General features: G+C 38.2%; 7 protein-coding genes across 9 annotated transcripts; 6 read left to right on the forward strand and 1 right to left on the reverse strand.

Annotated features, from left to right (window-relative positions):
- The first annotated feature begins 12,555 nt into the window (after positions 1–12,555).
- On the forward strand, positions 12,556–334,047 carry LOC131693197 (MOXD1 homolog 2-like). Its single transcript, XM_058980829.1, has 10 exons — positions 12,556–13,647; positions 143,336–143,758; positions 196,444–196,599; positions 214,875–215,153; positions 247,319–247,498; positions 256,765–257,343; positions 257,418–257,580; positions 257,704–257,839; positions 283,131–283,299; positions 333,585–334,047. The coding sequence occupies exons 2-10, from the start codon at positions 143,450–143,452 to the stop codon at positions 333,930–333,932; spliced, it is 2,319 nt and encodes a 772-aa protein (XP_058836812.1). The 5' UTR covers positions 12,556–13,647; positions 143,336–143,449; the 3' UTR covers positions 333,933–334,047.
- Positions 31,498–48,419, forward strand: LOC131686924 (uncharacterized). Its single transcript, XM_058970955.1, has 3 exons — positions 31,498–35,929; positions 43,326–45,503; positions 46,661–48,419. The coding sequence occupies exons 1-3, from the start codon at positions 31,901–31,903 to the stop codon at positions 48,041–48,043; spliced, it is 7,590 nt and encodes a 2,529-aa protein (XP_058826938.1). The 5' UTR covers positions 31,498–31,900; the 3' UTR covers positions 48,044–48,419.
- On the forward strand, positions 43,251–45,995 carry LOC131693196 (uncharacterized). Its single transcript, XM_058980828.1, has one exon. The coding sequence runs from the start codon at positions 43,347–43,349 to the stop codon at positions 45,681–45,683; it is 2,337 nt and encodes a 778-aa protein (XP_058836811.1). The 5' UTR covers positions 43,251–43,346; the 3' UTR covers positions 45,684–45,995.
- LOC131693198 (uncharacterized) lies at positions 57,037–59,217 on the forward strand. Its single transcript, XM_058980831.1, has one exon. It carries the CDS (start codon positions 57,109–57,111, stop codon positions 59,146–59,148), a length of 2,040 nt encoding a protein of 679 aa, XP_058836814.1. The 5' UTR covers positions 57,037–57,108; the 3' UTR covers positions 59,149–59,217.
- Positions 334,048–520,740: 186,693 nt separating the features above from the next.
- Positions 520,741–533,926, forward strand: LOC131692467 (collagen alpha-1(I) chain-like). The gene is made up of 18 exons (XM_058979525.1): positions 520,741–521,106; positions 521,406–521,780; positions 528,407–529,047; positions 529,103–529,220; positions 529,283–529,461; positions 529,520–529,700; positions 529,765–529,863; positions 529,925–530,040; positions 530,103–530,274; positions 530,338–530,558; positions 530,621–530,687; positions 530,744–530,896; positions 530,962–531,176; positions 531,232–531,771; positions 531,831–532,065; positions 532,127–532,449; positions 532,506–532,686; positions 532,745–533,926. The coding sequence occupies exons 2-18, from the start codon at positions 521,504–521,506 to the stop codon at positions 533,731–533,733; spliced, it is 4,707 nt and encodes a 1,568-aa protein (XP_058835508.1). The 5' UTR covers positions 520,741–521,106; positions 521,406–521,503; the 3' UTR covers positions 533,734–533,926.
- A 7,189-nt stretch (positions 533,927–541,115) lies between these two features.
- Positions 541,116–543,673, forward strand: LOC131691825 (large ribosomal subunit protein eL31). 2 transcript variants are annotated; one of them, XM_058978491.1, is made up of 3 exons: positions 541,116–541,223; positions 541,486–541,718; positions 543,376–543,673. In XM_058978491.1, the coding sequence occupies exons 2-3, from the start codon at positions 541,495–541,497 to the stop codon at positions 543,524–543,526; spliced, it is 375 nt and encodes a 124-aa protein (XP_058834474.1). In that variant the 5' UTR covers positions 541,116–541,223; positions 541,486–541,494; the 3' UTR covers positions 543,527–543,673. The 2 variants fall into 2 exon arrangements, with proteins under 2 accessions (XP_058834474.1, XP_058834473.1); XM_058978490.1 differs by having other exon boundaries at positions 541,120–541,223; positions 541,467–541,718.
- Positions 543,674–543,899: 226 nt separating this feature from the next.
- On the reverse strand, positions 543,900–545,689 carry LOC131691658 (uroporphyrinogen decarboxylase). Of its 2 annotated transcripts, none has more exons than XM_058978221.1 (2): positions 545,481–545,689; positions 543,900–545,154 (listed from the first exon to the last, which is right to left on the reverse strand). In XM_058978221.1, exons 1-2 carry the CDS (start codon positions 545,493–545,495, stop codon positions 544,099–544,101), a joined length of 1,071 nt encoding a protein of 356 aa, XP_058834204.1. In that variant the 5' UTR covers positions 545,496–545,689; the 3' UTR covers positions 543,900–544,098. The 2 variants fall into 2 exon arrangements, with proteins under 2 accessions (XP_058834204.1, XP_058834203.1); XM_058978220.1 differs by lacking the exon at positions 545,481–545,689 and adding an exon at positions 545,226–545,459.
- Between the last annotated feature and the right edge of the window lie 31,027 nt (positions 545,690–576,716).

The raw sequence follows: 576,716 nt of genomic DNA on the forward strand, positions 1-576,716 counted from the left end.
CCGAATGAAGTAACCCGATTCATTTTTACCAAGTCTAAAAGTGGATGAGTTCCTGAATCCAAAACGGCCAAAAGTATCGAAATCGGTTGGATATTACCTTAGTTGCGGGCATTTTAGTTTTGTGGGTACCCGGGTACCCACGTCGGCCTGTTACGTAGTAAAAAAATTCAGGAGCCTCTCCTCACTCCCACCCTTACTATATCAACAATATTATTAACCCAAAAGCTTGACATAGTGAAGTTCTAAGATGTCACAAAGTTTCAATTTCCAGCTATGGATAAAACATAGGAATTTAATTAATTGAAACTTAAAAATGTACCCGGGTACCGCGTCGGACACACAACGGTTAAAACCAATAAACAATACTATTGGGTGGCATCAGAATGTCATACAATACCAGAGCGAGCGAGGATTTTTTCCGTGGCAAAGGGAGCATTTCTAGCATCAACTGGTGCCTCCTGAGGACCATTCGGTCCACTCGTTTGGTTGTCGTTTTCGTCCATTCTAGCGTCACTTCTCGTGTTTTGTATATTGTTGGTTGCTTTGACTTTGGAGAATTTTAGTATTCGCTGATGGTTGCTGGTGTTACTGGTTCGCCCACAGTTCGTGCTGAAGTCTTTTTATCTTTCAGCAAAAATCTCAACTCCCGAATAGGGGGTCAAATTTAGACGCATCTGAAGTCCACAACGGCCGTACAGATTCGCAGAAGATGAAACTCTTAATGATGACTCAAATTGGATCAAAACAATCTTTAATCGCTTGAGAACCTAGAAACAAACAAATGTTTTAATGAAACTGAGTTAGGGTCTCGAGAAACTAGTTTCAAACAAACGGTTTGACTGCAGTTAGGTCCGAAACTGAGGTAGCTTCAGCATCAAACAAAATAAAAACAAAAGAGACCTTTTTTGACGGGACCGAAGGAAAAATATCCGCATGCGACGCTAGTCATACGCGATCCGATTGAATACATGCTTACAAGTTTGCAAAAATTTAATCCTTCATCTTCTGGTTATTTTCCCTCGGGCCATTTCCGTTACGAGGCCAAACACAGTTGCCAGAAAGGAGACTCCACTATTTGAACTAGATATCGACCCATCAACTCATGAACCGTGGACCAACGGCTATATCTCCCTGCCGAAGGAAGACGTGACCACAGATTTTTTTCACCTTAGAAAAATCTCAACTATGGGGTGAGTGACCGTTACGCTTACCTCTCAACCATCGGCGCCGTCAAATCGCAAACATTTGGTATATTCGAATGCAACCCAAGGTCGAGTCTTATGCCATATTCAACCAATCCCCAATAGTAGAACACGATATTGGGAAACGAAGCGGTGCTTTATGCAACCATATCCAGTAATACCAGAATGATCTGAACCCACAAAAGGTAAATGGTATTTAAAATGCTGAATTCTTGAAATTTAGAAACTGAGTTTGCCGTACGACTGCTCATGTCGAGTAAATGAAACTGGTATTCCGCGCATAAGCGGAACCAGAAGAATCACTTAGAGAAGTAAGTGTATCGAATCTACAGCCTCTTCCAAAATGTTGAAAAATATCCACAGACTTAATCGCCAAACACGCATCGTTGAAGTACGAAAGTCATATCTAACACCCCTTTGTTCTAGATCTTGCAAATATTGGGTACTTTTTTCATAGATCATATGCAGATTCAGGCTACTAAATGATTACTGGCATGTATAGTCTTTCCCATATTTCAACAGGGCAGGTTGATGAAAGTACTCATGTTTACTGGTTTGGTTGCAAGTGTCTCCTGTTAATTGGGTCGAGAGTTTCCTATCGCTGCAATCGTGTAGCGGTTTTACGCCGCACTTGCATTCCTAGTGTACTGTTGTCTAGCTTTAGAAAGAACCTGTACCAGAATCGGAAAATGTTTTCTTCATTTTCCAAAATCAGGTGAAACTGACGAAAGAACGAAGCTTCTTTTCATATTACTAGCACTTTGTGAAACTGAAAATGAGACAACTGTCTAGGACAAAGCATGCATGTAGCAGAGCGTTTTCATTATTCCCTTCGCACACTCGTTTTCGCTTTGAGATTCATAATGATATTGGTAACTTCGATATTGAACTTACTGCTGGGGAAACGAAAATACATTACCCGGGTACCCACAAAACTGAAATGCCAATAACTAAGGTAATTTCCAACCGATTTTGACAGTTTTGGGTGTTTTGGATTCGGAAACTCATCCACTTTTAGACTTAGTGAAAATGTATCAGGTTATCTCATTCGGTTCTCGGGAATCTGGATTTCCGGAAACTTGTTCCAGTGCTGGAATACTATTTGTGAATTTCAATGGAATACTGGCAATATGGGTATCAAAATTTTTGGAATTGCATCAGTAGGCTGTATCTCGAGGTTTTGAAACCATTTGGTGATTTGACCCCGGAACGGACATTCCAGAGCAGGTTCCTGTGGGACCGTGAGTAGCCATTCCATCCCAATTATATTTTTCAAATTGCCATAGGGTCCCGTAACAATAAATTCCACAGTTCCAAGGCAATTTGAAGAGTTTTGATACTCATATTGCTAGAATATTATTAAAAATTACAAATCATACCCTAGTACTGGAAAATCCGGATAACCAATAACCAGATCAGTTCATCCCATTCAATTTTACAGAATCAAAAAGTGGTCGTGTTCCTGAATCCAAAACATCTAAAAGTTTCCAAATCGGTTAAAGGCAGCCATAGTTATGAGCATTTCAATTTGTGGGTATCCGGGTGCCATTGTTGGCCTGTTAAAGGTGTTTTTTGTTGGACACATAACGATTAAATGCACGTCTGAGTTGAATGTTTCGTTTTACACTCGTCAGTAACTGACACCAACTTGCTACCAGTTATATGATATATACAAACTAACTCCAAAGCTGGCGCCAGTTAGGCACTAAAACCAAACAGTTCACACAAATGTGTGAACGCCTAAAGAGGAATTCCACGAAGATCCGTCCGAAAATCATTAAAATCGTGACCGACCATCTTAGATTCCGATGAAACTTTGCACGTTTCACCGTCATGGAAGACTAAATATTTTCCACAGGTAATAAGATTATTTTGACTCAAGAGCAACTTTTCAAAAGGGCATAAACGTTTCTACATGTATGAATTTCAAAAAAAAATTTGTTCGACTACTATATTTTATACAGCAAAACTATCTAAGAACGAGTTACAGGAAATGAATACTTCTGTCTGAAAAAAATATACACTGAAAAAAATGTTGTGTCATTTTTCAAAAAAACAAAAATTTATGATAAAAATTTAAATTGCGAAAAAACTCATTTTTTTAATTTTTTTATATTTTTTTACCAAAAATCTAAAGAGAAAAGAAACATTTTGAATGTGATTGCATGATGGAGAAAAAATCGATAGTAAGAATTATAAAAATGTGTCAAAATATGCAAATAGTAAGAATTATAAAAATATGTCAAAAGTGTTGTTAGGAAAACTTTTTTATTGAAAGCTTCTCCATGATCCAAATACACTAAAAAAGTTGCTTTTACGTCTTTAAAACGAGAAACATTAAATTTTTCACATTTTATGATGGGGTAATGCGAATAAGTTTTAAAAAGAGCATAATTACACGAATTAATTGTTTTGAAGGAGCAAAATTTCAAATATCTCGAAAACTATCGAATTTTGGAAGATTGGAGATTTGTTAAATGCATTTTGATTTTAAATGGTGCTTAGAATTATATTCTGTAATAAAATTACAATTTTGTACGTCAATTAGTATGAAATTTAAAAACATGTCCGAAGTTATTGTTAGAAAAACTTTTTTACCGATTTTTTCTCCATCATGCAATCATATTCAAAATGTTTCTTTTCTCTTTAGGTTTTTGGTAACAAAATATAAAAAATTTAAAAAAATGGGTTTTTTCGCCATTTAAATTTTTATCATAAATTTTTGGTTTTTTGAAAAATAACACAACATTTTTTCAGTGTATATTTTTGACAGACAGATGTATTCATTCCCTGTAACTTGTTCTCAGAGAGTTTTGCAGTATAAAATACAGTAATCGAACAAAAAAAAAATTAAATTCATGCACGTAGAAACGTTTACGCCCTTTTGAAAAATTGCTCTTGTATCAAAATATTCCAATTGCCAGAGAATATCATGGAGATTCATACAGTGAACACACTTGCAAAGTTTCGTTCGAATCGACGATGGTCATATTTTGCGGTCGGCCGGTTTCTCATGGAATCCCTCTAAAGCAACTGACTGGTACCAAGTGATGTCTCGGTCAGCCTAGCACAGAAACTCTGGGTCGCTAACTAGTATAGGGAAATGAACTGTTTTTTTTTGCATGAGCGTCCCGCGCCTGCGAAAGCAAAAAAATTCAACAGACCAATTTGCGCATAAGGGCACAAGAACTAACTAAGAAAAGTTAGATTTCAATGTTTCCTGTTCCTGGCGCCGATTTTGGTGTTAGTTTCGATGTATCATCTAACTGGTAGCAAGTTGGTGTCGGTTACTGACGAGTGGACGAGTTGGACAAATTCAACTATTCGCTATTTGGTTTCTCCATTCTTATTGCTTTGGGAAAAATGTTGCATAAATGCACGTCACCGAACACCGACCAGAAAGGATTCTCAGTGTCAGTAAGATCGACATCGAGTACTAGTACTACGCCACCCTATCCCAAAATGTTACAATTATAAGAGTTGCTATTAAATGGTACAAAATACTGCGATGGCGATGCGCTATAACGTTGAGAAATTTTATCAAAAAGATTATATGCAGTAAAGACCCGTTTTTATCAGCCCCTTTGCGAATTTTAAACTGATAAAACAGGGACATTGATAAAATCGGAACATATATTTTTCTGTCTTTTTAATACACCGAATCTCTCAAAATATTCTTCTTTGTTCCCTAGATATAGCCTTGCAACCTTTTCTGATTATTTACTTTAAGTTCCCCTTAAGGGGTCTGACAGCGGAAAATTAAAAAAAAATAATATTTTTATTTTTGCATTTTTCGGATCTGATAAAATCGGGTCTCCACTGTATTTCCAGATTACATAAAAGTTATTTCTAATGAACGTTATTTGCCAATATCCGGAACAATTTCTTCTATGAGATGTTTTCTTCTTTTGAACATAAGCAGTTGTCGAGAATTATGATGTTGGTTATTTTCTTCTTATACATACAAAAGGTGAATCATTCAGAGCTATTTTAATACACTGGTGGGCTATCATTCATCTTATACACGGGTCCTATCATCGGGTCTAAAAATTTGTTTCCACGAGCTTTGTTGATGCAGTACTTCCATTACCGATATCTGGCACTCTGAAGAACGACAGTGCTACTCGGCACTTCAACCTTCTCGATATGATAGTAGCCGTATATCAGAACTCTGAGCATGAATCTATCAAAGTTTTGGCAAATGAAAAGCTTTTAAACTGATCTTCAACGCAATCAATTACAAAGGACAATAGGAGCTATCCAGGCGATGATCGCGTAGTAGTCTTGAGAGTAGTTTTCCTGGTTTTCGTCGATAAGGGAACTAGGGTAGCTTAATATCCGAAATACACAAGGCAAGGTGTTACATCATCTTCTTTAGAACCAACCTGCCGTACTTGGAAAACTAGCTTGCCTCGCAAACCAATGAGAGAAGTCCTGATCGCAAAATACTCCTCTTCTACAACCCGAAAAAATAGCTCCTTCAGATTCCTCCTCTTGCTGGTTTATCAGTTCCTCTAAACGTTCGTTTCGTTGCTCAATCGACTTCTTCAAGTCAGGCTTCTCATTTTTCTCATTGATAATCAGCTTAAGCTTGCGCCGCACAATATAAAACTTCCTTATCGGAACAACCTAAGTGGAACAACGATTTGTCTATCATTCACTTCTGAACAATATCCTTGTATGCACTTCGCTATCGCTTTACTGCAGCTTCTGCATCTTAAACTCCTTCAGTTCATCCATTTTCGCACAGCAATTTTGTTCTTCCAACTGGTTTACAGTATTGCTGATGTTACTTAAAAATGGAAATCTTCAATTTAGACCATCCGCCAATCACAAGAAATCATACTCACAACCCATGCTCACACATCCCTAAAGAAAAGTTTTTTTTTCACCATTTATTAACCAATAACTCACTAACCCACATACAGCTGGTGAACCTTGCAGAAAACTCCGTACACGATTCAATGCGGTGATGGTAAGCAGCAATCACCGCCATAGTGAGATCTTTGAATTGTTCTATATTTAGATTTGGACTGTATCGGCTCACTGTAGTAAATTTTCTCCATCAGACGCGCATTTTTTGTTCACTACTGGAGGTCACTAACCCCTTTCTGTGGATATTTTTGGAACGAGATTGACTTGTAGATGACGAAAATCGATGCGTGACGCCAGTTTAAAATCCAAAATGGCCACTTCCAACTGACCACCACCCTAACCCCAACAATATTTTTTATCAAACGAATGACATCACCGCAGAACCAAAAAACCTAATAAATAAAGTAATAAAGCATGAAAGTTTCTGAATTTCATTCTGGCAAATGATGCTGGTAGACAAATTCAAGATAGCGAAAAGAAAACAAATGCTCAACAAACATATGATTACGGCGTAAAAGCCAACGGTCAAAATTCACTTTGAGTGAAAATTCCGAACAAACGGTTATTCGCTAATCACCGATGTTGGTAGAAAACAAAAGAGGAAAGTTTTCTCTTCCATTAATTACTGTGAACTGTCTTCGGCCAGTGACGGTTTATCCGGAATTTGCCTTCAAAGATAATTTTGACTGTTGGCTTTTACGCCGTAATCATATGTTTGTCGCGAATATTATTTTCGCTCGTATTTCTTTTATTAACTATCCAAATGCCTTTGGCTGTGTAAAAGAACAAATAATACGCAAGAACATACCAAATTAACGAAGTTATTTGATTTTTTCTCCTATTTTGCGCAATTTTAATATGTTGCCAGCATTAAATCACATTGTACACAGGTTCCAGCATCTAATTTGCAATCCATATTGTAAACGCTACATAAACGTTTCTAAGAAAAATTTGTTCCAGCTTTTAGGATGCATTGATAATCTGAGCGTAACAGCCTGGAATTGTCTGTTCCGTATGATAGAATAGGTTTTCAATTAATTGATATGTTAACAAATTATTTAATGAAGCTTGTCAATCGGGAAAAGGAGAAACGACCTAATTTCTCTTCTGGAAAGTTTGAACTTACATAGCTTAATGTCAAACGAGGCCATTCAACATTTCAGTTCACAGAAGAGTGTGATCCAAATGTTGTTAAGGGACCATTCATAAATTACGTAACACTTTTATGGGAGGAGGGGGTACGACAAGTTGTGACATGTTGTGACATAAGGGGGAGGGGGAGTAAGTTAGATCGTTACGTAACATGTTTTCACCGAAGAAAAAAAATTTCAAGGAATTTGTTACGTAATAGAGGGGGGTGGAGAAAATTGTGACAATTTGTTACATGGGGGGAGGGGGGAGTAATTTTGGGCAATTTTTCCGTTACGTAATTTATGAATGATCCTTAATCAGCAAGATGTTTCTGTCGTTTCCACAGTTTCGTTGCATCCCAACATATCGCAAATGGTAAACGTGGTATTTATTTGCACCCCCTAAATGTAGTTATTACTTTAAGTTAACATAGTCAAAAGAATATGCTTATTGATTTACATTCGCTTGATTTACTTCGAAGTAATGGAATTCTTCATTTGAGTTTCTCACGCATGCTTCCATTTTATTTTAACTTGTTATTTTGCGATGAAATAGCGCTGCTACGGCTATGTAGATCAACGCTACTACTACTAATGTTTCTGTACATATTCTCCAAGGATATTATTTTTATAGGGGGAAGCTGTGGAACGTAAATCCTAAACAACTGCAAAGAATGATTTTTGACGAGCAAGTTAGACTTATTCAGGGGAGGTTCTTACAGATTTGATCATAAATACATTAAAGTTTGAGGATTTTTCGTGGAATAATGCTGTGATATAGAAACATCCAGTTGTAATTGTAAAATGTGTGTTATTTCTGAATACGTTTATATTTTAATCATGCTGAAATTCAAATTCGTCTCCGAACTTCAAGTCTGCACCCTCTTGAGCTGTACTAAAATGAGCGATGATTACCATTTCTCAAACTTTATAAAATTCTCTATGACAATAAACAATAAGTTAGTGCCGGATTCTTATAAGACGAAATCGAAACGCAACCTTTGACTTTGTGCCCTTCACGTACAAAATGTGGTTTCACCAAAAAATTTTGTCTTTGGGAGAAATATTGGTGTAACCCACTGTGTTCTTCTATGGGATGAATAGAGCATAAGTCTTACTCAGATTTTTTTATCATGCCAACTTAAGTTTGATTTTTATCCATATTTCCATACCTATCCTGTCAATTTCGTTGAAACTGCGTGTTCTATGGTAAAAAAGCACACCTAACATCTGCTTGAGGCCAATTTGGCCAGAGGCAGAGGATAGTCAAGGAGAAGACGAGTTGAAGGCCCCGTTTGTTCGTCTTCGGAAAAGGATTGGTGTGCAGTGGCGGATCCACGGGGAGGGTCCTGGGGGTCCGGACCCCCCCCCCCCAGAGATTTTTTAACTTCTTGAGAAAATTTAAAATATTTTCTATTTTAAACCATATTGGACCAGCAAAACTGATTTTAATTGAATGAGAGTATTACATATTACGTATTGTACAATAAACATTTTAAAATCGAAATTTTGGACCCCCTCCGAAATTTTTTTTCTGGATTCGCTCCTGATTAGTGGCGAGAACTTTTCATGTAGCTTTCAAATGGTTTACAATATCGCTTGATGTCAAAGGAGAAGCTACAGGCAATGTTATTGGCCCTTTGAAAAACCTATTGTTGTTGATGGATAAACGCGAACAACTTACGAAAAGGTCGTAATAAACTAAAATAATTGTGTTGTTGAAACATAATTTAAAATAAATGAGCATAAAAATGCGCGTTTAGAATCATATTCAAAAAGAAAATCGTATTTTTGATTGCAAATAGTATCAATTATGAAAATATTTTACAAGTTGTTGTTAGGAAAACCTTTTTATTGAAAACTTCTCCATGATCCAAATACACTGAAAAGCTTTATTTTACGTCTTTAAAACGATAAATATTAGATTTAGATTAGATACAATTCCGAGATCAATTATTTTTGTACACTAGGGCACTGAGGGAGCCGAAAAAATCCTCAATGGGACGGCACTGGGGCAAGTTGGTCGGGTTCCTTACTTTCGACACGTACGGCATCTTTTTCTGCTCAAGATACTCCAGCGTCTTCTTGGCGTAATGGGAAGTCACCTTGTCCGGCCAGAAGACGTACTTCCCATCCGCACGATGCACCTTGAATAACGGCAGACGAATTTTCTCAAGACACTCCTCCTGGTACACTTGTTGATTGATGGCCAGACCGCTCGGCTTAAACAACGGCTTTGAAATCCCTCTGTCCGATATATTCGTCATCCATCGGCACTAAGATTTCACGATCGCTATCTGCTCGTCCGTGTACTCGGGGGACCGAGTTCCGACAAATGATGTTCTCCATCTTGAAGGTTAGGTTATTCAAGGTATGGGAGCATTGATATTTTCGGCCGGCGTCACGCAAACTCGTTCCGTCCTTGTTGTGGAACACCCTTTTCAACGCTTTCTTCTTCTTCTTCTTCTTCTTCTTCTTCTTCTTCATCATCATTATCTTCGCATGACGGCCGCTACCGGTCCTCCGCTCCACGCTCAGGAATACCAGGATCCAATAAACTGTACTCACGGGCACGTTTTCGTCTCGAAAGTGGTCTACCGTAAACTTTTTTCTACGATGACCAAGCGTTTCGTAAAACCGTACAACACGCTCGCGAAGTGCTTACTGTTTTGACGCCATCTTCGATTGAACTGACAGAACTCGAGCGAAACACCCATTTCTAGGGAGTCCAGAGAGCAATTCTCTTGGAGAGAAAAAAATTTACGCTCTTTACTTTAATTACAGAAAGGTATTGAAATCATTCTCATTTTTATTGAACACCCGCTAGATACTAAATACAAAAAGAAAACAACTAAGGTCCCGATGGTACATAAGTTCTGATTTTTTACTAATGGCGACCGAAGTGAATTGAAACATTCGTAATTATGGAATCTGGCAAATTGCTCATTATCTCTAGGGTGCTAAATTTGGGTGCGCTAACGAATATAATTTTTCCATGATTAAAACCGTTGATCTCGGGAAATGTTTCTAGGTTAACACGATGTATTTACTCGATCATTCAGAATTTGGGAACATTTTGAACCCTAGAACGTTGCACTTGCATTTTCCACTCTAGAACGTTGCACTGGGGTATAAATGTACCCCACGCGTTTGATCGCAATTTTCGCAGGTAAAAATGCTAACAAAAGAAATGTATAATACATCGCTTTCGTCGTTTTTTAATTGTGAAAACAGCTGTGTAAGTGAAAATAAGGAATTTATTTAATCTATGATATATAAATTGGTTTGAACAAAATAAAAAGTGAAAAAAGAAAATTTTCACAAAAATTACTATAACGTTGCGAATTTTCAACCGATTTGAAAAAAAAAATCTAATGATTCTTAAAGTTGAAAGAATGGTCTTGAAACGGTATGAAATGGAATTTCGATATTTTTGAAAAAGTGCAAATATTTTGAAGCGTGAAAGTTTAAAAATCGTGTTTTGGAAAATACCACAAAATGGGGTGGAAATTGAAACGAAAAAATATTTCTGACCAATAATACATTGGTAACACGCAACGTTACTGTTACAGGAGTTACTGTGCGCAAATTATACTTGCGAGCCATTGCTTTGAAAAACTATAAAAAATAAACAATAAAACAATAAGAATCAGCAAAAATGAGAACGATTTTTTGTTCCGCTTCAAAATTAAATTAAATTAATTAAACAAATGATTAAAAACGATTATATGACACAAATTGTTACTTACGTAGCAAAACAACTGGTATTTAAACTGGTATTGTCACGAATCACATTTCCACTGACAGCACGAAACCTGACAAAACACTAACGGCAACCGTACACTGGGGTACAAATGTACCCCACGCTAACTTTGACACCTGCTTCCACAAAGGCTATAAGCAAACTGGATATACCATCTTTTCCTACTCTTACTAGGAACTCTAAATTGAATTATGGTTAGGGTCCCGGTCTGTAAATGCCGAATTCTCGTCTTCACACGATTGCAAAGAAGCCGTGGGGTACATTTTTACCCCAGTGCAACGTTCTAGGGTTGAAAAATGGTACCATGTTGGGTCGAACGAACATATTAGGGTAGGAAAAGATGGACATATTTCCAGAGTTTGAAATTTTCCCACTCGTGGGCAGAAATAGGCGATATTCCACCTAGTTCGACCAGCAAAAGAAAAGCAAGTATGTGATACCACGCTATTTACTGCCTAACTTTTCGCGGAAAGGAGCATCCGACCTTATCTTTTCGCGGTATAATTATGAGATGATGCTTTCGCGACTGAAGCCAATTTGTAGAACACCAATGCTGCCGCACTAAAAAACATAAATGAGTATCAGTATTTATTTTTAGAATCAAAATACTGTAGAATTGTTGACAAATATTTACTATAATATAATGTTTCATTTGTTTTTCCGTTTTATTACATGATTCGGAAACGTGAAATTGTTGCGCTTCCATACTGCAATTATCAGCAACTTTTCGAAATTTAAAAAACAACGAAAAGATAAGTCCCTGCCCACTAAGGATAAAAAGGATGTGCGATAAACTGCTTGTCGATGAAATGAGTGCATATTCCAACCTCTGCATATTTCTTATACGAATACAAATAAGCGGACTATCATTACATTGTGTCTTACACGCTCTCTTGTCCTATGACGATCTTTACTAACATTACCTGTCCATCGTTCTCATCCCAATTTTAAAATGACGATTTTCTGCCTATTTCGGAATCATCTTAAATTTTTTTAGTTTAAATTTTGAACAATATAATTTCCTATGCTAATATAATACGAGCTACAATCAAGGCTTATATGCAGTTTGCGAGCAATGCGAAATAGACGAGTAGCCACTCAAGCTCGATGACATTTTCATTGAATCGCCTTTTCCTATAGGAGCGTTACATGCGTTACCACCATACTACACTAAATGTTGCATTAGACAGTGCAACAAAACAATACGCATCATGCAACAAACCACCGTCGAACCGAACGTGCTCATGAACTCGTCTGAAAATGGAAGGGACGAAGCATGCTCAATGGGACGTCCTGGTGTGCTATAAAATCACCAACCCAAATTTGAAGCATAGAAAGCAAAACAAAACTAGAACATGCTCTCGCCGGATCACATATGGTATTCTAGAGCATAATCAATCATCCTTTTCTCGTTCGCTCTCTCTTTTGTTACTTTCTCTGCCACTCTCGAATTTTCCTCGATGAGAATCCTCCTAGAAGGGATGCGTTACATCAGAATCCCTTCGGAAGCTAGTCAAAACATTGGGCCGAATGAGAGCTGCTGCAGAAGAGCTGTACAGGAAGTCTCTTTGCCGTGTGCGCCCCGTGTCTCGGGGAGAAACTTCCGAAATTGGCAGCCGAAAAGTTCAGCACCCGAAAGGGATGCACGGAAGCTAAACTGGAGCATCCGCACAATGCTGGCTCGGAGAGAGGATTTAGTAGTGTCGTGACTTTCAATCGTTGCACTGTGAGAGACGTCGATCCGTTTTTTGGAATGGTCAGGACGAATATTGTGGGGTGATTTTCGCGTGTGTATATTTTTCCCAGCATCGATAACGAGTTACAAGATTGTTAAAAGTTGAAAGTGTTTAAATTTTATGATGAACTTTCTTCTCTTAAATGCGTTCAGTTGTTAGTCGTATAGCGCATAGTGGTTGTTTTAATGCAGCTCGCTGCAAAGTGCTTTCACAGTGACAAAATTGGGCAATTCAGCTCACGGCTGGTATCCCTTGGGAGAGAGAAGGAGAGCCAGCTAGTGTAAGTGCGGTCGAGAGAAAGAGAGGGAGAGAGAAATTCCGGAAACAAAAGGATCGCCTTCGTATCTTTAACGTGTACGGGCGCTAGTTAGAATGTGAGGGACAATTCGTAGGAAAAAAAAGAAAATCAATAAAATTCATTCAAGGTTATTCACATCGGTTAAAAGAGTATGTGTCGAGACAAATTGACTTTCGGCAGGGAGGAATAACAATAACAACCCACAACGAAGGCTTGAATAGTGATTTTCACCGCGACGAAAAACTACGCACAATCATAGATAAAAGCATTTGGTGACAAAATGCAACAACCACAAATAGGACAAGGCGTTTTGCCTCCCAGCTGCTTGAGTCATGTCCTAGCCTAATCAGCAAAAAGTACCTTTTTGCCGACAAGTCAAAGGAACGTGAGAACGTGACAACAATTTTCTCGCATGCACTTTTCCTCACTGGTATGTGGTATTAGAGGCATCCGTTGCCAAGTGTTTTCGTGCGAACCTTGCCAAACCGGAAAGCAGGTCAAATTCAAATTTTCTTGGCACCGATTTCTGCACTGCCAGCAGTGCAGACTGATAGCAGTCGACCTGCAGCTGGGAAATCCAACGGCCGAAAGCTGCGACTAGCCAAACAGCAGAGGCGAAAACAGGCAGCTATGGAATATCGACGTAAGTTGACCTATTTGTAGCTGTATATTTCTGACAAGCGATTACATTTCTATCAATTGTAATTGTTTTTTTTTTCGCAACATCAGCGAGCAAGAATCGCTGCTAGGGCAATGCTGGTAAAGAACAAAGATATCAAATTTACCGACAGGACGGTTTGAGTGTTTCACTAAGTTTCAATCACGAGCAGTCCGCAGGGACAAATGTCAATTTGCGCTATGAAAAATGTGATATTCAGAGGTGGAGTGCTGTCGCGTGGCTAGTAAAACACCTGGTCATCCTGGGCTCGGTGCAAAATCCCGTCTATGATTGGAGAAACGAATAAGCCATACGGCTTAATAACGATTTTTTAGGATATCAACCCCATATCAGCGATTACCTAGGGGGATGCGGTTATGATTGCCGCCGGAGTTCGGTGCAAAATTTGCTGATTGCACAAACAAGGCGAGCCAATTCTAAGCTAGATCCCCGGTGACCAAACTAGCTCTAATATACTGCCGATTTCAGTTTATTCTATCAAAATAAATACGATTTTATTGTTCACGGAAGCGCGTGTTTCGGAATTTATTTGTTTATCAATTTGGACTATGACACTGCGCTATTCACCTATCTCAGCCTATAGCCCGGTGGTGGTGGTTTGGCCTAGCATGCCGTCAAAAGAGTGGGGTAGACGCTAAAAATGGCTTTGGGAGTGGTTATGGTGCAACCCGATTTGCTGGTGGGTGTCATGATCAAGGACTTTTGCGTGTTTGTACTGGGAACGTTTTACGCTGACCAAAAATTGCCACCATTAGATTTAGAAATGGATGGATGAATTGATGAATTGTATTGTTTACTGAGAGATCGTTGGCAAATTGTTATTTCTGTTATACTATAATAGGCGCGTGTAGCAATATAAGGGAAACTAGCAAACAATTATGTGAGTAATGCAACTTGGAAATTGCTTGATTTTATGACGGAACACCATTTGAAGTATGTTTAAGTCGATTCATATTTTCTGTCGAACGTAAATGCAAATATTTAGGTCAGATGGCTGACCTATGGTATGTCTGAAGAGTGGCGATAGCTTCAAGGAGTGATAAGTCTGCATCTTGGAAGAACTAGCACGAAGGGACAGCTCAAGAAGAAGATAGGAGAGCTATACGTATTCATTAAGAATAAGAACAACATGCACACTAGGACGGCATTCGCAACGGACTTGATACCCATCACTAGATGCTTGATCTAGTGATGGGTGCCCAATAGGGTGGGACAAAAAATAGATTCCAGCTCCGAGCAACTTTTTAGGTACCATTTGGGTCCTAGAACAACTGTGCAAATTCTTAGCTCGATCGGTGAAACTATATTTTTGCGCCCACTGTTTAAAGTTTGCATGGGATTTTGTATGGGAAAGTTAACTTTTACAAAATAATTCCTCCAGGAGTCGCCCATTACTTCCTAAAAATAAATCGTTATGTGGCTTGTATAGGAAATTTAACAAAGAAAAAAAGTCTCGAAAACCACGAAACGATCTGATTCTTGTGGAAAAAGTTATTAAGCAAAAACCAATTGATGCTCTGACGATTGAAAAAATCTTAATTTTTTCTAGCACCACTGCTGTTAGTCGGCCAATTATACGCAATTTTGTTTAAATCCTCTCTTAACGTGTCTAAATCGTTTATCTATACTATTTGGCCACTTCGCAAGGTTTTGAGTTATAAATTGAGTTTTCTTTTGTACATAATAAAAGAAAGTTAAAAATTTTGTATACAATAAAACCGTCAGAAGCAGTGATGCTATGAAAAGTGAAATTTTCATCAATCTTCAGGGCATCAATCGGTTTTTGCTTAATAACTTTTTCCACAAGCATCAGATCGTTTTGCAGTCTTCTAGACTTTGTTTCCTTGACAAATTTCTTAAAAAAATCAGACATCTGTTTATTTTTAGGAGATAACGGGCGACTCTTGGAAGAATTAATTTGCAAAAGACGATTTTCCCATACAAAATCCCATGTAAACTTTAAACCGTGGGCGCAAAAATATAGTTTCACCGATCGAGTTAAAAATTTGCAGAGTTGTTCTGGGAGCTAAATGGGACCCAAAAAGTTACTCGGAGCCAAATTTTATTTTTTTCATATAACCATGTCCCACTCTAGTGCCCAATCGTATTGACCAAATTCCTGCATTACCATACCTACTTTGTAGGCTGGTTGATTAGCTAAGTAAGATTATTACTGCTGCTGCAGCTGATTGGATCTCGTAGTGCTGATTGTACAAGATGCTGAATTGTTCTTCAATCTTTAAATGACATGAGATCACGGAAGGGGAACGTTCGTCGATTCGTGCTGGAAGGATTCACCACTCATATACCCAAACGGTGGCGCACGACATATGGCGAGATGCCGAATCGCTGGTTTATACCGTGCGTATGAACCGTGCGGGCAAGATTCGAATCGTTTCATAAGATTCTCGACACGAAACACAAGATATGGTTTCCAGCAAATTGTCCTTATTAAAACGAATAAATAATAGAAAACAATTAAATTAGAAAAAACTACAAGGGGCAGCCCTATGGGGTTGCACGAGCTGTAGACGTAGGACTATACTACTTAATGTAAAATATTTATTTTCTTAGTACCTTTATAGTAATAATAAATCAAACATGTATATCTTACGTATGGTTTAATCATAACCAATCAACATCGAATATTACATATAGAGGCTGAGTGAAAATGAATCACGTGAAGGGTAAATGAATCAATGAATTGATCGAACGTAAATAATAAACTTTCGTTGTGCAATTTAGTAACAAATTAGATCTACCTACCTACACATTCGCCTCAAACATTAAATCCAAGCGTACAAAGCAAAATGAATCAACGCTGATGATGATGGGTAGAGCGAAAGAGACAACTAATACCACGACACTATGTTAACCGTGTTTGCAAATGGAGCTCGCATGTACAAACTATTTTGTGTACGAATAATTATACATAAAAGTGTGCTGGAAACGAGCACAACACAAAAGATGGAATAGTGCACGGCTTACATATACTAGGCTAGCTCGTTAGAGTGTAAACATTTGACAAGAGCGCGTCATAGAAATCGTCGGCGAAAACAATTACATGAAATTCATATATTGTTTACTGCTAACGAATGATCGGCACCTGGTAAATCAAAAGGAAGCTATGCGATGGTCCAAAATCTTTGCTATGATCAGAAAATTACGGTGGGATATGTTTTCTATGGCATGCATCCAAATTCCCGATTTACGCTAATAATCACATAGATGCACTGATTATCCACTGTGTCTAGTGTAATTATGGCGTAATTTACGTCAAAAATCCATTGAACACTATTTTTTGCACCGAAAGAGCTCAAATATTGTCAATTAACAACTTTCGAGAAATCCATTTGTTTATCTCAACGATTTCTCTGACGTCACCGAAAACTGTCAATTCGCGGAATAGCAAGCCTCTTTTCTGTGAGCCGTGGCATAGTGTTTGAACGTCAAGCACAGTCGCATTCACTGGGTAGCGTACCTCCACAGGCAGTGTAACGGACTTCTAACTCAGCTGCACTGGCTGTGCAAACACACAACGCAGTGACCTGCTTCGTCTGCCGCTCAACAGGCAACTGGGTTTATCTATTGGAATCTATTCTTAGAAGTATTTCGGGACGATATGAGCAAAAAATTTGAAAATTTATCGTGAGATGGCTGAATTATATTCGTTTAAAATTGGACCACTTTTCGTTACATACCATTTTTGTAGAATTTGCAACGTGCACCCCTATATCGAAAACAAAGACGTAGTCCTACGTCAAAAAAACTTTCAATTTACTTGATTTACCTTTGTGATTGTTAACGGTCAAATCATTGCCGTTACCAGTAACATTAGAAGCAAATATTCCATAAATTATTGTATTGTATTCTATTGTCTTCGATTAAAAAAGTTACATCGCACAGACTTAGACTAAACACTAACTTAAACCTATTTTTAATTTAAACGATTCTTTACTAATATTAAAATCAAACAAATGATAGACACTGGCCGTACTGCGTGCGATGTGTTGAGCGTCAATTCTCCGGAAAGATCTTCCCGGAACGTCGAGGTCAAGTTTTGCTAAAAGCGCAGGAGAGTCCACGTTGTCTGTCAGAAGGTAGAAAATGAAAAGTCGTTGCAGAAAGATCCGTCTGTTTCGCAGCGTAGGGAGATTGATGATGGTACAGCGATCTTCATATGGAGGAAGCTGGAAACGATTTTGCCAGGGTAACCGACGAAGTGCAAACCTGATAAAGTTCTTCTGTACCCGTTCGATACGATTAACATGTATGGTGTGATACGGAGCCCAAATAGTAACGCCATATTCTAAAACAGCGGTTCTCAACCTTGTTTGCTCCGCGGACCCCTTCGATATCACCTTCGGTCATCGCAGACCCCTTCGAAATTATCCTGGGCGGTCGCGGACCCCCACGACTTAACACGATTTATACGCTATATATTATTTTCAGTCTAATACGATGAATAAACTTGAAGTTTTAATATCCGTCCGGAAAAGAATTTCTTCTTCGCGTACCCCCAGCAACGACTTCACGGCTCCCTAGGGGTCCGCGGACCCCAGGTTGAGAATCGCTGTTCTAGAATACTACGTACTAGTGTAATGTATAGTGTTTATAGACAACACACATCATTGAAATTACGAGTGTTGCATTGAATTAGGACTCATCAGCGTAGGCTTTAGCTATAACGGAAGAGTAATGTGCGGTAAAGCGTAGCTTACAGTCGAGAATGACACCAAGGTCCTTGACGGATACGACTCGTTCTACGGGAGCGGAACACATTGAGTATTCGAACTTAATTGGAGTATATACTCGTGTAAAAGTGTGCTGCATTTTTGAATATTCACACTCATTCCGTTTCTATCGCTCCAGTCAAAGATCCTATCGACGTCCATTTGCAATGCACAACAGTCTACCATAGTTGTTATGACACGGTAAATTTTCAGATCATCAGCATACATGACGTTAAAAGACGATAATTCACTGCAGAGGTCGTTCACAAAGAGCACAAATAGAAGAGGTCCGAGATGATTCCCTTGAGGAACGCCCGATGAAATGTGGAAAGGATCCGAGAATGTGGTTCCAAGTCGCACCGAGGCGCTACGGTTCGCAAGGTACGAGAAGATCTAATTAGTCAGCCAGTCCGGCAGTCCAGTCCGCCTTAGCTTTTCCACAGCAAGCTGATGAGAAACACGGTCAAAAGCTTTCGAGAAGTCGATGTACACGGCATCAATCTGTTGTCGTTTTTCCAACTTATCAATCAGCGACGACACGAAGCTCATCAGATTTGTAGTTGTCGAGCGCTTTTTTACAAAACCATGCTAGTCCAAAGTGATGATGTGTTTTAACGCAGGGTAGATAACATCTAACAACATACTCTCGAAGATTTTAGGGAGGTAGCTTAAGATTTAAATTCCTCTATAATTGGTGACATCATGTACGTTGCCTGTTTTGTGGATTGGAGTTATCAAAGCTTCCTTCCACTTCGTGAGGAAAACATTTTCAGCAAGAGAGCGATTGAGATGCTGGTAGCGCTAAAGATGATATTCGGTGAATGATGTTGCAGGCAAATTCAGAGTGAACATTGGCAAACTACTCAAGTACGATTCAGACAAAGGTGGTGAGATTACTTAGCACGTTTTGAAAGAATGACGAGAATAGATTTGCTGACTCCGCTGGTGACGTTGATGTCCTGTCTCGATAGTTGACGCATTCCGGGATTCCACCGGATCACGTTTTGTTCCGCAGGTAAGACCAAAACTGCTTCATGCTGCATTCAATTCGGGAAATATATGAACGAAAATATGTTGCATTCACGGGTTCGAATTGGCGTTCTAATTCCCGCACGGACGTTTTGTTGGTTTTGTTGGCCTTTCTGAGACGATTTCGAAGATTTCGTAACTCAGCATTCCACCAAGGTCGTTTGTTATCCGAGCGGCGCGTGCGTTTCCTCCTAGGTACAAGTTGTTGAAATATTGATTCCAGTTCGTTTTATTGAAATTATCCATAATCTACAATTCAGAATTTTTTGAATATTTCAGAATATTAGTGAATGTGGCAACATTCGCTTTAAGCACTTTAAAAATAACGAAGAAAGTATTTTCGTTTATTATACAAAATTTGTTGATTAAAGAGATTGCCGTGTTTCAAACATCCTCAGTTGACATGAGCCACGGAACGGAATCGTTCGTCGTTTCGTGGATTCGCGTTTGTTGGTTCAAACGGTGATTGCACAGCAGATGGCGAGATGCCGTATTGCTGGTGTACACTACAGATTCTAGTCTAGTCTACACATACACAGCCAATACATGTAGGGATCCTGGAAAATTGCAGACGTTCGTCCACAATTTTTCTTGTCATTATTAATGTTTGTGGCACATATTGAATATGACACAAGCATTAAAGCGGCCAGGCCAACTGTGCAGCGTACAAAATAAAGATGATTCAAAATTATACGGCAATCAAATTATTCATTCAATGAATAATTTAATCAATGGATTATTTTGAACCTAGAATAAGAAAGAAGCGTGGACAACCGTACACAACCGTTTCAATTTGATGGGGGTTTGATAAATCGTTGGGAGTGATTTTGCTAAGAGGGTTAATGTCACTGCTTTGGTTCCTGGGATGGGACAGAGGTATTTAGCCCTGTCATGGCTAATGAGCCAGGTTATAGCGCCTTTACTCGCTCTCTGAAATAATGATAGAGAAAATTGACTAAACTAAAGACAAAAACGCCTAAACAACTAAAAGCACGCAAAATATTTTCACTCATTTAATCATCTAATGAAAAGTGTTAGGAATTATATGCGAAAAATGACAATTGCACCAAGCGCAAAACAAACGTTTTACGCGCAAACTGTAGTATAACCCGTGTTTGAGTGAAACAATAAGATAATAATTGGAAATCTTTCACCCGATAATCGCCATAGTCTATTTTTTTAGTAAAGAGAGCTCTTGTGCTCAGACTGAAAAATGTTTGCTCTTCGTTGCACAGTCTCAAACTCCAAAATTTTGCAATTCCTTATTTCCCGATTTCAAGCATCATACAGTGGTCGCAATAATTGAATCCAAGAGAATGTAGCAACACGACCCACGCCAATTTGTTTGATATTGTGCCATTTCTGGCCAAATTAAGTAGTAAGCACATTTGCATCACTTCACTTCACATCGGACCCAACATACTGAAAGTGGTGCAATCAACATACGTTTCAGGAATTAAAATCTCCGACAAAATTATGTTTAGGATACAGATATATTAAATTGAAAACATTAGCATACATTTTGTGGATTTCGTTAACGTCGATTCTCGTCAATCCGAGCAAGAGTTCATGCACGGATGCCGAGAGTTCATTATTATAGGGTAAACCTGATATACATGTCAACTGTCTAACGGAGCTTAATCTCACTCACACATAATGTTTTAATATAATAATTTATAATTCAAACCTTTTTTACGTTACCTCAATATAGCTGTATAGTGTATACATACATAGATGATTTTGAAATTACGTTAGAAGGAACAATATCGTTTTAAATGTAAGTTGGCTAAAAGCTTTATGTGACTGCTTCAAACCTGCAAAATTATCGTCGAACGGAATAAGAAGTTTGCGACCATTGGACGAACTCACCAGAGAGTGATTCGGCGTTAAAACTAGGGATGATTCGTAATCAATTGGCACGTATGTCAACAATCTACTGTTCACGATATTCTCGACTTCGTATAACCACACTTTCTCCTGTGGCAGACTTGTTTTCAGCATCTTCACAAGAATTGCTTTAACGGACTGTACCAACCTTTCCCAGAAGCTACCCATGTGTTGTGAGGCTGGAGGATAAATGACCAATGATGTTGTTGGTTATGTAAATACTTTCATGATTTCGTTTTGATCTACAGCGGCCAATGCTTTTATCAGATCTTTCTCCGATCCAATGAAGCTCGTCCCTCGATCGCTCATTATCTGGACCGGAACTGCACCGCGAGCAAAACATTTCCGAAGAGCCATATTGCAGGAATCCATGTTGAGAAAATTAGAACGCCCCACTTTTCCTCGGTTCGGCGACCGATTGCAATTTGATGAGATCCAAAATAATCTACTTGATGTAGGAAAAGGGGCAAACGAAGACTGCTAAGTGTGCTGCAGGAAGATCACCCATTTCCGGTGGCATCGGCTGCACTTTGCGTATTTTACAATGCTGACAGAACGGATTTTCTTGTATTCCATTCGAGCTCTAGGAATGTAGAATTCCTTTCCTGCCTTATTCAGGAATGCTTCATGGTACTGATGATGATACCTTTCGTGAATGTCTAGAAGAAATTAGGTATTTGGTAAAACTGTCAGCGTAATCACAAACATCAATGCAACCGTGTATACGGATGACTCCCTCGTTATCGATCGATGGATTAAACTTGTAAAGAGGGCTCCTTTTATGGAAGAGCTGGCTTACCTATTGTAGGTCTTGTAGCATTTAAAAAACCCAGCTCGTCCGCGTAAATATCTTCTATGCTCGATTGTAATGGAAATAGCTCGCAACAGCTCTTCCTGTGTTTAGCGGTCCAGCTAATCGAGCCCTTCTGCCTTTCTTTTCTGCTGAGAAGCGGTAACCAAAGCAGTCATACGAAGCAGTCGTTGCCAATTAGAAAACGTTTTCTCGCTGTAAAATGTCACGAACTTTATGGTGAAGTACATTTGAGCGCAGTTCTAATTTTGTCATCCTTTGCGCGGTTCTTCGACCGACCAGTCCACTTTTGAGCCTGTAAGAATGATGATGCTCTTCTCGAGCGGTTATTAGCGTCAAATGTCGGCCTACGATGCCATTTTGTTCTTTCATCTGCTGCATTTTCTTTAGTCGGCACATACCGCCATTCGGAAGTCGACTCCAAGATCTCGCTCGCACGAAAACACACGAAAGGCGAGTAAGCGTTATGATTTGAGCGCAGCCGCGTGTTTTTCTTGAATGTTTTTAGCGAAACGGGCTCCAACTACAGCCCCTTGAAGCTCCGACTGAAGAATTGATACGAATTTGAGTGGGGCTACTGTTGTGTTTGCGCTTGTTAAAACTCACCAGGTGCGATCACCTTACATATATCGTAAGTAGGACACCGCAGAACCCAGCTCGCTAGCGTCCACAAAGCTGTGAAGTTCGATGGGCATCTCGTTTCCAGTTGATTTAAAAAAGCATCACCGAGGAATTCGTACCGAATTGGCTTGTGGTAAATAACTAAGCCACGTCTTACATTTTTGTAGTTGTCAAACTTCAATTGGCTCATATCATGTCACTCCCGACCGCTATACTACCTGCAGTGAAAGTTTCAGGGGCATGAAAAAGTTGGCAAATAATCCAAGAGAATCCTAGATACTCATAAGTACGCGGAGTACCTCCCGTTTTTTTGCGTTGAAAAGAAATTTACCATGTCGTTCCTTGGAGAGCTTAAACCGCAAATCATGGGACTCGGTGTTCCATCGCATCCACAGCACTTTCTCCAGGGTGAACTCTGGACTGATATATAAACTTTTTCCCGAACTATCACTGCTCCTGCGCGCCTTCACGTTCGGTGAATTTGAGATCCAACCTCTCATTTTGAACCCACCATGCCTATGGATGGACGTCCTTCGCAAGCTGTATGGCTTTTTCTTCTGTTTTGAAACTCGCAAGCATGTCGTCTAGGTACTTAGTGATAGTTACGAATAGCTCCTACCGCTGCTGGTAGATGTTCCTCGAAACGCTCGGCTTTCTTGTTCACAATAAACTGTGTGCTGCTGGGCGAACGGGAGGCACCATACGTCATGACCTTCATCTGGTTTGACCGCTTCATTAACGTGGAAGAGGAAGCGTTGGCTTTGCTGGTCATCCTCGTTTACCTAGACCTGGTGAAACATTTCTTCAATGTCTTCGTAAATTGCTACGGAGTTTTCCCGGAAGTTGTACCGCATAGACGGTAAAGGTGCCTCCCATTGATGCTTCGGCGTCCCAGACGATTCAGACCTTTGCTGGTTTGCTTGGGTTAAACACGAGCAAAATAAGTATGTACCAAATGAGATTTCCAGACATACGAATCTACTCGGATGTAGGATGTACGTAATCGACCAGCTTCTTTTTCAAAATTTCATCTAGAGTGGGTTCACATTTCATCAGCTTAACGAAGCAATGATGTTGTTTAAAGGTCACGGCCTTGTTGAAGGACAAGCGTACATCGTCATACCTCCAAAGAAGATTGGTATAGTCACGACCATTTCGCATCCTAGTATTCGAGCGCATGTTTTTTTCTGCGCCCATTCCTCAGCAGCGGACAGTAATTTCTTTGAAGACCCAAAATATCCAGACTGTCAAAAGCAAAGTGTTTTTCATGGCGTCGTGGGAGTGCTAGAAAATGTGAAAACTATACAGTTTTTGATTATCCGCCGAGCACGTCCCATAGATCGTCTAACCGAGACGCGTCTTCATTATTTACATTCACGACTTTCAAGGCGCGACCTAGCCGGATATTGTTCATGCCGATAAGAGACGGAGACGTACGCTGTCATAATACTCCACGGGTAGACCTCCTATAAGTTTATTTTTCGGAAGTTTTAAATCCTTCACGGATAAAGCATAAACTTATTGTGTTTATTCTGCATCCCAGATGTTTGTAGCGAGACACGTTCGGCAGAATCCTCGAAACGGCAATGATCAGATGTCCAACGAATACACTAGGGGTGTTTCCCTCCTTGAAGATTCAGTTCCGTTGCCAAATCTTCTTCGAGCAACTTTACCTGAGAGTCACAATCAATAAATGAGTGGGTGTTAAAGTTGTACTGGGTGATATTGGTGTTGGTTACACAATTTCCGACTTGGCTTTATTGGGCTGAATTTAAAATACTGCCAAGCGGCCGGAGTGATTCCGAGATTCCGAGTCGGCATTCCGAGATTTGACAAACAAGTCCTTCGGATCTGAAGTTTCGGTTTACTTATTCAAATGACAGAAGTTTAAACAGATTTCAGCGCATCAAAGACGCATCAAGATTGGCTATAGGTCAGGTTTATCCAGGTCAAATTTGTCACCCACCGGTCCCCAAAAGGATATATGAACCGTCATACTTAGTTTATGAAACCGCTTGAACATCAATTCCACCTACACAGACAAAATATTTTGTAATTTTAAGTTTATTTTCATGCACATATTTGGAGCATGAATATAAATGTAAAATTAAGTTCCACCACAAATACACGTACAACTTCTCGTGCTTTCTTCAACGAATTTTATTATAATTTTACACGTGGATTGAAAATTACAGTTTCTTTAAACGGAAAGCCAATGCACTTCAATGTATTTTTACTCGAATGCTGCTGTAAAATGAATGACATGTAATATTACACGAATGAAAGTGTAAAATTGTATGCTGTTTAATGATCCAATTGATTTTAACGTAATTTTCAATCAAATTTTTGATTGACATTCGAATTGATTTACATGTCGTTTAAATTTCATTATTTTTTGGTGTGTAGTCTTAAAAACCAGCGGTTAGTTGCTACTCTTTGCAATTTATTTTTAACGTAACCTGTAGCAATATTAATGGAAACCTTGTCTTTATTAAAACTGTAGAATGTATTAACAGAGTTCGATGATAGCATCGTGCCTTACAGGTTTCCACAGTAGAGGACAAAAAATTGAATACAAAATGAAGTATAAGGGAATGTGGACTTGATTGATTCTGTCTTGATTTATTTATTCCAGCATAATTTGATATGCGCTGTTTAACATGAATGTGTTTTGGGTACCGAGTTCTATTGTTTTAAAATCAGGCGCGCTTGCTGTTAATGGAACCTTATTTTAGAACATTACCGAGTAAAAAGGTTTTAAAGTGTATCGAAAGCTTTAAAGTGTTAAATAGTTCTTTCTAACAAAAATACCGATATAACGGTTTTTGATGCTTAAACCGGTACTCCCAACCCTAGAATTAGAACGTCATAACAGAAAGCTATAAAATGTATACCTCATGTTTATATATTTACTGTCCCTTTAATTTTTTGTGGAATAATAGGTCTCCAAAAACAGTAGATTCATTTTTTTAGAGCCAAGCAAATTACGTTGGGAAACAAAATTAAAATTTTTCAGAGTACGTACATATTTGGACCAGCGGCTTCTTAAACCCCTCCCCCATAGTATACGTCAAATGTCAAAAAATGCTATTTGGTTCGAATCGTTTGAATGGAGATATTTTCGTTTCTCGAAAAATACGGGAAATTGGAGTTTTGGGGCACTTTTTCTCAAAATACCCTATTTTAATAACCTTTCAGCGCCATGCCGCAAATCATATATATTGCTCAGTTTTTCTAAAGTGAAAAAAATCTCAGAAATCGAACGGAATCTTGAGACTTTTGTACGAATACTAGAAGTTGGGGTGCTAGGTCATTTTGTCATTCATATTAAATTTAGCCATTTTCTTCTTCCATATCCTGAAACAAAAATTCGCAAGATAAACCTAGCCGAGATGAAATTGAATATCTTTCAATAGCGGTGCTAACCTTCCTACAGACGCGCTAGTACACTGAGTGCGCGCTACTCAGAAAATCAAGCGAAAGAATCTTTGAACACCAGCGCCTACTCTTTCAGTGAGTCATTCACGCAACTTCAGGAGGACCAGATAAAAAGCTTTCAACAAAGTATAACTTTTGAAGGGATCCTTGCGAACGAATGGTTTTACCTTCGTTTTACAGGCGGAACCCAGTCCTATCAGATTATATTATAATTTAATTAAAATTTTTGCTTATAATAAAGTTATGCGGGTTTAAAAACAGGGTACAATAAAATTAAAATCAGCCAATACTCTTCACAAAGCATTCACAGCTATTTGGTCTCTTCGAGAAAGTTGGGTATTTTATGATAAAAAGTACCTTCAACCATTTACGCGAGCAGTCAGAAACAAACAAAAAAAAAGTAAAAATAAGAATTTTAAGAGTAGTCTCATAACTCGATTGCTGTGACTGACAGAGACAACATGTCTTCAAAGTGTATACAAATATTCTTCACAACTTTGCCAAACACGGCCAAGCACTGCCTGTTTTGGTCCAAAAGTTAAATTTTCTTCAGCCTACCATGAATATTTTTACATTTCTTATAAAAGAAATGTATAGAATTCGCTCAAACTTTCAAGATTTTTTTCGAGGCCCGGAGGGCCGAGTCTTATATACCAATCGACTCAGCTCGACGATTTGGGACAATGTCTGTGTGTGTGTGTGTGTGTCTGTGTGTGTGTGTGTGTGTATGTAACGGACAAATTCTCATTCGTGTTTCTCAGCAATGGCTGAACCGATCTTATTCAAACCAATTTTAAATGAAAGAACTAAAAAACAGTATGAACGCTATTAATTTGTTTTTGATTCTGATGTTTAGTTTCCAAGATATGAATGTTTGAATGCGTAAAAATGGCGTTTTTTGCAGTTTTTTTGAATTATCTGCCGAAATCGACAATATAGATTAACAATTTATATATTTTTAGACAGCTTTAACGAATACCTTTGGAACAAGCTATAGATTGTTGAAATCGGACTATTATCAAAAGAGATATTGAACATTAAATGCGGACGAAAGATTTTTATCATTTCCCATAGCCAGAAATATGACCAAAAACATGCAATCTATTATTAACGCCAAAACGGCTTACTTTAGGTCAATAGTATCTTCGGAGAATTTAATGGAGGTAATATGCCCTTTCTTTTGGTATTGTGCTTTTGTTGATTAATCCCCCTATGAGTGAGATATTTTCACAAATTTTCTTGGAAGTGATTATATCGAAATGATGCCTTCAGCAAATTTGTAGCTTTTACTTTTGCAAATAACTTTACTGAAGACTTTAAATATCTATTTTGAATACTTTAAAAGTTATGGCTTGTTGTTTGTTGATTACTCTTTGTCGCCTATTTATTGTTCAATATAGTAATAATCCATTGAAATAAGCTAAACATTATTTCGATAAATCGAATTTTGTATTTCATTTTACTATCTACAACCGCTAGAAATAATCACCGAACACTTCCAAGTTGTCTGGAAGGAACTTGATAACTTATCAGTACAAAAATGTTCATTTGTGCGAACCTTCTGACTGCAATTTTTCTAACTTATAACCATCGGATCGATCTGAAACATATCGGAAAATGAAAAGCGAAATAAATAACTCCAAGCAACGGCGTAGCCACGAGAAGGTTTTGGGGTTTACCACCATACAACACCCCCCCCCCACCACACCCAACAAAAAAATTGGATTGAAGTTGAAAATTTATTGATGCTGACTGATTTAATTCAATATTACAATAACAATTATCTGATCCGTAGATTGATAACCTGTTGTTGTAGACATCATGAGGACGTTTGATAAATTGTCGGAATGGGGTCCTGATATGTAACTGATCTATTGGTTTTGATTTCACAGTTGTCAAATTGCATCAATACCAAATTCCTGCCTGAAAACATTCCAATAGAAAATTCCAGAGTTCTGTAATCAATCACAATCCTCAGATTTATTTTCAAATTGAGCTCGTTTTTGTAGAGATGTACTGTAATAAGGGCCTTTATTTAATAGGAAGCGAAGTTAAAATTGATTTAATGAAACATAGAACTGCTCACCAAAAAAATGCATAACTTTCAACATTTGCTAAAAATGTTTTTGCCTTTCTCATTCACTCTAAAATTCGTCAATCTAATCCCGACCTGGAGGGCCGAGTGTCATATACCAATCGACTGAGTTCGTCGAGATCGGAAAATGTCTGTGTGTGTATGTACGTGTGTGTATGTGTGTATGTGGAAAAAAATGTGACCTCTGTTTCTCAGAGATGGCACAAAGTTAGTCTCAAATGAAAGGTACAACCTTCCCATCGGCTGTTATTGAATTTTTTATTGATTGGACTTCCGGTTCCGGGGTTACGAGTTGAAGAGTGCAATCACGCAGCAAATTCCCATATAAACTGAAATGAAAAATTTCAAAATCAAATTTGTATTTTTGATGCCAAATGACTTTAAAATGCATGAAACATTGAGATGTTTGACAAAAATTGACTTTTTTAGACTTTGTTATGCAATCACTCTAAAAATCTTCAATTATACCGGCCCGAGGGGGGTATGCAGTGAGGGGTTGCTACTTTAAAATTAAAACTAGTTTAAAATTTCTTAACAAGTTGAAAATTTTCGGCAAGACCTGGACCTCCCGGATCTTTCTCCATGATCCGCCGCTGGTTTCAAGCGATGTTTCAGTATCACATAGTATCTCAAGATCGTGGCTGTCGATCCATTGTATGTATGTGCAAATCGTACTGAACATGTAATATTCATTCCCACCATTGTATTGAACATAACCAGCCATGGAATCGTAGTCTGGACAAATGAGACAAGCACAATTGCACCACTAGATGGATTAAAACAGGTTTTTATTTTGGGAATGCGTCGAGTTGAGACGAAAACGTAATATGATTAATAACGAGGATAACACTTTCCGAATGTAGAGACAAATTTATGAAAAATGACGATTTCCATTCGACTCTAGCAGTTCCCGATCGATTTTGATGAGCATTTAATTTTTGTTATATGACCAATTATATGTATAGGTCAAATGTTTAAAAACAGTAATTTAAGGTCAAGATAGCATCATTTTGAAACCGCCAATTTCGGAGGTTTAGTATCTTCAATGAGTTTTATAAACGTTAAACAGCGCATCATTTGATAAAATAATTTTGACGGTATATCGTCCAAGAAGTATTTATGGTGAATTTTCTCAGGTTAATATTCATGACTACAATAAAGTCTCAACAAATTCGCTAAAGACACGAACCTTGTTACTATTTTCTGGAAAATAATTCTGCATAATTTTAAAACTTTAAAATTTATGGTTTCTGAAATATGCCGTTTGGACAGTAAGATCGATTTTCCCCAAACCCGCACCAAACCGAATTTCTGGCTACGCCGCTGACTTCAAGTAAGTAGAAACAAAGTCGTTCTACACTCGAAAGAAACTTCTTCGAATGCTGAATATCTATTATAATACATTGACACCCCAATTTTATCAGCCAAATATGAATTGCCAAATATGATTTTTATTGCATCGAACTACAACAAGTTTTAGGTAGCTGTCAAGGGGTTATTTTATAGACTTCTTCCAAAATTTGGCGAACCTATTCCAATTCGTATACCAATTAATTGGTATACTTAAGGGTTTATATGTTGCAGATAGAGAAAAAACTGAAGTTTTCAGCTTTTTTCCTACACAATATTACGAAAGCTTATTAAACAATTTTTCCTAATATGTTTGTGAAAATTATAAACTATTTGAAATATTTTAATAGTTTAATTTTTTATTTAACCGTGATTTTTTAATAAATAGTGACCATCGCTTAACAACGTAGTCTATTTTTCATGGCTTGCGGTGAGCACGATCTCTCGAATTGCTGAACTGAAAATTATGGAAAAGAAAATAATTTTTAGTGTTCTTTACAGATTTAACTCGCCGCGCAGATAGCTCTGAATTAGACCCGCTGGTGCCCTAAGACGATTTCGCTAGATTTTCGGAGCACTGTGCACCCAGTGCATTAACGCAAGTGACGGAAGGTTATCGAAAAGTTTCGTGGAAATGAAAATTTCAGTAATGATGATGATTTTCCCAAACGGTTCGTTTTCGAGAGGTTTTTATTTGTTCTTTGGCATTAGGATTAGCGATAATAATTCAAATCAAGGATACTACTGGGAAGTCACCTTTAGAAAAAGTCGATGTCGAAGTAAAATTTGGAACTATGCACGCATGCACTTCAGAGATAGCGTGATATCAGGAGCTGCGATTTCATTTCAACGCTTTGTTGTGAAAAGGGCGATACTCACAAATGTAAACATAAGGCTTTTTCATACATGCGAATGATTAATAAATAACCTTTTTAGGAAAACTCAGTTTTCCCACCACAATTTAGATATTTTATTAACAGAGCATTAACAATAATTCGATGTTATGTCTATTTTATGGGCCATTTTTTCGCTTTCCTATTGATTTGGTTTGAGATTTCTAGCACTGATGTTGTCCTATGCTGATTTGAGCGATTTTCTGAGTCCTGCCACTATCCCATGTAGTATGTGTTATCAAAAACATCGCGAAGCATCAAGTTCTAAATGTTCTCAAACGATATAATATCCGAAGAGAGTGATAAGAGTTATAAGAAATGTCTCATCACACTGTTAGGTGGATTAAAAGCGTTTTTATTAATATTATTGCCAAGAGGTGGCGCTTTTTACACACACGAATATTAAAGAATATCACTAAAATGTTTTGACTCCAATGAATTGAGTATCTCAAAACGCTATTTTGAAGTACTGTGCCTTGCCGGGAGCTCTGGTAATATCGGAGATCTCACTCTCTTCCAGAATGTAACCATACATTCAAAATTAAATTACTCGCGCGCTGTACGAGCAGTCAAGTACCCATGCGAATATTCAAAAGACTACACGGTTACATATGCGAAGTTTTATACACAGTAGGACACGCGATAACTAAACGCCCGCGTGTTCAAACAAGTTAACATAGAAACGCTCAAACCCTTCGTGATCTCCCGCGCACCCCTATGCTCACAATCTCGAGAACATGAAAATATGCCAGTGATCAAATGACCGTTTTAGCCTTTATAAGATTATAAACGCATTCTCTATCACTCAATCGCGAACGTACAAACGCCTGCTGCCACGCGATCATGATGTATTCACGCTTCCATATCTGACCCATACACTCAATATTACAAATTGCCCGTAGCAGTTGGTCTTAATCAGTGTTTAGTGGGTGATATTTCCTATCTCGTCGCCAATATAGTGACAGAACCTGAAAAAGAGCGCTACCGAGAATTTAGTTCTACAGCTTCAGCCAGACACTCTTAAAAAAGTAAACTATTAGCAAGGCTTCTACCAATCTGTCTGAAAAAGCTACTGTATGACACTATCACCGATTAAGATAACTTTATCAACCGCATAGCAGAATGGTATCACCTCTATATCCGGTCTTCTTTCAACAATTTGCCACGTTACGATTAAAAAATTTTCACACGCACAGTCCTTATCGTGAGCACTGATTAATCTATCATTTTTGGTAGGCTCTCTATAATTTCGATAAACCTTAAAGCCTAATCACTTTCGAATATTTTAAACCGATGTGGGCCACAAGTTCTGTTTAGTATCGTCTAGTCCATCGGACAAACTGGACTCCTCGGAACAGCGATGGAGTTGTTTTTCAAACTGACACTCGGTCTGATTGTGATTACCGGATTCACTGGATACACAAAAGCACAAGATACTGATTTCGAGATTCGCTGCGGTCGGGTTTCGTACGCTTTTTTCGCCGACCCGAATGATTGCGGTAGGTTCGTGTTCTGCGAGGAAGGAATACCGGTAGAGTTCGAGTGCGAGCCGGACGAGATCTGGTCCCAACCAGACGCTAGCTGTGTGCTGGGAAATCGGGAAACCTGCGAACTTTGGGACGCACAGGATGCTTGTCTTGGGCTGGACGATGGTCCCATAGTTTATCCGAGAAATTGTGAAAAGTTTATCAATTGTACCGACGAGCAGGCGGTGGTTGTGGATTGTCCGTTGGGTTTTGTTTTCGTGGAAAATGGAATCGATTGTGTGATCGGCAGTGCGATGCTGTGCACACCCTTGGATCATCGTTGCCCAGATAATGGAGTAGAAAATAATGTCGTGCATCCTGATTTTTGCGATGCTTTCATTAGTTGCAATGGAAATGAGACAATGTTGGAATTTTGTCCGGCAGGTGAAATTTTCCGTTCGGATATTCGATCTTGTGCTCCAGGTGACCCGGTGAGATGTACTTTAACACAGTTGGACACTATTTGTATGGACAGACCGGATGGTATCGTTCCACATCCTGAAAGTTGCACCTCATTTGTGGAGTGCTACGAGAACAATACAACGGTGGTGCCATGCAGACGAGGCGAAGTATTCAATCCACGAAGTTCGGAGTGTGTAGTTGGTAATGATGAGACTTGTGAGGTGTTGGACGGTGTATGCATTAACCAACAAAGTGGGAGGATATTTGAAATTCCGCACCACTGTGACCTGTATATTGAGTGTTCCGACAATAATGCTACGCTGGCTTCATGCCCAGGGGGTAAGATTCTTCGTCCAGATATGCAGTTTTGTGTTCCAGGTGATAAAGAAACCTGCGAGTTCACTCCTCTTGAAGACATGTGCAATGATTTACCTTTCGGAACGATTTTCCCACATCCAGACGATTGTGGGAAGTACGTGAGATGTGCAGTCAGCTCAGTCACGGAAATCCCTTGTCCAGAGAACCACATCGTTAGACCGGGCAGTATCGATTGCGCTCCAGGAGACCCAGCAACCTGTCAGCTTTTTGAGGATCTATGCATCGATAGAAATAATGAAAGACTTCCTCATCCAAATGATTGTGGCTCCTACATCTACTGTCAAGGCAGTCAATCGGTCATCTTGACGTGCCCTCCAGGAGAAATATTTGAAGAGACTGGACAAAAGTGTATACCGGGAAACACCGAAACATGTGAGCCGTTGACCTGTATTGGCCAGGAGAATGGTTCTTCATCTCATCCCAATGTGTGCAACGTGTTCATTCGATGCGAAAGTGGACAGGTTTCTCTACAACTGTGCCTTTTGGAACATATCTTCCATCCAACTTTACTAGTTTGCACACCGGGTGACATATCCAGTTGCATTTTCGATCCTATCGAAGAAATGTGCGTGGGACGATTCGATGGAACACGTTATCCTTACCCGGCATTAGATGAATGCACCCGGTACGTCGTCTGTGACAGTAATCAATCCAACGTACAATCGTGTCCCGCAGAAACTGTCCTGCTGCCACAGTACATGGAATGTGTGCCAGGAGATGTTGAAACATGTGAACATTTTGAAAATCTCTGCGATCCGGACCATGAAGAAATCTTTCCTCATCCTAGCAGATGTGATATCAGAATTATATGCATCGCTGGAAAGCCTGTTCTAGAATTTTGTCCAGATGGGCAGATAGTTGACCGGGAATCCTTGCAATGTGTTCCCGGTGATATCAATGACTGTAAACCACCGGAAACTTTTTGCGTTGGCCGACCTGATGGTGATTATGAGAACCCAGATGACTGCACTCAATTTATTCGTTGCATCTCTGGAGTGGCGTCGAAACTGAACTGTCCCGATGGCGAAATTTACCGTCCGGAAGTGGAGTTTTGTGTTCCTGGTGATGCTAATACCTGCGAATATTTTCCGCTAGAAACAATGTGTCAAGGTCGCCCTAATGGTCAACGATATCCTCATCCGGGTGACTGTGATAAATTTGTCATTTGTCAAAATCAAGAACCAACGGTGCAATCGTGTGAACGAGGTACAGTTATTCAGCCTGGAACAACGGAGTGTGTTGCTGGAAATACAGAAAGTTGTGAAGTGTTGAGTTTGTGTACAGAGGAAGCTGATGGGACCATTATTCCTCATCCGAATCATTGTGATATATTCATCCGATGCATAGAAAGCGTGGATGTCGTGGAAGAATGTCCAACAGGGGAAATTTTGGATCAATCCCAAAACGAATGCGCTCCTGGAGATTCGGAAACGTGTATACTTACTCCTGAGCAAAATGTTTGCGCCGAGCTGCCTGATGGAACCATACTTCCAAACGAGGACGATTGTACTGGATTTTGGACATGTGTGGAAGGTTCTCCGGATCCGAATTCTTGTGAAAGGGGAGAAGTTTTTCACGAACCTGATTTAAGCTGTGTTGCGGGCAACGTAGAAGCTTGTGTTGCGCTTAATGATGTTTGTTTCGAAGAAACCGACGGGACAAATCTTGCTCATCCCAGCTTCTGCGATCTGTTTATACAATGTAGCGATCAGATTCCATTGCTGCAAAGTTGTCCACAAAACACAATATTTGACTCGGCGCAATCGCAGTGTTTACCCGGTGATCCAATCACTTGTGAACTAGCTCCCACACCGAATATTTGCGCCGAGCTACCCGACGGAACAAACCTTCCAAACGACAATGACTGCAGCCAATACTGGACATGTGAGGGAGGCTTGGCTCTTCCAGCCACCTGCAATAGAGGTCATATTTTCCATTCCACTGAACTGATCTGTATAGTGGGAGACACAGAAACTTGTGAAGTGTTGACTGAAATCTGTTTAGAGCAAACCGACGGAACAAACCGCGCTCATCCTAACTTCTGCGATCTGTTCATTCAATGTAACAATCAGGTACCACTGCTCCAAACCTGTCCACAAAACACAATATTCGATGCCGCCCAATCGCAATGCTTACCCGGAGATCAGAGCACTTGTGAACTAGCTCCCACACCGAATATTTGTGCCGATCTTCCCGACGGAACAAATCTTCCAAACGACAATGACTGCTCCCAATACTGGACATGTGAAGAGGGCTCGGCCATTCCAGTTCCTTGCGATAGAGGTAACATATTTCATCCCACCGATTTGGTCTGCATACTTGGAAATTCGGAAACCTGCGAATTGTTGGATCAAATCTGTTTAGAGCAAACCGACGGAACAACGCTGGCTCATCCCAACTTTTGCCATCTGTTTATTCAGTGCAACGAACAGGTATCATCGCTACAGACCTGCCCGATAGACACCATATATGATAACGAGCGACAACAGTGTCTTCCCGGGGACCCGAGCACTTGCGAACTTACTCCCGAATCGTTAGTTTGCGCTGGCCAACCCGATGGAACTCTTCTACCGAACGAGGATTATTGTGCCGGATACTATCGCTGCGAGGAAGAACAACCTATATCCGTGCTATGCCAACCAGGAAACATCTTTGACCCGACAATCAGCAGTTGCGTTCCTGGCAATGATGTTACCTGTGAAGACTACAGCGCCCTCTGCGCGGATCAGTCGGATGGAATTTTACCGTTTCCAGTCATAACTCGATGTAACCTATTTCTAGCCTGCTCAACAGGGGTCGCCTCCACCGGTTCGTGCCCCGCGGGTGAGATTCTGGTCGCGGAATCGCAACTTTGTGCTCCGGGAAATTTGGAATCTTGCACTTTGACAGATGATAGCTTTGAATTTTGCAATGGTTTAGAAAATGGGCGGTATGTACATCCCCTGCTCTGCTATCTGTTTCTGGAATGCGCAGAGGGTGTGACACAAGTGAACGCGTGTCCAGCGGAGGAAATTTTCAGTCCTGATGAGCTGCAGTGTGTGAGTGGGGATAGAATGAGTTGTTCCGTAGCATCGCTTACTTTTGTTTCGAATTAAATCAGTTAGCCTTAACCCTAATTACGGCTTTCAATGGTTGGGCTCGGCTTTGCTGCATAATCTGATGACATCCGTCAAATAGCGTGGATTCGTTGAAAAAAATCCTCAGCTAAGCGCTCCGATTAGCAATCTTATCGGTTGATACGCTAATCTCTTAGTAGCTGATATCAAAGTTAGCGTTGGGTGGGGTTACGCCAATCCATGAGTTATCGGCTACAATGGTTAATTTTTTTTCATTATTTGCTGTGGGCCACCCAAGCGACGAAGAAACATGTGTGCCGATAATCGCAGTGATTGAGTGCTTATCGACTACTAATCGATGTTTTACTGCGTTTACCATCAATCTTCTCATTTAACCGTCCGAGGTTTGCAACAATGTCTACATTTAGACGACCGCTTCGTGCTCGTAAACGACCTCGCTAGATTTTCTGACAGTGATGCACTCAGTGCAACTAAGCGACGGCCGGAAAATTCAACAGGATGGCCCAATTTCTATACAACCCTATGCCCGTCCAATGCATTGGAATGTTGTAAAAGCACATGGTAATATTAAACGACCACATTAGTGTAGAAATACATTAATGCATGCGAAATTAACTACATGCATGCATATGCGACAAACAAACACGATGCACAATAAGAGCCAATATATTCTGAACACGATGCACAATAAGAAACAAACGCTCGAACCTTTCGCGACAATGTGAATAATCAATTACTCATATATACGCTTATGGGCTAGCAATCTTAAAAACGCCCCGGTGATTAAGTCACCGTCCAAACACTTACGAGTAAACGCGCCCTCAAGTGCAATTATACAATTGGGGAGTTTCCAAAAAAAGTTTTCTTAATTTTCGAACTCGTGATGTTGTGATAAATCTTAAAGTAAGCTCAGATGACAAATTGCACATCATTTCCATATTAACTTTTGAAAGGACTAATAATATTTGTAAACAAACTTTACTTTTGCTAATTTCTCTTATTTTTTGCAATTTTGAACCCCCGCCCATTTCGCTTGAAATTTGTGACAATGACACTAGGAGAAAATGTGAGGTAAAAATAGCACTCAGCACTCCAAAAATTACAGTTTGTTCCTCATTCTAAGGTAATAAGCTCAGTAGGTGAATGGAGAAATTTTCGTTTCTCGAAAAATACGGATAATTGGAGTTTTGGGACCTTATTTTTAATAACTTGCTCTATGCTGCAAAGTATGCATATTTTGCAGTTTTTTAATGTGAAAAAATCTCAGGGATGGAATTTAATGATAAATGGTTTCTAAATAAAACGTTCCCGAATTTTCCCGATAACGAATTTATTTCTGTTTTGTTCCTGCATTTTCCGCGCTCAACAAGGTACACTTAATAAAAATTGATTGTTGAATACTAGAGATATATGCTCGATAAATTTGATAGGAAATTCAAAATACCCTAGAACTCCGACTTTTCGTATTTGGACAGGGGTCAAAAAGATTCTGTTCGATTCCTTAGATTTTTTCAATTTAGAAAAAGACAAAGAGCTAAACAAATTTCAAAATAGGGGATTTTTGGGACAAAATGTCCGAAAAATACAATATTCGGTATTTTTCGATAAGTGAACTTTACCCCATTCACATATTAAGGTTAGCAATAGATATAAAGTGTAATTTTTTGAGCGCTTCTTCAAAAGTTATACCATTTAGTAGATTTTTCCTCTTATTTTCTCATAATACTAATGTCAAAAACTTCAAGCGAAGTGGGCTAAATTTGTCCAAATCGTGTGGAATTGGTAGACTAGAACTCGACAATATTTCAGTTATTTCAGTTCGAATTTCAATATGTTGATGCTACCCCCTCCTTTCCACCTCACTACGCCCTATTTCTCAACTACCTACGACCGTGAGATTGAGCTCAGACTTTTGAATAATTCATCCAAACATACCAGTGTGGTAAATATAAAATATATGATATTATTTCGGTATGCTGTATGAAATACCATTGGTACACCAGCAGTGTTGACAAAAAAAAAAGATTTTTGGCATTTAATTCGAACAATCAAACTTTGAACAGCTATAAGTTGTTTTAGAGACACTCTAAGGCCATACATCCTTTGGCAAAGATGTTTAGCATATCCTAGACTATACTCCTATCTACTTGTTGGCATACTTCAGAAGGAATTGTAGTTTATAGAATTGAAAATGCAAAAAAGTAGGTTTTCCCATACTAATTTCCATGCAAATTTCAAACGCAATGCACTACGCCGGGTCCAAACCAATCGGCCCCAAAATTTGCACAGTTATTTGGGACCCCAAATGGAACCAAAAAAGTGCTATGCTGAAAAAAAACGATCATTTTGCCCCACCCTAACCTGTAGTGCTTCAGTCGACCAATATCATCGCTAGCTCATGAATCCACCGGAACGAACAACGACAATTAAATATTGTTACTAATTAAGGAATTCCACGAAGATCCGTCGGAAAATATTTAAAATCGTGACCGACTATCTTAGATTCCTATAAAACTTTACGCGTTTCACCAGCATGGAAGACTAAACATTTTTTACAATCAGTAAGATTATTTTGACTCAAGAGCATATTTTTTATAAGGGCGTAGACATTTCTACGTGCCATATATTAAAACTTTTTTATTCGATAACTTTACTACAGCAAACCTTTCTGAGTTACAAGGAATGAACATTTTTGAACGACAAAAATATACACTGTAAAAAATGTTGTGTTACTTTTCACAAAACAAAAAAAATATGACCGAACTAGTTAGCTTAATCATCATACCCTTTGGTTGAATAGTATTTTGATTGTTTTCGTATAGCATTCAAATGGTTAATATATCGCCTTGATGTCAAAGAGAAAGTCGCAGGAAATGTTGTGGACCTTTTGAAAAACTTATTGTTGTTGATGTAGAAATGCGAATAAATTCTGAAAAGGTCGCAATAAAACAAAAGAATTGTGTTGTTAAAACAAAATTTAAAATATCCCGAGAACTACTAAACTTCAGAAAAAATTTGTTATGAGCATTTTGATTTAAAATAGTGTTTAGAAATTATATTTTTGACTGCAAATAGCATGAATTATAAAAATATGCCCAAAGTTTTTGTTAGGAAATCTTTTTTATTGATAGCTTCTCGATGATCTAAATAACTGCAAAAGTTTCTTTTACGTCTTTAAAACGATAAACATTAGATTTTTGACATTTTATGATGGGATAACACGAATCATTTTAACATAGGGCATAATCAGTCGAATTAACTGCTTTTATTGGAAAAAATTCTAAATATTTCGAAAGCTATCGCATTTTGGAAGATTTTTGTTAAGTTCATTTTGGTTTAAAATGATACTTAGAATTATATTATGTAATAAAATTACAGCTTTGTATGTCAATTAGTATGAAATTTAAAAACATGTATAAAGCTATTGTTAGCAAAACTTTTTTACCGATAAGCTCTCCATCATACAATCATATTCAAAATGTTTCTTTTATCTTAAGGTTTTTGTTGACAAAATAGAAAAATGGGGTTTTTACAATTAAAATTTTAAACACAATTTTTTCGCCTTGTGAAAAATGACAACATTTTCTTCAGTGTGCATTTTTTTCGCACAGAAATATTCATCCCCAGTAACTCGTTCTCAGAAAGTTTTGCTGTATAAAATACAGTAATCTAACAAAAAAAATTGAAATTGATGCACGTAGAAATGTCTATGCCCTTTTGAAAAATTGGACTTGTATTAAAGTATTGCAATTGTCAAGGAAAATCATGTAGATTCATAAACCGAACAAAACTTCAAAGTTTCGTTCGAATCGACGATGGTCATAATTTGTGGCCGACCGGTTTCTCATGGAATCCCTCTATTGCGGATATTACACCTAAATAGATTCACAGCTAAATAATTATGTCACACAAAAATAGGCTCACACTGCCGGGGGTGAATTCACCCCCAGGGGTAAATTGGATGATTGTTGGGGGTGAATTATGCGGGACAAATTTTAACTTGTTATCCAAATATTCCCGTCGGGTATTTGTCTTTATATGTTTTGTCAGTATGTCAAGAATTTAGATGCTTACTGAGAGTGCCCTGGAACAGGTTTCTTATTGTAAAATTGTGGCATTCATCCAATTGAAAATCTTTTTTACAGGGTTATAGGGTTACCTCCTGGTAAGGGGGTATAGGGTTATAGGGTTACCACCCGGAAATTTTACTAACCTGGAATATGTTGTTATAGAATCACTTTGAACCTATCTTACCTATCTGCTGAGCTTAAATAAACTCTTTCATTCTTTTTGTAACTCGTCGAAGTATCAATCACCAATATTGACTCACATTGACCATTTGTTGTTTTGTTTTGGGAAAGCATGATGCACGCCACTACTTTGAGCTTTTCTTACCGCATGCGGAATGAAATTTGGACAATATTCAAAAGACAATTTTTTTGTAGAAAACCATTTATTAAATGTTCTCTCTGTATGAAAACATTTGTCAGCTTATTAACTTAATGTAGAAAAAAAATTGAGCCCATTCGAGAAGCTTAATGATAGTTTACAGGAACTTTTTGCAAAGGAGTCAAAAAAATTGATGTTGGCATATTCTTAATTTCTTTCTTAATTTTGATTATCACGTTTGTTTGTTTTAGGTCGAAAATTATTGGCATATACTCTCTGCTTCAAATTATTCCAGAAATCCTCATTTGGGTGAAATTTTGGTACATTTGGATGTTTATCAGCCTTTGGTACAAAAAGTATGTCGTAATCCTCCAATGCGCCAAAACTTTTTTTGGCGTAATAGCTAGGTGCCAGATTGGGCGTTCGCTGCCATTTCGTTCACATGGTATCTCCTAGCGGATCGAAATTAACACTGGATGTTTAAAATAAGTGTGCCTAGAGTATGACGTTTAGTGTGATGCCTTGCAACCGGTTGCATTTTTGTTTTAATGCTGGAAGCGTTGTCCAAATTTCATTCCGCATACATTATTAGCTGTAAATTTATCGTGTTTGTAAACCGTATTGTCCATTTAGATAGGTGTTAAATTTCAATTCCCTGGCTATCGAAAAAAAATCAAAAGCACCGGGCACTCACGCTGTGGAGGAGCAGCCGGACAACCATTGCTCTCTGCCACAGCTAAGTACCGTGAAGCAGGCAGGAAAACGGTAGCATCTGTGAAGCACACTGCGATGTCTTCCGAAATTTTTGCTGGGCACAAAATATTCAGTTATTCGTCCTCACAGTCGCTAGGAAGGTTCCAACAAGGTAGCAATTTTTTCTATCTGGCCAACAGTTAAGGTCCGCTTCTGGAGCAGTCAACATTAAAACCGGAGAAACTTATTTTAACATATTGAGTTAAAATTATTCATCGTACCACTATACTCGGAGAAATAGACGCAAAACCCGGAGGCCATGAGATCCTCTCCAAAAACTGGAGTCTCCGGGTCAAACCCGGAGGTGTAGCATCCCTACAGGGTAATGATGGTAAACAATTTTCAGAAAGCGGTACATCATGGGGATAAATATTCGGAAAGGGGTACATGGAACGAAAAAGGTTGAAAACCATTGCTCTACAGGATTGTGCATAGGATATTCGGTTTGTATATTTACTGTCTTCGTGCAGTTTGACGCGAGGATATTTATTTTGGCGTTTCAAAATTTTTAAATTTGCTCGAAAGTCTATCTACAGATGAAACAGGCAATAGTGTATTTTTGTTTGCACAGTACTATGTTTAATATCAAATATACTAATGTCTTTCTCAATCTCAAAGCGAAAACGAGTGTGTGGAGGAAATAATGAAACTGAATTTACACAATGCTTTGTCGTAGGCCGTTGTCTCATTTTTGTTTTCGCGATATTCTGGCGGTTTGGAAAATAGCGTCCCTCTCTCGTTATTTTCGCTTGATTGTGGTAAATGAAAGACATTTTTCGATGTTTTTTGGTTGGACCAAAACTACAAGGGACGCCCTATAGGATTGCGCAGACTGTTGACGTAGGATTATACTACCGAATGTAAAATATTTTGATTATATTTCATTTATTAGTATGCTTGGATGTGTAATAATAAACTAATTTTTTTTTGTGCATCTAAATTGATCATTTTAATCAACAAACACTTCCGTCGGTACATTTTTAACAAATTCGCAATTCGCTGGCCGAGGCAAAACTAAAAGCTCTTTCGCTTGTGGTGTACGCGATGCTGAAAACACATGGCACACTGTGTGCTTCTCATAGAAACGTAGCATTGTGGGTGTCCAAATTTGTCGTCCCAAGGCTGGGATGCGGGGCCTTCTGTGTGGAAATGCATGATATTTTGACTATGTTATATAATAATGCTATAATATCAAAATCTATAGTTTTATCCATTGGAATCAGTGCTTACAAAAGTTCCTGAGCGATATATGCAAACATTACGAAAATTTATCGTGAAATGGCCGAATTGCAAGCGATCAAAACCTTCCAACTTTTCGTTATATACCAGTTTTGCTGAATTTTCAAAGTACATTCCCATATCGAAAACAAAGACGAAGTCCTACGTCAAAAACTTCGAAATAGAAAGTTTATCTGGATTATTTTATTTTTGGCAGAGAATGAAAGGGGAAAATCATTCTGGGAGAACAGAAATTCTTTGAATAAAGTTTGTGGAAAATGACACCGTGTTTACCTATCAGTATACAATCAGCCATCATGTATGCTGATATGCAAAAGCTTTTATTGTTGCAGAATAGGTTTCAACCAGAAAGCGCCTAAATGTACCTTCGTTGTTTTCAGACCTACACGCTCAAATCGTTCATAATATACTACGGTTAGTTCTACTGATTTACTGCGGAAGAACTTGGCAAACTTTTGATAGTAAGCTGTTAGACACCAGACATGGATTGTAAACTTCTTGATATATTGTTGTTATTGTCATAGCCAAACAATCCATTCTGTTAAAATATTTTCATTTCATTCTGATGGCGATAATGTGTTGAGTCGAATCAAATAAGCCAACTTTATATAAACGATAATATTTCTTATGGATCCGATAACCAATTACAAAATTTAAAGTTATTCAAGAAAAAACCCACGAACACAACAAAAATGGTTTTGGAGAAATGATACACCATTTTTTCCACAATATGTACCAATCTGTAAACGAATGCTACTGCAAGCTTGACACAAGAACCGTTCGAGATAACTTTATCAAGTGCAAGGCGGAACTTTTAGAAGATAAGATTTTAAACAATTGGCTATCGAGTAAAAATAATGGATTTAAATTGAAAGTTTATCGCAAGTTGACTAATCGATTGACGTTTGGCTAGACTCTGTATCTGATTTTTCATTAAACCCAAACATCAAATTGCTATCGATTATTTTGGGCTAAAGAGGTTGGACAAGTTCCAATTAGTATCAAATGGCCTATCCAACAGACTGGACTCCCCTTAACAGCAATGGAGTGGTTGTTCAAAGTGACACTAGGGCTGATTGTAATTGCTGGCTTAGCTGAAGGCACGCAGGCTCAAAGTACTGATTTTGAGATTCGCTGCGGTCGGTTTTCGTTTGCGTTCTTCGCCAACCCGAGCGATTGCGGTAGGTTCGTGTTCTGCGATGAAGGAGTGCCGGTTGAGCACGAGTGCGAGCCGGACGAGATCTGGTCCCAGCGAGACGCTAGCTGTGTGCTGGGAGATAGGGAAACCTGCGAACTTTGGGATGCACGGGATGCTTGCCTTGGGTTGGACGATGGACACATTGGTTTTCCGAGAAATTGCGAAAGGTACATAAACTGTTTCGAAGAGCAGGCCGAGATTGTGGATTGTGCGCTGGGATGGATTTATGTGGAAAATGGAACCGATTGTGTGATCGGCAGTGCGACGCTGTGCAAATCGTTGGAATATCTTTGTACAGATAACGAAACACAAAATCTTTTCATTCATCCCGATTTTTGCGATGCCTTTATTAGTTGTGACGCAAATGAGATTATGTTGGACTTTTGTCCCGCAAATGAAATTTTTCGTTCGGATATCCAATTTTGCGCTCCAGGTGATCCGGAAAGATGTACTCCTACTAGATTGGACGATCTTTGTGTAGACAGGCCCAGCGGTATTGTTGCGCATCCTCAAGGATGCACCAAATTTGTGGAATGCTACGAGAACAGTCCAACCGAAGTGCAGTGCCAGCGAGGTGAAGTATTTAACCCACGGAATGCGGAGTGTGTTGTCGGTAATGATGAGACTTGCGAGGTGTTGGGTGAAGTGTGCAATAACCAACCAAATGAATGGGTAATCGAAGCGCTAAATCATTGTGACCTTTATATTAGGTGCTCCGACAATAGCTCTTCGCTGCGTTCATGCTCACCGGGTACCATTCTTCGCCCAGATATGCAATTTTGTGTTCCAGGCCACAACGAAACTTGTGAGTTTACTCCTCTTGAAGAAATGTGCAATGAGTTACCTTTTGGAGCGGTTTTTCCTCATCCGCATGACTGTGGGAAGTATGTGAGCTGTGCAATCAATTCAGTTTTGGAAATTCCTTGTCCAGTGAATCACATCGTTAGACCGGGCACTATCGAATGTGTTCCCGGGGACCCTGCTACCTGTCAACTTTTAGAAGGTTTATGCATCGACAGAAACGACGAGAGAATCCCTCATCCAACTGAATGCGGCTCCTACATCCACTGTCACGATGATCAGTCAGCCATTCTGATGTGTCCTTCAGGAGAAATATTTGAAGAGATTGGACAAAAGTGTATGCCGGGAAATACCGTAACATGTGAGCCGTTGATTTGCATTGATCAGGAGACTGTTGTTTCACCTCACCCTAATCTATGCAACTTGTTCATTCAATGCGAAAGCGAAAAAGTTTTCCTACAACAGTGTATTCAAGGATCCATATTTCATCCAACTTTACTAGTTTGCACGCCGGGTAATATTACCAGTTGCGTTTTAGATCCAGTCGAAGAAATGTGCGTGGAACGATTCGATGGAACACGTTATCCTTATCCGTATATACATGAATGCACCCGGTACGTCGTCTGCATCAATGGTCAATCCAATGTACGATCCTGCCCTGACGAACATGTCCTGCTACCACAATATTTGGAATGCGTACCAGGCGACGTTGATACTTGTGAACATTTTGAAGATCTCTGCTCCCCAGACCATGAAGAAATCTTTCCTCATCCCAGCAGATGTGATATCAGAATCGTGTGCATCGCTGGAAAGCCTGTTCTAGAATTTTGTCCCGATGGGCAAATCGTTGATCGGGAATCGTTGCAATGCGCTCCTGGTGACATCAACGACTGTTCAACACACGAGTTCCAATGCGATGGCCAGCCTGATGGTGATTATGAGAACCCAGATGACTGCACCCAATTTATCCGTTGCATCTCTGGAGAGGCATCGAAACTGAACTGTCCAGATAGCGAAATTTACCGCCCGGAAGTGGCGTTTTGTGTTCCCGGTGATGCTACTAACTGTGAATATTTTCCGCTGGAAACAATGTGTTTAAGTTGTCTAAATGATCGACAATATCCTCATCCGGTTGACTGCGATAAATTTGTCATTTGTCAAAATCAAGAACCAACGGTGCAAGAGTGTGAACGAGGTACAGTTATTCAGCCTGGAACAACGGACTGTATCGCTGGAAATACTGAAAATTGTGAAGTGTTAGCTTTGTGTAGGGGAACGCGGGGCAAGTCCGACACCTTAAGCGCAATAATTTTTCTAAAATTCCACAAAGTTCCTAAAATTGTATATTCTGTGCATAATCCTTGTTTAGGTGGTTCTTAACAAAATATAATTTTTTCAGCGTTTCAAAAAATTGAATTCATTAAAAATTATTGGTTGCCAAAAAATGGAGAAAAATGTCATTTTAAAAACGCTGCGGGTAAGACCGACACCCCAAAGGGGCAAGAGCGACCCCCTTTTGATCTTTCTTTCTGTCTAATTGTTTCCAATGTATTGTGTATGTGTGATAACGTGCAATTATGTGTATATGAGTATGTGTGATGCAAACGCATACTTTCTGTAGTTTCATCGCGTAGCAAGAGGAAGAGCATTCGAATGCGTGGTGTTATGAATAAATCATGTTTAACGCATGGTTTATAATATGGTACAGGTTTTCTCAAGTAATTCTTTCGAGCTTTATTGCCACTTGTATAGCCATTCTAACGAGGAAAAGCTATTCTGCAAGCAGATTATATACGCTGTTACTAGGACTCATTCACTTAGAAGTGACGCACGCTTCGTAGTAAGCTATCCGGTTCGTGTTGTGATTTTTCGGAACATTGTCGATCAACAATCCGATGGTCAATGAAATTTTTTCATCAATATCATTTCAAAATCTCATATTAGATTATACTTTTCGTTTCTTTTTGTAATATTATTATGAATCACGTTCAATTAATTTTTAATTTTTTTGGTCGGCTTGAGACAATACTGATAAATAAATGCAAAAAACATAGTTTCCGTGTATTTCAATTATTAACATGACGTAATTATAGTATTATTGAACACAACAAATATACCCAGTCGTTTGTATCGAATCAAAAACGAACCCAATTATCTAAACACCGTGTCGGTCTTACCCCACCCAAAACTGTCGGTCTTACCCCAACAGCGCCCATTTTTGTTAAATGCTCAATTAACAGTATTGAAATACTCAAACTTATCTTCAATACATACAAATAACGATATGGAGAGTAGAATAGAATGTGTGACAAAAAAACTGTTCATTTTCAAAGCTTTTGTGTTATTAAAACCTTAAAATGTATCAACTAAAAATAACATCCAAAAGCGCATCAACTTTGCTTTCGCTTGTTTTGTTTATTTTGTTGACGTTTATGAACCCATATGGCATCGATATGTATCGAAATTCCAAAAATAATGGTACTAATAATATCCTGTCATTATTGTATGATTTAAAATTTGATATCTGGGAAAAGTCGTGGGGTGTCGGGCTTACCCAGGGTGTCGGGCTTCCCCCCAGTTCCCCTACAGAGGAAGCTGATGGATCAGTTCTACCTCATCCGAATCACTGTGCTATATTCATCCGATGTGTAGATAACGTGGATATCGTGGAGGAATGTCCAACAGGGGAGATTCTGGATCAATCCCAAAACGAATGCGCTCTTGGAGATTCGGAAACTTGTATTCTTACTCCTGAGCATAATGTTTGTGCCGAGCTGCCTGATGGGACCATACTTCCAAACGTGGACGATTGTAGTGGATTTTGGACCTGCATAAAAGGTTCGCCAGACCAGAATTTTTGTGGAAGAGGAGAAGTTTTCTATGAAACTGGCTGTGTTGTGGGTAACGTTGAATCTTGTGTTGCGCTAAATGATGTTTGTTTCAAAGAAACCGATGGGGCACACCTCGCCCATCCAAACTTCTGCAATCTCTTTATCCAGTGTAATGATCAGGTGTCATTGCTTCAAACCTGTCCCTTAAACACAATATTCGATTCGACACAATCGCAGTGTTTACCAGGTGATCCCAGCACTTGCAAGCTAGAGTCCACACCGGATGTATGCGCCGAGCTTCCGGATGGATCAAAATTTCCAAATGAAAATGACTGCACCCAATACTGGATATGTGAGGGAGGCTTGGCACGTCCAGTTGCTTGCGATAGAGGTAATATTTTCCATTATAATGAACTAGCTTGTATACTGGGAAACGCAGAAACAGGCGACGTGTTGGATCAAATCTGTTTGGAGCAATCCAGTGGAATAACGCTCGCTCATCCTAACTTTTGTGATCTGTTTATTCAGTGCAACGAAAAGATACCATTGCTGCAAACCTGCCCGTTCGAAACCATATATGATAAAGAACAACAACGGTGTCTTCCCGGTGATCCGAAAACTTGCGAACTTACTGCGGAGCCGTCAGTTTGCGCTGGACAACCTGATGGAATTCTTCTGCCCAACAAGGAATATTGTTCTGAATACTATCGCTGCGAGGGAGAGGAACCAATATCCGTGCTTTGTCAATCTGGAAACATCTTCGACACGACGAGCAACAGTTGTGTTCCCGGAAATGATGCTACCTGTGAAGCCTCCAATGTTGGACAAATTCTGAAACAAATGTCTCATTTATTTTCTTTTTTTATTTTTCTTTACATATTGATAGATATTTTTCCAAATTTTCGATGAGATTGAATGTTCAATTTTTACTAGCACTGAAAATTCAAAAGGTAGGATTTCGCTGAAACAACAACTACTACTACTACCACTAATGGTACAGTTCTCTAGTAAGCCATGTTCATCAATGATCTAAAGCACCAACAGTATAAGTCAAATCGCGGCGATCAGGAACAAACTATTATTTTAGCCACTTTTCTTAGAATGGTCCAATAAATTTATCTTAAGAGGACCTGCTCTGTTGTAGTTTAGCGAACGCATATCTTTCAAACCATAGTCCAATGAACCTGAAGCCAATTTATGTTTTAATCAACTCTCTGAAGTCTAACTAGTTTGTATCTGCTATCAGAAAGAAGTTTATTACAAACATCTAATGCCTAGTCAGTACCGTACAACTAATTATTTTTTAGTAATAAATAGTAGTATAAGACTAACTTAATTTTTAACATTTTAGGTACCAAACTATGTTATACTCATTAGCGCGTATCATTCATACAATTTCTATATTTAATGCTTTGTGATGCAATTAATGTCACTCAAGCGTGTTTCACAAATAAACAATTGTAAATATAAATCTCGCTTTTTTATTTCTCTTATAAAACATGATCTTCACGAAGCGCGCAGTTTGATGCGCCACTTCTTTCAGAGACTACCACTAACCCAAGCAACCAAAAGTTCGTATAAGGGAGCTGCATAAGCTTCTCGTTTTAAGTAATTTTGCGATACGTTTTATGTTCTTATAGCGGCTTAAGCAGCTTTCAAGTTCCATTCAAGTTTAAGCAGCTTGAAAGTTCGCTAAGAACTTTATGGGAACTTTAAAGTGTGCTTTTTAAGTATTATCCGAACTTCGGGTTGCTTGGGAAGTTTGAAACATCCCGGATTAGACTTCAGAAAATCGCAAAGAAATAGACACTGAAAATATCATAGCATCAGTTTTTCCATGTATCCTACGTCAATATGTCCTTATTGCGGCATGAGTTTTACAAGAGTTTTATACATAGATATCATATATGTTGTCTAGTGTTTTCATATTTCATAAAAATGTCTTCATTTGTCTTCACTAACTAATACTCGGAATTGGTTGTTTCTTTTGAGTAAAAAGTGTCCTAGAAACCAGCCAGAATTCTGAGCGGTTTCACGGATTGATGAAAGTCTTCAAAATATCTTCAAGATGTAATATTCTTCCACTTATTTTAAATGTCCTCAGAATGAAGACAGGCCCTCTCATCTGGCATTTCCGATTCCATCGAATGTCCACGAGATTTGATACCGTCCACATATATTTAGATTCAAACGTAATAAACATAACGGCGTGCTTCAGATGGTTTTGTATCATGTATTCGACTGGATCAATCCGCTGAGCATTATTAAACACTGAGTGTCAAATATGATGAAACTGAGAAATCCTATGCTTGCATTTCTTTCCTTTCAATCGTAAATCTTTTAAGAGGTGTTGTTTTATAAAATAATTAATCAAATTCTTCGACTGTTGATCGTCAGCCGGCGCACACTTTCTCTAGCCAGAGTCTTAGTTTCCACAAATTCCTCGTTTACTGGTAACTGCTCTTTTCATGTTCACTCTCCGCTTTATTATCACCCAATACTTTTGTCGGACCAGAAGATAATTGAATGGATTCAGCTCTTTTACAAGGAACTGGACTCCAATGTCGTTGTACCATTGTTGTTGCTATAATGGCAACTAGATAGATCTGACTCAAACTTTAGCGAATCATCATAAGCCATAGGGGAAGGTAGCCTTAGACGGACACTGTGAATAAGATGGACACCTTGCATTTCTCACAACCTGGAAAAATTCAGTTAAACCTCGAGCACTCGGGCTGTTGTACTTTGTGATTTTTCGTTATCATTTAGTTGAAACGACATTTATCAATGCCATACCACTATGTTTTCCTCAGAAATTATGTTTTGGACAAGATATGCACTTTTATGCACTGATATACAGCAAGCGCAACAATAAAATCTGAAATTGTTTAATAAAACCAGACCAATTGAACGCGCGATGGGGGAAGTTCGAACAAACAATATTCTGTTCAATATATCTCGTGATCTCGATTATGTGGAGGGTTACTTCCTTCGGCAAACTTGTTCAGAAGATCAAGAGCTAGTTAATGGAAAATAAAATTGTTTAAAATAAAATTCTGCCGCGAGGTGACGCCAGTGGGCATGTTATTTTCTCAGCTTACTGTGTCTCAAGATCTAGATTTTTTAGAAAGTCAGTATCATCGACGAAGTTTCTAAGCAAATCAAAACTTATGAGGTGGTAATACAGCTGCTTCAGAAAACTACCATTAGGCGGCGCTAATGCACATGTCAGTTGTTCAACCTAATGTATCTCAATTTCCTGATTTTCAGCATTCGGAAAAGTTGCTCACGAGATCAAAACCTTCGAGGTGGTATATCGAAAAATATGGAATTCTTCCACCAGGAGGCGCTAGTGAACTTGAGCATGTAATTCTTTCGACCTACTGTAACTCAGTTTCCTGACTCTTCGGAAGGTCATTGTTCTCTTTTTTCTTCGAACTAAAACCGAAAATGGTGAATATCACCAAGGGAAAGAATAAATCGATGATATTCCGAAAATAAGTTCACTAAATTTTCAGATGACGTTCCTCTTACTTAACTAAACTAATTTTTTCATTTATGTACGGAAAGAAATTAAGATTTGGAAGTCGTAAAACTCCTGTGTACCATTGTGTACCATCTGTAACACCAATCAACCACTAACGATGATAATCGGTAAAAGGGGCTGCTTATAACACGCACAGAAATAATGACACAACCATCCTAAATACATAAAAATGCTAACCAAACACAATTGTTCTTCAATTTGTTCAACGTACTGATTTGATTCGAAAATCGTACAGTTCACTTATGATATGAATTTTACTATCATACTGTGGAAAAGACACTGCACTTCTAAATAGTCGCAATCTTAACATTCAGAAATCATGAATATACATGCTCACTAGCGCTACCTAGTGGCAGAATCCTAAACTATTCAGTGTACCGCTTCGTAGGTTTTTATCTCTTGTACAACTATGTCGAAGACACCGTCCTGGAAACAAATCAGGAATTCGAGATACAGTAGGCCAAAAATGGCATGGTTACTAGCGCCACTTAGTGGCAGAATATTGAACTGTTTCGTATACCATCTCGTAGGTTTTGATCACCAGAACAACATTGCCGAAGACACATATCTGCATTAAAATCAGACACTTTAGATACAGTAGATCAAAAAAAAATAATGCTCGCTAGCGCCGCCTGGCGGTAGAATTCCGTCATGTTCATTCACCCGTCCGAAAGGACATTATCTACTGCCCAAGTTTGCAGAAGAAAGTAGTGATCCAAATGATGCGGATCACGAAATATTCTAAAGACTATCTGTGTTGTACAATTGTGTTTCGCCAGATGTTTGGTTCAACAATCGATGTCTACCGCTGTGACCGCAACGCCCTCAACATCTACAAGACATCAGGTGGTGGTGTGCTTATCGCCGTTCGCTATGGTATAAAAGCCAGAGTGATCAACGATGACTGAGCTCTGAACAAGTGTGGATATCAGTGAAGCATGCCGATCGCAATCTATTCCTCTGTGTCGTGTATTTTCCTCCTGTCAGAATTCGTGATTTTGAATGATATTGTTATACTGGGCGACAACAACTTATCTGGTTTGACGTAGTTGGTTATCAACAATGCCAGTTGTATTTTAGATAACTAAAGCGGCAAATCAATAATGTCATCACGAAAGTGGACGTACATTAGACCTCTGTTCTGTAAGTGCCTGGACTACGCTCCGTACTGCATGTGCATCGTCTCCCACTACATCTTCTATTCGCTGGTAACCAAAGAGTTAACTTTAAAGGCGTCACAAGCTCTTTCGTCTACGATTTTTAAAACGCTGACTACGACAGCATCGTTAGCACGCTTGTGGATATAAATCTGGGATGGGATGAAAATCTTAACAATGACGACGCGAACGAAGTAGGAATCAGTAGCGATGGGCTCAAATTTCACGTTCCTCATGTTGATTAGAGATTTGTGCCTTGCCATGATTTGTCTTTTCATCATTTCCCTGATGGGAAGGATTAGGGAAGTGCTAAGGTTAGGGATAAGGATAATAACGACTCAGAGAAGATTACGGTAATATAAACCATGTCAATACCCCCAGGGGTATTGAGATAACAGAACGATAACGTCCCCGAAGACATATTGTCATTCATATTCGGCTTAGACCGATTTATGTTTAAAAACTTTAGTCATGACTTGTTGGAAGCCATAATTCAGTTTTTACCTCTTTTGCCTTAGAAATTCCAGAGAACGGCCATCGAGATTCCAAAAGTACTGCTGAATTTTCTCTGTAAGCGACTTGGTTCTCAGAACCAAGCCTATGGAAGCTTTTCCTTCCTGCACAAGACAAGATAGATTTACAGTTGTTCTACGTTAATGCTGAAGATTAGCTTGTGCTATTCGAACCATGGTCCATAAGAGCACTGTACATTTCACAACCGCACTTATTGCACCGCCACTAAAAGATCGGAGTTCTGGTTCCGGAGTTACGAGTTGAAGAGTGCGGTTACATTTAACATTCTCTGAAGCCTTTTTTAAACAAAAACTCTGCAGTCACTCCAAAAGTGACTATCCACTGAATGTCCGGATGGTCGTGTGTCATATACCATTCGATGCAGCCGAGAACGAAAAAATACTGTGTGTGTATATATTAGGGTGGGACAAAAAATGGATTGCAGCTCCGAGCAACTTTTTGGGTATTATTTGGGTCCTAGAATCTCTGTGCAAATTCTTAGCTTGATCCCTGAAACTATATTTTTGCGCCCACTATTTAAAGTTTACATGGGATTTTATATGAGAAAATTAACTTTTACAAAATAATTCCTCCAGGAGTCGCCCATTGCTTCCCAAAAATAAACCGTTATGTGGCTTTTGTAGGAAATTTAACAAAGAAACAAAGTCTCGAAAACCACGAAACGATCTGACGCTTGAGAAAAAAGTTATAAAGCTGAAACCAATTGATGCTCTGACGATTGATAAAATATTAATTTTTTCTATCACCACTGTTGTTGGTTGTCCAATTACATGCAATTTTGTTTTGCACATAATAAGAGAAAATTAAAGATTTTGTATATAATTCCACCGTCAGCAGCAGTGATGCTATGAAAAGTAAAATTTTCATTAATCTTCAGGGCATCAATCGGTTTTTGCTTAATAACATTTTCCACAAGCATCAGATCGTTTTGCAGTCTTCTAGACTTTGTTTCCTTGACAAATTCCCTATAAAAATCAGACATCTATTTATTTTTAGTAGGTAACGGGCGACTCTTAGAAGAATTAATTTGCAAAAGATGCTTTCCCCATACGAAATCCCATGTAAACTTTAAACCGTGGGCGCAAAAATATAGTTTCACCGATCGAACTAAAAATTTGCTAAGTTGTTCTGGGAGCTAAATGGTACCCAAAAAGTTACTCGGAGCGAAACTTTATTTTTTTCATATAACCATGTCCCACTCTAGTACATATATGTATATTAGGGTGGTATTTATTTTGGCGATGGTTGTCCGTATATGGTGAAAAAATGATCAAGGTGTCAAAAACTATTTTAGCAAAAATGGACCATTTTAACATGTGCCCCAAAGCGATTGAAGTTTTGTATGGGAAATATATCTACTTGTTCCATACGTTTTATATGAAAATTCATAACGATTGAAAAAAAATGAAATTTGGTCCAGCTCGGGCAATTCTACAGATGCAACTTGATTTTTGCAGATAAGTTTGCGATAATATATTGTTTTGGAAAGGGATCTATGCCACACCACAAACGTATTTTGCCCTTCTTTAGGAGAACTGACCTAAGGTTTAATAGCAAATTCAACTCATCCATTGAGACATTGCTCGCAAATTGTACGCAAACCGTGATTTCAAACAGAAAGATGCTTAAAACATTGGTGAAAAAGATGCACAAAATCATCATTTCGAAATTAGGATGGGAAAGACGGACACCTGGCGTGGGTAAGATGGACATGCGACCTTGGTAAGGAAGAGCATATGACAAGGACAGAATGAGACGCTGCTCGATCAATATATTTTGTTTTCTGTCGGTACAAAAGAGATTATAACTACTAGAGGTCGCATGTCGCTGTTTACACTGAAAATTTATCATCACGCTCTTACATATCCCATGCCCATTAGTTTGACACATATTGCCCAGCACGCTCATTCATAAAAACTCAAATTTGAGTGGCCAGCCACTCAAATTCATAAAAAGTGCACGTAGTGAAAAAATGAGTTTGCTTCGTTTACTCAGTTTTGAGTTTGGGATGAAAATGTCAACTTTGAGTAGATTTTACTCAAAAAGCAAATGCAAAAAATAATCAATTCGTATTTTTAATATAGCAACAAAAAATCTCTCCGGCTCTTCAAATATCATTTACCTGAACCTCCAGGCGCTAACGATGCCTGGAAATATGTTTCTCCTCATATTTCATGTAAATCAGCGCCTCGTTGTAATGGCAGAAACTACAAAAAACAAGAAAGGGTAATTGATTTGAATAGAAGCAAAACTCAGATAAACATACCTTTTAATTTTGTGAATGATCCGAATCAACTCTACAACTGCTATGTCGGCGACTTGGTCTTTTATCCATGTTTTAATTAACGTCGACGTTCATTAATTTTTTCTTGTCTATAAGTGGTTATTTCACTCGAAATTTCGAAAAATGAATTAATTTTACTCAAATAAAAACTCATTTTTTGACATATTGCTCCCATTTTTGAAATTGAGTGTTGTGTACTCAAATTTTGAGTAGTTTTGAATGAGCGTGAGGGTACACACATGTCAAAGTAATGGGATACAAGGTGCTCGAGCGAGACCCCATGTTTCAGTCCGTGAATACATGGAGACAGTAAGCGCAAGCACAAGCGAAGATCCAGGAGAATCTGTAGAATTCGATTACCGAGATTTGCTGGAAATTGATTTTTGCATAGGTTTTATCGTCGATCAAGATACACCCATAGCCTTAACCCAGTATCTGGACTTATAGCTCCGGTTCTGGATACACTGTTGCTAGAGGCTTCTCGATAGCATGAGGGATTTTATGAGAATCCGGTCGACCGCAAAATATGACCATTGTCGACTCAAACAATACTTTGCAGTTGTGTTCGGCTTATGAATCTACATGATTTTCTCTGCCAATTCCAACATTTTGATACAACCTCATTTTTTTAAAAGGGTGTAGACCTTTATATGTGCATTTCTTTCAAAGTTTTTTTGTTGGATTACCATGCTTTGAAAAAAAAAAAACAAAGCGATCTGAGATCGATTTACAGGAACTAAATACTTCTGTATGAAACAATGTGCGCTGAAAAAAATGTTGTGTCATTTTTCACAAAAGAAACATTTATGTTAAAAATTTAAATTGCGAAAAAACATTTTTTTTTTATTTTTTAGATTTTGTCAACAAAAATTATATTTTTACTGCAAAAAATATAAATTATAAAAATATGTAAAAAGTTGTTAGTTGTAGTTGTCTTTTATTGAAAGCTTCTCCATGATCCAAATACACCGAAAAAGTTTCTTTTACCTCATTAAAACGTTAAACATTAGATTGTTGACATTATATGGTGGGCAAACTCGAATAACTTTTAAAAAGGTCACAATTACATGAATTAATTTTTTTATTGTAGCAAAATTCAACAACTATCGCATTTTGGAAGATTGTTGTTAAATGCATTTTGTTTTGAAACGATGTTTAAAATCATATTCTGTAATAAAATTAAAGTTTTGTATGTTAATTAGTATGAAATTTAAAAACGTGTGTAAAATTTTCGTTAGAAAAAGTTTTTTACCGATGAGTTCTCCATCATGCAATCACATTGAAAATGTTTCTATTCTCTTCAGGATGTTTTTGGCAAAATATAAAAAAAAAAGTTTTTGGAAAGTTAAATTTTTATTTAAATAAATTTTTTTTTGTGAAAGATGACACAACATTTTTGCAGTGTATATTTTTTCGCACAGAAGTATTCATTTCCTGTAACTCGTTTCCAGTTACTATTGTTGTATAAAATACGATAATCGAACTTTTTTTTAAATTACTACATGTAGAAACTTTTACGCTCTTTTAAAAAATTGTTCTTGAGTCAAAAGTAATCTTATTGACTGTGGAAAATGTTTAGTCTTTCATGCCGGTGAAACGTGTAAAGTTTCATCGGAATCTAAGATAGACGGTCACGATTTTAAAGATTTTCGGACGGGATTTCGTGGAATTCCTCTGGCAGAGAAAATAGATGATGCGGCTTATACGTTGTTTTTCTTTAAATTATGATACATGCAGAATTACTATACTAAGAAGCGACTGCGAAATGTGTTAAAACTGATGGGCAAATTTAAGTGATGTACGGATTTTTAAGCCAATCTATCAGTAAATGCTACTGTAAGTATGGTACAATCATCGTTTAAGATAACTTTATCAAGTGCAAGACATTACGGCATCACTTTTAGATGACCAAAATCTGCTGCGATTAACCCTTTCAGGAGTTGTTTAAAAATAGTCAAAGGCAAGAAATATAAAAAACATGTTTTGATTACAAACTGGACTGCAGTGCTAATAGCTACTCATTTTTTTACCTTACAATGTCCATTACACTGTATCTCGCAGCACTGCTCCAACGGAAACCAATAACTACAATTAGAAATTTACGGATAATACTAAGAACTGTTTATATTCAAATAAAATATATTAGTTTCAGTTATCAATCTTACTAGTAACTGTGTTGAAAACTTGCTTGAGCACAGTTTTCTAAATAGATGTAAATTTATTTAGTTGTCTATTCACAACATGAGGTCTGAAGGGGTTAAAAGAAATATAATCCAAATTTTCCCTTCTTATCGAAATCAGACTAATCTATCTTTATTCAGCTGGACTCTCTAAATCCTCTTGATAAACCTAACCGTCTTATTACTTTCGAATATTTAAGCCGATATGGGCAGCAAGTTCCGTGTAGTACCGTCTGGCCTATCAGACAGATTTGACTACCCGGAATAGCAGAATGGAGTGGTTGTTCAAAGTGACACTAGGGCTGATTGTGATTGCTGGCTTAGCAGGAGACACGCAGGCTCAAAGTACGGATTTCGAGATTCGCTGCGGTCGGTTTTCGTTTGCGTTCTTCGGCGACCCGAGCGATTGCGGTCGGTTCGTGTTCTGCGATGAAGGAATGCCGGTTGAGCACGAGTGCGAGCCGGACGAGATCTGGTCCCAGCGAGACGCTAGTTGTGTGCTGGGAGATCGGGAAACCTGCGAACTTTGGGATGCACGGGATGCTTGCGTTGGGCTGGGCGATGGACCCATTGGTTTTCCGAGAAATTGCGAAAGGTACATAAACTGTATTGAAGAGCAGGCCGAGGTTGTGGATTGTGCGCCGGGATGGATTTATGTGGAAAATGGAACCGATTGTGTGATCGGCAGTTCGACGCTGTGCAAATCGTTGGAACATCTTTGTACAGATAATGCAACACAAAATCTTTCCGTTCATCCTGATTTTTGCGATGCCTTTATTAGTTGTGACGCAAATGAGATTATGTTGGACTTTTGTCCCGCAAATGAAATTTTCCGTTCGGATATCCAATTTTGCGCTCCAGGTGATCCGGAAAGATGTACTCTAACTAGATTGGATGCTCTTTGTGTAGACAGACCCAGTGGAATTGTTGCACATCCTCAAGGTTGCACTAAATTTGTGGAGTGTTACGAGGACAGCCCAACCGAAGTGCAGTGCCTGCGAGGTGAAGTATTCAACCCACGAAATTCGGAGTGTGTAGTCGGTAATGATGAGACTTGCGAGGTGTTGGGTGAAGTGTGCATCAACCAACCAAATGAATGGGTAATTGAAACACCAAACCACTGCGACCTGTATATTAGATGCTCCGACAATAGCTCTTCGCTGCGTTCATGCTCACCGGGTACAATTCTTCGCCCAGATATGCAATTTTGTGTTCCAGGCCACAACGAAACTTGTGAGTTTACTCCTCTTGAAGAAATGTGCAATAATTCGCCGTTTGGATCGGTCTTTCCTCATCCGGACAACTGTGCGAAGTATGTGAGATGTGCAGTCAATGTGGTCTCAGAAATTCCTTGTCCACTATACCACATCGTTAGACCGGGTACTATCGAATGTGTTCCCGGGGACCCTGCTACCTGTCAGCTTTTAGAAGATTTGTGCATCGACAGAAACGACGAGAAAATTCCTCATCCGATTGATTGCGACTCCTACATCCAATGTCACGAGCATCAATCTGCCATTTTGGTGTGTCCCCCAGGAGAAATATTCGACGTGACTGAGCAAAATTGTATACCAGGGAATACCGTAACATGTGAGGCGTTGTATTGCCTTAACCAGGAGGATGGAGTTTCACCTCATCCCAATGAATGCAACGTGTTTGTTCAATGCGATAGCGAAAACATTTCTCTACACGAGTGTCTTGCTGGATATATCTTCCATCCAGCTTTGCTAGTTTGCACACCAGGAAACATGTCGAGTTGCGTTTTAGATCCAGTCGAAGAAATGTGCGTGGGAAGATTCGATGGATCACGCTATCCTTATCCGGATTTAGATGAATGCACCCGGTACGTCGTCTGTACCAACGGTCAATCCAACGTACGATCCTGTCCGGCGAACAATGTACTGCTACCGCGGTACTTAGAGTGCGTACCAGGCGACGTCGATACTTGCGAACATTTTGAAAATCTTTGCTCTGCGGATCTCGAAGCAGTCTTTCATCATCCCAGCAGATGTGATATAAAAATCGTGTGCTACACTGGAAGGCCTGCTCTAGAATTTTGTTCCGATGGACAAATTGTTGACCGGGAATCATTCCAGTGCGTTCCCGGTGATGTCGACGTATGTTTACCACTGGATAATCTTTGTGATGGCCGACCGGATGGTGATTACAAGAACCCAGTTGACTGCACTCAATTTGTTCGCTGCAAGTCTGGAGTTGCGACGGAAGTGAACTGTCCTGATGGCGAGATTTTTGTCGTTGAAGAGAAGATTTGTTATCCTGGTGATGTTAGCAGCTGCGTATTACTTCCGTGAGAAACCATTTCAATGGTCAACGATAAGCTCATCCTATCGATTGTATAAATAAATAAATAAATAAACAAAGCTCAGATATTCAGTGGCAACATCTCAAATTCATTTTATTTATTTTGCGGATAACATTTACACAGGCTACTGAATAAGATTTATTTGAGGTTTCACTGAAGTTCTTTATCATGGCCTTGATGGTAAATATCCCAATTTCCTTCATCTTTCGTGTAATTCTATTCACCAATTGCCACTCAGTAGGGGAAGGTGGGGATTTGTGAACATAGTTTGGTTTTCGGAGCATAACTACCAATTTAAAATAATAAATTTAAATTTAAAATAATTATTATCTTGTTTGAAATATGGCAAATTGTGTAAAATGCAAATGCTTTTTTAGAAAGTAAAATGTAGAAGAAATGGAATATTATAGTAGTTTATTTTGATTAAGCCCATAGCAGATAAATTTTAAGATATTTCTAAACCTAAGATGACATGGAAAGTGATCTGATTCGCAATGAATAGGTGACAACATGATTCGCGCCAAGCCACCTGAATTTGAAGTTGCGGAACGGGGCGATTAAAATTGTGGTAGAATCCTGTTAATGCAACATTTGCCATTGAGAGAGTGACGTTATGACAGTAAAAACATTCTAGAGTAATCAGCACATTTTAATCATTGATAGGGTAGCAGGTATTGACGGTGTTCACAATTCCCCATGGTTTACAACTTCCTACATAAACCTACATAAACCGAGTGAAGCGAGCCTAAATAATTTCTGCCGAGTCTAAGGCTTCTTTTGTACTTTTTTCTAAGGGTTCAGTAAAAGTGTCTTTTGTAACTAAAACTCGGGAATATTTAGTTAAACATCTATAAAAAATTGTGGCATTTTTGATTTTTTAAATCCAAAAGTGTTTTAAATCGGATAAAAATAGTCATGAACTTTTAAATTTGCGGGTACCCCGAGCAAATTCCTATGGGCTCAGATGCCATAATTATGATCCCTGCCAAGTTTCACAAACATGATATTTTTATAGGCGATCTACCGGACCATGCTGATGGCGTTTTTATGGGTTGATCCTATTTAAAACACTCACCATTCAATGGGGGTGAAATTGGACCATGCCCACGTGAGTATTATGGGCTTGAGACCCGGTTAACCTGACGGCCTTTTTGTTGGACACACACCGGTTAATCTGTAGGCTGTTGTCGCGTAATGTAGCAGCGACATGAGAAGCCTCCGACCAGACAGGGGATTGCTACAGATCCGACATGCCACCCGGAAACGCAGCATCAGGTACGGATCAACGTACAACGAAAAATCTGCTATTGGAAATTTAGAGCATAGAATCGTAAGCCGCTTCCAGGGGATCTGATACTTCTGTGAAGTCGCGCGAATGCGCACTACTATCGCTCTCTCGCTCATTTTCATGCAATGTGCCTTTCCATTCTTTTCGCTTACTAATACTAGCATAACCAAAACAAATATATAATCTTCCTTGAGTTGTTTTATTTTGAGTATAAACCTGCCAGAGTCAAATGTATATAAACAAATACTAGTTTCCACAAATGAATAAAAGGGATTTGAACAGTTGGTAGTTATAAATTCTTTAATTAATTTTGAAATTTGCGATTTGAGTTCGTTTCATCAGAATGCGACACTAGTTTAGCGACAGGATTGTCAGGACTCAGCAATAAGAATATATTGGGTCAAATAGCACAGTCCCGGTATGTAGCCGGGATTTGTGCGTTGCCGTGTTTTCTCACAATTTTCCTAAATACAATGTGAAAAGCACCCTCAATATCTAGGAATACACTCAAGCTAGATTGTTTGAGAGAGAAGGCCTTTTCAATGTTGTAAACAACGTCATGAAGCAGAGTAAATGTGGATTTGATGATGATCGATTATCCGTTCCAAAGCTTTTAGAAGAAGAGAACTTAAAATAGTAGGCTCAAAACTCTTGGCTTCATCATAGCTTGAGCGCCCTCTTTGGAAATAAATCCAACAGTTATTTCTCGGTATGCTTTCGGGATATACCCGGTAGCAAGACTGGTAATCATAAACTTTCTCAAGACATGTTTCAGAGTATCAAATCCCTTTTGCAGTAGCTCGGAAAAGATTCCATCTTTTCTAAGCAATTTATATGCAGCATCAGAGCAGCCCGCTTTGTAGATCTAAGACATCATCAATGCACTACCAGCTAACCTGAAACCCCTGGAGTAATAACGCTGACAACAGTTCCAAGCGCTTCTCATATCTTTTTGCATTATTCCAAGCTCAGCCCCCCACCAAGGGGTTCCCCTAGTCTATTTAACAGTACGAAGCAGCCAAATTTCTTCGTACGAAGCTACTTTTAACGAGTTTGTCATATCCACGACGTCATCCAAGTTGTCTAGTTGACTAATTGATGGAAAATATCCTTGAAATTCATTCGCCAAATTTTCCAAAAAGAGTTTGTAGGGTGACATAAAGATGATCAAAAAATATATATTTTTGATCGGATTGAGACGGGGCAGTTTTATTTGGAAACTACCAATTTCCCAGCTCATGTGACACTCGTTCAGAGCAAAGCGTTATGTCTCACATTCAAAATATGTAGATTTCTACTACTTATGTACGCCTTCAGTACAGAGCCTCTTAAATTGATGTCTGAGCTGCCCCAAATGATGTGATGAATATTTGCATTACTGCCGATAATGAGCAGCAACCTATTTCTGCTACAATATGAAACAACGCTTTTGAAATCATCAGAAAGTTATGACTCGTTATAAGGCAGATATGCCGAACAAGATATATGCTTCCTGCTTATGTAATCAGCTGTCAGATTAACTGTGGCAGCACTGATATCAAGAGTTATGAGCTCCGAAATGAGACACGTGTCTGTAGCGTTATTTGGAAGCATGCGTGCACGAGGAATTTCACGTGGATTTGGCGTGTAAGGTAAAACCGCAGAAAAAGCGCAAGACGCGTGCGGTACACTCTAGCTTCAAACCACGGGCCAAAAAATAGCCAAGCCAACCATTTGCTGAAATCTCGACAAACATATGCTTACGGAGTAAAAGCAAACTGTCAAGATTCTCTTTGAAAGGAAATTCCGGACAAACACCTTTGTCTGTTTCTTGGATTGTGTTATCAACGCTTGACAGAGGTTCAGTGGACCGGAAGTTGCGTCAGGACGTCATGAAGGCTTTCAAGGCAAATCTTGGATGTGGCCAATTAATTGAAAGCTATTCGCAGTACAGTTCAAAATATACTAGGGAAGGTTACTTAAGGTATCTAGCTATTGAGCAACCCGTCCGGACCCTTTAGTCAAAACATTACGACCAAAAAGTAGGCCTGATAGCTGTATAACCAGAAACTGACAAAATGCAACGCATGCATACTTATGGACAATCAATTGTATTCAAACAGGAATCGCCAAGATGTGTCCCAGAAATATAAGGTTGTTTTTGCTGTCTAATTAGCCGGTAAGCTGATGATCTGACAGGGAATCCGTAGATATGGTTAGATGACTCTGATTTTCATCACAACAATTTGGATTGACGGTTGTAGAACAACACATTTCTGAATAAAGGTACCCGGAAAAAAATGTTCCCAAAAACGTGAATAAAGTGGCATAAATTCTGGAACAAACTTAGTCTCAAATGAAAGGTACAAGCTTCCCATCGGCTGCTATTGATTTTTTTTTTATTGATTGGACATCCGGTTCCGGAGCTACGGGTTGAAGAGTGCGACCACACAGCAAATTCCTATATAAACTGAAATGAAAAATTCTCAAAGGGGGGAGTAAAGAAAAATTTCAAAATCGAATTTGCATTTTTGATGCCAAATGACTTTAAAATGCATAAAACGTTGAGATTTGATGAAATCTCGAAAAAAAAATTTTTGACGAAGATTGACTTTTATGGACTTTGGCACATTTTTTCCTTTCTCATATAGAAAGGTTATGCAATCACTCTAAAAATTGTCAACCTAATCCCGGCCTATTTTAATTTTGACCTATAAAAGCTTAAGTAGAAGTATGCAATAAGGGGTTGCTACTTTTAAATTAAAACTAGTTTCATATTTCTTAACAAGTTGAAAATTTTCGGCAGGGTCCGGACCCCCCGGATCTTCCTCCTTGATCCGCCGCTGGTTTCAAACGATGTTTGAGTGTCAACACATACTATCTCAAGATCTTGGCTGTCGATCCATTGTATATTTGTGCAAATCGTACTGAAAATGTAATATACATTTCCATCATTGTATTGAACATAAATGAGAAAGGCACAATTGCACCACTAGGCGGATTAAAACAGGTTTTTATGATACGAAAACGGAACCATGAACAAAAATCATGTGTTTTATAATTATGTTCCATTTTCAGTCAGTAACGCCTAAATGGTCGGCCGGTTTCTCATGGAATCCCTCATTTATGATTCCTAGCGACGTGCTCTTGAAATCGTTCACAAAATCATGAAATATTATTCATAGAAACGTGAACTTATTCATGAATAATAATGTGATAGTCGCACCTGAGCATGTGTGGCCGTGAAATAGTTCACAAAATCAAAAAAATATTGTTCATGTGTTCGTAAGCTAGTTTATAATTTCTAGTACAATTTTCACGACTGATAATTTGTGATCGTGAAATAGTTTACAAAATCATAAAATATTATTCTTGGATTTGTGAACTGGTTCATGACTCGCAGTATCTGTTTCACGATCTATCTTGAATGATTGTGGTATTTAGAAGACACCCGTTAGCATTTTCTATTTCATGGTCGTGAAATTTCCACGTGAACGTTTTCACAAAATTTGTGTTTTGTCTTGAAATGTCATTTATTTATGTACAGCCTATAGCGATTAGTAATAGGTACGAGCAGCAAATATAAGAGAACTATTAGAACCTCGAACATCATTATTCATTCGATAAACTGCGCTGAGCATCAATAATATATTAAAGAGCCACGAATCTTGTTCGTGGTGTAGTTCACAAAACAAGATACCGCGAATCATTTACGGTTTTATGAACCAAATCATATTGTCTCGTTAATCCGAGTAAAAATCCGATAATAATTAAACTTGAACAGTAGTCACATTACTGCACGTGTCAAACTCGAACATGAGCCCAAGAATAACACATCACGTGCATATAAATTACGAAAAACGTGACTAAGATCCTGAAATCATGAATATAATATGACTACACTACTCGTGATTAAAATATTAAAAATAGTGACTTTGTTCGTTAAATCATGAACACAAATCACTCTACGTGTGAACAAACTATCACGATAACGTGAACAGAAATCACGGATAGCGTGAATGAAATCTTGAAATGAAGAACATAAGTCACACTACTCTGCCAGAAAAATTCATCACGAAACTCGTGAATAAAATACCACGAAAACGTGAATATGAATTACGAATATTGTGACTAAAACCCTGAATTAATGAACAAATATCGTGCTACTCTGCCAGAAAACGTATGAATAAAATATCACAGTTACGTGATGAGAAATTACGAAAACCGCGACTAAGCTCCTGAAATCATGACCATCGTTTTAGTTGATATACTACAAACCAATGAATCCCCAAAGTATGAATAAGAATCATATCAAAAACTAAGCATGCCCAGGGAACAACCACAGTAACCCAAGCAAAAATTGCAATGTAACGCCATGTACATTTTTGCGCGAACTATTTTTTTGAAAACATACATAGTTTCATGAATACGAAGATTATTATTGGTCACGATTTTCTTAAATTGCAGAGTTCACGAAATCGTGATTTTTTGTTCATGAATTTATGAACAGATTTGTTCCGTGTCGTTTGGTACTGCCGGGGCCCATATAAGGCTGTCTTGTTTATAACTGATTCGCTACATTCTCCAACGTTTTATTTTAAACCAAACAGTTTCTGAGATTGTTTCGAATGAAAGGCTACCAATTCTAAATTGGAAAGGCTTTATTTAGTTTAAATCAAAAAATCTTGCTTAATTTACATTCCGGACCACTGCAATGGTATGAATAAGTTTTACCTTCGGAACAACAACTTGATCGTTGTTACCTGTTTTGATCCCTGATTGTGCTTGAATAATCAACACATTTAAGTGTGTACTGATAATTGTGGACGCCGATACGGTGCTATCGTATTTCCATATCCGTACACTAAACTTGCACCCGCAGAGCCGTGAGTTCGTGCTTTTGTTGCGAAACATATCTCACCTACCTCACCCACAACACAGACAGCACCCTTCTGTTAGCAAAACACGAATCCAAACCTAAGCTTCTCATAATTTATGTTAAATCGCTCTTGAATATTCCACCCCGAGAGTTGAATGGGATGAATGAATAATACTTATGTTTGTGTTACAAGGTTTATAATGCAATATTCTCCAGCGTGTTGTACTGCACCTAATGTATGCAACCGTGCAGGATGGTGGTCCGTCCGCTTATTCCGTTCAACAACGCACCCGGGATTTATTCACCGATCCGCAGTCGAGATCTCTCACGTTAAGAGGCACCCTCTTAACGGGATACCACTTGTACTGGGGAATCCCTCCGCCATCGGTGAATTCTTGCCGCACCGAACGAACGAACCATTCATTCGCTAAGTGAGGGTGAGTTTAAGAGTGTAACACAACCGAGAAAAAAACAACTAAATCCGTAGCGATTCCCCCTGATGGCGCCCACAATCTCGCGGCAACAGACCATCAGTATTAAGGAATTTTATTTAATTACAAGCCTCGACACGTGGCCAAATAAATGAAGGCATTTTACTTCCTCGTTTCTCCCTTACCCACTATCAATTCGGAAATTGTACAGCTGTGCCTTCCCCCTTAAATAGAGTAGGTACAATTTCGAATCGGTAATGGGATGGACAGAGGATACTGCTAACAAGGGATGCAGGGGATGCAGACGATGGCAACAGCTGATAGGAAGACAATTGGTGCTCTGATGAGTAAGCCGAAATTTCGGACACTTCCTAATGCTTCGGAAGTCTGGTTTTAGCCCTAGGTAAATAACGTATGACTTAATTTAATGAATATGGATTAGGAGAAAAGAACTAGATGCTGCATGGGCTGCATTAGTGGCAGAAAAATTGATTACTTTGCCTGTCATGTGCTATTTGATTACTCATTTTGAACATGATATTGGATGATACAGCTTTCTAAAAAATGCTGCCACTTATAATTCCATATCAACTTTACAAATCTTATTAGCCCTTTTAAGAATTAATATTTAATTAATGTAGACTTGATAACTGGTCGAAATTTGCTGTACCCTTGTGGTATAAAATCACACTTTTAAATTTTCGAATTCAATCGATTTTTAAAAAACATTAACTTTACTGAAAATATTATGATCCATTTCTGACTACTAGCATTAGGAGCTAATCCCAGGCTTTCGTCTCATTCCTCCTAATACCCCCTTCTTGCTATCATCCCAACTGAAGGTATCACTCAACATGATATATTTCCCAAAAAATGTCACAATACAAGTTCCAGCGAAACCAATCTGTCTCGGTGCGGTGCGGCGCAAAAATCTCCGTCTGCAAGAGTTATGTACGCCCGAAAACACCAACCAAGGACAGAACGCAGATAAACACGTACAAACACATTTCACTGTAAACAAGCAGCACAACACGACAGAATCACATGGGCGGGCGCGGTCAGAGGCCACCATGCTGGCCAGTAACAGCCAGCTCCCGGGGCGGGTTTCCGAATACGGGGCACCGTGCACGGAATAAATGGACCAAAAAAGTGTGACATAAATGCGGCACATTTTGTGTATCAACAACCAGTAGGTACAACCTCGTACCCTGACAGGCAGGCAAAGTCCAAACAACCAAAGATGAGCAAGTGAAAGCGGACAGGAAGAAACATGACCACACCACGCCGGCCGGGTTTGGCCAAGTCAAAGGTCTTGTCCCAGTCGTGGATGATAGCTCATCCAGGTTTTTTTGTCTTCCGCTCTGAAGGCAATTGTGTGTGTCCTTCTTTTGGGATGTTCACTCCTCCTCGGAATGACACAAATAATAATTAATGTGTCACATGTTTCGGACAACCGTTTAATTAATTATTTCTGTTTTATACTGCTTGCGTTATTCAGTATTCACTGTCCGGTTCGTTCGGTGAACGGCGGAAGTGATCTACTTTTAGAAGTTTGCAGAGAGAAAAAAACACCTCGGAAAGGGTAGAAGCGAATTCGGCACAAGCTGTTCATCAGAAACAAACAGTTTGCGTCCGTAAACCTATCTGTGGTTTATTTTTACTGATTTAGTTTTAATTGTGGGTTGATTAGAGTCGCCGTATTATCTTTTAAATTATTACCGCAAAGTTAGTGATGTCTAGTCCCGTTAGAATCCAGAAGCCTTAAACCTGGTGTTCCATGGCATTGATTTAAAGTAAAAGATATATAATTTTGTCAAAATGATACCTATTGTAGTTTCAGAAAATTGGAAAATTACTTTGACGACGTTCGCATGAACCCGCGAACATTCTTTGCGATAAGGCAAACATATGTCTTACACTGAACTCATCATCCTTTGCGGGCTTCTTTTTTATCTTCCGCTTTATAATCACACTTCGATTGAGCGGAATTCCGGACAATTGGATGATTTGATATTGGTCCACCAACGAAATTCACCTCAATCTAACGGCGCCTCTTACTTACAATGCAACGTAAGTAGCGGTTTGCCCACTACTCGGGTTCTTGTTTGCCCGTCGGACCCTTCTTGCCAGGGCGGCCTAAGCACCTTAACAGATTTTCGGATTTTCGTGACAATAAAAAAAGGTAAACAAACAAAATAAATTAATGAATTAACCGACTGTTATTCTCCTCTGCTATACTGTTCACTGCTGGATCTCGTCGATCTGCTGCTACTGTTGGCGGGAAGACGGGTGGTTTCTTCCGGGCTTACGGGACTACAACGGCCGAGTTCTCCCGGAATGTTGTTGGCTGCTCCGGCAGCGGTCCTTTGCGTTTATCTAGGGAGGTGAGCTTGGCTCCTTGGTTGGAACCTCCCTACCGACGATGGCGAACTATCGCCAGATCGACTTGCTTGCCGCAAGCGATACCGGAAGTCACCGCAGTGCACTTCCCAGGGGGAACCTTTGTCCAGCCTGCTTCGTTCTCCTTAGCTATTAGCTATAGAGGAGAGCAAGGATCGTTCGACTTATCCTCTATAGCTAGAACGGTCGGTGTTTGGTTCCTTGGGTTTTAGCCGGGGACGCGAGAATGCTCCTTTACGGTTAACTGTCCCACTTCTACTCATATTTGAAGAGTACGAATACTATAGATATTTAAAAAACTAATAACACAACGTGACGTAATTCAGGTAAGAAATTGGGGAAGTGGCAAATGATGCGAAAAATCATGAAACCATGTAGGGAAATGTTGAAAAAATGTGTGTTTTTCAGCAGTTGCAGCTGGTTTTGCATCTGGTAATGACTTCTTCAGTATCCTCGTCGTCACCAGAGTGTGGAATAGAAGTTGTGCATTTCGGCTCACGTGGTTGCTTGGCTGCGGGGTGACTATGTTTGCGCTTCATAGCAGTTTTTTGGATTCTTTTTTCTTCTCTTTTTTGCACGATAACAGCCGAAATGACAGTCGTTACCGTGTATCTAATTCTCACAACATGCGCGACCTTTGCAATAAAATAGCAAAGATAAGATCCTATACCTATTGTACCCCCATACCTATTTGACCCCATTCTACTCTACGAATATCGAAATATATACGAATTTTTTAATTAATTTACATGTTTCGGAAAAATTGGCGCAAGGCGCCTGTCATGCCATCGATTCATCTTTGGATCCTGGGTAAAATTAGAGGATTCTAATGAAATCGGTGCTTCAACCGACTCCGGAGTCTTTCAGTGTTCTTCATTCGTTGTGATTTGGTCTCAGCATTCATGAATTGCCGTCTGCCTAGCGCATATGACTTGTATCGAAAGTCTAATGTAGATATTAGTCATCGGATTAAGAAATCTGAGCCTTCGAATTCACTTACCTATCAGCGGTATTTGAACTGTACTTATATTAGGTGTGTACGACAGTTTATATTAAACCTTTTTCATATAAAACAATGTTCTTTCCGTGTATATTTACGGCTTTCTTAGTCAATTTAGCTTGGGTGAACGATTTTAAAACTTTTTACGTGTGCCTGAGCTACGGGCCGGCACTCTTCGACGGATTGAACTGGCCGTCACACGCGTGCATTTCACTTTGCTGGCAATAGTAGCGGAAAACAGTCCCGAAAAGGATTGTCTAATTCGGACATCTTATAACAACCGTGGTTCGTCACTAACCTCGATGGCCGCCTTCCGCACTCGATCAAAACAACCACCAAAAAACGCAACGCCACATCTGTCATCGATATGGTACAGCATAGTTAACAGTCACTGTTGTAGCGAGAGGAGAGCGGTGACCTACCTAAACCCTATTTTACTTATATACAAATGTTTAACAAAAATTACTACACGTATCTGAACAAACAAAATTCACGAACAAAAATATGAACAAAAATTTACGTAAAAAGTGAACGATTATATGGAACAGTGGTGAGCATTATGTTACATGAACAATACACTCTACGGAGAGAGTATGCACAGATAGGTATATTTCCACCGTGCTAAATCGTTACCCTGACTACAAATTCCTTGCCAGATCATCAGTTTCCGGACGAATTTATCGACAAAATTTTAAAGGGCTCTGTACAGGACACGACCACGGTGACATTGAAAATGTAGCTTAAATTCAATCTATCAAAAGTCTCTAGTCACGTTCCTTTAAACTAATCTATTAATTCTATTTACAATCATTTGGCTGATCCATCTAGCAAAAATATGCTGGTCTGTCCAGAAAAGATATACAAAACGAGTAGCTTCATATTGAGGACTGTGATGAGGAAGCCTACGCTCGCCAAAGGATATATTCAGCTCTTCCACGAAATATGAAATTTCACTTTCTAAATAATTTTTCGTTAATGCAGTAATGCACTTATGTTAACATTCCTATATTAATGAGGACACTCTCTCAAGACATTTCCAGAAATCAATTTTTTGTTATTGTTTTAATTGATAGATATAAGCCTCGAAAATATTTTTCCAAAGTTTCAAAAGCCTGTTGTCGGAGTTGTGCTATGCCGCTTGAAAAAGCCCGTTACGCCACCTCAAATGGCGATTTCTCAAAACTGTGTTTTTGAAATTGACGTGGGCGTTACGAAAAAACTATAGAACCAAATTTCTTCATATAGCATCTATTTTGAAGGGCATGAAATTTCTTTCAATGTGAACGGCAGAGATATAGAAAAATTTAGCTCTTTTGACCCAAAAATAAACAATTTGTTTTGATTAAAAAACAACGTTTTTTAAAGACAATGATTTTTGTGGGAAATGTTTAAAATTAATATTTTTTTCGATTCATCGACGATATACAACCCTCTCAAGTAAAAAAAACCAAATTGTTGTGTACTATCTTCATTTTCCTAAAATAAAACGTCAAAAATGTACTTTTTTTCGGCCAAAAGAGGGAGTCCCCCCTTAATAAAACCCCTCTTACTACGAAACCTATCTATAAGAATAGCATCTGACACAAAAAAAAAATAGACGCGCACTAATAGCTGTTGTATCAGATTCCGCATGTTATTCAAACGATTCCAAAACGAAATCAATCTATTCCACACATGGTATAGCAAATGTCTACTCCAACTTAACGTAAAGAAATATAACTCAATAACCTTCAGCAGAAAAATTTCAAATATTCCCATAGACATACACTTGGGCAACTTGTAGACAAATGCAAAATTGTTTGAAATTTAGGCGTAATACTATGCTGGCCTATATTAAATGTTTCAGCTGAAGACCCTTACACAATAAAATTGAAATATTGCAGCGTAGTACGGAATCAATGCCCTGTCCTGTATGTAACGCATCTAATCAGTCCAAAACCAGTTTCTTTTGTACTTATACTGGACCTCTTCCATCGCATAAAGCACGTTGCATGCTAATTAATACACAAACACTCAAAGAGCGCTGCGAATTTGCCATGCTTTATTTTGTCAACGACATTATTTCTCAACATGAACAATCCGCATCATTACTTTCGGAAATAAAATGTACCTAACCGTCAACTAAGAACTCGGAATTTAACCCAAGACCAAAATTTTAGGACAAACTATGCTAAAATTAGCCCCGTCAATAGAATGATGCGTCATTACAAAGAAAATTGTGAAAAATTGACCTTTCCATGTGTAGAAAACAAATTAAATTTGAGCTTAACTGTAGCAATAATGTATAGTATATAAGTAAATACTGCAATACACCCAAAACGAATCTTTGGGAGTGTAAATGCATCTGTTTTTTTGCTCTCCAATTGTGAGCGAAAAGCTCCCAAACGATACGTTACTGTTCAACCAACCACATACCTGTGCAATACAATATCGTTTCCCATATCGCTACACAGTGCAGAGAGAACTTGAATAACACACACCAACATCTCCATGCTGTCCCACTTGTGATCGCTGCTGCAAGTTTAGAAGTTTGTCGGCTCAAATTTACTAATCCGATGGCCGGATTTTTTACAAGAAGTTTCAGGTCATGAGCTATTTATAGCCGCGGAGAAAAGCATAAAACAACACAAAATGCAGGGCAGCAGTAATGATTATGAGATTGCGTATGATGGGCGGGTAGGGGAATGTAAGGAACGGAGAAGAAAGATACGAAAACAAGTAATAACAAAGTCTCTTTGTGTTACCGTTTTTCAGTTGATATTTTTCGGTTTTGATTAATTTTCACCGAAAAATATCAACTGAACATTCGGTAAGGTTCATGAACGGTGACTAAAACCTGGAAACACAAAGTCTCTTTGTGTGTGAGTGTGGGTCTTCGTTTTTTCGTGAGTGTTACGCTCATCTCGAACTGTGCGCGAGCAGCTCAATATTCAAACAGAATTGCTTTTGGAAAGGAGATTGTGAGCCCAAAAACAGAAAATCTGAGCGCGCCGTTTTGGGAGTACCATGCTACGTAGTCTACATATGCTTGACAAAAAAAATTAAATAAATAAAATAGATTGTTAGGTAAAATTAGCACCGACACCACAGAATCCATGAAAATTTCGGCGCGTAGTAGAAACGTCAACGTTACCGATTTATTAAAATATAAGCAAAGCTCCTCATAGTTGGCTCTTCGGAGTACAAGTTACTTATTTGGCCAATCGTATTATTACGGCAAATGATAAATTGCCCAAATTCTCGGCAGCCGGCTTCCCAGAGCGATTATTATATGATAACACTATTAGCATACTTACTAACAAATCTCCCCTTCCCGTGATGCATGGGGAGATGCAGAAGATTCCTCGGTCTCTAGCAGCGACATGTATCGGACTAACATTCCTTCCTTTCCCAGAAGATCTGCATTCGGGAATTGACTTATTTGACGTCTGGGACAACAACACTATTGTAATGTGTAGAGACAACATACATATAACGCGATGTTTACAATTCGCCATCTGATTTAACCTCAATTGGCAAAAAGTCCACCCAATTTAACCTCAATCTCGCACTAACACAACTGCCCATAGATTAGTCAATGGCCGGCATCGGTATTGATCAGCATACAGGGATCAATGCAGATTGCACAATGAGGTTCATCATGTTATTCCCAAGTATGTTGTTCCAGTGAACATTTTACAATCTCAATTGATTCTGGTTCATTATGTAGTAGCAACCACTGGTGATCTCTTATGCTTATGTCTATGCCTATGCTTGCAGGAGTCGTATTCTATCTTCAAAAATACTAATCCTGATATTAAGATAGAATTTTCCATGTTCGCCAGTAACCATCCAAAACACTGCATTTGGAACACATACCGAATGCATATTTTAGTACAGAATAGAATTTGGATTTTTGTACAGAATAGAATTTTCTAGCCCAGTATTTTAGCGCGTAATTGAAAATATTTAAGTAAAAAACGTTTTTAATCCACCTAACAGTGTGATGAGACATTTCTTATAACTCTTATCACACTTTTCGGATATTATATCGTTTGAGAACATTTAAAACTTGATGCTTCGTGATGTTTTTGATAACATATACTACATGGGATAGTGGCAGGACTCAGAGAATCGCTCAAATCAGCATAGGACAACCTCAGTGCTAGAAATCTCAAACCAAATCAATGGGAGAGCGAAAAAATGGCCCATAAAATAGACATTCCAACGAATTATTGTTAATGCTCTGTTAATAAAATATCTAAATTGTGGTGGGAAAACTGAATTTTCCTAAAGGGGTTATATATTGTACTGAGCCAAAAAAATCGAAATTTTTTTTTTTGAATCGATTTGAAGTTTATACTTTACTCAAATTTCCAACGCGACTGAGAACTAAGAAATCAACGCTTTTTCTTGAAAAGGGCGATACTAGCAGTGATACCATTCAAAGAAAATCAACAGTGAATATTTCCAGACTTGGTTTTATTTCATATTTAAGAACTACAGGTATACCTCGATTTAACATACATTTTCCGATTCAATCACGTACGTTAAATCGAATTTTATGTAAAATCGAAACACAAAAGAAATATTTGTTTTCGACTAGAATTATTTTTTTATTCATCACACAAAATATTTACGATGATATTACTGATTGTATCCACCTAACAGTGACATAGAAACCACATATTCTCAATTAAACAATTAGATTGCACTTCTGAACATAAACGACATATTTAACTTAACCTTGCCAAGTATTCGCCAATTCTAACAGATATTCATTTCATAAAGTTCGTCGCAAAATTTTCTCAGAATTCAGGATAACTTATAAGAATAGTCAACAAAGTTGGATTAACCATTGTGTGCATGAAGAGCACAATGCCTAATTTTAGTAAGTAAAAAATTTGTGTTTCTTTTTTTTCTCATCTTTATCTTGGTAGACCAACCTGTCCGTCAGATAATCGCAGAACTCCAAATGAGAACACTACTTGAGTTCACGAGCAAACGACTAGTCACGAAGTTTTGTAAGCACAGAAGTTCTACTTGCAGAAAAAAACAACCAAATCGAGCCATTATAGCGCTATACTGCCCATGATCGCATATCAGTCCCATAAAGATAGGAAATCCCATAGAAAACGGGACAACTATGCGATCATGGGTAGTATGTATAGTTCTCCTCAAGGAAAAAGTTGGATTAAATCATTTTGTACACGACAGATACAATACCTTAGTTTAAAAGTCGAACTCATCAGAATGAATAAGATATTTTAATAACAATAAAAAAATGTTTAAAAAAAAAGTTTAATCCTTATGTACGACGAGGAGGTGGAATTCACTGGAATGTTGATGTCACTATTATCGATCTCCAAAATAGCCGCGTAGCATGTGATGTCTAAAGCCAAGAATTGATCCACTGGTTTCCTGCTCCCACGTTGTAACAGGCGACAAAGACGGAAATCTTCTTTTCATTTTTTTTGGATCTATCTCCTTTTTTACACATTAGCTTATTATTTATTGGATCTATCTCCTAGATTTTTATATAAACGTGAACATTTATTATGGTACTCCTGGGGGCCAAGTATCCAGAGACTTCGATCATCTTAAATCGTACGCAAATGCCAGTACAGTTTATTCGAATCCCAATCTCTACTAACGACCATTCTCTACCCTTGCAGTTGTTGAGAGTAATATATACAGATATATAGAATACGCAGTAATATATGAAGAATATAATCACAATCAGTGTCGGACTAACATTGCTTTTGTGTGCTTCCTCTGTTTAGATTAAGTAATGACTGGCACCGGTATTGATAAATAAACATCGTGACCTTACCAGGAGTTGTACATTGAAGGAAGACTTGTATCTTCCATCATTACCGTATATTGCATTTTTTTGCAAGAGGAATCGATCCATAATGAAGTTGTCGACCCTACGTTCTTTCAAGCTCTAGTTGGGTGCGTTAACATCGAGGAACTGTCATGACTTCATTACAAATTTCCAACAGTTTCGTAATAACTGCTACAGCCCCAATGCCTATTAGTGGGACTCACCGTCCGCCAGTATCTCATCACCGCCCTATACCTTCCATCAACCATATCTTTCCAGTTATCTATTTTTAGCTTACACATAAAAACCCATAAAACTATTATCAGGAAATAACTTGAACCACAAATTCGTGAACTTTGCTGTGCGTTTTCACAATAAGAATGCTTTTGTATCTCAGAATCTTAAACTTAATCTAACGAAAAAATGAAAATAAATTATGTTTCTTTAAGCATTGGAAGTGGATCATAGAATAAAATTGATATTGATTCTTAACATTTCGTTTTAGTAACATTGACATTAAAATTTTTTTTACATGTATGTTAAATCGAGGTAAAAATTACGTTAAATCGAAATATGTTAAATCGAGGGTATGTTAAATCGTGAGTATGTTAAATCGAGGTATACCTGTATTGTGTTTTTACATCCTAGATTACATGATTCAGTGATCGAAACCCAAAACTTCATAAAGTATTTGAAATTATTAAATTAAAATTTGTTTTTGTTATTTAAATTGACCAAATGATAGTATCGCCCCTTTGGCGATTGTTTACTTTTTCGGTCCCACCTATCAGCATTGAAGTATCGCCCTTACGGTTTTTTACAATAACTACCGTTCTACACCACCGATTTCGTCCGTATTTTTTTCAATAGCGATCATTGTTACTATTTACAGCTGGTATCAGCTTGATAATCCTAAAAAAAATACGAAAATAACAGTTTCGCCTCTAAACTGCTAGCAAAAAAGTATCGCCCTGTTTGTTTGCATGGAGCGTGGAGGGCGAAACTTTAAATAAACAAACAAAAATACAGTTTCGCCCGTTGTATCTTTTGTAAACTACAGCAAAAGATAGAAAGAAAGCAATATCGTAGAATCAAAATTTTTAGGTTAATTTGTTGCGTTTCAAAGCCCTCATTCGCATGTATGAAAAAAGCGTTTTCACAAAAAAAGCGTTGAAATGAAATCGCAGCTTCTGATATCACGCTATCTCTTAAGTGCATGCGTGCATAGTTCCAAATTTTACTTTGACATCGACTTTTTCTAAAGGTGACTTCCCAGTAGTATCCTTGATTTGAATTATTATCGCTAATCCTAATGTCACCGAACAAATAAAAACCTCTCGAAAACGAACCGTTTGGGAAAATCATCATCATTACTGGAATTTTCATTTTCATGAAACTTTTCGATAACCTTCCGTCACTTGCGTTAATGCACTGGGTGCACAGTGCTCTGAAAATCTAGCGAAATCGTCTTAGGGCACCCGCGGGTCTAATTCAGAGCTGTTCTGCGCGGCGAGTTTAATCTGTAAAGAATACTAAAAATTAATTTCTATTCCATAATTTTCAGTTCAGCAATTCGAGAGATCGTGCTCACCGCAAGCCATGAAAAATAGACTACGTTCTGAAGCGATGGTCACTATTTATTAAAAAATCGCGGTTAAATAAAAAATAAAACTATTAAAAAAATTCAAATAGTTTATAATTTTCACAAACTTATTAGGAAAAATTGCTTTCGTAATATTGTGTAGGAAAAAAGCTGAAAATTTCAGTATTTTCTCTATCTGCAACATATAAACCCTTAAGAATACCAATTAATTGGTATACGAATTCGAATAGGTTCGCCAAATTTTGGAAGAAGTCTATAAAATAACCCTTTGAAAACTACCTAAAAATTGTTGTAGTTCTATGCAATAAAACCAAACCATAACCAAAAATGAAATGTATCTATTAATGTGAAACACAGTGAATAATACATATAATAAAGACCCATTTTTATCAATCTCATGGTGTATTTTAGGCTGACAAAATGGGGACATTGACTAAATCGGGCAATTTTTTTTCATTATAATAAACTGAAGCTGTTAAAATATTCTTCTCGTCCCTTGATGTAGTCTGGTAACTACTTCTGATTATGATGAACTTTTTATTTTCGCATATTTCGCATATCTTCATGATAAGGAAAACATGCTCAAGAAAGGATTTACTCGAATTCAGTCTTGTTCGTCTGCTAGAGCCCATCAAACATATATTCATATTTGGCTGATAAAATCGGGGTTTCAATGTATTATAATAGATATTCAGCATTCGAAGGAGTTTCTTGTGAACGAGTGTAGAACGACTTTGGTTCTACTTACTTGAAGTCAGCGGCGTAGCCAGAAATTCGGTTTGGTGGGGGTTTGGTGAAAATCGATCATACTGTCCAAACGGCATAATTCCGAAACCGTAATTTTTGAAGTTTTAAAATTATGCAGAATTATTTTTTCAGAAAATAGTGACAGAGTTCGTGTCTTTAGCGAAATTTTTGAGACTTTATTGTAGTCATGAATATTAACCTGAGAAAATTCACCATAAATACTTCTTGGACGATATACCGTCAAAATTATTTTATCAAATGATGCGCTGTTTAACGTTTGTAAAACTCATCGAAGATACTAAACCTCCGAAATTGGTGGTTTCAAAATGATGCTATCTTGACCTTAAATTACTGTTTTTAAACATTTGACCTATACATATAATTGGTCATATAACAAAAATTAAATGCTCATCAAAATCGATCGGGAACTGCTAGAGTCGAATGGAAATCGTCATTTTTCATAAATTTGTCTCTACATTCGGAAAGTGTTATCCTCGTTATTAATCATATTACGTTTTCGTTTCAACTCGACGCATTCCCAAAATAAAAACCTGTTTTAATCCACCTAGTGGTGCAATTGTGCTTGTCTCATTTGTCCAGACTACGATTCCATGGCTGGTTATGTTCAATACAATGGTGGAGATGAATATTACATGTTCAGTACGATTTGCACATACATTCAATGGATCGACAGCCACGATCTTGAGATACTATGTGATACTGAAACATCACTTGAAACCAGCGACGGATCATGGAGAAAGATCCGGGAGGTCCAGGTCCTGTCGAAAATTTTCAACTTGTTAAGAAATTTTAAACTAGTTTTAATTTTAAAGTAGCAACCCCTCACTGCATACTCCCTCAGGGGCGGTATGATTGACGATTTTTAGAGTGATTGCATAACCTTTCTATATGAGAAAGGCAAAAATGTACCAAAGTCCAAAAAAGTCAATTTTTGTCAAACGAATCTCAATGTTTCATGCATTTTAAAGTCATTTGGCATCAAAAATACAAATTTGATTTTGAAAATTTTTCATTTCAGTTTATATGGGAATTTGCTGCGTGATTGCACTCTTCAACTCGTAACTCCGTAACCGGAAGTCCAATCAATAAAAAAAATCAATTGCAGCCGATGGGAAGGTTGTACCTTTCATTTGAGACTAACTTTGTGCAAATCGGTCCAGCTATCTCTGAGAAACAGAAGTCACATTTTTTTCCACATACACACATACATACACACACAGACATTTTCCGATCTCGACGAAATCAGTCGATTGGCATATGACACTCGGCCCTCCGGGTCGGGATTAGATTGACGAATTTTAGAGTGAATGAGAAAGGCAAAAACATTTTTGGCAAATGTTGAAAGTTATGCATTTTTTTGGTGAGCAGTTCTATGTTTCATAGACATTAAATCAATTTTAACTTCGCTTCCTATTAAATAAAGACCCTTATTACAATACATTTCTACAAAAACGAGATCAATTTGAAAATAAATCTGAGGATTATGATTGATTACAGAACTCTGGAATTTTCTATTGGAATGTTTTCAGGCAGGAATTTGATATTGATGCAATTAGACAACTGTGAAATCAAAACCAATAGATCAGTTACATATCAGGACCCCATTCCGACAATTTATCAAAAGTCCAAATGATGTTAACAACAACAGGTTATCAATCCACGGATCAGATAATTGTTATTGTGATATTGAATTAAATCAGTCTGCATCAATAAATTTTCAACTTCAATCCAATATTTTTTTTGGGTGCTGTGGGAGGGGGTGTTGTACGGTGTTAAACCCCAAAACCTTCTCTTGGCTACGCCGTTGCTTGGAGTTATTTTTTTCGCTTTTCATTTTCCGATATGTTTCAGATCGATCCGATGGTTATAAGTCAGAAAAATTGCAGTGAGAAGGTTCGCACAAAGGAACATTTTTGTACTGATAAGGTATCAAGTTCCTTCCATACAACTTGGAAGTGTTCGGTGATTATTTCTAGCGGTTGTAGATAGTAAAATGAAATACAAAAGTCGTTTTATCGAAATAATGTTTAGCTTATTTCAATGGATTATTACTATACTGAACAATAAATGGGCGACAACAAGTAATCAACAAACAACAAGCCATAACTTTTAAAGTATTCAAAATAGATATTTAAAGTCTTCAGTAAAGTTATTCGCAAAAGTAAGAGCTACAAATTTGCTGAAGACATCATTTCAATATAATCACTTCCAAGAAAATTTGTGAAAATATCTCACTCATAGGGGGATTAATCAGCAAAAGCACAATTCCAGAAGAAAGGCCATATTACCTCCATTAAATTCTCCGAAGATACTATTGACCTAAAATAAGCCGTTTTGGCGTTAATAATAGATTATATGTTTTTGGTCATATTTCTGGCAATGGGAAATGATAAAAATCTTTCGTCCGCATTTAATGTTAAATGTCTCTTTTGATAATAGTTCGATTTCTACAATCTATAGCTTGTTCGAAAGGTATTCGTTAAAGCTGTCTAAAAACATATAAATTGTTAATCTATATTGTCAATTTCGGCAGATAATTTCAAAAAACTGCAAAAAACGCCATTTTTACGCATTCAAACATTCATATCTTGGAAACTAAACATCCGAATCAAAAACAAATTAATAGCGTTCATACTGTTTTTTAGTTCTTTCATTTAAAATTGGTTTGGATAAGATCGGTTCAGCCATTGCTGAGAAACACGAATGAGAATTTGTCCGTTACATACACACACACAGACACACACACACACACAGACATTGTCCCAAATCGTCGAGCTGAGTCGATTGGTATATAAGACTCGGCCCTCCGGGCCTCGGAAAAAATCTTGAAAGTTTGAGCGAATTCTATACATTTCTTTTATAAGAAATGTAAAAAGGTCACATGTTCTTTCAAGCCCCTTAACCAGAGAGCCACAGAGGCAGAATGCGATTTGTAAATGATACAGGTATAAATTTTAAAGTATTCCTTTGCATTGAAGTAACTAGTAGATTTATTCCAGTACCAGGAGAAACTGGAAGTACTCCGGAGCAAACTTTTTTTTTTTCTTTTTCTGGCAGCAAACTGGAGTAAAAGGAATATGTTTTGCGCTTGTTTTCTCCGGAGTAGCTTCCATGTACTGGAACAAACCTAGTGTCTAGGCTATGTCGATAGCACAAAATCCGTGCATTCAGTTGACTACAATGCAATCTCTTCCAAGTCATTAGACGGACAAATTGTTTCGTTGGGAATTATTGTTCCGCAGATATGAATAAATAAAAAAAGTATAACTTACAATTACAACCCACTGCAAGTGGCTGCCAGTTAAGATATTGCCTGCAGATTTTTTTACAGAAGGTAAGTTTTTTGGAATAAATTAAAAAAATCTTTTCCTCAAGATTCCCGATTGCTGGGAATGAGAAAATTCAGTTTTCAGGGATTCGGGAATCTCGGTAAAGTGAAAAATCTCCGGATTCCAGTGAAATAAATTCCCTGGATGGATCCTCTAGTAAAGGAATAATGTGGCCATCTATCTTCAAACGATATAGGGCTGAATACAACCTATTTTATTAAAAACTGGACCGAAGAATATGCGAAAATCTAAATCAGCAATGGATCATGAAAGCATCTTTGTTTCACTTGCTTGTGCGAAAAGATTTTCAAACCCCAGCATCAACTCAAATCAAGAATTTTTCAAGTTCTATAAGGGCTATCATAAAACAAAATATTTCAGGTTGGTGGTAGATCTCGACGTTACATTGTATCCTAACCCATTTAGCATCAAAACTTCGAACTCAATTTCTGAATATTCTAAGACCTTTTGGTGTTTTTGTCACGATTGAAAATATTTTTCACTTTGGTCGTTTTAACCCAACCCACAATCGTGTCCGATTGAGCTAACATTTTGCAAAGATACTTTTTTCGAGGTGCGCATGCTGTTGAGGTGCGTCCAGTTATTAAATTCGATGGTCACTTGTTTCCCATACATGCCATTGGCGCCCCAATATACAATCTTCTAAATAGATGCTCCCTTCGTCGCCTTCACACACCTAGCGTCTACTGGATTCATAAATATACGTGAAATGAACGACAGTCAAACGTAAATTAAGTATGGAGTAGGTGTGCCATTTCCATGTACACAAATTATTTTTTGAAGGTCGTACTGAAAAGAAAAGCCAAAGTAAACACCAAAAAGACGTAAAACTGAGACTCCGCAAAGGACGCCAGAAAACTAAGCTACGGCTCTGCTTATATTTGCCAATTCCTCGTAAATAAAGGTCACTTTCAGCGACGGCGTCGGTGATTGAGTGGTAAGCGTGACCTCCACTCTCTCCAGCTGGTCTGGGTTCAATCTCAGCCGAGGTCGTTGGGATTTTTCTGAGGTGAAAAAATCTGTGGTTGTGAAGTTAAGCCGTTTGTCCCCGGTTCATGTGTTGATGGATCGATATCTAGTCCAGATAGTGGTGTCACCTCTCTGGCGTTGGTAAAGAAGAAGTAGAATCCAACTTCTATACTTACTACCACATATCCTCCTCCCGTGATACTTGTGGAGTGCGCAGTAGTATATACGGGCTCTAGCAATACCAAGTATCGGACTAACATTCCGTTTTCTTTCCTTCCGCAATCTACGTTCGGGCCTAGCCGGCGCGGGTGTTGATCAATAAAACAGATTAGGATTATCAGGAGTTGCACATTGAAAGATGTTTCGCTACTCCCAGGCATAATTATCTACTGATTCCCTGTGCAACTTCAGCTAGTCCAGATCGATTACGTAGTAGCAACCAGGGGTGGTCGCACAAGCTCAAATTCAAGCTCAATAAAGGTGAGGGGACTTTCAGCATTTTTATTGATGCACATTTTGTCGTAACGATTATAGTTTTACCCCTGTTGTATTCAAAATAAAAATTGTTTCAAACTTTGTGTAACCTTGGCTATCTTAAAATATCCAAAAACGGCGATACTTTGAACATTCCAAACACAAACACACCATAATTTCAAAAATGCGAAAAAAAAAGTTAAAAATACTAGAAAAGCATGCCGGATACACCATATGTCCAATACCAGTAGTTTAGGCACAAAACGTTTTGTCTTCTTAAATACGGCATTGGAACCATGTTGCACTGTGCATTAGGTATTAAAACCTTTCGAATGATTTCTACCCGATGGGTGGCAGTTCTCGCAGGTTACTCAAACCCCATTATCCCGTGCAATGATTTTCGATTCATTTCTTACCAGACTACACATAGGGTAAATTTTCGAGTTCAATGAAATCGATGAGGAAGTGTTAAATGATATTCGGGAGCTGAAAACGTCAAAAAATTATTAACCATGTGATCGTGATGATATGTGAAAAATGTGATTGGCTGGTTGGCCTCATATGATTTACCAATAAACTCGACTGCGATAATTATCGAGACATAACGCCCCTCAATATCACTTCTACACTACTCTTCCGTGTCCTGTTTAGCAAACAACGCCCATTAACGGACACTTATCAGTGATTACCACAGAGGATTACGAGCAGACGAACGACAGGCCTCATAATTCTATTCATAGATAAATTAAAATTCATAATCACATGCTTCTTGGTTTCATAGAGAACGAAATAGTTGGCGTCGATCATCTGGCAAAGATGACTAAAAATAAATTCTGCTAAAGAATATTCTGCGACCAATACTAAGATGAAGAGAAGAAATTGGAAAATGGCACTGGAATATGAACCATGAGCTGTACTGATTATAAAAGCATGCTGACGTCGGGAGACCAAAAAACGACAGATTTTGCGCTATACTATATTTCTCCTTAGTCGAGATTAATCTTGGCAGAAACTATTTTTTCTCCATTAAGGAGAAAATAGTTTAAAACTATATTTGTTCGTGAAGAGCACAAAATCTAGAACTATATTAGTTATGGAATTTGCGTTTCGAATTCTCCGAGGTCGATGACATCTTGCAGATTCACTACTGATCACTCAAATGAGTTTCTGGCCGCTACATATCCAAAATCTGCCTTCGTCTCATCAGAATCCGACACTAACTTAAAGACAGAACTACGCTAGTGCCGGATTGACGCTAGCTCCAAAAACAGAGACACAATTTGTGTCTCTGTTTTTGAAGCTAGCCGGGGTACGGCAAATTGTGACATGTTGTGACATATGGGAGAGGGGGAGTTAGCTAGAACGTCACGTAACAAGTTTCTGCAGAAAAATTTTTTTTTTTGATGATTTGTTATGTAATAGGGGAAGGGGGATAAAGAAATTTGTGACAATTTGTTATATGGGGTAAGTCAATTTTGGGCAATTATGAATGGCCCCCCAGCCAATATTATAAATGAGATTTTTTTTAAATCGGAAAGGTTTTTTTGGTGAAATTTAAGTCAGACAGACTTCACATATCGTCCTGAGGAAATAGGTATCATGAAATGAAATTAAATAAATCAAAAAATAAAATATCAATGAGTCACAGATAATAAAAATCCGTTAACAAAAATGTGTTTTTTAAAGAAAATCGATTTAGCTTTTTTCATAGCATTATTGGTGATTATGTTTTAAGTAATTAGTTTCAGGATTCAGAAAATAAATTAAAAAAACTCGACAAAATTTCAAACTGATAATGAAGGCTTGACAAAACTAAAAGTATTTGAGTTGTTAGCACCACCCCCACCTAATGAAAAAGGCTGCTCACGCCAATGCCCCCATTAGTAGGTATGCTGCGTTTACTTGTGCGTAAAAGGAGAGTGTCGATTATATTAGCTTTGGTGGAGATATTTGATGCAGCAAAGGTTATTTAACCACAAAAAATATAAATTTTTATTCGAATATAAAAAGAACTTAAATTGATCTGTCAAATGTTGCAGCAATACTGCACAGTTACCATACAGATTATTTACTTTATACATAGCCAAGTGACAAGTGTGACTAGCAAGTCCGACGTGTTAAAATAAACTACTAAATCAATATTGTTACCGAATGCAGTAGTTTCCGAGTCAATTGATGTTTAATTAATGCAAATTTATAACAATAAACAACACAGATAGAAGCCGACCATTGTAAAAATTGATAATACTGTAATTATATTTACTCATCCCCAGATGGTAAAGGAAAACATTCCAATGCTAAAAGTCGAAAAAGAAAAACTGCACTTTTTCGCCAAAATTATATCAGTTCATGAACACCGCAATAAGTTTCTTATTTTCGAGAAATCCTCATAAATGTGTCTGATGCCTAACTATCGCAGTATTTCTAGTTCTCAGTGCTCCAAACCCCCAAGAAGCTATATCAATGATAAGCCTTTGATACACACCTGCCATATAAATTGTTGCAAAGCCGACTATGCGTAAGAGAAATAATCTTTCATTTCCTATCACAATCTATCTACTAGAAACCTCTTAGCTCCTACAGTTTCCTAACCGAGGTCCCGCATATTGACCGTCCGGTTCTAGTCGAAGTCAAGTTGTATAACTTTCCAAACATAAATTATAATTTTATTTTACCTTCAATGTTTAAACTCTGGCACGAACAACCACCCCGGGAGGAGTCCCGTTGAGTTGAGGAAGCTAGTTCCCTGAAGAGAATGCTGTCCTGCATAAAATAATCGACGAAAGCAGCTGGGTTTTGTCTGGCATATATGCGGCGATTGAACCGATGGTATGACCATGTATCATCTGACGCTAACAAACCCGACGGCATAAACCTGCTAAACGACGACGGAGATGACGACGACGACGACGATAGTCCTTTTCACTGAAGAACCGAACGACAGCAACGATGACGACTTTCACTTGCCACCGAACCGTAATTTACACATATTGAATTTTATCCATTTTAATACTGGGCTTTTGTGAGAGGCGGGCTGGCCGTTGGTTGGAGGTAATAAAAGACACTTCCATCCGTGCACCTTTCTAGACATTTCTCCAATGTGATATTGTCTAACAACTCATTAAAAAGGATTTCCTCCGATAAATAACAACAACCGACTGTCTAGTGAGGGCTGAACTACTTCGGGCTGAGCAACTCTGTTATGTAGAAGGTTTGGGGTGGGGGTGGGGTGGGAAACAAAAACAATCGTTAGAATGAAACTGCCTAGAGTTGTGGGGGTGGTAAGGGGCCATGCATAAATGACGTAGCGTTTTGGGGGGTAGGGAGGGTATACCAAATTTGTGACGAAGTGTGACGAGGGGGAGGGTAGGGTCAGAAGTTGTGCGACGTAGCATTAAGTTTAAAACCCATTGTTTAGAGAAAACAATTTAATGATCCTCCATTCCCAAGAGAAATAAATTTAAATTCAAACAAGTTACTTTTGATGCGGTTTTTCATGAAGTAAATTTTACGATTCGCGGAATTACAATTTCACAAAAATAAGAAAAGATTTTGTATGCGGATTTAACTTGCTACATTAGTTAGTTAATGTTGCTAATTAGTAGACTTAGTTTGGAAGCTGAATTGAATTTTCACTTCGGATTCAACCAAACAAAATTTAGTAATTTAGATGAATCATTGGCAGTTGCAGGATTGTGAACTGATAGAACTTCTCTTCATGCTACCCTTGACATATAAAATTCAAAACAAAACTATCAACACTATATTTGTCGTGAAATGAGCTTATTTTGTACGCAATTTGCCGTTATAATGAAAATGTTGATAAAATTCGTCAAACATTTTGAAAGGATATGTATTTAAAATAATTGAAAAACATATGTAATTTTTTTTTTCATCCCATGGCCGCTTTGCATGGGACGAGGGGGAGGGGGTAGGTAGATGCTACGTTATTTACGAGGGGGAGGTTAGAATTTTGTGACGAAATGCTACGAGGGGGGAGGGAGGGGTCAAAAATCGCTGAAAAAAAGCTACGTCATTTGTGTACGGCCCCTAAGATAGACGGTCAGGCAGGAAAACACAAACGTTTACGGAAGGGAAGTCCATGCTTTTGTACTACCAGTGTACATGAATGCATTTCCATCGGAGACGCTTTACTTCGCCTTCATCGACGGTCGTCGGCATCGACGTCATCATCTGGAGAGTTGCAATTGTTGACTGTTAGTCCAACCGACACGGGAAGAATACCTATTCAAGTGGGTTATCCGTCTTATATGGAAACCGTTGCTAACCACCGACTGTGGACTAGCTATTGGTTAGTTTTATGGATGCTATGGGGAATGGAAGAATGTTCAACGGTTCCTAGTGATGCATCGAGATGTGAAGAGGTTTTTGTGTGGGGTTTAACGGAAAAGCCGCTTTCCTGCTTAAGCTAACAGTATCGTCGGATAGTGTTATATCACGCGATATTGAAGCAATGCTTCTAATTACAGACCGGTAATTGTTTTAGTGGAAGTCTTCCTAAAGTCAAAACACGTGAGAACAACAAAGTTTCATTAGTGATTAATAAGTTGAATAAGTTGATAAACGTGTGAGCGAATTTTCAGCTTCATTCAAGCTTTAGTATGTAAATTATAGATTTGAAAAAATGTTATTTGCAATATTTGATATATAATGGCCGACTGATATATGTTTGGACACAGGAAAAGTCATATCGAATTAGTGCCTAGAAACGCGAAATCCTTCAGATATATTTACAACCTTCAGCTTGAAGGGATAAATTATATTTCCCTTCAGATCGATTTCAAGGCACGTTATTTATGCGAAATCGAAGGGTGGAAATAAAGAACCTTTTTTTCGTTATTTGGCCCATGTTTCACTGCTCAACCTTTAAGATAGTAAAAAGGCAACGCAAAAATAGGATTCTGCACGACCAATGGAATGGTTTCTTGGCTAAGAAAAGGATTTACGCACTCCACTCAGGGGAGCCACTTGTTTTGTTTTCAATCGTCTTAGACCGGGCATAAAAATTACCCATGTGTCCATGTTAGTACGAAGAAATAATCGATTTGCCGGTCTAACTTTTGCGAGTCAGTATTAGAAAAATAACAAAACTTTGGTCCACTAGGCACAAAGGAAAAACCTGGTTGATTTTATTCACGAACCTTGGAAAACGAAGAAACATGTTTATCGGTAACATGCAGGAAAATTTGTTTGGTAGAAAAAAGGTTCACCAATTGATTGAATGCAGCCTTCCTCGATTTTCTTGAATTTCAGTGCCCCATACGGTATAATGAAATCCTCGATGTTGAGAGAGTCGAAAGTTCAACAGAAGCTATAAAAAGGAAAATTGATGAATTTTTTCTCGTTCCTTGGATAGAGTGAAAAAATTGGAACCACGAAATATATTCTTAGTTTTGTGAATTATTACACGAGCAAATGACAAAGATGTTTTGATTTTGTAAACTAATTCACAACCACGAAGACCGGTTCAAGACTGTGATGTAATGAATCATAAATCAGTCTACGTCATATTGTTGAACCGCAAACAATGTTCCTAAATCTATGGGTAAAACCACGAGTCAACATTTTATTTATGAATAATGTGGTTAATGTTATGAACTAATTCCGTGACAAAAAAAATTGAATTGGTAGTGACATAGTGGAAATCGTGATTGAAGGTACACAAAAAAAAACTGTTCACGGGCCCATGTTTTTCCAGTTGAGTTGGAAACCTTGTAATATTTTAAAACCATACTACTGCCAGTCTCCTTACACGGAAAAAATCCGTTCATAAATACACGAACAAATAATCGCGATTATAGTACAGTGAAGACCCGTTTTTATCAGTCCCTTGGTGAATTTTAGGTTGATAAAACAGGGACATTGACAAAATCGGGACATATTTTATTCCTTCTTTTTTAAGAATCCGAAGCTATTTAAAAATCTTCTTTAGGCTCTGGATATAGCCTCATAACCCTTACTGATTGCACGGTGCTACAGTCATTTTGTACTTTTCAAGAGACCTAGTATAGGTTGTAGATCTCATCAAATGCAACACAAAACAATGTATGAAACATGTTGTATACCCTCAAAATCTTTCGACATTAAATTTTAATTTGCGTCATTATTTTTCAACCGATTTTAATTTTTTTGTGTGTTTTGGAAAGAAGAAGAAATATTTCCTTTTGAAAGGTATGCTGTGTTATGTTCTTTTGTTAAAAGTTTTATGCGGTTTTGGGACAACAATATGAAAGCTACCATTATTTTGCTATTTTTTCATTAAAAATAAAAAATTGCTCAACATTTTTATTAGTAAACGTCTTTGTTTTAAAGAAAATTTAATTCTGCATCTATTATTGATCAGAATCAGTTGAAAAATGGCTGAGTAATTTTTTTTTACAAATTAGAAACCTGCTCGCATGAACAAAGGGTTAGTGAGGTATTGTCTGGCACTATAAGATGCTATAATTATATCTTCCGTTATTTTATCCAATTTCATGTTCAAAGTTCACACACATACTTTTGAATGTATACGTAATCGAACAAAAACAAATGTTTTTTTTTTTTTTTTGAAAATTTTATATGACCCTTAAAAGTTCATGCGAGCAAGTTACTAGTTTGGAAAAAAAAATTAGTAACTCTGCCATTTTTCAACTGATTTTGATCATAAATAGGTCGTTGAATACGGAATTAAATGTTTTTCTTCAATTTTTATTAAAACAAAGACACCTTCTAATAAAAATGTCTATATTTTTAATAAAAAAAAATGGCAAAATAAGGGTAATTTTCATATTGTTGTCCCAAAACCACCTAATACTTTTAACAAAAGAACATAACATAGCATATCGTTGGAAAGGTTATTTCTTCTTCTTTCCAAAACACTCAAAAAATTTAAATTCGGTTGAAACATGACCGCGTAAAAAAATTTCAGTGCCGCAAGTTCCGAAAAATCGTTTTTTTGCTTCAAAACCAAGATTTTGAGGGTATATTAACCCCTTCATGCCCATGTTGTTTGTGGAAAACAACGTTTTTAAACAGTTATAACATTTGATTGAGGCAAGATTTGCTCACAAAAACAAGTAACGCTAATAAATGTGATTATTGCCTTTCATTTGAGTATTAACAGTTACAAGGATCAGCTTTGGAACTGAAACTATTGCAATTAGTGTGATTGGATTCTGATGAAGCAGTGCTACCAGGGATAGTTTACATTGACGACGGAAAATGAATTTTTCATATATCATCGTTTTGTTGCAATATTATTGAAAACTGATAAAACTTATCGATTTAGACTGTCTTTAGCTACGTTATTCATGCAATTGGACTATTGTAAATATTCTGATGAATTGTATTGAGCATTGGAAAGTAAAAATTGAGCAGCTTCTAACACTGCGAGGGAAGCACCTATTTTTATGAAAAAAGGCTTTTCGTGTTTTTTGACTCTACCGTTTTGAAGGAAAAATAGTTTTGAAACCCTACATGCACTGGAAAAAAGTTGGGCATGAAAGTGTTAAATTGATCAAACATGGTTTTGTGCTGTATTTGACCAGACCTACAACCTTTACTATATCACTTTAAAAGTACATTCAATTATTTTAATTTTGTAGCACCGTGTTATTTAGATTAATTTCCCTTAAGGGGGTCTGACAATGCAAAATTGAAAAAAATTAAAATTTTTATTTTTGCACATTTTAGATTTCTAAGACATGAAAAATATGCTCACGAAAGTATTTAGTCGAATTCATTTTAGTTCGTCTGCTAAAGCCCATCAAACTATCGACTATCAATTTTCATATGAGGCTGACAAAATCGGGTCAAAAAGCTGATAAAATCGGGGGCTTATAAAATCGGGTCTTCACTGTATATCGATTAGAATGATGTTCAAAATTTCTGGAGCTCAGCCGCGATTTTCGTGATTGCTCCCCACGTTACTATGATATTTTATTCATGAGTTTACTTTTCTGGCAGAGTAGTACAACTTATGTTCATTGCTTTAGTCACGATATTCGCAATTTATACTCACGTTTTCGTGAAATTTTATTCACTAGTTTCGTGTTGGATTTTTCTGTCAGAGCAGTGTGACTTATATTCATGCTTTAAGGATCTCAGTCACAGTTTCCATACTATCTATTCACGTTATCGTTATATTTTAGTCACAAGAAGAGTGATTTGTGTTCATGATTTCAGGATCATAGTCACGATTTTTGATAGTTTATTCACGAGTAGTCTAATTTATATTCATGATTTCAGGATCTTAGTCGCGATTTTAGTAATTTATATGCACGATATCGTGATATTTCATTCTAGAGCCCACTTTCGAATTTGATACATGGTGTTATGTGACTCATGTTCATGTATAATTACTATGGGATGATTTGGTTCATAAAACCGTAACTGATTCGCGGTATCTTGTTTTGTGAACTACATCACGATCACGATATGTGGCTTTATAATATATTGTTGGCGATAAGTGCAGTTTTCGTTTTCCGTACAGACACCACATTAAACCTTATCAAATGAATGAGGTTTTTCGTGGTCTTAATAGTTTTCTTCTAACTGCTCCTCGCACATATTACTAGTTGCTAGATTTCGAACATAACTATATAAAATTTCACGAAAAAACCCAAAATTGTGAAAATTTAAAGACTATGTGCAGAGTTGAATGAAATTGAAAATGATTACGGATGTCTTCTTAATATAAAAAGCACTCAAGATAGATCATGGGTCATGTACTACGAATCATGAACCAATTCCTGAGTTCAAGAATATTTTATGATATTATGAACTATTTCACGAACACGAATATTAAGTCGTGAAAATTATGCTAGAAATAATGAACCAGTTCACGAACACATGAACGATATTTTATGATTTTGTGAACTATTTCCCGAACACGAATAGTCAGTCGCTAGGAATCATGAATCAGTTCACGTATACATGAATATTTTTCGATTTTGGGAACTATTGCATGAGCTCGAATGGTGTGTCGTGACTATTATACTACGAATCATAAACTAGTTTATGAATACATGAAAAGTGTGGTATGGTTTTGTGAACTATCTCATGAGTATAAAAGTTGAATTGTGTATTCCCTCCGACCGGTTGTTTGTCAGCTGAGCTGCTTTCGCTTTTTCGTGGAAAATAGTCGCGCGATCGATTTCCATATCGTATTTTGCTGCCATTCGCTTTTATCAGTTATAGTGCACTGTTTTCGGATCGTACAATTTACATCGCTGGTGATATTATAGATAAAAAGCCGATTTTTCGCCCGATTAAACGAACTATCCGTTTGTTCTATCATTCGGTGCTACCGCTTCTATACAGTCGAAAACAAAAGAACGTTATTCTTCATCATACCAGCTGTATTGAACAAGAGAAAGTCGTGCTGATTGAAGATGTTTTGCTGCGAATGTGCCTTGCCTATCATGCCTGGAGGGGTAACCATTTCTTGTGATGGATTTTGTCAGGATATTTATCATGCAGAATGTGCTGTGCTGACTACTGCAGAGGTCACCTGCTGCAACAGGTACAAGAATATCTGGTGGATGTGTACCCCGTGTACGACGATCATGGACGGCGTTCGCAAGATGCAGGCTTTTCGAGATAAACGCGAGGCGATCACCGATGCTACTTCATTTACTCCTGCTCATGCGGCTACCGTTGCTGAGACAAACGAATACAGTACTGATATAATCAAAGAAGTGTCGAACATGAAAAACGAAATCGCTGCATTTCGTGAATCAATTACCGAAATGGTTGAATCTCGTTTTTATTTGGCGGAAACAAGTTCACCTCTAGCTCAATCAATCCCGCAAATGTCGTCCACTCGATTGAAACAAGGGTGTAGGGTTGCTGGTTCTTTGGAGTCAAGTAATTCTACAAATCTTTGTTGGCTATTCTTTACGCGTGTCAAGAACACAGTGAGTGAGAAAGATATTGCTACTCTGGTCGCAGAATCACTCGGAACTAATGCTGCAATTGTGAAGAAGCTCGTACCTGAATGGAAGGACGAGTCATTAATGCCGTTCATTTTATTCAAAGTAGGAATTGGCGCAAGGCTAAGAAAAATAGCACTATCTCCATCAACATGTCCATTAGGACTCTGTTTCGGACAATTTCACTAAAAGTTTAACATTTGGGAGCCCCCACAGCGCCGAATTTGTAATTAAAATTTTGTTTGGAATACTGTATTGTTACCTTTGCTTGTTGCTCGATTGTCTGTGTTGCTATATATTGTTACTGTACATGTTAAATAATTTTAAGTAACAGTCTGTATGGCAGAATTAGCCAAAGACGAAGGAATAAATAAAGTATGAATGGTGCGTTGTGACTGATTCGCTAGAAATCATGAATCAATACACGTATAAATGAATAAAATTTTATGATTTTGTAAACTGTTTCACGAGCACGGATTTTGAATCGTGACTAATATATTAGGGTTCAATAACTAGTAAACAATAACCACGATGATTGAATTAGTTCATGATTCATGAATAATATACTGGGCTTCGCGAAAAAATTCGCGAGAAAATGAATATAAACTACTTCATAATCACAAACCAGATCATGTTCAAGACGCAACAAATCATGGATTAGTTCACGTCGTATAGTCGGAATAATCTGAATAATGTTCCAAAAGATATGAATAGCATCAACCTTTGGTTTTATGAATAATGTTAATAAAGTTGTGAACTTGTTCATGAATAGAAAATCGATTTGGTAATGGTAAGGCGGCAACCATGACCGAAGTTCACAACAATAACAAATATCTTTACTAATAAGAGAGTTATAAGCCTTACTGAATGAAAATGGAACATAAATGTAAATCACATGATTTTCGTTCATGGTCCTGTTTTCAAAATGTAAAAACCTGATTGTTGCAGAATTCATGGCACCTTATATTTTTAAGTCGATTCGTCTAACGAATTGAACTATCTGTAAATGGTGTGGTCATGCACCCGTATTCGATTCGGTTCTAACAATTTTTCCTAGCACTGATTTTCATTAAACTACTCATTCATTTTAATTGGTTTTTGACGTAATTACCAATACCTTATTTAATACTTTTTAGTTGTATCCAACGAGGAAAACTGATCGAAATGGTGAGTGAAGCGAAATAAATTATGTGAAAAAAATCCCCCCTGAGGCGAGATTCGAACCTGCAACCTTCGAGACTCCGGTCTAATGCACTAACCTTTGCAGGTAGGGTACGATCACCGTCGCTAGTGCGATAATCATATGTTCTTTCAGGCACGTCATTATATCCCAGGGATAGCATAAGGGTTAATGCATAAAGCCGGAGTCTCGAAGGTTGCGGGTTCGAATCTCGCCTCTGGGGGAATTTTTTTCACATAATTAGTTTCGCTTTTACGAATGATTTCAATAAAAAATAAAAGTTTTCAAAATCAAAATTCATTCTACTGTTTCTCGAGGGCATTCGCAGAATTTGTGTTTCTGCGTTTCTAGTCCTGCGTGACAATAAACGGCGCTTTATCCATCCGCACGTTTAAATTTGCTCAGCTATTTTTTATGCTCGGTTTTTCGTTGATGTGTAGGTACAGTTCACTTCGTTGCTCCGAGATCAATCGTCATCAACAGTCGTCATTAGCTTGTTCCGTTACGCTAACGCATTGAACCGTGTCAAATAAATTTGAGGAAAAAAAGAACATGCGTCGCGATTAACAAGACACATCTTCAACCGACGCAGGGAAGCATTTTCTGCAGGGCAACAAATATTCGGTGCTACCAGAGGAGAACGGTAGTGGCGAAATCGTCGCACGCATGGAGCGTTTCCCTCCACTAATTACTCCTATAAAAGATATCGTCAAAACTCAGGGCTGAGTTTAACAAGCAAGGCTCTAAATCGGTGTTTTTCAACCGGGGGTAAATTCTCCCCCGGGGATGAACTGGACTGCTCCAGATGGTGAATTTCGTAACTCCGGAACTGGAAGTCCGATCAACTAAAAATTTAATAGCAGTTTTTTGAAACGTTATACTGCTCATCTGAATCTAAGTTTGTTAAAATCGGTTCAGCCGTCTCTGAGAAAAATGAGTGATATTAGAAACTACATAGAAATACACACATATAGAAATTTGTCGATCTCGATGAACTGAGTCGAATGGTATATCGGGTCAAACAGTCTATCCATACACTGAAGAAGAATACAAGTAGTAGTCGAAATACCGGTATCTGCTAAATAGTGAAGTGCAAGTGCATATAACTATAAATAAACATAGTGGAATTAAATGGTAAAAAAAACTTGTGTAAAGTGTTTCAATTACCAACAAAACATAAAAACCGATAATGAGAAAGATTTGCATTATGCTTACATTACCTCATATAATCCCATATTCATAGCATATCAGCTTTAACTATCCGACTGCTTTCGCCGATGTCATACACCGCGCGTTTCCAGTTAGCTAAACGCACGCCTAGCCTCATCACACCCACATTACCCGACAACGAAGTCTTTATTAAATCGTGACCCATTTGTCGAGCCCACCTCGTGAACACGTCCGCCGAAACATCCGAACAACAGTCAGTATCTAGCCCATTACGATAATACCTAGTGTAGCAATAATCATCTGGATTATTGTTCCGCCGAGCTGCTGCTGCTGCTGCCTTCGGGGGTCAGTGATAAAATCAAATGTCCTGCCAAATTCCATTTGCTATCGTCCCATCAAGGCACATACTACACAGGGCAGGCAGGCAGGCTCCGGCTTTACCCTCATGTGGTGGGATTATTATGGAACGATTTACTTTTATTTTTGTCTCTCCGTAATCCGTAGCTTACCCTTGAGAAGATCTTCGTGAGCTGGTGAATGGCGGTAGGATGAGAAAATAAAATAATCAATTTTTTCCTGGCAATTCACTGAGAAGGACTTTGAATATAAAATAATGTTGAAAAGAATACACAAATTTAATGTTGATCTGCATTATTCAATGGAATTATTCTTACCAAGATCATTATATAATGTACCGGTTTGATACGTGGGAATAAAGCGATGCATTACTCTATACTAAACTCTCTTCGAAATTCCCAAATTCGATCATACTTGGTATATAAACAGTTGAATGAACGTTATTTATTATTACCAGCAAATTACTCCCCCATCAAGCAACAAATCTAGATTGAGATTGGACGAGACTTTGCTGTCAATTTCCCTCACCTCTGGCCGACGACGACGGCGACGACGGGCTGGTCGCGTTTCTTTCAATTGCGTTACTGCTTCTCGCCCTACCGATACCGATACCGTCGGCCGATAAATACCTCATCATCGGCTGAAAAGGAAACTAATTTACTCGAGCTGCGATAATCTACAACCCACAGCGTGTTGTCGGTTCATTTGATTCGTGCACTCGTGTTGTTCGGTGTAATGAGAACTTGCGATGCGATCAGGAATCCTTCGGAACTGAACGGCCACCGGGCGGATGTATCCATTTAAATACTGTTTGTTCCCCCCACAGCCGCACACTTAGCGACACAGGCAAACGGTCGGGAAATGAAGTTACAACAATTAATTCGATATTAACGGCAATTGATGGATATTAGAAGGTTGTACAAGACAGTCTGTTTGACCCTCGTAAAATGATGGCGACGACGTTGACGACGAGTACGAGATTGATAAAGTTAGATAAGGTAGACGGAGTGTAAATTAAACTGAGATGACGGTACCTTGACAACCGCTGACCGGCGTCGTTTTGTTTGTTTTTCGGTCTGTCGCTGATGGCAAGTACCTACCAACTGCGTTGTTTAGAACCGGGCAAATTCATGCATCATTCAGTAGGGAACTGAAAATCCGTTAATGCTGTCTGGGAAAAAAAACTTTTTCTTCTAACAACGATAGGATAAGGAAGAAGACCCATGACGGTCGCTTTTCTGAGCATCGCCATTTCTACCTCTATTCCAACACTTTCAACAATTTACTTCGAGCATCATCATTCATCATCATATCAGCTCGCTATCCATAGTACACATCGATCAGTAACGTTTCGGGAACCTGCAGCATCATCTTCGTAACACAACGTATAGCATAGAGGTGCTAATATTAGGCAATGCTTTTAAGGAAAACTCCCACATGAGTTTGACACATCTTCAGACACGGATAAATCCAACATAACGATTACCCAATGTATACTACACAATATTGGAAAATCGATTTTCTGGCAAATTCTGATGCTTTTGGGAAATTATGTTAGTAGATATCGACTGTGCCTTAGATGCCGGGAAAATTTTAACAACAATGCTTACTGATCGCATTTCATTACAAGTAAACAGATTAACCTCCTTTCTATCAAAACTGCCCGAACATTTCATCGCCCATGGGCAGAACATTCAAAAACGCTTCAAATCGATTCGTCCTCCGGGTAAACTTGATCACCGTAACCGATTCCGTTGTGTGAGATAGCACACCATTTGCCGTACCTTCAAGTAAAAAGTTTTTCCCGTCAAAGCCCTACCAAGCATTGACTCAAAAGCGTACGCAGGAACAAAGCGAACAAAACACAAAAACTAGCATCAATAATTCAGTAATCCATCAAAAAGCTTGATTAAACTTTGGAAAACTAACCTGGGCTGACGCCGGACCGGACTGTTGCTAGAATGGGATATGATACAACTGACCTTTTTCAAACTTCTGCTCCTGATCCCGGCCAACAAAACAGATTCGGGCACTTTATCGCTCTGGGAAAACCCTAAATAGTAATTTAAAATTCATGAAAACAATACACTATTCATGGAGAATAATATCATTTCGGCCTTCCGAGGTCCAGGTTCAACGCGGTTTCGAACCGAGTTTTCCCAATCCTTTTGCTGCTACCTACCTACATAGCGGCGAAAAGTGGCAAATGTCACGTTGCTTTATTTGTTCCACACGATGGGCCTACGGTAATGGATTTGCGGTTGCCTCGCGGGATTCGTGAGTTGTCGTTTTCTGACTCGTTAGCTGTATGTATGTCTGTGGCTATGATTAGCCAACTCCAGCCCCCCGACCGACGGCGCCAAAACCGTCATTGGCGATAGTCTCGTATGGCGAAAATAACTCCGGTATCTTTATTTCGCGTTCGGTGGTAATAAAAATGCCTTTTTTGCTAACCTTTATATTTGACGTGTTACTTTCTCGGCATGTGACATACAGTGCGGCTCAGGAACAGTTATGGCGATAGAGGCTTGTCTGATGAATGTTACTTGATTGTATAATCAATGGAAGAAAATAGACCTATCAGAAATGGTTGGTACAAGATAGTATAACAAGTACGAACTCATTCACAAATCACACAAGGCTTTGCAGCGATGGGAATCATTAGTTGTTATATGAGATTTCGCCACGATCTGCAACGAAGTAGACCCATTCATACTCACACATCCGGTTTTGCACAAAAAGTAAAAAAAATGAATTAAACCAATGTCTGCATAAGAGCGCAACACCTAAATTAAATAAAGTAGATTTATTGTGTTTCGATTGCATTTCATCAGTAACTAGCACGAACTTGGATCCAGCTAGACTATAGATTCAAACTAGCATTAAATTAGCACCAGTTGGACACTAAATCGAAGCAGAAATACGTTAAGATTACGTGTGATGTAGCGGGAAGCAAACTCAGAAATTCTGGTTTGTTGCTGCGAACGTAAAAACGAGCCGTTGTTTTTTGAGATCAGCGATATTTGGCAAAGGAAATCAGAGAGACTTCTCCGCGCAAGGTATTACAGATCGTCAACCTTACAATGCTTTCATAACTTTTTCTGTGCATAAAGGATTTCGTTTGATGATGGTTATCGAGGTTTTTTGGCGAGATTAAAAGACACAAACGTATTACCAGATCGTCCGAACATTTCGAGCTACTCCTGGCTTTCATTCATCTTCTGCAGACACTACAAATATATATTTTTCAATAGCCATTTTTCAAATATTATAATCTAATTTACAATTTTCAATCCGTGTTATTCTAACACTATCACTATTTGAAAACATCCACTCACTGGATATGCCGCTTTAAATGTAATAGAGTCAACTTGTTAACTACATTTTCGTCGTCTTTAATGTTCTCAATGCACTTCGCTTGATTCCAGGCCTAGCTGGTCATATTTGTTCGCATATCTCATCTTCGCCTATCACTCCTACGCTTCGGCATGATGTTGTACCAACAAGGTTAGATGACGAATAAAATAAATGAAACAAATTAAGTAAATTAAATTAATTAAGCATAAGCATAAGCATAAGAGATCGCCCGTAGTTGCTACTCTGTTATTGACCAGAATCAAATTAAGTTGCAAAAGGTTGATTGGAACAACATGCTTGGGAATAACATGATGAGCCACATTGTACAATCTACATTGCTACCTGCATGCTGATCAATACCGACGCCGGCCACGTCCGAATGCAGATCTTCTGGGAAAGGAAGGAATGTTAGTCCGATACTTGTTGCTACTAGAAACCGAGGAATCCTCTGCATCTCTACATGTATCACGGGAAGGGGAGAGTTGTTAGTAAGATTGCCAATAGCGTTATCATATAATAATTGCTCTGGGCAGCCGGCTGCCGGGAATTTGGGAAATTTATCATGTGTTGTATTAATACGATTAGCAAAATAAGCAACTTGAACTCCGGATAGCCGGCTATAAGGAGCACTGCTTATATTTTTGATAATATTCAATCACGCGACGAATTTTTTCGTGGTTTCTATCGTGTCGGTGCTGATTTTACCCGGCGAGCGTTTGAATAAAATGCGGAATCTTATGAACGCGGTATTTACCTGCGTCTTTATTTTAGAATTTAGAAGATTAGATATCGATGGGTAGTGAACGTGTTTGGATATGCATCCAGTGAATGTCATATTTACTGGGTGTAATCCATAAATTGTGTCAATACAGTATTGATGTGATGAGTTGTAGTGATACAGTGCAATCGGGTGAAGTGTTTCTGTGCATGATAATTGTGTAATTGTTCTGATATGGGTCCACCCTTGTGAACTACTTTCATGGACATTCACGAGTGCCAATCACAATTTCTACCCTACCTACAATTGTGCGTTTCGGTACTTTATTGTGTACTCTATGTATCTGTTTCTGAATAAACATGACAGCTTAAGCTTGTCCGTACACAGATCAGTTATCGGCTGTGTGTGAACCGTGCTTATCTGTCTGCTTGTGTTCCTTTAGCCAGTGTAGGAACTGTTTTTGGCTCTACTGTGTTTGCTTTTATACTGTGAAGAGTAGTAGTGTGAAATCAATTTATTTGTGGGAACTTTTTTTTAGTCGAAAAAATTCCCACTCTTTTGAATTGAACCGGCATTGTGAGCAGATCGCATCTACTACTTTTTCGGATTTTCGGTAATATTGTTTTGCGCTATGGCGGAACTAGTGTCAATTCCTACATTGTCAGCTGATAACACTGAAGGCAGCAGGAAAGACACTCCTTCAAAGCTCGAGAATAACGGCAAAAATGTTGATAAAAATCAACAAAAGAAACGCAACCGCAAGAACGCCTTGTCGAACAATGCTTGTGCGCGTGGAACGGAGCCATCGCGCACCCGTTCTGATCGAGTACAAGTAAGGTTAGAAAAAGGACACTTTTCTCTATCTTTCCAGATTCTTTTATCCCTAGTTTCAGTGGGTTCGGGCTTAGATACGGCATCGTTTGGTTTTCTCCGGATAATGAACAAAGCCGTGTCTGGCTAAAACAGAAACTGGAGGCGATAAACGAAAAGGCTGGGGAATTTCGATTCGTTATCGAATAATATGGTCTTCATCAGAACAAGGTGTTCCTGTACATTCCTTGGGAAGCCAAAGAATGCCTACAGGTTACCAACGTTTTGGCCAGACTAAATTTTCAAAATCCTGGGTCACGGGCAATTTGCTGGGAGGTTCTGAGGATCAAGTCGATGTCTGCAAAAATGCAGCAGTATTTTTGTAGTGTCGACGACCGTTCAATGGATCTCTTGGAAAAACAAAAGTTTAAACTTAATTATGGCTTTCAAAAAGTCATATTTAAAACGTTTAAACCTAAATAGGATAGAACCGAATATAAACTACAATAACCCGCAGAGGGTGTTGATTGTTGATTTGTTAAATTTTTTTAACTATAATAGGGAACATGTTAAGGTTGCACAGAGAATGCGCAAAATTCGCAAACGAAAAAAGCAGTTTTTTTCCACACCGTATGTCAGATCTTCATAAAAATCAATCAGCAGTGCTGTAACAACATTCTACATACGCTGATTGATTTTTATGAAGAACTGACATACGGTGTGGAAAAAAACTGCTTTTTTCGTTTGCGAATTTTGCGCATTCTCTGTGCAACCTTAATACCCTCTCGGGGGTGTTGATATATTCGCTCACTGTTTAAATAAAAACTCCGAATCCCTCCGGGGGTTCGAAGTTTTATTTCTGCTATTGTAGCACCTGCAGATCGTTCAGTATCCTTCCGGGGGTGCATAATGCTCTGTTTTAATTATTCTGTGTCGTTATTTTCCTTTCCCCTAACCTTACCACTTCCCTAATCCTTCCCATACGGAAAATTATGAAAAGCAGATCATGGCAAGGCTCAAATCTCCGATCAACATGGTGAACGCGCCATTTGAGCCAGACAAAAAAATGTGCTGTATTAATACGATTAGCAAAATAAGTAACTTGAACTCCGGATAGCCGGCTATAACGAGCACTGCTTATGTTTTTAATAATATTCAATCACGCGACGAATTTTTTCGTGGTTTCAATCGTGTCGGTGCTGATTTTACCCGGCGAGCGTTTGAATAAAATGCGAAATCTTATGAAGATGGTATTTACCTGCGTCTTTATTTTTTTCTTGGGTCGAGTACTATTCTTGTAGGTAGTTGGAATTGCACATTTATAATGATTTCGTAGTAAGAGGGGCTTTTATTAATGTTAAACTTTATTAAGAAGTGTGAAAACAAGAATGCAAACTGAGTTATTTCCGTTGTTACGTTGCGTTGGGTTGGTGAAGATGATTTTGGCGAATGCACACTGACTTCATCATGTTTCAAGAACACGATCGCTCGAAAATGATCTTGTTTAGTTTTTGGTTCTTTTTAAATTCTGGGTAACCGGCTACCGAGAGTATCCTATGTTTTCTAAACAAAAGCTATTTCAACTCCACACAGCCGACCGTGGGAGTATTGCCTATAAGCTAATTTTATCCGCGTAATAGGTCGGATGACTATTTATTGCGACATTATTTAGACTAATTTCGCTATTCCTTGTCTACGATATATTTTGCATACTACCGAGTGATAACACGTTATACAGACAAAATGTTATGATAGCTCGAGATGTTATAAATCAACGAAAGTATTTCCTATTTTCCATATCGGATTGCTTGTGAAATACACGTATACGAACGATTATATCGAACATTGAAGGGAAATACAAAGGATCGTTAAACTGATGCATCGGCTTGTTACCAATAACGGAACTTGAAATTAAATTCATGAAAACAGACGCGGCGAATTTTCAGTACGTATTGACCCGCGATTATCGATACCAGCCAAATCAAAGTCCCATTGGAGCCAACCTCCGAACAACTATTTATTTTTACGGTATGGTCTTCTCGGCTAGATCTGTTCGCACCCTCTCATTCTGCTACTATCGACTATCGAAGGCCGACAGCACCCAGTCGTCGCCGGTCTAATGACCAAACGTCATCAATAGACCTAGACTCGCGTGGCGGCATGACATAGAATTGAAAGCTAACCAATGAACATGACAGCAAAACACTCATTCTTCGTGCTGACATAACTGAAGGTAATTGCCAACCGGTCCCCGATCACTCGCGCGAATTGTCAATTCTCAATCCTTATACATGATTGAAGTCATCATTCCACTCAAATAAGGCTGTGTTTTCCCTATGCACATTGAATGCTCCATGGATCAGTTCCCCCGTTGGTAAAACAAACCCTAAACAAACATAGAATTTAGTTTGCTCAGTCCAAAGAAAAGTTGGCCGACCGACGGATATGTGTTCCCTTACAAAGTACCATCACACCAACGAACATCCAAAATTTACATGCGACAAATATCTGCAATCCCGAATATAAAAGAATCAAAACATCTACTCATTTGCAACAAAATAAGAAAGCAAAAAACAGTTGAATATCCAAGGCGGCTCATTTTCAAAGATAGCACCGCCGATGAAACACCCAATAAAAAATAGGTGACAAGGGACGCGGACGAAAATAGCTGAGCACCGACAGGCTGGTCTGCCACCTATTTTTCAAGCGAAGAATTTTGGGGCGACACCTGGTAGTCGCTAGTCGCCGGTGAAACGCCAATTATTTGAATTTGCTAAGTTTTCTTATTGCCGTATTTTTTTCACTTTCCGGATCGAATTTTTTCTTTGATAAACCATTTTTCACTATTTTAGAATGTACACTTTGTTTATAGATGTTTTCTGTGCACTTTTATTGTCCTTGCATCGGGAATCGACGGCCCGTAATGCGAGGAAAAGATTTTTTTTCATTCGCTGGAATTCGATTTTTACAAACTGTCACCCTCGCATCAGTCGAAAATATACCGAAAAATGCGTTTATAAACCACTTCAATTTGTATAATCGTTCAATTAAGTAAATTAAATTAATTAAATAACTTAAATGAACTAAATTAATTAAATAAGTTAAAAAATTAAAATAAAACAAAACAGGCAAATCGGCCTGTGTGCCGAAGGATCTCCGGGAGACTTGCATGGCTTCGACAACAACACCATCGTCGATACACTTTTGCAACGCGGTTCGTTGGGATTACAGTTTTCAGAGCCACGTTGGGGGAACTGTCTGCTCCCGGGATATTCTTGGTTCTCAAGCAGTGGCGGATGCAGGGGGAGGGTCCTGGGGGTCCGGACACCCTCCGAAATTTTCTAACTTGTTAAGAAATTTTAAAATAATTTCTATATTAAATTCGTTCTAAGCTCAAAATCATTCTAAATCAGATTTAACCACCAAAACTTACTTGAGGTTATTAGATATCACGTATTGTACACTGAACATTTCAAAATCGAAATTTTAGACCCGCTCCGAAATTTTTTCCTGGATCCGCCCTTGTTCTCAAGGCTTTTGCTACAGCTATCATCTCTTCGTTGGTTAATCGAGTCACCCTTCACCCCGCACTGCGTGGGCGGCCGCAGCCGGCGGAACACGTGGGTAGTATGGGTAGTACTACCCACTCGAAAATTACCGAGGGGGGAATTACCCACTCGAAAGTTTGGAACAAACCACAACCTGAAATTAACCACATAGTGTCTCGCGCACAAAATGCAATTCTCGATGTACAAAAACTTCATATTAAACTTGCAGTTTTTTGACAAACAGGAAGTCACTGGCCTCCTTGGATCCGCTGGAAACTCTTGGGATCAGATTTGCAAGTATCTGTTAGCATGTCAACCAAAAGAGAAGAGATAACTAAATTCAGATATGTATGAGAGACGTGCAGGATCGGACAACTGGCGCTAGAACACTAGCCCAGACAACATGTTTAATGTTGCGATAACCGTCACCACAAGCGCAGAGCGTCCTTTGACAAGATATACTGAAAAAATCGTTGAAGCTATGCGATCTTTCATAAGTATCTCCTTCTAATACCTAAGTGTCCGCCATCTCATTACCCGGAATGAAGCAATGTGAAAGAACTCAAACTAATATTTGTATCTGGTAATCTGGTACGATTTTTCGTTTCGTCTGAATCAAGCCAGTCAAAACGTTGTACGCTTCCACCGGAGGAATTTCTTGTTTTGATTCGATTGATGTAGTGAACGCGTAACTCTGTGAATCGATGGGCACACTAAATGTAGCGAGGTCGAGTACAATGATAAAAGCCCTCTTTAGCATTTCTTCTCGGAGTGGACCTCAAAAGAATGCTTCAATGTTTCCCCATCTAATTTATATGTGGGATATCTCGACAATTCATGCGGAGTCTCTCCACAGAAGGACAAATTTTCACGAATCTCTCCGCATGTTCCGCTCCGTGCCTTGTTTCTACAATGGGTAACTATATAACCCTATTGTTTGCAACGTCGGTAGTCCATGCACAAAAAGGCGAACAGCTAGACGAGCCCCGTGCAACAGATTCGGCGAAAGGCTCGAAGCGAGACCAATGGAAAATAAGTTGTTTTCCTATACTCCTCGATTGTTGCTTAACGCAATTGCTTGCATACCAGAATTTTCACTGACTGAAGTGAAGGGTTTTGGAAGGAGCCAATCCCATATTTCCCTCCCGGAGACTACACCATAAATCTCTACTTCCGGGGCGGGTACTTATTCGTACACGCCCGAGTGTTTGTTTAGTTAGATCACGCGATATATGGATGATGTTAAATGGCTTACCTTTGGTCCGGAAGTAGACCGTCCATGGGCCGGTTGTATTAGATGGATATTGTTTGTATTGAACAGGAGACTTATCGGCATTATTTTTGCCATCGGAGAAATATTGAAATCGTTCTCTGTCGGTCGTCGGACCTCTTCATTAGTCAATATTATCATGCGGGCTTCAGTATCCATCAAAGAAGGTTCTATCGCAGGGAATGCAATGAAATTGAAAATAATGGAGTGATTGGTACTTATCTGTACAAATGTTCTATGTAGTATCAGTAATCATTAAACACATTTTCTCTAAGCTGTCGGTCATACAGCCCGTTAACAAAGGGTGTTTGCAAATTAATACAAATTAATACAAGCTATTATCAGGAAGTTTTCATTTTCACTTACACACCCCATGTCCAAACTTTCATCAATACGTGTAGAAATTACTCCCAACCTTACTACCCACTCGGAAAAAAAGCATTCCGTTGGCCCTAAGCGGCCAAGCCGTAGGTTCATGCCGTTGAAATGGCGCTTCTACGATAACTCACATCGTCTCCGGGCACCTACCCTGTGGTACTGCCGGTATCCTTATCTTCGGCATGACAACTCTATAGGCGTCGCCCTACTTATTTGAATTGGCGTTAAGATAAAACTCTTCTAGGCAGGCTTTCTCGCTGAGCTTGATTTCCTTGTTCAGTGCCGCTCTTACTGCCTTATACGCTGGTTTTAGAGCTCTTTCAGTGTCGATGTGATCTCTTCGTATTCTCCTGCGGACTCACTAACAACTCGCACGTACGTCAGCGATCGTCAAGTTCCACCAGAAGGCTGGACGGTGACTGTACTTAGGTTTATCCTCTCTAGGCATGGTTGCATCGCACGCTCTTGATAATACCGTTATCACTTCAGAAAAAGACACCAGTGATTTTGGCAATAACAAAGCCTTCATCTGCGCGATAAACCATTTCCTGAAATGGATGTCTTACCGTTATCCAAATCGCCACTGTTTTTGCGTTATCTGATATTTGCAGGCCGGAATACGGTATGGCTCCAAGGTGATAGATACTTCGTACTTAGACTCCGCTGTAGATTGCAGTAGCAAGTGTTATGCTGTGTCGCAGTGGTTGAGGTTGTTTTGCGTTATCTCTGCTGTGACTTCGTTGCAGCCGCTTGTTTGATTGTCGTACATCGTGGGCCACCTCATGTGTCGTAATTGTTACATTTTTCGATTGTACAGATCAGGCATCTCGGAACCTGTAGGCAGTCTTTTACCTGGTGACGTTCTTCCCCGCGTCTTCTGCATAATTTGCTCCTGTCAGGTTCACTGCAGTTTCTATCCAGATGGCTGAACTCTTGATAATTGAAGCACACTTCCGGTCGCTAAGAGACACTCTATGGGCATATTGACCAGCCATCTTTAGTCTTCCCGATTTTGAGTGCCTTGTTTGCTGCTTCAACAGGAAGCCTAACCGAAGCCACTTGCGTGCTCAAAAATTCCCTTCCTCATATCGATCGTCATTAGCACTTCTTCAACTTCACTGTTCTTTCAGAGCTTCATTTATCTCTTCTTCCGAGGACTGCTGCCGACGACTTCCCATTGGACGTTTTTACCCACGTTAGTGGTTGCTTCGTTCGCTACGCGTCCCATGCTACCGTGAGCATCCCCATCTTTATCACATTTCCAGTCTTTCTCCGATTGTAGCACTCGATATCTTCAGCCCGGGGTGATGCAGATGGGGATCATCCTAGTGAGGAATCCGAACTGCATCTTGGACAGTCCGCGCTCATTCTCCGTGCATTTCGTCCGCTTGTTAAGGTTGATTCTTTCCAGGAGTTTTTCTAGTCCAGCAAACATATAGGCCTATACGAGGCTGGATCACCCGGTGGCTTACCTCACTATGATAGCAATACCAGCTTCTATACCCTCCACATTTCGAGCAAGTTGCCTTCATCTAGACACTTCTGCAGCACCTTCGTGAACATATCCGAGTATGCCAGGATCGCAGTTTCAGCACCACTTTTAGTATTCCATCCGGACCGAGGGTTTTCTTTGATTTCAGGCGCTTCGATGCTTCTGCGAGTTCATCGTTAGTCACTCGCCGATCATTCATTTTGTTCCTTCTTCTTCGCCGGATAGTTTTGGATCGTGCTACGGTAAGAGACCCTCAACGATTATATTCAGCTTACACGAGCGCATTACGGCTATCGTCGACGGGCCCTTTATTGTCGCCATCAAGACTCGGGGAGCGTCGCCCCAGGGATTGGCGTCTACTTCTCGGCACAGCTCCTGGCGGCAATCTCACTTGCTCACCTTGATCGCCCGTTTTGAAGCGTCCCTAGCTTCTCAAAACGCTGCCTTGCGCTCCTCTCTGTCTGACTCTGACTGCTGATCTTTGAGTCCACTTTTTAGTACTGAGACAAGTAACGTGTAGCTTACTGAGCGTCTTGTTCTACGCCGTCCCAATCCTTATTGTTAGGAAAGCCTTATCCACGTTCCCGGTCCCGCTGTCGGGCCGAAGTGCTTCAACGAAGAAGTCTTTTTGAAGGATTTCGGCTTCCACTTTTGGTCGCCGGTCATCTTTCTTAGTGCTACACTAGGATACACCAGGATACTGGCCGAAACGGTAGCGAATCGCCTGGTGGTCGCTATGCGTGTACTTCTCGTATACTCTCTAATCCATGTTCGCCACCAGTGAAGGACTACAGAATGTGGCGTTGATGATAGACTCCCTCCTGTCGCTCTAAAATGTGCTAACGGAACCTTCATTGCACAATCGTACGTCTAACTTCGCTAGAGCTTCCTGCAAGATATACCCTCTTGTGTTGGTTACTCTACTGCTCCATTCCACATCCCAGGCATTGAAATCATCACCGATGACTACCAGCTATCGGCCAATCAACTCCTCGGCTAACTGGTCCAGCATTAGGTTGAACTGTTCCAATAACAGCTGCACACAAAGACGCCGTTGCTTTTGGCGATCACGAAGCCTTCGTCTGAGCGTTCTACCTTTTCTTGAATGGAGAATCTGCCCATTACTTGTATCGCAGCCATTTCCGTTCTCTTCGCCACCCAGTTACCGTTATCAGGGCGTGACTTGATACAGCTCTGCATTCAAAGCGACGTCACACATAGTTTCTGTTGCAGACTACCACAACAGTTGCTGTGCGTTGTCACAGTGATTCAGATTGGCCTGCAGTCGCCCTCTTTTAGGTAGGGTATGTAACGCCACCTGTCTGATGGTGTCTACCATCCGCTGGAGTGCAATGCATGCGATTCGGCTTCTGCGTGTAGTCTCTCGCTAAAAAGCCCGTTTCCCCGCATTTTCAGCTCATCCTGGATATATCCGAGCCTTTGCAAACCACTGCCAAATGTCCAAAGTTCAAATACTTGAAGCATTTCTCCGCATCTTGACCATCCAAACGTAACTTTGCCTACCTCCAGCGCATTGTCAGCAGCGGTTAGCGGTAGACGAATCATCGCTGTCTGACTTTCTCCGTACTCCAGGTTGCACTGCTGAATCAGTGCGCCTCTCAGCTCGCTTTCCGTCGCGATCTTATTCTGGTCCTTGTACACAATTACCGTCTCCGGGTTTAAGACTGTAGATTCTGCCTCTGCACCAAGTTATTTGGTAATAATCACCTGCATATTCGAGCTGTTAATCGTGGGATCCTCCTTCAACTAGAAGAGCATTTCACCATTTCCACGTTTTCTTCCAAATCTCTCAGCTCCGGATCATCTTTGACCTTCTTTAGCAGCGCTGTATACATCATCACGTCATGGGCTTTGATGAGCACGGCTTCTGCCGTTGGCGCCTTTTGACGAGCTGGAGGGTTTTTCCCCCTTCTGCTCCACTTTTCTCTTCTCCTTCCGCTTTTGTTGATCCGTGTTTCTCTTTCCGATCTACAGCGGTACTCCAGCTTTCTCCCTGTTAAGTGGCGTCCTTCCCTTCAGTAGTGAGAGCCTCGCGCGTCTACCTCTTGCCCCCCTAGTCTTTTATCTCCTGGAGAGATTCTTGTCCTTTTTGGAGTCACAGAAACTGGCGTGGTCTCCACTCCCACCAGCTTCTCCTCCCCTTGCTACGATGGGAGATTAGCCGAAGTTAATGCACGCTCATCTACATCAGCCCCCAGCGTAACCGTGCCACACTCATGAGAACCATTAGCTTAAGGCCAGTGTTTCTTCCGTCCACAAGCTTGGGAAGCCGGCTTGTGGAAGAATCCACAAGCATTTCACTGTCACGATTCTCGGCTGCTGTGGGGCATTGCTGATCCTGTTCTGCTCTGGCTGTTGCTGTTTGTGCTGTTGGGGCTACTGATCCTGTTACTGAAACTTTTGTTTCCCCTCGACGTACTGTTGTTGCCAGTGGCGGATCCAGTGGGAGGGTCTTGGGGGTCCGGACCCCCCCCCCCCAATTATTTTTAACTTCTTGAGAAATTTTGAAATAGTTTCTATTTTAAATTCGTTTTAAATTCAAAATCGTTCCAAACCAGATTCCACCACCAAAACTGGTTTTAATTAAACGAGGGTATTACAAATTATGAATTGTACAATGAACATTTGGAAATTGAAATTTCGGACCCCATCCGAAATTTTTTCTGGAACCGCTGCTGTTTGTTGTACTGGTTGGCTTGGCCGATGTGATGACCGCGTTAAATCACATTTAGCGAAGTGATTCGCCGAGCCTACTCCGTATGTGCGGCTTTCTTGTTCTTTCTCCATTTTGTTATGTCTCAACTCCGGGTCGCTAACTGTAATCGTTGTACGTAGCTGCCTCTTGTGACCACATGGTTATCTATGCAAGTAGGCAGGCCTTGCTAGGATTGACACTATCCTTCATGGGAAGTAGTATTCAGAGTCGGATCTGCCTATAGGTGGAATGGCGGATTGTCTATCCGAACCTAGTACCTCGCACTATTGGTGACGAGTTTTGAACGTATCCGGAGACCTGGTTTTGACGGGACGGACTCAACCGTGCTGGTAGCCCACTCGCTATTTTAAGTTGGTGTTAACCTTCCTTACTCAGGGAGTAGAACAGCACGCCAAAAGTCGCCGTTCAATTCGTGATCCGTGTCCTGTCCGTTGTCGTTCGCCATGACCAGAACGTCGTAATCAGGATGTTACTGGTATTTATATTATATCTGGCCGTTTGGACTTATTACTACCATCTTTGTTCTTTGCTAGGATCTTAGCAGAAGCGGCACAAGGTCATTTCGTCGTAGCGGGCAACGCTACCCAAACCTCATATTCAAGCAAAACTCAACAATCCGCAGAAAGTCCGTGGGGAGCGGGGGTATGTCGTTGAGCCCCTGAACTCTTATACCTCAAATGTCTTTTCACGTCCCTCAGACAGCCACCCCCGTATGTCAAAATAAGTTAGTAGGAAGATAACAATGAACTAATGCAGATTAGGCTAATTAGGTATGATATTTTTATTGTTTCAAGTATTTTAGTGGTGATATGTAGCTCATTAGGTTTGTGACTGGTGAGTCATTGTATAAAAGGGTACTAAGATTGTAAAATACATTTCCACTATTCTATGGAACATACCCACACGGGAAAAATTGTTTCAAAAATCGTGAATAAAGTTCCATGAATTATGTCACAATCACCTTGTTACCTTACGAGAACAGGATAAAGCAAAAAAAATATACGTTTTATAATTATGTTCAATTTTCCTTCAGTAACGGCCGCATAACGTTACTATTAGTGGAAATATTTGTTTTTGTTTTGTGAACTTCACTCACGGTTTCCGCCATGTCATTACCAAATCGATTAGCTGTACGTGAGCTAGTTCACAACTTTATGGACATTATCCAAAAATCCAAAGCTTGGCTCATGATATTATTCATAGATTTAGGAACATTAATCAACAAAATCAAAACATTCTGGATATTTTCTTGTAATTTATTTCACGAAATTCGGAATTTTATCTATGAATCCACTCTATCATCGTGAACTGATTCATGATTCCTAACATTTTATTCACGATTCAATACCCCTACTCGTGAAATAGTTCACAGAATCATAAAATATTATTCATGCATTCGTGAATTGGTTCACGAATCCTAGTGCGTACTATTCTAGCTCGTGAAATAATTCACAAAATCATCAAATATTATTGATGTATTCCAATGATTTCTAATATATTAGTCAAGATCCAATGTCAGTGCTCGTGAAATAGTTCACAAAATCTTGCAATATTATTCATGTATTCATGAGCTGGTTCATAATACCTAGTTTAATAATCACAACTTGCCATTCGTGCTCATAAAATTGTTCATGAAATCATCAAATATTGTTCATGTATTTGTTACCTGATGTCATAAGTGCAAAAGTTACGTCCGACCATTTCTGCTTGTCAAACAGTTCATAAAATCATGACAAAATCACCGCGCCTATCAAATAATTCATCATCATGGATTCGTGAACTGGTATCACGATAATATGAACAGAAATTGCAACAATTGTGACTAATATCCTGAAATCATGAACATAAATCACACAACTCGTGATAATAATATCAACAATTGTGACAAAGATTCTGAAATCATGAACATAAATAAACATAAATCCCCACTCGTGACTAAAATATCACTGCAACGTGAATAGAAATTACAGAAATCGCGACTAAGATCCTGAAATCATGAACATAAATCCGGCTAGTCTGACAGGAAAATTTGGTAGTTTACACATGAATAAAACAGCACGTAATGTGATTTTTTTTTTCAATTTGTTTATTTGATAAGGCACGTATGCGTTAGCTTAAAGGTGCCATTTTTTCATTGTTTTACATTTTGAATTTCTTAAAACTAGGGGGTTACACATTTCAATATTATTTTGTTTTATATAATGAAACTAAAAAAAAACTTTACAGCTAACTTATACATATAAAAGAGGGTATAATATAATATTCGTAAGATTTGGGGGACGGGTCATTTTGTGTGTTCTTTGTATAGTAATTCACTTTATGATTTTTAGAAGGGAGATTGTAGGAGAAATTAATTATTAACTAAGCGGAACATTTTACAAGCTTATTAACTAGAGATAACTAGAAAGAGTGGTTCAAGATTAAGGGGAATTAATTAGGGCTATTTTAAAGTAGTGGTACTGTTGTGCATTTCTTAAAGAGATTAAATATTGTTCAACTAAAACTAGAACATAAATTTTGGGAAGATATTCAAGGGGAGGAGGGGTGAAGTCATACATCTGTGTATCAGAGACATGGGAGAGAGGGTGGACAAGGCTAAAGGGGGGGGGGGGTGTTTATAAACTTTCAGTTTCCGGCATCAGGAATCAACGGCCAGGATTACAGATTCGAACGGATGTATCAAGTATTGGGACGCCGGGCGGTTTTCCTCGAGCCGGCAGGGGTTCCTCCAGACGATTTCGTAGTACGGCTCAAATACGGATCGGAAACACACCGCGTTGCGCGTGTGATATTGTACTGTAGATCTCGTGTTGTTGGTTCATTCGACAGATGTTTTGTCTCGTCTTGGAGTCGTATCAAACCATCGTTGGGGTACGGTAGGCGGAAGAGGGCACTTCTGGGAATGATAAGAGAAAAGACAGGGGCATTTAAATTTGGATATTGATGGTTTTGAGGAACGTGTATATAAGGGACATGTAGAGAATATCGCGGCTTGCTAGTACATCTCGAACCGGGACATTGGGTGATCTTCCTCGGGCCCGAAGGGAATCGAATAGTTGAGATCTGGCAGAACAGTACTCGGCGCATGCCCAGACAACATGTTCGATTTCGTGATAACCGTTGCCACAAGCGCAGATACCGCTATCCACGAGCCCAATACGCCGGAGATGTGCGTCCAGCGTGTAGTGATTGGACATGAGCCGAGACATCACGCGAATGAAATCCCGACCCACATCCATCCCTCTGAACCAAGGTTTCGTCGATACCTTAGGGATTATCGAATGTAGCCACCTTCCTAGTTCACCATTGCTCCATGAAGTTTGCCAACTTTCGAGGGTTCTCTGATGAGTGATACTGAAAAATTCGCTGAAGCTAATTGGTCTTTCATATATGTCATCTTGTAAAGCGCCCGCCTTAGCTAAAGAGTCCGCTTCTTCATTACCTGGAATGGAGCAATGCGAGGGAACCCAAACTAAGGTAATCTTGTACGATCTTACAGACAAAGCACGCAGGCGGTCCCAGATTTTCCCCAGAAAATATGGAATGTGCTTTCTAGGTTTCATTGAACGGAGAGCCTCGATTGAGCTGAGGCTATCCGAGACAATAAAGTAATGATCGGTGGGCAAAGTATCAATGATCCCAAGGGTATACTGAATAGCAGCAAGTTCTGCGACGTAAACTGAAGCAGGATCATTGAGTTTGAATGAGGCGGTGAGGTTTTGATTGAATATACCGAAGCCAGTGGAGCCGTCGAGGCTTGACCCGTCGGTGTAAAACATCTTGTTGCAGTCGACTTCTCGAAATTTACTATGAAAGATGCTTGGGATCACTTGCGGGCGTATGTGAACCGGGATTCCACGAATCTCGTCTTTCATGGATGTGTCGAAGAATACAGTTGAATCAGAAGCATGAAAGAGATTGACACGGTTGGGATAGTATGAAGAAGGATTGATATTTTGTGCCATGTAATCGAAGTACAAGGACATAAATCGGGTTTGAGAATTGAGCTCGATAAGCCTTTCGAAATTTGCAATTACTAACGGGTTCAAGATATCGCATCGGATGAGCAATCGATATGAGAGTTCCCAAAATCGATTTTTCAGCGGAAGGACACCCGCCAGCACTTCTAAACTCATCGTATGTGTCGAGTGCATGCAACCCAAAGCAATACGCAAACAACAATATTGGATTCGCTCTAGTTTGATGAAATGTATGTTCGCAGCGGAGCGGAAACAGAAACTCCCGTACTCCATCACCGACAATATTGTTGTTTGGTACAGCCTGATCAGGTCTCCTGGGTGGGCACCCCACCATGTTCCGGTTATTGTACGGAGAAAGTTGATCCTTTGCTGGCACTTCTGTTTCAGATACCTAATGTGACATCCCCAGGTTCCTTTAGAGTCGAACCAGACTCCGAGATATTTGAAAGTTGAAACCTGAGCAATAGTTTGACCCATTAATTGAAGCTGTAGTTGCGCTGGTTCACGCTTCCTTGAAAATACGACTAGCTCAGTTTTCTCCGTGGAGAACTCGGTACCTAGCTGGAGGGCCCAAGCAGACAAATTGTCCAAGGTATCTTGCAATGGTCCTTGCAGATCGACGGCTTTGGGACCTGTAATAGAGACCACACCGTCATCTGCAAGCTGCCTTGGCGTGCAGGAATTGACAAGACATTCGTCAATGTCATTCACGTAAAAGTTATAGAGAAGGGGGCTTAGACATGAGCCCTGGGGAAGACCCATGTAGCTAATTCGTGATGTCGATAAATCACCATGCGAAAAATGCATATGTTTTTCAGACAGCAAGTTTAGCAAAAAGTTGTTTAGAGTCGGTGAAAGACCATGCTGGTGCAGCTTCTCAGAAAGAATTTTGATAGAAACTGAGTCAAAAGCCCCCTTTATATCTAGGAAAACTGATGCCATCTGCTCTTTGCTAGCATAAGCCATTTGAATTTCTGTTGAGAGCAACGCAAGACAATCGTTCGTCCCTTTGCCTTTGCGGAAGCCAAATTGTGTATCTGACAGTAAGCCATTTGCTTCAACCCAATTGTCGAGGCGAAACAAGATCATTTTCTCGAACAACTTTCGGATACAGGACAGCATCGCAATCGGTCGATACGAGTTGTGGTCGGAGGCTGGTTTTCCTGGTTTTTGAATGGCAATGACCTTCACTTGCCTCCAGTCATGAGGGACAATGTTACCCTCAATTCAACCCTCAATAAATTCAACAAGCGTCTTTTGGCAGAGTCTGGCAGATTCTTTAACAAGTTAAATTTGATTCTGTCTGGCCCTGGGGCTTTATTGTTACATGATAAGAGAGCAAGTGAGAACTCCACCATCGAAAACGGTGTTTCGTTCGCGTTATTGTGAGGGGACGCGGCGCGGTAGATCTTCTGTGCCGGGGCAGAATCCGGACAAACCTTCTTGGCAAAATCGAATATCCAACGGTTTGAATATTCCACGCTCTCATTGGTACTGTTTCGGTTTCGTAAGCGCCGGGCCGTACTCCAAAGAGTGCTCATCGATGTTTCTCTCGTTAGTCCGTCGACGAACCGGCGCCAGTAGCTACGTTTTTTGGCTTTTATCAAACTCTTCATGCGCGTTTCCGCCATCGCGTACTGTCGGTAGCTAGCTGGCAGCCCGTCGTCCCGGAAGGTTTTATACGCAGCGGCCTTCTCCGCGTATACGTCTGAGCACTCTTTGTCCCACCATGGATTGGGAGGACGCCCGCGTGAATTCGCGTCTGGTACACGTTTAGTCTGAGCTTGAATCGCGGTATCGAGAATCAAGCCAGCCAGGAACCCGTACTCTTCCTCCGGAGGAAGCTCTTGTGTCGATTCTACTTTTTCGGATATCGCGGACGCGTAGCTCTTCCAATCAATATTTCGTGTGAGGTCATACGAAACATTGATTGTATTCGGTGGCCCTGAACCGTTAGCAATATTAATTACGATTGGCAGATGGTCGCTGCCGTGGGGATCAGAGACTACCTTCCACATGCAATCTAACCGCAGCGATGTCGAGCAGAGGGACAGGTCTAAGGCGCTCGGACGCGCTGGAGGGGCAGGAATCCGTGTCATTTCACCCGTATTCAAAATGGTCATATTGAAGTTGTCGCAAAGCTCATGGAGTAGGGTAGATCGATTATCGTCATGAAGGCAACCCCATGCCGTGCCGTGGGAGTTGAAGTCACCTAAAACTAGCCTCGGTGCGGGGAGGAGTTCCGCAATATCGCAAAGCCGTCGGTGGCTAACTGAGGCTCTAGGGGGGATGTAGGTGGAAGCAATGCAAAGGTCTTTGCCTTTAATTCTGGTTTGGCAAGCGACAACTTCAATGCCTGGTGTCGAGGGGAGGTCGATCCGATTGAAAGAATAGCACTTTTTGATCCCCAAAAGTACTCCTCCGTAAGAGTCTTCTCGATCCAAGCGAATAATATTAAAATCGTGGAAGTGTAGGGTTATTTCTGAAGTGAGCCATGTCTCGCATAGGGCAAATGCATCGCATTTCAAATTATTTAGTAAGATTTTAAACGAATCGATTTTCGGGATAATGCTTCTGCAATTCCACTGTAGAACAGTGATTAAATCCTTGACCTCGTTCGATGAATTAGCCATCGAAGGATACAATCGCTGAAAGGAGGGGCCATTTCGCAGTGAACTGCATCAAGAATGTTTTTACTGCGGGGAGAAAGCTTATCAAGATACTTTTAAGGGGGTCAGAAATGTTTAACGCTGTAAGAATACGGTCCACAATGTCAGAGAAATTTATTAAGCCAGCACTGTTTTCTTTCTCTGGCTGAGATATGGGAACACTTGGGGTTTTTGATGTTCCTGGAAGTGCTGGGAACTCCTTTTCTGAGCTCAGGTTACTGAGACCGGGAGCGACTTGCTTCGGTTTTGCACCAGTACTTCCTTGAGTAGTTATTTTAGGGGGACCATGAAGAGACACCTTCTGGCCTTTACGACGAAGCTTGGAAGAGGAAATGTTCTTCCTTTTTCTACTACTTCTAGGCACAGCAGAAGATGTTCCCTCCTGGGGTTCATCACAGTCGCCTTCGTCAGTAGACAAGTTGGTAAAGATGTTCGTAGAGACAGGTGGCGTAGCTATCTTAAGCATTTCTGCAAAAGATCGCTTAGAGCGTCCCTGAAGGGAACGCTTAAGATTTTCCTCGCGCTGTTTGTACGCGGGACATGATGGGAGATCATGTGGGTTTCCCCCACAGTAGAGGCACTTTTCGACATCTCTACCACAGGAATCATCCGCATGATTCCCACCACATTTCCCACAGCGGGCTTTATTGCTACAATGGGAGGCTGTGTGTCCCAATTGTTTGCAATTAGTACAGTTCATGACCCGCGGCACAAAGAGGCGAACAGGTAGACGAACCTTGTCGAAAAGGAGGTAATTGGGCAGGGCAAAGCCGGCGAAGGTCACCCGATAAGAGTCTGAGTTGACGTATGTTTTCTTCCCGTCAGCTGCGACTGATGCTGAATGCAAACGTTTGCATTCCAGTATCTTCACTGGCTTAAGCATGGGGTCTTTGAAACAGCCAGTCCCATATTTTAGCAGGTCCTCGCAATTCAGACTCGAATCGGAAACGACCCCACTGACTTCAACCCTGCTAGCTGGAATATACACCCTGTACTCCCTCGTAAAGGGCTCGTAGCCAGCAATATCGTTTGCCTGAGTTGAACTGTTAACCACCACCCGAAGCTTATCAGGGCGAATTTTCGATATTTCTGTCACGGCCGAATACCGATCCGTCAGAACTCGAGAAATCTGCAACAGATTCAAACACTTTTTTTCTTTGGTCCGAAAGAAGATCACAAATGGCCCGGTGGCCGAGCTCGGATATACCTTGAGCCGGGGAGCCGATTTTATTTCGACGTCCATCTCACCTTGAGATGAACCGCCGTCAGGGGAAGTCATTTTTGCACGGGCCTATTGCCCAGTGCACGTTATTAAGACAACCAAGAAGGGGAAGCGAAAACTAATACTTAGCTTGTGTATGTAACGGTATCCAGACGGCTTACTAGAAGAACACTGTTTCACTTCACTGACCGGCTAACGGTACTCAGAAACAGAAACACAAAAGAAGGGAAAAAATACTGAAACCTCAACTAGGCGCAGAGTGTGCAAATAACCTTGAACGCGGATTAACACTATTTGTCGCTATAGAGTGTACGGACCGATGACAAAAGACTTCTATCTCGACTGAGTGCTCGATAACGAATGTGAGCACGTAATGTGATGAGAAATCACAAAAATTACGAATATGCTCCTGAAATCATGAACATCGTTTGACTGTCGGTTGTGTATTGTAAATTGTAATCGAGAATCATAACAAAAACTTAATATATCCAGGGAAAAACAGCAGTAACCAAATCAAATTTTCAAATATAGTTCCACGTATTTATTCATTTTTTTTTGAAAACACAAATAGTTTCATGAATACGAGGTTTATTATTCATAATTTCAGGAACTTGGTCACGATTTTCGTAAATCGTGATCTTTTTTGATAAATTTATGAACGGATTTTTTGTGTAGCCATGGAATCATATAAAGGCACTATTGCACCACTAGGATAAATTATTTATGTTCTGAGAGTTCATATGGATAAAACCTTTTCCTGGCTAGACCATTGGCTTATCCATATCTTATTAGAAAGCATACTACCCAGAACTTTTCCGCCTACAAATAAATGCAAGTACATGGATTATATCTTCTACCGTAATCATTTTGAGGAAAAGTACCAATACATTTGAGGATTCTCCACACACTCATTACCTTATGAGTTTTATTCAGCAAATATGCACGTACCTACAACAATTTTCCATTTCCAACCCATTTCAGTTGGGACTCACAAGTGTCCCTGGTCCTTTTTTTGTCCACCTAGCCATGTTAGGAACAAAAAACTGTACGGCTGCTAGTACCGAGTGCATTTTCTCCCGCAACCCCTCTCGGTCTACTTTGGGCATGGAAATGTTGTGCAAATACATTGATCTGAACCATTGGCCAACATATTGCCAATGAGCTAAATTTAGCGTCGCGACGGACAAAGTATTGCCGCCGCAGCAGGAGCGCAAAAAATACGTGCCTGTGTACTTAAGCTGTTTTTCGGTCGTACCTTTGCAACCTGCTGTTTTCTGTTCGGTTGCCCCGAAACAGTAGCAGCGATTTTCATACATGTTTCAACCTTTTTCGCGTGTAGCTTGCAAGCTTGCACGTATCCGATGTAAAACCACTGAGCCCGGGCTAAACCGGGCGTTTCGCGTTTCCTCTGCTGCTCGACCAACAGCAGCTCGACCGACATGGTAAATGAGGAACCCTCGTAGTGTTTTTCCCTCTCTCTCTCTCTCTCTCTCTCTCTCTCTCTCTCTCTCTCTCTCTCTCTCTCTCTCTCTCGTAAATACATATTCTGTGGAAAATGTTCGGTGTTTTTTGTTGTTCGAACTTTTAGACTGAGTCGGGTAAAAACCTGCTGCTTGCTTTCTCTGCCGTTTAACACTGTTGCAAAATATGCGAATATATTGATTTGCTAATGGGAATAAGGGCTTTGAATCTGTTACGCCTGCACTATCCCATCGTGTTTCACTCTTGGCGAAAACGAATAGACTTCGATAGAAACGTATGAAAATCTGGTGACAAATGTTGAATTCTGGCACCGGAAAGCGGTGAGTTAGATTCATCCATTTGATTATCAAAATATTTTAATTATTTCACGCCGGTTCCGTTAAGTTCCTGATGTGTAACCCACACAAGAGAGTGATGGGCTGGTCTCAGAAATCAGTTCGTTCGAGTCCTAACTAAGAATGATTCTCAATATTATTGATCGTAGTACTAACCTTGTACGTTAAACATCAGATGCGGCGTTTGACAAAGGGATTTTGAAGCAAAGATAATGCTTTCGTCATATTCCAACATAGAGCGTGTTTAGTGTTGAATAAAGAAATTTACACGGCTACGAAAAAATATTTAGAATTGAGTTATTTTTACTAAATTTTGGAGTTTTCATCAAGGAAAATTTAGGTAAACCTTTTTGAATGGCTTCCATATAACAACGACAAAATTTATTGCTAGTTTGAAGTTACAACTCAAAATAACTTGTTTAATGGATGAGATCGACAACAATAATGAGAGCAAGTGAAAGTCTCAAAAGTATCAAATGCTGTGCTAAATATAATTATCAACCTTAAATCAAATTTTATCGCTAGGAAAACACTTGCAAATTTTCACAGTGTTCACACCTTAAAAGCGAAAGTAGCGTTTCCATTTCATCATTTTTCCTCTCACCTTTTTCGCCACTCACCCCGAACCGGCACTCAGAAGGCAATATGTGCTGGCGCGTTGGTTTTGGTTTTCAAGCCCTGCTTCATCGATGTGCAGGAAGGCACCACGGCTCATTCTATCGGTATCGGAATTTAAATGAGTTTTGGATGGTGTGTGCGGAAAATTCCATACCGTTGGGCCACAGCCAGCCATCTAGACTAAAGTGGAAATTATTAGTTTTTTCCCTGTTTCAGTTTCAATACGAGCTTCGAAAAGTCACAAAAAAGTTATCAGCGAAAAAATTGTTCATCTTCGGTTCGATCAAGAATTTTTGTCATTCAATGATGACAGAAATCGGAAAATTAATATTGTTCACCGAACAATTCTTCACTATTCCGGCTATTCAATCTTGATTATAGAAGAGTTAATAAATTTCAAATAGCAACTCAAATAACAAAAGGTGAACTACCGATACCATAAAGTATTATTCACCGCCTCCTGAGCAATTATTTGACCCTTGATTGCTTAATCCCAAGCAATAATAATAACACTTATTCAGAGCCGATCCGAGCCAAGCATCTGGGTTAAGCTGACTAAACACAAATAGGCCCATAAATTCCGAGCAAATTCGTGTAGGTACCTACTGCAGCCATTTTCCCCGACAATAGAGACATTAGATCGTTTACAAGATTAAGTGCTAGCCAGGTCAGCCCCAAAAACGGCTCCCGATTATCACATTTGCAAAATCCCTAATGAGAGTGATAGCAGGTTGAGGGAGGTAGGTATGCATGAACGTAATCGCTTCACTGATGCTAAGTTGAAATTGCTTTTCAGTCAAGCGTGTGCCAACTTTTCAACCCCCTGGACGTGGATAAATAACGCTTAACCTAAGTGAGCCAACGGGTTTTTCAGCCTATCAAAATTATTTCAGAAAACATATTTTCGAATAATCTTGTTCAAATGGCAAGGAATTTACAGTCCTTCGCCGGAACGAAAAAAAATGCCTTGCACCACACGAATTGAGAGGCACATTCCTAGCATCCCTGGCAGGTAAGCTCTCTTTTTCATTCAAGCCACTTCCTAGTAGCCCGAGGCAAGCTCATTTAAACAAATAGAAATTAATTAAAAGCCATTTTTCTCACTTTTCTCGTACCTGTTTTTATTTGAGTTTTTTTTCACTCTGTTCTTTCATTCTTCCATCACTGACCGCTGGCTGTGGGAGTTTTCTTCGTTTCTCGGTACGATGTTTAAGCGGAAATGTTTTACCTAGATAGATAAATTCGTCTGCCAGTCACACTGGAGGTTTGGTGTTGGGGTAGGTGTTGAAGTTGAGGTAATACAGTGGGAATTCGGACCTGACGACTGGGACAGTGAGGTGAGATTAAGGCTTTTGGGAAAACTTTATTGTCGGAGTATGGAATAAAGACAGAGATCCAACTGATGCCAAGTAGAATTGTAAGGACTGTGGCGCTTCCACAATTAGGTAATTGTTATTTTTGTTAAACTTTTGAATATCCACAATGCTTACCAACCTTCTAAACTTCATGAAGTCTATTTTGGCGAGATTTTAGTGCAAATGTTTCACATATTAACTTTTTCAATGAATTCTATGTTCAAGGTACCTTTCATGAGGTATATTCGCACTAATTGATCCAATTTCATGATTCCCTTCTACCAGGTGTAACGTAATTTCGGATAGAAACTTACCCGAAACGAGCTAAAGTGCATCTTTTGATTTTCTGACACGCTTTAAACGTAAAAATGACCAACTACACCATTAAGTAGTGCGCGAACCATCCAAATTTTTAGAACTGCATAGATAACTCTAAATTTGAGTACTAAGCGGATAACCTGAAACTTCAGTTTGGTGCGAATAACCAAAAAATGGGTACTGTTGCTTGCCAAACCGTGATGGACGATAAAATTTCTTATCCAGCAGGCTATTTGTAGATGTAGATTTGAAAATGTGGAGAAATGCGTTCGGCAGTATTGCTGACAAGTGAGAGTAGCAGCTTATTTTGGTAATTCGTTAAATTACAAAGTTAATAACACGGTGCTACAGTGATTTTATACTTTTTGAGTACCCTAGTACAGGTTGTAGATCTCATCAAATGCAACACAAAATAATGTATGAAAATGTTGTATACCCTCAAAATTTTGATTGATTGCAAAAAAACGATTTTTCGGAACTTGAGGCACTAAAAAATTTTCTACGCGGTCATTTTTTCACCGATTTTCACTTTTTTGTGTGTTCTGAAAAGAAGAAGAAATGATGTTCCAACGATATGCTATGTATGCTAAAATGTTGCGACTGGTTGAATCTATAAATTCATAGGTTGCAATTTCATGTATTTAGTAGATGACAGTCTCTCTTTTATTTTGTTGGTTATGTCGGTTCTAATGGTAAAGAGGGACAAATCTGTCATTACCAGGAGGCATGGCGGTGGACATGAGTGATTCGTAGTTATGCTGCATAAGCTCGACTCCCATCAGCAGAAGACAAAAGTTAAGCCTGTTCTAATAGGGCATCGCAACTTTTCTTTTATTTTCAAAGGCCCCACTTTTATATTGTCACAAATGTCAAAGTAAGCTCATATGCCAAATTTCACATCATTTGGACAATCCTAGACCCCCGCCCACATCGCTTGAAATTTTTGAAATTGATACTTTAGGAAAATATGGAGGAAAAGTATATTAAATGCTACAACTTTTGAAAAGGCACTCAGAAAATTACAATTCAAACCTCATTTTAAAGGAAATAACCTGAATATTTGAATGGAGATATTCCTTTTTCTCGAAAAATACGGGAAGTGGGTCAGTTTGTCCCCAAAATCCCCTATTTCAATAATTTTTCTGCTCTGTGATTCAAATCATACATATTTTGTAGTTTTTCTAATGTGCAAAAATCTCAGAAATCGGACAGAACCTTTTTGCGAACACGAGAGGTTGAGGTTATAGGACTTTTTTCATTCATATTAAATTTTAACATTATTTCGTGCATATTTTTCTATTATTCTTAAGTAAATTTTAATAAACTGTACCTTGTTGAACTTGGAAAATCCTCAGGAATACAATAAAAATAGATTCGTTACCGGAAAAATTCATCACTTTCCCTACCCAGTAATCTCTAGCTAATTGAATGTCGTTAAATGTAAAAAAGAAAATGTTAATTAAAAAAGAAAAAAATGGAATAGAAAGATAGAGATAATTTCCGATCGGGAAGAAAAGAGAGAAAACAAGAATCAATCAAGGGACCTTCCAGATCACGAGAAATCCACAGTTGGTCAATGGTCATGTGGAGGTAGTGGGGGTGTGAGAAATGTCCACGTGGACTTTTCATTAGTCTAACACATTGGAAAATAGTCTAAACTTTTTTATGAAACTACCCGAAAAAATTTTACAAAGTCCACATCATAGGGCATCGTAGGGAGGGAGGAATGGTACTGGAATCGCTCACGCTTGACCAAGGAGGGGAAGGAGAGGGTACAAAACAAGAATTATTTTGTCCTCGTGGCCCCCATTTAAGATCGACTCAGGGACACCTTTTCTATTTTTTCTATACACTCAAAACGAGTCCTTTCGGAAATGCGCTCTGATCTTCCCATTTCGATTATATAAAATGGCATATTCGACAGCACCTTACGTCTTCGCTATCCGCATGATTTCGATGCGTTAAGTTGAATCTGTTTCCCAAATAATGGAAAAACAAGCCTGCAGTCAAACAAGCAGCAAAGATTTCTTCAAGAAGTCTTCTTTTCTAATTTGAATTTCAAAAATAATAATGAGAGCTAAAAAATTTCATTTATGAACATTGATTTATAAAAACAAAAGCTGACTGAACTGTTCAAGTGATCTACCATTGATTGTGCAATGTACATTTAGTCAAATTCAACACAAAATGACCTATGAACAGCTTAAGGGGTTACATACCTTTTTATTTTCCAATAAATCGAAACTTTTTTTATTACTTTATCTAAAAGTAAAACTCCTTGAGTATATTTTCCCAAATTATTATAGGGATATGAGAAATAGATCGAAAATTACAGCGGTTCTAAGCGCGCTTCGTCTGAATACCAAGAGCAGTGGTAATTTGAAATTTCAAACTCGATTATCTCGAAATGTCACTATCTATACAGACCTATCTGCCGCTTTTGACAAAGTGAACCATGACATAACAATCACTAAAATGGAGAGATTTGGAATTAACGGTAGTCTGTTGCAGTTGTTTCGATCCTATCTTTCAGGTCGAGAAATAGTGGTTGTCATTGGAGATTGTCAGACACCCACATTTACTTCTACGTCAGGAGTACCCCAGGGAAGTCACTTGGGACCGCTGATGTTTATGCTTTACTTCAACGACGTTCATCTAGTCCTGAAAATTCCACGCCTGTCCTTCGCAGACGATATCAAGATGATTCTTCTCATTCACTCTACTGAAGATTGTAGATTACTACAACGACAGTTTGAAACCTTCGCTGACTGGTGTAACATGAACTGTATGTGTGTTAATCCAAAGAAGTGCTCGGTGATATAGTTCTCACGAAAAATGACCCGGTTTGTTTTAACTATCGTCTACTGGCTACTGAAATTGAACGCATTAGTCAGGTGAAGGATCTATGAGTGATACTAGACTCGCAACTTACGTTTAAACAGCACGTCTCCTATACAGTTAGCAAAGCATCTCGAATGCTAGGATGCATCTTCAGGATAGCGAAAATTTTTACGGACTTTTATTGTATCAAAGCGCTATACTGCTCTTTGTCGCGGTCAATCCTGGAGTACTGCTGCGAAGTTTGGAGTCCAAACCATAACAATGGTGTTGAGAGAATTGAGTCCGTGCAACGACACTTTTTACGTTTCGCGCTTCGTAGGTTGCCGTGAAGAGATCCCGTCCGTCTACCAAATTACAAAAGCCGGTGCCAGCTAATTCGTTGGGAGTCCCTGCTTGTTCGAAGGAATATCGGTCGAGAATGAGCTGAGAAATATCAATAATATAAATACACCCGTCTAGACCCGTAAATATAAGTAATGATACTCGAATTTTAATATGTATGGTATCAATTGGACATCGTGGTAGTACCAGTTTATATGAGAATTTGGTGTGTGTAAAAAACTCAATAGCAGCCGATGGAAAGATTTTGTCTTTCATTTGAGACTAACTCTGTGCAAATCGGTTCAGGCATCTCTGAGAATCAGAGGTGATAATATTTGCCACATACACACATACATACACACAGACATTTTCCGATCTCAACGTACTGAGTCGAACGGTATACGAGGTTCGGCCCTCCGGGCCTCCGTTAAACGCACGATAATCGGATTTCAGGATTTTCCTGCAGCGTATTTCACCGATTAGAAGTAACGTGTTTTTGGTTTTATACACGTGAAAACGGATAGGATTTTTGAGATCTCTGGGACCGGCACCCCCAAAAACCATAGTTATTTCAATTGGTCCAATTTTGGGAAGTTATATGATCGGTGTTAAGTCAGACCGGACTAAGTCGCAAAACATAAAAAATGAGATATCGATACTACTGGATAAAGAATTTCTTCGGCTGTATTCGGCTTTTGCCAGATTTCAAATATGTAACAATAAACAAGATTTATGGCCAAAATAAATATCCAACTATAACGTAAGGGATGCTTTAAATTCGTTTTTCTCGAAATCAATACTTTATCACTTACTTCGGTCTGACTAGAAACAAAGGTACAAGAATGATTATTATTATTATTACGATTCGATTGGATTGAAAACTTCGTTGACCTCAAACATTCATACCATTATTGTTTACGCACAATTAAACATATTCAAACTCCATTTTATTTTTTTTCTCGTAAATCAAAAGAATATACTTTCTTTTTAATCTCTGCTAATTTTAAATAAATTTAGTAGTTTTGTAGTCAAATATTTTTCGGAATAAGAAACTCTTGCGAAAACTAGCAAAATTCTCATACTTCGACATACACTAGCTCAGAAAAGTGAACCCTAATCGCCAAATAAAATGTTTTTCACTAATTAATAATCACACCAATATTTACCAATATTTGATCACTTTAAAAATAATTACAAACTTGGAGAAAAAATGAAAATTACATTCGACTGAAATTACATTGCGACGTAATATTCTGTGTGATAATTGAATTTTGAATCCATTGACATATTAAACAAAATATTGTGTCTTTTCTGATGTTAAACTCGACTGAAGAAACTGGGGAACAGTAAACGACGCATTACATCTAGACAATAAACTAAGACGTCTTTTAATTTTAAAAAAATCAAAATTAAGGGAGACTTAATGGTTTCCTATACAAAAAAACGGACTACAGGAATATAAATTGCAAATATTCTCGAATAATCATATGTATAATAAATTTACCCGCGTCGTTTGATTTACGATGAAATTGGTCAACGTTTCAAAAATTGAGAAACTCTCACCTCTTCGCATGGATCCATCCTCCGCATCTATCTTGAATGTCACATTAAAGAAGCTCCACTCCAGAACGGCCAGCTAAACGAGTCAGAGTACTTTCACTTTGTATAACAATAACGATAATTCCTTTCGAATGTTCCCGGGAGTAAATTCCTCTCTTCGGCTCAGTATACACTTACAAAACAAATTGCAACAGAGCCTCCTCGCCTACAAGCAAAACACAATGGACCGGGCGCTCTGACGTTGCGAGAACTGCTGTTGCGACAAGTTGTCGTGCGGCTTCCGCCATCCACTTCGGATGCTTTCGAACAACAATAGAGGTGGAAATTCCTGTCATGTGGAACCTCTAGTCCAAGCCCCTATAATACTATAGAGTGTTTCCCGAACCAACCCGGCACCACCCACAATATCACTCTCCGGCAAATCTTTTCCACGGAAATACGTCTTTAGATCGAATGAATAAACACACTCACTTGTGTTACTCGCCCTCGTCATTGTTATTCATAATGCCTTCAATGATGGAATTGTGAAAATATTATCTGCCATTATTATTCTTTTGTGTGTAGGACTTGTCCCAGGCCGGGAGGATACTGATTTCGAAGGAATAGCCATAGGCTTACGATATATATACACACACGTTCACACTCGCCTACGATTGAGGAAGTCGAATTTGCTGACACCACTTGTAAAACATTTTCAGCTGCTTTCTTCGAACACAATAACTTCCTGACCTAACCTTTACGCTTTGCCCCAACCAACCTACTGCCAGCGTAGATTCAGCACATAATCATAGAGATTTTTAAATAATGGCCTTCTAGGATGGGATGGTGTGTCCATTGACGACGAAAGTTAGGACAATGCTAGCTTAGCTCCAATAAGAGGCTCTCGCAGCGAGTGCGTCCGGTGCCTTAGGAGAATGATTGTAATAAAATTAAAGTACCTGTAAATGATCGGTTGCTCACTAGTTGAATGATGCTGTAAATAACGTCTTTTACACTTGTTTGTTATGGAAAAGATGAGGAGCGCTTTTATACCTTCTGTGGGTAGTCTTTTGCAGTCGTCGATCAGGGAAGCTACACACTTTGATTTCTTGAAGGTACTTACGTAGGGTAGAAGACCCGTCACTCATCTCAGTTTTCATGATAGTTATAAGCACGAATGAGTATACCACAATTTCAAATGCTTTTACTGATTAAATGAGGTCTTTCAATTATTATGAAATTTAAAAACATGTATAAAGTTATAGAGAAAAACTTTTTTATCGATTGTTTTCTCTTTAGGTTTTTGTTGACAAATTTTGAAACAATTTATGAAATGGGTTGTTCTGGCAATTAAAATTTTTAACACAAATTTTTGTTTTGGTGAAAAATGACACATTTTTTCAGCATATATATATATATATATATATATATATATATATATATATATATATATATATATATATATATATATATATATATATATATATATATATATATATATATATATATATATATATATATATATATATATATATATATATATATATATATATATATATATATATATATATATATATATATATATATATATATATATATATATCTACATATATATATATACATATATATATATATATATATATATATATATATATATATATATATATATATATATATATATATATATATATATATATATATATATATATATATATATATATATATATATATATAAAAATAAAAAATATTGCAATTGGCGAAGAAAGTCATGGAAATACATAAACCGAACACAACTGCAAAGTTTCGTTCGAATCGACGATGGTCATATTTTGTGGTCGGTCGGTTTCTCATCCAATCACTCAGTTGTTAAAAGACGATATGGAAATCGACAAACATATGACTACGGCGCAAAAGCCAACTGTCAAAAGTCATTTGGAATGAAAATTCCGGAAAACGATCACTCACCAATCACTCATTGTAATAGTAAACAAAAGAGAAAAATTTTCTCTTGCATTTAGTGCTGTGAACTGTGTTTGGCCAGTAACGGTTCGTTCGGAATTTCCCTTTTTAGAGAATGTAGACAGTTGGCTTTTACGTCGTAATCGTATGTTTGTCGAGAATTACTGAGACGAAGAATAATTTTAACTTTTTGTACAGGTTCTATTTGTTTCAACCGAGTTTTTTCGGTGTTAGTGTTTGCTGATCCTGCTACGGTCCTTAACTATGGGGGACTAGGGAGGAGAGCTTTGCTCCTTTTTGGATTCTCTCTGGAGACTTTGGTGTCGAATGGCAGGATTCTTCGAGCCCAGCGAAAAACTCCGAAAGACACCGCAGTGTACTTCTCAGACGATGCCGCTTTCATGGCTCCCCTTATTTTTGGGGTAGCTGTGGCGAAGAGCAAGGATCGTTTGGCTTATCCTCTACAGTGACTGGTGCTTTTTGATCCGTTGCGATTAGCCAGGAAATTGCCCAGAAAAGTGAAAAATGTATGAAGCCTAATGTGAACGGCACAAAACAGTGTTGAGCATAATGGTTTGTCAAATTAAAGTACTTTGCGACGAGTGTTTAGGTAATAAAAACTCTAGAATGCTTTGAAATATCGTGCAATCGATTTGATTCAAATTTCTGTCTGCTTTCAGCGTATATTCATACTTCTCTAGGTTAGCAAAAATCTCCAGGTGAAAATCTAGGGTGGCATGAATAAATGCTTTTTTCATCTCGTCAAATAGAAAAACCCCTCTTTAGAGTATTGGCTAATAAAATAGTTTGGCCGAGGAATTAACCATCTAGAGCTCTTACTATAATCGAGATTACGATTTTGGCCACTGTCTTTCCTCAGAAAAGTTGTGCGTCGATATTCATGCTTTCACTAGGATTCGAACTTCCCCAACGAGACATTTTACCTAGAATACTGTTACATCTCCGTTGATCAACACGGGTTTACTCTTAAGCGCTCAATAAATACCAATCAAGCAAGTTATACTTCCGTTATCATCCAGGAAATGGAGAAAGAGCATCAAACGGACGCTACCTATACCGATCTGTCTGCTGCATTTGATAAAATCCATCACGACATTGCTATAGCGAAACATAAGCGTCTTGGTTTCCACGGAAAATTTCTGGACTGAATACATTCTTTACTGGGAGGTTGCGAAATGTTAGTGAAAATAGGTGACATCATCTCTGAAACATTCATCACTCGCTCAGGCGTACCCCAAGGAATCCACCTTGGCCCTCTCTTAAAGGATAATTATTACTGATATACATCAATGACGCCGGCGTCGGCAGTAAAACATGATGATGAGTTATGTTCTACCATAGACCATGCGGTAGACTTGGGTGCAACGCCCAACTCCTACTCTGCAGAAGGCAAAGAATTCTTCACATTTCCTTTCGATCATGCCCAGATGAGCCTGCCTAGTTCTAGTTTTCCGTTCTAAGTTTATAACTGATTCGCTCTAGAATACCTATCCGTCTTTCAATTTCATTGCCTTCGTTTCTCTTAGTCTCAAATTTGCCGAAAATAACCAACAAAATCGATACAGTAGAACCCTGCGGCAATTAAAACATAGTAACAAATAGTCCTTCTGTGGCCATATTTCATATTTCGTTTCCAAGGAATCCAAGCAACTTGGTTTTATATTTCAAATGACCAAGACATTTAAAAACATTTATTGCCAAAAAGCTTAATATATCGCCCTGGTTCGATCTTTGCTCGAACATTAGGCGATTGTGTGGTCGCGTTTTTATCAAAAACGAATGTAGCATTTTGAGGCAGTGCAATGGAAATTCGATCGCTTTGCTCTTCGTCATCTGCCCTAGAGAAAGACAATAAATCTACCTGGTTACGAGCACCATTGTATCCTAATTGGTCTTGAACTGCTTGGTGCTCGGCGCAATGTTTCAAAAGCTATGGTTATATCCGACTTGCTTTTGAACTATATTGACTTTCCTGTTGTCTTCCTAGTCAACTGAACATAATCATCAGACGCCGAACCCTTAGAACTAATAATTTTCTCATTACTTTCTCTCCAAGAGCGAATTAGGGGTTTAACGAATCAATGTCAAGTATGACCAGACTATTCAACCGATGTTACACATTCTTTTGTCATTACAGCGATATTTTAAAAAATTGACCCACAATCTCATAAATTGGTTGTTTCCTTATTAATATTTTATTATAGTGAAGCCGTTAATTTTAAGTGTTTTATTTGTTTAGCTTCAATAAATATAATGTATCATTTTGGATTACGTTATATTTGAAAAGACAAGGAGGTTTTGGCCCACTTGAGAACGAGCTAATGTATGTTCAGCTCAAATGGGCTTTTTCCTGCTCCAATAAATAAATAATAAATAATAATAAATAAATAATAAATAAATAAACTCTAGTTCTATAAAGCGCTTTTGATATCAGGAAATATGTTAATTGAATAACAGAAGAAAATGCAAAAATGGCGGTCTTTTTATATAGCTGTGCAGAAGTAGGTTCGTGGCATAGCAACAGATAGCTATGAAAGTTGGTACGAGCAAATATTCAGGGGAACTGTATTACAAATTAGGATTTTGAATTTTAGATGATGCTTCATATTGACAGCTCTGCCCGAGATAGGCTGGGAATATTTACTATTCCGCACCGTTTTCGAAAGCTTTTTTTAAATCAATTAAGTAATTAGTTAATAAATACAAATATAAAATTTATTGATATTTTTCCACATTTTTTGACTTGTACCCCAATTGGTCACTGTTAAAGCAGAGCTGACTAAGTAACAATTTATTGATTTCGAGAAAAACGAGTTTAAAGCTTGAATTGCAGCTTCCTTCCATTATAATTGGAAATTAATTTTCGTCATCTTTCTTTTTTATTGTTACATATTTCAAATCTAGCAAAAGTCGAATGCAGCTGAAATAATTTTTTATCCAGTGATATCATTATCTTTAAATTATATTGATACTCCGATTCAAATATTGACCTTGTAATAAAAAAATCCGGAAGATTCGTAAGACTGGCTAATTCATAGGTCTAGTTCTGGAGTTCTGAAGCTTTTTCGAAAACAAGTGAAAAATTGACTCTATTAGTCACATATTAACCATCCGAAAAATCCTGAACATCCGTTGAACTGATCAATACATAAAGTTAGTCTTAGAACCAGGTATTTTTTAGTGTTTCTTGAATTCTCATCTGAATGAGTTAATAATTATGACTGACACATGTTTTTTTGGCTACATAATGGTCTTCCGGAAGAACATCCGTGGAACTGGTCAATTCATGAACCTTGTTATAGAGCACTGATATTTTTTCGAAAATATTTTTGGGAAGATCATGCGCATAAATTCGTACTTGTGGCTGGGATTGGGACCCTATTGTAAACGTGACCCTCTGGGAGATCCGGAATTGGCTCTGGAAGTCTGTGGTTTTCTCGAAAGATTTGTTTTAGAATTATTATTTTCTACATTGTCACTTATTCAATATTATAAGAAATACTATTATACCGCCGGAATGCGGAACATCCAAAATCGGTCGCGTCATGTACAAATTTGAGTTAAACATTCTCATTTTTATTAGTATGTGTTTATTAGTAATATTCTGTCGACAAACCGGTGATTTTTTTATTTTGATTATAGAGGTTTAATCTCAAGGTCATTCGCCTCTTTTCGGGTAAAAGAATCTTATTTGAAAAAATCTCTAACCCTATGCGCGGAGTTGGGAATCGAACCTAGGTGAGCTTCGTACAAGGCAATTGATTTACAAACTACGCTATGCCGGCCCCCAATCTGTGATTTATCATGACGTTTCTACATACACCTAAGTACAGTAAGATTCCGTTTTTGGCACGTTCCGTTTTTGGCATGCTCCCTTTTTGGCACACTCCGATTTTGGCAACAAATGGGTTCCGTTTTTGGCAACATTTTTGTTTGGTCATAACAAGTCTTTTAGAAATGTGCAAACGATATTTTTTGTATCAATTTATATCACATTTGACTTCCCTGGGCTTGGGTGATGAGCCTAATGGGCGCGTACTCTTGCTTGGTCGATAAGAGTGGGAGATCCGAGCGAGTGCTGGTTCATTGATCTCTGAATCTCATGACTAATAATCATTCGATCGAGTGTTTTGGCGGACGGCTGATATGGATGTTTCTACTTTCAAATGGGGGAACATGCTGGTTCGGTTGTTCGGGGACTCATTTGATCTTGAGCATAGTGATCGAGTCATTCGATTCGGATCAATGGACTGTCATCTATAAGAGATGATCAGACTGAAGGTGGGTGTTTTTATCTCTTAAATCGCTCTGTCGGTCTGGCTCGTGAAGATGGCGAGTAACTCTCGTTTATAACGAATCGGATTCGCTGAAACAGAGATGACAATCTCTTATGGATGGAACCTTCTCTTAAACATACTGTTCAGCCACTAGTTAATGCTCAACTAGATCAACTTAATACACTGAAACACGTAGTTTTTGAAGAAATCCAATCCACGTGAACCACATCACCAAACACCTAAAAGTAGTTTAGATGCATGTAATATCTATTCCTGTGTTATCTATTATTTTATCTATTCTATTATCTATTAATATCTATTTCTTTATCCCTCTCGCAGGAGGATTGAAGGTATTGTAAACATCATCAAGCCACAATAGACTCAATAGAATTATCTAAATATAAGGACGCTTCGCTCTTTTTGGTTTCTATTTGCACCAAGTGCTACTACTAGCGGTTAATTAGTTCTTATGTCAATAATCCACCAATCATTATGACGCAAGATTTTATTTATATAAGAAGCCCGCTTCAAGATGTCGATTACAATACGCCTCGATAGTGGTGTATCGAGGAGGCCGGGAGGGCTGATAGGAGCCTTTTTTCTGTTCTTTATCTTTCTTCTATTCACCCGCTCATAAACAACAATCAACTAGTAACAAATAGATAATTGAGAAAGGATGTGCTGTGTGTGGTGGTTGGGTATTCAACTATTAGTAGTGTTTGAAGTACTAATGTATGTCTTTCGTGTTATGATCATAACTTTAGCTGTATCTTGTACCTGTTTTATCTATTGCGTCTCTCATATATTGTCTTTTATCTCTTCTTTTCGAATCCTATACTGCCATTCTACTCTCGCCTTTAGCTGGGTCAGCAAAGATGGTGATAGCCAACATCTTAACACTCACACATTCTCAAACGCGGTCTCAAGCGGCAACCTACAAAAATGCCCTCGCGCGCGATTACGAATCGGTCACGTCCGGAGGTCTACCCTTGATCCCAGAAGCCTGGGTCCATGCCTTCAGCTGGACCAATTGGGCAAATACGCTCATACCTATTCGGCAGCATGTCTCATGGCGACATGACCGGGAAACTTATCGATATAAGGGATCCCACTCTCTGCCAGAAATCTGGCCGCACACCGAAAATTTAATATCAGACTCACGGTTCGCGCGACCATTCAAGAACACACAACACACGCAAATATGTTACAAAATCACGTTAGCGTACAAACGTTAGAACCCCTCGCGATTTTCTAAACAACCTGCGCCCACCAACTCGCAAGCATGATTATACCCCGGTGATAAGGTTAACGTCTCAGCGCTCATAAACTTACCAACGCGATCTCAAGCGTTAATCTACAAACTCCCGCGTTCGCGCCATCATGAATCGGAATCGTCCGGAAGTCTCTATCCTCGGTACCAACAGTCTAGGTCCATGTTAATTTTAAAAAAAAATAAATAAAATTGAAGAATTAAAATAAATTGCTCCCATGTCCACTAGACAAAACGTTCCATGGTGACATGACCGGGAACTCTAGTGATATGGGATAACTCACTCCCTGTCAGAATGTGATCCGTACACCAAACTAAATATCAGAATGACGGTCCGCAAATTTTTGCCAATGCTAGAGAAATACTCGTTGAAAACATTGCACACTTCTTTAGTCTCAGTGACTCTGATATCATTGCAAATTAGGCTGATGGGAATATCCGACTTTGAACGACCAAAAATGGTATTAATATTTTTCCAAAGTTTTGAATGAGTTGTGTTGGATAGAAGGTTTTCAAAGTAGGCCTTTTTGCACCGCTTTTTCATTACATTAACTTTTTTAGTTATGTGTTGCAGAAGAGCTTTGAGGTTTTCATCATTGGGGTTATTTTTTACTCGTTTCAGATAATTACTTTTGATTTTAATCAGTGTCCACAAATCGAAATTGATCCAGGCGCAAAAAACGCCTTTACATTTAAAAGTTTTGGAGACCGTTCTAGTGTTTTCCGCAAGTAAAGAATTGTAGGTTATGATGATATTTGTAAGACATACATCTACATCATCAATCAACTCGATGTTTTCTATAAAATTTTGGAAGTCGTTATTGAGTTTTTCATGATTGATTATTAATTTAGTCAAATTAACGGGTTCTCTTTTTACTGCAAGTTTATATGAAGATATAATTTGAACGTGATCACTAACTATGGTGTAAACCGTGTCGTTTCGTAAGCGAGCAGCATCCTCCAGTCTACAAACAACGTGATCAAGAATATTTGAACTAGCTGGGCGAGTCGGAAATGTGTTCGTGCATATGAAACCATACGATTCCAGGAGAGTTGTATAACGTGAGACGACATTGTTATTCGATAGGTTAACCGGTATATTGAGATCTCCTACAATGAAACAGGGGCGCGAATTTGAAGCGGAAGCAAGAACACTTTCAAGCTTGGCAAGGAATTGACCAATATCGTAAGATGGAGTGCGATATAAACAATGCACATCGAAATAATGTTGCATTATGCAGAGTTCGATGTGAGCATGATGAAAGCCGTTAACAACAGTGTTCAGCACTACTCTATGAGAAATGTTCTTTCTGACGTAGATAGCTACTCCACCGCTTAAGCCCTTCGCGATCATCTACGCACACCTATGCCCGCTATCGCGCAAACTTGATAACACTCCGGTAATTATGTGAACGTTTTAGTAATTACGAAGTTACGAACGCGAATTCGCAAACGCGCGCTATCATGAATCGGTCACGTCCGGAAATCTTTAGCCTTCATTCTAGTAATTTAGGTCCATACATTCAGTTGGACCAATCAAAAAAATAAAGCTCATATCCACTAGACCCCACGCTCTACGGCGATATCGCCGGGAACTCGTGATATGGAAGATCTCACTTTCATTTAGCATCTGAGCCGTACACCAAATATAAAGTATTAGATTCACGGTCCGCGCACGATTATCCAAAGAACACACGCGAATATGCGAAATGCACACGGTTATAAAATAGATTTTATATACGCGAGGTTACATACACGTTAGCACACGCGACATACAAACGCACACGCGATCGAACACGTTAACGTACAAATGCTCGAACCCTTCGCGATGATACATGCGATCGCGAGTCCCTACGTCCGCACATACCTGAACCGTACAATGAATATCACATTAAGAATCACGGCCCGCTACAATTGGCCTAATGCAGTGTTTTATTGGGCGACATTGCCTGTCTCGTCTGCAAATTGTAGTATGTGATTCTGACGGGGAGCCCTTCCGAGAACCTAGCTCTACAGCTCCAGTAGGACAACTCTCGAAAAAAAAAATTATATCACATTTGACTTCATTTCCAAACATGGGAGTCATATTAACCCTCAAAGGCGCAAATCATTTTTTTTAAAGATTGTGAAAATTGTCTCATAGCTTCAATACATTACTGTGATAATTTTGAGATGTTTTTCGCAATGTTGTTTTAAAACAGTGTTATGTATTTAAGGGTTACCTATATTTTACACTATACGTGTTTTATTTAATCAGTACAATAAGTGTAGAGATGCATTATTTATGTAGGGGAATGTGTTCGGTTGTCGGAACACTTTTGTTTTTGGCTCACAACATTACTCCAATTAAACAATATATGGGAATAAGCATACCAATAGAAAGCTAGAGGCCTTAACTAATAACTTATCGAAGAATTTAATTTAATTTGTCAACTTAAAAAAAGTTATTACCAATTTAGTAAAATGGTAACATTTTGAAAAATGTGGTCGGTTGTCGGCACCCTAAAAAAAATTACTAAAAATGTAAAAATATGAATGATGATCATCATGATTCAAAGGGAAAAGGAAATTTATTCAGTTCAATACCCATCAAAGGCATTATGAATATCATTCTTCATCAGAACCACAATATGTGTATGTGAAAAACTAGTGCGAATATTACGCATTGCAAATGCACTGACGGATCGCATTCACTGCCATTGAGTTAGTTTCAGGCACTCCAGTTTTTTACCAAAGCTTCAGACAGATCAGATAGAAGTCAGTCAAAACGGGAGCGGGACTACAGGGTAACCCCGAGCCCCCCCACCAAATTATCTGGTCGTGACAATCTGGTATATACGGTGCTACCTAGCGGCACTGAGAACTGACATACAAGTAAAGTTTTCAACTTGTGTAAGAAATAAAACTGTCGCTTTGAAATGACAACAGCGAGTAGCAACTGGTCGGCGCTTCGATCGGCCAGCAATCGCTATACGGGACTTGTGTGCAAACTTGGATACAATGGTGATTCACGCATGCGAACCTATATGCGATGGTGATTTTCAACATATTTTAACTTAAATGTTTACACAAGTTTTTCGGGAAAATTTGTTCTAGCTTATATGTCTGTTCTCTGTGCTAGCGGTGAAAACACGACCAGGTGGGCTTTCTTCATGTAAATGTAAAACGCTAAACCGGAAGTCGCCTTCCTGGTTTTCAGAATGGTGCCAAAGATCGATCTCTGGTATCTATTCGTAAAGCCCGTTCCAAAATACCCATATTGATTAGGTTATTGAGAGCATTTGCCACAAAAAATTGGGTGCCGACAACCGACCATGTTTGGGTGCCGACAACCGATTTTAGTAACCTTTTTGAAAACTGATCAAAAGAAAACTTGTGGCGAACATTTCGGCGCCATTCAACGTTGAATCACAAAATAGAATAAATTCACATCGTAAATATTCAATGCGCATACTTTTTCGATCGATTTACTTCTTTCTGTAACACTAAGCAAATCATCAAAAAAATCTTTTGAGTACAGTTTCACTTGTTCAAAAAATATATTGGTTGTAGAACAGAACATTCGAGTCTGCTTCAGCAATCGGCACAAAAAGATCGCGCTAACATATAACACAAATAAATAATATTTATCAGAATGTCCATATCTGGTTTCTGTCAAAAGCAACATAGGGGTGCGGACAACCGACCAGTGCCGGCAACCGATTTTCAATCTATCAATTCCATTTGAAAGATCAACGATGGGTTAGTTATGGAGAACCAATAAATTTATTATTTTTTTAAAAGAGCTGTATTTTTTAAACAAAATTCTTCAATACTTCAATAATTTTCAGAAAGAAGACATAACAGCCCCAGGAGCGAAATCAACACTACCATTCAGTGAATTGTTCAAGTTTTGACGTTCAGTGGGCCGAAGAAAAGCAATTCGAATTAAATGCTATTTTACATACTCGTAATGAGGGGAATTGCACTCGAGAAGTGCGCGAAGATTGTGAGAATTCTACAGGACGGCACAGTGGGCAGAATGCTACTTTCGACGCTCAAATCCTCTAGCGTCCTGGGTATGTATCCTGAAGGATTTGTGTCTTCGGAAAAGTATCTTGGATGGAAATGAGCATTATTTTGACAACTGACTGATAATCGTTTCTTGCAAAGAATAAGCACAGCCTTATGACCAGTGCAGTAAAATTTCATTTCATTCAATCGAAACTGAATGAACGCAGTCAATCAGTCGTCTACGGCAGCATTCACATTCATTTAACGCATCAGTTGCTGTTGATCTGAAGCTGGGTTCATGGCACTTCACTCACCGCTGCTTTCAAATGAGTCGCAATTCATATTCAACCTCCTTCGTTTGATCCTCTCAAATGAAAAGATCCGCTTTCAATTTACCCAGTGAGCACCAGTCAAATGAGATCCGGGTAAACCTAAGACAAAAAGAGACAACTGGCTTCGTATTTTTGGTTATCATGCCTCTCTTGTGCCAGATGACAGATGAGTGTATGCAGCTAGCGAGGTTGGCAGTGCAGCCAATTTCTTTGTCATATTTAGATATGTTGCTATAATACACATAATAATGACTGTTTTATTGACACACATTTCGCCAACATTTATCTGGTACTAATCAATCCAACATTTTTGTCACATACTACATGTTTTTAGCAAATTTGGCCAGCATAACAGCCTATTCATCAGAATCAAATTTGCAACAAAAATATTATAGAGATGAACGTACTACCAAATAGCATTTTTCATTGCAACCAGTTTCAATAAGCTGTTATTAGTAGATTCATTATTTTCGTCTGAACTCTGCGAATTTAAGAAATTTTGAAAAAAAAATATGATAGCCGCAGTATGCTATCATAATTGTACGAAGCTGTCAAATTTATTGCTAAAATCAAATATGTAATTCAGCTATTTTTTGCACCTCTACCAATAGTTTCCTGTGTAAAATTCCGATAACATGGTGAAGAGGTAAAACACTTCCACACTGGTTCTAAAGGAACACATTACGAGCACAGTCTACATATACGAGAATCTTTTCTTTTTCAGAAAGAATTCGAAAAGGTTTTGCTCGATATGAATGCTATAAATAGGTCATATCGAAGGTGGGTTTATTGATTTGAGGTAACCAAAAGGCGCCATATTGGATTGATTGATTGCAAAATGTCCTCAATCATCAGTTTCCGTCATCTAGTGACCATCATTGCAAAAGTGATATAGATATATATTGATCATGGTTTTTACTGTGGTGGTTACCCGAAACCGCCATCTTTGTTTTCAAAATGGCCTAAATTTATAAACTACGGTATTTTATGATTATTTTAAATGATACCCATATTGATAGTTGTTTTCACAGTTTCTTGGTCACTATAGGCCGCAATCTTGGATTTCAAAATGGCCTAACCTCCTTTCAAATGGTATCCATGTTACCCTCATCTCTGATTTAAAAATGACTTTAACCATCGAACTTGAGCTTGAGCTTGACCTTGTACGACCACCCCTAGCTGCTACTCCGTTATCGATCTAGACTAGCTGAAGTTGCACAGGGAATCAGTAGATAGTTATGCTTGGGATTAGGGAAACATCTTTCAATGTGCAACTCCTGGTAATCTTAAAGTGTTTATTGATCAAAACCGGCGCCGGCCTGGCCCGAACGTAGATCGCGGAAGGAACGTTAGTCCGATACTTGTTTTGCTAGAGACCGTAAATACTACTGCACATTCCACAAGTATCACGGGAGGACGATATTTGGTAGTAACTAGATATCGACTCATCAACTCATGGACCGGGAACCAACGGCTTTACTTCCCTTCCGAAGGAAGATTTTGCACCTCAGAAAAATCTCAGCGACCTCGGCTGGGATTGCACCCAGACTAACTGGGATGGGTGGCTGTCACACTTACCACTCAACTAACTAAGCCTTAATTTAAAATGACTTAAACCATCGATTTCCGTTATCTATCATCTTGGACCTTTAACGAGTTCGCCCGTTTACACCTAAGACAAGATAAGGCAACTAGTAATACGATTTCTGTATATTTCTGTATTTTGGTAGTACGTCCATCTCTATTTCAATGTTTGTGGCAAATTTGATTCTGATGAATAGACTGTTATGCTGGCCAAATTTGCTAGAAACATGTAGTATATGATAAAAATGTTGGATTGAATAGTTCCAGATATATTTTGGCGAAATGTGAGATAATAAAACAGTCATTATTATGTGTATTATAGCAACATATCTAAATATGACAAAGAAATTGGCTGCACTGCCAACCTCGCTAGTTGCATACAGTCATCTGTCAACAATTATTCAGCAGGGCACAAGAAAGGAAAGAAAACTCTCCAAGAAGAAGAGAAAGAAAGGTTCGGAACATTTGTCATTTTTGAGTGAATTTGTTTTATACTTGTAAAATTAAGCAGAAAAGCCCACTACGTCATTTGTTTTATTCTTTTCTTTTTCGTATCCTCCTGATTTATCAGCTTCAATACAACCTCACTCATACAGAGAAAAAATGCTCGTACCTGTATCCGTCTTGAGTTGCCTCGTCTTATCATAGCTTTTACCCTATATTATTTATTATCTTGGTCGGAGTTATTTATATGTCAGTGAGTGTTCCTTCATATTCATTTGTGAGTGGTTCATTGGAATGGTTCACTTCCATTAGCTGAGACCGTGCTAATGTGAGGTTGGTGTTTAATAGAAACTAAACAGGCAAAAACGTCAAATGACCAGAACCTGTTATTCAATTGACAGTGAACTTTGAGTGACTCAAACGAAGACGGCAGTCGAACTCAACTGATATAGTGGTGGTATGTTTACAGTGAAAGACTCGAAGTTTCACTTGAAACGATTATTTTCGTTTGAAATTGATATTTTACCGCACTGCTTATGACTGAACTACAATTCGGAAAACTGCTCAATTCGGAACTCAGTTCGAAATATTATATTTGAATTCGAAAACAAGAAAATATTTGCATATATTTTAGATTACTCAAAAATTCTATAGCGAAGTAGGAACTATTTAACTTGAATTATATTTTTTTCCTCATTTCATTTGTCTGCAAAAGGCCCACCTTGCCCCACTTTTTTCTCTTCGTGGTTATAAAGTTAAAGCTTTTTACTAGTCACAAACAAAATTCCAGCTGCCGCCATCAGCCGCTTCGTGGGTTATTACAAATTTTGTGGAACATATTTTTTTAATATTTTTGATGAAAACAACCCTAAAATGTCATGATAACATTTATCACTCTTTTTAAATTAAGCATTTTTATTATTGTATATTTTCGAAGATTTTGGAATGAAATATTTATTTCTAGATATATGTTTCATAAACAAATGTTAAAATTAATTTCCTCGAGTATTTTTTTAAATGTCATGTAGCGCCATCTACATAAAGTATAAATGTCTTCAGTACATGTGTTAGAAATATCAAAACAAACAACTTTGCCGAAGAAAGTTTTTTGATAGAACACCTCTATCAAAAGATAGAACTGATATAGATCAGTTTCTACTTATCTAGATTAAAACCAAAGTTGTCAAAATAATGATCATTTCCATCTAAGATGCTTTGCTAAAGACACTATTCCTCCAGGATATATACCCAGGACGGTAGAGGTTTTGAGCGTCGAAGGCTTGCCCCACTGTACGACGTCTGAATTTGAAAAAATCATGAATAAAATTGAATTTGCTTATTTTTTCTTTCATCTCATTTCATTTCACATATGATCAAAAATCCTTAAAACATATTTGAAGTCGTAAATTGAAAATCCAAACTTTAAAAATAAGGTTCCATTTTTGGCACGGTTCTGGTTTTGGCAACTGAAAAAAATAAAATTGTTGCCAAAAACGAAATCCTACTGTATGCCAAACATGACCCCATTCGGCACCGTTTTTTCACAGGCCAAACAGGTCAAAAACAGTAATATTTAGCAAATACTGAAAATTGAAATTCTAATAAAAAAAATCTATTCAATTATAGGGGCCTTTCAGTTCAATATTGCCCAGAGGCCCCAAGTGGTCTTAAGACAGCTCCGCTTATCCATTGCCCATCTGCCTTTTGCTGAGCTAAAACGCGTTCTGCCTCGAGCTTTAAATGTTCCAGCTTAAGCGATGAGACATACAATGATGTATACGAAGACTATGACAACTCATCTCGTCTGAGAGCTTCCTTTGGGTGACTAGAAATCTGTCGAACCTGACTGCTTCTTCAGCGGTTGTTCTTTGCGACCAGCCACAAGGTTTCCTGCGAAAATGTCTTCGAGTATAGGAAGTATTTATTTCATTTCTGTTAACCCCCTAATCATTTTTTTTTTTGATTAATCTGAAATGAGATGCAAAAACGTTTAAATAGTAACGGATGACTGCTCCGATACTTCCAAACTGAAAGGTTTTTCTTGTCAGACGCGTTCTAAAACGCCAATCAAATTAGGCATGATGAAAAGTTTTCCGCGTGAAACCCCTAAACAGGATAAAGTTATAAAAGCTTTGGTATTTCATGTCTAAATGGAAGAAACCTCAGTCAGCTCTTCGCCTGGGGTGCACTTTTGGGAGCGCACGAGAGTATTCCCAGGAAACAAAACTCCACCGCGAAACTTTCAGCAAAAACCCCCAAGTTCCTTCCGGCGAAGATTAAAACTTTTTTTTTATTTGCCCTCTCCTTCGTTGAAGCGAAGAGGTGCGAACGAACGAACCAAACTCCAGAAAAAAAATAGTCAAGCTCACAAGCCAAGCCGTGCATTCTCTTTCATTTGGCAAATAAACATAACATATGAAAGTGTTTCCGTAATAATTTTTTTCTTCTTATTCGTGCAGCTTCCTTTTCACATATCAACACACCCACCTCGTTACCATCGGCGGCGGAGAGCAACAAACGACACAGAGCGTCATCAGCCAGCGAGAACAACAGAATACAACAGAGGAATCCTTTTCGGTTCGTTTTTCCTCTTTTATAGCAATTATATGGCTTCCGAGAATGTTGCTGAAATAAGCGGCGGAATTCGCGGGAAAACGGAAAATATATGAAGTGATTCCACTCTCTTACTGGAAGCAGTTTCTTTACAGATCGTCGTTATTTTATCCGCTTTCGGCAAGCTCGTGCGTTTCCAGTCCGTTGAAAAGTTATATGTATTCTTTCATGAACCGGTAGGATTTATGATGCACTTTGGATGGGGAAAAGATGCTTTGAGGAGGCACATTTCAGAAACGGAGCCTGTTCCTGTCGGAGCTAAGCTTTTAAAATCAACGCCTGGCGGGAAAAAATAATGTGTTTGTTGTAATTTAACAATGAAGAATGAGGTCAATCTTCAATTCAGTAAATGGTCCCGTCTTCTCGCAGCTGAACCAACGTGGAGCATAGCGTTCCGGTTGCGTGTCCTGCATTCCTTTTATTTAGGACTGCGATAAACATCAGGGCTCGAAATAATTCCTTACACTGGACAAGTTAAACTTCCGAACATTCATTACACTCTTTGCTCTGCCACTGTCCAACGAAACACATAATTACGTCAGATGATATGCATTAATTACCGGCGCTCGTCGGTGGACGGAGTCCGGCGGCGCCCAAGCGCATTCTGCTCGACTGTCTGCTCCAGCTGGTTTCGTCTTCGTTGTCCATTTCTATGCCAACCATAGTTTCAGTGTCTTATCAGTGTCATGTGTTTTTCGCAGACCAGAATTGTAGAGTACAGCTGACATACTTAAAACTGTACCAGATAGTTTCTATTTAGTGCAAGCGTCGGGTAGGTCGGGCAGTGTGGGAGAAGTGGCTAAATAAAGTAGAAATTATGTTTCTGCTTTCGTGAAAAGAATGCAAAAATATTACACTGCAAACGAAACGCACTGCACCGTACTAGGACTGCTGCAGAATCTCGAGAAGATACATTTAATTAAAGCTAATTTATTATAGTACTTTAGAAATGAGGAATGTTATGTGTGTCTGTGTGTGTGGGGGGAAAAGATGAAGTTGTAATTAATAATTTAGATAAAAATTGCGTGCACTTTGCACTAGTAACTCACTTCGAAAAGTGCTCACTTGTATAAAACTAACCGTTATATTTCGATTTCTTTTCAGATGACAGTTGCGTTTTTCTCATCACGGTGGACAATCGAAGTGAAAGTTGTTCTCGGTAATTTAAGATAAATAGTCAGTGCACATCAAGTGAAAAGTTTTGTCAAGTGATACCAAATGCAAGCATATCATGCTACAATGAAAATCTCAATCAAGCAGCAATTTATCAGCCTACGAAGGTATTGCTTGTGTCTGTTACTAGTGTGGTGTAGTGGGTCGTCATTGGCCACAGCATCCCAATGGGACCATGTGGTGGATTTCGATCACAACTACCGGCTGCTGTGGACTTCGAACAGTCAGGATATTACGTTCGAGATACAGGCCAGAACGCTGGGGTATGTGGGTCTTGGATTTTCTCACGACGGGACACTGGCCGATTCGGATATTGTCATTGGCTGGATCGATCAGGGACATGTGATGCTGCAGGTAAGCGAATGGCACAATCTTTTTTGATGGTTATTTACCATCGATTAGGACACTATCAAAGGCACAAAGAGTGGCTTGTCTAGCAATTCTAGGGGCAGTGAAATCGGTCCCAAAGATTGTTTTGGATGTGATGGATAAACTTAACACCGTGATTTAAACACATTAAAAGAAAGAAGTACCACATATTGCCTTACGGATACGTTATTTCACCCAGGGGAATTTACGAGGAATCATTAAAAGCTGACTTGTATCCGAACTATTTCATGTAATCACATGCACTGGTAGCATGCCGAATAGGCAAGATTTTGATCTTCCATAGTTTTCATACACGACTGAACAAAATGAATGAACGAAGGATGACACAACCAAAAGAAACTTTGATGTAGCAGCAGGGACCGGTGGTCCTTATGATAGATTCTACTAGATTCTAGGTACTACACTGTCAATCTTTCAAACGGATGTATAAGCACTTAAAACCTCTGTCAGAACGTGTCAACTTTGAAGCAGGGCAAGGAGTTTATCATTTTGTCAGTTAGTCAGTTGGGGGTTCTGGTTTCCTGCAACGTCAGAGACCAATTCCGCGAAGTTCTACGTGAAATCCCACGCCAAAATCCACGTGAAACTCCAGGTGAAATTAGTTGTGAAATTCAACGCGAAGCTGCTCTTGAATTTTCACATGAACTTTCACATTAATTTCTACGTGACATTCCACATAGAATGCGTCTTCAAATTCCACGTCAAATTTCACATGAAGGTTCACGTGAATTTCCGCGTTAAATGCCTCGTGAAATTCCGCGTGAAAGTCCGGGTGAAATTTCACGTGAAATCTCAAGGAATCCCATGTGACCTACGTGTAACTTCACGTGAATTTTCCACGTCGAATTTTACATCGAACTTCACGTGAAATTTCAAGTGTAATTTTATGTGGAATTACACATAGGTCTAGAAAATAAGAACGGGTTTTGTATACTGCCCGACGTTTCGGCCACTGGTTTTGGCCTTTTACAAGGGAAATATCTTAAAAAAGGCCAAAACCAGTGGCCGAAGCGTCGGGCAGTATACAACAGTCGTTCTTATTTTCTAGACCGTGAAAGCCGAAAATCCATTAAAAATCCATGCGGTCGTTTTCTACTTTCCACTGCACATAGGATTTCACGTGGAATTAAAGCGGATATTCGTGCGGAATTGAGCTTGTAATTTGACACGCAGTATTTCATGTCGAAGTTCACGTGGAATTTCGCAGTATATCATGTGAAACTTTGCGTAAAATTTTACGTTTATTTTCGAGTGGTATTCCACGTGAAATTTCAAAGGAAATTTCACGCCACATTTCACGTTGAATTTTACGTCAAATATCACCGGGAATTTCACATTATAATTCACTTGAAATTCAATGCGGGATTTCATGTTGAATTTCACGTGAAATTTCACGAACATCACGAGGCATCAAATTCAGCTTGAAATCCAACGTGCAGTTCGACATGTCATGCATGTCAAAATAGATTCAAAATTTCACGTAAAATTCCACACGAAATTTAACGCCAAATTTCATATGGAATTTCTCGCGGGATTTCACTGAGCTTTCGTGTGGAATTGCACGTGAAAACTACATCGATCGTTACACGGAATTTTACGCAGTATTTCGCATTAACTTGCACGTGGAATATCGCGTGCAACTTCAGGCGTGGAATTTTACCTAAATTCTTTCGCAGAAATTCACGCAGAATATCACGAAATTTTTTTCGTGAAATTTCACGGTGAATGTCATGTTACGCTTCAAGCCAAATTTCACGTGAAATATCACTCGAAATTTTACGTGAAATATCGCTTGAAATTCCACGTGAAGTTTCACGGTAAATTCATATTAAATAAATTCACATATTTGAAGTGAAATTTCGCTTGAAACTCAACCTGACGTAAAATTTCACGCAGATCACCCCGTGAAAATAGACACGAATTTGACGAGAAATTTCACGAGAAATTTCACGTCATATGTTACGTGAAATTCCTCATGACCTTTACGTGATATTCCAGGTCAAATGTTTAGTGAAATTCTGCATTGTACGTGAAACTCCTCCTGAAATTAGGTGTGAAATTCCACGCGAAGTTCCTGTAAAATTCCACATGGGATTTCACGTGAAATCTCGCGCAATTCTACGTACAAGGCCATGTGAAATTCCACCTGAAATTTCACGTGAAAGTGCATTGAAATACTTCGTGAAATTCGGGGCCAAATAGCGCGTTACAATACGCATGAAATTCCACGTAAAATTCCATGTGAAATTCCACGTCAAAATCCACGTCAAATTTTACGAGAAATGCTGCGTGAAATTTCGCATGAAAATCCACATAAGATTCCACGGGAAAAAAAAAATTGTACGTGAAACTGCACGTCGAATTTTAGGCGGATTCATGCGTGAAATTTTACGTGAAGTTCCGCATGAAATATTACGTGATTTTTACGTGAAAATCAGCGTGAAATGGCGCATTAAACTCAAAAATAACTCCTAAAATGAATTGATATAATTGAAGTGAAATGTTAAGTAGAATTCCACGTGAAATTTTGCGTCAATTTCGACTAATATTTATGTGAAATCCCATACGAAAACAAAAGTGAAATTTCACGTGAAATTCCACTTGAAATATCTCATAAATTCCTATTAAAGTTCCGCGTGAAATTCCAAGTGCAACACAAAATAAAATTAACGTGAAATTTCGCATGAAAATTAATATCACATTCCACGTGAAATTTTATGTCGAATTCAAATTTTAGTGAAATTTTACTTGAAATTCCACGTGAAAATTAACGTGAAATTCCTTATGAACTTTCGCGTGAAATTCTACGTAAATTGTCGCGTTAAGCGCTGCGTGAAATTCTCCGTGAACATTATTGTGGAATTTCACAAGAATTTCTACATGAAATTACGTGATATTTTACGCGAAATTCCAAGCAAAATTCCACATAACATTCAGCGTCAAACTACGTATAAAATTCCAGATGAATTCCACGTGAAAATACGCATAAAATTACACGCGAAATTGCGGAATTTTCATGTGGAATTTCAGGCGAATTTCTACGTGAAAATCCATGTGGAATTTCTTGTCAAATTCCATGCAAAGATCCACGCGAAATTCTATGTGAAAATCCACGTGGGAATTTGCGGAAATATTATGCAAAATTTCACATGAAATTATGCGTCAAATTCCACTTGATATTCTACACGTGATTCCACGTGAAATTCGGCATGAAAATCCACGTGGAGATTCATATGGAATTTCGAGTGAATTGCTACGTGATATGCCGCCTGAAACTCCACGTTAAATTCCACATGAAGTTCCACGGCTAATTCGATGTGAAATCTCTCTCGAAATCCCGCGATAAACTCCGCGTCAAATTCTGCGCGTCAAATTCTACGCGAGATTCCGCGCGAATCTTTGCTTAAAATTCAACGTAAAATAACATGAAATTCCACATGAAATGCCACGTTAAATTCTGCGTGAAGTGCCGCGTCAAAGGGCGCCTGGAAATTTTCATGACATTCCATGTAAAATTTTACATGTAATGTTAAGTAAAATTTCACGTAAAGCACAGCGTGAATTTTATTTAATAAATTTCACGTGTAAACACGCGTGAAACTCGATGAAAAATTCGATATGAAATTCATTGTGGCATTCCGAGTGAAATTCCGCATGAAACTCTTAACGTTAAAAGCTGCGTTGAATTTAATGTGGAAAACCACAAGAATTTCTATGTAAAATTCCTCATAAAATTTTACGCGAAATTCCTCGCGAAATTCTACGTGAAATTTCATGTGAAATTTTTTCTTACATTCCGCTCGATATTCTGCGTGGAATTCAACGTGAAATCCCAAGTAAAATTCCGCATAAAAGTCCGCATGAAATCCCGCGTATTATTGCAGATGAAATTTCACGTGAAAATATGCATAAAATTCCACGTGAAATTACAAAAACTTCAAGTGCAATTTTACGCGAATTTCAACCTAAAAATCCATGTAGGATTCCACGTTAAATTTTACGAGAAGTTCCACGTGAAATTTCATGTGAAAATCCTCGTGGGAGTTGACCGAAGTTCCATGCAAAGCCCCGCGTGAAATTAGACGTGAAATACCGCTTGAAAATCCACTTGAAATTTCATGTTGAATTTCACATGAATTTCTTCGCCTGAAATTTCACGTCAAAGTCCACGAAAAATTTCAAGTGAATTTCAATGTAAAATTCCACTTGAAATTCTGCGTGAAATTCGACGTGTTAAATTCTAAGTGAAATTTCGCGCGAATCTTCACTTAAAATTCCACGCGTAATTCTACGTCAAATTACAAATGAAATTCCTCATTAAATTTCACATTCAGTTCCGCGCGAAACACCGCGTGAAATTTTGTGTGATTTGCCGCGTGAAATTCCCGTTGATATTTTACGTGAAAATTCAGCGTGAAATTCGATGTGAAATTCCACCTGGAAATCTGCGAATAATTCCACATAGAACTTTACTAAATATTGCACGTGGAATTATACGTTTAATTTGACGTTAAATTTCACGCAGAACTCCATTGACATGAAATTCCATGTGAAATGTCGCGTTTAATTCTGCGTGAAAATCCACGCCAAATCCCATGTGAAATTTAACGTTAAATTCCGTGTGAAATGTCACGCGAAACTCCACGTGAAACATCACGTGAAATTCCACGCAAAGTTCCACATGAAATTCTGCGTTAAATTCCGTGTAAAAGTTCATGTGAAATTACACATAAAATTTCACGTGAAGCTCCGGGTGAAATTCCACATATGTTTAGACGTATAATTTCGTGTGAAAATCTAAGTGAAATACGACGTGAAATTCCGCGTGAAATTCCACTTGAAATTCCGCGTGAAATTCCGCGAGAAATTCTACGTGAAATTTAACATCAAATTCCATAAACTTTAACATCAACATTTTTGACTTTTAATCCATGGAATGTAGTACTAGTTTATATGGAACTTTGATGTGTGACCGCACTTTTCAACCTATAACTCCGGAGCAAGAAATGCGATCGATGTAAAATTCAATAGCAGCCAATAACGTTGTTACAACTTTCATTTGAGTATAACAATATTGAAATCAATCGAGCCATCTCTAGCCATTAGGGTGATTATTTGCCACATGCACACATACATACATATACACTTGCAGGCACGTACAGATAGGGTTGCCACCCTTACGGGTTTGACCCGAAGGCTCCGGTTTTTGGAGGCGATCTCCGGGTTTTACATCAATTTCTCCAGGCCTGGTGAGACGAACAATTTTAATTCTATTTGTTTCAGTGAGAAAAGCTTTGTTCCTTCGTCGGAACTTCCCTAGTGACTGTGATGACGAATAACTGAATAACTAAAATTCCGGAAGACACCGTAGTGTGCTTCCTAGGCGATGGCCTGCTTCACTCTTTTTCTCCTGTTAGCTGAGGCAGAGGGCAATCCTTTTTCGGCTTACCCTCCACAGCGAAAGTGGCTGGAGCTTTCGGATTCTTTGTGGTTAGCCGGGGAAGCGAAATTTCTACACCTATCTAAATCGACAAAACGGTTTACATATGCGAAAAATTTACAGTTTAATGAGAAAAGCTCAGAACAGTGGTGTGCATTATGATTTGCCAGATCAATGTATTAAACGGTGGATGTGAGTAAATTTTTGTAATCGATACCTCGACGAGTTACAAAAAGAATGTAAATTTATACTTGTCTCATTTAAACTCGCCAGATACGTCTTATTTCAACGTATACTCGGGTTTCTATAAAAGCCTATCCCAGAACAGTAAAAATCTCCGAGTGAAAGCATCACCGGAGGAGGAAACCCTACGTACAGACATTTTTCAATCTCGACAAACTAAGACACTTTTTATAATAAGGATGTCGATATTATAAAGCAACAATTATTTTTTCTAATTGTATTTTTAATCGCTCCACACGTCGGTTTTCTTACTTGTTTACGGTAAACATAAGATCTCGTGAATTACGCATCACGCAAGTTTTCTCAAAAGCACAAATCGTATTTTCGTCTTTGAAGCCAGCGTCAGTCCAGCGCAAGCTTAATCCTGTCACTAAGTTAGTGTCGTATACTGATGAGACGAAGCCGAAACACAAATTGCATAACTAATTCAAAGCAATAGTCAGTTTTTAGCATTATTCAATGTCTATTGAATTTATAGTTGATCGAATTTTCCTTTCCGGCGATGAAGAGTGCGGTCACATAGCAAATTCGCATATAAACAGGCACAACCATGGTGTCGAAATGATGTAATACATGGTAAAATGGATGCAACATTGCATGCATTTGAGGTTTCATCAAAATGGCCACCTATGACCGAATTTGAGGCCTAGCAAGTTCCTAAGTTAATAATATTACACCTATTGCACAACGAATTCTCAATCGATTTTTCCAATATTGATTTCAAAAAAAGATGCAATACAATATAATTGGCTGTTTTTGAATTTCACTTAATTCTGACTTTTGGTTCCGGAAAAATATGACACCCGTCAGCAACTTTTTAAAACCTTTAAAATAAATTTTCCAGCAAAACCGCAAACGATTTCAGTCAATTTCACGCAAAACAGAGCTACGTTCTCCAAATGTTCAAAACAACACCAATGTAACAAATAAAATAACAACAAAAGGCGATACGAAACAAACCATAACAAGGAAACCAGCCAGCAACACGCGAGACAGTGAACTCGAGCTGTTTAAATTCATTAGGCTTTGGCTGTCCTGTTTCACAACTTCATTTTCCTACCTTCGTTCACGGCCATTCATGGCAGCCCGACGGAGGGCGGAAACTTGCTGCGGAAATCCTTCACAACGAAGTGCACAGACGTTTCGAACTAGTCGGTACCCGGTTGGGTCTCTTTCCTCTGGAATCTCAATGCGGGTATGGTATGCTAACACGGCACTGGCTCTCTATGGCTGCTGCTCAGCTATGGTGTATGTTTTACATTTTAATGGTGCGTGATACCAGAAATTTCCACCATCCAAGCTTACCCTTTCCACCCCCGCTTTGGCGGTTATTTACGAACACTTCATCTTTGCAGGTTGTGAGTGTGTTTTTTTTCGTTGTTTCAAATCTGACACCTTTTGCACAGTTGTGGTGCCGGCGGATTTCCTACCGAGTGCCGTACGGGCGTTGTCGGATAAGGGCTGTCAGCAAATCTAATGTCTATGTAGTGCACCCTGTTTGTGTATGATATTGTTGGGAATGATGCCAAATTAAATCCGAGCTCCATCGAGTGAACTGCCGACTGAACAACTACTTCTGGCAACCCATTCAGGCGGATCTCGAGAGGCTACATTTTGGGTGCTAAAAACACGACGAAATTAGCTATATGGCGCTACAAATTAAGTCAAACTCAGAACGACACTTCAATGTACAAAGGGCCGGGAATTTGACCTGAAATATTTTCCATAGATTTTCCACGAGTAGCATAAAGCAGTAGAAAACTGCTATTGATGCAGCCGCGCCAACGGTTTTGGCATAATTAATGCACTTTTCAGTTCATCCTCTAAATCGTGGACTATCATCGGAGAACGATTTTCACAGCGGGAATGAAAGGTATGTTACACTCTGTCTAGTGGGGGAAGTGTCATGGATTTTGGCAGCAAAAGGCTTAATACTACTACACTTCGGCCGAATCCAGCATGGAACGACTGCAGGCAATAAAAACGGAAAATTTAATCTAACTGAATTGTAGCGCTGTTTTGTTTTGTCTAGCTGTTGGGTTATGTTTGATCGAAATTGGCTTGAATCGAGTACGGTTCCATTGCATGCATTGTTCTATGAGGGGCATGGCTGCGCGTTGATTGTTTTCGAATTAGTGATTCCAGTTAGTGCAATAGATGAGTTGTTTCCATTCAGGCACTAATTGAAATTGTTGGTTGCATTTTCCTTGTTGGCCTTGAACTTTTCCAGCTGAATTCCGTTCTTGAATTCTTTGACTGAATAGTGTTTAATCTTTGTTGAGAGAATTAGGTGACTTATAGATGCCGCTCATGACCCGCGGCTCAAAAAGTTGAACAGGGACTTGCCATCATGAGTGAAGTTGGCAATAAAGCGCTTCGAATGTTGTGTTATACGATCGAGTCATCATATGGTGGAATATTTGATTAAGATTAAAATGAAGCTTTGGCCGTTATCCAAATCCAATAATCAAATACGTAATTCAGTACTGATATTTTTCAACACGTTAGCTTAAGTTGAAGTTTAGTTTTACAGAATTAAACACGTAATTTTTCAGTCACACAGTTTGAATCAAGATTTTCGGCTCCTTGAACGTCCACCGTACGTGTATTTTTCTCACTGCCATAGGGTCGGTGTTAAGTCAGACCGGACTAAGTCGCAAAACATCAAAAAATGAGGTAATGATAGCACTGGATAAAGAAATGCTTCATCTACATTCTACTTTTACCAGATTAAAAATATGAAACAATAAACAAGAATTAACGCAAACATTATTTTCCAATTATAATGTAAAGGATGCTGCACTTAGTCCGGTCTGACCTAACACCGACCATATAGTCAGCGAGTTCAGAGTCTATCCCGAGGCTGACTACCTATTCCAGATTCTCTGCTGAGCATAGCTATAGCGTGTCTCTCTTACGCCATTCGCACTACAACGCCAGACCACACTAGTCTGCCATGTTTTATAGGTTTTTCAACGTCAGCATGTGTGTACATTAAATACTATCAAGAAAAAATGAACCTTATCGACCCCCCCGAGTAGATTTCTAGTCCCATCAGGAGTAATTATTTCAAACTTGAAGCAATCGGGCAAGTTTAGCTACCGGACCAACGTGCCTGAAGTTTATATGAAATTTCTCGACAGTATAGATTATCACCACACAAATATTTTTGCCGAATCTTAGCTTTTTTCGCATCTTTTGCGGAAATCTCAACAGCTGAGATCTCAGTAAAAGTGACGTTCGATAGCTGAGACTTGCAAAATATTTCACGGAAAATCAGCAAACAAATCTCGCTTTACTGAGATATCAGTTTCTAAATTTGCTGACTACACGGCTGGGGTGAAATTGCCGAGCTGAATTGAGTTTGTACAAGTGAAATTAGGAAAAATAACGTCAAACTTTGTCAAAGATTACACGTCAATCCGGCTTTGTTAAAAGAAGTTTTTTTATGTTTCGATTATAGAGGTTTTAACCTTCGTGTCATTCGCCTCTTCGGGTTAGAAAAATCTCTTATCAAAAATTTCTAACCCCATGTGCGGGGTCGGGACTCGAACCCAGGTGCGCTGCGTACAAGGCAATCGGTTTACCAATACGCTACGCCTACCCCTTTAAAAGAAGTTATTATATTTTTAACGAAGTGATGTCTGAGTCAGTTTTGTATGGGGCGTAGCAGCGCATGGTTGTGTATCAGTGCTCAATTTCCATAAACTATATATTTTAGTAATATGGGGATTGAGTTTAGCTCAATAGTATGTTGAGAAGAATTTTAGTACATAATACGAGTCATGTTTTAGTTCCCTCGGCATGATACTGTACCTTGATGGGGTCCGGAGGCTTTTCCACCAAAGCAGTATTACAGTGATTATATCACAGAAACTTACGGTTATTTTCTTTTTAGTTAAGCTACATTGTGATAAATTTTAGTACTTAACTTGGCGACCTTTATTATCCACTGCCATGGTCAAATAATATACAATGTGGGTTTAGGGCCCAATTCTCTCTGCCGGCACCCTTCTTTTGTTGCTATATTTTCAATTAGATCCATGCTAACACTCACTAACACAAACTGCTTATTCTCTCATATACACTAACAATCTGTCATTCCAAACGTACAAACGTAGGCCACGCGATGACACAAACCTGGTCACAAATACGAACGCCCGCGATCTCGCCAATATTCAAACACCCCGATTGATTAGGTGAACGTTGGAACCTAAGAACCTAAGCTCGCGCAATCATGAATCGGTCACGTCCGGAAGTCTCCGCCCTTGATCCTAGCAGCCCAAATTCGTGCCTTTAGTTGGACCAATAGAAATAAAAACTAGACAAGACGTCCACGCGCGATCATTGAAGAATACGCGAACATGCGAATGGCCACACGCTTATAAAAATAATGTGTCCACGCGAAGTTGCATACATACTGGCACACGCGACAAAAACGCTCGAGTCCTTCGCGATCATCCACGCACGATCACACCCGCGATCTCGTAAAAAGTATAACACCCCGGTGACTGAGTGAATGGTTTAGCACTCGAGAGTGAACCTCCAAATGCCCGTGTTCGCGCGATCATGAATCGGTTTCGTCCGGAATCCCCTATTCTCGGCCCTAGTGGCATAGGTCCAATGCCTTCAGGTGGATCAATCGAAGATATAGTGCTCATATCCACTAAACTCCATAAAAATCGAATGTATACACACAAAGTCACATACACGCGACAGACAAATATAAAAATGCTTGAGCCCTTCGCGGCCATCCACGCAACCTGTACTCGCGCTCTTCCAGACATTATAACATCCCGGTGATAGTATGAACGTCTCAGCACTTGTAATCACTCGGACGCGGTATCTCAACACACACAAATACACAAATGCTTGACAAGTCACTGGGCCAAGTGCATTCACTCGTAGGATCTATCATTTCGATGATCGCCTCGATTCTACGAAACCAGTGCACAAGTAAGCTGACATAAACTAGTCTCATCTGCTGGATGCATGTAACCTGGAAACCCCAGACACGACAGGACGAGACGCGAACTTACATTACAATTTCAATCATCCACACACACACACCTACGCTCGCAATTTCGCCAACATTAAAACACCCTACTTAAGTGAACTTTTCAGCACCTATAACTTTACAATCGCGGTCTCAAGCAGTAACCCATCACTCGCGCGATCATAGACCGGCTACATTCGGAATTCTCTACTCTCGATCAGCCTAGACTCATGCCTTCAGTTGGACCAATCAAGAATGATGCTCATATTCACTAGACAACACGTTCCTCTACCATACACTAAAAATTAATTATCAGATTCACGGTCCGCGCGCGATAGTTCAAAAATACACGCGAATATGCGAATGGCCACACGAATCTAAAATCGAATTTATGCACGCAAAGTTAGAGACACGCTAGCATTCAAATGCTCGAGCCTTTAGCGATCACACTATTACACAATTAGTAAACGCCCACGCTAACCCAGACAGATATGCACTCCTGGACTCAAACGCTAAAAACCACACCTTCCACGCATACACCACCCAGGACTGAACATTAGATTCATACATACAAAGCAACAAGTAATAATTACCGGTATTCGTCTGGCAACCGGGGGAAGTACATCTCAAACGCAGAACTTATCATTTCAATGATGGCCTTGGATCTGCGTTGCCTGTGTTCAAGGCACCATAGCTTTGTCCGTCAGGTCAAGAATGTATGAAACCCGCTAGCCACCACCCTCGGTCCTAGCTGCCCATAAAGGGATAAAAATAAAATAACACCCCCGAAGCGATATTGTTATTCAAATACGGCCCTAACTATAGCTCTTTATCACACTGGATTAGGAACAATAGCACATCCTTGAGTTTCAGCTCACTATACATAGGTCATTCTGTGTATGGAGAACCCAAAATCCAACGTAATTGCATTACTGCAAGGAAGTTACATATCAAATGATATGATGTTTCGTAATCGAAATCGCAAAAACACACGAATATTGCTCAGCATACTGAATAGTTGCCATGTGATGATTGAGTTTGAAATGTCCAGTTCGTGCCCTGACTAGAAAACTGCAATTGTGCTTGGAAAAATGCATCAAATTCTTTGACATTTTCGGACTCACATCCGGCAGAAAAATCTTTGTTTGAAAGCAAAGTTGCAAGCTACTCCAATGGTTGGCATGTTCTGATGCAGCTCAGGAGCGAATCTTGTGCTTCATCCAACTTATCGACAGTGCAGTGTTTTTGTCATCCTAAATTCTGGATTCGGACCACTGTGCAGTGGTAGAACTGATTCTGGACCAATGAAGTCAGTCGCAGCGCCCGCTCTAGAAATTCCGTCCGCCCAGGTAATATCGAAATGACCGGGTACCCAAAGAAGGTAGATAGCATTTGAAGTCTTAAGTTCTTCGATTTAAGTTCGACTAATTTCGGTCTCGAATCTGCCGAACTAAGCGTTTTCGGGGCAACCTGACTGTCAGAGCAAAAATAGATTCTTTTCCTGCAAATTCCCCGTTGAAGTGCCTATTATATGCTACAAGCTACACAGAATTGCGAAGATTTCTGCTTGGAATACGGTACAGTATCTATCAAGCGAATGAGATTAGTTCAATCTTATTTCGTGACAATAGACACCAGCACCGTCTCGGCTCTCCAACAGAGAACCGTCAGTATAAAAAATTACGCATTCTTCAAGGTGTCGCTCCATCCAGCCAGACAGCCATTTCTCGCGAGCAGGAAATCTCACATTGAAGGTTTTATAAGGAAAATAAGAGTATAAGGTCATTGTAGTGCACTGGGAGTAAGTATATACTCTTCTCAAGTAACCATTTGGGGCCACAGTCTTGCGTGGTTAGTTCCACGATCTATATCTAGTTACAGTTCAATAGACCAGTAACCCCAAGAATTACCGAAAAGTTTTGAGTGAAGAATTACCCCAACTTAGCTAACTTGATCTGCGACAATAATTTCAGACTGCAACGGACAACTCCGGTTGTAATTATTCGTTGCGTGAAAAGCACCATTGATGGTTCGTTTAAATTTGAAAGACACCATTACCCAACACCTCATAAGGTTTGTTGCATCCTATCAAAACGTGTGTTAATAAAAAATACTGGTATAATGATCATCGGCGAAACCATATGTCGGAAACCCAAGCTCATTAAGTTTCCTCAGCATGCCATCGGTGACAAGGTTCCATAGAAATGGTGACAGCACACCCCCTTGAGGACATCCGCAGACACTCGGTTTCCTTATCTCTGCTTATCTTAACGATGAGCACAGATGTCGGTTGCTAGGTAATGCGTGTATCCAGTTTGTGATGTATGAAGATTACCTCGTGCTGCTTCCATAATGAATTCGAAAGACACGTTGTCAAAAGCACCTTCAATATCGATAGAAACCTGCCTCCGACCTGTCCATGCACCTGTGATTCCAAACTTTTATTCATACCTTTTTGAGTTGAACCAGTTCGGTATTTCATCAAGGTGTTCCCCTAGAAGCATGCATAACTCGAAGCTGGGAAGCCCCTTGGTATGCTGATACTATAAGTACATTAGTTTTATATAAGACCTCATCCAAGTCATTTGGAGATTCAATCGTCAGAAGATACACATGAAACCTAGTAGCCCAGCCCTCTTCGTAGAGGTCCCAGTTTTTAGATTTAGGATTACGATATGTGACAATATCTAGCAAGACGTTTCAGTGATCCAAGACGATGCACTTATGATCAATTAGGGACGATCAGTTCGAGCTCGTTTAGTACGAGCCAGTTTTCCAATTTATGCATAATACCGTCAGAGCAGAGAGTTACATATAACACCTCACCTCATTAAGTAAGTTAAAATTTGTACTACTTACTGAGCTGCCCCAAATTATGTGGTGAGCATTTGCATCACCGCCGATTATGAGGGGTATCCCATTTCTACCACAGTATGATACAACCCTTTTGAAATCATCAGGAGGTGATGGCTCATCATGCGGCAAATATGCTGTAAATTCTTTAAATTTTCTCGATTTTAGCCTTCCGGAAATCGCACACTGCACTAAGTGTACAGCGTTATGAAATTCAGGCGAATTCGTCTTATAGTCATAACTGGAAGAATTACAGCAGAATTCTGACAGCACAATTTTTAAAATGTTGACAGCTACCGAGATCTTAGTTTTCTTTGCCATGTAAGAAAAACAAGATGAAAAAAGAAGATGCGAGGTACTATTGAAAGATAAAAAAGGCATATTTGGTGAGATATTAGAGTGTATTAGGTTGTGTTTCTTATACTCTGCTATAGAGTGAGTTAACGTTGTAGTTATGGTTTCGGTCAGTCGAAGCTGGAACAAGGACCAGAATGAATAAGCGAAGACTCAATGAAGAAAAAAATGTTGCCGTAGAGGAGAAAAACCTGAACAAATCAAGCGCTTGCTTTGACATTCCAGAACACCAGAACAGTAAGTTACAAACTAGGACATGTCCTGGGAAACTAAGATGTCTGGTCATCATAGTTTCACCAAGTTTAGTTGTTTAATAGATTTTAATGATTTTTAGAAAGATTTTAGATCATTTTCCGATTTTAGTAGTTTTCAAGCTGTCAAGCATCTTTTGTGTTTCACTTCGTTTTCGCTAATGCACTGACGGGAAACAGAGTCAAATAGTACATCAGACAATCTTTGAATTCGAATACATCGGATGTGATTGAAATGACTCGTGCAGAAACTAATCTGTCAGCTCCTACTTTTTTTTTTATTTCGAAGAGGAATGTTTTGCCCAAAATCCTGACTCAATAGATTGTTTTACCCCTCGAAGCGAACCGTTCCTCACACGATTCAAATCAAACGGCTCGGCAACCAATTTGTTCATTTCCGCATTATTCGGTTCCCCAAAAAAGTGACATGATTAAAAGCCTTTCTTTATCGTCATCGGTTTCGGGGAGTAAGTCTTCCAAGCGTGTCATTTTCCTATCGGTAGGTACCCTTACTTAGAGTTATCTTTCGGCGTTTCGCTTGAGAAAAAAAAATCGGAAGGCAAAGAATTCCATAAAACACATGCATACCTTAGCAATAGCACGCACACATGAGCCACAGGCAATAAAGCAATGCCATAAACGTAATCTCATTCGAGGAAATGGGTACTATTTTTCATTTATCAAAATAAATTGCTATTGCCTGCGATATTTTCGGATACACGTCGAATTCCTTTCCCGCTGCTGTTGTTGTTGTTGTGTGTTCGCTTTCCGTTCGGTCGACGGTTCAGTGTACCTATACGCTTCTAGGATCCATGCACGTATCCTGGCAAGAGGCAAGCAATTGTACGCTTTCTTGCTTTGCTTCGCGACCGTCTGCGTGTGACGACGGTGATGGAGTGGGAGAGACTCTATCCGGTCCGGTTGTTCCGCAAAAAAAAGGATACATACGTGTGTGCAATGATCAAAATAGGGACCTCGTTTCAGCAATTTTTATTGAATGGGAAGTTGTTTTTCAAGCCGGCTCAAAAGGTGCCAAAATGTATTACCCTGGGAAAAGGTTCTAACAAGTGGTGCTTGAAAAAGCGATTGGCTCAATGTTTCATGGTTCCTAAAGAACCGTAGGAAAATGCTAATTGAATGGTGTGCCAAAAAAAATTCAGTGACCATCGGTTTAGTGGTTATGATCGTCAATGTAAACTAAATGGGTGGGTCAATGTTAACAAATCATTTTACATTAATAAACAGCAATATTTTTCTTGAGGATTTCATTCCTTTATCCATTATCATTTACATATACCCAAAAAGACCAGTTAAAATTAACATAATCGTAAATTCTTTTAAAACACTGATATTGTGGACCTATATCCATAAAACTAGTACTGATCCCCCTTTAGATAGTTTTACTAGGACATTTATTTCGCTTTACCCCCATTAACAAGATCTACACAACAGTGCCCCAAATCGGAACTAAAATCCATCCCAAATATTTGCTAATCCTCAGGTATACGATAAATCACGCCTTTAAAATGTTCTCCCGAGCCATCGGAGCGCGTTGGTTCAGGACCATATAATCCGACCCGGAAAGACAAACAAATACACACCCTTTTTCAGAAGAAAAAAAAAACAAACAGAACTTTTATTATCTGCGTAGCGAGCCTAAATTAGTACAAAGAAAAACGTTCAAATAAAACAAATGACTATCATTAAAACACCCTTTACGGCACTTGGGTCGGATGTTTTTCGACCGAGGCGCCACACTAGCGTACCTACCTACCTTTTCAGAGCCTCCAGTGGGCTGCTCAGCCTCGCACGGTTGAAGTTTTTACAACAGCCAAGGGCGTATCCATTAATACCCAGGCATTCCTTTTCCCAGCAGCACCTTCCCACCTACATACTTCGTTCCGCTGTTGGACGGCTAGCCAGAACAAAGCTAGTTTCGCACCGAAATAAATGAGGTGAATTTTTCGACCTGACAGGAAAAAGGAATTCAAATAGAATTGCTAAAAATTACCGTATCATTATAGGGTTAACTCGCATGGAAATAGAGCGCTGAAGGGCGTTTGGTCACGCCAAGTGTGTTTCTAAATGGGTAAACTATATGATCATAGATAAACCCCAAATAGTAGCATAACATGAAATGTATAAATATAGTTTTTGGATTTGTTGCAAACACACATACCGGATTAATAGATGAAGTATTTCTTTAAACTCATTTCTAGTGCTTGCTACTATCTATAGAGACATTCTGCTTAGTTTCAAAAAGGCATTTTTCTAATTATCATTATGCTCACTTTCAAAACACAACAAATTTGGACTAAGTAGACGTTTCGCTAAAGCAACGCAATGCAGATTATGGCAATGGTCCTAATATCGTAAAATTCTTCGAAAAATGCCTCATTCAGATACCTCTGGTAGCGCTGTTGAAACACAAGCACTGTGCTTCATTAAATTATCAAACATTCTGGTTAAATTGTTTCACCATACCTCACTGCTGCACTGATACTGGTAAGCGGAAAAGGAAATCCAGCATCCCGAAAACTTTCAACCGAACTTCTTGCTTTTATTGCAACCAATCTCCCACAGAGCGATTCATCCTCCGTGTTCCAAAATATCCTCCAGGATATTTTTAGTTTATGCTTGCTAAATTTGTTTACTTATGTAATTTATAACGTAATCATAAACATAACACAATCCGGTGCTCCCCCCTCCATCGTTCGGCTATGCTCGCCCGAACTTGGTCGTTGTTGTTTTCGAGGGTTGCTGTGGCAGCTGTCTGAAACATTAGTTCCACCTCCTCCTCCCCCCAGAGGCAATTCTTCCACTTTACCGCCCCAATCAAACTCAGCAGAATCGCACCGCCACCAGCACCCGTTCTCAGCGAAAGGTTCAGCAGACGGCTCAACTTCTCGCAAGTGAGTAATATAACCTCTCATATATTTGCCCACCACCCAACCAGCGCAGACATTTCAGCCACTCCAGTTGGGTCTCATCATCTAACCATGCGCCTCCGCCACCGACATCCCACCACCAGCAAATTATGTTGAAATTTTAATCAGATTACAAGATATGCAGATCTCCCCGTCCCGGCCAAGTCTGCGGCATCGGTGTTCTGGACTTAAATCATTGCCCACCATCAACGGGTTTCCCGTGCATTCCGTCGTTCCGTTGGTCGGTCGCTCGGCCGGTCGGTGTCGGTATAGTGCCGAACTCTCGCCCTCGGTTTTAGCCTGTACCCCCTAAAGGTATTTAAATTTCATCGCTCGGAACTGAAGCTGGTATGGCTGAGATTTACGGTCGGGTACCGGCAACAGCCGGCAATAATGTTGGGAAATCTTTGGTTCGCATTCGCCATTCGATGAAACTTTACACCCCGACCGATTATTATTTGTGAACCATAATCTTGTTGCTGGCTTGGAGTAAGAAGTATTCGAGTGCTATAGGCATTTGGATATGGGATGTTTCTCGAACGTTACTATTTTCCGATTTAATCACATAAAATACTGGGCTGTAGAGAAAAGCTTAAGGCCCCCACCATCATTGTAGATTTTTCGAATACAGCAACGGCTTAGCTCGAAATCTGTTGAAAAGATAGTTTTTTGCTTTTAAGTGTACTGCCGTGATACGCATAGCAGTCCCACCTGCATAGGAAACCCATAGCAAATGGGACTGTTATGCGGATCACGGCAGTGTAGTGCATATTAACTTTTGTGGCAAAACTGTAATGAAATACACTGAGTGCTGTAAATTCAAATAATTTTTTTTTTAATTTTTTTTTGGTTTATAATTCTTTTTGGGAACCCTGGTAAGCCCGTCCGCACTATTTGGAAAAATGGATCACAGCAACCTCTGACGACGAAGGTGTTTTTTCGCTCCTGACACGTTTTTGAGAAAATAAAGTTTTTCGTTCACTGCTCTTCAACAACTCAGCTGATGAAGAGAACCATTTTGAATTTAGAAGTTCGTGTCCGAAGCGGACTGAGTTCGCGAAGATACGACCACTCGCAAGCGGCCCAACCTCAGACAATCCTCTCAAAACTGGCAAACCCGGAACTGGTTCATTCCGATGACCTCCTGCAGGTGTTGTTGTACCCGACAAAGCCGTTCACTCCGGAGTGTTTAACATTCAAACAAATGTTTGAAGCGATGGCTGGCATGATAAGAGATCTCATGAGCTCGATTAAATGCAACATCAACTACAGCTGGAATCCAGAAAATCTTGAGTATTCTGTTTGTGTGGGTTAAGGCCGCCATTAAGATAGATGCAGATAACGCCATTCTGGATGATCTTATTACACGTAAGTCAGATTTAGTTGCCATTTTCTAAAAGATTGTTTCTGAAATTCGTTGGTTCGTTCGTTAGTATTATTATGGAAGATGAGCGCTGGAGGGTCCGACCAGCGACAGTCGTTTTTTCGCTTGTTTAGTGCTAATCCCTCATGTCGGAGATAGTGCGTATTATAGCGCATCATTGTACGAATAATGCTCAATACTTTCGACGTGATTTCCTTGCTTAGAATAAAAGAAATACGATTGTCGCTGGTCAGATTTTCCAGTTTTCAACAGCAGCCAGAATAGTTTGGAAAAACATCCGGGTTACCCCCCCCCCCCCCCCCCGCAAATTAAGAGCGAATAAAGGCGCTTTAACCAAGGCTTATTATCCAGGGCAAGGTGTAAATACCTCTGTCCCATCCCAAAGGACCAAAGGAGTGACATTAACCTTCTTAGCCAAGTCACTCCCAACGATTTTTATGATTATTATTTCCCCTTTAAACTGAAACGGTCGGTACGGTTGTCCTCGTTTCTTCCTCCTGTAAGATTCAAAACAATTCGTTAATTGACTTATTCATCAAATGAATAATTTAATTGCCGTCGAATTTTGAAACATCTTCAAACCCAACTCTGCACAGTAGGCCTGGCCGTTTTAATATTTGCGACATATGAAAATATGCTTCAATTATTAATATTGACAACCAAAACACTACAGAATAACTGCAGTGTTTTCCAGGATGCTTTTCAAAACTGGCTGTGTAAGGGTTAGAATAGAATAGAATAGAATTTTTCTTTGTTTATTTCCCGCCGGTCTCTGTCCGCACTGAGGTCCTATCGCCGACAACAGAGAGGTGTTTCCACAAGCAGATATCGGGTCATCAACACATGGACCGGGACCAACTGCTCTACTTCCCCCATGAAGTAAGTCGTGACACAGAGATTTCACCTCAGAAAATCTCGCCGACCTCGGCTGGGATTGAATCCAGACCCACAAACTCCCAAGTCATGCTTACCACTCATCTACCAGCGCGGTCTATGATCAAAATTTGGTCAAACAAGAATGTATGTAAATTGACCAATTTTTTCATTACAAAGACATTTTTTCATAAGTCCAATAAATATAAAATACAGAAAAATATTCAGTTAAGCCTTCTGTTAAGCGGCTTTTATTTATTTATTCATCTTTCTGCATCTGACCTATAATGGTCTTAACCTACCTAACTACTCCCATCAAATTCTAGACAGCCACTTTGTTCGGCACAACCAGTTTACTTAAACAGTTATGGGTCTTCTCCAGGTTCCGCTTGACTATGAATTAATAGTCCTCGATTGGGCCGTGCTCGATTGTATAGGGAGAGCTCTTGTCTTTGTGCGCCATCTGAAATTTGCTGGCATTGTACCACTAAATGTCCTTTTTCCGTTATTGCAGGATTCAAAATCCATCCAAAATAGCACAGAACGATCTTGTTGCTTCGTTAAAGGTAGCAAACGTTTTTTTCATACACTCTTCCACGTAAATTTCTTGGTTGAAGGTCTCGATTGCAATGAAAATGTCACTTTTCAAACCACAGGTACAGAAAGCCTGCCGAATCAGGTATTTCTGTGTGAGCTTCGATAGCTTCAAATGCTCGAAAATATCGGCCACTTTTTCCTTTCGGTTGGCAATACGCTTATGGAAGTTGATTTGGTTACTTCTAAAGATATCGCTAATTTGGCGTGCAAGTAGTTCGGATTCAGGCGATACGTGAGCAAAATTTCGCTGTGTTGCTCCTCTTGCTTGGACGACACTTTTATAACTGAATAGCAAATGTCAAAACCTAAAAGGGCCATCTTTCTGCACACAGGCAAATAAGGGTTTTTTAGATTTTTTTGAATATCGTGCAAAGAAAAGCGTCAAGCTTAAGTCGACCAAACTTTGATCGTAAAACATTTTAAATATCCCTTCGAAATTTCTAGTGATTTGGAAAGGAACCGATTTACCAATAATTCATATTTATCCAGGTGTTGGTATTGCATGGGTTTCGTCCCCGGATCTTTGCCTAGTTTCACATAGAATTCATAAAAAAACACATTAGGACAAGGCGGTTCGCTACAACATTGCCAGCATCTGAAAATACAGCATCTCATTTGCTAGAAAGTGTAGTTGACTTTTTTCGGTTTCAAAGAAAACTGATTTTTGAGAGTCCCTCATTTATATGTTTGGTACAGTATTATTAAAAAAAACTCACAATTACAATCTTCTGTAAATTTCAGTAGCAAAATAGAAACGCAATAAATTTAAAAAAAAGAACATTCAATGTAGGTAGAATTTAAAGAGAGAATAACAAAAAATAAATAAGGAACACCCGAGAAAAACATAATAAGTAGCTAAAATGGGACCAAACGATAAAATTGAAAAGAGACATTTATAATAATGGAAATAGATTAATAACGTGCAAATAGTCAAAAACCTACCAATATCCAAACTAAAAAATTTAAAGCAGAGAAACAACAGATAATGAAAAAAATTAAAACATTAGAAAAGTTTAAATTTGAAAATTTGTAAAAAAATGAATAAAATGCAACATAGAACAGATTGAATAAGTGAAACAATCAAATTAAACGAAGGAAATGTAAAAGGAAATTAGGCTAAAATTGAAGAAATAGAAAAATATTGCAATATGGTTAAAATAATGAAAACCGGGTGAACGACAAAATGAAGAATAAAATGTCATGAGTATGGAAAACAGAAAAAAATGACAAATGGAAGAGAAATGAACATAACAAAAAAACAGAGCTACAAGAAAATAATCAAATATAGACATGAACGTAATATAAATAACAATAATACAAAATGTTTAAAATATAAAAGTTTGTAACAAAATAAAAAATGGAGAGATTAAAAACAGGGAAACGGAAAAATGTCGAAATTATTTTAAAATGGAAGGAATTGTGTAGAACGAGCATGGAATAAATCAATTTTTTAGCCTTTAAAAATTAAAAATATGGACAATTTTTCAAATCTTAATTCAAAACTGATAAATGGAGAACAGAAAAATTCACAATATTTTAAAAAAATGGAAAAAATAGGAAAATGATTAATTTGAAAATAAGAGACCTAATAATGAAAAATATAGAAGAAGTGTGCATGGAGAAAATACTACAATATGTTTAATGAAATATATGAAAAAATACAAATATTAAAATTTTGTGAAATAAATTCAATACATTCAATGAAAGCAATTGCACAAACAGATGAAAAAAACGAAAAAATGATAGAGAAAACGCAAAAATTAAAAAGAACATGAAAAGATGAAAGAATCGAATAAAATATACAAATATAAAACAATTGGACGAATTTGAAAAAAACACCAAGAATGGTAAAAATTTAGAAAGAAAAAAATGAATCTAAATACACCCAGTATTTTTTACGTATGGGATACGTATCACGTAAAAAAACCGCGTTTCATTGGAAAATCCGCGTAAAAAACCGCGTTAATTGGAACATTCGCGTAAAAAAGAGTTAATTGGAAAATCCGCGTAAAAAACCACGATAATTCGAAAATCCGTGTAAAAAACCCTCAGCAAAAGATTTAGAATATTTTTGGAAGTTTTTGTTGCACGGATTTCGCAATTAACACGGTTTTTGTAAAAAGTCCTTTTTTGACTTAGAAGATTTTCGGAAAGATGAAAGAGACGGGTCTGGAAGACTTCTCAGTGCTCGCACCTCAACAATATGGGTATTTTCGGAATTGTCTTAGCGAGTAGGTACCAGAAATTTATGTTTGACGCCATTTTGAAAACCAAGATGGCGACTTCCGGTTTAATGAAATTCACTATAACCCAATCAATGGGTATTATCGGAATGGTCTTGACGAGTTGGTGCCAGATATGAATTTTTGACACCATTTTGAAATCCAAGATGGCGACTTCCGGTTTAGTGAAATCTCCAATAACGCTTGTGGGTATTTTCGAAATGGTCTTGACGAATAGGTGTTATAAAGATTTTTGACGCCATTTTGAATTCCAAGCTGGCGACTTCCGGTTTAGCGAAATTCGCTATAACCCGATCAATATGGGTATTTTCGGAATGGTCTTGACGAGTAGGTGCCCGAAATAAACAACCAAGATGGCGACGTCCGGTTCAACGAAAATGAGTACTTGAAACCTGCAGCAATAAATTGAAAATGAATACTTGACACCTGTAACAGTAAACTGCACTGAAACAACTTAATTGATTAATGCAATGGTTAATATTGAACAGCTTTGATTAATTTTTCGTAGAAATTGTTTTCCTTGATTGTAAGCGTGATCGCCACTCATTCCAGTTGGCCAGCCGCGGTCGTTGAGATTTTTCTGTGGTGAAAAATTTTGTGGTCACGTCTTCCTTCGGGAGGGAAGTAAAGGTCCATGAAATTGGTGGAACGATTCTAGTCCAGGTAGTGGAATCACCTCTCTGACGTCGGGCCTGGCCGGCGCCGGTATTATCTAAAACACATTAGGATTACCAGGAGTAGCACATTGAAAGATGTTTCGCTATAAACCGTAAGTCGCTATCTTGGATTTCAAAATGGCTCAAAAATCAATTTATGACACCTATTCGTTAATACTATTCCGAAAATACCCATATTGATTGGGTTATAGAGGATTTCACTAAACTAGAAGTCGCCATATTGGATTTCAAAATGGCGTCAAACATAAATTTCTGGCACCTACTCGTCAAGACCATTCCGAAAATACCCATATTAGTCGGGTTATAGCGAATTTCGCTAAACCGGTAGTCGCCACCTTGGATTTCAAAATGGCGTCAAAAATCAATTTATGACATCGGGGCTTACTTTACGCAAAAAAAGTTTTTTTTGTATTACACTCATTAACTTAACGCTACATCCAATATTAGAAACCAGAACTTTTGGCGAATTAAGTTCACTAACACAGCGGTATTTTGGATGACAAATACCTTTGTTAAAACCAAATTCGTCATATCGAATTGTAAAGTAGCAGCAAACAACTGTTGTTGAACTCTAGAGATATTTTCCGTCCAAAAATAATATATTGCTTTATTTCTTAAAATATATCGCTTTGGTAAGGCCGTTTTATAGGTCCCTCATATTGAATATACACATTGTGCCGATCATACATTTTCGGCATCTGAAAACCTTGTACGTTAAGAATACACATCTTGCATGGTTTTACTATAAATCATCATGAAAGTTAGTCAATTCATCGTCTCGGATTTAAAAATGGTAACTCGCCATATTAGTCATTCCAGAAAAAAATCATGTCATTGTTTCAGATAATAAGTAGTCGTGGAAGCTCGTTAGCTTTGATTCGAGTTCTCCAAGTCGAACGTTTGTATAGCAGTAGATATAAATGTTAGAAACTCCACACATCTTCCCACACCAAAAATTTGCATAGCTTTTTTGTCACACAAAGCTTACCGTATTAAGTACAAGCGGATCCATTTCGAATTTCAAAATGGCCATAGACATCGATTTTCATTCCTTAGACAGTTTTCTTAAACCAAATATGTTACCATTTAATCATTTCATACGAATAGTCGCCAACATAGGGACGCCATTTTGAATTTGTTTCCGCCATCTTGGTTTTAGTATGACGACAAACATCAATTATTGAACTGTAATCAACTTCCCCGAACCAAACATTTCGATATTGCCTCATCGACTCTTAAGAACTCATTACATTTATTTCGATTGTCTATTCGGCAGCACTGCGCATCGTTTTACTGCTTCTTTATTCAACCGAAGCACCGTGTCCAGAAAAAAGCCAGGTTCGGTTTCCTAAAGCCGAACCGAAACCGCTGTTGAAAATACATCAACACGAGCTGAAACTCGTACACACATGTAAACGGTGCTGAGTGACTCGGTTGCAGTTGTGTTTTCGAAATTTTGACTCGATTGAGGTTTCGGTTTCGTTTACCGTGGAACGAAATCAAAACCGCACACGGTATGCACCATTCGTGTTTACACGTGTTGAGATTTTGAGAACCGTACCGATGCATTTGCGAACCTGTTGGTTTTCTTACCCACCTCTGTTTGCAGGTCTAGATCATTGATGACCAATAATAGATTCTCTGAATATATTGTACACTATCGATATGGCGGAAATTTGGAGTGCCGGTATATTCCACGACTAAAGTAACATTGGTTTTCGATTTTCACCAATGACAGACCAGACCAGAAACAATTGGTCAATGCAACTTTCCGAAAAAAATGTACGGGTCATTTACCGCCAGCATTGAGTTACCCCTCGGTAATAAAAAAAAAATTGAATTTTTCGGGCTATACATACTGCTTTTCCATATACTATTTATATAAGTCGCTGCCTTCAATGCCACCTTTTCAATGAAGTTTCAAAATGTGATAAAAGGCTTTTACTTCGGAAGTATACTACGCGGTGAATTTCTAATGTGTTTTGCAACAGTCTGTCGCCAGTTGAATGATCATAAAATAAACTAAAAAAATTGCCTAAAAACTGTTCAAATAAAGAACTGAGTTCCTTTATATCCCAAAAGAAACTAATTTTCAATGCAAATTATCTCCAACTTCGTTCCCCAGCTGTCAATAATGATTCCGCCCCGAAACAGTTGGCCCAATATTTATTCAAATTTCAATTTTCCGCTTCCATAACCTGTGCACGCGCATCGCTGTACCAATTGTGGCAGGCGTACGTCGCTAACGCTAAGTGAACCGTACCTGCTGGCTCTTATCTCTCGCTAGCTTCGGTACACACAATTAGCAAAGTTGCGAGCCTAGCTTTCCCTGGTGGATGAGAGGACAAAAAAAACCTCATCGCCAGCCCTCCCGTCACCATAATGCTGAAGCGAGAAACCACAAGTTCAACACTCTCTTCAACCCACCATGCAGCAAATAATGGCAGATGGATCCTTCCCAGTTCGCCACTGCCACCCGAGCGCAGTAACCGCGGAAAGTGCTCGAGTGCTCATTATCAAGTGCTACCTGAACGAGAACTTGATCTTCAACAGGAAATGGATTAAAATAGCATTTTTTCTGCTGACGCTTTAGATTTGCATTATTATATGTACGCCGGACCGACCGTGGATTCGAATGCGGAAAACTTGTTTGCCAAGCATTAGTATAGTTCCCAGCCAGAGCGCGGGTTTGACTTTGTTACAGCAGCGATAAAACCAGGATAGTATAGTACCGGAAAAAACTGCCCATCAGAGAACAGGGGGTAGTATGGCCCGTTAGATCCACGAGTGCTGTAATTAGCTAATGTTGTTACCTCCTAGCTAGGTACTTGCTGCCCGCTCACAGTTCGATGATAGCGATGTTGGTGGTAAGTGGGAAAAGGAATGCGCAGTCCTGATTGTTTTATCGCGTGGGGATTGCATCCGCTGCTGCCGAGGTAACACGAATTATTTCTCACGACCTGTAATGTGCTGGCAACTAACTCGGAATATAGTCGGGCTGACGAGGTGTGTGGCAAAGATAACACTTACCATGTGGAAAATCGGTCTGTCGTAACTTTTCTTGTTCGGAGTAAAATGTTAACTCGATAGTGCAGATTGTTTGCGAAGTGACTTTTGGCTATTAATTTGGGGCAGGTCTTATCTGCTTTTTTGGATTTGCGGGCAGAGTATCTTCCACTGACCTATTTTGTGGGCAGAGAACTGTCTACTGATCTATATTTAGAAACACACCGCTGTGAAAACATTTGGCCTAACAAATATTTTGGTGATGATGTCCTATAATCCTAAAGACCAATTAACAGTAGATTAATAGATTTCACTGAATGAACTGTTTCGAATGATACGTACATTTTCGTATTTTAGATGAAGTATGCTGAAGAAATCTCAAGAATGTCGGCACTCTTATTGCAAGGATTCCAATCAAATTCGTTTCGAAGTTAGATTTTTAGTTAGAATTCGAATTCGAAGTTAGATTTTAATGTTTCGTGTTCCATTCGTCAGTAACTGACACCAACTTGCTGCCAGTTAGACGGTGTACCAAAAGTGACACAAAATTGGCGTCAGTTAGACACTAAATCCAAACAGCTCACACAACATGTGTCCACGCTTAGTTGTTCTGATACCAAGTGATGTCTCGGTTAGCCAAGTACAGAAACTCTGGGTCACTGACGACCTGTTTTTTGGCATAAGAACCAAACGCCTGCGAGCATGAAACTTGTCTTTTTCCCAGAAGAAAAAAAGGATTAATTATTTTGCGCATAAGAATACAAAACCAAACTTTGAGAAGTTGGATTTTTATGATTCGTGTTCTACTCGTCAGTAACTGACACCAGTTTTGACAAATCGCATGACTAGCAGCAAATTGTTGAAACAATCAATAATAAAGATAAATTATTGATTGTTTCAACAATTTGCTGCTAGTCATGCGATGTGTCAAAACTATCACCAAATTGGCGTGAGTTACTTCAGCTCAGTAAAGCAAAAAATGTTAAAGATGTAAAAAACATAAAAAATGTAAACAAATGTTACCAGGAAATGTAAAAAATGAAAAATCTAAGGAATGTAAAAAATGATAAAATCAAACAACTGTAAAACATATATAAAAACGAAAAAAATGTGAAAAAATTCAAAAAGGGAAAACTAATTAGTATATCTCACAAATGTCAAGCATGCAAAAATTTAAAATCATGTAAAAATGTAAAAAAATATAAAAAATGTTAAAAATGTTAAAAATGTTAAAAATGTTAAAAATGTTAAAAATGTTAAAAATGTTAAAAATGTTAAAAATGTTAAAAATGTTAAAAATGTTAAAAATGTTAAAAATGTTAAAAATGTTAAAAATGTTAAAAATGTTAAAAATGTTAAAAATGTTAAAAATGTTAAAAATGTTAAAAATGTTAAAAATGTTAAAAATGTTAAAAATGTTAAAAATGTTAAAAATGTTAAAAATGTTAAAAATGTTAAAAATGTTAAAAATGTTAAAAATGTTAAAAATGTTAAAAATGTTAAAAATGTTAAAAATGTTAAAAATGTTAAAAATGTTAAAAATGTTAAAAATGTTAAAAATGTTAAAAATGTTAATAATGTTAAAAATGTTAAAAATGTTAAAAATGTTAAAAATGTTAAAAATGTTAAAAATGTTAAAAATGTTAAAAATGTTAAAAATGTTAAAAATGTTAAAAATGTTAAAAATGTTAAAAATGTTAAAAATGTTAAAAATGTTAAAAATGTTAAAAATGTTAAAAATGTTAAAAATGTTAAAAATGTTAAAAATGTTAAAAATGTTAAAAATGTTAAAAATGTTAAAAATGTTAAAAATGTTAAAAATGTTAAAAATGTTAAAAATGTTAAAAATGTTAAAAATGTTAAAAATGTTAAAAATGTTAAAAATGTTAAAAATGTTAAAAATGTTAAAAATGTTAAAAATGTTAAAAATGTTAAAAATGTTAAAAATGTTAAAAATGTTAAAAATGTTAAAAATGTTAAAAATGTTAAAAATGTTAAAAATGTTAAAAATGTTAAAAATGTTAAAAATGCTAAAAATGTTAAAAATGTTAAAAATGTTAAAAATGTTAAAAATGTTAAAAATGTTAAAAATGTTAAAAATGTTAAAAATGTTAAAAATGTTAAAAATGTTAAAAATGTTAAAAATGTTAAAAATGTTAAAAATGTTAAAAATGTTAAAAATGTTAAAAATGTTAAAAATGTTAAAAATGTTAAAAATGTTAAAAATGTTAAAAATGTTAAAAATGTTAAAAATGTTAAAAATGTTAGAAATGTTAGAAATGTTAAAAATGTTAAAAATGTTAAAAATGTTAAAAATGTTAAAAATGTTAAAAATGTTAAAAATGTTAAAAATGTTAAAAATGTTAAAAATGCTAAAAATGTTAAAAATGTTAAAAATGTTACAAATGTTACAAATGTTACAAATGTTAAAAATGTTAAAAATGTTACAAATGTTACAAATGTCACAAATGTTACAAATGTTACAAATGTTACAAATGTTACAAATGTTACAAATGTTACAAATGTTACAAATGTTACAAATGTTACAAATGTTACAAATGTTACAAATGTTACAAATGTTACAAATGTTACAAATGTTACAAATGTTACAAATGTTACAAATGTTACAAATGTTACAAATGTTACAAATGTTACAAATGTTACAAATGTTACAAATGTTACAAATGTTACAAATGTTACAAATGTTACAAATGTTACAAATGTTACAAATGTTACAAATGTTACAAATGTTACAAATGTTACAAATGTTACAAATGTTACAAATGTTACAAATGTTACAAATGTTACAAATGTTACAAATGTTACAAATGTTACAAATGTTACAAATGTTACAAATGTTACAAATGTTACAAATGTTACAAATGTTACAAATGTTACAAATGTTACAAATGTTACAAATGTTACAAATGTTACAAATGTTACAAATGTTACAAATGTTACAAATGTTACAAATGTTACAAATGTTACAAATGTTACAAATGTTACAAATGTTACAAATGTTACAAATGTTACAAATGTTACAAATGTTACAAATGTTACAAATGTTACAAATGTTACAAATGTTACAAATGTTACAAATGTTACAAATGTTACAAATGTTACAAATGTTACAAATGTTACAAATGTTACAAATGTTACAAATGTTACAAATGTTACAAATGTTACAAATGTTACAAATGTTACAAATGTTACAAATGTTACAAATGTTACAAATGTTACAAATGTTACAAATGTTACAAATGTTACAAATGTTACAAATGTTACAAATGTTACAAATGTTACAAATGTTACAAATGTTACAAATGTTACAAATGTTACAAATGTTACAAATGTTACAAATGTTACAAATGTTACAAATGTTACAAATGTTACAAATGTTACAAATGTTACAAATGTTACAAATGTTACAAATGTTACAAATGTTACAAATGTTACAAATGTTCTAAATGTTCTAAATATTCCAAATGTTCCAAATGCTCTGAATGTTCTAAATGTTCCAAATCTTTCCAATGGTCCAAATGGTCCAAATGTTCCAAACGTTCAAAATCTTCCAAATGTTCCAAATCTCAATGCTAACTGGCGCCAGTTCGATGTTAGTTTTCATATATAGTCTAATTGACAGCAAGTTGGTGTCAGTTACTGAATAGGGGAGCATAAAACATTAAAATTCAACTTTTCAAAGTTAGGTCTTATGATCCGTTATGCGCAAATTGGTTAATCCAATTTTTTCCTTTGGGAAAAAGACAGGTTTCATATTTGGAGATTCATAGCAAATTATTATATTAAACTAGTTCAAATTGAAATTTTGTCGTGACCAGAAAATTCCTACCCCACAACATATCGAAATATTAAAACTTCCATTTTCCCACTCAAAGAATGCTTGGAATATGAAAACCCGATATGCTGACAGCATCATCTCGTAAAAGATCTCCATCGGACGTCCGTGTGGGTAGACCTCCTGTATCCTACGCTTACGAAAGGTCCCACTTCCTGTTACGACAAAACCAGGACAATTGCTTTACAACAACCAAACCATCATCATCATAATGGACAATGGCTTCAATACGGAATCCCTCCACAGTTGACGATGATGCATTGAAATATGGCAGACATGTGAATGATAATAATTGCCGAAATGGCAACGAAATCACATAATGAGCGTTTATAGCTCTTTTGTGAGCGGAAATGGGTGCGTTGCCCAAACGGACCGAATGATTCCCGACTACAATGATGGCCGAACCAAACACAATGTCCGACCAGAAGAGAGCAGGATATGTGGCCGCACCGTCGTCGTAACAGCTGAATAATGAGCACACCAGCGACGGATTTTCGGGAACAGCGGGTGCTTGCACAGTTCAAACACCGTCGACCACGTCCACCCACGGGAACCGATGTAGTTCCACGCGAGGACAAATGGCGGTCATCATCGTCTATTGGACCGTTTGTGGTCAGGATGTGGCTTTTGATGCCCCAATTAGATCAACTAATGAGTCTATCTTTTGCGTGTCTCTACATCTCAATTGGAGTTTAGTAACGTTCATGTCATTTCTATAGTTATTATTGGCATTTCCGATGCACACTGATATATGTTACTAAAAGCTAATATAAAGCTGTGTTGTTTTTCTTTTTTATATTCCCGCTTTCAAATCAATTTATCATTTCCAAACAATTAATTTAACGACATTAATTTCCCCATTTAATTGTTGATTCCGCTGACGGAATCAAGATCAAGAGTTGCGTTCGACGAATATTGTAACAAGAAACATAACAATTCAATAAATAACGCCTCAACTCTTTCAATAAAACACGCCATTGCCAAGGCGAATGGCACCGTTTCAGCGAGGACCGACCCTTTTCCAGCAATCTTGCGATGACTGTTTTGAGCGAGGATATTTGCATATCGTGATAACGAACCCTTTAATTCAAACAAAAGCAAAATCCGTAAATAATTCCGTTCCATTGAATACGAACATAGCTTAGCACCATTTCTGCCAGAGCCGGGATTCAAAGAGTGCACTCCCGCCGTTTTAGTTGCGTGCAGATCAGGTGCTACGTTGAAATATATGCCATGACAAATGAACGCAAAATGAAAATATTCAAATTGCAACGTCAACAACGCTGTTCAAATTTGGTATTTGATATAGAAGGACCGATGGCTAAATGCCATACGAATAAACAAACAAATAATAACGATTATTAAAAATTCGGTAATTGCGCTATCAATTTGGCGATTTCAAAAAAAAATATTATAAGCCACCTAACAGCGAGATGACGATTAGTATTATCCGTAGAACTGATTTTGATTATAGAGGTTTTAACCGAATGTCTTTTCGGGTTAGAGAAATCTCTTTTGGAAAAATCTGCGGGGTTGAGAATCGAACTCAGGTGAGCTGCGTACAGTACAATACCAACTACGCTATGCCCACTATCATTGCAATCGGTCGATACGAGTTGTGGTCGGATATTGGTTTTCCTGGTTTTTGAATGGCGATGACCTTCACTTGCTTCCAGTCATGAGGGCCAATGTTACCCTCAAGAAACTTATCAAATAAATTCAACAAGGCTAGGCAGAGTCTGGCAGATTGTTTAACAAGTTAAATTTGATTCTGTCTAACCCTGGGGCTTTATTCATAGATGATAAGAGAGCAAGTGAGAACTCCACCGTCGAAAACGGTGTTTCGTTCGCGTTATCGTGAGGGGACGCGACACGGTAGATCTTCTGTGCCGTGGCGGAATCCGAACAAACCTGCTTGGAAACGCTCTCGTTAGTACTGTTTCGGTTTCGTAAGCGCCGGGCCGTGCCACAAAAAGTGTTCATCGATGTTTCTCTCGTTAGCCCGTCGACGAACCGGCACCAGTCGCTACGTTTTTTTGGGTTTCATCAAACTCTCCATGCGCGTTTCCGCCATCGCGTACTGTCGGTAACTGGCTGGCAGCCCGTCGTCCCGGAAGGTCTTATACGCGGCTGCCTTCTCCGCGTACACGTCTGAGCACTCTTTGTCATCATCATTTATTTCATTTATTTTAATCATTTTATTAAATTATTATTTTATTAATCAGTTTCTTTATTTTATTAATTTGGTTTAATCTTTTTATTATTGGATGACCGTTTATTAGATGGAAACAATTTAATTTACTCTCTTAATTTTATAACTTTAATTAAATGTTGTCTAATTTTCTTTTGAGCTAATTTGATTTATTTATTTTAATAATTTGATTTACATTAATCATTCTACCCATTTTATGAATCACTTCGCGTGGCAAACTAATGAATGATGCAACAGTGGCATGTGTACGAAATGTCTCATCTCACTGATAGGTGGATTAAATCGGATTTAAAACAATATTTGCGCTTGAATATAACTCTAATTAGAATTGTTTGGATCTTTATTCGTATTGTATTAAAAATAAAATTTGTAAGTAGCATATTTTACTATAGACGACGTCGTGTTTCATAGTTCCTACCCATGAGACACACTGGTAAATTTAAGCACCAACTGCATATTATCCGAAAATTTTTATTTCGCGTGAATTTTTCCTGTAGAAAAAGAGACATTTTGAATGTGATTGCATGATAGAGAACTTATCGGTAAAAAAGTTATTCTAACAATTATTTTCAACATATTTTTAAATTTTATGCCAATTGACATACAAAACTGTAATTTTATTACTGAATATAATTCAAAGTATCATTTTAAATTAAAATGCATTTAACAAATATCTTCCAAAATGCGATAGTGTTTGAGATATTTGGAATTTTGCTCCAACAAAAATAATGAATTCGTGTAATTATACTTTTTTTAAGTTATTCGCGTTACCCCATCATAAAATGCTAACTATCTATCTTTATCGTTTAAAAGACGCATAAGAAACTTTTTCAGTGTATTTGGATCATGGAGAAGCATTCAATAATGAAGTTTTCCTAACAAAAACTTTTGACAATTTTTTATATCTCTTTTATTTTTTTTTTACTTTTTAACGACATTCAATTAGCTAGAGATTACTGGGTAGGAAAAGTTATGAAAATTTAGAGCCATAATCGGTTCTCCCGGTACAGAGAACAAGTCTGTCTTTACCAGGAGACATGTTGGTGGACCTGAGTGATTCATACATATGCTGCCTAAACTCGACCCCCACCAACAGAAGACAAAAGATAAGCCTGTAGGATATTAAGCCTGTTTTAAATGACCATGGCACATCTAGTTTTCCGATCTGTATACTTCACATCCTTGCTCTCACTTGAGTATTATGGTTCTATGTTTTCATAAATTTCCCTACCCAGCCCCCCTAGCAAATTGAATGTAGACAAAATATAAAAAAAATAGGAGTACATATTAGTCGAAATAAAAAAGGAAAACATATATTGTTATAATTCATACTATTTGCAATACATCTTATTTTTTAATATGATTCATAACTCATAACAAAAATTTTCTAAAATAAATTAATTCTCGAAATATTTTCATAAGTTATTCGCTTTTATCCATCAACAATAATAAGTTTTTCAAAATTCCAATAACATTTCTTGTAACTTTCCCTTTCACATCAAGGCGATATTGTAAACTATTTGAAAGCTAACTGAAAACAACCATAATTTGATTCAACTAACGGTACAGATCAAAAATTTCGTATAAACTTATTACCTTTATGTGCAGTATAACTATACTGCACATAAAGGTAATGCGACCAATAGTGTGAAATTATGCGTGTGATTAATTTTGCATTAGCTTCAATTCGTGCTATAAATAACTTACGTATATGTTGATGCCTATACCGACGTCAAAAAAGATTCCCGATTAATAACATCATGACTTGAACCGACAATCATTGACTCACCAAAGATACCCCCTTACTGACTGAGCTAAAGCGACACATAACAACGGGACTGCAAAGTGGCGTATATAAGTTTTATACGATCCAAGCGCATTGAGCTGCGGCTACATGAAGTATGTGTATAATTCAGTTAGTTTTTTTCTCTCTGCTCAACACCGTTTCGTATAAAATCGTGTAAAAATAAGCTACTTTGGCTGAAAGTTGAATAAATAGCGCGCAAGTCTCGAGCAGAATAATGTAAGTTTCCATAAGAACATACAGATTTGCCTGATTTTCAGGGTTCATTTTATGTGCATGATAAATAGTGAAACATAATTGCACGAATAGTTTTTCTGTGATAAATGAAATACGCTTAAGTTAATTTTCTTACTTTTTACTGTGGGGTATACAACAGAAATGAGAATGATTTCAATACCTTTCTGTAATTAAAGTAAAGAGCGTAAGATATTTCCTCTCTGGACTCCCTAGAAATCGATGGCGTGTTTCTTTTCGCTCGGGTAATGTCAGTTCAATCAAAGATGGCGTCAAAACAGCAAGCAATCCGCGAGCGTGTTTTACGGTTTTACGAAACGTATGGCTATCGTAGAAAATATCACTGCTCCCATGCCTTGATTCACCGAACCCGTAAGATGGAGGACATCATCTGTCGGAAGAAGACTCGGTCCCCCGAGTACACGGACGAGCAGATAGCGATCGTGAAATCGCAGTGCCGATGTATGACGAAGAACTACTGCGGAAAGTCGTTCGTGCTGGACGACGAAAGTTACTTTCCGCTCTCGAAGACCCACAATCCAGGAAATGACAGCTACTATTCCAGCGCGATAAGTCGGCCACACATCGGCCAGTTATGTTGTACATCGCCATATCGGGCCGAGGGATTTCAAAGCCGTTCAAGCCGAGCGGTCTGGCTATCAATCAACAAATGTACCAGGAGAAGTGTCTTGCGAAAATTCTTCTGCCGTTCTTAAAGGAGCATCATGCGGATGGGAAGTACGTCTTCTGATCGGACAAGGTGTCTTCCCATTACGCCAAGAAGACGCTGGAGTATCTTGAGCAGAAAAAGATACCGTACGTGCCGAAAGAAAGGAACCCGATCAACTTGCCTCAGTGCCGTCCCATTGAGGATTTTATCGGCTCCCTCAGTGGGTACTAGTGCACAAAAATAATTGGCGGGCCAAGGATACGAAGCAGTTGACCACCAGGATCCGGATTTGTATCCGAAAATGGACGTCAGTGCCGTCCAACTCTCTTGTGAGAGCATCGCAACTAAGTTGCGTCGAACGGTTGACAAGGGCCCCTTCTCTAATATTTTTTTTTTGACGAGCAAACATTATGTTTTTAATATAAAAATGCTGAAGGCGTTGAATTTTTTTTTTTAATTATGTTACTACATAACGGAAAAAATTCTTATTTTTTTTAACTTTTTAACGACATTCAATTAGCTAGAGATTACTGGGTAAGGAAAGTTATGAAAATTAGAGCCATAGTACTCAAGTGAGAGCAAGGGTGTGAAGTATACAGATTGGAAAACTAGTAGTGGCAGGATCATTAGAACAGGCTTAATATCGTACGGGCTTAACTTTTGTCTTCTGCTGACGAGGGTCGATCATAACTACGAATCACTCGAGTTCACCAGTATGTGTTTTGGCATAGACAGACTTGTCCATCTTTACCGTGACAACCGACTATTACCTGCAACAGCTACTCATTATATTCTATAAGCTGTCAAAAATACTGCCATAAATTTGTTTGATTATCCTGCTAACAGATTATAAATAAAATAATAATTTTAATATGTGTTTTAACGACTGATGGAATATATTTGTAAATCGCTACGAACACTAATTCAATGCAGTCAATTTTCATAAAATATACGAATTTTTCGTACATGTGATAAATCATTCCTAGTTCCATTGAAACATTTTTACTTTTTATTACGAGTTTACATAAAAACCACGCTGGCTTATTACGAAACGGCTTCATTAGGCAAAAGAATTATTCGCTGCTATAAACGAAAGTTTTTATAACATTTAAGAGTACCATTTGTCAAACCGTCAACGCCAAAAGAGCTTCAATAGAGGTTGAATATGGAGTCCTTGTTCTTAAGTAACAATTTAAGTTTTATAGCACGCTACAAGCGCAATCTAAGTTTTATCAGTGGCTATAAAACTACCATAAAACCTCAATTGTTACTACGGTTGCTATACCTCAGATAATTGTTGATCATTACGACGGTCTCGATCTGACTGTTTAGTAGTAGTATCCGTGTCCGCCGGTTTCAGGAAGATTTCCTGAACCTCTTTCGCTTCCAGTTGATCCAGAATCCAGAGTAGTACGGATTCGGTCGGATTCAGTTGAGCCATCGCGAACTGTTCGTTGGTTTTGTATGAATAAGTTTGAGTTTTTCTCTCTTTCGGGATAATTCACAAAGAAACCGAGCTCGTTCCATATTTTGCCGGAACAATGTCAAAATAATATGCTATTAAATACGAAAACTTCTCTAAGATGAGCAAAATTAATGCGTGTGACCAACGACATCGTTCGTAATATACACAAACATTTCAAACAAACGTAATATACACAAACGAATCATTTCATTTCATTCACGAAAAATAGTTCGTTCAGTTCGAAACGAAACCTACTATTCACAAGGCACGAGAATACTCCGTTGCGGAAAACGAAGAATGAACTCGTGCATTGCAGATCAATTTCATTATATTTAATTTATATTTTCAGTGTACTACGCCATTTTCTGAAAATTTCCAAGCGATTAGACCGTCAGATATTTGAAATCTGACGAATCTAATTGAAATGTGGTGTTTTGAACCTTCAATTGACTTCTTCAGATTTATATGTGTAGATATACCAAGCAGCTGCCAGCAAGCACCAGATATCATCGTTGCCTTCCCAAACAATAACTGCCGTTTCCATCGTGAAATCAATTTTCCTAAAGCTATTGCGATGAAAGCGAACCACCGAAGTGCAAAGCATCATCAGCCGAACAAAAACCGGGAGAATTCACACCCCAATTCGCGACGTTGTTTTCCCGCTACCAGAAATCGTCGCGATGCAGCCAAGCTGAAGAGAGTTATAGACAAACACATATACATATACAACACGAAGTCAGGGTTCGTGGTTCGTGGCACCGTTGACCGATTTCTGGAACAAATTGTGTGCATTTGTGTGAAGGCCACTTTCCGCGCTCTGGAAAATTTATGGAAAAATGGTTGCATTGTACTGATGGGGCGGTTGAATTGGTTAATGATTTGGAAAATTGTGGTTCGTATAGCTGTTCAACTGGATGCAGAAGAGGTGCGATAGAAAGATACTGCGCATTGTTAGACTATACTGATTGTTTGACATTTTGAATTAGTATTCGTTGAACAGTTTCAATTCGTTTCAGATTACTGTACAATTCGAGTTTGTAGCTGATTTTATTTCTCGTTACAACACTTTTCGCACATTTCACTCAACAATCCATTCCTTGCATTACCCTTCTCAAAGACATTTCTTCTCTCTCTCGCCGGAGCTCCGAATTTTGTCATAATCGTAAAGTCAGTCGCATAAAATTGTTTCAAAATGCAGTACAGTTGAAGCATAGCTTCTCGTGCTTGATAAATTGTCCATCAGCATGGAAATCCCGTTCGACGTGCTTTCGTTTCAGCTTTGTAATAAAAAGTTACATCCATCAGTATGTATAATCTTCCGGTTGCGTATTTTATGCTGCCACACAAATAACACATTTACTCGTACATAAACACCTTCTTCTGCTGGCACCTCTTTCAGGGTCATAAAATACGTCCCCACTAATGGAAGCCTTCAGTTACTGCTCGTTCTCGATGTCGGCAAGTCGAGAGCTTTTCCGTACATGTTTCTTATGTGCTAAAAATACATGTACACCCAATTTCCTACGACTCTCGGTGCAATGAACATACATATATATGCGTTTAGCCATGCAGATAGTGGAGTAACGCTGCACTACAAGCTGCACCCGTTCGAAAGGCAAAATTGGCATGTTTCATCACTCAATTAGCCTCTGTTCCGACCCGTCGCGTCGCTCGTTACTACTGCGGGGCCGCAGTGACGTTCGCTCCGTCAAACGGGTCCTATGCTGCCGGCAATTTATTAAGATGGATTTATTAGTTCGACATTTGGCTGCAATTTTCCTCGCTTAACGTACGACGATGAACGACGATACGACGGGGTGCCGTACTAGTGCGGGAATAAGACCAGAGTGAGGTACTAAAATGAGTTTTTACAACTTTTCCGATATGGTGGGTTTGCTTTCGATGCAATAAATATCGAACGTAAATGTTCTAGTTTGATACTTGACGTTCCGATTTTTTTCTGCCTGCAGAAGTGGGTTCACACACCTAGGAAAAATAGTGTAAATATTCATCTCCTGACTCTGACATATACGAGCGTAAAAAATTACAGTTTGACGTTTAATTTTATTTTTACATGACAATGAATTTCAGAAATCAGGTAATTTAACTCCACATATTAATGTTGTTCTGAATAGTAAAGTGTAATTTAATATCATTGTACATGTAAAGTGTATTTTTAATATAAAGTTAAACGGAACGTGTTCCGTCACTTCATGAATTACGTTTTTTTTTTAAATTGCGTCATGTAGCAATTACGTCAATAATAAAATTCATATTTTTTTGGTGTGTATATATGCGGTACACAACTAAATTCAGTAACCGTATAAAATAATTCTAAAGAAGAGAGTAGATGTTCATCTGAACCCCAGTATTTATCTCATTTTCGAATTACCCAACTTTGAACAAAAAAAACAACAGCGCGACTTTACAGAATCAACCATTCAAATAGCGAAAAAAATTTTTGGAGTTTAATTAATATTTTATCAATTATCGCTTTTTAAAAACAGGCGCAGTATACTCATATTTTTTCTCTGATTTCTTATCTTGAAATTAGCGATGAAACTAATTTTTCCATCGCTACACTTCATCTTCGCAATACACACCACATCTTTCACCTGATTGCACAACAATTCAAACTTTAATCGCACTTATGCTATCCCACAGAACGATTCTTCACTAAATTCCGAAGAAATCAATCACTTCAGTAATTTAAAGTAGTTTCTTTATGGTAAGAAAATGATGAGATGAAGTTTTCCTAAATTTTATTTTAAAAGTTCACGTAAAATATGGCCAAAGCAAAAACAACATGCTGATAATTGACGGAGTAATATGCATCCTAATTTTAATTTATCATAACGACTAATTTCGTAGAACATTTTACTTGACAACATTAACTTATTAAGCCAAATCACAATGTTTAACATTCTCCATCTTGACTCGTTTGGTCGCACTGATTTTGGCTTGTTTGCGTCTCCCATCTATTAACCGTCTGTTTTAAAGTGGTACGAAGAAGGTCTTCCATTCGACAGTCATTTCAATATCAGACCCGTGTTCAGGCCCGTGCACAGAAAATTCTCAAAGGGAGCACACCAAAAAATAATGAAATTTAAACGACATGTAAATCAATACGAATGTAAACATACAAAGACTGAATCAACAATTCGATAGAAAATTACGTTAAAATCAATTGGAGCATCAAACAGCATTCAATTTTACACTTTCATTCGTGTAATATTACATGTCATTCATTTTACAGCAGTATTCAAGTAAAAATACATTGAAGTGCATTGGTTTTCCATTTAAAGCAACTGTAGTGTTCAATCCACGTGTAAAATTATAATAAAATTCGTTGAAGAAAGAACGACAAGTCGTGTGTATTTGTGGTGGAACTTAATTTTACATTTATATTCATGCTCCAAATATGTGCATGAAAATAAACTTAAAATTACAAAAAAAAATCTGTGAGGGTTTTGATTTTTTATGTGTGCTTCATATAAAAACCATCCAAACTACACGGAAAAAAATTGTTTCCAAAATCGTGAATAAAGTGTCATGAATCCTGGAACAATCACGTTTTTACGTTATGGAAACAGGACCATGAACAAAAATTTTCGGGTTCGCTCCCGTCATACCTCTGTTCACTGGACAAGGGACCAGAAATCGACAGTCTTCATTAACTCTGTCACCCACCGGAGTACGATGGGTAATGAACTAAAAATTAGACATCACACGATAATAAAAAACCGGGCCTTGGTATCTAGCGGGGAAATTAAATAGATCAAATGTGTTGTGGTGATCAGCTGCCGTTGTGTGTGATTCTCGCTTTGCAGGCAGAGTACGATCACTGTCGCCAGTGGGATAACCATATGTTATTTCTGGGATGTCACCATACCCAGGGATAGCATAAGGGTTAGTGCATTGGGCCGGAGTCTCAAAGGTTGCGAGTTCGAGTCTCGCCTCTGTGGGGGAATTTTTTTCACATGATTGCTTAGCTTCACTCACCATTTCCGATCGTTTTTCCCCGTTGGATACCACCAGTCCTAAAAATTATGTGTTTATAAATATGTTCAATTTCCCTTCAGTAACGCCCGCATAACGCTTATTTTAGTGGAACAATTTGTTTTTGTTTTGTGAACTTCAGTCACGGTTTCCGTCAAGTCATTTCTAATGCGATTTTCAGTACGCGAACTAGTTCACAACCCTATGAACATTATTCATAAAACCAAAGGTTGACTCATAATGATTTTCATAGATATAGGAGTCTTAGTTCACAAAATCAAAATATTCTGGATATGTCCTCGTGAACTATTTCGCGAAATCCATTTAATTCTCTTGAACTAATTTATGGTCTCTGATATTTTAGGTACGATCCAATACCCGAGCAGAAGAAAATAACTGCGAAATACTAAATATAGGTATCAATACCAACGACTGTTTACCACAATATGGTATTAATGAGCTCTACATAAGAGGTAAAATACCAAAAAAAAACACAGGCATTTTCTACAAATAACTATTTGATAATGAAACGAGTTATTATAATAATAATAAAACATTTTTCAACCTTCCAGTAACAAAATTCTTTCCATGGAGGTATTCAAGAAGGTATTGATTTGGTATTTGTAAAAATCACTGGAACACATAAATAATGCTAAAATAAAGTATTATACCTCATTGAGGTGTTAAGCAGGTATTGAAAAATGTTTTTTCAATACCTGCTTAATACCTCAATGAGGTATAATAATCAAGTAATACCAAGTTTTGGTATGAATACCAAAAAATAGTATGCTCGGGTGCTCCTAAAATAGTTCACAAGATCATCAAATATTATTCATGTGGTCAAGGCTTCTGTCTGTCACGTTACAAGTTTACGCATATTTCATAAAATAAGTCTGCAAAAACGATAAAACCAGATTCTATCACAATTGCACATTATTAGCGTCACTAAACTGCACATTTTTTCTTCAGAGAGTTATTTACTATCAAGAACGGTTTTCGCTTTATTGTCATTTTAATACGTTTGTCAGGTTACACAATTTTTGCAGTGAGTTTGGAGGTTGCCCGACTAAACTGAAAAAGTCTGTTCCGATGGCCCCCAAATTTGCCCCAAACACAGTTTTAAGTTGAAACTTGGAAAACAAAGAACAGTTTAGAAGACAGTTTTTCGGAAGAAAAACGTTTTTTTTTTCGATTTTATGGAGTATTTTCAATGATCTGTCACGTTACAACCAGAATCTGTCACGTTACAGTTCCGTATTTTTATTGAAGCAAGGATATCGAGACAGTCGTACACAAATCATCCTTGATCAGGGAACTGAGTATTAATGGGAAATTTCATATTTATTTTGAAAAACATAGTGGTTTTCACTAACAAACGTGAATAATTTATGAAAAGGTCCTAATTTCACGAAGTAAAAGTCGAAAAAAATCTAAAATAACTTAAAAGCATCGGCATTTTGATTTTTCAGGAGCATATTGAATTGAAAAAATATATAACTAAATTATTTAAAGAAAAAAAATAAAATAAAATTGAAATTTTTTTGAAATATATTTTAAGTTTTTGTTATAAAATCTTTTATTGTTATTTTCTCCAGGATGCAATTATATTTAAAACTTCTTTTATTTACAATTAAATTATAAACGTGTTGTTTTTTGCATTTAGTATTTGTGAGTAACTTATTAAAAGGTCTTATTTTCACTACAAGATATTTTTGTTAAAGAAAAATCAAAATATTTCGAAAAAAAAATTGTTAAGAGCATTTTGCTTCGAAATGTTATTTAGTATTACTATTGAATAAGAAAATCATATTTATTACTGGCAAATCTAAGAAATTTAGGAGCATATTTAAAGTCGTTGTTAAAACATTCGTTAACAAAAAAATCATTACTTTTTTTGTAATTTTCAACATTTTTTATGCTCTTTTTGAAAATTTTCGCCAAAAAATTCACACAAAGGAATTTATTCCCTAGAACTCGTTATTATATAGTTTTGATAGACAAATGGCGATTTTCGAACAATATTTTTTGAAAGTAGTGCACTCAATATTTCAGACGCCCTTTTTAAAAATTATTCTTGAATAAAAATTGTTTGCCTAGTAATGCAAAATATTTAGTCTCCCATGTAGATGAAACGTAAAAAGTTTCATCAGAATCGAAGATGGTCACCATTTTTGACGTAATTGAATCAAACTTAATGGAATTGCTTTAAAGCAGAAAACTGTCACGTCTGTCACGTTACATAAGATCAACTGTGTTTTCTCAAAAATGAATAAAGCTTTAAGGTTTTAACAATACAGTTTCAAAAAATAGATTCAAAGTAGTAAGAAAAAATGTGGATTAGACGTTGTATGCAAGTTGTTGGTGTGGTCCGCAAAACTTTTTCGAACTTTTGATCTGTCACGTTACAAGTTATTTGGTTTCCATTACTTCACAATTAAAAATAAACATTATCCATATGCAACCCAAATTTTCAAGCAATATCATCAAATTTAAATTAAACTACGAAAAATGTGATTTCAAGCAAAAAGTTGAAAGTATGGATTTTGTTTACCCTTTTGTCTCTTTACGGTCTTTTAGACATTTTCAGATAATGCAAGAAGCGTAAACAAACTTTTATAAATGAGAGACATGGAATTTTTTTCTGGGCTTACTATTCATATTTTTTAATATTAGAGGTTATATACATACGGAAAAAAAACAGTTTGACGCAAAATTTGATGAAAAAAAATTTCGCTGTGGTTGCCATTTTCGTAGCCTCGACCATGTACTCGAGAACTGGTGCATGATTTCTTATATATGTCACGATCCAACATCCGCGCTCGTGAAATAGTTCACGAAATCATTGAATATAATTGATGTTTTCGTGAACTGGTTCATGATGCCTAGTACATGATTTACAATTTATTTTGCGTGCTGGTGATATTTAGAATATATCGCTTATCATTTATGATTTCATGCAACATGATAATGAAATTTTCCCGTGAACTCTTTTACAAAATTTGAAGAATTATTCGTGAAATCATTTTTATTCCATGCATTGTTTTATGGAATGTCCAGCTGCTAGCGACCATAGTAATAGACACGAGCATAAAAAACTATTTGGACCTCGAACATTGTTATTCGTTTGATAAGGTTAATGGTTATGTCTGGATGGAAAACGAAAACTGCGCTGAGAATCCCAAATAGTGTGCGTGATGTAATTCACAGAACAAGATATCGCGAATCAGTCACATTTTTATAATCCAGTTCATATTGTCACGTTATAAAAAAACTGATAGTAAACAAAAAGTAATACATCACAATTAGGTGAACAGAATTTATGAATGTCATGGTAAAACTGCTGATATCACGAACATTAGTCATATTACTCTTCGTTTCAAATTTAGAAGTAAGTTCTAAAATAAAACATTACGATAACATGAACATAAATTACGAAAATCATGACTAAGATCCTGAAATTATGAACATGAATTACTCCATTTATGATTAAAATATTTCGATAATATGGAAGTTACAAAAATCGTGACTTAGATCCTGAAATCATGAATGTAAATCACACAACTCGTGACAAAAATTTCTAAAATCCTGAAATCATGAACATGAATCACTCATAACTAAAATATCACGATAACGCGAACAGAAATTACAAACATAGCGACTAAGATCCTGAAATCATGAATTTTAATTCCGCTAGTCTGACAGAAAAATGTGATAGTAGACTCATGAATAAGATAGCACAATAACGTGATGAGAAATCACAAGAATCGTGAATAATCGGCTGTGTATTCCCAAATCATGAACTAGAATCACAACAAAAACTAAACATGTCCAGGGAACAACAACAGTACTCTAATCAAACATTCTAATGCAACGCCATGTATATATTCGGGGCGAACTAGTTTTTTGAAAACATGAATAGTTTCATGAATTCGAGGTTTATTATTCATTGTTTCAGGAACATGGTCATGGTTTTCATAAATTGTTCAGTTCAGGAAATCGTGACCTTTTGTTCATGAATTTATGACTGGTTTTTTCGTGTACGATTCCATGGCTGGTTATGTTCAATATAATGGTGGAAATGTCCATTACATTGTATTCAGTGCGATTCGCACATACATACAATAGATCGACAGTCACGAACTTGAGAAGCTATGTGTCGAAGCTAAAACACTTGAACCCAGCAGTGGATCCAGGAGGAGGGTTGGGGGGTTCCAGACCCCGCCAAAAAGATTCAACTTGTTAACAAATTTTAAATTAGTTTTAATTTGAAAGTAGTTTTCATACTGAAAATCATTTCAAACCAAATTTTTCACTGATTTTACAGACCTACTAGGGAAGTTTATTTTGGAAGAACTAGGAAATTTTCTTCGATGGGGGGGAGGTGTTAAAATGATGAGGGAAGGTGGGTTTAGGGAAGGATGGTGTGTGATGGGGGATAGACCGGGATTAGATTGACGATGTTCAGATAACCTTTCTATATGAGAAAGGCAAAAAAGTAAGGTGAACTTATAAATATGGGACATCACTTTTTTTACTTAAACTACCATAATAAACGAACAAATCGCACCAGGACTTCTAAATTTCGGGAAACATCGTTGATTGAGCTTCAAAACAAATGCTAAAAAATTGGTGCAGTTTGTTTGAATAGAAAAAAAAAAAAGTTATTCTGAAAATTTAGGGTGAACGTATAAATGTGAGACAAACTGTATTTTCTCATGGAACCAATGTCAAAAACTTCAAGCAAAGCGGGCAGAGGTCTAAAATTGTCCAAATGATATGAAATTTGGCACCTGAGTTTACTTTGCTGTTTGTCACAATAGGAGGACTTTGAGATTTCAAAAATGAGTATTTTTTTTGCAATACCATAATGCGTTGATGTTGATGAAAGGTGGAGGTGTTAAGGTAAGTGGGGGGCGATACCACACCAAACTGCATATTATACCTTCCATTTGAGACTTGTTTTGAGAAAATCGGTTCGGTCATCTCCGAGTACATACACATACACACAGACATACACTCATACGAATACACACGTTTGTGCTACCAGCGGAGAAATGAGCGTAATGCAAGGAGACTGGTTCGAGCGGACTCGTTGGCTAAGTGGCAGCAAGAGTGGGATTACGCGGAGAAAGGAAGGTGGACCCACCGACTCATCACAAATGTGTCTACTTGGGTACATAGGAAGCATGGAGAGGTGAACTTCCATCTGACGCAGTTTTTGTCCGGGCATGGATGCTTCCGGAAATACCTACATCGGTTTGGACACACTTCGTCACCCCTTTGCCCGGAGTGTGTGAACGTGCAAGAGACACCGGAACACGTGGTCTTCGAATGCCCCAGATATAACAGTGGATAATATCGTCGAAGAGATGTGCCGCGACGAACATATCTGGGACGCTGTAAACAGAGTTTATTTATTTTTATTTATTTATTTATTTATTTATTTATTTATTTATTTATTTTTCATCTGACCTACATGGTCTACATGAAATATAGAATGAGGAAAAGCCCATTTGGAGTCCATCAAACAACCTCCAAATGCGCGTAAAAACCTCATTATCTTTTCACATATACATATTAAACAATACTACACATTACATTACATAACATTACATTACATTACAATGTGTTACTAATAATACATCTAACAAATCAAAATCACTATCTAAATCACATCTTATGCACTAAGTTAGCCGTTTAAGCCTATTTTTAAAAACGTCACTTGATACAGAGAAGTCAAAACATTCATAAACATTATTAAATACGCTACACATCGCCCTTATGGGTTCATTCTGTCCATAATCAGTACTTTGATAGTCAAGTCTTAAAAAATTCCACGATCTTATACTTCTAGCGGGCACATTTACATTAATCTGAGAAAGTATATTTGGGGCATCTATTTCACCTGTTAGAACTTTCCCTACAAACACGGCTCTGGATATATTTCGCCTTTTTGAAAGAGGGTCCATGTCGAGCAGACGACAGCGTTCAATGTAAGGTGGCAACTCTATCGGGTTGCGCCATGGCAAGGTTTTAAGGGCATATCGGAGAAACCTAGCTTGTATAGATTCAATTCTGGTAATCCAGACATTTGTGTACGGGCACCAAATGATAGCTGAAGCTTCCAGGATGGAGCGTACAAGAGAGAAGTACAGTGCTCTCAGACAGTATGGGTCAGTAAACTCTTTGGCTATTCTAATGATAAAACCAAGGTTCCAAGGAGTTGTTACGAGTATACTCTCCGAGCTACAAAGGAAGTGGCGAAGGGACCAACAAAGTAACGACATTGGTTAGAACGCCGCAGTAGAATCACAAATAGGGTTTCGGGAGAAATTCCGCCGCCGGGAAACTCACCGACGGTGTAGACTGGGTCCACCGCCGGGGACCAGTTGAGTAGTACGCGATGTAGCACCGGGCTCGGGTCGTCGGGGCGCCAGCGAACCGGACGTCAGGCTGCACCGGAATCGCTGGACCGACCTCGACACTCTACCAGGTAGCTCGTGAGTAGGCTAGATCCACCGTCGGGGATTAGACCGAGTAGACCGCGTCGAATAGCCAGAAGTGGGTCGTTGGGGCGCCAGTGAACTGGAAGCTACGCTCTACCCGGAATCGCTGGATGGACCTCAGCATCTGCTGGCTGGCCGTTGAGTAGGCTAGGTCCACCGCCGGGGACTAGACCGAGTAGACGAGGCGGGGAGCTTGATGGCTCACAGAAACGTACATCGGTATCGGGAGCGGTCTGCCGCTGGTGAATTCACGATAGGGCTGATTCGGCGCCGTGGACTACCCGACAGAATCGTGACGAAAAGGGGAGCTAATTGGCTCACGGTAACGAAAGAAACTCCGTTGTCGGGGAACTCTCAATCGGAGTAGGATAAGCGGTAAAGCTGGAAGATTTTAGTAGAGCTAAATGGCTCAAGAAAGCGGGTATCGGTGTCGGGGGAAATTCCTCCGTCGGAGAACTATCGGTCGGAGTAGGATAAGTTCACCGTTGAGCACTATCCAAGCGGATCGTGATAAGGCCGGGAGCTGAATGACTCACGGAAGCATGAGCTGAATGGCTCAGGGAATCAGCACCTAAACGGCTCACCACAGGAACGAGAAATAAACGGCGACGTAATGGATGGAGACAAGAAGCAGGAGAGGAATCAAGGTTAAATCAAAGCTCATAAGTCGTGCCACTCCATGAACCAAGCGAGGCTCCGAGATAAAGCAGCAGAAAGAGGTGCGACGAAAGCGCATCTAACCCCCCCCCCCCCCACGAAGTAATACGATGACGTAGTTCCGTGGGGAAGAAAGGCGTAAAAAGTAAGAAATGTTTTTAGTGGTTAGGCACGAACGTGAGTCCCACACAGTGCCAATACACTACAGGCCAGGCTTTTGAAGCTTTTTTAACCTTACTATAAAAAACACACACAGACATTTGCCTAACTCGACGAACTGAGTCGAATGGTATAAGAGACTCAGCCCTCCGCGCCTCGGTTAAAAAGTCGGTTTTCGCTGACGTCTTTATTCTAAAGTGTCTTTAGCAAAGTTTTATGCGATTAACTTATCTATCAGAAGTATCGCATATAAATCTATTGTCACCTTATTTTTTTTATTTTTTTGTTTTTTTTTTTTCATTAAACAATAGAACATATTTTTGATATAAAGACTTATACAGTGTATTTGATTCATAATTTACACTTTCATGCACAACTTCTTTCGAGTGCATGCATGACTCCAAAAGTATTTTTCCTTAACCCTCCGGAACTCGCGCTTATGGCCCACTGAACGAGCACCCGCTGGTGTCCTAAGACGATTTCATTAGATTTTCAAGGCACCCTGCACTCAGTGCACTAGCGCGACTGCTGGAAGGTTAACATCGTTGTGGTCAGGGATCAAGAAAAACCTATTTTGATTAGGATAGATAATTCTTAGACTTATTGTTTAGAGCTACTCAATTTTTACCTTTCGATGTCTAATATGATTATCCTAGAACGCGGTTCTCAACCGTTTTAGTCTAGCGGACCCCTTCGTAATTACCCACGGTTGTTGCGGACCCCCATGGTTTAACATTCATTTTGTGTACTATCAAATATTATTTTTCGGTTACAAAGAAAGCTTCTTCCGGGATAACTAATCTTCTTCGCGGACCCCTAGTTCACAAAGTTCGTCTGGCTGGATGGAGCTACAACTTGAAGAATTCTTTTTGGGTTATACTGACGATTCTTTGTTGGAGGGCCGAGCCGGTGCTGATGTCTATTGCCGTGTTATGGGATCTCATTCGCTTGGTAGATATTACACTGTATTCCAAACAGAAATCTTCGCGATTCTGCGTGGCGTACAATCGGTCTATCACCAAAAAATTTGCTGTAAAAGAAATTATTTTTGCGCTGACAATCAGGTTTCCCTGAAAGCATATAGTTCTACAGAATCGAAGAACTTAGCATTTCAAATGCTATCTACCTCATATGCATACCCGATCATTCCGGTATTACTGGAAATGAATGGGCGGACGAATTGATTAGCACTGCGACTGACTTCTTTGGTACAGAACCAGTTCTACCACTGTCGAAAAGTTGGATAAAGCACAAGATTCGCTCTTGGGCTGCATCCGAACATACCATATTGACGTAGCTTGCAAAGATTTCGGTCAAAGCAAAACTTTTCTGCCTGATGTGAGTTCGAAAATGTAAAAATTTTACCAAGCGCAATTGCAGTATTCTAGTGAGGGCACTGACTGGACATTGCAAACTCAATTATCACATTGCTACTATTCAGCGCGCTGAATACTATTCAGCGTGAAGTGAATCCGATTATGAAGCTTCATATCATTTGATATGTAACTGCCCTGCAGTAATGCAATCACGTATCTGGATTTTTGGATCTCCACACCATACATAGATGAACCTATGTACAGCTGAATCTCAGCGATATGCTAATGTTCCTAACCCAGTGCAGTATGGTAAAGAGCTATAGTTAAAGCCATATTGGAAAGACAATCTCTTCGGGGTGGAGTCATTTTGTCATTGGGAACGTGCCATTTGAGTCAGTCGCTACTGATTGCTGGTTGATGAGTTTATAACAACCCTAACTTTTGTTCAAACTAAAACGAGGGACTCACATATCATGTATCATAAATATTATCACCGATATTTTATGTGTTTGTGAACACATTTAAGTTATCGCTCCTTTAACTTCGTAAAGTTTACAATTGATTTTTTCTGTTTCCTGTATGGGACCATAGTCTTTCCAACAGTCTCACACTTCAAGCTTATTGATATTCTCTCTACGATAGCCATTCACCAATTGACATGATTTTCCGAAGGTGTTCTCCTGCATTTGTCGTTGCACGTCTGCTGCATATGTATGTACAGCTCTACTAGGTACGCGATGGTTGGTCAGCAAAAGCGACAAAGCAACAACGTTGCCTTCCCAACCTGGCACGAATCGCCTACAACTGAATCTTTTCAAAGATTTACCAAACCGGCTGCACGTCTCCAGATCAAATAACTTTTATTTTTTCTACTCTGTGCCGTATATGTATACACTCAATTAGGGAAGTTAATCATAGAACTTTTTCGGTCCCTATGGTGCAGTAAGCCACATCCACGGTCCACTGCCTTCAATGATCCGAACGAGAGACATTGATGGGAATGAGGAGAAGCTGTTCAAATGTGCTGCAAACGGTCTGTGGAAGCGATGAATCGTGGAGGCGCGGAGAGCCGTTCGAACTTGAACTTTCCGACTACGGTGATTTAGAGAAATTGGATCGAAGATCCAACTCGAAACGGTGCCCTAGTGTGCAATTCCATAATGGCTCGGGGCCACCCCGACGACGGTCGGTCACCTTGCCGATGATGGTTATGACGATGACGGCGGTGATGATGTCGATGATGATGATGATGCTTTTGAAGGGCTTTCCGACGGAAGAAGAAATGAGGAAAGTTATTAACAAGCCCAGGACTTGATCCTTACACTGCAGCAAGCAATCACTGTGCCGATGGAAGTGCTTCAATGTCCCGTCTGTTTCCGTAAATTTTCAAGTGAAACTCAAACGAACTTCAATAAACTATTGCACTAGAACTAGGCGCAAGTACACTCTCGCTGGAAGGTGGTATGGAGGATGGTGTTCGAATCCACTACGAACAGATGGAGATAGAAATAAGTCATAAAAGAGTTTTACGGGTTTGCTAGTCATGTACATTCAAGAAGTAAGGTTCTTGCAGCCTCCCATGGGCCATGACGACATCAAGTAAATACACACTCAACAAGAACTCTAACGACAGTTTCGCTCCCATTGGAGCGTATCTCCCTTTGACTATCATCGCCATCATCGGCCAGTAGATATAGGGACGAAACGGACCGAACATGTTGTGTAATAGAGTTTCTAAGTACCTTCATAATAGCCTCTATGCTGTGCTGTGAAGGTAAATCCGTAAGCAATGGACAGCAGTTTTGAAGCAATCAAATCGGGCAGCTGTTTATGTTGACCGTAATCGACTGGATTGACTTGGCAGTTTTTTGTAGTCTGCAAAAAATACATCCTTAAACTGATTGGTCCTTCAAATGGCCCCATGCCTGTTTCGGTAGAGAAAGTTAAACTTGTATCCGAAATGTTGATATCCATCATAACTTGCAAACATGCCTATTTATTTCGAGCCAGGAAGTTGTCTCAGCTAAAGGGGCCAGGGGGTTTGGGTGATGATTTTGTTCCGTAGATTCCGGATCGATGCTCCGGAAATATAAACATGCGGCAGAGGAAGAGATAAATATTATGATTTGTGTAAACATAGCCAATCTCGACGTGATATTACAGGATTTAATACTCGTGTCCTGGCAAAATCTCTGTAGACTTGGAAGCGGTTGTTCCGCTGGCACGAATAGATGTTTGTTTTTATATGCTGTTAAATTTTCGATAATATATTTAACGATAGGGTTTTCCTGTTCTAATAAATATTAATGTATCTTGTTTTTACTACCAAAAGCGATACGTTCTAAAATGATTTAATTAAATTGATTGTTCAGAATATGGAAACGGTAATATTTCGACTGCCTAGTTTTCATGCTTTTAAATAGAACCTATTTTTAGTGCCACCTAAAGCTAGGTCTATGGTATTTATCTTTATCCCTCATTATTTGCTAATAATGAAACATAATTGCGGAAATAATGTCGATAATTACCAAAATATACGAATCGGGCTCTGATAAGCAAATCTAGAACAATAATTCTATTCCTCATTTTCTTTCTTTCATACACTCAGGCAAAAAATACAGCGAATTTCATAGGAATATCGTATAATTTTTAGCCACAAGTAGCACGTATGTAAATCATAAAATATCTTATGAAATGGCATTTATTTTGTTAAATCGGTTTGCTATGATTTCATGTTCCATAAGGTATCTTTGAATTATCATAAGACAATATTATACATTTCTCTCATGTTTATGAGAAACATAAGATGCTCGTATGAAACTCGAACGACTGGCATATGCAATAACTTATAAAATGTTAAGGTAATTATACAAGTCGTACGTTTTTCATATTAATCTTATGAAAACATAACTTTGTTACTTTTCCAGACATCATAAGATGAATCTTATGAAATTCGATATGCATTTTGCCTTAGTGTAGTTTAGCCCTCGAAGACAGCCATTTTGACAAGCACTACACTCCACCTAATTGCTCCATTTTTACCATTTCGCTGCCGCCTGGATACACTGCCGCTTTATCGGGAACCATGTATTACCAAGGTAGCCATAAATTTTCCCCCTGAACAGCAATCTTCAAACCACATACCCGCAGGCACTGGTTTTCCGCCGCCAGCGCGCTCCCGGTCGGTCGGTCGGTCCGTCACTACAACAGCGATAGTCACTCAAACCGGACCAGCGGACGCTTCGGAAACAAAACTCACCCCTAAACGGTGCCACTAATCACTCACCCGTGCCCACTGCTGGTCACTGGGTGTTCTGACACTACTCGACCCGACGTGCCACATACACGACTATTTTGACCGTGGGGAGTTTCTTAACACCGACCGGCCGGCACCTCGTGGATCAGCCATGTCCCAGGTCTTTTCTGTACTTGTAACAACACTGTCGCTGTCGGTTCCACTCAATCATTTCACAACCAATTGAACCGTGTTAGCAAAAGTGCTCGCGGCAAAATATGCGCCCCAGGAACAGACATAAATTTCGTTGTCCATCACCGTCTGCACTACTCCGGTGAGAACTGTACGACCGGAGGACTTAATCGTCTGAAAAGTCAACTCTGGATGTGTCGTGGGATCCATAAAACAAAATAGCGATGACAAATTGTTGCAATTATTTCCACCATAAATCAGGCGTGAATAAACCATAACAACATAGCAGGCCATACCGCAAGAACCGTCAGATTGTAATGTCGCCTAGTTACTAGCAGGATTTGCAACAGCCACACTCATGCCTACTTTGGCAAAACGGATGTTATCCAGTTGAGTGGCTTTCCACTACATTCGATGACTCGTACATCACAAACAATCAGATTCAAGAACAAAGCCTATCAGTTAGCATATAACATGATTTTTTACGTCTCTAATTGCAGGACCGACACATTCGAGCAGAAAGCGACGGTGATCCCGTGGTTGACCCGTCCCAAGACTACACCGTGCTGCTTGGATACGAAAATGTAACCCATACAGTGATACGTTTCAAGCGTAACCTAGAAACCTGTGATAATAGGGATGACATGCCCATAACGGTGAGTTTTTGATTCGACTTATTCATATTTATACTATTTCTTCTGAATCTCCAGTCGAAAATATAAGTCCGGATGTTTGGAGAAAATTAGTTAGTTAGTAGATATTCGACCGATTTTATACAGAAAATCTCACAAGTGTTTAACTCCTTCATGTCCATGTTGTTTATAAACAACAACTTCTTGAACCTCTGTGATTTTTAATGTAGGCAAGATTATCTCACAAGAACAAATAACTAAAGTTATTGCAATTATTGTGATTGGATCCCTGTGTAGCAATGCTGCCGGGAGCAGTTCAAATTATCAGTGAAAAATCTTCGTTGTCTTCAAATATAATTTAATACTGATCAAACCTATCAATTTAGACTGCTTTCGTCTACATTTTTCAAACAATTGGTATATTATGAAAATTCTAGGAGGATGGTATTGAGCATCGGAAGGTAAAAATGGAGCAGCTTCTAGCACTTCAAGAAAGGCATTTATCTTGGTCGAAGCAAGTTTGTTGTGTTCCTTGACCCTAACAGTTTCAGAAAAAAAAGTTTTGAAAGACTTTATACGCTATGAAATAGCTGGGCATGAAAGGGTTAAATTTAATATTTATACGATGAACAATTTTAGACTTTTTGATGCAGTGAAATTGATCTGGTTCTTGTAAATCAGGATTTTCCGGAGTAATGTTCCAGTACTATGATTTGTAAATTTTAATAATGCCCTAGCTCAGTTCGGTTTCTCATCTTGCTCAGTTCAGAAGCTATAAATCGCTCCGCTGCTAGTGTAGTGAGAATGCGGCCGACAAAACCTATTCCCTCCTACTTGTCTATCTCAGGCAGATGCCCTAAAGGTATTTTTTTTAATAGCCCGCCTCTTACCCCCACACCAAAAAGCTCACAAACGGAGCCCCCTGGTAGTGGACACATCAGTTCTCAGCGTACAAAAAAAAGGTCAGCACAACAAAACAAAGTTACGAATCGCGGAAACGCTGAGAACAAAAAAAAAACAATACGAGACCGACAAAACACAAAATTTGACAAGAAACTACGGCGAGTACCCAGCGCAAAAGAATCCTTTTAAGGGTCCCATCGTAGCCTTGCAGGAAGCTCATAATAATTTAAATTTTTTTATTACTTATTGCTAGAAAAATGCATTTATCAATTGTTTTTATTAAAAAAATGTTAACCAATTATAGCTAAAGGAATAAGCTCGATTGGTGGTGAACGAAGTTTATATTAAAAATTCTCCTATTTTATTTTTTAAAATTAGTTTCAATTTTGCTTGGAAACGAGTGCGACATGTTATTTGCTTTAAATCAGTAGGAAGCTGGTTGAATAACTTAGGTCCGATGAAAGAAATGCGTCTTTGACCAAGGTTCGTGGATACTCTGGAGTATAATAAATGATTGGCTTGTCTAGTGCTGTGAGCTCGAATGGCTGTTGTAAATTCTAGATTATTATGAGCAATAGTATTATGCAAAGCATTGTGGATGTATATTATTGTTTGGTAGTTAGTCAACCCAAGCAAAGGTAAAATGTTTTGGGCATTATTATTGTATAACAAAATAGTAGGGTACATAAATGGTTCTTTATAAATAATTTTAAGACATCTGTTTTGAAGCGTTTGTAGCTTTTTCAGATTCGAGATACTGGCACGACCCCACACAGATACAAGGTAGTTCAGCAATGAGTGGATGTGCGCATAATAAAATTTTAGAAGTACATGCTGGGGAACAAAAGAGCATACTTTACGCATAGCCCCACATAACGATGCAACTTTTTTCTCTATAGATGTTATATGCTCAATCCAGGAGAGTGTGGGGTCTAAGTGAAGTCCTAAATATTTGAAGCAGTTAGTTTCCTGAATTACAGACTGTCCCATTCTTGGGTCTGGATGCACGCCTATAGCTCTTCTAGATGAATGAAACAGCATATAATTAGTTTTTGATAGGTTCAAGGGCTAGTATTGAGTATTGTACATACTCAACGAACACTAGTCACGTACCCAGGGCAGATTCCTACGTGCCAACATTGCGATCAGCCGCTACACCACGGAAAACCTTGCGCAGAGACTGCTAAGGAAATTCCCCCTGCGACGACCAAAGCCGGTATACAGACGTCGTATGCTACACCACAACCGGTTGGTAAACCAACGACTGCGGACCGGGCAGTAACAAACACCAGCTCAACAACGATCGGGTCCAGTGCCACTAAACCAACTGCCATTACCAACATCGAAGTAACAACGATTACTGCAAATGTCTCCAAACCAACAAGCAGCAGCACCAATAAAGAATCAAACACCGATGAAGAAGGATTTACAGCAGCGACCCGGCAGTACAAGAAACAAACAAGAACATCCAACCATGACATGACCGAAAACGCGAGAGAAGACGGACCGAATGACCATCAATTTGCGGCAGACAACGCACCTAAATTTTCACCACCAAGGAAGAGGATCTCAACACGCAGCAGCAAGCTGCGTCAACAAGATCCTATGGATAGTTGAGAGTTTATTTTAATTTCTACATATTGTAAAATTTTTAAAAGACCCACGGCTCAGTTATGCTAACGCTTTGATCCGTGTCAAATAAACAAGAAAAAAATGCCCTAGCTATATGAGTATCAAAAATCTTCAAATTGTCTCGGAAGTCTGTTATTCATAGTTACGGGATCCTACGGCAATTTGAAAAATGGAATTGGAATGGAATGGCTACTCACGACCCTAAGGAAACCTGTTCCGGAATGTCCGTTCCGGGGCCAAATAACCAAACCACGAGATATAGTCTACTGATGGAATTCCAAAATTGTTGATACCCATATTGCTAGTATTCCATTGAAATTCACAAATAGTATCCGAGCACTGGAAGATGCTTCCAGAAATCCAGATTCCCGGAAACCGAATGAAGTAACCTGATTCATTTTAACCAAGTCTAAAAGTAGATGAATTCCTGAATCCAAAACACCCAAAAGTGTCAAAATAGGTTGAAAATTACCTTAGTTATTGGCATTTCAGTATTGCGGGTACCCGGGTAAAAAGAGGCGAAAGGACCACAAGGTTAAAACCTCTACAATAGAAACAACAACAACAAAAATTAATTCGTTATCCAAATTAAGATAGATTCAGTTTGTGAAAGATTAATATTTAAAAACAGTTTTGAATGGCACTCAGAAACTTTTGCACAGTAGTATCTGAACCTTTTCTCACAGCTTTCTTCTACTTTGATTTCATTTTCATTTCATTTTTAACAACATCTGATTTTTAGCGACTGCTTTCTAATTGTCCAGTATCTTTCTTTGAGCACAGAATTTATCTTAATGATTCTACACAACTCTAGAACTGATTTTGATGGCGGTACAGTGTCAAATCAGGCAGAAAAACCAAGAATCACAGTCTTGTCTGAAAGAGGTAGTCGACGTTTATGAAGGCAATCTTTGTGGTAAGTTCCCTGCACTGATTCATAATCCCGGTTGTGACATTAATCTGACTTCATCTGCCGAAACTGCAGATTGATTGCCAGATCAGATAATCCTGGCCAATTTCGATTTATTGTTTGTTTCTATTTTGCCGCGATATACAATTTATCTTTAGCGGTACATATCACGTACTCTTGAAACCATCATCTGTTTCGAGTCGATTCTAAATGTGCAATGGGATAATTTCAAATTCTTGCGGTGAGCGAGCTGAATTTTCTTAAGTTTGATTGGCTAAATTTTATGGTTGTTACTTTTTAGACAGAAATCTCACCAAATTTGCCAAACTATATAAAGAAATTTCACCAAATTTACAGAATACGAATGTTACACGCTAAACTGTATTTCAACGAAATTTGGTTATTCTGTTTCGTTCGGAGAAGGACTTGTAGGACAATTTTTTCGTGGATAGCATTAAGAGTGAGAAACACACAAATAGCATATATAGATGTTGTAATATTAACATAGCTGAGTGCATTGTTTTCGAATACAGCTTTAAACGCATCAGGAAGTAAGAATATTTCTTTGCTGGTTTGGACAAGGGAGTTCGAATGGTGAATTTACGGTATATCCCACCCTCCTTCACTGGCCAAAAAGCTCTTCTCCTTCAAGCAACGCAATGTAAAGGAGATCAAATTACTATTGATAATTCTGTTAGTATACTCCTAATTGCGCATTCAATTACACCAGCCTTGAAGTAAAGTATGACATATTGCTTTCATCTCTGTGATGTAATACTTAACCATATTCATCGAATGTTAATCCGCTTACCCCTGTTCAACTATAAGGGCCCCTTCGCTCAACAGTACCCAGGGGCCCCAATGGTCTTTATACGTCCCAGACCAATGGAAAATTCAGAAGAATTGCAACAATTTTTTTTCAATTTCGAGCTAGGTATATCATTCATAAAGAAATGTGGACGCTAATATTCAGATAATCATTCGAAAGCGACGCGGGAAACTGAAATTGCTTAGCCTATTTCGGGAAAAACCATCAATACGGAGCACCAACAGAGCACTAGAGTTGTGTAAAATTTTAAATAGAAGTTCACTGCAGATTTGTTTGTAATATCATCATTGTGCTGTTTGAAGGCGACGAACAGAGCATGTTTTCGGGCATCATTGTGAAATAAATTGACGCTAGGTGTTTGATGGCGACGGATGGGATATTTTTTTTCGGGAGACAGTACGTACAGATCGGCTTACTGAGCAGACAATTTATTGGGGAATTCAACCCACCTGTAATATACAAAAGTCAGAAGAATTTATTTAAATATTTGTTATTTTTCAATCATTATATTTATTTCTGGTGTAAATTCCTGTCGCAAACCTTGAACAGTTAACAGTTGACTCTATTCAGGATACAGTATTGTAGATTAGAACTACCAGTCCAAGTGCCGTCACGACACGCAGTTGCATCTCTCCATAAAAAGTTGTGATAAAAGAATCAAAATTGGTTTATGTCGCCAAAACTGGGTTTTCAACTAGCTTGGGTAGCTAAATCAATTCCTGCTATCAGTTATGAAATTGAATAATTCTTTTTTTTTTTGACTACTCTGATGTGAAACAGTTTGAAGACGTTGGTTGTAAAAAGGTTAACATTCACGCTAATAATATTAGCCAATTACACCGGATAGCAGAAATGGTTAATAAAACTAGAAAAAATCACCATTTTTTCAGTAATATGATGCTGTTTAGGCAAACAATTTGTAAGAAGATTTATGAACTACAGGGCGTCTCTATATGGTTACATTCAAAAATATAGACAAACTTCGGCGAAAAAATGCGCAAGATGAGGCCTACATATCTTAAATTTACACTTAGTTTGGAGTCAGACTCATGAAAAATGACTCATGGGAGACCATCTCAAGATTTGTAAGACGTATTAAGACAAATAACTGATATGACATTGAATTTCTCAATTGCTTGTTCAGAACAATCGCAAATAATATCTGCACAAAAAGCTTACATCTATAGTTTAGCATAGTAATTTTTCTTTCCAATGAACTGAAAACTACTCCAATCGGCCATGCAGGTCTTGAGATATCGCCATTTGAAGTTCACCTGCTCCATCGACATGTTAAAAATTCATTTTTCAACCGATTATCGTAAAATTTTGAGATAATTTTAAAAAATAAAATAAATATTTACAAAAGAATTACAAGACATTGATTTTTGAGGTTTTGTCACTCGTCGTGCTACTGAGCGTCATTTTGATTATATCCCGGGCATTACCACCCATCTTTTTGCGCAAGCGAGTGATACGAAGATGTAGTTACGATCTGTTGTACTTAAATGTTTTTACACATACTTTTTGCCATTTTGTAAGAAAATCGGTAGCATCTATCCATACATCGAGTAAAAATAGGTTACCAAATTTTTGCTTTACTAAACCCTGAAGATTCTTTCTATTTCTTATATCCTCCGTAGATTCAGTCTCCTACTCAGTTTTTTAAACTTTTCACTTTGCGCCGGGCTATAGCCCCGGGTATAAATGATCTCTCCTGAAAAGACCCAGCTTAATATCATACACATTGACTCAATCGGACCATATTTAATATTCTTCCCGATCAAAAATCATCTACCGATTGGCAAATGACTCGAAAGCTCGCCCCGAATTGTAATAATTAAACCAAGAAAATGACATTACTGACGATAGGTATTTTAAAAAGAACTGCTACATTTACATACCCTCCCACAAAGTTCTGATCGATGGTGTGGTCACCAATTCTAGTTTTTCATGCAAGGATCTACTGAACCACTGAGTTGGCTGTTCAAAAGACCACTTGTTCCAGTCAGCAAAGATGTTAAATGGCAATTGCACAAAACGAGGCAACATTGTATGTTCCTACAAACTCGTATCGGGTGACCCTTAGTGGGACTGATTTGCCTATTTACGTCTTGTCCGACAAAGGTCGTCCGTCTGCTTGGTTGACTTTATACTCTATGTGCTCACGAATAGTTACAATCTGACGATCCCCTTGTGGGAACATTTGCTACTGCTCCTAAAAACAATAAGCAGATGAGATTCCTTGTAAAGGTTAAATTGGTTGATTTGTAAGGTCGCCAAATATAACAGCTCGAGTAAGCGCCGAAACAAAACTGAATCAAACAGCCTTTGATCTTAGAAATCAAAGATCAAACAAGCACTTCCAGGAACTCCAAAACCTGAAGTGACAATAACCCAACCACTTAGTGCGGAATCTCTTTCAACGTCCATTCTCACAGTCTTCTTGATGATATCCAATTTTACTTACTCCTCGATCTTTGCCACTGTTTTTAAGGAGGTGGCCTATTCATGTTTGTATGAAACTGAGGAAACGAGTACAATTAATATTTTAATTTAAAGTTCACTTCACATTCGATAACAAGCGAATTTTTTAAAACCACCTGTACGTGTGGAGGCCACATTGTCTACAAATTTAGTTATGGAATTTTCGATTTGACTTTTTCTCATTAGTATCCCACGCTAATTTAGTGAAAGAACTAAGCTAGCACCGGATTAAAGCTAGTACTTAAAAAGAAAACACAATTTGTGTTTCTGAGAAAGCCCATAGCCCTGCATGATGTCCCGTAAGAATTCTGATTAAGCTGATGAGAATTAATGAAATCGACACTTGGTTTGGCTATGCCAACTCATTTTCTTGCACGCGGGACTAGGCGTTGGCTCAGAAAAACAAATAGAGTTATTGTTTTTTTTGGAGCTAGCGTTAATACGACGCTAGCTTAATCCCGTCATTAAGTTCGGGTCAGATTCTGATGAGACGAAATCGAAAATTAAATTCCATAACTAATTTACTCAACAAGTTAATAAAGCAGATAAAGATTTACTAGTTAGACGGTGAATTCCCAGGTGTACTAGGGTCATGCAAATAATACTCTTGGGTCATACAGAATCAAACTTAATTTTTTGAAGGATCTGCCTGATCCTTCTAACGAGGCGATAACAGAATTTATGCATTGGCTGTTATTCATAAATCGGCGTAACCCAATTTCGACCACAATTCGTATTGTCCGATGGAAATGCTACTATACTACGCCTAAACAATTTTATTATGATTAACGACTTGTTATAAAAATTTACTTTGCCTTTCGCAAAGGTAAGAGTACGAACGATTGTCTTGCGCTGCTTTCAACAAAAATTTAATAGCATACGCTTACGATTCTGTAACAACTTTTTACTCGGATGAATTAAACCGTTGGCCGTAGAAAACTATTCGTATGATTTGTTGTCAAAAATTTGCATTACTCTTTCTCATAGCAATACGACAACTCCTTGAAGCTGCCAGATAAGCTTTCCACAAGGCTCTTGTTGAGGCTCATTAATTACAGTTTCTACCTGAATGGCATTGTCGCTCGAGTGAACGAAGTTTCTCATACCTGTGTATAATCCCACTGGGCCGTCCTATACCTCAACTAAGCGAACATTTTGTTGTCTATTCACAATATCTAAAATATAGTTCACAATATCCACTAATTACTTAAACATATTTGTAATATTGGGTAGTTTGGTTCTGGTCGTCTTCAAATACAATTGTCATTTGTTTAAGACCCCACATGGAAAGATTCTCTGTGTTAGTAGGAATGGAATGAACTATCTAAACCTAAGGACAAATTCCCACACTGAAATTGAACACCAACCATTTTTTTAAGATACAAACTGTCGTTTTCCATTTATTATACCATCGTCAAACTTGTCATCCAACATAACTGCGTTTCCACAGAATCCTTTATGAACGACATTTGTCATAATTATTATCATTGACTGACATTCATTTGCCTGAAAGAATTTCCTTCTAGGAAAATAAAAAAGCTCGCCAACCTACGTGTGCTGGCGACGAGTCTCGCCTCAGTAAATGCAAACGGCTCAATTTATGAAATAGATGTAAACATATTTCATTAATGGATGTATGAAAGACAGCTGATAACACGACACATTGCAAAAAAAGGATGCCTCCCGACAAATGCGCTGGTACTTTATAACAGGCCTCCATATCTGACAACCATTTCTTCCAAATTGCTTGTACAACTTTTAATGACAAATCCACGGCAATATTGTCGGAAAGTGCCACATGTGCAGGGGGAAACTTCCCGCAGACTCCAGTGTCAATTCTGCAATCGTTTCCTCCGGTACACTTTTGTCATCACTGTCTCTCAATTTAAGCCGTACCGATGGCTTCGTGCACATGGTAATTTCAATTTATATTCAAATTTAATAAATAGCGCTCGCTTTCGTGTTTACCAGAGAAGTAGCAATTGGAATGCCACCAACAACAATTTTTGAAGAGAAAACTGCATTCGTTGCCGGATGGAGAAAGTGAGTGTCGGTTTGTTTGGGGCGGCGACGAGGCACCCACCGCATCCGAAAAGAATAAAGCTCACGTAGGTGTATCCTACCCGGCCCAAAAGGTGCACAGGAAACAGTCAGCATCGTTTTTCGTAATTCAATTTTCAATTAGAAAACAAGATTACAAAATGAGCGCCGCGGAGGGATGTGCGTTCGGTTCAAATCTTCAAACAAACCTAAGCCCAAACGTTACGAATGGACACCCCTCTACCGTCGGCCGTCCGTCGTCTGGGTTTCATCGCAATTAAATCAGGAGAATATATTTGCTTCCTTAAGTAGAATCGAATCTTCCGCTGAGTAAATCCCTTTTGTTTGGCAAAGCGATTTCGGTGTTTTTCTTTTCCGGGGGGTGTTGGTTGGGATGCGAGAAAGTTAATGGAATTTTGGCTGCCGGCTGCTTCCGGGATTGAACATGATACTTTCCAATTGATGGATGTAGCAGACAGTGAGATTATGATCGAATTGGATTCAAATGTGGCTTGGGTGAATGCGTTGAGACTTATAATCGCCATCGTTCTTCAGTTTATTAGTCACATTCTCTGATGAAATCCGTTTATTTCAGCAATCCGATTATGATGCATGCGCTTCGGCAATATTCGAGCTCCGACAAGGAAGGATTCAACATCTGTAGAATTGCTGTACTACACTGTATGCCAAGCATCGTTTACAAAGTTGAAACAGAATTTTCGAAATTTCGAATGTGCCAATGCTTTGATATAGCTCCGTTTTGAACGGATCGAACGAATACTAATAACGATTATCATCCAGGTCGCCAGCCGGAATTTTCAAATTTATAACCATCCGGTGCCACTGACCGTCATCGAGAAAGACCTCTCCACTCAATCTCACAAATTCAAATTTAATCGTTTGTAAACTATCCTCATAAATCAAGCCAAACTTCCGTCCGCCTCGGACAGCTTCAAGTCCCGTTCAGTTCGGAACCGAAGGACCGGTTCGCGCTTCAAATTTCCCAATTGTCAGCGAGACCATCAAGCCGACACACCACAGCTCCAGTGGCACAGTTTAATCACAAAGGAGTGGTGGAGAAACCAAAGTCAAATGATTGTACACCCCCGGCAGATGACCTCTTTCGGTGACTCGATAGGACTACGGGACGGCCGGATTGCCGCAAGCTTCGCGTCAGCTGTGTCGCTTCGCTTTGTCAATCGGTCAGTCCGCAAAGTTCTTCTCGCCTAGCTATTTGCCTGGATCGATGTCACCTGCTGATAGCGCTTCCGATAAATCCATTCTTGCCGTGGTGTCCCACCGAGAGGACAGGACTCGAGGCAATGGCAGTGTGTGAATGTGTGTGTGTGTACTTGTTTCGCCAAGCCATTGATGTCAATGCCTAACCCGACCGGTGGCTATTTTCAAACGCAACATTCATTGGCGTTATCCTTGGGAAAATCACTGTTCGTTGCCTACTCCTGCAATGGTGAATAGCTGTTTGGTGAGCTGTTCAACGATTGGCGACCCAGAAACACCATTGCTGTGGAGAGGAAAAAGTTTAGCTTGTTATGCAGTTGGAGTTCTCTGCACTAACATCATTGGATCCGTTTTTTGTATCAACCGGAAAGACAATAAAATTGCAATACACGTGCAGTGGTGTCAGAATTATGTTGTATGGATTATCACTATACTCATGAAGGAGCAATTCCAGAATCACTAAAAATTTTATATTGCCCAATCATATTCAATTTGTATGAGATATTTCATATATGATGTTTTGACGTAGGACTACGTCTTTATTTTCGATATGAAGGTGCGCTTCGCAAATTCAACAGAAATGGTATAAAACGATGATGGTAGACATACACAAAAACAACTTTTTTTGAATCATTCAACCGGAAGGCTCCAAAAGCATCGTCTAACATGAATTTGTTCGGTTTCTTCTTGTTCACCCACGAGAATTTCTAGGTTGGTATGTGAAAATTTATGAAAGATCGCCAACGGAAACAATTCATTCAGTGAAAATGTCAATAGCATCTCGTTCATCCCAAAATCCTCAAATATATAGTTCAAGATATAAGGATCAGCACTGCCCTAGGCCCGTGCAAAAAATACTTCCGCTGACAATGGTCCGCCTCAAGGCGAGAAAGATGTCGAAATAAGGGCGACTCCCCAGCTCAAATTATATCAATACTCCTCTTTCGAACCCTACGAAATTTTCTTCCAGACCAAAGAAAAAAAGTGCCTGAATTAATTGCAGATTTCTCGAGTTCTGACGGAACGATATTCGATCGTGACAAAAATATCGATTTTCCACCTTATCAGCTCCCTGTGGTGATAAATAGTTTGAAGTAGGCAAATTATGTTACTGGCTACGGCCCATTTACTGGCGAGTCTGGAGTATATATACCAGCTAATCGGGTTGAAATTGACGGGGTCATATCCGATTTGAGCTTGAATTGCTCAGATCTGCTGACACACGAGAAAAGCTGTTTTAAAGACCCCATGCTCCAGCCAGTAAAAATACTGAACTGCAAACGTTTGGATTCAGCATCAGTTGCAATTGTCGGGACAAAGGCATACATCAACTATGATTCTTATCGGGTGACCTTCGTCGCTTCACCTCTTTGACAAGGATTGACCACCTCTTCGCCTTTTTGTGCCTCGGGTCAAACTGCACTAATTGCAAGCCTCCCATTGCAGCAATAAAGTTTGTTGTAGGAAATGCAGTGGGAATCGTGTCGATGATTCCTGTGGAGAAAACGAATTCCCAGCACTTCCTGGGACATCAAAAACCCCAAATAATCGCATATCGCTTTTATAATTTCTGACCCTCCTAAAATATTCTAATAATCTTTCTTCCTGTTGTAAAACATTCTTGATGCAGTTGACTGCAACATGATCCCTCTTTTAAGCGATTGTATCCTTCGATGGCAAATAAATTAATGGAGGTCACCGATTTGATACAGTGAAATTGCAAAAGCATTATTTCGAAAATCGATTCCATTGAAATTTTAATAAATAATTCAAAATGCGAAACAAGAAAAATAGATCACAACTTTCACAATTTCAATATTATTCGCTTGTATCAGGAAGACACTTATGGAGGAATATTTTTGGGGATTTTTCTTTTAATCGAATCAACCTCCCCTTGAAACCAGGCATTGAAGCCGTCTCCTTCCAGTCTAGAAATAAAAACAAAGACCTTCGCATTACTTCCGTCTATATTTTCCTTAGAGCCTCAGCTGGCCACTCCTTCCCTCACCGAAACTAGGTTTAGATGATTTCAACTCGCCGATGAGTCACCCGTTAATATTTACTCTCCCTGTCATCATTGTCCACCATCTTTCTCCTGTCTATGAGACTCAGATGTAGGAAGTCGCCCCCCCCCCCATTCCCTTCTCTTCAACACCAAATTCTACGTGCAATTCCAGGTGAATTTCCTCATGGAAGTCAACATGGAATTCCACATGAAATTCCACATGGCATTCCACATAAAATTCCACACGAATTCCCAAAAGAAATTCCACGTAAAGCTTCACGCGCTGTTCCACGTGAAATTTTAATGATGATTCCACGTGAAATTACACGCAAAATTTCACGTAAAATTCAAAGTAAAATTCCACGTGGAAATTCACGCAACATTCCACGTGAATTTCTTCGTAAAATTCCATGTAAAATTCTGCGCGAAATACTACGTGAAATCCAAATGAAATTCCATGTGAAATTCTACGAGTGATTCTACGTGAAATTTGACGAGGGATTCCACGAGTAAATGCACTGGAAATTCCATCGGATATCTATGACAAACTCTGCTGGAAACTGCACGGTTAATTTCACAGATAATTTCGCCTGAAATTCCACGCTAAGTTGCACGTGAGTTTTCGTAAATTTTTTTCGACGCGATATTTCACCTGAAATTTTACGAAAAACTCCACACGAAATTGCACGCAAACTTCCACGCGCGATTCTACGTGAAATCCTGCACGGAATCACACGTAAAATTCCACACAGAATAACACGTCAATTTTCAATGAAACTCCTTCTGAAATTCCACGGAAAATGCGCGCAAAATTGTACGTAAAATTCAAGTGAAATTTTATGTGAAATTCCACGTGAAATAACACTTTACACTTCACGTTAAATACCACGTAAAATTCGACGTGATATTCCACCTGGAATTCCACATAAAATTTCATATATTTTTTTAAAATATTGAATGAGAACATCGCCTTACATCACCCACGATCTTCCACGTAAAATTTAACATGAATATCCACGTAAAACTCCACGCGAAATTCTACGCAAATTCAACCTGAAAGTTTACGTGAAATTCTACTCGAAAATCTACATGAAATTCCACCTGCAATTCCATTCGCTGTTCCCTGTGAAGTTCGATGTGAAACTCCATACGAAATAACCAGTGAATTTCCAACGAAATTCGTTCGAAATAGTACGTGAAATTCCACGTTGCATTCCACGCCATTTCCATGTGAAATTCTACACGAAATTCCTCGTTGAATTCTGCGTAAAATTTCACATGATATTACACGTGAAATTCAACGCAAATTTGCAAGTCACTTTCCATGTGGACTTCCACTCGAAAATCCACTTAAAATTCCAAGCGTAATTCCACCTGAACTTGCATGAAAAATTCTAAACGAAATCCCACGTCTACCTGAAATTCTGCTCGAAATTCAATGCGAAATTACACGTGAAATTCCATGCGCTATTTCACGTGTAATTTCAAAAATAATTCCACGTGAAACTCCACACGAAATTACACGTGAAAATCCAAGTATAAATCTACGTGGAATTCCGTTCAAAGCTCCTGAAAATTCACACGTGAAATTCTACAGAAAATTCTGCGTGATTTTCAACGCTGAATTACCAGTGAATTATCAGTAGAATTTGACGTGGCATTTAACGAAAAAAACCACGGCCAATTTCGCGTGAAATACTGCATGAAATTCAGCGTTAATTTATATTTATAATTACCCATATAAATACCAACTGAATTCCACGTATCGTGAATTTCCTCCTAAAATTCAACGATGAATTTCACATGGAATTTAATAAGGAATTTTTCGTGTTATTTCACTTGGGGTTTTCCGTGAAATTTTGATTGGAATCATCCCAGGAATTAACTGTGGAATTATCCGTAGAATTATCGTGAAACTTTACGTGAAATTATCCATGAAATTTCAAGTGCAATCCAATGTGGAATTTTGCGGAGTTTTGTGCGGAATTCCACTTGGAATTATTTTTTGAATCTCAAGTGTAATTTTGCGCGGAACTTTACGTGGAATATCATGTGGGATCATTACGAAAATCATGTGTAATAGCGCGTGCAATTTCACGTGGAATTTTTCATAGAATTTTTCGTGGAAGTTCACGAGGAATTACGCTTGAAAATTTAAGAGGAATTTCGCATGAAACTCCACGTGGAATGAGACTTGAAATTTTGCGTTCAATTTCGCGTGGAATTTTCTGTGAAATTACATGTGGAATTTTACGTGGAATTTAACGTTGAATCTCGCGTAGGATGTCGTGTTTAAAAGACGTGAAATTTAACATAGTATTCCACGTGCAATTGCGCGCGGAATTTCATGTGGAATTTAAAATGTAATTTTTCTGGAGATTCGCGTGTAACACACTCAATTCGGCTCAGTGATTTCCCAACAGCCGTGTAGTCGGCAAATTTGGAAACTGATGACTCAGTAAAGTAGATTTGTTTGCTGATTTTCGACAAAATATATTCCGAGTATCAACCATGAAACGTTACTTTTAGTAAGATCCCAGCCAAAATATTGTTTGCTGAGATTTCAGCTGATTTCTGCAAAATATGCGAAAAAATCTGAGATTCATGTGGATTTCCGCATAGCATTTTACGTAAAATTTCACGTTCTGTTGCGCTTGTTTTAGTTTTACGTAAAAATTCACGTGGAATTTAAAGGGATTTAATTTTGTTTTCTTTGCCTTTTTTGAAACGTATAAGTGTTTATTATATCGTGTAAAGCGAGTTCTTCGATCCGCGCATCAAAAAAGCAATTAATTGTGAAATTATCCATGGAGTTACCGTGAAATTCTAAGTGGAATTTCAAATTCAAATTTTCACGTGGAATTTCGCACGGAAATTTTGCGTAAAATTACCCAAGGTATGAACTGTGGAATTATCCTTTGAAAATGGAATTGCATGTAGAATTTCTGGAAATATCTGTAGAATTATTAGCTGAATTTCAAGCGTCGCATTTCACGTGGAATTTCGCGTGAAGTTTCATATGGAGTTTTACTTTTAATTTCACGTGGGATTACACTTGAAATTTCACGAGGAAATACCCGTGGAATTACCTGTAAAATTGCCCGTGGAATTACCCAAGGAATTATTTATGGAACTACTTGTTTAATTTCTCATGAAATTTCACGTGAATGATATTCCATGTGGTATTCCTTTGGGTTGAAGAAGGGGGCAGATATTAATTTGAGATACCCTGAATTGAATCTGACTATGGGTAGTGCGGGAAATTACTCAACATTTGCACGATCCGGAAGCAAGAGGTGTTCAATATGACTTTCTGTTCCGACAGTATAACATATAAGTTGCCGAACTGAATCATGCCTCACTGCCTAACGAGAATCTGTTGTCAGATCGCGCAGGAGTGGCTGCCAAGTGAAACATGAGCTTTGAATTGCTATTGAACGGATAAACGTGCACAGAATGAATGGTGAGCAAGCTGTGAATCCATCCATTCCATACTAGCAAAATTAAGGAAGGCCCTTCGAGTGCTGAAAACGGAACGACCATTGGGAAGGACGATATCCCAATCGAACCTCTGAAAGTCGGTGCTTGCTGTACGAAGCACTGCGTAACCGGAATGATCTTGATGAAAGCAGAAATACCTCCGTAATGGTTGGTTGGATTCATATACCCTATCTTCAACAGAGGGGGTAAAACTATCGAAGGATAACGATTCTCAATGCCGCCTACAAGGTATTTTCTTGTGTTCTGTTTATCAGACTGTACCCGTTGGATGAATCCTTTGTTGGTGAAGACCAAAAGCAAGACGATGTATGATTTAGTGAAACAAAGCGAACTGTGGCAGATAATACTAAGTATTATAGTCTTGACGTTCAATAGTTCAAAATCAAGCATCAGAATAGCAACTCTCCTAGGACTTCTTGGACGACATCAGCATGTATAAATCATAAATAGCATAAAGCAGTGAAAGAGACATTTGAGCAGTGAAAAGTAAGACTGTCTGAATCAGACTAACTGAAAATTTAAACAAAGTACACGGTAGCTGGTAGAGAGCGAAGCAGTCCGAACAGTGCTGATTCCGGGTTGGAAATCGCTGGGATACTCTACGAGGTTGTCGACGAATTCATATTTCCTTGAATACTAGTGACATGCGATATCGATCTTAGTCGCGAGGTAAAAAGGCGTGTTAGGTTGCGAGTAGAACTTTCTACTGTATCGATTTTTGTTGGGTATTTTAGGCAAATTGAAAACTAATAGAAACGAAAGATGTGAAAATTGAAAGACGGAATACCTATCCGGAATCTATGTAAACTAGAGCGAGGCAGGCTCATATGGAACTTTCTATGGTTTGTGCTAAAGTCCTATAGCCTACACATGCGCACAAAAGTTTTAGACATCAATTTTTGTTGAGTTTGCAAAGTGTACCTCCATGCCGCCCATAATAACGTCTATACCACAAACAAATCTTAGAAATACGAATAGCTACGAGAAGCTGAGATTATTAAAGAACACGGATTAAATGCCTCAAAAGTCCAATCATTTGAAGATCATTTGTGCCTAAAAACGTAGGCAACTTTTCGGCATAAATTACAAATTGCGACTCAACCCAATGGGGTCTCAAATTTCAAATGGAGTGAAAATTAAATATGAAACGGCACCAATTTAGAAGCACAACCCTGCCCCTTCTTATTGGTGCTGCAGTAGAAGATAAATTGAGTCCGTCCAATCAAATAGCAAAGAGCAAAAGTGGCGGAGACGCATTAATAATCACGAGAACCGAAAAACCAACTTTTCCAATTAGTTTCGAAACATTGAGATCATCAGGGCAGCCCACTGATTGCCGACAGTCAGTGGCAGTGGCCGCCTTTGTGCTTCCGTGTCAACGCAACAACGGGAGCCGGGAAGCTAGAATCGACCGAGACGTTCGCTTGCGTCACGGGAAAGGAGAATGGGAAACGGAAAGAATAGCAATTTGGTGAAGGGGTAACATTACACAGAATACACATTAAAATCTGATGATGCTTTATTTATTTGAGCAATTAATTTGTACCACTTTTGCGACCCTAGAAAGTTTTCGGCTTGATAATGGTGAAATGGATGGTCCGCATTGAAGATGACACTGTTGTTGGGATGGAAATTGAGCGCCGGGCAAATGGCCACACAGGATGGCGTGCATGGGCGCATATTTATGGAGTTTAACTTTATTTGTCAACGGGAGTCATCTACGGTTATTCGCTATGAGATGGAGTGCCAGTATCAAGCACTGATGTATTTTCCAATTTATCAAATTATATCGGCAGTAGTTTCATTTGATGTGTATTAATAAAACATGTTTCACGTTTCTTATTGAAACCTCTGTAATTAAAAACCGGTGTTATGGTCTGCAAATATGCTCTTTTGATGTTCATTATTCGGATGAAACTATACATGAAAGAGTCTTTAATTTGAATTAATATAATAATTCGTCAATCTTGTAGCGCAAAAACGCTGTCGGATTGTGTTTCGACTCTGTCTCATCAGTAACATGCAGACCGGTTTGGCCCTTAGTGTACTGTTATCCGTATGATTTCAAAGAATGGCTCCGTTTAGATCCCTTCATAAATTCAAACTAGCCATAAAGAGTGCAGCAAATTAGGTATCAACTCTATGCACTATCGGTAGGCACATTGCAGGGGCCAATGCAGGGATGCGCATCGAATCGTTATTAATTTCAGATTGGATATTAAATTTCGCACACAAAACGATAATTGATAAACCATGAAACGAAACAGATAAAATTTTATGCTTCATAATTCTATTGTTGCTATAAGGCAGAGAAGACAGAAGTGAGGCACACAGCCGTGCACTTGCACACTTCACACAGTGCTCACACGAACGGATAAACCGATGAATACGAATGATATTTGAAATGATGTGTTTTTTTCTGGCATTTTTCGATCTATACTGCTCCTTTTTTGCTTTTCCGGTATAAGCGGCCAGTTTCCGATTGGTTTCGGTGGTGCGATTTTGCACACCAAATTATGCCCTCCGAATGCAGGGGTTCCGAGAAAGGTTTAAAGAGATTTAATTCGCGTTTATATTTTTTTGGTCCGGACCAACGTTCAGCAGTAATTATTAACGATCGAAAATTTTCGGAATGAGAGGGGAAAATTTCAATCAACCTCATTAATTATGGAGTAGAGGATTCAGCCAACCTAAATGGATTTCGTTGCACTAGAGTTCAATCGTTCAAATGTTTTTTTTTCTCGGTATATTTCCAGAACGATACAATGCGAGTAATATTCATGTACTCAAAGCAAAAACCCATGAAAGGATCAACGCTTCCCGGAACTCTCCCAGCACCGCTGGAGGCTTTCAAGGGGTCTCGATCGGTATTTTTAACACAACGCACCAGCCAGCATCCGCTGCCGAATCCAGCCAGCATCAACATCCTGGAGTTGCGAAACGAAGACGTCGAGCTACCAGAAAGTGACGAAAGCTTGTATTGGTGCAAGATTTTCAAACTGGACGACTTCCACCAGAAGCATCATCTTGTGCGGGTAAGTTCATCGGATAGTTCGTATATTTTATTTTGCTCGCCGAGTAACAGGCATAAACTTCAGCCTGCCAACATCTGCTAAACATTTAAAATGCATTAAAACTTTTCTTCCCCCGGTTTTGCTGTCACAATCCTTGAGGGATTGTTAACAACGCCAAGAATCGCACTCCAGTACACTTCTGTGTACACTGTCCGAAGGCACGGAAAATATTTGTGATAGTTGCAACTGTTCCTTCAAGGCACGAGTCAGTCCGAAAATAAATCACCAAGGAAATGGAAGCGAGAGCGATAACGTGTTGGCCACATTTCAACTTCAGCACGGTCACGAAAAATAGCCAGCAGTTTCCGCTATTTCGGACTCGATTCCTATGAATCAAGGGGACCATTACCGAACAGATGACATCTGTGGAAAAAAGGGGAGGGGGGGCGGAGAGTCCTGCACAACACCATCCTCCTATCTGTCGGAATGTGGGCACTTCGTTTATTTTTAAAGCTTCAACAAATGTGCTTGTCAACATTGAGACAGGCCCGGTTGGGGAATTGTTGAAGTTCCAATTACTGAACTTACTTCCATTGGCGAAGGATGTCTGTTTGAGTTTCGTCCGACACGACCTAATGTATGTAGGATGCATTAGTATAGTAAAAACTTTAGCAGGAGTTTTTTTGTGGAACCTTGATTGGCTATCTGCCTATTGTTGAAACCAAACGGTGATTTTTTTTGCAGCGAAATGCAATCGAAATGTTTAAATAAAGCATCGCAATTAACCGCAATATGAACGCTGCATGCAAATTGACTGGAATAATGTACGATATTAGTTATACCTCAATAATTCACACAATCCTTAATTGTAAAAAGCATTGAAAATGATGCCACCTTCCCATTAACAAAATTTCCATTCGCTCGAAAAATAAATACGATTGTTTTTATGTTAATTTGCAAAATATATTTCCAGCAACCGATTGTTCAGATATGCGATCTACCGAAATGGAAAATTAAGCAAATGAGTTTCGAGCTAATGTACGATCAATTGGCATTCGGGGTAATAAAAAAACTAGTTGAGTTTGTCACTCTTAGTTGAAAGAAACGAAAGGCAAAACTTTGTTCCATTTTTTACTCATTGCTCAATTAACATCGGAACAAAATTATGTCATTTTATTCCGCATTAGTTCATCTTTCTCATACAGTAAATTGATATGATCACAGCTCAGATTTAACTCCCATCGCTGCAGTATTTATCAAAACGATATTTCTCTCCGATGATAATAAATCTAAAATCGATTCCAAATGGAGAGATCATCTACCTTTTGCCTCCACCCAGCCGGTCACGAGCTCTTCCGAAGCAGAGGAAATGAATTTTTTACAACTTGCTTATCTTTTCATTGGTTTTTTTCTACAACCACCCCCCTTCCCGACAGTTCGAACCATTTTTCTTTCCCGACGCTGATGTTTCCTTTTACGAGTGCAAGAAAAATATTCACTCTCCAACACAAACCACAGACAGTTCCGCGGCGCAAGGGAAACCGCATATCTCGGGATGCCATTTTTATCTTCGACACCCCGTTTTTCCGTTCGAGTCTTATGGTGCTGCTCCCTCCCTCGCATCGTCTGTCGGGGCTAGCTTGTATCGAACGAGGCAGAAAAAAAACCGGCAAATCTTGAAGTGAAGCATCATACATCACCATAATGACGGCGGAAATTGGAAGTATACATATCCATTCCGTCTCTGTCGCTATCAAATTTATACACATTATAAATGAATTTCCCACTGCTGGTGTTCGTTCGCCTTCGATTGCTGCCGGCGAGTAGCAGACCGGTAAATTGTCCTCTGTCCGAAATTGACACCGCTTGTGGCGGCCCAGGATGTAAAGTCCGTTCCACGCTGAAGTTAGCTTACAAGCATACGTTTATAGTTGGTGTCGCTGGAAGAGTAAAAAATAGATCGGCATCTCGGGACGGGAGACGGAAGGGATTTGAACGGAAAAAGTTTCTAATGAAGAAGTGCTATGATGAGTGTGGGCACGTTTTTTTCGGAAACCATATTCATAATTCATTATGAATATGGCAAATACAAATAGACCGGGCAATGAAAAGGCCGACTGATTAGCACAGGTGGGCGCATTAAATGGTGACATATACGAAAGACCAATCTGCTTCAACGAATTTTTTAGTATTTGTCGTCAGAGGACACTCAACAGTTGGCAAACCTCGTGGAGCAATGGTGAACTTGGACGATTGCTTACCTTCCATTATCCCAAAGGTATCAACGAAGCCTTGGTTCAGGGGGATGGATGTGGGTCGGGATTTTATTCGTGTAATGTCCCGACTTATGTCCAACCACTACACCTTAGATGCGCATTTGCGGCGTATTGGGCTTGTGGAGAGTAGTCTGTGCGCTTGTGACGAGGGCTATCACGACATCGAGTACGTTGTCTGGGTATGCGCCGGGTATTTGGACGCCAGGTCTCATTTAAAGGATTCCCTTCGGGCCCGAGGTAGACCACCCAATGTCCCAGTCCGAGATATGTTGGCAAATCGTGATTTCCCCTATATGTCCCTTATTTATACTTTCATAAAAATGATAAATATCCCAATTTAGCCCCGCTCTTTTTATTTCTCGTTTTCAGAAGTTTCCTCCTGCCGTGTGGAACCGATCAGCTCCAGACTGCAACTATGTAACCGCCGTCGCCCTTACCACTACGAAAACTGAAGCGAGAGCGACTCGAGGTCCGATGACTTTTGAACGATTCCCCGCGGGTCCGAAGAATACCATCCGTCAATCCGACCTACTAGACTGAGGCGCTAATTTGTTTCGCTGATCTCCCGTTTGCCCGAAAGTTGCAAGATTTGCTCTTCTCTCGCGGTCACCATCTACGCTTTCTCTCCCCTGTCCTTGATACACCTGCTTCTACATCGATAAGCCCCCCTCTGAATATCTTGACCAAGCATAAGTCTCCGGTAAAAAAGCTTAAATTTGTATTCCGTATTCCTAGATTTAAGATAGTTTTAATTTTACCTCTTTGTTAAAACTATTGTCCCCCATCTTGTAAATAGAATTGTATCCCTAGTTTTAAAACACCTGTGAAATTTTTCATAAATATTTGTTCCCCCTTTTGTGTACCAAACTATATTGTTAGTTTTAAGATAACTGTAAATATTTCCTAAAAAACTATTACTATTGAATTCCTTGTTTTAAAATTTTTCATAAAAAAATCATTTGCCCCCTCTCTTGTATATAGAATCTTATTTCTAGTCTTAAGATAGCTGTAAAATTTTTCTCTTTTTAAAAAAAAATTAAAACATTGTAACCTCCTAGTTTTAAAATATCCAAAATGTACAAAAACAAAAGAATTTGGCACCGCCAAGCTAACGCATTTGTGCCTATCAAATAAACGAAATGAATAAAAAAATACAAATAGGAGACAAATATTCAAAAGCTTGTGCCTATCTTGAATATTGAAAATCGAGGTTAAAAATCAAGTCGTTTTGATAAAAATTAAACTGCAAAATAAATTTCAGTTTCTAGTATCTTCCTACAGCTAAATATTTACTAGAGTGGGGCACAGTTGTATGGAAAACCGTAAACTTAACCGCATAAAGCCAGACAAAAATTTTTTTGGTTCTATTTGAGGTGCCAAAAATCTGTGCAAAATTTAAGATCAATTGGGTATAACCCAGCGTAGCGCATTGTGTTTGAAATATCCGAAAACCTACTTATTACATTCCCAATTCTAGAGACAAAAGTTATTCCTGCATCATGTGACTAATTAGATAGAAGTAGAGTCCAGGATGTGCCAAAAACCTTTGCCAAAGGATGTACGGTACTAGAATGACTTTAAAAAAGATATAGCTGTTCAAAGTACGATAGCTCGAATTAAATACCAAAAATCTTTTTTTTTGCCAACACTGCCGGTGTTCCAATGATAATCATATTTCAAACTTAAATAACTTCGTAGATCTTAGATTTATCATATTGATATGTTCAGTTGAATTATTCAATAACTTTAGCCCGATTTCATGAGCCCGAAGGTAATTGAGGAAAGTGACGTAGTGATTTAACATGTACGAACTGAAAGAACTGAATTATTAAATTAGTTACTGGAGAGGCATTTTGAGTTCCTCTCATTAGAATCCGACACTAACTTAGGGACCGCGACTAAGCTAGCGCCGGATTGACGCTAACTCCAAAAACAAAAGCACTATTTGTATTTCTGAGCAAACTCCTAGCCCTAATTTATATTTCTCCTTCGTGGGGATAATTTAGAAACTATTTTTTCTAAGGAGAAAATTGTTTTAAGCTACCAAGCCAAACCAAGTCTCGGTTCTAATAATTCTCATCAGCTTAATCAGAACTCTTTTTCTTGCGAGACATCACGTAGGACTAGGAGTTTGCTCAGAAACACAAATAGTGTTTTCGTTTTTGGAGCTTAATCCGGTGCTAGTTTAGTCCTGTCACTGAGTTAGTGTCCGATTCTGATGAGATGAACTCGAAACTTGATGTCCTTTCAGCTATCTTTCGTTTTTTTATTGTTTTTCTTAGCAATTGCAGCAGTTCTGCTAAAATAGGCTTCTTTCATTGCATCTTTATCTTGAAAACTGACGGAATAATCGAAAAACGCCATAGCTACATTCTGCGGTGAAATGTACCAAATGCCTTGGCTCTAATTTTAGCATAGTCTGCGCAATCAAATTTGCTAATCGACAAACACAAGCCGGGTTGTGCAGACTAAACCAATGCAAAATGCACAATTTTTCGTGATGGTTCATGAGCATTTCTCAAAATTGTTGAAATGGTCATATAACTGTCAATTTTGCTTCCTGCTCTTCTAAATTTAATTCTTTTTGCTGTACCGGGGACCTAGGAAAAGCACCGCTAGCTTCAATAACTCTACGCAATCTCCTCTCGGCTGTCGTTCTGTTAGTTGCTTCAAACAAAACTCAATAGAACTTTAAAGTAGGAATGATAATTGAAAAGATATTTAAAAAATATTTCTGGGAGTCATCCAAATATGACATATAAAAGATTTAGTAATGGCTTGTCTTTCCACAAACAACCTGCACTAATGTTGAAGATATTAAATATAAAGACCTTATGTCTTCGGCAAAGTTATTGGCAAAAAACTTGCTCTACAACCTAATTTTAATATATGTAGTTGCAAGAAAGCTGATAAATATATCTCACATTTGGGGAGATTACTCATTTAAATAAAAACACCATATTGTAATTGCTACAAATTCCCCCAATCCAATCCAAATTTAACGATTTAGGCGTAATTAATAGATCGCACAATTTCGGCAAAAATCACTGTGCAATAGCGAAAGCTATCTTCATGAAACTAGCTTCAAACGAAAAGCCTAACAGGACCGTTTGACGCTATTATTTTTTATTTTAGATATGCTGTTGACTTTCTGAGATATGAACGATTTTGTCAAAACACGACATATTTTAAGCATATAACTTTCGAACAGAGCAAATAATTCACGCAAATAAATAGAAAACTTATAAACTACCTTTCAAACAAGTCATAGATCGTTTGGATCCGTTCAAGAATGGCGGAGACATTAAATACTTTATACTTCTATTCCTCACTGACCAATTTTTATTAACTAACAATGAGACCGTTGTATAAAGAGTATTGCTTTACTGATGTTTTATTAGCTAAACTGAACCGATTTTGAATATCAAACTATGAAAATAAATCTACATGATTTCACTAATTCTTTTTGTGAATTTACTCAATAATTAACTGTTTCTCAATAATTAATATGTAAGTTCACTTCAAAGTCAAAATTTGTCCAGAGTTGATGTATTTACCCGTTGGATTAAGCATTGCAATCAGTCGTCATGTATATGTTGGGTGCTATAGGAATAAACGGATCATTAAATAATCCACCTAGTAGTCAAAAAATGGGTAGGTAATGTCAGAGACATAACCGAAATGAAGTAGAATACACCCAGGCAGGTAATTCGAATGCTGCAATTTTTACTATCTTCTACATGGTGGCGTTAAAATCAGCTATCAAGTGTTTCTGGTGAAAATCCCGATAAAATGGTACACGTACATTGAAATGGAAAATATTCAAACTTATATGCCTTTCTCCACGATTTAGAATGAATCTAGCATAAATTGCAGTCATATGTTTTGCTTACGATTATTGATAGGGCCGGCGTCACACTTTTGGCCCGAGTGGGTAGTAAGATAAGCATATCGTGAGGAGTTTATTACTGGGAATATATCGCCTTTTCCCAATACATACGCTTGCACTACATTCACATAATTCACTTGCGATGCGTTTGTGCAAATGGAATCGTGGTCCTACCTTGAATATTTTAAACATGCGTATTGTATACTCACATGCGTTGCGGAATTCAAAATAATAAATAAAATGCATTTCCCTATAAATAATAATATGTTCAAACCTTAACCAACCAGTTTTTTTAATGTGGAATTTTCACAAAATCCCTGCAATTGCCACGTATGATAATAACCGACAATAAATGTAGTAGGGGAATTATGGTTAAAGCCGACGCCTCAAGCTTAACACTTTGTCTGGGTTACCACAAAACCAATAAATTTATAATTTCTACGTAGAATTTTTCTTCAGAAATTTTTAACAAGGCTTAATGTCACACAAAAAAATAATGAAATTTAAACGACATGTAAATCAATACGATTGTAAACATGCAAAAATTGAATCAAAACTTTGATTGAAAATTACGTTAAACTCAATTGGAGCATCAAAAAGCTTACAATTTTACGCTTTCATTCGTGCAATATTACATGTCATTCATTTTACAGCAATAATCGTGTAAAAATATATTGAAGTGCATTGGTTTTCCGTTTGAAGAAACTGTAATTTCTAATCCACGTGTAGAATTATAATAAAATTCGTTGAAGAAAGCACGACAAGTCGTGTGAATTTTTGGTGGAACTTAATTTTACTTTATGCTCCATATATGTGCATGAAAATAAACTTAAAATTACAAAATATTGTTTTCTGTGTTTGTCAACGCTGTAAAAAATTAATTTCATCAAAAATTATTGATTGCAAAACTTTGAAAACAAAGTAACTTCTTCAAGGCTCTGTGGGTATAACCGATACCCTCTTTAACTTATTTTCTCTTCACTTCATTAAAATCTTTATCTTTATTAACAATGCGTGAGTAATAACGCGTGAGTATTAGGATGGGACAAAAATAGATTCCAGCTCCGAGCAACTTTTTGGGTAGCATTTGGGTCCGAGAACATCTGTGCAAATTCTTAGCTTGATCCCTGAAACTATATTTTTGCGCCCACTATTTAAAGTTTACGTGGGATTTTATATGGGAAAATTAACTTTCACAAAATAATTCCTCCAGGAGTCGCCCATTGCTTCTTAAAAATAAACCGTTATGTGGCCTTCGTAGGAAATTTAACACAGAAACAAAGTCTCGAAAACTACGAAACGATCTGACGCTTGAGAAAAAAGTTATTAAGCTGAAACCAATTGATGCTCTGACGATTGATAAAATATTCATTGTTTCTAGCTCCACTGTTGTTGGTTGTCCAATTATATGCAATTTTGTTTTGATCTTCTCTTAATGTCTCCAAATCATTTTTCTATACTGTCTGGCCACTTCGCAAGAGTTTTCAGGGATAAATTGAGTCTTCTTTTGTACATAATAAGAGAAAATTAAAGATTTTGTATATAATTCGACCGTCAGCAGCAGTGATGCTATGAAAAGTAAAATTTTCATTCAGGGCATCAATCGGTTTTTGCTTAATAACTTTTTCCACAAGCATCAGATCGTTTCGTGATCTTCTAGACTTTGTTTCCTTGACAAATTTCCTACAAAAATCATACATCTATTTATTTTTAGGAGGTAACGGGTGACTCTTGGAAGAATTAATTTGCATAAGACGTTTTCCCCATACGAAATCCCATGTAAACTTTAAACAGTGGGCGCAAAAATATAGTTTCACCGATCGAACTAAAAATTTGCAGAGTTGTTCTGGGAGCTAAATGGGACCCAAAAAGTTACTCGGAGCGAAATTTTATAACCATGCCCCACTCTAGTGATAGTGATGCAAATATGTGCTTTTTGTAGCTTAATCATGTAGTGAAGGGAAGAGAGTTCGAAAGCGTAGCGTTATAAACAAGAGTATTTTATGCTATAGGATTACTTCTTGATATGGATATTTCCAAGTAATCCTTATTCACATCATTGCAACCTTCAGTGTCATTTTATTTCGTAAGAGACGATTTGCACGTGTTCTACTTCTGCTAATAGGATTCTTTCGCTTATGAGTGACATACACTTCTTAGTTAGCAAAACTACCTGGTTAAGACTTGGATTTTTCGGGACCCTGATCATCAACGATCTACAGGGGTATGCAAAAGATCATTGTCTCACTGTGATTATGACATTTATGACAAATCAACATAAAACATGAAATTTGGTTTGATAAGCTTTCTGCAGAATTAGCAAAAAATTCGATAGAATCTGATAAGCAAAAATTCCGATTTTTGATTTTGTAACGAGGTTACAGAATTATAAACCGATCAGAATTAGAATTACAATTTTCATAATTGCGACGTCGCGTTTCGGGCCTCCGATTTTAGCCTACGGCTGCCAGACGCCAGGTAGAGACATCTCCGCGACTTTCGATGACGTTCGTAGACGGATGTGGGCTCCCGAACCAATGGGGGTTTTGAAGCCCAATAGAGAAGAAGTCGACTCTAACAATCTTGACCACAGAGAAGGAAGGTTCGGGAAAAGTTAGCCAGAAGATCTTTGAAACAGAAAAGTAAAAGAAGTAGAGGAAGTTACTGTGAAATAAGAGACGTGTTATAGTAAGGAGTAAAGCTAGTAGAAAATGTTAAAAATTGTGAATGGTGAAAATGAGGAAGATCTACGGCCAAAATTGTAGGAACCAACCAAGGCCACTATTCGTCGCCAATCGGCCACATTTCACTCAAATCCACCATAGGACACCCAAATAAAATAATTCCGGTTCAGACAGAAGCCAACAAGACCACCAAAATACCATCAGTAAGCGAGCACAGCAGCTATTATTGTTGTGCTCGCTTACTGATGGTGTTTGAACATTAGGCTGGTAAAAGGTAACTTAGACCGTTCATAAATTAGTTAACCGAATCCTAATTTTGGAAATCGTTTGAAGCATTTCCTTCAAACGAAGGTACCACCCTAGGACACAAACGACGAAACCGTAGCGTGGGCAGCTCCCTGTACCCCGTCGTCGTTTACCTCGTCTAGTGACGTCACACGGTAAATAAATGTTGTACGTCGATAGGCTCGAATTTACCACCAGTAGACGAACCTCACGCGGGTGTGTGAATCGGGAAGTGAATTGAGCGTGCTCACAGAGGGCAGTAAAAACAGGAAAGTAAAACGCGTCAAAGGGAACACGCCTACAGGCTCGCAGTCAAAAAGGGCAAGTTGCTGGCTAACAGGGGCTATTTGCCAACTCGGATGCGCTAATTACCCTTCAATTTGCCAGCAAATTGCTAGCAATTAGGGGGCTATTTCAAATGCAACATTTGGGCGATTTGCCGCCCAACCCGCCCATAAATCGCCCACGGAGCGCGCCATTTAATCACCCTTAATTGCCTAATATGAAAATTAAAAATAATACTTATTTTGACGTAGGACTTACGTCTTTCTTTACTATACTGGGTGTCATTTCAAAATTTTCAAAACGGATGCGTTACGTACACTTTGAACTCTAATAACTTTTCTCCTACTCAAGGAATTACTAATTTTGTTTCATAAATCGAAAGGAAAACGTTCAACGCTTGCTATTGATACCTTGTTTGCTATGTAAAACTTGTTTAAAAAGTTCAAAAACTACTTTTAATGCGAATCAACATTAATGCTAAAACCTATAAATATGGGTGTCACAGTTTTTCTTAAAGCCAGACGTGTGTAAGCCACAGAGCAGAACACACGTACGTGTGCTGCTCAACGAGAAGCTGCATTTTGACCACCAACCAAATCATAGCTACTGCCTTATCGCTGCCAACCAGTCGTCGCCCTGCGTGAAATTCATTGCTCTCAGAAGTGGACAGAGTTACTAATTCGCATGCTGCTCTTCCAGTGCCTGGTCCGTGAGATTGCACAGAATTTCAAAACCTACTCTTCCGGAGCTCAGCCGTAATGGCCCTTTAAGAAGCCAGCGAGGCCTGCCTGGTTAGTTTGTTGGAAAATACCAATCTGTGCGCTATCCATGCCAAGCGAATAATCATCATGCCGAGCGGGAAACGGCGAAATAATATTCACAACAAACTGTCCTTATTAGGACCACAAAATCGTTCTCAGAAGAATTACAATTGAAATTTCCATTTCGTGCTTTGGAAAATAACTTCCCTCTTATCGGGTTAGTTATTTTCTATAATAATATCCGAAAAATGTGCGATAAAACCAATAAACTGACCAATTGGACGGAAGCAATAAAATACCTACAACAATTTGAGTCAGAAAAGTGATATTAACGGAAAAATGCTTCGATCGTTTCTAAGTGTTTGGCAGCTGAAGTTGCCGATTTGTTTTCCAACGTCAATTATTTGCGCTGTGCTGTACGGAACAGATTTTTGCGCGATTTGTTGGGAAATAATTAAAACAATTGTGTAGTAGATTCCGTAGATTTTACCGTATATTTTGATAGAAATGATTTTGTAAAAGCATTAATTAGCCGTGCTTTGAATGGTGGTTTTTGCAAATCTTTCTAGAACATTAGTGAATGTGGAATGATGAAAATATTTTCATTTGTCGCACAAAGGGATGGACTACCATCTGCACTAAGAAGTTTATAAAAGAGATCGCATTCCGATATACAATGCTCATTCGATGTGAGCTGCGAAAGGGGAATGTTCGTGTATGTACGCAGCAGATGCGAATTCGGGCAAGGTTCGAATCGTTAGCAAGGATTCTCGTCTGGTATCACCAAACATAGTTATCTACAAACCGTTCTTTTTAGGATGAAAACATAATGGAGAAAGAATTGAATTAGAAAGTTCCATTTAATAACTTGCATTGAGTGTGCGCCTGTCAAGTCTGCTGTACTTTAGCAGTGACACATAAACCAATGTTTATCGAATTAATCTACAAACCCGTAGGTTTTTGCAAATCTTTCTAGAACATTAGTGAATGTGGAAACCCTGCTACTAAGCGAATGCCACGCCAAAAAGAATGATGAAAATATTTTCATTTGTCGCACAAAGGGATGGACTACCATTTGCACTAAGAAGTTTATAAAAGAGATCGCATTCCGATATACAATGCTCATTCGATGTGAGCTGCGAAAGGGGAATGTTCGTGTATGTACGCATCTGGTGTATGTAATCGTCTGGTATCACCAAAAATAGTTATCTGCAAACCGTTCTTATTAGGATGAAAATATAATGGAGAAAGAATTTATTTAGAAAGCTCCTTTTAATAACTTGGATTGAGTTTGCGCCTGTCAAGTCTGCTGTACTTTATCAATGACACATATAAACCAATGTTTATCGAATTAATCTACAATGCGAATCTTTCTAGAACATTAGTGAATGTGGCAACCCTGCTACTAAGCGAATGCCACGCCAAAACGAATGATGAAAATATTTTCATTTGTCGCACAAAGGGATGGACTACCATCTGCACTAAGAAGTTTATAAAAGAGATCGCATTCCGATATACAATGCTCATTCGATGTGAGCTGCGAAAGGGGAATGTTCGTGTATGTACGCATCTGGTGTATGTAATCGTCTGGTATCACCAAAAATAGTTATCTGCAAACCGTTCTTATTAGGATGAAAATATAATGGAGAAAGAATTTATTTAGAAAGCTCCTTTTAATAACTTGGATTGAGTTTGCGCCTGTCAAGTCTGCTGTACTTTATCAATGACACATATAAACCAATGTTTATCGAATTAATCTACAATGCGAATCTTTCTAGAACATTAGTGAATGTGGCAACCCTGCTACTAAGCGAATGCCACGCCAAAACGAATGATGAAAATATTTTCATTTGTCGCACAAAGGGATGGACTACCATCTGCACTAAGAAGTTTATAAAAGAGATCGCATTCCGATATACAATGCTCATTCGATGTGAGCTGCGAAAGGGGAATGTTCGTGTATGTACGCAGCAGATGCGAATTCGGGCAAGGTTCGAATCGTTAGCAAGGATTCTCGTCTGGTATCACCAAACATAGTTATCTACAAACCGTTCTTTTTAGGATGAAAACATAATGGAGAAAGAATTGAATTAGAAAGTTCCATTTAATAACTTGCATTGAGTGTGCGCCTGTCAAGTCTGCTGTACTTTAGCAGTGACACATAAACCAATGTTTATCGAATTAATCTACAAACCCGTAGGTTTTTGCAAATCTTTCTAGAACATTAGTGAATGTGGAAACCCTGCTACTAAGCGAATGCCACGCCAAAAAGAATGATGAAAATATTTTCATTTGTCGCACAAAGGGATGGACTACCATCTGCACTAAGAAGTTTATAAAAGAGATCGCATTCCGATATACAATGCTCATTCGATGTGAGCTGCGAAAGGGGAATGTTCGTGTATGTACGCATCTGGTGTATGTAATCGTCTGGTATCACCAAAAATAGTTATCTGCAAACCGTTCTTATTAGGATGAAAATATAATGGAGAAAGAATTTATTTAGAAAGCTCCTTTTAATAACTTGGATTGAGTTTGCGCCTGTCAAGTCTGCTGTACTTTATCAATGACACATATAAACCAATGTTTATCGAATTAATCTACAATGCAAATCTTTCTAGAACATTAGTGAATGTGGCAACCCTGCTACTAAGCGAATGCCACGCCAAAACGAATGATGAAAATATTTTCATTTGTCGCACAAAGGGATGGACTACCATCTGCACTAAGAAGTTTATAAAAGAGATCGCATTCCGATATACAATGCTCATTCGATGTGAGCTGCGAAAGGGGAATGTTCGTGTATGTACGCAGCAGAAGCGAATTCGGGCAAGGTTCGAATCGTTAGCAAGGATTCTCGTCTGGTATCACCAAACATAGTTATCTACAAACCGTTCTTTTTAGGATGAAAACATAATGGAGAAAGAATTGAATTAGAAAGTTCCATTTAATAAGTTTGCGTCTGTCAATTCTTGTGTACATTTACCAGTGATTCATATAAGCAAATGTTTATCAAATTAATCTACAAACCCGAAGGTTTTTGCAAGTCCTAGAAAATCAGTGAATGTGGCAATCTCATTCGACATGAAATTTCCAGTAAACATTCATTCAAAAAGTGCATTGGCTCAAATTATCCATGAATGTCATATGATATGCCCAAGTTTAGTCCTACGTCAACACCGCGGTTACGTCCCGGACATTACCCACTCCTAGTTTTCGGATTCATTATCTACTCACATGTACTTACCAGTATACTAGGTAATCACCACCAACTTATAGGAAGATTCAAAGGTGAACTTGGTATTGCACACCAAAACTTATCACAATCTGACGGTCATTAAGACTTTAGATCAGAGATCTTGTTCTACTATACTTACACATGATTCCACAATTTTCTACATTCGTTGGCTAAATGAAGTACACTAGACAAACAAAGTACAAGTGAGAATACAACAATTGTTCAAAAACCAATTTTAAGCTTAAGCCAAACATGAACCGCCATGTTTGAAAAACGCAAAAAACAACAGTCCATTTCAGCCGCCAGAAAATTTATCCAAGTATTGAAATTGCCTTTAAATCGCATTCGCAAATTACATTTGTTCCTAGAGGCGAGTTGAGTCAAACGTCAAACTGTTTAAATCGTCTGACCATGTTTGCCCGCATTTTTTTTTGACAGGGCTGCTGCTGCAATTGCACTCGACTGCCAATGGAACCCGGTCAAAAAAATATGCGGACGGACATGGTCAGGCGATTTAAACAGGTTGACGTTTAACTCAACTCGCCTGTGCCAATTGCCCCGTTTTTTTCCGTTTTTTTGTTAACTGGTCTTGTCATGAGTTCAAATATTAATTATCTTCTAGATAAATCGTTCAGCTCACACCTTTGTGGGGGTATGAGGTGGGACCATCATCAATCAGTTTGTCTTCACATCTCGCCCTGAGCAGAAGCAAAAGATCGTCCCGCGCAAGTGAAACAGTCAATTCTTCCTAAAAATCAATCGGTGCCTATCACACAAGCAGTCCATATAACAATCGAGGGATTGCCCTTCCTATGATGATTCTCAGGGATAGACCGTTCCAACATCAAATTATGGTCTTGTCAAATTTTGGTCTTGTCAAACTGCAAATGACGTGAAAACCCAAGATGATACCAGATAAGGTATAGGCATACGTAAAGCGAGAGTTATAGTTTTACAATTGGCAACATCTATATTGCGTAAATACTGCTTTACTTCCAGAAAAAAGAAGTTGTTAAAATCGAAATTAAAAAAAAAAAAACAATGTTTTGAATATAGAAACTAGTGCTTTCAGCCTTTTTGAGGTTCTCAAGGCCTTTTGCCACCAATAATATTATTGTACACACATGCATGCACCTTATACAGATTATCTTGAATCTGTTTTACGCTTGTCAAATCTGCCACTCTTCTTATTCTTATCTGGACACGCTCTTCTTCCCTTTGGGGCAGACCCTCGATAACAATAGCCTATACCTACTGTGCGATATAGTGATGAGTGACGGTGCCCAGCAAAAAGCAACCCAGATGCGGCCGAACTGTGTTACTGTTGATTTTTCAAAATGCCCTGTAAGACCAGCCATTCGGGAAGTGGAACAGTTATTAAAAGTGCAGATGGAACTCAATCTGGCTGAAGTGAAAACCCTACAAATGCATCATATCAAACATTGCGTGCTGATTTCGTTCAACAACATTAACCAAGCTGAGTCATTCGCCTCGCGAAACAACATGCAGCACACCGCCGAATGCGGCAATGTTAAATATAGCATTCCCGTATACGTCGAGAACGGCGCTGCAGAAGTTCGTATCCATGATTTGGCTACGCGTACCCCTGACGGCGCGATTAAAAAATGCTTGCAAAAATACGGAGAAGTAGACTCCGTTACACATGATACATGGAGGAATTTTTTCTCGGGCATCCCTAACGGTGTTCGTGTGGTGAGAATGCGTGTGACCAAGCCATTTCCCTCATACTTAAGCTTCACAGTGTTGGGAAGGGACGATGCTCTCATTCAACAGACATCACTAGTCACGTACCCAGGGCAAATCCCTACGTGCCAGTTCTGCACGAATAAGCTGCACCTCGGAAAACCTTGCGTAGAAACTGTTAAGGAAAACTTAACCAATCCAACTGAAATCAGCCCAGAACCATCTTACGCTAAACCACTAACAGCTGTAAAACCAACATCTCCGGATCAAGCACCAACAACCAGCAACAACAACAACGAAACGAATGCCGAAAAATACGAACATACAATGACGACCGATAAGAGTAAGACACAAACTGGAACATCTGACCCTACCCTCCCCCTCGTCACACTTCGTCACAAATTTGATATACCCTCCCTACCCCTCAAACTTAGACATTTTCTGGCGGCTGAAAACGACTTGGTTGTTTTTGCGTTTTTCAAACATGGCGGTTCATGTTTGGCTTAAGCTTAAAATAGTTTTTTTAAACGATTGGCGTGTTATCGCTTGTATTTTGTTTGTTTCGTGAACTTTATGAAGCCAACGAATGTAGGAAATTGTGGAATCGTGTGGAAGTATAGTGGAACAAGATCTCTAACCTAAAGTCTTATTGAAAGTCAGATTGTGGTAAGTTTTGGTGTGCAATGCCAATTTCACCATTGATTCTTCCTATAGTTTGGTGGTGATTACCTAGTGTAGTGATAAGTTTATGTGAGTAGATAATGAATCCGAAAATAAGTAATATTTGTAACTTTCATATTAGGCAATTAAGAACGATTAAATGGCGCGTTCCGTGGGCGATTTGGAGGCGATTTAAGAGCGGGTAGAGCGGCTAAAAAATGACGGCGGCCAATCGCCCAAATGTTGCATTTGAAATAAGCAAAGCAATTTGCTGGCAAATTGAGGGGCAATTAGCGCATCCGAGTTGGCAAATAGCCCCCCGTTAGCCAGCAACTTGCCCTTTTTACTGGGAAGCAGAGAACGCCGAGGGGTGTGCAGATGGAAATATAAGGGCAAGCAAAGTGGCGAAAACAAATTAATGTATATACTAACCATAGTTCTAAGAAAGATTATACAAAATTAGGCCTTTAGTTAGTAGTATTAAATCAAATCTTTTTCTTTATTACCCGTCAGAATAAATTGCGATATATGGCCGAACCAAAGTAAAACGTTTGAGTTACTCTGCTGATCCTCGGTCTGGATGTTGGGTCGATTTCTTTCATTCGCGGTTTGGTATCGGTAGAATAGGCTCTGGAGAGGGAATCCCACAGCGGTAACCAATCCACCCAGTAGGTTGAAACAATTTGTTTGGTCATTCGTTCGGTTTGGTGTTCGCTGATGTTTCGGTCGAATTCGGTTGTCGTCGACAAGAACTCTCTCTGAGGTCTCCCAGTCGGGCACTATAAACATATATATAAACATAATAAATGTATTTCTGTGTATTTCTGCTATTACTATAGTGTGCTAATAGTGTAATTGAAGTTTCACGAAGATGCTTTTGTAATAAATCGCAAATAAACACTGCCATCTTAACAGCGTGTCGGTTTTACCCAAACCAAAGGGTGTCGGTTTTACCCCAACAGCAAACATTTCTTTTTAAAACAATAAAAAATATTGAAGATCTCAAACTCGTCGTCTATGCACCCAGTTAATCATAGGGTAGGCTGATAATAATAGGTACTGGAAAAAGGTGTGATTTGAAAAGCTTTTGTTCGGTTGAAATCATAACATCTACCAACAAAATCTAGCATTCAGGCGAGTATGAACGCTGTTGTCGCCTTTTTTTATGACGTTCAACGTACTAACGTGAATCCAATTTGTCTTCAAATGCTGTACATAATTATTAATAATAAAGTGTGATTATGAAATGAAGAAAAATTTGATCTCTAGGGAAAGTTGTGCGGTGTCGGTTTTACCCATAACAATACTTTTAACGGAGCATTTCACTTGTTGCACAGGGGAATTCACAAACAAAACAAGTAAAATGAACATTGAGTTATTTGGCCGAATATAAAATAAACCAGTCCTAATATGGACGTATAAATCCCGTAAGACATTCACATGTTATACAATTAATTTGGTTCTACGGATCGCTACGAAACTGTTTTTATAGCAACATATACGATGATATGTAAAACGTTTTCCCAGTTTGCCCTGAGTATCAAACCATCAGCAGAAACTTATATCAGTATCCAATAAACCAAGATAATCTCCTTCACACAACGCTAAAAGTGGAGTGAAAAAATATTTTACATCATAGTGCGGATTTTTTTCTTTTTTGAGAAAATCTACCAAAATCTTCACCAATTAAAAGTGTACATACATTAGTTTTGCTATGGTGTAGTATACCAGCGATTCTCAACCTGGGTTCCGCGGACCCCTAGGGGGCCTTGAAGTTGTTACTGGAGGTCCACGAAGAAGATTGTCTTTCCGGGTAGATAATGAAATTTCAAGTTTATTCCCAACAGACTGAAATTAATACATTGACAGCATACAAAATCAATTTTAAACCGTAGGGGTCCGCCATCACTCAGGGTGATTCCAAAGAGGTTTCCGACCACCCAGAATGATTTCAAAGGGGTCTGTGGTGCAAACAAGGTTGAGAACCGTTGATCTAGAATACACACAATTGGATATAAATAGATTCTGATAATTTGTATATCCTGTACACATTTCCTCAATTTAATTTATTGTTAGAAATGTCAAACAAAAATTCCATTTTAAAATATTAACATCAAAATTAAATACTAACGGGGCTTACGGTTAAAACCGACCGAGGCTATGCATAAACGACGTAGCATTTTAGGGAGTACGGGGGGGGGGGAGTATATCAAATTTGTGTCAAAGAGGGAGGGTAGGGTCAGAAGTTGTGTGACGTAGCATTAAGTTTAATGGTTTTTGTCCGGCTTCAAAAGCCATTGATTAGAGAAAACATTCCATTCCTAAGAGAAATAAATTTAAATCCACCCAAGTTACCTTACAGGCGAATTTTCATTAGCTGAATAAAACTTTCTCTTCGAATTCAATCAAACAAAATGTAGTAATTTGGTTGACCGTATGCTTCTTAGAATCAGTGGCAGTTTCAGGATTGTGAACTGAGAGAACTTCTATTCATGTTCCATGACATATAAAATTCAAAACAAAACTATTAACACTATATTCGTCATGAAATGGGCTTATTTTGTACGCAACTTTCTGTGACGATGAGAATGTTAATAAAAGCCGTCAAACATGTTGTAGGGACACGCATTTGAAAGAATTCTAAAATATATTTATTTTTTTTTCATCCCCGGTCACTTTGCGGGGGAGAGGGTGTGGTAGTTGCTACGCTATTTACAAGGGGGAGTTCAGAATTTTGTCACCAAATGCTGCGAGGGGGAGGGAGAGGTCGAAAATCGCTGAAAAAGCTACGTCATTTGTGGACGGTTCCTTTCACGAAATATATTATTTTCGTTAGTTATAGTAGTCGTACAGATAGTGCAAGAATATAGCTATTGCGATCAGTACAAAGGAAGTTATCCGCATTTGAAAACTGGGAAAATATCTCAGCAGAAACTTTGATGCAGGACGCCATAGTGAAACATTAGAAGTATTCTTCTTCAAAAAAAAATCTGAGAATAAATTCATCATTTCTTTCAATTAGGCCAATCATGGAATTAGATGAAATCTTCTTCGCTTGTGTATTGTCAAAATTTCTTCTATCTTTCGATGCCGATCACAATCAACCCTCGCTTAATTGTGTACCCCTTGATGGCAACGCAACTAGGATTAACCCCACAATTATAATTCAAAAATTCCAGCATTTTAAAACCCTCAACTGGGCATTCCCCCGAAACGAAGTCGATTGAAATAGCCGCCACTTACTAGAAAAAAAATAGGAAAGATCAGCAGCATCCGCGACGTACAGAAACAACACGACACGAATGTTGGAAATCTGATTCCAACTCACTCAAGAAAAACACGCATAACAAGGGGAAACCATCGCCATCGACGGGAGATTGGATTTGTGGACGGTTCTACCCCTACGACACGCGCACTTTCCGAGAGGGAGGATTATTACATCCTTAACCTAAATATTTGCTCAATGGCGGCGCGGCGGGGTGAAAGAACAATAAGCATTTAATATGTTCGCCTAGAGGGAGATCAGGGATTCGAAAGGCCAACACACTCCGGTAGAAATCAATGAATTCTTTGTTCATCGGAAAAAAGTGAGTTGCAATATGTATTTTCGAACGGACTGGAATCGTCCGGAGGCTGTGCGAGCATTGGTATTGAACTTACTTTTCATGTCCGGAGTTTGTTTTCTTGTGATATTTACAACCAGATCTATCTCATCTGGTTAAAAGCGAAGATGGACCAAATGATTCGAATTACATTTTGTTTGATTTGGGAAAATTTTATTATACTTACATGAAGTGTGTGCGTGACAATCCTCGATAAATTAAGTCGAAGTTTTATTACATCAAATATCTACAAGTTTTATTATTAGAAAGTTTTTTGGTTCTAAAAATATGTAAAGATTTTCATGATCTTCAAGTTTCATCAAAATTGATGATAAATCATACTTTATGCGAAATAAGGTTTGCTCTCTTGTGTTTAACAAGTCATAAGGAGAGTTTACATTTGAAATCTCATTACACAGTGATATATTGGACTAAATTCTCGACCAAAACTTTTATTAATTTTAAAACCTAATGTATATAAGAGTGATACAAGTGATTATTTGGAATTCCGGATCATTTATGATATTCTAAAAAAAACATAAACTTCAAATTTATATTTGCCTATTCAACACTAGGTAATTCAACCAATATATTATTTTTGAACTATTAGATCTATTTAATAGTTTCAGGGTTTTAGAACATTATCTTGTTTTTTGTTTGGCATTACAACTTCTTTAAAAAACTGGCTTCATAACACTTTTTTAAATTAATTGGAAATTTGTCCTTCAAGGTACTGTTGAACGATATCCAAAAGAATCATTTCCAGGTTAGGCACAGCCCGAAAAGGTAGAAGAACGAACTTTTAGAGCGATTCGCAAAAATAGGATAAATGGTGGAAAATCAAAACGTCTTCACAACTATCCCAAAAATAAAAAATTTGCAATACTGAGTCAAAACCACTATTTTCAAATATTTCTAAACATTATATTTTTGACGACTAGTTTGATCTTTGAGAATTTCAACAGCTGTCTCAGTCAATTATAATTAAAACGAATGTTGGTTACCGCCCAAAACAAATATAACCGGCTAGACTTTAAAACTCTTTTTTGTGGTGTTGTACAATATCTTTCGGAGATCTCAAATATATGAAGTAAGAAAAACATTGCAAAAAATATTTTAGTCAAAATTTCTACCCAGTTAATCCTCTGTGCGCTCCTCAAAGACACCTTGTTCTATCACATTGGTAAAATTTCATAGAAATCGCTTGTTGAAATCACTAAACATCAATGTTGATATGATCTATTGAACGCTGCAAGCTACTCCGTTCAATTACTATTTTGTATTACCAATATAAAACACATTTAAAGCTTACGAACGACTGGGAAAACTATCGGTCTACTGTGTGGGGCAGTTTTGTTGATTCTGCGAATTGGTTGATTCTGTGGATTGCTTTCAGTGTACCATCTCTCTCAGTAGGTGGCCAGATCCTTGGTTTTCTTCGGAACGAAAGCAAGATAGCCCGCAGCAGATTTTAGTCCATTAGCTTCCGAAGTTTTCCCACTGAATGCTACACTCTCGTGTGTCGTGCCGTCTCGTTGTGCTCACAGTTCGACGGCACAAGCCCAGCAGTCAGATGTGTTTGGTTATTCACTGCTGGAATTGTGAGTGGTAAGGACTAAGGACACTACTGTAATGCCAACCTCTAGCCAACAGAGCTTTTTACCCATTTCTCCCCGCACGGTTTGGGGAATTGAGAATATCGAAGCAATTCCAACCGGTATTTGTCGACAGGATATTAAATTTTCAATTTTCGGTTTTCATCTACTGTTTGTTGTAGGACGGCTGTGGATGGGTAGGTGTATGTAATATGTATCTATGTGATATGGTGTATATTTACAGTGTATAAGCTTCAAGGCCGGAAGCGTTTTTACACAGTAATGCAGTGAGACGACATGTCGGTAGAATGTTACTTTGTGCTTAAACGAGAGATCGGTATGCAACTATTACAAAATTTTACTTTCTACTAATAATTAAACAAATTGAAATTTTGTCACAATTTGTATACTAAGAGGTTTCTACCGAATTGGGTGAAATTTCAAAAAAAAAATATTACCAAGTTGTGCAAATAACCAGCAAAGAATTGTTTCGTTTTTTCGACGTGGAAATTGGTAATGCATTTTAACGTAGTTTTATTTGAATTTGAGCTATTTCAGGAATTGTGCAATTATCGTACCGATACCAAGAATCTTAGTGCAGTGCACAAATGTTAGAAGGTCGGCGATAAGAATTAAGCCATTGACCAATACTGGTTGTAAATTAGCATTAATATTTCGTCGAAAACATTTCTCGGCATTTACAATGCCAACGAGCTCTACATTGGCATAATACATAAAAGTACAGGCGAATTGTAGCACTAGTAGCAGCGTGATATTTCTACATAAAGCCGATATAATGCATACAAGCCTTAAGGATATGAAAGCATGTATGCCCTACATATGCATGCACATTTTGGAGCAAACACTAAGTGAATATAATACTAATGTAATTCTGTGAAAGTATTTGTTATGCTTCTCCTCTTATCAATACTAGAAAGTATTGAACGTGTAATGGAAAAACGTTGGATTGATGATGTGCAGTCAAATGGGATTAATGTATTGAAGCTATATCTTCAATATTGTGTATTGAAAAAAGTATTGAACGTGTGAGGGGCGCTCAGGAGTTAATAAAAGTTTCAAACGTTATTTTTATTTTCCTACCTTTTTTAACATACTGAAAAGGAAACATGAGAAAGCGTCGGTAATTCATTGCGGAAAATGATAATGCAGAAAACAAGCTGTCAATCTCTGTAAAATAATAACACAATATTTCACTTTTTTAGAATTATATCAGCATTGAATCGTGATATAGGGCGCAACAGCTCTCGGCTTCTCTGTATGCAGATTTCAACACGATATAAGGTGATGTTATAATGTTTATTAATTACTTGATTACTTGTTGTTTGAACAGACTTCGTAGCCGATTCTTTAGCCTGTCCAGTAGTACTATGCTATTGACAGTAAGAATCCTTCCTGGTAGGAACTCGAATATTTGATGATTGACTTATGAGACCAGTGCCATATTTTTTTCGAACCGCTGTACCAGGTTATGCTCAAATTTATTTCCGTTAAATATCTTTTAGATTACAATATTCTATTCGAATGATTGACAAGAAAGTCCTCCAAGTTAGAGAGTTGTTCTTCAATCGCATGATTCAAATTAATGGTTAAAGTGGAAAAGTGCTCGTTGAACTTGTTAATATAATTACTTATTCATGGATTTCCTTTAACCTAAACGGCAAGATTAAACATTGTTTATTGAATTCCGTAGACCACCCAAATTAGGTGAAATCACATTTTCGATGGATGATCCAATTTTTTGGTAGTATTTCTCATTGCAAAATAAAATCCAAATGGGGTTCGCGAAAAAAATGGTTTTAACAGTAATATTGACAATTAATGTTTTAGCTCGTTTATCTACAAAAACATATTGGCCGTGATTTTTTTACGTTCGGAAAAGTAACTATTTCGTATACTTTTAAACAACTGTTTATAACAAAATGAAATAAAAAGGTGTTTTGCGCATCGCTTTTGCGCAAAAAATTCCACGCGAACTGATCAAAAAAAGATGCAAACTTGAAATCGACCTTCACGGATTTGAACCAAATTTGGTGGAATTGTTCATCTAAGGCCAATATATAAAAACCCAAATTTTTGTGTCAATTGAACCACCCCTCCAACCAACCATACTCAAGTTGGTTTTTTAGTGTTGTGCGCTTGCGATTTTATATGAGAAATTGCGATTTTTTCTCTTCAAAACGGTGTATCTCAGGAGCCGCTCAAATTATTTTGAGATTATAAGTGTTTCTTATGTAAAAATGTCTGAGGAACACGATGGCATTAGAATTTTCAAAATTAAAATATATGTATTAGGAGAAAAATTGATTTTTAATATTTAACTGACAAATACACGTAGTTGGCAGCACTGCCGCCATAAATTAATACTTTTTCTAGACTCCTTGAATAATTTTCTTCAAAAGCCATTTTGCGGTTTGATTCTAGAGTAAATAGAACCAGAGATATGATCAAAAGAAAATCAAGAGTTTTGGCAATTTGTCAAAATGGAGGGTTCTCCCATGACCCGAGGGGTGGTTCAATTGACACAAAAATTTGGGTTTTTATATATTGGCCCTAGATGAACAATTCCACCAAATTTGGTTCAAATCCGTGAAGGTCGATTACACGTGCCTTGATCACTTCGCGTCCCATATATATATTTTATTTTAGAACCTAACGACATGCCACAGTGGGGCGAAACTGAAAAAAGACAAAAGGTCTTTCCTGAGTTTCACAGACGTTTTCATCCTTCGATGTCTTTAGGAAAGTTTCTTAGGACTACATCCCACATCTTTTAGGATAAACACCTTAACTTTTCTCAAGGTGCAAGTGTCACTTAAAAAATTTTTTTTTTTGGCTCGTCAACCAAAAATTTTTTTTTGTGCGGAATCTTGTAGAGCAATTTATTTTGAACAACTTTGATGAACATATCTGCCATTTATATATTTTTTCTTAAGAGATATGTACGTTGCACCTTAAAATCAATTTTTCAACTTTCTCGTCTACAACTTAATTTTTTCTACATTCGTATATTCTAGAAAGTTTTAGATACTGTCAAAACACACAACTTTTCTGAAGACTCCAATGATGTATGACATGTGTATCGGGATATAAATCGATTTTTCTTTAAAAAATACTCTTTAATTACAAAATTTCTTTAACAAATGTCTAGTACGTATAAATTTTTAGGGCAATTGGTTAAGCCTTTCGGGAGTATGTTCTTCAAAGTTGTTCAAAATAAATTGCTCTACAAGATTGCGCATTAAAAAAAATTTTGGTTATCGAGCAAAAAATTTTTTTTTCAAGTGACACTTGCACCTTAAGAAAAATTAAGGTACTTATCCTAAAAGATGTGGGATGTAGTCCTAAGAAATTTTCCTGAAGACATCAAAGCATGAAAACGTCTGTGAAACTCAAGAAAGACTTTTGACCGTCTTTTTCCAGTTTTGCCCCACTGTGTGCCTCTGAGTACAAAAATGGCCCGCCATTTGTCGCCGCGCACGGATTTCGAGCAACGGATTAGAAATATAAACAGCTTGCGTTGTTGCGTGGATCAACACGTCTTTTGCAGGTTTTATCGCATTTTAAAAGGATAATGAATAGAAGCCTGACAGGCAAGCAAGGCAAGGTAAATATTTATTCAGTCTATCACTTTGAATTCAATACGACGACATATAGGGGGGTGGCGGTGCTATTAAGACAGTGGAGCTAATTCGGACCCCCTCAATTTCTCAGAAAATAGCAAGAATTGCTGACTATCGTACATATACGTGGAACCGGTATTCTGAAACATTAATTTTGAAAGATGAATTTGATTCTTTGTTCTTTGTAGGAAGGAGATACAACGTGTTTCATTTTTTTGCCATCCTCAAAACAAAAATCATAATGGTAAAACCATGATTAAAGCAATAAATAAAAGTGAGAAAAATAAAAAGTAAGTGTTTTGGAAAGCTTGAGGCTTTTATTTAATGAAATGATTTTTGTTTGGGTAAAAACACAGATATTTTCGAGACGCTCACCACTTCTGTGCGAAATGAGCGTACGGGGCTCTTCGGACCCTCTATTCCGGCAACCACGGTTCAGCGGCTGCGCACACTATTGCACACACCACACCAAGAAAATACATGGACCGCCAATCGACAGCTGTGACTTAGCAGACTAAGTTTTTGTAAAGCAATTTTTTTTTGCTTCTTAAGGAGTGTCTCTTATAAATATTTCATACATAAATATAATTCCATTGTGAAAGAATTAAAGAAAAATGAAGGTTTGAATTGCTCCGTAGGGAGGTCCGAATTACCCCTACGTTGTAAAAGGATAGTAAAAACGTAGAGGTTTGCAAATCGTCACCTAGCGCTGTCATTGAGTGGTGCAAATGAACCTTTTATGGCACTAAAATGTAGCTGAGGTTTCAAACTAATAATTAGGACCTTTGACCGGAAATTTTTCACATCTATTTACCTAAAAGGGCGATTTGCTTAAGTAGGTCCGAATAGCCCCGGGTTCCCCTACATATCTATACAACAATCGATTGAAATTGATGCGGGCTACAATTTATTGAAGAAAGTTTTTTGGAATTCATTGAAAACATACAAAAAATCATTGAAATACGAGGAAATTAAGAATTTTTATTCATAGAGTCAATATATATTTTAATTTAACACAATGACATATTTCCAATGAACGTATAACCGGACGGGGCACTCTTCCAAAAACGGCAAGGGTGGTAACAACCATCAAACAGTAGATGAGCCGTGTTGGATTGAATGGAAGTTACAGTGTCAAGTGGCAAGTATATGTGCTTCTGAATAATGTGATGTATACAACCTGAACCAGGGGGAATATACACTACCGGGAGTTCGATAAAAAAGATGAACGACTACTTTGTTTTAAGTAATGAGATATGGCGTTTGGTCGCGGATTTGATGTGTGCGGGGACCGTCTGTGTAAGTTGCCACAATTCAAACAAATTTGCAGTTCAAATCTAATTCAAACTTAATTTTGACATTACACTGTAGATCAGTGCGTTGTTTTATCCGTCTAAATGTTCAAACCAACGTGACTAAGATAATATTGTTCATGTTGTAAGTAATCTGTGTGTTTGCAAATTGAATGTTGTATGTAATTATTGTTAAAATTATTGTTCAGATTGTAGTTTAGTTCAGAAGATGAAGGCATAGACCTTCGAAACGTTGGTGATAGACGCAATAAAATATTATTGTAAGAAATCCGTGACCAAACGCCATCTCTCATTACTACCGGAAGTTGAACAATCTGTTATATCTGTATTCATCTATAGAAAAATCTGTACCAGATTTTGAACCCAAACAATAACAAGGTTGTTTTGAAAAAAAGTCATTTTTCATTCGGGGAAATCAAACCAGACATTCTGATTCAGTTGAGCTGGAATTTCGCAAGAAACCAGTTAGAATTCCGGATGAGTTTGACTGGGTTATGTCAATACCAGCTCCAGCTCAAATTCTCGTTGCCACTTTGTTTGCTACTAAAGGGTGTCAACAGAGTGACGGCGAGAAGCTGAGATAGGGCTGGTAATATCAATAGGATGCGAGAACCTGCTTGCAGGAATTCAAATGGAGCAGGTTAGAGTAAACGTATGCACTCCGAGAAGATTCGCTCGGCTTTCACTTAGACATCATCCCTTTGATTTGCTGGAAGCAGGTTTCTCGCATATCGCATTCTAATGTCAGCTTCAGTTCAAACTCAATCAGTACCAGCTCCACTTCAGATTCTTGCCATCACTGCTGCCAAACTCAATGTTTATCTGCTGTTTACTGGGGTTAAATTATTTTACCTGTCATGTAAATTTGCAAAATGTAAAAATCTGTACCAATCTGTACTTTTTATAAAAATCTGTAATCTGTACCGTGCAGAATCTGTACCAAAAATTCTTCAAAAATCTGTACATTTCTAGATAAATCTGTACTTGTGGCATCACAGACAATCAGTTTTATGTTTGGACGAGAGTCGGTTGGAGACTGTGATAAGCACACCGCCACCATCTTTTCTCCCTGTGGGGTCGTACACTAATTAAGTAAGGGAACATGGGGAGGGGGAGCTTCAAAATATCCTACAAACCCTTATTTAAGGGGTAGGGGGAGGGGAAGGTTCTCATTTTTTACATAATATCATATAACAGATATGAATAATGAAATCATTGGGAAAATTATTCTATTTATAGGAAAACGAGCAAATTTTGCCTGTGAAGGGGCGGTGACGATTCGATTATGAGAGGCATTGGGGGTAGAAAGGTTCACCGTAGGTATTGGGACTGTGGCGGGGATCACAGCGAAAATCTGTGATGGCATCATCACAGTTTCTCGATGGTAGAGTGGTTAACGCACCCAACTAGCGAATGGGAGATCGCAGGTTCGATTCCTGCTCGCGGACATATATTGTCCCAGTGTGAATTGTCACCGTTTCCAGTTCATACTTTCTGAATACTTACTATTAGGCCAGCAGTTTCGGTCCAACTATGGGTCGACGATTACTACAATGTTACTGACAGCAATTGGTTTTGCTGGAGAGTCCACTGCTTCCAAAATAAGTTCGCCATGATCTGTAATTGAGTTCAACAGTTCCTTCTATGTACCGGACCGTCATTGAAGTGAACCCACGACCTCAGACCGTTTACTAATCCTAACGGAAAATGGTTAGGTGTTAGCACAGGTGATTCGTCGTTATTCAGGGGAATGTCAGTCAGTGGTTACGAGTTGACAATGTTTTCTAGCTCGATCAACGCGTTCTGATGCTCTTCGACGATAGGTAGTCTCCTGGGTTGTAGCTTGCCTAAATTCAACTTCGCGCTGCGGATCGTGCGTTCCCAAATACACGAGCAGGACAAATTGAAGGTTCACTACCGGGTGCGACTTGAAGAGAATTCGCTAGGCAGTGTTCCAAAATCTGCTCGATCGTCTGCTTGATCACCTTGTTTGTAGCTTGGAAGCTAGTTCCACAATCGCTATAGATGACAGTCGGTAGTCACCTTTTCTCCGAGCGTCGTCCAAGCAAAACCAGAACGGGCGGCTTAAAGCGGCCAGACGATAATGTGTAAGGCCATCGGTTTTATTTGACCGTTTTTGCACGACTGGCATTCTCTGCGGATCGCGTGGTAGGTAGCGTTGTAGAACTTTGTTGATGATTGAAGATGGTTTTGGTGGTTGAAACGTTCGTGAAGGGAGTGAATTGCTCTTAATCATCTTCGTCCACTCATCTCTCTCAGAGTAATTTTCGGCTAGCATTGTGATGCAATTGATATAGATTTCCGACTGCGCTTGGCGGAACAAGTAGTCCTCCGCTTTAGCTAGCTCTTGTTGCACCAGCGGCCCAAAGACACGATGTTCTTGTTTCGTAGAGTGCTGCAAGTTGTCGACGTACCAGAAAACAAAGGCCATGCTACTCAGAAAAGTGGTCCCTGTAGAGTATCCTTGTGGCCTTATATCAGGATCCATAACTCTGGAATTTAGAAGTAGATGTGGATATGTCGGTTTCTCGAAGCTAGGAACGGAAAGCCAGACATGTTCGATTTGTTCAAGAACTTCAGGTCCCCACAACCAGCGGCTGTCCGGCGATAGATTGGGTACACGTGTCCACTGCGTCCCTTCATCGCAACGTTTTACTTCGTAGGAATTCAACACCACTCACCAGCTTACGTCGACTCTAAAATTTCACTGAAAAGAATCGCAACTAATGGGCTATATCGAGGGTAGTCGGATCTCAGCCAGCACAACACGTTCTTGGAATGTGTCCAGAAGTACCGCTTGCTAACCATAATGGAAAGTGATGCCATTATCGTACCCGCCAATCGGATACCGAGGAAGACCGCTTGGACTTCGGGACGGACAGGAATTTCAGTGGCGCTACTCTCGTTTTCGCTCCTACCAACTAGCTCTCAATCGTGAGCACCTCTTTATGGTCCCGCTCGAATCGTCTTGCGTTCAGGCTCTTGACGTGTTGTGCAGTGCTCGGTGAACAGCATGCGCCGAAGGTCATCACCCGAACAACGTAAATACTGGGCTTCAACTGTTTGGTACCATTTGAGGAGAAGCGTTGGCAATATTGATAGGTATTCGTCTCTCATCAGCAATTGGTGAAACATTTCCCTGATGTCCCCGCATACTGCAACGCGGAAATGGATCAGCGCTGACTACAGCGATGTTAGCTGATCTGGATCTTTCAGGAGGACTGAGTTTAAAGAAATACCATAGACGATGACAACTGCGTCCTACACTAGGCCGAAACTTGCCCGGCTTATTTGGGTTTACTACAAGGAATATAGGGAGGTACCAAATATGCGCACGCTGTTCTTGAAGTTCTTCCAAGGTCAGCTTTCTCACGTAACCAGTGATGCCACAAGTACAGATTTTTATAGAAATGTACAGATTTTTGGAGCATTTTTGGTACAGATTCTGCACGGTACAGATTAAAGATTTTTATAAAAAGTACAGATTGGTACAGATTTTTTTACATGACAGTTAGGTAAAATAATTTAACCCTGCGATGCATCCCAGTAAACAGCAGGTACAGATTTTGCTATAGACGACAGATACAGATAGAATTCATTTTACAACTCCCGGTTCAGATTTAATTGTGGCAACACTGTTTGTCGTTGTATTGCCGATTCGGAATAGTGGTGGGGTATTTCGGTCGGTGTTAAATTTAAATTTCTTTTCTATCACGGACGTCAACAACAAGGTAGCGACTGCACAAAAAAACACGAACAGTCCTTCCCGTCATGTGCAGTAAGCAAAACCAACGGTTTGGATCCACGTATCCGAACCGAGGGTCTGGATCCAGAAACTCGTCTGGATCTAAGCACCAAGTCTAGAGCTGGTTCAGATCCGGATCTGGTAAGGGGAAAGCGGGATGGGCCACATCCAGCCACTGGTCCGGATCCGAGAACTGTTACAGATTCGGGAACTGTTCCGGTTTTGGAACTAGGCCGGATTCGGGAACTGGTCCGGATCGGGAACTAGGTCGGATCCGCAAACTGCCTAAATTTTTTTACCGGTATCCAGCCTACCCAGTAGAAAAATACGTAATTCCGGCTGGTTTACACCAATATTGGGGCAGATTTCTGCCTGAATTCGAGCAAAAACCCGCCACAATTCTGGTTGGTTTGACTCGATACTGTTACTATCAGACATCGACCGAATTATCCTACATACGAACAGAACCGATGTTGACACATACTGAAACAGTGTTTGGTTGTGTGATTCACTTACATGTACAGTTACCGAAATTAGTCATTCTACCGTTTATTACCTTTGCGGTAAGATGGGTTTAATACCGCAATGCGCAATTGTGTAGTCTGTTACCGAAAAGACAATAGAATCTTGCTCAAAAGTAATAGAAACATACCTGTCGTATTTTGGGAATGCTGATTCTTATATATTTCTTTATTTTAAAAAACCGCTCCGAGATTTTTTTGAACATTAATTGCAGGCAATGCCACTAATTTTCCATACTTTTTAATTCGAATCATATTTTGGAATGATAAAAAAACATTGTTGTTGTTGTGTAGTTCGATCCATTGCAATATCAGAGAATTTAATTTGAATTTTGCTAATCTGAATAAGAATGATGTAAGCTTTAAAAACAGCTGCATACCGTCCTTAGTCCAAACGAATGCAGTGAGAGATGTTCATGCAGATAGCTTCACACACGTCTCCAGCAAATGCAACATGCTTTCCAACTGTTTGATGTTACCCTACCGGATCCAAGGTCTGCTGTATGGACCTTGCAAGTGGTCTCCGTTTTCGTATGTAACGGACAATGTATATGTCACAAACGATATATGTAGCTGTGCGACGCAATGTAAACCTGATAAAACATCAAACCGCAGGGCTGCCTCCCATTCGGATGGAGAGTTACACTACACTTTCGCAAAAATGTTATTCCTGCTGCTGGAAGCACTCCCGAAAGTCGGCACACATCTGCATGTTTCGTTTCGAATGTGGCCGTGTGGATGGTAAATATTTCCGACTTCGTTCAATTTAATTAGAAAATTTCTGTAATCCCTTCTTTCCCGCTCGTGGCTGTATGCTGTAGCGAAAGTTTTCTTAGCAAGGTTTTTCTATGCTTCCGGACTAGTGGTTTGATTGTAAAGAAGAGCTGCGGGGATGAGGATGAATCTTGTTAGATCGAGGCTCTTCAAGTCGGTTAAACTTTGCCGGCTCGGTTCGAACGCTACGCATCAGAATGTTTCCTGTCCCTTGCTCTTGTTCAAGGCACCGTACATACGAGCTTGTGTAGCGATTTAGCTCGAACGATAACTGAGGACTGCTGTTGAATAGACCCTGATAGAGATCTGCCATTACCTCAGGGGCAGGAAGATTGATCGTCCCGCACCGCACTCCCAGAGTGTCTGGCTTTCTTTGTGAACCGACATTCCATGGGACTTTGATTTAAAATGTAAAAAAAATGATTGGGGAAACGAAAAATAGGCGAAAGAGATAAGACTAGCAGTAGTTTATTGGAATCGTCAATAGCTATCAGTTCATCTATGAGAGCACCTTTTTTGCCTTACGTTGTCGTCATCATCATCATCACCATCATCGTCCTCGTCGTTGCCGTCGATGTTGATGTCGCCTAATTTACATAAATGAAGATGTGACTACATGCCAGCTTTTCAAAAGACCGGCAAACATAGGAGATCTGAATTGAAAAATGCTAAAATACCGAAGTTAACTCAACATGTGTGTGAAGGCGTTCGTTCATAGAATTCGCTTTCAACCCTATCGATATCGATGATGCCATGAAGCGAGACGATAACAGTCTATTCGTGCTTCGTGTTCCTAGAACTGAGAAGGAAAGTATGAAGTTTTTCACTGGATCTAAATCAATTCCATCCCATTTATTCGTAATGAAAGTGCGGCAAGATCTGCAGGGAAATCCCGTGCGCTTCAGATGACAGCCAGCTTATAGACGTACGATAAATGATGAGTGGCATTGAAAAAAATGTAATATATTGAGCCTAGTGAGTTTTGAATGACTTTAAATACCTTGGAATATGATTAAAGGCAAATAAATACAATGTAACATTTTTATAATCATCTGCTACAGAACTAATATTTTTCAGTTTTATTTTCACAATCAACCAGGCGCCTCCACATTAAATAAAATAATTGCGGAAACGCCTCACTCTTTGTAAGCAGTAAACCTAACACCTCTTTTCCCCCTCTTTTCAATTTCAGTACGAACCCGTCTTCGATTCGTCGACCAGCGTCCTCTACCTGAACCACATGATCCTGTACGAGTGCCAGGGCCTATCAAAGGAACTGGAAATGCTTTCCCGCGAACGAGGCCAGCCCTGCTTCCGGCTGCAGCCGATGCACTGCAACACCGTCGTCGCAAACTGGGCCCGCGGATCGGATGTAAGTCGCTCTTTGATTGTGTTTCAGTTCCGCTTGATGCAGGTGGCGAAAATCGCACGTAACCGTATTTTTCTTCGTCACCTTTCCATCCGCGTCGCATTTCTCCGGCTTCCAATTTGCTAATTACCTGGCATTCTGCGCTGAAAGGTAATTTTCGCGTACCGTGAAACAACATTTTTATTTCTCCGCGCCAGCAAAACATCTGTCAAGAAAAACATTAAAGCAACTCGCGCTTCAGGGTTGAGCGATTTCGTTACCGGAGCGCAAAATTCTCCCATTCATCTCGGTACGCAGCCGAGCTTTCATTGGCGACAAAATGTTGCTCCCTGTCATTGGCCCCCGAGTGGCTGCGTGGGAGGGAAGGAAGGACTGAGTCCTACCTACCTCGACAACGACGACAAGGTGGAAAGGATGACTGAAACATCTCATGTTCGAAAAAAGTTATGCTCCACTGCAAGGCGGAGGCGGCGCTGTCAAATAGGGAAGTGGCACACTTGAAAGTGCCGCGTACGAGTTTTTTTTTCATTCCTGTTATTTGTCGATTCTTTCTGCTAAAGTGACTAACTTATTACATCACAACCGCCAGAGTGGTCCGCAAAGTGGGTAGAAAAAAACGAGCAGCATTTTCCCAGGCTTGCCTGCCTATCCGTGTGCCTGCTATGCTGCTCTGTTGACTTTGGGCTGGAACCGTGAAATTGTTTTAATTAAAAAATGTGTTTGAACAAATTTAATTTGTAAAACACGGTGCGATGCAGCGATGCTTCGACGCGAAAATGCACTGTTTTGGGGGGATGTAGGTATGCTGTTTCCGAATGTCTTTTTTCGCTAGCGTTGTTTGCTGGCGTTGGCGAATAAAACGGCATTATGAAAACTCCTTTTTTGTTAGTTTCAAGCAACATTCGACATTTTTATAAGTTGCTTGTGTTCATTTTTTTGGGAGTATGCCATAATGATTGTTCATTTCACAACGTACATGTACAGCATAATGAATTTTATTAATCACTTTTACCCTTGTTTGTCAGTTCCAGTGGTATAACTAAAATTCTTCAACCAGACAGAGAAACATTTGTTCCCACAATCGTCAATAGAGTGCCATGAATTCTGGAACAATCCGCTTTTGTGCATTACGAAAACAGGGCCATGAACAAAAATTATGTGCTTTATAATCATATTCAATTTTCTTACAAAACGCCCGCATAACGCTTCAATTAGTGGACATATTTGTTTTTGTTTTATGAACTTCAGTCACGGTTTCCACCACGTTATCACCAATGCTATTTTCTGTATATGAACTAGTTCACAACTTTTCTGAACATTAGTCATAAAAGTAAAGGATGAGTCATGAAATATTATTCATGTATTCCTGAACTGGATTCGAAATCATGAGTACAATAGACATGACTGAAATTTTACGCGAACTAGTTCACAAAATTTGGAGTAGTATTCGTAAAATCATTTATGTTCCATGCACTATTTCATGAGATGTCATATATGTCCACCTGCTAGCGACCAGTAATATGTACGAGTAGTCATATCTCTCCACGTATCAAATTCAAAAGTAAGCTCAAGAATAAACGATCACGATAACGTGCATATAAATAACGAAAATTGTGAACATAAATCATGCTACTCGGACAGAAAAACGTGACTATGATCTTGAAATGATCGTGATGATGTGAATAGAAATTACGAAAATCGTGACTGAGACCCTGAAATCGTGAACATATATCATGCTACTCGGACAGACAAATCCGACATCAAACTCATGACGGTATCGCAATGAAAAATTACGAAAATCGCGATTAAGATCCTGAAATTGTGGACATCGTTTAATTGTCGACTGTATTCCCAAATGATGAACCAAAACCAGAACAAAAACTAAACATGTCCAGGGAATAACCACAGTAAGTCAACCGAATTCGCATGTAACGGCATGTACATATTCGGGGTGCACTAGTTTTTAAGAAACACAAATAGTTTCTTGAATACCTGGTTTATTATTCTTAATTTCAAGAACTTGATCACGGTTTTCGTAAACGGTTCAATTCGCGAAATTGTGATCTTTTTCATAAATCTATGAACAGATTTTTTTTCTTGCATATTCCTGAGGATTCCAATGAATATTCGAAAGAGTTTACAAATCATAAGATTCAACAACTGGTAAAATAATTTAATTTTATCTGTCTTTATAAACTCGACTAAATATTGTAATTCACATGCACACTCTTTATTAATTTTGTGGTTATGTAGTCAATTTATATTTCGTTGAACAGGTATTCATCAGAAATCAGAATAAATTGGTTCGATTGGTACGTTCTCGATGTTATTCGGAGATATATGTAAGTTTTAGTGCAAAGGGTTTCCCTGTGTATGGGGAACCAAAAATCCGGATACGCATTTGTTTCACTGCCGGGAAGCTACATATCAGATGAAATGAAGCTTCGTAATCTGATTCACAAAAATCACACGAATAACACTCAGCACGCTGAATAGTAACCAAATGATAAATGAGATTGTAATGTCCAGTCAGTACTCTTACTAGAAAGCTTGATAAAATGCAACAAATTTTTTCACATTTTAGGACTCACATTCGGCAGAAAAGTTTTACAATTTATGCCAATGGTCTAACTTTTCAGAGGCAGCCCTAGAATATTGTGCTTTATCCAACTAATCGACAATGTTAAAACTAATTCTGGATAGACGAAGTCGTCCCATAATTAATTTACAGTGACACTTGAAAATCCCGGTACCAATAAAAGCTAGATAGCATTTGAAATACTGAGCTCATCGATTTGAGATATGACTAAGTGCATTTAGGGTCAGACTAGCTGAAGATTTCCGCTTGTAATACGGCGCAGTATCTACCTATCAAATGGGATTGATTAAATTTCATTTCACAGCAGTGTATCCACGCAATTAAAAGTCGACTCGTTGACTAAACCCTCGATCTCAACGATGTGAGCAGGAATGTAGACGCGGTAGTCCTTCATACAAGGCTCGTCGTCAGTAACGGAATTTCCTTCCTTTAGACAAAATATTTCTATGATTATTTGGGCGGACTTTTGAGGTAGCTACTACGGCTGAATATTTCTGCATCAGTTCTTTATAAATCTTTAGAAAACTTTGCGGATAATCTTAGATCCAAAAGAAGATCAGATATGGTCCGACCGAGTTCAATGTAGTTGATTTTAAACGGGAAGTAGTAGTCATTGAGCTTGAGCTTGTCGAACGACTCCTGGCTGCTACTCCGTTATCGATCGGGACTAGCTGAAGTTGCACAGGAAATCAGTAGACAATCCTAAATTGTTTTCGATCAATACTGGCGCCGGCCAGGCCCGAACGTAAGTCGCGGAAGAAAAGGGAAGGAATGGTTAGTCCAATACTTGCTTTTGCTAGAGGCCGTATATACTACTGCGCACTCCACAAGTATCACGGGAGGAGGATATTTTTTGATAGTAAGAGTTGGATCTACTTCTTCTTTATCGACGCCAGAGAGGTGATTCCACTACCTAGATTAGATATCGATCCACCGATTTTATGGACCGGGGACCATAGGCTTTACTTCCCTTCCGAAGGAAGACGTTACCACAGATTTTTTCACCTCAGAAAAATTTCAACGACCTCGGCTGGAATTGAACTCATGCCAACTGGAATGAGTGGCTGTCACGCTTACCACTCAACCACCAGTGCCGTCTTAAACGGCAAGTAGGAGTCATTGATGACGAAACTTGTTCAAAATCCATTTTATCATCAACTGGGACTTTCTAGAAGAGTTTATTTATGCACGGGCCTAGAGCCTGGCGCAAAGCGGAATCTGATAGAATATGAATGAAGAGGCAGAAATCACGGGAGATATAATGTATTGAAAGACTAGTCAGGTGATAGTAAAGCAATAATCTGGTTATCTATCTTCACATGATGTATAGCTGAATGCTACTGATTTTCTTGGCAACTGGCACGAAAAATAGACAAAAAAAACTCTATCGGCAATATATCGTAGAAACTTCTTTGTTCCACTCGCATGTGCTAAAAGATTGGTGGGTGCTGCTTGGGACCCAACGGTAATGTCGTGACGGCACTTGGGCTGACAATTTAAATCCAACAATGACATGCAACGTAATCAAAAATCCACCAACCAAGTCACAGCTCCTAAGAATTGTCTCCTCAGTGTACCGATTTACACATAAGGGAGATTGCCCATATTCATGGTCATTCCGAATTTTCAAACCGGATACTACTAAAAAGTTTTAACTCCTCGAAAAAAGTCCCTATGAAATGAAACGTCGAGATTTGGTGCACCCTCGAAAAAAAAATTCCTGTCTTGGACATGGAAAATTTGTAGGCTGAGATGGGATTTGAGTTTGGAAATGCAGCTTTAAATTTTTGCACGTCAAATATTTTAGAAGTGCATTAAATATGTCAATTCGAAAAAAACATGTATTTTTTTTTTGAAAACCTCAGTTTGAAAATTAAAAACACCAAGTGGGAACTCTTTTTCATAAAAAAATCAACATGATACAAGATCCGACGTCTCATGCATTTCTAAGACATTTGGCATGAACAAAAATATTAAAAGCTTCCTTCCCAACCCCAAATCCCAACTCAACTCTTTGAATATTCAAAAATCGTTTTCGTTCATGGAGTATTTTGGAGATGGTGTTTTTCACAAGTGAAAATATGTCTACACTTTGATCGCTTTTATCGATCCCCAAAGGTGTCCGATAAGACTCCAATTCTGCACAAAAATTGCTTTCGAGGTGCTAATACTTTTGATATTTGCCCTGATGTAAAATTAGGTCCCTTTTTTGGTTAAACCACGGGCACTCTCATATCCCTTCGGAAGTCGCGCTTATGGCCCCCTGAACGAGCAGCCGCTGGTACCCTAATACGATTTCGCTAGATTTTAAGAGCAGTGTGCACTCAGTGCACTACCGCGACTTCCGGAAGGATATACTATCCCTCCTTCACCTTCAACTACCTAGCGTTTGATGATTCCGTTGAGGATTTGCGACTTGAATTACACCGTTCAATGGGGCATTGCAAAAAAAAATTTTTTTTTCGTTCTCAAAGCCCCCCCCCCCCTTCTCATATTGTGACAAATGTGAAAGTAAGCTCAGATGCCAAATTTCACATCATTTGGACAATTTTAGACCCCCGCCCACTTCGCTTGAAATTTTTTGAAATTGGTACTATGGAAAATATGAAGGAAAAATACATTAAATGCTATAACTTTTGAAGTAGCAATCAGAAAATTACAATTCATACCTTTTTTGAAAGGAAATAATCACAGTATTTGAATTGAGATATTTTTGTTCCTAGGAAAATACGGGAAAGTGGGGTACTGGGTTATTTTGGACCCAAAATCCCATATTTTTAATGATTTTTCTGCTCCGTGATGCGTACATATTTTGTAGTTTTTCTAATGTGAAAAAATCTCAGAAATCTAACGGAACCCTTTTGACCTTAGTCCGAATACGAGAAGATGGGGTTATGGGGCTTTTTGTCATTCATATTAAATTTTATTATTTTCTCATGCATATATCTCTATTATTCTTCAATCAATTTTCATAAAATGTAACTTATTGAACGTATAAAATTCTGAGGAATAAAACAAAAATTAAAATGTTAGAGGTAAAATTCAGAAACATCAAACTTTTTGATATTTACTTTACAAATCTCATTTTTTCATTACTTGTCCTAATACCTCAACTTCCCCTATTTTTCCAGAAATGAAACTTTTCTCATGTGATCCCTAAGCATATTTTACACTAAAAGTAATAAATTAAATAAGAATTTTGTTGGTAAATGGAGTAAATATGTGCGATTTTATGATAAAAATGTGAAATCGACACTATATGTCAGATAATTTGATGTTTCTGATTTTTACCGGTAACGAATCTATTTTTGTTATAATCCTAAGGATTTTCCACGTTCAATAAGGTATAGTTTATTAAAATTGAGTGAAGAATAATAGTGATATATTCACGAGAAAATGATGAAGTTTAATATGAATGACAAAAGGCCATTTAACCCCAACTTCTCGTATTCGGACAAAGGTCAAAAAGGCTCCGATCGATTTTTGAGACTTTTTACATTAGAAAAACTACAAAATATGTATGATTTGCATAACGGATCAGAAAAATCATTAAAATAGGGGATTTTGGGGCCAAAATGACGGAGTACCCCACTTTCCCGTATTTTCCTACAAACAAAAATATCTCCATTCAAATACTAAGATTATTTTCTTTGAATTTTGTAATTTTGAAATTGTAATTTTCTGATTGCAACTTCAAAAGTTATAGCATTTAATGTATTTTTCCTCCATATTTTCCCATAGTACCAATTTCAAAACATTTAAAGCGAAGTGGGCGGGGGTCTAAAATTGTCCAAATGATGTGAAATTTGGCATCTGAGCTTGCTTTGACATTTGTCACAATATGGGCCTTCGAGAATTAAAAAAAAAAATTTTTTGCAATGCCCTACTGTTCAACACACGATCGGGGAGCAGAACGAAAAAAAATGGCTAAAGATTGGGGTCCCAGGAAACCCCTGGTGAAGAAATTTTTGAAAAAAATGGAACGGGGCTTCACAGTTTCAAAACAAAGTTTGTATGGAAAACTGGGAGTGTTCAAGAGGGAACATATCAATGAAAATGGTCATCTTAAATTTTCGCATAAAGTCCTACATAAAATGCTTATTACATCTAAAAATTAATCTATGCAAGGCTCAATCGAACATCATTAAGGGGGTGTGGCGTTTGAATATTGATTTCGTTTTATAAGAAAAAATCCAAGTACATGAAATGTTGAAAATCGATGATTTTGTTGGAACCCTAAATCCCTTCCATCTTTTTATTTGTTCTGCTCCCAAGCCCAGTTCTATAGGAAATTTTTACACTCATTGGGCATTACAATAAACTTTTCAAATTTCGAATAATTTTTTCAAAAATTTCAAAAAGTCCTTGGAACTAGAAAATTTTTATTTATGTAAGACTATGCGAAAATTTAAGATGGCCATTTTCATTGATATCTTCCCTCTTGAACACCCCTAGTTCTCCATACAAACTTTGGTTTGGTTTGAAACATCTCTAACATAATTCATTCTCCTCGTCCACAAAAATCTCAAACTAACATCCGTTTTGCAATAGGGGCAAATCCAGTTCAATTCGCCCGTTCTTTGGAAATACCTTCAGAAGCATGTTGTCAGATACATTATTAATAAAAACACATCACGTATATTCGAAATATGAAAACTGTGTGTCAGTAGGCTCGTTGTCCTACGTACGTTAAAACCGAAAACATTGTGCCATGAGAATTTCCCAACGCACACACAAGCAGTTAGCTTATTATACAATAACCCTTTCACAATTGAAACTTCAAACCCCTTCCCAATTTTTTTCTGGATCGGCTCCTGGACAGGCACATGGTTTTGCTGATGACTATCATTAAACGATCCCCAGCGTAGTCAAAGTTTCCTATTTCATACAATACCAATACAGCTTCTTTAGCCAAACAATAGGTATCAAGTTAGGATGTAAAACCATGTGGAAATAAATAAAATGGATATTCCATTCAAAAGTTATGGGCACAAAACAAATGTGTATATTAGTGTCGATGAAATGAATGCTGCTTCGATATCTATCGGGCAAACTAGTTCCATGGCCAGAAAAGAGTTATCAGTTTAGTTTAGTTGAAAGTCTTTATATAGAAAAGTTGGTTATTTTTTAAACATCATAGCAAATCGAACATTTTCCTCGCATATTGCAAAATCTATTGGTGCCAAGGACGACACAGAAAAAAATTGATGTCTGAAATTTCGATTTTAAAATGAGTATTGAGTATTAAATATGAGTATACAGTGCGCAATATGTAATAACCTCATTTAATGAAATGATTTTTAATTTAAAACAACAACAATTAACAAAGTTAAAGTGCTAGATCAGCACCACCGAACGACAGCTCTTCCCATCTTGGAAATGTGTCACATAATAAATCAGCAAAAAACTGTCAACAAACGCACAGACACCGAAGGGCTTAGCTCTATATACGCAGGCATTATACATACACTAAAAATCAACAACTATAAAACTGACACCACCACACACAATTATAGCAAACATTCAACAGCAGAGTTAGCAGACAAACCTAAGCGCCTTTTCACAAGTAAATACCCAAAAATGATAGTTAATTATAATCCAGAAAAATTTCATCAGGTACAGTGAAGTGCAAAATATGCGAACGACGGCAGTGAGTAATATTGTACAATAGGGTTTTAAATATTTGTAACAACTACAACATACGACTTCCATAGCCACTATTTGACGCTGACAAAATATTAAGACGGTTCACTTTTTCAACAAATCTTAACAAGAAAACAACAAAATTTTTGCGAGTTTAAAATCAATATTATCTTTAAAATCAACAATTTACATATGTACACTCCAGTAACTACGAACTCTTTTTAGAATCCTTGATAAAGGTGGAATAAAGCCATCGAAACGTTGGAAGTAAAACCAATATTGTTGTTTTCGCTGTCTATTTCACGACTGATAAGCCGAAAAATACCCTTTATTATTTAAAACAGATTTAAAATTGAACTTAAGCTAAAATGTCTCAACAAGTTGAATATCCTCCCCCGGATCCGCCCCCAATTGGTGCGATGTGACCAAAGAACCAAGTGAACCCAATAAACCAGGATCCCCACTCTCTCCTAGTATTTCAGTGACATTGTTTTTTGCTTATGAAAATTGCTATAAATGAATTGAATGAATATGCCTTACCCGTTAAAATGGCCATTTTTTGCAAAAAAAAACTTATTTAAATATATGAACCCCTAACGAATATTGAAAGTTTCCCAATAACGGTTATATCACTGACTGTGTCACAAAATATCCCCATCGTCAAACTAATGGATTGGATGCAAGCAGAGAGAAATAAAAACCAATCACCAAACGAAACGAAGGAAATGGGAATGAAAGTCCACAAATGGGGGATCGCACGATTTCCGTCTGATGAGCTTAATTTGATTGCTACTAATCGAAATGAAATTACTTTCGGGCTAAACTGCATTCGATAGCACATAAACGATGACCAGATTTGAAACCGAATTGCTTCCGCTTCCGTTGCGCGCTGCAGAACTTTTTAGATGCAGTTTGATTCTTTGAAGCTTTTCCGAACGTTTTTTTTTCAACAGGCATGACCCACATTTGAAGATCAAAATTTTCCACCAAATAAACACAAACCCAATATTATATCATCTCTTCGCAGGGTTTCAGCTTCCCCCAGGAAACGGGCTACCCGCTAGACTCCCACCAGGCAACCTTTTACATGTTGGAAACGCACTACAACAATCCGGACTATTCGTACGATTTTTCGTCATTTTATCGGAAGAATTTGAGCAAGCAGCAACGCAATATGAACATTCATGGTGACGATGATGATGACGACGACGAGGACGACACCGGCGCCGACAACGGCAATGATGGTGATGAGGATACTGTTAACGAGAATACGAATCAGGATGATAGGAACCGGGAGGAGTACGAAGCCGGAAGTGAACCTGATGTGGGACCCGATAGTGATGCCGCCAATGAGCAGCAGGTGGTTGATAATTCCGGCCTCAAGTTGTACTACACGCAAAGGTTGAGAAATTTTGACGCCGGTGTTCTGTCGGTCGGCCTGGATCCGAACTGGCGCCACATCATTCCTCCGGGCCAGGAAAAGGTAGTTTCCGAGGGGCACTGCATCGGTTCCTGCACGGAAAAGGGTTTCCCGAAGGAAGGAATTAATATTTTTGCGGTGATGACGCGCACCCACTTGATCGGGCGACAGGTGAAGCTGAGACAGGTGAGTTTGACGGGTGTATGGGGATGATGATGAGATTGTGGTGGAATTCATTTTTTACCTCTGGTCGTTGTTAGATTCGCGGCAACGAAGAGCACCAGCCGATTGTGCACGACACCAATATCGATCCCAGCTACCAGGACTACCGGCGGCTGCCGGCACCCGTGAACGTTCTTCCCGGTGACAGTCTTATCGCCGAATGTATCTATGACAGCTCGTCGCGGAAATCCATCACATTGGGTGAGACTTTTTTTACCTCTGCTGGCTGCCGCCTCGAAAAGCCGCAAAACTCATCTCCGGCTGCTTCCAGCTGGATCAATGACATTTTTCTTACTAACCAATATTCATCTTTTTCTGTCGCAGGTGGCATGACGACCAGGGAGGAAATCTGTCTGGTCCTCACGCTATATTATCCGAGACAGAAGGAGCTGACATCCTGTCACTCACTGCCGAGCTTACCGACGGTGCTACATTCGCTGGGGATTCAGGAGCTCGCCTCGTAAGTACCGATAAATTTTTCAATGCAAATGACAGTTTCGTTTTGTGTGCTAATCGATTCGTGATTTATTTCTACACCGGTTGGATGGGCTTAATGGCGTAGCCAGAAAATTGGATTGAAGACAGTATTCGAAAAACAAATGGATTGATGAAACAGGTTACTGAAATTGGGCCAAATCCTTGGACAAATCAGTATCTCATGAACATAATTGATTTTTGAATGAATATTGTGTCGATGGTGATAACATTTAGAAAATGTTTCATATGTTCGTCATGATGTAAATTAGGTTTTAACGGAAACGAAAATACAAAATAGTAGTTTAATTAAACCACAATCTTTCAACTATTTTTAAAAGATACTATCAAGTATATAAGCAAAACAATTCTTTACTTTGATAGCATGCATATACTTTGGTAGTCTTTGGCAACAATATATTTTATTACAGATGCCAAAACTGGAACCGTGCCAAAAATCAAAACCTATTTCCAAAGTTTTTATTTTGAGTTTCTGACTTCAAAAATTTTACGAGGACTTTTGCAAATTCGATATTATTCAAGTTTTATTCAGGGGCAAACACAGCGTTGTTGGTAAATCGATAGCTTTGTACGCAGCTCACCCTGGTTTGATTCTCATCCCTCATAGGGTTAAAAAAAATTTCTGAAGAGGTTTTTCTATTCTATCAATTTTTTTTTCTAAAAGATGCGAATAACCATAAGGTTGCCTCTATAATCGTAATAAAAAGAAGTTTTTATCAAATTTAGTCGTAATCCAGTAGAATTCTCAGTTCTTCGCGCTCTTCTTCAGTGCAATGCCCCTAATTTCACGGAGGTGTAAAACATCATTAAATTCGAATCGGTTTTCTTCGGCTCACTGAACAGCAAAACTGAAACAATTCACTTCATGGTGTTTTTTTGCTCATAGGGTTGGTGTATCTGATATTTGAAGAGTTATGAACAATTTAGTTAAAAAATATAACTCTTTTTAAAAATAATTAAATTAAATTTAAAAAAAATAAGTCGTCGAGCTCTCAAATGGGATTAATAGATAGAAAATCGAATTTCAATCCCTGAAGACATTTATGTTTGAATAAACCCATTTTTGTTGTAAAAATCACTTGTAGCTGTCTAATCAAAAGAGATTGGAACTGCATTGCTTCGCCAAAAACGAGTATTAATAAAAGTTCCAAAAATCTCAAGAACTATGCATTTACGAAAAATTAAGACATGAAAAGATAATATAAGAGAACCGATTATTCAAGATCCATCCTACCTTAAATCTTTATGAAATCATAACAAATGAACGATTATAGATAGCCTTGTTCATTCAGTAAAGTGACTTCAATTTAACATTGTAAATTCCATTTATTCGAAAAAATTGCCAAGACGAAATGACGATTAGTTGAACAAACTGCTCTCCGGCGTGACCATTTCCTAAGGTGAAGTGCTGCCTTACATCAAGGCCGGTCTACTGCCGGAGAAGACCGAAAAGTGGGCCTCCGCAACCTAAGACGCCATTCGGGCTAACACAATACTAAAATCATCCGTTCAGTGGGTCATAAGTGCGACTTCCGGAGATTTAATGGGACTCATTAAACCCCCTATCGTTCGATAAAAGAACGATATTATATTAAATATTTTAATTTTTAAAGCTACAACACACACATGAAAATTTTTGAAAAAACGTGTGTACTGCGCTTACGCGTATTAATATACTAGGTTACTAGTGCCGCCGCCAGACAGCCCCTTCATCAAAATTGAAAATGATTCAAGTCGGCCGTCGAAGAGATGGGGGGGGGGCAATTGCAATTAATACTTATTAAAATTCAATTCACTGACCTTTAACCTTAGTGATATGGAGAAACTTACTCTCTTTTTGCATCAGTACCATGCACTAAAAATTAAGTATCAGGTTGACGGCTCGAGTGCAATCATTTAAAAAAAACACGCAAATATGGGAATGACCACACGGTCACAAAATTATCAAATTCATGCACGCTAGCACAAACGCCAAACACGTTAGCATACAAACGCTCGAGCCCTTCGCGATAACCCACGCATACTTACGCCTGCGATCTCGCAAACAGAATAACACCCCAGTGATAAAGTGAACGTTTTAGCCCTTTCAAATCTACAAACGTTGTCTCAAGAGTTAAACGCGTTCGGAAGTCCCTACTCTCGATCCTAGCATCCTAGATTCATGTCTTCTGTTAGACCAATCAGAATAAATTATGCTCATATCCACTAGACTACACATTAGAGTGAAAGGAAAAAAATGACCCCTATCGGCCCACCCCTGAGTCGATTCCTAGTCCCTCAAGGAGTACTTGTTCCAAATTTGAAGCGAATCGGACAAGCCTAGCTACCGGACCAACGTGCCTGAAGTTTATATGCGATTTTCCGACAATTTACTTGGAGAAAACTCACTAACTCGCATTTTTGCCGCTAGGTGGCACTGTATGCATCGTATTATCACTGTAAGTGAAAATAAGAAAGATAATTTAATTGTCTACAACTTTGTCGAAGACTGCTAGTCAATCCGGCTTTGTTAAAAGAAGTTATTAAACTTTTAACGAAGTGATGTCTGAGTCAGTTTTCTATGGGGCCTAGCAGTGCATGGTTGTGTATCAGTACTCGATTCCCACGAACTAAACATTTTTGTGAAATAACCGTTAGATTTAGCTCAATAGTTTGTTCAGAAGAGTTATAGTAAATAATACGAGTCATGTTTTTATTAGGAAATATTAGTTCCACATTGTACCGCATAGAGGACGCCAATACTAACTTTTCAACGGAAAGAGATAGATATAAGGTGTCTTCTATAAAGTTTGAGAGCAGGCATTTTTCAATAACTCTTCCGAACATTTCGATATTCTATCTCTCTTCTATGAAAAGTTAGTGCTGGCGCCCTCTACGCGGTACAATGTGGAACTAATATTTCCTAACCAAAACATGTCTCGTATTATTTACTACAACTCTTCTGAACATACTATTGAGCTAAATCTAACGGTTATGTCACAAAAATGTTTAGTTCGTGGGAATCGAGTACTGATACACAACCATGCGCTGCTAGGCCCCATAGAAAACTCACTCAGACATCACTTCGTTAAAAGTTTAATAACTTCTTTTAACAAAACCGGATTGACTAGCAGTCTTTGACAAAGTTGTAGACAATTAAATTAGCTTTCATTTTCACTTACATTGGTAATACGATGCATACAGTGTCATCTAGCGGCAAAAATGCGAGTTAGTGGGTTTTCTCCATGTAAATTGTCGAAAAATCCCATACAAACTTCAGGCACATTGGTCCGGTAGCTAGACTTGTCCGATTTGCTTCAAATTTGGTGCAAGTGCTCCTGGTGGGACTAGTAATCGAATCAGGGGTGGGCCGATTGAGTTTTCAAAAATTTATTATTATTTTTCTGGGCAGTCTACTACACATTCTATGGCGACATGACCGGGAGAACGGGTGTGATATGGAAGAACTCACTCTCTTTTAGCATCTGAACCGTACACTGAAAATTAAGTGTCAGATTCACGGTCCGTGCGTTCATCCAAGAACACATGGTCGGAGTTAGGTCAGGCCCGACTATACGACAATGCATTGATTTCGAGAAAAACGTGTTTAAAGTTTGAATCGCAGCATCCTTTACATTATAATTGGACAATAATTTTTGCCATAATTCTTGTTTATTGTTTCATAATCTGGTAAAAGTGGAATGTTGCTGAAAGAATTCTTTATCAAGTGCTATGCTCATTTTTTGTCGCAAAGCATCAGCATAGTCCGGTCTGACTTAACACCGACTACATGTAAAAATGCGAATGAATACATGGTTATAAAATCGAATTATATGCACGCTAGCACACGCGACACACAAACGTCCACGCATTAAGTTACAAACGATCGAGCCCTACGAGATGATACACAAATGCAAATGTGAACCGTAAGCTCAGTATCACAACCATAATCACGACCCGTAGCAAGTGACCTTAAGCAGTGTTTTAGTGGGTGACATTTCCTTTCTCGTTTGCAATTGTAGTGAGTGATTCTGACGGGGAGTTCTTCTGAGAACCCAGCTCGGCAGCTCCAATAAGACAACTCTCGAAAGAAAATGTCTTCAGTCTTACTTTTTTGCATTTAGAAGTTTAATTTATTAGACCCATGCTTTTGGAGAATTTTAATTTTAGTATTATTTTAATGCAATAGACGACTTTTCGAAGATAAAAATGTTTATTGAAAAAGGGTGGGACAAGGACGAAATAGATAATTTAGTAAGCTTCCCTTTCCGATTTTTTCAATTCCGCTGAACATGCACCAATTCATGGTATCACACTTCATCTATTTTTTGAATTTGCAACATTAAAGAGGGGGTTTTCGTATGCAACTAAAATTGTTATGCAAGATTAAAGTGTGTTTTGTAATATGCAGCAAACCTCAATCTATTTTGCGCTATAATCTTGATCTACTTTATGAAATAAGTGGAATGAGTCATAAAAAAGCTACTTCTAGGTACACACTAAATTACTGTTCGAAATTCCTACTGAAAAAGAAATCCAATATAAACCGCTACGCCTTGACTCTGTCAGTTCCATTCAGATTTATTCAGAATAAATAGTGTTGTTCTCAAATATAAACTGAATAAAAGAATAAATAGCAATCATAGTTTAGTTGCGCTACACAAAAATTTCAGCAGCAAAAACTTCCAAATAAAAATCCATTTTAATCCACCTAGGGGTGCGATTGTGCCTTTCTCATTCCTCTAATGTCTACTACATTCTTATTACACTTAGCACGTATGTGGAAACAACGCTGACGCTAACACACTTTAAACACAAAAGTTTCAAATTTATTTAGCTTAATCCACATGAGTTCAATGTTAGCTTCATGTAATCATATTTTGAAATGCTGGGTGAATGTGAAAACTTTCATTTGTGAGATGCTTTGAGAAAATCGGTTCAATCATCACCTAAGAATCGATGTGTCATTAATTGTGCCCGGAAGCCGGGACTTCCGGAGTTATCGATAGTGGACAATATATTTAAAAAGTGTTCGATTGGCCATCAGTGATCTAGACCTGCGAATCGATTTAATTTTGTGACCATTCTAATAGATTTTAAGCCTCTGAGGTATATTACGATTATAATTGTTTATATGGGAAATTCCTGTGTGACCTTACTAACCAACCTGTAACTCAGGAACCAAAAGTCCGAAGCGAATAAAATTTTTAAAAAAGCAGTCAATGGAGCTACTGTAACTTTCATTCTAAACCAAGTTTGTAAAAATCGATCACGAATTCACGGTCAAAGTTACCTGTAAATCCAAGTAATGTTGCACCCATTTTAATATGTGTTACATCATTCGGGCATCACGGTGTTACCAGATTATATAGGAATTTGTTGTGTTACCGCACTCTTCAACCCGTAACTCTTGAACCGGAAGTCGGATCAACTAAAAATTCAATAGCGTTATACCTTTTATTTGAAACTAAGTTTGTGTAAATCGGTTCAGTCATCTCTGAAAAAATTGTGTGAGTTTAAATGACACACACATACACATACTGACATTTTCCGATCACGACAAACTGAATCGGATGGTATATGAAACTCGGCTCTCCGAGCCTCGGTTAATAAAAATCGATTTTGGAGTGATTGCACAGCCTTTCTTTATAAGAGAAAGGCAAAACTAGGTTGTTCCAGAATTCATGGCACATTATTCACGATATCGGGAATAATTTTTTTTTCGTGTACGGAAGGTTAATAAGAACGTTTTTCATATATCCAGAAAGCACATTGAACTGCACGTAGATATGTGATGAACGTTCGTGAACAGAGATTCCACAGTGACAGTTCCTTCCGCTTGGTATGTTATTCATGGTTATTAGTGATCATACTTTGTAACGGTTAGCTACCGTGGGACGAATTTTCACATGCTTGGTCCCTTCAGTAACACTGTACATCACAAAAATTTCGCATAATAATTTTTATCTGCAGGAATTCATTGGGCATAGTTTTCAATCCATTCTGTTGGAACCTGCACCTCCGAATGCAGTCTTCTAACAGCAAGGAAACAATACACCCAGAACACAGCTCGTAATACTGTCTTGTTGTACAGCCGCGCTATAAGCTAGCTATAAATGATGGTACAGTATAGACATTTCAAAATATGGATCCTCATAAGAACCGTATTGCTTGGAAAATTAACATAAAAAGTCACATAAAAGGGACGTCAATGTGTATCAGAACACCGTTTCAGGCAGATGTTTTGAAAACCGTTAATCTACTTCGAAAGTCTTGGGTTCTACTCGAATTTTTTTCTGAGCACGTGCTTGATGATATAACTAACTCAGCGGTTGGATTTACTTACAGTTCCTTAACTTCACATTCACCTCGGTATATTCGCTAACATGCTGCGCAACTTTCAACCATTTCATTTCACCTGCGCAGGCCCAAAGCGTGCCGATGGCCGAGTACGCCAGCCTTAGGAAAGCGCTGAAATCTTGATATGTTTTATAAACATAGTGCGGATAAGCCGTAAAATAAATCAGGGTAAGAGTGCCATTTCTATGTTACACACTAAATTACTGTTCAAAAGTCAAATTAAAATGAAAGCCATAGAAAATATCAAAAGGGTGTAAAGACTCCGCCAAGGGTGCCAGGAGACCTCGCTATGGCCCTGAGCAGGAACTATGGGTTTACAATGGGTTCACTTTTTTCTTACGCCTCGAATGGTGGGCCACAAACGCCATAAAAACTTTAAAACTCATTGATTTCAAGCGCTAGACACGAATTTCCTATTTTTTCTCATTGCTTTAAATCAATCACACATAAACGCCACAAGCCGTGTCAAATAAACGAACTGAATAAAAATGTGCCCTCCTTCGTAGCATTATCAAATAGCCGTTAAAAGACAAACGTCCTAGCTTTTTCACAGTGACAATCCATGCTGGACTCAGGAGCGTCGATAAAATTCCCTGTCTCATTTTTATCGCTCCCTAGTATTCATCAGCAGCCTCTAGCTTGGGAAGATTCGTTTTTTTTATTTCCCGGAACCCCCTCTGTTAGCATCCATCTTCGAACCGACCCGTTCAAGAATGCATCTTTGTTTTCTCGCTAGGGAAATGGCTGAAATGATTTCTTCGCTTTTTCACCAAGTTTTTTTTTCATTATTTATATCTTACAATAATACCTCCCTCGTGATAAACCATCCTTGTTCCTGAAATTCCGCGATGCTTTTCATTCTATAACCAGGAGGAAAGCGGCGGTGTGCATTCAAGAGAATGTTTTATGCTCCTGTCTCTAGACGCGGTTGCTCCTTCTTGTGCAGGGATTTTTTCACGTTTTATTTTCCATAATCATTTCTCGCCGCACCTGTGACGCTATTTTTCTTGGCACATTCATAACCCGGCAAAATTACTGCATCAGCGACCGAACGCTCGTCGGGGCTGGGTTGTGGTTTTAATGATCGTAAACGTTTTTTTAGGAGTTAGAGCAGTTTCCAGAATGTCATTAAATTACAAATTAAAATATTGCTTCGAAGATATCATCAGTGCTTCAGGATGTGTGCTAATAAGTATCCTCTAAATTGATCTTCTTTCATCGAATTCACCCCAACTTACGGTAAGACGCGGTCGTCAACTATTGCTCTTGAACGTCTACTTTAGTCGCGACAGTTTGTTCCAAGAACTATTCCGCGTAATAGGTTAAACTGTTCCGGCAACGTTAGCATGCTGCCTTTCGCCTGTGCTGCAGTATCTCCAACCCAACCCAATCGCCATCCTTTCAATACCGTTACGCAGTTTCCCAGTCTGCTTCGTAACCATCATCAGCCCGCAAGCAGCTATAATGCTCAGAATGGTACGAACCGAGCAGCGTACCAGATCTTTAGGTGGCATTTTCCTATTTTCCACCCACTCTACCATCATCATAGATCTGCGTCTTGTGTTTTAAAGCACTATCGTCGCCGGGCGTCTCTTACACCGCAACCTTGTAAGGTGAGAGCTCGGGAAAAATTCTCATTAAATTTTAATGATAGCATTCTGCTTGCTCGTTCTCCACCCCGTTCGAATAGTGAGTATGCACAGAGCAAATAGTAAAATAGCATCAACTTGGAATTCAGACCGGGCTTGGAAAAATCTGTCATGAATCGGTCGAGCTTTGTTGCTTTTCACCCTTTGCCGACCGACAGGCGAGCGCAGGCGACGTGAGCGCAGAAATAATGGTTGGAAAGAAACCAGAGTCAATATTCACTCAAGAAGCTTGTCTGACAACGGGAAAAGGTAAACCGTTCATGCGGCCCGGCCGGATGAATGAAAAGCCGAACGCAACAGGACATTGTTTGGTTTCGAGGTTTCTGCTTGTGCGTATTTCGTTTGAATCGTGGGTTTTATTCCGGCAACCGGCGGCTCTTTTTAGTTCTTGTCAACATTTGTTTTGTCGTTGCTTCATTTCGTGGTCGCTTTGGAAGGGTAGATGATCTATGTGGCTGTTCTTGGTGCACTTGGGACACGTTATTAAAATAAGCAATTTCTCAAATCTTTCATAGTTATGGCGCAGGAACGTTTGGTGACTGGCTAGAGGAAGAGAGAGCAATCTGACAATTTTCTTTTGGAACCGAAATGAATGTCTACCAGTATGTTTTATTATGCTGTTATCACAGATGATGAGCTCTTCATTTTCATTTTCCGAATTTAAATTTTGGAGTTTTTCGATCAGCACTTGCTTGAAGCATCAAACATCTCAGTAACAATATATTTATAATATGACTTCGGTCAGAACAGAACAGTGGATGAGTTCGGCAGAACCATTTCTAAAATATCAAAGAGAATATTTAGCGTTTTGTTATTTACTCTAAATTTACCAAACTACAAACAGATAACAAAACGATGAATAGTAATACACTTGAACATCCATTTATGAACCAAACCGGGGTTCATAAATTGATTTAGTTTGTAAAAAAGTTTACTTCACCTACATATTTCAATTCGTTTTGTTAAAACAGTTCACAAAATTTAATGAGCATAACACAACAATATGGGTATTTAACGGGCCATTCTGAGATTCAATAAGTCGACTTCTGGTTGAACAATATTCTCAATAATCCTAACAAAATTGATGTTTTAATGGGCTTGACGAGTAGATGATAGGAATGGATGTTTGATGCCATTTTGAAACCCAAGATGGCCATCCAGGTTTCCATGATGCCTAATCGCTCTGTCGTCAACATCTCCTCTTCCTCGAAGGTCTCTCGTCAGGACAATGTCATCAGCAAAACCGACGATTTCGGCTCTCCTGGGTTGTTCCAGTGTTAACACTCCGTTATACATTAAATTCCAGAGCGTTGGGTCGATTATGAAGCCCTGGGGTACTCCCGCCGTGACTCTCCGATGACTGTGCAGATGGCGTCCACTGTCGAGATCCTCCGGAATCCGAACTGCCTCTGCGATAGTCCGTTCTCACGCTGAAGTAATTCGCCCGCGTGTTGAGGATAACCACGATAATTTTCAATTTATCAACGCACATTTGGGCTGGCGTTGTTGGACCCTTGATCTTGGCCATCACGATACGGTAAGCGTTACCCCAGGGGATAGCGTCTACTTCTCTGCACAGCTCCTTGTAGCAGGTGGACTTACTAAGTACTAGCCGCTCGGAATGGCTCCTTGCACCCTTTTTCTCTGACTGCCTCAGATCTTGCTCTCTGATTTAGCTTTTAGGCAGGCAGCACGAGCGATGCTGAGCCATTCGTTCCAACAATACGCCGGAAACCGGAAGTTCCTCGATTCCATTTTCCTCGGCATTGTTACATCACATGGCCTCGCTAATGTTTCCGACAACTCATCGGCATGCGAAATTGAAGCGAGGCTGCCAGGACGAAGTGTATCCACAAAAAAATCCTTGTCGAAGTCCTCTATTTTCCACTTCCGCTCGCCAGTCGTCACTTTCCGCGTTACAGTACAATTCCACCGACCAATGGTGTAGTGGATCGCCTGGTGGTCACTATGTGTGTACTGTTCACTAACTCGCCAATTCATGTTATCCATCAGCGACGCACTGCAGAATGTTACGTCGATGATGGATTCCCGGCCGTCATTGCGGAATGTGTAAGCGGAACCTTCATTGCATAACCTTACATCCAGCTTCGCCAGGCTTCCAACGGCTAGCACCACGTTTCTGTTGTTGACTGCTACAACAGTTGCTGTGCAATGTCGCAATGATTGAGTAAGCTGTGTTATCTCCATCATCATTGGTATTCCCCTTTTTGTACTTTGGGCATGAGAAGCATCCCGTCATGTGGTCAGGCGGTGGTCAGCTATTTTCGTCCGCGGCCCTTATCACCTATTATTATAAAGTGATTCATCAGCAGTGGTATCTTTGAAAATGAACCACGTTGGCTATGTAACTAATTTTGCCTCGGAAGCGGTTGTACCATTTATAGTTGTTACTGGTGTGTATAAACTTCCGCTTTGTCATGGGGTTGCGGCGATTAGTATAAGGTCGGAGTGTAGCAGCCTTTGGCAGTTTTAGTTGTTGCAGTCTATGGTGGTTTTGGTACAGAACGAGATGCAGGAACATATGCACTGAAATGATGTTTTAGGACAAGCAAAAATCTTTCTACCGCAAAGTCAACATCAGTTGCATGATTTAGCAAGGACATCCAGTCAGTTGTCTACAGTGAGTTAAGAAGCCCGAAGTCGGTTTTCGAAAAGTTAAACTTTCTTTCTTTGGTCAACTCGTCAAATCGATCCTGCGGTGGACATGTCTGCGAAATTAGTCGCGGGGGATGATGAGAATCTATACTAATTAATGGTTCGTGTGCTTCTAGAACAGTGCAATTTAGTGAAACTTTCTCGTTAACAAACAGAAGATCCAGTGTTCGGTTTCAATGGTTTGTATCCGTTGACATTCGTTGCATGTTTAGCAAAAACATCCCGTCCACGCAAGCAATAATAGACCTCGAGAAGTTCAATTAAGATGGGTTGGGGCAGCATACCCTAAATGAGTATGCCTCCAAACAAATTGTAGTCTCTAAATAGTAAATGAGCCGCATAGGAAACAAGAGAACTTGCGATGTGAAGTGCGGAGTCAATGTGCTTCTGAATAACGCTTATGTCGTCGGCAAACTCGGGAGGAAGATAAACAACACCTTCATATGTTCTAGTATCATGTATACCTTTGTTTACCAAAAGTTGTTCGGACAATACCAGTTTTTTGTTCAGACCATAATCGATTGGACACAGCGATGAGTACAACCCCATCCCGTTTTTTCAAGCACTGTTTGTGTCACGATCGTTGCAGTGAACCGTATACATCGGACCGAATAGTTGAAGCGAATTAATTTCATCGTTCAGCCACGTCTCGGTAGAAACGATAACACCATGCACTCCATCCGAAACAACGACAAACAGGTCTTCAATTTTTGTACGCAGTCCTCTAACATTCTGGTAAAATATCTCAAGTTGTTGATGTCGGCAACCATCCTGAGAAATAGGAGCGTTGATTGGAGGGCAGAAGGGAAACGTTGCTGTCGAGATTCGAGTGGACTTGTCTTTACGTGATGAAACAGTAACACTTCGAGATGCCTGATATGTTGAAGAGATACCTCATTGCCATCTCAAATTTTGTGCGTTCCGGTTGCCTGTAATTAGGGCATACTTTGAGAGTGAGCAGGAACGGACTTGACGAGTAGATACCAGAGATTAATTTTTGACACCATTTTGGAAACCAAGATGGCGACATCCGGTTTGGCGGAATTCTCTATATCCCAATCAACATGGATATTTTCGACACGGTTTTCATGAGTCGATGCCAAAAATCGATATCTAATGCCATTTTGAAATCCATGATGGCGACAACTCTATTCTAAAAGCACCCAGATTGAAAGTTATCAGATTTGTGCATAGTAAAAAATCAGTTATATCTATTATGATGGATTTTTTACTATAGATTCGACATGTTGGGTTTTTGTATAGTGACGATCATCAATTTTCAATATGGAGACATCCTGCTATTACAACCTTTGCAAATGAGAAATATCCACATTGTACGGCTTCATATGATAACGCGCCAAGGAAAAGTCATCATTTTGAATTTTGAATCTTTGTTTTTAGAATGACGGAGAACATCAATTTTTGAGCTCTATAGATCATCTCGAAACCAAACATTACCCAAGTAACCACCAAGTATGTACTAGTATATGCAGTATAGTAGCCTTTTTTGTGTTTCAGATGCTTCTTGCAGTATATTAGCATTTTCATGCATAGGGGAACCCGGGTCTATTAAGACAGTGCACAGTGGTCCGAATTCACAATTTAGGAAGACAAAAATGTTTGTGGCTAAACCTTATGTTTTAGAGCTATAATGTCTTCAGGACAAATAATCAGTATTGATTAGGCCATCTCCAGATGTAGATGGTATTATGACTCTTATTGTTAGGGTGCTTCAAAAATTATTTTCTGATTGTGAGGAGATAGAATATTGCAGTCTTCAGCAACATTGTAGAGGAACTTACACCAAGCAACTTTGCCGAAGACGTCATAGTTATATCTCCAAAGGTTTTTATTTTATAGCTATTTTAATTGAGCAACTTAGGGTGTTCCTAACAAAAGCAGTTTTTTTGCTCTAACTTTTTTATTTTTTATTTCTCATAAACGGTGTCTTCAGACAACTTGTAAAGCTTATTGAGATAAATTTTTTCATAATAGAAGAATTCAGATGTCACTTTTAGAACCGAAGTTATGAGTAATATTGAATAAAAAATAGATCCTTTTAAAATATTTATATCTAAAATTAGGGCGAATAAAAATAATTTCTTCTTCTTGCATTTCAAAGAGAATACTTTCATACATGTTTAGAAAAAAAATTGCGAAGGTGATATTTCTGATAAAAATTTAAATGGAGTTTGAAAATTGTGATTTTACTACCGAAAATTCCTCATATAGTCAAAATTTGTCGAAAGGACCACTCAAATTGTCAGATTTTCGATGGAAGATCCAATTTTTTGATAGTATGTGGCATTTCAAAACCAAATCAAGATGGGTACCTAAAAATATTGTTTTTACCATAATATCATAGGTTAACAGACATAACACTTTGAGGAAATTCGTTCGATTCGCGAATTTTACTAGAACACTAGCTCCACCTTTTATACACGGTCCCAACCATTAATTTACAAAAGGGTTATCCCTCAGGCTCAGGCATAATTTTTCACTAGTGGTCTATCGCCGTATACTTGGGCATATCGTCGCTGTTGTCCTATCTTATGACTAGAGCCATTTAGCACATTTCGAGAAAAATGATTTTTAATGTTTGAGATTGAAAATATTGAAATTTATAAATGGTAAAAACAATTCAAAGAAGACAATTGATGCATCTATCTACTCTGCATTAACATTTCAAATATTACGAAGACCAGTTGACTATGTTGCGAATTTTTACTCTAAATGTAAACAAAAGTCCCACTCACACGTGTCATAGGTGTGTATTGATGACAAAATTTGTATTTCGTGTCCAAATCGTGCATGGAAAATTTTCCATAGAAAAAAATCATTAATTTATTAACTTTTATTCATATCTTTGACTATATTTGGTCTATAAACAAACGATGAGGTACATTTTGAAGGAAATGGGCCAAGGAATCTAGAACAAATACATATTTTTAGTTACAGTGCTACATTTTCGGTTTAAAACTTCAACTGCATTTTTCTCAGAAATTGTGTAATTTTGTTTCAAAAATGATTATGCCATTGTGTTTTTCAGATAGTTTTACACATAAAAGTATCTTATACATCAATATAACTTGAGCCAATGCACCGAAACAGTCATTTAAAGCAAAAATTTAAAAATTTCTCATCACGTTTCTCACTATACCTCAGTAACCAAGCAGAATGTTAACATTCTGACAACGCAACTTTGTAGAGATTTTTTAGACAAGTTATATGGCATATCTAACTAAGTTTCCCCAAAATGGCGTTTGTTATAAGATATTTAGCACAACATCGACGGTATATCAGTGGCGCCATAATCTCAAATGCGACCACAGTCCCAACTAAAAATGACCGTTTAAGCGGGCGAAGAATTGTTTTCGAGTTCTATGTGTGTTAGTCTGTGATAATATCGACATTTTAAGTTTTTTAGCCCGCTTATTTTTAAAATGTTACTACGGGCGACCCAATTAAATTTTAACGAACTAGTCAGCAATAAAATTGTCACAGATTGTTCGTGATTTTGTCCAATCCGAAAAATTTCTATTTTGTAGATTTTTTAAACAATTGTCTATAAAAAAATGGAATAAATCTTTTTTGTTCGAAAAAAATATCACATATACTATTTTTTGTACCTAACAACATGCCGTCGAGAAAAAAGATGGTCCGTTATTTACATTATTCTAAATTAAATGTGGGGACGAGCATAGCGTATTTGGAAATCGAACCTTGTACGCAGCTTAAAAAAAATAATAAAAAAAAAACATTTTTTCGCGGAACCTATCTGGATTTAGTTTTGCAATGCCATATACTACCAAAAAAATGGATCTTCTATCGAAATTGCGATATCACCTAATTAGGGTGACCCATTCGAGAAATTTTGACTCTACATGAGGCATTTTTCAGTAGTAAAATCATAATATTCAAACTTCATTTAAATTTTTATCAGAAATATCACCTTCGCAATTTTTTTTAAACATACCTGAAAGTATTCTCTTTGAAATGCAAGAAGAAGAAATTATTTTTGTTCGCCCCAATTTTAGATATAAATATTTTAAAATGATTTATTTTTTATTCAATATTACTCATAACTTCGGTTCTAAAAGTGATATCTGAATTCTTCTATTATGAAAAAATTTATCTCGATAAGCTTTACAAGTTGTCTGAAGACACCGTTTATGAGAAATAAACAATAAAAAAGTTAGAGCAAAAAAACTGTTTTTGTTAGGAACACCCTAAGTTGCTCAATTAAAATAGCTATAAAATAAAAACCTTTGGAGATATAACTATGGCGTCTTTGGCAAAGTTACTTGGTGTAAGTTCCTCTACAATGTTGCTGAAGACTGCAATATTCTATCTCCTCACAATCAGAAAATAATGTTTGAAGCACCCTAACAATAAGAGCCACCCTAATACCATCTACATCTGGAGATGGCCTAATCAATACTGATTATTTGTTCTGAAGACATCATAGCTCTAAAACATAAGGTTTAGCCACAAACATTTTTGTCTTCCTAAATTGTGAATTCGGACCACTGTGCAGTGGGGGTAATTCGGACCTCCTCGATTTCTCAGAAAATAGCAAGACTTTCTGACTATTGTACATACTCGTGGAACCGCTATTCTGAAACATTAATTTTGAGAGCTGAAGTTGATTCTTTGTTCTTTGTAGAAAGGAGATACAACGTGTTTCGTTGTTTTGCAATTCTCAAAACAAAAATCATTATAATGGGAAAACCGTGATTAAAGCGACAAATAAAAGTGAAAAAAAGCGTAAGCGTTTTGGAAAGTTTGAGGCTCCTATTTAATGGAATGATTTTTGTTTGGGTAAATACACAGATACTTGCAGGACGCTCAGCACTTTTGTGCGAAATGAGCGTACGGGGCTATTCGGACCCCCTATTCCGTCAACCACCGTTCAGTAGCTTGCGCCTGCGCACACCATTACACACGCCACAGCAAAGTAAACACATAATGCGGCAATCGACAGCTGTGACTAAGCAGATTAAGTTTTTGTAACGCAATTTATTTTGTTTTTGCTTCTTAAGGAGTTTCTCTAGTAAATATTTCATAGGTAAACATAATTCCATTGTAAAAAAATTAAAGAAAAATGACGGTCTGAATTGCCCCGTAGGGAGGTCCATATTACCCCTACATGTAACAGGATGGAAAAACATAGAGTTTTGCAAATCGTCGCCTAGCGCTGCCATAGAGTAGTACAAATGATCCTTTATTGGCGCCAAAATGTAGCTGAAATTTCAAACTAGCAATTAGGACCTTTGATCGGTATTTTTTTCCACATCTATCCACCTAAAAGGGCGATTTGCTTAAGTAGGTCCGAATAGCCCCGGGTTCCCCTAACTGTTGTAAACTTGCTTTCAATAAACTGTTTAAAAACTTCTTGTCAATTATCAGCATTTTGAAGGAAGAAAAAATATTTTCATGGCACAGCAATATTGGAGCGGTCTATTTTGCCAAAAGCGGTTTTTAAAAAGCACTTTCCATGCCTATTTTTTTTTATTCATTTCGTTTATTTGATAGGCACAAATGCGTTAGCTTGGCGGTGCCAAATGCTTTTGTTTTTACATTTTGGATATCTTAAAACTAGGAGGTTACAATGTTGAAATATTTTTTTACAAAGGAAAAGAAAGTTTACAGCTATCTTAAGACTAGAAATAAGATTCAATATACAAAAGAGGGCCAAAAGATTTTTTTATGAAAAAATTTAAAACAAGGGATTCACTTTGATATACAAGAGGGGGAGTAATAGTATTTTACGAAATATTTTACGGTTATCTTAAAACTAACAATATAGTTTAAAACACAAAAGGGGGAACAAATATTTATGAGAAATTTCACAGAAATCTTAAAACTAGGGATTCAATTCTATTTACAAGATGGAGGACAAGAGTTTCAATAAAGAGTAAAAATTATAGCTATCTTAAAACTAGGAATACAGAATACTAATTTGAATTTTTTAACTAAAACTTATGCTTGGTCAAGATATTCAAAGGGTGGCTTATTTCCGCATCAGTGTAGCAGCAGTTGTATCAAGGACAGGGGAGAGACAGAGAAAGAAGAGCAAAACTTGCAACTTTCGCTCGAACGGCGGGGGGGGGGGGGGGGGGAGGGGGATCAGCGTATCAAATTTGCGCCTCAGTATAGTAAGTCGTCGAGTACCGGATTGGCGGATGGTATTCTTCGGACCCGCAGGGAATCTTTCAAAAGTCATCGGACCTCGAGTCGCTCTCGCTTCAGTTTCCTTCTATGCAGGCGTAGTGGTAAGGGCGATGGCGGTTACATAGTGGCACTCTGGAGCTGATCGGTTCCACAAGGCAGGAGGAAACTCTAAAAACGAGAAATAAAAGAGAGGGGCTAAATTGGGATATTTATCGTTTTTATGAAGGTATAAATAAGGGACATATAGGGGAAATCACGAGTTGCCAGCATATCTCGGACTGGGACATTGGGTGGTCTACCTCGGGCCCGAAGGGATTCCTTTAACTGAGACCTGGCGTCACAATACCCGGCGCACCCCCAGACAACGTGTTCGATGTCGTGATAGCCCTCGTCACAAGCGCACAGACTACTCTCCGCAAGCCCAATACGCCGCAAATGCGCATCCATGGTGTAGTGATTGGACATAAGTCGGGACATTACACGAATAAAATCCCGACCCACATCCATCCCCCCGAACCAAGGCTTCGTTGATACTTTTGGGATAATCGAATGTAGCCATCGTCCAAGTTCCCCATTGCTCCACGAGGTTTGCCAACTGTTGAGCGTCCTCTGACGACAAATACTAAAAAATTCGTTGAAGCAGATTGGTCTTTCGTATATGTCACCATTTAATGCGCCCACCTTTGCTAATGAGTCGGCCTTTTCATTGCCCGGGATAGAACAATGAGAGGGGACCCAAACAAAGGTAATCTGATAAGATTTTTCAGATAACGTACACAAGGACTCCTGTATCTTCCCCAGAAAATACGGGAATTGCTTTTTAGGCTTCACCGCACGAAGAGCCTCGATAGAGCTGAGGCTGTCCGAAATGATGAAGTAGTGATCTGTGGGCAGAGTGTCGATGATCCCAAGGGTGTACTGAATTGCAGCTAACTCTGCGACGTAAACTGAAGCGGGATCATTGAGCTTGAATGAAGCGGTGATAGTATTGTTGAAGATACCGAAGCCAGTGGACCCATCGAGATTTGATCCGTCAGTGTAAAACATTTTGTCGCAGTCGACTTCTCGGAATTTATTATAAAATATATTGGGGATCACCTGCGGGCGTATATGGTCCGGGATTCCACGAATCTCTTCCTTCATGGATGTGTCGAAGAATACAGTAGAATCAGAAGTATCTAGGAAACGGACACGGTTGGGATTGTACGAAGAAGAATTGATGCTCTGTGCCATGTAGTCGAAGTACAAGGACATAAAACGGGTTTGAGAATTAAGCTCGACGAGCCTCTCGAAGTTTTCAATTACCAACGGGTTCAGAATGTCGCATCGGATGAGCAATCGATATGAGAGTTCCCAAAATCGATTTTTTAGCGGAAGAACGCCCGCCAGCACTTCGAGACTCATCGTATGGGTCGAGTGCATGCAACCCAAGGCAATGCGCAAGCAACGATACTGGATTCTCTCCAGTTTGATGAAGTGTATGTTCGCAGCGGAGCGGAAACAGAAACACCCGTACTCCATCACCGACAATATCGTTGTTTGGTACAACCTGATCAGGTCTCCTGGGTGAGCACCCCACCATGTTCCAGTTATTGTTCGGAGAAAATTGATCCTTTGTTGGCATTTCTGTTTCAGATACCTAATGTGACATCCCCAGGTACCTTTAGAGTCGAACCAGACCCCGAGATATTTAAATGTGAAAACCTGGTTGATCGTTGCACCCATTAATAAAAGCTGGAGTTGCGCCGGCTCACGCTTCCTAGAAAAAACAAGCAACTCAGTTTTCTCCGTGGAGAACTCAATACCCAGCTGAAGAGCCCAAGCAGACAAATTGTCCAAGGTATTTTGTAATGGTCCTTGCAAGTCGGCAGCTTTGGGCCCTGTAACAGAGACCACCCCGTCGTCTGCAAGTTGCCTTAGCGTGCATGAATTGGCAAGACAATCGTCAATGTCATTCACGTAAAAATTGTAGAGCAGGGGACTTAGACATGAGCCCTGGGGAAGACCCATGTAGCTAAATCGCGATGTTGTTAAATCGCCATGCGAAAAATGCATGTGCTTTTCAGACAACAGATTTAGCAAAAAGTTATTTTAAATTGGTGAAAGACCATGCTGGTGCAGCTTCTCTGACAGAATGTTGATAGAAACTGAGTCAAAAGCCCCCTTAATATCCAAGAAGACTGATGCCATCTGCTCTTTGTTAGCATAGGCCATTTGGATTTCTGTAGAAAGCAACGCAAGGCAATCGTTCGTCCCTTTGCCTTTGCGGAAGCCAAATTGTGTATCTGACAGTAAGCCATTTGCTTCAACCCAATTGTCGAGGCGAAACATGATCATTTTCTCGAACAAATTCCGAATACAGGACAGCATTGCAATCGGCCGATACGAGTTGTGGTCGGAGGCTGGTTTTCCTGGTTTTTGGATGGCGATGACCTTCACTTGCCTCCATTCATAAGGGACAATGTTACCCTCAAGAAACTTGTTAAATAAATTCAACAGGCGCCTTCCATGCCTATTGGTTACTTGAGTAGCATATTGACTTTTAATAAATCATCTAACTCAACTCTGTGTAGTATAAGTTGGTCACCCTGTACATATGAATGCGATCGTCCAGTGCGTTAGTGGTGTGTACTATGCACACATTGTGCTTTTAATGAGAAATGATGTTAAAGAAAAGTAAAATAAATTTTATTTTCTCTTTGGATGTTGGTGATTTTTATTCATATTGTCCACATTTTCGACCACATTTTTCTAATTGGCATAAAATTATCATTTCACTAAATTGTCTAACATTTTTTCATATTACCGGAATAAATTAAATTCTTTCACCAGTTATCAGCTAAGGCCTCTAGCTTTCCATTGGTATGCTTATGTTCTTATACTCTGCATATGAAGAAATGTTAGAACCAAAGACAAAAGGGTGCCGACAACCGACCATATTCCCCTATATTCATTGAATGCATAGTTCACGAAATCATATAATATTATTCATATAATCGTGAACTGTTTCATCATCCCTAATGTAATGGTCACGACTGACCATTCGTGCTCGTGAAATAGTTCACAAAATGTACTCGTGAACTGGATCATGATTCCTGGTACATGGTGTACGTTCTATCTTGCGTGTTTGTAATATTTAGAAGATATCACTAATCATTTTGAATTTCATGCAACTCTACATATGATTATGAAATTTAGTTTAGTTGAATTAGTTCACAAAGTTTGGAGTGTTATTCGTGAAATCATTTTCGCCATTTCGTGAAATGTTATGTCCAGCTACTGGCGATTAGTAATAGGTACGAGAAGCAGCTACAAGAAAAATTATTAAGACCTCGTACATGGTTATTCCTTTGAGAGGGGTAAGAGTAATGTCTGGTTAGAGAACGAAAACCGCGTTGAGTACCAAAAATACATTATAGAGCAACACATCTTTTTCGTGATATAGTTCATAGATCAAGATACTGCGATCGAGTCACTCTTTTCCGTTACAGTTTATAGCGTAAAAATAAAAAAATGCGACAGTAACCAAAAATAACCTTTCATGATAAGCGAAATTTCGAAAACCATGGCAAAATGACTGAAATCGTGAACATCAGTCACATTACTCCACGTAACAAATTTGAAACTAAGCTAAAGAATAAAATATCACGATAACGTGCATATAAATTACGAAATTCATAACTAAGTACCATAAATCATAAATATTATTCACATTAATCGTAACTAACATATTAAAAATCGTGACGAAGATTCCGAAATCACTACTCGGGACTAAAATAAAGCTAAATGAACTTAAGTAGATAATGCGAAAATCGTGATCGAGACCCCGAAATCATGAACAAAAATCTCGCTACTCTGTCAGAAAAATCTCAGAGTAAACTCATGAGTTAAATATCCGTAACGGGACGAGAAACTACGAAAATCGCGACTGAGCTCCTGAAATGAACATCACGGCACTACAAAATAAAAAAAATGATGTACTTTTAAAGTGGTCTGTTAAAGTTTGTAGATCTCGTCAAATACAACACAAAACCACGTTTGATCAATTTAATATACCCTCAAAATCTTGATTTCAGCAAAAAAAACATTTTCAAGATTTTCAGCACAAAAAATCGCGGTTATTTTTCAACCGATTTTGAATTCCCTAAGTGTTTTGAAAAGAAGAAGAAATTACCTTTCCAACGGTATGCTATGTTATGTACTTTTGTTGAAAGTACTGTGCGGTTTTGGGACAACATTATAAAAGTACACATTATTTTGCGATTTTTTTCATTAAAAATACGAAAAATGCTCTACTTTTTCATCGGGAAGCGTCTATGTTTCAATAGAAATTTAGGGAGAACATTTATCTCCGCATCCAACAACCTATTAATGATCAAATCGGTTGAAAAATGGCAGCTATTATTTTTTTTTTTAAATTAGAAACTTGCTCGCATGACTCAAATAAAATTCTCAAATAAAATTTTCAAAAAATAGATTTTTTTGCTCGATTATGTATACAATCACAAGTATGTGTATGAATTTTGAGCTTGAAATTGGAAAAAATAACGGAAGATATAATTATGGCATCATATTGTGCGAGACCATACATCACTAACCCCTTAAGAGTTTCTATTTTAGAAAAAATTAATAGCTGCCATTTTTCATTCCATTTTGATGATAAATAGGTCATTGGATGTGAAATTGAATGCTCTCTTTAAAATTTTATTAAAACAAAGACGCTTCTTCAGAAGAATGTTGAGTAATTTTCATAATTTTCATGTGAAAATCGCAAAATTATTGTTGTTTTAATATTGTTGACCCAAAACCGCAAAGTATCTTTGACATAAGAACGTAACATACCGTTGGAAAAATCTTTTTTCCATCTTTCCGGGAAACTCGAAAAATTTAAAATCGCGTAGAATTTTTTTTAATGACGAAAGTCCCGAAAAATAGTTTTTTTCCATAAATCAATATTTTGAGGGTATACAACATTTTTCAAACATTGTCTTGTGTTGCATGAGCCAAGATCTACAACCTATACTTGGTCACTTGAAAAATACAAAATCACTGTAGCACCGTACATTATTCAACTGTAAACTCTTTTAGTTGATGTAGTTTATACAAACTAGTGCATCCCAAAATTAGTAACAAGAACCATAACTAAAACTAAACACATGTAGGGAGCAATCCCAGTAATCCAACCAAACATTCGAATGTAACGCCATGTAGATTATGCTGCGACCTAGTTTTACGCAAACACAAATAGTTTCATACGTCGTTTATCATTGATAATTTCAGGACAATGGTCACGATTTTCATAAATGGTTCAGCTTACGAAATTGTGATTTTTACGGCTCGAATTTCATCAATTACTCAAGCCGAGATCCTTAAAGGGCACAATGGGCACATACCCTTGCGTGGAGCCACGTCAGTCAATGCTGGATACTATCAGCCTAATCACAATGTTCAGTAGGAACTTTTTAAATCGTGCAAAAAGAATCAAATTATAAATTTGAATACTCACGACAGGTTTGCCATCAATCCGGTGTTCCTTTGTTTATTTTCGGAACCCAGCCGAACCATTACGTGTCCCTGCTCAAACCACAGCGTTAGTCATAACTATTTATCTTCCTAAACATCTTTACGGCTTACAATAATATGCCGTTTTGACAGCATCTAATGTGTATTCTCCAGTCCCATACCGTAATAAAAACGTTAAACGCTGATTTTTAGGTGCACAACAAAAAACACCGTTTACTATTTTAGGACTAGCCATGAACGGAGAATTTAAGGCATGGTGAAAAAAAATGAGTATACGAATGTATAGCGCAGGGAATTTTGCACCTGAGGTCCAGACCATAATTTATTGGATTTCACTATAGTTGTAAGAAGGGAAAAATAGCGCTCCGGTGAAGCCAGGCAAGACCGGATAAAGGATTCCCTTGTAGGCAAGTGCCACCACACGAGGAGATTTTCGCTTTGTTATCATGTGGCGCCAAAGTAAGCAAGTTTTTCTTCGTCGTCTTGTACTGGGCTGGGACGAAAGGAGAAAAAAGGCTATTACGATCATGACAACCAGGGTGCTTAATAGGTCGAACGGATTGTGCAGATGGGCTTTTGTTGTGGGAAGGAAGGTTTTGGGTTCGGATTATTTTTCTATTACGGCATTATAATCGAACAGTCCGCCGGTGACAAGGGTGTTAGTTCTGCAATGGTCAAAAGACTATCAGAATGTAATCCGTTGGATTACCTAATATTAATTGATTGGTTACCGGTGCCTGCCAGACACACCTGTGCCTCCCCAGAAAAGTTGAAAAGATTCTAACGAAGTTCATTCAGCACGAAGCATTGCTTTCAAGATGTAAAAAAGTTCGACAGAAAGTGTAACCCTTAAATTCCCATCACGATCAGCGCGTCTATTTTGGTAAACCGTTAAAATAATCTCACGTACCGAACAGACTGGCAACACCTCGGCGAAGATTACGCAGATTTCATTTCGACTGCACTCTGAAAAAGTTTTTGGGTCAATCTCATTAAGTTTACAGCGACTGTTACTCGAACTTTCTGCAACTAATGCACCTACCTTAACTCCTCTTCGGGTGAAAACTTTTCGGCACAAAGCAACTTTTACCCTGTTTAGTCTTTTATCACCATCTTCTGTTTCGATGACAATGTTTAGGACGGTTCCCTGGCAGAAGGACAAAACTTTGCTTCTTGGAAACAACGAGGGTTATTTGAAAGAAAGCTTTTCCTATCACCACCCCATCCATCCCTTCCTGTCACCACGCCCGCCACCGTAGACAACCACTTCATGATACAATTAATTCAAAGATTTTAATTAATGCGGAGTTGGATTACAGCCTCTGCCACTTCAGTAACGACGCTGAAAGTTTAATCCCTTTTACTGTCGCTTATCCTGATCCCTCGCTTTTTTCGATTTTGTTTCGACTGTTATTAAGCTCAAGACCTGGCTGCATAAATGAATAATGAGACAGACATTAACGATTCCTTTCCCATGTTATCATCGGCATCCGAGGCAGACGGAATCCCTCTGTGGCATCTAGTCAACCCCAATTACTCTCTTAGTGGAAGTGAAATTATATGTTAAAGCTCAGTTCAACACAGGCGCGGAACAAAGCGCCAAAAACAGTAAACAGGGAAATTCATAAAACTTCTCTCCGGTCCTTGGATTGACTGTGCCAGCATAATAAGCAAATGTGAAAACTTTTCTCAGCCGAAAGCAATAATTCCGCTATGCGCAAATCTCATTTTGGAAATGTAATGAATTACTCTTAATCTGCCACTAAGAAGTTGGACCGCGACAAGAAAGTCGACTTTCACCTTCTTCCACTTTCCGCGGGCAGCAAGGCGGCGGTGCGGCGCAAGTACCCTCCTTCCCATCCCCGATGACGGTATGATAGAGAGTGTCGTTTCGTGCTGCCGGCATGGTTCTCCTGGGACGGGAAGAGCCCGGAAAAATGTGGCAGGCGAGAATCTAATAAATTACTTTCGAAACAATATATATTATCGCCGCCAACCAGCCCGCCTAGTAATCCAGCGACGCAGGCTGGGGAGGCTGCATAGTAGTTGAAAGCAAACAGGAAATACGTTTAAATAGCTTCGGGATAATAGTCCTGGAAATTGAACGATTAAAGATGTTATTACCAGAAATGCGAATGATAGTAATACAAAACCTCCAGTCTGAAACATTATAGAAGATATTAATACTCGATCCTGAACTTGACCGGTCCCGATGGTAAACCCATTCCAAAACAGAACCCCCATCCAATTTAGGTGACCTTCCGCGTAAAGCAATCTGGCATCTGCACGCTAAATTTGAAATAATTTTCCGCCGCACTGACACGGTCGGTTGACCGCTGGTGGTCGGGTATAAATCTGCCTTGGCCAGCACACAGGAGTCGGAAGCTCTCACGGGTAGCCCACGGTAGCAACCGTGGTCAAAAAGTGCTATTTTCTGCTAAATATAGCGGTTGATTTAGCTGTTGGTGGCTTGTGGCTCCTTGCGCCAGTGAGTACCTGTAGTACTACCAGGGGAAGGAGGAACGGACGCGTGTTTTTGTCATCCTAATACCTACGGGCCATGCCAACACGACCTGGTATGTTATGACCTGCCGCTGGCTGCCAGGTACTGTGACCTAGTGTAGAGCAGCAGCCGGAGATGGAAATGGCGGCAGGAAAAGCTTTCACAATTGTATATTATGTTGCCAAACCGCAAAATGCGCTAACCACCAATAATGGACAAAACCGTTTCCTGTGTAGGTGGGCCAGTCTGGTATTGAATCGGAAAAGTTTTGAATGGAACTCGAGGCTTGTTCGCAAATTTGGGCAAGTTTACAAAGAAAAAAAACATTCTGTTATTTACTAAAAGACCATCGAAAATAAACATTCAACAAAATTTCTCTTTTTGTCTTTCAGTGGAACCAACCCGGTTGTGATCGCCTCCCCACCCGAACTGGCCGGGATGACTCTGGAAAAGCGGCTCACTTCGTACGATTGGGCAAACCAGTTCGAAAGCTTCCAGTATGTAACCCGAGGGGGTTCCTTCAAACCACTCTGCTGGACGCCAAACAATAGCATGCTACCGGTGAGTTTTTTTTTTCTTCTTCGAGCATCATCTCCGTTTCACTCCATCCTCCGGGGGTTTTCCGGAATGTTACCGGGTGCGATAAGATATTCCAAAACATTCCTTTTTCGGATGTGTCAAAAAGGTTCTGATAAGAGAATGGTACCATTTTACACCTCAAAGTAGATGTAGTGTTTTCTGTATGCTGATTCTTTTTATCTAAATTACTAAATTGAGGTTTACATCCAGACCCTTGTCCTAGAGATGTTGGCTGGTTTGGTATATTTTACGTATGTGTTACCGTAACAGATAACCGAACACGTTTCAAGTCTTTGTTACATACATCTAATGACGAATTTAGAGCAGACAAAAGACTAAGCAAACAGCATAGGCAAATCAACCACTTGGTTCTGTTGTATCAATTTCAATAAATATATTTTACATTTATTGTTTGAAACATAAGATGGGGTAGGAATGTACCCAAAACAAGAGAGTGAACAGTTTTTGGTAGCTAACGAGAAGCACTCGGTAGGAAAACCGAGGCATAAATACGTTAAGCATAATGGACGTTAGGCGTAATGGACGTTGGGCATAATGGATGAATGGCATAATCCACAAAAATATAAGAGTAATCGCAAAGCATTCATTATTGTAGAGATTTCAACCTTAAGGGGTTATAAACAAAGTTGTGGCGAAAAAGTGAGCAAAGTTCGTGATTTTTTAAAGCGTTTTATGCAATTTTTGTTGATAAAACAAAAGACAGCTCGTTGGTGTAGTGCTATCGAAGTTCGAAAAAACAAGCTGAATTAAAAAAAAATTGAAGATCGGCGAAGTTATGGCCCATTTCCCGTAGCGAGTTTTTTTTGGCAGAGGTTTGCGGTGAATGCTTTCCAAGCCGAACCGCTTAACTGAAATAAAAAAGTAAAAAGATTATTGACGAAAAATGTATTGTGGTGTACTTGAACGGATTAGTTTCACAATAAAAAAAATATCTTGCAAATAAAACATGTTAACCAAAAGATTTAGTTTTATGGTATTCTAACTTTTAAACGAAAATTCATGGCAAAGAATCAAATTTTTTTGGATGAAAAAGGAACCGTTCATGTACACGAGAATGTAAATACAAACAACCCAAAAAAATTATGAAAATCGGATGAATAGTTTTTACGATATCACGTTCACCGCAACGGTACTTTTCAAACAACTTATTTCCGAGATAATAGCGTTTAATGTTTTGTGTTAACTTCATGCGCGGAAGAACCAGTGCTCTGCGAACCGCTATAGTTAGAAATCTAGTGCTCCGATCTAGATGAAATTTCGCACAGATATTTTCAAAAGTATGCACTTTCAGAATATTCAATAATATTTTTTTCGATTTTTTTGGGTTCCAACTTTGTATATAACCCCTTAAACGAGAGACAGCAAAATGAAAAATACAATGCGATATATTTATTCCTCCCTCTTTGATCGTCTCAAGAATATAATCATTCAGCTGAATAATATGGGAAATAATCTATATGGAAGTTGCAATATTCGTGTATTAGTTTAATGAACAATAAAATGCATCATTCCTTCTTTCATGAGATGTTCTTCAAGGCATATATTTTTTTTCTTGCACTATTTCACCATACAAATAATGGGTGTTCATATGAGAATGATTTCAATACCTTTCTGTAATTAAAGTAAAGAGCGTAAGTTTTTTTCTCTCCAAGAGAATTGCTCTCTGGTCTCCCTAGAAATGGGTGGCATGTTTCTTTTCACTTGGGTGCTGTCAGTTCAATCGAAGATGGCATCGAAACAGCAAGTACTCCGCGAGCGTGTTGTACGGTTTTACGAAACGCATGGTTTTCGTGGAAAAAGACCACTTTCGAAACGAAAGTACAGTTTACCGGATCGCGGTATCCCTGAGCGTGAAGCGGAAGGCCGACAGCGGCCGCCCGACGAAGATAATGACAAAGAAGAAGAAGGTATAGAGGTGCGGGCACTGCGTAGTTGGTAACTCAATTGCCCTGTACGAAGTTCCCCTCAGCTCCATTCCCAACCCCGCACATATTATTCCAAAATTATTCCAAAGACAATTTTCTAACTCTAAAAGAGGCGAACGACCATAAGGTTAAAACCTCTATAATCAAAATTAAAAAAAGAAGAAGTGAGCGTTGAAAAAGCTGTTCGGCAACATGGACGGAACGAGTTTGCGTGACGCCGGCCGAAAATATTACTGCTCTCATACCTTGATTCACCAAACGCTCATGATGGAGGACATAATCTGTCGGCAGAGTACACGGATGAGCAGATAGCGGTCGTGAAATCGCAGTGCCTGTGAATGACGAAGTACTACCGCGGGACGTTGCACAGTGGTCCAGATCCTGGAAAAGCTGGCCAAAAGTCAATATCTCGTAAGTGTTGCATTTTAGGCTAGTGATGTCTTCGGGAAAGTTTTTGCACATAAGCAGCCCCTGCTTTTGCCATTGATAGATCAATGATTAATCGCCCTAAAAGTGAGATCTATATTTTATTTTTTCAAATATTTCATATTCAGGATCGGCATTTTCGGCAAAGTTTTAACAAATATCATCACAAGAAATTTTTCTGAAGACACCAAGTGTCCTTTTCATGAAATAATTGAAATATCAAACGTTTTTTACAGAAAAACTCTACACAACGGTTTTTACTTAATAACTATTTTTCTTTTACATTCACTTGTTTCAAATTTTCTACAAAATTGTTCCATACTATAATACGCAAAAATCTCTTAACATTTTAGTACACTAGATCGTGAATCAGGCTAGTTATTATTTGTTCTATACGAAAAATATATCTTTTAGCCACAACATTACGAATATCTTCTAAGACACTAAGACAAAATCGATTACTATAGAATTGCTGAAGTATGTTTTATTCAAAACATTCACCATTTCTTGCAGAAACATGGAGACACACGAGTTATACGTGGAAAACGAGGAGATTTCAATGTTTTTTTTCTTAGTAACCCCTGAAAAACAATTCTTCCCAATAAGCATTATTATGACAAAAACCTCTGAATGTATTGCTAAATAGTAGGCGTTGCTTAGCAATTCAAAAATTACAATTTTTGCGATTGAAGTCTTGGTGCGCCAGAAGCCGAAAAATAGGAGGTTTGTTTTTCTTAGAAATAATTTATTTTGGTGAAGTTAGTTTGTCAAAGAATGAAGACATACAAGAAAACAGAAATGCATTCATTACCAATCAAGCTGACTCCCGAGAAGCGCGTTTCGTTAGTGATTGGAGCATATCTTTGTAAAAATCAATATAATTTGGTGAGATATATAGGAAAGCGGGCATGTTTCATATTTATAATTTGATACTAGAGGCCATGAAAAAGCGTACTCACCATCGGAAGCTATCGCAGTATTTGGAAGCAGTGCAGAAGTTAAGGTATAGGATTTGGTAGATTTAGACGCAAAGATGATCACGGAATACTTGGAAAGGCAAGGAATATCGGATAGAACAATTGGGATGGAATTTGAATTGCTGCCAAGGATGCAAAATGCCTACCTTTTCTGCGGCTGTAATTTTTCTGCCTACATTCTCATTTCTCTTTCGACGCTGCTGTCGTTCGCTAGTGCAGGACGCCCTGCGCTGTACGGCAGTCTGTATGCAAAGCAGTAACATGACATAAAAATACTGCCCCCAGTTATTAAATAGCTACATGGTGAAAATGAAAAAAAAATCAAATTCATTTTAATTTAATAACTTGTGAATTCGAACTCCTATTGTGGATATCACAACTTTATTTAATGTTTGACTTTGTTAAAATAAACGTGTCCAGTATCACATCCCATTCGACTCAGATCGTTGAGATCGGAAAAAGTCTGAATGTGTGTGTGCATGGGTACACTTGTTGGCACTTGAGCATCTGCATGTAGACTAATAAAATGCTGTCATGCCACCATCATGATTATTTTCGATGCTCTACACGACAACACTGATATTAGTTTGCGTAGGGATTCCAATTGTCGATAACAGAGGGGGTCGGGTTTACCCACACGGTCGGTTTTGCCCCACCTTACCCTATTTTTAACCCTCTGGAATTGAATATAAAGAAAAATAAACCATAAATCATTTTATTGCTGTATCCCAGTGAGGGTTTTTGCCACCCTTTTAATTGCTTGTGTAACCACAGACTAACAGACATAACACCCGAAAACAATTATTCGTCCGCTCTATTGGTCATTTTAACTTTATTTGAGGTTAATGCTGTGGTGAACAAGCATGCAGGGGATAGACCACTAGTGAAAAATAGTTCCCGAGCGCGTGGGGTAATACTGGTGTATCTACGACAGAAACGCGTACTTCGGAACCCTCAGCCATCATAAGTTTGATATTTGAGAGGCTGAGAGAGAGCAAAAGTAGGTTAAAATTTTGTTCAGAGTATTGGGTTGAAATATTTCGTTATATCAGAAATGATATATTCATCACAACCTCAAAAGTGAGTCAAATGGCGCAAAAATGGTTCGACAAAATTTTCAAAGGAAAAATGGTGTAGAATATAAAAAGGTTACATGTCATTTTATTTATCAAAAAATAAAAAAAAATATTACTTTATCTCAAACTACACCTCATTGAGAAAGTTTTCTCAAATTTTCATGGCGAACCGCAGCGTTTCAAAGCTCGCCTCTTATACCAAGAGCAGTGGCAACTTGAAACTTTAAACTCGCTTATCTCCAAATGTCGTTTTTCCAAAAAGGGCATTTCCGTGATCTCGAACTACTCAACCGATTTTCTTTATTTTTTTCCAACTGTTCGTAATTAGGTTAATGATTTCCTTTTTATGCATAATTATTTGTTTCCTAGATAAATTTTTTTAATGTAACTGTTAGAGCTTAAAACATCGATTTTGTAGGAAGAAAGTACCCATATGTAGGAAAAAATTATTATTTATTGAAATAATCGTTAAGGTACGACAGGAGCGGATCCAGAAAAATTCTGTATGGGTTCAAAATTTCGATTTTAAAATGAACGTTGTACAATACGTAATAGGTAAAAACCTCATTTAATAAAAATCAGCATTGGTGGTCAAATTTGGTTGGAAAAGATTTTGAGTTTGAAACTAATATAAAATTCAAAATAATTTTAAATTTCTCAACAAGTTGAAAATTTTCGGAAAGGGTCCGAACCATCAGGTCCCTCTCCCTGGATCCGCCACGGAGGTACGAATACTCCTAAACTGATGGATTTTTTTGAATTCTAGGATTTAAGATGATCTGTTGGACTTCCATCGTTATCACCACACGCGCCTTAAATAAATAAAGGTTTCGCGGAAAAAGCCTAACCTGCGCCAATTCTCAATATATTGCTTTTAAACTAATGCTTGTTTTTTCATTGGAAAATGTACTATCAAAATACTATAATCAAAAATCATTACTCTATGCCTTTACATCAATTCAAACGTTCTTCAATTTTTTCTCGCAAAAAGGTATGTAACCCCTTACCTCATTTTTGTAATAAGCAAGACAAGACTGTATGAAGATGACCATTTGTATTGATATCTTTCCTATAGAACCATCCTACAAACTTTTGTTTTAAATTGTAAAGTCTCTTTCCAATTTTTTCAAAAATTTCTTTACCAGGAGTTACCTGACACACCAAAGTTTCGCCATATTCTTTTTTTCTGCTCCCCGATCTTGTGTTCAACAGTGTAATCCGCTAAGAATTCTAAAGATTTCGGAAGGACTGACGCAGATATGTTGAACCGTGACCCCAAAAGTCCGTCCAGATATGCACAGAATTGTGATATGTATTCTGTCTAAAGTGAGCAATTGGCGTTACTGCCGACAAGCCTTTTATGAAAATCTACCTTTTCTACATGCTCGCTCAGAACGTTGAGATCGACGGTGTAGTCACCGATTTGAGTTCTGAACGCGTGGATCTACTGAAGCACGGGGTCAGCTGTTTCAAAAACTGCTTGCTCCAGTGAGCGCAGATTTAGAATGGCAATCCTATCGAACCAGACAAAATGCGCAAAGAACCAAGAGGATGATTCTTGCAGTGCGAATTCTGGAAAGTGTACCTATTATGGGAAGAGTCTATATGATTTGAAACCATAACCCACGCAACAACAGCTACATAGTGAACATAGCGTCATGGCACTAGTAGTCCCTTTCGCCCCACCCATCATCACTAGCGTATCTTCCGTTAGTGAACATAAACGATGTACAGTCGTTTAAATCGAACATTGTACAACTGTACACCGTTAGTTTGGGTTCAATGTTTGTGGCTAATGTGTATACCAAGGCATATCTAATTCGTTTGCGGATGCATGCGTGCTTGATCGCAATCTGAGCCGTCGTTGCGAGTAGACCAGTTATACAGCAAAGGTCGATCAGCGGACTAGCATCGGCGGCTAAGAAATGAAAACACGAAGTTGGAGAAAATGGAGATATCTTTTTCTGGGGAAATTACACCGCGATGATCTCTCCTTCGGAGTGACTGACAGCTAAATGGCACACGCGAATGGGTATCGGTATAGAGTGAAATACCGTCACTAGAAACGAGTAGCACCAAGGAGGATAAGAAACCCTGCGAAGGTTGTAAAGAGATGTAAATCATTGTGGTCGACACCTGCAGGTCGATTCGTGGCTCAATAGATGATGACATTTGTAGCAGGCAAGAAAAATAGTAATGAAAAACCATGAACGATTAACACAAAATAAAAAGAGCAAGAGCACAATCCCTACTGAACTAGCACCTGGATAAGAATTGTGAGGTACAAGAGATACTACAAATTTACCCGGCACACTTGTGGTAACTTATCGCTCTACTTATTCGCTCGTATATCACACAAAGCCTGATGCCAGTGAAAATAATGAGTGATAGCTGAAGTCTACTTTTCGTTTACTTTTTTAATGAATGTTGTGGACGTTTTTGCTAGGATTATACCAAACTAACTAGTACGTTTTATGACCCGAATGTTATCAATTAAATGCATCGCGGTTTCGAAAACAAAAAAGAAGTTACGCGCCTCAAAAAAGCAGAAAATCAAAGCAGCAATGTACTTCCCGAAACAACGAAGGTAGCAAGTATTTTTAGGAGCCAATTGGCGACTCTGGAGAATCTGTTCTGTAAGTAATTTTCTCCGTAAGAAATCCGATGTAAACCTTAACCGTGTCCCACTCTATGAATCTGTCTACTAGGGGAAGATGGGGTAAAACGCACCCCTTAAGGAAATATGATCATAACTCAGCTATGGAACATCAATTGGGAGAATTTAATTAATGATATCGTCTAGCCAACATATTCCTCTGTAACCGCAATCATAACGCTTTACAAAGTATTCAAAAACATGTAAAATATTCAATTTTTCCAAATCATTGAAAATTGCCTTTTCAAAAATAAGCGGGGCAAAACGCAATGCACCACCACACCACACCACGGCAGCATGCACCGTAACAACGGGGCAGAATGCTCGGTGAACAAGCAAGTAGTTTTGTTTTCTGACGGGATTTCAAAAAAGTGTGCCCTTAAATAGCCTTAGGTTATGCAATTAGCATGTTTCAGAACGATTTTTCTGTTTTCGATTAAAAAATCAGCAGAATCACAGAAGAGGGCATTTTGCCCCCGATGGAGCAGAGATATAAATTTAGCAAAAAGTGAACTATTCAGTAGATTTTTCATATATAGTGCGACAGAATAATGAGCAACGGTATAAATAGAACTGGAATGCACTGATATAATAATAAAACAGCATTTATAAGAGCTGAAAATCCTCGTTGCACGAGCCACAATAATTACATGAGAAGAGCACGTTATTGTTTTTGTTTATTTCAGGAGTTGCTATTGATGTACGGTTATCAAACTTTGACAGTGTATATTAACTATGATGGACTTCCAACTGGTGTTACCCCTTTTTAGAAATTTTCAGCAGTTTTCGATATAAACAAGGGGTGCATTTTGCTCCGGGGTGCGTTTTACCCCATCTTCCCCTACTAACAAGCTGCCTCTTTGGAAAGGATTCGTTTTCAACTTAATTTTTGACATTAAAACTTTTTGCGATGCCATTTTTCTCCAGAAAACAATTAACAATAATAGTTATCCACTTCGATCGCACCGTTCTCAGTTGTCTGTTTTGGAATAATGGGGCATTAGGATATAGAAAAGAAAAATCACATTTTTTTATTGCCGTCCCAGTTTTTTTCTATCTCATCAACAACACGTTCTCTCACCGAAATCACAAAATCTTACCTCTTACCATCTGTAGACCTCCGTCGCTGCGGAATAATTCCAGTGAAGAAATTTCAAGTGAAATAAATGGCTTATATGCTTACGAGTCGAGAGAAAACAAAAAAATAGTATAATCAGCCGCTTTTTCGGTGTGCACGTATGCGTGATAGAGTTCAGTACTTATCTCAACCCATCCAATGGAGCAAACGAACGGATGCTTTGATACCCTCTTTCACTTGGTCTACCCGACTATGACTGGTTCAGTTGAAAGTATCAGAAATTGCGACATAGAAATCCCATCGATTCTTTATTATTTCTTCAATCAACTTTTTGTCCCGAACGAGCGCAGACTCTCATCCAGAGGAAACTTCCAGCGGAAACAGACTCCGACACGGAAGGTTACAGAGTGTATGCTGATTACTTTCAGCCTTTTTTTACTCCTGTCAGCGCTGGAGTAGGCTGGGATCTTCCTGGAAGCGCGCTCTGGTGAGATATGATAAAACGGGGTTTTTCTACTCCTATAGGAACGATTGAACCGCCTACACTAGACGGTGTCGTTCAGTTTCAGTTCACTATCGAACTAGACCTGCTGGTGTTACTGTAAGTAAGTCCGGGTAAGGGAGATGATGTACTTCGAGGTGGGTATCCTAACGTGACCTGCCTTCGTGAAGGGCTCCTTTTCTATTATCTGTAGGTTGGAAGTTGAATCACTTTCTCTGCACTCGTTTTTTGCCTGTCCCACAGGTTCACAATATAGAAAGTGGTTATGGCATATTACTGTCTGGTTTGCCTGTTAGAAACGGAGATTCCTTGCTTACTTGTGGTATTCATTTGAACTCTTGTTGTTTATTGAAGTACTTACATGTATTTTAGTCTCTTGTATTGCAAATGCGATGAGTGAAAATAGATGAACCCCTGAATGATTTTTTAAGCATCTTTTTCTTTTCCAATCAAATAAATTAAAACCAGTCATTTTTCGCTCCACCGTCACTGCAGATCGAGCTTCGCTTTCGATTTGCGCAATTCACGGACAATTCCACAAATTATAAAAACGAGCATAAATTTTCCAGCAAAAAACTCACAATCAAGAGGTCTCCACAAACCCCATTCCCAAGCTCCCACTCGTGCATTGTGTTTATCAAGTTTAGTCGTTTCATTTTTTTATGCATCGGTATGCCCGTCATCCTCACATCATAGATGAGTTGGGCTAGGTGGCGAGTGGGTGAGACGGCGGGCACAAGATGTCGGCATTTTTCCTTTGATGTTTATTTCAAAAGCTTTTTTCTTCTCGCTTTTGTTTTTTATGTTTTGCTAAAGAACCCCCCAGCACCAGGACGGAAAGTAGAGAGCAGAACCCAACCGGCCAACCACCTACCGAGCGACCGACCGACCGACCGACGTATCACCATCTACATCCACTCGCTGTCGGGATGCATTTTCCGCTTTCGGGCATCCTTTTTCTCGGTGGCCGTGCGATACGGTGTATTTGCGTGTCATTGTAATAGTGCATGCCTCTGCCGGTGATGGCTTTACTGCATCAATAGTACTGAACTTGGCTTCATTACACTCGTTGAACTTCTCTTGTCTCTTTCTGGTGGTGAATAACAGGGACAGCCAGCCGGTACTGGGTGGTAGATAAAGGAATAGGATAAGTGCTTGTTTTTCCTGCCCCTGTGCTATTCCCACACCCCTATGCTATTTGTTTGTGTGCGACGTTGTTGAGCATGAAGTTGGTTGGTAATGATTAGAAGGACAGCTGCGTGATTGTTTCCCGGTAAGCGGTAGAAGCGACAACCATCAAGGAACCGGTGATTAAGCATGCAGATCTTGAGGCATTGAAAGCATCTCAGGTGCCTACTCTATGGAACGAAGCGCCGTAGATGAAAGAGAAAAGCCGACGAGATATTTTCCGCCATTAGATTATTGCACCGGACGGATGATTCATTTTTGCTCTTAAAAAGTTAAAGGGCAAGGGACATTCATTCTGGGGGGTGGGTTTTTTTTTCTGTATCAGTGTGCGAATAAAAATGTATTGAAGTTTCCTTTATGCGTTTTATGCGCTCTTTATGTAATTTTTTGAGGGACTACTGCACTATAGAATTTAAAAAAATAGGATTTTTGTAATGTTTTAAAAAGACATTTTTGGAACGAGGACAGATCATTTCCCCGAATACAGTCTCGCCGAGAGACATTTCGCCGAATGCTATTTTACTAAATGTTTAATTGTAGCAATATATTAATGGTACCATCTGAAAAATTATAAATGTTTATATAGCATCAGTATGGTAAGAGGCTTTGAAATAATTATAAACGGACGGATAAAGTATTTTCTGTACATTATTTGTCAAAAATTTTAATGTACCGTGCATTATTTGTCAAAAATTAAATGTACCGTATATTGCATATTCTGAAATAGAGTTATAATCTAGGGTGATCATATCAGTCGAGCAAATACCCAGAGCAGTTGAAAGTGGACCCTAACCACCCCGTCATCTATCGCTCTGCCTTACAAAATTATTTCCAGGTTTTCGGCAGTCATAAAACATTTCTGGGTTCTTGCAGACAAACCTTCCGTGTAAATCATTGCAATTCCTGCTAAACCACAAGCAGCGAATGTTGAAGAAATCGGCAATCCTCAATTGAGCAGATAAGATGAAATATTTGGAATTTGTCTGCGAAGGACCATCCAGGAGACTTCATCGCAAATACACGTCATTGAAGTAAAGCAAAAAGATCTACGACCTTGAGTAGCTTCCCTGAGCTATTCATGGTGATATTCAACCAGAGATACAAAGTTCAATCAGTGCGGCGAATCAGCTCGCTAGACCTGACTCGACTCAGAGGTTAGAAAAAGCCCAGAGAAATGGGTAAGGAAATCAACATATTCGTGGTACATCTGCCCAATGTAATGGCGAATCAAATATTAAAAGGCTTCAATGGTCAATGATCGATAAGGCTTGTCTCATATCCATTTTTTTTTGGGTAAAGTATGTATCACTAAAATGTACTCTATCTACCCAAAGTCGTAAAAAGGGCATCTATCAAAAAATTGAGATATGGGTAACATCATTCTTCCAATATTTGTTTCAACGTTACTCGGCATTAAACAAGTATTCAATTTCCCATTTATTTGGAAAATGGCTGTTTCCAACATTTGGGTAGAGTTTGTGTCATATCAATGAACTGTAGTCCGCTTGGAACACTCGTGGCGGCGTCATAAGTCTGGCGAGTAGATTTGCCATACCGATTTACCATTATTTCTCCTTATTTGAATTTCGCTATGAATTGCTCCGGGAAGCCACTTAAGACCGTTAATGTATTTGCTTTGCTTCGATGACGTGCATTTGTGCTGAAGACTCCTAGTTAGTTTCTCACCTAGTTAGTTTCTGCTCAATTTTTCACTAACACCAGCTTGAAATATTCGTTGATTGAGGTGCAGCAAGAACCGCGATCGAATTCTCACGAAAGACATTGTTTCTCGTTTCAATTCCCTTGTAAGAAAACAAAATTGAAAAAAGAAACAACGATCCACTGTTGAGAGATTAAAACAGACATTGGATGATTCAGATGAGTAATTCGAGTGTATTAAGAATATTTTCACGTCATCTGTTCAAAAATTAGCTTATATTACAGATATGATTGCGGTCGAGACTGTAACTGCGACCTAGATTAGAGTGAAAAAAGCGTAGACTCAAAAAGAAAATTAGGTTTAGTGGGGAACAGCCAGGACAAATCAAGCCGTTTTCTCGATATCTCAGGACACCAAAACAATTAGTTTAAAACAATTAGGATATGTCCTGGGAAACCAGGACATATGGTCACGTTATATAATGTAATATTGGTGCCACTTCTATGCCACTATGATGCAAAGAATTAAGGCATACTGTTACTTGGAATAGTGTGTACGGCGAAGCCAGTGTAATGCGGTTTGGCGGCATAATCGGAACCGGGGCGGCGTAAAGCCGCTGAAAATCCACTGGGCAAATTGGCCGCCGACCCTACGTCGAAATCGACGGCCTCTCACAAGCAAAACTGTTATTAACACGTTTGCCCGATTTACTCAAAGTTACGGGTTTGAATTAGTTTATCTAGTAGTTATAATTTTACTTTAGAAATAATGAATTGTTATTGTTGTTTTAAAGAAAATCTCAGTTTTTATATGCTTCCAAATCACATGATTTGAACACTGATCTTGAATGATACCAAATTTAAATTTCGAATATTATTTAACCATTGAAATGCTCTAGATACGCATACACCATTCAAATGACCCATTCAAAATGACCCAGTTAGCGAAACGACCTTCGGTGGGACGACCTTTGGCAAAACGTCATTTGGCAAAATGACGCAGACCCGTCTTGAATGTACTAAAAATGAAAAGCGACAATAATATATCAATATTCAAGTTTTCAATTCTTCCGCAACGACTCTTAGTCATATCCCGAGCGCGTTTTTTCAAAACAACTATGTTCAAAGTTACTTTCTCCAACGACGGATCTTTCTATTGCACTTTTTTTAAATAATCAGGAATCAGACATCAGAATGTATTGACACGATTGGCACGTTCCCCACATTACTCGGTGATGGAAAATGGCAACACAATACAATTAAACAGCCCCAACTCTTCTCTTTCGAAGGAATAATAAACCCTACTGATAGAGCCAGACAGCCACACTGAGTTAGGAAAAAAAACATATCCGTGAGTTTTAACTCCCTGTACCTAGGTTCATCTAAGTATGGAGAACCAAAAATCCTGATAGGCAATTCCATTACTATAGGGCAGTTACCAGATTATATCAAGTTCCACCGGATTCACAAAGATCACACGAATAACACTCAGAACGCTGAATAGTCGCCATGTGATAATTGAGTTTACAATGTTCGGTTAGTGCCCTGACTAGTATATTGCAGTTGCCCTTAGCAAAATGCACCAAATTCTTTGACATTTACGAACTCACATCCGGCAAAAAAGTTTTTGTTTGAACGCAAGTTTGAAAGCGACGCTAATGGTTGGCAGTCGCAGCGCTCTCCCTAGCCAATTTGTCCGTCAATTCATTTCCAGTAATACCGAATTGAGCATATAGCATTTGAAATGCTAAGATCTTCGATTCGAGTTCGACGAGCGATCACTAATATCGATATCGAATCTGCCGAACTACGTGCTTTTAGGACAGCCCTACTGTCAGAGCAAAAATAAATTCTTTTACCGAAAATTCCTTGCTGAAGTTCCGATTATACACCACATAGAATCGCGAACATTTCCGCTTGGAGACACCAGCACCGGTTCGGTCCTCCAACAAAGAACCGTTGGGTTACTGTGCCAGAGACCAGTGCGGCAGTAGGTGTTGTCGTGAACGAACCAGTGATCGTCATCAGAACCCTCCTATGAATATGGTTTAATATTGACTGGATTATCACGACTTCACCTTTCTGCCATCACACAACGCACCCGTATGTCAGTATTGGTCCAACAATCGTAATGTAAATCCACTGAATGTACTTGGGTTTTAGTCCTTAAGGTTCGCCGAAATCCCGTCTGCATTGGTCGAAGGCCATGCACTCTCTGCTGTTGATTCTGAAATAGCTGTGAGCTGACCAATTAAGATTTGAGTCAAGAACTAGCCCAATGTATTTGACTTGATCTACGACAATAATTTCAAAGTCAAATAACTGCAAAGGACGAGCACCATGGATGTTATATTTCGATCAAATCAAAATATGTTGTTATGAAAATATCGGTGACCATAAACATCGGCGAAACCATATCTCGGTGACTCATGCTCAATAAGTTTCCTCAACAGGTCATCGATGACAAGGTGCCATAAAAGTGATGACAGTATACCACCTTGAGGACATCCGCAGACATACAGTTTCCTTATCTCTACTTGTCATAACGATGAGCACAGATCTCGATTGCTAAGCATTGCGCAGTTCATGATAATTAAAGGTACTCCCTCCATAACCCCGTTCTGCTTCCAAAATGGTTTCGAAAGAAACGTTGTTAAAAGCACATTCAATTTAAAAAAAAATACTAAGCTTGATTGCTTTTGGGAAAAAGGTTTTCCAAAGTTGTAGACAACATTGTGTAACGGGACGATAGTAGACTTTCCTTGCTGATATGCATTTATTTTAGGCCAATTTGAAATCCAAGATGGCCACTTACGGTTTAGCAAACTCTATATAACCTCAACAATATGGAAATTGTCGGAATGAAATTGACGAGTACCTGACGGAAACTATGCTTAGGTCATTTTGAAATCCAATATGGCGACTTCCGGCTTAGAATACGCTCTATAACTTCAACAATAGGGATATTTTCAGAATGAGATTGACGAGTACTTGACGTGAATCGATGTTTGGGCCATTTTGAAATTAAAGATGGCGGCTTCTGGTTTAGAAAACGCTTAATAACCTCAATAAAATGGGTATTTTTAGAATGGGATTTACGGGTTGATGCCGGAAATTAATGTTTTAGACCATTTTGAAGCCCAAAATGGCGACCGGTTTTGAAATCTTTTTTAAATTCAACAATATGGATATTTTCGGAATGAAATTGACGAGGAAATGACGAAAATCGATGTTTTAGGCCATTTTGAAAACCGAAATGGCAACTTCGGATTTAGAAAAGGCTATACAACCTCAACAGTATGGGTTTTTCCGGAATGGGAGTGAGGTGCAGATTATGGAAATCGTTGTTTATGCCATTTTGAAATCCAAGATGGGACTTCTGCTTTATAATACAACCTCAAGAATATGGATAATTTCGAAATGAGATTGACTAGTCTATGCCGGAAATCGTTGTTTAGGCCCTTTTGAGAAATAAGATGGCGACTTCTGGTTTAGGAAACACTCTATAACCTCAACAAAATGGATATTTTCGGAATGGGATTAACGATTGGGTGCCGGAAATCGATGCTTGGCCTATTTTGAAATTCAAGATTGCCACTTCCAGTTTAGAAAACTTTCTACAAACTCATTAATATGGGTATTTTTATTATTATATCTGAAATCCAAGATGCCGACTTCTGGTTCCGTTAGTCCCTTCCGTTAGAAATACCCTCGTAACCCTTTTGATTATTTCCATATCTTTATTTTTGAATCTTTAACTCTTTCATGCCCAACTTTTTTCTAGTGCATGCAGGGTTTCAAAACCATTTTTTTCTTGAGAACGTTGAGATCAAGAAACACGAAAAGTCCATTTTCATAAATGTAGGTGCTTCCCTTGCAGTATGAGAATCTGCTCAATTTTCACCTTCCAGTGCTCAGTACAATTCTCCAAAAATATTTAAAATAGTCCAATTGCATGGAAAACGTAGCCAAAGATACTTTAAATTGATAAGTTTTATCAGTTTTCAATGATACTGCACCATAACGAAGATATATGAAAAAATCATTTTCCGATGTCAACGTAAACTGTCCCTGGCAGCACTGCTCCATCTGAATCCAATCAGACTAATTGCAATAACTTCGCTTCTAGAGCTGATCCTTGTAACTGCTATTATTCAAATAAAAGACAATAATCACATTCATTAGCCTTACTTGTATTTGTGAGCAAATCTTGCCTCCATCAAAAGTTATAGCTGTTTAAAAACATTGTTGTCCACAAACAACATGGGCATGAATGGGGTAGAATTAGAATATTAGAATTTTAAGCTCCCTTGCACCTATAGTTGATATAGTGTACCTATAGTTGCAAGTCCCATAAGAAAGCAATGGGATTTGCAACAATAGGAACCGAACTTAGCGATTGCACCACTATTTTTTTTATCAAATCACGTTTATTCAGAACATCAGTTTACAATTATTCGTGGTTTTAAAAACATATTATGGGCAGATACAATCTATATAAAAATCAAGCGCAGCCACTGTCAACGTGCTATTAGCATCTAAGATAAAATTTACAAATTTTATAAACATTTTTAGTGCTTTTCCCCTATCTTCTGCTCTTGTGTTTCTTAGTTCAGGAATTAGAAAACTATGGAAATTTACTCGTCTGTGCAAAATTATTTCTAACTTCACATTGAGATTATCCCACAAATGCTTTACTCTATAGCACAAACTAAACTTATGTTCAAGGTCTTCAGCAGTATTAGGACAATTAGGACAAAAAGGGCTGCTTTGACGGTTCTGTCGGTACAATAATTCGCCGTGAGGTATCTTTATATTCACCAATTGATAAAGAGTGGATTTTTCCATCGATGTTAGTTCTCTACAATTAATATTTTTCCAGACTCTATTCCATTGTATGGTTGGGTTTTCTGTTACAATTTTGGGGGTTTTTAGCTGGCATCTGTATAAATCAAAAAAATTGCTGCTGTCGGATTCGTGGTTGTACTTTCAGGAAGATAAGGAAGCTCTTTAGCGATTACTTTGAGACACGGATGTAGTGCTGGTATTCCACGAATGTACGGTGGGTTAATCATTTGGTCGTTGAATGAAGCTGCAAATGGTGTGTGCTCTCTTTCGATAATAAACCTGTTTATAAGAAGTGACTTACACTTTAATATCGGCACGTGCAGATTCAAACCACCTTTGCTTACAGGAAGCGCTAACTGTTCCATTGCTACTCTTGTTGGGGTTCTTTCCCAGATAAACGATCCCATTTGACTCGTAATACGGGCCGCAATTGCATTAGGAATACTTAGAATAGATGCCAGGTACCACAATTTGGATGTGATCATGGTATTCAACAAGACTACTTTTTGGCGAATCGACAGAATTCGCGGTTTGAACATCCACATTAAATAGGACATTTTCCTAACGATATCGTTCCAGTTTGTATCTATTGTTCGCTTGAGGGAGTTGTAAAAAGAGACTCCTAATATCCTTACTGAATCACTAATTGTGAGCCATGTTACTAGTTGCTGTGTATTGGGATCAAATCTACCTACATTAATTGCTGTTGTTTTGGTCATGTTGAGAACAGCTCCCGCGCATCTCTCAAACTCAGAAAATGCTTGTCTAATTGCTGCTAGCTTGTTTTCATCAACGATGATTACGGAGATGTCATCTGCATAGGCTACTACTAACTCTAGCGGGTTGTTGCAAATCGCAGTGAGTTTGTCAAGCAGAGGGTGCAGATATATTACGAAAAGGTGCATACTGAGTGGATCACCTTGGCGAATAGATCTGGTGATAGATTTCCATTGATCAGTAATCTAGAACGAGATAAACGCATGATTTTTTCTAGTAGTATCACCATATTATTGTTGAAGCACATGGTCCTCATGATTTCGAAGAGGAAGCTTTGGTTGACCCTATCAAAAGCGTGGTCGAAGTCAAAGGATATGAGCTTTCCCCGCTTTCGTTTACAGTTTATCTCTGCAATTCTGTCTTTGATAGCGTGCACTGCATCAAAAATGGTTCATCTAGAGTTAGAGCATTTCTGACTATCGTTTAATAGAGACTTCTCTTCGATAATTTTTCCCATGCGTGTTTTCAGAATTCGCGACAAAAGCTTATAATCATAATTTAGAAGTGTAATAGGTCTATAGCCTTTTATTGTTTTGTCATTGTTATTCTTTTTAGTCAGAACAACAACTCCGTCTAGGAACTTTGGCGGGAAGTTGCCTTGTAGAGTCTCATTTAGAATTAGGTTGATTTGCCTATGTATTATATCAAAGGTTTTCAAATAAAACTCTTTCGGTAAGCCATCACTGCCGGGAGACTTCCTCGAAGCACTAGCTTTAATGGCATTATAAATCTCTTCGGTACATATTTCCTCCATTGCCCTATGATTGGTTTCGCTGTCCGATGCAATCGTGCGGTTACAAGAAAAATTTGTATTACATGCCGCGTTTTCAGCGCTGTACATCTTTTGAAAATATTCAAAAATATGGTTTTTAATTTTTTTCTTGATCAATCAAGGGCTGCCCTTCATTGATAATCGAATGAATCATGTTTTTCTGTCTCCTACTAGTTCGATCTCCCAATTGAAACGTGGATAGTTTTTCCCCACCAAGCATTTTGTCGTTTAAGCGTTCGTATGATTTTGAGAATTGACTCTGGAGCAAAAGCATTTTGCCTTTAATTTTATTCATTTTAGGTATCATAGAAGGGTTTTGATAAAGGTTATCATAAGCGGCTCGTAAATGGCTGTAGAGTATTTCATTTTCGGCATGAAAGGATCGGAAAGTTTCATTCGTTTTCCACCTGAAGAATTTTCGAATTTTGGGTTTCGCGCATTCTATCCACCATTCTGTCCAGCTATTATAGCTTCGTTTTTCGTGCAACCATCGATTCCATTTCTGTTCAAATTCTGCTATATTCTCGTCTGTTAGTACATGCGCGCGAATAGACCAGTACCCATTTCCATGTGGCCTGCCTTGATTTGGCAAACAACTCCTAATAATATATGCTTTGTGATCACTGAAGGACGTTACGAAGAAGTTGGTGTTCCGGAGGTTCTGAACCATCGATTCAGATAGATAGATACGATCAAGACGAGACGAACAAGTAGGGCGAACGTAGCTGTGCTCAAACCGATTACCCCTGTGTCCTTCCCACGAATCTTTCAGCTTTAAATTATCCACCAAATACTTAAGTGCTGAGCTGTAATTACTTGAACCTGTCGCATCTTTTGCGGAGATAACACAGTTGAAATCTCCTCCTATAATTAATTTTTCCTTACAACCTTGCAAATAGAATGGAACTGAGTGCCTAAACAAATATTCCCTGGCTAAAGAGTTTTGATTTCCTGATGGGGCGTATATGTTACATATGGTCACCGAATGACCTATTGCTACAGAAATAATTCGGGAATCTAAACTACGTTGAACATTCGAGTAAGATATATGTGCCTTAAGGGCAATCGCTGTACCCCTTCTATCACTATCCACGTTGGTGATTACGTTGAAGCCCGGAATTGACAAATTTGCATTTTCTACCTCTTGTAATAGAATAATATCCAAATCAGTAAGTCTAACAAACGTACGGAGAGCCTGCACTTTGTTTGCATTAGAGATAGTGTTTATGTTGATACTAGCGATGTTGTAACTATTGGCAAGATTATTCATTGTAACTGATTTGAGACTTTAATTTTGAGTTTTCATTTTTTTTGGCGTCTATTGCGTTTTACTGCAGTAAAAGTTAGATCACTAGAACCATCAGAAGTGTAAATTTCTTCATTCTCCGAAATTTCCATGGTCGTCTTATGAGGTTTAATGGTATTCACAACTTGTGGAGGTTTAAATTTACTTACAATGGCGGAGTCATTTATATCGACACACATCTCGAATTTTAACAGCGAGGACTCATTTTCGCTCGGTTGGGCTATAGTTGGATCTTGCATGGTTCCATCTTCGTCTGCTTCCATATCCTCGGATCTCGTGGCGACTAGTGTAGTAGTAGTGGTGCTATCGCTTAATGTACCAGATGATGCGATGGTAGATGATGATGCTTCGTTGGGATTCGTTATAGCGCTTACTCCAGATGATTGCGCTAGCTCGGCGGCTTGATTAGATAGGGATTCCTGATCTTGGGTAGTGCGTTGCAGCACGCCTTCAGCTGCTTTGCGATTAAGCTCGTTCAAATTTGTTCCGACGAAATCAGGTATAAAGGTATCGTTTTTTGTTCGTTGGTTTAGTGCACCAGCGTAGCTAATTGCCTTATCCCGGACTGCATTCAGTCTGGCATTGAGATCGGTTTTTTGACCCATCAGCTTCTTATTTTCAACGCATGAGATACCAGTGTGTGCCAAATTTGTACAATGGCGGCAGGTTTGTGGTTGATTTCTATAGGTGATAAGTGTTTGCTCACCCTGTATAGTCACAAAGGATTTTATGTGTCGGCGCAAAAACATTTTCGCCACACGAACACCCGTTGAAATTCCTTTGAAGGCGAAGGCATCGCCCCATGTCAGCTCTTTGATACTGATAACATCGCCGTACTGTCGCAAAAAAAGCTATAATTTCTTCGTTGTTTATGTTCTCCGATAAGTCGTGTATTTTCACTTCTACACCTCCGTCCTCCATTATCAAACGTACTTTGACCTTGGTTTTATTGATTTCGATCTCATGTTTCTCGTTGTGTGCAGCCACTGTATCTTGCGCCATTTTGAGCTCGGCACACTTCACATATGCGCAGTTTTGTGCATGATTCATTTGTAGTCTTTTCACTTGTTCTAGTTTTAAACCCAAAGTGTTGTGCACAAACTTATGCAAATCTTCAAATGATGGTCTTTTTGGGAAGTTGCATAGGTCCACTTTAAAGGTGTTTTCTCTGGATCTCACTTGGGCCATTGCTGTTAATTTGAGTTTGCTAACGCAAAACACAAAGAAAAAAAAATGTACTGTCGTCAGTAAATCTGACGCGATAACAGTGAACTACACGATCGTGTAGCTGGAAAAGAAACGTGTTTCACTATATCACTGACCACTTCGCTTTACACGACCTCTCGCATCAAACGTTCGATGCCGACTGTGACAATTAAAAACTTTTATCCTTGAAATTTGCTCAAATAACTATTGAGAAAATGATTTTCTTAGAATTTTAAGCTCCCTTGCACCTATAGTTGATATAGTGTACCTATAGTTGCAAGTCCCATAAGAAAGCAATGGGATTTGCAACAATAGGAACCGAAATTAGCGATTGCACCACTATTGGTACATGTTCGAAATGAAATGAAAGGGAGATATTTGTGCAAAAGCTTTTCCAAACATTTCACTAAGACGATCGAAAAGCATTTCTGTAAGCATTGCGAGCCAACTTCAATGCCAACGACCCGTCCCTGCGTCTGCGATTCCAAGCTCTTCTATATAGCTTTTTAAGTCCACCAAGTTCGGCATTCCGCCAAAAGAAGCACATGAAGTGAATAAGTCTCTTAGTACGTTATTAGTTCAAGAGAGTTATTAGTCAATCGTTGGAAGATACCCATGAAACCTAGTCACTAGCTTTTCCTTCCTGCAAAAGTCGTGATAGATTCATAGTTGCTCTATAGCAAACCCCAGATATTGGGAATATGACCATCATTTGAATCTCACGATTTGTGATGAAGTAAACGCCCACTGTGTCAGAAATTCTTTTAACATAACAAGGGTAAGACACATGACACTAAGTGCACGACTGGTATAATTTAGTTTTACTAGCCTTTCAGTCTTCGGCCCGGAGGAACACCTTGACCTGAGAACTCTTGTTATTCAGTCGCGTCTTACATAGAAGCAGGAAGTCAGTGGATCAATTCTTGTCTGAAATACTTCAGCCCTGGCTTTTTTGTTCGGAGAAAGATAATAAACTATTATCAAAATAAAGTTAAAGGTTGCGTTTCGACTTCGTCTCATCAGAATCCGACCATCATTATTGCCGGAATAAATAACGTAAAGGAATATAGTTTGCATAGTTTTATCTTTGATCGTAAAAAGAATATAATCATTGAACTTAATAATATGGGGAGGAATCATTGTAGAAACAAAATTGATCATTCTTCATTTCATGAGCTGTCCTTCAAGGCAAATATTTTCTTCTTCAACAATTGCCATATTTATAAATATAAATGCTTGTCCCCATGCTAAGCATTCGTTTTTCCTAGGTTTTATATATTTTTTATTATTTATTATTAAGTTAAGTAATACCTTCAATTTTTGACATTTTTTAAAACCTTATTTTCGAATCCAGATCAATGCTACCTTGAAAACTATACTTGTAATCTGTTCAAATTATCTTTTTCCAGCATTGTGAAGTCGGAAACTGGCACTTCTTATGCTATTTTTGCAAATAGACCATAAAATTTCAATTTCTCGAAACAATCTGCTAAAAAATGGGGAACGAGCTGTTGCTCTTTTCGACTACAGGCTGGTTCACTTCAGTCATTCTAAGCAATAAAATTGTTCCGTACTAAAAACAAAAACGTACTCATGAATCACTGTTTGATATTATTTTATGTAGCTTCAGTTTTGATGCACTTATGTTGATTTAAGATTGAAGCGAGAAGTCATATGAAAAGGCTGAAACGTATATAACTTATAATTTTACATTACTCGTATTTTACTTACTTTACTCAGACCTATGTGTTTAAAAACTCATTACATGAATATAAAAACATTCCGCCTTTGTACGCCTTATTCAGTACTATTTTCTTGTGTTTGCAAAAAACGATTCTATTATACATTTTGCGAATATTAAATTTATTTCTTTCCTGTTCGCCACTCTGTCTCTCTCTTCTCCCGGACATTCGGAGCCTTCTAAAGAATCCTCATGCTTTTTCGCCTTCTTTACCCATTGTACGAATAAAAGTTTTCCTTCCTCCACGTTTTCCACGAGTCTGCCGGCGCTATAAGCACTCGAGCGAAGTCAATGGACGGCAGCGGAGACAACAACCGAACGCAGAGAGAAAGTAGAAAAAACTCCAAACTCGTTACGTAGTAAGCAGCAGGCAGTATAAACGCCCAATGGCATTTGTGATGAAGGAACCAACCGACCGACCAACCGCCACTACCTCTCATATTTATTCATCGCTCTGACCTCAGATAATTTTCCTCTTTTTAATGATCACAAGAGACCCTGTCTGGGCTGCGGGAAAGCGCGCCGCCATTACTACCTCCGACGTCTTTGCCGGCGACTAGTGAACCGAGTGGGAGAAAAGGAAGAAAATATTCAAAGCGAGAATACTTACAAATCTCCACCCGCCAGCAAGACAACAGAGAGAAAACAAAATAGGATTTCAACTGAAAGAAAGCTGCATTGAACAAAATTTAAATCAGAGAAATCCGCATCATATTAATTGGTTTATTCACAAATTGCGCCGTCTGTTCTATCCATTAGTGTAAATGAGCATTTGAAATGAAACAGGTTTTCGGAGAAAGAACCACAGAAAAAACAAAGCAGCAAGTTCGTTATTACTGGATGGCATGGGGTGTGGAGAAATGTTTGTCCGTGTGGAAATTTCGCGCAGAGCTAATCTCCATCAGTTCTGAAGGATGTGCAACCTCGTACCACTATTGCAACACAAACTTTTTTTTTCGGAAAATATCTTCAGTTTTTGCTAGCACATTTGCAAGGTACATTTTAATGAAACTAAAATGTTTATTAGTGACAAGAAAAAAATGAGCCTCATCGGGCTAACCCTGTGTCGATTTTTAGTTCCATCAGGAGAAGGTCTGCTCCGAACTTGAGCCAAATCGTACAAGTCTAGCTACCGGTGATGGTGCAAAGGTACATACCACGGTTCTGTGAGGCAAAGACGACGATTTTTATATAAAATTTTCAAAATTCAAAATGACAGATGTATTTAATCTAAGAATGATGAAATTTGCACGTACGAGGATTGAATGGTTCCAGTGGATACCAACAACGTTTGCAATGTGTCAAATTTTGAATGGTATGTAGTTAAAAGATAGTATTTGTCAGTTTCCACTCGTTGAAACGTTTGCGTGCCTAAATTTTGTAACTTTTATAAGAATAGATGTCATCAGTTCTTTAAATTTGTGTATTTTGTACTACAATATTTCGGATTCGCCGGAACTGACCACCGCGGCCAAATGTCCTTCGACCTTGTTTTGAGTGCCTTCAGTCATCTTGTGTAGCTCAGTAGATGTAATAGCAGTAGCATTAGTATGTAATAATTGCTCTGGGCAGCCGGTTGTCGAGCATATGGAAAAATTATCATTTGTTGTGTTAATACGATCGGCCAAATAAAATACTTGAACGCCGGATATTTATATCGTGTCGGTTATGATTTTACCCGGCGATGGCTTCAATAAAAAAATTTCTTGTGTCAGGTACTGTTCTTGTAGATCGTTGGAATTGCGCACTTATACTGGTTTCGTATTAAAAGGGGCTTTTATTTATATTAGTCTGCAAAAATGATATGAAAACAGGAATAGAAACTGAGTTTTTTCCGTACCATTATTATAACAGAATGCCGATTCTAAGCAAACATTTCCGCTCGCGATTTATTTATTGTTATGATCACTACTGGTTATGTCAAGCAAGTACTAAAGAAGTATAAAAATATGAAATAGTTGATAGAACTACCGTTCTGAGTGAAGATAAAGAATATAGTTGATTCAGACATTATTCCTTTAGAAGATAAACCAGCAAAAGGAAAAGCAACAAAATATTTAGTATAGAAAAAAAAACAAGAATGGAAACGAACTGGAACCACAACTAAACAATATCTACCGTTTTCGCGACAGGGATATGAAAGAAATTCTTCGTGCTGATATGGCTGAGTCATCAAATAAACATAAAAAATAGTCTGCTCAGCCCAAATTAATATCAGCCCGATTGGCATCACCCTGCGGATACGTCCTCCCTTAAAATATCATCAAAACAACGAACATTTAAAATTGCAATCGACAAAATATGACAAACTTTGAAAATAATAAAATGTAGATTACTACTTATTTGCAAGAAAATAAGAGCGGAAAAAATTGGTTGCACAACCAAAGTGACTCAATGCACTGTTGACGAATCACCCAACAAAAATATGTGATAAGGGACGCGGACGAAAAAAATCTGATTGGGCAGATTGCACACTGCTGGAATCAGCACAATTCGTCCTATTTCCAATAGACCTGCAAAATGTGAGTAGTGAGCTGGTGTTAGTCGTGGTCGATTAGTGACCGTATTCCTACGACGTATTCGAACTTCTTGAATCGTAGAATTTTACTCAACCACCAACGACAAGGACCCAATTCACGTTCTCGTAGGCGCATACAATGACCTCGGAAGGACCGAATTCTGATGGCAAGATTATGCAGAATTATTGGCAAAACGCGTCACATCCTTGATTGCAGAATTGTGGCGTACTGCTCCTCAATACAGTCGACGGAGTATATCTGGGTCAGCAAACTGCACTCGTTTGCTTCCGACAAAAACGATTAAGGATGGACCAGATATTTAAGCAACTATCCGTTTATTTATCAACTGATGATCTATATGTGTATTCCAATAACGCGTACGATTCCGTGAAACAAATCAAATCACGGTAGATTGCTAGAACGGCAGTATTTATTGTGTATTTCCACAACTGAACTGCAATGATGTGCTGTACGTTCGTACTAGAAATTAATTTATAGGCTAAAATGACTTACCCCAACGCAATTCGGAATAACTTTGATGTTTCTGCATCATGGTAGTCCAGTTTCTATTAATAAGAACTGGAAGAATATCCTTTTTTCACGACTAAATGTGCTCGCACCCTCTCATTCTGAATGTCTATGGTATCTTAGACGAAGTTATTCAAAACATAATATTCTACAATTTTACCGAAGACGTCACCCCTTTAAAAAAAATGTTAGAATATTTTTTTGCACAATACTCTATTTTAGTCTAACTAAAAAATATTCTATTTAAAATGTTACAGAATAATATTATGAACATATCCAACGAGGAAATACTGGCTCTAAAATGACATCTAAGGCCTCAAATAAGTTTTGTCGTACCTTTTTTGGATTGGTCCCACTGTGCGCCTTTTTTCTGCCACGGCAGTAACGAAATCATCATTGGTCAAAATAGCCAATTTTTGCAGTTTCCTACCACGCGGGCTACTTTTGCGGTGCGGTGCTCTTGGAATCAGCCAAATGTCTGACAACGTGCCATCCAAATGCGAAGATTCAACCTCCGGCAATTGATGTGGGTTCAGGTCTGTCCGTGACTGAAGATGGCAGATAGTGGGCATCTTGAAATATGTCATCATCAAGTGGTCAAATTGTGCACTTCGTGAATTCATTTTTAATATTTCTGGTGATAAATTGAGAAAATTCGAAGATAGGCAATGGTCGACCGGGATTCATTAACCTCCAATTCGAACAATGAACGTTAACAACATTTTTTAATTGACTGAATACAGAGACATTCAAAGGCTGTAATCGAAACCTGCGGTATGGAGATGAAAGATATCAAAAAGTTTCAGAAACACAATAGTTTTTTTTGAGTCAATATAAAATTGACGCAAATAAAATCTTGGCCACATAGCAGATAAACTTTACTTTAGAGCGCTCCCAAACATCCTCTGGTTCACAAAAGTGATGACCGATAAACATCAAGTTTAATGTGTTAAATCAGAGCTAAATTTTACGCTTTTCATAGTATTAGCACTAGGGATCGTCGCGGTTGCGGTATTTACCGCAACCGCGCGGTATTTACCGCACCCGCACCGCAAAATCTGCGGTGCGGTGAGACACTTTTTCCCGCAGATGCGGTGCGGGAAAGAGCTTTTACCGCGCGGTTTTACCGCAACCGCACCGCAAAAAAAAATTGATAAAGCGATAATTTTGATTATTTTGAATTGATAAACAGACTGCTATTACGAAAGAAAATCTAGCTGTGTCCGAAATATTTTGACGCTATTATTTTTACGACATATTTTGGACTAGTTATTTTATACTTCTAAGTAAAACTTCATAAACTGACCATTTCAAATACATAAAATGCAAGATCCAAATAGAGACAAAATTATTATATCATTTAAAAACAATAAATTTGTAGTCTTAAATCAAATTTAAAAGTGTATCACTTCTTCCGATTTCTGTTGGAAATCGTGGAATTTTGAATTGCTTTCGATATCAATTTTTCAACTGTGAATTTTGACTAATTTAAAGGAATTAGAGATGAACTAATTACGCTGGGACTTAAACACAACCCAAAGAATATAATTATCTTCATCAAACCAAACGAATTTGGAGTAATTGAATGAATGCTAGAACTTTAGAGCTAGCCTTTAGAAAATTACACTTCATACATTTTAATGAGAGCAATCTTAGTTTTTGAAAGAGAATACATCTGTTTCTTGAAGAATGTTGGAAGTTAGAGCTTTGGGATGTTGTCCGTAAAACTTCCTATTTTTAAAAATCATTTCTGCTGTATGCTACAAATCATACATTTTTGCCGTTTTTCTAATGTTCAATAATTGTGTACAGGTTGAGACCGGACTCCTGATTAGATGTAATGTACAGAGCAATGTTTTTCGTCAAATATGGCGTCCTTCTTATTGATGAAATACAATATGTTTTTATTTCACTGTATTGGAATATATGCGCTACTGTATAGAAGTACTGGTATTTCGATTTTAATTTTTTTTTTGGTGAAATCCCTTTAAGAATGAAAGGTGGTTGTTTGGGCGACTTACATGGGGTTCCGGGTTCGGAGGATTTTCTTCCGTCTATCTACTGAGACGGCCCAGGATGATCATTGGTGAGCACCCAGTTTTATCGCAATCACTTCACTACACTACTAAGGTCCCCGTTTTACCCGTTCTATGGATGGGTATGCTGCCTTGCAGCCCTTTGTTCACTCACTTGGGATTGCTTTTCTTTACTCGACACTGCACTGCAAGGACTTTACTACTGCCGTGTATTCATTAATTACATACGGCTCACAACTTGCACTTCACTTGCAGTTTCCCGGGAATGTTACCTTGCAGTGAAAATATTCGCAACAAGCTTATTTATTTATTCCTTCACTCGCGACGGCCGATTTCACTGGGGTACGCACGAACGGTACTGCATCGATCGAGATATTATTAACCACTGCCTTTGTCAGCTGATTTGTCTATTCCGTCTCACACGGTGCAGCGATCATTTCTTCTGTGTGCTGGTGTGGTGTCTGATTGATCGGTACGGTCTTGCTATCGCAGTTTATGCTGTATTGCAGAATTAGTAAGGTGACACACACTTGTTCGGGTTTTTTTGGTGATGGGCATTTATAAGTTTATTTAATTCAGGCAATTAGTTTTAATTCATTCCGGTTTAGTTTACTTAGTATTTAGGCTTAAAGAATTCATTTAAATTTAGATTAATAAATATAGCTCTAGGCACTTTTACTCCTCAACATTCCGGCCACCTTGAAGTAGCACGGATACTTCAACTTCCTTTTGCTTCATCATAATCTTCTTATTCATCGTCGACAACACGGCGACACACAACCCTAGGCGAGCAATCGATTGGCAGGTGGCTAACGGAGCAAACTTGGATTTCGACGTTAGCTCCCGATAAAAAGTCATCAACGTAATCAGGCTTCACATCATCTACGGAGGCGGGGTACTTGTCGCCTTCGTCCTGTGCCACTTGTAGGAGGGAGTTGGTTGCCAGGAATGGCGCAGATGTAAAACCGTCCGTAATGGTTTGGAGCTCGTAGGCTATGAGCAGATCGTTGCGGTTGGGACGCCAGAGAATGCGATGACGCGGTCGGTTCTCGGGATGCAGCTGAATCTGCTGGTACATCTTCTCTATGTCGGCTACGATGGCGATCGGATGTGTACGAAACCTCATGACGATTGATAGTAGGTCCTCTTGGACGAAAGGTCCAACGAGCTGCTTATCGTTGACGAAAAATCCTGAGGCCGTTTTACACAACGCGTCGAAGACAACTCGGACCTTCGTGGTTGTGCTGGATTCCTTGAACATAGGATGGTGCGGGAGGAAGCAGTGCGAGTTCACATCGTCTTCTGGATCAATGAGCGCCATTCGTGCGGATTCGTCCATGAATTTGCAGCATGCGTTCTCGGTGGGTGGATCACGCTCTAGTCGCTTTTGAAGGCTCAGGAAAGGACGTTCGGCGATGGCTCTGTATTCGCCGAGGTTGACTAGCGGATCACGGGTGAGTGGCAAACGAACGAGATTACGACCGGACGAATCGCGAGTGGTGGTAATAGCGTAAAATTCTTCACACTGTTTTTCTTCTACGGAATTCACAGAACACGGCTCGACAGCTTCCAGCTCCCAGAACTTCTGCATCGGTTGATCTAAGCTTCGATCGACAGTGGTTAGATGGCAGACACGGGGAACGGTGGGATGATCGATGGATATTTTCCCGGAAACAGTCCATCCAAACACTGTTTCTATTAGCAACGGTAATCCCTCTCCCAGGGAACGCTTGCTGCCAAGATGCAGCTCGTGGTACGCTTCACTACCGACAACCATGTCAATGTCGGATGGAATATGGAATCTGGGGTCTGCCAACGACAACTCGGGAAGCTTCCACGCGGAAGTGTCGATCGGAACGGTCGGAAGGTTTACCGTCGGTCTCTTGAGGATCAGGAACTCAAGATTGGTGGAGTACGGTGTCGACTTCGACTTGATCCTAGCAGTCAATTGGCACTTGATCTGCTTGGTGGAGTCACCTATACCAGCTACTGCGACATCCACCTTGGTGCGACGAAGATTTAGGGAATTCGCAAGCTTGTTGGTTATTAAGTTGCACATGGATCCTGAATCCAGGAGTGCACGTACGGGTATTTCCTTGCCGTTCTGATCTACGACGAGGAGGCAAACTGTTTCTAGCAATACTGTACTGTGCTCAGCCTGGACTGACATGCTCACTTGGTTGTTCGGATTCACCGAGCTGGAAGGGCCAGCGATGGCGGACGTTGAGGGAATAGGCTGGCTTACTGCCACGACAGGAGTAGATTGTATGTTCGACGGTGCTGGCTCGTGCAACAAGGAGTGGTGTTTTTCGTGGCAGTTACGGCAGGAGAATACGGAGGTACAGTTCCTGGCTTGGTGTCCAGTACGGAAGCAATTCCAGCATAGGCGTTTCTGGGAAACCAGCTCACGACGCTGGCAGACGGACATCTCGGAAAATGCTGGACATTGGAAGAGTAAATGCTTCTCTGGACAGGCGAGACATGGCAGAGAACTGTAGTTCGATTCAACGGTAGCTGCCTTGTATGCCACCTTGAATGGTTTCGGGGTTGGAATCGAACCGGCCACCTTGGCTGTAACCGGTTGTTGTGACCGATATCGCAGATCAGTTATAACGGACGTCAGCATACGGGCACGTTGATAAAGAAATTCGATCAGCATATCGTAGGTTACGTCGTCGTTGTTGCTGGTTTTCTCCTCCCAAGCACGTAGTGTAGTTGGATCTAGCTTGTAACAAAGGAGGTTGACCAACGGAGTGTCCCAATAATGGACTGGTTCGCCTAACTTTGCTAAAGCCCTCACATGCCGGTGGAAATCATCAACCAAAACATGAATTTCTTGGGGACTTTCTTGATTGATCGGTGGGAGATCATATAGAGCTCGGAAGAGCTGACGCTTTAGGAACCGCTTGTTGTCGTACCGCTTTAGCAATGCTTCCCAAGTCGATGCGTAGTTATCTGCTTCAATGTCTACGGACTCGAATGGTTTCCTGGCTTCTCCCTCCAGCGACTGCAGCAGGTACTGCAGCTTCGCAACCGTCGGAATATCTGCATTGCTGTGGATCATCGACGTGTATGTGTCACGGAATGCGAGCCATCGCGAGAAATCGCCGTTAAACTTAGGTAGGTCGATCTTGGGTAAGCGTAGGTGGAACGAGGAAGAAACGTGAGCAGGGGTCGCCATTGTGCTGTTCAGCATGGTTTGGTTGGGATCAGCAGCACGATTCGACAATAGAAAACCTTTGACTCTGCAATACCGCGTCTCGAAATCCATGCGCTCTTCCAGGTGGGTATCTAACATCTCTGACTTATCGTACAGCTCGATCTGCCCTTGTACCTCTAGGAACTCCTTGTAGATTCGGTCAAGTGAATCGAGGCGAATTGGAATTTGGCAGGCATCCCGATCGCAATCGAAATCTTCTGCAAACTTCTCCACTGCCTTCTGCACTACAAGGATCCCTTTTCGTTGGATCACGTACTCTGACAGCTTCTTTTCTGTCTTGGTCGCCATTACTGTACACTTCACTGATCTTCACTACCACCACTTTAAATATCGGAAACGGGAAAACGGTACAAATCAAAAAATCGAACTCCTTCCCGGCGCGGGTACCGTTCCTACACGACACGGAATCGAAAAATGACACAAATCGAACGATACAAATCCTTCCCGTCGCGGTATGTCACTTTTTCGCGGAACGACCGAGAATGGCACGAAAATCGAACGAAATATCCTTCCCGACGCGAGCGTACCAATCTACGCGAAATTGCCACTCACCACCACCTTAGCAAAAGCATGCAATTTTATCGAGAACAGAAATTTTCCAAAAAAATCTGTTTCCGCCTTGGCGCTAATCAGCTGCGATGGTAAAAATTCGCACTGAATTACAGCGATGGACGATAGCGTCGAAAATGGCCTAATCAATAGGCATGGGGGCTGGGACGGGCAGTGTCTATGCAGTAGCGTCGCGTCAGCAGAAAATACCAATGGTGTACTCACCGCACCGATCCAACTGGTTGGGGTTTCCTCCGATCCGGTTCGAAGGACCAAATGTTTGGGCGACTTACATGGGGTTCCGGGTTCGGAGGATTTTCTTCCGTCTATCTACTGAGACGGCCCAGGATGATCATTGGTGAGCACCCAGTTTTATCGCAATCACTTCACTACACTACTAAGGTCCCCGTTTTACCCGTTCTATGGATGGGTATGCTGCCTTGCAGCCCTTTGTTCACTCACTTGGGATTGCTTTTCTTTACTCGACACTGCACTGCAAGGACTTTACTACTGCCGTGTATTCATTAATTACATACGGCTCACAACTTGCACTTCACTTGCAGTTTCCCGGGAATGTTACCTTGCAGTGAAAATATTCGCAACAAGCTTATTTATTTATTCCTTCACTCGCGACGGCCGATTTCACTGGGGTACGCACGAACGGTACTGCATCGATCGAGATATTATTAACCACTGCCTTTGTCAGCTGATTTGTCTATTCCGTCTCACACGGTGCAGCGATCATTTCTTCTGTGTGCTGGTGTGGTGTCTGATTGATCGGTACGGTCTTGCTATCGCAGTTTATGCTGTATTGCAGAATTAGTAAGGTGACACACACTTGTTCGGGTTTTTTTGGTGATGGGCATTTATAAGTTTATTTAATTCAGGCAATTAGTTTTAATTCATTCCGGTTTAGTTTACTTAGTATTTAGGCTTAAAGAATTCATTTAAATTTAGATTAATAAATATAGCTCTAGGCACTTTTACTCCTCAACAGTGGTTTTTACTACGTAAATGCGAAAATCATCCATATCATTTTCATATGTCAAAAAACTTGAAAATATGAAAATTTAAAGAAAAAATCATGCAACTTCATTTCTTATTATATTTTTATTAAACTTTTTTCAATTAACTGAAGGATTGCTAAAATAAAAGTTTTCCTATTACTGCAGTAGAACGTTTTTGAATTTATAATGTTTGCCTTGAAATGTACGAAATTTTATTAATAGAAAATGCAAAAGTTGATTTTTTCATAAACATTACATTCTGAGGAGTCTCTTAAAGTTAAATTTCGTGTGAATAAGAATAACATTTTATTATACTACCCACGATCGCAAATTTGTCCCGTTTTTTATGGGATTTCCTATCTTTATGGTACTGACTTGCGATCATAGGCAGTATATATATTTACATAAATGAACAATTTTTCAACACTATTTTTAAAAATATAAAAATTTTACCGCATTTACCGCATTACCGCGCGGTGCGGTGCGGTAAATAAAGTGCGGTTGCGGTAAGCGGAGCGGTTTCATTATTTTTTTGCGGTTGCGGTGCGGACAATCCATTTACCGCCCACATCCGCACCGCGACGAACCCTAATTAGCACAACTGAGAAACAGCTGGGGGTACAAATTGGCCAGCGGTCTGATTCGACCCAATCCCCCTACATTAATGATGAGAAAACTGTGTTTTGAAAAATCTTCCTTAAATAACGCGGAAAAATGAAAATTAAACATAGATCTGCTAAAAATTTGTTTCTGTTATCATTCGTATTGAGCTGTTTGACGCGAAAAGAGCATCTCCTCAAAAGACTACAATACCAGTTGGTGTAGGAAAGCCAACGTATTGATTATGCTAGTACTCGTGGCCGAACGGAATGGAGAGCCTCTTGCAAAAATCAGCGGAACTACTAATTCGTAAGATACCATTCCATCCTTTTTCCCCTATTGAGTCAATTTTTCACTGACGAAATTTAATTGGCAAGGGACTGGAAAGTGTGAAGTATATTTTTCAATAAAAAGAGCCATGGTACTCAAGTAAGAGCAAGGAAGAAAGTTTAGAAAAGTGTGGAATACAGTCATATGAGCAAGCTATTACACAGTTGCTGCGTCAAACACAATATTGAATCAAATAAAATACTCCGTAGACTCAGGTGATTCGCATTTCAAATGCCAAAATATTCTGACTTCTGCGGTAAAAGACAAAGGGTTAAGTCGCTGGGAAACTGTAAGCTTGCTCATATTACCTTATTCCACGCTTTTCTAAACTTTCTTCCTTCAACTCATTGCCTTTAAATCTTTTCAGATGCCCTTCCAACCTCTGAATATTAATTAGATTGTACAGCTCCGTGGCAAAAAAACAAAAGCGAAAAGAATTAAAAATTGAAAATATTCTCCTTCGCCAACTATTTTACTTTTCAAAGTTACAACATTCTTTTGTCGTTTTCAATGGCAGTGCACCGATGCAGTACAGAGCACTGGTTTTGCACTTTCAAGCAGAAGTGTCAATGGAATATACCCAGTTTTATGAATTTCTGCTCGCAAGTGCAAAGCCAAAGCATTGAACTACCATGGTGCGCATCAATCGAAAAGCCCATTTGAAAATATTGTTATTGATGAAGACTTAAAAATGCAATTGTACCAACACTGGCCACTGGATGGATGATAATCCTAGCAGATGGATGGATGAATTCTTCAGACAAATTTAGTCTCGAAATACTTGGTGTCTTCAGTAAAGTTTTCGAGAATTTTATTACAAATAACGTGGCTGAAACATGAATGCACCACATATTCAGGGCATCGAGATATATTAGACTATTTGCGAATGTGAACCTTCAAAACAAGTTATTCTGATATTATTGTATATTATGAATCACTTCTGCTGTTAATAAACAATAAAATAAACATTTTATCCAAGCCATGTGTCTCTGAAGCTTACAGTAATATTGAAGACAACTGGATTTAAGAACATTTTCAAAAATATAGTTTTATATCTCGATATGCTACATACATAAAGCTTTCATATCTTCAATACCCTGGTAACAATTGTGGTTTTATAGTAGTTTTATAGCCTGTCATAAAACTTAGGTTGTACTTATAGCGTGCTATTAAACTTCAATTGTTACTTGGGTAAAGATGTTTTGACTGAAATTCCCAACAACTTTGCTGAAAGCATCAAGTCTCTTGCTGGTTTTTTAAAAAGTTGATTATTCATGATTATTTCTAGGAGGATTTGTCACTAAAATGATTGTATCAGTTGTTTTTTTATGTTGGGAAACTTGTTGCTAAACTTTCACTTAAATACTGTGCTTACCAATAAGTCTAAGACCATCTTGTCCTTTGTTGTACCAAGAAGTCGTCTCCAGTTCATTCTGTCCATGGCTGTCTGTCACCTCTCTGAGCACGAAGAATCCTCAGGTCTTCTTCATTTTGGGCGATCTCTTCTCCTTGTAGCTGTCGGATTAGTTTCTAGAACCATTTTACCGAGTTGTTCACCATTACCCAAATTTCGCTGAACGAACAATGGGTGGTTCTCCAAGCTACTGTTGCAATTCGTTGTTCATACGCCGTCACCACATTCCGTCTTTCATACGCATTCCATTGTTGATCGTTCTCAACACGTTCAATTCGAAAAAAAAACTAAGAGCTCGTTGGTCTCCCGCCAGAATTAGCCAGGTTTCTTGAGAGGACAACCGGTGTAATGAGCGATTTGTAGAAGGTTAACTTCATGCGGTGTCGTACATTCTTCGTTCGAAGGGTTTTCGAATCCCAAAGTAACAACGTTCACCTGCTAGGATAGCTTTCCAAATTTCTCTGTTGTTATTGACGTTCATTAATCAGCCCAAATACACGAACTCGTCAACCAGCTCGATACCCAAGTAGCACGCTTTGTTACTGTACAGTATCTGTAACTCTCTTGGTAACAACTATGTTATGGAAAAAGCGCACTTTGTTTGTATGTTGTGCAACATGTTCCTAATTGCAGCAAAATAATGAAAACAATAGCTGTGCCATTTTTCGAGCACTGGGTAGTTGGACAGTTCTGTTTTAGGGTGGAATGGCAAACAAAGAGGCATTTGCAACTTGTTAGACTGTTTGTGCAAGTTAGCAAAGTTTCTGATTAGTTTCACATCTGTTATTAATGTTTGCATAATTAAAACTATTGGCCAGCTCTATAGTTACACAGTTGCACAATCAGTTTAAAAACCCGTGGAAATTCTTTTCAAATATATCCAACAATAAAAAATATTGTTAAGCAGTTGTGCAACATTTAAAACTTTCAACAAGTTGCAATTGCTACTTGGGTACCATCGCCATCAATCGATATACTCGGTGGGAGGCGTAACCTCCTGTCTGACGCATTTGTGACCAGTTCCATTCGCTTTGTTCCATCCGTCAGTCGGATGTACGTCCCCACCATTGTGTGCCACAATATTAACGTTACTGACAAAACTAAAAAGCTGAACATTCTATCGAAAAACCGAACCACTCATGTCAATCCTCGCTCCTCCTTATTATCGCACCTTGCCGTAGTCCTTTCCTAGTTTCAAATGGATTCGAAAGTATCTCTAATACTCAACACACATCACTCGATCTATTGTTTGTACGGGAATCCGCATTTGCGCATTACATGCCAATTTTCTGAAAGAATTCGCTTGCTAACGGTGATTGGCGGCGATAAAGAATTTGGGAGAACACCTTCAGCAATGTGATTGCTCGGTAACTAGTTGCAGCAATCCCGCTTAACACCCTTTTTATAGATGAAACATCCATCCAGTCCTGGGGTAAAATCTGTTCCTTCACATTGGCAGTTAATCATTGCATGCGGTTTTATCAGTCCTCAACCGTCCATTCTCCTCATGAATCTTAGGTATATCCTGCGCTGGGAATCTGTCGTCGCCTGCGCATGCCCCCAGGGTGATTCTTGCGATACTCTCGTAATCTACTGCTATTTCGATGTTCGTCATTACTCTTATCGATCAGCTCACACAGACCGTGAGAAGGTCTCCATTAGTATCTCTTCATATGTCGGCCTGTGGTACATAGCCTTTGCATGAGCGATTTACCTACTCGTAGAAATTTCGTAGTTCTGTACAAATGCTCCATCGCTTCGATATCTCGATCTTACTGTAAGCGATTCCGAATATATATTCGCACTGCGGAAGGCGCGAATATTTGTGATATCGGAGAAGAAATTTCTGCTCATTAGAACTTGGTAGTTTGCTAATCTGGTAATCTCAAGAGTGGCGTGCATGTCACTGATGAGGAGCTTCACATTCTGTCGTGGGCTCAAAATGCCCATAAATTGAATCTTTCTCATTCTCGAGATTCGCTTCGTGAGGGCAGTGCACATCGACAACGCTGTAGTTGTAGAAATAGCCTTTGATCCAAACAAATCCTTTCGGTGATCGTCTGCTACGTTGGCGCATCTTGACCACTTTTCCACACATTCTGTCCCGCCAAGCAAAGGTCCTACAATGCGACAGCTTTGAAGTTGCGAGTTTTCGGCTCATCGTGTAGGATTCGTTCGTACCCAGAGAAGCAAAGTTCGTAACGTATTGTTTTATTGGCGGCTTGTTGCGTTTGACCCAGTCTCCTGTCTTGTCGAAAGACAGCCGTGCGAAGTTTCTTTGCAACCTCACGTATTCAGTTCTGTCTATAGTGCCCATGCGCACTCGCACCTTCTCATTTCGCTTCTACTGCAGAAGACGGTAGTACCCAGTCGATACCGGCCTACAGATTAAATGTCATCAATAAACGCACAGGGAAGCATGAGATATGAGCTTGTGAACATCGGGAAGTTTTCACCATAATTTCCAAATTTCTGGCTACGCCACTGCATTATTCGTTTGATCGTCGTTGTACTACCAGCATCCGCAGTGGCAGAGCAGCCTTTTTCTTGCCATGGCCCGTACCAAACATACCATCCACAAATTTACTGTAGGAAAAGCTCCCCGCAAGCAGTTGGCAACAAAGACTATTCGCCAAAGTGTCCCAGCCACTGGTGGCGTTAAAAAACCACATCGTCACCGTCCAAGAACTGTCGCGCTGCAAAAAAATTCGTCGCTATCAAAAGTCAACGGAGCTACTAAACCACAAACTACTCGTTCACCGCATTGCCCCTGCAGCATCTGGTCCGTGAGATTAAGCAGGACCTCAAAACCGCTTCCAAAGCACAGTCGTAATGGTTCCCCCTGAAGCCAGCGAATCCTACCTGGTTGGTTTGTTCTAGGACACGAATCAATGCGCCATCCATACCGAGCGAGTAACCATCCTGCTGAAAGACATCCACCTAGCTCGCCGGATCCGCAGTGAGCGGGCTTCTAATATGTTCCCACAATGAAACAACCAACGGTCCATTTCAGGGCCAAACAATCATGTTCTAGTTCTGTTGAGCTTTCCGTTTTTAATAGCTCAACAAAACAACCCTCCCTTCACCTCTGGGTAGCAATATATCCCGTGTTGTTTAGCTGAGAACAGCTAGAACGTCTATCAAATCATCAGTTGCCGACGATTAGCGACGCATTACTGAATTTCATTGAAATGGTTCTTATATTGTACAATCCTTGAATGCTCATTCCTCAGATACAGCAACTGATAATTTACTTAGCAATGTTGATATTTTAACCATCAGAGAGACTTCGTTGAACATTTGTTATACAGGGAAATTAATCGTTTATAGATGTAGCGCCGCAACCAAGTGCCCCATTCTAGTGGTGGTGCAATCCATCAAAGGACCACTGCATCTACTACGGCAATTGCTCATGGAATTGAACAAGTCAATGAAGAGCATAACGAGAATGAGCCTGCATATAGTGGACAGAAGTCAGCATCATCCAACGATTTTCGAATCCATTTTAATTTGTCCCTTTACTTTATTATATAAAACAGCCAGCGATGTGAACAGTAAACTAGCGACAACCAATAAACCATTCCTGTACGAAAATGCAAACAGGAAAAACCATCTCGAGCATTCTACACGATATCAGATAGATGCGATTGTCCCTCTTCATACAAGTACCAAGTACACACAGTGACGTGAGGGGCAAAACAAGCAACGGTACTTCAGACATGCAAAACACAAAAGGCAATTTTTCAATTCTACGATTTTGCAAATTTTCGCTTTGATCTTTTGTGTCATCCTCTACCTCAATAAAATGAGGAAAAAAGTGGGCAAAGAACGGAACAGAATCCCTCGGTGTTCCCAGTTTAGTTTCACGTTGGGGGTGGCATCATTTCATTTTTTTTGTCTGCACTAAGTGTGGCAGTAGGAAGGGATTCTGAGGACATGCTTCAGGAACTCTTTGAACGGGGTAAGGTTGAAGGCAATCAAGAACGAGAGACAGAGGAAGAGAGAGAATGAGGCAAACGCGAAATACATAGACTATGCAAACTCACTTGTGGTGGGTGAAGTAACCACACTGACACGGGTTTGGCTACGGAACTAGTTGGTAATCAGTACGAACAGTCAGTGCTGGCAGGGTAAAATATGTAATTGTAAGCTTCCTTCAATCGGTCGACAGATTTAGCTTTCAGATTACGAATCGCCATTGTCTATAATTTTAAAATATACTGATTAGTAAATATATAATACGGCTGTTACAATAAAACTGTTGAAAACATCAAACCACCAACAATTACCTACTTAACCACTTTGAATCACGCCATCACGAAAATTGCGATGTGATGCATTTCCTCACCCCATTGAAACAACGTTGAGGCGGACGAGGTGCACCAACTTTGTGTTCGAAACGTACGCAGAGAACGCTGCAGCTTCCTTGCCGCGCCGGCAGGCTTCGTGCAGAATTTAATCACGAATTGAACCGACACAGTGCAATGGATGGCGGAAAATTTTACAGCCCACTCCGCAGTTTCTCGCTTTCGCATCTAATGACACTCGTACGGGTTCGCTTGGTCTCCTTCCGAGTCCCATCATCCATGCCATGGTTGGGTTACTTTGATCTTTCGAGGTGTTCTAATTTTCATTGGTGCAAAAGCCATTTACATATACAGCATCCAACCTGCACTCTTGTCTTGATCCTTCGGTGTGTTGGCACCACGTAGAGCACACTAACCGCCACTTTCTTTTTCTTAGGCGTATGCAATTTTCACCTTCAGATTTTCCTTCACAACGCCTTCCTGCGTCAAATTGAGAGTGCTTTGCGAAATGAGCTTTTTCCGCTACACGCTAAACTACGGCATCAGGCATTGAAGGCAAACACTCTTTTATTTTGCGTTTGGGGCACTTTTATGGCTGACTTATACCCGAGCAGTAACGGTGCACATCAAACAATTTGTCTGGGGATGAGCCAATTGTAGTGAGCGATTATACTGCCGGCAAAAGATGATTCTGCCATTTTCAGTTTAATATGTTCCCGACCCTTTTTATGTTATACTTTCGGTTTTGAGTAAAAAAATATTACATGAATCAAAGGCGTTGGAAGGAAATATTTCGATAAACCGTTTAAAAGCTCGTGTAGAAAATAATTGATGAAACTGTCAACATATATTTACCGGATTTCATCACCATTCGGGTGCTATGGCACCACTTCTACTTAACACTGCTACTGAGTGAGTAATTCATAACTGTATACAATACAATCCTGTTGCAAGCTAAATTGCATCTTTTGAAAAAAAAAACTTTCTTTTGAACATCTAGCCAATGATATCAAAACGAGCGACACTTGACGCAATGTGTTAGACTATTCATGGCAAAATACTGAGATGAATAAGATTTTTATAATACCTGAGACTAAGGGCACTGTCTTTCAAAAGAAAGAAACAGTGAATTGCGATACCAAGAGATTCAACAGAAGAATGCAGAACCAGACAACTCTAGTAACTACGTTTCCGACACATTCAATGAATGCTTTTGAAAAATTTGTTATTTTAATAAGACTATTACTTGTGGACTCCTTGAGCGAGAAAGTGGGCAGCTTAATTCCTAGAGATGTCCGATTCACCTACTTGGTCTAGACTAGATGAATGGATGGCGTCTAAAAAGGGCTAACCCACATTTTTTCCGAAATCGATATTATTGCAATATCAGTCAAAGTTAGCCATGGAGGTAACCCCAGTACTAGCTGGCGTCCAAAAAGGGGTAACCTCACATTGCGTCTTATAAAAATACAAGTTTTCTCGCTCGTGTTCCGAGGTTTTAAGAAAAAGTAGTCCATCGGTTCGCAATCAGTAAATTTTGTGTTGCAGCTCACATATCGGTAAACTCGATATAGTACTGTTTTAGTTGGATTGCATTGTACGTTGACGTTTCGGCAAAAACAGTCGTTCTTGAAAGTAAGGGCCGCTCACACACTTGCTATGCATGGCTATTTTCTAGATAGTATATATTTGTTGCCCAAATATGTATTATTGAGCATATTTTTCGAAAATTCGACTGAAAGTTGACCGAGCAATAAGGGATTAAGAGAACAACGGTACATTGTGGTCAGAAAGTTGAAAAACGTGGAATCAATTATTACCTTTCGTTATAGAGTTATAGTGTTTTCGAAAGAGTTACTGTATCGCATTTAGCGCTTTATTTGGTTGAATCATACTAGTTCAGACTTCAGTCGCTAGGGCGGCGCTGTTATCAACTATTTTAATAAAGCTAGATAGAAACGTGGTGTCTTCGAGAAGGTTGTAGGTCCAATCATTTTAAACATATATTCTCAAGATGCAAACTTTGTAGGTGCTGTATGTTTCGAGATAGAGAAGGTTTAAGTTGAAACATTTACTTACAGATTATGTTTTCAAAAATGCGCTATATTTCAAAATTTGTAGGACTTACAAAGTTGGTATCTGCAGAAGATATATTTACAATTACCTAACATACAATTTTGCGGTAGACACCATCTTTCTATCTCGTTCTATTAAAAAGTTGATATGAATATGAAATGATCAAATGAAGTGCTAGATGTCACACAACAACTTTGCCTAAGACACTATCACCCTTTTTCTACATTACTACGGATCACTTTTTCGAACGAATATGATTTGCATTCTCAGTAACGACAACAAAATCAAACGGCAGCCTGCTTCGATCCAACCATATTCGTTCGAAAATGGGATCCGGCGTAACACACAATAAGGCTGTATAACTCTAATACGATGGATAAAATAAGGACGTGTGAATTGTGGGTTAAGGCTAGTTTACAGTCCGGAAAACGTGTCACGGGATTTGGGTCCCTGTGTATTTTAAATGGAGCTCGGGATTTCAAATCCCGTGACGGGAAATAAGTCTACACAAAAATGACAGTTTTCCTGAAGTGTAAACCCAACCGCGGGAAACATCACGGGATTTTAAAACTCTCCACACAGAAATCCGGCCGGGAACAATTCAACACAAATTGTTTCCGACGGGGAAAATAGTATTTTTATAAAGTTTACAATTCGCTGCAAGTTGGATACAGTTTGTATTTTTAAGAAGCAGCAGAGTTTTTGGTTTGACAGTTTGGAGAGATCTCAGCGGGAAATTTTCCCTGATCAAATCCCGACGCAAATCCCGTGCGAAATCCCGTGATCCATTTCCCGAACTGTAAACTAGCCTTTAGCCCCGTTCGAACGCTAGGTACCCCGCCGTCCCCCCCCCCGAATATTGTGCTTTATCCAACTTGTCGATAATGGTGGAACTGGTTCTGGACCAACGAAGGCAATCAAAGGATTCGCTGTTGCTCTGGCGGGTCGACACACCTAATTGAAAATTTATCTCAAAAACTCAACATATGGGTTAGGTATTTTATATATAGAACGTGTATACAAAATTTGAAATAAATCGGTTGAATAGTTTTTGAATGGCGCTTAACACGGCAAATCGTGTTTTTTCCATGTTCCACAAAAAGCTTCGTCACCGAGTCGCTTGTCGATATTTCTAGATGAAAACATAACAGAATGTTATTGAAATGATACATTATAATGCACACAAGTTTTTATCAATTTGCTTTATCCAAATTTCTAAAAAAATGGTATATAATTTTTTTTCTCGCCGTTGATCGATTTACTATACTATTGTCCGTATATACTAGTACATACTTGATGGTTACTTATCGAAATATTTGGTTTCGAGAAGAACTCTTGAGTTCTGAAATTGATATTTGCCGTCATTCTAAAAACCAAGATGGTAGAAGCTTGCAAATTCAAAATATTAACTTTCCCTTGGCGAGATAACATGCAATGTAGATATTCTTAGTTTGCAAAGGTTGTAAGGAATTCCACGAAGATCCGGCCGAAAATCTTTAAAATCGTGACCGACCATCTTAGATTCCAATGAAACTTTACACGTTTACCGTCACGCAAGACTAAATATTTTCCACAGGTAATAAGATTATTTTGACTCAAGAGCAACTTTTCAACAGGGCGTAAACGTTTCTACGTGTATGAATTTCAATTTTTTTTTGTTCGATTACTGTATTTTATACAGCAAAACTATCTGAGACCGAGTTACAGGGAATGAATACTTCTGTCTGAAAAAATATACACTGAAAAAAATGTTGTGTCATTTTTCAAAAAAACAAAAATTTATGATAAAAATTTAAATTGCGAAAAACCCATTTTTTTAAATTTTTTATATTTTGTTACCAAAACCTAAAGAGAAAAGAAACATTTTGAATGTGATTGCATGATGGAGAAAAAATCGGTAAAAAAGTTTTCCTAACAATAACTTCGTACATGTTTTTAAATTTCATACTAATAGACATACAAAATTGTAATTCTATTACAGAATATAATTCTAAGCACCATTTAAAATCAAAATACATTTAACAAAAATCTTCCAAAATACGATAGTTTTCGAGATATTTGAAATTTTGCTCCTTCAAAAACAATTAATTCGTGTAATTATGCTCTTTTTAAAAGTTATTCGCGTTACCCCATCAAAAAATGTCAAAAATTTAATGCTTATCGTTTTAAAGACGTAAAAGCAACTTTTTTAGTGTATTTGTATCCTGGAGAAGCTTTCAATAAAAAAGTTTTCCTAACAACAACTTTTGACTTTTTTTTATAATTCTTACTATTTGCAGTCAAAAATACAATTTTCTTTTTGAATATGATTCTAAACGCCATTTCAAATCGAAATGCTCTTAACAAAAATATTCTAAAATGTAGTAGTTCTCGAGATATTTTAACTTTTGTTTTAACAACGCAATTATTTTGTTTTATTACGACCTTTTCATAAGTTAGTCGCGTTTCTCCATCAACAATAATAGGTTTTTCAAAAGGCCCGTAAACTTTCCTGAAACCGGCCGACCACAAAATATGATCACCGTCGATTCGAACGAAATTTTGAAGTTGTGTTCGGTTTATGAATCTCCATTATTTTCTCTGACAATTGCAATATTTTGATACAACAGCAATTTTTCAAAAGGGCGTAAACATTTCTACGTACAATAATATCAATTTTTTAGTTCGATTACTGTATTTTATACAGCAAAACTTTCTGAGAACAAGTTTCAGGGAATGAATATTTATGTACGTAAAAAATATACATTGAAAAAAATGTTGTCATTTTTCATAAAAACAAAATTTTGTGTTAAAAATTTAAATTGCAAAAAAACCCAATTTTTTATTTTTTTTATTTTGTCAAAAAAACCTAAAGAGAAAATAAATATTTTAAATGTGATTGTATGATGGAGAACTTGTAATAAAAAAAGTTTTTCTAACAAAAACTTTATACATGTTTTTAAATTTTCTTACTAATTGACATACAAAACTAATTTTATTACAGAATATAATTCTTGGTCTTATTTTAAATCAAAATATGTGTAACAAAAATCTTCCAAAATGTGATAGTTTTCGAGATATTTGGAATTTTGTTCAACCAAAAACAGTTAATTCGTGTGAGTATGCCCCTTTTAAAAGTTATTCGCGTTACCCCATCATAAAATGTCAAAAATCTAATGTTGATCGTTTTAAAAACCTAAAAGAAACTTTTTCAGTGTATTTGAATCATGGAGAAGCTTTCAATAAAAACAATTCCTAACAACTTTTGACATATTTTTATAGTTCATACTATTTGCAGTCAAAAATACAATTTTCTTTTTGAATATGATTTTAAACGCTATTTTGAATCAAAATGCTAATAACAAAAATTTTCTGAAATGTAGTAGTTCTCGAAACATTTCAAATTTTGTTTAACAGTTATTCGCATTTCTCCATCAACAATAATAAGTTTTTCAAAAGGACCATAATATTTTCTGTAACTTTCTTTTTGACATCAAGATGATATTGTAAACCATTTGAAAGCTATACGAAAACATTCAAAATATGATCGAGCTATTTACTTTAATCATAAGACCCTGTTGGACGAGGCTCGGGAAGGCGGGGTTTTCCACTGGCACATAAACGGCGGACGGTAACTTCCGGAATAGAATCTGGGACTTCCGTTCCGACTTCCTAGGTTACTGTCAGTTTATCATAAACTTAATTCACATAACGTGAGCACTGGAGGATGGAGGATAATCTTCTGCGGCACAGGTTCAAATACTTTCACGGAATTAAATTAAGCTCTATTGCACGCTGGGACATAGTTATATATGACGATCGAAACTCTACGGTGGGTGGACAAGGACTGCCAGAAAATATATCACACGATTGTGTGGACACCTTGCGTGCTACATCTTGCATACAATTAACTGCTCGAGTAACCTTTTGGCGGTATAGGTTTGTCATCAATTGAGAGTTGCGCCAAATGCGAGGTGCGTTTCCAAAACTGTTCTACGTCACCGGCATTTGGCACAACTACTATGTGAGCCCGAACAGGATGGATGGAATAGTATTTTGATTGTTTTCGTATAACTTTCAAATAGTCAAATATCACCTTGATGTCAAACAGAAAGTTACAGGAAATGGGCCTTTTAAAAACTTATTATTGTTGATGGAGAAATGCGAATAACTTCAAAAAAGGTCGTAAGAAACCGAAAGTATTAGGATGTTAAAACGAAATTTGAAATATCTCGAGAACTACTACATCTGAGAAAAATTTTGTTATTAGCATTTGGATTCAAAATCGCGTTTAAAATCATATTCAAAAAGAAAATTGTATTTTTGAGTGCAAATAGTATGAATTATAAAAATATGGCAAAAGTTGTTAGGATTTTTTTTTTTTACTGAATGCTTCTCCATGATTCAAATACACTGAAAAAGTTCTTTTACGTCTTTAAAACGATTAACATTAGATTTTTGACATTTTATGATGGGGTAACGCGAATAACTTTTAAAAAGGACATAATCACACGAATTAACTGTTTTTGTTGGAACAAAATTACAAAAATCTCTAAAACTATCGCATTTTGGAAGATTTTTGTTAAATACATTTTGATTTAAAATAAGACTAAAAATTATATTCTGTAATAAAATTAGTTTTGTATGTCAATTAGTATGAAATTTAAAAACATTTATAAAGTTATTGTTAGAAAAACTTTTTTAATTATAAGTTCTCCATCATACAATCACATTCAAAATATTTTTTTTTTCTCTTTAGTTTTTTTTTACAAAATATTAAAAATTAGAAAAAAATGGGTTTTTTGCAATTTAAATTTTTAACACTAATTTTTGTTTTTGTGAAAAATGACATTTTACTCATTGTATTTTTTTTCTTACATAAATATGCATTCCCTGAAACTCGTTCTCAGAAAGTTCTGCTGTATAGATTACAGTAATCGAACAAAAAAAGATTGAAATTAATGCACGTAGAAATGTTTACGATCTTTTGAAAAATTGCTCTTGAGTCAAAATAATCTTACTGATTGTGGAAAATGTTTATTCTTCCATGCCGATGAAATGTGTAAAGTTTCATAGGAATCTAAGATGGTCGGTCAGGATTTTAATTATTTTCGGACGGATCTTCGTCGAATTTCTCAATAGAAGGATGTGTACATATCCAAAATTGATATTCACCACCATACAAATATACATGTGGATAGAATAGAGAAGATGTCGCCATCTTGGATTTCAAAATGGCTTCGGACATAGATTTTCAGCATCGACTAAAAAACCGCGCCGAAAACATCCACATCGATTGAGTTACAGAGCATTCATCATTTGCCACAATGAAAGGGATTGCCGACAATCGACCATGTTTGGGTGCCAAGAACCGATTTTAGTAGCCTTTTTTAAAATTGAAAAAAAATGTAGCGAATATTTCGGTGCCATTTAATGTTGAATCACAAAATAGAAGGAATTCACTTCATGAATATTCAAAGCGAACTTTTTTGAATTATTAGCTTCATTTTATAACAGCAAGCAATCAGGAATCAGAATATATTGGCTCAAATGGCACGTTCCCCGTACATAGTCGGGGATTTGTGCCAGTAAGCAAACTTTTGAGATCAATTTTCACTTGTTCAAAAAATATTTTGTTTGTAGAATGGAATCTGTTTGCTTCTGCAATTGACACGAAAAGAACGTGTGAATATAACACACGAATAATATTTATCAGAATGACCATGTCTGCTTTCTGTCAAAAGTTACGAGTGGGTGTCGACAACTGATCATTATCCACTACCTCTATTTTGCGGTATATTTTCGGCACTATTTAATTTATACTTCTAAGTTAACTTTATAAATTGATCATTTCAAATACATAAAATTCATAACCCAAATAGACACAAAATTATTAGATCACTGGAAAACTATTAATTTGTACGCTTAGATCCAATTTGAAACTCAAACTTAACCTTTGACTTTAAAACCTTCATCAAACCAAGCAAATCTGAATGGATTGACAGTAGAGGGAATAAATGTATGAAAAAAGTCCAAAATATGCAGGGGGTCATAAATTTACACAGAAAAAAAATATTTTGTAATTTTGAATTTATTTTCATGCACATATTTGGAGCATGAATATAAATGTAAAATTAAGTTCCAACACAAATACACACAACTTGTCGTGCTTTTTTCAGCGATATTTATGGTAATTTTACACGTTGATTGGAAATTACAGTTTTATTAAACGGCAAACCAATGCTCTTAAATGTATTTTTAATCCCATATTTCTGTAAAATAAATGACGAACGAAAGTGTAAAATCATATGCTGCTTTCTGATACTCTCATTGAGTGCATCGAATTCAACTTAATTTTCAATCATATTTTTGATTCAAGCTTTGTATGTTTACATTCGCATTTATTTTCATTATTTTTTGGAGTGTATTTTGTTTCCTATATTGAGGCGCTCGCTTCAAGCTTTTATTTCACTAAAACTCAAGTATTTCACAATTTTGATATAAGACTTATCTTAAGCACGAAGCATAAACACTGATTTCAATTTATTAGCATTCTATAAACTGTAAGAGGTGTCTTGATCAAAAATTGGTCAAACAAGAATGGGATTGTTTATTATGATATGAAACCATGCTTTTTTGCAAGTTTTTTTTTTCATTTTTCGTCGGCCTCTGTCCGCACTGAGTGCCAAATCATCGACGCCAGAGATGAGTCCACCATGTGGAACCCAGTTATCGGCCCATCCTATACATGGACCGCGACCAACTTTTTAACTTCCGTTCTGAAGGAAGATGTGACCACAGATTTTTCACCTGAGTGTCGGTTACGCGTACCACTCAACCACCGGCGCCATCACTTTCGCAAGCTCAATTCATACAGTATAAAGAAAACATATTTTCTCAAGCTTCCTTTCTAGCGAATGCGAATTGCCGGGACTTTCGTTCGGCTACTTCCATCAAGTTTTGCACGGTCTTCTTGGTCATTTTCCTCACCGCAGAACGCCAATTGCCCAATGTTTTTTTTACTGTTGAGCGGAACAACAGGAAGAGTTCATGTTCTTGGATACCGCCTGGACAGAACGGAACAATTGTGTTACTTGGGGAAAGGAATAAGACGTTTTTCCAGACACTCCTGCATAAAAGGTTTCCAGGTTGATGGTCCCGGTTGCGATGTAAATGTCGCTCTTCAAGCCACAGGAGCAGATAGCCTGCCACACGAGATATTTCTTTGCAAACATCGACAGCTTAATATCTTTGAAAAACTCTGCCACCTTTCCTCTTCCGGTCGACGAATATTATTCCTGTCCAGGAAATCTGCTTTGGCGTAAGTTTCGTCATCCAGTACCACTCAATAAAATTTCGTTAGCATCTTCATCTACAGCTCCCGCGAACGCTTTCTGACCGACTTGTTTCTCTTATCGTTATGATTTGAAGTCAGCACCTTCTTGTACGCCCACATTTCGGCTCGTATTTAGCTCGATGCACGATTGTAAACACTTGCAGCTTGTTGGTGACAGTTAATTTAGCCTCATTCAACAATTTGGCCAACATGGTGTGCCAGTAAATCGGATTATCTCAATGCGTGATGCCATTCTCACAACTGAAGAGCAAATGTCAAAACCAAATATCAGGCATAATGCTACACACACACATCTTTAAAATTAGTGGTTTACCGATTGTTTTAATACACGGTGAAAAAATGCGTCAAGTTGAAGTTAAAATAGGTGATGACACAATCGAGGTAGGCGTACTTCTAATTACGTTGCTAACCATTATGTGTCCAGCAAAAAATTCAGGCCACAAATTGAAAATCTCAGAAGTATGGATTTTTTAAACTGTTTGGATTAAAGATCCGTCGAAACGTGTTGTTAAACTGAGAAGGGGCGGTTACGAATCGCTTATGAGAGGTATTGGTGGTAGAGAGGTCCACTGTAGGTATTGGGAGCGTGGTGGGGATCACGATACTGTTGAGAATCCTCGATGACGGAATGGTTAACGCACCCAACTAGAGACTGGGAGATCGCAGGTTCGTTTCCTGCTTGAGGACATATCTTTGTGTCCAATAAAAGGTGAATTGTCACCGTTTCCGGTTCATTTTTTCTGTCTACTTCATTGTTATCGACAGGTCGTTTAATCAAATTTCTATTGCGTATCTTCGAAAATCTTGTAGTTGACTTTTTCTGTTCATTGTTGTGTCTACAATTATTTGTAGTAACAAACTTCATGGTGAATTCTCCATTAGATAACATTATAAGCATAAATTTCTGCCCTAGGTAACCTTTTACCTAGCAGCATCAGAAAATGCTCAATCTTGCTCACGGAGTTGGACGGATAGAAATGCCTTTGAAAACGATAACTTCTATGCTTTTGTGCAGTACAGCCATATTTTACTCATTTTTATAGAAGTACTATATACTAAAATATTACGAATCCGACCAACAGTAACAGGCTCAAAATGATTTGATTCAAACAGTACAATACATACCATTACCCTAATCGATATTTAAGTAAGTACCAAGGCCCGCCAGTAATGAAAGCTCTGGGGCCCAACGCGTCTCGTCATAACCAGGGCTCTAAAATCTTGCCATAACAGTTGATCCTAAACTGATGAGATATTATGTTAAAATTAATATTTATTATCCTAAAATGCTTATATTATTAAATGGCATAATGGAGCCCCCTTCCTTTTTTGATGACTTTTAGTGTTGTTAATCATTTCTTTATATGGTTGAAAAATCACATTGTCCCTAACTCAAATAAATAAAGAATCAACAGCCAAAATAAAATGTGCATCCGTGCACGATGATTGCGGTCGAACTCAAACATCAAACTATCGCGTTTAATTCGCTCAACTTTTCTTTTCCCACCGAAACTAACACCTCACTTATCGGACCAGCACCAGAGGGAACATTTTAAACTTCCCAACCCACGAACCGGCATCATCAGTCTCTCATCTGTAGTCACTGACTGGTCGGATCTGAAATTTCATCTCTTAAGTGGTTAGTCTCTTCCACAGTCAACAGTGACCGCGTTTTTTGCCTTCCTGCTCCTTAGATTCTCAGAACGAAGGAGAAAATTGGTATTCGTCCCAGAAAGGTGGTCCCAACTTGTATCAACTAGCATCCTGCAATTCATTGCTCCAGGTCCAGGGATTCCGGGGTTGGTTAGAAAGGAACAAGTTTTCGGCGGAGCATCTACAAAGCTGCAGATTTTTTTATCGCGTAATTCAAGCAGTATCATTTTTCGCTTCAAGGTGCAGATAAACGGTTTTTTGAAACTTTCAATTTCAACCACGCTGGAAGCTTGACCGTCCATCTATATCTAGCTATAGAAGCCCGGTAACGAATGATACTGTGACTGCAATACCTAGGGTGTATCCAAGGTCGATTGAATCACTCTTTGGTAGTCGAGCAAAATGTGACATTGCGCTACAACCCTGAATGCAGTTTGATTTTCTACTTTCGTACACCCCGAAGCACCGAAAACGTGATGAAATTTTTAATTCCCAATCGTTTACAATTTTCTCTCGTTTTTCCACTCGTTCCAGGGCATCGAAATGGAATCGTACGGTAGCAACATCACCCGCTACTGGAAACCGGCCAACAAGTGCCGCAACATCCACACCAACATGGTGACCGAGCCGATGCAGGATGGCAGTCAGCCCAACATGATCGAGCTGCCGGCGATGGACGATCACGAGTCCACCAACATGGTCGATGCGGATCTTCGGGCAAAAGTATCACGGCCGAACAGCAACGCTAACAACCAGGGTGGCGGGCGTCCCACCTCGAACGGGGGACACAGTGGCACCAACCGCAAAATTCCTCCCGAAGGAACCATGTTGGCTACCTTGGTTTTGGTGGCCACAAGCCGACTCGTGATCGGATTAATTTAATTAAAATGCAAGCAAACCACTCCCGGTTGGAGCGAACAACCGTGCTGCCAAACGTAGGTCTCGTCAATCGGAATCGGAGTAACCGAGTACAAGAGGATTGATTCGGAATGGGGGGGGGGGAAATAATTAATTCCATGAGTTGAACGGTAAGGTTTGAAACAAAAAACCAATCGTGATGGGGTTCGGTGTTCCAATCGGAAAACATTCATAGAGAGAAATAGAGCAATAATAGAAATTCCGCGATTTCTTCTAAAATTTTCAATTTTCTCTTTATAAAACTATTACCAAACATCTTTGAAAAATCTTTATTTGTTTGTATTGAAACACCGCGTCCACATCTGAAACGAGTAATCCTCGAATAAATCCACAACCAGCTGAGGTAGTCAAAACGCGGCAAACGACATACCGAAAATACTCTCCACAAGGGTTTTTTCGTTCTGGCGTGGAAAATGAAGAAAGCAATAAAAAAAAATAAATAAAACCCGAAAGAGGAAATTCCAATCTATGAGTAATTCGATTCCTGGAAGCGTAAATGATTCGTTGTAAAACGAAATTCTGAATTTGTAAAAAAAAAGCCGAATGTTGAGGTTGTTTTGTATTGTACATACCGCTAACGAACGGATGGAGGGAAAACGGCAGTAGGATTATATGGGTATAGTATCCTGATGCTTTTAAATGTCTGTTACCAAAGAATTTTAGTAGTAAGCCGAACCGATAACACTTGTACTATAGTGTATATAGAAATTCTGAGTAGAGGCTAAATGAAAACAAACAGCAAACCCGTAACTGATAGGCAACGCAAATATTAATCTCGTAACAAATCGTAACGCCAGCAGCGGAAATAGATAACCGAAATTGCAATAAAACTAGAAACTCAATAGATAAACCAATTTACAGCCATAATTGAATCCGTATCGAATCTTTACTCCAACAGAACCAACTAAATAGGAAAACATAAATTTGCAAACAAAAAAATCCGAGAATTTAATCATAAAAATCAATCAAAGCGATACCGAAAATGTAAGGAAACCATATAATTATACTGGGCTTGTAATTATTACAATACTACTCGATTTGTGTAAAAAATGAATCTATATAATAAATCTATTTAAAAAACATAGCTTCATTTTGTTTAGATTTTGAAGACGTCCTTTGGTCGCTCTTGTTTTGTTTTAGTTCTCCAAATAGTTGGGCGTTCCTTACGGTAAGTAAGTTCATAACTTTAATTAACTTTTTCATACTGGCGTGTGCACTAGAGGGAAGGGAGTGCAAGGGTTCCGCTCCCTAATGTTCTGAAACATTTCGTTTGCATATCTAATTTGAATCTAATTGGAATTAATCGGTAAAATAAAGAGAAAACGGGAGCTGCAGAAGTTTCGGTTACAGGCATTGAAATAATTGAGTACTACGGATGATCAATTTCATTTCTTACTTTGACTGCTAATTAAGAATTTTCAAAAAAGGTAACAGGTAAAAGGTAAAAGGTAAAAGGTAAAAGGTAAAAGGTAAAAGGTAAAAGGTAAAAGGTAAAAGGTAAAAGGTAAAAGGTAAAAGGTAAAAGGTAAAAGGTAAAAGGTAAAAGGTAAAAGGTAAAAGGTAAAAGGTAAAAGGTAAACGGTAAAAGGTAAAAGGTAAAAGGTAAAAGGTAAAAGGTAAAAGGTAAAAGGTAAAAGGTAAAAGGTAAAAGGTAAAAGGTAAAAGGTAAAAGGTAAAAGGTAAAAGGTAAAAGGTAAAAGGTAAAAGGTAAAAGGTAAAAGGTAAAAGGTAAAAGGTAAAAGGTAAAAGGTAAAAGGTAAAAGGTAAAAGGTAAAAGGTAAAAGGTAAAAGGTAAAAGGTAAAAGGTAAAAGGTAAAAGGTAAAAGGTAAAAGGTAAAAGGTAAAAGGTAAAAGGTAAAAGGTAAAAGGTAAAAGGTAAAAGGTAAAAGGTAAAAGGTAAAAGGTAAAAGGTAAAAGGTAAAAGGTAAAAGGTAAAAGGTAAAAGGTAAAAGGTAAAAGGTAAAAGGTAAAAGGTAAAAGGTAAAAGGTAAAAGGTAAAAGGTAAAAGGTAAAAGGTAAAAGGTAAAAGGTAAAAGGTAAAAGGTAAAAGGTAAAAGGTAAAAGGTAAAAGGTAAAAGGTAAAAGGTAAAAGGTAAAAGGTAAAAGGTAAAAGGTAAAAGGTAAAAGGTAAAAGGTAAAAGGTAAAAGGTAAAAGGTAAAAGGTAAAAGGTAAAAGGTAAAAGGTAAAAGGTAAAAGGTAAAAGGTAAAAGGTAAAAGGTAAAAGGTAAAAGGTAAAAGGTAAAAGGTAAAAGGTAAAAGGTAAAAGGTAAAAGGTAAAAGGTAAAAGGTAAAAGGTAAAAGGTAAAAGGTAAAAGGTAAAAGGTAAAAGGTAAAAGGTAAAAGGTAAAAGGTAAAAGGTAAAAGGTAAAAGGTAAAAGGTAAAAGGTAAAAGGTAAAAGGTAAAAGGTAAAAGGTAAAAGGTAAAAGGTAAAAGGTAAAAGGTAAAAGGTAAAAGGTAAAAGGTAAAAGGTAAAAGGTAAAAGGTAAAAGGTAAAAGGTAAAAGGTAAAAGGTAAAAGGTAAAAGGTAAAAGGTAAAAGGTAAAAGGTAAAAGGTAAAAGGTAAAAGGTAAAAGGTAAAAGGTAAAAGGTAAAAGGTAAAAGGTAAAAGGTAAAAGGTAAAAGGTAAAAGGTAAAAGGTAAAAGGTAAAAGGTAAAAGGTAAAAGGTAAAAGGTAAAAGGTAAAAGGTAAAAGGTAAAAGGTAAAAGGTAAAAGGTAAAAGGTAAAAGGTAAAAGGTAAAAGGTAAAAGGTAAAAGGTAAAAGGTAAAAGGTAAAAGGTAAAAGGTAAAAGGTAAAAGGTAAAAGGTAAAAGGTAAAAGGTAAAAGGTAAAAGGTAAAAGGTAAAAGGTAAAAGGTAAAAGGTAAAAGGTAAAAGGTAAAAGGTAAAAGGTAAAAGGTAAAAGGTAAAAGGTAAAAGGTAAAAGGTAAAAGGTAAAAGGTAAAAGGTAAAAGGTAAAAGGTAAAAGGTAAAAGGTAAAAGGTAAAAGGTAAAAGGTAAAAGGTAAAAGGTAAAAGGTAAAAGGTAAAAGGTAAAAGGTAAAAGGTAAAAGGTAAAAGGTAAAAGGTAAAAGGTAAAAGGTAAAAGGTAAAAGGTAAAAGGTAAAAGGTAAAAGGTAAAAGGTAAAAGGTAAAAGGTAAAAGGTAAAAGGTAAAAGGTAAAAGGTAAAAGGTAAAAGGTAAAAGGTAAAAGGTAAAAGGTAAAAGGTAAAAGGTAAAAGGTAAAAGGTAAAAGGTAAAAGGTAAAAGGTAAAAGGTAAAAGGTAAAAGGTAAAAGGTAAAAGGTAAAAGGTAAAAGGTAAAAGGTAAAAGGTAAAAGGTAAAAGGTAAAAGGTAAAAGGTAAAAGGTAAAAGGTAAAAGGTAAAAGGTAAAAGGTAAAAGGTAAAAGGTAAAAGGTAAAAGGTAAAAGGTAAAAGGTAAAAGGTAAAAGGTAAAAGGTAAAAGGTAAAGGTAAAAGGTAAAAGGTAAAAGGTAAAAGGTAAAAGGTAAAAGGTAAAAGGTAAAAGGTAAAAGGTAAAAGGTAAAGGTAAAAGGTAAAAGGTAAAAGGTAAAAGGTAAAAGGTAAAAGGTAAAAGGTAAAAGGTAAAAGGTAAAAGGTAAAAGGTAAAAGGTAAAAGGTAAAAGGTAAAAGGTAAAAGGTAAAAGGTAAAAGGTAAAAGGTAAAAGGTAAAAGGTAAAAGGTAAAAGGTAAAAGGTAAAAGGTAAAAGGTAAAAGGTAAAAGGTAAAAGGTAAAAGGTAAAAGGTAAAAGGTAAAAGGTAAAAGGTAAAAGGTAAAAGGTAAAAGGTAAAAGGTAAAAGGTAAAAGGTAAAAGGTAAAAGGTAAAAGGTAAAAGGTAAAAGGTAAAAGGTAAAAGGTAAAAGGTAAAAGGTAAAAGGTAAAAGGTAAAAGGTAAAAGGTAAAAGGTAAAAGGTAAAAGGTAAAAGGTAAAAGGTAAAAGGTAAAAGGTAAAAGGTAAAAGGTAAAAGGTAAAAGGTAAAAGGTAAAAGGTAAAAGGTAAAAGGTAAAAGGTAAAAGGTAAAAGGTAAAAGGTAAAAGGTAAAAGGTAAAAGGTAAAAGGTAAAAGGTAAAAGGTAAAAGGTAAAAGGTAAAAGGTAAAAGGTAAAAGGTAAAAGGTAAAAGGTAAAAGGTAAAAGGTAAAAGGTAAAAGGTAAAAGGTAAAAGGTAAAAGGTAAAAGGTAAAAGGTAAAAGGTAAAAGGTAAAAGGTAAAAGGTAAAAGGTAAAAGGTAAAAGGTAAAAGGTAAAAGGTAAAAGGTAAAAGGTAAAAGGTAAAAGGTAAAAGGTAAAAGGTAAAAGGTAAAAGGTTAAAAGGTAAAAGGTAAAAGGTAAAAGGTAAAAGGTAAAAGGTAAAAGGTAAAAGGTAAAAGGTAAAAGGTAAAAGGTAAAAGGTAAAAGGTAAAAGGTAAAAGGTAAAAGGTAAAAGGTAAAAGGTAAAAGGTAAAAGGTAAAAGGTAAAAGGTAAAAGGTAAAAGGTAAAAGGTAAAAGGTAAAAGGTAAAAGGTAAAAGGTAAAAGGTAAAAGGTAAAAGGTAAAAGGTAAAAGGTAAAAGGTAAAAGGTAAAAGGTAAAAGGTAAAAGGTAAAAGGTAAAAGGTAAAAGGTAAAAGGTAAAAGGTAAAAGGTAAAAGGTAAAAGGTAAAAGGTAAAAGGTAAAAGGTAAAAGGTAAAAGGTAAAAGGTAAAAGGTAAAAGGTAAAAGGTAAAAGGTAAAAGGTAAAAGGTAAAAGGTAAAAGGTAAAAGGTAAAAGGTAAAAGGTAAAAGGTAAAAGGTAAAAGGTAAAAGGTAAAAGGTAAAAGGTAAAAGGTAAAAGGTAAAAGGTAAAAGGTAAAAGGTAAAAGGTAAAAGGTAAAAGGTAAAAGGTAAAAGGTAAAAGGTAAAAGGTAAAAGGTAAAAGGTAAAAGGTAAAAGGTAAAAGGTAAAAGGTAAAAGGTAAAAGGTAAAAGGTAAAAGGTAAAAAGTAAAAGGTAAAAGGTAAAAGGTAAAAGGTAAAAGATAAAAGGTAAAAGGTAAAAGGTAAAAGATAAAAGGTAAAAGGTAAAAGGTAGAAGGTAAAAGGTAAAAGGTAAAAGGAAAAATGAAAAAACGTTTTTAATCCACCTAACAGTGTGATGAGACATTTCTTATAACTCTTATCACTCTCTTCGGATATTATATCAATTGAGAATATTTAGAACTTTATGTTTCGCGATGTTTCTGATAACACATGGAGTGAACTAAAAACTGAAATTGCAGCTCTTGATATCACACTAGATCTGAAGTGCATGCGTGCATAGTTCAAACTTTGCTTCGATATCGATTTTTTCTAAAAGTGACTTCCCAGTAGTATATTTGATTTGAATTATTATCCTAATGCCAAAGAACAAATAAAAAACTCTCGAAACCCGTTAAAGAAAATCATCATAACTGTAATTTTCGTTTCCACGAAAATCTTCGATAACCTTCCGTCCCTTGTGTTAGTGCACTGGGTGCATGCTGCTCTGAAAATCTAACGAAATCGACTTAGGGCTCTAGCGGGTCTCATTCCGAGCCATTTGCGCGATTTTCAGCGGTGTAAATCTGTAAAGAATTCTAAAAACTAACTTCTATTCCATAATTTTCAGTTCAGCAATTCGAGAAATCGTGGTCACCGCCAGTAATAAAAAATGAACTGCGTTGTGGAGCGACGGTCACTACTCCACTAAAGCTATTAATAATTCTCAAATATTTTTTGATTTTTACAACCTTATTAGGGAAAGTTGATTAATAAGCCTTTGTAATAGAGTGAGGGAAAAAAGCTAAAAATTTCTGCATTTTCTCAATCCGCAACATATAAGCCCTTAAGTATACCAATTAATTTAGGAAGCCCTTATAACATAAACTGTCGCACGAATGAGGTTCACCAAAATTTTGGAAGAAGTAGATAAAATAACCCCTTGAAAGCTACCAAAAAATTGCTGTATTTCGATGCAATTGAAAGAAAATATCCTCAAAAATGGGATGTACCTAATAATGTGGGACAGAGTGAATAATAAATACAGTAAAGACACGTTTTTATCAGCCTCATTGTGTTTCAAGCTGACATTGACTAAATCGGGACATATTTATTTCGTTCTTTATAATAAACTGAAGCTGTTAAAATATTTTTCCCTTCTCTTGATCTAGTCTGATAGCTATTTCTGATTATATAATATAAATTTCTCTTAAAGGGGCCTTCTAGCGCAAATTAAAAAAAAAATGATTTTTTTATTTTTGCACATTTGCATCTTTAAGGTAAGAAAAATATGCTCAAGAAAGGATTTACTCTAATTCAGCCTTGTTCGTCTGCTAGAGCCCATCAAACATATTTACTTATGAGACTGACAAAATCGGGAGTAGACTAAATCGAGGGCTAATCCAATGGGGTCTTCACTGTATTATAATAGATAGGCAGCATTCGAAACAGTTTCTTGTGGACGAATGTAGAACGACTTTGTTTCTACTTATTTAGGGTCAGCGGCGTAACTAGAAATTCGGTTTGGTGTGGGTTTGGTGATAATCGAACTTAGTGTCCAAATGGCATAATTCCGAAACCGTCATATTTGAAGTTTTAAAATTATGTAGAATTAATTTTTCAAAAAATATTAACAGAGTTCGTTTCTTTAGCGAATTTGTTGAGACTATCATTTAAAACAACTTTATTGCAGGAATGAATACTACGCGTAGGGAGTGTATCGAGTTTTAAAATGATATTTACGAATTGTTCCTTAATCTATTTTTCTTACTTAAACAATTTTATTGCGAGCTTCACAAACTAAAGCTTTGGATAAAATGTAAAATTTATTGTTTATTAATAGAAGAAGATCATATACAGTAAAATCATAATAATTTATTTTAAAGATGCAAATAGCCTAAAATATGTTGTTACCCTGAACAAACGGAGCCTTCATGTGTTCAACAAAGTGGTGTGTAATAGCGCTCCCCAAAATGTTGCTGAAGACATTAAGTCTCGAACTAGATTTGTTTGAAGAGTAAATTCTCCATAAATACTTCTTGGAGGATATATCGCCAAAGTTATTTTATCAGATGATGTGCTGTTTAACGTTTGTAAAATTCATCGAAAATACTAAACCTCCGAAATTGGCGGTTGCAAAATTATGTAATCTTTACCTTAAATTACTGTTTACGAACATTTATTTTACCTATTCATATAATTGGTAATACATTGTTGTAAATTAAAATCTCATCAAAATTGATCAGGACATGCTAAAGTCGAACCAAAAACGCCATTTTTCATAAGTTTTACTCTACTTTCGGAAAGTATTATCCTCGTTATTAATCATACTACGTTTTCGTCTAAACTCTACGCATTCTCAAAATAAAGGCGTGTTCAGAAGATGTTGATTGCTGTGCAATTTCGGCGAGCAGTTCTATGTTTCATTTTTCATTTTTCAAATGTTTTCGTGCAGGTATTTGATATTGATGTGATTTCCCGATCAGAAAGAAATAACAAAATTATTACAGACTGAGTTACTTTGTTACGATAACAAGTTGTGTTTTAACTTTGGTCTCGTTAGTTGGTAAAATAACAGAAAACATAACAGAAATTCTTCTAGTATATATCAAAAATATGACAACCTGTGATAGGCTTCTATCAGAATTATAACAAATTTTGTTAGGTTCTCCCACTGCCAATATAGGTTTTATTACCTATTGTATAGTATCAACGAATTTAGCGTGCAAGTCTAAAAATAGAATAGAATAGAAAAATATAGCATACATTAAGGCGTTTTCGTTTGGCAGCAAAAAGCTTCATATAGCAAAAGCTTTTTATAGTTTGGTCAAATGATTGCATACATGCTGGCTGATTGTTATTTCGAATATATGACACGCTGATGGTTATTTGTGGATTATAGGGATTTGAACCTGGGTATTCTGAGTTTTATGTGGATGTTTCCTGCATGAACCAACAACGTTGCTTTCGACTGATGTTTAATGGTAGCATAATATTCCTCGAATCCGTCAAGGGCAAAACGATTATAGATGCATCTTGTTTCCAGAACGCACACATTGAACTTTGCCAAAGCCTAAGAACTGTTTGTTTTCCTTGTGTCATACACTTTGTTTTCATGCAGTTTTACTCACTACTACAGCTGCCTATATTACGATAGACTGGATAGCTTTATAATGTCTTTTCAGATTGGGAATGTGGGGCTATTTTTAAATTCTGAATAGTGCACTTCGGTGCTTCTCTTGTACGTTAACATGATTTACACGATTTTTAGAAATAATGTCGATGCGATATGGTAACATTGAGCGGATAAGTTACCTACATTATTTTACGGAGAATACGACATAGATTCAAAGAAACATATACCAAAGTTTTGAGGCTTGCATTTTGAGATTTCAAGTAAAGTCGTTTTCGGGGTTTTCTTATTGGCATTTTTTATATGGGGAAGATTAAGCAAACCAGTACAATAATCTCATATCTAATAAATTCGTAGAAATACAATTTTTTACAATAGTTCAATCTATCTGCGAATATTATTATAAAAGTCGAGAAATTGTTGAGGATTCTTCGGTGTGACAAGTTTTGGAATATTTCATGTTTTCAAAAATACATTTTCTTTTCTAAATTTGTTTAGTTTTAAGGAGGAAATTATTCAATATTTTTACATTAAAGTTTTTAGCTATTTCAAGCACTATCTAAAACACATATTTAAATTGTAACAGCAAACAATAATACCAGCTGGGATATGTATATATTCAGAGATTTCTAGGCCATTTTGGAATATTGATAGCTTTATGCAGCATACTCACAAATATTAATTTTAATCGACAATTTGAACAGGTCGCATTATTCCTATTTTAACTTTCTACAAAATGAATCAAGTATCTTGATTATTACGAAAATTTGTTAGTTCGATGTTTTTTTAAACGAACGAAGAACCATCGAATACAACGGAAACATTAGTACATATGCGCATTCAAAGCAATTGTCAGTTCATTGTAAGTGTCAAACTGTCTTAGATGGAATGAAAAGATACAACAATCTCAAACTCAACTATTTTTATGCGGGAGTTTAAATAAAAAAATTACAATGCTTTGGTAACTCGAACGCACAAAATAAGATTCCCACAAACTGGACAAGTTTCGGTTGTTTATGAAAAACCCGCATAAATTGGAGAAATTGGACTGAAGATCCTCGAAGATCCTTAAAATGCATAACGGTTTTGTGGAAATCAGTGTATATCAAACAGTTGTTTAAGTTCTGAAAATTCGTTTTCGCAATATGCACAATTAATTAAAAGAAAATTATTTATATAATTATTTGACTAAACCATAACAAATAGTTTAAAAATGCTTTTTTATTTGAATCCGCGTTTCTTTATTTCATCTGGAGTGCTTGATACTTCCTGCATCTTCTTTAAAATAAGTTTTATATGAAAATTATAGTCTTTAGAATAGCTTGTTGATAACTTTACGATTCCAAAACTTTTTGAATAAAGTTGAATATATACGCATAAAAAGAGACTTCAGCGTATTAGCAAATAGACAATCATTTGTATAATATAACAATCATTCACAGTTGATTGATTGATTTGTTTATTGGGGCTTTAACCAACTGGTCATTTGCCCCTTTACAATTTAGAGTTAGCAATCAATGATAATTGTGAAAGAATATGTAATATATTATAACATCATCGTTATATGCGTACATTAAAATCATATTAGCAGTTCAATGATATCACCAGAAGATATAATCTTGATATAAGTTTGCTTGCCTTGCTGATTGGGATATCACAAAAATAACACAGTGAGTAATAAATATCAACATGAGATATAAATTTGATAGCTTTCTGTTATGTCGTTCTGATCGGGTTGACAACTGTTAGATAAAGACCAATAGATCAGTCAGGATCGCATTCCCACAACTTTTCAAAAGTCCTCATGATGTTTTAAACGATTGGTTATCAATATACTGATTTGATAATTATTATTGTAGTATTGAATGAAGTTAGTCAGCAACAATGTCTGGCTGATAGATCTTTTATTTAAAATTGGTTTGGAAAAGATCTGTTCAGCCATTGCTGAGAAACACGAATGAGAGTTTGGCCGTTACATACAGACACAGACACACACAGATATTGTTGTGTTGTGTTGTGTTGTGTTGTGTTGTGTTGTGTTGTGTTGTGTTGTGTTGTGTTGTGTTGTGTTGTGTTGTGTTGTGTTGTGTTGTGTTGTGTTGTGTTGTGTTGTGTTGTGTTGTGTTGTGTTGTGTTGTGTTGTGTTGTGTTGTGTTGTGTTGTGTTGTGTTGTGTTGTGTTGTGTTGTGTTGTGTTGTGTTGTGTTGTGTTGTGTTGTGTTGTGTTGTGTTGTGTTGTGTTGTGTTGTGTTGTGTTGTGTTGTGTTGTGTTGTGTTGTGTTGTGTTGTGTTGTGTTGTGTTGTGTTGTGTTGTGTTGTGTTGTGTTGTGTTGTGTTGTGTTGTGTTGTGTTGTGTTGTGTTGTGTTGTGTTGTGTTGTGTTGTGTTGTGTTGTGTTGTGTTGTGTTGTGTTGTGTTGTGTTGTGTTGTGTTGTGTTGTGTTGTGTTGTGTTGTGTTGTGTTGTGTTGTGTTGTGTTGTGTTGTGTTGTGTTGTGTTGTGTTGTGTTGTGTTGTGTTGTGTTGTGTTGTGTTGTGTTGTGTTGTGTTGTGTTGTGTTGTGTTGTGTTGTGTTGTGTTGTGTTGTGTTGTGTTGTGTTGTGTTGTGTTGTGTTGTGTTGTGTTGTGTTGTGTTGTGTTGTGTTGTGTTGTGTTGTGTTGTGTTGTGTTGTGTTGTGTTGTGTTGTGTTGTGTTGTGTTGTGTTGTGTTGTGTTGTGTTGTGTTGTGTTGTGTTGTGTTGTGTTGTGTTGTGTTGTGTTGTGTTGTGTTGTGTTGTGTTGTGTTGTGTTGTGTTGTGTTGTGTTGTGTTGTGTTGTGTTGTGTTGTGTTGTGTTGTGTTGTGTTGTGTTGTGTTGTGTTGTGTTGTGTTGTGTTGTGTTGTGTTGTGTTGTGTTGTGTTGTGTTGTGTTGTGTTGTGTTGTGTTGTGTTGTGTTGTGTTGTGTTGTGTTGTGTTGTGTTGTGTTGTGTTGTGTTGTGTTGTGTTGTGTTGTGTTGTGTTGTGTTGTGTTGTGTTGTGTTGTGTGGTGTTGTGTTGTGTTGTGTTGTGTTGTGTTGTGTTGTGTTGTGTTGTGTTGTGTTGTGTTGTGTTGTGTTGTGTTGTGTTGTGTTGTGTTGTGTTGTGTCTCCCTTCGCACAGGACTTGATGATAGTGAGGAACACCGCTTCGCTATTCTTCAGGTCGCTAAATCTGATGAAGCCTTTTTCCGGATGAATGAACAGCTGATCTCGTTATTTGCTGTTTTGATTCTGCCATTAAATTTCATAAATCGCCAGTGGTTTAGGTTTAGACTCGCTCAGCGCCTGCTTGAGTTCTTCGATCAGCATACCTTGTAGAGCGTACAGCTCGATGCGAAGCCGTGTGAGATATACTAAAATTTCATTTTCTTTCAGATAATAGATCTGGCGAGGATGAAGATTTTATACCTGTCGTAAAGTCTCCTCCATGTAGAAGAGAATTTTCTCCTGCTTCATAATTTTATGGGTCAGCAGAGATGTGAACATATTTTAGGCTAACTAGAAGCCGTTCCGTTGCAGCTCTCCCGTCTCAGTCGACCTCTGGATCAAGCTACCTTTTGGATGCTGCAGAAAACGATTTTTCTATTGCTTGGGACGACACGATACTAGCTAACAGTGCGAAACTGAAATATCGGAAAACAGCCAACGAAAATTGCATCTATACACGGAGAAAGCCAGACACTGGCTTATGATTGGATGGCTTATTATCAAAAAAATCATGAATTATTACCAAAAAGTAATCCGTTGGGTGTATTTTTATTTATTTCTCATTTTATGAGCTGGTGCATTCCTTTATTTCTAGAAAAAGTTTGAACTGTTTCAAATATTAAATTTGAGAACCCAACCACATAAGGAAAACCGCAAGATGTTTATTCAACCTATGTTGTCAGTAAAAGTAATTTGAGAACGATGTGACAAACAATATTATAAACCTCATAAGCACATCGATAAAAATTGCCAGAGAGTTTCCAATCTCGAAATTGATTCCGCGAAAATTGAATGTTTCATTACCCCATTGTGAAGAATAATCTTCAAATTTTATAGCCCTTTCTAGATCGTTTCGGATCCACGTATGGAATATGTTTATCATAAACACGATTACACCATACAGGGTGCCAACGGTTAAGATTTCTTCGGTCGAACAATTTATCAGATTGCATCTTTCTTTCAGAATTTATTACCCTTGCGTCTCGTGACACTAATCTTTATAGAACAGGGGAATGTGGGGTGAAAACCGATCCAATCACTACTACCGCACGAGTGTGGCATAATAGGCGGAAATTATTGCTTCCATAATTATCTGATTAACTTCAGTCCCCGTAATAAAATACCAATATATTCCTAATCGGTTAGCAGTTTATTTAATTGTGTTTTTTTCTGGTTTAGTCGCGTCAGTCATGCAACCGATTCATCGGAACAGTATGCTTCGAAATAGCAAAAATGACTGCCGTTTACAACTCGCTGATCAATATTTGTTCATCTCAACCGGGCGAATGAGGTTTGCATTGGAAACTAATTATTTGTTTGATTTGGAGCGTATGCAATTTTAATTAATTAAGCGCTTGATTTATATTTATTCTAGACAACCTGTCTCATCACGGTTTTGGACTGGGGCGATGTATAACTTCTGTTGAAATTTTTAAATAAAATAATTCATAAACATCACTTGACTATTTTGCTCGCAGTGTACATCGAGAGGGTTTATTATGCAGCACCAATTATGCAACACAATTTTGATCTCATTGCTAGGTACACCCCTTTCACGAATCGTTTTTGTTGATAGCTACCAGGATGCAACGGACGGAACTAATTAAATTGGACGAACATAATTATAGTTCAACTGGTCGCTTCGATCGTTATTAACATACGATTAAAGCGACCAGTTGACGTGGAATAATGTTAAAACAAATGGCCAATTTAAAATTGAAACACACAGAGCATTGATTTGAAAATAATCGAATGGAAATTGAAAAGTGCTAGTTTTATTTTCCATCTGATCGACCATGCAGAATATCATATGATGACCACTTCTTTCACCTGAAAGTTATTATCATACTACTATCTACAGTACTTGAAAAATGGACCCCGTAGAGCAGAGTGTCATATTTTGTAATCACCGGCATAAGCTTATGCCACTCTCCTAAGTTAGTGCAATTCGAAAATTGATGACAGTCATTATATTCCCTCATCTCGGAGAATGGTTCAATTTCCTTGATTTATTAACCTCAAATAGAAAGTAAAGGCTTAGCAATATTGCCAAAGTTCCACTTCCCAATTGGCAAAAGCAACACCATTCCAGATCATCGGCACGCGTGAGGACTCATCGAACGTTTGCCCCCATCGAGCCAGAACTTGAGTGCTTTACCGGGCTATTCCCAGCAGCCATCCAAAACCGGCAGCAGCAGCAGCACCAGCATGTAAATGTGATTTATACTCGCGTCTCAGCACAGCTAAGCGCTCACACGCATAGACTCACCGTGGTGCTGAACGTGTGTCTGTGGCACTTGCGGTGTCCCGTGGCGTAGCTCGATTCCAACCGCACCATCCCACCAACGGCGAGGTCGGCATTCGTTGTCATCGACATCCATCACACGATGGCCTATCGCAGCCTTGCTCGATGGCGTGATTACTATAAATTTATACATTTTTCACAACCGACCGTAACTGCGAAAGATATTTCCCGAAATTATACATGCTTAGCGTGAATTGCTTTATTGTTACTCGGGCGAAGCTAACACGGTGGCTCAATTTGGGGTTTTTGTGGAATTTTTACTTTTCGGTGTAACGGTAAAAACAACCACAAATAGCCGAGTAATTCCGAGTATAGTCAGTTGAGTTCAGAGTTTTAGCACTACTTAATCTTGATCCGACACGAATCTGAATGTTTTGATTTAGTATCATGGACAAGGGTCAGTTTCGGGTTTCGTCAAATATAAAATGAAATCCTCCAAACTAACTTGCCTTATTGCAAAAATCGCTAGCTCAAATTGCAAGTATTCTAGCAGTTTGAAAGAACTGCAAAAAGTCTCGATGCATGAAATGCAAGAAAAAGAAAAAAAAAAGAAAATTTTGCCTAGGTACCGAGCTATGTACTGATGATATATGTGTGTTGGTGACCAACACATGTTTGAAAAATAGACACCACGACGTGGACAAACCAACCCACATGAAGTAGATTACTAAACAATATTCTATTCACCCTAAAGGGTGTTACGATCATACATTGGTTAACTACACTTTAACGTATTTTCTTTTTCGTCGTTCATCAAAAATCTGCAAAAATACCCATATTGTCGCCATCTTTGATTTCAAAATGATGTCAAAAATCAATTTCTGACACCTACTCGTCAAGTCCATTCCGAAAATACCCATATTGATTGGGTTATAGCGAATTTCGCTAAACCGGAAGTCGCCATCTTTGATTTCAAAATGGCGTCAAAAATCAATTTCTGGCACCTACTCTTCAAGACCATTCCAAAAATACCCAAATTGTTGGGTTCCGGGACATAAGGAGTCTTCCAGACCCGTCTCTTCCATCTTTCCGAAAATCTTCTAAGTCTTTTGCATTCAAAAGGACTTCAAATATTTTTGGCAAAAACCGTGTTAATTGCGAAATCCGCGCGAAATAAAAACTGCTAAAATTCTTCTAAGTTATTTGCGCATTTAAAAAGACCGCGTAAAAAACCTGAGTGTATGGTGAGGGATCCCATGAGAAACCGGCCGACCACAAAATATAACCATCGTCGATTCGAACGAAACTTTGAAGTTGTGTTCGGTTTACCCAAGTAACCAATAAGCATTATAACGTAGCCCAATATCTGCATTAGATCCACATATAAAGCTGTCTTAAAGAGCCGTGAAGCCCTAAATATTGATATAATGCTGGTATTATGCTAGAAAAGGCGAATTATTGTGCTATTACTGTGCAGAGATTGACAGGTCGTTTCTGCAGTACTAATGCTATTATATAGCACCAGCGCACAATTGTCAAATTTGAAAGCCTTATATTGGCACTACTAATGCTATTAAAAAGCTTTATTTGACTGTCACTGTCCGCCATGGTTTTTAAAACCATTTCTCATGTTTTCTTTCGGTATGATGAGCAAAATTTAAAAAAAAAGTTCTGTTTAAACCCTAATTGACTCTCTTCTAATGCATTTAATGAATAACCTTAATAGGTTTTCGTTCTTACATGATATGAATGTTTTACGAAAATTACCTTTAGTAAGTCTCGAACTGAGGTACCTTGCCTCCTCCTTCACGGTAAGTACGCTGCGTTTACTGCCTGGACTATATTGCATATGTTCGATTGAAATGAAATATACCGAATACTATCTTCAAGAAGAGTTGCATAACGAATAATTCCACAGCATTACAATAGCATTATATCGGCTTTCTATTTGCTCTATAATGGCACTAAATGCACATGTAAAGCTTGCATGCTTTAAAGATGCTTGAAGCATGTACGCGTTATATCAGCTTTATATACGCATATAGAATAAGCGATAATGCTATAGCTCAGCTGTGTAGCTATGCATTATTGATGCTAATATAGAGCTTTATTGCATTGTTAATGCTGTAATAGAGTTTCAATACAACATTAATGCAAATGTATAGCCAATATAGTGCAATGGCTTAATGCTTATGGTTACTTGGGTATGAATCTCCAATATTTTCTTTGATAATTGCAATATTTTGATACAAGAGCAATTTTTCAAAAGAGCGTAAAAATTTCTACGTGCATCAATTTCATTTTTTTGTTCGATTACTGTATTTTATGCAGCAAAACTTTCTGATAACGGGTTTCAGTGAATGAACATTTATGTGCGAAAATATATACACTGAAATAAATGTGTCATTTTTCACAAAAACAAAAATTTGTGTTAAAAATTTAAATTGTAAAAAACCCATTTTTTCTAATTTTTTATATTTTGTCAATAAAAACCTCAAGAGAAAAGAAACATTTTGAATATGATTGTATGATGGAGAACTTATCGGTAAAAAAGTTTTTCTAACAATAACTTTACACATGTTTTTAAATTTCATGCTAATTGACATACAAAATTATAATTTTATTGCAGAATATAATTCTTAGTTTTATTTAAATCAAAATATATTTAACAAAAAATTGCAAAAATGCGATAGTTTTCGAGATATTTGGAATTTTGTTCCAACAAAAACAGTTAATTCGTGTAATTATGCCCTTTTTAAAAATTATTCGCGTTACACCCCCTTTTTAAAAATTATTCGCGTTACACCATTAAAAGACAAAAAAGAAACTTTTCCAGTGTATTTGGATCGTGGAGAAGTTTTCAATAAAAAAGTTTTCCTAACAACAACTTTTGACACATTTTTATAATTCATACTATTTGTAGTGAAAAATACAATTTTCTTTTTGAATATGATTTTAAACGCTATTTTAAATCAAAATGCTAATAACAAAAATTTTCTGAAATGTAGTAGTTCTCGAGATATTTCAAATTTTGATTTAATAACACAATTCTTTTGTTTTCTTACGACCTTCTCAGAAGTTATTCGCGTTTCTATATCATCAATAATAACTTTTTCAAAAGGCCCATAATATTTCCTGTAACTTTCTCTTTGACATAAAGGTGATATTGTAAACCATTTGAAAGCTATACGAAAACAACCAAAATATGATCGAACTATTTAGTTTAAGGGACCATCCATAAATGATGTAGCATTATATGGGGGAGGTGGGAGTTTTGCATTTTGTGATGATGTGTGACGACAGGGGGATAGGGGTCCATGTCATGCTACGTAGCATTTTTGAAGGGAAATAGGGGCTGACCTGATGTCACGACAACCTTACCCGTTTCATCTAGCTAACATCGTTTTTTATTTTTTTTTTTTATTTTTGCGGGACAAGGGGGGGTATTGTAATTATCAGGGGGGTATTGAGAGTTTTATGACGAAATACTACGATGGGGGAGGGATGTGTTAAAAATCACTCAAAAATGCTACGTCATTTATGGATGACCCCTAATCATAAGACCCTATCGTTGAATAGTATTTTGATTGTTTTCGTATAGCTTTCAAATGGTTTACAATATCACCTTGATGTCAAAGAAAAAGTTACAGGAAATATTATGGACCTTTTGAAAAAGTTATGATTGTTGATGGAGAAACGCGAATAACTTCTTAAAAGGTCGTAATAAAACAAAAGAATTATGTTGTTAAACAAAATTTGAAATATCTCGAGAACTAATACATTTCAGAAAAATTTTGTTATTAGCATTTTGATTTAAAATAGCGTTTAGAATGATATTCAACACAGAAAATTGTATTTTTGACTGCAAATAGTATGAATTATAAAAATATGTCAAATGTTGTTAGGAAAACCTTTTAATTGAAAGTTTATCCATGATCCAAATACACTGAAAAAGTTTCTTTTACGTCTTTAAAACAATCAACATTAGATTTTTGACATTTTATGATGGGGTAACGCGAATAACTTTTTAAAAGAGCATAATCACACGAATTAACTTTTTTGTTGGAACAAAATTCCAAATATCTCGAAAACTATCGCATTTTTGAAGTTATTGTTAGAGTCGTTGTTAGAAAAACTGTTTTACTGATAAGTTCTCCATCATACAATCGCATTCAACATATTTGTTTTCTCTTGAGGTTTTTATTGACAAAATATAAAAAAATTAGAAAAAATGGTTTTTTTACAATTTAAATTTTTAACACAAATTTTTATTTTTGTGAAAATGACACAAAATTTTTTTCGCACATAAACATTCATTCTCTCAAACTCGTCCTCAGAAAGTTTTGCTGTATAAAATACAGTAATCGAACAAAAAAATGAAATAAATGCACGTAGAAATGTTTACGCCCTTTTAAAAATTTCTCTTGAGTCAAAATATTCTTACTGATTGTGGAAAATGTTTAGTCTTCCATGCCGATGAAATGTGTAAAGTTTCATAGGAATCCAAGATGGTCGATCAGGATTTTAATTATTTTCGGACGGATCTTCGTGGAATTCCTCCAGTATTTCTTAATATTCTATCTATTTTGAGTTTCAAAAATATATACCAAATACGGTCCTGGTACAGAAAGTGGATGAATTATAGCAAAATCAAAAACTGTGTTGCGCTGGAGCAGTCGAACCAATAAATGACGCTGGTGTTCAAAAGTATCTTTCATATTTTTCCTCAAGATACGACAAAAACATTCTTTTTCTATCACCGTTCCTAAATCGACAGACACGTGATGAGTACGCTCGTTAGGATTTTGTCCCGCTCAATTCTTGCACATATGTTCCCCGGTGTACCAAGTCACATTCCGAGAATAGCACGACGCATTGCTCACACCGGCTGAGTGTGCCAATAAAAATATAAAAAAAATCGAAACCCTGCAAAAATAATAAAACGATTAAAGCCCGACACGTGCCTCGATTCAGCAGGCAGCTGTCACCGTGAATATACGTGAATGCATTTCAGGATTTTTGGTCCCCATATTTCGACGGGCGTCGCAATCATGTCGAAACGTAATGAGTCCCGGGACACGCCCTACGCATCCCTGAGCGCGGAATCTCTATTCGCGCTCACGCGTGCAGTGCGCTGATGGACACGTGTCGGAATCAGGCCATCACGATTTGGCGGATTAATTTGGATAACAAGCTGCGTGAGGATGTTAAATTGTGGGTTTAAAGACAACACCGCACCGAACTAGTTAAATCTTATTATTCCGACGGATCGATTCTAAGGGGCAGGGGGACAGTCTGGTCAGTCCACTAACTAGTCTAGACACTGTCTGGGACCAGTCGTTTCCATCAAGCAGTCTCATTACTTCAATTTCATGCAACATTTCTGCCAACCGGCAGACCGCAGGCCACGCAAAAACCAGTATAGACACTCCCTACCGCGCGCGTGAGACGGAGAGAATATTGCATTAGAGTGTATGCAACTGCGGGGCTGAGGCGACCAGGATATTCGTGTCCGTAGCAGAACTACACAACAACGCAACTATCGTGATTTAGTGGGGACGAGTTGGTTTTAGCTAGATCCTAGATGCAGCAAGAACAATAACAAAACAATCCAAGTTCAACTGGCAGACATGTTAGTCCGGGATAAATTAATGTCTGGTGCCGGAACGGTAAACACTGGTTGAGCGCTTTCTCAAGCGGGAAAGGGGTTTTGCTTCGATGACTGCACATAGTGCCAAGGGATTGAAATAATTACTATTGGAAATTACTTCAAGGCTGAGGAGGAAATTAAAAAAAAATGTTAGAATGGTTGGAGTAGCAGCATACTGGCATAAGTAATAACACTTGAAGGACTAGTTTTTGCAATCATTATGAGTGAACGATATTCAAATAACTGAAGTGATACCGAAATTTTTAAATATTATGAATACCAAAATGTTAGTATATAAACCACATGTTAGTCCCAAATCTGGAAAAAAAACTGTAAAGAAGAAAGAAATGTTGGAATTTTTTCAAATTATTTCAACTATGTACAGTTGAAAATAATCTACGAATTAATGACATGCAAATCACGCTTTCCGTTCTGTCAATGCCACGTGTATAAAAATGATGGTTTCGACCGACATCCTACCCAGTCGGCTGTTCCTAATCGTGTTGAGTTAGTCGGTAGCTAGGCTCCGCAGGCAAGGGTTATTATCGTGTGCTGGCGACGGCCCATTCGTCACATCATTCAGCGATTTCATTGCACGTTTCACTGGTACTTTGGAAGAAAAGCATTCCGTGACGTGACGTGTCGTGTAGCAATTAGCGGCATTAATCAAGAAAATTCTTACACATTTTGATTATTGCTTGACAGGAACGGTATGAATTACGTCGCGCATATTTCTTGCTCTAAATTATGACTTGTTCACCATTGCTTTGACGAATTAGAAATGGTTTATCACCAGGGGTGTAACCAAGGAGAGGTGCACTATTAGCATACAGGAAATTGAACATTGAAATAATATTTGCGTATTGAGACATTTTTTGCAACACCGAATTCCGAGATGCAGAAAACAGTTATTGGTGAAAATATTGCTAAATTCCATTGCACAATATGTTGAAAAACGATGACAAGTTCTGTGGCGGGACGAAGTACCAAAGCTTCGCTTCGCGTATGATCAACTTTACAATCATTTTCCGCCCAAACAATTCGACTGATGCCAAAACTAGCTGCAGTCAAGTGCATGTGTTCGACAACCATCACAGCGTGTTTGAACGCGTGAGCCTCCTGGGTCGTGCACCCTCTACCCGGGCAACAGCTCTACTCATTAAACTTTCCTATCCCGAGCAAACAAGCCAGGGTTCGGTTCAGAGATCCACAGTCACATCACTTTGTGGAAGCACCTGCTTCAACTGTGGTGGCGACTGTGGACCGAAAACTAACAAGTTTTAATTATTACACTTTGCAATGTGTACACACACATTATCTGCCCGATTCACTCAAGGGCAGCGGAATAGTTTTAAATAGTTCCTAAAGTTAAGCATATACAGTAACATCAGAGTGTGGATGCGGCTGCATCGAACTTGAACGGAAACTCTCTCGTCCATGAGCATCTCGTATACAGTTGGCCCTTTTCGTTCGAAGGAACCAACTCCAAGATGTTTAGCATCACCCAAACGGTTCAACAATCGTGGACACACAAACTTGCACCATATAGAATTGGCAATCTATGGACCACTGAGCATACGATTTGCATTTGTGCTAGGGCAAAGTTTCTGTGCTCAACTTTGGTGCACATGATGTGAAAATGTATGAACACTAACCAAGAGAATCATCTCATTGTATAAAATTGTTTTTATAATATCAAGTTCGGCCACTGTTTCGGATCTCGGAATCATTCACGAGACGCGGTGGTTAGCAGAGGTCCGGGTGCGAATTTCACAGACCGAACACTAAAGAACAAGTTTTACTTACCTGGTTGAATCGGTATGCTGCAGCTAACAGGATAAAATGCACACACTTTAAGGATCTGCTAAATAAAACATTATTATCAAATAGGTGCACTTGTGGTGTGTCCGGATTGCTGCTGATGGCGCAGGATTTGGTGGCAAGCGGTTATTCGAAGGTGTCTGGAAACTTTTGCCACTTGTGGGAAAATAACAACCGTTGCTGTGGTTGAATTCTATACTATCACTCGAATTTGCAAAATTGGACATTGTAAACTTCCTAAGGATTAAAACTGTTTACAATTCCACCTGGCTCAATTAGCTTCAGACGGTACAAGCGAGTGAACAATCTAACTTTAAATTGCTAGCTAGTTATGCGAATCGAGCGATAACATAGAGAACTATCATATTGAAAGTTCTCCTTTTTCTCTTCTGACTATCTTTATTTTCAATTTTCCATTTAAACTTTTTTTCTCTTTCACATTATTTATCTCACATTTTTGCCATTCTCAATAGAAAGGTAGGGAAAGATGGGATAGGGGAAGATGGGGGTAGGGAAATATGATCATAACTCAGTTATAGAACAACAATTGGGAGAATTTAATTAATGATATCGTTTAGCCAGGAATCAGGAACCAGAATATATTGGCTTAATCTCCGTATGTAGTCCTAGTAGTCCCCATATGTATTTTCCTCTGTAATCACAATCATAACGCTTTGCAAAATATTAAAAAACTTGGAAATAATTCAATTATTCAAAATCATTAAAAATCACCTTTTGAAAAAAATGGGGGGAACGCACTTTTGCGGGGGCAAAATGCACCACAACAACGGGGCATAAAGCACTACAACAACGGGGCAGAATGCTCGGTGAACAAGCAAGCAGTTTTCTTTCTGACGGGATTTCACAAAAGTGTGCCATAAAAAAGCCTTAGGTTATGCAATTAGTAGGTTTTCAGAACGATTTTTCTGTGTGGGATTAAAAAATCAGCCAAATCAAATAAGAGGGCATTTGGCACCCGATGGAGCAGAGATATAAATTTAGCAAAAAGTGAATTATTTAGTAGATTTTTCATATATAGTGCGACAGAATAATGATCAACGGTATAAATAGAAATGGAATGCTCTGATATAATAGTAAAACAGCATTTATAAGAGTGGCGTAGCCAGAAATTTGGTTTGGAGGGAGTTTTGATGAAAATCGTTAATTTTTCGAAAAATCCTAAGATTTAGTATGAGTTTGATAAATTATTTAAAATTCAGAAACATAAGTATCTAACAGATGTCATTGCAGTTAGGGTTCGTCGCGGTTGCGGTAATTACCGCAACCGCGCGGTATTTACCGCACCCGCACCGCAAAAACTGCGGTGCGGTGAGACACTTTTTCTCACGGATGCGGTGCAGGAAATGAACTTTTACCGCGCGGTATTACCGCAACCGCACTTCAAAAAATAATTGATAAAGTCTGCAGTCTGCTTTAAAAAATGAATTAAAACTATGACTTATCGATTGAAGAATTCGACTGTAACGTACTCAAACAGATCTTAATTTCGGCTTAGTAGTCTCTTATGGATTAAAACGAATTATGTTATGATTACTCCGACGTTTCGATACAGGGTTCGCATCATCTTCAGGGGACACTGTATATTCAAGAAAATTTGTTTCACATAAATGAAAAAACCTATCACATAAAAAAAACAACAAAACATTGACTTACAATCTACTCATTCGTTCCTTGTTAAGTGGCTTTTCTAAGCATACTGTCTTTACAAAAAGGAGCGGTGGGTGGTACATGGGCTATAAAGGTTCAGAATGATGATTTTAACGATAATAACATTAATTTGAAATTCGAAACAACTTCTAAAAAATTCGATGCTTACTGTTCGCTTTGGTCTAGCTTGCTATGGCGGTTCTGAACTAAACTTATTGGTATTTGATTATGGAAACTATTGCTATAAAATCTGGTAGTCGATATTTTTGACAGGTTTGTGATGTGATTGCTAAAGTGAGATATATCTATTATTGCTCTAATATTCTGTAAGCTGGTGTGGTCCAATACTATGTAGTATCGCTGCATATGCGGTATTGAGTCCGTCCAGATCAACTCGTTTGTTGACTGTGTTGGGTGTGTTGTGAATATGACACATTTCTAAAAAACACAGGGTACTGGTGTGCATGCTACGGTCAATTATGGATGTGTTCTCGAGATCGAAGTGATGTGCATATCGGATGCAGTGTTCGATAAGCGCTGTCTTCTCTTTCAGCTCATTCATCTGTTGCACATTGTCGGTGACCGCTTGTTCCAGCATTGCAAGTTTGTTTATGTTCGACTTGTGACCAGATAGTCTTGTGGAAAGTTTATTGTGGGTCATTCCTATGTAGCAGCACTGACAGCTGCCACAAGGAATTTTATAAATGATGTTGTTTTGATCATATTTGCTTTTAGCATCTTTAACATTGGTATGGATTTTTTGAATGGTGTTATATTGCCTGGTGCAAATTGTTATATGTGGAAAACCGGTGGCTAGTATTTTAGTGAGTCGTTCAGTGAGATAGGGGACGTATATCATCGATCGATATGCGGGTACCTGTTGTTGGTTATTGTTCCCATTCGGCTGATGTGCTAGTGGTTCAGTAAAAGTTGGACTAGCGGTGGTTGGCTGGGCGGTGATCGGCTGGTCGGTAGCTGGCTGGGCGGTGGCTGGCTGTGCGGTGGTGGATGGATGGCTGGACGATTCGGTTGCCTTGTGATGTTTATGTGTTTGATATCGCTGGATTAGTCTGCTGATGAGTGTCCGAGGATAGTTGGTGCTCATTAAGTTGGTGTAGATGATTTGCTTTTGCTCCAAATCGTTGTGTGTGCGTGACAGTGTTCTGACTCGATGAATGAAGTTGTTTGCGACATTCACCTTATATTTCAGCTGGTGAAATGAGTAGTAATTAAGCATTCTTCCTGAAGCTATTGGTTTGGCATACCATTGTGTCGTGGGAGTTTGGTCAGGGTTGCGTATAACTAGCATATCAAGGAATGGTAATTTACCGTTTTGTTCTTCTTCTAGTGTGAATTGTATGTTTTCATCTTGATTATTAAACTCCTGGAGTGTTGTTTGTACGGAATTGCGGGGCACAGCAAGAAACAGATCGTCGACATATTTTCTTAGAAACGGTATGCGGAATGGAAGATTCGATATAGCACAATCAATTACTGCATCAAGAACTATCTCGGCCAATATTGGAGAGAGTGGGCTTCCCATAGCAGTGCCGTAGATTTGGTAGTAGTATTTGTTTTTGTAGCGAAAATATGACGCTTCCATACAGAATTCTATGACTTCAAGGAAGAGGTCCAGGTTTTACCTCCCTCCAGCGTTCAATTATGTTTTTAATGACCAAGTTTCTTGGCACATTGGTGAACAGCGACACGACATCCAGTGAAACTATAATGTAGTCTTCAGGTAGTTGTACGTTGTTTACTTCTTCGCAGAACTCAAAGGAGCTATTAGTGCTGTATTCGCTTTTGAAGGATGCTTGGAGAATTGTTGCCATAAATTTAGATAGGTTGTATGTTGGAGCTGTTATGTTTGGTGTGACCGGGCGAAAGGTAGGTCACTTTTGTGTGCTTTAGGTTGGCCATAGATGTAGACTGCCCAGAAAAATAATGAATTTTTGATAACATAATCGGCCCACCCCTGATTCGATTCTTAGTCCCACCAGGAGTTCTTGCACCAAATTTGAAGCAAATCGGACAAGTCTAGCTACCGGACCAACGTGCCTGAAGTTTGTATAAGATTTTTCGACAATTTACATGGAGAAAACCCACTAATTCGCATTTTTGCCGCTAGGTGGCACTGCATGCATCGTATTATCACTGTAAGTGAAAATAAGAAAGATAATTTAATTGTCTACAACTTTGTCGAAGACTGCTAGTCAATCCGGCTTTGGTAGAAGAAGTTATTAAAATTTTAACGAAGTGATGTCTGAGTCAGTTTTCCATGGGGCCTAGCAGTGCATGGTTGTGTATCAGTATTCGATTCCCATGAACTATACATTTTTGTGAAATAATCGTTGGGTTTGGCTCAATGGTATATTCAGAAGAATTATACCACATAATACGAGTTATGTCTTGGTTTGAAAATTTTAGTTCCAACTGTGACCGCATAGAGGGCGCCAACACTAACTTTTCATAGAAGAGAGATAGAATATCAAAATGTTCGGGAGAATTATTGCAAAATGCTTGTTCTACAACTTTGTAGAAGACACCTAATTTATATCTCTCTCCGTTGAAAAGTTAGTGTTGGCGCCCTCTATGCGGTACAATGTGGAACTAAAATTTTCTAACCAAAACATGACCCCTATTATTTACTACAATTCTTCTGAACATACTATTGAGCTAAAACTAACGTTTATTTCACAAAAATGTTTAGTTCGTGCGAATCGAGTACTGATACATAACCATGCACTGCTAGGCCCCATGCAAAACTGACTCAGACATCACGTCGCTAAAAGTTTAATAACTTCTTTTAACAAAGCCGGATTCACTAGCAGTCTTCGACAAAGTTGTAGACAATTAAATTATCTTTCTTATTTTCACTTACAGTGATAATACGATGCGAACAGTGCCACCTAGCGGCGAAAATGTGAGCAAATGGCTTTTCTCCATGTAAACTGTCGAAAAATTTCATACAAACTTCAGGCATATTGGTCCGGTAGCTAGACTTGTCCGATTTGCCTCAAATTTGGAACAAGTACTCCTGGTAGGACTAGAAATCGACTCAGGGGTGGGCCGATAGGGGTCATTTTTTTCCTGTCACTCTAGTGGACAGGTTGCGTTGTAGGTTGTCAACTGTCTCGCAGTTCGATTGTCAATGAGCATCAAGTTCTGTAATCTTTTAACTAAATTGTTATTCTTAGTTTGAATGCTATTTGTGGGATCCCTTGAGACACATTTATATGTCTGTTCTGCGTTAACTAACGAACTCATTTTTTCTTCGTAGTCCTTAGTATACATAATGACAGTTCTATTTCCTTTGTTAGATGACAGAACACTGATTTCTGGGCGTGATTTGAGAAACAAAAGTGGTATTGAAAGACGATGTGCAGAATCTGACTAGTGGGTCGTGTTTGTCAGAGTGTTTCGAGAATCCGTTGATATAGTTTTGAACGACGTTGATTGCTTGGCATCGAGTTTTGTCTTGAATTTGTCACCTTTACCTTTACAGCAAGTTATTCTAATATTACTGTATTTGATAAATCTCTTCTGCGGGTTTTTACTACTATATATAATCTGAATAGCCGACAAAGTTGTTTGAAATAGCATTTTCGAAAACTTTGCTGGAGACATTAAGTCTCGACCCAAATTTGCTTGAAGAGTAAATTCTCTATAATTACTTCTAGGATGATTAACTGCCAAAATTATTTTATGAGAAGATTAACAGTTTTACGTTTTGAAATTCTCAATGTTACTTCACATCGAAATTTGGCAGTTTCGAATGAATGTGATCGTGACCGTTGAAAATTTATCGAACATTGATTTTACTTTTCTTTATTGTCCAACTTACAACTTGACAACGAGTCCTAGCACCTAGTACACGAAATTTTAGTACACCATTAAACTCAACACTCAAATATACATCATTATTAACCACTAATTTGACATATATTAAAATATTTAGCAATTCCAATCCTGCTTAGAGGCTATTCATATAGTTTATAACACATCAAAAATCAAATGCTCATAAAAACCGATGCTGATCTGCTAGATACAAACTGTAAACGTCATTTATCATCAACTTCCAAATAGTTTCCGAAGTGTTATTTTTGTTGTTAACCCTATTGAATTTTTTTCTAAACTCTACGCAATCTACAAATACATTTACAGCAAATGTTGAAATGTATGCAAGTTTTCGGTGAGTAAGTTTTTTTTATAGACAACCAACCTATTTAAACTTAGCTTCCCATTCGACAAATTGTCTCTAATCCATATTTTGGAGCATCTTTCCAAAAATGAACTCATAATAATTCAGACAGTTATTTTATTTTAAATTGAAGTAATTTGACAACTATGGAATTTCGACTAAGAGATAAGTTACAAGATGCCCTTCCCACAATTTTCCAAAAGTCCTCATGACGCTTTAAACATGGTTCTCAATGTAGTGAAGGATCGGAGAATATTTTTCAAAAAATATTTTGTGGAATATTTAATTAAATTCATCAGTATCAATTAATGTTTTGAATTTTGGGGTGGGGGGGGGGTTTAACCTGGCTACCCAAAGAGCAGAAAATCCTTGTTGTGCGAGCCACAACAATTACATGAGAAGAGCACGTTATTGGTTTTTCTTTATTTCTCCAGCTGCTATTGATGTACGGTTAACAAACTTTGACAGTGTATTTTTACTATGGCGGGCTTCCTACTGGTGTTACCCTTTTCTAGAAATTTTAGCTGTTTTCGATATAAGCAAGGGATGCATTTTGCCCCGGGGTGCGTTTTAGCCCATCTTCCCCTATAGGAATTGTTCTGAAAATCAACTTTTTAACCGAAGCCCAGAGGGCCGAGTTTCATATACCATTCGATTCAGTTCGTCGAGTACGGCTAATGACTGTGTGTATGTATTTTTATAGTACGGTTTAAAAAGCTTCGGAAGCCTGGACTGTTCCAAATGGCCTTATGAAAGAGTTTTATAGTCGTTTTTTGAAAATATGTTTTTGCCTGCAAAAGACAGCATGCAACAAATGGTTATCTCTGGATTTGATAGCCTTTGCTTTATAGATTCGAACGAATGTGGCTTTGTCTGCGGAAATTTGCGGATTGAAGCGTCATTTCATACCAAAATGTTGCTTTTTTGGCACTAAAACCTTTGATAACTCCACAGATATAAGAAATAGAAATAAGCTTGCATTTCAAAAATTGTGTATTTTCTTATGCCGTTTAAAATCTTAGAACATTTTGAAATTCTAAAAAATCACCCAGAAAAGTTGTTTTGAAAAAAGTGATTTACAGGGGTGTATCATAGAAAACTCCACAAATGTCTACTAAAACCAAAAGCTAGATACATAGTCTCTTCAGCAAAGTTGTTTCTTATTTTATTCCCTTCAACTTTGATGAACAGTTTTTTTATTATTATCATAAATTAAAGTAAATTAAACAAAAATTTGCTTCTCAGCTTTAGGGGGATTAATCACCAAACTAATACTTTAATAAGATGGAGAATATTTTACTGACAAACTTTGTTGAAGACACTATAACTCAAAAATCATTTTCCTGGTCAAAACAATTTCGATCACGTTTTTGCCTATTTGGAAACACTGTGGCGGTGGATCTATCCTGCTCACCAACTACCCGGTAGGGTGTCGAGGTCGGTCCGGCGATTCCGGTGAAGCCTTATGTCCGATTCGCTGGTGCCCCGACGACCCAAACCCGGTGCTACGTCGCGTACTACTCACCTAGTCTACACCGTCGGAGAACTCTCCGGCGGCGGAATTTCTCTCTAACTCCGATTTGTAGTTTCACGGCGGCATTCTAGCCAATGGCGAAGTGACTAACAAAGGTCACTTCGTCACTTTATGTGTCGTGGCACATCTCTTCGACGATATTGTCATCTGTCACGCCAGGTATACCCCTACGAACTTCTTCGGATCTCGGGCATTCGAAGACTACGTGTTCCGGGGTCTCTTGCTCGTTCGCCCACTCCGGACAAAGGGGTTCGTCCAAACCGATGTAGGTATTTCCGGAACCATCCACTTGGCCAACGAGTTCGTTTTCATTACGTGCATTTCTCTGCTGGTAGCATTCCACGTCCTCAGCCAGAGTGTTGCGGATGGGAATCATCCCGGTAATTACGCATACCGCCTCCGACGATATCGTTCTGTACGCAAACACGGCACGAACAGATATTAGGCGAAACTTGCTTGTCAGCTTCGTTCGGTTTCGCTTTGCGTTCAGCGCAGTAGCCCAGGCCGGTACGCCAACCTCAATATTGAGGATGTGACACCCGCCAGGAGACATCTCGTGCTGCCTCTTGCTCCTCCGATGTTCGGTATGATCCTTGCCAATGCGTTAGGTGTCCTCGCAGCCTTCTCACGTACGTAGTCGACATGACTGCTGTAATTTAACCGATCGTAGATCATCACACCCAGATGCTTCAGCGCACGCAACGATAGGATGGATTGTCCCCGGACGCTGATCTCAACACGCAGGATTTTTTTACGGTTGCTGACCAACACTACCTCGGTATTGTGGTGAGTCAGCTGCAACTTGACGTCAGCCATTCAGGTTTTCACGATGCCCATTGTCTCTGCCGTCAACATCTCCACTTCCTCAAGGGTCTCGCCTGTTATCGTTAGGACAACATCATCTGCAAACCTGACGATGTCAACTCCCTTGGGCAGTTCCAGTGTTAACACTCCGTTGTACATTATTGTATTCCAAAGCGTTGGGCCGATAATGGAGCCCTAAGGTACTCCCGCCGTGACCCCAATCGACATCTGTCCCATGTTCGTCTCGTAGACCAGTACTCGGTTCTAAAAGTAATTTTTTGAACCTTGCCCAGATAGTTCGGAACCCGTATTCTGTGCAGAGCTACGGCGAACGCCCCCCCCCCCCCCTCCAGCTGGAACTGTTGAACGCGTTCTTCACGTCCATCGTAACCACGACGAAGTAGCGATTACCCCTTCCCTTTTGCTTCACTGCTTTCTCCGCGCTCGCGATAACTGTGCGGAAATTCCTTTTTGGAATCCGAACTGCCTTTGTGCCTCCGTGTTCACTTTCATTCTTTATATGTTCTATCTAAAATACATTTATATGTTATGTTTTATCTAAAATACAAATACATTCGATGATATGTAAAAAGTGAATTCAAAAACAACGTCGAAAGAAGTTAAAAATAGTGTTAAAAGAAATGTTTGAAAATTTGTTATGTGCTCTCGTTACCTAATTTGACAATTTTTGGTTGTTATCTGCTGTTGGCATTTAAACTGGTCTCTCATCACGAGATTCCAATTTCGCAGTGTCCTTAAGCACAAAGTAGTTTTTTGCCATATTCCTTAGTGAAAACCACACTTGCACTGGCTTGCTAAACTAAATCAAAGTTTCGATTCCATTATAAGCTTTCAGAATCGGAACTTCTGCTCTAACGGGACGACAACCTTTAGCAGTCGTTTTATGCGATCATAAGTAATGTTTGCTTTGTTAGACTTAACGTCTGCATAGTGGTCACGACAGCTGTTATGTGCTGAAGAGCGGAACGCGAAGCGTTAAAAACAATTTCAAAGTATGTTTTGTGTCCTTATGCACAAAGTGGTTTTTACCGTATTCCTTACACTATGTAGTTGTCAAAGGTTAAATACATATATTAAAGTTAAAAAAAAACTTTTTAATCCAGAAGATACATTTGGTTAATTGTATCAGTTCGTTTTAGTCATATTGTCTACTCTAAGTAGACTAAGCGCGTGTTGTGGTGCCATCGGAGCTGGTGCCTGCGCAGGGCGTTCCATGAGGGGAGCTGGCGCTGCTGTTCAGTTGGTAATACGTACTCGTAAGTTGAATCGTACACAGGATCGTACACGCATGGGGCACTTCGAGCGTATCGCGGCCTCACCGGATACTGCAGCGCCGTCTGATATTATGTCGGTACATAGTACCGTGGCGGTGCCGGATACCTTGCGGGTATCATGTTCTGCCTGCGCATACATGGGCCATCTATGATATGACGACAATTTTCCATCCTTTAAAACAGAACTTGCTTTAATCACACATGAACAAACTATATTCGAGAGCCTATTTTTTCAGTTTCAATCAGTCCGTTGTTCAAAACTTTCCATCCTGATTATAAAATGTCTTCTGGGATTGACATCCGGTATCTATCCATCACTGCTATTTTAAATATTCTCATATTGCTGCGGTTAAAGAAAAGCCTGCTAAACCGGAAGATGTCATCTTAAATTTCAAAACGGCTGGCCTGCTCCCCAAGCTCATTCCAAAAACATCTTAATTGTTTGTGCTATATTACTCCCTAAGGAAAAAAAATTTAAAACCGTCCTTATGCATGAAGGGCACAAAACCTAACTATAATTAGTCCAGGTGTTTGCATTTCGACTTCGTCTCTTCAGAACCACGGCACGTGACCATTGCACCGGGCTGACGCTAATTCCAAAATTGGAAACTACTTGTAAACACACTAAACGACTTCTACCTTACGATGTTCCGTAGGTGAAGAGGTTCTGTTTGCTGATGAGACCTACTGAAATCGTACCTTGTTTTCAGCCAAGCAGGCGAATGCTAAAATACTATATTACTCCCTAAGGAGAAAATTCATGCATAAAGACGGTTTTAAACCAATTTCCTACACGTTTCAAAAATATAGGTTAATATAGGTGACTGAGTTTTAGAGCAGTCTTCTAAATCGGAGGTCGCCATCTAGGTTTTCAAAATAACATCAGACATCGATAGTAGACATTTGATGTCTACTCGTCAAGTTCGTTTCAAAAATACCCATATTGGATGGGTTTTCGTAAATTCCGCTGACCCGGATGTCGCTATCTTGGTTTTCAAAATGGTGCCATAAACCATTTTGGTCTCCTCCAATGCAGCTTCCGTTAAAACATTCAATCGAAGTGTTTTTTTGTTTTTTGTGTGTAAAATGATTAATAAAAATTATGTTATCAAATTGACTTAATAGAGCTACACTTTAAATTTAATCACTTGTAACCTATTGTAACAAATGTTACAGTGGCGGATCCAGGGGGAGGGTCTTGGGGGTCCGGACCCCTCCAAAAATATTTTACTTGATGAGAAATTTCAAATTTTAGTTTCAATTTTATATTAGTTTGCATCTCAAAATCATTCCAAACCAAATTTGTCCAACAAAACTTATATTCAGTAAATAAGGTTATTTCGTATTACGAATTGCAAAATGTTCATTTTAAAATCGAAATTTTAGACCAACTCCGAATTTTTTTTTTTCTGGATCCGCCCCTGTTAGGTTATTATATAATTGTGGTAAAAAGTATTTAACGTTTAATATTTTTTTTGAGGTTGTAAAATGACTTAGACATGTGTGCTATTCTGCAAAATGTTTATTAAGGTTTCATCTATAAAATAAAATTTTTCGAGTGTAAGGTGTCAAAAATTGTGTCCAATATGGCGGCTTTTTCGGAACAAGATTTTTCGAATCTGTGGGCATTCTCGTTTTTCAACCACTCAACCAATCAACTTCGCGTTTTGCCCGCTTAAAAGAAGACAACATTCTCGGGCACTGTAACCTACAAAATCGCAATATTTTGATCATTAACCATTTTTTACAACCGGCCAAAGTGGAAAAATCATGCGAAAAAACGATACTTTATTTTCAAGTGGCCACCATTTTGTTTCTATATCGAATTTTTTCATGTTTTTTTAGATTTATTACTTATGATCGCATAAAACGACTGCTAACGGTTGTCGTCCCATTAGAGCAGAAGTTCAGATTCTGAGGGCTTATAATGGAGTCGAAACTTTGATTTAGCTTAGCAAGCCAGTGTTCTTATGCACAGAGTATTTTTTACCATATTTCGTAGTGAAAACTACACTTGCGCTGGCTTGCTAAACTAAATCAAAGTTTCGATTCCATTATAAGCTCTCAGAATCAGAACTTCTACTCTAACGAGGCGACAACCGTTAGCAGTCGTTTGATGCGATCATAAGTAATGTTTAATTTGTTAGACTTGACGTCTACATGGCGGTCACGACGGCTGTCATATGGTGAAGAGCGGAACGCGAAACCTAAAAAAAATACAAAGTAGGTTTTGTGTCTATATGCACAAAGTGGTTGTCAAAGGTTATTTTAACATCCAAGATGGCGACTTCCAAATGTGACGTTACCATATATTAAAGTTAAAAAAAAACTTTTCAATCCAGAAGATACATTTGGTTTATTATATCAGTTCATTTTAGTCATATTGTTCACTCTAAGTAGATTAAGCGCGTGCTGTTATGCCATCGGAGCTGGTGCCGGTGCAGGGCACTACATGGGGGGGGGGGGTATTGGCGCTGTTCAGGTGGTAATACGTACTCGTTAGTTGAGTCGTACACAGGATCGTACACGCATGGGGCACTTCGAGCGTATCGCGGCTTAACCGGGTACCGCAGCGCCGTCTGATATTATGTCGGTACATAGTATCGTGGCGGCGCCGGATACGTTGCAGGTACCGAGTTCTTCCAACGCATACACGGACCATCTATGATATGACAATAATTTTCCATCCTTTAAAACAGAACTTGATTTAATCACACACGAACAAACTGTTGTTACACTGGATAGCCTTATCAGGCCCATTTTTTCAGTCTCAATCGGACCGTTGTTCAGAATGTTCCATCCTGATTATAAAATGTCTTGTGGGATTGACATCCGGTATCTATCCATCACTGATATTCCAAAAATTCCCATATTGCTGTGGTTAAAGAAAAATTTTCTAAACCGGAAAATGTCATCTTAAATTTCAAAACGGCGTAAGACACTATCCTGCTCTCCAAGCCCATTCCGAAAATATCCTGATTGTTTGTGCTATATTACTCCCAAAGGAGAAAAGTGGCTTAAACCGTCTTTATGAATGAAGGCCACAAAACCTAACTATAATTAGTGCACGTGTTTGCGTTTCGACTTCGTCTCTTCAGAACCACGGCACGTGACCGGGCTGACGCTAAGTCCAAAATTGGAAACACTACTTGTTAACGCACTAAACGACTTCTACCTTACGATGTCCCGTAGGTGAAGAGGTTGTGTTTGCTGATGAGACCTACTGTAATCGAACCTTGTTTTCTGCTAAGGAGACGATTGCTAGCAAATGCTATATTACTCACTAAGGAGAAAATTGGTTAAAACCCGTCTTTATGCATGAACTTTCTCCTTAGTGAGTAATATAGCATTTGCTGGCATTCGCCTGCTTAGCTGAAAACAAGGTTCGATTTTAGCAGGTCTCATCAGCAAACAGAACCTCTTTACCTACGGGACATCGTAAGGTAGAAGTCGTTTAGTGTGTTTACAAGTAGTGTTTCCAATTTTGGACTTAGCGTCAGCCCGGTGCAATGGTCACGTGCCGTGGACTAACTGATTGTTTGGATTATTGAAAACATCGCTGAGCCGCAAGTTTCCATCTTGGTTTTCAAAGTGGCGCCAGACGGCGACACTCAGGCATTTACACGTTAAAAAATATAGGTTAATATAGGTGACTGATTTTTAGAGCAGTCTTCTAAGCCGGAGGTAGCCATCTTGGTTTTCAAAATAACATCAGACATCGACATTTGATGTCTACTCGTCAAGCTCGTTTCAAAAATACCCATATTGGATGGGTTTTCGTAAATTCCGCTGACCCGGAAGTCGTTATGTTGGTTTTCAAAATGGTGTTAGAAGCCATATGCTATTTTGGTCTCCTCCAATGCAGCTACCGTTAAAAACACTCAATCGATGTGATTTTTGTTTTTTTTTTTGCGTAAAATGATTAATAAAAATTATTTTATCAAATTGACTTAATAGAGCTCCACTTTAAGTTTAATCACTTGTAACCTATTGTTTTGTTAGATTATTATATAATTGTGGCGAAAAGTATTTAATGCTTAATATTTTTTTTTAAGGGGTAAAAATTTTTTCGAGTGAGGTGTCAAAAATGGTGTCCAAAATGGCGGCTTTCTCGGAACGACATATTTCGAATCTGCGGGCATTCTCGTTTTTGAACCATATAACCAATCAACTTCGGGTTTTGCCCACCTAAAAGAAGAGAACACTTTCGGGCGGTGTAACCTACAAAATCGCAATATTTTGATCATTAACGATTTTTTACAGAATGCCAAAGTGGAAAAATCATGCAAAAAACGATACTTTATTTTCAAGTGGCCGCCGTTTTGTTTCTATATCGATTTTTTTCATGTTTTTAGGTTGGGGCGCCTCTATGGAATGTAATCTTCAAGAATGGTTTTAGTTTGCTGCTTGTAGACGACGAATTGCGACCTGTTTCGAACCCGCAGATAAGGTCGGTTTTTTAAAACACCTTTTGCTGGAGCCGCCATTTTTGACACCTTACACTCGAAAAATTTTATTTTATAGATGAAGCCTTATTAAACATTTTGCAAAATAGCGCGCATGTCTAAGTCCTTTTACTTCTTCAAAAAAAATTATCAAAGATTAGGTACTTTTTGCACAATTATCCAAGAAAACCCCCTTAATTTTCAAAGTTGCTTACCCTTGTGGTAAAACTACATCTACTGTAAAGGGAGGTAATATGAAAATTGGGTGTCTCGATTCGAATTTTGGTAGCGTTAAACAGGAGAATTTTCTTGTTTTAATGACATTTTTTTTACTGTACTATAGGTTAGGAACGAAGCAAAAAATTAGTATACATATCCATACACATTCTATCGATGTTAAGCCAACTAATTGGCGAAAGAGTTCAAATCATTCTATAGAGTAATAAACATTCAAAGAGTGATGCTGCCGCAACGAATGCTAATGCAATTCCTATTTAGAGAATGACACCCAAACACTCCTGATAATACAGAGAGATATTTTTCATACCAACATACAAGATGCAAATATCAATTTCATCAACAAAGTTTGCAACATTTATTACATTTCATTTCCTCAATTTGGTGAGCAGGACCAGTTCCCCTTTTCAATCGTATCATAATTCATCCTTAATTGAGTAAACTGAAAGTTCCCTTCGCCCGAAGCAAGTCCGGTGCTACACCGTATGAATTATGACGCCTCACATGCACTTAAATTAAGTTGCATTAACATTACATCTCTATTTTCGCTCAACATATCCATTATTATGCATCCTCACACCCACGCAAATAAATGCTCAGTATAGTCGCAAGGGCACATCTCATCCCACCCTCCGCCGACACCAGCTCGATTTTCATCGAATCATGATCGGACTCTGCGGGTGACGGGTCTACAGTGCCAAGTCTGTGTACATTAACTGAACCTACCGTACCGACCAACCGGCCTAGACCAGTAGATGTGACGCATACAAATTTTATAATTTCCTACAAAGTTGAATCATGCCACCACCATGCGGCCTTTAATAGCATTGGCGATGATGGTGGTTCGGATTCTTATCAGCACACACAGACTGAGCAGGGATCGGGTGGCACAATTTTCTCTTCGAGGCACTATCGGAGTACTACCTAGCTAGACTGCTCACGGTCGGTTTACGTGTCTGATGCAAAATTGTGTTAATACAATTTCCGACACGATGTACAAAGTGTGGGTTATTTATCATTACTAATAAAAATGTTGCACTGTCGAGCTTGCGGCCGTTTTGGACAGGATGCGGAAATAGTCGATAGGGTGATATACTTTATTTCATTGAAAATTATAGTGTCACTTGTTCCGGGGGATGAATTTGTTCACTGTTCACTATGGAAACACCATTTGGTTTCATTATTTTGGTTAGAGAATATTTAGATGTATAGATCTCAATATTACATTGAATATCAACAGTTTCAATTTAATTGTTGAAAAATATTACAGAAGATTTTGCTTGTAGACTCGGATACGTAAAATTACGTACTGTATTGTGAAGTTGCACCAAAACTGATTTCGCAACTTACAAATCATCAATTAAAATTTGACATTTCATCCACGTGTTCCTTCATCAGCACATCATTGTCAGTTTTGTGCTACAACGACGAAGATAAATGACAACCCGAATATCTTGTTCCACAATTAGCACCAATAACAATTCGGTTCAAAGCGAACGGCAAAGTTTACCAACCCACTCTCGTCAAACAGTTGCGATGAAACGAGAAGACAATACCATTAGTATTTATGAAGCGAGCTGGAAATCGCATTCAAATTTGTCTGCTTAATGAAGCGAACATGACTTTGTGGAAACTCAATCAGGCAACATTTTTCAGAAAAGGGGGTTTCAACTGGCGTACCGACAAAAATATGCAGTCCCGTATTTGTTAGGTGAACAAACACGAAACTCATTATCGCTTCAGTTGGAAAAGCGCTTGTTTCAATTTAATCCAAAAGGATCAGCTAAAGTCATAAGCCACAGGCTACAACTTCTTCGCTGCAGACAAGCAAGCGAAAAAAAAATAACACCTCGGGATCATCTTGATAAAGTCTCCGCGCAATTGTACTGTCTCGTTATTTCTTTCGACTCATGCAAGCGCACCCTTCTTAATTACGAAGTTCTGCAAGTCAGACACCTTGCATCCAACACGGGAAACTAAATCGGGCTCGATAAGTAAAACGAACCATCTTTTTCACCCAACAGGGGCGAAAACAACCCTTGAATAAAATCCATTTAGAAATAGTCATTAATAACGTCAAGTTGCGTGTTTCCACCACCGGGTGTCCAAAGGGGGTGTTGGAGTTCGTCCTCCAATAGTCGAAATGATAAATTAAATTTACTGCAGTTGAAGACCATGAGTTGCAACTTCCAACCATGCACTGTTGGATGCAACGAACCCTTTCAGTACTATTGCCAGCTGCAGCTCCAGCTGAACTGAATCAACTTCAATAAATCTCAAGAGTGGCTGTGGTAGATTAGCCTTCCGAAACTATCCAATAGAACATGATTGGTTCTCCCAGGGCTGGAGGGCTTTATTTATACAAATACCGATTGATGGTGATGACCAACAGCATCCCACTGAGTCGAGAGAGAGAGAGAGAGAGAGAGAGAGAGAGAGAGAGAGAGAGAGAGAGTTAGAAAGTGAGTGAGAGAGATAGGGAACGTAATGAATTATAGTTTTCACTCCCGTAAAATCCTTTAGGCAAGTACCAAAACTGGTAGCAGGGGTGGATTCTAGATTGACTCGTAAGGTTGGCTGTCGGTTTGATAATCGAGTCCACTCACGTAGCCAATTGCCATTTTGGAAATTTTTCTCGCACTTTTGGAATTTTCATATTACGGTTGATGTGCGGCTTTCCATTATATCGATACCGGAGCGATTTTTGTTTCTTTTACGGTAGGGGAAATGTTAAAAACGAGTATTTTCTAATGCAATTGGTTTGTTCCCGGGCTCGTGCCAAATTTGAAATGACCGTATGCATTGTGCATGAAAATTTGGAACATTGCTGATTCATTTTCGTGCTGTCTTTTACAAGAAAAATAAAATATTGAATTTTCTTTTGACTGGCGCAAAGACAGTGTCAGTTACTGATGAAGACAATCCGAAAAAATCCAAGTTTTTAATTATTTATTGTTAACGATTGCATTCAAACCAGTCGAGATACCAGTACGTTGCCAATCGAGTGGAAAGGGGGGAGTAGTCGATGAGAGGGGACTTAAAACTACCAACCTTCCATTTGGGACTAGATTAATGAAAATTGGTTCAGTCATCACTGAAGAACCGATATGATTAGGGGCGGGCATAGCGTAGTTGGAAACACTGCGCACTGCTGTGACATTCGTCAGATGATGACAGCCACGCGTCGCTTGTATGCTGATTGATGACGGCAACAGTGGTAACGACGGTCGTAAATGATGCTGTGCTGCAGCAACTTCCTTCATGCGAAAAAGGCAAAAAGGGTTCAGGGAATTTCGCGCAACTTCGGGACGCCTGGGTTGCCCAAGACTACGCACAGCGTTTGGAAGCAGCACTACACACGGAAGAACAGCTTGGCGGAGCTACTCTTGAAGACGGCTGTAGTGAGATCCGTTCCGCCATAGGAAGTACTGCTATAGCGGCACTATGTACAGCGATTTCGAATCGAGGAAATGACTGGTGCGATGACGATTGTAAGCAGTTAATAGAGGAGAAGAATGCAGCACGGGCGAGGATGCTTCAGCACGGAACGAGACAGAATTTGGAGCGATACAAACAAGCACGGAACAGGCAAACCTCGGACCTACGGAGAAAGAAGCGCAAACAAGAGGAACGCGAAGCTATGGAACAACTGTACCGCGTAAACGAGACACGGAAGTTCTACGAGAAGCTGAACAGTTCGCGCAAAGGCTACGTTCCGCAAGCCGATATGTGCAGGGACTTAGACGGTAACCTTCTTACGACCGAGTGTGAGGTGATTGAGAGGTGGAAGCAGTACTATGATGAGCACCTCAACGGTGAAACAGCAGAGGGCGAAGGAGGTATGACAAACGGATCTTGGAGCACGCGCAGAAGACGATTGACTGCCGGCCCCTGATCTCCAAGAAGTCAAGGAGGAGATCGGTCGGCTGAAAAACAACAGAGCTGCCGGTGTAGATCAACTACCCAGCGAGTTATTAAAATACGGTGGTAAAACACTGGCTAGAGCGCTGCACTGGGTAATCGTCAAAATTTGGAAGGAGGAGACTCTTCCGGAGAAGTGGATGGAGGGTGTCGTTTGCCCAATCTATAAAAAGGGTGACAAGTTGGATTGCTGCAACTACCGCGCGATCCCACTATTTAGCGCCCCATACAAGGTCCTCTCCCAAATTCTTTGCATTCGATTGTCGCCATTTGCAAGGGAGTTCGTGGGGCACTACCAAGCGGGATTCATGGATTCCCGCGCCACCATGGACCAAATATTCGCGATTTGGCTGGTTCTGCAGAAGTGCCGCGAATACAACGTGTCCACACCTCATTTGTTCATCGATTTCAAATCGACATATGACACAATCGATCGAGATCAGCTATGGCAGAAAATACACAAGTACGGTTTTCCGGATAAGCTAACACGATTGGTCAAAGCGATAATGGATCGGGTGATGTGCGTTGTTCGAGTATCAGGGGAACTCTTGAGTCCCTTTGAATCTCGAAGAGGGTTACGGCAAGGTCTATCTTTCCCGCTGTTCAGCGTTGCTTTAGAAGGTGTAATAAGGAGAGCGGGGATAGACACGAGTGGCACGATCTTCAGGAAGTCCGTCCAGCTTCTTGGCTTCGCCGACGACATTGACATAATGGTACGGAACTTTGAAATGATGTCAGAAACGTGCATCAGACTGAAAGCTAAAACCAGCAGGATTGCACTTGCCATCAACGTTTCGAAGACAAAATACATGAAACGAAGAGGTTCCAAAGACGACAATGTAGACCTCCCATCTCGAGTTCGGATTAACGGTGACGAAATGGAAATGGTCGACGAATTCGTGTATTTGGGCTCACTGGTAACTGCCGACAATGATACCAGCAAAGAAATTCAAAGGCGGATCTTGGCGGGAAATCGTGCCTACTTTGGACTCAAGAGGACGCTCCGGTCTAACAGAATTCGCCGCCGCACGAAGTTGATTATTTACAAGACGCTGTCTAGACCGGTGGTCCTCTACGGCCACGAGACCTGGACTATGCTCGTGGAGGACCAACGCGCCCTTGGAGTTTTCGAACGAAAGGTGTTGCGTACTATGGTGGCGTGCAGATGGAAGACGGAACGTGGCGCAGGCGAATGAACCATGAGCTGAATCAGCTGCTGGAAGAACCATCCATCGCGCATACCGAAAAAATGGGACGTTTGCAGTGGGCCGACACGTCGTAAGAATGTCAGACGACGACCCGGTGAAGATGATTCTTGAGGGCGATCCTACAGGAACAAGAAGACGGGGCGCACAGCGAGCACGGTGAATCGATCAGATAGACGACGACCTGCGGACCCTTCGAAGACTGCGAAGCTGGCGACAAGCAGCAATGGACCGAGTGGAGTAGAGACAGCTTGTGCATACAGCAAGAGACAACAAGGCTCTCGCCTAAACGGTAAGTAAGGGTTCAGGGAATTTCATTTGTGGTTGCTATCTTCAACTCATAACTCCGGAACCATAAGTTTGACTCAAATGAAAGTTTGCAATCATTTGAGACAAAGCTTGTGAAAATTTAGTCAGTTGTTTGCGAGAAAGAGTGGTGTACTTGATTCAGGGACTTTGTCACTTCTCAGAAACTAGAAGAATAACAAATCTCAGCAATTTAGAAAATATTTATTGTTTGCCTCATTTAGATAAAAAATTAATAGCGGTTTACATGGGGATTTGATATCTGACCACAGTTTCCAAACCGCAACTCCGGAATCAGAACACCGATTCAAATAAAATTCGATAGCAGTCTATGACGACGTTACCTCTCTCACTCGAGTATAACTTTTTTTAAATCAGCCCAACAATCTCTGAAAAAATTAAAGGGTTGTGTACAGAACACAACCACAATGACATTGAAAATGCAGTTTTTTTCAAGAGCGTGCTTGTCTTTAGTAAAAACAGGTTACGGCACAAGCTAGTTTACTCCCTTATTCTTTATGTTACAATTTGTTATACGCTCTTCCCGTAAACATAATTTATTATTTGACCTCCGACAATAGCAAATTCAAGTACAACACCATGCTCTCTGCCATACTTTTAATCTAATCGATTATTTCAATTAATCAATTATCTCTTAGCATTAATCGATTACAATTAGCAACTCTGTGAAATATAATCGATACACTCAGCGCTCTACTGAGGGTAAGCCCGCGCTCTCTAAATTAAATATTTCGTTTTGCAAGGAAATATGAAATATTATTTCCAATTAAATTTTCCATAATTCATTTTTTTTTTCATAATACTTTTATTTGATAAGGCATTTGCAAAAGCTTTTTACGCCGGAGTTTCTTTCTACATAATATGTTACAAAACTACCACGTTATAGTAAAATTCACTTCCTAATACTAAAGTTCTAGTTTTGGAATTTTCAGTTTTATATTGCAGAACTGTGGCAATTATGGATCTAGAACTGTACTACAGAACAATATATACGCGAACTTCAGAAGTTCTAAACGTACTTCAAATGAAGCAATAAAGAGAATGACAGCGTACACCAGTTTTAGTTTTTGAAATAATAAAACAATACGCAAGGTGTTTGTTTCCGTTGCAGTTTTACTTTGAACCTCCTGTATGAAATACTACGCTGCTTAATATGCCCTACGGAATTTGAACAACATACAATAATAATGCTTGCAATCCTGGGATAAAAACTAATCGATGTTTTCTCTTCGTCAGATGGCTTTACTTTTAGGTTGACTACCACAGTTCACTTCAGTTTAACCTTTTTAAAACAAAAACCAATTCTGAAGCTGACTCTAACATAAACCCCCGCTCACCCACCATCATCTTTAACGCACCCCCGCATTTCGGTAGACGCAAATCCAATTAAGTTTACTAGTGATTTAAACATACAGAAACATGGCAGATGCCTTAGTGCCAAAAACAAATCACGTATATCCGAAATATAAAACGTGTGTGTCAATAGGCTCATTACCCTACGTACATACCAAACACCAAAAACATTTGGCATCTCATTAACCGAACGCGCATACAATCATAAAAATAAATTAATCGGCGAGATGGACCGTGAACTGTCCTAGCCGTCAAGTTCACTTGACATAGCAAAGGAAAAAAATTTTTTGTCCCAGTCTCAACGCAAACACACAAGCGGCATACAAACACCCTGCAGTGTTCAAACCAAAGGCCACCAACCCACACACTTTGCAACTCATCGTATATACACGACCCAAACTTATCGCACCCGTTTCTTTACTGTGTGCAATGGCGCAAAGTGTATTGCGTGCTCTTCACCCTGCTGTGCGATTTGAAACATTGCATACACGAATGTGTTGGTCTTTGCAAAGTTTGCCATATCATCCCTACCACGTCCCACTTATCGCATCGTCCGGACATTATTGTCCAGGTCCTGCTCGTGCGAAAATCGAGCAACGAATGACGTAAACGAATACGCGGTACCTCTATGAATAGCCTCCCGTATCTGATTGAATTGTTTAGGTGCTCCCTATTGACGGTTCTGCCCGGGATAGATTGACTGATGCATGGGAGTCTTCACGTTTTTCGAGATCTATTCATTTTTGCTTGTTTTTCAATGATGTGCTATTGAAATACAAAAAAACAGCATAGCAATAAAACATAATTTCAATTAATTCCGTATTGTTTGGTGGAGACGGAGTTCATAAATACCAAAGTTATTGGCGTCCAAAATAGTGACGCAAAAACGTAACATCGTTTGATTTTAGATTTTAGAATGACACCCTACCCCACATAGTGCAGTAAGACATTTTCAATGTTAAAAACTCGACAAACGTGTAAATAATGATTGGTGCTATTTTATCCTACGAGATTCATCATCATCATCGCGGTCGAACAATCCGGGTGTTTCGAATCATCACCGAACTTATATTGGATTAGCAAGTTATTCGAACTTGGGTCGTCTTTCTCGAGTCTTTCTTCCGCGATTTCACATAGCCAACGAGTGCGGGGCCTATCGCGAAGTCAACGGCATATTCCAGGCTCTCTGCAAGCACAACTTCAGCTGGCCTCTCCTCTGGCATTCGCGTTACAGGCCCAGCCCACTACAATCTACCGTATTTTATCTGCCTTCAGATTTGTACATGTCTCTATACGCGAGTGTGTATCTTCGTCGCGAGCGGTTGACTCTCGTAGAGCTCCCTTCGAGTCAGTTAATTTTCATCATTTTCGGCACAGTTTACTGCCTCCAGGTTATCAAAAGTGTGAATAACGGTGCAATTTAACGATTATACAAAGTGAAGTGGCTTATAAAAGCATTTTTCGGCATATTTTCGACTGACGCGAGTAGTGACAGTTTGTGAAAATCGAATTCCAGCAAATGAAAAAAAATCTTTCTCGCATTACGGGCCGTCGATTCCCGATGCAAGGACAATAAAAGTGCACAGAAAACATCTAGAAACACAGTGTACATTCTAAAAATAGTGAAAATGGGTTTTCAGAGAAAAAATTCGATCCGAAAAGTGAAAAAATACTGCAATAAGAAAAACTGATAAGTGGCGTTTCACCGGCGACTAGCGACTACTAGGTATCGCCCCAAATTTCTTCGCCTGAAAAATAGGTGGCAAACCAGCCGGTCGGTGCTCAGCTATTTTCGTTCGCGTCCCTTGTCACCCATTTTTTATTGGAAGTTTCATCGGCAATAGCACTCTTTGAAAATGAGTAGAGGTTTTGATTCTTTTATATTCGGCATTGCAGATATTTTTGTCGCATGTAAATTTTGGGTGCACGTTGATGTGGCGGCACTGTAAGGGAATACGTATCCACCGGTCGGCCAACTTTTCTTTGGGTTGAGCAAACTAATTTCTATGTTTATTTAGGGTTTGTGCATAGGGAAAACACATGGCCTTATTTGTGTGGAATGATCACTTCGATCATATATAAGGTTTGAGAACTGACAATTTGCGAGAGGGATCGAGGACCGCTTGGCAATTACCTTCAGTTATGTCAGCACGACGAATAAGCGTTTTGCTGTTATGTTCATTGGTTAGCTTTCAATTCTATCTCATGCCTCCACGCGAGTCTAGGTCTATTGATGACTTTTGGTCCTTGGACCGGCGACGACTGGGTGCTTTCGGCCTTCTGCCGATGGTGGCGGAATGAGAGGGTGCGAACGGATCTAGCCGCGAGGACAGTGCCGTGAAGGTGAATAGTTGTTCGGAGGTCGGCTCCAGTGGGACTTTGATTTGACTGGTATCGATGATCGCGGGTAGATACGTACCGGGAATTCGCCGCGTCTGTTTTAATGAACCTAATTTCAAGTTCCGTTATTGGCCCGTGCATCAGGCTAACGATCCTCTGTATTTCCGTTCAATGTTCGACATTATCGTTCGTATACGTGTATTTCAAAAACAATGCGATATGGAAAAGAGGGAATGCTTTCGTTGATTTTCAACATCTCGAGCTATCATAACTCTATGTCTGTATAACGTGTTATCACTCGGTAGTTTGCAACCCAAAAATATATCGTAGAGAAGGAATAGCGAAATTAGTCTAAATAATGCCGCAGTAAATGGTGATCCGGTCCATTACGCAGATGGGATTAGCTTTTCTAAGCAATACTCCCGCGATCGGCTGTGTGGAGTTGGAATTGCTTTTGTTTAGGAAACATGGGATACTCTCGGTACCCAGAGTTTAAAAAGAACCAAAAGCTAAACAAGATATTCTTTTTCGAGCAATCGTGTTCTCGAAAACTAACTAAACTACTACCTAATAAACTATGCTTTACAGGTCGCATCGCTTGCTTGGAGCGAATCCTAGACTCTATTTTCTTCCAAACCATCAACTCCGCGACACCTATGGAAGAGTCTGATGAATCGAAAAAATTCGTCGCGTGATTGAGTATTATTTTAAAATATAAGCAGTGCTCCTTATAGCCGGCTATCCGGAGTTCAAGTTGATTATTTTGCTAATCTTATTAATACAACAAATGATAATTCCCAAATTCTCGGCAGCCGGCTGCCCAGAGCAATTATTACATGATAACGCTATTGGCACACTTACTAACAACTCCCCCCTTCCCGTGATACATGTGGAGATCAGAGCTGCCATTTATACAGATTTATCTGTATTATACAGATTTTTAAGGACAGAAACAGACTTGATACAGAATACAGATTTAATACAGATTTTCAATGCTCAATACAGATTAACACAGATTTTAAGAATTTTCAATTAGCGGACCCTTTCTGAAATCATTTTCATTAACTTTGGCCGTTTCTTCAATAAATAATTGTCAAATGAACCATAACACTTTTAAAAAATTAAAAACTTGAGTTGGGAAATGTACAGATTACTTTAAAGTACACAATTCAAATTCCGGTTTAATGCTTGAATTTATAGTAGACAATACTTGAGGCTTATAAATGGGAATCAATCATCTAAATTCTTTTTCTGCATTCAATACAGACAAAAACAGATTTTTTGTAACGAGGATACAGATTTTCAAAAAAATAATCTGGCAGCTCTGGTGGAGATGCAGAGGATTCCTCGGTCTCTAGTAGCAACATGTATCGGACTAACATTCCTTCCTTTCCCAGAAGATCTGCATTCGGACGTGGCCGGCGTCGGTATTGATCAGCATGCAGGGATCAATATAGATTGTACAATGTGGCTCATCATGTTATTCCCAAGCATGTTGTTCCAATGAACATTTTGCAACCTAATTTGGTTCTGGTCAATAACGGAGTAGCAACTACGGGCGATCTCTTATGCTTATGCTTATGCTTCAGATTTGTACATGTCTCTATACTGCCGTTCTACGCATAATTGTCACAATATATATGTGACAATTATGCGTAGAACGGGAATCCCATAGAACATGGGACAATTAAGCTTATAACGGCAGTATACTTGGTACAGCTCGTGGTTCATACGTCTGAGCCCTGTTGCATTTTCTACTGCGTCGCAGAATTGATTTAGTCTTGATGGGAGAATGACAATCATAGTAATGAGTATGAAAGTCGAAGAAAGGATTCATGTCGATTCATGTGAAAGTCGAAGAAAGGATTTGCAAGCAGAAAACGGTTACCTTTCGAACTGTTCTCATTTGGAAATAATATTCAATCAGTTCTAAAATGACGGGTATCAATATTTCAAACCAGATTGAAAGCAGGTTTAAAATCAAGGATAACCGGAAGCGTTATTAACTACATCGAAGTTTATTGCAATTAATATCCAATCTTCCGAAATTGATTCTGGTGTTCCACGAAATTCTGGAGAAGAATTGAGAAAAAAATTTTGAAGTTCCCCCCCCATTTTTCACAAAGTGGTGAATTCTGCAAAACACGTTTTAATTTTATTGTTTAGGTACTCGTGAACATCTTCATGAAATATCCCGCATTTGTTTGAAAATTGTGTTAAAAATAGTAGAAATAGTTAACATTTGTTATACATTTTGTTGAGATTTTCTAGCCTAACATTTGTTAAGCCACCAGTGAAGTTTGGTGAAATTCTAAATTAAACTTTGGCTGTAAAAAATATTGTAATAAAAGGATGTATAAATTTTCAATTAACAAGAACTATCATAAATATTTCGAATAACGACAAAATATTTTAGGCAGATGTTCACGGGTACCTAAACAATAAAATTAGAACATGTTTAGCGGAATTCACAACTTTGTGAAAAAATGGGGGGCCGCTTCTGAAATTTTTACTCAATTTTTAAATAAATTATTCCAATTTCTATGTGCAACAACTTTAGAAGTCGATTCGTGTGCACCGAAGTGATAAATACCAAAGTGCTCGTTCTGCAATTGCGAATTTCAGGTTACCCGACGAAACTCGGTTCTCTGGAATATTAGTAGAAACGTCAGTTGCATACCATCCTGAAATCCCGGATAAAAATCAACCTTGTCTATTCGATTCTCGTGCTGAAGGGTGCATAAATTCAAACTTCTTCATCAATCTTTTATTAGATTTTTCAATTTCCTTAACCCACAAACTGAGAACTGCACTCTCAGGCAGCCGTGGGCAGAACAACCATCGCTCGGTGGTGTTTGATAGGCGCATTTCTCAATCAAGCCCCCCCTTGAACGTATAACTGAGCTGTGGTAGCAAACCTGTGCTAGGCACTTCCGATTTTCTTCTAAAGAACTGATGGTGTGGTAACTTACCCTTCGTTCAACAAATTTTAACGCTATTACTCTCCATCTTCTTTATGGATTTCTATCTATCGTGCCATTGGATAGGGGAAAGAAAAAATCCAACAAGTCTCCGATTTTTTATGTTCGCAGATATATCCGGCTACCGCTGGTTCAGTGACGGGGTATTCTCCGGAATCGGCGATCGAAATTTATTGCATCCCATTGCTTGGCGGTAGCGGTTCCTGATGTGCACCCCGTAAACCGAAACGAGACGGTGACGTTCGCTCCACAGGAACGTGTGGAAGAAAGTGATTTCTCTTGTTCTTGAGCGCCGGGTACGCTTACCCACTTACACTCTCGAGAGTTTGAGAATCGTCATTTTCGCTTCTAACTCAGTAGCAGCAGACTCGAGAGGAGGGTACTAAATCATGGCTTTGCTGTTCTAGACCATATAGTGTTGAAGCAAGTAAAAATATGTCTAAGCAGCTTCCCTTCTTGAATGTTCGTAGTACCAAATCCCTGTTAGAGTGCTGATTGTGAAGGCTCCCCTTCGAAAAAAAAACAACAACAACGCCGTTCTTCCGGAATGTATAAGCAGCATTGTGTTGAGATTGAGAAATGACGTGAGAACACGAAACGTATAAGAACACCTATTTATTGCAGCCAGTCTTGTTAGTTTGCTGTAATACATATATTCTCCTGCGCGTCCTGGCTGCTGCGATGAGTTGCGATTCTCCGCTAGACTGAAGAAGGATCAAACTTGCCTGTCTACCTTCCTACGTGCAGTTCGCACACCCTCTTGGAGATTCTGCTGAAAGCATCCCTTTTCGGAAAGTTCACTTTAGGTACATCGCAACCAGGCAACGGATATTCACAAATCTTTGCAACGACCGTGGATTATTCACTGCACAATAGGTTGCAGTCAGAAACGTAGGAGTCGAAATTCGATTTGTAAACGTTTCGAATTTCAAACTGAAATGTTTTAAAATCGCATTTATTTCATCAGGCTATTGTGGAAATAAGTGATTCGTATCTATTCGGTTGCTATATCGATTCACATGAGATAAAAAAGTGGGATATTTTGGTTTAAAACAGCAAATTCTTACCATTTGGTCCAAAACCGTTCCACGTGTATTGCGCTTCTGCTTCCGAACGCCAGATAAAGTACCGTACCTAAACAATGAAAACTTTATAAGAACTACTATATTTTCTCTTCACTCGTTATACTGCTGCTTTGTGTGTACATCTGGGGAAGCAACTAATCTCGCTTGTAGCAATTATTTTGATTTATTCCTTCAGCGCACGGTGGAAAACCATTGCGATGATGGCGAAATCTGGGAGTTGGTTGCTGAAGCTGAGGGCTTTCGGTAAACAATACGGTTGAGAAATTTTCATCATTCGCCATTTGCTGTACCCTAGGATGGCCCTAACATGTTTCACGGGTGCCCTGCTTGCATATATGTATGCGGGAAGCGAGATAAAAGTTGGAAGATATTTCAACGCCACGGTAAATCTCGTTGGCGAATTTGACCGGTTATAGGTAATGGATGTATTGCCGGACGACCGTTTGTTCCCGGGCTACATAAATCAGTGCAATATTCCATCGAATGAATATGTTTGTGATGATTGCCGATAAGATTTGAATTATTTTTCTATTTGAAGTATGGCGATAGATCATAGCGAGAAAAGAAATTGAAAATTATTTGAAACATGTAATTTTTATGGGGCAATTTCAAGATAGATTGATACATTTTGATTCATGTTAAATTTCTAGAAACTGTTTGTGTGTGTCAAAACCGTACACGCGTATGTCAATAATAATATTAACCCATTAATGCCCAACCTACTATTTATAGTAGCTAATAAGAATAACTCCTACTACTCAAGTCAAAACGCAAAACATACATCATCCATGAGTTAATATTGTTCATTTTTAATTGCTGAATACATTTAAACAAGTTAGAGTGGTTAAATCAGTGTTCAAGTTTTTTTTATTCCATTTTCCCTTCAGGGGTTACCAATTTTTCTCACGGTGAGCAAAACCGATTTTTATTTAAACTAGATATTCTTAAAGTACATGCTTAGAGGAATATTTATCTGGAAATTGTATTTTTTGTAAACTTCGTTCGCGGCGTTTTCTTTTTAAATTTCGACCAGAAAGCTCAATTAGCGAAAATGAAAAATAAGTTGGGCAATAATGGGAACATCTGGATAATTCTAGAATATCATAAAAATCCAACAGCTCTACCCATTCTTGAAATATGTTACATAGCAAACAGTATCAACACTGTAAATAAAGGCTCTTCCCCATTTGGCATAATGCCCATTGAAATAATACCATTTGGAATAATACAATTACAGTCAGTTAGCATAGCGCTATTTTGGCATAATGTCGCTTAGCATAATGCCATTTGACATAGTGACCATTTTGCAAAAAAAAAAACAACATTTTCATTTATGCTATACTCCTCCTTAAGGAGTAAAAATTAGGGAAACACCAAAATTTCTTCCCAGCGGGGAAATTTTAGGTGAAACCACTCTTTGTACGTATAGGGCACAAATCACAACTTAACAAAGTCATTAGTGCGTTTCGACTTCGTCTCATCAGTAACCGACACTTACTATTCCGACAATAAAATACCGATACTATATTATTGTCGGAATAGTTAGTGTCGGAATAGGTGTCTGAGCTTGAGCTTGTGCGACCACCCTTGGCTGCTACTCCGTTATCGATCGGGACTAGTTGAAGTTGCACAGGGAATCAGTAGCTAATTATGCTTGAAACTTCTTTCAATGTGCAACTCCTGATAATCCTAAAGTGTTTCTGATCAATACCGGCGCCGGCCAGCCCGAACGTAGATCGCGGAAGCAAAGGGAAGGAATTGTTAGTCCGATCAAGGGTGGCAAAAAATCAATACTGAGGCTCGTTTTTCGATTTCGATCAGCTCCAAGAGCAGATATAATCGACTGATTCCTTCAACCCTAAAGTGAGGCTCACTTACTGATGGACTTCCCGCCCATCACTGAACGATAGGAAATAACGATCATAGAGGGATAGAATTAATACATCGCACACGCATCGCTTGTCGTGCCATCAGTAGATGAGTTGTAAATGTATGGCTCAGTGATAGATGAGCGATGTTATAAGATACTATTTTTGAGCATCTGATGTAGATATGATTCTCATAATGATGGAATTTTATTATAGAATGAGATGTATGTACAATGGATGATGAAAAGAGAAGGGAAATAGATGTTTACCGCCATTTTCAAATTCAAGATGGCGACTTCCAGTTACGCAAAATCGCCAACAATCCTATTAATATGAATATTTTTGGAATGGGGTTGATGAGTACACGACGGAAATCGATGTTTGGTGTCGTTTTGAAATTCAAGATGGCGACTTCCGGTTACGCAAAATCCTCTATAATCCCATCAATATGGGTATTTTTGGAATGCGGTTGATGAGTACACGACGGAAATCGATGTTTGGTGTCGTTTTGAAATTCAAGATGGCGACTTCCGGTTACGCTAAATCCTTTATAATCCCATCAATATGGGTATTTTAGGAATACGGTTGATGAGTAGACGACGGAAATCGAAGTTTGGTGTCGTTTTGAAATTGAAGATGGCGACTTCCGGTTACGTAAAATCCTCTATAATCCCATCAATATGGGTATTTTTGGAATGGGGTTGATGAGTACACGACGGAAATCGATGTTTGGTGTCGTTTTGAAATTCAAGATGGCGACTTCCGGTTACGCTAAATCTTCTATAATCCCATCAATATGGGTATTTTTGGAATGGGGTTGATGAGTACACGACGGAAATCGATGTTTGGTGTCGTTTTGAAATTCAAGATGGCGACTTCCGGTTACGCTAAATCCTCTATAATCCCATCAATATGGGTATTTTTGGAATGCGGTTGATGAGTACACGACGGAAATCGAAGTTTGGTGTCGTTTTGAAATTAAAGATGGCGACTTCCGGTTACGTAAAATCCTCTATAATCCCATCAATATGGGTATTTTTGGAATGGGGTTGATGAGTACACGACGGAAATCGATGTTTGGTGTCGTTTTGAAATTCAAGATGGCGACTTCCGGTTACGCTAAATCTTCTATAATCCCATCAATATGGGTATTTTTGGAATGGGGTTGATGAGTACACGACGGAAATCGAAGTTTGGTGTCGTTTTGAAATTGAAGATGGCGACTTCCGGTTACGTAAAATCCTCTATAATCCCATCAATATGGGTATTTTTGGAATGGGGTTGATGAGTACACGACGGAAATCGATGTTTGGTGTCGTTTTGAAATTCAAGATGGCGACTTCCGGTTACGTAAAATCGTCAACAACCCCTTCAATATGGGTATTTTCGGAATGCGGTTGAGGAGTACACGACGGAAATCGATGTTTGGTGTCGTTTTGAAATTGAAGATGGCGACTTCCGATTACGCAAAATCCTCTATAATCCCATCAATATGGGTATTTTTGGAATGGGGCTGGTGAGTACACGACGGAAATCGATGTTTGGTGTCGTTTAGAAATTCAAGATGGCGACTTCCGGTTAAGAAAAATGGTCTACAACTCTAAAACAATTTCTTTTGCATAAAAAACTTAAGAATAAAGTAATAAGAAATAATTATGAGACAAGGAACTAAAAGGAAATAAATAAAGAATATGATTTAAGCAAAACCGTAATCTTGAATTTCAAAATGGCGCCAGACCGATTTCTGTCGTACACTCATTGACTCCATTCCAAAAATGTTGAGCATTAAGAGTCACTATAGCGAATACTTGTTTTATCAGCCGCTGTGTTTATTTTAGACCGACGAAATGGGGACACAGTTAAACTTCGATATACATCTCGGTTTAAAAATTGTACGTTATATCGAAGCATGCAAAATTCTCACAGAATTGTTATCTATGGTACTTTATTTTGTAGAATTTTGATAACGAGTAACTAATTTTGAAAATCTTACCCACCTAGCAGTGTGAAACAGCTTTTCTCTTAAGAATATTATAGTGGTTCCATGAAAAAGATGTCACAATTACTTTTCTTACTTACAATATTTTTTTTTGTATTTTGATTATAGAAATTTTAACCTTAAGGTCATTCGCTTCTTCGGGTTTGAAAATTCTCATATTAGAAATTTCTAACCCTATGTGCGGAGTCGAGAATCGAACCCAGGTGCGCTGCTTACAAGACAATCGATTTACCAACTACGCTACGCCCACCCCCAGTTATAAGTTAATCTTTATTGAAAATTTTCTTATTTTGACTCATTTCCTAATAATTAAATCATTAGTCATTATTATTATGTCTGGGTTTGTAAAGTGTTTCTTAATATTCCCACCGCTTGCACCTCATCAAGCAAAAGCAATACATGAACTTATATCATTAGAATGGACTATAAAGATCCACTTGTATCCACGATTCAAGAAATTTTGAAAATATATTTCAGTCCGCTAACCGGTTTCTTAAATACCCCAAACCGGTCGTAAAACGTACACAGTAACTAAAATTATGATCTCTCACGCTTATTAATTTGATGTGGCACATAATAGGATTCGAAAACACTTTTCGATTCTAGTAACCAGATTCAGGAGTTTCAAAAACCAGCAGTAAAATTTTGATAAAAATCGCTGGATTCCTAGGGTACGTCATTTCATGCGTCACATCATGGCAAAATCAATGCAAAACAGACAAAACAATCATGAGTCCAGCGAACTGAATTCAGGAATATCCGAAATCGGAGTTAAATGTGTCCGCATTACTTTCAATATGATTCGTAGATCATGTGGTTGAAGTAATTTGATGACCCAAATGTTGAGAATGATAAAAAGATTCTGTAGTCCGAAAAACCGAATTCGGGAGATTCAGGAAGCGATTGTATCTGATATTATTCATTTGAGTTTTCAGTTAGAACTTACTGATCTTGTATTATTTATTGAGATACGTGGTTGGTTTTAATAAATTACGATCATACGCAAATGAAATTGGAAAAAATCGCTCTTTTAGCTTTCACTGAAGTAACCAATTGCGAACATGCTCATTAGAAGCCAAATTAATACGTTTTAAGATTGTGTGTAACATATTGAATTCTTAAAATATGGAATACATGCGTAATTGATGAGAAATTGGGACCTGAAAAATAAGTTATAAAATAAGTACGTTATATCGAGTGACGCTATATCGAGGGTAACATACCCCGATATCGAAAATTACCTGTATTGGACAAATTGGGACACATTTTTTCTATCCTTTTCATTAACCATATAACCTATTCTGATTATTTGGTATACATTTCTCTAAAGGGGGTATTCCAGTGCAAAATTTAAAAAAATGATCGTTTTTTTTATTTTTGCATATTTTGCATCTTTAAAACAAGAAAAGAAAGATTCAGAAAAAGGTTTACTTGAATTTAATCTAGTTAGGCTCTTAGAGCTCATAATTTTTTCTATACAGTGTTGGGTAAAACATGTGCAAACATGTACTTTAATGTCATAACTATAATTATAATTAATATTATAACTATTTGTAGTTTTTAAGGAATTGTATGTGTTATTAGCGTCATGATGGCAGAATAACATTTGTTTAAAACTTTTTGTTGTGAAACATAATCTTTTCCGTATGTTTTTGTACTATTTCACAAAAAAACCCAAACGGAAAGGAAAAATTACACTTGTTTTGTCCAAAGAAAAAATGCACTTCGCATAATTTTTTTCAGTGTGCCGTCGTTAACGAATTTTTTGCCCATATAACGATATGGAATCAAATTAGAACTCTGAAGCACCAATTGTGCAGCGTTACTTTGCTTCGGTTCGGTTCAAGAACGATTAAGTTAACTGACGCGATCTAATAAAGTTCGGTATTTGTTACACATGTTTTACCCAACACTGTATAAGGCTGACAATCGGGTCAGAACGCTGATAAAACCGGGGGTAGACAAAATTTGGGGCTGATAAAATCGGGCCTTCACTGCATCTTGAATTTCAAAATAAATCCGAATCTTAGGTTGCAAAACCGGAAGTCGCCATTTTGAATTTCAAAACGACACAAAACATCGATTTCCGTCGTGTACTCATCAACCCCATTCCAAAAATACCCATATTGATGGGGTTGTTGACGATTTTACGTAACCGGAAGTCGCCATCTTGAATTTCAAAATGGCCACTAAACATCGATTTCCGTCGTGTACTCATCAACCGCATTCCTAAAATACCCATATTGATGGGGTTGTTGACGATTTTACGCAACCGGAAGTCGCCATCTTGAATTTCAAAACGACACCAAACATCGATTTCCGTCGTGTACTCATCAACCCCATTCCAAAAATACCCATATTGATGGGGTTGTTGACGATTTTACGTAACCGGAAGTCGCCATCTTGAATTTCAAAATGGCCACTAAACATCGATTTCCGTCGTGTACTCATCAACCGCATTCCTAAAATACCCATATTGATGGGGTTGTTGACGATTTTACGCAACCGGAAGTCGCCATCTTGAATTTCAAAACGACACCAAACATCGATTTCCGTCGTGTACTCATCAACCCCATTCCAAAAATACCCATATTGATGGGGTTGTTGACGATTTTACGTAACCGGAAGTCGCCATCTTGAATTTCAAAACGACACAAAACATCGATTTCCGTCGTGTACTCATCAACCCCATTCCAAAAATACCCATATTGATGGGATTATAGAGGATTTAGCGTAACCGGAAGTCGCCATCTTGAATTTCAAAACGACACCAAACATCGATTTCCGTCGTGTACTCATCAACCGCATTCCAAAAATACCCATATTGATGGGATTATAGAGGATTTAGCGTAACCGGAAGTCGCCATCTTGAATTTCAAAACGACACCAAACATCGATTTCCGTCGTGTACTCATCAACCGCATTCCAAAAATACCCATATTGATGGGATTATAGAGGATTTAGCGTAACCGGAAGTCGCCATCTTGAATTTAAAAACGACACCAAACTTCGATTTCCGTCGTGTACTCATCAACCCCATTCCAAAAATATTCATATTAATAGGATTGTTGGCGATTTTGCGTAACTGGAAGTCGCCATCTTGAATTTGAAAATGGCGGTAAACATCTATTTCCCTTCTCTTTTCGTCATCCATTGTACATACATCTCATTCTCATAAAATTCCATCATTATGAGAATCAGATCTACATCAGATGCTCAAAAATAGTATCTTATAACATCGCTCATCTTTCTATCACTGAGCCATACATTTACAACTCATCTACTGATGGCACGACAAGCGATGCGTGAGCGATGTATTAATTCTATCCCTCTACTATCGTTATTTTCTATCGCTCAGTGATGGGCGTGAAGTCCATCAGTAAGTGAGCCTCATTTTTAGCGATGAGGAAAAAAACCGATTATTGCCACCCTTGAGTCCGATACTCGCTTTTGCTAGAGGTCGTATATACTACTGCGCACTCCACAAGTATCACGGGAGGAGGATATTTTTGTTAGTAGAGTATAGAAGTTGGATATACTTCTTCTTTACCGACTCCAGAGAGGTGATTCCACTACCTGGAATAGATATCGATCCACCAATTTCATGGACCGGGGGACCAACGGCTTTACTTCCCTTCCGAAGGAAGACGTGACCACAGATTTTTTCACCTCAGAATTGCTGGAATTGAACCCAGGCTAACTGGAATGAGTGGCGGTCACGCTTACCACTCAACCACCGGCACCGTCAGTTAGTGTCGGAATAGGTGTCTGATGATACGACGTCGAAGTTTGTGTGATATTTTGGTATCTTTCAATATAACAACAGCTCAAGTTCAAATGAGGGTAAATTACTATTGATTTGTTTTGCACTACCTGACCTGACAAGTCTATACTAACCCCAATTATTGAAAAATCATACTATACCAACAATTCTTCCATCTTTAAGTATGAGCTGTTCTTTAATGCTAAAATTTGCAAATTCTTGATTTAAAATTTCCATAATTTATAATTTTTCATTCAAAGTGGATTTTACTTTCAAAATTATTAGGCAAATCTTGATTCTGAGTCTAGATTTGCTTCTTCTATGTAAACGATGTACCACATCAAATTGCATTACGGAAAAACGAAAATTACTCTAGTGAATCAATCCTTTTCAAACTTTCAGATAATAAAATATAATCCATTAGAAAATTTTTGGCATATTTATTTCATTTTACTTCAATACCATAACCATACGGTCGCCCCTCACGCTTAACTCCACTCATTAGGTTCTATACAATATTTGGCTGCCGCTGTACGGATAACCAAGGATTTTTCTTCATATCAGATTTCACCTCCTTGAAATGCTTCCATAATGCCTGCTTCAAAAATGCCCAGTATTTTTCGATCGGCCTTAGTTCCGGTGCGTTGGAGGTGGAGGGTGTTCATGTCCTTGGGTACGAAAGTGACTCCGTTGGCTTCGTACTACTCCAGGACAACATTTGAATAGTGGCACGAAGCTTGATCCGGCCGGAAGATCGTAGGGCCTTCGTGTCGCTTCAGCAGAGGAATCAGACGCTTCTGTAGACACTCCTTGAAGTAGATCTTCCCGTTCACAGTCCCGGTAGTCACGAACGGAGCACTCCGTTTGCCACATGAACAGATCGCTTACCAAATCAAGTATTTATTGGAAAGTTTCTGCTTCCTTACTACCTTAGAAACATCAAACTTGTACTGGGCGGTGATGAACAGTAGCCTTGGAAGCTGCTGGAAGTCCGCTTTGACGTAATTCTCATTATCCATGATGAGACAATAAGGATTCGTAAGCATCTCACCGTATTTTGCCGTTCGTTCCGATTTGGAGCCTTCTGCGCTTTGTACATTTGCAGTCCCTCCCGGTCCTTGGCTCTCTGAATGAAAGACTTGGACAGATTCAACTTTTTTACCATATTCCTGACCGAAGCATTGGGATTCTGCTTAAACGCTTTCACTACACGCTGATGATTCTGACCACATTGTTCTTTCCGTTCAATGCTCATAGTTTGGAAGTAACGTTTAATGACACGACTCACCGTTAAATGCACGATTCCGAGTTGTTTTCCGATGTCCAGATGAGGGAGTTTAAGATTTTCCGGCTGCTTGCACAAAATCCATTCGCGACGCTACTTTTCGAGTAACGCCAATTTCCAAAAACTAACTTTTTCCAATTTTCGAATAACTGACAGCGACAAAAATAAATTGTAAGCAATACACTCCAAACTACAAAACAAAAAATTTTCAAGAGAAGAAACCAAATAGGTTTTTTCTGCAGGGTTTTTTTGCGTCATGAAATTTGATCTGGGACACCCTTTAAACAGCGTATGTAGCTCTGACACTTGGTTGAAGTTTATTATAAGACTGAAAGAAACCTCATTCATTCAATATGAAAATAAATTTCGTGGCCCGAATATTTTTGTAAACCAGACCAGACATTCTAAGACGTTCCTTTTCATTTTATATGATTGACCGTAAATTTAAATAATTAGAGCAGCTGTGATCAACAGAAAATAATTAGTGTTTCTAGAGGTTTTTGAAAGACTTTTGATGCATTTGTAACAGATATAAATTTATTGCGAAAATCTTCAAATTTAATTATCACATATAATCTCGAAAATGAATTCAATTATTCAGTTTTATTTCCTTTTGTCCTTTTATTTGACACGACTCAATACCTTACTATAACTGAGCCATCGGTCTTTCAAGATTTTTACAATAGATAAAAATAAAAATTGGCTTTCAAAATACCTGCCCATTGAGTCTCGTTGACGTAACTTGCGTGTTGAGATCCTCTTCCTTGGCAGTGAAAGATTAGCTACGGTGTCTGTTGTAACTTGGTAATTTGGTCCGATTTTTCTCCTTTTTTCATTTACGTCCATGTCGTCATCGGCACTGCAATCATATTTCTCGCGGTCGGATGTTCTTCTTCGTTTCTTGTACTAACGTTGTCATCGGAATTTTATTAATTATATTCATTCATTCATATATCTATGTTATTCTTCAATCATTTTTTGTTAAATGAACCTTGTTAAACGTGAAAAATTCTCGGCAACGAAATAGAAATAGATTCGTTATCGATAAAGTTCAGAAAAAAGTTGTTTGTCATATATTCTAGAAACCATATTTTTTCATCATATGCCCTAATGCCACATGTTCCCGCATTTTTTCGGAAATTAAACATCGTATCTAAATGTTACCGAAGGCGAATCTATTCTTTTTTTGTTTCTTAGGATTTTGTAAATGAAATGAAAATGATCAAATTTAATGTGTAATGATGAAATGCTCTAGATCCACAGCTTCTCGTATTCTGACAAAAGTCGCAAAGGATTCGTTTGATTTCTGAGCATATTTTTCACATTAGAAAACCACAAATTGGTATGATTTGTAGCTCAGAGCAGAATAGTTATTAGGAATAGTGGGTTAAAATTGTCCAAATAATGTAAAATTTGTCGTAATATAAAAAAGAAGATGGGCAAGGACATTAAAGATTACATTTTTTTCAATGCTCTAATCATTATACTAAATAACTTATGGCAAATGATCGTTATGCTAAATGACTATTATGCCAAAGCAGCAACCGAAATTGAAAGTCGCAGGAACAGAACATACTTTGTAAGACCCGTTTCAAGTATATTCGAATATAAACTTCAAGCGTAAAAATCCGACAGAGTTCGTTCAGCATAAGAATCGTTTAAAAATTTTCTCCCAACTCGGCAAGGTTGAAATCTCAGTATAAAAATTGGTTAAAAACAATTAAATCGTACGCCGGAGCATCCGTATATCGTGATGTTCAAGATTAAATAACGGCTAAGAAAACCTACTTTGTAAGAACCGCATGTTTTTCCGGTTTTATACAAAAGGTTTTCTTCCCACTCTTACAAAAAAGAGTCCCATTTTTATACTTGAAGTTTACATTTGGTTTTTATATTCTAATAGATGTCAAGCGGGTTTAATTAGCATGTCAAGTCTCCCCATGTCCCCCTACTGAATTTTTAATATTCTAAATACCTTCATCATCTAAGAAACCACTCTTTCCACTCGACTTCTCTCTCTTGATTATTAATAAAACCCTCGTAGATCATGCTCTCAATGCTGTTTGAAAGTTGTACATTCGTGTCATTATTTTAGCTATAAAGTGATAATTTAAATTTAATCAGTAATAATCATGCGTCTCCATTCACATTGTTTTTTAAATTTGACTGTTTATCACAAGTTTTCGCAAAACTAACCTAGGCTCATTTTAAGAAGAAAATTAAAAGCTTTCGAATGAGTATAGTGTGATCGCAGGCGTCGTTGTTGATATCGCATTGGAAGTTCGAATTCTATAAAAGTTCAATACAAACAGTTATCTAAACAATAACTAAACGAAGAATGACTTTTTTTGGTGATTTTACCATGTAATTCAACCACATGGATAGAAAATAGACCACAAAAAATCAATTGTTTCTTCGACAAACGAAAATAATCGGACGTAGTTTACATGGGATCTCGTATAATCGACTTTTAAAAATATTTCTTCCAAGAGTCACCCATTATCTCGTAAAAATAAATCGATGGAAAATTTTTATAGAAAATTTATCGAGGAAATAATGTCACGAAGACTCCGAAACGATGTGACGCTTGTGGAAAAAGTTATTAAGCAAAAACCGATTAATGCTTTGAAGATTAATTACAATTACAATTTTCATGGCATCACTGCTGCTGACGTTCGAATGATATACAATTTTTTTCAACTTACTCTGATTATGTTCAAAAGAAGTCTCATTTTATCCCTCAAAACTCTTGTGAAGCTCAGATCAATGATTTGGACACAATAAGCGAGAGTCAAAAAAAAATTGCATAAAACTCGACAGCCAACAGCAGTGGTGCTAGAAAAATTGAATATTTTATCAATCATCAGAGTACCAATCGTTTTCTGCTTAATAACTATTTCAACAAGCGCCAGATCTCCGGTCTTTCCGCATAAGACCGAGTATTGGTGATGTGGAACATTTGCTGAAGGAGAAAATGCAGCTTCGGTTTTCAGACGTCAGTTTCATTCAGTTGGAGCACGTCAGACACGCGGTGCTGATAACGTTCAACAAATTCGCCCAGGCAAAAAGATTCATTTCGCAAAACAACTTGAAACACGTTCTGGATTGTGACACCGCAAAAATCAAGATCCCTGTGTATATGGATAACGGAAACGTGGAAGTTAAATTACATGATTTGGCACCACGTACTTGCAAAGTGGCCATTAAAAGATTTCTGTCGTATTTCGGAGAAGTGGAATCAATCACCACGGAGGATACGTGAAGGAACTACTTCCCAGGTATTTCAAATGGTGTTTTTGTGGTGAGAATGCGGGTAGACCAACCCATTCCCTCCTACCTTACCCTGCAGTACACAACAGAAGGGGGTGATACCATTATACAGCGTACATATCAAGGACAAACTAACACGAGCCAGTTCTGTGAACAAACGGCACATTACGGACAACCCTGCCCAGAAACCGCCAAGAAAAGCTCATCTACGGAAAGAAATACCAACACTCAGTCTCCAATGTCATTCCCTGAGCCACAAACGGTTGCCAAATTTGTGGCTGCTGTTCAAGCAATAATGACAACTGCGAAAGCCGCGTCAAGTACCACAAACTCAACAGCTAATTCTAGCAACGAGGGAGCTACTAGCAATGACGGAGGGTTCACGGTCGTGACCCGAAAGGGAAAGAAATCGGGAACAACACCTGATCGCGAACATCAAGGCAGTAACCCCGATGATGACCCGGACATGTGCGAAGACGACAAAGATACAAATGACCCCCTTGATATAGTTGACGTGAATGCAAGGATTTCCCCGACACGAAAACGGATCTCCGCGCGCAATGGCAAGTCGCGCGTACGGGATCGATCTTAGCATTAATTGTTTTTTTATTGTTTACATCATGTAAATATATAAAAGACCCGCGGCTCCGTGAAGCTTGAGCCGTGTCAAATAAACGAATTAAAAAAAAGCGCCAGATCGTTTGTTGGCCTTCGAGACTTTTTTCCATATTAAATTTCCTATCATTTATTTTAGGAGTAAGGAGTAATAGGCGATTCTTGGAGAAATTATTTAGTGAAAGTCAAGTTCCCCATACGAAATCCCTTGTAAACTTTAAACCTTGGGCGCAAAACTGTAGTTTCACCAATCGAACTAAGAATTTTCACAGTTGTTCTAGGGCCTATATGGCACCTACAAGTAGATCGGAGCAGGAATCTATTTTTTGTTGAACCCTATTACCCACGCATGAGTGCCTTTCTGTGAACACGTGGGTGTATGTATTTATCAACTGTGTGCCCTTTCATTCACAAGTAGGGTTCGTCGCGGTGCGGATGTGGGCGGTAAATGGATTGTCCGCACCGTAACCCCAAAAAAATGATAAAACCGCACCGCTTACCGCAACCCATTGCATTTACCGCACCGCACCGCGCGGTGATGCGGTAAATGCGGTAAAGTTGATGTATTTTTAAAAATAGTTCTGGAAAAATTTTCATTTATTTTGTATAACCATGTATAATAAAATGTTATTCTTATTTATAAGAAATTTAACTTAAACGGACTCCTCAGAATGTAAGGTTAGTGAAAAACGACTTTTGCAATTTTTATTAATAAAATGCAAGGTAAAAATGTTGACATCCCTCTGGATATTAGCATAGCCCTAAACTCTTACGAAATGTAACTATATTTCATCATCATACATACAAAAATGTTCTTCTGCTGTAATTTATGGGGGATCTTTTATTTAAGCTATCCTTTAGTTAATTGAAAAAAAAAAACAGAATAAAAGTGTAATGAGTAATGAAGTTGTATGTTTTTTTCTTTCATTTTTCATATTTTCAATGGTTTTGACAAATTAAAATGGCAGTATTTACGTAGTAAAAATTGCTAAGATGGTCCCCTTTAAATCTATGAACGGTAATTTTCTAAAGGCTAGTCGAAAGTTCTAGCATTTAATGTATTCTTCCCAATATCTTTCTTTGGTTCCAAAGGTAAAAACTTCAATTGAAGTGGGCATGGGTCAAAAATTATCCAAACTATCTCAAATTTGTCATTTATGCTAACTTTAAGAATTGTCACAACATGAGATATAAAAAAATCGCAATAGCCTAAATTATAAAAATACTAACTTCGAATAACTTTACTTCAAAAAAATCACAAAATACTCTTAACTGAAAAATATTAGGACTTAATTTGGTAGAAAATTTTCCTAATTTTCTTTTCTCAAAAATGTTATGTAGCGTCCTTTTTGAGAAAGAGCCTTATAAAGCGGACTGTAGAAAAATTCACAATGAATATACACAGAAATAAAAAAAAAAAGAAATGCGATGTAGAAGAACGAATACAGTAATCAGCCCAATTTGGACCGCTCTTTATATAGGACGCTGTTCATACATATGTTTCATTATTGCCAATTCTTCCAAATTCGTTTGGTTTGGTGAAGATAATTAAATTCTTTGGGTTGTCTTTAAAACTCAGCATCATCAGTTTGTCTCTGATTGCTTCAAATTAAGTAAAATTCACAGTCGAAAAAAATTAAGTCGAGAACGATTCATGATTCCACGAGTGAAAAGAGGAATCGGGAGAAGGGATGCATTTTAAAATTGGATTTAAAAGTATAATTTAATTGTTTTTCAATTATTTAATAATTTGGTTTCTATTTGGAAAAAGCATTTTATGTATTTAAAATGGTTCATTTGTAAAACTTTACTTAGAAGTATAGAATAATAAAGGAAAGGATATTGCGTCCTTCTTAAATAGTGAAAGTCCTAGTTTTAATCCACTTATGAATGCGGTGCGGTTGCGGTAATACCGCGCGGTAAAAGCTCATTACCCGCACCGCATCTGCAGGAAAAAGTGTCTTACCGCACCGCAGATTTTGCGGTGCGGATGCGGTAAATACCGCGCGGTTGCGGTAATTACCGAAACCGCGACGAACCATATTCACAAGATTATAAATGTTGGTGGGAGTGAGCTTGTTTGATTGATCATGAAGACTTGTGCGTTTATATGTATTTGTCAATGCGTTTTCATATTCACAAGTCCGAAAGCGTTTTCATATCAGGAGTCCTCAAGTTGAGGTCCTTCTCTATGCCGAGGACTGAATGTAATGCCATGCTAAAATATGCCAGTCGCGTACGGAGTGTCATGGGTCTTGCCTCCTGCTGTAGCGAATCTCTGACACAGTGAATGTTTGTTCCTTCGCCTTGTGCAGGAAGGAAAATAGCTTTGGTTCATGAAACGTATTTCCATAAAAAAAATCTACGTTGGAAAGCTACTTAACCGTCATCATAGTTTTCAATAAAAAATGGGTCACAAATAGTGCTCTTGACGTTTGCCTTATATCCTTACAACTCGCGATATTTGTACTGTCGCAATCAATATGACTGTTGATAACATTATCAGGAAATACATCTATTGTTCGGTAAATTTGCTGGATAATGAATCATCTCCTTCTGTTGATTTCCAAAGAGCTGTACCATACTGTGACAGAAATAGGTTTCCACTCATAATGGGCAGTGATGCAAATGGGCAGCTCAGATATTAATTTGAGAAGAATGTATAATAATTCTATTTTGAATAAGTTTTAGTACAAAATTGAATTTAATTTTGTGAACTTTGTTAGAATATCAATCTCTACTCTTTTTGATGAAACCATTTATGCGTGCAGATTATTGAAGACCACTTTTCGGATTTTCATTGAATCGAAAATTGAGTCACTTCCCACGACAGTAGCGAGAAACGTGTTCCTTTTAATTCCTTAAAAATTGGTAAAAAAATTGATAAAAATCAAAGAAAAAAGCACAATCGTAGAGGTACTCTCTCGAGCAATGCTTCGGTTCATTGTATAGGGTCTGCCATATCCACTCATCGAGAAGTGACTTTTATTCCCTTGGGAGTGAAGAATACTTCCGTATTGTCTATGTTCTCTGTGTTCCCTTATCCCTAACCTTACCACTTCCACAATCCTTCCAATCAGAAAAATGATGAAAAGATCAATCACGGCAAGCCAAAAATCACCGATCAGCATGGGGATCGTGCCATTTGAGCCAGTCGCTACTGAATTCTGAAGTTGTGTTGGTAAACATAAAATCCGAGTAGAAATCGTTCGGTAACTTATAGTTGGAAATACAAATATTTTCTTTTATCAAGCATCCTGGGCACCCTGACTGACAACTGGAAAGATAACATGAAATCTGAAGGCCAAAAAACAAAAAAAAATATTACGTAGCGTTTCTCTTAACAACATTTGCATGATGTAATCCTAAGTTAACAGTAAATCGACAGAAGGAACCTGTGATACTTTAACCTTTATAGTTGCATGACGTTACTTGAGTATAAAGAGTATATTGATTTAGAAGGAAGAAAAAGTTTCCGTAAATATTTGTGCTTCATATTCGACTTGTCAGTAACTGACACCAAATTGAGGCCAGTTAGATGATAAATCTAACATACACAAAAATTGGCGCCAGTTAGACGCTAAAGCCAAATAGTTCAATCAACATATGTGAACATCTATAGCAACAGGCTGATTCTGAGTGATGTCTCGGGTAGCCAAGCACAGATGATCTGGTTTGTTGGCGGTGTTTGTTGGTGACGAATAGAATACTAAACGCAAATTCAACTTTTCTCAGATTAATCCTTTTTCTCCTTTAGGGAGCTCTCAAGCCAAAAGACAAGAGTTCATTCTGGCTTTCTCCTCAGCAAACCAGAGCAGCTGGGAATCCCTATTTTCGCAAATAAATACGAACAGGTTGTCTGTGAGAAAATGTTCATCCCGGACGAATCATGTGTCAAAAAGTCCACAGGTTTCGGTATCTATTTATCTGTCTTGTACAACCTCAATGTATCAGGACTAGTGCTACGATCGTACTGACCATTAAGAATTTTTCCTGACTGGGACTAATACGATGAGCTGCTTATGAAACCAACACCTTATTCTGTGAACTGACAGACCAGGGTTACTCTACACAGAGATCATTATTTCATCTTAACTGATAGCCTAAGTACAATTGAGGCCCTTCGTTCATTAAAGTTTGATAAGCACTCCCCGTACTGCTTGTAGAATATGCGAGAATCTCTGAGTGCTTTAGAATGGAAATTATATCACTTGGTATGGATTTCTGCTCATTCTACAATTCCAGGAAATGAGAGTTAAGATGGACGCATTGGACGCAGGCCCGACGAGAGGGGGGGTCAGGGGGGGCAACTACCCTGGGGCCCGGGTCTGTTTTGGGGGCCCGCATTTTTAACCGAATTTAATTTATTTTAATTTAATTGTTGAAGTTTATTGTTTCTGTTGGTATTGCAAATATACCACAATCAACTACGTTCCAGTCGTTCCAATGGTTTTCTGAAGTACGTGAACGTAACCCTATTAGATTCATTGAACAGTGCATTTGAACCATTCTTGTTTCATTTATCGTAAGTATCTTTGAAAGCGTTCGTAAAAAAAGTTTGAATACGCACAGTACAGTACAAAGTTGTATACAAATTAAAATATTCTTAGCTGTTACTAATGAATGTTGGATATTTTCGGAATGGGGTTGACGAGTAGATGACAAAAATCAATGTATGAAGCCATATTGAAAACCAATATGGCGAATTCCAGTTAAGATATCTGTATAACATAAAATATTGACATTTTTGAAATAAGATAATCATAGAATAGATATAGATATAGTGATTTGTGATGCGGATGATACGATTAAAAAAAAATTTCTCAACCAGAAGACACTATCTTGGCCTCCAAAAGGGCATCGCTCATTTACTCGTCAAACCCGCTAAAAATACCATCATAGTTTATACAGAAATCGTTAGAAATAGCTCCAGGCTACCATTTCTATCATCTACTCGTCAAGCCCGTTTTAAAAAATTCCCAATTTTTTTTAACCCTATATGCTGGGGTCAGGACTCAGACCCAGGTGCGCTGCGTACAAGGCAATTGATTTACCAACTACGCTACGCCCACCCCAATTCCCAAATTGTTAGAGTTATCGAGATTATTGTTCAATCGGAAGTGTCCATCCTGGATTTCAAAAAGGTACCAAATATTAATTTTCATCATGTATTTGTCAAGCCCGTTTCGGAAATACCAATATTTTTAGGGTTAACGATAATGTTGCTCAAACAATGAATTTTAGTGAGAATGTAAAGCGAACTTTTTTACCCATGGCTTGGTTCGTAAATGGAGGTTCCAGTGTACACATTTTATGAAGAAAAATATGGGAATTTAACTGGATACTTATTCTACCCATTAGTTTTCACCAAAAGCTGAAACTCTTTCTCTCACAACTCTGTGTCTCAGTCTTTTTAACAGCAGACTTTGCTGTAGGATCCCAGTCATCGTCACCCTCTGAATGTCAGCGCAAATGTAACAAGTGATTCCAAAACCGATTCTACCATGTTCAGAAACCGGTAAAGAAAATTCGTTCAGGTCATAGTGACAAGTGCAATAGCTGCATCTAGTACCTCAAAATCAACAGCATGTACCAACAACAAGAAACAAGCCAGCATCAGTGGCGCGAAATTTCACATTCACTTGCTTATTTCTGATTAATTTGCTGAAAACAATATTCAGTTTCAACGCTTTCTCATTCATTCACTTCCAAACTGGCTGAAATTTAATGAAGAATCGAATGGTTGAGTGCAGAGGAAATATAAATTCATTCACCAACCAAAGCATTCATTTGTTATTATGTGGACAGTTTGAAGGCAGAAGTTCTTTTACATTTTCGAGCATAGCTGAATTGTGTAATTTATATCTGGTGCACTTTGCTTGATAATCCCTCTCAGAGCTAGCATAGAAACAAGGTTCAGTTTGCTTCTGAAACCGAACATATGCTGACATAAATGCTTTGTACCGAAAAAGCGAAGGACGAGGGAAACAAACCAAACATTCGATTCATCGCGGTGGGCATGAATTGTTTCTCTTTCAAGCTCACGCAGGGATGTCAATTTTTCTAAGCTCTGATTCTGGGCAACATTAACGATGGTAGCTTTAACGTGAGTCAAGGGAGCATGAACGATGGCGATATGGACTGTATGGCAACGCCGCAAAAAAGGATTCCAATTGCAATGGCAAGTCGGACGTAAGTCATTCTGATGGCCAGCCACAAATATTCTTTTATAAATTTTTATTTTTTCCATCTATTACATGTTTAAAATCTATTACATGTTTGAGCTAACGCATTGAATCGTGTCAAATCAACAATTTTCATAAAAAATAGTTTAATTGAAACAATTGCATCCGTATAATTTCTCTAATCGGTATTGAAATAAGAAGTCATATATGATAGGGCCCGTCAGTACTTCAAACCCCGGGGCCCGGCGCGGCTCTCGACGGCCCTGATTGGACGGTGATATTTTAGAAACACCTGTCGCTTTCAATGAATATTTCAGTATGTTTCATCTGAAAATGCTCAACAGCCGGATAACCAAATCTGGGACGGTGGTTACATTCCAGGTATCCAAGAAAGCATGACTCAAGGGATTGGATGTATGTCGGGATTTTATTGACGTAATGTCCAGACTCATGACTAATCACTATACCTTCGACGTTCATCTCTTTTCTATTGGGCTCACTGAGACGGCGAGGGTTATCAAGACATCGATCACGTTGTTTGCTCGCGTGCTAAATATCGTAATGTCAGTTCCTTCAACCCAGGTCGTGACATCTTCGCAAGACAAAGCCTCTCTTACATGTTGTCGATCTACCATTTTTTTAAGAACAATAAATATACTGATTAGATTCTTTTTCCCCTAATGTCCTTCTTTTATGTCATGAAATAAATAAATTTGTATATAAGCTCCTGTTTTCTTTAGCTCCACGACAATTAAATATTTCTCTAGTAAAACGTAAATTACTAAATTTTATCTCTAGTATTAAGAAAATTTCAAACCACCGACTCAAAATACCGACTATTTATAAAGTTTCAAGAGAATTAATATTTGGTATTTAAAGCTAACACGAGTACAGAGTCCAGTAAACTAACTCAATTAAAATAAATTCGTTTAGTGTGACATCTTATATAATATAATGAATGGGTTGTGCTATGCCAATGTGATCTTCACAAACCAGCTACAAATTTCGCTGCAGCAATATTCCCATTAATACCATGACAATGGAAAATTTCAAATTCTGAACCCATAACATATTCGGTATCACGAAATTGCGACTAACTTAAATCGCTTGTAATCTCCTGCCTAGTGCACTTCCTGCACTGCGTGTTGAAATACAAAGAACCCCCGATTCCTAAAAACTGTCTCGATATGTGTTAGAGAAGTAATTGATTTCACTTCTCCGAAAATCAATCAACCAAATCCATACGGAAGCCCCAGAGCACGCAGTTTACCTATCCCCGTGTGTGTTTCTGTTCTTTCGTCAAACGGTGAATCCCTTGCAATTTCCTGAAATTGGAAAAAGTCTCAGCACTCAACCTACCTCTGTGGATGTGGTATTTCCTTGCCTCGAAGTATTCCTCTACAGAAGTAATAGTTCTCACTTTGAGTGGCCTAATAAAGCACACAATAGGACGGATGAAATCTTTTTACACCATTTCCTCGGTAGGCCGCAAAACTTCGCCCCTGTCGGGTGGTTCCCTACATTCGTCCAACATGTGATTATGGTATTGCGAAGGCGATTATACACATTAGTGAGCTGCACCCTACTCTTTCAGTCCGAATTACGCTTGCTTGGGATGGGTTGATGAAAACGTTTCCTCCCCGCATCGAAACATCAAAGGTGCGGGACCCTTCGATCGGCGGTCAATCTTACCGAGCCGTCCGGAAAGAAAAAGTCTTTAGCCTGAATCGTATTCAGAACGGAGAGCGTGAGCTTGCTTTGATGGAGTCACAAATGGGTGCGGAACAGGACTGTGTGATTTATTGGGGACTTTTGCAAAGATTTGACGACGACGGCACAAACAATCCCGACTAATGCTTCGGGAGGTAGGGATGTAATCACAAAGGCTTCAAAAGAAGTTGAAACATGCTTGGGTTGTATATTTTAGCATGGGTTGTTCGACTTAAATGACCCTTAAATTTTAATGGAAGCCTCAAGTACTATTTCTTTTCAACCGTTTACTTTTGTAAAGTTTTAGCTATTCCTCCTTTCTAGAACTTTATTCTTAGAAAAATATACACTTCATGTAAGGAATCTTCAGACGTACTTTTAGACCTTTATACTGAGAAGAAACACCTGTTGTGATAAATCACGACCGATAACCTCCACTACGGAGTATTGGCTGCATCAGTGTATGTACGATTGGAATGAGGAGAAAAACCCGACCTAATCTACCTAGCAGTGAGATGAGAATTTTTTTATAAAGACAAGGACGAGGAGGGGGCTGCTTCTCTAATGTTTCTGCCATCAGATCACATGATTTGGTATTCTTAGTATGTATAACAATCATGAAGGTGCTAAAAACGCAGTTAAATTCCGTCAATCTTATTTCGACGTAGGACTACGTCTTTGTTTTCGCTATAGGGGTGCACTTTGCAAATTCTGCAAAAATTGTATGTAACGAAAAGGTCCAATTTTAAACGCATATAATTCAGCCATCTCACAATAAATCTTGTAATTTTTTGCACATATCGCCCCGAAATACTTCTAAGAATAGATTCTAATAGATAAACCCAAAGATTTTTGATATCACGGTATTAAAAATTTAAATAATGTACAACCTAGTCAAAATATCGCACATTTACACACAGAAGATAGCGCTTCCCAAGTCCGGCACGACAGATTTGTATACCTAGCGCGCTACACTTGTATGAATGACGTCATCATCAACTATTTAACCCTTTCATGCCCAATTTTTTCTTAGTGCATGTAGGGTTTCAAAACAATTTTTTCTTGAAAACGCTGAGGTCAAGAAACTCGAAAAACCTTTTGTCATAAAAGTAGGTCCTTCCCTCGCAGTACTAGAAGCTGCTCAATTTTAACATTCCAGTGTTCACTACAATTCTCCTAGAATATTTACAAGAGTCCAACTACGTGGAAAACGTAGCCAAAGTTTTATCAGTTTTCACTAATATTGCAACATAACAAAGTTATATGAAAAATTCATTTTTCGTCGTCAACGTAAACTGTCCCTGGCAGCACTGCTCCATCGGAGTTCAATCAGACTAATTGCAATAACTTCAGTTCTAGAGCTGATCCTTGTAACTGTTAATACTCAAATGAAAGCCAATAGTCACATTTATTAGCCTTACTTATTTTTGTGAGGAAATCTTGTCTCAATCAAAAGTTATAGCTGCTCAAAAACGTTGTCGTCCACAAACAACATGGGCATGAATGGGTTAAAGAACGGATTTGGCCGCAAAAGCTCAGTTGCCTGTCGAACGGCAGGCGGAGCAGATCACTGCGCTGTGTTGTTTCACAGCCAGTGTAGCTGAGTTAGAAATTCGTTACACTGGCTGTGGAGGTACGCTACCCAGTGACTGCGACTGAGCTTGTCCGTTCAAACACATGCTATTTTTTGTGTTGTGCTCGTTTCCAGTACACTTTTATGTACAATCTCGAACACAATCATTCGTACACGAAATCACTTGTACATTTGAGCTCCATTTGCAAACACGGTTAATATAGTGTCGTGGTACTAGTTGTCTCTTTCGCTCAACCCATCATCATCAGCGTTGACTCATTTTGCTTTGTGCGCTTGGTTTCAATGTTTGAAGCGAATGTATAGGTAGGTATATCTAATTTGTTATAGAAACGTACACGCCCCAACAACTGCTTCCTAAATGCCGCTATAAGGTTGCCAGTAAATTTTTGGTTTAACTAACACTTGTATTTGCTTTTTGCGCTTGAAATTAAGTAATGTAGTGTTAGTAATAAGCCTCCCATTTTGGTTTAAACTCAAATATAGTTTTTAAAACAGAATTTGATTGATTGATCAACCTGCAATCGACATCGATAATAGAGCAGTGGAATTAAGGCCAAGTTCCCTCTGAGCCGTTCAAAACTGAGAAGCAACATCAATTTAGGCACAAAGAGCAGTCGTATCAAGCGTAAAAGTTGAGTAAAAAATCACATCCAAAGGTAATTGTGATGTTACCACCAGAGGTGCGTGAGTTTTACTGAATTGACAGTGGACCACACTTTTTAGTTTCAACCCGATCAGAAAGAAATAACAAAATTATTACAGACTGAGTCACTTTGTTATGATAACAAGTTGTGTTATAACTTTGGTCTCGTTAGTTGGTAAAATAACAGAAAACATAACAGAAATTATTCTAGTATATATCAAAAATATGACAACCTGTGATAGGCTTCTATCAGAATTATAACAAATTTTGTTAGGTTCTCCCACGGCCAACATAGCTTTTATTACCTATTGTATAGTATCAACGAATTTAGCGTGCATGTCTAAAAATAGAATAGAATAGAAAAATATAGCATACATTAAGGCGTTTTTCGCTTGAAAGCAAAAAGCTTTATGTTGCAAAAGCTTTTTTTTTATAGTTTTGTCAAATGATTGCATACATGCTGGCTGATTGTTATTATGAATATATGACACGCTGATTGATATTTGTGGATGATATATAGCGATTTGAACCTGGGTATTCTGAGTTTTATGCAGATGTTTCCTGCATGAACCAACGACATTGCTTTCGACCGATGTTTAATGTTAGCATAATATTCTACGCATTCGTCAAGGGCAAAACGATTATAGATGCATCTTGTTTCCAGAACGCACACATTGAACTTTGCCAAAGCCTAAGGACTGTTTGTTTTCCTTGTATCGTACGCTTTGTTTTCATACAGTTTTGCTCACTACTACAGCTGCCTATATTACGATAGACTGAATAGCTTTATAATATCATTTCAGATTAGGAAAGTGGGGCTATTTTTAGATTCTGAATAGTGCGCCTTGGTACTTCTCTTGTACGTTTACATGTTTTAAACGATTTTTAGAAATAATGTCGATGCGATATGGTAACATTGAGCGGATAGTTTACCTACATTATTTTACGGAGAATACTACAAATGTTACTTATGATTCCGAATAGATTCAAGGAAACAAATACCAAACTTTTGAGGTTTGCATTTTGAGATTTCAAGTAAAGTCGCTTTCGGGGTTTTGTTATTGGCATTTTTAATATGAGAAAGATTAAGCAAACTAGTACAATTATCTCACACCTAATAAATTCCCATAAATGCATTTTTTTTTACAATAGTTCAATCTATCAACTGAAAATTCGAGGAATTGTTGAAGATTCTTCTGTGTGACGAATTTTAGAATATTTCATGTTTTCTAAAATACATTTTCTTTTCCAAATTTTATTTAATTTTAAGGAGTAAATTATTCATTATTTTTACATTAAAGCCTACAGCTATTTCAAGCATTATCTAAAACACATATTTAAATTGTAACAGCGAACAATAATACCAGCTGGGATATGTATATATTCAGAGATTTCTAGGCCATTTTGAAATATTGATAGCTCTATGCAGCATGCTCACAAATATTAATCTTTCAACAATTTGAACAAAATGAATCAAGTATCTTGAATATTTCGAAAATTTGTTAGCTCGATGATTTTTTTAAGACAAACGAAGCATGATTTTTTTAAGACGAATCGAATACAACGGAAACATTAGTACATATGCGCATTCAAAACAATTGTCAGTTCAACCGTAAAATGTCAAACTTATCTTAAGCGGAATGAAAAGACACAACAATCTCAGCCTCAAACATTTTTGTGCGGGGGAAATTGCAATACTTTGGTAATTCGGAGAACGCACAAAATCAGACATCCACAAACTGGACAAGTTTCGGTTGTTTATCAAAATCCCACATAAATTGGGGAAATCGGACTGCAGATCCTCAAAGATCCTCAAATTTCATAACGGTATTGTGGAAATCAGTATATATCAAACAATTTCTTGAGTTCTGACAATTCGTTTTCGCAATATGCACAATTAATTAAAAGAAAATTAATTATATAATCATTTGACTAAACCATAATAAATAGTTTAAAAAATGCTTTTTTATTTGAATCCGCGTTTCTTTATTTCATCTGGAGTGCTTGATACTTCCTGCATCTTCTTTAAAATAAGTTTTATTTGAAAATTATTATCTTTAGAATAGCTTGATAACTTTACGATTCCAAAACTTTTTGAATAAAGGTTTCAAAATTGAAATCATAAGCCCCATATTCGAAATTGCGTGTCAGAAAATAGGTAATCTCTTAATCAAAATGCAACCAAGTAAGTTAAACACCTTACTTTCGAATTTTCCGACCACTTGCATCTAAAACTTATCTATTCTCAAAATCGTGGAACTTTGAATATCCATGCGGAAAACGCAAATATTAGTAAAACAATAAAAACTTCGAAAATTTGCTTTAAAAAGTTGAATAACGACGCATAAAAAGAGGCTTCAGCGTATTAGCAAATAGACGGTCATCTGTGTAATATAACAATCATTCACAGTTGATTGATTGATTTGTTTATGGAGGCTTTAACCAACTGGTCATTTGCCCACTTTACCGTTTACAGTTAGCATTCAAAGATAATTGTGAAAGAATATGTAATGTATTATAACATCGTCGTTATATGCGTACATTAATATCATATTAGCAGTTCAATGCTATCACCAGAAGATATAATCTTGATATAAGTTTCCTTGCCTTGCTGATTGCGATATCACAAAGATAACACAGTGCGTAATAAATATCAACATGAGATATAAATTTGATAGCTTTCTGTTATGTCGTTCTGATCGGGAAGTGACCGTCATAATTATATTGGGATATACCAGTATGGTGGCCGCAGTGTTCTAGCGGATATTAGTTCTAATGGCATATCAAGTATTTTAAACTTGTTTATTGGAACCTGGATATCTTTTCTTTGCGATTTAGTTGTAACATATTAAAATTTTAAATTGAATGATAGCAGGTAGTTCCGGCTGGGGTCCACTAGGAGGTTGATAACAGTCTATTATCTTTTTCCGGACGAAACCAGCCAAGAGGTCTCTGGCATCCGTCGGGTTGAAGTTTCTCAATCAAGAATTGATCCACTGGGTTTCTTCTCCCATGTCGTAAGAAGCGACTGAAAACAGGAGTCCACAAATCAAGGTATTTCTCCGTGCCAAGGACTGAATGGCTGGCAGGATTAAAATATGCTAGTCGCGCACGGATTATCGTAGGTCTTACCCTTACTATGTTAAACGAATCTCTGACACAGTGGACGTTTGTTTCTTCGCAAATCGTGGGATTCAAATGGTGAACTTGTCCTTAATACCCATTTCCGGATTCGCTATAGGCGAATATAAGCCAACGTGTTTGGTATCTTCCAGCTGCTGTACAACAAGTGCTGATGATGAAATGTGTAGTGTTGTGATGGAGTATGGTTAGAGCAGCACAAATTAATCTTCAGCATAAACGTACAGCAACTATGAATCTATCCCACCTTATGCAGGAAGAAAACGCTTCTATAGCTATGGTTCAAGAACCGTTTTTCCGTAAAGGAAACTCTATGTTGGTAAGCTACTTAACCCCATTTTCGTACCTTTCAACAAAAACGGCATGACAAATGCACTTGAAATGCCTTGTGCATGTATTGTATACATTGTATACTTGCGAATAGTCCTATTGTCGCAAATCTTATATCCGACCTTTACAAATCGCGATATGTGTGCTGTCACAGTCAATATGACTGTTGATAACATAAACAAAAAATAGTCTATTGTTTGACATATTTTCCGCAAACGAACCATCTCCTTCTGATGATTTCAAAAGGGTTCTATCATACTATGATAGAAATGGGTTCCCTTTCATCATCTGCAGTGATGCAAATGCCTACCACATAATATGGGGCAGCTCTGATATCAATTTGAGAGGCACCGAATTGATACTTAAGCAGTACAAATCTGCACACACTCAATGTAGGTAATCGGCCAACATTTACACGAGATGGTAGAGAAGAGGTGTTAGTTGTAACTCTCTGCTCTGACAGTATTACGAACGAGCACGAACCGTCGTTATCTGATTATAAGTACGTCTTTGATAATTTAAACGTCTCACCAGATATCGTAACATATTGTAATCCCTAATCTATAACCTGGGACCTCTACAATGAGGGCTTGGCGACTAGGTTTCAGGGGTATTTTCCAACGATTGAATCTCCACGTGACTTGGTTAAGGTCGTGGATAAAACAAACTGACTCATAGTAGCAGCATACTACGAGGCTTGCCCGCTTCGAGTTATGCGTGCTTCTATAGGAACACCTTGGTGAAATACCGATCTTGTTCAACTCAACAAATTATTTAGAAGAGCTAGGAATCGCAGAAGCAGGGACAGGTCGGAGGCATTTAAGTTGGCTCGCAAAGGGTACAGGAATGTCCTTCGATTCTCTGAGCGAAGTGGTTGGAAAAGCCTCTCCACTAATATCTCAAGTCTCAACAAGACTAGTAGATTAAATAAGTTACTTTCGAAATCAAAAGATGTCCCCCTGTGCATTGAAAATGTTCAAAACAATTGGTTTTCATCTGCCAACAAATTGCCCGTTAAAATAAAACTCTTTGCCATATTGTTGAAAAAATTTCTATTTTGAATAGTAAATATTCTATTTTGAATATTAAATTATATTAAAGCTCAACAATTTTGTTAAAAACATCTTCCTAAATTATTAATTTTTGGGATATATTACATCACTTTGTCCCGAAGAATTCCAACCAAAATTTCGAAAGTCACTTTCTCTATCGTCAAAACATTTTATTATCCTTCTGTATAAAAAAAACCGCTGTTTTGATTTCATCCTGTGTTAGTACAGTGTCTTCAGCAGATTTATTTCTTATTCCCAAACAGGTAATTAGAAACAAAAACTCTTGATCAAAACCGTCATCATTCGGTTACGGTACAGAAGCTCATAGCTAGTAACACCATTTATAGTATCCCCCAGGGTGCTACAAACAACAAACGAAAGTAGCATTTTCCAACCAAGTCACGTCCACGGCAATTTTAGCGACCACTCGTTCCAGAACCGCAGGTGCAAGAAACTTTGAACATACCTTCCCGTTCGTTTGTCTTTTCCCGGGATCGTTAATTTTCTTGCTTAATGAGCAATTCTTCATTAGCGTGCACAGCAACAGCAAACGACCGACCGACCGAGCAAAGAACGTCATCATCATCATCATCATCATCTTTTTCGCTGCTACCGCTGTTGGCGGCTGCTGGTCAGCTTTAGCAAAGCAACTTTTCGAAATGCTGCAGGTTCCCCCAAAGTGCAAACTCATCACTCGAAGTTACCTGATTGTTGGGAAGTAGTCCGAGGTAAAGGTACCACCGCCCGCCCCACACGTTTGCAAACGGTTACAATGCTTTGGGGGATTTTCTCAATTTATCTTAGGAGTGAAGCGTAACGAGATGTGTTTCACGACTGGGGTTTTGCGGCTAGTGCGAACAGGATCAGTAACCACCCACCCACCCCCGACTTTGGAATGTACTAGTAACTGGCACCGTGCTTGCGCGTATCCACGCGAAGGGAAAATGCAAGTGTATTGTTGTTTAATTATTTCCTTGTTACTTCATTTGTAGCGTTTCTCCATTTGAGCCATTGTCTTATGATTTTTGCGTTGGGAAAGACTTTCTTTCGGAGATGATACTTGTACCGTTGAGCTTAACTAATGTTGGACAGTGAACGTAGCCAGTTGGCGGAAAACGTGTGACGGTGGAAGTGAGGCGGTGGTAAACTTCATTAAGTTCGTAATTGATGGTGTGAACATATGTTTGCTTCTCATGCGGGCGTGATGAGATGTTGTTCGTTAGTTTGAAAGTGGAATTTGTAGTCAGGGTGTTGGTTTCGAGGGTTTACCAGATTTTTATGGTTGCCCGGCGGAAACGACTTAATTGTATTCGCTCAGTGAAATGAAGGCCCACGTGGTTTCTTTGTGGCTGGTAAACTTCCTGAATCCTTCAGAATGACTCATCTGGTAATATGGTTTAATGATAAGTCAAACAATTATTTATTCGATTTATTAAATTTATCATAAATGTTTAGAATTTAAAGCGTTGCGTTATAAACATGAAGCTTTTTAATGCACAAAAAAGTTAAATTGTAATACAAATACAATACCGCATCTATTTCAAAACCATCTAATTAATCACTTGTGAGAAACGATAAACCACTAATGAGTTATTTTGTCGGGTCCAAATGCAACAAGCGGATTTTTCGTCCAACCGCTTGTTAAGTATTAATTTAACAAAAAATACACATTTTGAAATATGTATCAATACACAGCGGGATTAATTCGCACATACACACGCACCGTCACCGAGTGTGCTTGGGACGTGCAGCACAGTTGGTTGGAGGTGTCACAATGATATCACTGACACAGGCTTTCGATTTTTCCTCGTATATTTTCCAGTTCCATCCAGCCCTTCTCACCCAGCAGGACGTCATGGCCCGGTTGTCAAGCAGCCCAGCGATGCCCGATGGGAGCAAAACGAACGTGTGCAAAAAAGACTTAATTTATAATTTATAATGATCCCTGTGCACACGGACACGAATTAATTATTCATACTTTTGTTTGTATGTAAAGTATTAAAAGGCACACTTTTGTGTCGTTCGAATCTGTGCTGATTAAATTGCAGGGACGCTTCCGAGGCGTTCGTCCGTGGCGAAGTGTTTCTTGTAATTATGTTTCCAAGCAATGTCGTTAATCTTCATATATGGGATTTAATGTATATAAATAAATTAAATTTATTTTTCACTTCGGAATTTATTTTATTTGGTAAGTTTTACTTGCTACCATAAAAATAATAATAATAATATTAAATCATTATCTGACTTCTGATTGCCATTCAGATCCCCTAGCAAAATTGCATCGGTCCGTTTGTGAAGTCCAATTATCCACTAGAATGCGAATCTAACCTCAATCCAGCCCGCACACATTTCACTCCATAGACAGCCAAATCCGTCCAATATACCGAACCATCTCAAATTACTAGCTGAGGCTCACCGATAATCGGATTTATTAAAGTGCAAAATTATACGTGAAAACCTGCTTAATTTCGAACGAACTTCGACCGTTATCGATTTCGCTCCAATCCAATCAGGGGACGGGGGCGTAACGAGCTGCAATTCGATAGTTAGCCGGGGTTCACGTTTTCACCTAGACATGAAATGTCCAACCATGTGTGCTGGTCAAATGTTCTTTTCACCTTTCTCAGACGAAGGAAGGTTATTTCATGTGCATTAACCGCCCGTGTCCGATGGGGTTGACAGACAGGAATATCGTCCATGTCCATAAGGCTTAGAATCGTTTGCCACCCTGCTGATCGATAGTGCTCGAGTGCTATTAGTGTCAAAGTAATAAGCTAAATGAAACGAAAAACCTCAAAGGAAACCCGATAGCTTACCAAGGTTTTGCATCCGGTCTATAGTTATACGGATACTAACTGCAACGAATCGGTGTCATTCTGAGTGCATATATACGTACATGTGCTGGTTTTCTTGGTCAATTGATGATACCTTAAACTCGAGGAACTCTGTACAGATAGAAACTAGGGGGAATCACCGATATCTTTAGTATATAGTGGAGGTGCGAGATTTTCTGCCGCTCGCAGCGAAAAGTTTAAATAGCCGCCCTCTTTAAAAAAATTGACTAACCATTAACGCAGTTTTCCGCGTCTGTTGATGATAATTGCCACAAAATAGTTAACACAAGAAGGATTACTGTGAAATCCAGTTTTTTCCATCGTATTGTGTTTATGAAATTTCACTTGATTTTAAAATTCTTTGAAACTTGGTAGCGTAGCCTCGAATTTTATTTTTGGCAGATTTTTCATAAACAATTTATAATCTAACGGAATGAAACCCTTTTCAGTCATTTTCTCAATTAAGCGTGTGTTGCACCTAAAATGATTTATTGGATTTTTTTTCGAGAGTTGTCCTACTGAAGCTGTAGAGCTACAGTGTCGGAAGGGCTCCCCGTCAGAATCACTCACTACAATTGCAGACGATATGGGAAATGTCACCCACTAAAACACTGCTTAAGGGCAATTGAAGCAGGCTGTGATTCTAAATGTGAGCTTTATTGTACGGTTCAGATTGTGCCACATCAAATTACATCACGGAAAAAACGCTATAGAAAATTATCCATTGGGTATTTTCTCTTGGAAATTTGGGTAGAAGCAGTTTAAAGTGTATTGTTTACAATGTATTTTTATCGCTGTCAGTTTTTCGAAAATTGAAAAAAATGGCGCAACCTGAAAAGCAACGTCGCGGATTGATTATTGAACATCGAACGGAAAGAGAAATGCGGCTAGAATGGATGTTCTATTAGTGATGAAGATCACAAGCGCGTAGTATAAGTGTTTAAGCGGAATCCCAATGCTTCGGTCAGGGATGTGGCCAAAAAGTTGGATCTGTCCAAGTTTCCCGTTCAGGGACTGTCACGGGCCCGGAAACTGTACACCCAGATGCTGATGAAGGCTCATTGTCTCATCGTGGATGATGAGATTTACGTCAATAAATACATGATTCAGCTAGCGATCTGCTCATGTGGCAAACGGAGTGCGCTGTTCGTGACTACCGGTACTGTAAACGGGGAGATCTACCTCAAGGAATGCCTACAGAAGCTTCTGCTTCCTCTGTTGAAGCAACACAAGGACCCTACGATCTAATGACCGGATCTAACTTCGTGCCACTATTCAAATGTTGTCCTGGAGTGGTACGAAGACAACGGGATCACTTTCGTACCCAAAGATATGAACCCTCCCAACGCACCGGAACTAAGGCCCATCGAAAAATAAGAAGCAATTATGAAGCGGGTACTACGGAAGCATCCCAACGAGATCAAATCCTTCAGGAAGACCTGAAGAAAACGTGGGTTTCCGTACATAAGAAGCTGCAGCCAGATATTGTACAGAACCTAATTAGTGGACATATCGTCGCTGTTGTGCTATCTTATGACAAACGCGATTTTGGGGTAAACTGAGTTAGATATGCAACATTACTAATCTGAAAATTCTCTACAAAATGGCGTTTTCAGAATTTTGAAATTTTGCTTGGTTACTGAGGTATAGCGAAAAAAGTGATGAGAAATTGTCAGTTTTTTGCTTTAAATCACTGTATCTTGGGATTCGCTTAAGTAATGTAGAAGTTTTAGATATTTTTTTATGTAAAAATGTCTGAGGAACACAACGGCATAATAATTTTCAAAATAAAAATACATGTATTGCGAGAAATATGCAGATTTACTTTTAAATTGGCAATATTTCATGTTTGGCAGCACTGTAATTAAAAATTACTATTTTTTCTAGATTGCTTGCTCAATTTCCTTCAAAATGCATCTCATCGATTGTTTCTAGGCCGAATAAAGCCGAAGATATTAATAAAAGTTAATAATTGATGCTTTTTTCTATGGAAAATTTTCCATGCACAATTATGACACGCCATACAAATTTTGGCATCAATACACGCCTACGACACGTGTGAGTGCGACTTTTGTTTACATTTATAGTGAAAACTCGCAACATAGTCAACCGAACTTCGTGATATTTGAGAGTTTAATAGAGAACAGATAGAAGCATTAATTGTCTTCTTTGAATTGTTTTTACCATTTATAAATTTCAAGATATTCAATCTCAAACTTTAAAAATCGTTTTTCTCGAATTGTGCTAAATGGCGCTTGTCATAAGATAGCCCAACAGCGACGATATGCGTAAGGTGCGAGCATACGGTTATGGTATTGAAGTTGAATGAAATAAATATGCCAAAAGCTTACTAATAGGTTATATTTTATGGTCTGAAAGTTTATTAGTGCAAAAACATTCATTAATCACCGAGGTGTTTTACTATCTGCAAGACCGCGGGCTTTGGTGTGCGTGGATGATCGCGAAAGTCTGAAGCTTTTGTATGATAACGTGCTAAATACTAGACAAAAGTGAAATTCCCCATATCCCTAAAGTTCCCGGTCATGTCGCCATGTAACGTGTTATTTGGTGGATATGATAATGGTGGTTATTTTTTCGATTGGTCCAACTGAAGGCATGAACCTATGCTACTATGGCCAAGGGTGTGAAACTTTCGGGCGTGACCGATTTATGATCGCGCGAACACATATGTTTGTAGGTCCGCTCTTGAGACCGCGTTTAAATGTTTTGAAGGTTAGAAGTTATGCAATATTAATTCCCAAAAGGAAAAATCTGATTAAACCATTTTGCGCATTAACCTTCCGACAGTCGCGCTAGTGCACTGAGTGCACGCTGCTCTGAAAATCTAGTGAAATCGTCTTAGGGCATCAGCGGCAGCTCGTTCAGTGGCCCAATATGCGCGACTTCCAGAGGGTTAAGGACATAAAACCTAACTTAAATTAAATTTTGTCTGACGAGAAAAATCGTTAGTAAGCCGTTAGCCATAAATACACAAAATGGTTTAATCCAATTTTTTGGGGATTGACATTGCATAATGCAAGGCGTTTGGCTCCCTAGACAAAAGGCAAGAGTGCATTTTCGCTTTCTCGTCAGCAAACAAGAACTTCTGCGTTTGTTTCCCAGAGATATCACTCGGGAGTTGCTTTGTTCACATGTGTCGTCCGAACTATTTGGAATTGTTTTTGTTTAACTAATACTAATTTGGGTACCAGTTTAGATACATCGGCTAACTACACACCCAATTGGTGCTAGTTACTGACGAGACGAATTTGAAACACAAAAAGTCAAACTTTATTTAGGTTATAAGTGTTAAAACGTTCACTCAATCACCGAGGTGTTTTCATGTTTGTGAGATCCAGGGCGTAGTGGTGTATGGACGAAGCTCTAGCGTTTGTATGTTACCTTGTTTTTCGCGTCTGCTAACGTGTATGTAACTTCGCGTGGATGCATTCGATTTTGTAACCATGTGGCCATTCACATATTCACATGTGTTCTTGAATGATCGCGCAAACCGTGAATCTGATGTTTAATTTTTAGGTTAATTATTAGTGTGTAGGTCACGAGCGTTTGCATGTTTGGAATGGAACGGATTCTGAGAGTGTATGAGAAATTATGCAATTAATTGTGTTAGTATGAATTCAATTTAATATATAGTAATAAAAGAAAAAAAAAATACCGAACAAAGAAAAAAAAGATGCAAAGAGCGTAATTAGAAGTATATAAATTGACCGATATCATTTTTGATATATATGAATAGTGGAAAAACAAATTAGTAGAAGTACAACTAAAACAGACTAATGAAGTAGAAGAAGCAATCCAACTACTTGAACTCGTCTGAATGCGAGTAAATGATGATTAAATACCATTAAGGAGTTACATACCTTTTTGTGCGAATAATGTCAAGAAAGTTTGAATTTACGTGAATGCATAAAGCATTCATTACATCATACTTATAGAATTTTGATAGTACATTTTCCAGTGAAATAAATAAGCATACGTTAATAAAAGTGTATTGATAATTGGCGGAGTTATGTTTTTTTCCTCAAAACCCTTTTTTAATTAAGAGGTTTGCGATGATCACGATTGAAAACCACTAGATCAACTAGAATCCCAAAACTCAAAAAATTACATTCGTATATGAGTATTCCGATGATATAATTAACGATAAGTTGAATAAATAATATTTTTTCTTGCATTCGGGAACGTTTCTCCTAAAAACTCACAGTTTTTAGCTCCAAAAATTGTATTAAATAATTCTCATCTACAAAACAAAAATGTATGCATAAAAAGGAATCGTTAAGGTGCGAGAAAAATTAATTACGATCAAGTTAAAAAAATGAGCAAAATCGGTTGAATGTTTTTTCGGCAATCGTGATCACGGAAAAACCATTTTTGAAAAAGCGACATTTCGAAATAATCGAGTTTAAAATTTCATGTTACCACTTCTCTTGGTAATTGGATGTGCTGTAACTTTCGATCAATTTCTCGGATCTCTATCAAAATTTGAGAAAATATTGTCAAGGAGTTGTTTTGTCAGATAAAATTATAAAATATATTTTGAAAAATAAAAAGATATGTCGCATTCTGTTCAAATTTTATTATGCTATACAGACCGAGCATGGATGATTCACGTGCGTCGATAAGTTAATTGTACCTTAATTTATCCAATCCGATCTTCCCGAATGATTCGGATTTTTCATTTAAAATATGAAAATTGCACTACACTTTTACGGGAAAGTTTCTTTTTAAATATAAATTTAAGTTCTCCTTAAATACAACACACACACACACACATACAACATACAACGTATACATTCAAAAGTATGTGTGAGATCTTTGAGCTTGAAATTAAAAAAATAACAAAAGCTATAATTATTGCATCTTATAGTGCGAAACAATATCTCACTAACCCCAAGTTTCTAATGTGAAAAAATAATAACTCTGCCTCTGATGATAAATAGGTCGTTGGATGCGAAATTGAATGCTCTCTCTCTAAATTTCTACTAAAACAAAGACGCTTCTTTAGAAGTATGTTGAGCAATTTTCGTAATTTTCATGGAAAAATCGCAAAATTATGGTTGTTTTCGTATTGTTGTCCCAAAACCGCCAAGTATTTTTGATAAACAAACTTAATATAGAATACCATTGTAAAGGTAATTTCTTCTTCTCTCTATGACACTCAAAATATTTAAAATCGGTTGAAAAATGATCACGTAAAAATTATTTTAATGCCGAAAGTCCCGAAAAATAGTTTTTTGCATTTAATCAAAATTTTGAGGGTATACAATATTTTCCAAACATTATTTTGCGTCGCATTTGACGAGATCTACAACCTATACTAGGCCACTTGAAAAGTTCAAAATCATTGTAGCACCGTGTTATGAATTCCTAGAACATGATTTATCATTTTCCCACGAAAATGACAAATCTGCTGATATCATGAACTTGAGTTACATTACTCCATGTGTCAAATACGAGATTCAGCTCGAGAATAAAATACCACACACAGAAATAACGAACATGGTGACAAAGATCTTGAAATAAAAACATAAATCACACTATTCTGTAAGAAAAATCCAATACGACAGTAGAGAAAAAATATCACGACAACGCACAGTGGCGGATTTGGCTAAAAACCTGGCCAAAAGTCGAAAATTTCATGGTAGTACTTTGGGGTCTAGTACATATAATGTCCTTCAGATGGTGCTGCCGCATGCTATTTTAAGTCAAACACTACAAAATTTCCATATTTGAGGTGTTGACACATCCAAACAGTTTAAACCATGGCGTTTTGCTCATATTTTTCATCGAGCGCCCGAAATATCATTATTATTCAAGTCTAGCTAGATTTTGATAAAAGTGTCGGTTTCAAATGTGTAATAATGGAAAGTTATGCTGACGGTATGTACTTTTTTTATATGTATTGATGTCAAAACATATTATTTTGTTTGTCTATAGAAAATGTCAATAACTTTCACGCTTTTGTAGCAGACGGTTTCAACAGACATTTTTGCTAATCTATTGAAATACTTTTTTTGTCCACGTATGTCCACTATGTTTCAAGGCAATTTGTGTTCCTTAAACGATTCTCTATTTGGAACATAATAGAATTCTTGTCCGAATTTGCCCGTTTATGAGTAATCTTTGATTAAGTGGAGAGGGAGATGGATTATAAGATTTTCATTTTAAAATTTGGACTCGTACTTTTAATTACTGCTGCACCTCCGATTGTCATAGCGAGTCGAACAATACTGAATTTTGATCAGGAAGAGTTGTGTATTTAGTGGTGAAAATTTCATCGAGATTCATAAACATGTTCAAAAATTATCGAAAATGGAACGCAAAAGACGTAAATAATTTTGGTCGTTCATATTGAAATCCAACGAGGTCAACAGAAGTAATCGCCAAAGGTTCCAAATATCAAAAATAGATTATGAATACCATGATTAAACGTTATCGGAGAACTATGACCTTTGATCATGCAAAACAAAGCAAATCTAGAGGTGGAATATAGGACTGGATATTACAAGCGAAAAGAGTAGAGTAGTGCAAAAGAATACTGGGATCTCCGGCCGTGGTTTGGCCAAAGAGCTCACTTTGGCGTACACTCCAGTTTGTCGAATTTGTTTGTGAGACACGGTGTTCCTAAAACTGTTATTAACAAAAAATGACCATAAATTTGTCATACGGCATTCGAAAGATACAGTATCCAAGCATCTTCTCAGTGAATTTCAAAATGATCCATCGAGGGATTCGAGAGAAATTGCAATTTGAAGTTTTATGACACGTTTCATAAGGCTACCAGCAAACACCCACGGGTTTGGTCCTATCTCTACAAAAAAAATTTTTGTCTACTTATTTAGTACATGGCATTCGAAAGATATAGTAATCAAGTATATCCCCTGCAAGTTTGAAAATATTTCATTGACGGAATCGAAATTTATAACGGTTTGGATGTGATATGCGGTCATAGATGGGTTTTCTACCATACTTCAAGCGTGAATCCATGTTTGTCCATTGACTATTTAGACTATTTAGATCGTTTATACGTGTCGCGGTTTTTAAAGGAAAACCTTACCATTTAATTACATAAATATAATGTACAAAAGGTGTTATTTATATGGTGCACTGAAAAAATATGAAAATAGGGTTGTCTACCAAACGTTAAATATAATGTGAAAACTAAAACGATGAAACGTCTACTTGTTCAATAATGAAAAAAATAATTAGAATCGGTCAACAAACCATTGAGATATGGCCTATTGAAGTAAACATTCTAACTTTTATTAATTTTTTTGAAACGTGTCATAAAACTTCAAATTGCAATTTCTCTCGAATCCCTCGATGGATCATTTTAAAATTCACTGAGAAGATGCTTGGATACTGTATCTTTCGAATGCCGTATGACAAATTTATGGTCATTTTTTGTTGATAACGGTTTTAGGAACACCGTGGAGAAGGTTGACAGTCGTAGCATGTCAGCAAGCATGACAACAAAACGTGGTTGCTCAAAACTATAACAGGAAGCAGTACTAGCATGTTCTGACCAAGTGTAACGCATGAATTTAAATGGACGTTTCATCGTATAATAATGTACTTTGGACAAATCCTTAGTCAAATTTAATTTATATGAAACTATTAATCTTTGTGAATTTCACTTATTTTCGTATTTTTCTCATATTTTTAGTTACTGCAATTTCGTCGCAGAATCGGCTTATATTCTGTATATTAGAAAAATACTATTTTTCGTTCTTTGAGAAATATGTGCATCAACAATTGAACAATAAACGTACGGAGAGTTCAAAAGTTTTGTAACTATGTTGCATAATATTCCAAAATACATAGATTGCAATGACTAATAACATCAATTCTCATAATAGCTACATTATCTAGACACCCAAACCTATTAATGCGTGCAAATCAACAAATTCTATCATTTAGCTACACACTATTTAAATTCGATACATTATAAACGTTATTGGCAAACACTGGAACCATTAAATCTTCATTCGTAAAAATTTACTTATATTTAAATTAAAATGTCGGACATTTTGCATGCGCCATTTGGAATTTTGAAAATATGACATCAAAATCGTAATCTCCGCCCCAAAAAACCGTGGTATGCACCTTTTCAGATCAATCAAAACCATTTTCGACTTTTGGCCAGGTTTTTAGGGAAATCCGCCACTGTGCAACGTGAATATAAACTACGAAAATCGTGGCTAAGGTCCTGAAATCATGAACATATATCATGCTGCACTACTCGTAAACCAATGAATAAAATATCACAGTACGTGAAATTACGAAAATCAAGACTAAGCTCCTGAAATCATAAACATCGTTTAACTTTCGGTTCATTTTTCATGAATTTGAGAATAATTTTTTCCATGTGGTGGGATAGTACAAATTGTGTTGATTAATTTGATTAATTTATTCTTATAGAAATGCCTGGCGTATGCAAACGAAAGAATAACCGTCAAACTTGGACTGTCGCACAGTTTGCCAAGATCTGGTGTGTGCATTAATGCGATGGTAGCTACATACAGAATGCCCAGATCTAGAATATGGTAGTCGATTTAACAGCAGATCCCACGCTCTCTGGCTGTGTACAACCGAGGAAGATGGGTAACATAGAGTATTAACTTTTGTAAAAATGTTTTGCTTGTTGTGTATTAAATATGATAATATCCTTGGCATACCCATGGTGATTGATAAAATATGGACCGATGAGACTGAAGCTCATACTATTCAGTTTCATCATATACGTACTGTTGTATAGAATTCAAGAGTTACGGCTTGAGCGAATAATTTATTGCCCGTAGTAACACATCCCGCATAATACGATAACGTCATTTCATGTCGCAATACATAGAACTGCTCTCCATTTGAGATGATAAATTGAGCAACTTGTTCTCGGGCATCAGCAAAGTTGTTTAAGTGGCGAGAATGCGGTTGAAGTACCCTATCCCTTCCTTCGTGACCGAGTGATCTTGCTCAACCTGTGCTCAGAAAACGCTGTGTACTTATAATAATATACCTCCCATATGTCAGTACCCAAGTAACATTTATGGTTTTATAGCATACTACAACTGCAATCTAAGTTTTAAGAGTGGCTTGAAGAGCGCCTTAAAACCAGAATTGTTACTAGGGTAATGCAAACAATCCGTATACGACGGGTTAACCCAAAATGAATACAACGGCTTCATTATTTTCAATTAGTTCACAAACTATCTACGATTTTCTGACAGGATTTAGGTACGTTCCATTACTCGAATGATGTTCTGGAGTGGTACTAGGCTAAAGAGCTAAATTTCATGCCAAAGGATCCCAAACCCCCGAACCCATCGGGATTGAGGCAATTGAGAAATAATGGAACACCATGAAGCCACTCCGAAAATATCCCAAGGAAGTGAAAATGGAGGCAGAAATGCGGAAAAAATGGATTTTCACACAAAAACAAGTTGACCCGCACGTTCGAAAATACTTTACGAATAGTGTTTAGAGGAAGGTATGCGCATTTGGATATGGCTAAGTAGTTGAATAAAACGAACATGGCAAAGAAGTCAAAACGCAAATTCCATAACTAAAGTAGTTATAGGTTTTTTACCCCCTACGTGCGTTAAACGTGATTTTAAACAATTTTCTTTTTAGTGGAAAAAACAGTTTTTATTGAAATATTTTTTTAATAATTTTACACACGGCTCCGCTAAGCTTAAGCATTAAGTCGTATCAAATACACAAAAATAGGTTGAAAATGGCTTTTTCAATATACCTTTTCGCCAATAATGTAAAATGTATTATTCATATGCAAAGAGCCGAAACCAAAATTTTTTTTTATTTGAAAACAAAGAATACATTCCTCTACCCCTTATCCATTTAGTGAAAAACCAAATAAACGTTCGAGTTGGCAAGGAAGTCTAAAATAAAACGCCCCGTCTGCTTAACTCGACAGTTATCTAGAAGGCAATAAGCGGAGCGAAGAACTAAATACATAACCGGGTATGATGAAATGTGACACTAAGGACCTTTGGAAAACGGCACTCGAGGGGATCCCCACACCTTTTGGCGCTACTTAGAGACGATTCACCGAATTGAAACCGTACAAAAGTGTTAGAATCGTTTTAGAACCAAAGCGGTTTATGTAAATTACTGCCGGCGTGGGTTTCTGTTTTCTTCATGTCGATTGTCCATAGCGAATAATACTCCTGTTGTCAGAAGCGCTCAGCTGAGGTAGTGAGGTGAGAATTTCCCAACCATGTGTTCGGCGTTGGCGAATTTCCTAGGAATTTGCCGTTTGTTTTATTTACTTTTATTCACAGTGGCACAGTGTGATGGTTGGTTTGTGCAATTTAAATTATTACATTTTACACTCCCACCACTCCTCCATGCGAGCGCTGGCCAACCATTGCCGTTAGGGGGTCGGTCGTGGTTATCAGATAGCAAAGATGTATTGACATAATTATAATCAAAAATACCGCATTCATTTATTTCTGACCGATTTGTTGGTGATGTGTGGCTCCTGCTGGCCATCGGTTTTGACTGGCTGTCGGGTGCTATGCTGCTGTGCATACGGCGTGGCCCGTACTGAACGTGAGTGGGTGTCGATGAACACATAAAAATGTATGTCTGTTTGGTTTCGCATAGAGCCGGTTGGTTTTTGAATGCCTACCAATCCGATCAGTTCAGTGTGGTTATAATGTTTGCACAATCCGCGGGCGACTCGTCTACCTAATGTAAATTTTAACGTTGATTCCGATTTCGGCACAACATTGTGAAGAATTGAAGTTGTAATGAAAATAATATTTAAATGCACCGTTCTTGAATATTTAATTTAAAACCATTATCACACAATGAAGTTACAAAGAGGAGTGTTTTTTGTAGCGGTGAGGTTGGTATAATTATGCTTCTGTGTTGAAGAATGTTTGGTTACAACAAATTTATTGACTACTAATTAATTAACATGCTTTTGTTGCCCTGTTATTTTATTCAATAGCTTTGTTAGACAATCCTTTATTTTTCACTACATTGAACATGCCAAACTTACATAATGGTATGTTCATACATAGATGATCAAGTATATCCCTAGTAACAATAAGGTTTTATGGTACTCAGGAAGCCTTCCTAAAAACTTAGATTGCACTTCTAGTGTACTATAAAACTAGAAATGCTACTTGGGATGGTTATTAGCGCGTGCGGGTCGAATAACAGGCAAATGGGTTTCTGAAATCACGACATATGTTAGCAAACAGTACAAGCCTAAACGATGAGACGGAAGGCTAATCATCCAGACGCCCATTAGACTCTACGACCAAGACACCTGAACTATGCTGGCGGAGGACCATCGCACTCTTAGCTCTTTCGAACGGTAGGTGTTATGAAAGATCTACAGCAGGATGCAGATGAAAGACGGTATGTGAGCCCGAGCGAATTCTCATGGGTTCAGACAAGGCCCGACGAGATGGGGAGGAGATTAGCGGGGGATCCATGAATATTTTTCTAAACTATGTGAAATAGTAATTTTCAGTGTTTGAAGGCATAGCGCCTTGTACCGTACATCACAATCAATCATATCTAAGTTTCAGCACGGTTGTGCAAAACAACTCGACAACGTCATTCGTTATCGAGCACTCAGTCGAGATAGAAGTCTTTTGTCATCGGTCCGTACACTCTATAGCGACAAATAGTGTTAATCCGCGTTCAAGGTTATTTGCACACTCTACGCCTAGTTGAGGTTTCAGTATTTTTTCCCTTCTTTTGTGTTTCTGTTTCTGTACCGTTAGCCGGTCAGTGAAGTGAAGCAGTGTTCTTCTAGTAAGCCGTCTGGATACCGTTACCTACACAAGCTAAGTATTAGTTTTCGTTTCCCCTTCTTGGTTGTCTTAATAACGTGCACTGGGCAATAGGCCCGTGCAAAAATGACTTCCCCTGACGGCGGTTCGTCTCAAGGTGAGATGGACGTCGAAACAAAATCGGCTCCCCGGCTCAAAGTATATCCGAGCTCGGCCACCGGGCCATTTGTGATCTTCTTTCGGACCAAAGAAAAAAAGTGTTTGAATCTGTTGCAGATTTCTCGCGTTCTGACAGACCGGTATTCGGCCGTGACAGAAATATCGAAAATTCGCCCTGATAAGCTTCGGGTGGTTGTTAACAGTTCAACTCAGGCAAATGATATTGCTGGCTACGAGCCCTTTACGAGGGAGTACAGGGTGTATATTCCAGCTAGCAGGGTTGAAGTCAGTGGGGTCGTTTCCGATTCGAGTCTGAATTGCGAGGACCTGCTAAAATATGGGACTGCCTGTTTCAAAGACCCCATGCTTAAGCCAGTGAAGATACTGGAATGCAAACGTTTGCATTCAGCATCAGTCGCAGCTGACTGACATGGAAGAAAACATACGTCAACTCAGACTCTTATCGGGTGACCTTCGCCGGCTCTGCCCTACCTAATTACCTCCTCTTTGACAAGGTTCGTCTACCTGTTCGCCTCTTTGTGCCGCGGGTCATGAACTGTACTAATTGCAAACAATTGGGACACACAGCCTCCCATTGTAGCAATAAAGCCCGCTGTGGGAAATGCGGTGGGAATCATGCGGATGATTCCTGTGGTAGAGATGTCGAAAAGTGTCTCTACCAGGGCCTAAAATTCTCATACCCATTCAATGAACGATGAAATTCACTGAATTCACCTTCCTCTTTTCGCTGCCTCCTTCGTTACTAAATTCACACAAAGCGAAACAATAAAGACAACGCCCCTTCTTCTCTCGATTCTATGGATGCGAGTAGCAGAAGTAGTGACTTTCGTTTTCCTATGACAATACGAAAATTCAATCTCGTTTTAATTTCAAATCTGTAATTTTGATTTTTATTTTAATTTTCATTAAATGAAATTATAGCAATGTGCATCATAAAATGCAACTAGAACGCCGCAAACACAGGAAATACGCACACCACTGCCCCTTCAGTCGTCCAATATCATCGCTAGCTTGTTATTCTCCCAAATCGAACAACTACAAATAAATATCGTTACTAGTTTCTTTTCGTTTGGCCAGCGCTATGTGCAAAATCGAAGAGACTAATGTCGTTCTCAATTTCGAAGCGAAAACGAATGTGTGGAGGAAATAATGAAATTGAATTTACCCGCATGCTTTGTCGTAGGCCGTTGTCTCATTTTCGGTTTCGTATTGTTCTAGTGGTTTAGAAAGTAGCATCGCTCGCTCGTCATTTTCGTCGGATTTTGGTAAACGAAAAAAACATTTTTCGACTCTGGTCTCTACTGTGGGGGAAACCCACATGATCTCCCTTCATGTCCCGCGTACAAACAGCGCGAGGAAAATCTTAAGCGTTCCCTTCAGGGACGCTCTAAGCGATCTTTTGCAGAAATGCTTAAGATAGCTACGCCACCTGTCTCTACGAACATCTTTTCCAGCTTGTCTACTGACGAAGGCGACTGTGATGAACCCCAGGAGGGAACATCTTCTGCTGTGCCTAGAAGTAGTAGAAAAAGGAAGAACATTTCCTCTTCCAAGCTTCGTCGTAAAGGCCAGAAGGTGTCTCTTGATGGTCCCCCTAAAATGACTACTCAAGGAAGTACTGTTGTAAAACCGAAGCAAGTCGCTCCCGGTCTCAGTAACCTGAGCTCAGAAAAGGAGTTCCCAGCACTTCCAGGAACATCAAAAACCCCAAGTGTTCCCATATCTCAGCCAGAGAAAGAAAACAGTGCTGGCTTAATAAATTTCTCTGACATTGTGGACCGTATTCTTACAGCGTTAAACATTTCTGACCCCCTTAAAAGTATCTTGATAAGCTTTCTCCCCGCAGTAAAAACATTCTTGATGCAGTTCACTGCGAAATGGCCCCTCCTTTCAGCGATTGTATCCTTCGATGGCTAATTCATCGAACGAGGTCAAGGATTTAATCACTGTTCTACAGTGGAATTGCAGAAGTATTATCCCGAAAATCGATTCGTTTAAAATCTTACTAAATAATTTGAAATGCGATGCATTTGCCCTATGCGAGACATGGCTCACTTCAGAAATAACCCTACACTTTCACGATTTTAATATTATTCGCTTGGATCGAGAAGACTCTTACGGAGGAGTACTTTTGGGGATCAAAAAGTGCTATTCTTTCAATCGGATCGACCTCCCCTCGACACCAGGCATTGAAGTTGTCGCTTGCCAAACCAGAATTAAAGGCAAAGACCTTTGCATTGCTTCCACCTACATCCCCCCTAGAGCCTCAGTTAGCCACCGACGGCTTTGCGATATTGCGGAACTCCTCCCCGCACCGAGGCTAGTTTTAGGTGACTTCAACTCCCGCGGCACGGCATGGGGTTGCCTTCATGACGATAATCGATCTACCCTACTCCATGAGCTTTGCGACAACTTCAATATGACCATTTTGAATACGGGTGAAATGACACGGATTCCTGCCCCTCCAGCGCGTCCGAGCGCCTTAGACCTGTCCCTCTGCTCGACATCGCTGCTGTTAGATTGCATGTGGAAGGTAGTCTCTGATCCCCACGGCAGCGACCATCTGCCAATCGTAATTAATATTGCTAACGGTTCAGGGCCACCGAATACAATCAATGTTTCGTATGACCTCACACGAAATATTGATTGGAAGAGCTACGCGTCCGCGATATCCGAAAAAGTAGAATCGACACAAGAGCTTCCTCCGGAGGAAGAGTACGGGTTCCTGGCTGGCTTGATTCTCGATACCGCGATTCAAGCTCAGACTAAACGCGTACCAGACGCGAATTCACGCGGGCGGCCTCCCAATCCATGGTGGGACAAAGAGTGCTCAGACGTGTACGCGGAGAAGGCCGCTGCGTATAAGACCTTCCGGGACGACGGGCTGCCAGCTAGCTACCGACAGTACGCGATGGCGGAAACGCGCATGAAGAGTTTGATAAAAGCCAAAAAACGTAGCTACTGGCGCCGGTTCGTCGACGGACTAACGAGAGAAACATCGATGAGCACTCTTTGGAGTACGGCCCGGCGCTTACGAAACCAAAACAGTACCAATGAGAGCGTGGAATATTCAAACCGTTGGATATTCGATTTTGCCAAGAAGGTTTGTCCGGATTCCGCCCCGGCACAGAAGATCTACCGCGCCGCGTCCCCTCACAATAACGCGAACGAAACACCGTTTTCGATGGTGGAGTTCTCACTTGCTCTCTTATCATGTAACAATAAAGCCCCAGGGCCAGACAGAATCAAATTTAACTTGTTAAAGAATCTGCCAGACTCTGCCAAGAGACGGTTGTTGAATTTGTTTAATAAGTTTCTTGAGGGTAATATTGTCCCTCATGACTGGAGGCAAGTGAAGGTCATCGCCATTCAAAAACCAGGAAAACCAGCCTCCGACCACAACTCGTATCGACCGATTGCAATGCTGTCCTGTATCCGAAAGTTATTCGAGAAAATGATCTTGTTTCGCCTCGATAATTGGGTTGAAGCAAATGGCTTACTGTCAGATACACAATTTGGTTTCCGCAAAGGCAAAGGGACGAACGATTGTCTTGCGTTGCTCTCAACAGAAATTCAAATGGCTTATGCTAGCAAAGAGCAGATGGCATCAGTTTTCCTAGATATAAAGGGGGCTTTTGATTCAGTTTCTATCAAAATTCTTTCTGAGAAGCTGCACCAGCATGGTCTTTCACCGACTCTAAACAACTTTTTGCTAAACTTGCTGTCTGAAAAACATATGCATTTTTCGCATGGTGATTTATCGACATCACGAATTAGCTACATGGGTCTTCCCCAGGGCTCATGTCTAAGCCCCCTACTCTATAACTTTTACGTGAATGACATTGACGAATGTCTTGTCAATTCCTGCACGCTAAGGCAGCTTGCAGATGACGGTGTGGTCTCTATTACAGGTCCCAAAGCCGTCGATCTGCAAGGACCATTGCAAAATACCTTGGACAATTTGTCTGCTTGGGCCCTCCAGCAAGGTATCGAGTTGTCCACGGAGAAAACTGAGCTAGTCGTATTTTCAAGGAAGCGTGAACCAGCGCAACTACAGCTTCAATTAATGGGTCAAACTATTGCTCAGGTTTCAACTTTCAAATATCTCGGGGTCTGGTTCGACTCTAAAGGAACCTGGGGATGTCACATTAGGTATCTGAAACAGAAGTGCCAGCAAAGGATCAACTTTCTCCGTACAATAACCGGAACATGGTGGGGTGCCCACCCAGGAGACCTTATCAGGCTGTACCAAACAACGATATTATCGGTGATGCAGTACGGGAGTTTCTGTTTCCGCTCCGCTGCGAACATACATTTCATCAAACTAGAGCGAATCCAATATTGTTGTTTGCGTATTGCTTTGGGTTGCATGCACTCGACACATACGATGAGTTTAGAAGTACTGGCGGGCGTCCTTTCGCTGAAAAATCGATTTTGGGAACTCTCATATCGATTGCTCATCCGATGCGATATCTTGAACCCGTTAGTAATTGCAAATTTCGAAAGGCTTGTCGAGCTCAATTCTCAAACCCGATTTATGTCCTTGTACTTCGATTACATGGCACAAAATATCAATCCTTCTTCATACTATCCCAACCGTATCAATCTCTTTCATGCTTCTGATTCAACTGTATTCTTCGACACATCCATGAAAGACGAGATTCGTGGAATCCCGGATCACATACGTCCGCAAATGATCCCAAGCATCTTTCATAGTAAATTTCGAGAAGTCGACTGCAACAAGATGTTTTACACCGACGGGTCAAGCCTCGACGGCTCCACTGGCTTCGGTATATTCAATCAAAACCTCACCGCATCATTCAAACTCAATGATCCTGCTTCAGTTTACGTCGCAGAACTTGCTGCTATTCAGTATACCCTTGGGATCATTGATACTTTGCCCACCGATCATTACTTTATTGTCTCGGATAGCCTCAGCTCAATCGAGGCTCTCCGTTCAATGAAACCTAGAAAGCACATTCCATATTTTCTGGGGAAAATCTGGGAGCGCCTGCGTGCTTTGTCTGTAAGATCGTACAAGATTACCTTAGTTTGGGTTCCCTCGCATTGCTCCATTCCAGGTAATGAAGAAGCGGACTCTTTAGCTAAGGCGGGCGCTTTACAAGGTGACATATATGAAAGACCAATTAGCTTCAGCGAATTTTTCAGTATCACTCATCAGAGAACCCTCGAAAGTTGGCAAACTTCATGGAGCAATGGTGAACTGGGAAGGTGGCTACATTCGATAATCCCTAAGGTATCGACGAAACCTTGGTTCGGAGGGGTGGATGTGGGTCGGGATTTCATTCGCGTGATGTCTCGGCTCATGTCCAATCACTACACGCTGGACGCACATCTCCGGCGTATTGGGCTCGTGGATAGCGGTATCTGCGCTTGTGGCAACGGTTATCACGAAATCGAACATGTTGTCTGGGCATGCGCCGAGTACTGTTCTGCCAGATCTCAACTATTCGATTCCCTTCGGGCCCGAGGAAGATCACCCAATGTCCCGGTTCGAGATGTACTAGCAAGCCGCGATATTCTCTACATGTCCCTTATATACACGTTCCTCAAAACCATCAATATCCAAATTTAAATGCCCCTATCTTTTCTCTTATTATTCCCAGAAGTGCCCTCTTCCGCCTACCGTACCCCAACGATGGTTTGATACGACTCCAAGACGAGACAAAACATCTGTCGAATGAACCAACAACACGAGATCTACAGTACAACATCACACGCGCAGCGCGGTGTGTTCCCGATCCGTATCTGAGCCGTACTACGAAATCGTCTGGAAGAACCCCTGCCGGCTCGAGGAAAACCGCCCGGCGTCCCAATACTTGATACATCCGTTCGAATCTGTAATCCTGGTCGTTGATTCCTGATGCCGGAAACTGAAAGTTTATATCCGCCCCTCCGTTCAGCCTTGTCCACCCTCTCTCCCATGTCTCTGATACACAGATGTATGACTTCACCCCTTCTCCCCTTGAATATCTTCCCAAAACTTATGTGCCCCCCTATCTTCTAGTGTTAGTTGATCAATCCGTTCGAATCTGTAATCCTGGCCGTTAATTCCTGATGCCGGAAACTGAAAGTTTATATCTCACCCCCCCCCCCCCTTCAGCCTTGTCCGCTCTCCCTCCCATGTCTCTGATACACAGATGTATGACTTCACCCCCTTCTCCCCTTGAATATATTCCCAAAACTTATGTGCTTAGTTTTAGTTGATCAATATTTAATCTCGTTAAGAAATGCCCAACAGTACCACTACTTTAAAATAGCCCTAATTAATTCCCCTTAATCTTGAACCACTCTTTCTAGTTATTTCTAGTTAATAAGCTTGTAAAATGTTCCGCTTAGTTAATAATTAATTTCTCCTACAATCTCCCTTCTAAAAATCATAAAGTGAATTACTATACAAAGAACACACAAAATGACCCGTCCCCCAAATCTTACGAATATTATATTATACCCTCTTTTATATATATAAGTTAGCTGTAAAGTTTTTTTTTTTAGTTTCATTATATAAAACAAAATAATATTGAAATGTGTAACCCCCTAATTTTAAGAAATTCAAAATGTAAAACAATGAAAAAATGGCACCTTTAAGCTAACGCATACGTGCCTTATCAAATAAACAAATTGAAAAAAACTCGACAACGTAAACAAAGTGATGCACAAGATCGAGAAGCTCCACAGAATCTTGCAATTGAGAAATTAAGACGCCTTAGATTCCCTCCCTGGGTAACAGCATGGCTGCATTTATACATAAAGAAAAGATCTAGAATCTAGAAACCCCACTGAAACGACTCACCAGTTACACTGAATCAGCGCGATACTTCAGATACGGCGGCATTTGGGTGTACTAGGGTATCATTTGAAAGTCAGTAGAAGTCAGTAGAAGATAGAAACTATTTTTGACGCCATTTCCAAAACCAAGACGTCGGCTTCCGGTTACTACAAAACAGTGCAAATCATCATCAATATGGGTGATTATATGATATCACAGATATGGGTGTTATTTGCAAGGGGGTGGTCAGTAGATGTGGCGGTGGTGGTACTACCACTTATTATAGCAGGAGCACCCTTCATAGTACTGAGCAGTCTTTACTCGACAATAAGTTCAAGCATTGCGCACTGATCACACTCAGCATATTACTGTATGAAGAACCAAAAAGGAATTGGGTAGTCGAAAAGTCGTCGCTGTTGTGCTATCTTATGACAAACGCCATTTTGGGGCAAACTGAGTTAGATATGCCACATTACTGGTCTGAAAGATCTCTACAAAGTGGCGTTTTCATAATTTTGAAATTCTACTCGGTTACTAAGATATAGCGAGAAACATGATGATGAAATATGAGTTTTTTGCTTCAAAACACTTTACCTTGGGATTTGCTCAAGTTATATTGAAGTTTTAGATGTTTTTATATGTAAAAATGTCTGAGGAACACAATGGTATAAAAATTTTCAAAAGAAAAATACACGAGTTGCGAGAAAAACACAGTTTATGTTTTAAACTAGAAATATAGCATATTTGGCAACACTGTACCCAAAAGTTACTATTTTTTATAGATTTCCTGATTCATTTCCTTCAAATGCATCAAATCGATTGTTTATAGACAAAATTAAACCAAAGATATGAATATAAGATTATAATTGATGCTTTTTTTATGGAAAATTTTCCATGCACAATTATGACACGCCATACAAATTTTGTCATCAATACGCACCTATGGTGTGAGTGTGACTTTTGTTTACATTTTTAATAAAAACTCGCAATGTAGTTCACTGATCTTCGTAATATTTGGGAGATTAATACAGAATAGATAAAATCATTAACTGTCTTCTCTAAATTAGTTCTAGCATTTATAAGTTACAAGATATTCAATCTCAAACTTTAAAAAATGTTTTTCTCGAAATGTGCTAAATTGCGCTTGTCATAAGATAACACAACAGCGACGAAGTAACTTCGCTTACACGTACAAAGGAGATGATCGAGAGACTCCTGCCAACAATAAGATTATAAAAGCGCACGGTGTCTCTGGTAGAAATTGTAGGCTTGACAACAATATGTTTACATTTGGTTATTCTCGCATTGTTATGAATATGCTCAATCATGCCTATATTGAAAATTTGTGCAAAACTGCACTTTTGAGTCAGGAAGAAAGTTAGATGTCAGTCACAACAGTGGTGCACTGAAAATATTTATTGTTGCCTACTGATTATGAAATAGTTGCTGAAATGAAAATTGCTGCTTGAGTGACCGTTAATTTCTAAATAAAACCCTTATCGATAATGATTTTGACTGTTATGTGGTACCGCCATCTTGCTTATCTGTTTCTGCTGACCAGAGTTAAAAATATTCAAATTCATTGAATGAAAATTGATCATATTCAGCCGCATTCATTTTAAATATTCAGTGACGCAGCTGAAAACGTGAAACGAATAAACCGCCCATTCATCCATGCATATTTTCATTCAGCTCCGATTATTACACGAAGCGACCGTGCAGCAACGAATCAAACGCATCAAAGTAGGCCTTGGCGCAATGTAAGCAATGATGATTGTTGTTTCATATGCTTTATCGGCATTTGAAAACATTTTCCTAGATAATTAGTGTAATGAATATATTGTACTGAATGAATGAGATGGATAGTTGAATGAATATTTTTTCTATTCATCGCGAGTCGCAACAGGTTCACTTTCAGCCGTCAAAAAAGAGCTTCGATTATTTTTAACTCTGCTGCTGACTCTCATATTGATGATTGTTTTCACTGTTTTGTTGAAACTGGAATCCGCCATCTTGGTTATCAAAATGGCGCCAAACATCAATTTTCGTCTTATACTGACCACCAGTTTTACAATGACAGTATTATTGATGATGGTATTCATTGTTTTGTGGTAGCCAAAACTGCCATCTTATGTTTTCAGAATGACGCCAATGATCAATTTCCGTCTTCTGCTGACGATCCTCTTTCAAATGACACCCATATTGATAGTAGTTTTGTGGGAACCGGAAGCCGCCATCTTGGATTTCAAAAGGGCAACAACAACCAATTTCTGGCTTTTGCTGTTCATCTGCTTTACTATAACACCAGAGGGATTCCATGAGAAACCGGCCAACCGCAAAATGTGACCTTCGTCGATTCGAACGAAACTCCGCAGTTGTGTTCGGTTTATGAATCTCCATGATTTTCTCTGGTAATTGCAATATTTTGATATAAGAACAATTTTTCAAAAGGGCTTAGACTTTTCTACGTGCATTAATTTTCAAAAAAATTTAGTCGATTATTCTTTTTTATACAACAAAACTATTTGAGAACGAGTTAGAAAGAATGAATATTTCTATATGAAAAAATATACATTAAAAAAACTGTTGTGTAATTTTTCACAAAAACTAAAATTTATATTAAAAACTTAAATTGCTAAAAACCCATTTTTTTAAATTTTCCATATTTTGTCAACAAAAATCTAAAGAGAAAATAAATATTTTGAATCTGATTGCATGATGAAGAAGTTATCGGTAAAAAATTTTTTTTTAACAATAACTTTATACATGTTTCTAAACTTATTGCTAATTGACATACAAAACTGTAATTTTATTACAGAATATAATTTTAAGTATCATTTTAAATCAAAACGCATTTAACAAAAATCTTCCGAAATGAATTCAACAAAAATCTTCCAAAAATCGAAATATTTGGGATTTTGCACCAACAAAAACAATTATTTCACAGGGATCGGCGTAGCATAGTTGGTAAATCGATTGCCTTATACGCAGCGCACCTGGGTTCGAGTCCCAACCCCGCAATTTTTCAGAAGAAATTTTTCTAACCCGAAAAGGCGAATGATCTTAAGGTTAAAACCCCTATAATCGAAATAAAAAAGGAATTATTTCATGTAATTATGCCCTTTTGAAAAGTTACCCGACCATACAATGTCTTTAAATCGATAAACAATCAAATGTTTATCGATTTAAAGACGTTACAAAGACTTTTTCAGTGTGTTTGGATCATGGAGAAGCTTTCAATAAAAAAGTTTCCCTAAAAACGACTTTTGACATATTTTTATAATTCATACTATTTGCGGTCAAAAATACAATTTTATTTTTGAATATGATTCTAAATGCCATTTTAAATAAAAAAGCTCACAACAAAAATTTTCTGAAATGTGTTAGTTCTCGAGATATATTAAATTTGGTTTTAACAACACAATTATTTCGTTTTATTACGACATTTTTATAAGTTATTCGTGTTTCTCCATCAACAACTATAGGTTTTTCAAAAGACCCATCATATCTCCTGTAACTTTCCCATTGACATCAAGACGGTGTTGTAAACCATTTGAAAGCTATATAAAAACAATTTAAATATTATGCAACCGTAGGGTCTGATGATTAAACTATAGAGTAGAATCATATTTCGATTGTTTTCATTTATTTATTTATTAACAGATTAAGGCCGAAGTGGCCTGTGCCGTATACAAAAGATTCCTCCATTCCACTCGGTCCATGGCCGCGCGTCGCCAGCCACGCAGTCTGCGAAGGGTCCGCAAATCGTCTTCCACCTGGTCGATCCATCGTGCTCGCTGCGCGCCACGTCTTCTTGTACCGGTCGGATTGCAATTGAGAACCGTTTTCACCGGGCTATTGTCCGACATTCTGGCTACGTGCCCGGCCCACCGTAGTCGTCCGATTTTCGCGGTATGGCAGATGGGCGGCTCCCCCAACAGCTGATGCAACTCATGGTTCATTCGCCGTCTCCATGTACCGTCTTCCATCTGCACTCCACCGTAGATGGTACGCAGCACTTTCCGTTCGAAGACACCAAGTGCGCGTTGGTCCTCCACGAGCATGGTCCAGGTCTCGTGCCCGTAGAGAACTACCGGTCTAATCAGCGTCTTGTAGATGGTCAACTTCGTACGACGGCGAACTATGTTCGACCGAAGTGTCTTGCGGAGGCCAAAGTAAGCACGATTTCCTGCCACGATGCGTCTACGAATCTCTCTGCTGGTATCATTGTCGGCGGTCACCAGTGAGCCCAAGTACACGAACTCTTCAACCACCTCGATTTCGTCGCCACCGATGCAAACTCGAAGCTGGCAGTTCTCATTTTCTTCTCGTGAACATCTTCCTATCATGTACTTTGTCTTCGACGTGTTGATGGCAAGTCCGACGCGCTTGGCTTCTCTTTTCAGTCTGATGTAGGCTTCCTCCATCTTCTCAAAGTTTCGTGCAATAATATCAACGTCATCGGCGAAGCCAAGTAGCTGAACGGACTTTGTGAAAATCGTACCACTCGTGTCGATCCCTGCTCTTCTTATTACACCTTTCAGCGCGATGTTGAATAACAGACACGAGAGACCATCACCTTGCCGTAACCCTCTGCGTGATTCGAAGGGGCTCGAGAGCGTCCCTGAGACACGTACTACGCACATCACCCGATCCATCGTCGCCTTCACTAATCGCGTCAGTTTGTCCGGGAATCCGTACTCGTGCATAATCTGCCATAGCTGATCTCGATCGATAGTGTCGTATGCGGCTTTGAAGTCGATGAACAAATGATGTGTGGGCACATTGTACTCGCGGCATTTCTGCAGTACTTGACGAAGGGCGAACACCTGCTCCGTGGTAGATCGTTCGCTCATGAAACCCGCCTGGTACTGCCCCACGAACTCTCTTGCAATTGGTGATAGTCGACGGCATAGTATTTGGGAGAGTACCTTGTAGGCGGCGTTCAGCAGGGTGATTGCTCGGTAATTACAGCAATCCAGCTTGTCGCCCTTTTTGTAGATAGGACACACGACACCTTCCATCCACTCCTCCGGTAAAATCTCCTCCTCCCAAATCTTGGTAATCACCCAGTGCAGTGCTTTAGCCAGTGGCTCGCCACCGTGTTTTAGTAGCTCGCTTGGTATTTGGTCAACCCCAGCGGCTTTATTATTTTTGAGCCGGCTAATCTCCTCCTGGATTTCTTGGAGATCCGGAGCCGGTAGTGTAATTTCTCCGCGCGTGCTCCCAGGTGCGTTACCGTGCCATCCTCGTCGTCTGCTGCATCGCCGTTCAGGTGTTCTTCGTAGTGCTGCCGCCACCTCTGGATCACCTCACACTGGTCCGTGAGAAGATTCCCGTTTGTATCTCTGCACATGTCGGCCTGTGGTACGTGGCCCCTGCGCGAGCGGTTCAACTTCTCGTAGAATTTCCGTGTGTCTTTAGCGCGGTACAGCTGCTCCATCGCTTCGCGATCTCGGTCTTCCTGCTGGCGCTTTTTGGTCCGGAAAACCGAGTTCTGCCTGTTCCGTGCCTGTTTATATCGCGCCTCGTTCGCCCTCGTGCGGTGTTGCAGCATTCTCGCCCATGCTGCATTCTTCTCTTCGACTAACTGCTCGCATTCGCCGTCGTACCAGTCGCTTCTTCGGTCCAGGCCCACCGTACCTAGTGCAGTGGCTGCGGTGCTACCTATGGCGGATCGGATATCTCTCCAGCCATCTTCAAGGGCAACTGCGCCTAGCTGCTCTTCCGTTGGTAGTGCCACTTCCAACTGCTGCGCGTATTCTTGAGCCACTCTGCCATCTTGTAGCCGCTCGATGTTTAGCCGCGGCGTTCGGCTTCGACGAGAGCTATGCACTGTCGAAAGTTTTGAGCGCAAGCATACTGCAACCAGGTGGTGGTCCGAATCTATATTCGCACTGCGATAAGTGCGGACGTTTGTGATGTCCGAGAAGAATCTACCGTCGATTAGAACGTGGTCGATTTGATTTTTTGTTACTTGGTCCGGTGATCTCCAGGTGACTTTGTGGATATCTTTGCGAGGGAAGAAGGTGCTTCGGATTACCATTCCACGGGAGGCTGCGAAGTTCACACATCGTTGGCCGTTGTCATTTGATACGGAATGCAGGCTGTTAGGTCCGATCACCGGTCTGTACATTGCCTCCCTTCCTACCTGTGCGTTCATGTCGCCGATGACAATTTTCACGTCTCGCAGAGGGCAACCGTCGTATGTCTGCTCCAGCTGCATGTAAAACGCTTCTTTCTCGTCGTCGGGTCTCCCTTCGTGTGGGCAGTGCACGTTGATGATGCTATAGTTGAAGAAACGGCCTTTGATCCTCAACTTGCACATTCTTGCGTAGTTTGTTTTCATGTAGCTATCAAATGGTTTACAATATCGCCTTGATGTCAAAGGGAAAGTTGTAGGAAAGGTTTTTGGCATTTTGTAAAATCTATTGTTTTTGATGGAGAAACGCGAATAACTTGTGTAAAGGTAGTAATAAATCAAAATATTTGTGCTGTTAAAACAAATTTTAAAATACCCCGAAAACTAAAACATTTCAGAAATTTTTTGTTACGAATATTTTGATTTAAAATGGCATGTAGAATCATATTCAAACATAGAATTGTATTTTTGACTGCAAATAGTATGAATTATGAAAATATGTCAAAATTTGTTAGGGAAATCTTTTTATTGAAAGCTTCTCCATGATTCAAATACACTGAAAAAGTTTATTTTACGGTTTTAAATCGATAAACATTAGATTGTTGACATTTTATGATGGGACAAGGCGAATAATTTTTAAAAAGGGCATAGATACACAAAATAATTGTATTTGTTGGAAAATATCTCGAAAACTATCGCATTTTGGAAGATTTTTGTTAAATGCTTTTGGATTTAAAATGATTCTTAGAATTATATTATTTAGCAAAATTACAGTTTTATATGCCAATTAGTAAGAAATTTTAAAACATGTATAAAGTTATTGTTAGAAAAAAAATTTCACCAATAAGTTCCCCATCATGCAATCACATCCAAAATATTTCTTTTCCCTTTAAGTTTTTGTTAAAAAATATGAAAAATTTAAAAAAATAGTTTTTTGCAATTTAAATGTTTTAACATAATTTTTGGATTTTGTCAAAAATGACAACATTTTTCAGTGCATATTTTTTATGCGTAGAAGTGTCAATTCCCTGTATCCCGTTCTCAGATAGTTCTGCTGTATAAAATAGAGTAATCGAACAACAAAATTTTGAAATTAATGCACATAGAAACGTCTACTCCCTTTTTAAAAATTATTCATGAGTCAAAATAATCCTATTAACTGTGGAAAATGTTTAGTCTTCCAAACAGATATAACCTGTAAAGTTTCATTAGAATCTAAGATCATCGGTCACGATTTTGGATATTTTCGGACGGATCTTCGTGGAATTCCTCAACACCATTGATGGTAATTTGCACTGCTTTATGGTAACCGTCGATCTAGGTTTTTGAAAATGGCATCAAAAATCAATTTCAGTCGTCTACTGACCTTTCAAATGACACCTATATTAATGATAGTTTTTACTGTCTTGTAGTAACCAGAAACCGCCTTCTTGGTTTTCAAAATGGCGTCAGTCATCAATTTCTGGCTTTTACTGACCACCCCCTTTAAAATGATTTCCATGTTATTTCTATTATTTCTATTGTGTGACAAAAGATTATCATTTGTTTCTTTGGCGTCTGTTATTCGATCGGTGCTAAATCAGTTCATCGCATTGACACAATCGTCCAATTTTACCTTCCAATTGTCGATTTACCTAATAGCAATCAGTCAAAAACAAAACAATCCGCTTAATTTATTTACGCCACCAGGGATGAAACAAAACAAAGAACATCTTGTTAAACCGCTAATTCAGCCCCCGCGCCAGACGATTTGGTGTCTCGTGTGGTAGGATAGCAGAAGGGTAAATTATCATTTTTAATTACTTTGACCAGAGGAAAAACGGCAAACAAGGGCGGCGACGACGGATTTTCTCATCTCCTAAAAAGTGTTCGTAGCAGGATAGAAGAAAAACTTTGTACAACATTATGTCGCGGTAGGATCGGCGTAAATTAGCACGAATAGTAAACGACTAGCAGATTGTTTTAAATAGACATCGTTCGAGAAAGTTGCAAATTATTGTAATAGTTTAATTATTTAGCTTTGAATGTCTTTAGCTTATGTATTTATTTATAATTCTATTCGAAGTCGGATTTGCCTACTCTATTGCTTATTTATAATATCTATCTAACACGAGATTAAAGAGATTACCTGCTCTTTCTAATATTAATTATTCATGCATAAAACCATTTTGTGTTATGTTTGCAAAATCTTAATATAACATTCTTAACTGGAAAACGGCCTACGTTTAGAAAAAAAAACCACGTGATATTCCTCCATACCGAAAACAACACAGCTTGCAACGCATTCTATAACGACATTATCCCGTTGAACTACCGCTGTTTTAATGTGCTTCTGACACCAGCTTATGACGGCGGGTGATCCTCGAACCGACAGACAAAAGTGGGTATGGAACGAAATGCGTCCGCCTGGTCCTGGGCAGACGTCACCCTTCCGCCACCGGGCGTATAACGAATGATTCCATAAACAAACATGGGGTGAGTGTCCATGCCGAGAGGATTATAATTTTTAATTTGTTTCGATTCACAGACGTTTCTCACAATGAGAAAATGCATCCCTTTGTCATGCTTCCGCAACGAATCGGACCGAATGAACGCTAATGGACGGAACTCCCGTGGAGTTCCTCTCTCATTGGAATGCTATTAGGACGATTTCTGAACGCAATCGCAAGTATTAACATTATCCAGTACAACATGAGCTCTATTTTTTCCTTGCTCCAAACATTGTCATTTCAATGAAAGTGAAACATTTAATCAGCTCTACTACTGTAAGGCTGAAATTAATCAAACATTGCCGGCAGCTCGAACCTCTCAACTCCCAACGTGCAGTTTGCTCGGAAATCGTGTAAAATTGTGAAACTCATGTTTTTTGCTCTGCACTCTGTCACCTGGTGAAACCACAGCGAATAAGTCAACATAACATGTTATTTTTACCCAACAGGAGCACCTACAAGCTTCGGGAAGCTACAAACACACTAGTTATAATAGTACCTGTGTTTCAGAATATGCTCAACTATATTGCGCTGCTGGTTGATGGGAAGAGCCGGTACACTGTATTTTTATTTCATTTTTTTGCCCGGTAGCTTCCAAGTACGGCCAACTATGGAAACCGGTCAACTGACGCTATTGTTTTACAGCATACTGTAGAAATGTTATTAAAGCTGACCCCTTGGGAAGGCGAACATCAATTTGACAAACTGTCGTGGAAAGCAAGCGACTTACGATGTATATTCAACAAAGTTAGGTGGTTAGTGTAAGCATGTTCACTACAATTCAGTCGAGCCCGGAGATTTCGTTTAAATTCTAGTATATTCACTTTAATCTTTACTTACCTACGGTTTGCGCTTTATCTGATTTTTTTTCGGTGTGCGTTGTATACATTTAGCAACGCTAACACATTAAAACATGGATTCATATTTACATTAAATTTGCATATGAAATAATCATTAAAAGCCCATGAAATGTTGTGCTATTACACAGCAAATTCAGCTCGTCGAATTCTGCCTAGTAATGGCCTTCTTTAGACTATTTTGAATTCCTGAAATTAAAAGTATTATATCCTAAATTAAAAGCACCAGAATAATCAGTACCGTCTTTACGCATGGGTATACTAGGCCAGAGCCAGGAGCACCGTGATTTTGGGGGGCCCGAACTTAGGATGAATATAAAACTATTCTAAACGCTAGCTTCCAAAAAATACTCCCACTCACTTCTTCACATCTGGAACCGTTAACGAACAAATATGCATGGAAGCCACCAAAAGCGACTTCGTAAAATCTCAAAAAAGCTTAAAAATACTCTTGTGAAAGTGTGATTGAAAGTGTCTACTCAAATTGATCCTACCTTTACCCTATGTCTGATAGAAGGAGTCAATGCTTATGAGAGCGCCTTAGAGGATTGAAGTACTTTGGACACTTGGTTACCTGTACATTTTTTTCTATTAACTCGAATGTTTTTGTCACGAAATAATTTTTATGAACATTCTTGTATTGTATCCCCAAATAAAATAAAGCGATGTGCACTCGATGTGTTTTCTATTCGTATGAGCACAAAATCAGAAATGATGAAATTGTGTGAAAAATATGCTGAATTGTGACAAAAATATATTTTTTTTTGGGAAACAACGTAATATTTAATTAAACCATTTATTTTGATTGTATTAACTTGAACATTGTTTGTCTTAACTAAATCTGTTAAGTTATGAATATGTAAGTAGTGTAAGTGAACCCCAGATTTTTTTTGCGAAATATATTACTATAAGTACATTTAATTTAGTTATAATTTTGTAAGGATTTTGAAAAGAAGACAATTTAGAAATAAAAAGAAGTCGACAAGGAAACCCGAGTAAAAATATATTTTGAAAATATAAATTTTATGAAGAAAATACCCACATAATTATTACCACAAGCTTATATTCCTAAGTTTACTCATAAGTTTATCTGTAGCAACCTAAGCTTGATTGGATTGCTGCAAACAGCTACGACCTTTTCAACATTGTCATTCCTTCAAGGTAAAATATAAATATTTTTCAATGCATCGATTATAAATCGAAAAGATATATTCTATTTTCAACCCCATCCAAAGTCCTTTCAAAAAAACTAAACAGAGTTAGATTTCATCAAACTAAAGCAAAATTAAAGAATTTTAAATTTCGACCTTTTTTTTGACCAATTTTTAATGCCTGTTTTACCCCACTTCGTCGCTGTTGTGCTATCTTATGATAAGCGAAATTTAGCACATTGCGATAAAAACGATTTTTAAAGTTTGAATTTGAATATTGTGAACAGTGCTACGAAAATTCAAAATCAGCTACCTATTTCTGCTTGCATTTACTGAAACCGACATTCAGATTCAACGCCTCCCTCATTCATTCACTTTCCAACTGACTGAAATTTCATGCAGAATCGAACGCTTGAGTGCAGAGGAAATATAAATTCATTCACCAACCAAAGCATTCATTTGTTATTATGTCGACAGTTTGAAGGCAGAAGTTACCATCTTCTACATTTTCGAGCATAAGTGAACTGCGTAATCTATATCTGGTGCACTTTTGCTCAATAATCCCTCTCAGAGCTAGCATAGAAATAAAATTCACTTTGCTTCTGAAATCGAACATGTCCGTACCTGAAAGCGCTGCGTCGGGAGAACGAATGACGATGGAAACGAATAAAAAAATGCATTCATCGCAGCAGGCATGAATTGAATTTCGTTTTCTTTCAAGTTCATGCAGCGATGTCAATTTTTTTGAGCTCTGATTGTGAAATTTATAAATTGTAGAAACAATTCAATGAAGACAATTGATGTTTCTATCTATTCTGGGTTAATTTCTCAAATATTAGGAAGATCGGTTGACTATGTTGCGAGTATTTGCTAAAAATATAAACAAAAGTCGCACTCACACGTGCCATAGGTGTGTATTGATGACAAAATTTATATGGCGTGTCATAATCGTGCATGGAAAATTTTCCATAGAAAAAAGCATCAATTAAAAACTTTTATTCATATCTTTGGCTTCATTTGGTTTATAAACAATCGGTGAGATGCATTTTGAAGGAAATTAGTCAGGGAATCTAGCAAAAATAGTTATTTTTGATTACAGTGTTGCCAAAGATGCTAAATTTTCAGTTTAAAACTAAAACTGCATTTTCTCACACTTCGTGTATTTTTCTTTTGAAAATGATTATGCCATTGTGTTTCTCAGATAGTTTTACACATAAAAACATCTTATGCATCACGATAATTTGAGCCAATCCCCAAACACAGTCATTTGAAGCAAAAAATTGAAAATTTCTCAGCACGTTTCTCGCTATATCTCAGTAACTAAGCAGAACGTCAAAATTCTGAAAACGCCACTTTGTAGAGATTTTTTGACACGTAATGTGGCATATCTAACTCAGTTTACCCCAAATGGCGTTTGTCATAAGATAGCACAACAGCGACGACTTATCGTCAAAGTAGATGTCTAGTTGTCCGAAGTCCATCCAACATATGTACAAGCAAACCCTGAAAGTTCATCAAAATCAGAGAACATTAACACAATTTTGAAAAACTGCCTGTTAAGGGGTTACATACCTTTTTATTTGTCGAAAAAACGAAAAAAAAATTCTGAAAATACAACTCTTTGAGAATGTTTTCTATTTCAAATTCTCATAGAGATCCGAGCAACAGATCAAAAGTTACAGCGCATCGTCTATCAAGGGAAGTGGTAACTTTAAACTTTAAGGGGGCGTCTAGTGTAGTGGATAAAACTTTTTATTAATTCGCTTAATTGTTAGTATTGAACATCTAGAACAGTCTTCCACAATCTCGATGGCTACGCTAAACTTTTCTTTTAACCAGTAATACATTCCACGCCCGTTTTTGCTGTAACACACACACAGATTTCAAACTACCAGTAACTTTAAAAAAGTTTTTCACCAAACCGTATTTTCCAAATTGGCAGACATGATAACTCAAAAACTATTCAACGGACGATTATTTTTATGAGAGTATATGTGTAACCAGTCGATGAGCCATGGAAAACTGTATATTTTTTCCGGATTATTTGACGAAAAGTGAGCGAATTTCACAGTAAAATACGAAATTTTTCGGTTTCTATAATGCCATTTTCCGAAATTCAAACTTTTTTTCCATTTTTTTTTTGGTTCACCGAGGAACTACAAGTCTGAGGTTTATAAATCTTACTGAATTTTCTGTTTCAAATAATTTTATCAAGAGTTATCAAGTCCGCCTTGGCGCTCCTCGACGTGGAAATTGTTGGACATCTACCCTTCGAACGCTCATATGTTTAATTCTGCGAGACTGAAAAATAGTTTTTTCGTACACAATGAATGTATAAATAAATCTTTACATTAAACAAGAGGTTCATTGTTGCCTTGCCTTCAAATCACTTTACACCAGAGGCTCCGTTAAACTCGATTATCTCGAATTGTTATTTTTCCAAAAATAGATATTACGTGATCACGATTGCCGAAAAACTACTCATTCGATCTTCTTCATCTCTTTTTCAAATATTCGTAATTTATTTTTCTAGTACCCTAACGATTTTTTGTATAAATTTTTGTTTGTGGACAAGAATTTTCTAATACAATTTTTAGAGACCAAAGCATCGATTTTTTGGGAAAAACGCTTCCGAAAAAAACATTATTTTTAATTAATCATTAAAGTACGAGGAATATTTCTATACTGATTACATTCTGAGATTGAGACTTTTAATTGATCAGCTAGACTTCCATCCTGACAGTGGCGTAGTCAAGGGGTGTTTTGGGGGTTAAAATTAGTTGAATTGAAAAACAAATTAATTGATGTTGAATAATTTAAATAAATATTGCACAATAACATTTGTTGAAGTATAGTGTCTGATCATTACATTCAGGACGTTTAGTTTTTAGCATCATGGGGACTTTTGGCAAATTGTGGGCAATGAATCTTGTAACTCATCTCTTAGCCGAGGTTCTATAGTTGTCAAGTTATCATAAGCTCTTTTTTGAAGATATGCTCCAAAATATGGATTGGGTACCATGATTTGAATGGGAAGCGCAGTTTCATGTTTATATAGGGTAAGGTGGGGCAAATCCGACCTAGTAAAAGGTTTTGGTTGTAAAATGCTCATTTTACATCGGATCAAGTCGTTATATATACCAAATTATTGGGTTAGACTTCTGGGCAACTTTCTATATATAGCATTTTATTCGAATCTTAAGAAAATTTTGAGATACAAGCGTTTTACGAAAATGTTCATTTTTGCTGTTTTCAAAAATGGTGGGGTAAACCCGACCGCCTATGTTTGTTGGTTGATTTAGTACAGATTATACCCAAATTTTATGATTTTTCAATGATAAATCAATCAATGTTATGTTATTTAATTTGTAACATGAAGAAAATGGAATTCAATGTCAATCTTGGGATGTCAAAATCACGAGCAGTAGCACGTAAAGATATTCCTATTTGAATCGGAGCAATTGCTTCACGAACACTATTTTCAACACTTTTTTGTGTCTTTCGTTTGTAATTATGAACCATTATGCAAAAAAAATAAATAAATAAGAACAATAAAAATATATTTCATTTTGATATATAGACATTTTCTTAGCAAAGAAGCGGACCCACTATTTAGAGGTCGGATTTGCCCCACCGCATAATTTTTCATTACGATGCAATTAAAAAAAATATGAAAAAAGTTGGACTAAATTCATCTATGTGCTTTGTAGGACTTTAATCAAAGAATTTAAATCCACTTACATGTTTTATGATATCACTTTAACAATCAGAAATATCTTGAAGTCAATGATGCACAAAAATTAAATCAAAAACACACTTATTGTCGTTTGAGCATCTCAATGTAGACTAATAAAATGCTGTCATGCCACCATTATGATTATTTTCGATGCTCTACACGACAACATTGATATTAGTTCGCGTAGTGCTTCTGATTTTCGATAACAGAGGGGGGTCGGGTTTACCCAACGGTCGGATTTGCCCCACCTTACCCTACATAAACTTGCTCGCCGAAAAATCGCGTATATTTCAATATTTGCTAAAAATGTTTGTTTTTTGAGAATTCGTAGGGCTCAGGCAAAAACTCAGTGTGATTGACAACGACAATAATATTATGGAAAGTAGAAAGAAAATAATGATAAATGAGGTTTTCCTATAAGCAGGTTTGGATGAAATCTAAATTTCAAAATATTTCAAGTTGGTCTCTATTAATAGTGTATATTTTAGTGTTGAATTGGATGGTATCATAATTTTTTATATACGAGGATTCGTTCTGGAATTGTGAGCTTTAGGGGGAAGTGGGACAATTCGGACCGCTGGCAAATTCGGACCCCCTGCTATTTCTCAGCTATGGTAATATTATGAAAAGCGTATATATCATTTTAGTGGTTGTCATGTAGCTCTGTTCTATCTCACAAAATTTTGCGATTCTCAGTTTTGTGCATGCGTTAGGGACGAATATTGTTTCAGAGCGCTTTTTTGGAAAAAGTGCAAACCGAAAAACAAGATTTTAGTTGACAACTACAATTAATGAAATTAAGTGCACTATCGTGATTTTGGATCTACTGGATAATATCTTTGATTTAATATCTCGTTTTGGGCAAGACAACCAACTGTTTGCTTTAAATCAATGTGTGAAAAATAGAATATGGGTTGGTCCAAATCAGACCTTTTTTCATATATACGATCTGATACGCGATCGCAAAAACTGTTTGAGAGGAAAGTGTGCACAGTCGGTCGAGCTTTCAGGAAAGCATAAGTTTTCGCAAATCGGTTGACAGATTTTGACGTTACAGCTCATAACCAATTTTTAGGTTATTTGGCCCAGCTCTTACTTTTTATAATATATTTACTACAAAGTTTTAAATATCAAAGAGAACTTTTCATTTCACAATTCAAAATTTAGTGAAAATCATGTAGGAATAACTTTGGCCAAAATAGGAATTCATTTCTACTGCAAAAACCTGTTTTAATCCACCTAGCGGTGCAATTGTGCCTTTCTCAATCATGAACACAAATTTTTTTAGTTGCTTATATTTATTAAAAGCTTTCAAATCTATACATTACAATTTTATTTTACATGACTTGACAACTATATACAAAAAAAGCAATCATTATTCGAGTTCTAAAATTTTGCAAAAGAAGAAACAGCCACGGTAGTATTGAATTGAAAAAAGGAGCGAAATCGGCTAAGTACAAAGAAATCGTTTTTTTTTTCGAGATAACATAAAATCTTGACACTTCAGGCTTTTTAAAGATGCAATAAATTCCCAAAAGGGAAAAATTGGACTAAACCGCTTTGTGCGTTAAGGGCACAAGACCTAACTTAAAAAAAGTTTTGCTTTTTTGTGTTTCGAATTCATCTCGTCAGTAACTAGCACCATCTGGGTGTCTAGTTAGACGATGTATCTAAAACTAGTATCCAAATTAGCACTAGTTAGACACAAACAATTCCAAACAGTTCACACGACATATGTGAACGCCTAAAGCGATTTTTTTGTGTCTAACTAGTGCTAATTTGGGTACTAGTTTTAGATACATCGTCTAACTAGACACCCAGATGGTGCTAGTTACTGACGAGATGAATTCGAAACACAAAAAAGCAAAACTTAATTTTTCAAGATGTTTGGCATCAAAAATGCGAATTCGATTTCTGAAATTTCATGGAGTCCCCCTTTGAAAAAAAAAATTGAGTTCCGGCTTGTATGGGAATTTCATATGTGACCGGACGGTTTAGTCTATATTTCCGGAACCACGAAATTTTATCCGTACGAAATTTTATAGACATCTGTGAGGATATTATAGCTATCATTTGGGACTAAGTTTGTGCAAATCGACCCAACCATTTCCTGATGTGAGTTCGTTAATTTTGAAAGATGGTCGCTTTTCCCTGGCACTTCCGGAACCGTTTATGGTGGTCAATGTAGTCAACGAAAGTTTGTTTGGCCGTCGGTGACCTAGAACTGCAAATTTAAGTTGTTTGAGAGACATTTTAGCGAAATTTTTACCTTTTTTGCTTTCATCGGAGTATCGGTTTGAATCACAATTTGCTATGTGATCGCACGCCACAACCCGTAATTCCGGAACCGGAAGTCGGTTTGGGAAAACATTCAATAGCCATTTACGGGGACGTAACATCTTTCATTTGAGACTAATTTTGGTTGATTCGGTCTAGCCATCTCCGAGAAACCGATGTGACTGTTATTCTGAATTTAAATACTTCCGCCGGGGCTTCCGGAACCGATGATGGTGGCCAATGTGACCAAAGAGACTTTGAATGGCTGTTAGTGACCTAGTACTACAAATCGAAGCAGTTGTGGTCACATTTTGGAAAAAAATTTCACCATTATACATTCATTGCAGAATTTTTTAAAATCGACATTTTCTACGTGATCACACTCATTACCCTGGAATTTCGGAACCGGAAGTCGGGTCCATCAGAAATTCAATAACAGCCTACGGGAACGTTGCACCTTTCATTTGGGACTAAGTTTGTGAAAATCGGTTCATCCATCTCTGAGAAAAGTGAGTGAGATTGTGTTCGCGTACACACACAGACGTACATACACACACATACATACACACAGACATTTGCCGAACTCGACGAACTGAATCGAGAGGTATATGTCACTGGGCCCTCCGGGCCTCCGTTAAAAAGTCGGTTTTCAGAGCAATTGCAATACTATTACAATACAATACTTTCTATTGAGAAAGACAAAAATACATTAAATGCTAGAACTTTTGAAGTAACACTCTGGAAATTACAGTTTATACCTGAGGAGTTCCACGGAGATCCGTCCGAAAATCCTTAAACTCGTGATCGACCATCTTAGATTCCGATGAAACTTTATACGTTTCACCGGCATGGAAGACTGAACATTTTCCACAGTCCACAGAGATTATTTGGAGTCAAGAGCAATTTTTTAAAAGGGCGTAGACGTGCATTAATTTCAAATACTTTTTGTTCGATTACTGTATTTTATACAGAAGGAGTTACAGGGAATGAATATATCTGTACGAAAAAATATACACTGAAAAAAATGTGTCATTTCTCACAAAAATTAAAAATTATCTTAAAAATTTAAATTACAAAAAATACCACTTTTTTATATTTCGCCAACAAAAACCTAAAGAGAAAAGAAACATTTTGAATGTAATTGCATGACGGAGAACTTATTAGTAAAAAAGTTTTTCAAACAATAACTTTGTTTCTTTTCTCATAGATTTTTGTTGAAAAAATATAAAAAATTTAAAAAATGTTTTTTTTTGCAATTTAAATTATTAACATAATTTTTATTTTTGTGGAAAATGACACACTTTTTTTCAGTGCATATTTTTCTCATACAGCAGTATTCATTCCCTGTAACTCGTTCACAGATAGTTTTTCTGTATAAAATACAGTAATCGAACAAAAAAATTTGAAATCATGGCCCGTCTACGCCCTTTTGAAAAATTGCTCTTGTGTCAAAATATCGCAATTGCCAGAGAATATAATGGAGATTCATAAAACGAACACACCTGCAAAGTTTCGTTTGAATCGACGATGGTCACATTTGGCGATCGGCCGGTTCCTCATGGAATCCCTCACCTTTGTTTAAAAGAAAACATTCATAGCATCGCAATGAGAATATTTCCGGGCAAAATACGGGAAGTTAGAGTTTTGTTACATTATATCATAAAAACCTATTTTAAAAGACTATTCTGCGCTATTCTGCAAATTATTCATATTTTGCAGTTTTTCTAATGTGAAAAGATCTCAGGAATCGAACGGAACCTTCGAGACCTTTGTCAGAATACGAGAAGTTGGGTTCTAGAGCATTTGGTCATTCATATAAAATTTTATCATTTTCTCGTGCATATATCTCTATTATTTTTCAATCTTATTGTATTAAATGTACCTTGACGAACGTAGAACATCCTATGGAGCAAAATAAAAGTAGATTTGTTATCGATACAATTCAGACACTTTGTATTTTTTGACACTCAGTCTCGATTCTAGATTTTTTCATTGATTAGTGCATATCAACTTCATTTAACAATACGCAACGATACCATTCGATTGCTGATATTTTCGTATTAGAAAAGATGTAAAATAATTATGCTTTGCAGCATAGAACAGAATGATTATTCAGAATAGGAGAGTTTAGGGACAAAATTTCCCAAAGCTCCAATTTTCCTTATTTTTCGAGAAATAAAAATATTTACATTGAATGGCTAAGGATGCTTTCTTTAAACAAAGGTATGAACTGTAATTTTCCGAGTGCTACTCCAAAAGTTTTAATATATGTTTTCGTCATATTTTCCACCAATGAACCAATGTCAAAATCTTCAAGTTAAGTGGGCGTGGTCTAAAATTGTCCAAATGATGTGAAATTTGGCATCTGAGCTTACTTTGTCATTTATCAGGGCCACTCTTTGAGATTTCAAAAATGAGTGTTTTTTACAATGACCTACTTACAATATCTATACGATCTTGCCGTCTTTTGCACATACACAGTTGCTCGGGAATATTTATAAAATTTCCCAGTGATTTTTCCTTCTTTGTTGGAATGTTATTGATGAAAAGCTGAAAATTCGTTTGGCAACACGAGCCACTAAATGGATGGTGGGGTAAGAATCATTTTCGTTTTAGTTTTGCTAGTATTAGTACATGACACGAACACGAGCGAGGGAGCCATAGTAGTGCGCATTTGTACGACTATACAACGGTCGGTTGATTTTTCTCATCATTCGATTGACCGGCGTTGTGCTTCAAGACAGATAGTAGCAGAGCAAAATTTTTCCTGTCATGCGCCGTACCAAACAGTCCGCAAATCCGGATGGAAAGTTCCCCGAAAGCAGTTAGCAACGGAGGTCGTCCGTAAAAGTGCGCAAAGTGCCCAGAAATCAACGGAGGTACTAATCCACAAGGTTCCTTTCCAGAATCTGGTTCGTGAGAGTGAGCAGGGCTTCAAAATCTATCTACGATTCCAGAGCTCAGCCTTAATGGCCCGCACGAAGCCAGTAAGGCCTACCTGGTCACTTTGTTCGAGGATACAAAATAGTGCGCCATCCATACCAAGCTAGTGCCGAAAGACATCAAACTGGCTCACCGTAACTGCCTTTAACGGACCTATTGTGCCCCCTACAATAAAAACAATAAAAACAATCCAATGGTCCTTTTCAGGACCAATCAATTATATTGTAGTAAGAATATTTAACTGAAATTTCCATTCAACATGCATTACTAAAATACCCCACTCGCCGACTTGAATTAATGTTCATGCAGAATCATGCGTTTAAGGTCCCACATGTGACTCTCATGACCGTCCCACGAGCCTTTATAATACTATCAAATAAGATGTTGTTTGAATAATTATTAACACACAAAATTTAAAGATGGTCAGTTTTCGTTTATCTACTAAATAGTCTAAATTTGTAAACGATTACCATTCATATCTATCATCTGATACTTAATTTGTGCGAGAATCGTGAGATGTGTGGAGATCCTATTTGGATCATTGGATATAACGCGATAAACTATTGAAAAGAAAACGAGAGAAATTTATCCGGTTTTTAGAAAATAAAAATAAGTTTTTCAAATCGATCAACATATTTTGACTCTATAACTCATAAACCAAACGATACCAGTTCTCCGAAAAATTGGAAATAACTTCGGTTGTTTTGGGTAAATATTCAGAAAATTCAAAATGATTTGCTACAATAACTGATGCATAAACTATCGCTAAAATAAATTGTCAAAACAAAACCTCTGGCACTCCCTGCTGAAAAAAGCTCCCGATCATACCATTACCAGCTAGGAAACACACACCATAGACCCGATAGTATTTCGCATGAAAAATTGCCTTTTAATCGATTATGTTCATTCCGAAATTTATTACTATTTATTCTATAGCCGGACGGAACGGCAAGGACTCTGCCGTTGCTTTCCGTTGTCCCTCGCACCGGTATCACAAAATCAATGAAATAGATGAAAAACGACCGTGCATGTCCATAAAGCTTCCGAAGAAAGCACACGCATGCAGTAATTTAATTGATCGAAGGGGATGAAACTACAGTGTTGGACATAAGTTAAGCAACTGGGTAGTAGAATTGACTTTTTATATGGCTATATGTTTGAAGTATATCTATTATGAGAATACGAGAACTTGCATCATTTTACACTAAAAGTTAGAATCATAGAACTTATTATATGTTAACAGCTGTAGGATTTTTGTCAAGATATTTTAAGATATATGAGTCTGATTGCGGGTGTGCAGTACTTGTAAGATATCACATTTGTATAACTAGGCACACATTTATATAGAAGAAAAGTAAAAAAATCATTTTTAATATTGAGTTGCTAAAATTATGTCCGGCACTGTTTGTGTGTATTGCAGCCCGTAGAGTATGTCCAAAACTTTAGGCTGCACTTGAATGCAGATTTTTTTTGTTCCCATTTATTTCTGAAACTGACGTGTTTCGATGCCAGGAGAATGTGATCCAGATTACAGGTTACATTAAACAGAAGAACCACCCCACCTAGAATAAACCAACAGAAATACACCAAACACACACACACCCAACAAAGAACGCAAAACATTGCCTAGCCACGTTTCCTTCCGGCGAGTGATTATCCTTGCAGCGCAATATAAATAACAACTGTCTGCCACCTAAGCCCAGTAGAACCATTCATTCATCAACACCCAGTAGTAGGGTGTTGAAATTCCACTAGAAAATTAATTCAACCATTTTGTCCACATTGAAACACGATTTGAACACATCTATATTCGATAATAGTATTTCTGAAATATACTGCCGGATGAGTTTTATTCTAATTTATGAACTCAAAAGAACGAACAAGCCTTAAATTGAGAGTTACAAACGCAGAATGTATCACCCTAATCAATGTGCGAATGATAGCTATAAATTGTAGTACGTAACGCATATCGGCAGCGGAAACTCGAAACTCAACCAAACAAAACTACATTTAATTAGCACATGCGCATCTATGATTCTAACGATATATGGCATGTGCAAGCTTTTTTTCAGGCAATTAGAAAAATACAGTTATTCTTTCCATAGTATTGTTGACACGTTTGTCGTTCGCTTTGTGTGGGTATGTAAACTTTATATCTTTAAATACAGTTCATTTAATTTCCGCACTAAAACACTGTAATATCTACAAGTTGCGAATCAGTTTGCAACAATAAACAAACGTGCCAACAAATTACAGTTAAAAATAAAAGCAATATCCTCCCGATTAGAAGAGATACCTCTATTTATCTATGGGTGACACAGTATTGAATAGGATCATAAAACTATAGTTTTCCTGGCTATCATTTCCAACCACACAGTACACCTCCCACAACATCGGCAGCATCACGGGACGCTGCACCGTGTTTGTCCTGGCATTACTCCACTCTATGCTATGATTTATTTGTATACGCCGTTCCGTGACTCTAAGTGGCTCCTGGAAATGGACAACGTGACTCATTCCCACGGTTTAACGCCCTCTTCACTTTCGATTTCATGTCGGCTGAATGCCCCCTAGATAGCTTTTTTTCTGCAACGACACCGTCGTCCGTAGTGTGTCCATTAGCATGGATGCTTGGTTGGATGGCGCTGTAAACACAACAGAAGGATGACGGGAAAAAAGAAACAACAACAGCAACTGATGTTTACCCTTTCTAACCCAACCGAAGAGCGGCCGTCGTTGGCTTAGTCCGTGTATATAAACATCCGAACGGGTGTCACAGCAGTGGCAGAAATAATTTTACACTGCAAACATTTGCCTTGAAATCAGTGTACGGTGTACTTTGCACTGATTCCATTCGATGGTTCACTCGCGTGAAATGTGGTTACATTGAACCGGGAACGTTAAAATGTAATAATTGAACAATACTTTCAAAAAATTCTAACTAAATCTAATTTACACCTAATTTTGAAAATGAAATATTGATAACAATTGCCTATCACAGTCCTTAAAGTTAAATGGCAGCTTAGAACTAGGTCAATCATACACGTTCCCGAAATATTTTGCATCCTCGTGACAGGCTACTTCCAAAAACTGCCCTCGTACCAAAGCAAATAAGCCTTCCGAAGTGCAAAAGTCCAGAAGAAATAAAGATCAGTTTGTTTCGTTGTTTATTTGATTGCCACAAATACTATATGGTGCATGAAATACATTTCAAGAACAGAGTGAACAGAAAAGGTACCACAATGCTTCCTTGTGGGATTGCTAAATTGTTTCTAAACGGAGAGATAAGAATTTTTTTGTATGTTTTATTTAAAAATTCGTTATTGAAATGCCCTTGAAATGTTGATGCTTGGTTGAGTACGACCACATATAGCATGATTTCCGAAAAAAATAGAAAGATAATAAAAAGTTTGAGACCAAAGTTTTTATTAATTCTTTTTAGCATGATTCATGAAATTGAAGTATCGCCATAAGAAAAGGTAATGTGTTTTTCTGACAACAAATTGTACGACTATTTGTTTAGAATTAACGATGATATTTATCCAAAATAACAATTGCTGTTAAATTGCAAGCTCTATTATTGGCTAGGTTAACAGAAACCATTTACTCTTTAGAGTGTATACCAGTTGAATTTTTGTTGAAAGCAGTACAATTGATCCTACCTTCTCTTTGAATCTTGAGAACAAGTTGTTTGCCTTAACCAAATTGTCCAGACGTTGTGGAATAGCATTTCAATCGGCCGATACGAATTGTGGGTTATCCTGGTCTATGAATAACAACTACTGTTACTTGTCTGCCAATGCTCTGCTGCAGAAACCTGTTCTATAAATTCAATTAAAGACTCTGCCGGATCGTGCAGATTCTTCAAAAAATTGGTTTGATTCTGTCTGACCAAAGAGCTTTATTTTTGCTCACCACTGGTGCACCTGAGAATTATTTTATAAACATGAGTGAATTGTATTATTACCCAGCGACACGTCACTCATAATTTTCTGCATGGGAAGCTCTTATACGCAGCGGACCTTTCCGCCTACACATCTGAGTACTCTTTGTCCCACCATGGGTTAGGAAACCGTCCGCGGAAGTTCGCGTCTAGTATGCGTTTAATCTAAGCTTGAATCGGGTTGCGAAAAGCTAACCAGTCAAAAACCCGTACTCCTTCTCCGGAGCTCTTCGATTTTATCGCATATCGCGGGCAAGTCTGAGGTCAATTTCTGAAGTAAGCCATTTACGCATACTGCAAATACGTCACATTTCAACTTATTCAGTCAAATTTTAATGGAATTGATTTTCGGAATAATGCTTCTGCAGTTCCATTGTAGAATAGAGATCAAATCCGAGACCTCGTTCGATGAATTAGTCATCGAAGGATACAATCGCTGAAAGAAGGGGCCATTTTGCAGTCAACTGCATCCAGAATGTTTTTTACTGCGGGGAGAAAGCTTATCAAGATTTTTAAGATAGTCAGAAATATTGAAAGCTCTAAAAATCCGGTCCCCAATGTCAGAGAATATTATTAATCAACTTTGGTTTCTTTCTCCGGCTAAGACTTAGAAACACTTGGGATTTTTGATGTTCCAGAAAGTGCTGGGAGCCCCTTTTCGGAACTCAGATTCCTAAGTTCAGGAGCTACTTGCTTCTACTTTGCACCAGTACTTCCTCGGACTGTTATTTTTGGAAGACCTTGAAGGGACAACTTCTGGTTTTTACAACGAAGCATTGGTGAGGAAATATTCCTCCTTTTCCTATTTCTTCTAGGCACAGCATTAGAAATAGGAAAAGGCAGGCATGAATTGACATGAAAGTCGCATTCGTCAGTAGACATGTTAGTATAGATATTCGTACAGACCGGTACACAGTGGTCAAAATCCCAAAAAGCTGGCCAAAAGACAAAAAATGAAGTTCTTTTAAACATCATTTACATTCCCATTGCACCTTATGATGTCAGTTCACCATCTGTGAATCGTTAAATTAAATTTCGTTAAATTAAATTTGTCGGAAACGTTAAATCCAATACAAGTTTGCGTCAGAAAAACTTGGTTTTTCAAAAATTTAGTATTCGCCAATGAATTAGCCTATGATAGTTACTAAAATGGACTATCACGTTGAATGTATGTTTTTTAATATTACATCATTCTGCTTTCTTCCAAGTGACATGCGTTGCGTTGCGTTACGTTGCGTTGTGACGATGATTTTGGCGGATTGTACACTGACTTCATCATGTTTGATAAGAGTTGCTTAGGAAATGGTAAGTAGGAATTCATACCAATCCGACCCATATTAAAATCTCAACAGCATGATAGCCATCATTGCCGGCCGCCCCCATCTCCATCGTTCACGGGGAAGGATAAAGGATAAGGTAGACAGGAAGTGTTGATGCTCCACCTACTTAACGGAACGACGATTCATCAGACTCTTCCATAGGTGTCGCGGAGTTGATAGTTTGGAAGGGTATCAGGTCTAGGATTCGCTCCAAGCAAGCAACGCGACCTGTAAAGCATATTTTATTATGTAATAACGGAGCTTGAAATTAGGTTCATAAAAACAGACGCGGCGAATTTTCAATACGTATTGACCCGTGATCATAGATACTAGTCAGATTAGTCGTATTGGGGCTAAGTTCCGATCAACTATTCATTTTTACGGCAATGTTTTCTCGACTAGATCTTCCAAGTGACATGCACGAAAAACTTACAATAATTTATTGTTCGAAAATTGTTAATAGTTGTGCGAAATAAACACAAAAATGGCTAAGTTAAAAGTCTTACTAGATCCCATCCATTTTTCGATTGCTAAATGATTGTTAGGCATTTTTTCAACAACTTTGTAAGTATTAGCTGCAACTTCCTGCAACTTTAGAATTTATAGGTCCCTTAAAGTTAGAGTGGAAAAGTTCAAAAAACAATCATAAATCCTTTAAAGAGAAGAGATAGCGAGATGGAATGTTCCACAACGTGTGGCTTTTTGAAGCATCTACAACTTTCGAAAACATTGCAAAAATGTCAAAAATCAAATAAAATAGTTATAGCTAAAAACTCATCTTTGACAAAGTTTCTCAAAATAAGATTCTCTACAATCTTACCATAGACTCTTTACTATTTTAATAATAAATGAAAAAATTATGCTTTTCATCTTAGTATATACCCCCTTAAATTAGAATTTGCCGTCATCATACTAAATTGCTCAAAAAATAAAGAAACCTTTCTGAAGACATCGAACTACTATAGCTACACACCAAAAAAATCTGAATTTTATCGGTGACGTAATTGCAAACATGACACAATTCAACAACTCGTAATTCACGAAATGACGGAACATTACCGTGTTCCGTTTAATTTTACATGATACATATACTTTATATGCGCAGTGACATAAAATTACACTTCATACCATTCAGAACAAACGCTCTATGTAGAGTAAAATTACATGATTCAGGAAATTAAACGTCATGTAAAATTAAAAACAAACGTAAAACTAAGTCATTTTTGATGCTCGTATATGTCAGGGTCAGGTGACGTAAATTTACACTATTTTTTCTAGGGGTTTTCTATTTTCGTCTCAGATATTAATGTCCAGCTTGTTTGGATTTCGTCCAACGCGGTGGCGTTGCTATCTTTAGTATTTCTGTGCAAGATCGTTTAGGCGCACAGTGTCGCCTAGCTGGACAAAACCTCAAAATTTTATTTTGGATTTTTCATAATTACATATTCTTTTCTATTCGTTAACAGGTTGAACAGAATCTTGAAGACGAAAGTTTGATTTTTTACAGAACTTCAAATGTGAAATAGATGATGAATTCTGAAAAATACTGTTTTGAAACCTATGTTATTCAAATGAATATATCTTCTTAGGCTTCATTTAAAAGGTTATTTTTTAGACTTATATTTTTCATTAAATATACTCGATACATGCCTTTCATCTCGCTCAAACATAAAAAACAAATAATAAATCGTGCATTAAATTTAAGTTATAATGTTCGAAGTACAGCCACTTTAAACATAGTAACATTTTTTTGAAACAGTACGGAAAGATCGCTTGTAGTTCATGACACCTGAAAATTAGTGTACTTTCCGAAAATGAATATTTTGATTTGCCCTTTTCTGCTCCGAGGTATGATAAAAGGTGATTGCTCATGACATGTCTGAAGGAGACGCATGGTAGTATTTGATTACCCAGGATCCGTAATATAATTCATAAATGTCTCTCAGCATTATCAACAATTGAAAAAAATTGTATTCACTATCCCTATTTTATGAAAATGAAATTTCAGATATAGTGCAACCTTACATTTGTAAATGTTGTCGAACCACCCTAAGCGCCAAAATTTTGATCTAAAAAAATACAAAATAAACATTAAATATGAATTCAGTTTCACAAAATTGCCCTTATGTAATGTTTTCATCAATTCATACCAGCAGAAGGCAAAGGATTTCTCACATTACCTTTCGATCATGTCCATATGAGCCTACCTAGTCCTAGTTTATAACTGATTCGCTCTAGAATACATATCCGTCTTCCAATTTCATTCCTTTTCATTTCTCTTAGGGATCATTCAAAAATTACGTAACGACTACCACACATTTCACGTACCCGACAACTTGAAGTATATGTAGTTTGTTACGTCGACGATTCTTCGTCGAGCTGGTGCTGCAGAACGTGGGACGAAACCAATTTGAGGCTTTAGATGTCATTTTAGAGTCAGCATTTCTTCGTAGGATAGAAAAATTTTAGGATGTGGATGTCTTCGGCAAAGTTGTAGAATATTATGTTTTGAATAGCTTCGTCTAAGATACCATAGACATCAGACCTCATTTTTGAAGCGAAATTGTTTTTTTTTTTATATTTCGATTATAGAGGTTTTAACCTTAAGGTCATTCGCCTCTTCGGGTTAGAAAAATCTCTTATGAAAAATTTCTGACCCTATGTGCGGGGTCGGGACTCGAACACAGGTGCGCTGCGTACACGGCAATCAATTTACCAACTACGCTACGCCCACCCCCTACGAAATTGTTGTTTTTTACAAATATGACTTAAAATCAGTTTTTCGACTTCTCCATGCCAAAACCTTAACTGAAATATATAAATTTTTGCTCGGGTACTCTACTTTAATCTAACCAAAAAATATTCTATTCAAAAAGATAAAGAATAATATATTGAACATATCCTACGTAGAATTGCGGACTCTAAAATGGCCCCCTCAAATATATTTTGTCCTACCAGTGTGCTGGTTTCTACTATCGTGGGATGATATTCGACTAATCCCATTCACTAATCCCATTCACTTGGTAGATACTGCACGGTAATCTTTGCAATTCTGAACGTTGTACCATCGACGCTTATAATGGGCTAGCTAATACACATCGCGCATTGCTGCGACTTTCAACGAAATAGGAGGAAGACACAATTGTTCCGAAGCGCCATCTGCTTTTTATGGGTCTAGTCATTCTGGTATTACTGGAAATAATGTTAATCGAGCTAATTTATTCTGATTTGTGATACCACACAGACCGAGTATTTTCGCGGTTTATAATGATTGACGAGATTTTATGTTCCATGCATACTTAAATTTATCAACTTACCCAAAAAACTGACCACAAAATTGCACATATTTTTCTAGAAAAGGTAATAGATCAATGGTTTCAGCCTGAACACCTAACTTTTGATTTTTTTAAACGCAGAACAGCCGAAATCGTGATAGCTGTCGAACAACTTTTATTTGACACGTAGCAATCATGACTCTATAAATACATTGGCGTAAAAAATAGAAAAACTTTCTAAAAGACAATGTATATTATGTAGACACTAAATAATTATTTTAACTTTCACAATCACTAGCTAGTAGTTATCGTTGTTTTATCGCATCAGTTAGATTTCCGTCAGTTCTGAAATAGTCTTCGTTGCTCTTAAAACCAGATGCAATGCTCATTATTTTATCGGATTTAATCACCTTACCCCAAAACAAAAATACTTTATTTCTCGACTCTTTTCTTAAACTTTATTTCAACTGAAAAAATGTTTTCATTTCGTTCCCACTCGACGGTGTCTTTCAGTTTTCCTGACAACAAATAAAATGGGATAAAAGTTTACCTGCTGCTTTGATAATTAATGAACTTCCCAGAAAAAAATTCCAGAGGTAAAACACAAAATAACCCAACCGGATCCGAAAGCTCTATATCAAAACTACCGGTTTTCGCCGAGCAGCTGATTTATTCTGCGGTACTGGTTTCTACGTAAAAGCAACATTGAAAAACTATTCAACTGTGCACAAAGCGCTGCTGGGTAAAATGAAAACGTTTACATTCGTCTAAGCCGATATTTTCCGGTGTTGTTGCTGAAAAGAAAAGTGCATGCTATGGCACAAAACTCTCCAGCAAGTGCCAACATCAGGTGTTTGCTTTCAAATTGTGTTGATTTTTCTTAGGAGCCCACAAGAAAATTAATTAAAAGGGACTTGGAACAATAAGTCGTTGCAGTTATAGAAGAAGTAAAAAAATCGTTTTGCTGCAACTAACGCAAAGTTTTCAACAGTTTTCCCCAACCCAACAAGCGGAAAAATGATGTGTATAATGGTTTAAATCAAACCGAACTGAACTTTATAGGGACGCGTTGCGGGAATGATTTCGTATATGTATATATGAAATTTTAAAATCAACTGACTCACTGCAGCGTGTGGTGGTGTTTGAACGGGAGTGTGCACATAATTGCATGTCTAGAACAAATAGCTCCAAATGGATTTCAGTTTGCACTTACCACTGCGGTTGGCATGTGAAGTTTCGGACAAATAGTTGCATGTTTCTACACGGACGATGGGATGCACTAATGGAGCCGCGCGGTTTTGGCAGCTTTGGTATGCGGTGTTACTTTTTTATTGCTTAACAGGCTTGCGGTACATCCATCTAGGTCACCATTACGAAATTGATGATTCTATTACGTATCTTGGTTAATGTTTTGAATGAACTTCGACAGCAATGAAACTATATTCTTCATATTATATTATTAGTACATAGAATACCCGTACTCGAGCGATAATAACGACCATCACAAGGCATTCTGTATTGATAATGCATGTGCTTGGTATCAATTACGGAATTCGAAATTGGATTCATAAATTTTCAGTACCTATTGACCCGTAATCATCGACACACAAATAACACTGGTCTCTCAACAACTATTCATTTTCACGGTAGTGTTTTCACGCCTAGACTCGTACGCAACCTCAGTAAAAATATGAATGTCATTCGAACAGGCATTTTAATGATTATTCTTCCATGGTATCTAATCATCTACAGACAATATGATCCCAGCAATATGCACGAAAGTCGCTCACGATCAATTTCCGTTAAATCGAAACGAGCAACTTGGACTCCGAACAGCCGGCCATTGGGATTACCGCCTCTCATTAACACTTCAATGATCATCTCCAAAGTTTGCAGTGTAAAGCAAGCGTACAAAATCCCAAATGAATGTGAAGAAATTTACAGCGAAATGTTAATGACAAGTTGGCATCTCCACTCTCCTTATCAAACACGTTTCCATAATTGGGTTAGATGCCAAATTGCAAACAACATATTTATCATGCGTAATAAATTTAATAAACAAAACTACAAGGGCTGATCCATCGGCCGCGGATGGGAGAAGAGCAATGCTGGCGAAGACTGATGGTAGTCGGTTTAAACTCGAATGAGTGACGCAGGATAGTACAAACCTAGTGTCAGACCATCATGAGACCTCAAGAAGTCACGTTTGGAGGTGTTCGTCAATGTAGATTTGTTCGGCGATGGTTCCAGATGTAATAAAAAACTGGCTTATTTTGACACATCTCCAGATCGCTTGCCACCCAAATTTTTTTTGTGGTGTTCTAAGGCCAATTCAATAAATTTTCTGTATGGAAGTTTGCTTTTTAAAATGCGATTTTTTTAATAAAAGCTTTAAGATGTATACCTTGGCGTGGAAGAGCAGGTACATTAATATATGGGTCATTCCACGTCAGATTTACAACTAAAATTTTAATTCCTTCCAAAATTTTTTTTTGCATTCTTTAGCTAAAAATCATCGACACGTATTTTTTTGTTTTGGCTGAATATAATATTTTTTTCAGGTTATTAGTTTTTGAATTTTTCAAGATTATAAAATTGAACATTTTCAATCACTGATAACTCGGAAAGGATATATGGAAAAACCTACAGGGTATTTTGTTCATGTTTAAGAATCTGTCGAGGGGTGATTGACTATCATACTTGAAGAAAAAAATCGTTCTACACATACCATCAAATCTCAACCGCTACTAAGTTATTGAACTTTTTGTGTTAAAAAGTTGTCTTAAAATACCTCTGACTCAAAAAGCATACTTTGTCTTTCGAATCTTTTAGGTCTACTGGATAGGTGAGAAAATTTACCATTGAATGGTGTCCTCACATGTTTCAGCTAAAGAGGTTAAGTAACCTTTTCAAAGTAATTTATTTAAAATTCAACAATTTTGATCGATTTTTCTTTCATTTCTCGAAAATCTTAATAGTTAACATCACCATTTTAATAATTCAGGTTATTAGTCTTGAAGAGCAGCATAATTTGTTCTTGACATGATACATTTATCTTTTCTTGTTTTCATGTATTTGGGTTATTGAACTTGGATATTTTATCACATTTTCAGTAATACTAGCTCTAATAGAAAAAGTATGGCACTTATTGTATCTTTTCTTGTTTTCATTCGAAAGCCAGAAAAATTTTACAGAGAAAAATTTATTAATACCTTTCAGTTAAGTGAATTTAGTATTCTTTTAGATGTTAATTAGTTTAAAGTTAGTATTTTTATTAGCATTTTCGTTATTTTCTTAAAATAGTAAATAATAAACATCACCATTATTATCATGGAATTAATGTATCTCAGCAAGTTCTACAATTATTTCTTTGACTCCAATTATCTCTTAGTTTCGTCGCAAAACCATTTTTATCACCTCGTTTCATATGCAAAAACAACGATTTCGAACCCATTACATTTCCGGTGAGTTCATGCTGTGTTAACTATTCTATTGCAGCGAAATGAAAAGCGATAGGGATAAAGTGTCAAATAATAAGTTATAGAGAATATTAAGGAGCATCAAGTGAATAATAGTTACGATAAATTTAGTTGAATAATAATTAGAATAATTACTCTCCAAAAAAACGCTAATTTTGAGTAATTTTACTAGTAAAAAGTCATTTAGTACACTTAAATAAAAGAAATTTGTACATACATCGCAAGAAAATTTTCTCAGCTTTCCAATGATGCCTTGGAAATAACGATATAAAGCATATTTTTTAGATTAGAGTCAGCACTTGCAAGTTGATTGCAGGAAAAGTTTAGTAATTAAATTACAAAGAAACGAGAAAAAAAACGATAGGAATATGATGATAAAGAACAAATTATGGATCGTCCCAAAACCAAACTTTTGGATAATAGATATTGCTATAATCATAATTCTTTAAATCGAGAAAATTAACAAAAACATTATCAAAAGCACAAACTTTTAACTACCTTACAAGACTTAAAATACAAAGTATACCGTCGAGTCAGAGGTATATTAAGATAAATAAGTTTTTTACACAAAATGTTCAGTAACTCTGTAACGGTTGAGATTTAATGGTAGGTGTAGAACGATTTTTTCTCCAAATATGACAGTCAATCACCACTCGAGAGGTTCTTAATCATTAACCAAACACCCTGTATGAAACAAAAAAAAGTTGCGCTTGCAAATGAGCTTACCGAAAAATATTCACAAAATTTTTTTTTTGCATGTAACTAATGAAATCTGCAATTATTAGAAACAAATTGAATTTTTTTCAAAGTTAGACCAAATTTTATTCACTTATTATTTTTTTAAATACTAAGAATCATGTTAAAAATATTTTATAAAGTTCAAAAACTCATAACTTGAAAAAAATATCATAATCAGCCAAAACAAAAAAATTGTGCTAATAATTTTTAGCAAAAAAATGCAAAACATGGTGGGATTAAAATTTTAGTTGTAAATCTGACGTGAAATATGATACATTCTGCAAATGTTGGAAGCAAATTATTCTTTTAAAGTAGCTCCGAAAACATTTTTTTTGATAGCATAATTATACTAAGCATATTGTGTGAAAGTTACAGAATATAACTCGAAGTGTTTTAGAGATGTTTTAATTATAACAGGCCTATCACTGGGCGTTTGGTGTAAAATTGACTTATTTTAAGTTAAAAATTGTAATATCTCGCAAAGTATTTTGACATCCACTCCAAAAATTTTTCATAAACTTTTTAACAAAATTATTAAGAATTTTTTTAAAGAAAATAATAAGTAAATAAAATTTGGTCCAGCTTTAAAAAACTTCAATTTGCTTCTAATAATTGCAGATTTCATAAGTTATATAACAAAAACAATTTCATAAGTTATATAATAAAAAGTTATTTTTTCGGTAAGCTCATTTGAAACGCAACTATTTTTATCTGATATTTTTTCCATATATCGAAGAGTTTCTGAGTTATCAGTGATTGAAAAATGTTCTATTTCATGAATTTCAAAAGTTCAACACCTAATAACTTGAAATAAAATATCATATTTAGTCAAAACAAAAAATACGGGTCGATTATTTTTTGCTAAAAGAATGCAGAAATTTCTTTGGAAGGTATTAAAATGTTTGTGGTAAATCTGACGTGGAATGACCCATATACTGTTACTTAGTGTAGAATTCGACTTCATCCTTAACGGCTATTGTACAACCGCCTATAACTTTGGTACACAATCGTGAATAGCGATTCAGAAAAGGTGACCATATGTCAATGATTCACTCAATGCAGAATAAATAAATGATACAAAACTTTAAGGTTCATCCAGGTCAAGTCTTCGGTACGGAGCAATACCTAGGAACTCCTAGCATGTTGTTAGTCGCCCCTTACGACATAGGAGCAGGTTCCCAGTGGTACTATTCTAGGCTGAAATAGTGCAAAAAGATTTTTGCCTGCTGGACACCACACGGCTTTATGGCTCCAAAATGTACCTGAGGCCTGAGATTCCAATCTAATATTAGGACCCTTGACCGATAAATTCTTTCACATCTATCCACCCTAAAGGGCGACAGGCTTAGGTAGATCCCGGATTCCCCTGTATATATGAAGAAATAAATAGAGAAATAAATATATGAATAAATGATTAAATATATAAATAAATAAATAAATAAATGAATAAATAAATAAATAAATGAATAAATAAATAAATAAATAAATAAATAATTAAATAAATAAATAAATAAATAAATAAATAAATAAATAAATAAATAAATAAATAAATAAATAAATAAATAAATAAACAAATAAATAAATAAATAAATGAATAAATAAATAAATAAATAAATAAAATAAATAAATGATTAGGTAAGTAATTTTGGTTTGGCTTCATGCACACATTATATTTTTTGTCGAAACATAGTACATAGTTTTGTATCTTTTCACGAGTATTGTCACTGATATCGCCATGAAAGCGACATTTGTTAGCTGAGACTCAGAAACTACGTTTGTGAAACTCGGCCAGTAAAGTGCAATTTTGGTAAAAGGCATTTCTCGCAGTTATCAAGCAATCATCGACGCCTGCATCAATACATGCAATTAATAGGAAATGGTTTCTTGTTGTTATTGAACCCACTGCATACCTAACCTATCCTGGAACACCTCCACCAAACAATCATAAACACACATATCAATCCTAAACACACACTACTCATGCCTCGCTCTAGGGTAAGGGATGAATCACCACTAACACATTTTGTGAAGCTTTCGAAATTGGTTGCTATCCATGCCACCCATGCCAAGCATGTTCCACGGTCCATTGAGACGTCAGGATAAGCGATTGCGCTGTACTACAAAGTCGAGCACTCAGCTACCGAGGTACATCCGCAGCGGTAGCTGAGTGAAAGCGGTTCAATTTTCATCAAATTTAATCACTTCCACGCCGTCGCCGCCACGACCATTGCACCAGGTCCCAAACACATGCACAGGTGTAGTACAAATCCCTCGATCCCGGATGCGATGGAGTTCCATAATAGAATCCCGGTGCCATAGCACACCACGATTCAATTATCCTAGTCATCCGTCTGGGATGCACATTCGGGTTTGTAGGTGGAGTACCTATGTACACAACCGAGCTACATGGGAAATCCGGTCAATGCAGGGATCGTTCCAGCTCAGCTCGGCAACAGATTTTGGAGAAGCACGAACGAAATGCATTAGTGCACCTTCAGGACATGTGAATAAACCCAACAGCTTTCTTTTATTCGTCACCATCCCGGGTACAAGCGTGCGGTGTTCGAATGGTTTGAACTAATGTCCATTAGGCGAACTGCGTAAATATTCAAAAAAACAAAGAGTTCGTTTAAATCGTTGCATTCTTCAGAACCTTTTTGATTTGGAAGAACCAACATAAATAACTGGATGTTCACATTTCAATGTAAAAGTTCTTAAAATGTCCCATCGTCACGTTCAACACAAGTTTCTCCCAAGCAAAACCACACTGCCACACATTTGAAATTCACCATCCTAGGAATTATCCCTGGCGTGGTTCGCTTATGATACAAAAAACTTCAATCCACAATCGAGCAACGAATGTACCACTCTTAATATGCCGCACATCTTCCTTATCCATAGAGAAGGGTAGCACCATGTAGAAGTTCCCGGCGTCACCATCTTTGGCAAAGAAGCCTGACCCGATACTGGTTGAGGAGTATTATTTTCTCCCCCGAAATCCATGCTGGAGTTTAGCTGCTATACTACCTATGTGGGATTACATCCTAATAAGATTAAACGAAAGTAGGTATGTTCTATCGGATCAAAATTTCCCTTAACCATCACTGGTTGGCACTTGTGATAAGACAGTCGAACAATCGTGACAAAACTCGTTCATATCGAAAAGACACAGACGACGTGTGTAGGACACTAGGGCCGTTTGGGCTTAGGCCGCTTCCATATTTTTTGTTTGTTTTATTCTCCAAGCAGAACGATTCAAAGCCACCGAAGTAATATCGATCAGCTTGGGAACTAGTGCTTCGTGCAGTTGTTTTCTGTTTTAATGGAGCTTTGCTGATATGCTTAGTAGTTTCATTCTTTGAACGGCTGGGCATATCCGTAATGAGTACAATGTATGCTGTCTTTGAAAACGAAAAAAGCAGTTTTTTCTCACCTTTGGCAAAACCTGCATGAAAATCATATTGTTATGATACATATTTATTGCGGTGAAATATCTCCAATTGGTTCATTTTCTTTGATGTATCACCGCATACAGAATAAAATTAAAATTTCACCAAAAGACTATATATTCTATTTGCTGAATTTAACATCAGCTGTAGACATGAATGCCGATTTTGGTTTTTATCATGTTTAAAACATATTCTACAGTTTTATATCAAAAGAAAAAGTTTCAATATTCTTTGAATACTTGACAGGTTTCTGTGAAATTTGTTCTTAGTTCAACAAATATTGACTTTATTTGTCTACCTGTTCATTATACCACCGCAGTTCATTTTACTAACGATTCCCCTAACGAATTGCCTCACCAAATAACCTTGAACTTCTCCATTTTGTGAAATTTTTTAACGAAAATGTACATTTGAGCATTTCACATGTTTGTACAAATGTGCCTAAATTTAAAAAAAAAAAGTCAGAGCATATCTTACCCTTCAAAAAAAATCACGAAGAACGGTTTCTCTTTGCCACCAAACGTTGACACCCCCGCCCCCTTAGGCCCTTTCCAGTGCTGATCTAAATTTTGGAACAAATTTAGACCTTGTCGAGATGGATCGAACCCGGTCTTAGACGTCAGATGACAAAGCAAACAAAAAAAAAATTTAGACCTTCTCAACCCCACCGCGCAGATCTAAATTCTATTTTATACGAATTTCAGATCTAAATTTTCCAATCTGTTTTTAGTAGAGGTTATAAAACTGGATGGGTTGTTTGAGGAACGTTAAAAATAAGTGGATCAGACAAAACTAGGTGAAAATTATGAAGAATGCATAAGTGAATGACTGACGTTCAGTGTAATCCAAAGATTAGAATAAGTTTATAATCTTTCACATGTACCCATATTGAAAAAAAACCCGCAATAGTAGGGGTTTCCGGCACTAGTCGGTTGTCGGCACCCTACTTTTGACAGAAAGCAGGTATGGTCATTCTAACAAATTTGATTTGTGTGTTATATTCGCACGTTATTTTTGTGCCGATAGATGAAGCAAACAGTTTCGTATGTTCTGTTCAACCACCAACACATTTTTTAAACATGTTAAAATTAGAGGTGTACGCTGCCGAACCACGCCGCCGACTTCAGGTAAAAATTATCAGCGCGCCGACATTTTTTACCTGAAATCGGTGGTGCGACGTGGCGGCGCACACCTCTAGTTAAAATCTACTCTTTTTATCATTTGCTTAGTGTTATAGGAAGAAGAAAAACAAATCGAATAAATATGCGCATTGAATATTTAGGAAGTGAACTTATTCTATAGTATGATTCAACATTGAATGGCGACGAAATGTTTGCCACAATTGTTTTGGTTCAGTTTTCAAAAAGATTACTAAAATCGGTTTCGGCACCAAAACATGGTCGGTTGTCGGCACTTCAATTTTTGTGGTAAATTCTGAATTATCTATAACCCAATCAATATGAATATTTTTGAAATGAGCTTGACGAGCAGATGCCACAGATTGATACCATTTTGAAAACCAAGATGGCGACATCTGATTTATCGGAATTCTCTATATCCCAATCAATATGGATATTTTTAATTCGGTTTTTATGGGCCAAAAATCGATATCTGATGCTATTTTGAAATCGAAGATGGCAACATCTCTATAATAAAATCACGTAGACTGAAGGTTTTCCGATTGGTCTATAGTAAAAAATCCGTTATATCTATTATGACGGATTTTTTACTATAGCTTCGGTATGTTGGATATTTGTATGGTGGCGAATTCAATTTTGGATATAAAGACATCCTTCTATTGCAACTTTTGCAAATCAAAAGTATCCAAATTGTACGGTTTCATATGATAACTCGTCAAGGAAAAGTCACCATTTTGAGTTTTGAAGTCCCACCATCTTTGCTCTTAAAATGATGGCGAACATCAATTTTTGAGCTCTATAGATCATCTCGAAACCCAACATTACCCAAGTAATCACAAAGTATGTACTAGTATACGCAGTAAAGTAGCATATTATTTGGATTTCAGATGCTTATTGCAGCATATTAGCATTTTCATGCATACCTATCGTAAACCTTCAATAAACTATTTAAAAACTTCTTGTCATTGATCAGCATTTTGAAGGCAGAAATGTCGTAAAAAATAGATTACTTGGGTAACATTTTGACTTTTAATAAATAATCTAATTCAGCTCTGTGTGGCATAAGTTGGTCACCTTGCAAATAAAGACGTAAGTCGTTTATGTTCGAAAATCATCAGGAAAATGGCACGGTTGCGTGTCGTGTCACAGCTAGCCATGATGTTTTAGGGGATTTTTTTTTGAAAATTAATATGGAGAAAACTCATCTGGTCGTGTTTTCATTGCTGGCTGGCATTGTATACACCAGATTGCCACGTACAGGGAGACTAATCTATTGCTTTCAAATTTCAATTTTTTGATTTGCATTCATTTTTAATTTTTTTTATAAAGTACGTACCTGCGTGGACTTTTGTCTTAGTCTGAAACTTTTGTCAAAAAACTTAACCGTGTGAATCTAACTTAATTGCAATGAATGTGATCAGCCAGTTCGTTAGTGGTGCGTACTATGCGTACCAGCTTTTCACATACACACATCTTGCTTCTGATAAGAAATGATGTTAAAAGTAAGGTAAAGAAAAATAAATTTCATTTTCTCTTTGAATGTTGATTATATGTCAAAAAATAATCATTTCAGTAAATTGTCAATGACATTTTTTATATTAACGGAATAAATTAAATTCCTTCACCAGCTATTAGCTAAGGCCTCCAGCTTTTCATTGATTGGTATGCTTATGTCCCTGTATTATGCAATTGCAGAAATGTTATTAACCAAAGACAAAAGATTGCCGACCACCGATCACATCAGACCTACAACTGCCATGTAAAATGAGGCGAGCAAAATTTGTATGGCGTGTCATAATCGCGCATTGAAATTTTTTCGTAGAAAAAAATCATCAATTATTAACATTTATTCATATCTTTGGCTTCATTTGGTCTAAAAATAATCGGTGAGATGCATTTTGAAGGAAATGAGTCAGGTAATCTAGAAAAAATTGTATTTTTTTGTTATAGTGTTGCCAAAAATACTATATTTCCAATTTAAAACTCAAGCTGCGTTTTTCTCACAATTCGTGTATTTTTGTTTCGAAAATGATTGTGCCATTGTGTTTCTCAGATAGTTTTCCACTTAAAACATATTTTGCATCAAGATAACTTGAGCCAATCTCAAGACACAGTCATATGAATCAAAAAATTAAAAATTTCTCAGCACGTTTCTCGCTCTATCTCAGTAACCAATCAGAATATCTAAATTCTGATAACGCCACTTTGTAGAGATTTTTTAGACAAGTGATGTGGCATATCTAACTCAGTTTACCCCAAAATGGCGTTTGTCATAAGATAGCACAACAGCAACGATTTACCGTGACGATTTTAGTAATATTAGTAAGTCCAAATCAATAACGAAATTGCAACCAACGGCGGTCGTACAAGCTGTGTGTAATGTAGAAACAACACTCCCATTATAAATAAGAAGCAAACACTTCCTACAACCGGCTGCCCGGAGTTCGGATCGCGAACGACTTTCGTGCATATAACTAAGATCATCTTGTGGTTCTCTTACCCATTTCTCAAACGATACTAGATATCAAACTAGCTCATAGTTTTAGCACTTTAGCCCCTAGTTTCCCCACTACTCCCGGCTGTTTGGAGTTCAAATTGCTATAGTTGCTATAGTAAATCACTCTCGATGGCCGGCTATTTCCAGTTTAATAGCAAGAAGAACATAACCAAATAACGTTTCGCTTTGAGTATACTAGAGGACTAATCCTCCCACCGCATAAAACATATTGATTTCGTGGTCGCATTGCCTGCTTCTTGCGAATCCTAGACCTATACCTGCCCTTCAATCCAACTCCGTAATACCTATAGAAGCGTCGCTGAGTCCTTCTCTAAGTAGGTATTACATCAACATTTCCTACCCCTATCCGAAGTATTGGTGAAGATACCATGGCCGGCAATGCCGAATCTCATGCTATTGGTTTACTGAAATCAAAAGAGATGAAATTAATTCCCGATCATTTATCTCATAAGCAAGATAAGTTGAACTACCTATAGGCAACATGATAATCGTTAGTATGCAATCTACGAATAGCGCCGTGCTTCGCAACGCAACGCAAATTATGAAAATGTTTGTCAATGGAGCAGCGATCGATGATATGCAGCCGTCAAACTACATAAAACAAATATTTAGGTAGATGGCAAAAATAACGTATATCTCTTTGAAAGTGAGTTGTCTTGTTTCACTTTTTCCGGAAGGCCGTTGGCAGCGAGACGTCATCCTCACAGAATTTTTATCCGACGTGAAACTACTCATTCATATCCTCCTGCTAGTTGGTGCTGATAGCTTACTATTCGTTTATTCGTTATCGCTGGAGATCCCACAAAATTAGTGTGATTGCTCTACTGAAGGAATTATATGTGCCCTCGTTTCGATACATGTCAGTAACAATATTCTCTACGCTAAGTAAACCCATTTATCTTTGTGCAGCTGCAAAACGGGGTCAGACAAGAACCACACGAATTTTGGATAATCCATTTGTTGTGCTGGATGGAATCAAAACATTTCTTTACTATTTTGTTGGAAAAATATTTAGCAATTTTGTATTAAATTTTCAAGATCAAGACTTGCATGAATAACAACAGTCCCAACGAAAAATATATTTAAAATAACCATTAAAGCAGACGAAGCATTGTTTTCGTTTGTTACGCCTGTTAGACTGTGGTTAAACGATACATCAGGATTCTAGGATCTATGGTATGATAATTTTTATATTGATACTGTAAAGGCCAAGGATTTTGTTTTTGATACTTTCTTGCTATAGATGATTGACTTGCGAATAACCGATCAAATGGCAAATGGCAACCGAATCGCAGTCCTGGTAAGGCTGCATGCCGATTCTCCAACTAACAACCCCGAAAAATGTAAATGAAGTTACTGGGTGGAACGAGCGCAAAGGACACGATGATAATGAGGCAGAGCAAAGGATTACAATGTGAAAAGACAGTTAGTAATCTGCTAACTGGGCATCATCAAAGGGTACTAATCAATATGAAACATGAGCCAATTTTTTCTGATTATCACAGTGCCCTTTATGACTTATAATTGAGCCAGTTCATCAATCCTTACGAAAAGTTTCTAAGTCTTACAGAAGTTGGTCGCTGTTAGGTCAGATTGTACTAAGTTGCAAAACATCAAAACATGAGATAATGAGCAATGGATAAAGAATATCTTCAGCTACATTCGACTTTTGCTATATCTGAAATATATAACAAAAAAAATATGGCAAAAATTAACTTCAAATAATAATGTAAAGGATGCTGCGATTCAAACTGTAAACTCGTTTTTCTCGAAATCAATATATAGTCATTTAGTTCGGTCTGACTTAACACCGACCAGTTGTGCAAATATTTAGGAAACGTGCATCATTAATAGGTTTCTAGACCGCATCCCGTAAATCGTTTAGAAAACATCTAGTCGCTTTACACTATAGTTATTCTCTTGAAGAGCAGAGGCATTTAAAAATCAGTGTCATTTAGAAAATCGTCATGCTTTCTATCGATTTTAAAAACACTCCACTAAAACAGTTATTTTTTTTCCAGAAGCTTATGTCGCATAAATGTAGTTACTTTGCCAACAGCGCAACAGCAAGGCATGCTTCAGCACTAATTACTTCATCAGAGCTTTGGGAACCTTTGGTGCAGTAATAACCACAGCATTATGCCACAAGCAAGCCACAACCCACAACAAGCGCTTTCAGCCGGCAGTGAAGTATCCTTCTGCGCAATATATCAGTAGCTAGGTAGCAGGGTAGGGAGGAAATCCGCAACCAACCAACCGACCTACCAACCAGCCATGCCGCGTATATGCATGCAGTCTTGCGCTGTGGTATAAAAGCATTCCAGGTCCCATTAGTAGACCTCTAATCAAGGCACGAAGACTTCTTTGGCAATCGCGCTCCCAGCTATCAGCTTCGACCTCCTACGCCATTTTCCACGCCTCGCCTAACGCCTTGAGTTCTGTCTGTACTCAATGCTACCAGGAGGATGGAGGTACCGCGCGCCGTGTCGCTTTGATGGAGGAGGAAACTCGCAGTCAAACCGCACACCATTATGCTTCACATCAGAATGCGTATGACCTGACCTAACCAACCGTGCATCCGCGACTGATTCGCTTTCTCTAATGGATACTGATGTAAATAATGGAATTAAGCATTACATTTAATTAAACTTTGATATCGTTTGGTAAACGAGCGCGCGGTATTCATGATAACACACCGGCGTAATCGATGGGTAAGTTTGGGTGTGGGGTTTTTCGCTAGACGGTTTCTTGGAATAATGTATATGCAATTATAAAGACAAAGACCAATCAATGGCGGGGGGTTGTCTGGGGAAGCGCCTTTTCATTGGAATGCTGTCGCAGTGGATGATGTAATCGAGTTTCAGAAAGATTATGATATACAAATGAAATGTGAGTTTCTGGTGGAATGGATTACTGAGCAATGGAAATAAAATAACGCTTCTCTCTACAGTTTGCAGACATGTAAAAATGAAAAAAAATTATTCACTGACTTTTATATGGCATCAATCGGTTCCCATCTACCCTTTGATGTGATAAAGTGCACAAAAACATTAGATTTTCATCTTTCCAATCTGTTGTGTTCGCTTCGAAAAAAGGGGATAAAATTTATACACTGATTGGCGTGCTGCTTGCACGAAGACCCGTAAAAGAGAGTATGCCCTCTATGGAATACCACCTGGTTGCTAGGTATATCGCATATAACGAGTTCTGCCTCAATTATCACATCTTCGGAGGCCTGAAATTTGACGTCTACTTCGCAAGTACCTACTCTCTCGCATCGACGAAAGAATTGCTAGGGTGGGTGCTCCTATAGTTGAGGTGTACCAATAGTTGCAGAAGTGGGTTATACGCCTAACTGAGGTACCAACCATCAACACATATTTTTTTTATCGATTCATCACACTAAAATTATGCGAGAATAAAACTGTTATCCTTGAAATTTGCTCAAATAACTATTGAAAAAATTGATTTTCTTTGAATTTTGAGCTCCCTTGCACCTATAGTTGATCTAATGTACCTATAGTTGCAAGTCCCATAAGAAATCAATGGGATTTGCAACAATAGGAACCGAAATTAGCGATTGCACCACTATTGGTACATGTGTTCCTATAGTGGTACAAGCGGTTTTGAATACATGAATTGGTTAATAAACCATCTTTATATTTTTCCTATAAAGTAGGGATTGAAAGCTTTCGTTTAATGTATTAACATTGCTCATAGGTCTATTCATCGATTTTTAGCAAAATATGCGACGATTGGTACATCCACCCTATGGGTTTGTTTTTGAAAAAAGTAAATTTCTCATAAATGACAATCATAAACGATTATCACGAGTGAAGCGCAATAAGATCCGCGGTGGTGATTTTATTGAATAAATGACTTGTCAAGCAAGCTCCACTATTATTCGTATTATCCACAAACACATTAATAATGACTAAATTTCATCAGTAATTACCTATGTTGTATAAGTGGAATAAGAAACGTTTTCTTAGTGCCTGGTATTGTATCCCTCCATAATACGTACCCTCGATAGTACATATTCTCGATAGACATTTTGCGTCACACGTGCTATAACCACCAGCTAAAAAAATTAAAATGGTAAACCTGATGAAAATTGGATACATTTCATTCAGGGAGGTCCTATGGCTTTCAAAATGATTTCTGCAAAAGTTTTTGAAAACTTTTATGCAGTTTTGAGAGCTCCAGCTAAGTATTTCGAAGTATACCATAAAAATCTATCAAATATTAAGCTATCCTACAAGTCCTACAAATTTCAAAAAAAATCAGCAAACGACAGGAAATTTCTAAAATTCCTGAGTTTCTTATAGAACTTCAGACAATTTATTAACTTATAAACATTTTGTGTCTTCAACAACTTCAGAGTATCTTTATGAACTTGATAGAAGGTTTTAAAGTTTAAGGGAAACTCAGTAAGTATCAGGGCAGCTTATTGGAGTTTTAGGGGACCTTATCCTGGATTCGTCAGCAAATCGAGCAATATTTGAGATTTTTTTTGCGGAAAAATGAGAAGACATACGAACTTCTGCTTTTGATCATTTATTCGTTATTTGTGGATAATTTGAAAATGATTCTTTTTCGAAAATTCAAAATAACGACTTCAAAATGGCGGATCTCGTCGGGCACTACGCGCGAAACATCGTCCTACTTCGTCAAGTGTAGGGCCTCTCATAGTTAGCGAGAGAAAATTTCCTATGACCTAGTTTCAATAAATAAGGATGAAAAGAAAACAATTTTATAGACGTTAAAGAAAAAAAGTGAAATTTGTATCCTTTTACAACAAAAATCTCGTTTAAAAATCATAAATAAAAAATTTCTTATGCTAATATTATTTATATGTCATACAAAAAGTATATCCTTCATAAAAAAATTTTGAATTAAGGAAATCAGATCAATAGAATAAACCCTGTTGTTGCCGTTACAAGAAAAGCCTGTTTTAATCCACCTAGTGGTGCAATTTTTTTCGAGATTACATCAAATCTCAACGTTCATGCATTTTAAAGTCATTTGGCATCCAACATACAAATTTGATTTTGCAATTCTCCATTACTCCTTCCCTTTGAGAATGTTTCATTTCAGTTTATATGGGAATTTGCTGTATGGTCGCACTCTTCAACCCCTAACTCCGGAACCAGAAGTTCAATCAACAAAAAAAATTCAATAGCAGCCGATGGAAAGGTTGTACCTTTCATTTGAGACTAAGTTTGTGCAAATCGGTCCAGCCATCTCTGAGAAACAGAGATGATATTTTTTTCACATACACACATACATACTCACACAGACATTTTCCGATCTCCGGGATTAGGTTTCAAGTTTTTTAGAGCGATTGCAAAAAACATGGTTTTGAGAAAACGCCATTTTGAAGCCGCCATTTCGAATTTTCGAAAAAAAAATCATTTTCTAATTATCGATAAATAACGAATAAAATATCGATAAATAACGAATAAAATATCTTTTAATTTTTCCGAAAAAAAATCTCAAATATTGCTTTGATTTTCCGTTGAATCCAGGAGAAGGTCCCCTTAATTACTTCAACTAATAAAGTTGGAGTGATTACCAGTTTTCGAAAGAGTTGTAGACAATAAGTGAGGGTATTGACCGTCTAATAAGAACGGCTGTCCTTTACTACCCCACATTTCGGCCGCTAGTTTTGGCCTTTTTCAAGGGTAGCTGTACTATGTATAATAATATAATGTTTATGTATAACTACTTGATGTTCTAAAGTCACTAAATCTATCGTTCTTCATCAACGCGTCATTTACTAACGTTCGAAAGGTCTATATATGTCCATCATATACAACGGTTCTAAACAACGGTGTAAATATCAGTTGGCTGTAGTTGTAGTAGCTTTCTCAAATTTGAAATTTAAACATACTGATAGGTAACGGCTTCCATCTCAAACTTTTGAGTCACTTAAAACTACTCACCTATGCTTTGCAAGATAGAATAAATAAGTAAATTGTAGGATGATTATGAAATTGATTGTGAGTCAAATAAATTTGAAAAACTCTTACTGCCTTTTAAAGCTCAAAATCATTCCAAACCAGATTCGACCACCAAAACGGATTTTAATTAAATGACGGTATTGCATTTTATGTATTGTACAATGAACATTTCAAAATCGAATTTCGAATCGAAATCCCTCCGAAATTTTTTTCTGTACACTATAGTTAAGGAAATTCATGGCAATCTCATAAAAATATTTAATACAATTGGGTAATATGGATGTTTGAAGATAAAATTTAGAAAAAGACATTTCACGTGCGTTATTTAAACTCTTCGTATCTCTATTGAATTTTGAATGAAAGATGCTCAAATATATCACGTGAAAAGTAAGAATACCTTTTATTCTATACACATTCATTGTATTGGTATGAACTGTTATGAAGAATAACGACTCAAAGTCCAAAAATATCCACGAATTAGATCCGGGAAAAGAAGTCTCCCAAATACCCTACTCTCGATGGCGGATGCAAGTACGATGTGTCTTCTAACTTAGCGTCATCCATTTTTGCACTATAACGGGTACACTTCAATTGATGTTTCAATGGCAGTCACAATTAGTAGAGAGGCATTGGATAATTCAGTACACATTTCGTTTAAGTTCGCCGTATTGTACAAGTAAATTAGCAAGGATTACAATCAGAGTTTATGCATTGGACAGATAGTTGATCTGATTACATTTTTGCCATCCTGATAGTTTGAGTCATTTCTTTTTCATAGTTTCGGTTTGTATAGGACTCATTTATCCATATATCCTGAACGAGAATTTCGAACGAAATAATATGCAAGCTACGGATTTTATGCTATCGACAAAAAACACCAACATAGACTAGACACTTTACACTATTTACTTGAATGTAAATGAAAACTTTGAAATATCTACCTGTCTCATTCACGAATCGCATTCTCCCTCTGCAGCTCTCTGTTTAAGGGGCTTGAATGCACAAGTGACCTTATCTCACTTTACTATTTCGAATTGCGCGTATTCACATATTCTGAACAAACATCTTTTTTCGGGAATAAGTGACCAAAAAGCAACTTTGAATTCCAAAACAAATTGAACGTTCCAGGTTTCTGATAACGAATTAAGGTCCATCAATAAAGTAGAAACACCAGAAAACGATGCCGTCAAGTAAGCTTATCTTAGCTTAGCTTAGTTGACCACCCGTGAGTTTCCCGTGATTGGTCAACGTGCAACCGAAAGAGACTATGATTATAGTATGATCAATAAGGTATATGGTCACGCCTATGCTGGTCAATTTTGGAATGGGAAGGAATGTTAGTTTAATACTTGTGATTATTATGACCGAGAAATTCTCTGACTCATGCACGAGTGTCGCAGAATAGGATTGGTGTTGGTAGGTAGGGAAATGAATAAGGATATATCTTGGTACATAATATTGTGATTTAGCTAAGTACTTTCGCGCTTTGTGTTTTCATTTTAGATCAAAGTTTTCAGGTGTGCGATCTCCAGTAGAAATATGAATGCCATTGGAATCGACCTTTTAATGTTTATTCTTCCGCGGGGCGTTACATAAAAGGATAAAGCCGCATGAATATGAACTTAGCAAAATGTAGGAAAGTCGCTCGCGATCAATTTCCGTGAAATCGAAATGAGCAATTTAAGCTCCGAAGAGCCGAGGCAATCGGGAGAATTGCTTCTTATTAACACTTCAATGATCATTTCCAAAGTACAAAGCAAGCACAAAGTACAAAGCAAGCGTACAAAAAGTATGAAAGATATCCCAAATGAATGGGAAGAAATTCGCTGCGAAATGTTAATGACAAGTTGGCATCTCCACTCTCCCTATCAGACACGTTTCCATTATTGGGTTAAATGACAAATTGCATATGACCTGTTTCTTATGCCAAATATAATAAACACAATGACATCTTGATCCATCGGCGGCCCAGAAGAAGAATGGATGGGAGAAGAGCAATATTGGCAAAAACCGCCTACCATATGAGCGGTTCAAACTCGAAAATTTTGAAGAAAGAACCAGCACTGCGATTTTACGACTATGACACTACATTATGACACTACATTTTCTGGCAGAGTGAAGTTCTGGAGTGTTGAAATGTTTACCACTGTTTAGGCTACTGTACTTCCGCCAGAAGAAACCTTTAACGTTGGTACACAATCGGGAATAGCGAATCAGAGAAGGTGACTATATGTCAGTGATTCACTTAATAGAGAATGGATACAGGCTAAGTCTTCGGTACAGAGCAATACATTGACCTAGAACTCCTAGCGTGTTGTTTGTCGCCTCTTACGACATGGGAGCAGGTTCCCAGTTGTTATTCTTGGCTGAAATAGTGTAAAAAAAGTTTAGCCCGCCGGACACCACAAGGCTTTTTAAAGATGCCGTCAAGTAAAGAAGAACGACAACGAAAAGATGAAAACAAAAAAGAATGGAAGCCGTAGAAAGTTCATTGTATATTAATAAGCTATTTGTCAGATAATAGGATTTTCAAAAACAATTCACAACTTTCTGATGGTTCTCAAATTTGTACAATTTGGTTTATTCATTTGGTTTTCAAATTTGTACAATTTGGTTTATTCATTTGATATAATTAGAATTATTAGCCCCAAACTCTGGGCCTTATAAAGGGTTAAAGTAAAAAGTGGTGACCTCTTTTGAGTACGCAGGCTTTCATTTACATATGTTTTATTCATTTCTTGAAATAAATGTTCCCTCAAGATTTTTTTTTTTGCCCGACAAAGTGAAAGTAAATTTTTAATGATATATTTTCCGTCGGTCTCTACCTGCACTAAGTGCCAATCACCGATGTAAGTGAGATAACTTCACCGACTTGACCCTAGATATCAACCTATCAACACAGGAAGAGAGACCAACGGCTTATCTCCCCTTCCAAAACAAGGCGTAATAAGAAATCTGACACCTCAGAGTATTCCAATGACGTTGGTTAGGATTGAATTTAGACGGGTGAGAAACAGTCCCGCTATCCATACAAAATATAGTTGAAAAGTGGTTCTCTAGGATCGCTACTCTTTTCTCGTTTTGTGGTATTCGTTCAAAGGTAATTAGAAAAACTTCTCTTGTCGATGATTTGAAGTTGTTTTTCATCATACGGATGAAACGAAGTGTCGTGAGCTACAGCATCTTATAAATTGTTTCTGGTGTGAACGAAACATGATGGTTCATAGTGTTCCGAAATCTTTTATCAGCTATCGTCGTATGAGAAGTATGTTCCCAACTACATACTACATTGCATGAACTCAGTCACAACAGATTGATCACGTCAAAGATCCCATCAGCATTATTCTAAATACACCCAAATCACTTCTCAACAGCCATCGACGAACTAAATCGTCTATTGCGTTTTATATTGAAAATTTACAATGAGTGTGGGATCCTATATTGTTCAAAACTTTATATTACTCACCGGTTTGCTCGTTGTTGGCACATGCAGCCATCGTCAGGTGCGCTTATCATACAACGTGGAGCACAAAGAGTTGAAGCTATCCAGATTGATTCGATCTGAATTACGTCAATTGCCGTAGAATGATCCGTTCAACATGCTACCATATGAGAACCGATGTCGGTCATTAGGACAGAATTCACACATCAGATGCTCGTAGACACGTGTCGCTGGCGACTTTCGCAACTAAGCTTGTGCTGGCTTATCTTCTAGCACAGCTTGAGACAGTATCTCAGATGGACATAAATGCAATACAAATACTAACACAAATGGATTTTCCGCTCTTTCTTACATGAGTATTTATGATTTTTCTTTCAACTACAAATCTTTTCACATTTAATTTCAAGTGCAAATTCGCGGCTCCAAAATGAAACTCGAAGTAGTTTCGCTGTCTAATTTTTGTTCTAAAAGATTGGCGAACAGTGCAATTATTTTGGGAAAAAAATCCAAAGCATTGTTATGTTTGTTAAGCGTGCTTCTTTTCATTGCGAAATTTCAATGTTTGAAAAAATCGATGATAAAACGGGGTAAAAACCCTGCAGAAAATGAATGAAAATAATTACCTCTTTCCCGTGCCGCTGGCTATATTCGCAATGTTTACCTTGAATCACCAAACCTAGACCCTGGCATCCGACAAAAAAAGATAATGATAAAGACAATCGCCGCGTCTTTACTGCACCCACAATAAATGCGGCGATATAAAACCACCCTGCACCCAACCAGTGTTGTTCAGTATAGATTTGATTGCTATTTCGTGAGTAAGTAACCGGAACAAGGATGAAGAAAACACTCACGAAAGTCTTAGTGCTGTGCAGTTTAGCAACTCTTGCCACTAGCGAAATCTTTGTCGCTTCCGACGCTAGGCTGGCACTGAGGAAACGATCTGTGAATTTTGAAGCGATACGCTGGTGCGATATCTTCTACCAAGAGGATTTTCCTCCGAATACGGCGTGTGATGGAAAAGAGGATAACATGTGGGACTACTTCCCGAGCTGCTGCAATGGTGCGTTCAATTGCCGATCTGGCTTAGTTTGGGATTTATATCTGTGTGCACCGCAACACATTTACAATGTTACACAGAATAACTGCTCCAAGTATGAGGGAGATTTTTGTCCCTATTATGGTGCTGGAGGTGATCCAACCACTGAGCCTCCAACGGAAGAACCAACAACTACTGAGGTTCCTACGGTGGAGGATACTACAACTACCGAAGATATAACTCAAACCGAAGAAACGACCACAGAGGACCCGGGAACCACGTCAAGCGAAAGTCCCGTAATAGACTGTCAACACGTGATCGACGGTAAACTCCCACATCCAACCGATTGTACCAAATACATCGTATGCGCGAACAGGCGTCCCTCGATTCACGATTGTTTAGATGGATACATCTACTACGCGCCATTTGCTGTCTGCCTGCCCGGAAATAGCACATCCTGTGAATTGTATTCGGTTTTCGGAAAATGAAGGTTGAGTGGTTCATTAAGATGATTCCTTAGATAAGAAACTCTTGCTTATTTATTAAATCTGTAGATAATAAACCATAGCGAAACGAAGAGAATTTATTGTTACCTGATATTAAATTTTGATAAAGTCGAGTCCCATATAACTTACATATTACTTCTATAAACATTCCAATGCCCGAAATTAGACAAAATGAAAGATTAAATATTAAAAAATAAACGCGGTAAAGAATATTTTCTATCACAATTGGTTGTGCCCGTGACTCAAATATGGCAATTTCTTTAAGCAAAAGATAACAAGTGAGTAGTATAACTGAGTGACATCATTTTTAATAACTCGGCATATTTCCTTGTTCGTGATAAGCAGTGTTATTTTTATTAAAATTGCCCCTAATTTAAAATGCATGAAATAAAACGTGGAATTTCACTATACTGTACTGTATTTGTGGACCTGAGACCAAATAAATCCCATGGTGTAATTCATTGTATTCCTCAGAAATCTTCTGAGGATAATCAGAAGAGCAGATCGAGAACTATCTTGATATTGTAGTATAGTTCCAGTAAATAATATTTTACAGTCTCCCAAGTGTTAAAACTGTAAACAATCTGCACTCTACGGAAAACCCCACGGATACCCAAGACGAAAATATCTTTATTAGCGCTATTCACTTTACCATATGATGCTTGTTGGTTCTACAGTCGTCCCTCTCCCTCGCTCTTGTATATATTCATGTCGCTGTCGCTAGAGCAGTCTTAGTTTTTACTATTGGTTGTTTTTCGGTGCTTTTAAGGGTTTTGAGTGGCCTTAGTATTTCCGTCTACTGTACTGGTTGTTCCTTCGCTAGATGTACTGGATGTTGTGTTAGGGTTATCGGGGATTATTGTTTGACCTTTTGTTTGTGGTTTAGCAGTAGAAGGCTGTTTGTCAGTGTGTGTTGTAGTAAACCCATTTTCTTTAGTAGTTTTGGCGAATGGTTTGCCGTAGTGCGGTGCTGTAATTTTTAAACCGATTCTTATTCCTAATTCTGCAAAATCATAAAATATTTCTCCATTCTAAGTTTCCGGAATCCAAGGATTCTAAATTCTTCGTTTCATTAATCTTGAAATCTTAACCTGAACTAACCTAAGTTTTGATTTTATTTATTCCCGTCAGCTTCAGAAAACTTTCAGAAATCGATTTTTTGTTTATTGCATTTTTTAATAAATATAAGAACTAAAATGGTCATACTCAAATTTCATCACTCTGCTGAAAGCGCGATTTGTTTGCTACATTTAATAATTTCAAAATTTTCTAGCGTCAAACTCCAGCCACACGAAAAAATTATGTTAACAAATTAATGAAAAAATCACTATTTAGTACTAGTATGTACTACTGTGCATTCCACAAGTGTTACGGGAAGATGAAGATTGTAAGTAAGGATAGGAAATCGAAATTATTCTGGAGTTTCAGTTCAGTCCAGGGGCGCCCGGCCACCAGGAGACTTATTAGATGCCTAAAATACGTTTTAGGAATATCGTAACGGCGAATAGCGAGGAAATGTTTAGAAACATACTCAATTATAACATTATTTTTACAAATTACAAACTAAGAAAAAAGCACCAAAAAGTTGAAATTAAAAATAAGAATTAGGGCTACAAGTACAAAACTATTGATTGCTTTTGCGAAGAAAACATGAAAAAACTTTGAGCGGCTCCAAATAAACATTAATCAAGTATAGGAAATTATTAAATACAATGAGTAAAATAATATAACAATCACGGTTTAATGGACTAAAAGCAAACCAATTAGTATAATAATAAAGCATTTTTCTTCGTGCTGTTGTGACCTTCGCAAATTGATAACTGGTTTAGGAAACTTTTCGCGAGCCCTCATACATAATTCAACAGTTATCATTCCACGCAGACAAGACCATGCGCATTCCCCACGCATATTTTAGGCCTTGTAGATCAAATAAACACTAAACAAACACAGATTGTATATATTCATATAGAAATTGTTCACGTGAAAATATTTAGTTAGATTTAATATCAAAATTAGGGGCTATGCAAATGGGGCACGGAAAGCTGGTTAATTTGACCTGGCCAGTGCAATCACCAGATCAATATCATATCGAGTTTCTTTGGGATGCATTGGATTGTAGATTATGAAAAATGCGACCAATCAACCATAAGCATTTCTCGCATTGCTTACAAGAATGTTCGAGCAATATAGATGGGAAAGGTCTTAAAAACTACATTAATCGTATGCCAACTACATTAAAGGTATGTCAGCTCTTATTCAATACACTTTCAAGTTCAACTTATTCACGTTATTTAGGAAGGCCCTATGTCCTGGTTTTTGACTGACTGTTCCTATGATGTCGAGGAAAATGCTTGATTGGTCCTGGTTTTTTTTTCTCTAAGCCTAAGCTTTTTTTTATCGAGCCTCCGATTTGTTCACTCTTGTGCAGGGTGTAGTTACGGTCGACCGCACCAAAACTGCAAAGTAGCAGCAGAGTACGAGAAACAAAGCCTAAACCCTAATACACTCGAATTTCTCTATTGCACCATTTCGATGTATTTTTTTAATGAATGAGTTGTAGTCCGCTTGGAAAAAAAATCTGGCACCCTTAAACATTCTTCAAGATTTTGGTAGCTGTCAACATTTTCAAAATAGTGCTGTCAGTATTCTGTTATATAACTACAATAACTTCATTCAGATTTGTCCCGAGTTGGTCATTATGAAAAAACTTCAGGCTCAATACAAGCAGTAGAACGTTGAACAGCGAAACTGCTGTTTCTACTATCCTACATAGCAGGTAGTATGTAACGTCGCGCGGAAACTGGCAGTTTTTTTCAGTTACTTCAATCCTACCTCAGAGATCGAGAGATAATAGTTGCCAGCACTTACTTTTACGTCAGTAATAGCCCAGGGAAGTAACTTGGAACCATTTACGTTTCTGCTTTACTTCAATAACGTGTATTTAGTACTGAAGATTCTTCGCCGGTCCTTCGCAGGTGTTCTTAAAATATTTATATTTCTCCAAAAACAGCTTAAAATCTTCACTAATTGTTATGTAGCAAGAACTGCGTGTGTGTTTGTAAATCCTAAGAAGGGCTGATCAAATCTCACGAAAGTATTCAGTATTCTTCGTGCAAGACGTTCCCCCTCCCAGAAATAATGGATGACTTCCGAAAACCTGGGGAGACTTTTTCCAGGCGCGTTCGAGCGAGAAGTAACAAAATAGGGTCTCCATTCGGTTATCCTGGGTTTTTACTCGCCTGACTTGGTCACCCTACGAAATTGAAGTGGCAATTCCAAAATTTTCAGGTTTGGTGTACTTTATTTCGATATTTTTCACAAACACGTTTGCTATCCATCGACCTTGGTGTTATAATGAATTTCACCAAACGCGCTGACTTTCTAGGCATTCATTACACTGTGCTACAAAACAAAAAGGTCGTAGGTCTGGTCAAATACAACATAAACCACATTTGATCAATTTAATATACCCTAAAAAAAGATTTTTCGGAACTTTCGGCACTAAACATTTATTACTCGGTCATATTTCAACCGATTTTAAATTTACGGGCTCATATAAAATTGCCAAAAACAATTTTTTGCTATAAATCAAAATTTTGTGGGTATACAACATTTTTCATACATTGTTTTGTGTTGCATTTGATCAGATCTACAACCAACACTAGGTTCCTTGAAAAGTACAAAATCACTGTGGCACCGTGTTATCAATTGATAATTCAAGTTCAAAATCCATTATTTCGTATGTACTCTACCACAACGTGATGACAGAAATCAGGGTTACCAGATAAAACATGCTCAAAAATGCACGATTTATTATTTTTAGAATTCCAAACTAAATCGGATCCCCTTGCACAGTGGACGGAAACGCCAAAAACTTGCACTTAATTTACTAGGAAAACATTTTTCTTTTTATATTTTTATTTTTCAGCATTCCATTAAGACGCTCAAAGAGATTATTTTTAGTAAGTAATGCTATAGCATTCTTTTGTAGGCACACCAACTTTTTGCTTCGTCAGTATAAAAAGTTAATTTTTTTAAATCGATCATAGTAAGCCATGCCTAATTTTAAGTTTTATCAGATTGATGGAAATATTCATATGAACAATTCCTCCAAAACACCATGTGAGTATATTTAATGGTTTGGCCTCTAGTGAATTAGGTTCACTTTTTGGCGTTTCCGGCCACTGTGCCTTGGTTTGAAGAACAACTTCACTTAAACAAAACAAATATGTAGATAATCAGGATTTTGACATACAGGATCATGAACTCTAGAGAAAATTTTCAATAGGACGTAAGTAACATTGAGAGCCTCTCTTTGTTTACTTTCTCTTTCGTTTATTACGACGTCATTACAACACTTTGCACTAATTTTCCAGTACATATCGAAAGCCGACGGTTTTTACTAGAATATTACGCAAAGAGTAGAGTAGAAAATGTTGAAATGGCCGAGTAATGAACAGAAGAGAAAGACTCCAAAGAGAATCTCTCATTGTTACTTACGTCCTATTGAAAATTTTCTCTAGAATTCACCATAAACTTGGAAGGGTGATGCTAAAAGTTTCGGGGAGGGAAGAGTGTTGCAATAAAGAATAAAGCGACTCCAAATTTTTGTCTGCCAATTTGAATTTTTATTAACCTTCTGTAGGTGTAATTTTTTTGTGACAAATAAGGTGTTAGCGGGTTATATTGACCCTTTATAAGACACATTGTTTAGCTAAATCTATATGTAATTGTTTGTTAGTTTATTCAATTTTCAGTTTCTGATCAATATTTCCGAAATTTTCAAAGTTGGTCAGTGAGAATCGTTGCCGAGTGGCTTCATGTTTGGACTACATAAATGTATGCTAAACAAAACAAAAATGAGAATGTATATATTAATATTGTACATAGTACGACCGATCTTGGATGGTCAAAATTTCGATTCCGATGCTGATTGCCGACAATGGGGCCAATCAATGAAATACAAAAATTTGTAATATTCGCAGCTTGTATAAAATCCCATCCAGAATGATACTTTAACCCAAATATAGACCCTAGATACCAAATCAAAAAAATTTTGAAAGTTCATTTTGACTCCAACACTCAAAGAAGTTAAAAATGTTATTAAATTTCGAATTTATAACCAATTATACGTAAATATTAATGATATGCCTCATTATTATATTAAATGAAAATCAAGAACAAGTACTTTTTAGGTGCTTTTAGGTGGTAATTAGGGTGGTACCTTTAACCAAAACTTCGTCTTATGCGAGCCATCACGCTTGTTTGCTGATGAACACAAATTGTATCTCCATTGTTGGAGCAATCATCAATCTGGTCCTAGCCTGGTCCCGTTCTAAGTAAGGGTCGGATTCTGATGAGACGAAGTTGAAACGCAAATTTCATAACTCAGGTAGCTGTATGTTTTATGACCTTGAAATGAAATAATTTGGAATATCACACTTGGGTAGGTGTATTTTTCAACATTATACTAGTGCATAGTATGAACAAATAAACAAACTAAAAAGTTCCTAAATTTTAAAATACTATCTTATGAACTAAAATATTTCAAATGATAAAAATATACCGAATTGCCAGCTCAACAGAACCGCTGTTTGATTTGCATTAAGGTACGCTAACCAATACAACGCATCACCATAAATGCATTGTGATATTCACAATTGGTGACATACTGAACTCACATAAATACATAAATGCAGTGACCCAATTTCGCTAACAAGCACCACCAGACAGTGGTGAGCAAACGACTACATCCGATCGAATCGTCGCAGTCTGATGTGTCATTTGGTTAAATAATTTACTACCTTATCAAAGCAGCAAGGCTTGTTGCATCTATCGGGGAAATCAACCGTACTTACATCAGCTTAAATCCAAACAACAAAAACAGACAAACCGGTACAAAATGGTTCAAGCTGTTTACTAGCCTGACATATCCGGTCATAGTGCAACCATGGTATGTTGATAAATTTTTAATCACCAACGGCTATCGCTATTATAATAATCAACACAATGAGCCCTAGTTCAGCCCTCTCCAATCGATCCCATTTTCATCGTTTCCTTCGTCCCTTCGAATTTGTTGACGACACGAACCAATATACAATGGTGAACTGGAGCGAAACATCGCACGCTCTCGACGATATCCGATAATCTTCGTGTGTATAGTTTGAGCGAGTTTGTATCATGCAGTACCCGGCAGCCGGAAGCTGAACTTCATATGAATTCAGTAGGGTGGTGTTGCTGTTTGGATAACAGGTTGATCGTCGGTCATCGGTACATGCGCGCTTGTGGTGAATTAATATGCATATTATATTTGAAGCGACATCAAACGCTTTAATAAACGGCTTCATTTTAACTTCCGGGAACTGTTTGGCTGCTGTTGCTGATACTGCTACCATAAAGGATTCACATTCACCGAACAGATCAATGTGTTCCATGGTGCTCTAAGCCGTATACAATCTGTATCCGGACGGCTCCAGCTGATGCAGGGTGTGAGTTAGTGTATACTGGTAGATTTTGTTGGCATCGTTGATGATAGCAAACTGCAACTTCACAGCGGCAACGATAAACAGCTGCAGGACAAAAGTGACAGAAGCGCTATCGAAACGATCGATCATGACATACAGATTTGATATCCGGTTCGGTGCGGAATGTTTGTTCGAAACGGAAGGTTCGTGGGGCCCGAGATACGATGCTGTGAGGGGGTTGAGGTATATTTACAATGTACAGCGTTTGTTTAAAAACTGTTATTTAAACATGTGAAGAATCGTAGATACCTAACAAAATTAATGGAATAGTTTCGATTATTGATTTGAAAATCGCATCAAAGCAAAAATAAACAATTTTCATAATCCAGCATTAAACTCCAAATGATTGTGTGTGTGTGTGATTGGGTCCAGCCAACTAAATCCCACGTAACATCCCCGTTATCACCGAACAAATGCCAAAAATGCCGTGTTTGGACTGTCACACTACCCAATGGCAAAAATACGGATTTTCGCGGATCAACATGTTCGCCGATCAAAACACGGCACAGCATGAAATTCAGATTAGCGGACCGCTTTGTGGGACAGATAAATTATTCAGTGTAATTATAAATATTTATTCGATAGCTAATTTATCAAATTACTATACACATTATTTATGGCATCGACTGTAAACGAACGAATTTTTGCGCCTTCTCGCCGTTCAAATCACGTGGCTTAATTGTGCTGCAAATGCGGATCAACATCACTGCCGGATGAGATTTCGGTGCTCCACCAACAAGTCACCGCCCTGCAGGAACGCGGCTGGGACGCTTGGAGAATTATTCAAATTCCGTTATGAGCTATTGCAGTATTATCAATTTAATTTTTGATTGTTGGGAGTTTTCAAGGATAAAGGGGCTTAAGTACTGATTCGATATAAAGTTCTTTAACTGCCGGATTGGCAAAAATTAACTTGAAATAATAGGCGACATTACGGTTCAGTGATATCTATACTTTTCAATAAAACAGTCGTCAACAAAATTTGTTTTAACTTAAGCGTTTATAGCTACATTTTTGTTTTCATGGAAATTGTAAGATTTCCAAAATGTTCAGAAATTCTAACAATAGAGCGAGAGATACAGCACTTCAAAGATAAATGGCAAGCCGTAATAACTCGTTGTTTAGAAAATCACGTTTTATTACAATGTGTCTTATTTGAAATTCCGTCACCAATAAAATTCACGACGTGCACAATGCCGTGAAATTCTAAACGGCGTTTTGACTTCAGAAGACCGTCTGAATGTGGAATCAAGTCCTGTGGGCTAAGACTGTTTTAAAATCCTAGACCATTGTAATTCATATGAAAACTTACACAAATAAAGAGAAAGTCATCTGTGTGTAGCTTTCTTTACAGCATTCTGTACGGTGTCCCTTTTTAAGCATAACTAAGCTTGTGTAGTGTTGGGGGGTTGTCCTGCATCGACAATGACGTCATGACTTCGATGACCTGCCGTATCAAGTTTTGGAAACGAGTTATATGGCGTCTGCAAAGATAACGATTTTTTACCGCTTTACGATGGCAACGTGTGGATGTGCTAGACGTGTCAACGTGTGGTGTAAGTTGCTTTTTTTCGATTCATGACATCCTTAGTAACTAGCGAAAATACTAACGCAAATCCTAAACCAATTCATATCTAGGCTAATTTTTCAGAAGGGCGTTACAGCAAAAAGTAAACAAACTAGTTTTATGCTTATTATTAAAGCTTATGCATATAATTATCATTGTAAATATATATTACTGTGAAATAAGCGTTTAAAACATTCCAATTATGCTTGATAAAAAAATTTAATTTTACTCGTCTGCCGTGTTTTATCAGCCTTCCAACGTCGGCATGGTTGTATAGTTGGTACAGTTCGTGGTTCATGTGTCTGCGCCATTTTCCATTTTACACTGTGCCGCCGGAAACGCAGAATTCTTCAGAGCAACGATACTATCAGCGATTTGTATAAAGCAAATTTGTGCGCGCCCTTAGGGTACGGGATTTTTTTGCCCCATTCCCATCGCCTTCACTCACCGGGCATACCAAAATGGTGGTGGTGGCTGTGGTTTATAGGTTTTTCATCCACCTTACACACACACCACCGCATGCCAAAACAAGTTAGCAAAAAGACACCATTGAACTAATGCTGATTAAGCTAATTAAGTAATTATTATTTTTTGTTGCAAGTGTTTCAGCGTCTACATGTAGTTTATCAAGTTCGTGTATGGCGAGCCATTGTTTATAGGTGCAACGTGTTTTAATACATACAAATACTTATACAAACAGTAATAGAATATTCATTACAAACAAATTAGACATCTTTAGGAACGTTTCATTTTGGCTTTTATCTGTAAGAATCGAGCTTTGATTGCTGTTTGATTTGGAGTCGTGTAATTCTCTCGAATAAACAAATCAAATTATTTTTGAATACTAATGGTGTTTTTATATCTGAAGTTTTTGCAAAAAAAATAAGCTCTCGTTAAGGAGAAGTTCTCATTCGAATGATAAAAAAGTAAGCAAAATTTAGATTTTTTTGTGTTCCAATGAAAAACATAGAAGAAAATAGTTTAAGGATTCAAAATGCTTATATTTTAGTTTTCATTTACAAATTTTTCCAGGGCTAAAAAAACAAAATGGCGCCCATAGTGACGTTCTGTCTAAGTTTTGATGCGTGTGGAATTCCAAAACTGCGTACAGCCTGCTGCTTCAGGATCTATATGAAACAAAACTAATAAAAAGGCTCCAAAGTAAACTAAATTTATTAGAGGAATGAACTAAGAACTGGTAAAAAAACTACAAATTTGACGTAATGGTGCGATCTGAAGCTTTGAAATCGATTTTTAGCCATTTTTTACTATTTACATATCCAAATAGAATGGTGATATACAATAACGTTAATAGAAATCATTTTTATTATTAAGAACTTTTCATTGATTATTACCGCTAAAAAATGCCGCGAATAGTATGGATGATAGTATTTATCATATTCCGAGCTCTGACGAAATACTGAATTCCGTCCGAAAATCTCCAAAATCGTGACCGACCATCTTATATTCCGATGAAACTTTACAAATTTCACCGACATGCAAGACAAAACACTTTACACAGTCAATAAGATTATTTTAACTCAAGCGCAACTTTTCAAAAGGGCGTGAACTTTTCTACGTGCAATAATTTCAAATTTTTTTGTTCGGTTACTCTATTTTATACAGCAACTTTCTGAGAACGAGTCACAGGTTTTTGTTGACAAAATATATATTTTTTTTAAATGTTTTTTTGCAATTTGAATTTTTAACACAAATTTTTGTTTTTGAAAATTTATATTGCAAAAAAACTCATTTTTTTAATTTTTTTTATTTTTGTCAGCAAAAACCTAAAGAGAAAAGAAACATTTTGAATGGAGAACTTATCCGTAAAAAAGTTTTTCTAACAATAACTTTACACATGTTTTTAAATTTCATATTGATGAACATACAAAACTATAATTTTATTACAGAATATAATTCTAAGTGTCATTTTAAATCAAAATGCAACAAACAATAATCTTTGTAAATGCGATAGTTTTCGAGATATTTGAAATTTTTCTCCAACAAACACAATTAATTCGTGTAATTATGCCCTTTTTAAAAGTTATTCGCGATACCCCATCATAAAATGTCAACATTGTAATGTTTACTATATTACTCCCTAAGGAGAAAAGTGGTTTAAATCGTCTTTATGCATGAAGAGCACATAAACTAACTATAATTAGTCCAGGTGCATCAGCATCTTTGCAACGTTCCCAAGAACCAATATAATAACAAAAATGTCCTCAGAATGATGAAATACTTCTGTTTGAGCGCAACGAAAGCTTGAATCGAATGCTCCAATTATCGCACTACCATTTGAGCCAATGCGTTGAACAAAGATGACGGACACTGCTCTAACTAACGGCTTCAATGGGTAGGGCGATAATGGAAACAGGGCGAAAAAGGCTCCACACTAGAGTGACAGGAAAAAAATGACCCCTATCGGCCCACCCCTGAGTCGATTTCTAGTCCCACCAGGAGTACTTGTTCCAAATTTGAAGCAAATCGGACAAGTCTAGCTACCGGACCAACGTGCCTGAAGTTTGTATGAGATTTTTCGATAATTTACATGGAGAAAAGCCACTAGCTCACATTTTCGCCGCTAGGTGGCACTGTTCGCATCATAGTATCACTGTAAGTGAAAATAAGAAAGATAATTCAATTGTCTACAACTTTGTCGAAGACTACTAGTGAATCTGGCTTTGTTAAAAGAAGTTATTAAACTTTTAGCGAAGTGATGTCTGAGTCAGTTTTCCATAGGGCCTAGCAGTGCATGGTTGTCAGTACTCGATTCGTACGAACTAATCATTTTTGTGAAATAACCGTTAGATTTAGTTCAATAGTATGTTCAGAAGAATTGTAGTAAATGATAGAAGTCATGTTTTGCTTAGAAAATTTTAGTTCCACATTGTACCGCATAGAGGGCGACAACACTAACTTTTCAACGGAGAGAGATAGAAATTAGGTGTCTTCCACAAAGTTGTAGAAAAGGCTTTTGGAAATATTTCTCCCGAACATTGCGATATTCTATCTCTCTTCTATGAAAAGTTAGTGTTGGCGCCCTCTATGCGGTCACAGTTGAAACTAAAATTTTCCTACCAAAACATAACTCGTATTATGTGGTATAATTCTTCTGAACATACTATTGAGCTAAACCTAACAGTTATTTCACAAAAATGTATAGTTCGTGGGAATCGAGTACTGATACACAACCATGCACTGCTAGGCCCCATGGAAAACTGACTCAGACATCACTTCGTTAAAATTTTAATAACTTCTTTTAACAAAGCCGGATTGACTAGCAGTCTTCGACAAAGTTCTAGACAATTAAATTATCTTTCTTATTTTCACTTACAGTGATAATACGATGCATACAGTGCCACCTAGCGGCAAAAATGCGAGTTAGTGGGTTTTCTCCATGTAAATTATCGAAAAATCTCATATAAACTTCAGGCACGTTGGTCCGGTAGCTAGACTTGTCCGATTTGCTTCAAATTTGGTGCAAGAACTCCTGGTGGGACTAGGAATCGAATCAGGGGTGGGCCGATTGAGTTTTCAAAAATTCATTATTTTTCTGGGCAGTCTACTCCACACCCTATTTTCATAATTCATACTATTTGTAATCAAAAATATAATTTTATTTTTGAATATTTAATAATATTTTAAATCAAAATGCCTTTAACAAAGATTTTCTGAAATATAATAGTTTTCGAGATATTTTAAATTTTGTTTTAATATTACAATTATTTTGTTTTATTATGACCTTTTCAATAATTATTTGCGTTTCTCCATCAACAACAATAGGGTTTTCAAAAGGCCCATAACATTTCCTGTAACTTTCCCACTGACTTCAAGGCGATATGTCAACCATTTGAAAGCTATACAAAAACAATCAAAATATTATTCAACCATAGGGCCTGATGATTAAACTATACACATAGTTGAATCATATGTTGGTTGTTTTCATGTAGCTTTCAAATGGTTTACAATATCGCCTTGATGTCAAAAAGAAAGTTACAGGAAATGCTGACGGCCTTTCGAAAAACCTATTGTTGTTGATGGAGAAACGCGAATAACTTATGAAAAGGTCATATTAAAACAAAATAATTGTGTTGTTGAAACAAAATTTAAAATATCTCGAAAACTATTATATTTTAGAAATTTTTTGTTATGAGCATTTTGATTTTCAATGGCGTTTGGAATCATATTCAAAAATAAAATTGTATTTTTGACTGCAAATAGTATCGGAATCATCCCATGTTTTCAAAAATGCACTGTAAAAAATTATTAATCAATAACCATTTTTGGTATGATTCAGCTATAATTTTCGGGATACTAAGCTTGATCAATATAATTTGAGTATGTATATAAATCTGTTTTATCGACAAAGTCGAATTCACAGTGTCGGTGAAGCAGGTTTTTATTCACACTCAAATTATGTTGATCAAGGTTCGTAATTATTCCGGAAACCATAGCTGAATCATACGGGTGATTTTTTCTGCCCGACGTTTCGGCCACTGGTTATGGCCTTTTTTCAAGGGAAACTGTAATTTATTCACGGTTACAAATAACATTTTTTAAAACGGAAATACAATTTGTTACTCACTACGTTATCGTTCTTCGTTTGAGCGTCGTTTGCCGACGAACGGAGGCTTTTTTAAATAAGCTTCAAATATGCCGTTATGGTGGGTAGAATTTTTCAGTTTTCCCTTCAGTCTTTTTTAACCACTGTGCACGACTCAAAGACACTTTAGAAGATGGTTGGGGCAATGTGAGATGGTAATGAGTGTGAGTTCAATTTTGGCTGAGTACGTTTAGGAGTGAGATGACGGCTTGTCTGTGTGTTGTCTCTGCAATCTCACGGACTTTGAAGCTTTGGCTGTGTGGAGTATTCCAGCGTAAGTAGTACTCAAGCCATCTACATCTCAGCGGTAGTTTACGGTGTTGGATGTGTTGGTAATATGACCCATATCCAATATTGGTAAAGCCGTGGTACGATAGCTACGATCAATAATTTTTGTTTTGGGCAGATCGAAGTTATGTTGTTGCTGTATGATATGATCAATGAGAGTTGTTTTTTTCGCTTGAGTGTTTTGTTGGATTATTTGCCCTGTCGAATCCTGTGCTGGATATTTTGTTGATGTTGGATTTGTGTCCATTGAGCCGTATTTTTAACGGGTTATTTGTCATCCCAATGTAAGCCATTGGACATCCCTCCCACGGAATGCTTTAGATGACCCGTGGTAAAAGGTCCTTGGTTGATCGAAGCAGGCTGTTGGTGGATAGGAGAGATTTTTGTGCCAGTTTGATGGATGGATAGTCTTCTTTCAAAATCCTGATAATTGCGGGAGTGAGCTGTGGAATGTGAGGAAAAGACCTGTACGTGAGGCTGTTGCGTGCTGGACTGGAACTAGTGGTTTGTGTTGAATGTTGGACTATATTTGACAATGTATCTGGATCATCGTTGTGCTGGTTTTCGCTAGGTGTAATACTGGTGGGCGGGTTTGATGCATTGGAGTGTATTCGATTTATCAGGCGGTTAATTAGAGCTGATGGATAATTATTTTGACGAAGATGCTGGTAAAAGCTGTGTTGTAGTTAATATAACAGACCTGTAGATTTCCTGGATCGGCAATAATTTCAAATGAGCCAGAATTCGTTTTAGTAAATGGTATCCTCCCTCATAACGGATACACTAGAAAAGAAACCGGATGGCTGATAACCACAGAACGAATAATGTAACAAACTTACTTTTTCATTGGTTAATGTATGATTCCATGCATATTCTGCTCTTCATTCTACCTGAAAAAGGAACCTGTTGTTGTTAAATGGGTATCTATCAGTTAATTATTGCTTTTTTGAAACGATCGAACTCACAAATGTGATGGTTTGACAAAATTTAAATTTGTATTTGCTTTTTCCATTTTTTTCGTGTTATGTTTATTGTGCATCCATGGCACTTAAATATTCAGACACTTCGTCGACGCCGATCAACGAGGGGGTAGCAGAAGCATACTATGTTTGAGTTCACAGGTTCGCGGTTGCCGAACCATAGTTTTTCAATCGTTTATATAGGACCTAGTAATCATGAGTTTATCTTTGGTACTGCCACTTCATCCAATTGAGCTATTGTCGTGATCTAGCCAAATGCATTTTTTCTGCGTATTGATCTAAGTTCAACCAGACTTTTGAAATAAAATAATCCCATGTGGTGTATGCGAATCAGCAATTACAGATAATTTATTCGTACTGGCATGGGAATATATATGACCACCAGAGCCGAAAAACAGCTGATCTTTTTGTGAAGATTCGAAGCAACGTTGGATGAAGTATAATAATTATGGTAGCTATTTTAAAAACTGTCAACCTGAATTAAAAACAACTCCGTATAATTTTAGTCAAAATATCGGAATAAAATATTTATATTCCGACTATTTTAAATTTACATGATTTTTTTCGAATACGTTTGTTGCTATCTTAAGATACCTTTTTCATTAAAATATAGTCATTTTTTTAAACAAAGCTTCTAAAAACAATTAGTATTTTCACAACATTCTAACATCAGAATATCAGTTTGGAAGATGTAACTGCAAACCAAATGGTTCTTATAACCAAAGATTCTCAACACAAAATATTAGTTTTTTTAAATATTTTGTTGATTTTTTACATACCTACCAGAAAGGGTTTTGAGTATATTATACACTCTAGCTGCTTGCACTCCATTATATTGATTCCATATATAAATTTACTATGCCAAAAAAATTAAGATTCATTGTAGTATACATTTCTAGAGAAAATTTACAATAGGACGTAAGTAACAATGAGAGATTCTCTTTGGGGTCGTTCTCTTCTGTTCATTACTCGGTCATTTCAACATTTACTACTCTACTCTTTGCATAATATTCTAGTAAAAACCGTCGGCTTTCGATATGTACTGGAAAATTAGAGCAAAGTGTTGTAGTGACGTCGTAATAAACGAAAGAGAAAGTAAACAAAGAGAGGCTCTCAATGTTACTTACGTCCTATTGAAAATTTTCTCTAGATTTCTCGCTAATTGTATTAGTATAAATAGTCTTATGCAGTTACAATAGCAAAATATGTTTTTGTATACTAATAATTATAAAATATTTTTTATGAGCTATGCGTTATGCGTTAATCTAAAATATATGGGGAATCACACTACTAATCATAAACGTTTATTCATCCATAAGCTGACCAACTCTGACGAAAAAATCCGCTAAACAACTACGTCTTCACCGTTCACGGGGAAAGAATATTTGTTCACCGTCCTTGACTGAAGTCACGTTTTCACTTTCCGAAGCTATTGAACTGCACCAAACCAGAAAAAAAAACAACAGCAAAACACCAAGATCAAAACACTCAACTTGATAAAATCTCTACCAATACTGAATGACATTACGGTCAGTGATTTTTGCTTCTATTTGTTCCGGTCATAATGTCTGGCATCAGAACCAAACAACCTAGCTTATCTTGCAACGGTCAATATCATTGATAGTTCCTATCATCCGCTAGGTGTAATCAGCCGCCCCCGGTGGTCGGATGACGTGAAAGTCCGCGAATGACGCCACCCCTTTGAACAAGCGTCGAGGGCATCATTTAACATTTTCGAGATAAGACTGCAAATAAAGAACCATCAACAAAGTGCCCGATAGATTCGGCTGCCATTAAAATGGTGCTGATAGGAGACTGCGGTGAGATTTGTGTCAATTGCTGCCAGTACCTGCAGAGCTTTCTGTTGAAAGGAGAAGCTTTTGCATAACGGTTCGCTCTAGTGAAAATGAACGCGATCAACGTTTGTCTTATAGTGCTTTACGTTGTTACCGCAGTACTAGCGATCAGTGCGTCTGAGCCTGATCATGGTCGTCAAGTTCTTGCGTGGTGTACAAAGTTTCCTGACGATGAGGCTCGAGAGCAATGCCAGAAGACGGTGGGTACTTTCTGGATGCAATCGCCAACATGTTGCAATGTGAAATACGAATGTGTCAACGGAGAGTATTACCAAGGATTGCGGTGCAGCGAAAGTGGTCACGTTCCGGACAGTGCTAGTATGAAATGCGTTGAAGATCAGAGCTGCATTGACGATACAACGACGGAAACTACCGTAACAACTACCTCAACTACCGTGATAACAACCACACTTGAAACAACCACATTAAGCATTCCACCCACATCCCAGTTCTGTGAATCATTTCCTTCAGACGAACCTCCAGTTTATTGTTCCGGCACCACCGGAACATTTTGGATGTCATCTCCATCTTGCTGCAACGTTATGTTCGAATGCCACAACGGAGCGTACAGAGATGGTTTCCGTTGCAGCACTCCAGGATTTATTCCGGATATTCTAAACCTGAAGTGCATAGAAGATAGTCGATGTGTGAGTCATAAGACTTTTTCAAATGAAGCCCTAGGCAAACCACATAACCAGGAAACTGTCTGCAGCGATCCCATTGCTGAATACCAACCCGACCCGTCGAGCTGCTCCAAATATGTTCGGTGCAGTGACAACGCAGTGACCATGTTGAAGTGTGAATCTGGATCGATCTTTCACTATCAATTGCAACGATGTGTACACGGCAACGAAGAAACCTGTCAACTGGTGCATGGCGAATAGAGCAAGTGTTTTCGTTTGGTCAATAAATTGTTATGTGCAGTGGACATGTGTTTTATTGACTTATCAAATGCGGTAACGAGTTTTTTAAAGGCGTTTAGGAAACATATACGCCGTCGTCGGTTATTGATAAGATAATGGGTTGCCAGTTGACGAGGCGGTTTTAGGGATGGCATTTTGAGATGGTTATCATTAGGCAGTTGTGTTAAATTTCTATTGTGGCTGTGACTACCTACCTGACGCTACCTTGATTGTTTTGAAAATAGTAATGTTTGTCATTCTGTAGATGGAAATAATGAGAAGAATTAAAAAAAAGATTCGGATAAGACAGTGTTGTATAAATTTGTCGTATTGGCAGGCCCTGTTTCAAAACCAATGCAATGCATTAAATACGGAAGTTTTAAGTCAAAAGCATAGTTTACTGAAATATCCTGAAATCACTCGAGTTACAAGAAGTCGCTCTACTGTTGAATAAGTTCGTTTCTGAATCTAAAAATATTTTCAGAATTGCGATTATATAATAAAAAGGGGAGTGATTTTTTTGTTTGGGTCGGAATCGTTTTTTGCGTTTACAAATTAATTATAAAAGGTGGCATTTGGGAAAAACACATTGAAAGATTGATTACACCTTCGAAAATTCGAACTATCCTACCCAAAAAGTTTCACATATCCTTCGAATTGATGGTTCCATTCTTTCTACTTCCTAGAGACTGTATTTTTGAAATTTAAAAAAAAACTCGAAGCATTATTCTACATACTAAAGGGTTACGGAATCAAATCGTATCTTTTTCAAATGGTGTAGCTTTTTTCATTAGGTATTTTCTATTGAAATTGTGGTTTAAATTAGTTGTGTATTGCTTGCATTGTGTAAGTTCCACTAGCAATTGTGCGTCCGTTGCGAAAATGGAGTCATAAAAACATCTGAAGCGCAGACAAATGTTGCGAACTAAGAAAATCCGGATCTTTCTCACCGTGCCATTAGCCTACCAGCCACGGTAGAAAGTCGAGACAAGTATTTGCAGTAAACCAACGCTGTTTAACTGGCCTTTTCAACCTTCAATAGCTTATACCATCATTTTGTCACGGAAAGAACATTTTATATCAATTAATAGTGCCAGATACGTTATGAAAATTATGTTTGTCTATTTATATACATTTCGAAGGTGTTTGATAGAACTAATGGTAGGGATCAAGAATACCCAGTGTTACAGGGATCAATGATACCTCTTGTATGAGATGAACAAAAAATTTTTTTGTATGTATAGTAAAACTTTTTATTCGAATAACGTGTTTTTCGCGGCAAAAGCCCTTAGAAAGTACAACCGTTCAAAAAATTTGTGAAAAGATCTTCGAGATAGATTTAAACACATATTTTCTAAAATATTATACATCTTTTTCAAACCAAATGTAACACAACGAATTTGTTTTATAAACATTATAAACGACCAAATACTTTATTTTCTTTTTATATTGTGATAATTTTATGCGCATAGATTAGGAGATATGGCTAGGGAATCAAATATCCCCAAGGATCAAGTGTCCTTACTCTCCCCTATTGAATTCGCATTGGCTTCTACGATGTACTGATTTTACTGTACTGGTCCACAAAACTTCAATATACCCCAATACATTGCGTAAAACATCTGAGTGCAACTAGAAATTATTCTACGTTCTTCAAAGCATTCTGAAATTCTGATTTTGAGATTTTAATTCTAAAATAAGTCTTGTTCGATGTCCTGCTTACTTTCAAAACACGAACTGCTAGCTATTTTGGAAGGGAAAATAAATTAATAGTTTTACAAATTATTATTTTATAAAACTTGACGTATGTAGTATCACATATATCTACGGATTCGTATAGTTTGTATTAACATTGAACAAAACACAGTTGAGCAACTAGCTTTTCAGAATTCGAATTTTATGACGTATGAGCGTTTAGTTTACAACGAATTTTGTATCATAAGTGTATTATTTTATGTAAAATATATGTAAATATTACAAGCAGTATTGTATACCAATCATTCGATGACTTACAGCGTCATTGAACCTGAAATTATTCTTATCAGAAGTCGAGAATCATTTAAACTCTCCCAAAATTATTCATTTTATTTGTTTAAGGAGGGGTAAGGGTTTCTGCAAGAAAAAAAATTATTTTTTTGGCTAATTTTTTTTTTTTTTGAACTTTGGGTAAAGCGAATTGACCAAAACTTTTTTGTAGTATAATGCATCATTTCAATAACATTCTGTATATTTTTCATGTAAACAAGCGACTCGGTGATGAAGCTTTTTGTTGAATATCTTTGGAAAAAACACGATTTGCGGTGTTACCTGCCATTCAAAGTACCGATTTCTTACAAATTTGCATACACATTCTATTTAAAAAATACCTAGTCCCTACGTTGAGTTTTTGAGATAATTTGTACAAAGAAAAAAATAAACTGATCACCTTGTTGATCACTTCTCAAATATCAACAAATTGAATTGCGGTAAATAGCCTAAATGGATCTCCGTATAGTGTCAAAGGTCACAAACGGGTAGTCGAATCTTTAAAGAGGAATCCAAATAGTTCAATGAGATATGTGCCGAAAAACTGCATTAATACGATTTTAAATAAAACTTTTGTGCAAGATGCAAAAAACGTGACTCACGTATAAAGTCAAAAAACGCACCGAATCGCGATGAGTGGCAGAATACAGTGACGAAATCACGTGCGAGGAAGCTCTACCATCGGCTGTTGACGAAATCGCATTGTCACGTTATCGATAATGATTTCACTGCTCGTCATAAGTTCTTTGCCCCTAACGAAGTTAGAAAGCGACAGATGTCTAAGTATGTCAGAAATATAAAATTTGGCAGGCAATTTGCTTGTGTAGAAAGCGAAGCACCCCGTTCGTGACAACCGGAATGGTCAATGTGCAGGTGTATTTGAAAGAACGTCTTCAAAAGCGTTTACTTCGACTTTTAAAGCCTCACGATGGCTCTACGCTGTTGTGATAGAATTCAGCCGCGTTCAATTACTTGTTCTGGAGTAATACAAAGCTAAGGAGATCAATTTAGTGCGAAAGGATCTTAATTGCCAGACCGCACCGAAATTGCGGCCAATGGAGAAATACTGGGCTATCATGAAGTAGGTACTCTGGAAGCACCCTTAGGAAGTGAAATCGGAAACAGAAATGAAGAAAAATGGATTTCCACGCAAACACAATTTGACCCAAAACGTTGTACAAGATTTTAAGAGTAGTGTTAAGAAGAAGGTAAGTGCAGTTGGGTATAGCTCTGAAATTGAATAAAACGAACATGCAAGAAGGTAAATAATATGTTTTATTTTATTCACTGAATGTTTCAAAATTATCGGTTGAATGGTCCTTGTGATGCAATTTAATTACACAAGTTATTAGCAATTTTCTAAATCAAACAAAATCGATTTGGTGGAAGTCTCAGTATGACGGCCTTCTTCCCCTAATCTGCTTAGTTGCAATATCTGTTTCCACGGGCTGTTTCGCGGGAATACGTATATAGATAATAATATGGATTATCATCAAAGGAGGTTGTAAATGAATGCTATCTACAGGAAGCACCTATCTGGTTGTCTATAGGAATTTTATAACTGTCATAAAATATAGACAATATATAATTTGTGTGAACTTTCCTAGCAATAGCGTGCATTGGCGTGCGCAAGGGGGGGCTAGGAGGGGCTATAGCCCCCCTAATGCTCTGGAATTTAAAAAAAATATTAAGTATTATTATAATGTTGGAAAGACATGTCAAACTTATTGCATATCTCATTTTGTTTAAGCAAGCCATGTTATCTTAGTTGGCGCAAGTTCGTTTAAATCAGGAATCTCTATCGATAACAAGATAAGGTTTCTCGTTTTTAGAAGCTTCCTCCTGCCGTGTGGAACCGATCAGCTCCAGACTGCCACTATGTGACCGCCGTCGCCCTTACCACAACGGAAACTGAACCGAGAGCGACTCAAGGTCCGATGACTTTTGAAGGATTCCCCGCGGGTCCGAAGAATACCATCCGCCAATCCGACCTACTAGACTGCGCTAATTTGTTTCGCTGATCTCCCGTTTGTACGAAAGTTGCAAGTTTTGGTCTTCTCTCCCGGTCACCATCTACGCCTTCTCTCCCCTGTCCTTGATACAACTGCTTCTACACCGATTTTGGAAATAAGCCCCCCTCTGAATATCTTGACCAAGCATAAGTCTCCGGTAAAAAAGTTTAAATTTGTATTCCGTATTCCTAGTTTTAAGATAGTTGTAATTTTACCTCTTTGTTAAAATTATTGTCCCCCATCTTGTAAATAGAATTGTATCCCTAGTTTTAAAACACCTGTGAAATTTTTCATAAATTTTTGTTCTCCCTTTTGTGTACCAAACTATATTGTTAGTTTTAAGATAACTGTAAATATTTCCTAAAAACTATTACTATTGAATTCTTTGTTTTAAAATTTTTCATAAAAAAAATGTTTTGCCCCCTCTCTTGTATATAGAATCTTATTTCTAATCTTAAGATAGCTGTAAAATTTTTCTCTTTTATAAAAAAAATAGTTCAACATTGTAACTTCCTAGTTTTAAAATATCCAAAATGTAAAAACAACAGAATTTGGCACAGCCAAGCTAACGCATTTGTGCCTATCAAATAAACCAAATGAATAAAAAAAACAAGATAAGGTTGCTGAGAGGAAGCGGTAACTGCAGCAAAAATTCGGTTACCGGCTTAAAAATACAAGAGTGTTGGTGATCAATTTAATTTTTTGCTTTGACTAAAAATTATAAACTTTTCATTGCAAATGATTAATGCAGTCGGTAAAGGCATATATGGTGATTTCAGGAGGTACTACATGGAAAGCGAGAACAAGAGAAACTTTCAACTTTTTTTTCTAAAACTTAACAGTAATATAATCTTAGAAGAACTATATAGATGCTATTTATTTGGATAACAACTTATTCTACTTCTATCTTCTTTTCATTTTAACGACATTAAATTGCCTAGAAATTACTAAGTAGGAAAAGTTTTAAAAAATTAGTTATGAAAGGATTTGGAATATACAGATAGGAAAGCTAAAGCATGGTAAAGAGGGACGATTCTGCTGTTGCCGTGAAACATGGTAGATTTAAGCAATTCGTAGTAACTTTGTCTAAGCACGACTCCTACCAACAAAAGATAAAAAATAGTCCGGAAGCTTCTAAGCCTGTTCCTGTAACAATTGAAGTTTTATAGCACGCTACAAGAGCAATAGTTTAATAGAGAATACCAAAAAATATATGTTTAAATATCTTATTTCATGGAAAGCATGAGATGTATAATTCCCCTTTTAGGACCAGAGGTTTTGGGGAACGATCAACAAGAGTAGCAGCAAGTTTATAAGGTGTTCAGCAGTCACATGACTATCGGATAACACACGAGGAAACTTGTTCGATGTGGAGTGCCAACGAGCAACAGATGAGAAAAATCAGACTAGGACCTTATTGCTCGCACTTGTTATATATTAGAACAGTGTAGTGAGCTGAAAGCCGCTGAAAAGGACGATCACGACAGATGCGCATAAGGCTTGATAATTATGGACTAGCATGTTAGAGACAGTGTAACCTTCCGGCAGTCGCGCTAGTGCACTGAGTGCACGATGCTTTGGAAATCTAGCGAAATCGTCTTAAGACACCAGCGGCTGTTCGTTCAGTGGGCCATAAGCGCGACTTCCGTAGGGTTAAAATGATATTCAGTTTTGGGCATGAGAGGGGTAGGAGACTCGTTCAAGTGATCAGTAGACAACCTGTAAGGCGTCGTCGACTTTTGGGGAAAGCGTTGCTGTCACTGGAAATATGCAATCGAGGAAAATATGTGTGTAGAGCGTGACTGGAAAGTGGCTCCCAGGAAATGTCTAATGCATTTAACCATGGTTCGCATCAAATACCCAGTCGCTATAAATAGCACAGGTTTACGAAAAACATTGATTTCTTTCTTAACTTTGTTTTCTAAATGCATTTTGGACCACTCAAAAAACCTCGAAAAGTGTTATTAAATATTTTCCTACAGAAAGGAAGTTTTCTACTTTCTACTTGATTCTCGGAGTTGTTCAGAAGTTTTTGTTTGTCATAATTTTTCTTATAAATCCATTAAAGATTCACCCAATACCTTAAATAGAATTTTTTTTTAATTGAAAAAGTAATTTTAGGTGAAAATCTAGGTCAGAATTCACATACTGAAAAAATTGATATCTTAAATTGAAGTTAACAAAGTTTTAAAGTAAAATAAAAATTATTTTTCAAACTTAAAAACCTATAGTGAAAAAAAAATCAGTGGGCCATAATCCATTACCAAATAGAAAGAGAAATAATACATTTCGTAAATATTTTGATCTGATTATTCAAATTCAATTTTTGTTTTTTTTTGGTATTTTTGTTTTGTATATCTCATTATGAATTTTTTATGGATTTTTCCACCTTTCGAGCTCAGTTCATAGTACTTTTTTATTGATTTTATTTATGCTTTGCATTTTGTTCAGTTGTAAAACATTTCATTGAAACATTCTTGAGTTTTGGATGCTCAAGAAAAATTTAATTGGTATTAAAACAAGGTAGCTTTATAGCAGGCGGCCTATTAAAATTGAAATAGCTCGTGTGTTGAGATCCACTCTGATTTTTAACGAAATTTTTCCAAAATGATTCTAAAAATTTAGAAATAAAATTCCAAATTAGAAATATTTGGAACTCATGTGAATGTAGAATCATTATGAGTTTTCTTTTCTGGTATAGTGCTCTTTGTGACCGGTTCTGTAAATTTTTGACTGCAATTTGCTTGGAATGAAATGCAAAATTGTCACACGATGGAAAATAGGGAATTAATTCTGCACAAAAGAAATGACAACCCGAGTATGATGATCACAATGGCCAAACCTTTATATGTGCTGTACAAACAGATTTTATGTAATGTTGGTCTGCTGTCCTGAAGGTGCCATTGTGTTGTCGAAGCGATGTCATCGTTTTCGTACAGGGCTATCAATCAATCGAGTTGGACCGTAAAGCAAAACATTATGGCCAAAATCGCGGGTCTGAAAGATGTATGGTCAGGATCTGAACAAATTCAATAAATGCACCTGAAAGGGTTATGAAAATTTGAATTTAAACAGCTTCCGGGACAGAAGCTTTATGTTGCCAAAGATCACAAATTTCCAAGAAGTATAAAATTGTTGTTGTAGACAAGTTTGCCGAAAAAGTGTATGATCTGGCAGTAAATTTGCAGTTATGGCCATAAGACTCCGATTTTCATCACAACCTACAATATGAACCGAGTTATACATCTACGATAGTCTTAAAGACAGCTAGTAATTAATTAGGTCCCTTCCAAATTTTTGCCAGATTTGGCGAGTAGCTACTACAGTAAGAATACGCAATAGCAGTTCCGGGATACTGACGTCAACGTCCTTGAGAATAGGATGAACTTCCCAAACTGCCCGGAGTTCCAACCAATCCAAATCTATACTACATTATATAAATATATAAAATTGAAACATGGCTAAAGATGATAATTCAATGACCAGATACTGGAAAAAAGCAGCAAGAGATGTTGACCAGCAGCTTGTGCAGAAATTAAATGCAGGTATCACGTCCAAAGTTCAAATTTTCTTTCGAGTCGAATAAAAACCGCAAAAATCCACAATGCACAGTGGTTCCATTCCTTAAGAGAGGGGTCATAAATGTGTGCAATGCAAATATCGCTAATAAACTATATTTCTTTAGTAAATTTTGGGTCGCTGAATCCGAATTTCACATTAAAAAAAATATTGCATCCACATAACAGTGTGATATGGCTTTTCTTATTAGACTAATCGTTCATATTTAATAAACATTATTTTTTGCTCTAACATTTTTTAGAGTATCAAATAGTACATTTTTTGATGTGCTTACAATAAAAACACGACTTTTTATTGAAAATTTTTGAAACTGCAGCTTTTGTGCTTGAACGCCAATATTTTAATATCGTTTCCAGTGAACATGATATCTCGTGAACCAAATCACAGACCAATCTTTTGAAAATAATAATTAAATTTGAATTGTTTGAAAATAATAATTAAGCTATTTAATTTCAAGATATGAAGTATTAATAAATAATATAGTTTTAAAATGTAAAATGGATTTTTTCGTCTTGTGCTAACTCGTCAAACATATACAACATCTTAGATTCTCCAGGCATTCTGGGTGCAGACATGCGCAGCTGAAACCTAGTTTAAAAGGAACTGAATAGTCTGAAGATCATTTTAAAGAAAAATTTGCGAGGGATATCGACGGAAAAAGTTAGTTAAAGCCAGAACCACCATAAGAATTCATCTCTATACTAAAAAATCAGTTCATTATTGTCAAAATCAAGTTTAAAACAATAGAACATATATCCATAACCATATAATCACGAGATAAAAACACGCTCTTGCCAATAATTTTTTTTAATTTAATGGACTATAGGGGGACCACTGTGCAATGTATCTTTAAACTACAATAAATACGCATCATTTTCTTCTAATAACGTTTTATGCTAAAGCATACTTCCAATTAAAAGCATCAAATTGGCTTTGCTTATTGCAGGATACATAAAGCAAATGTTAAAAAAAATTCCAGTCAATTCATACGAAATCACAACTTTAAATATTCTTAAAAATTCCATGCTAACTTCATTAACTAATACTAACTTCAAAAAAATCATATAAAAAACGTGAGAATTGTTTTGCGTCAAAGACCACGAGAAATTTTTTTCGAGGAAGTTGAAAATGTTTAATGTTAATTTTTAAGCCTACTTAAAATGGGATGGTAATTAGATAGAGAAATACTTTGATTACCTTTTTTGAGAAACCCGTTTCTACATTTAAGAAATAAATGAAACAACTTCAATTTCAATAACAAAATAAAATAACTGTTTTACAATCGAACCTTTACCAGAAATCTACCGTTAGCCCCCCCCTAATGGAAAAGGCTGCGCACGCCTATGATAGCGTGTATATTATCCTTGCACTAGCATTGGAAGAAAATCAACAAAAATCTGAAAACCCGACAATATTAATAAAACATCAATATTATAACGTGTTTGAAATAGTATTATACGTATTATATTATTTTTTCAAATGTTTTTGTTAATTTATATTAAACACATAATTTTAAAAAAAATCTCAAACGCTGCAATTCACTTCAACTAAAAGATTTTGTACATACTTCTTAGCTATGTTTTCAAAGCTCTGATTCGGATTTGTTGGAAGTGTTGGACATGTTTAAGACTCGATACACGTTAGTAGAGTGTACGCAATAAATGCTTGTTTTTAAGGAACAATATATCGACAAACATGGTCCAAAAATTGTGTTTCCCAATTTTTGGACTAAACGTAAATTTCAATCGAATGAAGTGAAGTTCTCTCTACCTTTAAACCAACGAACAAAATTTACTGATAAAAAAGTTTTAATTTTTCCCACTCTATTTTGCCCAATTCTTTGCGCTAACTACCCTACAAAATGTGCTCAAAATACGATATCATCTGTCAGATAAATTTCCATCAACATCAGTCCACAAATTTGATCTAATATGATGTACCTTAATTTGAAACTTAATAATCCATTTTGGGATAAACCGTCCTCAAATCTCACCCCTTCATCTTCAATATAGTGGAAAAGCGAGCGCATTTCAAAAAAAAAATAGCTCCACACCCTCTGAAGGCATAGACAGAGCAAAACATTTGAATTACACCCGCCGCCAAGCGGAAATGAAAGCAAACATAAAGCTCCGCTTTTTACCTAGCTTTCGCTATAAAACGATTCGGAGCGATAAAAGTCAACCGAAAGTGCTTTTGTGTGCAAGGGGTCGTACACGCTTTTAGGGGAGAGAGGACATTCAGAGTATGTATGTATTGTGATAATAATTGGCACATGGGTGGAGGATTTAAAAAAAAGGTTTGCGTCCCATCGCTCTACGCTGTTCAAAAATAAACGTTCTTATAGTAGGAGAAAACGTTGCCTTGCGATTTTATAGCATGGCTGTTTTGCTTCCATAGCACAATCAACTGCTCGAATAAGTGTTAAGATTGTAAATCCTCCTACTAAATTTCTAATCAGAATGATTTCTGGATAACATTTAAGGACGATTCAGACGATACATCAGCTTCCGTCAACGTCAACGGAACATCACCGTTCCGTCAGGATAAGTTACATGCAGTTAAATGGAGGCATTCACACAACATCAACAGCAGGGAACGTTTTGACGTACGGCATGTGTGAACGGACGCAAGAGAAAAGTATTTAACTTATCCTGACGGAACGGTGACGTTCCGTTGACGTTGACGGAAGCTGATGTATCGTCTGAATCGCGCTTTAAGAACACTTCCATCTCCTTTATTATTTAAAGCAGTAAACAAAACAAGTATACTCTCATTCGTTTCTTCTATAATACTAGTTTACAATAAATTGTATTGTAAACATTTTTATATCATTTCCTTAGTAAAACGACTCGCTGAAATCGAAAATGCGGTCGAATTTTTTTCGCATGGAATGGATTCTGCAACAGCGAAAAAAATCATGTTTTGTATTTTAAAAAGATGTTTTCCCACTTCATCGCAAACATCTCCAGTTATACTGATTTTGACAAACTTCATTTCAAATTGTCGGTAATTAGATTATACAGCAATTCTTGATATGATATCTTCATTCAAAATTACAATTTGATCACTATACTACTGCTAAATTTTGAATCTTTTTTTCTGTTTGACTGGGAATTCCTCATAGAAAAGCGATTTTTTTGAATTAGTTTTATTAATGAATTTTCAAGTCTAATCGATTACGAATGAAATGAGATGTTGTTTATTGAAATAGGGAAAATTATATAGAGGTTACAAGTGTTTTTGCAAACTGTCGAATAATACTTCCTAATCACATTTAAATGCTTATCATCTAATAAAATATTTCTCGAGTAATTAAATATACAATTTATGCAATTTAATTTGGTATATGCTTTGCGCACTTTTATACTCAAAATTATTTTTGTCTTCTTGGGTAACTCGTCAACGATTTGTTAGCGACTTGTAAGAATATCTGCCTCAATAAAATCTTATGTTCAACATTTTCAAATATTTCTAGATTTTTTAACGTTTCTCTGAGAAAAGGTGCGAATATATCTTTGGAAACGTATTGTCTGTGTTAACGTTTGATTTTTTATGTCCTGAAATTAATTGCAGCTTATGGGAAACTTGTGTGAGTTTGAATGAAATCAGTGGCAGACCCAGTGGGAGGGTCCTTGGGGTCCGCCTCGCCCCCCGAAATTTTTTAACTTGTTGAGAAGTTTTAAATGCGCTTCAATTTTATATTAGTTTCAAAATCAAAATCATTTCAAATCAAATTTGACCACCAATTGGATGAGACTTTGGCATATAACGTAATTTACGATATTCACTCGGGACATGTGGCTTTAGGCGTTCACATATGTCGTGTGAACTGTTTGGAATTTTTTGTGTCTAACTAGTGCTAATTTGGGTACTAGTTTTAGATACATCGTCTAACTAGACACCCAGATGGTGCTAGTTACTGACGAGATGAATTCGAAACACAAAAAAGCAAAATTTAATTTAAGTTAGGTCTTGTGCCCTTAACGCACAAAGTGGTTTAGTCCAATTTTTCCCTTTTGGGAATTTATTGCATACGATATTCATTCCAAATTCAAAATTTCGGACGCCCTCCCCGAAATTTTTCGCTGGATCCGCGTCTGAATGAAATACACATACACATATTTTCCGATCTCGACGGACTGAATCAAATGGTATATGAATCTCCGTTCTCTGGGCCTTGATTAAAACATCGATTTTTAGAGTGGTTTATATGAGAAAGGCAAAACGGTGCAAAATGAATCCCAAAAAGTCGACTTTTGGCAAAAAAAGGTTTTTAGAGATTACATCAAAACTCGACGTTTCATGCATTTCAAAGGAATTTGGCAAAAAAACACGAATTTGACTGCTAAAATTTCATTTCATTTCCGAATCAATATAACCAATCGGTACGAAATTTTATACCAGTCTATGGGGATAATATTCCTTTCATTTGAAACCATTTGTTTAAATCGGCCCGACCATCTCCAAAAAAGGTTGACGGAAGGTGCAACCAACCGCGAATTTATACCCTCCATTTGACACTTGGTTTGTGAAAATCAATTGCAATTTTCAATCATTACCGAATAACCGTTGAGACTTTAATTCTGGAATATGTCCGAAACCCTGGGCTTCCGCATTTGTCGCAAGTGGGCAATAACTACAAAGAATCTCTGATTGGATATTAGTGATCTAAATCTGCAAATCCAAGTAATTTGACATCCATTTCAATATATTTTTAACCTCTGAAGTATTACGATTGGAACGGTTTAAATGGAAAATTCCTGTGCGACCATACTAATCAACCTATAACCAGAGCTGTGCAATCTCACGATGGTCTTTGAACTGTGACGGTAAATATAAAATAACCGAATCACCACAAAAATTACGGTTATTTCGTTTCCATTCTCCTCGCATAGTGTTCCAGTTAACTATGTCTCACAGAAACCGTGCGAGAGATCGAGCGCATTGAAGTAATAGACAGATTGACCCTTTACTGGCATGGTAAACGAAATATTATCATTGAATTTGTGACCTGTGTTTCGTTGGTCACAATAAATCCGTGGTCACTGGGCCAGCTTAATATAGACCCCTAGAAATTTTGTTATATTTGTAAATATTGTCAGTAAATGTCTAAATGTGAAATAAATGTCATAGCTTCCATGTTTACATGTTTGAAGGATGTTTATTTCATGTTTAGTAGTCTTCGTTTGGTGCCCGTCAGTATTTATTCATTTATTTATTTGTCTATTTATTTATTTATTTATTTATTTATTTATTTATTTATTTATTTATTTATTTATCTATTTATTTATTTATTTATTTATTTATTTATTTATTTATTTATTTATTTATTTATTTATTTATTTATTTATTTATTTATTTATTTATTTATTTATTTATTTATTTATTTATTTATTTATTTATTTATTTATTTATTTATTTATTTATTTATTTATTTATTTATTTATTTATTTGTTTATTTATTCATTCCATATTGATTTATTTACACTATTCATTTACTCAATTATTTATATTATATGTCAGATAGTTTATTTACATTTTTTTGTTAATCTGATCTAAAAATTCAGATAAACTTTTTATCGGGGCACCAACCCATACATGTTTGTAAACAACGTTTTCCCCTGCTACGCTGTAGACAATAAGAGGTCATCGATCGAGAGTGGAGATGGTTTCCGTGGGCAAGGGGAAATAAAAAGGGCTTCCCGCGTCGAAAACAGGATCAATTAGTAAAAGTCCGGTCCGAGGAGTGATGACCCGCGGCAGGGTAGTCCCTTCGTGATACTGGGATAGTGCGTTTCACTCGTGATACGGAAAATTGAAGTGAGATCTGAAAGATCCGAAGCACGATCCGCCAGAATCACTACACGATTGTTAATTTCTGGCCGGATCAATCGAGTGGGGTCAAAGTGTAGTGTTCGCTGGCAAAGGCCTAGGAAAAACTTTTCACCAAGTGCGAGTGCGACATTGTGGTCAAATGACGCCATTACGGGAGACGACTGGTGCGAAGTTTAAATTAAACCAGCTGTAAACCCCACTCGATAGTGCAAAGACGCGCGCGAAAAATTTGTGTGCGCAGTGTACCACTCCCGGACCATCTTTCGGAAACGCAGGCCACCGCTACACAGCCGAGTTGCCGCCGCATCTGGATCCCGACCGACGGAAGCACCCGGTCTGAACACTTTCGTCTGCTGTTCCAGTACCAGTTCGTCGTCGCCCTGTTCTCGGAAACCAAGGGGAGCAGCAAGTCGACCAACGTACGTCCCGGCCGCAACGATTTTCTGTACAATTAATGAATATACTATGCGCAAGTATTCTAAATTGTGTGTTTTGTATAAATAAAATGTAAGGTCTTGTCATATTAAGCTGTGTGTGATATAAAATTGTGATGTCCTTGTGGTTAATTTAGTTCGCTTGCTTTGTTTATTTTGATAAATTCACTTTGCCCAGAGACCACGTATTTAGGGAAGACAGTCCACTCAGTGAAATTCTCCAGAAGACCGCGGTAAAACGACCCAAATGCTCATGTTGAAGTGTACCGTTAAATGTAGTGAAAAGTGTGAGTCCGCATAGTAGTTAGTAGTAAGTTCGTATCAAGTCGTAATAAATTGTATTCAGGCAGCATGCGGTGCTTTGTTGATTTTTCCACCACCTTCCCGGTTCTTTTATGCAAAGCTATTTGTGTGAAACCGCGTGTTTGTTTATACTATCTCGTTGTTTATAATAAGATAACCGTCATAACCGTATTTATATTGTAAATAACATGATGGTCAGTTTCAATTTCTCTCAGTAATGATTCCAATGAGAGAGATTCAAAAGAGAACCGTCTTACTGTTGTCAATTTATTGGAGTGAGAACCGTAACTCAATCGAAAAATTATCTCAAAAACTCAACGTAGGGATTAAGTATTTTTTATATGGAATGTGTATGCAAAATTTGAAATAAATCGGTTAAATAGTTTTTGAATGGCGGCTAACACCGCAAATCGTGTTTTTTCAGAGACCTTCTACAAAAAGCTTCATCACTCAGTCGCTTGTCGATATTTTTACGTGGAAAAATTACAGAATGTTACTGAAATAATACATAATAATACACAAAAGTTTTGATCAATTCGCTTCATCCAAAGTTCTAATAAAAAATCACCAAAGAGGTGATGTTTTTTCTTTCTGAAACCCTTACCTTTATCTGGTAATCTAAATGATTCCAATAACGTTTACTAAATGAATTAGAATAACTAAAACAAAAATATAATACTAAAAACGCCTTTAATCCACCTAACAGTGTGATGAGACATTTCTTATGACTCTTATCACTCTCTTCGGATATTATATCGTTTGAGAACATTTAGAACTTGATGCTTCGCAATGTTTGTGATAACGCATGCTACATAGGATTGTGGCAGGACTCAGAGAATCGCTCAAGTCAGCATAGGACAACATCAGTGCTAGAAATCTCAAACCAAATCAATGGGAAAGCGAAAAAATGGCCCATAAAATAGACATACAAACGAATTATTGCTAATGCTCTGTTAATAAAATATCTAAATTCCTCAATCAATGCATTGTGGTGGGAAAACTGAATTTTCCTAAAGGGGTCATATATAGTATATTGTACTGAGCCAAAAAATCGATTTTTTTGAATCGAAATGAAGTTTATACTTTACTCAAATTTCCAACGCGACTGAGACCTAAAAATCAACGCTTTTTCTGGAAAAAAAACGATACTAGCAGTGACACCATTCAAAGAAAATCAACAGTGAATATTTCCAGACTTGGTTTTATTTCCTATTTAAGAACTATTGTGTTTTTTACATCCTAGATCGCATGATTCAGTGATCGAAACCCAAAACTTCATGAATTATTTGAAATTATTAAATTAAAATTTGTGTTTGCTATTGAAATTGAAATAATGATAGTATCGCCCCTTTGACGATTGTTTACTTTTTCGGTCCCACCTATCAGCATTGAAGTATCGCCCATACGTTTTTTACAATACCAATTTTACGGCATAATTCCGAAACCGTAATTTTTGAAGTTTTAAAATTATGCAGAATTAATTTTTCAGAAAATAGGAACAGAGTTCGTGTTTTTAGCGAATTTGTTGAGACTTTATTGTAGTCATGAATATTAACCTGAGAAAATTCACCATAAATACTTCTTGGACGATATACCGCCAAAATTATTATATCAAATGATGCGCTGTTTAACGTTTGTATCGAAGATACTAAACCTCCGAGATTGGCGGTTTCAAAATGATGTTATCTTGACCTTAAATTACTGTTTTTGAACATTTGACCTATACATATAATTCTCGACAAACATATGATTACGGCCTAAAAGCCAACTGTCAAAATCCACTTTGAATGGAAATTCCGGACAAACCGTTACACGCCAATCACAAATGTTGGTAGTAAACGAAAGAGAAAAGTTTTCTCTTTCATAAACTGTTATGAACTGTGTTTGACTAGTAACGGTTTGTCCGGAATTTCAATTCAAAGTGGATTTTGACAGTTGGCTTTTAGGCCGTAATCATATGTTTGTCGAGAATTGGTCATACAACAAAAATCAAATTCTCATCAAAATCGATCAGGACCTGCTAGAGTCGAATGGAAATCGTCATTTTTCATAAATTTCTCTCTACATTCGGAAAGTGTTATCCTCGATATTAATCATATTACGTTTTCGTCTCAACTCGACACATTCCCAAAATAAAAACCTGTTTTAATTCACCTAGTGGTGCAATTGTGCTTTTCTCATTTGTCCAGACTACGATTCCATGGCTGGGTGGGTAATCCCTGTCAGGTACGCGGGTGGAAGGCCAATCACTTCGACAGCGAAGTTTTCACCGCGGTCCTGGGACTGGAGGCCAACACCGACAGTCTAAGCGGGGATGCGCTGGTAGCTGTTCTATCACGCGCGTGCGACGCCACTATGCCGAGGAAGACCCTGACAAGAAATGGCAGACGCTCGGTATATTGGTGGAGTGCAGAGATCGCAGCCCTACGGTCAGCTTGCCTACAAGCTAGACGTAGGATGCAGCGAGCCTGCACTGAGGAGGTTAGAGTGGAACGACGTGAAGTGTTTCGTGCTGCGAAATCGGCCCTTAACAAGGCCATCAAGCGCAGCAAGAGAGCGTGTTTTGACAAATTGTGCGAGGAGGCCAACGTGAATCCGTGGGGCGATGCCTACAGGATCGTGATGGCAAAGACCAAAGGGGGCTCCTCACCTCCTGAACGGTCGCCAGAACGGTTGGCGAGAATTATCTAAGTACTCTTCCCGTCCCGAACCATAAGTCCCTGGCCCCCAGCGCCGCAAGGCACGGTGGGTACGGACGACATGGTGGCCCCGGTGACGAACGAAGAGCTACTTGCAGTTGCTAATTCTTTAGCGGTGAATAAAGCTCTTGGGCCTGATGGAGTTCCAAACAGCGCTCTCAAGACAGCAATCATGTCGAATCCGAACATGTTCAGGTTGGCTATGCAGAGATGCCTTGACGAGTGCCGTTTTCCGGATAGATGGAAAAGGCAGAAGCTGGTACTGTTGCCGAAGGCCGGGAAGCCGCCTGGTGACCCATCGGCGTACAGACCAATCTGTCTGATTGACACGACGGGCAAATTGCTTGAGCGGATTATCCTGAACAGGCTAACTCCATACGCAGAAGGTACGGAGGGCCTGTCAAGTAATCAGTTCGGCTTTCGAAAGGGGAAGTCCACGGTGGACGCTATCAACTCAGTGGTAAGGACTGCCGAGATAGCGATCCAACGGAAGAGGCGGGGCATTCGATATTGCGCGTTAGTGACACTTGACGTGAAGAACGCATTCAACAGCGCAAGCTGGGATGCCATCGCGCTCTCGTTACACCTGTGGGCCTGTACCGGATCTTGGAAAGCTACTTCCAGAACCGTGTACTATTATACGAGACCGATGCCGGTCAGCAAAGTGTACTGCAGGAGTTCCGCAAGGTTCAATCCTGGGCCCGGTACTATGGAACCTTATGTATGACGGGGTTCTGAGACTAAAGTTCCCTCCGGGTGTGAAAATCGTCGGTTTTGCCGATAATGTCACCCTGGCGGTCTACGGGGAGTCAATCTCCGAGGTAGAACTAACGGCGGCACAGGCGATAAGCATAGTGGCGGAATGGATGAGCGCGAGAGGCCTAGAGCTCGCCCATCACAAGACGGAGGTGGTTGTTGTCAATAACCGCAAGTCGGTACAACAAGCAGTTATTCAAGCAGGAGAAGTCGAGATAACTTCTAAGCGGAGTCTGAAGATTCTTGGGGCCATCATAGACGACAAGCTGACCTTCGGCAGCCATGTCGACTATGCGTGCAAGAAGGCTTCGGTGGCTGTCGCGGCATTATCGTGGATGATGTCCAACAGCTCCAAGGTGTGCGCCAGTAGACGCAGGCTACTGGCCGGTGTCGCCGTATCTATCCTTAGGTACGGTGGACCGTCCTGGGCGAGGGCACTGGGAGTAACCAGTTACCGTCGCAAATTGGAGAGCACCTATCGCTTGATGTGTCTCAGAGTGATATCTGCCTACCGCACGGTATCACATGATGCATCCTGCGTGATAGCGGGTATGATGCCAGTCGGGCTGGTCATCCGGGAAGACGAAGATTGTTTCGAATTGCGTGGCAATAGGGGAGTCCGTGAGCGTGCCAGGGTGACCTCGGTCGCCAGATGGCAACGCGAATGGAACAACTCGTCGAGAGGTAGGTGGACCCACCGGCTGATACCTAACATATCTAGCTGGGTGGGAAGACCCCATGGGGAAGTTCACTTCCATCTGACACAATTCCTGTCAGGCCATGGCTGTTTTCGACAGTACCTCCACAGGTTTGGGCACGCTGAGGCCCCAGCCTGCCCAGACTGCCCAGGTGTCGACGAAACTGCGGAGCACGTACTATTCGTATGTCCCCGCTTCGACGTCGAAAGAGGCGCTATGCTAGGCGTCTGCGGCTTGGACACAACCCCTGATACCCTTGTACAGGGGATGTGCCAAGCGGTAGAGAAGTGGAACGCAGTTTCGACTGCTACCACTCAGATTGCCTGCCGGCTGCAGAGAGCATGGAGCGCCGAGCAGCAGGCGAGGAGTTAGAGTGAGTGAGTTGGCGGATGATAGACGGAGGTATGGTCTACCCATGCCGAGATGGGAGCGAGTGTGCGAGAATGTAAGGCACGAGTGAGAGCGTACGCTAAGTACGGCCATCCCCCAGAAGTAATGCCGAAAGGTAGTTCCTGGGGTAGATGGCGGAGCCCATTGGAGTTTAGTCGGTATTAATGGCTGGTCACCATTTGAGTCCGACACGCTCCCAGTGCACCCCGTGTGGTAGATTGGACCCTACCAATAGCACGTGTACTGGGCTAGGACATAAAGGTCTTCTCCATTGTCAAAAAAAAAACACAGACATTTTCCGATCTCGACGAACTGAGTCGATTGGCATATGACACTCGGCCCTCCGGGTCGGGATTAGATTGACGAATTTTAGAGTGAATGAGAAAGGCAAAAACATTTTTAGCAAATGTTGAAAGTTATACATTTTTTTGGTGCGCAGTTCTATGTTTCATAGACATTAAATCAATTTTAACTTCGCTTCCTATTAAATAAAGACCCTTATTACAGTACATCTCTACAAAAACGAGCTCAATTTGAAAAGAAATCTGAGGATTATGATTGATTACAGAACTCTGGAATTTTCTATTGGAATGTTTTCAGGCAGGATTTTAATATTGATGCAATTTGACAATTGTGAAATCAAGACCAATAGATCAGTTACATATCAGGACCCCATTTCGACAATTTATCAAAAGTCCTCATGATGTTTACAACAACAGGATATCAATGTACGGATCAGATAATTGTTATTGTAATATTGAATTAAATCAGTGTGCATCAATAAATTTTCAACTTCAATCCATTTTTGTTTGTGGGTGTGGTGGGGGGGAGGGTTTGTATGGTATTAAACCCCAAAAGCTTCTCTTGGCAACGCCGTTGGTTGGAGTTATTTATTTCGCTTTTCATTTTCCGATATGTTTCAGATCGATCCGATGGTCATGAGTTAGAAAAATTGCAGTCAGAAGGTTCGCACAAATGAACATTTTTGCGCTGATAAGTTATCAAGTTCCTTCCAGACAACTTGGAAGTGTTCGGTGATTATTTCTAGCGATTGTAGATAGAAAAATGAAATAAAAATACAAAATCCGTTTTATCGAAATAATGTTTGGCTTATTTCAATGGATTATTACTATATTGAACAATAAATAGGCGACAAAGAGTAATTCACAAACAACAAGCCATAACTTTTAAAGTATTCAAAATAGATATGTGAAGTCTTCAGTAAAGTTATTCGCAAAAGTAAGAGCTACAAATTTGCTGAAGGCATCATTTCGATATAATCACTTCCAAGAAAATTTGTGAAAATATCTCACTCATAGGGGGATTAATCAGCAAAAGCACAATACCAAAAGCAAGGGCATATTGCCTCTATTAAATTCACCGAAAATACTATTGAACTAGAATAAGCCGTTTTAGCGTTAAAAATAGATTACATGATTTTGGTCATAGGGTTACTGCGCCCTTATTCATCTTAGCACCACTATTCATCCCACCCATTTGAACACATTAGTTAGAGCAGTGTCTGCTATCTCTATTCAACGCATTATTCCAAATGGTAGGATGAATAAGGGTGCGTTGTACTCGACTTTTCGCTTCGCTCTAACGCGAGTATTTCACTTTTTTCAAGGTAGATTTTTTATTGATCTGCTTCCTAAGACCGAAGCAAAGATGTTGACACCTATTTAAGCGCAATCCAAGAATTGTAAGCCGAGTTTTCAGCGAAATAGTGTGACATCGTGACTAATGAGATGAATAAGGGCACGTTAACCCTATTTCTGGCAATGGGAAATGATAAAAATCTTTCGTCCGCATTTAATGTTAAATATCTCTTTTGATAATAGTTCGATTTCAACAATCTATAGCTTGTTCGTAAGGTATTCGTTGAAGCTGTCTAAAAACATATAAATTGTTAATCTATATTGTTAATTTCGGCAGATAATTCAAAAAAACTGCAAAAACGCCATTTTTACGCATTCAAACATTCATATCTTGGAAACTAAACATCAGAATCAAAAACAAATTAATAGCGTTCATACTGTTTTTTAGTTCTTTCATTTAAAATTGGTTTGGATAAGATCGGTTCAGCCATTGCTGAGAAACACGAATGAGAATTTGTCCGTTACATACACACACACACACAGACACACACACACACACACACACACAGACATTGTCCCAAATCGTCGAGCTGAGTCGATTGGTATATAAGACTCGGCCCTCCGGGCCTCGGAAAAAGTCTTGAAAGTTTGAGCGAATTCTATACATTTCTTTTATAAGAAATGTAAAAAGGCATTCGAAGTACGCATGTTGATGTAATATATCTGTCACAAATCAATAAAAGAAAATCGAATTGAATACTGCAATGCTAGTGACCGTATATAATTCAATTTATCCTGCCAAGACATGCATCTTAAAACACGTTCCTTTAATCGGTTAGCGTCTACAGACTCATAAATCTTAATTAACCGGAACCGACTCCCATACTCTAACACTTGTTGATGCGTTTCGCACTTGCTCTACTACGGGTTGGATACGCACAATCGCGATGGACCATCCATAACGATTAGCTTCGAAAGCAAATGATCGCAATCTCACCCGAAGCAACAAACTGATTCGCGTTGTTCTAGTATATGCGACCGAATGTTGTGCATGGGTATGCTTTTTCCATCAACATAGCCGGTCGGTCAAGCGCAATTGATTTCGGCTTCTGATGGTGACAACCTACTAACATAGCCATGAGAGCTGCATTCCTTATGGACAAATTTGTTCTAGATCTATTGTAACTAGGTATAATTTTGGTTGTGTCAGTAATACAGTTATTTAGGCAAGCCGACGGAATCGGATGTATAGTTGCAAATTGCCCCATAAATATTATGGCTCATGCTCTGATGATGCCACTTAAACGCATTATACCGGATGGTTAAAACATCAATTAAAATATATACAACCTAGAAATTCTTATTTTTTCTGCATTCAATGAAATTAGCGTGCTTCAAATAATAAAAATTGAGACATGTATAATTAGAAAGGTTGCATTCGAAATCAATCAGTTTGCTGGATCATATGGATAGAATTTCGCAAGTTGATAGCAGCTTAAATTTGCAATGTACAATCAGTTCCAATATAGCTATATTCATAGACCAGTATTCTAGTACCCTAGTGAAATAATCGAAAAACCTCATACATCAATCTGCCTGCGTATGCTATAAGAAACAGTTTTCTGGCAATCTCAAAAAACGCGGAATAGTAATCACAATGTAGCAAATGCTGTTCCCCGCTCCGGTTTAGCTCCTACAGCAAGTGACGACGGGTTGGTGCTTCGAAACTTTCGAGAGTCTGCGAAGACGATCTAGTTCTAAGTCGTGATCGCGTTGGCGCAACTCGCTATAAAAAGCTTTCCAGGCGCGAGAGCATTTTCAGTTGTTCTAGGACTTTGTACGCGCGCGGTTTGGACTTTCTTTCGGCTTCAGTGGTTCAGTGAAATTAGAAGAAATTAGGTTGTGATCCAGATTGAAGTGGCAAGTGATCTTACTCCATAAAGATAACTGGATGAAGTGAGTGGGTTTTGTGAGGATGTGTTCGATATGATGTAAATTCGACAGGAAAAAGTGTGAGATAACTCGGAAATGGAGATTTTATCCCAGGATAAATTACCGTGACATTGAAGTGCAATATTGTTACCTATGTGCTTAAATACATTTCTAAAGGATAAAATGGATTAGTGTATCAGAAAAAAAGGCTCAACAGCTTCGAAGATTCTAACCTTTAAGCAGCAACTAACCGACAAAATCCTCAAATTAGTATGGTCTTATCAGCAGTTCTCTGGTGGTGTGACATAATTTTATAAGAACAAGAAATAGAACAGTTCACATATGTGAATGAACGCCAAAAAGCGAATCTAACTCGCAATGCAATCAACGCTGGGAGCCGCCAGTTAAACGTGTTATCAGTGAACAGTTGCCATTAGAATAGAAACGAAATTTCGTAATATTTTCTTCCGTGTTTAACTGCTTCAACCGGTTCCAACGAATGCTTATCAAATTAATGAATGAGATTAGTGTGCGAATAATATGAGTGTTGCATACTTTCTCTTCCGCAGGATCACTGATCGCAGGTCGTCCGTGAGAGAAGTCAGAAACAATGTGCTAAACTAGTGTTGTGCCAAAGGTTTCTATCCCCTACCATACCGCAGAAGCAATGCAGTTTCGAATCAAACGAGCGGTTCTGCCGTTGCTGTTCATAGCTGTGATATTGATCGACCAGATTCAATGTGAAGATGATACTCCGGAGGTTGCCCGGAAGCCGGTAAAAAAGAAGCTCAAGAAAAGTGGAAAACTGAAAACTAAATCGTTAGCTAAAGCAGCTAGACCAAAGGAACGTCCGCAGGCAGATGCGCCACCAGCATATTCCGAGTATGACAACTACGATAACTACGACTATGGGGAGAACGAACGGGATTATGACAGTGAGAATGGTAAGGCTTATAACAATTTTTTGGAACTATATATAGGCACATGGCTACAGTGTCAAATGCAAGTATTCGCAAAACTGATTTTTCATTAACCCTCCGGAAGTCGCGCATATAGCCCACTGAACGAGCAGCCACTGGTGCCTTAAGACGATTTCGCTAGATTTTCAAAGAAGCGTGCACTCAGTGCACTGCACTGCGAATTTGTGAAGCTCTAAATACTACTCCTAGCTAACCATGAAAACTGGCTGACATAATTATAATTTTTTTAAGTTTTTGTTTAGTAATTTTCATGCGCTGGATCGTTTTTGGTATTAAAACTTATTAGAAAAACTGTTTATTAATCATTAGGGTGGCTCAAAAAGAACTATTTTGTCGTGAAGATACAATTTTTCAAAGAAATGTTTTTGCTCTTAAAACCTGTTTGGATATTGAAATATATTTCAAATTGGCTTTGCTAGTTATTAGGGTGGCTCAAAAATAAATGATTTGTCTTTACGGGTAATATAGTTTTTCAGTAATAAATGGTCATATATGATTTACTGTATCGATTTTGTTGGCTATTTTCGGACAATTTAAAACAAAGAGAAATAAAAGTAATGAAATTCAAAGACGGTAGGTATTCTAGAGCTAAAAACTACGACTGTGTATGATCCAAAGAAAATGTGAAGAATCTTTTGCCTTCCGCTAGTAGGAGTAGCCCAGTCATCATTTTTTCTGACTGAGACCGCTCTGCTAGATTTCTGTCAGTCTTGGCTTGGCAGCCCTGTCAGATTTCTGTGCGTATCCTGTCGGGTTAGTTGAGCTTGGGCGAACTAGGTTTCGCTCGCGTTTTCTGGCAAATTTTGACAGGAACCGAGCAAAACCCTGGCATAACTCGGACATAAACTGTGCAAAGATCCTGACAATTCCTACCTGGTAGAATTTAGCACGAATCGAGCAAAACATCTGACAAAGATGTGGCAGAAGGCGTACAGAGATCTTGGCCTTACATTCCTGGTTGGATTCTGGATAAAAGTGAGCAGCATCGGTTGGTTTAACCGCCTCTGTCAGAAACGGTTGTGCATTTGAGCGATTTTTGTGCCAGATTTCTCGAACAAATCGTGCAAAATGCTCGCAGAAACTCTGCCAGCATCAATTTCGCTTTGCTCAACTTTTGATAACTTTCTGCTTGCCACGGTGACTGGGAGGGCGTTCCACCCAAGTCTACTGCATCGTCGTTGATAGAACATAACTCGCAGCCTCATGTTTTATCGCCGACGCCGAACATTTTTACCTAAATATTTCGTTTAGGTTCTTAGATGCTATTATGAGAATAGGTGGTATTAGTTCATGTATTTTAATCAATGCTCAAAATTCTTATTACAAAATCTGCACGAGCATCTTGCAACTACTATGCACATGAAAATGAAGAACAAAAATAGTTTATTTCTAAATCATGCAAAATAAGTCGATTTTGCGGCCAATTCATTATCATAGTGGACTAAAAATTTGGGTACTCTAAATTATAACCAAATATATTATAGATTCCCAGGTCCAGTCTCCGCCCGCGCATCTTTCTCAATTTCCCACAGACAGCGAGTGCAAACCTGCCTCAAAGTCAACGACCTCTTCCAGGCTCTCTGCTGGGAATAACTTTAGATGGTCTCTAGTCCGGCATTCGCACTACATGTCGTGTAATGTAATGTAATGTATTGTAATCAGTCGTGTTTTATCAGTCTTCCAAATATCAACATATTTGTATACACTGTAACCACCGACGTGCCATATGGAACAAAAAATGTGTCAGATGCTGTCCTAATTGTTTATATAAAAATACGTTGTTACACTAGCGGCATCTGTATTATGGTTCGCGTGGTAGTCTTCGTCGATAAAACAACAATACGCAAAATCCAAAGTGTATCGACGTTGTACCAGGTATGCTAGAATGAACAAACTATCTTTTATTCTTGTTAAAGATCGTTTTTCCAGTTTCTTATAACCTTTTGAATGCACTATTTTGCAAAACTACCCGTTAAAAGAACAAAAGTAACAAAATACATGCATTTTCAATGAATTCTGGATACTATTTTGATGCATATTACCACCACATACGCAACTGATAGAATTGCACACCGTATGTAATATCAATATACCTATCGAGAAGCCTGCCGTTATTCAAACATGGCGGAGCGATCTGTTACAGTTTGGCAGTATCAATCGCTTCATTTCAAAACAATCGTTATTTTATATGGGACACTTTTCGAATGCCTCTCTCACGTCGGTTCGTCGGTGCTGTAACCTCCATTTACAAACCAAACCGGGGGTTCCTAAATTGAATTAATTCGTAAAAAAGTGTTAGTTTGTTTTGGGATTTAGTTCGCAAAAAAAGTTTGCTTCACATTCTTATTTTAAATCGTTTCGTCAAATTAGTTCACAAAATTTAATGAATATAACTTTACAATGTGATTATTTTTGGAATGAGCTTGACAAGCAGATAATGAAAATGGATGTTTAGTGCCACTTTGAGATCCAAGATTGCAACTTCCTGTTGAGCAATATTGTCGATAAACCTTGCAATGTGGGTAGGGCTTGACAAGTAGATGATGAAAATGGATGTATAGCATCATTTTGTGATCCAAGATGGCGACTTCCGGTTGAGTATATTTGATTCTCGATGACCCAAACTATATTGGTATTTTTGGAACAGGCTGGATGAGTAAATGATGAAAACGGATGTTTGACGCCATTTTGAACGCAAAATGGCGAATGTAGAAAAATTAGCGAATTTCAGCTTTTAAACAGTGTAGTGAACCTAATGAACGTTTCTACCTACAGCCTGCTGTCTACATGTACCGTCAGTGCTATAAGCAAGCAAAACAATCGAAAAATAACAGTCGCCCCAAGCCAGTGCACAGCGTGTGAACAATAAAGTACAGTAATTTTCATCTGTGCGGTATCGAAAGTTAATTTCAATTCAATTCCAATATTTGAACAATACGGTGGCCATCTGTTTTAAACAGTGCCCAATCCGCCCTAGCGTTCGCGAAGTGGAACAGTTATTAAAGGTGCAAATGCAGCTTAAACTTTCGGAACTCATCGTTATACAATTCCACCACACTCGCAATGCTGTACTGATAATATTTTGGCGGAAACTTTGCTATGGAAAACAATATGCAACATGTCGTTGAGCATGATAATGTTAGAATCAAGATACCCGATTATATTGACGATGAAAAGATCTGCACGATCTATCCCCGCGTACTACCGGCAAATTCATTTCAACCATAATGTCGGAATACGGAACGGTGGAATCCGTTAAGTTTGAAGCCTCGAGAAAGTTTTTTTTTCCAGATATTTTCAACTGCGTTCGTGTCGTGAGAATGCGAGTGACAAAACCTATTCCCTACTATTTGAACTTTCAATACGAAATAAAAGGCCTAACCAAATCTCAAATCACACTGCACATATGAAGAACAGAACCCTACGTGCCAGTTTTGTAACAAAAAGACACACTACGGGAACCATGTTCAAAAACCTCTAACGCTACAACATCAACTGGAAGCGAACCTATCACAAAGCACTCATCAACATCAACTAAATCACAAACAACTGGAGTTGCTGTTAAGGTACCAACAAGAACTGGAACAATGGGACCTATGCACAGCATGTCCGATCATTGTGATGCGCCTACTACTTTTCAATCAACTCCCAGCACCATTGATAATAAATTAAATGGCAAAAAACAGGGATACACGAGTGTGACCCGCAGTTCCTTCAAACAACTTAAACCAGATAATCGTGAAAACCCTTACAACATTAATAGCGAGGAGAGCAGGGATGAAAACGATAAACCAATAGAAAGCGGACTAAGTGATCCTCAAGCAACAGCAGGCGATGCAGCAAATGGATCTCCAACAAGAAAAAAGAAGTAACGAATCGCGCACACAAGATCCGATGGATATATAATAAAGATCGATTCATTTATTATTATTTTCACATTGTAAATAGTAATTAAAAGAACCACGGCTCAGTTAAGCTAACGCATTGAGCCGATAAATGAAACAATAAACGCATAAACGAAATATATAAAAAAAATTATAAGAATTCGTCGACAACCTCGTTCCTTATCTCCCTTTAAAAGTCAATAATTCCTCTTCCATTGCATGTGCAGTCTTGTGATGATGTTTTCATTATTTGGCAAATCAGATCTAAGTATCGTATCTTCGAGCGCTGTTCAACAGAGCAATAGATAATAGAGCACATCGCCTGGTTACAATCCATCTAACATTACAAAGGAGTCGGATGTCACTCCGGCTATTTTGGCGCTTGACTCGTCCAGCGTCATAAGAATCAGTTTTGTCGGAAAACCATGTTCAAACGTTGTCACAGTTCGTTTAGTTTCACTGAATCGCACGCCACCTTACAGTCCACAAACAAATGGCGAGTCCGCAAGTTGCACTGCGGAATTTTCCCAGAGTTTGTCACAGGATAAACAAAGGATTCAGCCAACGAGCGTGGTCTGCTGAACAGAATACGAGAGAGTGTCTGTAGGCAGCATTGAGGATCGTTATGCCTCGGTAGTATTTATACTCGAGTTTATGGATCTTCTTGAAGATAGGGCATATGAGGCTATCCAACCTATTCGAAAGCATTTCTTCATCCCTCAGATCATCCCAATCACGCTGTGGCTTGTCAGGTCACTCCTGACATTTAGAAGTTTTGCAGCGGCTCCGTCCTTCCCAGCTATTTCAGCTGCCAGTTATTTCAGCTGCCCTCAGGTTACCATATTGTTCCCTGTTCTGTCGTGTAGCCGCTGCAAGCATTCGGTTCCTGGCCTGGTTTTCTCGTTTGTCGCTCTTTGGAACTCAACGTCGAACCAGCCATTCAGCTGGTTTCCACGTTAAGTACCCATAACTGCTGTGGCTGTAGTATTAATCCTCGAGAACACCCTCAGCCTATAAACGCTGCATGTTTTCTCTCAATCCCAGAACCAGTTATTGTGAACAGTCTTGCGCGAATCTTACACCCAACCATATAATGGTCAGAGTCGACGTTCGGTCGTTGGAAGGTCCTGACATCAATTACATTGGAGAATCGTCGACCGTCCATCAAACTTATTTTTTATTTTTTGGGTTGTTTTATTGCTCTTAGAGACGATAAAAAAGGTTAGCAAATTACTTTTTCTGTCGAGCGGTTTCTGGTTCAATGTAGCCCATCCACAAGACGATGTCCATCAAAACAAAATCGATTTGCTAGCAAGTTTCGCCAATCGGGTGTGCTTCCGTGAAAAATAGGTGCTGCAGATACGCCGCTGTCGTTGGTGGTTGAGTGGAAGCTCTCCAAGCCAATAATCGGGTGAAAAAACACTTCCCTCCCGTCCTATGCATTTGTTGCCCTGATGGCAAAGTTGGTTGGCAAGTCTGTATCATGTGTATCATCGCGGTGGAAGGGATAAGTGGAAGGGCATCTGTTCTCCATGTTAGGAGCGTTTGTCCCGGAACGGGCGTCTGAATAAGAAATGCGGTACCTCGCCAGCTGTATTCAAGATGACAGTCCACAGTGGTCGGAAATCCCAAAAATGTGGACTTAATTCACTAGAGGCCATCCATCGAATATATTCACAGGGTGTCTTTGGACGATTAGTTCGTAAGAATATTCCCCATAACCTGATGAAAATTAAAATTAGACATGGCTTACTATGATCGAACTAAAAAAAAAAGTTTTATGCTGACGAAGTAGAAAGTTGGTGTCTTTGACAAAGTTTTAGAAATGCTCGTAATGAAGAATTTTGTTGAACATGAAAGACTTATGGTTTAACGATTTATAAAGCGTTTTCTGTGGCAAGCCCCCTAAATTTAGTTTTTTCGAATATAACTTTTTCCATTGCAACTTTTCCTGTAAACCATCTTCCAAGCATATGTGGAAGCATTAAAACCACATAATATTGTTTAAGACTGTATGTAAAAATACTCATTCGTTTCAAAGTTATTCTAGATTTTAATATTTTCGTTTGCACTTTTCTCTCTTATTCGTAATTGAAGTTGGCTTAAAAAATAAAATTCTTTAATAATTTTGAAACGAATGAGTATTTTTACATACCAGTTTCAACAGTATTATGTTGTTTTAATACCGCTATATTTGTCTGGAGCATCATTCGCACAAAAAGTCATAGTGAATAAAGTTAGGGGGGTTGCCGCTTTACAAATCGATATCCTTAAGTCCTGCAAGTTCAAGTTGTTCAACAAAATTCTAAAACTTGGTCGAAGACACTAACTATGTGCCTCGTCAGTATAAAAAGTTATTTTTTCTAGTTCGATCATAGTAAGCCATACCTAAATTTATTTTTTAACAGATTGTGGAGAATATTCATATGAACAATTCCCCCAAAGACACCCTGTGAATATATTCGATGGTTTGACCTCTAGTGAATTAAGTTCACGTTTTTGGCATTTCCGACCACTGTTCAAGGGGTTACAATGGAACTTTCAACTGGAATAGCCTAAAGAAAGTTGCCGGTTTATTATTATATTGAAATAATAAAAACTTCTGCCTATTTCTTCGATTAGGAATTAATGTCAACTAGATTTTTTACGCCTAACTCCTTATAAACGAATATTCGAATATTCAAACAAAACAATTTTAATTCCCAGGTCCTGCCAGCAACCGTACCACGGAATCAACATTCCGCCAGCCGGACGATGAAATTCCACGTGGCGAAGTTCCGGCCCCTCATATTACAGTCAGCGTAAGACCGCTTGAGCCTGAATCGATCGTACAACCGTTCACCTGCTTACACGAGGGCAAATGGTACCGAGAAAAGGATCAGTTCCAATCGGGTTACGCGGGCTGTGCTACGTGCCAGTGTCGGAACAGCCAAGTCGTCTGCGATGAAGCGGATTGCCCGAAAATCAAAGCAGATGTGGAAGTGGAAATCATTCCGCCTTCGACCACCACAACTACCACTACTACTACCACCACAACGGAAGCTCCAGAATTTGATGCTTCTGAACTTGGAAATAGAATACCAGCTGGACCCACTGGGCAACCTGGAGTTCCTGGCGATGCTGGGCTTCCTGGAACTCCGGGTACACCTGGAGTGCCTGGCCTACCAGGCCCCCCGGGTCCTGTACCGGACTTAAGCTTCTACACCCAGCAACTACAAGACTCAATGGCTGGTTCTGACAAGGGCCCTTCCCCTGATAACTTTCAATACATGCACGCTCAAGTAGGACCTGTTGGGCCACGTGGACCTCCCGGCCCCCCCGGTGCATCAGGACCACAAGGTTTTCAGGTGAAAATAATCTTTTACCCGTAGCTATAGAGATCTAACTATTTTCATATTTTAGGGAACAAGAGGAGAACCTGGTGAACCAGGACCTCCGGGAGTTTCAGGCCCCCCTGGATCGAGAGGATTGCCAGGCCCTCCTGGCAAAGATGGTTCTCCTGGAGATGACGGCGATACAGGTAACGTCAAAACTTCGTTGGTATCAAACAAAACATACAACAGTTTTAAATATCTATAACAGGACCACAAGGCGCAGTCGGTCAACCTGGCCCACGAGGATTACCCGGCTTGCCTGGGGTACCAGGCATTAAGGGACATCAAGGATTTGCTGGATTAGATGGCCCAAAGGGAGAGCAGGGTGCTTCCGGAGAAAAGGGTTCGGTTGGAGCCATCGGTCCAATTGGCGCTCCTGGGCCGGTCGTAAGTATGAATTTCGTTGTATACCGAACTCGGAAAATAATTATTCGACTTTTGTTAGGGACCTGCTGGACCCCGAGGTGAACGTGGACGGGAAGGATCACTTGGTCCTCCGGGGTTGCGTGGCATTGATGGAATAGCTGGCCCTCCGGGACAACCAGGACCAGTTGGCAAACCTGGGCCGCCAGGTTTCCCCGGAACTCCCGGAAATAAAGGTGATATGGGAGGCCAAGGACCAAAAGGTAGATTTTAAACGATACTTCCGAACATGTTAGAAGTGCTCAATTAATTAAAAATGTAATACAGGTAGCCAAGGTCCGCAAGGTCCACGGGGTGAATCGGGTAGACCTGGTCTGGCTGGAGAACCTGGTTTGAATGGTCCTCCTGGAAAGGATGGTGCAACTGGTAGGTTTTGTTATTCTTTCCAAAAAAATTGCTAGCGTAAAACTTTGATGCCATTTTACAGGGGAAAAGGGATCAGTAGGTTCTCCGGGTATCGCCGGTCCACCAGGATTCCCAGGATCACGCGGTGCACCTGGTGCTAACGGTAGCCCCGGAGAGAATGGAGTTAAAGGTGAACCAGTACGTTGTTCGCATATGTTTATTAGCAAATATTTCGCAATTATTCCTACATTACATTTCAGGGTCTTCCTGGAGAAAGAGGATACAAAGGAGAAGCTGGTATAAAAGGAGAAGGTGGATTGCCTGGACCAAGAGGTCTACCTGGTGCTGTTGGTCCGGAAGGAAAACGAGGTAAACGAGGAATGAAGGGTCCCACTGGGTTGGCTGGTCCCCAAGGAGAACGAGGTTTACCAGGTAAGAGAGCTGTCGGATTTAACATTCGCGGGATAGTGTTTACAAATGTTCTCACATCGAAAGGTATTCCCGGATTGCCTGGTCCTGATGGAGCACAAGGTATAAAGGGTCAAAGTGGAGATCGTGGTGCAGCAGGTCCTCAAGGAAATAAGGGCTCAACTGGTGATCCAGGTGCACCAGGTCCACCAGGAATTCAAGGACTGCGAGGAGTTCCTGGACGACCTGGATCTCAAGGAAAAGCAGGAGCTCCGGGTGAAAGAGGGCTACCGGGCTCGGACGGAAAGGTAAGATAATTTGTAATTGTTTAAAGATTAGTTAGTCACACTGAAACTACTATGTTTTACAGGTAGGAGAGCCTGGACATCAAGGACTACAAGGCCTTCCAGGTCCTATTGGTTTACCAGGAGACAAAGGTAATGCTGGATTAAAATATAAATGAGCTATAAAGTACAAAAACAATTTATCATAGGTTTTCCGGGAGAGCCTGGTAAGGATGGAGATATTGGACAACCTGGAACACCAGGACCTCGTGGAGATGCTGGTAAAGATGGACCTCCTGGCATATCTGGTCCTCCAGGGCCGCCTGGAAATGATGGCGATCGTGGTCCACCTGGACCTGGAGGTAAATTACACCTTTTTGTCCAGGACGACCATTTTCTCTAATTAAACCTTTACTCATAAATTTAGGTCCTCGAGGTTTCCAAGGTTTGCCTGGAACTCCAGGAAACCCAGGAGCGCCTGGAAAAGATGGTCAAAGTGGTCAACCAGGACCGGCAGGTCCTGCTGGTCAACCAGGTATACGAGGAGAACGAGGTTTTCCTGGCGAGAGAGGACCAATCGGAACACCCGGCACGCCAGGCGTCCGGGGAGAAGCTGGTGCACAAGGAAATGATGGGCCACAGGTAAAGTAAAATCGTTTATCCTTGCCATATCTCACAACCAGTAATGTTCTTAAAGGGATCTCCTGGACCAGCCGGTATGAAGGGCCACCAGGGAGCTCCTGGTATGATTGGTATGCCAGGTTTAAGAGGCCTTCCAGGTCCTTTGGGTGAAAAGGGAGAACGAGGGGCTGCAGGACCAATTGGACCTGAAGGTCCAGCCGGTAGAGTTGGAGAAAGGGGGTTACAAGGTCCCATGGGAGCAACGGGTGCTCCAGGAGAACCAGCAGAGAAAGGCGAACCTGGTACTCCTGGCATACCCGGAGAGCCCGGAGCGCCAGGAGCTACTGGTGAACGTGGACCAGTGGGAGCACAAGGTTTACAAGGTTTCCCGGGACCGCAAGGATCGGTTGGTCTCTCTGGATCCAAAGGAGATCGTGGTGCCATGGGATTAAAAGGCGAACAAGGAAACAGCGGAAATCCTGGAATCCCTGGTGAACCTGGGCCGCAAGGATTAATTGGATTAACCGGCAGTAAAGGATCGCGTGGTGAACCAGGATTACGGGGAGAAATTGGGTCAATGGGAGCTCCAGGACGGCCAGGTGATCCAGGCGCAGCGGTAAGAGTTTTCAGAAATACAGAAATTTATAAAATCATTTCCTCAAAATATTTTAAAAGGGACAACCCGGTAATTCTGGGCCACCTGGATCGGCAGGTATTCCAGGCCAGAAAGGCAACCCCGGAGACACTGGTAGGCCTGGAAATCCAGGACCAGCAGGCTTACCAGGTCAACCAGGCCCAGAGGGCATAAAAGGATCTGCAGGTAGCGAAGGACCAGCAGGTCCACCAGGAAATACAGGTCCACAGGGGGCTCCGGGCGATCGAGGCTTGCCAGGCTTACCAGGACCTAGCGGTGATTACTTTCAACGATCTATCAAAGGAATGAATTATTCAAAATATAATGTTTCTTCCAGGACAACAGGGTTCAAGAGGTCTACGCGGGGTTGCCGGAGAAGCTGGACATCCTGGAAAACCAGGAAATGATGGCCCTCCGGGTCAAGCTGGAGTCGCTGGACCACCTGGACCAGCTGGACCTACAGGTGATCCAGGTCATGAAGGGCCACCAGGCAAACAAGGTCCACCTGGAATTGCAGGAAGAATTGGAGATAAGGGTCCAGTTGGTACACCAGGTTCACAAGGTTTGCCTGGTTCTCCAGGTTTACCAGGCCCACCAGGGCCTCAAGGACTTATTGGTCAATCTGGTGAACGAGGACTTCGAGGAGAAACTGGACCACAAGTAATCAAGTGTTTGAAAGTAAACCAAGTGGTATATTATTTTTTTTATAACCGTAGGGCGTGGATGGCCCACCGGGTTCGCGAGGAAAGCCCGGTCCACCAGGATTGGAAGGCGCTAAGGGTGATGTAGGAGAAACCGGCCAAAAAGGTGTAAAAGGACATCGTGGTTTGATAGGTCTACAAGGTTTACCCGGACCGGCTGGACCTCTTGGAGAGAAGGGTAACACAGGATCAGAAGGTATGCTAGACCATTAAAACGAGCTACGATCAACATTAATCTTTATCAAATTCTACAGGTCTGCCAGGCAAACCAGGTGATGTTGGCCCACGTGGTCCCCCTGGTAGAGATGGATCCCCTGGACTGCAAGGTATGATAGGCATAGCAGGACCTCGAGGTCCACCAGGTAACGATGGAAAGGCAGGACCTATAGGTCCTGCAGGTCCCCCGGGGCCCCCTGGTCCTCCCGGAGATGGTATTGGATATGATGCCGCTGCTTTAGCTGCGCTACTGGGACACGGACAAATGAGCAATACTAAAGGCCCCGACCCTAGCCTCGGTGATGAACCAATGAAACTAAACAAAGTGTTCGACTTGACTGAGGAGGAACGTAGAAAGCTAGTAGAATCAGCTTATGAGCAACTGAAAAATACCTTCGCTACGTTCAAAAAACCTGACGGTAAACAATCTTCTCCAGCTAAGACATGTCGGGATCTCTTCGCAGCTTATCCAGACTTTACAACTGGTCATTATTGGATAGATCCGAATGAAGGCGACGTTCGTGATGCTATTTTAGTGTACTGCGACGCTGAAACACGAAGTACTTGCGTACTCCCTCAGCCATTAAGAACCAAAGAACTTCATTACATTGGTGATGAGACCGAAGTATGGCTCGGAGAGATGGATGATGGAATGAAAATTACCTACAAAGCGGATAGTAACCAAATCGGTTTCCTGCAATTGTTATCCGCTTCTGCATCTCAGAACATAACCTACCACTGTAAAAACAGTGTTGCCTATTTCAACAAAGAAAAGAACAGTTACAGACAAAGCTTAAAACTGCTAGCCTGGAACGATGCCGAGTTGACGGCCAAAGGACCACAACGCCTTAGGTATGACGCCTTATTGGATGAATGTCAGTACCAAGCGCCCATGTATGCTAAATCGATTCTAACCTATAAAACCGACAAACCAACGAGGCTACCGGTCATCGATATTGCCTTACGGGATGTTGGGGAGCTGAACCAACAGTTCTGGATTGAGATAGGGGCGGTGTGTTTCTACTGAGTCAGCGCAAAACACCAAAGAATTTTTCATAATTCAACAATTTTAAAATCAGGTACTGCCGAGGCAGAAACAATAGTCACTGCCACAGTGAATGACACCAAAGAAAGTGATATTTTTGGAAACATCTTGTAACAAGATTTTACAACTAAGACTAGCGTAGGTTCCCCTTTGTAGTTTTACTTAATAGGTATTAGATACTCGAAACGTGTGTGTGAATATAGATAAATCATAAAACGATTTAAAGTGTTTTAGTCTCTCTTTCAACAGGCTTGGCAGCCTATTCATGGCGTCCTATATGGTTACAGGATTTGTGCTATTGCCACAGACTAACATCGATCCGGCAATTTTCCCAGAACACTAGCTCCACCTTTTATTTAAAGTCCCAAACACTCATTTGCTGATGGGCTACCCCTCAGGTTTAGGAACAATTTTTCACTAGTAGTCTATCCCCCATATGCTTGCCCATATGTCAGTGGCGCCATAATTTCAAATGTGGACACAGTCCCAACTACAAATATATTTAAAAAGACTGTTAAAGCGGGCGAAGCATTGTTTTCGAGTGTTATGTCTGTTAGTCTGTGCTATTACCATAGCGACACTAAGAACCTTTCCTGGTCCTTATGAGACCAGCGCCGTATCCACTGATCACAGCGGAACCGCTCACTAGAGCATTGCAAAAACATTTTTTTAAACACATCAAAGTCAAGCGTGTTGAGATCCTTATCCTCGGCGGTTAAGCATTAGTTGCCTTTTCCGTCGCAACTTGGAGGTAATTCAGTCTGCCTTTTCTCGCGTTATTGTTCACGTCCCTGTCTTCATCAGTACTGCGTTCTTGCTGTTCATGGTCAGAGGTTCTTATTTGTTATTTGATCATACGGGTCGCTGTTGTAAATCCGTCTTTATCAGTATTTGCTTCGTTAGTGGTGATGCTAGTTGTTGGTTTGGGAGTGGTTGTCGGGCTCGTTGTCCCTTTATTATTGGTTAATTGGATCGCTGTTTGTGGTTTATCCGTAAGTGTCGGTGGCTGTTTGTTTGAGTTGGCCGTAGTAGATGAGTTTTGACTAGTTGCTTCGGCGCATATTTTTCGTAGTGGGCTGTCTGATTACAGTATTGACATGTAGGAATCTGCCCGGATTTGTGATCAGCGTTGTTTGCCACGTTACGCCATCCTTCGGTGATCTGCATTCGATAGTCATGTAAGGAGGTGTTGGTTTAGTCACTGGCATCCTCATATAACGCCGTTTAGATCACCGGAGAATTTTGTTTTACAAGTGTCATTTATAATAGATTCCACTTCTCCGTATTGTGGCATCATTCGTTTATTATAATCTTCCTCATTGCGCTGTGCCAAATCATGGATCGTCCACCATGTCATTTTCCCTACACATGTGGATCTTGTTTCTGGTGTTGTTAAATTCGATCTCGTGTTGCATGTTGTTCTTTGCCGATGAAGTTTTCTGTATGTGCTAAACTTCTAAACATAATCAAAGCACAGCTTTGAACGTGGTGTAGCTGAATATACGTAACCACCGCGAGATTAAACTCAATTTTACCTATTAGTCGTTCCACTTCCTGAACTGTAGCTCTAACACGAGTTTCTTAAAATCGATCGAAATTGTGTTATCCCGTAGCACGGGCACTTTTGTTTCCTTTGGCAGACTCATTTCACTGCGCAGCCGGGGACAACGATAATGTCGTGTTTAGCAGCGTAGTATTTTATAAGGGGGTTTCGAAATGGAATTGGAACGAAAACAATCACATTTGGGGCCATTCATATACCACGTTATGATATGCACATGCGATGCTATTAGGAGCTCTTCAAGTGTTGCACAGTTTTGGGGATGATTTATAAGAAAACATCAAGCGCTTATGCCAATGATTTATTGAATTTTGTTTTACGACCTCATCAAGACAAAATTATAAGTATAAGTCCACGTGGACTATTTCTATACCCCTACCCCCCTCTCCATGGACAAGCGTGGACTTTTTTGTACCCCCCACCCTGCCCCATGCTGTCCACGTGGTATATGAATGGTCCCTTTCCAGCAGAGCTGTTTGATTTATTATTTCGAACAATTTTGTTTCAAACTGTATAACTGGTATGCGCTGCCATTCTCTTTGTTGCTTCATTTAAAATACGTTTGGAGCCATTTTGAAAATATAAAGTGTATTCAGCACTAGGGGCAGATCACTCTAGGAATGTATAACAAATTTGCATCAAATTAGAAAAAGTGCATTTAATTTCCATTTTTGCATCAAATTTGCACTCCCTCGCAGAAAAGATTGTTTAACTATCGTCCTACGCTGATCCACTTTGTTCGATGTTTTGTTGAATGTTGGGCTGGTTTTTTGTAGGGTTTTGACGTCTTACACGCAACGCAAAATACATCGCACGCAACGCAAAATGCATTACGTATTTCTATTTTGATGGAAAGAAATGCATTTAATTTCGCTGATTTTTGAAAATGCATCACAAGTGATCTGCCGCTAGATTCAGCACAAACACATAGGTTCGATAGATTAGGAAAAATAATTTGGAGTCAAGTAACGACCTAAGGGCACGTTCGGGAGAAGTTCATTTCTAGATTCATAATTTTGACAGATCTATAATATAAAATTTTGTTTCCACAGTTTATCCAGTCCAAGCACCGCCACGGCACGAATTATTTTTAGCATATAAGAAACTATATCGAATCGCAAATCTGCACATAAACAAATGTCAATAAAAAAAACATAAGAACGGCATGCTCTGAACGGATTTGTTTAAAAGGTGTTGCCATTTCATTTTACTTTTCAGTGTTTGTTACTTGTCAAGCAAAATCCATGCATAGGGTTCATTAAATCTAGTCAAAAAATGATTACCCTTTTGTGTGGGACCTTGGCGTATTTGATTTGTATTTAGTGTTACATTCACGGTAAAAAAAACTTTAGCCATTTTATATATTCAAATTGGGTCATTAAGCTATATATATTTCAGTTCCGATTCGATAAATTTTAGGTCCAATATACATACAATAACATTGTTTAAAAAAAAATCCGTTGTAATAATAAAAACGATTTTTTGTTTTTTTTTTTAAATAAATCTTATGTAAACATAGACAACCATACATAGGAAAACTTCGGTTGTTTACATCTGGCCTATCAAGACAACACCCAAAATGAAAAAAAAAAACTATATGCATTGAATGGAGTTTATGTCAAATTAAAATAACCCTGTGGGAAAGCCGGGAAAACATGTATTCATTTTTTCAGACAGGGCATCATTTGTCGTAAAATTTGATATGTCAAATGCTTCTGATAGTGTCAAATCAAAACTGTCAATATATTTCTTTACTTTAAATTTAAATTTTATTTTCACGTTTCCTGATTTGGAAAAAAAATTTGTTGTAATCACGAAAATCAGCTTTATCGATGTATGTAATAAAGACAGATTTTTTTTCTCATTTAATGACCCAATTGCCCTTTTTCGGAAGTTATTTGAAATGTCAAAAAATGGGTATTTATTTATTTCTAACAATGAGTACTTTTTATCCATTTCACAACCACGCAATGAGGTAATGCCAATGGGTATATTGATCTTAATAATCCTTAAGAATTATTTCAAGTGAGTTAACCTGCAAACTAACAACATTTCGGCAATTCTCCGAGAACAACGGCTGTTTAGACTACTGAGGATGTTGCAAATATGCGCCAGTTCGGCATTTTTAGAGCAGCAACTCAAACAAACTCAACTTTAATTGAAACTAATTTTAAAAAATAAAATAGGAGAATTTTTAATATAAACTCCATTCACCACCAATCGAGCTTATTCCTTTAGTTATAATTGGTTAACATTTTTTTTAATAAAAACAATTGATAAATGCATTTTTTCTAGCAATAAGTAATAAATAAATTTAAATTATTATAAGCTTCCTGCAAAGCTACGATGGGACCCTTAAAAGGATTTTTTTCCGCTGGGTACTCGCCGTAGCTTCTTGTCAAATTTTGAGTTTTGTCGGTCTCGTATTGTTTTTTTTTTTTGGTCTCAGCGTTTCCGCGATTCGTAACTTTGTTTTATTGTGCTGACCTTTTTTTTGTACGTTGAGAACTGATGTGTCCACTACCAGGGGGCTCCGTTTGTGAGCTTTTTGGTGTGGGGGTAAGAGGCGGGCTATTAAAAAAAAACTCTTTACCCTTTTAATGGGTTATTCCACTATTATTGAAAAGGAGTAGTTTTCTACGCATTAATGAGTACTTTATTTTATCAATGTGGGGGTCGGAAAGTTGCTGGCTAACGGGGGGCTATTTGCCAACTTGGATGCGCTAATTGCCCTTCAATTTGCCAGCAAATCGCTGGCAATTAGGGGGCTATTTCAAATGTAACATTTTGGACGATTAGCACCGTAATTTTTTTGCCGCGCTACCTGCCCTTAAATCGCCCCCAAATCTCCCACGGAACGCGCCATTTATTTGCCCTTAATTGCTTAATATGAAAATTGCAAATACAGTCGTGATTCGCTGGTTGGACATTTTTTAACTGGACCGCTTTTTAGTTGGACCTCCGCTAGTTGGACCATTGTCCAACTAAAAAGCATCTGAACGTCAAAATCTCATGTCAAATTTACTTTGACAATTAATCTGACAATATTTAGAGATGTGAACAGATAAATTTACACTGCCAACATATCCTTTAGAGAGTTTTTGACATTTGTCAGTCGGTCCAACTAGCGAATCAAATTCGTTAGTCGGACAAGGCTGTGGCCCAACCAGCGAATCACGACTGTAATGCTTTTTTTCGGATTCATTATCTACTCACATGAACTTATCAGTATACTAGGTAATCACTACCAAACTATAGGAAGAATCAACGATGAAATTGGTATTGCACATCAAAACATACCACAATATGACGTTCATTAAGACTTTAGGTCAGAGATCTTGTTCTAATATACCTACACACGATTCCACAATTTCCCACATTCGTTGGCTAAATGAAATGCACTAAACAAACAAAGTGCAAGCGAGAACACGCCAATTGTATAAAAAAACAATTTTAAGCTTAAGCCAAACATGAACTGCCATGTTAGAAAAACGTGAAAAACAACCAAGTCCATTTCAGCCGCCAGAAAATTTGTCTAAGTATTGAAATTCCCTTTAAATCGCATTCGCAAATTGCATTTGTTCCTAGGGGCGATCAGCACAGGCGAGTTGAGTCAAACGTCAAATTCTCGATAAACATATGATTACGGCTTAAAAGCCAACTGTCAAAATTCTCTTTGAAAGGAAATTCCGGACAAACCGTTACTCACCAATCACATATGTTGGTAGTAAACAAAAGAGAAAAGTTTTCTCTTTCATTAACTCTTTCATGAACTGTACTTAGTCAGTGACGGTTTGTCCGGAATTTCCTTTGAAAGAGAATTTTGACAGCTGGCTTTTAAGCCGTAATCATATGTTTGTCGAGAATTGTTTAAATCGCCTAACCATGTTCGTTCGCATTTTTTTTGACTGGGGTGGCGGGGATCGCTTCATTGCAGAGCTGCCATTTATATAGATATCTGTACCATATACAGATTTTAAAACACAAAAATAGATCTGATACCGAATACCGATTTGGTACAGATTTTTTATATATATAGAAGCAGAGTTAAAAATAAATGAAGCACTTTTTGACGGCTGAAAATGAACCTGATGCGACTCGTGATGATAGGAAAAACGTTCATTCAAAAATCCATGTTATTTAGTCGAATATCGTACAATAATATTCATTTCTATTATCTGTGAAAATGTTGCTAAAGAATGTAAAATAATAATTATCATCTCTTACATTGTGTCAAAGCCTACTTTGATGCGTTGTTCCATGTCCGCTCCGTGCAATAATCGGAGACGAATGAAAACCTGCATTGAATGAATGGGCAGTTGGTTCGTTGGACGTTTTTGGTAGCGCCACTGAATATTGAAAATGAATGCGGCTGCATATGATCAATTTTCATTCAGTGAATTTGAATGTTTGTAACTTTGTATAGAAGTACACAGAATCTGTAAAAAAAATCAATCAAGAACTACTTTTTGTAGAAGCTTTCCTTCAACAGTTTTTTCAGCCACCATCATCAAACAAATCATTATCATGAAGGTAGCATTGGTGGTCTAATTTTTAAATAGTTTTTAATGTGTTCATTTACAATACTCGATAAACATATGATTACGGCTTAAAAGCTAACTGTCAAAATTCTCTTTGAAAGGAAATTCCGGACAAACCGTTATTCGCCAATCACAGATCTTGGTAGTAAACGAAAGAAAAAAATTTTCTCTTTCATTAACTGTTATGAACTGTGTTTAGCCAGTAACGGTTTGTCCGGAATTTCCTTTCAAAGAGAATTTTAACAGTTGGCTTTTAAGCCGTAATCATATGTTTTTCGAGAATACAACTGTAATATAATAGGTTTGTTCCAGTACCAGGAGAAACTGGAAGTACTCCGGAGCAAGCAGGGAGAAAATCGTTCCTGTACTATCATCTTCTCTTTTTTCTTCTTCTGGTGGCAAACCGGAGTGAAAAGGAGCAAGAATTTTTTGCTCCGGAGCAACAGGGAGTAACTTCCATGTACTGGAACAAACCTAGTATTTTAATTCTTTAAACTTCTGTCTTCCCATACTCTTTGCATTGAACTGTACCACAATTTATATTTCTAGAGCGTTTTTTTCATTACATTATATCTAACAGAAACGTCAAAGGGAGAAAATCGCGTGCAAAAATTTCCTTGCAACTTTAAAATTTATTTAACAGTTAAAGCACACAGAAGGCTATTAATTCTACTATTACCTCTGCATTTACTCATCGCAGGATCGTTTAAGCAGATTACATGTTTTTCGCGAAGATAATAGGGAGATTATTGAAAACTATTATTTTATTACATTTCGCCGATCACTTTTGCTATTATGCTCTTTTACATATGTGGTCTTGACAACACCGTTTGTAGATGGCACATTTTACTGTGACATTTAGAGAGACGGGCTTGTAGTTGTGATATATTTCATGTGCTGTATTGCAACCGAGAGTGTAGATATGAGGTTTGGCATTGGAAAAATATACTAACTACAGTCGACTTGGAGAAACATCACAACGCAAAACATCACATCTACAAAATATTAGCAAAGCTTTGGTATACTATATATGACATTTTGACTTAAGATTAAATTAACATATAAAGAGTTATAAATTTTCTCTATTATTTGTGGACGATAAAGATTCAATGCTTAGCTTTTATTTGACATAATAAACTCAGTTTGTTGATATTTGTTAGATATTACGTTTTGAATAAACAATATAGATTAAATAAAATCATCTGGCAGCTCTGCTCCATTGTGCTTCATGCGTTCACGAGACGGCTTTTTGGAATCTTTGCAGCGCCGCTTCGTTCGCTTGCTGTCAAAATTCCACGTAAGCGTTCTTTCGTTTCCGGCGCTTCGAGCTGCAAAGGAACACATTTTGATTAATTAAAAGTTTAGCCTCTGTAAGTAGTTAATTATTAAGTTAAGCTTTGTAAAACTAGTTTAAATTGAAGCTAGGGCATTGTGCTATTGGCGGATATAAAATATGTGCTGGTTTCCGGTGGTTTTGTGCAGATACTCGCAAATGAAATGTTTTGTGTACATCTGTGAGCTGTCAACAAATCGACGGAAATTTGATTTGTCGCTGAACTATCCTTCCTCATTCAATGAACTAGTTATTAAATTTTCAATTACATTAATTTCAGTTTAATTAAATCTTCGTAGAAGTCTACAATGGCCAAGACCAAGACGGAGAAAAAGGCGAAATCCGCCATCAATGAAGTGGTGACCCGCGAGTGCACCATCAACTTGAACCGGCGTCTGCACAAGGTCGGCTACAAGAAGCGATCACCGCGAGCCATCAAGATTGTGCGCAAATTCGCCGAGAAGGAAATGGGAACCACCGATGTCCGTATCGATACCCGCCTGAACAAGGCTATCTGGCACCGCGGAATCAGGTGAGTGGGAAAAATATTGATAATTTTAGTAGGTGAACGCTGGGCAGCTTGCTGGTTCGTAGTGGTTTATTAGTGAATTAGTTATTAATTTGGTTTTTAACTACGTAGGTTTAAAGTGGACAGTAATTTATAATTCTGTTTCGCGCAAAAATCTTTTGGTTTGCGCTGTGCATCAGATCAAGAAAAAGTGGTTTTTGTTAGACAGTGCTCTGATTCGAAGTGGATTATTAGATCAGCTGTTCATAGTGCATTCATTGTACTGAAAGGACATGTAAATTAGATTGGTTCAACTAGATGAAAGAATCTAATTTTGACTGAATTTAGTCAGTTTAGCCTGATATATGGACTAGTAAACGATATTCCTTACATACTTATTGTAATGGTCCTATGTGCAAAAGACTGTTTACTTTCTTTTTTTATTACGCCGCCAATAATGAAATTTCTCAATGATTATCCAATGCATATTGAAAAACTGATTTCAACTAGCATATTATGGAAAGAATTAAGCAGAATACGCAAATTTGATATAACGAGCGGAAGAAAAACTAAACAGAGGTTCTCATTTGGTCAGTGTCAGACCGTACTAATAGCGTTTTCGTTTTTTCTTGGTGCTACACCGGTGTAGTGCAAAGAAAGAGACTAATTACACCCAAGTTTGAATGATTTTTTTTTATCGAGGGGGAATCTGCAAAAGAGACCACTACCGACTTGGCCGTGGTACTGTCGGATTCTTGCTGCAGCTCTCTCCAGCAAGCCTACCGACTAAACCTTAACCTCCTGTATCTCCGTATCCTTTTCCTCCCGGGACCACCGTTGAGTATTACTTCGGAAGGGGAGCACCCAAGTTTGAATGAGTATAGCACCGACTACACCGGAGTAGTGCACTGTCAAAAACGAAAATGCCATAAGTGACGTAATGATTTAAGAAAAAAACAAGTTTAAAATTTGAATCGCAGCATCCTTTACATTATAATTAGAATTTCATCCAGTGCTATCATTATCTCATTATCATCATTATTATTTGCAACAACATTTTAGCATAAGTCTTATATCAGGTTAAGGAAATAAGATAATGCCAAATGCTATCGAATCGCATATTTTTTGAAAATTTGAGCATTGTCGATGTAACACATTGAATAATGCCGGAAAATACTGAAAGGCCTCAATTTCATTGATTGCTTGTCCTACAAAACATGGATCGCGTTTGAACCCAATAAGAATTTTAATCGAACTCCAATCATTGCATTATATCGTTTGAACCAACATGTTAAACAGAGACACTATCATAATGTGTAATAAATAGTAAGATGAATAGTGGAGCTAGAATGATGTAGAGCAGTAATTCTCAACTTGGGGTCCGCGGACCCCTAGGGGCCAAGAAGTCGTTGCTGGGGGTCCGCGAAGAAAAATATATTTTCCGAGTGCAGATTGAAATGTCGTATTTCCTTACAAACTGAAAATAACATTAAAAGCATACAAAATCGAATTTATTCGTGGGGGTCCGCATCAGCCCAGGGTGATTTCTGAGGGGTACGAAAAAGTTTGAGAACCGCTGATGTAGAGTATAACCCATGTACTAATTGTCCATGATTTGATGTTACACCAGTTACACTATTAATGTATTGAAAGCTAATGTTATATTCTTTCATATTTGCAGGAACCCACCCTTCCGCATCCGGGTTCGACTGTCCCGCCGCCGTAACGACGATGAGGACTCTCCTAACAAACTGTACACCTTGGTTACGTACGTTCCAGTGCCGACGTTCAAGGAGCTGCAAACGGAGAATGTTGAATCGACCGACGATTAAACTGTAAATTAATTACACGCTAAGTTAAGGGTCTTTAACGAAGGATGGAATTCCTTCATCGGTTGCAGTTGGTTCAACATGTATTTTGTCAATGCGATGAAAGAGGATGAATTTGTGGGAAAATAAACCCCAAGTGGTAAAAACGGACTCGCGCTATTTAAAGATTTTTATCCGAAAATCCACTAATCCGCTACTAGGTGCAACGAAATATTGATGTGGTACAATTTATAAAGCGCAACGATTACGATTCCTGTTATCTGTTTGGATTAACAAAACTATTCTAACTAAACACAAAGAAAAGTCGGGAACTGAGTTTTTCGAAAAAGAAACGCGATGTGTCCCACATAGATGTTTATGATTACTTGGGAATGTATTATTTTTAATTTCATTTATTCTTGAATATCATTTTATTCAGTTACTAGAAGTATGTTTTTAAATAAGATAAAGTATTGTTAACCGTTACCAAAGTAGCTTCTATGAAGCACCATTTATTGTATAATCACTATCGCGAAAAGGATGAATAAATTTCAAACAATTTTAACAACACACTTCACTCTGAATCCCAACATTGCTCACAGGGCATCATGAACGGCTTTCACCAGAACAGTCATGCTTTCAACTGGCGTCTGCGGTGTGATTCCGTGACCGAGATTAGCGATGTACCGATGCTTACCAAACTTTCGCACCATAGTCAAAACTAACTCGCGAAGCTCTTCCGGCGATTTGTACAAATCTTGTGGATCCAAGTTACCCTGAAGTGTAACATTCGGTCCCACTAGCTCTCGCGCTTCCACTGGATCGATAGTCCAGTCGAGACCAATAACGTCATAACCAGTTGCCGCCTGTTCCGGCAGAGAGTGCATAGCTCCCTTTGAGAATAATGTTAAAGGAACGGGTGTAATACCTTCGTCCGCAAGCTTCTTATGTAAATCATCACGAATTCGTTTCAGATAAGGCAGACAAACCGTCAGGTACTGTTCTTTTGATAAATACTCCGCGCTGGATTCAAAAACTTGTAACATTTGTGCTCCGGCTTTAATCTGCATCAGCAGATAGTCGATCACCTGATCAGTTAGAATATTCAACAGCTGTTTGGATGCCTCGGGGTAGTCCGTGAGCCACGATTTAGCCTTTGACATTGTCTTACTACCACCTCCTTCAATCATGTAACCCATAAGGGTCCAAGGAGCACCGGAAAATCCAATCAATGGCACCTTCCCGTCCAATAGATGCCGCATCATGGTAATCGCATCGCCGACATACTTCAGTCTTTCAATCGTTCCCGTCTGATTGAGCCGTTCCAAATCAGCAGGTGTAACCAGTGGCTCGGGCAGCACTGGACCAACTCCTTTTTTCATTTCAACCGTAATTCCCAGCGCTTGAGGAATAACGAGTATGTCCGAGAAAATGATGGATGCATCGAGGTCGAACCGTCGCAGAGGCTGCATGGTCACTTCGCATGCCAACTCCGGGGTCCGGCATATTTCGAAAAACTCGTGCTTGGCTCGTACTTCCAAAAACTCCGGCAAATACCGTCCTGCTTGACGCATTACCCAAACCGGTACGCGGTCCACAGGCTCTCCGCGGGCTGCACGCAGCAAATTGTCATTTTTCAGCGGTGGAAATTCCTGGAAACGAAAAATTGTATATATAATATACGATACTTTCAAAAATTGACATCAAGCATATAGGGCCCTACACTATTGTTCGGCAAGGAGGTTAGTGGATTCTTATCAGCCACCGCAAGACTAGACATTGACGAAGTACAGAAAAACAGGAACAATGACAGAAACAATAGCGTACAAAACATTCCAAGCACGATAGAGAAGCGATCCAATACCAGTAACATTTTTAAAACCGTGACTAATCAAAATCACATAAATTAGTAAGCAAATTTTAATATTGAACTGCACCCGCTGAACGAGGATGTATAAGTATGAAACAAACCGCACACCTTGTTAGCAACCATCTCAATCTGCTTATCTTCCGAAGCACCACTGCTACGGGTCAAAGTTGTCCTGCGAGATTGATTGGACGAAATTCAATTAAAACAAATTAAGTAATCCTATTTTGTTCGGAATGCTATTCTCTTATCACTAACTGCGATTACGATACACACACCGACCATTCATTAGTATATTTTTTTCATCGCAAAAAATAATATTGACTGACATTTCCTTTTCATATCATACGCAGAAACGTCACTATCACTTCAGAGCAGAGATGCCAGGTAATTTTTTCAAATGTCTACAATAATAATTTTAAAAGTCTGGGAAGAACAAAAAATGTCATGAAAGCTAGCCCGGATAGAATTTTACAATAGCATTTACCCTACAAACAATCATAAAACAATAAATATTATAGTTATTACTGTTTCAACATTGTTCGATGCCAAGTTCTCACAGTAGATTAACAATAAAATTTCAAGTAACAATAAATTTCACTGTTCAGCAAAAAACTGATACAGTGCATTCACATTAAATTTTACTGTTTTCGAGAAAAAAACGTATGGAGCAAAATTGATTTTTTTAATGTTAAGATACATAACCACCCCCCCTTTTCACTGTAAAAGTTTGTTTTACGTTGAAATTTACTGTAAAAACGTTAAAGTTTATTGTTTTTGTATTGTAGCATAACACTAAAACTTACTGTAAATTATTGTAAAATTACTGTACTGGCACAGTGAAAATCATGGTTTTGTTACTGTACATTTCTATTCGTAACCAAAAGCCTTTATATTCAATAATCTGTAAATATCTGCAACCAAACTAAAAAATCTGCAAATATCTGCAACCAAACTAAAAATCTGCAAATATCTGCGTCATCGAAAAAATCTGCAGCTTAAATTAGAAGTCTGCGAATTTGCAAGTCTGCAAATCTGGCATCTCTGCTTCAGAGAAACTAGTAGAAACGATAGAAACGCAAAAATTGTTTTGGTTAGGTTTTACCAAAGAGAATAGGTAAAGAGACGAAGAGTGAAAATCAGTCAAAACGGCAACACTCCCTTTATGATGATTTTAACACTAGAATTTTGGCAACCGCTTCCACAGGCAGCACTTTAAATGACTCCTATTATATTTTGAAAACAAACCGTACGTCGATCGTTGGATTTGTTTATCAAAAGATGTCCATTTCGAAACAAAGAGATGAAATAATTATAAAGATTGTTTTTACTCATACATATACTCTAGGATGCACCTTACAATCACGATTGAACTTAATTCTGACGAAAACTCAAATTTCTTTTTTGATAGATGTACAATACTTATCTTCTCTAACTCAGGCATGAGTAATGTTTATTTACATTGCACGATTGGTCTGCTCAATAAGGTATTTTTGGCTTCACACTATTCGTCTCTTTCCCTATTCTCTTTGGGTTTTACGCGTTTTTCACTGCTAACCGGGAGCTCGTGCTGCATATTCGTTAAGTTTGATGAAAGCCGTTTTCAAAATCACCGTTGGTGCACACGGAAAAATGTTTGCATTTAAAATTATGGATTGAATTTCGGATTGATTTTAATACAAACAATATTGCGAATCTTTTCTTAAATCCACCTTGCGACTTTTCATCCATGCGCCACCAGATCGTGCGTTTGAATTACGCGCCTAACTAATTTGCACCAGTACGAGTGTTTCAGACTCGACTGTCTCCCATATAGCAATAACTCGACGAATTGCTAGATTATCTCGAGATAGACAATATAGACAGGTAGAAAGTATATTTTTGTTGCTTTCAATGAAAATGACATGCTGTGCAGAAAATAACTCAGTTTGTTTACATTTCTCATTAAAGGCCATTAAAATCAGCACTTTTCATCTAATAGTGTAGTGTTACGTCAACAGCTCGTACAATCTCATTGGACTGTCCCTTTTAGATTTTTGCGAGTTAAACTATTCTTCTAAAATCCCTACATTTTGATTCACTGTAATCCAATGACCAATTCAATTCATGAAAATAAAATTAGTCACTAAAAAGTGAAAATTCACTGTTCAGCTGTCATGGGTTGCGCTTCGACTTCATCTCATCAGAATCCGACACTAGCTTAGAGTAGGAATAATTTAGCGCCGGATTGACGCTAGATCCAAGACGGAAACACAACGCACTATGGTCCCAAAGCTGTATTTAGGAAGACAAAACTGTTTGCGCCAAAACCGTTGGATTTCGATATATAGTATCTTCAGCAAACTTTGTTAGTACTTTCTTGCCGATTTTTTTATATTAGTTGAATTAGGGTGGTCCTTGTGGTTAGGGTGTTCAAAGTATCAACTTCTTAGATATGTAAAATTCAGCTACATAATGTTCTACAAAGTTATAAATCAATCAAATTTAAGCAACTTTTCTGACGAAACTATGTGGCTATTTCTAATGGTTCATGTGCTATGATTTTTGCAATATTTAAGGTAGGGTGGCTCTTTACAAATTGGTTTTCTATTAATATCTTTTTATGTGTTAATTTCTCGCTAATACTTTGTTCTAGAGGTTTTTAGAACTTTTGTAAATACACATTATTGCCGAAGCAATGAAGTTTCTATCTCTTTTTTTGCATAGTTACAGGCGATTTTCAAAACAAAAATGGTTTTTTTCAAAGCTATATATCTTCCAACATTGCAAATGGATTTTCAATCTTTTAATTTCATTTGAAAGATTGGAACTTTCGTAGTTTTTTGTGGAAAAACTGCGTGATCGTTATTTCTGTAAAAAAAATAATTAATTTTTGAAAATGGTGTATTTTTCAACAAAAATCGTTCATAACTTTTCAAATAGACGAGATAATAACTTTGTTACTTCAGCAAAAACTAATGTAGCATTGAAGCTCCAATACAGCATTAACAATGCAATGAAGGTCTATATTAGCATCAATAATGCATAACTGCACAGCCGACATATAGCATTATCGCTTGCTCTATATGCGTATATAAAGCTGATATAACGCGTACATGCTTCAAGGATCTTTAAAGCATGTAAGCTTTATATGTGCATTTAGTGCCATTATAGAGCAAATAAAAAGCCGATATAATGCTATTGTAATGCTGTGGGTTTATTTGTTATGCAACTCTTCTTGAAGATTATATTCGGCATATTTAATTTCAATCGAACATGTGCAATATAGTCTAGAGAGTAAACGCAGCGCACTTACCGTGAAGGACGAGGCAAGGTACCACAGTTCGAGACTGACTAAAGGTAATTTTCGTAAAACGTTCATATTATGTGAGAACGAAAACCCATCAAGGATATTCATTACAATGCATTAGAAGAGAGACAATTTCGGTTTTAAACAGAACATCTTATTTTAAAATTTTTCCGTTTTGCTCATCATACGGAAAGGAAACATAAGAAATGGTTTCAAAACCATGGCGGACAATGACAGCATCCTAAAACTTTTTAATAGCATTAGTATTGCCAATATAAGGCTTTCAAAATTGGTATTTGTGCGCTGGTGCTATATAATAGCATTAGTACTGCAGAAACGAGCTGTCAATCTCTGCACAGTAATAGCACTATATTTCGCCTTTCTGGCATAATATCAGCATTATATTAGTATTTAGGGCATCAAGGCTCTTTAAGACAGCTTTATATGTGGATCTACAGCAGATATTAGGCTACGTTATAATGCTTATTGGTTACTTGGGAATACCGAATGTCATGGCAATTCTATTGGATTTGTAAACGTTTTTGAAAGAACAATCTACCGTACATCTAAATAGTACAGTGGATTTACAGTAGTGTTAGCTGCAAACTATCGTTAATTCTAAATCGGCCAACAAAAGTTATCTATCCTTAATTAAGTAAATCCTTTTTGGTTTGGACTAGTGCTCAAAACGAGTGCTAGAAAGAAAATGTTTTAGTTCACGTCTTGTTATCTTAAAATAAATTCTTGAAACGAGTTTGTTATTCTAGCAGCGGAAATTATTGTATGCTTTTCCAACATTTATGCAATGTTTGAAAGTATAAATTAATTATCGACTATAATGACGGCTGTGGGTAAGTTAAGGAAAGATTCTCAATTTTTTGTTACTTCAAAACAAATAAAAGTAACAGGTCTGAAAATCGCTAACCGCGAACTGGTAAAATAACTTATAAAGCATAATTCCCTAGCATCTATATAATGCATGATGACGATACTTGCTTTATTGGCCTCGTAATAGATAACTTTTATTTAGAGTTTACTATAGTACGCTATTAACACTATTGTGAATTCACGCTAACATATAGTTGTACGGTAAAATGTTGTGTTTTCAAACAGTGTCACATATTCAATAGATTTTCATTATAACACACAGTGACTATTTCTCAGTTGATTTTACCATAAGAGATTGAGCGATGAAAACGTGACCTCCTTAAATCACTATTTTTCATTTGTCACTTCATACATTGATTTATCGTAAATACTTTGTTTGCAGCACTTTTAGCACTTTGCATGGCGAAGATTTTTGCTGAAGTAACAAAGTTAATACCCGAATAAACATCTAATGATCCAAGAGCCTAACGACCTGTTGAGGGTATCATTCATACATTATGTGGAATCGTTGGACTATGTGGGTTAAAGTTTGTGTATAATTTTTTTTATTAGGGTATCTCGTCTATTTGAAAAGTTATGAACAATTTTTGTTGAAAAATACACCATTTTCAAAAATTAATTATTTTTTTTTTACAGAAATAACGCTCCCGCAGTTTTTTCACAAAAAACTACAAAAGTTTCGATTTTTCAAATGAAATTAAAAGATTGAAAATCCATTTGCAATGTTGGAAGATATATAGCTTTGAAAAAAACCATTTTTGTTTTGAAAATCGCCTGTAACTATGCAAATAAAAGAGATAGAAACTTCATTGCTTCGGCAAAAATATGTATTTACAAAAGTTCTAAAAACCTCTAGAACAAAGTATTAGCGAAAAATTAACACATAAAAAGATATCAATAGAAAACCAATTTTTAAAGAGCCACCCTACCTTAAATATTGCAAAAATCATAGCACATGAACCATTAGAAATAGCCACATAGTTTCTTCAGAAAAGTTGCTTCAATATGATTGATTTATAACTTTGTAAAACATTGTGTAGCTGAATTTTACATATCTAAGAAGTTGATACTTTGAACACCCTAACCACAAGGACCACCCTAATTCAACTAATATAAAAAAATCGGCAAGAAAGTACTAACAAAGTTTGCCGAAGATACTATATATCTAAAACCAACGGTTTTGGCGCAAACAGTTTTGTCTTCCTAAATACAGCTTTGGGACCATAGTGCAACGTGTGCTTTGATGCAACCGGTAACTCCTCCAATTACTCAGTGGAAGCGTCACAGTGAGAATGACATGTCCTCCCATGCACATTAAATAACAGCAACCCCACTTGCGGGTAAAGGTAGTACTTCCCATAATGATGCACGCACACATATACACTTGCACATTAAGCTTCTTACCTTCCTCCAAGAGAGGCGCTGTAACCTCTGTCGCTTCTCGTTTGTATGGGGGAAGGAAAGAGATATCAGTCTTCTTAATATATTATGTAGTCTTCGACTAAATGCAAGTACCGGAAAAAGCTAAGATATGACAAGTTACAATGCTCACAGGTGAAATACAATTAATGTTATTTATCAAATTCTTTCACAAATTTTCCCATAAAGTTTAAAGATGGCTGCACCAAAGTTATTCGTTCTCATGTGAATCCAATAAAAAATCGTTTTCCGAACGTAAAAAATACTTCCATACGTATCTGCGCAAAAAACCTTATAAATCTTCTAACCGTTGTCCGTCATCGGTCTTCTTAATCGAAGTTACAATCTAAACAAGATCCTGATGAGAACAGGAGAAAAACGCATCTTATCCCGCAATTCTACCTGCTGCATAGCAAAATTCGCCGTTTTGCTTTTTTTTTCTATCTTTTGGATTCTTTGGCACAACCGTCATTTGGCTTCCAGAAATAAAATTAATGACAGATTTATGTTAGCTTTACGGAACCCACACACTCACTGCACGATCCTAACGTTCGCTCTTTTTTTGCGAAAATGCTGTTAACGTTTTCAACGAGTATGGGCATCGAATTACAACAAGGGTCATTTTAGAGACGAGTGTAAAAAAGGACGATTTTTGTGACTTTCCATTTTCGCTTTCTATATACGAGGAAAGTGAACAACGACGTTGGTGCTGACATTAATGTTATTTTAAGGACTTTTAAGTGGTTTCGGTGAAGGGCATACTGTGCGTTCGATTGTGTTGTACGAATTTGGTGATTGGAAGCGTTCTTTGCTTTCTGCAATATTACAATCAATACCAGCTACCGCTTCGTTGCGAGGTCTATCTTCATAAGAATAATGCCGTTTTTGTTTGACCCCGAAACTGTGTCAGGTTGTAATCCCAACTGTTATACTTCATTTGAATAACAGTACCCACTGAGACGTCCAAAAAATTGTTTCAAAATCGTTCAACACGGGTCCAACGATGGACGTTCGTTGAACGGTTATTTGGACGTCGTCCAAATTGGTCCAACGAACGTCCTTCATTGGACTATTTTGAAACCAACCGTTCTTAGAGGGTAGATAGCAATATCAGAAAATCGTATTTCGCAATGAGTTATAATAAGGTTGCGCTCATCCGGAAAATGTTTCGGAATTGTGTCTGGCTTCCGCCAAAACTTACGCACAAATGACACAACCAATTACGAGTCAGAAACGGTTGTCATTTGAGTTGGAATTTTGGCGGAAACAAGTCAGAACTCCATACTGCTTTCCGCATTGGCTTTACTGAGTAGAAAATGACGATGTTACTATGAATATTTAAAATTAAGTTTGATTTTTGTGTTTCGAATTCATCTCGTCAGTAACTAGCATCAACTGGGTGTCTAGTTAGATGATGTACCCAAATTAGCACTAGTTAGATACAAAATACAGTTCACACAACACATGTGAACGCCTAAAGCAACTGGCTTGTCCCGAGTGAAATCCCGCGAAGCAAATGCAGAAGCTCTGGTTTGTTAACGAGAAAGCGAAAGCGAACTCTTGTCTTTCGGCTAGGGAACCAAACGACTGCCATTATGCAATATGAATTCCCAAATGGGAAAATTGGATTCAACCAATTTGGGCATTAAGGGTACAACTTCAAAATCAAATTTAAAAACTAACTTAAAAATCAAACTTAATTTTAAATTAGATATTGTGCGCTTTTAGTGCGCAAATTGGTTTAATCCAATTTTCCCTTTTTGGAATTAATATTGCATAATGTGATTATTTTCCAAATAGATTGTTTTTTTTTTTCACGGATTTTTTTTTTCGTTAGACCTTCACGGAGAACTTTATTTAGTCATCGATACCATATGTTTCTATCTGCTTCTTACTTTTCCTGTTTTAAATTGAATGCGTTGAACTCATTCAGTATATCTGCATGCTGCATCGCTACCGAGGGATTGCCCTTCCTATGATCATTCTTAGGGATAGACCGTTCCAACATCAAATTATAGTCTTGTAAATTTTGGTCTTGGCAAACTGCAAATGACGTGAAAACCCAAGATGATACCAGATGAGGTATAGGCATACGTAAAGCAAGAATTTTGGTTTTACGATTGGCAAGATAGACATTGCGTAAATACTGCCACAGACTAACTGACATAACACTCAAAAACAAAGCTTCGCCCGCTTTAACGGTCATTTTAAATATATTTGTAGTTGGGACTGTGGCCACATTTGAAATTATGGCGCCACTGACATATGAACAAGCATATGGGGGATAGACCACTAGTGAAAAATTGTTCCCAAACCTGAGGGGTAACCCAGCAGTAAATGAGTGTTTGGGACTGTGAATAAAAGGTGGAGCTAGTGTTCTGGGAAAATTGTCGGATCGATGTTTTTTGAGGGAATTCCCTCATAGTGTTATGTCTGTTAGTCTGTGAACTGCTTCGCATCCCAAAAAAGAGATTATTAAAAACGAAATTAATTCAAACATAATGTTTTGAATATAGAAACTAGAGTTTGCAGCCTTTTTCAGGATCTCAAGGCGTTTGACAACAATAATATTATCGTACACACATCCATACACCTTATGCAGATTATCTTGAATCTGTTTTGTGTTTGTCAAATCTGCGAGTCTTCGTATTCTTATGCGTATACGCTCTTCTTCCCTTTGAGGCAGACCCTCGATCGCTACAGCAAATCTTACACTTTCATTTTCGGTGGAAGTGTGGCTACAATTTGGCAGGAAATCTTTGAGAAGTCCCAATCACATTCAATAGCTAAGATTTTCGATTTTGCTACCCCTGCTGGGATATGTTCTGCCAATATGACTAATAACTTGCATTATTGTCATTATGAACCGTACATACAATGGGTACGAAAGCACAAAACGGTGACCACATAGACAAAAGTTCAAACAAAGAAGATCAATTCGTCACGCACCTTGTGGTGCTCTGTTTCGGTTTGTGGATAATCGGCATTTATATTTTTCCTCATTTTCGTCAAAAGGATTCTTCTGTTGGTGCTAGATGAAATAGAATTTGTGTTATGCGTCGCGTAAAATCAATGATCATCACTCATCGTATCAATGTACTTGGTTTGATTACATTTTAACATAAGTAGCATATAAAATATTCTTTGAATATTTGGCTACATGGAACCATTTGAATCAGGAAAAATTGATGATTCAAAAAGGACATTTTCCATTCGTCCACCAATGTCATGTGTCTCAAAAAGTTGACAAAAACTAGAATGTAAATAAAGAGACTGGACGAATCACTCAAGTCTACCAACATGTCTCACGGCAAAGACAGACTTATCCCTCTGTACCATAAGAACCGGTTACTACTCCTGCCAGCAGAAAACAAAAGATTAGTCGGTAGGATTTAAAGCTTTTTTCTAATGACTCTAGTTTTCCGTACTGCATATTGCACATCCTTGCTCTCACTTGAGTACTATGGCTCTAATTTTCATAACATTCCCTACTTAGACATCTTTAGCTAATTGAATATCATTAAAAAGTGAAGAATATCGATGCTAACACAGTTTCAGAAAGTATGAACAGTTTTACGCCATCCAATTCATTTTAATAAATATTCCTCTGCGATATGTAACCCGTCAGGGTAACAATTTAGCACTGGGTGAAAATATACCCTTTTTTGTGTATACACTCCGTAGAGTGTATTTGTTTACATAAAATAATACTCACCGCTGTTCGGTATACCGTTAACATTTAGTTCTAAATTTTCATTCGCGTTTTTGAACGGTTTTGTTTTCGCGTTTTTGAACGGTTTTGTTTTTGCAGGTAGGTGTAGCAATTTTTGTTTCACATTTGTGTATAATTTGCATAGGGTTTAGTTAGGCGACCGCTCTCCTCTTGCTAAATTACGTGTGCCCTGGTTATGCTGCTCATAGATGACAGCTATGCGGCGATGGTTTTTTTTTTGGTGTTTGCTTTGGCGGAGTGCAACAGGCGGCCATCGTGTAAGAGTAGAAAGTGACGAACCACGGCGAATAACAGACGTCCGTAAATAGTATTTTTTTCGGTACAGTTTCCCGCCACTACACAGCGAGTTAAGTACGTGCGTGCGACGGAAAGTAATCCCGTCGAAAAGTGTCGGTCGTGGTTCGTGTGTAGTGGTATTGGGTCACCGAAACGGGAAGCTAACCGTAAGCTAACGCTTCCCCGCCTAAACACAAAGAACTCAGTGATACCACGCCACCTTCACTGTGAAGGATCAGCCGAACGAGCATAGCTCTGCTCCACAGTTAATCGCAAAGGAAGGCGAAGGAACGGATCCACCTGAGGTAGTTTACTGCGGTATCTACCTGGGCCATTTACGGGGAGTGAGTGGACCCGGCGATTAGTCACCCTGTCGCTAGGAAGGTTCCAACAAAAGAGCAAAGCTCACCTCCCTAGCTAAAAGTTAAGGACCGCTGCCGGAGCAGCCAACGAAAATCGGGAGAACTCGGCCGTTTTAGTTTCGGCCGGTTGGAAGAAACTGCCCGCCTATCCGCCCAGCAGTAGCAGATTACCAGCAGCAGCAGTGGAGAAAGTTGAAGGAATAAAAGTTGGTAAATTTAGTTTATTTGTTTTTTTCCAATTTGTTTACATACGAAACTCCGGTAGAGGCACCTAGGCCGCCCTGACAAGAAGGGTCCGCCGGGCAATTAGAACCCGAGTATTGGACAAACCCCTACTTACAGATAAAGTAGTAAGACCTGGTCTTCAGTCTACTTTTTACTTCTGCCCGAGTCAAACCTACAACTAAGTGAAGTGAACGACAGCTACCAGCCTCTCAATCTAATATGCATTATCTCGAGAACAAAGAAAATGTATTTGTTCTAGCCATAATGAGTAAAGTTGATGTAGAATCGCTGATCCGACCATACGCCGCGATCGTCGCCTTTGAATATTGTTCTATACGACTGGGTTTTCGTGAAGTGGAATATTCTCTGATCTCTGACAGCATACGAATTAGGATTCCAGCTATATAAAAAAATGACAATATAGAGGTAAGGCCTCCTTCTAAGCAAATTGTGAAATGCATTTCGCAATACGTAGAAGAAGAATCTGTTACGCCTGATACTTGAAGAATTTTTTTATGCTAAAAAAGCGTATCGGAGGACCCTACTTGACTATACAACTCAAAAATCACGGAGCTATTAAATAAACAACGCTATGCGCCCATAACATACAACTACCTACGTGCATGTATTAAAATCAGACGCCACACCATGATCAATTTTTGCGCAATACAAGGATATAGATACAGACGAGAATACATCTCAGTAAATTGCCGACTCATCTGCGATAAACCAATCCAAACAGAGTTTTCCATACATACACTTGAACTATAAACCGTTGCCAAATTTGTGACAGTTGTGCAGGCCGTACAGACAGCTGTAAAACAGCATACAGCCCCCCAAAATAAACTGCCGGCGAGGACGTAAATAACAATGATTGGCGAGGACGTAAATAACAATGACGACGGGTTTACGTTCCCCAAGCAAAAGTGCAAGGAGCAAGAAACAACATTCGATCATAAAGACTAATACAGCTTTAAGTATGACGAGTTTCGCGCTAAATCGTATTCAGAGTTGGCAGCACACTGTCAGATTTTAATGAACTTTGTCACAAAAGGCCACTTTGCATACTTTGTTTTTCCCTGAGACAAGATGTGACAATCGGCTTCTTATTTTTCCTTCAACAATCTTCTTTTCGCACATTTTCATCCTGCCGAAATCTTTCGAATAGTGTTGCTATTTTTATTAATGAAAATGGGGTCTTGTTAATATATTTTATTCCGGCATTATTTTGTATCTTGAATCCACTATATTGATGAAGGGCACCGTGTTTCCATGTCATGGGTGTTTAGTAAGGTTTGATGAAGCCATTTTCAAACTATTTCTGCCTTTTTTTTCAAATGGCTATAGTCTGAAAATGACAAATCCCACAAAAAATGTTGTAGGAGTGATTTTCACAAAATTAGTCAAATTTTAGAATAAAAATACTGAAAAAACTCTTCATCGATTCGCACACTGAAAAAAAATCATTTTCAAAAATTTTAAGTCGATTTACCAAAAAAAAAAACCATCTTTAATTTGAATAAAATTTTATTCCAAGATAGGTAATTATTATAGACACTCATAGTAATAGACCAGCGAAGGTACTTTTATCGAGCCAAACAAACTGTCAAAATTCGGAGCCAAACGAGCATGACGTCATACAATGCAAATAAGCAGAACAAGTATTGCGATTTTATATAAAAAAAAATATTTTGTTATTCACAGTAGGCTTCACTTTTCATGTTCGTGTTAGTATTTTACAATGTTATTTAGAAAGATATTTATTGTTTTCTATATAAAAGAATAAAAAACATTTTACTTATGCTCTTTTTCATCAAATTTGTGTTTTTTAAAGAAACTGGATTTTTTTTGCTTTTCTTAATTTCTTGTTGCTCAGTATCAAACGTATAACTTCTCTTTTGATTCACATATTGAACCAGTTGAAAAATTATTTTAATAAAAAAAAGGTGATCGAATACAGTCGAGCACGTTCGAGCTTGCACATTTTTGGGTGATGCCAGTTTAACGCGCTTGTTTTTCTAGTTGCCAGTTTTGCGGTTTTTACATCCGCGATTCTATTACTATGAGTGTTTATAGTAATTATGTTCCCTACCTATCGCCAAAAATTCAAATTGGGCGTTTTCAAGAAAAAAAGATATTTGAAAAAAAACTTTTCCTTGTGCAAACTGATTTTTTCCAGTGTATTTTTATCGAAAAATAAACCAATGAAGTCATAATCATCTCAGAACCCACTAAAACTCAGTTTGTGAAAAGATATTGTCTAATTTAGCAACTAAGTATTGCGAATCTTTTCTAAAAGCCACATCGAGCCATTTCAGCCACGCGCCACCAAGCCGTGCGCCGAATTACGCAAATGTTCACTTTGCATTAGTGCAAGCGAAAAAACGGTTTCACGTTTATTTTTGTTTCGTTCGCACTCATTTGTGTCACATACTAAGAGAAGAGAAGACAATCGCGTAGCCAATTTGATCCAGTCCTAACCTCAATATTGAACCAGCTTCTGATTGGTCGTTTTGACAGTCAAGAGCGTACATAATATTTTCAAACGGAATGAAAAACAGTGCTGCTGAATTTATTTTGGCTATTTTTCAAACACATGAACATTTTATAAAATTGAATAAATACCCTGAATGACGATATAACTACGTGTATTGTTAAGAGAGACACGAATAAACATAAAATTTAATTTTCAAATGCAGCTAGTATTGTGAATTCTTGACAGAGGATCGATATTTGAGGTACAATTATTTTCAGCAACTGTGAAAATCAGGCAAATGAAATCTGGCAATGATGGATGCTTGTTGTCTTTGGATTTACAACAGGCCCTGATAAATAAAATTAAGAAGAGCAAGAAGCCTGTTGTCGTCTCTTCTCTTAGGTCACATATAGCAACAAATCGACGAAACGCTAGTTTATCTGGGGATAGGCAATATATTTTTATTAATCAAGAATCCCATTGAAAAGGGCTGGATGTTGTTCGCTCGAATCAAAACATGTGGAAAGTAAACAAAGTTCATTCCTAACGACGCTGAATTCTTCTGGATAAAGACTCGACACGTCAGTCGTTTGTTTACCATTTATCTGTCAGTGTCATTCCAACCGAGCACGAGACTTGTCAATGTCATTCCAATCGAGCAGTTGCAATTTCATGAATTAATTTTGGAAAGTATTGTGATAGTGAGTTGAAATACTTTGAATAAATTTCTGAATCGAATCTCTAAGGCAAGGTAAAACATATAACTTTTATCATTACGATGCCTCCTCAAAGTTGATTCAACCATTGCAGCTATCCGTAATGTTGTAATTTTCTGGTAAACCACAAAACCTTACTCATTCCGCACAAAGGTTGGTGTTCACCAGGAAGCGAAAAAAAATCAATATTTTTAACACCGGCGGTAGTTTTATTGGCACAAACCTCACACAGCACTTCATGATGAAAAAATGATCGACGTTACAACTCTGCGGTAACTATAGTTTACGAGTCAACTAAAGTTAACGCTGTGACAGTGGTGATAGTTTGCAGAAAATAATGTTGCCAAACTATTTTATTTAGTTTGGATAAGATGACGAGTCTTTATTCAATTCGTGATCTAACGCTAGATGTCGACCGCCAGAGAGCATGGAAGTGCAGTGATGATGTTTTTATTTTCGTCTGTCAAAACACATTGGAAAGTAAATTCTGAATTTTTTAAATTTAATCAATATTATAATTAAATGTTATTTCTTCTAATGAAAAGTAATATTGATGAAGAAAATATGTTTCCTACCTCTGAAAAATATCCAGATGGTAAATTTCTTGTTACTTCACTAACATTTGTTCTTCCGGTTTCAACTTATACTAAAATGAAATTCAGAGATTGAAATTTCGATAGAAAACACGATGGTTGGCAAAAATCACTGGATTAAATAGTGTAGTTGTTGGTAGTCGAGGTTATCCACTGATAAGTCCAATTTCTAGATAAACATTTTCCATATCTAAAACAACCAACCTAACCTCAACAATACAAAAATAATTCCGGATCTCAATAATTCGTAATGAAATATTGAATTCAACTGAATGTTTTGATGTCAAACGAAAGAACGAGTGTTTTCTTAATACCTGTAATCAAGCTTTTTGTGAAACTCTGTGATATTTATTTTAAAACAATTAAAATAGAACAACCATCCTATATCATCAATGCAAGAAAATGTTTTCATCATCATTTGACTAGTACCAAAAATAAAATCCAGTTGGCGCATCGAGCGAAAAAGTTTCACGTTTGAGAGCCAATAATTCAGCGTCTTTATTCATTCCTTAGCGTCAAACTGATGCCCAGGTGTTGAAATCGTTAGTGTTCAGCGGGGTGCTGGAGCGTTGCCAATTTTTTTTAGGAAACTTGCCAATTAAGCTCAGCCGGAATGCTGGTTGGTTCTAATTCGTATTCCGGGCCCAGTGACAAAACCGATTCTAGTTTAAATCGATTGTATCACTGGCGTCGGAATACTACGTAGAACCAACCAGAATTCCGGTTAATTTCCGGTTGAACTTTCGATACCCTTCAGGAATCTCTGTTTAAGGGGTACCATCTCGATGCGGCGAAGGCTAAAATTTAATCTGGTAAATAAACGCTAGCAAAATGTAAACACAAATGAACACTCCGGATGAACCTATCGCCAATTGACATTTCGACGAGTTTTGATTCGAGCCAATAATATGGGCCCATGAACCTATCGTCAATTGACATTTCGACGAGTTTTGATTCATGCTGATTCTTTAGTTAATAACTTTTCTCAGCGAATTTTCACAAACTTACAATGTTCCACGAATGTGTTCAGTAGAAGAGTACCTTTAGAAATATATAGTGCTCTCATGAATTGATTGATGAGGTGATTTTTTAGGAATTTATTTTTAATTTTAACCGATTTTCCATACTAATTTCCATATAAACTTTGAAATTTTTGGAGGGTCCGTAGACACAACCGATCGGTACCAAAATTTGCACAAATACTCAAGGTCGTAAAAGGAATCAGTAAATACCGGTGCAGCTAAAAGTCAAAAATTGAACCAATCTAGTATACAGTTGACACAAAGAAGGTATGTGTGCGCATGATAACATTAGCATTTCTACTTCATATGGATTTTAAGTGGTTTGAATCAAATATAATTAACGTTTGGATTTTTTATCAGTGTAGGGAACATACACCTATCTTGGAACAACATTTCATCCAAATCAAAGATGGGCTTTTTTGTAAATCAACTTTATTTTTTTTTAAATTTTTAATTCAATATTTTTATTCCAGAAAATTGACTAATTTTGTAAAAATTACTTCTACAACATTTTTTTTTTGGGATTTGTCATTTTTAGACTATAGCTATACGAAAAAAAATTGGTAAAAAAAAGTTTGACCCTTTTCAAAAGACAGTTTAGATCATTTTTGGAAAAACAAAGCATGCAAAGTGGCTTTTTGTGACAAAGTTCGCATTTACAGAACGTTTCAATAAAACCTGAGAGGGTGCTGCTAACATTTGTTCGAGTTGGCGCGAAATTCGTCAACTGCAGTCTTCCAGTCTTCTAGTCTTCCAGTCTTCCATCTTTCCAGTCTTCCAGTTTTCCAGTCTTTTAAATAAAATTTAAATAATAAATTAAATATTATCGAAAACATCATTTTTTAGAATCGATTGGGTTTTTTGCCGCACACAGATCTTCTAAAAAAAATTAAATTTCAGATTTTCTGACGTTGAATTGAATTCCAGTTCCAGAAGTCGGTTTGATTTTTAGTGCACAGTTTTCTAACTTCTTTATCGAGTTGTTCTTTCCAAAAAAGTGCGACCGAGTTCAATTCTGGGAACTGTGGGAGATGATTGAATGGAAATCTTCGTTACGTTTTCTAATCACTCATGCGAAGTTTGGAAGTATGTTGATTATTATCTGAATATATGAAAACAATCAAGTTCTGTTGCATGAAATATGAATTCAGAATTAAGTTTTTCGCCAACGCTCCGATTTTTTCACCTGTAATGTACACTCAAAAAATAAATCACTTTGATTTCATGTGATTATTCACATAAATACAAATGTTTTCAATTTCGACATAGATTACGTGATTCATATAAATCACATTTAACAACTATGTAGCGGCTATGTGAATAGCATATAAGTTTTAACTGACGTCAATCTTTGATAATCCAGCTTATATGAATTTCATGTACGAAAAAATCAACCGTGAACCGACAACTTGCTGGGTTGGTGTTGTGTTCTTCGAAAGGTTTGTATTGTTGAATTTATTTGCATGATAGATAAATCTGATATTCCATTTACTTTAATTTCAGGAATCCATTGGACGAATGGCCAAATTCTCGGTCCAAAGTTACGGATCAATTACTTTTTAGTGTGGTATGTTCCATAGCACAGTATTTAATGTTAAAGTTCAAGTTTAAAAGCATGCGTTATAATAAATTGTAAAATAATCAAAGAAATAAATATAGACATCTTAGTGTTTGAAAATTAAAAATACTTTTATTGTTATATATTAGTACCATGCAAATTAAACTATCTGTTTCAAAGATAAAATTTATCTGGCTCATCAAATAGAAGTTACATGTCTTCTGTATACTGCGCAACGGAGATTCACGTAATAATTACTGAAACACAAACATGCATAATATGTTTGACTTCATGTAATTAATACGTGAATTCCCTTTCCCAGGTATATGAAAAACACGTAACTTTGACCTGGTGAGCTAGATAAATATTATTTGATGAGCCAGATACTGATATATCGGTCTATCCTATATAATGTACGTGAAAAGTGTGGTGGATGAGATTCACATATGTTTTCATGTAAAAGTAACGTTATTTATTTTTTGAGTGTATGTACTTTCATAAACGATAACAATAAGTAATAGACATTCCGATACGTGATAGTAACACACGCATTGCATCTGAGTTACGGTAATGAATAAATGAGTAACAACTCGTGCACCGCGTAAAAACGGCATAAATAACCGTAGCATAAAAACAAATTAACCAGCTTCTCTGTATTACGAATTGAGTTTTTACCACCTCGGTCACTAAAGTGCTTGTCGGTTATTGCGATTGGCGGTACCGAAAACAGGTAAAAATGAAAATGAAATAGCGAAAATAAAACAGCCTGGCCGGCAAAAACGCGAAAGCCGTGTAGTGCAATAAAAACACAAAACTTATGGAACTTCATAAAATCTCTACACCTACCAATAGGAAAAATGTCCGGCCGACCACAACTTTCCGTCTGTCCGACGTCGGTTGTGAGGCATCACCTGGCAGGGAAGAAAATTTAGATCGTTCCAGTCGTTACGGCGCTGTTTTCGTCGCAGATTCAAATCGCGAATGTACTGTTGCGCCTTTTCCACATTGTGGTGTGGTTGGGCGGGCAGTCAACGTGAGCGAAAAATTTTCGCGTGACATGTCACTGATTGCCGCCAGCTAGTTTATGTCTCTGTTAGTGGCCTCCTGCGACCTATAGCTACTGTAACCTCGCAGGATTTCCATTCGAATGTGCAGGTGATGAATGATGATTGCCTAATGGGAAAAGTGATTGATGGTGTTGAGTAGAATATGTTTTCACTGCTGTTCATAGCATATTTTGCTAAGAATGTTGCAGGACAGGCAAATACAGAAATTATTCCGAATGCCTTGACTATAATTGCAAACCACACTTACAATCGATCAATATTCCTTTACCGCAGACTGTGGACAGTGCAATCTTCCGATTATTGCCGGTGTGCGATGCAAATAACGATAACAACTCTGATTGCAATTTCTCATTCCATTTGTGCACATTTCACGAACTTGGTGCATGTTTAGCAAAAACACTCGTTCGAAAGGCCATCGTGACATATATGTCCTACAACATCCCAGTGGGGTTGCATGGTCGCGACCAATTTGCCTCGCGATTCCGTTCGCTACTGGTCTGCCAGCCGAAGAGATAGCAATCAACTTGCCTGACAATTTAATTGCAAATGACTCCGAGTGAATCACAGACAGGCGACCTAACGAAGCCGACACAGAATGGCAAAAATGCGCACCAGTGACCACCAGCGTAGTGGCACATGATAAACAAGACATGCTGGCGCCCAGGCGGGAACCCTCTTTGATAGAGAGACTTTTTTCGGGCTATTCTCTAGCAGCTAGGACTAGTGCAGTTTCTGGTGCGATAGCTCCAAATCGATTTGTGTGCGACTTGTTCTTTGCTATATGTACCACATAGTGGAATGGAAGGGTAGCTTTGCGAATAAACAGGCTGATGAATAAATCAAATTCAATTTAGCTCACCGCAAATTGACCTCCACCGAGAACTGCGAAGTACACTTGCACGTACGGTTGTTCGGTTGGAAGTCCCATTCCACCGCCAGATATTGCTTTTTTGCCGCTCCCTACATATTGCGCTTACTTTCATCGCAAAATCTGTTGACCCTCTCATGTGAACTATTCTACATGTAGTAGGTACTTTCTTTGAATTATTGTTTTCTTCATATTTTCCAATGGACTTTCCAATCGTCTGCTTCAGTTTAACCACCCTTGCCGCAGATCGTTTACTTACACTGCAAGGGTGAATCGGGAAACGGTGAAAATATTGGAAATTGAATTCAAGCGAAAAGATTAGCACTTATCGGCAACCTTTGGCGCAATCACGCATTCGCCATAACATGGGGGAACTACAATTAAAACATCAAGTTTCCTGGAAATATGGATAGAATATAGACCATTCAGTGGAATTGGTGTAATGGTCAAAGGTCGGCTTAGTCAGCCAATGTGCACTCAAAAATATAACGTCTTAATAATGATTTATACAACTGTGTTGAAATGTGAGGTAAAAACCAACCATTAAACATTTATCTATTTTACTTGAAAAAATCAAACGAAACATAAAATGTACAGTTGACTGTAAATTTGTGTTCACGGAGTTTGTGACGGCATCGCATATATTTATACGTACCCCTATCCTACTTTACCTTTAGGATAATTTTCTCCGAATCGATAAAATTATTTACAAAGCAAACATGTATGATAGGAATCACAATTTAACGTAGCAGAAAACTGCATAATCAATGACCTTCGGTTATTGCGCCAGTACAATAGCTACCAGTACTTGCTACATTCGGCGAGAAATATTTGCAATCCCATATTTACAAACGCCCATCGTTATATAGTTCTGCTCCTCGGTAGCAGCAATAGGCAAACGCTGCAAATAATGTCATTTGATATTTGTCCCGATAATTTGCATTCATAGCGAAGAAAAGAAACCTTTGTCACGATTGCTTGCTCATTGTTTGAATAGTAATTTGTTTTGAAAAATCGCGGATTTTCACCGTGTACATGAGAATTACGTTTAATGTGTGTTGACTAATAAATATTCAACGGCAGTTTACATGAGACTACAATGAATACAATAACATTTGTCGAATCGAAAGAAGTTTTCTCTAACTTTTTGTTTAAGTATATTGCCACTGGATTTCAAGACGGCGTACGATTCAATGAAACGAAGCGAGCTGTGGTAGATAATGAATATAGCTTTCGACAAATCTGAGTTCATGCTTCAAAATAGCCGGACCGACATCCGACTTATTCATGGCGTAAAATGGATTGAAACAAAGCGATGCACACTCTAATCTATTGTTTAACATAGCACTCGAAAGTGCGATACGAAGATCTAAGAAACGAAACGATCCTCACATGCTTCTTGGCTTCGCGGAAGACGTTGACATCATTGACGTTATTCTGAGAGCAGTGGAAGAGGCATTTTTGCGTTTTAAAAGAGAGTCCGCGGGAATTGGACTGGCCATAAACTCTGCGAGGTAGTCCGAATGGTGTTGCTTCCGAGGTAGGAATCGATATGTTACGGTATGATGTGGTCGATAAATTCATATATCTTGGAACACTAGTGACATATGATAACGATATCCGCGAGGTAAAAAAGTGTATTGCAGCTGCGAATAGAACTTACGTAGTCAGCTATAGTTTCGTAGTCTACAGACGCGCACAAAATTTGTTCTATACAAATCGCCGATATTCCCTGTCGTGAGGCATGTGCGTTAATGGAAACAGACTATCGAGTTCTCGCGTGTTTGAGAAAATAATACTGCGTTGAATGCTCGGTGACACAGTACAAAATGGAGAATAGCGCAGATTATCTATCAAGTATACGAGTCAGTGGCGGATCCAGGGGGAGGGTCTTGGGGGTCCGGGCCCCCTCCGAAGTTTTTTTTACTTGGTGAGAAATTTCAAATAAGTTCCAAATTTATATCAGTTTCAAACTCAAAATCATTCCAAACAAAATTTGACTAACACAACTAATTCTCATTGAATAAAGTTATTACGTATGTCGAACTATACGATGTTCATTTTAAAATTGAAATTTCAGACCCCTCCCGAAATTTTTTTCTGGATCCGCCCCTGATACGAGTATTGGATATCATAGCCAGAGCCATCGCATGGTCTTCTGGCACCCTTGGCGTAGTCTCAGTTTTGCGCCCCTTTGAAGTTTACTTTGGATTACTTTTTCAGTTCGACTTTAAAATAATAATTTGTGTACATGGAAATGCCCCCCCCCCCTACTTAATTCATGTTTGACTGTCGTTTATTTCATGTAATTCCAGCCACAAATCATTTACTGTATAATTAGGAAATCAGTTGACTCTAGGTGTTTAAAGGCGACGGAGGGAGCATCTATTCAGGCGACTGTAAATTAGAGTGCCAATGGCATGAATAGAAAACAGGTGATCATCGAATTTAATAACCGGACGCACCTCAACAAAAAAAAAGTTTAGCTCAATCGAACGCGATTAAGGGGTTGCGCAAAACGGCCAAAGTGCAAACATTTTCACCCGTGAAAAAACACAAAAGGACTTTTAGAATATTCAAAAATTGAATTTAATTTTTTTATTCTAAATGGGTTAGGATGTAATGAAACGTCGAGATCTACTTCCACCGTGAATTTTGTATTAAGAATGTCTGTATGAAACTTGGAAAATTCTGGATTTGAGTTGATACTGGCGTTTGAAAAAGCTGCTTTACATTTATTTTCTATACCAAATGTCTTAGAACTGCATGAAACAACTGATCTTGTATCTTCTCATAAAAAGATTGTTTCCGTGGTAATAAACAAAAGTAGCCTCTTTGGTACTTATCATTTTTAAACTGAGATTTTCAAATAAAAAACAAAAAAATTGTTTTTTTTTTCGAATTGACACCAGATTTTGACATTTCATAGATTTCTAAACCATTTGGCATACAAAAAACTGCATTTTTAAACTCAAGTCCCATCTCAACTCAAAAATTTTCCTTGTACCACAAACACATTTTTTCAACATTACACCAGATCTTGATGTTTCATGAAATTGTTTTTCGATTGCGCACAAATTTTGCATGGGGACTTTTTTTCATGTACCAATACATTTAAGGAGTGTCCGATTTGAAATTTCAGGAAGACCATAAATATTGATACTTTACCTTATATTAAGTGTACCCCTCAATTGACCCAAATGACTCGTAGCCAAAGATCCGAGCTTCCATTTAAAATCAAACATATTGAACTGGGTTCTACCGTATCCGATCTTCTTTCGGGCCAGCTGTGCCAGATATATCGAAAGTTCGCCTAGACAAGCTCAGTATTGTGATATTTTGTCTAAAGCAAACAAATGACGTTACTGGCGACAAGATTTTCATGAAGAACTAACGCGTTTACATGCCCGCTCACAAAGTTGAGATCGATGATGTAGTAATCGATTCGAACTTGGATGCGTGGATCTGCTGAAGGACGGGAATGTCTGTTACAAAGACCCCTTGCTCCAGTGAGCGGACATTTTGAGTGTCAATCGCTCCGGACCTTTAAACTAGTGTCGAGTGCGTTGCGTCTACTTCGACATGGATCGTCTGCATGATCGGTTGTTTGTGCCGCGCGTCATGCATGCAGTATTGCACTAATTACAAGCAAATGAGTCTTCGTAATAATATTTTTTTCTCTTTTGAAAGGCCGCTGATATACCAGCAAGAAAAACCTCTTCCACAAATCCGAAACAAACAGTCAATTCACAAGAAAGAGGCCCTGCAAAGTTTGCATCTTCAGAAGATATGTTTAAAATGATAGGGCCTGCAACTTAGTCGAAGACACCACATTTCTATCTAGCTTTATTTAAAAGTTGTTAACAGCGCCGCCCTAGCGATTAAATTCCGAACTAGCATGATGCGATCAAATAACGCACTAAGTGCCATACAGAAACTTTTCCTAAGACACCATAACTCTATAACGAAAGATAATAATTGATTCCACAATTTTTAACTAGCCGACCACAGTGTACCATTTTTCTCTTAATCCCTTATTGCTCGGTTAACGTTCAATGTAGAGACATGACACTTTTACTGGAATTTTCGAAAAAATACGCTCAACAATATAATATGTGCAAGAAGTATATATTAGATAAAAATAGCCATACACAGCAAGTGTATGAGATGCCCTCACCTTCAGGAACGACTGTGTGCAGTGGCGTAGTAAGAAAATTTTTCGGGGGGGGGGGGCATATGAAATTTTTTGTATATATATGAAAAAATGTTCAAAAACATTCTGACCAGGAAAAAAAATGTGCAAAACCAACAACTCAGCGAACGGGTTTGGGTAGTCAAGGTAGGAAAGCTAGCTGTATAGAATTAATGCTCTTCCCCTACGAGGACAATCTGGGCGGCAAACTTCAGACTGTCTAATTTACTGAGCCCTTCAGTTCCCTTGTGCAATTCAGTACCACTTTTTCGTTGAGCTTCCGACTGCTTCACGAACTACTCGGTCTAGTCCCCGACGATAGATCTAGCCTACTCCGATGAAAAATTCCCCGGCGAGAGAAGTTCGAAAGCGAGCCAACCAGCCAAGTGCTGCGGTCAGTTCGGCGATTCCGGTTGAGTAGGGCATCCGATTTGCTGGAGCCCCGGCGCGGCTGGTGATGTATCGTCGCGATCTACGCGGTCTCGTTCCCGGCGGTGAATCTGACTGTACGCTGACGGAGAGGTCCCAGACGAAAGAAGTTCTCCCGATACCGATTCTTCAGTACTACAACTTCTTGAGCCCTTTGGCTCCGTGACCGGTGCCATTTAGCACCGCAACTCCTTTAAGCCCTTTAGTTCTCTTCTTGGGCCATTTAGCACTACTTCCTTGATGATCCATTCAGCTCCTCGACTTGTTCACGAACAACTCGGTCTAGTCCCCGACGACGGACCTGACCTACTCTGACAGAGAATTCCCCGGCGAGAGAAGTTCTCCCGAGATCGAGCTAATCAGCTAGGTGCCGATTCTGGTGAAGCAAGGTGTCCGGTGCACTGGTGCGCCGATGACCCGTGACTAGTGGTGTCTCGTCGCTGTCTACTCAGTCTAGTCCTCAGCGGTGAATCTAGCTTACGCTAACGGAGAGTTCCCTGGCGAAAAAAGTTCTCCCAATATCGATTATTCTTTGGTTTTCGCTATTTTTCTATCGGAACAACCGGTGGGGTGCCGTGGTCGGTCTGACGAATCCGCATGGAGCGTGACGTCCGGTTCGCTGGCGTTTCGACGACTCATACTCGCTTCTCTGTTGCAGTCTACTCGACTAGTCCTCGGCGGTGAATCTAGCTTATTCTTGCGGAGAGTTCCCTGGCGGTGATTGCTCTCCCGAAACCGTTGTTCAATGTCCATTCCGTTGTAAGACGGTCATGATCTACATCAGCGGTTCTCAACCTTTTTCGTACCACGGACTCCTTAGATATGACACTGGGTTGCTGCGAACCCCCATAGATAAACATCAATTTTGTATGCTATCAATATGTTATTTTCAATTTGTTAGGAAACATGACTCGAAATTTCAATATGCACTCGGAAAATATATTTTTCTTCGCGGACTCCCAGCAATGACTTCGCGGCTCCCTAGGGGTCCGCGGACCTCAGGTTGAGAATCACTTGTAGCAACCTGCCCACAGTCCTATCCCTCAGCAGAGTATTACCCCTCAATTTTTCTCTGCGTCTAGCTGTCACTTTGACAAGTCTTGCGTTCATGCGGATCCGCTAACCTTTCAGAAAAAAGGTCTAACAAGTTTTCTGCTCGACGTGTGCTTCATTCTCAACCAGACCGTCACGTAATAAAGTACGCTACTCTTTTTTTATGTAAAAACGTGTTCAGTGTAAAATCGCTTCCGAACGTCCCGTAAAATACCACACACTGATCTACATCATATCTCTGTTTACTGTGTTCCACGTCTTTACGTCGCTTGTCATTCTGTAGGCTACATTATCCGGGTTGATGTCTGGTCCTCCCGTTTTAAGTAGCTCCCTGCACGTCACTTCAAACCTCGGACATTCAAAGACTCTCCTCGGACATTCAAAGACTTCAAACCTCGGACATTCAAAGACGCTCCGGTGTCTCCTCGACAATCTCACACTCCAAGCACAGTGTTGACGTTGCGTACCCACACCGATGAAGATACTCCTTAAGCAGCCGTGGTTCGGTAGGAGCTGTTTCAGGTGAAAGGTCATCTCTCCGTGCTTTCTATTGACCCACGCCGACAGGTTTGGATTATCCGGTAGGTCCACTTTCCTTTCTCCGTACTGTCACATTCCTGCTGCCACGTCTCCATCGAATCGATTCTCATCATCTTCCTCACGTTTCTGGCGTTTCATTGTTTGTAGTACTTGATATCCTCCGTCAGGGTAATGTAGATGGGGATCATCTCGGCGACAAGGCATACTGCCTCCTGTACACAATCGCAACTCGTACGACCAGCAGTCGAAGCGTCCTGTTCAGCTTTTCGCGGTTTCATTGTCTCCGTCACCGACACCTCTATTTCTTCAAGTATCTCACCGTTAGTGACACATCGTCCACGAAACCAACGATTTTCACTTTCCTGGGAAGCCGCAGTGTTAAGACCCAATCGTACGTCTCATTCCAAAGTGTTGGACAGAGAATGGAGCCCTGAGGAACGCCCGCTGTGACTCGCATTGCCTATTGCCCGTTTGTTCGTCTGGTACAGCAGTGCTCTACTCTGGAAGTAGCTCTTCAGGATCTGGCTCATTCTTTTATGCCACGCTGCGGCATTGGTCTATTCGAGGTTGCATGGCTCGGTGACTTCCCACACTTTGGCAGCAACATTAATTTCTGCACCTTTCTCATTTCGGAGATTACCATCATCTAAAGACTTCAGCAGTAGCATCCTGAACATGTCCGGATACGCCAGGATCGCAGCTATCAGCGCCACGGTTGGTATTCCATCCGGACCGGGGGTTTTCTTTGATTTTAGTCACATCGACGCTTCTTTGAGCTCGTCGTTAGTCACTTACCACTCGGCTGTGTTACCTCCTTCTTCTTCATCGTACGGTGTCGGTGATCAGGTAGTTGAATCGTGATTTGGGAAGAGACCCTCACCGATTATCTTTAGTTTTCCCGGGTATATTTCAGCTGGTGTCGCAGACCCTCGTCTTCGTCATGACGACTCAGTACGCGTCCCCCAGGGATTGCCGTTTATTTCTCAGCACAGCTACTTATGGAAATTGGCTTGCTAAGCTTGATCTCCCGTTTTAAAGAGTCCCTACCTTCTCGAAACGTCGCTGTCGCTCCTCTCGCACTCTCCGATCTTACGCTCTGAGCCCGCCTTCTGGATCTAAAACAAGCAGCGTGTAGCGTACTGAGCTACTCATTTAACCCGTAATCTGCACGCCGTCTACTGCATGGCCCTAGTTTTCGTGACATTGTAACGTCACAAGCCGTCACAATCCTTCTTGCCGCATCAACGTACTTGATTCCGTTGTTCGCCGAAGTAACTCAACAAAGAGGTTTTCGTTAAAGGCTTTCGTCTTCCACTTTAGCTTGCGTCCTTCTTCGTGCTGCAGAATCGCCTGGTGGTCTCTATGGGGATACTTCTCTCACACTCTCCAGTCCATGTTCGCCGTCAGTCAAGGACTACAGAATGTGGCGAAATTTCTCTCGGTATCGATATCCGTTTCGTGAATCAATAAGCTCCCAGCTCCTCGCTTTTGCTGCGATCTACTTGTTATAGTCCTCGGCGGTTGAACTAGCCTCCACAGCGTGCCGTCAGGTAGGTGTCGAGTCTGCAGCCAATTTTCACTACAAGGAAATATTTTCACAAGATAACTTTTGCAAATGAAACTTTCATTTCATTCGAAATTTTAGGCATATTTTTGTTTAACATATTGATTTTTTTCAAAATTCTCCAAAATATTTCGGGGGGGGGGGGGGTTTCGTCCCCAAACCCCCCCCGCCCCCGCTACTACGCCACTGACTGTGTGGGCCGAAACGTCAACGTACAATGTAGTCCAACTAAAACAGTATCATATCGAGTTCACCGATATGTGAGCTACAACATAAAATTTACTGTTTGAGAATCGATTGACTACTTTTTCTTAAAACCTCGGAAAACGAACGAGAAAACTTGAATTTCCACAAGACTCAATGTTGCGTTAGTCCCTTTTGGACGCCAGCTAGTACTGGGGTTACCTCCATGATCAACTTTGACTGCTAATAGTAAAAAATCTAGAAATTATTTTCAAATTTCTTAAATGGCGATACACGTGGATTACTTAGAACTATCAAAAAATTCAAAAATGTCGATTTCGAAAAAAAAATGTGGGTTAGCCCCTTTTGGACACCGGCCACAATTTGTCGATTTCTTCGCCCAAGCCCGACCTGAGGGTAACGTTGCTAGTTCAATTTTTGATAGATATTGTGAACTTCGCGTTTGAATTAATCATGGCCTAGTCGTCCAACTTATTTCGATACACTGTCGTAGGCAAGTAAAATTTCAGAACATGACCTCTCGTTACCTCTTGAACGTGTCTGGCGAAATTCTTCCCAGTTTTTCGACGACCGAAACTTTCCTGGAGAATCTGGCAAGCGGAGCCCAGAATGTCATTCATGAGAATGATATCACCGAGCACTGCTTCGAATTTACACACACACGGTTCTTAACACAGGGTTCTTGCTACACCACAAACACTGAAGGTTTCTAGGTATTGTTGAAGAAATCTGCAAACCTCATTTGAGCGGTTACGAAATATTTCGAGATCGTCTGCGAAGAAGCGGTGGAAAGTCTTCATGCCATTGAAGTAAAGCAGTAACGTCAACGGTCCCAAGTAGCTTCCCTGACATAGAAGTAAATATGGGTGCCAGGCAATCTTCAATGACAACTCTTATCTCTCTATCTGTGAGCTAGGATCGAAGCAACTGATCAGAGAATTCTAGTATTTTTTGGTATAGGATGTTAGACGCGGCAAGTTGAGCATGAAGTGGTTCCATAATCACCAACTCGAGACAGTGAAGTTATTCCACGATAGCTATTTTCCTTCTTATGGGGTAGAAACATGTTCCTGGAATTTTCAACAAGATGGAAATGTGTTTTCACCGACATTCCAGGACAAAAAGACAGTCAGTTGAAAAATTGGACTTGTCCTAGAAAACCAGGACGTATGATCTACCTACACTATCTTTATATACACAACTGTCTTATGCTCCATGGGACAATCTTGCGTAGCTCAGCAATGTAACCGAGCCACACTATTTTATAGAATGGTTTGTGATTCAATTGGTATAAACATTTGGAAGGGGTGTAGTGCAATAGTAAATTTTGATGTGGAAAATGTAAAATACTTGAGCTTGAGCGAAACGAAAAATCAAATTCAATGCACTTCATCATACCATTTCAGTCAATACGTTGAACAGCAGACACTGGTTTAACTATTTTTTTTAATTGTTGGCAGCGATAGAGAAGCTAAGAAGGATTGAGGCATAGAGAGTTTACTTAAAAACATTAAATTTTTAGGACTTACTGGCTCCTACGTACATTGAATAGCAAATATCTGCTACGGCGGACTTACATTATCGCATTGCTCGCCTTCCATGGGTACATACAATTTTATGTGTGTGTCCTTTGCCCAAGCCATCGGCTCGTGAGTCCCACCAAGGTAGAATAGCAGGTTATTACATTTCATGCAGTTAAATATCCTGTTTCAAACGACTTTGATATCTTTAAGATTCCCTTTTATATGCACTACTTAAAAGATGCACAGAGCCTTCTCCTTTTGCCTGTTACTAAAACCCTTACATCTACGCCACATAACACAATCCATCCACGAAAGAATGCAGTTTCATGTTTCTGGTTTCTTCTTCTGATTCGTTTACGCAGTTCTGGCATATTGCGCGGTTTTTCGGGGACACTCGTAGCATAGAATAAACGCCGAGGCGACGTGGGTCCGATCACCACGTTCTGAAATTGATGCGACTTGTGCCGTGTTTCGTCTGGAGAGTAAAAAAAAGCTAGAAAAACAACGATGACGAAATAATACTATCAAACACAAGTTGATTTCAACCCTTAAGCCGTTCGTCTAATGCAACGAAGGCGTGTGTGTTATGTTTGATTTTCTCTTGTTACTTTTTCAATGTTCCTTCGCGTTTTTTCAGGCTCCTTCGTTGCACTTTCTGTGGATGCATTCCGCCGAGTCGTGTACAAGAACGAAGGGATCTTTTTACATCTGTGTATGGATTCTACGAAAAAAAAACCCAACAGAATAAGGCGAACACTGACCTTTGTTGGATGAAGGTGAATGCAAGGGCAGTCGTGGTTTTTACTGCGACAATCAAATTTAAAAAATGGGAACGGCTTCGAAGGACTTCAAATGGGTGATAGCACTTGCTGATCGTTCATTTTACTTGAATCGAGAGATACGCGTTTTTCGATTATAATTTTCGATATTTGTCAGTGTCATTTTCAAACTGCAACTGACGCTAATTAAGATCACCCGTGTGAAGTAATAGTGCAAATAGTTTTATGCAAAATTCTTGTTTCCGATATATGTTGATATCAAACATATTACATTAGCTTGCCAATTTCAAAAATGTTTATAATCAAACTTAAATGACAAATAGCAACTTATGAAAGTGTCTGTTGTCCATGGCGAAGTACTGTTTGCAACAAAACTAACATCAATCAACTGCCCAAATTTTTTATTTAACCGAGTGTCTTTCGGAGATACAAGTGTTTCATTATTTGAACGGAAATTGCACTCCGACAATCCAACGGACCAGTCTTGGTCTTAATTGGACCAATATTTACAACATTTAGTAATTAACAGAGCTGCGCCGTCTTTCGCTAACGGCTTTTTCCTCTTTGTCCGAAATAAATTTCCTGTTTTTCGCATTCAATGTGAAACTCAACTGGACGCCATGGCCTCGGAACTGCCCTTAGTATGCTACAGTAAGGTAACAAATTCATTATCTTTTCTCGCCCAATACGCGTTGCATATTTCCGTGGTAATAAACAATCGCTCCAATTTGAGCTTTGACGCGCGGGAAACTTATATTTTTCGTACATTGCAATGCAATTCACTGTGCGGGCATTCCTCTGTACTGTGAATGAATTTCTTGCGCTACCTCAGTGTGCAGCAAATGAACGAAGAGCCAATTATTTTTTTTTCCGTTTTGCTCATAAATTTTAAAAGTGCAATACAGCGACTAAATGGGGGAAAGGCGTGCTTCAGCTGGTGATATTGTCGACCGTCAGTGAAAAAATTCGGCATCGCAACACGCTCAATAGCTTGCGATTCGAGTGAAGGAGACACCATTAACGAGGCGGCCAACAAAATGAATTATTTTCAGAAAACTTGCCAAGAACCTAACAAGAAAACATAGCTCTTTTCTGTGACTGCACCTTGTGCAATTCCACATAGGTACGAGTGTAAAGTGGTGGATAAAAACCTTTTTCGATATTTTATTTCCCATAGGTCCCATTGACACAGGTAGAAATAAACAATATCCCGTGTAATCTATCAGAATTGACCGCTTCAATCTTTCAGAAAGAAATTAATGGTCATCGAGTAAATTCCGCCTTAGTCGCAAAGTTGCAACATGAGCCTGACAGCCTCTTGTAAACCCATACGAAGAGAAGCAGGTAGACAAAAGATAGAAACTCCTCCGCATGGTCAACTGATGGGACGAAATCCATTAGAGGGTATAAGGTCTTTTCGCGCCCGCTTGTTTTTGTTATCTAACGGGATATAGTGGAAAGATTTATGGTCTTGCAGAAGTTGCAGAAGAAAAATCGACTATGTAGAGATCTCTACTATTGAATATATGGTTTATGATGTATCCAGCTGTCGGCATCGGAAAAAAGTGCATTTACAAACTTTTGAAGTTTTTACATTTATTTTTACATTTGATCTTACTTCATATAATAAATTAATTGGATTCGCGAAGTAATAGTTGTGTTAATGCTATACTTTTCATATTTTTGTGAACTACGTATTTTCTGTATACAACACTATCTTGACGCCAGATAGACACTAAATCCAAAAATTTCTGGTCACAAGTGACTTTCTGACAAAAGTTCTGTTTGATGATGAGAAACAGCGAAATCAAAACATTGTTTCGGCTAGCGAACTATTGCATGCTATATTTTTCTATGAAGAAAAAAGTGGTTTAAATAAATTTGTACATAAAGGATACAATGCCCAAATTGAGTCCAGGAATTTAAGTTTCCAGTATCTGATACTGCTTTAGCCTAATATATCGGGCGCTAAGACAATGTCAGATACTGAGGAGACAAAGTCGAAAGTCGACTTACTAAAATTGGGCAAAATGGCTTAACTGAAGAAAATTTCTTAATCCTGACACGATCATGAGAACGGTGATATTTATGTCTACGAACAATCAGCTGTTGAACACTATCGTTGAGATAAAAGTATTAAATTTACAAGACAGAAGTCAGATAGAATTATAGAATCCATTAAAACTTCGTAATGTAATATCAGATATTTTTTCGCATATGCATTTTGCATATGGTTAAGCTGACCAACTCTGACGAAAAAATCCGTTCGCAATTTTGCAACCAAACGTTAACGTTCACCGAGGTCATAGGCTCACAATCCGAATGATGTACAATTTTTTGTCAGAGTTGGTCAACTTAATCAGGATAGATGTTATTTTCGTTATAAGCTTCACACCTAGAAAAAATAGTGCAAATTTACGTCTTCTGACCCTGACATATACGAGCATTAAAAATGACTTAGTTTTACGTTTGATTTTAATTTTACATGACGTTTAATTTCGTAAATCATGTAATTTTACTCCGCATAAAGCGTTTGTTCTAAATGGTAGGAAGTGTAATTTTATGTCATTG

This window comes from Topomyia yanbarensis, chromosome 3 (genome assembly GCF_030247195.1).
Source record: "Topomyia yanbarensis strain Yona2022 chromosome 3, ASM3024719v1, whole genome shotgun sequence".
In the NCBI taxonomy this organism is placed as follows: Eukaryota; Metazoa; Arthropoda; class Insecta; order Diptera; family Culicidae; genus Topomyia; species Topomyia yanbarensis.

Bases quoted from the DNA above. Each gene is read 5' to 3' on its own strand.
- LOC131693197 (XM_058980829.1), top strand. From the start codon at position 143,450: ATGCAAGCATATCATGCTACAATGAAAATCTCAATCAAGCAGCAATTT. The intron at 247,499-256,764 runs GTAAGTCGCTCT...ATCTCTTCGCAG, and splicing joins ACTGGGCCCGCGGATCGGAT to GGTTTCAGCTTCCCCCAGGA. The intron at 257,581-257,703 runs GTGAGACTTTTT...TTTCTGTCGCAG, and splicing joins GCGGAAATCCATCACATTGG to GTGGCATGACGACCAGGGAG.
- LOC131691825 (XM_058978491.1), top strand. From the start codon at position 541,495: ATGGCCAAGACCAAGACGGAGAAAAAGGCGAAATCCGCCATCAATGAA. The intron at 541,719-543,375 runs GTGAGTGGGAAA...TCATATTTGCAG, and splicing joins ATCTGGCACCGCGGAATCAG to GAACCCACCCTTCCGCATCC.
- LOC131691658 (XM_058978220.1), bottom strand. From the start codon at position 545,375: ATGTTACTGGTATTGGATCGCTTCTCTATCGTGCTTGGAATGTTTTGT. The intron at 545,155-545,225 runs GTAGGGCCCTAT...TTTCGTTTCCAG, and splicing joins CCTCCTTGCCGAACAATAGT to GAATTTCCACCGCTGAAAAA.
- LOC131693196 (XM_058980828.1), top strand. From the start codon at position 43,347: ATGGAGTGGTTGTTCAAAGTGACACTAGGGCTGATTGTAATTGCTGGC.
- LOC131693198 (XM_058980831.1), top strand. From the start codon at position 57,109: ATGGAGTGGTTGTTCAAAGTGACACTAGGGCTGATTGTGATTGCTGGC.
- LOC131686924 (XM_058970955.1), top strand. From the start codon at position 31,901: ATGGAGTTGTTTTTCAAACTGACACTCGGTCTGATTGTGATTACCGGA. The intron at 35,930-43,325 runs GTTTCGAATTAA...CCTATCCAACAG, and splicing joins CCGTAGCATCGCTTACTTTT to ACTGGACTCCCCTTAACAGC. The intron at 45,504-46,660 runs GTTATTCAGCCT...TAAAACCTTAAA, and splicing joins AAGAGTGTGAACGAGGTACA to ATGTATCAACTAAAAATAAC.
- LOC131692467 (XM_058979525.1), top strand. From the start codon at position 521,504: ATGCAGTTTCGAATCAAACGAGCGGTTCTGCCGTTGCTGTTCATAGCT. The intron at 529,048-529,102 runs GTGAAAATAATC...TTCATATTTTAG, and splicing joins CAGGACCACAAGGTTTTCAG to GGAACAAGAGGAGAACCTGG. The intron at 531,772-531,830 runs GTAAGAGTTTTC...ATATTTTAAAAG, and splicing joins CAGGTGATCCAGGCGCAGCG to GGACAACCCGGTAATTCTGG.